This window comes from Nomascus leucogenys, chromosome 8 (assembly GCF_006542625.1).
Source record: "Nomascus leucogenys isolate Asia chromosome 8, Asia_NLE_v1, whole genome shotgun sequence".
Taxonomy (NCBI): domain Eukaryota; kingdom Metazoa; phylum Chordata; class Mammalia; order Primates; family Hylobatidae; genus Nomascus; species Nomascus leucogenys.
This window is the reverse complement of record NC_044388.1, coordinates 70,295,539-70,872,254: the sequence shown is the minus strand read 5'-3', so window position 1 is coordinate 70,872,254 and position 576,716 is coordinate 70,295,539. Positions and strand designations below refer to the sequence as shown.

Genomic DNA, 576,716 nt, shown 5'->3' with positions numbered 1-576,716 from the left:
GACTACAAAAGATTTCTCTTGTTTCCTCCTGAAGACATTAGTAATTACTGTGTATTTAAACTATTTTAGTGTTTTTTCCAATTTTCCGTATGGGCCTATCAAGAAAATGTCAGAAAGCGGATGCTCAAGCATTAGCACTTCCATCAGAGCTCTGCATGGGCTCACGGGCTCTGCAGCTCAGCCTGAGGATAAAGCGCTGTATCATCTCTTGGCATAGTGCATGCAGGGAGGCATTGACAGGGAGGCAGACAGAGAGGACTCTGTAGGCACACAGAGCTCAGATTCAGCCCACTATCTCTCATGGTTAGGCATTTCCACACTGCGATAATGAAAAGTGTACTTAAGGGACCTCAGGTCTTGGATTTTTCCTGTAAGACTCAACTGGAGAATGACAAGCCACAGGGCATGACCTTAGCCATCACACATTGAACTTCATAGAGAACCAGTACATCTTTATCACTATTTCATATCAGGAAAGCAAAGGCTTTCTTAGACATCCCCTGGTATTTTCATCCAGGACCAGACTGTGTTACATGACCTCAAAGCCCCAGCTGCAAGGAAGGCTTGATATTTAGTATTGTGCTTTAGTTCTAGCCATGGGGAAAACAAGTAAGAGAGATGGAGTCAGAAATGAATGGACTTTTGCGAGCTAACCCACACAGTCTGCACAGGTGGGTACAATTATCACTTCCATGATGTAGCTAAGGAAACTGTGGCCTGGAAAGGTTAAAAAACTTACTCAGGATCTCACAACTAACCAGCGGGGAGGCTACAATTTGAACTCACGCACCTTCTCTCAGGGTCTTTGCACTTAGCACTATACTCTTCTGCTTTTCCAAATTAGTTCTTCTAGTTATTCTCTCTGAGAGCACCGAGCAACCCTCCCTGATGGCCATAATCGTCATTTACAATTATATATTTATGTTATATGATCATTGCTTTAATGCCTGCCTGCCCAATTACACAGTAATCTCTGTGAGAGCTGAAACATCTTTGTTTCATTTACCACCATACATACAGCAATGTACATGTTTTCTCACACATAGTCAATTAATACCAAAGGAATGAATGAATGAATTCAAGATAACTGGTGATTTGATGCTAACCTTGTGCTAAACTAGGTCTTGAGTCGCTGACAGCAGGAAAGTATCCACGAACTGAATAGCAGGCAGGGAAGACTCTGAGAAAAGATATGCTTACCTGAAGAGATGGCTTTGGCTTTGAGCAGCTGGAAGTGAGAGGAGGAAGTCCAAAGTAAGAAGAGACAAGTGTCTTTGTAAAATAGAAAACTGACCAGCTTGATGAAAATAGAAGATACATGTTCAGAAATACATCCCAACTAGGGTATTAGACAATTTAGGAAAAGCCATGAAAGAAGGGCAGAGAAAATTAGGTTTCAATATCAGTAAAGAGATGGAGAGTTTTGTGAATAAGCAAAAAGCTAAAAGGGATTACTCTGGTAGTTATACATAGATTTCACCGGCCGCCTTAAGGAGGCTATTTCAGTAGCTTAAGCATCAGGAAACAGTGGAGAAGACCAGACTAGACCACAGCAATGGGAATGGAGAGTGAAGACAAAAAAGAGATCATGCCAAGGCAGCCATCACTAGAACTTGAGGCTGTGAGGAATGGCAGAGAGGGCTAGAGAGAGATAGATTTAAAGCAACTCCAAGTTTTTGAGTTGGTTGACTAGGAGCATTGGCTAACAAATTAGAAATTCAGGAAAAGAGATGCTTGAGAAAGAAACATTGTGAGGCCAAATATGGAGTTCAAGGAAACCAAAGGATATACAAGTAAAAATATTCATGGATGACTACAGATCATGAAAAAGGCAAAAACTGGATATATAGACTAGGAAGTGAGCATATAAAATGTACCAGGAAAGAAATAGACTCATAGTCCTGGAACATGTGATTATTTCTGAGTTGGGGCAGTAAAAAGATTATGTGATTCTCCAATTTCTTTTCCCCTGACTCAGTGGTAGCAGTGTTACTCTGGGTCTCTGAATGATCATGAAACAGAACTTTCCTTCATCCCTCAAGTTGACCCATATTGGGCACGTGGTATGAGCAAGAATAAAACCTTGTGATAAGCCACTGACATTTCAGATTTTTTTTTTTTTTTTTTGAGATGCAGTCTCACTCTGTCACCTAGGCTGGAGTGCAGTGGCACGATCTCGGCTCACTGCAACCTCCACCTCCTGGGTTCAAGCGATTCTCCTGCCTCAGGCTCCCAAGTAGCTGGGATTACAGGTGCGTGCCACCACACCCAGCTAATTTTTGTATTTTTAGCAGAGACAGGGTTTCACCATGTTGGCCAGGCTGGTTTCTAACTCCCCACCTCGTGATCCGCCCTCCTCGGCCTCCCAAAGTGCTGAGATCACAGATGTGAGTCACCACACCCAGCCTAGATTTAATTGTTAACTGAAGCACATCCTAGCCTATCTTAACATAAGCAGAAATCCAGTACCTGGAGTAAGGCATTGGATCTCAAGGAAAAGTTGAAATTTGAGGCATGAGGAACATAAGGGAGTGAAAAGAAATGTGCAAATTTTGTGAATGGGGAGAATGGAGCTGTTGTTACGTTAAAGTTAGAATAATATTCCTCTTCGAGGATAAGGAGCTCAAAACTTTGATTCACATTTGGCACATCAGCAAACATGATAAGGCATCTTTTAAAGGAAGGAATAACAAAGAAAACTCAATTATCGATTACTCATGCTAAATATCTGTAAACAAAAATATGAGATAATCCACATGGAAGTAAAATGAAAATATGCACAAATTGTTTAAAAAGTAACATCGATAAGTAAAATGAATGTTTCCTTTGGTAGCTGCATCTTCATGATTTTGCCCCCTGCAATTAGTCTTTCTCTGTTCTATTCTCAGCACATCTTGTTTGCTTTGTGTCTTATCAGTGATCAGTAAGTATTTGTTGAGTGAATGAATGAGTAAATGCATATATAGAAGAATGAAGAATAGATGAAAATGACTGAAATCATCTAATCAGTTAAAACCAATTCAAAGGATTATATATTTCATATATCCAGAGAGTGAAAAATCTAGAATATCTGTTTTCTGGTTTAAGTTTGGCAAGAAAAGTATGTAATGGACAAAGAAAACAACTAAGGTTATTTTCTTGAATTAGGATATAAGGTGATTTTTGCTACTTATGCCAATCCCCTAACAGCTCAAATGACCCATCTAACTGTGATGTTAAGAAAAAAATTCTATTTAACTTGCATCAATACTACAAGGAAAAAGAGTAAGAGAAAGGAAGGTTAATGAGTATATGGATATTTATATTCTCAACATATCAAATTATTTTTAATATTTAGTACATATTTTATAAGAGTAAAATAAAAATATTTTAGGAGAATTATGTATATTGTCACAAAGCATCAAAATAAAGTAGGAGGAGAAAAATCAATCATCTAAATATCAGGAAGAATTTGCTGGCACTGGGAGATGTCACATTGCAAAAGGGCATAATCTGCTGACTTGTAATATTACACTGGACAGAGAATTAGAGCATCCATCACTGAAAAGCATCCTTCACCTGCAGGGATGTAGATTAGCCAACATAATGGATAACAGTGATATGCATGGTACTAGCTGAAATCAGTAGTGGAAAGAACACATACTTCCAATAAAATACTTCCAATAACATCACCTATGTGATACTATGAACTAGGATTGACATAAATAGCAACATTACCATAAACCTGAAAAACAAAACACGTATTCTTGAGCTTGGGTCTACTCTTTTTTTCTTACCCACATCTCTTGCTAGCATATAAAAATCATATTTCCAACGAGGAAACAAAGCACTAAATATTTCCACCTATTAGGATGAAATGTGTTGTAAAAATTACAGAATACAACATACAGTGGGATCTTCTGGTAAATTTTGTGGAAGTTGGCACTACAAAATTAGCCATCCGTTCTGATGTGCTGTCCCTCCACTTGTTTCTCTACTTCATCAATTCTACAAATATTTATTAAGTATTTATTGTATGCCAGGCATTCAGCTAGAAACCAGATGGTCACTGCTCTCTTGGAGCTTGTAGATGATTATAATTTAGTAGTTAATGGGGTGGGCATAAAATAATTGATTGTTAAATTATAATCATCTATTCACTTGTCCATCCTCTGCATTGAACTGAGACATTTTTAGGTGATAATGCCTTCCTTACCTTGACATTCCCAGACACTAACAGAGTGCATGACACATAGTAGACATATGGACACGCAAAATCTGTGGGACACGTAAGTGAATAAAAACAAGAATGAAGGAAGAAAGCCTGGTGGGAAGGGAAGAATACCGATGATGAAAGTAAGTGGTTTTGGTTAAAAGACCTTGTTTTCAAGTTAAAAGAATGATACCATTCCATCAGTTAAAATTAGCTCTTCAGAAATCAAAGCTTTAAAAAAAGATGCTTCCATCAAAAGTTAAACAGAAAAATGACCACTTTTCATCAAAGAACAACTATGTACTCATATTTTAAGCTTCGTTTCAGGAAACCAATATTTCATTCCCAGCTTTACTCTAAAATTATCTCACATGGAGAAATCACTTAATATTTGTATGCCTCATTTCTTCCACTTAGAAACAGTAATACTCCCTCCTAGTAGTCATGGATATACAGAGTTAATTGAAACATGCAAAGTACTTTAGGCGAAAAATACCAATTTCTATATAAGCCTAATTGGTATGTTCATCTTTTACTAAGAGCATAATGCAGATATTATTAATAATATTGAGTGGACTCAGGAAAGAGTTCAACAGTGACTGCTGTAAAGAAACAATCTAACTTTCTTCCCAATACTATGGGAATGTTGGTCTTCTGTGAACCTGGGGCTCCATGACTTCGGGAAGGCAGAGAGAATCTTCAATCATTTCCCAGACTCAATCTCCTACCTCAGAAAAAGTGCAACCTTGGCCAAGCCACCCAAACCAGTCACAAAGAGGTTGTTTATTTCAAATCCACTGAAATATAATTATAAACTCAACCATAAAATTTCCTAAACTCTACCCTAGAACGTTGATTGGGTATTTCTAAAATTACCCTGTGATCTGTATTTACTACATTTCTAATGACATCTTATTATGTATTGAAAGTGTAGTGCTAATTTGAGAACCACATCCTCATCCTGTACAGGAATCCAAATCTATTGCTGCCACAGAGAAATAAATAGCCTTTTACAAAATCAATGAAGGAAGCCACAAAGGGTCATTTGGTCTAGCCCAGTGACCTCAGCAGGAATCTAATTGATATCAACTGTATGTATTGATACAAATAATGGCCAACATTCCTTAAGTGTCTACTATGAAGCAAGGCCCATACTAAGCCCTTTTCCCATTATCTCATTTAATCCTCAAAGCCATCTTATAAAATAGCTACAATTTTTATTCTCCATTTTATAGATGAAGAAAATGTAGTACTGAGACATCAAATGCATCAATACTACAAGGATAAAGAGTAAGAGAAAGGAAGGTTAATGAGTATATGGATATTTATATTCTCAATATATCGAATTATTTTTAATATTTAGTACATATTTTGTAAGAGTAAAATAAAAACATTTTAGGAGAATTATGTATATCGTCACAAAGCATCAAAATAAAGTAGGAGGAGAGTCATTGAGTCAGAAATTGTGGGTCATTGAGTCAGAAATTGTGGTAAGAATTTTTGGCAAGGGTTAAAAAAATCAGGGTTGAAAAAGAATACAGGAGAGTCCAACCCAGCCCGGAGGCTGCTGCAGAAAAGAGGTTGAGTCCAGCTTCTAAAGGCCTGCCACCTGCTTCTCAACTTCAACACAGCACCAGAAAAAGTCTCTAACACTGCACCTTGTATCATTTCTTCTAACTTCAGAGTCCTGGACAGGAGCTGTGTCTATGTCAAGAGCCAAGAAAAGGATATATCTATTCCGCCCACTTGCACACATTTTTGGCTTCTTTGTAGTGGGAAATATAGTCTTCCCTCCTAGAAATAAAGTTCGTAGTTTCCCAAAAATAGAAAGCCAATTTTGGGCAGCTTATGCTACTCCCAAAAGTTTACAAGAAGAAATATCATTGCACTGTGATTTGGGGGATTATAAAGACATTCTCACCTACTACTTGTACTGTAGATTTCTATTATACTAATTTTAATCCACACAGCAATATGTCACCCCAAAAGACTCTGGAAGTGTAGTTAATAACAGAAATGAAGCTTCAGCCTGCAAAGAAAACATTTGTTTGTAATCTACATATTTCTTTTGAATAAATTAGTTGAGATTAATAACTTTTCTATTATTATCTCTGGATCGTTCCTATTCCTCAGCCAAATGGTAATTTCTCAAGAATAAACTACAAAATTGCTTCTACCTGCTCATTTCCATATTGGTTAATTACTTCTAACCTTAATGAATGATGCTCTAGCAAATCAATTATTCATTTTTTAAATATTTTATGTTCCCCACACTATAGATTTATTATTAACTGTTGGAACTTATAAATGTTAACATGGGATGATGCCATCATCCAGCTTCATCAATAATGGATTGTTTTACTTTTTAATGATTTTTTTGTGCTATTGATTGTAAATGGGTTTGACCCAAAGGGCCTTAAGCTTTTTCCATTAAAAATGAAAGTAAGCAAAAGCTCAATGTGGACTAACACTTTTAAAATATATTAATGCTTGAGTGAACCCTGATGATCTTAATAAAATGAGGTTGATGTTACCAGCCTCATATACAGTAGAAGGTGGTCCAAAGGATGAATCTGGAGATAGTGTATGAAAAATCCTTTCAAATAATTTGTAGTCAGTAATTAGCAATAACGATGGGGTATGAAAAAATACTAAGTCCTACAATCATCTTCATCACTAATACACAATGTGACTCCCAAAATAAATCCATATTGCAAGTCAGGTCTAAAAAAGAAACAGTATCATATAAGAAAAAGGCCAGGAAACCACACAATAAGTCATTGTACATTTAATGCTTTGAAATAAAGAAACATCATAAAAGTAAAACATTTTGACCAGGGGAAAGAATAAAATGTTTCATAGCTATGAATAGAAAAATCAGTCTCACTTATTATTAGATATATCATTGTGCCAAAAGCTAATTTCAATCAGCCAAAGAAGCTACTTATTCACATATGATGTAGGTCTTTGCTCTGTTTTACCTTTACTACAACACATCTGCTTTTTTAAGGGGAAGAGCAAGCAGTAAATTAAAATTCAGCAAGTAGAGGTCCCTTTCATTTAGCCATTAAGGCAGTAGACACTTAGTGGGCAAACATCTATGTGAAAGCACTAGGCTAAACCAGGAGGGAGGTGTCAATATGATCATCTCTACTTTGAGAGTTCTGATAGTTAAGAAGATATAATGCATGAATAATAATATAAGTCCTAAAGATATAACAGCAATATTAAGATACAAGTAAGTTCTAAGAAAATTTAGAAGAGGACAGACCTTAATTCTGAGCAGGGTTTTCATTTCAATTTTTAAATTAAAATCGAATTCTATACTGTCTTGCAAATTGATGTTGCTCTCTCATGGAAACTGTCTGGATTTGGGTTGTGCATTAACTTGCAACTATAAAGTGTCAGAAATGATCAATCTGGGGAGATGCAATAATCACATAAATTCTGAGAGTCTGAAAAACAATTATCAAGGGTGAAATCCTATCCTACAAACCCTATATTATGATTTCACACCACCACTCTATGGCATGTAAATCTTAGGAGCTATAAAAGAAGGTTATAAATTGCTTGATCTCATAAGATAGGCAGGTGTCCTTGGGCAGACCTTTCTCTGTCTCAGTTTCTCAGCTGTAACATATGGAGGTTAAGCTCAGAATCTCTATGATCATTTCAAGGTCTAATATCCTGAGATTCTAAGACTTGTTGCATGGGCCATTTTTCATATGACCAATTTTCCTTCTAAGAATAAATGTTGTCAGGTTACCTGTCCCGCATAAAGGGTCCATACAGAAGTAATTGGATCCCCATGGAAAAGCAATGCCCTATGTGTGTCTCACACCTCATAAATAGTATACTATAAGCATTGGTGGATGCTATGCAAAATAATGAAAGAATAAAATCTCCCTATTTACCCAAAACATATTTTTTTTCTTATTAGAGATCCAGAGGTTACACTCATCTTCAGGCTGTTGACAGAGTATAGAGAGCATAATCTTAAAAGCATACCGCTTCTTGATGAAAATGGTACTTGTATACAAAGGCTAGATGAGTATCAAGATAGTGGGATGGCCAAATAAATTTTAAGAACTGGAATTCTAACATGAAATTTAAGGTTCTGTTTGCTTACGTGATGTGATCCATTCTTCATCTCCAACAAACCTTCAAACCATATGCAAAATATCCAAACTGGGAGTATTTTTGTTATTTTGTTATTGTTGTTCATTGCATATCTGATGTGGAATTCATAGAAAGGGCTAAACTTCATATTGAGTTGATGATATGGAACAAGAGAGCACAAGAATACATGGAGGGCCAGGTTACTATAAGTAAGTTTTCCCAATAGCACTCACAGTCTTCTACTTTCTATTTTATGTTATGTAGAGTCTTTGCTCACTTACATTGTAAATTGCTAGAGCGAGGAATTCATGCCTGATTTACCTTATTTCTGTCACTCTGTCTCCAGCATTGCTACATCTCAGACAGTAGGTGCCCAGTAAATATTTCCTGAATGATTCATTGGACACAGATATATCTAAGCAAACGAGAAACAATGAATTCCCCTGGGGCTAACCCAGTCTAACTATGCAATTCTTATGAATCTGACCCTAGAAGTCTTAATCCTTTTGATTGTCTTTGAGCTATTTTAACACTTTTGAAATTAATATTCTGTTTATGATTTTGTTGTATGTTTATCAGCATTGTCTACCAGATACTGCAGGCTCCAAGCCTTGAGATGCTTCTTCTATTTAACTCAAAGTAGGAGACTGGCATTAAACAGAAGGACCGTGGATGCTGATACAATGCCAGTGACCTCCATACTAACAATGTCCTTGTCCAAACAAGTAATATAACGAAGAGCATTCCCTATTTCCTGTGTACTCTTTTATTTATTTATTTTTTTTTTTTGAGACGGAGTCTCACTCTGTCTCCCAGGCTGGAGTGCAGTGGCGCCATCTCGGCTCACTGCAAGCTCCACCTCCCAGGTTCACACTATTCTTCTGCCTCAACCTCCCGAGTAGCTGGGACTACAGGTGCCCGCCACCACGGCTGGCTAATTTTTTATTTTTATTTTTAGTAGAGATGGGGTTTCACCATGTTGGCCAGGATGGTCTCAATCTTCTGACCTCGTGATCCACCCGCCTCGGCCTCCCAAAGCGCTAGGATTATAGACGTGAGCCACCGCGCCCGGCCTTCCTGTGTACTCTTGATGATGATACAGAAAGCATTTCTTTCCCTTGTAGGAAATAGGTATAAAAACAATTTTACCTTTAACTTAGAGCGTAATGAAAAATTGTTTAAAAACTTTTATTTTAGGTTCAACGGTACATGTGCAGGTTTGTTACACAGATAAATTTGTGTCGCTAAGGTTCGTTGTACAGATTATTTCATCACCCAAGTAGTAAGCCCAGTACTCAATAGTTATTTTTTCTGCTCCTCTCTCTCCTCCAATCCTCCACCCTCAAGTAGGCCCCTTCTTTGTTGTTTCCTTCTTTGTGTCCATGAGTTCTCACTATTTATCCTAATGAAAAATTTAAAAACTGTATTAAACATAAGACAAACATATCACTTGATTTGGCATGATGGAAAATACATTTTGAATCACGTTTTGAACTCTTCGTGCCTCATGTTGATAGTGATTTAGGGAGAAAGGGCACCACAGCACGTGGTTCTCACAATGTGGGCTGTATACCAGCAAGAACATGTCCGAAGATCTCATCATCATTTCTCAGCGGCAGCAAATAAACAGGATAAATTTACTCTATGCGTCCTCTACATCATAATGAAGTTACCCTTCTTCTGAATTAGTGGGTTTATCTAGTATTTGAAGGATTTTCAACCAATAGTTTCATGGAGAAGAGCTGCTTTCTTATTTCTCTCAAGTCTTGAGATGATCAAATTACTGATCAAGAACATTATTGACAGTGAAGTTAGAAAAAGTGAGGCTTATAATCCACTGATTAAATGAATCTGACTTGATTTATCTGTGTTATGAGAAAAGAAAGGGGAAAGAAATAACCCTGGGAATACTTGAACAATGTAAGAATAGTAAGATCATGTTTTTTTCTCTTTTTACCAAGTGTGGGACAATAGACATATGTGAGAGATGGAGACCTGCCTGAGAATTCAATTTGGAAAAGGTTAAGAAGAGTCATACTTGTAAAGCCTCTGACAATTCCATTTCGGTTAAGGGTAGAGATCTTGGTAGGTGGCTTTTTTTTTTTTTTTTTTTTAGGAAAATATCTAGAGCATGGTGTTTCCATGAGACCGGAAGAAAGGGAGTTAAATTGTTTTGCAAAATAAATAGATATATTCCCATTTTAAGATGGCAGTTTACTCTCACTATAACCTTGATACCTTGAAATATATGATAAAATACTTTGGGTATCAGTCAAATAGAGACAGAGATGAAAATGAAACAAAGTGAAGGTGCCCAGAACTTTAATCCCAGAAAGAGTGTTGGGGCACAGATTTCTTTAGCTGTGTGGCATACATGAAAGGGCCAAAACAATGTTCTCTTAATCAGAACAAAAGACTACATTAACAGGAGTGGCTAAGGTAAAATCTAAAAACTCATTTGACCACCTCAAGATGGCAGAAATGCAAGGACAAACTATCCTTCCATATTCAAAAATAAGTCATAATCAGAAAACAAGTGCAGCATATATATTTTTAAAAGTCCCTTCAAAAAGCTAGAAACAGAGAAAACAAATGGTGAAGAACACCTCTCAAAACATGTTTCTACAGGGCAGATTAAAGTTCATGACTTAAGCCATTTCCAAGAACTCAAACAAAATTAAAGGAAATACCAAATCCATGGAATAAGAGATGAATGCAGAGATATAAGGCTTGAAGAAATAGGGAGACATTATATTAAAGGATGAAAAATGACTTGAGTTGGCAGAACTTAAGACAAGATGTAAATAATAAAACTGTCACAAAATAAAGTCCCCATTGGAAGAGCAAAATGAAGACTAAGAGGGACACAGAAGAAGAACTTGACAGAAGTGAGCAAGCCATCAAAGCATTTCTAAAGAAAATGGCCTGTATGCAATATAGACAAAGGTGATTCAACTCAGGCATAATTGGTACCTGGAAAAGGTAAGAGAAGGAAAAAATAAAACAGAGAAGACTTTCATTTTTAATTCGAAAAACCTTCAGAGATTAAAAATGATTGAATCTGCAGTTTCAAGATGCATTTCATATTTCAGGGGAAAAAAAATGATAGTATACAATTAATGACCAGGACTAATAGCAAAACCATTAAACTAGTGTACTTTATACATAAAGAAACAATCTTGAAAATCAAAGCAGAGAAACCAAGGCACTTTAAAAGGGAAAATAATCAGTTGTCAGAAAGTCCTCCAGCAGTTGAGCTACACTTATAAAGCACCAAGGAAGGAAACTGTGGTCCTAAAGTTATATACCCAGCCAAAATATCACTCAAGCACAAAATAGATGAGCATGTTCAGCTTGTCCAAATTCAGAGCCATAGTTTCCATAAACTCTTCTTAAAGAAACAATTGCATTTCTGCCCATAATGAGATGGTGAACTACCCTGGCATCATTAGGTGCCTCCTCCACCCTAATGCAATGCTGGAGAAGTCACAGAAGTCAGGGGACTGATGGGTATGAGAAACTATCATAGGAATCTTGATAACCTATTTTTCTGAGGAAAATAGAAGGAACCAGGTTGTGGCACATATTCCAAGGGCAGGAATGGAACGCAAGTGAGAGAAGGCTAGGAGCCACAGGTGTGGATAGACCATGTGAGAGTTTGCTAGTTATTCTTTCACTGTTCCCTTGGCATTACTTTAGTTACACTGTTGCCCACTCCATTGCCTCTGTAGGATATAAAAATAAAATAAAATAAAATACATAATAAAAATAAAATAATAAAATAAAATAAGATCCACTGTCGTATCAGCCTAACACCAGCCTGAAACTACAGTATAACTTGAGAGCAATAATGTGGCCCAGGTCAGCGAACAGGTAGATAGAAACACATGTAGGCCCATTGTAGCCCCTGAGCATGTCCTCCTCTGACTTAAATACCTCGAGGACTAGAGGATTACAACCCACAGACTCAGTATTTGGCAAAGGGCACTGACTGAGTAGGAAATTTAGTAAAATTTCCTAGAGCAAGATTGTATTGCCAGGAGAGGAAAATAAGAGTGAATTGCAATACAAAAAAGTCTCCTCCCTGAAGCATGTTCCCCTTCTGAAAATTTTCAGGAGAGATACAATCTAGTATTTTGCCAGTATTTTCCCCAAGAACACTTTACTATCCCCTGGGGAAAATAATCTCATTAAGGAAACTGCTGGATCATTTATACTCAACTATTTTAAAAATAGAATATTTTTCAAAAGCATAATGAAAAAGATTTACTATGCTAGACAGAAGAAAATTTAAAATAAGCATAATAAATGTGCTCAAGTAAATAAGGGAAGATATTGCATTCCAGACACAGAAATGGGTCATCGGCTGGAAGAAGCAATTGAAGATACTGAGGATGAAAAATGAAATCATTGAAATAAAGAACTCAATAGTGGTTTCAATAACAGAATGATCAAAGGCAGAGAAAACTGTTAGAAAGCTAAAACATCAAGTAAAGTAACTCTTCAAAAGGCACTCAGAAAAAATAGAAGGACAGGATTTCTAAAATCAAAATGAATATATACAGAATATAGAAGGAGAAGTGTATTTATGTGATAGGAATGTCAGAATTTAAAAAAAAATGGAAAGAAGGACGTATTTACTAAACTAGGGAATAAGATTTTCTCAAATTTGTGATAAATATTATTATCCAATTAAAAGTGCTCATAGACTGCCACTAAATGAATGAATAAATTAATAGGAAACTACGTTTATTTCATAGAATGTTAAAAAAACAAGGGTGAACAGAAAATTCTGAAACCTTCCAGAGACTGAGACCAGATCACCTACAAAAGACGAAATTAGATTGAAATCAGTTTTTAAAAGCAACTTGAGAGATAACGAGAGACATTAAATTAATATATTTATATTCAAAGTGCTGAGGGATAAAATCGTCAAGCCTAGAATTATATAAAGTTAAATTATCTAAGTGATAAGGTAAAATAAGGTATTCAAGACCTCAGAGGATTCAGCACATTTCTGAAAACAAAAGGAAAACTATGCCTCACATGAAAAATAGGTTAAGTAAATAACTTAGCCATTTGTATGCTTACTTTGAAAAAAAATGTCTATTGATGTCCTTTGTCCATATTTTAATCAGGTCATTTGTTTTTGTTTTTTGGCTATTGAGTTGTATGAGTTCTTCATATATTTTGGATATTAGCCCCTTATCAGATACATCATTTTTACTTATTTTCTCCTGTGCCTGTTTATTTTATTGATTGTTTCCTTTGTTGTGCAGAAACTTTTTAGTTTGATGTCGTTTTACTTTATAATTTTTGCTTTTGTTGCCTGCGCTTTTCCAAAGAAGACCTACAAATGTGCAATAGCTATATGAGAAGGTGCTTAATATCACTAATCATCAGAGAAATGCAAATTAAAACCACAGGAAGATATCATCTCACACTTGTTAGGATAGCTACTATCAAAAAGTCAAAAGATAACAAACATTGGTGAGGATGTAGAGAAAACACTGCCCTTATACATTGTTGGTGGGAATGTAAATTAGTACAGGCATTTTGGGAAAAAATATGGAGGTTCTTTAAAAAATTAAAAAGAGAACTTATTGTTAATTTTTAACTTCATTAAAAAATTAAAAAGAGAATTATTTCCTTTGGCTAATAAAATCGCTCACTCAGAGACATGCCTGCACTCCCATGTTCACTGCAGCACTATTCACAATAGCCAAGAAATGGAGTCTACCTAAGTGTCCATCAAAGAATAAATGGGTAAAGAAAATGTGATGAATGTATACAATGGGATATTATTGAATCTTAAAAAAGAAGGAAATCCTATCATTTACAACAATATAGATAAGCCTAGAGAACATTATACTAAGCAAAATAACACATACACAGAAAGACAAATCCTGTATGATCTCACCTACATGTGAAATCGAAAAAAGTCAAACTTACAGAAGCAGAGCGGAGAACTGTGGTTGTCAGGGGTTGCGGAGTGGGGAAAATGGGAGAAACGGAAAAAGCACCAAAGGATGCAAACCTTCCACTTTGAGATGAATAGTTTCCAGTGATCTAGTTTATAGCATGGTGTCTATAAGTACTGTACTCCAGCCATGTTCTTGGAGAGTTACTATAGGGGAAATAAAATTAAATAGGATTTAAGACAAATCCTAATTGAGACAGAAAGAAATATAAAACCACTGCAGAGAAATACAATTATTTAATGGTTAAATAAGTTAATAACTTATAATCATTTAGATGGGGGTTAGCAAACTGTAGACCCATGAGTCAAATCCGATATGCAGCCTGTGTTTGTAAATAAACTTTTATAGGAACATAGCAACACTTCTTCATCTATATATGGTCTACAGCTTCTACATTAGCAGAGTTGAGTAGATGTGATAGAAATGTTATGGCCTGCAAGCCATGGTCCTTTGTAGAAAGAATTTGCTGACCTCTGATTTACATGATGGGGAGGGAAGTGGGAAGGTAGTGCTACCTTAAAAAAATTCTTATGATATAAAATTACACTAATAATTATATGAATATACATTGTTATACATTACAATACATAGAAAGAAAGACTGGCAGGAAATACAAGCTACTAATAGCCATTGTATTTGGATGGTAATAATATGACTGCTCTTTCTTTCTCTTACATATTTTTTAATTTGGGAGAAATGTTGCAATACACTTGTATTACTTTTATTTTTATCTTATGATAGTAAATTTCTGAATTGTGAAAACATGGCAACCACAAAATCATGAAAAGGCAATAAGAAAATCTCAAAAATATGAAAATTTAATTTCAACACATAAAAGAATCTATCTAAAGCATGCAAAGCTTGCCTGCACAAAACTGGTCACATAAATTCCATGAAAAGAACAGAAAATTACCATAATCCGCGAGAGACGTTTATAGTCACTAACCTACAGAATAATAATACTACCTTACATTTGCATAAAGCGGCACAGTCTATAGACGTCTCATTTTATTGTAGACTAAAAAGATAAGTTTTTATATCCTTTGAACAACTGGAGAAATAAGATTGAGAAATGAAGCAACTTTGCCAGAGTCAAAGAGATTTCAAATGTCTGAAGTAGGAATAGAAAGCAGAATTTTGTTAACATCCTTATTGTGCCAGCCAACCACACTTTTTCTCTTTAGAAAAAAACAAAGGCTTTTTGGCTTTTCTTAAATTGACTGGAACTATAAACACTTGATTTTCTTAAAATTGAAATGTTTTTCCCTCGTTGGTTTGTTGAAACAATACTGAGTTAAATGATTTTATGTTCCACTTTGTGTTGTCAGTATTTTCAATTAAGCTAAGTAATATTGAACTCAATTTTTTCCGAATGTGACATTTGTTACTGAATTCCTGTGAAGTAATCGTTTTTAAATAAAAAATTATCAATCACTCCCTTAAAAATTAAATAAAGTCCATGTGAGCCATGAATAAGAGAAACTCAAGGGAAAATAATCATTATTGTCACATCTCTCTCCTGGTTTCATGTTAAGATGGTGTTTTATTTAACCACTGGCGACTTTATAATGGTGTTGTAATATGATACAATATGTCATTTTTCAGTGTGACAAAACTGCCTAGATATTAGTCATCAACTTATACTGACTGGAAAATCTGTACGAGAGCATGTGGCTGCCTTCAGGACTGACTTAATTCTCAAGTCCTAAAGACTAATGTGAAACTCTACCGGACTTTCTCACATGACAAAGGATCCTTTTATTCTACTCTCTAAGCCTGATAAGTATTATAATACACAGGAAGTATGACAACGGATGAGGCTTTCAATATCAATAAGAAAGTGTACACACCAACATGGCACATGTATACATATGTAACAAACCTGCACGTTGTGCACATGTACCCTAAAAGTTAAAGTATAATAATAATAATAATAAAAATAAATAAAAAAGTGTAATTATTTTGCTGGAAATACTTCTTATTGTTGCAAGAGAAAAGCTAAACTCCAGTTCATTGTGACTAATAGCTCCATTCATTTTCTTATTTGTTTTTGAAAGCCAGACTACAGTAACACATCACTGTCCACAAAAGCTTCACAAACTCCTGTGCTGACCAAGCCCTGCTGGCCAAGGAGAGCCAAAGCAAAGGCTTGAGGCTCTGGACATGAAGTTTTGACTTTCCCTTTTATTAGAGAAATGTTATTGCAGTCTCCTGTTTAATCTCTAAACTTCATGGTAAATTTATTTTCTGGCTCTTACTCTATATTTATGTCAAATAATACATTTTACAAATTACTTAAGATTGAGCTTAATTGCTGTTTAAAGAAGATAATGTTCTGGTATCCAGCAACCTCAGGAATCCAATGATGAGTTTGCATTTAACCCCAAGGCTAAATAAACTCAGTATTGGGAAGCAAATATGATTGAATCTCAGCTTTTTAGCAAGAAATGCAAAATATTCATAGAGTGACTTTTGGGGCATGCTCCATCTCAACTTCCCCAGTTGCAACAAAGCTACAAGCCCCCTAAACATTTCCAGCAACTCAGTACCAGGCTCTCCACTCTCTATGCCTTCACCTGTGGCTCCTATACCTAAAATTGAAACTGGTTTAATTTCCCCATAGAACTGATATTTACGGTCTTTTTGAGTAAACATAAAAGTTAATCCTTCCTGTTCTTAAGGCTTGAAACTTACATTTGTCCTGAGTTCTTTTCTCAGGAAACTAACCATCAGGCCTCCCAAACAGTATCAAAAAACTGAAACTCACCAGATCACCACATCCAGACAGTGGGACGCCAGATCCCTCCCTAATTCCTGCTTGCCTAAACGACCAACTGCTTCCTGTTGACCAACTTCTCTTCCTTACTTCTCCCTAATTCCTGTTTTCCCTGCACTTAGGTTCATTCCTTCCCTGCTATATAAATCCCAAATTTTTTTTTTTTTTTTTGAGACGGAGTCTCGCTCTTTCACCTAGGCTGGAGTGCAGTGGCGCGATCTCGGCTCACTGCAGGCTCCGCCCCCCGGGGTTCACGCCATTCTCCTGCCTCAGCCTCCTGCATAGCTGGGACTACAGGCGCCCGCCACCTCGCCTGGCTAATTTTTTGTATTTTTTAGTAGAGACGGGGTTTCACTGTGTTAGCCAGGATGGTCTCGATCTCCTGACCTCGTGATCCACCTGCCTCGGCCTCCCAAAGTGCTGGGATTGCAGGCGTGAGCCACCGCGCCTGGCCATAAATCCCCAATTTTAGTTGGCTGGGGAGACAGATTTGAGACTTAGTTCCCATCTCCTCTGCCAACATCACTCAAATAAAGCCTTTATCCTTGGCAATGTGTGTTGTCTCAGTGATTGGCCTTCTGTGTAGTGAGCATCAAGGATGTAGACCAAGGTGTCCAACCTTTTGGCTTCCCTGGGCCACACTGGAAGAAGAAGAATTGTCTTGGGCCACACATAAAATATACTAATAACTGATGAGAAAAAAAAAATTGCAAATAAATCTCATAATGTTTTAAGAAAATTTATGAATTTGTGTTGGGCTGCATTCAAAGCCATCCTGGGCCACCTGAGGCCTGTGGGCCACAGATTGGACAAGCTTGATGACTAAACCCCTGGTGTTTCAGTACCAAAATGCTCTCTCTACTCTCCTGCTCCTTGTCCGTGGAACTGAACTTCAGCATATCCCCCCATTTTCCTGGGAGGCTTAACTATTAATATCTTCTCTATAAAATATTTTCTTACAAAATGAAATTTTCTTGCAGGAAATATAGTAGGTATTAGATATTTCTAATGGATATTCTATTTTCCATTCTCCTACTGAACCGTCCTTTATCATACAATTAAACTTAATTGCAATTATTTGTTTGAATGTGTGTTTCTCTCTGTATACCATACAACCCTTGTGGGCAGTCCAGCTCACTTTTTGTTTTATCTCCTAACACAGAGGCTGGTGTAAAGTTGGATCTCTATAGGTATAGAGAATGAATGAAGTAAACAGATTAATGTCAGCATTGCTTTTTTGGAACTTTACATACATTAGGTCAAACAGTGAAAAAGTCCTTTATCTCTGGAATTCATTAACCACATCAGGAAGAATTGAAATGGAGAGAATGAGCATAAACGCACGGTTGGCAGGTGCTGAATACTCTCAGCCTTTCCTGGAATAAGAACTACTCATCCATTCTCCTAGGGGAACAAAAAAGATAAGAGTTCACATAATATCTCACTTGTCTTCCATTTTGAATGAAGTTGCCCTTCGGACACAACTGACAAGAAACTAAATGGACTCCTAGCATGATTTTGGCAGCCTGTGGTATTAAATCATGTCTGGACTCCATGTGACTTTCAGTACTGTGTATCACAATTCAACCCACAGAAAAGAACTGAGTAGAGCTCCAGTAATCCACATGATCATATGTAACTTTCCCAAGATGTCTGACTCCAAAATAAAAATGATGACATTGCTACCTTGCCCAGAATTTCACAAGAAGTTAACATTCTGTAAACTAGTTTTTCCTTGATTTAGTTGTTGTATGATTAAAAACAAGATTCAGTTGTCCATTTCTCCTGAATCATATCTCCTTTGACTACTGAAACATATGATTTTAGAGATACTTATTTCCAATTCAGATGCTGCTTCTGCTATTTACTTGTTTTTGTAGAGATAAACTGGATGATACAGAAAGATTATATTTTAGACCTATTTAATAACATGGAAAGCCCTCATTTTATACATGAAAAAACTGAGGCCTGGTGAGGTGATGATTAAGTCCAGGTTGCCCCAGGTACTTATTTCTAATCAGTACTAGGCTTACCACTCATGTTTTCTACCGCACTTAACTTTTTCCTCTTTGTTTTTTTAAAGATAATATGCAATCTTAACCTTTTACTTAGATTTAATCTGCCTATTAAAATTTTGATCTTAAGTAAATAAATTAAACTCATGTATAATATTCGTGATTTTCATACTAAAATTAATACATTCATGAAAGAATAAGTCAATTTCCTTCTCATATATATTGAAGAAGTGAAATTTCTCTAGCAGATGTTCTGGAAATTTTTACATTGAAGACATCTAAAAAACTCCCAGCAACCTTCCTTAGGTTGACATGACTTTCAGTGGGGTGATAAAGGGAACCTGTGGAGAGGGAAATTGCTTTGGTCTTCATTAGGACAACAAGATATGAAAATTACTGGCACCCAGAAACAAATTATAGTTAATTCTCATTCAAAAGGACTGACAATGGTGTGTTCTGATTCACCAAATATTTGCCAGTTTGTACAACACTTTTTCACAGTAGATTATCTTATGAATTAGGTCAACATAACCCTCCGAGAGCAAAGTTTCTCATCTGTAGAGGCAATGTGTCTCCTAGGGGTCATCAGGAAATGTGTGAAAAGGAGTGGGTTTCTGATTGTCGGAATGCCTGGAAAGAGATAATTGCAAGTAGTGGATTAAACATCCTATGATAACTAGACATTTCATCAAAAACATTTTACTTGGGTGCAAGTCCTATTTGCACCCAAATGCCAACAGGACTTTCCCTGAGAACCACTGAGTCAGAGAGTAAGCACATCTGATCCTCTCCACAACCCAACAAAGTATTAGCATGTAAAGGTGTCATCGTTTCAAGATACCAAATTAAGCAGCCAGTTAATACTGAGGAAATTTAATAATTTCCTACAAATCTGTGATTATCAATTAATTTTCCTAAACTTATTACTAATTAGTTTTCCTTATTGCATAGAGCATGTCCCTAAAACTTTTACTGTGGTTTTCTTGTCTTCAATGATAATGAGATAAAAACTTAAGATGGCTAATCATTGAAAGTACTGCTCTTAAAAAAAAAAAATTAATCTTTCTTTTGCAAACTGTTAACAGATTAAAAAAAAATTCTTCCTTAAAATTATGCCGAACTTTGCTTTACCAAGAATCATACAGAAACGCTTGAGCTGACATGATTTAAGCATCAGATACTGATGTCATAGCACATAGCAGTGAAAAGCCTGCTATTGAAGGCAAATGTACACAAAAGTAATAAGAGTCTCAGAAGAGGGTTACTGCGAAGAGGGTTACTGCGAAGAGGGTTACTGAAATGTGCCTATTGTTTTTTGCATGATACTTCAGTAAAAGTGAAGTCAGGTCTCAGGCAAGCTTCTGAGGTGAGGCACCAGTGGCAGTAAGCCAAAATCATAGACAGGTTATTATCATCACACCCATCACTAGCCAAAGTCACCCCAAAAAAGGATCCTCACATCACAGGGGCGCTGTCCTTGGGACAAGGGGCAGGGAGGATAATCGATTTGATACCACTTTCCTCTTTGTCCACTGCACTCCACTACGTTGGCCTCTCCATTGATCTCTCTCCATCAATATCACAGGTGTTAAGAAGGCTTAAGCTGACAGACTTGTGCAGCTGAGTTAGGAAGGTTTGGGATAATCTGGGTTTTTTTTTTTTTCTTGTTGTTTTCTTCTTATTATGCCTCATCATTTAGTAATTTTCCTGAGTTTAGTACTAGAAAATAATACATCCTCAGGAAACCAAATGCCTTATATCTTGAAAGTAACTAAAAACAGATGGCCACACATCCCCAAGATGCGAACATTTATATGCGAGACACAGAATGTGAAATGACTAAATCAGATAGAATGTAAAATCCTTTTCCAGATTACATGACTGTGTCCACAGTCTTCCTTAAATGATCTTTCATTATAAATTCATTATCATAGCCTCCAAGTTACCATTTCTGTAACTCAAGAGCTACAAAAAAAACTTGTATTTTTAAATAAAAGCTGTGAATTCATTAAAATAAATCTAATTTCAAGTAATGCCAAGTTTGAGTGTCAATAATATTCTAATATTATTCTAATAATATTCTAAGGTGTGTTTATTTCCATGTTTGCTCCTCTCTGAAATAAAAACTGATTTTCCTACCGGTAGGTGGTAACTATATGAAAAAGGAAATACACCTGAACTTTGGGTCATTTAGATACCTAAACACCTAGTATTAATAGTGTTGTGATTGTCCACCCATGTACAAAATTTTTTATTGATTTATTTTTATGTGAAATGTGCTGGAGCATAAAGTTTCTATAAATCCATTAAAATCCCCACCTACACTGTTCTTTCATCTTCATTCACCTTATGCCTCCATTAGAAGATAAAGGAATAAGATATTCATGTTTTTGAAATGTATATGTTTTGCTTTTTTTAAAAAAAAGTTGACTTTATTTTTTAGAATTCTTAGAGAAAGGTACAGAGATTTCCCATATATCAGCTACCCCCACAACGTATACAGCTCTTCTGCTATCAACATCCCCACCAGAGAGGTACATTTGTTACAATTGTTGAACCACCGTTGACACATTATTATCGCCTGGGGTCCATAGTTTACATTAGGGTTCACTCTTGGTGTTACAGATTCCATAAATTTTGGCAAATGTATGACACATACCCACCATTATGGTATCATACAGAGCATTTTCACTGCTCTGAAAACCTTTTGTACTTGTCACTTTTGAGGCGGAGTTTTGTGAAGAATATACCTGTTGCTATTAAAGATATTATTAGACACTCACCTTTAGTGAGATATATGTTAACCCAATATAGACTGAAGGATCATATTAGATGTATTTTGTTTTGCTTATCTATGGCCATTTTACACATGCTAATACATTTATCATTCTAATTGCCTTTATATTCAAATTTATATTGAGATACTAAACCAACAGGGACAAACATGCTATGTTTGTTATGTATAATAGTTATTGCTAAGAAGTATTTCCCCATTTGGGGATAGTAGTGTCATCTGAGGGTGCATTCTTAATGCCAAAAATAAAGTCGTTTTCATTATTTTCACTCTAATCATATAGGTCCAATATCATAAACTGTTTCTCAAAGAGTGTTTCACAGGACACGATCTCCATGGTATGTTTCCTTTAAAAAGGATTTTGTGGTCAAATACATTTGAGAAATGATGCATACTATAGTTCCTTTTGGAGATTTACAAAGTACGTCAGCCATTTAAAAATTTCGTGAAGTCTTACACCAAATACTTGATCTAATTTCACTTAATCCAGCACTTTCCAAGCTTATTTACTCATTTAACAGTTTAGGGATTTTAAATAAACATAATACAGACTGGCTGGATCCAAATTTTCCAGAGAATTTTTTTGGAAATTCAGGTTCTAGTAAAACAGAACAGATCGAGACCATCCTAGCTAACACAGTGAAACCCCGTCTCCACTAAAAAATACAAAAAAATAAGCCAGGCATGGTGGTGGGTACCTGCAGTTCCTGCTACTCGGGAGGCTGAGGCAGGAGAATGGCATGAACCTGGGAGGCAGAGCTTGCAGTGAGCCGAGATCACACCACTGCACTCCAGCCTGCGCAACAGAGCAAGACTCTGTCTCCAAAAAAATAAAAAATAAAAAATAACTCATTAGTTATAATATTAATGGTAATTACTAATAGTAATAGTAGTACTACTAATAGTCATTAATATTTAAAACAAACATGATATGTGGGTAATTTATTGTTTCATAGTTTATTTTCACTTGTATTTTATTTTAGTATTATATTTGATGTTTTAAAATAGTCTGAACCAGCATGTTCCACACTTAATGGAGATCTTCAGAAGTCCCACCAATTTTGTTACTCATAATTGGAATAAACTTGCTATAGTATACATCGTAAAATTATGATGAAACAACTCAAAACCAATAACCACAAAATCTACTTACACTAGAATATATTAACACAAATACAGAAAATGTATAGTCACCTAAAATGTGTTTTCTACATGAAAGAATCTTTTGAACTAAGTAAGTGTATGAAATAATTGTAGGACTTAGAAGATTTCACATTCCAATAATATATTTTTAAAATATAACATAAAGGTGATGATACAAGTTACTTCACTTATAAGCAAACTTGAATTTAGGTACACTGTAACTGCTTGGAGGAACATTGTAAAATAATGGAAAAATATTCAATTGGGAAAAATTTTGGTCTGGATTTGAGCCTATCTTTTGCATATAGTAACTGGGAAAATTACCTCGACTCACTGCAACCTCTGCCTCCCAGGTTCAAGTGATTCTCCTGCCTCAGCCTCCTGGAGTAGCTGGGATTACAGGCGCTGCCACCACACCCAGCTAATTTTTGTACTTTTAGTAGAGACCAGGTTTTGCCATGTTGGGCAGGCTGGTCTCGAACTCCTGATCTCAGGTGATCCACCCGCCTCAGCCTCCCAAAGTGCTGGGATTACAGGCGTGAGCCACCACGCCCAACCTAAACCATTCGTTTCTTATTTTCATCATCTGTAATGGGAATGATGCTACATGCTACATTCCTTGAATAATTGATTAGAGAATTAAGTTATATGGTATGAAAAGCACCTAGCCCCAAATCTAGCATTTAATTTTATATCAAAATTGATACATTTATAACAATTTCCTATTAAACCATTTATCACAAACCTGTTTTTTTGTGTTCTGTTAATCATATGTACATAAATATATGTAATCTAAAATACAGGCAACACATGCAGTGAAAGAGTGATCAACGTATTTCCAAATTTTAAATAATGCCTTCTATTCCAAAATGTAACTATTCACTTTTAACCCCAAAAGCGATTTTCTGTGGGTTAACATATTTAGAGTCTGTATCCTAATTATCTGGTATGATATTAACAACACTAATTCTAACAAGCAAGTGACAAAATAAATAATGTATGATCATCTACAATGTTTATAACAAAGCACTCATCTGTACTTATCCAAAGAATTTTAAAGTACACAATTTATGATTTTGTTGCGTTCTTCCCTCACACACTTCCTCCTTCCCAATTCATGGATATATTTCAACTGCTAATAATGGATTTAGAGTCTAGCAAAGACCATCAAGCCTCCATCATAGGATGGCAGCTACATAAACATGACCCATTTCTCAACAACATTTCACTGCTGGGAAATGAGTAATATAACTGTAAAGGTTGAACGCTTCAGAAGAGTATCAAATAAAGAGAATAACTTTTTAAATGTGTTGGTTGACTTTTTTAGATATAGTTTTATTGGTTTTTAAAATGATCAATTTATTAAAGAAATGTTGGAATTACAGGGTAAATAAAAATCATCTATATGTAGCAGCACCAATCAATTAGCTAGTACAGGGACCATTGAGCAATACTGGTTTGAACTACACAGTCCACTTATATGTGGATTTTTCTTCTGCCTCTGCCACTCCTGAGACAGCAAGACCAAGCCCACCTTTTTCTCCTCCTCCTTAGCCTATTGACATGAAGATGATAAGGATGAAGACCTTTATGATGATCCACTTCTACTTAATGAATAACTATTTCTTTTTTGTTGTCTCTAGCCTACTTTATTGTAAGAATACAGTATATGATATATATAACATACCAAATATGTGTTCATCAACTGTTGATGTTATTGGTAGGGCATCCAGTCAACAGTAAGCTATTAGTAGTAGAGTTTTTGGGGTGTCAGAAGTGACACATAGATTTTTGACTGCACAGGGGATCAGTGCCCCAATCCCCACGTTGTTCAAGAGTCAACTGCAAAATTTTTATCAATTGTATGTGCGTGTATACACACACAAGGTGAAAATGTGTCAATTTATAATTTATATTAACACATATTTTATCCATGTTTTCAACTGTCCTCTAGAAATATTGTTCCATTTCCCCTTATTGATCTAAACCAACAGTTCTGTCTTGTAAAAAATTATTCCCAAACCCAGATATTTTCAAAATCTTTTCCTTATTTGAAAAACAAAACATAAAAACAGTACCTCATGGCTGGCTTAGTTGGCTTTGACTACTGGTAATGCTGAAAACATTTTGATATGATTATTAGCATTTTTCATTTTGTGACACACCATTAAAATCACCTGAGATTCTGCAAACTTTCTGCTCAGTATCCTTTGGCCTCAGAGACTCTGGCTTGATTGGTTTGAGATGGGGTCTGGATACTATACTTTAAAAACATCTTATCTGTGATTCTAAGAAGTAGCCAAGGCCCAATCCACTGCTCTAGAAGGAAGATAAACGAACTCTGGAAATGGATTGGCTTCTGCCATTTCTGAAGTTTGCTTGTTCAAAATTGACTGTGTTTGTGTAATATTTATGATTCCTCTGATTGTAACAAAAAAATAGACAATTTAAGGTAGATGTTTTTCTTTAAATGACTTACTGGAAAGATACTGGAGTATGTTATGGAATCCAAGAAAGCATTGAACAAGCAAGCTTCAGGTGATTTTAATGTGCAATCACATTTAAACTGCTCTAAAGGGCTTCATTTAACATGATTACGGGGCAAACAACTCCTGTACCAATGGGTTTCTCTCAGTTCAAAACACAGAAGAATCCCAAGGACAGAGAAATGGAATGTTTCAGAGTGACTAAGATGTGTATCACCGGCTGGATGATCAGGGCCTTAAGGAGGCACGTGAACTGGAACATGGATGCGAGGACACATTCTGGTTCACTGGAACAGAAGAGTTTCCTAGGATACGACACTTTGGGTGATAAAACTGGGACAGTCCCACGCAAACAAGAACGATTGGTCACCTTTGCAGGGAGACACCCCTTTAAGTCAGGATAAGACACAGTTCTCAGGGATAGTCAAGCAGCCCCATAGCACATTCTCGTGTTATGCAATCTTCATGTTTGCAGAACTCACAACATTTGAAGTATTTTGTGATTGGTTTTTGTAGGGAAGAGCATGTAGAAATGGATATGGGTGTGGTGATTTATTCCACAGTACTACATACAGTAAAAGTTTAATGCAACCTCATCGCATTTAATACGGTATATTTCAAAGAACAGAAAAAAAAAACTGAGATAAACTTGGTAACTTAGATTATAGAAATTATTTTATGAGTTAGTACACCAAGCAGCAAGTCTTAAATACATACAGTGAAGAAATAACTTTTACTTTATAAATCCTATACTCATGCTGTAAGATACTTTAAATCAAGTTCATAACCAAAACTAAAAATCACAAAGGTAGAAATGCAAAATGTGTCAAACATGTTATCTCTGACAGCCAAATGTCAGAGATATTTTCCACATTTTAAAATGAAAATATTACCAACAGTAGGGCATTTTAATTTAAAAATGGCATGTTATTTCCAGTGTCTGCTTGCCAGTCAGGCTTGGCCAAATGACTTCTTATTGAATCTTAATTATTTTTAACTCAGTAAACTAAGGCACTGTTTAGTGATGAGACAATGGTAAGAGGAGAGGTACAAACACTTATACAGGAGTTGCTTTTTTTTTTTTTTTTTTTTTTTTTTTGCAGATCAAGTCTTGCTCTTATCCCCCAGGCTGGAGTGCAGTGGCACAGTCTTGGCTCACTGCAACCTCCGCCTCCTGGGTTCAAGCAATTCTCCTGCCTCAGCTTCCCGAGTAGCTGGGACTGCAGGTGCATGCCACCACACTTGGCTAATTTTTTTGTATTTTAGTAGAGATGGGGTTTTACCGTGTTGCCCAGGCTGGTCTTGAACTCCTGAGCTCAGGTAATTTGCCCACCTCGGCCTCCCAAAGTGCTGGGATTACAGGCATGAGCCACCGTGCCCGGCCCTAGGAGTTCTTTTTTCTGACTGTAATAGCGTATCAGGAAAAAGGAGATCACAACAACCTCTTAAATTATATACTCCATGGAAAATGTAAATCATTCAATACATTGGGCATTCTAGAAATATACAGCACAGCTTCTAGGAGAAGCAGGAAGATCAAGAGGTCTCCAGGACTTCCAGACCAAAATAAACAATCCTGGTGGTATAAGGCATTTGGGAACACAAAATGTAATTTGTTATATACAAGAATGCTGGGTAAGTTGAAATTTTCCCTTCAGCAATATAAAGGAGAGGCCCTACAGTAGATTTAACACTGGAAGTTTAACACTGACTCAAGATACATTCTGCTAAAGAAAACCAGTGTCCTTGGAGGGGGGAAGGAAAAACTAATCAATATAATACTGAACCAACCTAACAAGGAATGCCACCCCACTGACAGGAACCACAGCTACAAAACTCCCAATCGAAGTGTGTACAAATAACTGCCTGTGATGCACATTTTGACAAATGCATACTAAGAAATACCTTGCTGCGTGAGTGTGGAAGCAGCCAGTTCTCACAATTTCAGAGATTATAATCATGTGGGCAATAAACGTTAAAATCTCAAAGAAACACAAAGATATAAAGGGCAGCGTTCATCCCAAGGGCATAGTTTTCTCGCTTGCCTACATTCTAAATCTGTAATTCCTTAAATAAGCCATGGAAAATGGTATATATTCCTTAAAATACTGAAATGATTAATATGGTAGGCCAAATAACAAAAACAGAAACTATGATAAAACTTTGCTTGTTCTTTAGACGGAAACTAATTCAGTCAATGTTGAAAACAAAGAAAATAATTCAGATTAAGTATAAATTTTAATTACCTAAAAATAGCTTTTCTGGTTGACTTTTACCGGAAATGCAGTATTTGTTACCTCAGCATTTACCCTAAATGGACTTCTCTCTCAGCAGCACAAGCCCTCTGCTAGAACAGTGCTCTCATAGAAAACCAGAGAGACATGTTATTGGGGAAATTATGAGGCATTTTTCCATATACTTCTTTGTCTCCATTTGCCTGAGCTGTTTTTGTTTTGAGAGTGCTCCGATGTTCAGCAAATCCTTTCAATGTTTTGCTATTTTCCCACTTCGAGACATGAGGCATCTTGCAGAGGAGCAGCACCTGAATTCCTAGGTTGGGGAGATCCTCTCCTTCCTCCTCCCTTCCCTTTCATTTCTAACCATATTCTAAGCCTCATTCCTAGGAAAGCTTACCATAGGAAGTCTGCTCTGTACCACACCCAAAACAACCACAGCGGGACGACATTCAGGTTACCTCGTCTAAAAACATCTGTTCTCTAACTGAGGAGCAAGGGTTTATGATCACCTGAGGGTCATATCAAATGGAAGAAAGGATTCGACAGTCTTCATAGAGGGCTTTGCAGAGACCACATTGCTGAATACAAGTTTTTATTTCTCTGGTTCTTTGGTACACAGACACACAATGACAAGCGTTCGGCACAAGCACCAGTCGCCAGGGTGACCATCTTTGCAAGCTCAGTCCCTCCAGTCCTCTGTTTCATAGCTCTGGTAGCTCAGATTCATGTCCCTGTATCAGTCCATTTTCACACTGCTATAAAGACATACCCGAGAGTGGGTAATTTGTGAAGAAAAGTCGTTTAATTGACTCAGTTCTGCATGGCTGGGGAGGCCTCAGAAAGCTTACAAACATGATGGAAGGGGAAGGAGAAGCAAGTAACTTCTATCACAAAGCAGCAGGAAAAAGAGAGACAGCGAAAGGGGAAGCGCCCCTTGTAAAACCATCAGATCTCATGAGAACTCACTGACTGCCAGAGAACAACGTGGGGGAAACCACCCCCATGATCCAATCACCTCTCACCAGGTCCCTCTGGGGACCACATCTGGGGATTACAATTCGAGATGAGATTTGGGTGGGAACACAAAGCCAAGCCATTATCAGTCCCCCTTAGGTTCTAAGCCCATTGTCTATATCCTAAAAGACAGGAGCCTGTAGATCCATAGGTGATACTTCTAGAATTGAAAAAGCAAACAAATTTCCTTTTTCTCTTTCACATTTATCATTAGGTCAAAAAGAAAATAATTGTTTGAAATCTTAGCAGTCTAGCTCAGAAAAGCCTTAACTATCTAGCATGGACAACCCAAAGGCCCCATGGCTCTTGTACTTTTACAACCCCATTCCAAAACCCCACAGGCTAAAACCTGAAGACTAGTAAGGAGGAACATGAGTAAACAAATGACCTCATTCTCCATTTGTTTACAAACTCCACTGATGTCTGTGGTTTCCAACTGATCCTTATTTTAAAAATGGGTGAAAGAGTGTGAGATCTCAGAGCACTTTTCTTTTCTTTCTTTTCTTTTTCTTTTTTTTTTTTTTCTTTTTTTGAGACAGAGTCTTACTCTGTCTCCCAGGCTGGAGTGCAGTGGTGATATCACAGCTCACTGCAACCTCTCCCTCCTGGGTTCAAGCAATTCTCTTGCCTCAGCCTTCCGAGTAGCTGGGATTACCGGCACATATCACCATGCCTGGCTAATTTTTTTGTCTTTTTAGTGGAGACGGGGTTTCACCAAGGTGGCAAGGCTGGTCTCACACTCCTGAACTCAGGTGATCTGCCCGCCTCGGCCTTCCAAAGTGCTGGGATTACAGGCGTGAGCCTCAGAGCACTTTTCTAAAGCCAAAAAGTGAACTCCGGAGTTGCAAGCCACCATAGAGCTTCAAGGTGTGTCTCTGAGCACACACACTTGCCTAAGCTATCCCCATGGTACTGCCAGGGGCCAAGATGCGCCCAGCCTCCACTGAATGATGCTGCTCACAGCAGGACTGCTGACTCCTGGGTGATCCTCAGCAGGAACTCAAATCAAAGGCTCCCATCCCAGGATCTTAAGGTGAAACCCTTAAAGGCCTCCATTGCACGCCCAAACAGAACCTTAAGACAAACACAAAGAGAAGGCAGCTTTGAGAAATGAAAGAAGGAAAAAGTACCTGAGGCTGTGAACTTGCTGTCATTCATCAGGAATAAATTAGAGGTAGACACTACGGCCTGGGAGAGAGAGAGGACTCAGCTTCATCGCAGAGACTGTCTTCAGAGGACCAGTTCCTTTAAATTAAGGAGTTAATTTACCAAGTTAAATGTTTTAAAACCTACTTACATCCTAGAGAAAGGAAATTGAAGCTGAATAATTGAATCCACCTGGTCATTAAAACACATCACACTTTTCTTAATTGACTACATTTTCATGGTCTAGCTAAATATTTAGGAGTGCTATAAACCCACAGCCTCACAACATGATAGTAAAGCAGCCTTTTCATAAGGCTCCATGAAATATCCTATTTAGGGGCTGAAATTCTGCTGGCAAAATACCTGAAAACAGTTTCAAAGAGTGATGTACCATCCCTAAACCACAGAGACATGGCCTGTGATAGTTAGGCTTACCCTATAAGGGGTTCGGGAAAACAGCTGCTTCGAGAATCATGAAAGGAACTGGGGCAAATTAGAGAAGAAGAAAAAAAATGCATGAGGAATGGATTAGAAAGGAAATTATTATTATTATTATTATTATTATTATTTTTTTTTTTTTACACATAAAGTAAATCTTATTTATGTAATTTTAAATTGATAAGACCATTTGTTCCAGAGAAATTCTGGGAGGAAAATATAACTAGTATTCATGGGAGGATTAAAATGCATTTTATATCATTATCTTTTTGTTCCATTGTTCTTTTTTTTTTTTTTTTCTTTTTTTTTTTTTTTTATTATACTTCAGGGTTTTAGGGTACATGTGCACAATGTGCAGGTTTGTTACATATGTATCCATGTGCCATGTTGATTTCCTGCACCCATTAACTCGTCATTTAGCATTAGGTGTATCTCCTAATGCTGTCCCTCCCCCCTCCCCCCACCCCACAACAGTCCCCGGAGTGTGATGTTCCCCTTCCTGTGTCCATGAGTTCTCATTGTTCAATTCCCACCTATGAGTGAGAACATGCGGTGTTTGGTTTTTTGTCCTTGCGATAGTTTACTGAGAATGATGTTTTCCAGTTTCATCCATGTCCCTACAAAGGATACGAACTCATCATTTTTTATGGCTGCATAGTATTCCATGGTGTATATGTGCCACATTTTCTTAATCCAGTCTATCGTTGTTGGACATTTGGGTTGGTTCCAACTCTTTGCTATTGTGAATAGTGCCGCAATAAACATACGTGTGCATGTGTCTTTATAGCAGCATGATTTATAGTCCTTTGGGTATATACCCAGTAATGGTACTGTAAACTAGTTCAACCATTGTGGAAGTCAGTGTGGCGATTCCTCAGGGATCTCGAACTAGAAATACCATTTGACCCAGCCATCCCATTACTGGGTATATACCCAAAGGAAATTATTATTTTTAAAAAGTCCAGTGTCCATCTCCTAGGATCCCAGGTTAGTATGACCCAAAGTGAGCCTCTTTTGCTGACCCTGTCCTTTTTCTCAATGCATGGGGACCAGACCTTTAGAGCCAGCAGGACCTCAGGAGGTGGCTGTGTCTATTCAGCCAAGCGGTGACTCACTGAGTAAGCGGAGGAAGGGTTTAATTGCCATGGATCTCTGACCTAAGCCAGATGACTCCGGGCGGAACTGGGCAGATGGACTAGTCCCAACTGCCCTCATCTTACTCCATGCAGATGAATTGCCCTTTGGGTGCCCAAGTGAGAAAATGTAAACCTCCAGACCAATGGGGTTACCTGCATTTTTCATAAATGATATTGGACAAGGTCCACCATATATTATAATACACCTCACAGTCTTCCTGGAGAAACCTAAAACTACACAATCAGGGTCACTTTTAATAAGGTTCTCCAATATAGATTCTCACTAGAGTACTAATTGACTTACAATTCCACCTTTTTTTTTTTTTTTTTTTTTTTTTTTTTTTTTGAGACAGAGTCTTGCTCTTTCGCCCAGGCTGGAGTGCAGTGGCGCAATCTCGGCTCACTGCAAGCTCCGCCTCCCGGGTTCAAGCCATTCTCCTGCCTCAGCCTCTCCGAGTAGCTGGGACTACAGGCGCCCGCCACCACGCCCGGCTAATTTTTTGTATTTTTTAGTAGACATGGGGTTTCACCGTGGTCTTGATCTCCTGACCTTGTGATCCGCCCGCCTCGGCCTCCCAAAGTGCTGGGATTACAAGCGTGAGCCACCGCGCCCGGCCACAATTCCACCTTTTCTTGCAGGAGAACAACAGCCCTTAGATGCCAATCTGAAACCCAATTTCAATTGTCTAGTAGGTGTTTTTTTTTTAATCTGCAATTATTAAAGAATTTGAATAGGATTAAATCCACTCCAAATACTGATTTTACCTGTCTGTCTATAATTTGTGTAGTCATGTGACAGTGACTATAAATTAGATTGAAAGCTTTCATTCCATTCTCAACCTGAAAAGCACCACCTTCTTGTGTGCCCTCAAAGTTATATTTGTTTGTTTTATTGTTTTTACAGAAGTTCTCGCTTCATGCATTTAATTATCAATGCCAGGGGATGCCAATGTCATCTGGAATAAGGGTCATTCTCTGGCTCTCAGAATACTTTCAGAGTGACAGATTCTACAAATCTGTAACACCACTAGTGTATACCTAATGAAAACTTACCAGCTTCAGCACACCAAAGCTGTGATTTCCTGTACAAAACATATTGAAACAGAGCCCTCTGTCGTCGCCTGCTATTGCTGGGACAGATCTTGAACCCGTGTATCTCCATGGGGACTCTCATTGCGCTGAGCTCTATAAGAAAATTCAAAAAATTCACCACCTCATTTTCAAGGTGTGAATATGTCCCATCATTATCCATTAGGTATTGTGCACTAGCAGGGCACCTTGTGCCAACTGTGACAGCATTTTCATCACAATTCTGGACATAACTAGAGCTACCACCACCCCACCCCCTCAAGGGAAAGAAAAGACTACAGGTGTCAACATGTGCTGAAAATGTTATTAGAATTCTGCCTTCCATCTATCACTTACCTACAGGTAGGAAACAACCTCTGTAGTGCTACAAATGAGCTTTGTAGAAAAGAAAATTTTACTTTTATACACAAAAAAGACCAAAGCTTAAGCAACTTCCTTCTACAAGCTTGTATGCCCATGAGATTAACAGAACCATATCTATTAGAATAAAATGAGTAACTCATCTATCCAAAAAAAAAAAAAAAGTTAAAAATTAGTCTGGCCACACCTGTAATCTCAGCACTTTGGGAGTCCGAGACAGGAGGATCACGAGGTTAGCACATCGAGACCATCCTGGCTAACACAGTGAAATCCCTCTCTACTAAAAATACAAAAAAAAAAAAAAAAAATAGCCTGGCGTGGTGGCTGGCGCCTGTAGTCCCAGCTACTCAGGAGGCTGAGGCAGGAGAATGGCGTGAACAGGAGAGGCAGAGCTTGCAGTGAGTTGAGATTGCGCCACTGCACTCCAGCCTGGACAACAAAGCGAGACTCCATCTCAAAAAAAAAAAAAAAAAAATTAGCCAGGCATTGGCATTGTGCATGTCTATGTGGGAGGCTGAGGTGGGAGGATTGCTTGAGCCAGTGTGGTTGAGGCTGCAGTGAGCCATGATGGTGCCACTGCACTCCAGCCTGAGTGACTAAGTGACAAGACCCTGTCTCATAAAGAAAGAAGTAAAATGTGACTAATATTAACCAATATAATTAAGACACTTAATATTACAATTATTTCTCCTACTTTTCAGCTTAGCCAACATAATTTTGACTAATAACAATCAAATAAAAAATGTAGAGAGGATTCAGCAAGGACAAATGACCATCTGACACTCACATGCATTGAACGCAGCTGACTTTCTTTCTATCTCATTCTGCAATATTTTCTGATCTCAGTTCTCAATCAGCTAGTTAAAAGAATTTTATCAGTCTGTAAGCATTTTACCATTTGAAAACATTTAACCTAATAAAATTCATGGTGATATATACACACACACACACACACACACATACATATACATATAAACTGATAGGTGTTCAAAATGTAATCAACATTGACACATCGATGTCAAAAATTAAACAGTCAATAGTCATCATATACTATTATTAGCTTGGTGCAAAAGTAATTTTGGTTTTTGCCATTAATGGTAAAGCCGCAATTACTTTTGTACCAACCTATACTAAAATAGAATTGTATTATTTTTACCTTATACTTCCATATAAATAAGGGGTAAATCCGCTAGAACGCTACTGTTCTCATTCATCAAGGGCACTACAAGATAAACTGGAAGAGAAAATGACAGATATTATTTGTATTTATATATGTATGCTAGTGTGTTCCTTTCTCATCTTCTGAAGAAATTAAATTGTTATTCTCATTTTAAAAATTATCTTCTTTAAAGTATTTGTTGCCATTTTCTCCATGGCTCACTTACAAGCTAACTGAAGCGGGGGAAGTGAAAAATCAGTCATACACAAAATAAGAAAGAAGGAGAAATATCCATCAATATGGAAGACATTTAAAGCACATAAAACTAGTTTACGCAACCCTACACAAACAAAAACATTTGAAAACATGGATGAAATGTATAATTTTCCAAAAATTAAAATTTACTCTAGAAGTGATAAAATATCGGAGTTCCAATACACGTAAAAGAAATAGAGGAATTGCTCAAAGAGCTAGCCCTCCCCCCTTAGAAAAAGCACCAGATCCATATGGTTTCTTGGTGGGGGGAGTATTTTCTTGTTTTATTTGTTTGGCTGCTATAACAGAATACCACAGACTGAGTGGCTTATAAACAGCACAAATTTATTTCCCACAGTTCTGGGGGCTGGGAAGCCCACAATCAAGGCAACGACAGATTTGGTGTCTGGTGAGGGCCCACTTCCGGGTTCCTAGACAACCATCTTTTCCCTGTGTCTTTACAGATAGTTTTGGGAGGAAAAGCACACTCTCTGGAGTCTCCAAGGGCATGAATTCCATTCATAAGGGCTTTGCTCTCATAACCTAATTACTTACCAAATGCCCCACCTCCTAATACCATCACATTAGGAGTTAGTAATTCAACATAATAATTTTGCAAGGGCATACACATTCAGTCCACAGCATTTACCCAATTTTTAATGCAGCTGATTCTAATGCTACTTAATCTGTTTCATAGTATGGAAGGGAAGAAAGGCTTGTATAACACAGTTATTAAAACCCAATAAAGATGACACAACAATGGAATTTTTAGACCAGTCTTACGGTGAACATTATGTCTTCAGTGAGCGAAGGTAGTTATTTTAGAGACAGCAGACTTTAGAAGAATTTGATCCAGTTGGAAGGCAGGCCCTGAAAGAATGCCACCCCAAAATTACAAAACTTCAGGTCCATTAATTACTCATGGATTGAATCTCATGAGTGGGAGCACAATAGCAGGAATCCCAAGAGCTGTTTTACAAAATACGGATTGCAGATGACTGGCTTAGAAATCACCTGAAATGCATGTTACAAATGCAGATTCAGGAAACACACCTGGACTTGCTGAATCAGAATCACTCAGTGTTGAGGCCAAGAAATTTGACGTTTAATAGGTATCTCAACTGCTTCTTCTGACCAGTGAAATTTAAAAACAATTATAGTGCCTAATAGTGGTTCTTTCCATGATTGCTACCACGTACAATAACAACATTACTTGCAAATGTTAACTTTCTCAAGTGAGGTGTTTGAATTATCAATTAACCAAGATAATGTTATTTTTATTTGGCCAGAATGTGTTAGTCTGTGTATCATTATGATTCTATCCTAGTATATTTTATGATGTTTATTGTTTAATGAAAGGTTATAAGAACTTAAAATACTATTTAATATACTTACTTCCTTTAGAAACCACCTTCAGTAGCCTCTTTCAGGTTATGTCATTTTCATTATAATATAATACGAACTGACCATTCATTCAATCAATAACAACAAATGTTTACATAGTGCCTATTATGTAATTTACCCTATACTAGTTACTATTTAAAATAATGTATTGTTTCTTCATTCATCAGTCTATTTTTCTTTATACGATTGTAAGAATTTTAATAACAATCCCACCCTCTTAAATTATAACAAAATAATCCTTTAGTTGGCTTTAATATCTTGCCTCACATCAGTTTTAGCTACACTAGTTATAGCTAATTTGCTAGACAGATGCAGGCAACAACCTCAAGGTCATTTTGTTTAAATAAAGATTTTCTGGATTTGCTGTTGGGTAGATTACACTCAATCGAGTTGTAATTGTATAAAAAAGGCATTTTACAGGCCAGTTTTTATAGGCAAAAATCATACTTGCTATGGAAGTAATTCCTTCTTTTTGCTCATGCCATTTATTTCTCTCACCATTTTTCATAAGAAAGTATAGTTCTTATTGTGGAGACTTTCATTCATTCACTCAGTCATTCAAAGTTACCAAATACTAGTTACTTTTGAGTGCTAGGAAAGAGTAGTGAATAAAATTAAGTTTCTGCCTTTACCTCAAGTAACTTACACTGTTTTTAATTGTTTCATTCATATATTAGTAATTTTGGTTATTGATATAATGAGTAAAAGTAGTAAATCTGTTAATATTGTTTAGAATATTAATATTTATTGCTAAGGCAGTTGGTGATGACTATCTAACCTTTATCATGGTAACAGTAAATTGAGAATAGTAAAGAGAAGGCTTTTTCTCATTCCTTTCACTTTGGGTAAGAAATATAATTTCTGGATTTGATCTTACTGTGAATTATGGGTGCTCTTTAGAGGGTGTCTTTCATTATTTTATCACTCACCAACTTCTGAAATGCCCACCCCACCATTCCATGCAGGATCAATATATCACAGCTGTCACCGAATCCAGCTGTTGGTTTCTTTAGAACACTATGCAAATTTTAATGACATCTTTAAGAGTGTTTTAAAAAACAAACGCCTGCTCCAAATTTCCCTGTAGCTCTTAAAAAATTACCATTTTCAAATTCAAAGCTTTGTACAGTAAAACCTAATTTTAAAAAAACAATAACGTGTTTACCAAAGTTAGAGAAAAATAACACAGGTACAAACTAGACTGTCTTCCAATTATATTATGCTGATTCTGATCATGGAATAACTGATCAGAACCTTGTCAATTTTAATTCTACTCTTTCTTCAGGCTCCTGATTAAGCCTCCTTCCTCAGTAACTCCAGCTGACATCCCCCCTGCATAGTAGAACTTTACCCTTTGGCTATATTTAACATATTATTTAATTAATGTTTTATATTGCTTTCCCAGATTTATCAAAAGTGTATTACCAAAAAGCACTATATACAGTACTATATAGAGAGTAATACAAAGTACTGTATATAATCTATTAGATATATGAAATCTTTTCATATAGCTACACATACTAATAATCATGATGATATCCATCAAAATATCAATAGTGGTCACATCTGAATTGTGTGGTTCAAGGTATGTGTGTGTCTTCTAATGCTTTATAAAATGAATATATTTCTGTTTTTGAAAGTAGTATGAAGTATTTTTATTGGTGACTAACACAACATTATATCCCACTTGTGGACGGGATGCATAATATATGCATTTATAGCTTTGCAACATTTTGCAGTGATAGAAACACAGAGGACATAGATGCTGTCAGTAAGAAGTCTGAGTTGTCTAGAATGGAATGGAGCAGAAACACATCATTTTATTATTATCTATGTCCAAACTGGCCAAACAGTAACCTCATCAGCACCTCACTATGAAATCTACCATTTTAAGACATTAAACTGGTGGTTTTCGCCTGGGAGAAGCACTGCCCGCTCCTCCAGGGGTAGTTTTGAAATATTTTAGATCATGTTTTTGTATCGTCTTATAACAAGGTAAGGCAAAATGGTATTTAGTGAGTGCTGGCCAGGAATGCTAAATGTCCTACCACTTTTAGCACCTATCTACAGAAATAATTGTCTCCCTCAAAATCCCAGTAGTCTACTTTTGAGAAAGCTGGTTGGATTAGCCATTTATTTATTCCCTACTCATAAAAAAAAAATCACATAAATAAAAAATCAAGACTTTAGGATTTCATATCACACCATGTGCCCCAAAGAGTGTGTGGCAAATTAAAGATGGCCTCAAGTTTTTCACACTCTTCTCATCAAGGGGAGTATTCCCTCTGGCAGCTTTGACCAGACATGGCCCATTCCTGGGCCTAATCTTTAAGGGAATGGGTACTTCTGTCCTGATCTCTCAAAGTCCAGCCAGCAGGGAAAAGGAAGACTACTTTGAGAACACCTTGCCATGAGAAGCCCAAATCACAATGAGAGGCCTTGGAAAATGAGACACCATGTGGACAAAGATGACCAAGGAATACGGAGGTGCCAAATATGTGAGTGAAGAAGCCATCACAGAAGTGGAGCCTCCAATTGATCTGCAACTAACTCCAGATGAAGCCACACAGAATAGAGATCACAGTGACTCCTTCCTAAATTCCTGACCTATCCAACATTGTGGGCAAAATAAAATGGCTGTTTTAAGCCCCTAAACTGTGTCTTTTCATCTTGAGTCCAGCTCCTTTGCTTCCCAGAAATTCAAAATGGAGAACCTGTTAGATTTTAATGTGTTTCTAGGGAACATGTGAAACAGTATTTTCCTTGCAACAAACAAACCTTAAATCTCCAAGAGGATACTAGCAACTATGTCAAGTATTGTCTTCGTGTTAAAAGTGATCCTATTTTTGATGCAGTAAACATCTATAATTACCTACCAAACTCTAGCTAAACTAAAATGGACATTAATATGTTTTGGATGTTTGTCCCCTTCCAGTCTCACGTTGAAATGTGACTTCCAGTGATGGAGAGGGAGCCTGGTGGGAGGTGACTGAGTCACGGGAGAAGATCCTTCATGAATGGCTTGGTGCCATCCCCTTGGCGATGAGTGAGTTTCGCTTAGTTAGTTCACATGAAATCTAGTTGTTTAAAAGTGTCTGAGGGGCTGGGTGCGGTGGCTGAGGCAGGAGAATTGCTTGAACCTGGGAGGTGGAGGTTGCAGTGAGCAGAGGTCACGCCACTGCACTCCAGCCTGGGAGACAGAGCAAGACTCCAACTCAAAAAAAAAAAAAATCAAAAATTGAATTAAATTAAAAATTAAACAAATAAAACTGTCTGGGACCTCCCCCTTCTTTCTCTCATGCTCCCGCTCTCATTATGTGACACACCTGCTCCCCCATCACCTTCTACCATGATTGTAAGCTTCCTGAGCCCCTCACCAGAAGCAGATGCTGGCACCATGCTTCCCGTACTGTCAGCTGAACCATGAGCCAAAATATAACTTTTTTCTTTATAAATTACTCAGTATCGGGTATTTATAGAAAAAAAAACAGAGTAATACAGACGTCAAATAACCATCACACTGATTGTGTCTCCATTATGATATTAATTAATTTAATTTAATTATATGACATAAAATTATAGTATACATGTCTCTGCGACTGAACTGAAAACTCCTTAAGGACAAGAATGGTGTCTGCTGCATTTTTTATGTTCTGCTATAAAACACAGTGCTATGCATATGGTATGTGTTCCACAAACATTTGTGAATGTTTACAGTGTAGTCTATCATTCAAAATTAGTTCTTTCAGTTAAACTCAGCATCACTTCCTTCCAGCCTTATGTTTTAAAGCCCTCATACTGGCAGGGCACGGTGGCTCATGTCTGTAATCCCAGCACTTTGGGAGGCCGAGGCAGGTGGATCACTTGAGGTCGGGAGTTCAAGACCAGCCTGACCAACATGGAGAAACCCTGTATCTACTAAAAATACAAAATTATCCAGGCATAGTGGCGCATGCCTGTAATCCTAGCTACTCAGAAGGCTGAGGCAGGAGAATCATTTGAACCCGGGAGGCGGAGGTTGCGGTGAGCCATTATCACGCCATTGCACTCCAGCCTGCACAACAAAAGCGAAACGCTATCTCAAAAAAAAAACACAAAAATTAAATAAATAAAATAAAGCCCTCATGCTCTTGACATAATTTCATGTTTTCCATAGAATCTTAATCCATGAAAGACTGATAGTATGTCATCTACCCAAATGTCATTATTTTACAGATAAAGAAAGACATAAGTGACTTGCTCAAATTAATGAAGTTATTTAGTGCATAGTAAAGCCATTGGCAACTTTAAATTATTTCCTTTAACTGATAACTAGCAGGTGGGCCTAGTCAGCCAAACAGTGTTGGAACTCCTGTGCATGGAAGGCCTAACATGTAAGAAGCAGGCAAAAATATATATATATATCGCTGCAGAGATTGAAGAGAAACTTCACTTACATCCTAATCTGTCTTGAGCAGGAGCTAATGTGAACCACTATCACTCACAAAATTTGAAGAAAAAAGATGCCAGAAGCCATCAATGTGAAGGGGCTAGATGACTATAAGAGGTAATAAAGATTTCTTTTTCTAATTAGTTTTACAGAGTAAATCATAAAATCAGATATCTCTGCTCTGAGACTCTTCATTAACAGCTGTTTATTGTACTGTGAATTATTACAAGATAATGTATGCAAGATGCTAGCTTGATAGTTGTGCTTCCACTTCTTAAATAAACTCAACTGTCAAAAATCGGGAGCAAATCAGGGCAGGAAAGGCTGTCACTAGATGTAGGAGAACAAACCTATCTTACATTTCTGTTTTATATATATATATGTATATTTTCAGTAAAAACAGATTAGGAGTGTTTAAAATACTACCAGTGAAAGTGCAGGGATAGATGGTGTATATGCTTTCTTGAAAATCACAGGAAAACTCAAACTAGGTTTTTAACCACAAATTATACTCAGAAATATCTGTGACGTTGTTATTACAGGACAAGGTAAGAGCATACTTCTCTCCATGCAGAAGCCAAAATGGACTTGTAGAGTTGTTCCTAAAAACACTGAATGATAGGGCTTTAGCACAATAAAGGATAGTCTCATTTTATTAATCTGCACCACTACACATAAGAAAAAAGCAAAAGGAATTGTTTGGCTCTGTGTGGATCCTTGGGTAAGGGAGCCTCTTCATAACTATTTTATTATTTTATTTTATTATTTTATTTTATGGGACACATGTGTAGGATATGCAGGTTTCTTACATAGGTAAATGTGTGCCATGGTGGTTCGGTGCACTTATCAACCCATCACCTAGGTATTAAACCTAGCATCTTCATGACTTTAACTAAAGTATAGGACCCAGCCTTTGGAGATGCTGCTATGGAGAATAAATCCCAATGTCTCTGCTCATAGATTCCTGGTAGGAATCATCATTTATTGAGCATCTACTGTGTTCCAGGCACTGCAGAACACGTGCATTCTCCTTAATCCTTATCACAATCCCACAAGCAGGTATTGCTTCTACTTTTAAACATAAAGAGGGAAGCGAGGACAAGATGACCAACTAGAAACAGTGGCGATCAGAGACTTCCATTGAAAAGAACCATAATTAGTGTGGGAATCCTTCACTGTCACTGGCAACGAAGGTATGCAGGTTATCTCGTCAGAAGTGACTAGGTGGCTGACGTGATCCACAGAGAGGAAGGAAGAGCAGTGTGGTGCGGTGGCCCACTTCAGAGCCACACAAGGCAGGGGAGTCCCTACCCCACAGCCAAGGGAGGCAGTGAGTGAGCATGCTACCTAGCCAGGGAAACCATGCTTTCTCCATGGAACCATGCAACCCATGGATCGGAAGATCCCACTCGCAAACCCACGCCACCAGGGCCTAGGGTCTCAACCCTGGAGCTGCGCAGATTCTCAACAGCCTCTCAGCTGGAATATGCCTAAGCCTGCCAAGCTCCCGGGGGAGGCGCAACCGTCACCACAGCTATGGCTGCCTGAGCTCCTTGGCGGATGGACAACAGCCAGCGCTGGGACTCATAACTGCCTAACACGCTAAGCTCCCTGGGCAGGGGAAGGGCGGCATCCATCTCCATAGCTCCACGCCGCAATTTTTCCCTGCTGGAGCCAGGGAGGCTGGATGGCTTGGTCCCCAAGAGGTGTCCCCCATAGCCCAACACACTGACTGTGGCAGACTATGGCCACAGTATCTGTTCAGGCCTGACTCTGACACATCCTTCCTCACTGGGCGGGGCTTCCCTGCGGGAACTCCAATAACTCCAGCTAGAGGCTCAGGGACAGAACCCGGATCTCCCTGGGCCTGAGCCCCTAGTGGGAGGAGTGGCCACAGTCTCTGTGGACCAGCAGACTTAGCCTTTCCTCCTGGTAGTTCTGAGGAATCCGGGCAGCCCAGAAGAGTGGATTTCCCCCCAGTGAAGCACACCCCTTCCACCAAGGGACAAAGTGCTTCATTAAAATGGGTCCTGTTCCCCATGCCACCCAACTGGGTGAGACACTCTTAACAGGGGTTGTCAGACACCCTATACACAAGCAATCCTTCTGGCATCAGGTTCGTGCCCCTCGAGGTCAGAGATGCCAGAAGAAGGAGCAGGCACCCATGTTTGCTGCTCTCCAGCCTCCTTGAGTGATATCTCCAGGCATGGGAGCGAACTGGATGAATAGGACCCTGAAGTAAACTCCCAGCAAACCGCAGCAGTCCTACAGACGGGGGACCTGATCATTGAAAGACAAACACACAAAGAGAAAACAACAGCATCAACAAAAATAAGTCCCCACAAAAACCCCTTCCAAGGGTCAGCAGCCTCAAAGATTGAAACTAGACAAACTCACAAAGATGAGAAAGAATCAACAACAACAGAAAAACACTGAAAACCCCAAAGGCCCGAGTGCCTCTTCTCCTCCAAATGATCGCAACGCCTCTCCAGCAAGGGCACAGAACAGGATGAGGATGAAATGGATAACTTGACAGAAGTAGGTTTCAAAAGATTGGTAGTAAAAAATTCTGCTGAGCTAAAGGAACATGTTCTAACCCAATGCAAAGAAGCTAAGAACCTTGATAAAAGGTTAGAGGAGGTGCTAACTAGAATAACCAGTTTAGAGAGGAACATAAATGACCTGATGGAGCTGAAAAACACAGCACAAGAACTTCATGAAGCGTACACAAGTATCAATAGTTGAATCAACCAAGCAGAAGAAAATATATCAGACTTTGAAGGCCACCTTGCTCAAATAAAGCACGGAGACAAGATTAGAGAAAAAAGAATGAAAAGGAACAAATAAAGCCTCCAAGAAATATGGGACTTTATAAAAAGACCAAACCTAGGATTGATTGGAGTACCTGAAGGAGATGAGGGGAATGGGACCAAGTTGGAAAACACACTTCAGGATATTATCCAGCAGAATTTCCCCAAGCTAACAAGACAGGCCAACATGCAAATTCAGGAAATACAGAGAACACCACAAAGATACTCCTCGAGAAGAGCAACCCCAAGACACTTGATCATCAGGTTCTCCAAGGTCAAAATGAAGGAAAAAATGTTAAGGGCAGCCAGAGAGAAAGGCCAGGTGACCTACAAAGGGAAACCCATTAGACTAACAGCAGGCATCTCAGCAGAAATTTTACAAGCCAGAAGAGATTGGGGGCCAATACGGAACATTCTTAAAGAAAAGAATTTTCAACCCAGAATTTCATATCCAGCCAAACTAAGCTTCGTAAGTGAAGGAGAAATAAAATCCTTTCCAGACAAGCAAATACTGAGGGATTTTGTTACCACCAGGCCTGCCTTGCTCTTGAAAGAAGCACTAAATATGGAAAGGAAAAACTGGTACCAGCCACTGCAAAAACACAGCAAAATTTCAAGACCAATAACACTATGAAGAAACTGCAACAAAAAGTGTGCAAAATAACCAGCTAGCATCATGATGACAGGATCAAATTCACACATAACAATATTAACCTTAAATGTAAATGGGCTAAATGCCCCCAATTAAAAGACACAGACTGGCAAATTGGATAGTCAAGATCCATCGGTGTACTGTATTCAGGAGACCCATCTCACAGGCAAAGACACACATAGGCTCAAAATAAAGGGATGGAGGAAAATTTACCAAGAAAATGGAAAGCAAAAATAAAGCAGGAGTTGCAATTCTAGTCTCTGACAAAACAGACTTTAAACCAACAAAGATCCAAAAAGACAAAGGGGCATTACATAATGGTAAAGGGAACAATTCAACAAGAAGAGCTAATTACTCTAACTATATATGACCCAAAACAGGAGCACCCAGATTCATAAAGCAAGTTCTTAGAGACCTACAAAGAGACTTAGACTCCCACACAATAATAGCAGCAGACTTTAACACCCCACTGTCAATACTGATAGATCAACAAGACAGAAAATTAACAAGGATATTTAGGACTTGAACTCAGCTCTGAATAAAGTGAACCTAATAGACATCTACAGAATTCTCCACCCCAAACCAACAGAATATACATTCTTCTCAGTGACACATGGCACAAATTCTAAAATCGACCACATAATTGGAAGTAAAACACTTCTCAGCAAATGCAAAAGAACTGAAATCATAACAGTCTCTCAGACCACAGTGCAATCAAATTAGAACTCAGGATTAAGAAACTCATTCAAAACCACACAATTACATGGATATTGAACAACCTGCTCCTGAATGACTCCTGGGTAAATAATAAAATTCAGGCAGAAATAACAAAGTTCTTTGAAACCAATGAGAACAGGGAGACAATGCACCAGAATCTCTGGGACACAGCTAACACGGTGTTTAGAGGCAAATTTATAGCACTAAATGCTGACATCAGAAAGCTAGAAAGATCTCAAATTGACACCCTAACATCGCAATTAAATGAGCTGGAGAGGCAAGAGCAAACTAATCCAAAAGCTAAAGGAAGACAAGAAAATAACTAAGATCAGAGCATAATTGAAGGAGACAGACACACAAAAACCCCTCCAAAAAATCAATGAATCCAAGAGCTGGTTTTTTGAAAAAAATTAACAAAAAGATAGACCACTAGCCAGACTAATAAAAAAGAAAAGAGAAGAATCAGATAGGCACAATAAAAAATGATAAAGGGGATATCATCACTGACCCCACAGAAATACAAAGTACCATCACAGAATTCTATAAACACCTCTATGCAAATAAACTAGAAAATCTAGAAGAAATGGATAAATTCCTGGACACATACACCCTCCCAAGCCTAAACCAGGAAGAAGTCAAATTCCTGAATAGACTAATAACAAGTTCTGAAAATGAGACAGTAATCAATAGCCTACCAACCAAAAAAAGCCCAGGACCAGATGGATTCACAGCCAAATTCTACCAGAGGTACAAAGGGGAGTTGGTACCGTTCCTTCTGAAACTATTCCAAACAATTGAAAAGGAAGGACTCCTCCCTAACTCATATCGTGAAGCCAGCACCATCCTGATACCAAAACCGAGCAGAGACACAACAAGAAAATAAAACGTCAGGTCAATATCCCTGATGAACATTGATGTGAAAATCCTCAGTAAAATACTGGCAAAATGAATCTAGCAGCACATCAAAAAACTTATCCACCACAGTCAAGTCAGCTTCATTCATGGGATGCGAGGCTGATTCAACATACACAAATCAATAAACATAATCCATCACATAAACAGAACCAAAGACAAAAACCACATGATTGTCTCAATAGATGCAAAAAAGGCCTTTGATAATATTCAACATTCCTTCATGTTAAAAACTCTCAATAAACTAAGTATTGATGGAACATATCTCAAAATATTAAGAGCTATTTATGGCAAAACCACAGCCCAATATCATATTGAATGGCCAAAAGTTGGAAGCATTTCCTTTGAAAACCGGTACAAGACAAGGATGCCCTCTCTCACCACTTCTATTAACATAGTATTGGAAGTTCTGGCCATGGCAATCAGGCAAGTGAAAGAAATAAAGGGTATTCACATAGAAGAGAGAAAGTCAAGTTGTCTCTGTTTGCAGGTGACATGATTATATATTTAGAAAACCCCATCATCTCAGTCAAAAACTCCTTAAGCTGATAAGCAACTTCTGCAAAGTCTCAGGATACAAAATCAACGTACAAAAATCACAAGCATTCCTTTACACCAACAATAGACAAGCAGAGAGCCAAATCATGAATGAACTCCTATTCACAATCATTACAAAGAGAATAAAATACCTAGGAATACAGCTTACAAGGGATGTGACGGACCTCTTCAAGGAGAACTAAAAACCACTGCTCAAGAAAATAAGAGAGGACACAAACAAATGGAAAAACATTCCATCCTCATAGATAGGAAGAATCAATATCATGAAAATGGCCATACTGCCCAAAGTAATTTATAGATTCAATGCTATTCCCATCAAACTACTACTGGCATTCTTCACAGAATTAGAAAAAACTACTTTAAATTTCACATGGAATCAAAGAAGACCCTGTATAGCCAAGACAAAAGCAAAAGAAATGAAGCTGGAGGCATCAAGCTACCTGATATCAAACTATACTACAATGCTACAGAAACCAAAACAGCATGGTACTGGTACCAAAACAGGCATATAGACCAATGGAACAGAACAGGGACCTCAGAAATAACACCACACATCTACAATCATCTGATCTTCAACAAATCTGACAAAAACAAGCAATGGTGAAAGGATCTCCTATTCAATAGATGGTGCCATGAAAACTGGCTAGCCATATGCAGAAAACTGAAACTGGACTCCTTCCTTATACCTTATACAAAAATTAACTCATGATGGATTAAAGACTTCAAAACCATAAAAACCCTAGAAGAAAACCTAGGCAATACCATTCAGGACATAGGAATGGGCAAAGACTTCATGACAAAAATGCCAAAAGCAATTGCAACAGCCAGAATTGACAAATGGGATCTAATTAAACTAAAGAGCTTCTGCACAGCATCATCAGAGTGAACAGGCCACCTAAAGAATGGGAGAAAATTTTTGCAATCAATCCATCTGACAAAGGTCTAATATCCAGAATTTACAAGGAACTTAAACAAATTCACAAGAAAAATCAAACAACCCCATCAAAAAGTGGGCAAAGAATATGAACAGACACTTCTCAAAAGAAGATATTTATGTGGCAACAAATACATGAAAAAAAGCTCAACATCACTGATCATTAGAGAAACACAAATCAAAACCACAATGAGATGCCATCTTATGCCAGTCAGGATGGCAATTATTAAAAAGTCAAGAAACAATAGATGCTGGCAAGGCTGTGGAGAAATAAGAATACTTTTACATTGTTGGTAGGAATGTAAATTAGTTCAACCATTGTGGAAGACAGTATGGTGATTCCTCAAAGAACAACAATCAGAAATACCATGTGACCCAGCAATCCCATTACTGGGTATATACCCAAAGGACTATAAATCATTCTGCTATAAAGACACATGCACATGTATGTTTACTGCAGCACTATTTACAATAGCAAAGTCATGGAACCAACCCAAATGCCCATCAATGATAGACTGGATAAAGAAAATGTGGTACATATACACCATAGAATACTACACAGCCATAGAAAGGAATGAGATAATGTCCTTTGCAGGGACATGGATGAAGCTGGAAGCCATCATCCTCAGCAAAGGAACACAGGAACAGAAAACCAAACACCACGTGCTCTCACCCATAAGTAGAGGTTGAACACTGAGAACACATGGACACAGAGAGGGGAACAACACACACCAGGGCCTGTTGTGGGATGGGGCGTGAGGGGAGGGAACTTAGAGGATGGGTCAATAGGTGCAGCAGACCACCACGGCACACGTATACCTATGTAACAAACCTGCACGTTCTGCACATGGATCCCGGAACTTAAAGTAAAATTTAAAAAATTAATAAACAAACAGACATAAAGAAACTCATGCTTACAAAGATCACATGTTTCTCTCAAGGTCACGTAACTTATCAGTGGTGAAACCAAATCTAATGGTTTTATTGCAAATCAAGCATATGCAAATATGTTCTCCTGTCAATTCTATAAAGTAGATGTTATTATTCTTTTTTTAATTATGAGGTAAACAAGACTCAGAATGAAATAACAAGGCTCAAGTGAAGAGAATTAGTAAGAGGCAAATTGGGAATCATATCCAGAGCTGTCTACTACAACACACTTATTTTTTCCCACCATGGCATCTCGTCCTCAATTTATATCTTAGTCACATTATTTTACCTTTTCACTAGCACATTCATAATAATTGAGGAGCCTCCCACCCAAAAAATCGAGGGTTCTCAACTCAGGACTGTTGTTTTTCAGTCCTTGTTATCCCCAGTGATGAAACAGAAGGAGCTCACAGGGAAAAAAAAAACAAGTACTGTGTATGTCATTATCAGACTATCTAGTATAGTATGCGCTCATGCTATGTGAACAACCACCCCATCACTTTAGTATTTTACAAAACAGATGCAAATTCTGATAGTGCGACCAGGCCATTCTCCATGCAGGTGTCCTTGCAGTGATCCAACAGCTTTGATCTGGAAGCTTTTCCATCTCGAAGTGAGGCCCTGACATCCTACGCAGCAGGGAAAGAAACTGACTGAAGGATTCTTCAGGAGCTTTTCGTGGTCGCATCCTGGAAATGCCACGTGTTCCTTCCTCTCACATCTCATTAGCCAGAACCCATCACATGCCCCACCTAATTCAGTGGCACCGAGAAGTTGACTCACTATGCATACAAGGGGGAGGAAAATAAATTAAAATTTGGCAAACACATGGCATGATCTCTGCCACATCATCCTTAAGAAATAGATCCAGGATGTACAAGAAAATAGCAAAAACTTAAGAATTAGCAAGTGAGGTCACGGATTACAAATGAAATAAAACTTTCTGGATGGAGAGACATAAAGAGATATATATGTATTGATTCAACTAAGAAAAGAGGAAAGAATCAGAAACTATATCAGAAAAAAAAAATTTAGTATGGTCATTAAGAAGGACTTATGCATAAACAAGCAAAGTGACCTAAAAGGTTTTCTTCAAATGTCAAAAGTGACAGAAAAATGTAGGCCTATCTTGCTTTAGGACAAGGGTTTATGTGTCATTTCAGTCACTGACTTTATAATTTCAATTTCTCAAATTCTATTTAGTGTCTTCTTTCTTCATAGCACTGAGCAAGGTTCTATGGCAAGCCCGAAGAAATGCAACCAGAGACAGTCCCCACCCTCTAAAATATTATACTCCGATGAATGAGAAAAGCAGTCATGCCTGAAATAAAAGGACAACATCTTTTGCAATTGAATCTCAAAGTAATCCATGAAAACACTAGGCTTAGAAAGAACCACTGGGGTCTCCCCAAAGGAATATACTATTTTGCCAGTATGTTGTGCAGCACTGAGCACTTGGTATATTTCTCCTGGCTGCTTGCTCCCTTTAATTTCTGACTAGTGGTGCAGTCACTCAGTCTTTTACTGGTTTAGAAGCTCTCCATGAACTGCTACACAGCAGAATAATCCAGAATGAAAAAAGCAGATAACACAGAGGCTTGTCAGCCCCATTCATCATGTATGTCAGCTACAACAACATACAAAACCTTTAAGATGTGCTGCTTTCAGCTCACCTGCCCTTGCAACCAAGTGATGCCTGCCAAGACCACCAGAGCCCCGTGTCTGGGAAACCATCTCTTCCTCACTTTGTCCTAACGAATGCTCTTGGATGTGAAACACAAAGGCAGCGTAAGACAGGAATGTACTGATTAATTTCAAAACACCTTTTAGAAGTCACAGTCTATCCTGAGCAAAGTGATTTTCAACTGACTTTATCTTATTAGTGAGGACTCTGGGGAAATTGTATGGGGTAAATCCTTTTTCTATATTACCATGCTGAGGAAATAGTTTCCAGCTTTAAAGCCCTGCAAGAATATACTGGGTTTTTTTGTTTTGTTTTGTTTTGTTTTGTTTTCCCAGACACTAAACCTGGCCTCAGAGAAAGTTCTCCTTGGAGAGATCTCATTAATTCCAGTGCTTTGATTTGTCCACAATTTTGTGGTTCATTTATTTCTGCCAGTTTCCTCCCTACTGTGAGAAAGAAAAAAAAGAAAGACAGAAAAAAAGGAGGCGGGGGGGACACTATTTGCCACCGCCCACCCAATCAATATTTTCAGGACAAAAATGAATTCTATTCTCTTGTGATTAGTTATGACCATTAATAAACCATACCATATTATTTTCTTTATCAGGAAAAGGAAGATAGGAGGGCATAGAAAGCCTTCTCCCTAAAGGACCTATGTCACAAGTTTGATAAATTAATTGCATCATTTTGGATGGTTTTTTGGTTATTAAAATGTCCTATCATCTAATAGAAAAATAATTTGGAAGTGGATTTTTTGGAAATTTTGTATCCCTTTTTTTACAGGAGTGGAAGGCAGGCAGGGGAAAAGAAGTGAAATAGGCATTCCCTAAGCATCCAATTTTGTAGTTTTTCCTCCTTTATAGTAATGGTCCAAATTCATCGAACTTCTTGCCTTCATGGCTAAAGAAAGATTGTAACTCGAAAGTCTAACAGAAAATAGCCTCAGGTACTTTCTTATATTCCTTATTAAATTCAAAAAAGCAACTTCCTCTGACAGTCTATAATTTTCCCTCTACTGCCTCTTTTCCTTCATAATATCCTAATCATCATTGCATATTAAAGAGCTTTTAACAATGCCTTATTTTTATTTTTTAAATTATTTCTTTTTAATTGACAAGACTGTATATATTATGATGCACAACATGATGCTTTGATATATGTATACATTGTATAATGACTAAATAAAGCCAATTAATATATTTGGCTGTATTTATTATATTTATTTGGCTTTATTTATTATATTAATAATATATAGTAATTATATTTAAATAATTACCTCAAATACTTATAATTATTTTTTGTGGTGAGGATATTTAAAATCTACTCTCTTGGCAATTTTCTAGTATACAATACATTGGTTTTTACTATAATCACCATGTGCTACAATAGATCACTTGAACTTATTGATCCTATCTAACCATTTTGTCTGCTTTGACCAACATCTCTCCAATGTCCTCCACTCCCACGCCCACCCCAGTCCCTCGTAACCACCATTCTACTCTCTACTTCTATGAGTTCAAATTCTTTAGATTCCACATGTAAGTGAGATCATGCAATATTTGTTTTTCTGTGTCTGGCTTATTAATTTTAACACAATGTTCTTCAAGTTCATCCATGTTGTTGCAAATGACAGGATTTCCTACTTTTAAGAAGGAAATCTTTTTTCTTTTTCCTTTAAAAAAAAAGAGATTCAAGGAAATAATAAATGAGAAGCTCCCAGTACAGGGCCCAACAATACAAATAATGCCAGCCAAGATTATGGTGTCCTCTCCAGCATTATTTTCTGGCCAGGCACTATACCAAGTGATTTACATACATGCTTTCACTCAGTCTTCACAGCAGCCCTGTGGCATTTACCCCAATTCACCAATGAGGAAGCAGACACCCAGAGAGGGTGACTTTTCCCTGGTCACACAGCTAAACAAGGGATCGGAGAGGCAAGCCCAGGTCTGTGTGACTCCAGATGGGTCCCTCTCAGCCAATGGATCCCCGCCTCTCACATAGCAGGTGCTCAATAAGTGGTGAGGTCGTTCTGACCCTATCCGATCATCAGCAGCCCTCCCTCCAATCTCCAGCCCCCTGCCAGGCTCTGGGCATCACCCTCACTGTGGCCTAGGGCAAAGCCAAAGCCATCCTTGAGGGCAGGTAAGGAACAGCTCTGCAGCTGTGCCCTTGACCACTTTGATGAGGACGGGGTTAGGAGGATACAGAGAAGGAGGAAGGGAAGAGGAGAGCAAGAAAGGGACAATAACAGGGAGAGAAAGAGATGGGGAAGGGAACAGAGAGAGACGGGGAATGTATATATACCATGGTGCATATATACTATGGTGTGTGCAAATGTATACACACATTTTCTTTAGCCATTTATCTATTAATGGACACTTAGGTTGATTCTATATCTTTGCTATTGATAACAATGCCTAATTATATGATGGGCACGTTATAAAATATAATGCCAATGCCCAAATAATAGCTCTGTTAATATTATCTTCTCTCCTGGTGTCATTGCCACCAGGCCCTGTTTCAGACATTCTAAATTAATGCACTGATATGATTACTTACCCTTTGTACCTTTGCCCATTTGTAATTCTCTATCTACCTAGACTTCAGAAAGGAAAGAAACAAATTAAGTCATGTATTGCTTGATTTTGTGGCTATCACTTGGGTGTTTTAATTTTGACATGCAAATAGAGGATATTATAATCACTGATCACAGTATCATTCTGGACTCTTCTTATTTTAAGCACATAAAGAAAAATCTCAAGGTTCTGGCCGGGCGCGGTGGCTCACGCTTGTAATCCCAGCACTTTGGGAGGCCGAGGCGGGCGGATCACGAGATCAGGAGATCGAGACCACGGTGAAACCCCGTCTCTACTAAAAATACAAAAAAATTAGCCGGGCGTGTTGGCGGGCGCCTGTAGTCCCAGCTACTCGGAGAGGCTGAGGCAGGAGAATGGCTTGAACCCGGGAGGCGGAGCTTGCAGTGAGCCGAGATCGCGCCACTGCACTCCAGCCTGGGTGACAGAGCGAGACACCGTCTCTAAAAAAAAAAAAAAAAAAAAAAAAGGTTCTAACATTGCTGTCTGGAGTTGTTCCAGCATCCCTTCTGTGGCCTTAAGACAAAATTTTAACCTCAGTGCTGTCCACAAATGGCAGGCCCCAATCAGACTCAGCCACTTTTTGTCTAGGTAACTTGGACCTGCAATTACCTTCTCCTGTGTGATACAAAACCAGAGTCAGGGGAATTTCTACTCCAAATTCCATGCACTGGTGCTTCAAACCGCTGTTGTTGTTGTTGTTTTAAGGAGCAGAGAGTTTAAAAGCCAAGAAGGAAGGGAGAAGAGAAAACGAAGAAGCCCCCCTGTACAGAGACAGAGGGAGTGGGGATCCAAAGCCGAAAGAGGAGGTCCCCACCTGCCATGGGTACCAGCCAGGTATATATGCAGAGGCTGGAGGACGTGGTGTTTGATTTGCATAGGGCTCAGGGGATTTGTTTGACTAGGTATGTCATTTACTTAGCCTGCAAAATAGCTGGCCCTCCCACCCTAGCCTTTTAATATGCAAATGAAGGGCACCGTGATGTTCTACACACATGGGGATATGTGGGAGCGGCCACGTTGCCAGGAACATGTGGGGAAAAGGGCAAGAAGGCAGCAGGAATCTCCATGTTTGGGTGGACCCAGTTTCTAATGGCCTGCATTTGCATATCAAAGGTTGCTGGCCTTGCTCTAAGAGCCTGGGCTTTACAACAAACTTTTCTGGAGATGCTTTAAAAAATGAAAACCTCCCAAGGACCCCTTTTCCTACAACACTCCCCCCTGTGGAGATGCCACACTAACTGCTGTTAGGGGGTTTTGGGTGACGACTCCTTCTGGCTACTTCCTGCTGAAAAGGGGCATTGAATGGGGAACAGCTGCTAGGGCTCCTTTTGGGGTCAATCTAAGGGTCCTCAGAAGAATGGCATGTCCATGTGTGATTCAGTTTACACCATCATTTGAAGTTTGATTGCTTCTAGGCAAGAAGAAACAATTTGAGTTATAGTATTGAGTATACAGGGTCCAAATATCAATACAAGATGTATAAGCAAGAAAGTGCTTAATAATGGGGGTTAACCAATTCCATAAAGAAGATTTGAGTTCAACCTATGCAAATCAATAAACGTAATCCATCACATAAACAGAACCCATTACAAAAATCACATGATTATCTCAATAGATGCAGAAAAGGCCTTTGACAAAATTCAACATCCCTTCATGTTAAAAACTCTCAATCAATTAGGTATCGATGGAACGTATCTCAAAATAATAAGAGTTATTTATGACAAACCCACAGCCAATATCATACTGAATGGGCAAAAGCTGGAAACATTCCCTTTGAAAACCAGCACAAGAAAAGGATGCCCTCTCTCACCACTCCTATTCAACATAGTATTGGAAGTTCTGGTCAGGGCAATCAGGCAAGAGAAAGAAATAAAGTGTATTCAAATAGGAAAAGAGGAAGTCAAATTGTCTCTGTTTGCAGATGATACGATTGTATATTTAGAAAACCCCACCGTCTCAGCCCAAAATCTCCTTAAGCTGATAAGCAACTTCTGCAAAGTCTCATTATATAAAATCAATGTGCAAAAATCACAAGCATTCCTATACACCAACAACAGACAAACAGAGAGCCAAATCATGAGTGAACTCCCATTCACAACTGCTAGAAAGAGAATAAAATACCTAGGAATACAACATACAAGGCATGTGAAGGACCTCTTCAAGGAGAACTACAAGCCACTGCTCAAGGAAATGAGAGGACACAAACAAATGGAAAAACATTCCATGCTCATGGATAGGAAGAATCAATATCATGAAAATGCCCATACTGCCCACAGTAATTTATAGATTCAATGCTATCCCCATCAAGCTACCATTGACTTTCTTCACAGAATTGGAAAAAACCACTTTAAACTTCATATGGAACCAAAAAAGAGCCCTCATAGCCAAGACAATCCTAAGCAAAAAGAACAAAGCTGGAGGCATCATGCTACCTGACTTCAAACTCTACTACAAGGCTACAGTAACTAAAACAGCATGGTACTGGTACCAAAACAGATATATACACCAATGGAATAGAACAGAGGCATCAGAAATAACACCACACATCTACAACCATCTGATCTTTGACAAACGTGACACAAACAAGCAATGGGAAAAGGATCCCCTATTTAATAAATGGTGTTGGGAAAACTGGCTAGCCATAAGCAGAAAACTGAAACTGGACCCCTTCCTTATACCTTGTACAAAAATTAACTTAAGATGGATTGAAGACTTAAAAGTAAGACCTAAAACCATAAAAATCCTAGAAGAAAACCCAGGAAATACCATTCAGGACATAGGCATGGGCAAACAATTCATGTCCAAAACATCAAAAGCAATGGCAACAAAAGCCAAAATTGACAAATGGGATCTAATTAAACTAAAGAGCTTCTGCACAGCAAAAGAAACTATCACCAGAGGGAACAGACAACCTACAGAATGGGAGAAGGTTTTTGCAATCTATCCACCTGACAAAGAGCTAATATCAAGAATCTACAAAGAACTTAAACAAATTTACAAGAAAAAAACAAACAACCCCATCATCAAAAAGTCAGCAAAAGATATGAACAGACACTTCTCAAAAGACATGTATGCAGCCAACAAACATATGAACAAATGCTCATCATCACTGGTCATTAGAGAAATGCAAATCAAAACCACAATGAGATACCATCTCATGCCAGTTAGAATGGCGATCATTAAAAAGTCAGGAAACAGCAGATGCTGGAGAGGATGTGGAGAAATAGGAACACTTTTACACTGTTGGTGAAAGTGTAAATTAGTTCAACCATTGTGGAAGACAGTGTGGTGATTCCTCAAGGATCTAGAACTAGAAATACCATTTGACCCAGCAATCCCATTACTAGGTATATATCCAAAGGATTATAAATCATTCTACTATAAAAACACATGCACACATATGTTTATTGTGGCACTATTCACAATAGCAAAGACTTGAACCAACACAAATGTCCATCAATGATAGGTTGCATAAAGAAAATGTGGCACATATACACCATGAAATATTATGCAGCCATAAAAAAAGATGAGTTCATGTCCTTTGCAGGAACATGGATGACACTGGAAACCATCATTCTCAGCAAACTAACACAAGAACAGAAAACCAAACATCGCATGTTGTCACTCATAAGTGGGAGTTGAACAATAAGAAAACATGGACACAGGGCGAGCAACATCACACACTGGGGCCTGTTGGGGGGTGGGGGACTAGGGGAGGGATAGCATTAGGAGAAATACCTAATGTAGGTGACAGGTTGATGGGTGCAGCAAATCACCATGGCACATGTATACCTATGTAGCAAAACTGCATGTTCTGCACATGTATCCCACAACGTAAAGTATAAAAAAAGAAAAAAAGACTTGAATTTATTAAAGAGGGACTGTAGCCACACGGGGCTGAAGCCTGCATTTTCCCTAAGCCTATCAATAACTTTGGTTTGATTTTTAAGTACCTGTAGATTTTCCTCTACTTTACTAGAGGTGTTAATCCAAAAGCAGCATGTTTCATCTGAAACTGCATTACTAAACCCAATAAAAGTCCTAGCTGACTCAGTGATAGTAAAATTTTCATGCTTCCTTTTTGTCAACTATTCTCCCTGCTATAAGGATAATAATTAAGCAAAATACTACAGCAATGGAAACTCTCTGTCCAATATTTCAGTTAGAATGTGCTACCATGTATAACCCTATTGCAAATAGTAGAGTGAGGACAGCAATTCCCACAAGTATGGTGTGGTAGGTAATTTCCATCTAAAATTTTACTTGCCAAGATATAGAACTCCCCTTTGGGGGTCTATGAAGTTCCTTGGTTTTATTTTCCCAAAGAAACCTCCAGGTTATGGGCACCTTACTCACTTTCATTACCTGGCAGAATTTGCAAGATAATTGCCTAGAACTAGCATATTGATTCACATTTTTATGCTACCCATCCATTTTTTTTTTTCCAACCTGCAGAAGATCACCACTTGATTCACAGAAATAAGCAGAGTTAGTCTAAAATGTAGGCAAAGGCTTAAAAACAATTAATGAGACTAGGATTTAATGACAAATGTATCATAAGCTTTGGAACAAAATTCTTCTCTCCAGTCCTCATTTTTGCTAAAAACTAATTATCAGTAAACTTAAGTCTTATACTTGGCCTGATTATTTGCATAAAGTGCAGCAAGAATGTTACTTTTACACAGGCCTTTTGGATTGACTTTGATGAAACTCTGTTCCACAAAAAATGTCACGTAAGACTTTAAAAACCGAGCCCAGCCATGGGTTTGTATCCTCTAATACCTGTGAGTTGTGTGATCCTCTCCTCTTGAGGCCCCAGGATAAACTCAGAGCTTCCAGACCTGTTAGAAAGTAACACTCTTTACTGACCACAGGTTAGGAACCCTGTGTGGGGACTGTGTAGACAAGGTATGAGGCCAATTCTCCCCAGTGGGCTTTTATTGGCTCTGCATGTCAAGCTCTATTCCTTAAAGGGAAACACATCCTTTCAGTAAAAGCATTGGTAAAATAACGAGTTTTTCCAATTATGTGCTGTTGACAAAGAAAAATGGATTCTTATTGCACTGATGCAAACAACTATATTGCCGTAAGTTGAGAGTACTTACAGATAGTCTCCAAATTCTAGAAGAACCAGGCAGAGAAAAATAAACATGCTCCAAATTTTGTTCACAGGAGTATACCTTACTCAATTATTAAAGGCCATAAATAGTTTAAAATAACTTTCCTTGACTCTGAAAATCAAAACAAGGATCAGCAGTATTCCAAGCAAAAGTTAAAAAGTTTCCTTTAACTTTCTAAGTGTAGTCCACCCAGTTAACTTTTGTTTTGCTTTATATTTGTCAACATGTCAGTTCTTTATGAGTCTCATACATTCTTTATTTCAATGTTACAATCTTTAAAGCTATTAAAAACCTGCATTTGTGAACACCTGTTAAAGTCCTTAATATAGCTTGATTATAAACCATCTTTTGAGAAGGAACAAAGCAAGACAACAATTTTCTGCAAATGACAAATTTCCAGGATAGTTACAGTTAAAAATATGACTGACAAGTTTATTTATCTTTGTGGTTTACAATAACTTTACCCTTAATTATAATTGATAGTATATACTTAGACATTAGAATTTTAGAAATCCCATATAATTTTGGAACATATATTAGTATTATTCACCAAAATATAACTTAATGAATTTTGGGCATCATTTTGGCAACCTCATGTGACTAAACATGTCAAATGATCCTGTCTACCTCTTTTCTGAATGTTTCAGGAGCCCTTTGAACCATCCAAAAAGCCAGGCATCAGTAAGGACAATTTCCAGGTTGCCATAAATTATTTTGCCAAAATGATAACTCAAAAGGCAAAAACCTTTATTGGCCTTTACTATGACATGAAAATTTTGTTCAAAGCAAAATTTTACCCCTGTATTAGTTTATTAATGTTAACCCCAATTCTTTTACATGAAACCTTATAGATTATTCCATGTAATCCTAACCAATTTGACCATGAGGTGAAATCTTTACAAACCTTTTATAACCCTTTTACTAAAGGGCAGATGAGTGTCTTAAGACCTCCTTGCTATGCTTTTATTTTAATGCTTAATTTATGAAAAGACCATATAGATGCTATGGGGGAAGATGGTGTAGTTCTTCTACCATGCATTTTATTACAAAGCAACCCAAAGCCAATTGGCTTATTTTGTAATTAGCCCATCCCTGATGGGAGTCTCATCTCCCAGTGGGGAGTGGGGATGCTTCCTTATCTTCCAGGTGGCCAAGAGCATGCTTCTCTGATTTATAACTACTACTAGCCATCCCTTACAGTGTATTTTTTACCTAGTTATTACAGACCAAAGTTCTCCCATAATGCAAAGTATTTCTGATAAACCCAAACTCAAAACTGACAGATAACACAATGCAAAACAGAACAGAGCTTTGATTTTGAAAGGCATCTATCTCCTTTTAATTCCCGGAGTTTCATGAGGACAACAGAGGGTTTTTTTCCCAAAATGGGGTTTGTGGCACCTCCTCTGTTTTTCCCCAGGAGTCCCACACTACCAGAAGTTATTTTAGCGCCTTTTATGCATGCATTAAGAGTGGTAAGACAAAAAATGGAGAAAAATAATTCAGTTAACTGAGAAGAAAAGAGCCTTTTTCTAGAAAAACAAGATTCAAGAAAAGAAAAACATAAAGGCCTTTAAAATATACCTAAAACTTGAATATCTACTTTTAATTAAGCTGTGCATTCTTTAAAAAAAATCCTTCTAAATCTCGTTACTTGACTTTAGCCACATCAAGCAGTTCAGATTTTCGCCTTTTGAACGTTACAAAAAGTACCCTTCCAGGTGAAACCAGTGAGCCTTAATTAGGTTATGACTTAACCACAAGTATACGAGGTATTTTTTAAGGCATGATAGGAAGCTTTTGAAACTGTCAATGCAAAACTGTCACTGAGAGAGTGAAAGAGATTTGACCCAAACAACTCCATTTTGTTTCCAGCCCCCAAGCTGTTCTTGCCCATTCCTGGGCATAGACTGAACCAACTTTGGGAAAAGCCGGGTTTACAGTCTATAGTCTAAAACAAAGACCGTAACAGCAGCTTCCCAAGATATATTTCCCTCTTGCCTGGAGACCAGATCAAGAAACCAGCCACAGGATTATAAACCATGGCCCAAGAGCCATGCAGCTGGAGGCTACGAGATTTTGACCCTCCCTAAACTGCTCTCAAGATCAGTGCTTAAGATATTTTGTAAACCCTGCCCTTGATGGATCAGCTGGCACCACCCAGATTGACAAACTGGCATATCTGATTTAGCACAAGAAGACAGCTACCATTGTAAAATGGAGGAGACTAAAACAAAGTATTGCCACGCGGTTACAGATTATGTTTCCAAAGACATGAAACAAGATGGAGACCTGTAGCCAAGTTTTCCAACGACCACTTTCCTGGGCTGGCTTGAACAGCAGGCTTAACGGCTCCTGGGCCTGCATCCTAACCTAAGATACCCTTTCTCCGACAGAACCATACAGAAAGACATGCAAAGTACACAAGATTGTCTACAGCTTAAGACCAACCTTACGAATCCTTTTTCATTAATTATGCATTTACAGGGAACATCAACAGTGATCCTTATTGTCCCTTTTGCCAGTTTGCACAGGGAGAGAGAAGCCAAAAGCCCACCTGGTAGGAAATGTTTACCCTTTTGCCGGCCAGGCTTCTGGGTCCCCTATTCCCTAGCTCAACTCTACAGCAAGCATTTTAAGATTTGGAAAATTAACTTTTCCCAGGCAGGTTGGAAGAACATTATACAAGAGATAGAAGCCATTTTAAACCACAAAAGAAGGAAAAAACACCATAGAAAGAAGTTTCAATTAGGGTTGTTAAGAGGTAATACCTCACTTCCTATTGGGAATGGTGATTCCCCTATTTCTTTGCCTTCCCTATTTTCTCTTTTCCCTTCTGGCCTACTGTAGGAGACATATTGCTCATCTCCAAAATTTTCTTCTGCTTGCTGAGCTGCCTGTTTTTAGCTGCAGTGGGGGTTTGACTTAGCAGCAACGTAACATCCCTCCATGTGAGGTCAAATACCTGAGTTAAATTTTGGAAAGCTTCTATATACCTATCAGGGTCATCAGAAGAGTCAGCCTCAGTTTCCCTTTACTTGCCTAAGGTCCTGCAATGAGAAGAGAACTTGAAGGGGCCCCCAAATAAGGAGGACCCTCAGATGATTTCCTTGAAAGTTACTTTTTTTAATTTGGGGGAACTATTTTGCCTGGGCCTGTCCGATATGATTGCTAAAAGAGCTGGGTTGATCTTGCAACACTTGCAAAGGTCTAGTAAAAAGGCCATACCCTTGTGCACAAGAAAATAAGCCACTGTTCTTCAAAGTTTCAAGGTCGAAGGAGTCCCAATGCTTCAACATACACTCCAGGGGAGTGCATGTTGAAGATGATCTGTTACCCATCTAGAAAGAGAAGTGAGAATAAAAGCATCCTTTTAGTCTCCTTCCTTTCAGTATGTGATCCAGGACGGAGATGAAAACAGTAGAGGGTGTCCTCCCACCTATTTTCTCTCCATCGCTCCTGAATTCCTGGCACCAGATTAAATGTGCCACCCATGACTGCAGGCATGACGCTCCAAGCCATGGCACCAGAGGAACTGAGTTTTGGGCGTTAGTCACGCTGTCCCCAAGCAATCAGTTCTCTGCCTTTTATTTCCCTTTAATCTCCTAGACTTGCGTGGCCTATGTGCCTTCCAAAAAATGGATTTCAAAAAAAACCATGTAATTGGGCAAGGCCCCTTTAAGGGAGGGGGTCGTGCTAGGTTGAACTCTATATTCTGCTATTATGGCCCATGCTAAAGCATGTACCCATAGAAGAATGGTTCCGGTTAACCTCCAGACTCAAAATCCCCTTACTAATTAAGTACTATCTTAATAGGAGACAAAATCAATGCCTTAACGGAACGTAGGAACCGAATGACCATTTTCCTGCCTGTGGGACAATATCAAGACTAAAACTTGGCTACGGAAGACATGTTACTCCAAACCGTTAAAAGCAGAAACTTTCCGGCCGGGCGCGGTGGCTCAAGCCTGTAATCCCAGCACTTTGGGAGGCCGAGGCGGGCGGATCACGAGGTCAGGAGATCGAGACCATCCTGGCTAACACAGTGAAACCCCGTCTCTACTAAAAAAAATACAAAAAATTAGCCGGGTGTGTTGGCGGGCGCCTGTAGTCCCAGCTACTCGGGAGGCTGAGGCAGGAGAATGGCGTGAACCCGGGAGGCGGAGCTTGCAGTGAGCCGAGATCGCGCTACTGCACTCCAGCCTGGGGCACAGAGCAAGACTCCGTCTCAAAAAAAAAAAAAAAAAGCAGAAACTTTCCATTCCCAGAAGAGGCCTAGGGCCTGATTTCTACTAGGTAGCTTAGAAATACCATGTGCTCATTAGAGAAAACGTAGAGAGGGAGACATTTATTGAGTTACTGCCTGCCATGATTCACGATCTTTTCTAACAGACCTGTTTCCCTGAACTGTAAAGATTCCTGCACATTAGACACACAGAGAGAAAGCAAGAGACCACAGATAGAAAGAGAAAGAAAGTTTGGCGACAGGGTAGCTAGAAGAGAGCCTTGAGATTAAAGGACAGATTTAAAGTTGAAATCCGCCCTATATTCACCAGTCTGATGATTGAATTTCCTTTCCCGCCCCTTACACCAAAGTGATACGGCTCTGATGAGTGGAGGAACGCCAGGGTTCTTGGTCCTCATGCCGGTTTAGATAATATGACACGGACACACGTGGAGTGGTTTTAAGGAGCGGAGAGTTCAACAGGCAAGAAGAAAGGGAGAAAACAGAAGGAAGAAGCTCCCCCGTACAGAGACAGTGTGGGGGGGAGCTTCAAAGCTAAAAGAGGAGGTCCCCCCAAACCATTTTTATCCTCTTTCCTCTCCTGCCAGGTCCTTTCCCTTTGGAACCTTGTGACTTTCAGCGCACAAAGCAAACCCTGATACAGCTTGATCATAGTTGGTTCCCTCCGGCTCCAGACAAATAGAAGGCTTGGGAAAGGCCCAGTGGAGCCTAAAAGGCCTTCTTAGGTCTGCATGAATGTGGATGATGTTCTGTGGTTTCTCAGTTACACTGAGGTATGCATCCTGTTCATTTCAGTCGGATGATCATTTCTTGTCTGCTGTATTCCAAGTGCCAAACTAGGATGCAAAGAAACAGAGACAAAGTCTTGCCTTCAAGCTGTATATAATCTAGTAAGAGCTAAACACACTTAGCAACTAACCTTAGCACTGATGAAGTGTTCTCTTGTTTTGTTTTGTTTTAGGCAAAGTTTCACTCTTGTTGCCCAGGCTGGAGTGCAATGGCGTGATCTCAGCTCACTGCAATCTCCGCCTCCCAGGTTCAAGCGATTCTCCTGCCTCAGCCTCCCATGTAGCTGGAATTACAGGCATGCGCCACCACATCTGGCTAGTTTTGTATGTTTAGTAGAGACAGGGTTTCACCATGTTGGTCAGGCTGGTCTTGAACTCCTAACCTCTGAGAACAAACACCTACTGAGTAGGCTGGTACTTGGGAAGCCTTTCTGCGTGTGATAACTAAGTCGAATTAGGAAGGATGAGTTGGGGGTCACCATATAAAAACGAGGAAAGCATGCGCCAGGCAGTGGAAACAACATGGCCTGACAGACACACAACAGATGAGAGATGTTAGTATATTTAATGCGATTCTCTATGGTTATTCTTTAGGATAAGCAAAGTCAAAACAGGAAGAGTTTTGCAGTCTGGTAACTATTTTATATTTACTCTCTATCCAAAGGAAACCAATTGAAGAATTTTGAGTGGGAGAATAAAATAATCAAGAAGAATTGACTGGGCTTGGTGATGGATAGATTAATTCCACAACCAATTTTTTTAAAAGCCTACTCAGTGTCAGCCACTCTACAGAGAGCTCATCACATAAATATAAGCCAGATGTATTCTTGTCTTTCAGTTGCTTCCAGCCCAGTAGCTATATGGCAAAAAAGAAAAAAAGGGGGACTACAAAGGAAGATGAAGAAAAGAAGGTGTGGAAGATGAAGGAAAGAAGGTGTGGAAAACGAACACAAAGCTTCTGACTTGGACAATGGATCAGTAGTGGTGTTATTTACAGAAATGGGGCACAGAAGGAAGAAGGTAATAATGAGTTCAGTTTGGAATGTCTTTCTTTAAAGAGCCTGCCAAGTAGCTAAGAGGAAATGTACAACAGATAGCTGGAGCTCAGGCCAAATCCAGACCGATGCCTATTTTCATATGGCTCCTGTGTGCTGCTTCAGTGGACACAGAGACCAATCTGGGGTGTCCCCCTCCACCTCCATTCCCCTTTGCTACTGTGCCTGTAACCACCCATCCTTCCCCATCCCCACACAGTTCTGCCAGCCCACTGGGCCCCAATCCCTCAAATGTCTGGAGAAAGTTTCCCTCCAGCTGACAGTGACTGTGTATGAAGTGTACTCACGGTCCAGAAGGGCCCATCAGACAAACAGGATGGTGAAGGGGCAAGAGTTACCTTTCTTGTCATAGAAGTCCCTACACAATATCCTCAATTTTGCTTTTGATCTGCAAAGCCTAAGCCTAAGTCATTTAGTATCTTGCTCTTTCCAAAAAAAAAAAAAAAAAAAGTTTGCCCACCCCAGGTTTGAACTAAACTGTGATAAGAAAAAGTCTTTGTACATTATACCACCAAAATTCAATTCAGATGAACAAACATACAATCTATTCAGAGGGTTTAAGCTGGAAATATTTATTGAAAGCTGAAAACTTACATTAGGTTAGGCAGTTCTTTACTCCACTCTCCCCTCTTTTTATCTGAAGAAAAAAAATCCCTAATTAATCAGGGTAACCAAATCCTGCCTTGAAGATACTATAATTTGTTCTGAACTTTTCATACTTTGGGTCGTATCTTCTCTCAGAGTTTCATCAGAACATGTTGTTTGCCATTCAAGTGGGCTTTTACATCTCACCAGGTATTAATTTATTTACAGAAGAAGGAAATTGAGGCGTTTGTCTAGGGCAACCAAACGACAAGTTAAAAATTTAAAAACCAACTGATTACATCTCTGGTTATTTGGTTTCTACAATTCCAGACACCCGGCATAGCCAATTTGCTTACCTAAAAGGACTGGTTGCATTGGTCTGGTGGAGACACAGCCAAAGGCAGCAGTTCTACCAGCTCACACACCAGGGATTTTTTTTTTTTTTAACTTTTCCCAACCTCATACTAGCCAAGTCATGCAGATGAAGAAGTGATGTGGGAAGTAATTAAGTGCTATTAGAAGTAAATGGCATCTAATTTGACCAAATGGCCAAGTGCGGTGTGGTCTTTTGATAGTATTTCCAAATACAGGAACCAAATTTGATCCTTTAAGTACTCCTTCTCTTTAGGATGCATGTTTATTCAAAGAACAGATGGGGAGAAAAATCAGAAAAAGACTTTGTTCGACCCACACAAAACAGCATATTTGAGTGTGGGCATGAAGGGAGATGAGTTTTGGAAGGATTTTCATTTGTTTGATGTGTGGAGATAGAATTGGGAAGTGGGAAAGAGCGGACTTCATTTAATCTCTCCCAGGGAGGAGCTTCAGAAGGTTCTAAGAGAAAGAAAGCTCCCTTAGTAAGCACATATTTCTATGCTCTCATATCTTTGGTATTTTCCATTATAATAAAAGAGAGATTTCCAGGACTAAAGTTACTGTGTACTACAGACAGGAAGAAATTTTAGAAATGGTTATAAACTACCACCCACAAATTAAGCTTTTTTAGGGTTTGGAAATTTTAAATAAATTGTCTTTGGATGAGGTCATGCCTGTGTGTTATTATATGTACTCCTAGTCAGTAAAGACCAAAATGGAAATCCAGAGAGCACTGTGCTAAAAACAAGCTTAATGCTGACAGCATTTATGACCTACCTGCCTAATCCCGTAGGTCTCCAGGCTCACAAGAAAACTGTTTCTCTTGAGATGCCCAAGTTGTCATTGCATGTCAGGGAAACTCAGGTATAAACAGGTACTTAAAAATAAGGGTAAGCTTTGCTGGCTACTTAAAGCAAATTGAGCTTTTGAAACTGATGAGGTGTGCCCCTTCGAAATGTTGGCATCAATCTGGAGCCCAACGCAACCAAGAAACAACAGGGGGAAAGACGATGGAGGAGGAATCATAATGGAAAGGAATCGCCTGCTGGTTGCTAACATTTCCATATGGATACAAGCAGCAAAATTACAAAAGATCAAAGAGCAATCCAAAGAAGAAGGGAGTGTTCAGTCTCATAATTGTGCATGTGTGTGAACATACAGCCTTCTGTAAGGATAATAGCAGAAACATGTTTTTGCAAGTGAGGTCCAATGTATGCCAGCTAATGGGGGTGCCTGGCTGAACCTCAGTATGCGAAAATCTACTCTACATGTGTTAAAGATGCTACTGATTAATGGTATCTCAAATCTGTAATAACAGTTAACAGATGCACAAGGGGGAAATGTCCTCAATAAAAATGCTGTAGGCTTCCAAACCTCATTGTAATTACTCCATTTGTGGTCAAGTGCTAGCAACCCATTTTACAGCTAAAGCCTAAGGCAAAATAATTTTGCCCACCATGACATTGAGGGAGAAGTTGAGGTGCAAAGAGGCAGCTCATTCTCCAACTCTTTACGTGTCGCACTACATAGGAAGTTTCTCTTGTGTCTGTTTTAAACTAGACACAAGAAACAATTTCACAAGAAATTGTGAAATTGTGTCTTTCACGAGACACAATTTCGATCTTTGCACCCAGAGAATAGCTTCTCTATGTAATTCTAATCTGATGAAATCACTGATTTTCCTGTGTTAAGAGGTTAGTGAGTTCTATCACAACAGACAGGCTTGTTCTACATTTGGTAAACTCTGCCCCAACTGAAAAATTTTAAACAAATTTAATACTTGGTAAACATATTATTAACTACTATTAATACATAAGAAAATAATAACATAATGAAAAAATGTTTAATAGTAACATAATGAACATAAAAATAATATTAGGAAATGCAGAAAAAAGTTGGTATATCTCAAAATACATAACTGTTCAAGAGCACAGTGGTCCAAATCACCAGTTTTTTCTTTTCATTCATTAATTTCTGTTATGGTTTGAATGTGTTTTCCAAAGTTAATGTGTTGGAAAGTTAATCCCCAGTGCAACAGTGTTGAGAGGTAGGACCTTTAAGAGGTGATTATGTCATGAGGACTCTGGATGAATGAATTATTATCGGAAGCTTGCCATAAAAGCTGAATTTGGCCTACTCTTGCTCTCTCTCACCATGTGATGCTTTCTGCCATTTTATGACACAGCAAGAAGGCCCTTACCAGATGCAACCCCTCATTCTTGGACTTACCAACCTCTAGAGCCAATCGATCGCTTTACTTTATAAATTATCCAGTCTTAGGTGTTCTGTTACAGCAACAGAAAATGGACTGAGACAATTTCCTTGGGAAAGTAAACAGAATGGGCTTTGAAGGAGTCTCTCCCTGAATTTAGAAAACAAAATGACCAAGACACAACCTTCAGCACTTCATTATATTATTAGGTTTAATGGTTGCAATTACACATGGCTTTATAGACTCAAAAGTGCTTTGCAACCTTTAATTAGTCCATCTTCCGAAGTCCACCTCCATTTTTGGATGATAACACTGAGATATATTGGTTATAATTTGCCTTCCAGTAGCCAAGTAAGTCAGAAGCCCAGTTCGGAGTAAAACCAAGTCTCCAAAACAGAACCAATGCATGGGCACTGGGATTCAGGCTCACCTTTCATTCTACAGCATAGCTGGAATTTTGTTTAAAATGTGAAGGCATGCAAACAACGTTTAATCACCAGATATAGGGGGGTTTTGTTGTTATTAATCAACTTTTTATTGTATTTTCCCTTTGGATATAACTGCAAGTCAAATATAAGTAAATACTTTTTCCTCTTGCTGTATCTTCTAACTTCCAATTCTCTTACCCACTTGCGCTCATTTGGAACACAATTTTCACTTTTAGAAAGATGTTTCCTTAGAGTTTGGAAAATTAATTTGATTAAGACTGAGAGTCTGTAATCCCAGCACTTTGGGAGGCCAAGGCAGGTGGATCACGATGTCAGGAGTTCAAAAACAGCCTGGCCAAAATGGTGAAACCCCATCTCTACTATAAATACAAAAAATTATTACCTGGTGGCAGGCACCTGTAATCCTAGCTACTCGGGAGGCTGAGGCAGAGAATTGCTTGAACCTGGGAGGTGGAGGTTGCAGTGAGCCGGGATCATGCCACTGCACTCCAGCCTGGGTGACAAAGCGAGACTCTGTCTCAAAAAGAAAAAAAAGTGAGATTGTGAACGTGTGTGTGTGTGTGTGTGTGTGTGTGTGTGTGTGTGTTAGGGCCAGTGCAGTTAAAAATACTATCACATTCAAGAATTCAAATGTAAGCAGTCTTGCAAACCTTAAAAACGTCATTTAAATCACATATTTAATAGGAAGTTTTAAGAAAGAGACAGACACTCATTGTGAGCTTTTTTCATGTGCCTGTCTCTACCTCACTTTCCAGCTGCTTTGTGGAGGGATCAAGGTGGGTGAGCAACTCGCTCCAAGCCCTGAGGTGCTGTATCCCAGCTGCCAATATCTTCATAGGGTCACTGAGCAGGCATATAACTCATTCCATTTGTAACCATGAGAAATAGAGTCCCCCAGGGAAAATACGCACTCCCCGTATGTTCTGCCCTGTGCACTGGTCTAGGTGAATCACTATCCAGGAGGCAGAGGGGAAGGGATGTGTCTTGACACATTATTTCCTCAGAGATATCAGAGCATCATTTCAAGGATAGTATACTGCCTTAAACAGACCACCTATCTGATCCAGCCATGGAGATGGGATGCTTTTAGGAGCTTTCCAGTAAATGCCTCTAAATTCTATTGCTAAGGCTTCCACAAAACTATCAAAAAAGAAATGCTTTGATGTGTGTCCCCTCTAAGCACTGTGCCACAATTCATAACCTCTACACCCAGCCCCTTCCATCCTTTTCTCAGTCCCTTTTCTGTCCTCCCCTCTGCCCACCACCGTGGAGCTTGGCCATGCTGTATGCCTTCCTGCTCATATGAACTGCAGTTGCTAGAAAAATGAAGCCAAAAGAAACAGCCAATAAAAACAGAAACAGCTGTAACAATTTTGCACAGCATGGTCTTGATTTCTTTGAGTTTTTTACTTTTACCTCTTTTTTTTTCCTCCTCTTTTTCTTCTCCCTTCAGCTCCCTTTTCCATACGACACCTTCTGTGTTGGGGCCTGGAATGGAGCAAGAAATACTTCCCTCTTCTGCAAACGCTTTGTGATTCAGAAACAATGTTGGAGTCCATTTTGAATCACTAGTTCCAAAACAAACAGAACCCCAGAGAGGCATGGAGTGCAGGGAGGAGGGGGAACAGAAACAAGGGAAATGAGTTGAGAATCTTGCCACCAAAGACAGGTGCAAAGATTTACAAAAATAAAAAATAAGAATAATAGACCCAGCTCTCAAATTTACTCCCTCTCAGGCTGCTGTTGCCAGTGGCTGTGCCTGTTGTGAATTGAGCTCACAGAAGCGGTTCTTTTTATTTCATGGAATGTTTGCACTCGCCTCCCTAAATGGACCCTGTTCTGAAGCCTTTATTTGAACTGTTGTTTACAGAAGCCTCACTTTACATCCATCTCCCCTTCCCCAAAAACCCAGGCATGACAAGGTAGCTTGTAAATGCAAAAGGCTACTGGAGGAGCAATGTTAGTGGTTTCAGAGAAGAAAAGGAGAAAGAATGACTCAAAGCACTGAACAAATATAAAAGGAAAGACTAACAGCAGATTGCAATCAGTACCCTCTTTCCTGTCTGAACAGGCTCATGAACCTGGGGACGTTTACCTTCTTCAGAATGCATAAAGACTCCAGGATCCACTCACCAGGCCCCATCTTTAGCAGTCGCTGAGTCCCAAGCCCAGTTCTATCTAAAATGCTCGCAGTCAGGGGAAATGATCTCCAATGGTGATTAAAACCTCCTTTGAATTTTTATTTTTTAACGTATTGGGTGTTGTGCGTTGTTTTGTTTCTCTCCAGCTGTTTCCTCTCTTTACCCACTTTCTGGGACATGGTTCCCCAGTCTGAAGCTGAGCTGGATCTGGGCTACGCATCATGAAAATCTGGTAGAAATAAAAGCTCTTTCATGGTGGCAAAACCCTGTTTTTCAGATGGTGTGAAACAGATCTGTATTTTATTATTAATAATAGCACATGCGTGACACCACATCTTCAAAGGGCTGTGAAAACATTAATTCTTTTGTGATGAGAAAAAAGCAGCAGCAGCAGCGTCTTTTTAAAGTGAATGTCCCAGTCTTCTGGAGAGAGGCTAGAAAACATAGTCTTAGCTAGAGATGAATGAATCAAACCCCGGAGGTCTGGGATCTGGGTCTGATTGAGGAGCGCTTTGAAAAAAAAAAAAAAAATCAGGAGTTTTATCTGAGCTAGAGCATGTTCCAAATTCTACACCCTTTCAAACTCACATGGAAGTCTTTCGAAGACAAGCTGTGGTATCTTTGTTCCAGGAATAAAACAAACAGAATAAAAGACAGGAAAGTAGAGCAGAATAAACGTGGCTTTTCTACATTGTTGAAATTTGATCTGAGGTCTCTAGAAGAGAGAGAGAATCATTCTCCCCAGTTGGCAAACCTGCCCTTCAACTTCTTTTAATAAGTGATTTCTTTGTCAAAGTCACAATCTTCTATTAAAAGGAGACAATTAATATCCTATTTTGCAGAACCTGGAAATGGAATCCAAAGGCCCAGTTTGCCACTGGACTTCCCAAATTAGCCCTTCAGTTTTTCTTTGTTTTCCTTACATTTGAAAGGTTTTTGCTTTGTTTTGGAATTTTTTTGCCCAATTTAAAAATATATAGGATTTTGTGCTTACACAAAAATATATGTAATGTGTATGTAAATTATACAGTATAATTTGTAAAGTGAAACCTCTAACTTCTGCCTCGCTTAAGAACTAAAATATTACCAACAACCTGCCAGTAACTGTGTGTTCTTCTCTATTTCACCCCCTGCCTCCCTAATAGGGGTTGTCATGATCCTGTATTCCTATAATGGATTGATAGCATTAATAGCCCTAATTATTGGCCTCCCAAATGTCCTTTGCTCTATACCATTATGGGGACCCCTCCCCCTGATTCCAGGCTTGATAGGGTGACTTGATTTTGCCAGTGGGCTGTAAGCAAATCAGATGCAAGTAGAGCCTTGGAAAGCAGATGCATGTTCCTGCGTGCCCCCTGGCAGAATCAGCCTTACTTGTTCTTTCCCCCGGGCCTTGACCTGAGAACTTGGCCAGATTAGACAGCTGGATAGTGACAGGTATGTGAAGCAGAGTTGTATCACCCTAAATCATGGCCACCCTTGATCAGCCAACAGCCAAGCCATAAGCATGTGTCAGCCAAAATTAGCAGAACCACCCAGCCAGCCTGTAGCTTCATGGAAGCTGCAGAGAGCCCAGCCAAGATCAGCCAAGCACTGGCAAGATCAGACAAACACAGCTGACTTGGAAGCCAGATTGATAATATAATACACATTACTTTCTGTAAGCTCCTGAGTTTGGGGTGGTGGTTTGCAGTATTATTTTAATAATAGATTATTTGTACAATTCCTTTCCTCTTTAAAAAAAAATCACAATGTTTGCAGCCCTGAAAAAATGTGTTGCTTTGTTTTGCCTTTCCATCTCTCTCTTTTTTTTTAGTTTAAAAAAATTGTATCACAAGATATACTTTCTTTTGTGACTTGTTTTCTTCACTTACCATTATGTTTCTTTCATCTACCATTATTTTTCTTTCATCAATGTAGTTGCATGTAGTTATAGTAACTGGCTTTTATTATTACATAATCTTTTTGTGAATATAAATTATTTTCCCCAGTCTTCTGTTAATAGACATTTGGCTTTCCTATTGATAGGCATTTGTACTGTTTTCAGTTTGGGGTTATTATAATCAATAAACTCACTTACAGATGTCTTCTAATGCACATTTGCAAGGTTCATTGAAATAAATATACCTAGCAGTAGAATAGTAGGACTCTAGAGTATGATAATGTTTTAATTTTGAAGCTGGTACCAAATTATTTTCCAAATTGGTAGTAACAATTTGAATATACATCAGTATATATCTTCTAAGGCCCCCATATGTATCTGCATCAAACCATCAGAAGCAGAGGAAGCACATAGGAGCCCTTGTGGGAGGGTTTGGTGGTTGAGTCTGGAAGACACATATCACCTCTGGTCACTTGTCACTGGCTCAAACTCAACTACATGGCCACCTCACTGCAAGTGCAATAGGGAAACATAGTCCAATGAGCAGGCTACCTCATCAGTCTCTGACATAGCTTCTAATCCTTCAATATGAAAATACGAATGTCTATTTGATAAGCACACCACAGTCTATAAAGCACATCCATGTAAAGTTTCCTATTTCACACTCTCACCAACTGTCTTGGGAAATTAGGTCAATTACCATTACACTCATTTTATAAATGAGGACACTAGGGCTCAGAGTGGTTAAATGACTTGCCCAAGGTCACAAAGTTGGTAATTTGCTAGAGCCAGAGTATACTCTCAACACTTTTCCCCCAAAGTCTTGTCCTATTTCTGGTATAATTAACCTTTCTTTTTCCAAGTATTCATTCATCCACCAATTGAAATTAATTTTTGTATGAGTACTACATGACTACAGTACTATACTTCCTTCTCAAAACACAAAAATCAACAGAGCAAGGATCCCGCCCTTCGAGTCCCACAATTTTGAGTTTTCTATTTGCCAACTCCCACTCTCTACCTGCCACTTCCATTTGCTCACTTCATGTTTACAGCTCAATCTACTCATGATAAGTTCACCAATAACTTCCAGTTCAATGGATACAGTGGATATAGTTCAGTCCACATCTGATTTCCGCACTGTCAAATCATTCCAGATTGTGACCCTTCTCTCTTTGTAATGCTTTTTTCTCTTAATTCTCATCATCCCACACATTCCTGATTTCCCGCTCACCTCTCTGGTTAATTCCGTTAAATCATCTTTACTGTCTTATTCTCTTCTAACCAGTCTTTTTACATTGAGATCACCCTAATTCTGCCCGATAAAATTAGATCTTTCTGTAAAGACAATTGAAACGTCATCTTGACAAATAAAATAAAATTAAAATATGTTCTATGCTTTACAAAGCCTTATTCTTATCTCTCTCATAACACTGACCACATCCACCTTCTATAAGTTATCTGGCTCTCACAAATCTTACCAACTTAACTAAATGCCTTTAAGGCTCAAACCTGGCACGTCTTCTCTTCTCACTCTATCTTCTTATTTTTGGCTATGGAGTATGACAATGTTTTAATTTTGAAACTAGTGCCGATAATTTTCCAAATTGGTAGTAATAATTTGTACATCCATCAACACATATCTTCCAAGGCCCCCACATACATCTGCATCAAACCATCAGAAGCAGAAGGAATACGTATGAGACCCTGTGGGACAGTTCAGTGGCCTTTAAATATGCTATTTCCTCTCCCTGAGAGACCCTCTTACTGCTTTTTACCTGGCTAATTCCTACTCACCTTTCAGATCTCAGTAAAAACCACTTCCCAAGGAAGCCTTCCCTGATTCTGACAAGAGTTCACGTCCCCATCTCATGTGCATGGATGACACCCTGCACTTTTCCCTCTCAACACTTGTCACAATTGTTGTGCAACATTTAACTGTGAAATTTGTTTCACTTCTCTTCATTCTACTGAAATTTTAGTTTCAAGATTATAAAATCCATGTGTATGCATACTCTGTACTGCTATATGTTCTTTGCATACAGAAGGACCTAATTGGATACTCATTCAGTGAGATCGTTTTATTAATGAAGAGAAAAAATCTCCGTGAAATTTTGGATGCCATGTCATGCATGGACTTACAATTGACTAAAACCACCGGGTTTCTTTGTAACCTAAACTCTCGTGCCTAATTATGTGGACCTAAGTACAGAACTATAAATGTATTTATTGCTTTTAAACACCATCTTATTAGATTGAGCCCACTCATTGGATTTAAATTATCTCCCACTTTCATATCATCTGATAAGGTGATAATGAAGTCATTGACAAAAGGGCTTATTAGGACAAAACTAGAGACAGGGCTCCAAAACCTGCCACCTGAAACTACTTTTAATTGTAGGATTACAATCCTTTACCATGGAAGTTTAACTTCTTAGTTATATTGTCCTGATCATGGCTGCTGTTTTAAGAAGTCTAAAAACCAAATACCCTTACAATGCATATTAAAACCTAATTTCTCTTGTAAAGTCCAAAAAATGTCACTTTATTAATGAATTTTCACCTAATTTCTTTAGACAAAAATACTATCTGCCTTCTTCTCTATGCTTCTCAATTTTGTTCTTTCCATTTTTGTTATGAAATAAAAACTGATTGTATTCTATCTTACATTATAGTTTATTGTTTGGGATTTCTTATTAGATTCCCATTACTTGAATTCAATTATTTCAGGGCCACAAGGGCTACACTTTTTGTATTGAAGTTACTATTTTTTTTAGTATCTCCACCATGCCAGGAGCTGTGCCAGGCATTTTATATCCACCATCTCATTTAATTCTTATTTGAGGTATATACCATAATCATTAGCATTTCAGTGAAATAATTGTGTTACTTTACAAGAAGTAAAGAAATTGAATCTCAAAGAAGTTGTTTTCATTTATACATCTCACCTGGCTTTGGTCCTTGCTCATAGCATATATTAAATGAGTGATTGTCAAATTGAAACAAAGAATTGACACCGATGGCCATTTATATGGAATTTTACTCTCCCAAGGATCATGCTCCCAAAATGATACTAATATCTTGGATTAGATGACTAGACTGAATCTGAACTGCTATTCTAGAAATGAAAGTTCCCTAATGCACTATTAATGTTCTGTGTCAAAGAGAGTATGCATTCTATATTGCTGCAGGCAAATAGGGACATAACAGATGTGTTATTTGGAAAAACACTGTTGCAGGAAACAAAAGTATGCAAATTATGCCTCTTCTGTACACTTCAAGACACATTTTTAAAGAGGTAAACTTTTTCAAGGTGATGTGCTGACATTCTGAGATAATTTCTTCCCCTAGAGTATGCTGACCACAACACAGGCTTTTAAATAGAAGACCAAAGAAGCTAAAATAGTGTTTCATAGCAGTAGTTATTATTCCTACCCAAGATTATTTTTTTCTAAAACTGATCTAGACAAATACACTGTGAGAAAGAGCAGATAATGAGAAATATAAGTGACTCAAATGGGGAAACTGCACAACAAATACATTTCTGCTTGAGAAAGCCATCAGATGCTCTGCTGGGGACTATGTTTTAAATAGAGACCTACACAAGTAAAGCATTTCTAATCCAGTTTCCTTTCATAGGTGAGGAAGTTTAGGCCCAGAGAAGTGGAAATATCTGTTCCAAGTCAAAGAGCAGTTAAATTAGAACACAGCCTGGAACTCAGCCTCTGGCCTCAGAGCTGCTCCAGCTGCCCCTCTAGCTGCTCCATCTCTGAGTCTCTGTCTCTTGTCTACTTCTTACAAGTTGATATCCACAATTCATGACTTACATATATAACTCCCTAGACATGGCAACCCAGACTTCTGATGGCAACGTATGCCCTGTTGGCCTGTGCTGTTTATCTCTTGCATGACAATCTCATTTTCCTTGCCAAGATAAAGCCTCCTTCAGGTAGTGGTCCCATTTTACCATCTGTGCTTCCTATACCAGGTTGAGCCAATAACTCTTCTCTCCAGGAAGCCCTGACTAGAAAGAATCTTTTAACAGATGCAACAAAACATAAGGAACTTTGGAATCAGAGATCCTGACTGTCAATCCTGCTTCTGTTTGTACTGTCTTCATGCCTGTCACAATTTCTTAAGATTCCTGAGCCTCACTTTCTCCATCTTTAAAACAGGAGACATAATGACTACTGGGCATTGTTGTGATAGGGATTCAATGAGATAATATATCAGTAGTGTTTACCCCATGGAAGATGATCAGCAATTCAGAGGTTTGCCATTGTTGTCCTTAGGTTTAGGCTAGAAGTTTCCACTAGATTTTCTGAGTTGTCATTGTTCTGTGGATACTATTAGCAGAGTATGTCCTTCCCAGAAGACTGGGAAACAATCTATTGGGAATATACTGGTGAGAGGTGACAGCGTGCTGCCAGCCCTCGCAGCCCTCACTCGCTCTCGGCACCTCCTCAGCCTCGGCGCCCACTCTGGCCGCGCTTGAGGAGACCTTCAGCCCACCGCTGCACTGTGGGAGCCCCTTTCTGGGCTGGCCGAGGCCAACGACTCACTCACCTTGCGGGGAGGTGTGGAGGGAGAGGCGTGGGCAGGAACCGGGGCTGTGTGCGGCACTTGCTGGCGAGTTCCAGGTGGGCATGGGCTCAGCCGGCCGGCACTCGGAGCAGCCAGCTGGCCGGCCCCGCCAGCCCGGGGCAGTGAGGGGCTTAGCAACCAGGCCAGCAGCTGTGGAGGGTGCACCGGGTCCCCCAGCAATGCCAACCTGCCGGCACTGCGCTCGAATTCTCACAGGGCCTCAGATGCCTCCCGGCAGGGCAGAGCTCAGGACTTGCAGCCCGCCATCCCTGAGCACACCATCCCCCACCCCCCCACACTCCCGCTCCTCCATGCCCAAGCCTCCCCCACCAGCGCGGGCCCCTGCTCCACAGCGCCCGGTCCCATGGACCACCCAAGGGCTGAGGAGTGTGGGCACAGTGCGTGCAACTAGGAGGCAGCTCCACCTGCGGCCCTGATGCAGGATCCACTGGGTGAAGCCAGCTGGGCTCCTGAGTCTAGTGGGGACTTGGAGAACTTTTATGTCTAGCTAAGGTATTGTAAATACACCAATCAGCACTCTGTGTCTAGCTCAAGGTTTGTAAACACACCAATCAGCACCCTGTGTCTAGCTCAGGGTTTGTGGATGCACCAATTGGCACTCTGTATCTAGCTAATCTGGTGGGGACTTGGAGGATATGTCTAGCTAAGGGATTGTGAATACACCAATCAGCACTCTGTGTCTGGCTCAAGGTTTGTAAATGCCCCAATCAGCGCTCTGTGTCTAGCTGATCTGGTAGGGACTTGGAGAACCTTTATGTCTAGCTAAGGGATTGTATACACCAATCAGCACTCTGTATCTAGCTCAAGGTTTGTAAATGCACCAATCAGCACTCTGTGTCTAGCTCAGGGTTCGTAAATACACCAATCAGCACTCTGTATCTAGCTAATCTAGTGGGGACTTGGAGAACTTTTGTGTCTGGCTCAGGGATTGTAAACGCACCAATCAGCACCCTGTCAAAACAGACCAATCAGCTCTCTGTAAAACAGACCAATCAGCTCTCTGTAAAATGGACCAATAAGCAGGACGTGGATGGGGTCAGATAAGGGAATAAAAACAGGCTGCCGGAACCAGCAGTGGCAATCCGCTCGGGTCCCCCTCCACACTGTGGAAGCTTTGTGCTTTTGCTCTTTGCAATAAATGTTGCTGGTGCTCACTCTTTGGGTCCACACTGCCTTTATGAGCTGTAACACTCACCGCGAAGGTCTGCAGCTTCACTCCTGAGCCAGCAAGACCACGAACCCACCAGAAGGAAGAAACTCCGAACACATCCGAACATCAGAAGGAACAAACTCCAGACACGCCACCTTTAAGAACTGTAACACTCACCGCAAGGGTCCACGGCTTCATTCTGGAAGTCAGTGAGACCAAGAACCCACCAATTCTGGACACACTGGGACCAATATATTCGTGGCAAATTATCTTTGCACAAGCAAAATGATACACATAGAAGACTTTCAGAAAAATGGAAAAGCATTCTATACATTGTCCCCACAAAGGCATTGTTTTTATTGTTTCCTTTATTCCAGTAAGCTAGGTCAAGCTCATATTCAATGATGAGCTTGAGATAATGCCCAAGTGCCTCAAGCCCTGTTTTGGAGTTCTCCAGAGAAACAGGACCAATAGAGTGTACAGAGAGGGACAGAGCAGGGAGAGAGATTTATTTTAAGAAATTGGCTCACGTGATTATAGGGTCTGGCAAGTATGAAATTTGTAGACCAGGCCATCTGACTGGAAATTCAGGAAAAAGTTGATGTTTTAGTCTTTAGTCAAAATCTGAAAGCTAGAAATTCAGGCAGGTTTATACGTCACACTCTTGAGGCCGAGTTGCATTTATTTTGAGAAACCTCAGTCTTTGCTCTTAAGGCCTTCAATTAACTGAATGAGATCCACCCACATTACTTAAAGTCTTCTGATTTATTAATTTTTTTTCTTTTATTTTGAGACAGGGTCTCACTTTGTGGCCCAGACTAGAATGCAGTAGTGCAATCATGGCGCACTGCAGCCTTGACCTCCTGGGCTCAGGTTATTTTCCCACCTCAGCCTCCTGGGTAGTTGGGACTACACGTGCATGCCACCACAACAGGTGAATATTTTGCTTTTTTTTTTTTTTTTTTTTTTTTTGCAGAGACGGGGTTTTGCCATGTTGCCCAGGCTGGTACCAAACTCCTGGGTTCAAGTAATTCACCTTCCTTGGCTTCACAAAGTGCTGAAATAATAGGCATGAGCCACCACGCCCAGCCTAAAGTCTACTGATTTAAAAGTAAAGCAAATCTTAATACTTTCACTACAACATCTAGACTGGTGTTTGACAACTGCACACCATTGCCTAGCCAAGTGGATGCGTAAGTTAACCATCACAACTCCCAACTTACGGTGCCTAGTAAATGCAAGCAGGTAGAGTAAAGTGAGTGTCTAAAGACATAAAAAGCATGTCCGAGATTTTAGAAAGGAACTTTGAAGCTAAGTAGAATACATTACCATCCACACATCACGCAATTTGGAATGGGATATCTACGCTTCCTGCACCACCTTCACTAGTATGGAAGGTATAGAGAAAGTGACAAACTTTTTCCCACTTAATCATGCCAGTGTGGACACTGACTTGTCAAGGGTAACTCAGTTCCTCATCCTTGTTGAGTGCCCTGTGGGGATGATTGGAAGCCAAGGTACTCTTCCAGCTGCATGAGGAACATTTACCACTGAGCATTTCCAGGTTCTTCCTTGATTGTCAGTCAGGAGAAGCAATTCTCCTCCACGTGTGCTATTACTCGGAAAGACAGAGTTAATTGTTGAGTTCCTGGACAAATTATCACAAAACCCAAGTTGGCCAACAGAAAAGCATCAACCCCTATGGATGCAAGGAAAAAGATGTTTTGTTGATGCAAGGTTTAGAAAGAACAGTCCACAAAACTGTACTGACTTCTGACAATCAAATGCAAATTCAGGGGCCTCCACAATGACTCTTGGATTTTATAATTAGCTAGAAGGATTCATGGAACTCACTGAAGGCTGTTATGCTCATGGTTGCAGTTTATTACAGCTAAAGAATACACATTAAAATCAGCCAAAGTCAAAGGCATATAGGACATAGTCCTGGAAACCACAAAACATGGAGCTTCTAGCTGTCTTCTCCCCATGGAATTATGAATAGTGTTACTTTCCCAGCATCAATGTGTGACAATATGCACAGAACATTTCCAAACAAGAGAGTTCATCCAAGCCTTGGTGTCTAGAGATTTTATTGAGACTCTGTTACGCAGGCATGACTGACTGCCCACATGGCTGATTTCAGTCTCCAGCCCTTCCAGAGGTCCAGCAGATATTGCATAACCAAAACCCCTATTCTAAATCACATTGTTATTATCCAGTTGGCCCAAAGCCTGCATGTGACAGAGTTACATTTATCAGATAGGATATCCCAAGGATTTAGAGATTACCTCCCAGGAGACAAGGGCAAAAGCCAGACTTTCTTTGGGCAAGATTAAATATTCTTTACAACTCAGCTGGACAGTTGGTTTTGCCTGAGGATGTTCTCCTGTTGTAACTTTATGATAAGGAAATCTATAGCATGGTTATATATGAGATGAGCATTTGTTAAGCATTTGTTTTGTTCTGGTTCTTCTCTGAAATGCGTTTCCAGCATTGTCTCTATTAATCCTCATTGTAGCCCTATGAGATAGGCATTATTTTTAATGGCCTTTTATGGATGAGGAACTGGGGCTTGCCTATGGTTACAGAGCTAGTGAGTAATGAAGACGGATTATAAACAAGGGCTATATGAGTCCAGAGTCCATGTTCATAGGCACACTGCCTCTTCCATTTGAAATAGATGTCCACAGACATGTGCATAGCCAAAGAAGGCAAGATTGTTGAGTGAAAATTGTCTAGTCCTGCTGTTCTGTTCCATGGTACACGTTGACCTCAGAAAGTTGCAACATACAACTCTTCTCACTTAAAAATAAACATAAGGCAGAACAACATAAAGACTTACCATGAGCTCATGGTATCTTGATCAAAGAAGGCTTAGTGACAACAATATTTCAAATGATCTTTTTGTCTGGCATCCTCAAAGTCTGTACACCGTGGAGCACCAAACAATAATACGGTTCTGATTTAGTGAAAGACATGCCTTTCTTTATAAACAGGATAAGGGCAATTCTGAAAGGGGAGGTAAGAAAGAAGACCTGCTTGGGTCTTCAAACACACATGCCTTCTCAGAAAGAAAAAGTTAGAACAGAAAACATATAGAATGTTCAGAGTCTGAAAACTGTTCCCTTAAAGCTCTCCATGGGAGCATGTTCCCTGGGAATCTTCATGTACCCCAGGCTACTTAGTTTGGTAACAACTAGTCTGAATGATCCAATTTCTTAAACCAACTTCTTAAATTTTAGAAAAGCTGCCATGAACCAATGGACCTATAATAATTAATAAATAAACTGGGATAGGAGTCCTGAAAATAGAATGGAAGATATGGAGAATTTAATCTAAAGTCCAAGTGAAGGAGAGAGAGAGAGAGTGGAATTTTAATTTTCATAATGAATGATGACTGGGAAGATGTGGACCTGGTGGTGCTGTGAGAAACAGGGCCCCCACCAACCTTGGGCAGGGAAAGTGATGTGTTCTAACCTCAGGTAGCACCATGGAGGAGTGGCTCATCTCACAACCCTTCTGAGAATGGCAGGGCAAGATCCCCATTGCGGCTAGGGGTATCCAAAACATGATGTTGGTAATAGTAAGAGAAAATGACAAGGCTACAAAATAGACTCCAGTCAGTGAGCAGCATCAGCCAGTCCTAATCACTAAAAGATGTATTTTGTTGTTTGTTTGTTTTATTGAGATGGAGTCTCACACTGTCACCCAGGCTGGAGTGCAGTGGCACGATCTCAGCTCACCGCAACCTCCGCCTCCCGATTCAAGCAATTCTTCTGCCTCAGCCTCCCTAGTAGCTGGAATCACAGGCACACCGCCACCTTGCCCGGCTAGTTTTTGTATTTTCAGTAGAGATGGGGTTTCGCCATTTTGGCCAGGCTGGTCTTGAACCCCTGACCTCAAGTGATCCACCCACCTCAGCCTCCCAAAGTGCTGGGATTACAGGCTTGAGCCACCGTGTCCAGTCCCAAAAGGTGTTCTTAATGGGATAATGTTTGTGCATTCCCTTTCTTCTGCCTACGTCTGAGAAAGAAATTCTCGAAAGAAGTAATGAGATCTCAAGCTTTCAGAAAGCCAGTTGGTGAGCATGAGCCATGGAATTACCATTTGGATCTAGAGTCGCTTTTATGACCATATTGTCCTCCCCCTCCTCAGATGGGTGACCAAGGAAACATCAGTTACAATTGTGATTTTATGGAAATATTAAAAATGGGTGTTTTCCCATTTTACTACCTTTAAATTTTGTAAATGGGTAATTTGAAATTTAACATGTAAAACTACCTGACACAGATAATTTCACCATAATTTGAAAATAAAAAATATTTTTAAAAACTTAACCAAAACACAGTCAGTGCCTCATCGTCCCTACAACTCTAAAATTACCCCAATATTTTATTCTGAGTGGAGCTAAGAAAGGCACCAAAGTCACATCATTGTAACGAGTTGACAAGTGAAAACTTTAACCAGTTACATCCTCCCTATAAAAACAAACAAAAATATTATGAGTTGGACGTGCATTTCCTTTTTTTGGTGTTTGTTTATCCTACTGGATAGAAGTCACTTGACTATTTGGTTTTGCATAGCTGTTGTCTGTGCCACTTAATATAGTGTAGTGCCTCAAATTTGGGGGCTTGTATGGTCCAGAAGAAGCAGGTACACTCTCTCCTGGCACTGTTGTATGAGATATTAAAAACGTTTTAAACTTTTAGTTTGGAAGAGAAAATGTTCTCCCCATTTCCAGAATGGGAAGCTCTCACATCACAGGGAACAGCAGTACCAGCAGGTACAGCTCAGATAAGGTGGAAAATAAAACCAAAAAGAGAGTGGATTCCCAGCACTTTCTTCAAAGGAGGGGTGTGTGTTCAGCTTCCTTTTTATTGGCACTTACAATTACCCCTGGACCAAAGCATGTCTATATATTAACAGACGGCGTGGTAAGTCTAGGTAGGGTGAGAGCCTAGGCTTTGAGGTAATGGATAAAGGCATTTGGAGAAGAGGAGGATGACAGACTGTTTCAGCTTTTAGATGAAATGAAAAAAATCTGCCTTTGTTTCCAACTCTCTGGCCTCCTTTTGCCATGACCTGGCATAAATAGAAGATTGAACTTGAAAAACAAATAAATAAATATAAGAAGGCAAGATGGTTTTGTTTCTGCAAATGCCTTGAACAAAGCACGTGTTTCTGTTTAATACTGAATAAGCTCCAACTGATGTCTAGATCCTTGTCAAAATGTTTACTTTACTGTGAGATATATTTTTTTTAAGTGGGGTATTATGAAGCCATGCTACAGCTCTGGACTTTAAAGTGACTGCCAGCCTCCTTTGAAAAGCCATTGTTTTACCCTCTTCCCTAGCCCCCTGCAAATTAAATCTTAATTTTAAAAACATTATTTTGTTCCTGAAAGTGATCAATCACAGTACAAAACCAGTAGAAAACTTAATGAAGAATTGAAGGAAATTCACCTAGGCAACTACTAAGATGACAAACACTGAGAAATGATTTCTTTTTCCCTTTAGGATACTTAGCACAATATCCTGATATCATGTAAACAGCAAAAACAAAAAATAACCTGTTGTATTTTAAAACAATTCTGAACTACTGATTCGAGATCACAAAACCACTATAGAAGGAAGCTTAAAAATAAAAAATGTATTTTTTTCTTGGTTATTTTATTAAATATTTCTTTGGTTATTTTATTAAACTCTATAGACCTGAATAAGGTAAAATACATATGCCATGAATTATAAATATGTCAACATCATAAATGAACCTGAACTGTTGTATCTTACATCTTTACTAGAAAATTTAACCACATAAAAGCCACATACTCTGATGCAAGAGACTACAGGACAAATATAGAAGCAGAAAAATGTGTCTGGAGATAACGGCTATTTTAACTAAAAGATAAAAGAATTTTGTAAAAATAAACTAAAATTAAAGCCTTTGATACTCACTGTAAAAAGGATTTGATTTCTCCCTTTTCCATTTTTATAATCCTTTAGATTATTTTTGTCCACCTTCTGGGTAAAATACTCACTTACCCATTTTCCAGTGGAGCTCTGGGTCCTGTTTCTTCCGCTAGCATCTTCTGACTTTAGATTCGTCAGCTCGTTTGCTGCTCAACAAGTCACCTGAAATGTAGTGACTTAGAACAGCAATCGTGATTCTGCGGTGGTATGGCGGGTTCTAGCCACCTCAGAATGTGGATCTCATCCACATTCTGAGGCCTCGGCTAGGCTTCCACAAGGCCGGCCCAGGCTCGTTCGCTTGTGGTGGAATGAGTCCCAGCAGAAAGAAATGGCATGCGCAGTGCGCAAGCACTTGTCAAGCCTCTGTTTGCACCTCATTTGCTATTATCCCATTGGCCAGAAACAATCATATGACTAAGCTCAACAGTGGTAGGGGTGCGGGGAAAGACTGACTACTTAAAGGGAATAGACATAGAGAGTGGGAAGTGAAAACAGTGTGGGGTATTATCCTAATGATCCACCGCTGGAGGCTAGTCAATCAACCCAAGACTCAATTTCTTTTTTTTTTTTTTTTTTGAGGTGGAGTTTCGTTCTTTTTTTTTTTTTTTCTGGAGACAGTCTCGCTCTGTCACCCAGGCTGGAGTGCAGTGGCGCGATCTCGGCTCACTGCAAGCTCCGCCTCCCGGGGTCACGCCATTCTCCTGCCTCAGCTTCTCTGAGTAGCTGGGACTACAGGCGCCCGCCACCACGCCCGGCTAATTTTTTGTATTTTTAGTAGGTACGGGGTTTCACCGTGGTCTCCTGACCTCGTGATCCGCCCGCCTCGGCCTCCGAAAGTGCTGGGATTACAAGCGTGAGCCACCGCGCCCGGCCGGAGTTTCGTTCTTGTTGCCCAGGCTGGAATGCAATGGCGTGATCTCGGCTTACTGCAATCTCTGCCCCACTGGTTCAAGAGATTCTCCTGCGTCAACCTCCGGGGTTGCTGGGATTACAGGCACCCGCCACCATACCCGGCTAATTTTTGTACTTTTAGTAGAGATGGGGTTTCACCATTTTGGCCAGGCTGGTTTCGAACTCCAGACCTCAGGTGATCCACCCACCTTGGCCTCCCAAAGTGCTGGGATTACAGGCGTGAGCCACCGTGCCCAGCCAAGACTCAATTTCTTAATCTCTAAATTTTAAACAATAATTTATTTGTATTGCTAAAAAAAATTGTTTGGAGAATTAAATAAGAAAATATAAAAGTTTTGAAAAATGTAGAGAACTCTATAATTGTACAAAGTTATTATTAGGACAGAAAAATCTAACCACGTTATTCTATATGGCATTTTTTTTCCTCTAGGCATGGTTTTAAGTTTTTACATAGTATCTACCAACCAATTGGAAACAAATGGACCTCAACAATTTAACATTTTTTATGTATTTTAAAGGCCAAATCATACTTTTTTTACCTGAATATTTAGTGTTTCAGCCAGTCATTTGAGTCATATTCATCAACTTAGCAGAAAAACCTGATATTGTCTAATTTAATCTTTATAGAACCAAGACTTTATCTACACAATGTTACAATATCTGGGCAATTTAACAAAGCTGTTTTTTTCTGAGGCAGCTGGATGTTTCATGTAACACTGAAGATTTTGAATCTCTACTGACCAACTGAAAGGTGTTTTATTTTATTTTTATGAGATGGTGCAACTGCCTGCCTTATAATAGCCTTGCTAATTCTAGAATATGCACTGAGATTAAGATGTCTTTTGCTGAGAAAAGTGACTTTTTCCTGCCACACCCAATGTATCTCCTCTATATTAAATTTTCTGTAGCAAAATAAATGAGTTCTACTCACAAGAAACCAAGGAGAATAAAGATTTAAAACATTTTGAGTTACAGTTGCCATGGGAACATTTTTTCTTTCTTTCTATTTTAATCTTTGGGGCATGTGAAATGAGAGCTTACTGGTGTAGTATAGTGGTATTCTATTATCATAGTTACCTGAAATTAACAAGAGAGGAGCCTGAAAAATCAATGTTTGATTAGTTGCAACAAGAGTTTGGAACTCACAATCATGTTCATGATTTGGTTCCAAAGTTCAACAGAGCAATAAGGATTTTGGCTTGGTTTTCATATTTTGGGTTAAAAAACACTTTTAAAAATTGTACTTATCAAAATGCAACCAAATTTTAATATTTTATTATCCACAATCCTCAGAAAATAGAAGTTCTATAGCAAAATTTGTACCCTGGTCTTTAATATTCTGCACGTCTGTAAAACATACATGTATATTAGAGGTATACATCTCTAGTGACTATTCATTAAGGGGCAAATAGTTACCACCAACAATTTATCCAGGGCATAGAACTCATTTATCCCTCAATTTTCTAATCCTTCTTACTCTCATTTCTTCTTTTTCTCCATTTCCTTCTTTATATACTTCTTTTTTATCTTTTCTTTCCATTTGATTTCCCAATTTAACACTGGCAGTCACAGGATTTCTTAGCAAATTTGATAGAATTATTGCAAATTTGAGTTATGTTATATGATGAATACTTTCAGATAGAAATTAGAATTACTAGAAGAAACATTGAAAATGGTGGGAAAAAAATAAAAGAAAAAATCGTGCATTTATCTTAAGGTAATATAGCTCTTTAACTGCAACTTTCTACCTTGGCTGAAAGTTTTAGCTATGTATTTGCTAGGCCTCACTCATGGATATGATGCTTAATATTTAAGAAATATAAGCACCCTTATGTTAGATATTTGTAAAATAACTTTAGTACATATGAATTATAATAAAGGGTAGTTACAGCACAAGTAAAAGGATTAACATCATCACAATTCTTTAATCTGTTGATGTTAACAGCATCTAATAGACTGTGTTTAAATTGTTTGAATCACTATAAAATTTAAAGTTCTGGCAACAATCAAATTTGAAGGGGAAGAAAAGATTTACTTATGTCCAACATAACTTTTGGCTTAAGTATAGTTCTTGGCATTCTAATTCTTTGAAAATGAACAATATTATCATTAATCAATAATTCATTCACAGCTATGTCATAAACTGAGGAGTATAATTTTTCTGGTTTAACTTTTTGATCCCACACAGTAAAATTAGATTACACCAATTATGTAGTCAAAGGCAATGGTCATTATATTTTTAAAAAAATCTAATCATAGTCTGCCCCTAATCCAAATGCTCAGCTCCATCTTCCATATCCAGCCACTTCTAAGCAACCCATTTATGAGCCACAAGGAACTTGGGCTCCATTGTCAGACCTGCCATGGTGTCCCTGCTCTGGGCATGACTGTAGAAAAACCTACTCTGGCCATCTTCCCTGGGACCAAGGAGACATTCCCCCACAAAGCCCAGGCCTTCACCTTTCTAGACCCAGAACTCTGAAACCCCGAAGCCCTGGAATTCTCTTCCTCAAGTATCCTAAGCCCTCTTCAAGGACAGAGTGCTTATCCCTGGAGCAGATGGACGGTGAGGTGTTCATCCCCAGGCTTGTTGTGCCCACTCTTCTGCCCAGAGGCCACTCTAGAGAGAGACAAAGCTGTAAGGAGAAAGAGGAAGGTGCTGGACATAGTCAGGGCCTCCATGCGTGCTTTTGCTCAGCCTCCACATAGATAATGGAATGAACGTGTGTATCATTTTCCCAAACCCACAGTGCTCTTCTGAGTTTAAATGTCTTTGCACCTGCTTTTCTCCAAGCCTGAAATTCCATTCCCCCTCACTCCTGGTGATGTCCTCCAGATCCAATTCCACTTCCTTTTCAAAAATCCCCATGACTCCTCTAGACAGATTAGCTGTTCTCTCCTTTGGTTTACTAGCATGTTTTACTATCATTTACTATAGAACTTAACATTCCTGACTATAATTATTTATTTACACATTTGCCTCCTCATGAGAAATTTGAGGCCAGCAAGACTTAACTTCAACTAGTGACCCTTCATTAATATTTAATAAATGTATATTGAATTAAATGCACTAAATGCATAATTTATTTATAAATTTGTTATCAAGCTCATTTGTCACACTAAAATTCTTTAGGCTAGGTCTTAGGTTAATATCACATTTTTATTAATGTAAAGGAATAGAATCATAAATTTAAAATTAGATTAAAATATTTTCCAAATGTGACTAATTCCAAAAATTCCATCTATAAAGACAGATATTTGACATATAACATAATCTTTGATAAAAACTGATGGTTATATGTTGTATGGCTTTAAATGAAGAGGGATGTCCACAACTAAAAACATGACCAAGAAAATATGTCATATTTATATATTAGGTGTATCCATTAAGTCAGATGTTACTAAGTACATAGAGCCAAAACTCTAGCCAGTCCTATCCCAGAGTAATTCAAATCAATGTATTTATTGTAGCTTGCTCCTTTGCAATGCAGAGAAATGGGAAAGAAAATCAGAGGAATTTCATGATCCTTGTTATTTAAAACACCTAAGTATATACCTAAATTATGCAGCATAACAGAAAAAAATGTAAAAAAGGAATGCAATGTAAATGTAAAAAAAAAAAGCCTCCCTTTGTTGCTCAAAATTCTAACAAATACGCAATAGCTTGAATTTTGTAATTTTTAATAGGTGCTAAGCACTCTTCCAGGCAGTTTACATGTGGTAAATTGTTTAATCCCCACAGAATATTGTAGGTGGAAACCGAGAATCAGAATAGTTAAGAACCTTGACCAAGGTCACACAGTTAGCCTGGGAGTAGAACTATGACAGTCTGGGAGGTAGAAAAATCAAAAGCTGAAAGTCACTGAAATATATATATGATAACTGGGGTTATTGGGGGAAATTATGGGTGGAGAGCACCTGGTCAGTTAGAAGAGAAAAGAATGAATCCCATGGAGACCAGCATTGAAGGGATTGGACAAACAGAGGTGCCCATGCAGGAAATGGAGCAGGTTAACACCAAAAAAGTTGAAGAAGAAACAAGAGAAGAACTGATGTTCCGGAAACCAAAAGAGGGAAGGATTTCATTAGAGGAGCTCAATAGCGTCTGTCAGACCTTATAAACACACCATACAAGTTGGCACAGAGAGGTTCCTATTTGTATTTAGAAAGTTTTTATCAGACAGTTTAGATGCAAACTGAAGCCAGATTTGGTGAGCTGGTGAATGAATGGAAGGTGATGATGTAGGAGTCAGAGAAAGATGAGTCTTTCAGAGGGTGTCAAAAAGAAAAGACACAAGGGGGATGCTTGGGAGATAGGGAAGGTTCCAAAGTTGTTCCAACTTCTTAAAAAAGGAAAATGGTCAGATAAAACAATTTTAAATAAGCCAGTTTTGTCAAGCCATTGGCTTCCTACATTTTCATACAGCAGACCTAAGGTGCTGGAGATCCTTGATACTCAATGTTTGGTCAGCAGCATCAGCATCTCCTGCGAGCCAGTAAAAGATACAGAAGCTCAAACCCCACTCCACCCAGAATCTGTGTTTTAACAGAAACTCTTGGTGACTCAGATGCATTTTAAAGTTTAAAAAGTACTGATCTAAATTCCACTAGAGATAACCCAAAGGAAAAACTTATCTACTAAAATGTAGTTTAAAGTTGTTCTAATTTGCTTTGTAGACACACCAAAGACACATCTAGTTTATTTGTAAATATCAGCATTGTTCTTTCCCAAAGCCAATAATTAACTAGTTTCAAATTATACTTTCTATTTCAAGTAATGAACATTTTACTCTTGAATTAGAATGCTATCACATCAACAGATTCTATAGGTTCACCTGGGTATGGCACCCCCTACAGACTGCAGTGTTCTATAGCCTTCTATCATTTAATGCAATATTCAATTTCCAAAGGTAAGTGTTTTATGAACTTCACTCAATGCTGGTGCTTACTTTCCTGAAACCTGCCCCTGTATATGTCATAGACACATTGCAGGAGAGTAAATAAAAGGATTTGGGGGCTTCATATTATACGGTATATAGCAGTAGCAATGATAGCAGAGAATGGGAAATAATCTAGGGGCCAGAGAAAGATTTCAACAAGAGAAGACACACACACACACACACACACAAAGAGAGAGAGGGGCAGTCTTTGTTTGCGTGATTCCAATATATACGAATTGAACTTACCATGATTTATTTAAGCAACACCAGTCTCCAACAGTATGATTCAAATTTCAATGACTACAATGTGTTAACTGGGAGTAATACTTGAAGGTCAAATGTCACAGCTAGCTCTTCAGTCAACAAACCACTACGTTAATAATTTATGGGCATCTTTCAAAGTCTGTTGGTGATTGGTTGTTGTCCTTGTTATTCACTGCATGCACAGACAGAAAAGCATGTAATTATGTCTCCCCATTGTCTTCCATTGATAATCCCACGTGACATTTTACATAATAGATAACCAAAAGAGAGAATTGGCCAACAAAGATGAAATTACAGCACATAAAGGAAAGTGTTGACACTGGACATGAAATTAGAACATTTCATAAATAGCTGACCATAGGAATGTGGATCTTTCCACCATTCCAGAGACTCTAGACATGTATCCATAAACACTTAGTGAAAGAGAACTTACCAACATAAATGAGGAAAGTGACTGTGATGAAAAGAAAGTTGTCCCAGAGGAAGAGATGTGAGAAAAAAATTCACATTAAAAAAACTCTTGGGGATTATTTGTGACATTGCATGCACAAAGGATAAAATGTTGGAAGCTGATCTAAACTTAAAAAGGAGTATGACAATTCACGAAGGCATAGAAAAGATATTAGCTCCATATCATAAGTTATATAAAAAGAAGGCAACCATGGTTCCAACTACCCTTGATAAGCTTTTACAAATAAATAAAACACTTTAATTCTCAATATTTCTGTTTTAAATAATAATATACTAAATAAGTACCTTTATAGATTTTTAATTTTCCTACACATTTAAGACTGAAATAATTTTTTTAATGTTTTGACAAAAATTTTAAAGGTCATGAAAGAATACTAATTTTTCCCATGATAATTAACATTGCTTTGTGAAATTCCAGTTTGAAAGGTCATTGTTAAAATCCCACACTTCTGCAAAGCAATGATTGCTGGTAGATAAATGCATAGATAATAGGTAGGTAGGTGGGTAGGTAGGTAGATAGATAGATGGAGAGATAGATGATTGATAGATAGATAGATAGATAGATAGGGCATATACCCAAAAAAATATAAATTATTCTATTATAAAGACACATGCACATGTATGTTCATGGCAGCACTATTCACAATAGCAAAGAGATGAAATCAACCTAAATGTCCATCAGTGATAGACTGGATAGAAGAAAATGTGATACATAAATGCCATGGAATACTATGCAGCCATAAAAAAGAACAAGATCATGTCCTTTGCAAGGACATTGATGGAGCTGGAGGCCACTACCCTTAGCAAACTAACACAGGAACAGAAAACCAAATACCACGTTATTACTCATAAGTGGAGGCTAAATGATGAGAATACATGGACACACAGAGGAGAACAACATACAATGGGGCCTATCAGAGGGTGGCAAGTGGGAAGAAGGAGAGGATCAGGAAAAATAACAAATGAGTACTGGGCGTAATACCTGGGAGACGAAATAATCTGTACAACAAACTCTTATGACACAAGTCTACCTATGTAACAAATCTGCACATATACCCCTGAATTTAAAATAAAACTTAAAAATAAAAGATAGGAGAGAGGGATGGAGGGAAGAAAATGGTTAAAACTGAATCTAGATACAGTGGTAACTTTGCACCACTCTCTTTTTGTGTGTGTGCTCCCAAGTGCCAAAGTCAATAAGGGACCTCATAATTCACTGAGGATGTATATATTTACACTGGATATCCAATTACCATATTTACAATCATAAAACATGCACACTTTGGGTATGGGTCCTCTGGAAATTTATCTTTAACTTGATTGTTGATTTACAAGAGACAATTTCATGAAAGTTCTGCCAACAACTCCATATATATAACAATAAGGGATGCTCCTTTGCAAGTGTACTTTACTCCATATAATACATGAAATCGTAATTTTATATAAACTCTATTCTTCTCTATTATATAATATTTAAATGTTCAAAGGAAAATTCTAGAAACAAAGAGTATCACTATTGCTTCTATAAAATATAAAACCCTACATAAATATATATGTAGGTTTTTATATATGATTATACATATAAATATATATAATCAATTTCATTTAAATTTCCCATGAATCTATAACTTTTTATAAGAATGAGTAAAAATGAGGTTGTCTTACTGAGTTGTTCTTAGTTTGTAAAAGAGTTTCCATGACTAAGAATATGAAAATAATATTCATTGGTTCTTAGAGATTATCAAATTACAATGTGAAAGCCAGTTCATTTAAAAAGGTAGAAAACCGTTAGATATATACTAAAGATGAAAGAATGTAATTAGTTTAATAATTTACAAAATGATCCCTTGACCATTAGTTACTCTTCCATAGAAATTTCACACTTATTTTGCACGGTTTCTCAACTACTGAGAAGCTGTCTGTGGTGGTTTCTCAATGGCTTCTATCATAAGATAGAGTTGCTACCAGAAAGCCTCACATCTGGATGGGCTGTAAAACTTGTTCTCACCAATAGATTACAAGGAAATGATTTTATCACTTTCAGGCCAAGATGGTTAAGAAGCCAGTGCCCTTTCTTTTCCCTTCCAGCAGCTGGTAGCAGAACTCCAGGGAGTTAGGACATAGCAGAATCACAGGATGGAAGGAGCCTGGAACTTCATCACAAGGAGAAAAGCTACCTGAGAACAGGAAACATCTACATTAGAAGGTTAATGAATGAGCAATGCTCATCAGAACTGAAATGTTGGCTTTTGCTTATCACTGTGCCTCGTAGTACCCTATGTAAGAATGCTGTTTTCTAGGCAACATGATCACATTATTTCGAATCCAATCCTGCCCAATAGAACTTTCTGGAGTGATGGAAACATTTCTGACAATCCAACATGGCAGCCATGAAGCACACAGGACTATGGAAGGAATTAAATTTTTATTTATTTAATTTTAATTAATTTATACTTAAATTTAAATATCTGCATATGACTACCATAATGGGAAGCTCAGTTCTCAACTTTGGTAATAACTTTCCAACTTTCAACAATACAGAGAAAATCCAAGGCATTTTTCAGCATAACTTCCTACTTTCCTATACACTGTGGTGCTGTCTTGAAAAGTTTGACAGAAGTAGGGGTGAATTTTGGTGAATTAAATTTGTTTTTCCAAAATTAAAGAAGATGGCTAACAACGATCTACATCTATCATCTCTAAAACATATATTACGTTTTCTTCAGAAGCATATTTAAAGGTAACTTTTATGTTTGATTACCAGTGGGCATAGGGCAGGGGGTTCATCAGGAGAGTCTAGAGCAGGGGTGTCCAATCTTTTGGCTTCCCTGGGCCACACTGGAAGAAGAATTGTCTTGGGCCACACATAAAATACACTAGCACTAACAATAACTAATTAGCTAAAAAATAATACTCACAAATAAATCTTATATAATGTTTTAACAAAGTTGATGAATTTGTGTTGAGCCACATTCAAAGCCGTCCTTGGCCGCATGCAGCCTGTGGGCAGGTTGAATAAGCTAGGAGACTCTAGAGAACTGTATCTTTTGCTACCCAGGGCCAACTGCTGCCCATTAGGTAAATATTACAATCTATATACTCTCTTCCTCTTCCCTCATCTTGTCAGTAAAATTTCTCAAGCCATCAAATTGTCCAGAGCTACATGGGCATAGATTCTTATATCAATAAATATAAGTAGAATGTGAATATGAATCGCCACAGTGACCCATATGGCCAAAGTCTCTCTCTGATTTCTATGGTATTTCTATAACCAGTACCCTAGGAATACCTATATAAGCCTGAAGTATAAACGTGAGGTTCCTTCACTTCTCACAAACTCCTCACAGTGAACACATTGCAGGGAGTGGTGTCGTTCATGCAATTCGCTCTTCATTCTTCCTCACTGTTGGCTTGACCACTGTCTTGCCTCACTCCCTTCTTTGCCCCAAGGTCCAGTGCAATTGAGAGTGTCGTTGTGTCCTAACCTGAGTCCTAGGACATGAAACAGTTTCAGTATTTTGGCAAAGCCTGGTACCATAGAGAGAGTAAAACAAATCAAATTTCTCTAGAGACGTGATCATAAAGTAACAGAATCTGAATCAACAGAGTAACATAATAGGCAAATCCTGTTGTTGTTGTTGTTGTTGTTGTTGTTGTTGTTGTTGTTGTTGTTGTTTTTGAGATGGAGTCTCACTCAGTTGCCTAGGCTGGAGTGCAGTGGCGCCATCTCTGCTCACTGCAAGCTCCGCCTCCTGGGTTCACGCCATTCTCCTGCCTCAGCCTCCCAAGTAGCTGGGACTACATGCACCCGCCACTACGCCCAGCTAATTTTTTGTATTTTTAGTAGAGATGGGGTTTCACCACATTAGCCAGGATGGTCTCGATCTCCTGACCTCGTGATCCACCCGCCTGGGCCTCCCAAAGTGCTGGGATTACAGGCATGAGCCACCGCGCCCGGCCCTGTTGTTTTCAATGTTTCAAATTTCTTACTGTTTTTCTCCTTGGTAATTTCATTGGATGTGGAAAAACAATTTAAGAAATTAGTATTTATCACTGTTTATAAAAATAAGAACAAACAAATCTAAAATAACTGCAGCCTCCCCGCCCCTCATGCAACGCTGGACCCCAGGATTCCCCCGGCTCGCCTGCCCGCCATGGCCGACAAGGAAGCAGCCTTCAAGGATGCAGTGGAAGAACGAGTGATCAACGAGGAATACAAAATATGGAAAAAGAACACCCCTTTTCTTTATGATTTAGTGATGACCCATGCTCTGGAGTGGCCCAGCCTAACTGACCAGTGGCTTCCAGATGTAACCAGACCAGAAGGGAAAGATTTCAGCATTCATCGACTTGTCCTGGGGACACACACGTCGGATGAAAAAAACCATCTTGTTATAGCCAGTGTGCAACTCCCTAATGATGATGCTCAGTTTGATGCGTCACACTACGACAGTGAGAAAGGAGAATTTGGAGGCTTTGGTTCAGTTAGTGGAAAAATTGAAATAGAAATCAAGATAAACCATGAAGGAGAAGTAAACAGGGCCCGTTATATGCCCCAGAACACTTGTATCATCACAAGAAAGACTCCTTCCAGTGATGTTCTTGTCTTTGACTATACAAAACATCCTTCTAAACCAGATCCTTCTGAAGAGTGCAACCCAGACTTGCGTCTCTGTGGACATCAGAAGGAAGGCTATGGGCTTTCTTGGAACCCAAATCTCAGTGGGCACTTACTCAGTGTTTCAGATGACCACACCATCTGCCTGTGGGACATCAGTGCCGTTCCAAAGGAGGGAAAAGTGGTAGATGAGAAGACCATCTTTACAGGGCATACGGCAGTAGTAGAAGATGTTTCCTGGCATCTACTCCATGAGTCTCTGTTTGGGTCAGTTGCTGATGATCAGAAACTTATGATTTGGGATACTCTTTCAAACAATACTTCCAAACCAAGCCACTCAGTTGACGCTCACACTGCTGAAGTGAACTGCCTTTCTTTCAATCCTTATAGTGAGTTCATTCTTGCCACAGGATCAGCTGACAAGACTGTTGCCTTGTGGGATCTGAGAAATCTGAAACTTACGTTGCATTCCTTTGAGTCACATAAGGATGAAATATTCCAGGTTCAGTGGTCACCTCACAATGAGACTATTTTAGCTTCCAGTGGTACTGATCGCAGACTGAATGTCTGGGACTTAAGTAAAATTGGAGAGGGACAATCCCCAGAAGATGAGAAGAGAAGACGGGCCACCAGAGTTGTTGTTTATTCATGGTGGTCATACTGCCAAGATATCTGATTTCTCCTGGAATCCCAATGAACCTTGGGTGATTTGTTCTGTATCAGAAGACAATATCATGCAAGTGTGGCAAATGGCAGAGAACATTTATAATGATGAAGACCCTGAAGGAAGCGTGGATCCAGAAGGACAAGGGTCCTAGATATGTCTTTACTTCTTGTGATTTTAGACTCCCCTTTTTTCTCCTCAACCCTGAGAGTGATTTAACACTGGTTTTGAGCCAGACTTTATTCAGCTATCCCTCTATATAATTGGTACCACCGATAATGCTATTAGCCCAAACAGTGGGTGTTTTCTAAATATTAATAGGGAAGCTTGATTCAACAAAGCCACAGACTTACGTTGAAATTTTCTTCAGGAATTTTCTAGTAACCCAGGTCTAAAGTAGCTACAGAAATGGGAATATTATGTGTGATTATTTTTCTTCTTATGCTATATCCCCAAGTTTTTCAGACTCATTTAAGTAAAGGCTAGAGTGAGTAAGGAATAGAGCCAAATGAGGTAGGTGTCTGAGCCATGAAGTTTAAATACTGAAAGATGTCACTTTTATTCAGGAAATAGGGGAGATTCAAGTCATATAGATTCCTACTTGAAAATCTTGACACCTGACTTTCCAGGATGCACATTTTCATATATAGACCAGTTTCCTCTTGGTTTCTTCAGTTAAGTCAAAACAACACGTTCCTCTTTCCCCATATATTCATATATTTTTGCTCGTTAGTGTATTTCTTGAGCTGTTTTCATGTTGTTTATTTTCCTGTCTGTGAAACGGTGTTCTTTTTTGTTGGTGGTGTTTTTTTTTTTTAACTTGTATGTATGTTTTTACCTGACAGTTATACCACAGGTAGACTGTCAAGTTGAGAAGAGTGAATCAATAACTTGTATTTGTTTTAAAAATTAAATTAATCCTTGATAAGAGTTGCTTTTTTTTTAGGAGTTAGTCCTTGACCACTAGTTTGATGCCATCTCCATTTTGGGTGACCTGTTTCACCAGCAGGCCTGTTACTCTCCATGACTAACTGTGTAAGTGCTTACAATGGAATAAATTGCTTTTCTACATAAAAAAAAAATCTAAAATAATACTGTCCAAAAAGGGAAAAAACAGATGAGACCCTTGTCAATTTTTAATTGGCAATGCAAAGAGTGTCACACTAATAAAACTGAATTAAATCATTAAATATTTAAAATGATTTTATAACTCTAGTTTATTGAATGAATTCCCTTTTATATATTTGAAACTCTATTATGAAGTCTACACGTAAAGCAAAATCAAATGTGAAACCAAACAATTTGACGTATTCATTTCAATCAAAAATCCCAGTTCATTTGTCCCATAGAAATCTAAATCACCTTGGAACACCATGTCACAATGTATATTTCCCTCACATCAGGAAACATATAATAAAATACCATTACAAATACATCACCCACAAAGTAGTCCTACCTTATAAAATATAACTCATTCATTTTACATGTTTCATTTCATTTCAGTAATAATGTAAAATAGCATTGCCCAATTTACAATGAATGTCAAATTTCTGGTAGAAGACGTAACAGATATTTACTAAGTTCATTTTTTGTATCACTCACAACCAACTATATACATAAATATATGTCTTCAACCTCCTTCAAACAAATATTTCTTATGGCAAGGAATAGCTATTTTCCTGTATAGTAAAGGCAGAATTAGGCACACAATTACTTCCTTTACTAAAAGATACAATATATCAGTCTGTTGTTATACAGATTTGAATTTTTCTTTTGGGTAATACGTCTCCTCTTAAATAACACTACATATATTAACTTAATAGTATTGAGCTACCAAAGCAATAGTACCAATAAATAAAGAAATACAAAAAACACAAGTATTCTGCTGGGTTGTTTTACCCTGCCCAAATCAAAGGGGAAGCTCATCTGTTTGCAGCTATGCTAAAAATCACATTAGGCAGCTTTAATAGGAAGCAGGAATCATAGCTCTTGATGAACCTGTGATTTTGATAAGTATGGAGATCTTTCTGTCTTGAAAATGCTTCAAACTCTTTAGTCTAGAAACAGACACCTGAGAACTTGCAAGGCACTCTACCTCGCCTGTCTCTGACCTGTCTAGTGTTCCTGTCTCACCATATAGTTTGTTGCCCAAATCACAAACTCTACTAATTTTTTTTCTTCCTTTCCCTTGCAATCATCCAAATCTGGCAATTCTACCAACACATCTTTTGTATCTATCCACATCATGAGCCACCATGCCTGGACTTCTCAAGAGCCCCCTGTCTTCTCTCCCTTGGTTTGCCTTTCTTTAGGTTGCATTACACTTTCAGACTATGTCAGAGCTTGTTTTAAACCTACCTTTTCTCAATCTTCTCAATACCCAATACTCTTTTGAGCTCTCATAAAGGAAAAGCAGTGAAGATCTCTGAAAGAAGGAAGATTATCCAAGCAGGCAAAATCCTGCTTTAGTGAAACACTCTTATAAATGTACACTTAAAGCAGCTGCTTCACCTTTAAAATGAATAACTGACATGCAAGAAAAACTATACATCACCTTTAAAATGAATAATTGACATGCAAGAGGAACTATACACAGCTTTCTTCTTTTTTATGTTAGCAGGAACAGAAGTTACACCTAAGGCAATGATAGTTGAGATGTCCGGTTTCTAACAGAAAAAACTCATAGTCTGTAACTATGTTAGTCTGTGCATTTCTAGGGGAAAAAACCTTGCTTTCATATTCCTCCTAAAAATTTTCCTCACTTCCAACCTCCTTAAAAGTTTATCATTCTTTAAGAAAATAACTCAAAGTCATCAACGGTGTCACATCAGTCCCTTCTCAATCTAACCCTAAATTATTTTATACACCCCAACCACATACCCCATGCTCCAGGCAAAATGGGCTAAAAGGAACTTTCAGCTTTCAGCTGCTTTCTGGACGAAGCTTACTCACACATGTCTCCATGTTTTTGACATGCCATTCCTATACTTCTAAAACTGCTCAGCTATGCAGGCATTTCTTGAACATGAGTTCCAGAAAATAAGGAGATATGTTTAAAACCCTAGAATTATATTGTACAACCAAACAGACCTGCCAAATAAAGAAGCAGTTTCAGATAGAGAAATGGGTTAAAAGGGAAGGTCATAAAATAATGAGAAATTCAAGTGCGTTATTTCCAAATTGTAAGGGGATTTTTAATCCTCCAATTTTATAACTGAAAATATTGATTTTAAATGTACATTATTGTCTCTTGCCTTTTAGACATCTACACTGAATTTTAGAAAGAAACAACAGGCCGAGCACAGTGGTTCACACCTGTTATCCCAGCGCTTTGGGAGGCAGAAGTGGGAGGATCACTTGAGGCCAGGAGCTCTCACTCAGCATGGAAAACATAGTGAGAACTCCATCTCTACAAAAAAAATTAAAAATTAGCTGAGTATCAGGTGCATGTCTGTAGTCCAAGCTACTCTGGAGGCTAAAATGGGAGGATCATTTGAGGCCAAGAATCTGAGGTTACAGTGAGCTATGATCACACTACTGCACTCCAGCTTGGGCAACAGAGTGAGACACTGTCTCTAAAAAAGAGAAAAAAGGAAATAACGACATTAGTATTTCCTATAAATAACATCTTATGTGGTGCTGTGCATGTGTTTTCTTTTTTAACTCATCCTTTTTCTGTCTCTAGGAAGAAACTTTTCCTGCAATAAGGAAAAAGGAATAGATGATATTCTGTCATTGTATAAGTTTATTGTCCAAGAATAACCCCTCAACAAGTAACCATTATAAGTGTATTGTTCAAGAATATTATTTTCATAAAATATATTTTCTAAATACATATAAATAGCAGATTGTTCCAAAAAACTATCTGTATTCTCTTCTCTGATCTTTTAATCCAATAAATTGGAGCAAACTACTAAAAGACTTTCCAGAAATATGTTTTATGTTTTTCAATGAAAAGCTTTTTTTGAAATTTCTTTTTTTCTTTTTTTTTTTTTGAGACAGCCTCACCCCAACACCCAGGCTGGAGTGCAGTGGTACCACCTCAGTCAGCTCACTGCAACCTCCACCTCCTGGGTTCAAGCGATTCTCCTGCCTCAGCCTCCCAAGTAGGATTACAGGCATGCGCCACCATGACCGGCTAATTTTTGTATTTTTAGTAGAGATGGGGTTTCACCATGTTGGCCAGGCTGGTCTTGAACACCTGATGTCAAGTGGTCTGCCTGCCTCAGCCTCCCAAAGTGCTAGAATTATAGGTGTGAGCCACCATGCCAGGCCAAAATTTCTTGGTATTATAACATGGAAGATGAGGCTTTAGTTGTTCTAGTCATAGGTGGCATTCTGTATGTTTTAGTGACTGGCTGGCTATCAATACAGACTATTTTTCCAGGGAAAACACTTTTATATCAATATTGGGGGCGGGGAGAATGTTTGAATGGCTTATTGAAGAATAATGCTTAAAAAATTAAGTACCTAAAAGGAAGCATACTAAAAACGATACACATTGCTTCTTATATGCATTATTCCACGTTCCAGAAAACAAAATTAGGAATGTCAATCAGTGATAAAATTATTTTTATAATTCAATTCTCTTAAAAATAATTAATTTTGGTGAAAACTGTGAAACTTTGCTTTGAGACTCTATGTGTATATATTATATCATGTTGAACTAAAGAGAATATCCAACTAGGAGTCAGATGTATCAGGCTTCTAGTTCATGCTACCCTGCTCAACTTTAACTAAGATATTTAAACCTCTCTGTGTCCTAGTATCTTCAAATATAAAGTTAAGATTTTTAGTCTATCTTATCATATTTGTCTCTGTCTCAGCATATTATATTTAATTATGCATGTATATTTTCTCACATTAAATAATAAACTCCTGAGAGTTAAGGCTATGTCTGAATTATCTTTGTCTTCCCCATAGGACATAGGATAGTTTTTAACACTGCTAATATATCACAAATAGTAGAGAATTGAACGTTTTACTTTAGAATTATAATTCCCCAAAATGTGAACCAGAAAAGAGTTGTAAGATCCAAGAAATTTTGTGAAACACTGAGTTAAATAAACATAATTGAATTTCTTTACTGCAGAAGTTATCAGAAGCTTAATATGCGGATATACCCTGTGACTATCTCACAGGAAACTACAGCCAATGGTAGAATCTCCCTTAACCAAGTGATCAGCACCAGTGGTGTCTTTCTTTATTAAAAAAGTTTATCAAAGGCAATAATCATAACTAATGAATGTTTAAAAAAAAAGCTTCACTTTCACTTTCTAGGTGACCATGGTCTCTACTTAGAGTATGTTCTGTGAGCGGAGTTTCCAGCATAGCCCTCCCTTTTGTGTGAGTGTATAAAACTCACACATACTATACATCATCTATGATTTCTAGATTTGGGTTCTTTAATTAAAATAATATAAAAACAATGGAAACTAAATCTGAGTACAGACTCTTATGATTTGATTTTTAAAAATTGTTTATAGTTGATAGGTCATTCCTAATTTGATAGTAATGTTTTTTGACTCAAGGGTCTTGCTAAAGTTCAATTTTAGTTTTTATTTATATAGTTCTCTTCGCACACTCATATGTCACTGATTTACACAGTATTTCACTACAGTATATAATTACAGTAACAAGCACCATGGGCATAATCCAGGATGAAGACAAACAAAACTGCCTTCTTAGCATCGACTCACCTGAAGGGAGCTATAACAGATGAGCTACAGAATGGCCCCCATTGGTGACTGCTCACTGAGCAGTGGGCAGCAGTACATACTCAAAAGAGGGGAACAAAGAGCCTCTCTACAGCTGGAGAGTTAACTGGGGAATCACTTGCAAGAATGTTCACTGTGTGCTACTGTTCTGCAAAATACATTGTGAAGGAGCTTGATCTGAGAGGTCAGAAAGCCTCTTTCAAATCTAAAATCATCTGTGATCATTAAGAAGATCGACTATGAAGCTTTTTCTCATTGTATGTCCTATTTTCCCAAGAAGACTACAGAGCCTGTTAGGGTAGAAAATATGGTTTCTTATTTCTGTCTTATGAGGTGAATAACATAATGCTGTATCAAGAAAAAGTATTCACAATATCTATGTTAACATTTAAGTTTGAATAAATTTATTCATACATTACAGTATGAGTGATGCTAAAAGTATCTACAATACAAGATGATCCTGGTCATAGCCTGTTATTTTTTCACTGTCTAGTTGAGTCATTCAAAGGCTGGCCTCAGTTATCCCAAATTCATGTTGCCTTTTACCAATTAAGATAGTAGTATAGTATGAGAAAGTTCAAGGCACTGTTTATTTACAAAAGCATTTAGATAGGAATGAATGACCTACTGATAAAGCATCCATTTTGGGTTCAAAATACATTTGCAATTCATGAGGCATTTACAGAGCTATGGCAGAAAGTATGCTATCTAATTAGGGTCTAACTAATGATCAAGAATCTAGTGGTGACTTTTCTTGCCACTCCATCCAAGATTTTTGGATCTTCCATTTGTAATGGTGATAGTAAGCAAAAAGGAGTTGTCCAAGACACAGCAGCTTGCAAACCCCTCATTTCTAAATCCACAGGAGAGTACAGCGAGATAAACAGTCTATGGCAGCTGTTATAAAAGATGAGAAACAAATGAGTTTATCGCTTCAATTACTCTTCTACCCTGTCAGTTTGCACATACACCTTGTGTACACACCTTGTTCTTCTCTCTCCTGATGGTCGAATTTGCACAAGTAGAAGATCTAGTTCAAAAACAAAGCTGTCTACTGCAGACAGCATTTATCTGATTATTATTATAAGTAAATTCATTTTTCTACCAAGCAAACCAAGAATGTCAAGAATCTTCCTGCAACAAATACCCACTTAGCATTTGTTCCAGACAATTTAGATGCATAAACGTAGGACTTTCACTTTGCTTCACCAAAAAAAAAATAGTTTCATATTTTGAGAAACTAGTTGTGAAATGAACCAAGAGTCTCTGTAAAGAGTATCACATGAAGCATTTCTCTTTATTTGAAAACAAATAGTAAATCTTGAGTTCTTAGCGAAAATGTCACCTCCAGGGGTTTTTTCCCCCCTTAAAGAATATTCATTTTAGTTCTAAAATTGCAAAAGACATAAATCAGTAAAATAAATAAATGTTTCAAAGATATTTTGCTTTATAGCACCTCAAGATAAAAGTCGTGTATTCCCTTGCTAATACTCAAAGCCAAGTTCATCTTTCAGGTGAACTGCAACAGAGAATTTTCTTCTGCATTCATGAGTCATTTGAACCATTGTCGTAGTTTCCCAAATGCCACCTAAGTAATGTTAATCACAGGAGTCAGGGAGAGGCTGAAGACAGCTCTAAGCTCAAATATGTTAACCAACTTAATTCAACCATAACTAGTCGGTTGTATAAGCAAACAACAGGGAGTGGCATGGTTGAGTTCACATTCTTAACTCTCAAACGACAAACCAACAAACCTTCCGAAATTGTCGCTGTTACTATTACACCATAAACACCACAAATGCTACATCACGGCTGCCTAAATTAATTTGGGAATCACAGGAATGTCCATGAAAATTTACAAATTATATGCAGGCAACAAGATAACTAGAGAAAAAGATAACTTCCACAAGTATTCAAGTTGTGTTGGAAAGAAAAACTCTTCCTAGCAAGTCAAACCTTCACCAATCAGAAAGCCAGGTACCTTGCCTTGCAGACTCTCTGTTCCATAAATTCCTGCAATTCAGAGTTGAGCTGGCACCATTTGGAATCAGGTAACTTCCAGAAAGCACATGGCAAACATCAGTTACTCCTGAGTTCAAAACTAAAACCAACTTAAATGCTCACCCTCCTGCCACGAACCAGCCACAGATATCTGTTTTCATGTCTTCAGTTATTCTGATCTCATTAGAAATGCCAGAAAAAGAAATAAGATATGAAGAGAGAAATACATAAGGGGTGTTTCTACATTGGTCATTATCTTGGGTTTCAGACAACCTGTAATCTTTGGAAATTGCTAAATACTAAAGAGGTACTTATAAACACCCATAAAAATACTAAACAAAGCCAGGGCCAACCTTTGCATTTCTATTACTCACCATAGTTTGGAATAGGAATTCATAAACTTCACAAATTAACTAACTGCTGAGAAGCATGAGCCAGATTCACCTTCCACATCCCAAAGGTTTGCCAACAAATTCATTCCTCCTCTTTTCTTTATTAATATACATAAACATAGTTATACAGCAGCAACTTATCTTTCTCTTCTTGGTAACACAAATGCAAAAGTACATAGCCAAGAAATAGTGTGATTTAAAAGTAATCTTTCAGGAAAATTTTACTTAAGAAAGATTAGATGATAAAAAAAAAACTTACTGAAAATCAACATAAAATTCCAAATAAAAACTAAAAACAGGCCAGACGCAGTGGCTCACACCTGTAATCCCAGCACTTTGGGAGGCCGAGGCAGGCAGATCACTTGAGGTCAGGAGGTGGAGATCAGCCTGGCCAACATGGTGAAACCCTGTCTCTACTAAAAATATAAAAATCAGCTGGGTATGACGGTGCGTGCCTGTAATCCCAGCTACTTGGGAGGCTGAGGCAGGAGAATCACTTGAACCTGGAAAGTGGAGACTGGAGTGAGTCAAGATCATGCCATTGCACTCCAGCCTGGGCAACAGAAAATTAAAAAAACAAAAAACAAAAAACTGAAAGTAGAGTCTATAATGCTTTTCAGAGGAGGGTTTTAGATTACACGATTTTTTAAGAAGATGCAGATTTCTCACTAACCAGTCAACTATATTTTTCAAAAAACTGTTTTAAAATACGTTTTTATCAGCTTGGGTAACATGGTGAAACCCCATCTCTACAAAAGTGCAAAAAATTAGCCAGGAACACACATGTAGTCCCAGCTACTCTCAAGGCTGAGGTGGGAGGATCACCTGAAGCTGGGAAGTCAAAGCTGCAGTGAGCCATGATTGCACCACTGCACTCCAGCCTGGGTGACAGGATGAGACCCTGTCTCTAAGTAAAAAAAAAAAAAATAAATAAATAAATAAAAATGTTATCATAAAGAACTTAGAGTACAACCAATACCTATGTGTCTCTTTTTATTGTGATGTCAGCAAAATCTAGGTTAACTCAGGCTGAGGTTTGACTTACACTATATAAAACTGAACCCCAAATACTTTCCCTAAAAGAAAAATATGAAAACAACATAAATCAACTTTCCCAGTACACATAAGGCCCTTCCACTGGGCAGCAGTGAAATGGAGATAAAGCTGGAGATACATGCGTGGTCAAACACACTTGAGTTCTAATCTGGGTACTGCCACCTGTACCATGTGTCTTCGGGCGGGTGATTTCACCTCTCAGTGTATTTGTTTACTTAAAAAATCCTGCCGGGTGCAGTGGCTCACGCCTGTAATCCCAGCAGTTTGGGACGCTGAGGCGGGAGGTCAGGAGTTCGAGACCAGCCTGACCAACATGGTGAAATCCCGTCTCTACTAAAAGTACAAAAATTGGGCCGGGCACGGTAGCTCACGCCTGTAATCCCAGCACTTTGGGAGGCCGAGGCGGGTGGATCACGAGGTCAGGAGATGGAGACCATCCTGTCTAACACGGTGAAACCCCGTCTCTACTAAAAAATACAAAAATTAGCTGGGCGTGGTGGCGGGCGCCTGTAGTTCCAGCTACTTGGGAGGCTGAGGCAAGAGAATGGCATGAACCCGGGAGGTGGAGCTTGCAGTGAGCCAAGATCTCACCGCTGCACTCCAGCCTGGGCGACACGGCGAGATTCCGTGTCAAAAAAAAAAAAAAAGTACAAAAATTAGCTGGGTGTGCACAGCGTGTGATCCCAGCTACTCAGGAAGCTAAGGCAGGAGATTTGCTTGAACCTGGGAGGAGGAGGTTGCAGTGAGCCAAGATCGCACCACTGCTCTCCAGCCTGGGTGACAGAGTGAGACTCCGTCTCAAAAAAAAAAAAAAATCCTTACTTATTCAACATATGTTTACTGAATGCTTACACTGTGCCAGGTTCTGCATTACAAGATGAAAATACCTTGATCACAAAACAAGGGCACTGATTTCATGAAGATTATATTCTAGAGGAAATGAGAGCTATTTTAAAAAGCAATTGCGGTCATGAAGAGTATCTTAAAGGGGAAGGATGAGCTGTGTGGGACCAAAAACAAGGGAACTCACTTTAAAGGATTAGGGGTAACTGTCTAAGGAACTGCTATGTAAGCTAAAACCTAAGGGATACATGGGAGAAAGCTGAGGGAATTGTAGGAAAAAGCATTCAGACAAAGAGGAAATAAAAGAGGGCAAGACAGTGCAGGATGATGGGGGTGCTCAAGGAAATTATGAAGTCCTGTGTGGATGGATGGACTGGAGAGCGAAGGCAGAAGACAGCAGCAAGAGTGAGGCTAAAGTCGCGGCCATGGGCCAGAGCTAGGAGAGATCATGAACCATGTTACAGAAACTTGGACTTTATTCTAGGGACAAGGGGTAACCATCCCAGAATTTAACGAGTAAAGACATAATTTGGTGCGTATCTTTGAAGTTTAGTCTAGCTGCAGAGCAGAGCATACAATGGAGCAAAGTGGATACAGAGATATTAGTTAGGGAACTATGGATTATCCAGGCAGAGGGAGAGATCCGTTTGAGGTAGAGGATCAGGAAAGAAGTGGAGAAATCTGTGAGAGATTTAGGGAGAAGAATGATCAAAATTTATAACATTATATTTGGGACACAGGGGCAGACAAGAATCGCAAGAGAAAAAGAGATTCTCCAACTGCAAAATAAGGATATTGGCCAGGTGCGGTGGCTCACACCTATAATCCCAGCACTTTGGAAGGCCAAGGCAAGTGGATCATTTGAGGTCAGGAGTTTGAGACCAGCCTGGCCAACATGGTGAAACCCCATCTCTACTAAAAATACAAAAATTAGCCAGGCAGTAGTGCCTGTAATCTCATCTACTCGGGAGGCTGAGGCAGGAGAACCACTTGAACCCGGGAGGCAAAGGTTGCAGTGAGCCAAGATCGCGCCATTGCACTCCAGCCTGAGTGACAGAATGAGGCCCTGTCTCAAATAATAATAATAATAATAATAATAATAATGATATTAACCCTAACCTATGTTGTTGTGTGAATAGAAATGTAAATGTGACAACATGTATTCAATATCTCCTGCGGTAACAGATAATCCAAAAAAATGAAAATAGCTATTTTTAGTTTGAAACCAAACTTCATGCATCTCACAAGTAATGCAAGCTGGATTATTTTTTTCTGGGTCATATCCAATAGCTTTGAACTCTTCCATTGTGTTTAAGGACAGAGTGCACAAATGCAAATGACAGTGATGGGAAATTGCCCCAATGCAAATGGGAATAAGTGTGGCCAGTGTCACATTGTTTATCACAATGTAGAAATTGCCTATAGTGAGTCCTCCAGATTAGTTATTGTTTTCCTTTACATGTTGCAGATATTCCTTGAGCAACCAATAAAAAATATTTGCGAATATATCTCCACCAGTTTGGTAAGATTTCTAATTAAGTTTGTGAAGACAATGAAGACCATATGTTTGCATTCTTTTCCAATGAAGTCTATTTTTACTGCAGTAGGCTAAGCCCCTCATGGGGAAAGCCTTTGGGAATGAATAAAATCTTGAGACAGTGCATACTTTGCAACCCACAGTGGCCAAAACAGAGTCTTGGGGGTCTGCAGAACTGCATTTAGGAACATGCATTAGATGTATGTATACTGAGTGGGCACTTCTGCCATTGGCCATATGTGGACCCCCCCTAGATCAGAGTACAGAAGAAAGACAGCAATGCAGGACAGGAGGAGCCTGATCTGCTCATTTTACTAGAGACACAGGCCATCGCTCCCAACAAGGAGGAGGTGGACTTTCTATGCTACGTGTTAACACACATATATTTATACTTCACATTTATAAGGACACAGTTCTGATAAAAGAACAGGAATTGAGTGAGCATTTTCTAAATTAATAAGACCTGTATAACATTATGCAAAAGTATTATTTTCTCCCTCAGCATTCTATGTGCCATGCAGTGGAGACACATCCTACTCAACAATTAAGTCAGTAGGGAAAAAGTTGCATAGAGTCAAAGTCACTCTTGAACATTCCTTAAGTTGCCCATGAAGAACAATATCCCTGGTTTTGCACATACTTCACTGTCTCTAAATAAACCTCACACAGTTAGCTTTTCTTCCAGCACTGAAACAAATTACTGTTTCTTCAATAGAGAAACCAGATGAAATACCAGGCCTGCATTTAACAGCTATATTGGAAACAAGGAAAAAAAAAAGTGTCTGTTTTTTGTACTTTTATTAAGCCCATGTAGTTGAGCAATTTAAAGCCATATAACCCCACTGTAGGTGAAATGAAATTAGTTTTTTCTCCACTTTAAACACTGATGCTCAGATAAAAATCCCATTCTAATTACTGAAAGAAATTTTCAAGAACAACTTGAACAATGGTATTATCTAATTTCTCTAGCAAATATGTTCACCCTTTTTGTCCATGTCATTAGAAGTAATAAAATGACATTAATCAAACTATTTGTGTTTTTTTGTTTTGTTATGTTTTGTTTTGTTTTGTTTTGAATCAGACTCTCGCTCTGATGCCCAGGCTGGAGTGCAGTGGTGCCATCTCGGCTCACTGCAACCTCTGCCTCCCTGGTTCAAGTGATTCTTCTGCCTCAGCCTCCCAAGTAGCTGGGACTACAGGTACACACCACCATGCCCAGCTAATTTTTGTATTTTTAGTAGAGATCAGGCTTCACCATATTGGCCAGGCTGGTCTCGAACTCCTGACCTCATGATCCGCCCACTTGAACCTCCCAAAGTGCTGGGATTACAGGCTTGAGACACCACGCCCAGCTTATTTGTGTTCCTAATGAATTGAAATGTTAAATGTGAAAAAAAGACAGCAAAACAAATTTTAATATTTTCTCACTTACATATATACATGAATCCAAATTAATTTCAAACTCACTTCATTCCAATTCCTTCGTTGATTCCTATTTAATTTTGGAAATAACAGCCAAGTTCAAGGTTATCTGCTATGTCCCTCCAGGTCCACTCTCCCTGCCTCCCGTTTTTTGTCATTGTTGTTTTATTTTCCTCCACAGGGTGAGCTCCATGGACCACATCAACAGACCCTCTTGCTTCTGCCTTCCTGCTATGTTTAGCAAGTGGGAAACCCTTGCAGGAGGTGGATGAAAGGAAGGAGACAGAAGACAGTGAATTTATTCCCCTGGTTCCATCCTGTTAAGTTTGTCCAGGACACAACTCACTATTCCTTCAAGGTGTTGTCCTCTGTGAGACTATCTGATACGTCTCCTCCTCTCATCCCTTTGGAGCTGGGGTGTTAGCAGCTCATCCAATACTACCCAGTTCCCACACCTTTATAAATAAACACTGCTTGCACTATTCTAATTTCAGTGTGCCATCTGCTTTCTGTTTGAGATCTAAATTATACAATTTAATTTTACAGATGGAGAAACAATCTGATAAAATTTAGGTGGCATGCCCAAGGGAACACAGCTACTTAGCCAGTCAATGACCGACAGAGAGGGACTAAAACAGAACACTCCGCTGCCAGTAACAGAAACTTTTCTGGAACTAATTAAACAGACAAAAAGATGGAGATGTTTATTGGATCACAGAGCCAGGAAATTCAAGAGAACTGACTTTGAGCACTGGTAGATGCAGGAGCTTGACTTTTGACAACAGAAAAGTGTCTCCTTTCTTCATCCCTCTCTTCTCCACGTTGGCTTCATTCTCAGGCAGGCTGTCCCCACACAATCAAAAATATAAGTGCCAGAAACTATAAGATTACTTCTCTTGGAAGTCCTAGATGATTATCACTGAGCTAGCAGCAGTCCTGTGCCCACCCATGAACTAATCACAGAGAATTCTAATTGGTCAGGTTAAGATTACTGTCCATCCCTGGAATTGGATAATAGAATGAGCCACACTCAAAAAACTGAGATGGAGAATCAATAACTCTTGAAATAAAAACAACAACTTTCCTCAGCAGTAGGGATAAAAGGAATGGTGCATAGGCAAAAACAACAGATATCTCTGGTATTTAGAAACAAGAAAGGAGTCAGTTCTTATTCTAAACCCCATTCAATTTGTGTTTTACTATCGACATATACATAAATCGAATAACACTGACCTAACCTGAACCTTGTTTCATGGAAGCAAAAGAAAATTATCAAACTATAAATCTGACATCTGTATGGAAGTTACAAGCCACAGAATACGTTCACATATGTTATCTCATTTAATTTGGGTTTTCTGAACTAGGGATTCAACATTCCTTACTTATAGCATTTTCGAGGTCAGATAAATGTTTGTGAACTTCAAGAATCTCAAGATTATTTCTAATGCCTCAATTGTGTTCACATATTGTTGAGAAACTACAGTATAAACATTTGAGAAAAACTCATGGTTGTCAGTTTTATTGTGCTAAGAATGTCTGTGGAAATTCAGCCAGAGAACCATCAAGACATATTTCTGAGCCAAAGGCCAAAGTTCCTCAACTGGTCATGTCTTTTTTTTCTGCAACCGCACTTTACCCAGGACCCAGGGGTCACTGTAATACTAAAAATACAGCTTCCTCCCTCCCTTTTGAAAACAACTTGACTGGGATTTTTACCATAGTATTGCAGAAAAGCATGGTTACATGTGAGTATAAAAATCCCAAACCAGTGATCAAGAGGTCAAGGATGGAAAACTCTTGTTATGGGTTTGAAGCAAGCTGTGGTTTGCACTGGTGAAATTTAGTGGTCAAAAAACAAATGAAGAAGACCCCAGGATGAAGCATTTAATGAGTCAGGGAATAGTAACAAACTTTGTCTGGAGTTTACAAATGTGAACCCTGAAGGAGCCAACCCTTCAAGATAGATCTTGAGTGGCTAATTGGACCTAAATTCAAAACAGTGCCAAGCAGCCATTTGCTGACCAGAGGTCACACATGCACTCTGCATTTCTGGATAACCCCCACACTCACTAAACTTTAGGACTTTCATTGCTTTCTATTCTTGTCCATACCACCTGAATCAGCCATTAGAGTGCAACCTGCATCAACCAATCAGAATTCAACAAGTGCCAACCAGTCACCACTAAGAAAGTGGACCAGAGTGGGAACTTGGGCAGGAACCCAACGCAAACCCTCTTTGTTCTCTTGGAACACACCTTTGTTTTGTACCTAAGGCTACATCTCCCCAATTTGCAAACCTCACTGGAATAAAATTTATTTCCTTTTTTTTTTTAAAGAAAATCCGTTTCAGATTTATTGGCACTAATTAGAACTTGATTCATGAATTTGGGAGAAAGGACAAATGTGCTAACTTGAAAGACTGGGCAGAATTTGTTTTTGCTCTTTCTTGTTGAAAAATAAAAGGTTTTTTAAAACACCAATAGCCATACATATGATTATATATATACATATTTTTTTTTTGAGAGAGAGAGAGAGATATCTCAAAGGTGTATATATCACAATTTCAGAGATAAATCACTGAGTCAGGATTCTGAGGGTTCATCTAACTCTCTACATCATGTAATTTTTTTTTTTAATGTGCCTTTCTAAAAAACTATGGCAAACATTGACCAAACTAATCAGCAGACTGAAGGGTAGTAATCCCCAAGACAGAGTTTATTTGGTGCTACTAGTTAGAAAAACAGAAGTTGATACTTCTGTCAAAACTCAGAAATATTTTTTTAACACTTGACGCGAGAGTGTCTGAGAGAACTGGTGACATCTGGGATACAGGGATAACAAAGGGAGCGGCCAGTGAAAGGTGGACCCAAAGTCCTGAGCTTTTGTGTCTTCATTTAATAATGCTTACCTTTTCTTTCCTACCAATTCCAACATGGTCCAAAGGAAAGCAGTCCAAGTCAGTCTGCCTCTTTACAACCCCAGTTACTGAGCAGCGTAAGAAGGAACCATTTCAGGGGATGAAATTTTCTTTTGTACAGAGTCAAGAGGCATGCTTTAGTCTATAAGCTATATCTGGGGGAATTATCTAAAAGTAAACTCAAAGAAAGTTATCAAAATCTTTGATGCATTTTTGAAGTTTAAGTTGAAATGAAAGGCAGTTCTGGTAACCAAACTTCAGTCACAGATAAGTCAGGTCCAGGATCAATTTAGACAAGTATCTGAGTATATCATATCTGGTCAACTTGGAGTCTCCCCATTTTCTAAACAAATGACTGTGTAGTATCATTTAAAACCCACAATTTAAACAGTTTCATTTCAGTCTATCATACAAACTTTGACATGTTTACACTATGTTGGAAAAAGGTTGTAAGCAAGTAAATATATCAGATATTGAGAAGCAAAATAAGAGACATTGCTGTGGAGAGAACCATATTGCATTGCCTGACTTTTGACATGATGTCCAACAGGTAACAGCAAAGTTAAGAAACAGATTGGATATCAAGATTCAGCCCCTGGGCATCTCCTTTTGGGTTTTAAATCCTGAACCTGAACACCACAATATTATAGTTTACCATCACCATTGCAGGAAAGATGCACAGAGGAAGAAAAGAAGAGTAGGCCAGTTAATTAATTTTTATACAATCCTTCCAGTAAAATATGGCTAATATTTACTTCCCAGCAAGTAAGAGAATATATGCATGCATGACACAAGTGTCAAGTATTGATATTATATACTAAATAATTAAATGCATAAAATTACACATGCATGCATGACACAGGTGTCAAGTATTGCTATTATATACTAAATAATTAAATGCATAAAATTACACATGTAATTTTGTGTTCTAATATTACCGTAAAGCATGTTCAGTGTGTTAAAAAATTCATTCCTACCCTCAAAACATTGTAGAATTTAAATATATAATCATACTGTACCTTGGAAAATGGCAGATAGCCATATAATGGGACCTCAACAAATATTGTAACTAACAATGGAAAAAAAAAACTATCAATACAAAACGATTTTCTTTTCAATAAAAGAATCTGCAAGGTTAATCTATATTATCTTTGTGTTTCTCATTTTATATTCTCCCCTAAAATGCTACTTTTCCAATAAAACGTAAATAATTTGCATTCCAAAGCATGAGGTGGAAGAAAGTTTGCCACTCTTGGAACCTAAGTGTTCAAGATTATCACAGGTGCAGGCAATTAATAAGCAGATTTCCCTATGCGCAGAGTCCTTAGGGACCCGTCAAAAAGCAGTAAAGAGACATTCGAGATCTCAGCTCAGTTACAAATAGAATTAAGCAGAGAAAACTTATGCACCCTGTTCTCATTTTCTCCATTTTCTTTTGAAATTGAGAACACACATAGGATTCACTTTGAAGTTAGGGCTGCCTGAATGTGATATTATTGATTTCCATAACATGTTTTTGCTCTGCAATGCGGATGTGCATTTTTCAAACATATTAAGAAAGGCTTTGATCTGATTTGTTCCACCAGAACATTGTAGAGAGGCTGAAAACACTTCTATATAAGGGTTTGCTGTGCTGAGGGGAAGATTGCTCTAGCTTGAAAGAGGTTGGAAATAGCCCATCTGAAAGCTCTTTTCAGTCTTCCTCAGCCTAAACATTTTACTCAGAGGGGTCAAAGGTCACCAACTGTCAAAACAAAACCAAAATTACACAGCGCTCCTGCAAGGAAGCTAAGCAGAGTGGAGACTCGGAGTTCACAAACTGGACTCCTTAATGCACCATGTAGCAAACAATAAAACTGCCCTTTCAAAGTCACAGGTATACTATCCTAAATCCTACTGATTTTTACAAGTTATCCAGTAAGTTTAGAAGAGTAGCCTTTTTGGTATCAATGTAGAGACTGAATTCTAGAAGAGGGGATGGGGGCCGGTCCAAACTTAGGGCTGTCAAAGCAACCAGCCTGCAAACTCCAAGGCACCAGATGGTGCTTTCGGGTTCCATAAACCCAAAGTTGCATAAATCTTCCTTCAAAGTTTCCAGTTTCAAAAAGGGGTTGTTTTCTTTGTGGGACTGGGGACTGGGGGAAATTTTTGCCATTGGGTATCTAACAGAAAAACTCTAATAGCCTGTTAGACTTTCTTGTTTCTCCAGCTGGAGACAAGCAGACACTCCCCGGCAAGCTCAAAGCACAACCCATCATCTGCCAGTCAACTCACTGTGGAAACAAGACCTGAACTTCTGTTTTGCAACCTGGTCTCATCATGACATAAAGAAGTTGTAGGGTTTTAAACATTCAGGGACTGAGTTTATCTGTTCATTCTTTAGTGAGAACCTTTGGAAGTAATTCTTATTTTTAATACAACATAAAGCATTCCGCTTTTAAATCATATTCAGCATTGCTCAGAAAAGAATAATGGAGACATGATTTATCTGAGGTTTACCTAAATGGAGGTGACTTCAACATTTTGTGAGCCAACTTTATTTCAGAGATCTTAATATAATGATGTGTCTGAACTCCGCTATCTCCCTACCCACCTAGTGAAAGAGGAACTGGACTGAAAATGGGAGGGAAACAAATTGGAGGGGAGAATGAAGAGCACCTAAGTAGCTACAATGTGGGTAACCAACTCATTTCATTTATAAAGATGGGCGTGTGTACACGCATCATGCTGTACACTTGTGCACCAACTCAATTACAATGGAATTTAGTGTCCACCCAACTAGGAGAGTCTGCCAAAATGAGGGGCTTTGATTTTGATATGAAAATTAGTGGATCCAAAAAGGGAAACTACCCTAGGCAGATACATCTCTCCTATATTGCTTGGCAAAAGAAATACAGAATTGTAGCACTATTTCATGCTCTCATATCTATCTCCTTCTCTGTAAGAGTCTTCATTTCACATCAGAATAACTTTACCCTCCTTCCAGATTCTTTCCTTTCTGGCCTAACCAAATGAACATATCATCTTCCTGCGTATCACAAGGTTTTTGGAAGGATCAAATGAAAGAGAACATGAATAGGAAAGTGCCTTGCAAACTATGAAGCTTTGTAATAATTTCTATTATGATTATTAATCATATACTGAAATAGACACAAGATAAAGTGGAAAGTAAAACATACAAAAAATGTCGAAATGCTTAAGATTGCTTACCTTAAAAAATTGTTATTAAAAAATTTAATCATAGCAATAAAATTTGAAAACAACCTTTAAGTATGTAAAGAATTGTTAGAGTAAGTAGGTTCTCAAACTGTGGAAAACAAGGGAAAAAAGATATGGGGTAAGTTCAAGCTTCAAGGTATATATAATAAGAAATTCCAACAGTCTGGTTTGCTGAGCACAAGAGTGGATGAATCATTAAAGGAGACTGTGGTCTGATCTTCCCAGGAATTCTAGAAGGGGCAGAATGGTCACCGTCTGATGTGGTTCATACTGTGTGACCAAGCAAAAGGAATGAGAGTGATTAGTTCACCCCAATTGTATTTGCCAGCTCCAAAAGGTCAAAGGGTTATAAAAAAAAATTTTTTAAATTAAAAAACTATGTGAAGTCCTTATCACTTTAATATGTACACACACATCAAAAAATAATACATCTCCTATTACCGGAAAATCATTTTAAAATTCCATCTATTATGCTGATACACAATGGAACTGTTTTAAAAATAAATATGCACTACATGATAAATAGGAACCTTAACAGCAGCCATTTCAGATGAAACTTCTGTTTACAAGAATCTCCAAAGAGCTCATAACTGGATTACAGAGATGATCATAATAATGCAGCAGCAAGGTTATCTGTTTTTATCTGTAGCTCCACAAAGCCTTCAGAACCTGATGTGTCCAGAAAAAAAACAGTTCAGGCAAATCAAAAGCTTTTATCCTTTCAGTGACTGGTCATCATAAACACTGTCACAGTCCTGGCAGACAAAAGTTAAGGGCGTCCCTGTTAAGAGATCTCTCAGCTACACTTTACATATATGTGTATGTATGTACATATGTGTATTTTTATTTATGTATGTATTTTTTCTGAGAATGGAAGGAAAGTTAAAATTATCTCCTGATTTCCATGGTCTGTGGTGTGTTATCTTCATTTCTCTCTTTTCAGATTTTACCCTGAAAAGAAGAAAATTAGGATGACAACAAAAATCCACAGAAGTGAGTGTAAATTTTAGGTCTCTTTGTGGAGTGGAGAGTGGGATTCTCACTTTCAGTCCCAAGCCAATAGCTTTATTATGGGAGGTGAGTGTGAGTGTGTAAGTGGTACACAACTACATACTTACAGCCTCCACTGCTGCCCAAACAGCTTCAGAAGTCTCTTACACCATCTACCTCGTCCTGACAGAAGGAGGCCCTCAGCTTGGAAAACGAAACCCCTCCCTCGGAACAATCTGCCCAAAAACACAAGTGAGAGAGTGGGTGGTTTTTATTCCATGCAAGCTGTTTCAAATAATAAGGAAATTTGGCATTTCTGGGGATCAGCCACCCAGTAATACCAAAGACCATTTTTAGGAAGGCTGGCATGTTTATTTGCCCTGAAAGAGATGGCTTCTACAAATACATTGCAAAGGCAAACAAACAAAAAACAGGGTCCTATGAAAAGCAGATTGCCAGTCATCCACCTTCATCCACCAGGAACTACTGAAATAACCCTTTTGCTTAAATCATTCAATAACTTCTGGATTCTGTCTCTCAAGAAGATGCTTCCAAGAAAAAGAGGGTTTTGTTTGTTTGTTTGTTTTAGAGGCAGGGTCATGCTCTTTCACCCAGGCTGGAGTGCAGTGGTGCAATCATAGCTTATTACAGATTCAAATCCAGATCCCACTTCAGCCTCCCAAGCAGCTGGGACTACAGGCATGGGCAACCATGCCCAACTTTTATTATTTATTTATTTATTTATTTCTGTAAAGATGGGGTCTAACTATGTTGCACAGGCTGGACTCAAACTCCTGATCTCAAGCAATCCTCCTGACTAGGCCTCCCAAAGCACTGGTATTACAGGAGTTAGCCACCAGACCCAGCCTTTACAAATTCTTTTTTTCCTACTTAGACACCAACACCAATATAACTACAGTCACAAATTGTGCATAGGAAGAAGAGTAAGAATTTTGATAAGTCTGAAGATTAAACTCCAGATGAGAGGCATGATGAGGTCTTCCTTCCCAAGCACCAAAGGATGTTGGTGTCTGCCTGGCAGCTCACAGTGTACCTCCTTCACTCAGTAGAAATCACCCTACAGTGAACTATAACAGGGGCCCCAGGGCATCCCCAAATTGGGTAATAACCAATATTCACATAATTATTAATGAGACATATAAAAAGCAAGATGATTTCAACAGTTTAACAATCCACTGTTCTCTAAATTCTATTCTAAACTGAGTCGAACTGAGAGGTGACAACTTGCTAGCAGCCCTCGCTTGCTCTCGGTGCCTCCTCAGCCTCGGCGTCCACTCTGGCCATCCTTGAGCCCTTCAGCCTGCTGCTGCACTGTGGGAGCCCCTCTCTGGGCTGGCCGAGGCCGGAGCTGGCTCCCTCTACTTGCGCGGAAGTGTGGAGATAGAGGCACAGGCGGTAATTGAGGCTGCGCAGTGCTCGGTGCTCGCAGGCCAGTGCGAGTTCTGGGTGGGCATGCCTCGGTGGGCCCCACACTCAGAGCGGCTGCCAGCCCTGGGCAATGAGGGGCTTAGCACCCAGGCCAGCAGCTGTGGAGGGTGCGCCAGTCCCCCAGCACTGCCGGCCAGCCGTGCCCCACTCAAATTCTCACCCAGCCTCAGCTGCCATCCCGCAGGGCAGGGCTCGGGACCTGCAGCCTGCCATGCCCGAGCCCCCCACCCCCGGTGGGATCCCCTGCGGCCTCCCCAACAGGCGCTGCCCCCTGCTGCGTGGCGCCAGGTACTATCCACTGCCCAAGGGCTGAGGCGTGTGGGCGCATGGCGAGGGACTGGCAGGCAGCTCCCCTGGGGCCGGCGTGGGATCTACCAGGCAAAGCCAGCTGGGCTCCTGAGTTGGGTGGGATCTTGGAGAACTTTAATGTCTAGCTGGAGGATTGTATATGCACCAATCAGCACTCTGTATCTAGCTAATCTGGTGGAGACTTGGAGAACTTTTATGTCTAGCTAGAGGATTGCAAATGCACCAATCAGCACTCTGTGTCTAGCTAAAGGTTTGTAAACACACCAATCAGCACTCTGTGTCTAGCTCAGGGATTGTAAACACACCAATCAGCACCCCTGTCAAAACAGACCAATCAGCTCTCTGTAAAACGGACCAATCAGCTCTCTGTAAAATGGACCAATCAGCAGGATGTGGGTGGGGCTGGATAAGAGAATAAAAGCAGGCTACCCAAGCCAGCAGCGGCAACCCAGGTCTCTTTCCATGCTGTTGAAGGAAGAAGCTTTGTTCTTTTGCTCTTAGCAATAAATCATGCTGCTGGTCACCCTTTGGGTATGTGCACTGCCTTAATGAGCTGTAACACTCACTGTGAAGGTCTGCAGCTTCACTCTTGAAGTCAGAGAGACCATGAACTCACCAGAAGAAAGGAACTCTGGACACATCTGAACATCTGAAGCAACAAACTACAGACACACTATCTTTAAGAACTGTAACACTCATGGTGAGGGTCTGCGGTTTCATTCTTGAAGTCAGTGAGACCAAGAACCCATGAATTCCAGACAATATAATCAGGGATAATAAGAGACCATCAATAATATAGATGGGTACTTAATCATGAAAAAATGGTAGCACATGGATTATATCATTCCAGAGGACATGTATTGGTAGCACATGGATTATATCATTCCAAAGGATATGTATTATGACTGCTGTTTTTTATTACTTTTAATAATTATCTCGCTCATCAGGTTAATACCAAATACCAAAAACTAATACTGAAATAGAGACACATGATATTGAAGTTATGGTGATAAAGAAAGAGAAAGACAGAAAATGGAATTCAGCAGCAGGATCAGAATGAGGGATGGCACAGCTTAAAGACAAAGCAAAGTTCTCAAAGTTGCTTGAGAAGCCGAGAACAAGCCAGGTGTGAGGAACAAGCTTAGTGTGTATACCAGAAACTGCCCAGAAGGAAAACTAAGTCCATAAAAATACGATGAAGGTGAAAGCCAAAATTTAGATGAATAACAGAAGCTGAGCAGGGTTTATGTAGATACTGAAATTCAGGAGCAGAGGCAGATCTGAGACCAACTACACTAATGAATATCAGGAAAATCAAAGTACAAAAGGGTCTGAAAAGTAAACCATCAACAGGCTCTTGGTCTCATCAAAAGAATAAGAGCAGACAAAGGGGAAAGCTAAAATACAAAGGCTGGTGCAGAACCAGAGGATGCTAAGGAGTGAAAGTTGGGGACTGGATGGACCAGAAAACAGAAGAGGCTCCAGTACCCAGAGTAAAAACTGAGAAGCAATACTCATGTCTGCACACTTCTGGGATCCACCACAATTTTAACACTTGGATACTATGGCACCTGCAAATGAAAGCAGGCAGGGATCAAATCTCACTGTGACACTGAATCAAAGACAATAGTATTTGTCCGTTTATTTTTCTTATTAAACTATAAAAATCATGCATATTTATCCAGTGATTATTGAAGTCTTCAGATTACAGTCTGGATCAGCCATTGAGACCATCTTTGGTGATATATTAGCTAATCATATATGTAATTTGTTCATAAAGTAACATTTTCGGCCAGGCACAGTGGCTCACGCTTGTAATCCCAGCACTTTGGGAGGCTGAGGCAGGAAGATCACTTGAGGTCAGGAGTTCGTGACCAGCCTGGCCAAGATGGTGAAACCCTGTTTTTACTAAAAATACAAAAATTAACCAGACATGGTGGCGCATGCCTGTAATCCCAACTGCTCGAGAGGCTGAGGCAGGAGAATCGTTTGAACCCTGGAGGCAGAGGTTGCAGTGAGCTGAGATTATGCCACTGCACTCCAGCCTGGGCCACAGAGTGAGACCTGTCTCAAAAATAAATAAATAAATAAATAAATAATAACATTTTCATGGGACAAAGTTATACATTTGCTCATTTACCAATAAAATGATTTATTACATCAGGATCTAGGATATTCTGATATATTTATTGCCACATACAAAATCTACTTTAGATGAGACTCAAAGTGTTATATAAGAATATAATGCATATTTATGCACAGCACATATATATCTACACAGAAATATATGGGGACCAACCTATCTATGCTACGTGAACTATCATTCCACTTTGCTTGCCACAATAAGCTCTTAGTATGTCAAGGGCTGTAATCACAACTCATTCTTTCTTTTGAGGGCCATTAATTTTGTTTTTATCACCTCATTATAAATAACAATGTTCTTAGATACTATGGCCATTCCCAATTGACTAAGAGTAGAGAAACCCTGGTAGGTGCTAATATTTTATCATTATTTAATTACTACTCTTCTAATAAATTGGAAGAACCATGATCAGATCTCATTAAGGACGATAAAATTTCTTTTAGCCATCAAGCATTGCCCAGGCTAAATTCTTGCTCACTTAAGTCTTAAATTGTACTTATTTACAAAGATCATTAGCTACGTTATTTTTCTACCCTAAAATCAGCTCCTTAATATTGTTTTTCTAATTTTAGGGGCAAAAAAGTATACCAAGGTTTATTAAAAGTTGATGGCAGCTTGAAAACGAGTGCTGACCTGACAGTGGTAGCCTTGGCAGACATATTTTCAAAATTTTTTTCTCAGAGATATTTTTAATTAGGCTTTAAAAATAAGGGTATTTAAAACAAATAAGAATATTAAATACTTTAGATAGCAAAAAAATTTGTTTGTCCTCTGGTATCTTTTCTATAAAAAGGAAAATGAGTAAATGGTTGTTGATATAGTTTGGGCATTTGTCCCTGCCCAAATCTTGTGTTGAAATGTAACCCCAGTGTTGGAGGTGGGGTCTGATGGGAGGTGTTTGGGCCATAAGGCCAGATCCTTCGTGGCTTGGTGCTGTCCTCATGATGGTGAGTTTTTGTGAGATCTGGTTGTTTGAGTGCGTGCCAGACACTTGAACAATTCCCCCACTCTCTTGTGGCACACAATAAACCACCACCACCCCTACTTTCGCTCACTTGCTCCTGCTGCCGCCATATGATACACTTGCTCCCTGCTTGCCTTCTGCCATGATGGGAAGCTTCCTGAGGCTTCCCCAGAAGCAGATGCTGGCACTATGTTTCCTGTACAGTTTGCAGAACTGTAAGTCAATTAAACCTCTTCTCTTATAAATTGTCCAGTCTCAGGTATTCCTTTATAACAATGCAAGAACGGCCTAACAGAAAATTGGCATTGAGGAGTGGGGCATTGCTATAAAGAAACCTGAAAATATGGGAGGAGCTTTGGAACTGGTTAATGGGTAGAGGTTGGAAGAGTGTGGAAGGCTCAGAAGACAGGAAAATGAGGGAAAGTTTGGAAATTCTTAGAGACTGGTAAAATGGTTGTGACCAAAATGCTGATAGTGATATGGACAGTGAAGTCCAGGCTGATGAGATCTCAGATAGAAATGAGGAACTTAGGCCGGGTGTGGTGGCTCACACCTGTAATCCCAGCACTTTGGGAGGGCGAGGTGGGTGGATCATGAGGTCAGGAGATTGAGACCATCCTGGCTAATACAGTGAAACCCCATCTCTACTAAAAGTACGAATAATTAGCCAGGTGCAGTGGTGGGCGCCTGTAGTCCCAGCTACTCGGGAGGCTGAGACAGGAGAATGGCGTGAACCAGGGAAGTGGAGCTTGCAGTGAGCCAAGATGATGCCACTGCAGTCTGGCCTGGGTGAAAGAGCGAGACTGTGTCTCAAAAAATAATAATAATAAAAATAATTTTAAAAAAAAGAAATGAGGAACTTACTGGAAACTGGAGCAAAGGTCACGCATATTATGCCTTAGCAAAGAGCTCAGCTACATTCTGTTTATGCCCTACAATCTGTGGAAGTTTGAGCTTAAGAGTGATGATTTACGGTATTTGGCAGAAGAAATTTATAAGCAGCAAAGTATTCAAGATGTGACCTGACTGCTTTTAACAATCTACACTCAAATGTGGGAGCAAACAAGTGACTTAAACTTGGAATTTATATTTAAACAGAAAGCGGAGCATAAAAGTTTGAAAATTTTCAGACTGGCCAAGTGGCAGAGAAAGAAAAAGCTTTTTCAGGAGAAGAATTCAAGCAGGCTGTGAAGTAACCACTTGTTAAAGAGATTTGCATAACTGAAAAAGAGCCAGATGCTGATAGCCAAGACAATGGGAAAAAGGACTCAAAGGCATTTCAGAGACCTTCACAGTAGCCCCTCCCATCACAGGCCCAGAGGCCTAGGAAAGAACGATGCTTTTGGGGGGCAGGGGCAGGCTCAGGATCCTGCTACCCTGCAAAGACTCAGGACACTGCTCCCCACATCTTGGCCACTCCAACTCCAGCCGTGGCTCAAAGGGGTCCAGGTATAGCTCAGGCTGCCACGTTGGAGAATGCAAGCTATAAGCCTTGGCAGATTCCCTGTGGTGTTAAGCCTTCAGGCATGCAGAGTACAAGAGTGAAGGAGGCTTGATGGCCTCCACCTAGATTTTCAGAGAATATATAAAAAAGCCTGGGTGCCCAGGCAGAAGCCTGCTGCAGGGGGACAGCCCTAATAGAGAACGTCTACTAGGGCAGTGCCAAGGGGAAATGTGGGATTGGAGCCCCCCACATGGAGTCCCCACTGGGGCACTGCCTAGTGGACCTGTGGAAAGAAGAGCACCATATTCCAGACCCCAGAATTGTATATCTACTGGCAGCTTACACCCTGTGCCTGGAAAAGCCACAGACACTCAACAACAACCTGTGAGAGCAGTGGAGAAGTCTGAATTCTGTAAAGCCAAAGGGGTGGAGCTGCCCAAGGCCTTGGGAGCCCACCTCTCCCACCAGTGTGCCCTGGATGTGGTATAAGGAGTCAAAGGATAATATTTTGGAGCTTTAAGATGTAATGACTACCCTGCTGGGTTTCAAACTAGCATGGGATCTGTAGGCCCCCCCATCTTTTTTTTTTTTTTTTTTTTTTTGCCAATTTCTCCCGTTTGGAACAAGAAGGTTTACCCAGTTCCTGTTACCTCCTTTGTACCTTGGAAGTAAATAACTTGTTTTTATTTTACAGGCTCATAGGTGGAAGGGAAGTGCCTTGTCTCAGATTACATTTTGGACTTTGGACTTTTGGTTAACACTGCAATTAGTTAAGACTTTGAGAGACTATTGGGAAGGCATGATTGTGTTTGCAATGTGAGAAGGATGTGAGATTGGGGTGCGGGGGGTGGAATGATATAGTCTGGATATTTGTCCCTGCCCAAATCTCATGTTGAAATGCAATTCCCAATGTTGGAGGTGGGTGCTGGTGCAGGTATTTAGGCCATGAGTGTAAATCCCTAATGTCTTGGGGCTGTCCTCATAATACTGAGTGAGTTCTTTTGAGATCTGGTTGTTTAAGTGTGTTGCCACCCCCAACCACCACCACCCTTGCTCTATTGCTCCTGCTCCCACCATATGAAATGCCTGTTCCCCTTTCACCTTCCACCATGACTGTGAGCTTCTAAGACTGCCCAGAGGCAAATGCTGGTTCTATGCTTTCTGTATAGCCTGTAGAACTGTGAGCCAGTTAAAGCTCCTTTCTTATAAATTACCTAGTCTCAGGTATTCCCTTATAGTGATGCAAGAACAGCCTATTACAGTTTTTAAAATGCTATTGGAAATTATTTCTTATCCAACTAAAACACTATTTTATATAAAATAGATCATGATGATATGGTTTGGCTGTGTCCCCACCCAAATCTCATCTTGAATTGTAGCTCGCATAACTCCCAAGTTATGGGGACCCAGTGAAAGATAACTGAAACATGGGGGTGGTTTCTCCCATACTATTCTCATGGTAGTCAATAAGTCTCACAAGATCTGATGGTTTTATAAGGGGTTTCTGCTTTCACTTGGCTCTCATTCTCTCTATCCACGTCCATGTAAGAAGTCCCTTTGCTCTTCCTTTGTCTTCTGGCATGATTATAAGGCCTCCCCAGCCACGTGGAACTGTGAGTCCATTAAACCTTTTTCTTTATAAATTACCCAGTCTTGGGTATGTCTTTATCAGCAGCATGAAAATGGACTAATACAAGTGGTTTATCTTATAACTATGAGAACATATCTATTATTCAGTGTAGGATATTAAAATATTTGTTTTTGTTGGATTTCAAAGAAGCATTGGTTATCATCCTAAAATTTGCATGGACTTGAATCTCCTAGCATACCCTATCCTTCTGCTGATAACAATGATGAATTCTGGTGAAATAAAAGAAAGGAAGAAAGAAACAGAGAAGAGAGGGAATGCAAGAAAGAAGGAAGGAAGGAAGGAGAAAAGGAATGAAACAAACGAAACAGAGAAAGAAAGGAGAGAGAACTAAAGGAACGAAGCAAGCAAGAAGTGAGGGAGTAAAGAGCAGAGAAGAGGAGAAAAGGGAGAGGAAAGAAAGAAGGAATGGAGAGAGGAGAAAGGGGAAAGGAAGGAAAAGAAAAACAAGCAGAAATCTACTTAAATATACTGGAGAGTGACACCAAAAAAAAAAAAAAAAAAGGCAGAGGAGAGTCGACATTCAGAAAAAGGAATGGCAAGGATGATTTTCCAATATTGCATGGCTTTTAGCCTGAGGAGAGTTTATAATAACAGCATTCACAGTGGCTAAAACTCTGCTAGGAACCCCAGAATTATTCTGGACAATTGTAGCCACTGAAAAGTGAAAGAATTCAAGATGGGAAGAAAACAGAAAGGAGGAGGGGCCCAAAATTCTATGTATAAACTCTATGCGAATTTCTGGCTAAAGAGAGAGAGAGAGAGAGTGTGTGTGTGTGTGTGTGTGTGTGTGTGTGTGTCAGACTCCAAACAGCACAGCTGAACTGAGACTTTGAATTCTCACTCATGAAATGGAGTTTGAAGTTTGAATCTTGTTAAATCAATTACCAATTAAAACAAGCAAACAACAGTGATGCTGTTCAGGAGACCATAACAAAATCTAAAGACAACCTATATTTACAATGACAAGAATGCAATCCAAAATTACTTGACATATGAGCAAATAAGAAGTTGTCACTCATTATCAGAATAAAAGATAACAGAGTTCAATCTATAGATGACTGAGGTGTTAGAACTACAAGAAAAGAATTTTAAAACAATCATCAATTACGATAAATGACGTGAAGAAAAAAATGCTCATAATGAATGAAAAAGTAGGAATCGCAGCAGAAAAATGGAATGGAAAAGAACCTAATGAAAATTTCAGAAAAGCTTAGTACCTATATTTTTTTAAAAAATCATAGAAAGGGCTTAGCAGGAAAATGGGGGTGACAAAGTAAACTTGAAGATAGGATCATGGAAATTATCTAACCTGAAGAAGAAAGAAAAAAATTGAAGAATGACCACAGCCTTAAGGACTGTGGGAGAAAAACAAAAGTCCAATTTACTGAAAAAGCAAAGAAAATGGGGCAAAAATATTCAAATAAATAATAAAAAGCTACCCAATTGGTGAAAATAGTAGATGTACAGATATGACAATCTCAGTGAAACTCAAGCAGTATAAATTCGAAAACAAGCATGTCTAAGAACATAATAGTCATACTATTTGAAACCCAAAAAGAAAATATATCTGAAAGTAGCAGAAGAAAACAATACATTACACATAGGAGATCATGGTTAGTTAACAAATGACTTCTCATCCTAAATTATGGATGCCAGAAGACATTGGCATAACATACTCAAAGTGCTTGAAGAGAAAAAAATGAACTAATAATTTTCACCTAGCAAAGCTATCTCTTAACAATAAAGACAAGGGCTGGGCACGGCGGCTCACGCCTGTAATCCCAGCACTTTTGGGAGGCCGAGGCAGGCGGATCACGAGGTCAGGAGATAGAGACTATCCTGGCTAACACAGTGAAACCCTGTCTCTACTAAAAATACAAAAAAAAATTAGCCAGGCGTGGTGGTGGGCGCCTGTAATTCCAGCTACTCAGGAGGCTGAGGCAGGAGAATGGCGTGAACCCGGGAGGCAGAGCTTGCAGTGAGCCAAGATCGCACCACTGCACTCCAGCCTGGGCAACAGAGCGAGACTCTGTCTCAAAAAAATAAATAAATAAATAAACAACAATACAGACAAAATCCTTTTTTAGATTTTAAAAACTGACAGCATTTGTCATAAGTACACTTGTAATATAAGAAATGCTAATGCATGTTTTTCGGCCTACGGAAAATAATAGCAGAAGTAAATTTGGGCCTTTAGGAAGGAATGAAAAACACCAGAAATGGTAAATATATAAAACTGTTTTCACAGTCTGTGAAGCAAAACTGTAGTTTTTATGAGTTGCACAACATATATATATATATTATATATAATATATATATATTATATATATACATTATGTATAATATATATTACATATATAATATATATAATATATATTATACATAATATATAATAGATAAATATATATTATATATATCTATAATATATATTATAGATAATATATATTATAGATAATATATATATTTATATATAGTTGTCATATGGATTTTATATATATATAAAATATATATATATACTATATATACTATAGTTGTCACATGGATTTTATATATATATATAATATATATATAATATATATAATATATATATAATATTTATATATATTTATATATATATAATATATATATAATTTTATATATATATAATATATATAATATATATATAATATATATAATATATATATAATATATATATTATATATATATATAAAATCCATGTGACAACTATAGTAGAAAGGATGAGGAAAGGTAAATAGACCTATACAATTGCAAAGTTGCTATATTTTATGTGGCATGGAATATTATTAATGTTAAGTAGCCTGGGAAAAACTATGGGTATATATTGTAATCTCTAGAGCAACTACTAAAATGTTGGCAAGAACTCAAATGCATTAATATTCATTTTTAAGACAGTGACTGTCACCCCAATCAAATCTAAACAAGTGAATCAATTTAGTTCCAATAGAATAATCATTGGAATTGCGCTCTTAATGAAATCCTTTTGCATTGTTTCTTTTCAGTATATTCTGTGTGTGTTATCACTGAATTCTACAACAGAAATTGTAATAGTCCAAGGGGATCTGTAAAGCACTGACTTAGTCACAATTGTCACTAGACCTCCAATTTCAATTTCTTTATAAGAGAATGTTCTATCACTCTTTCACATAAAGGCACATACAGAAATGTGTATCACAGTATTGTGTATAGTAGGACAGGCAGTAGATGCACTCTGGAAGAGTGGATAGGTAAAACGTGGATGCAGTCATTGAAGTATTATAAAGGAGTTAGAAATGACAAACTAGATGTAATACAGCACCGTGAAAACATCATCAACATACAACTGAGTGAAGGAAAACCAAGACAAAGATCAGAGGTCTCTAAGACAATACCTAAGTAAATTAAAAATATATTCACACTCAACAAAAAATGCATATTTTGCAGCAACACATACAAATTCATTCATTCAAACATATTAGAATGGTGTTGATGGGGAAAGGAAAGGGAGTTCAGAAGGAGATAACACCAGGTAGATGATGACTGATAGAAAGAAAAAAATGGGAGTAGCTATGCACGGAACAATAATGACAATAAAATATAATGAATGACTACCTTGCCTCTGTTCTTCACTAAGGTCCAACAGGAAGAGAAAAGAAATCAAATTTTTTGGATACTTTTTTACCTTGCTCTGGATATCTAAATATTTGCTTTCACACTTGTTTTATAACTTAAACTGATTGACAGATTTTGCGAAAGACCCATCAAATTATGCTGCAGATTCTTTGCAATTAAAACTGAAAGCTTTGAGCAGAAATTTGCAATGCCCAGCATAGGTGTAGAGTCAGATTTTTTCAACATCTACACACATTCATAAAACCAAATGAAAAGTCTTTCATGGGCTTTACAAATTTTGATTTGCACTACTGCCTAACATTCTAGGCCAGAAGTTGACAAACTATACCTTGCCAGCCAAAGGCAGTCCACTAGCTGTTTGAATTCTTAGCTCATGCACAGCCCACGAGGTAAGAATTGTAATTACACTTTTTAATGGTTACATTTTTCAATACTTATATAAGTACTTACATACTACCCTTGATTTTGTCTCTTGCCTAGCAAAGCCTAAAATATTTACTATCTGTTTTATTTTTTTAAGAAAAAGTTTGCTAATGTCTGATCTAGATTCTGGAAACAAAATAATTATTTGGTATTTTTTCCTTTGCAAGACTTGTGTTCCAGGTTAGAAGAAATGGTTTTAGAAACAGCAATCCCAGAACTTTGGGAGGCCGAGGGGGGAGGATCATGAGGTCAGGAAATCGAGACCATCCTGGCTAACACGTGAAACCCCACCTCTACTAAAAATACAAAAAATTAGCCGGGGGTGGTGGTGGGCACCTGTAGTCCCAGCTACTCGGGAGGCTGAGGCAGGAGAATGGCATGAACCCCGGAGGCAGAGTTTGCAGTGAGCCAAGATCACGCCACTGCACTCCAGCCTGGGCGACAGAATGAGACTCCGTCTCAAAAAAAAAAAAAAAAAAAAAAAAAAAAAAAAAAAAAAAAACAGTTATTTCAGCCAAAGGAGGAATCTGCCACTATCTGGCAACCCTGAAGTAGAATATGAGGAACTGTGCTGCTGTTGAGTAAAAAATATTAATTAGATAGTAGACATCAGCTGGGCCTGGTGTCTCACGCCTGTAATCAGAGCACTTTGGGAGGCTGAGGCGGGCTAATCATGAGGTCAGGAGTTCAAAACCAGCCTGGCCAACATAGTGAAACCCCATCTCTACTAAAAATATAAAAATTAGCTGGGCATGATGGCATGTGCCTGTAGCGCCAGCTACCCGGGAGGTTGAGGCAGGAGAATCGCTTCAACCCAGGAGGCAGAGGTTGTGGTGAGCTGAGGTCGTGCCACTGCCCTCCAGCCTGGGCAACAGGGAGACTCTGTCTCAAAAAAAAAAAAAGATAGTAGACATCAAAGGTCATTGCAGAATAATTAAAGAAGTAGATAATGATATTAGCCCTGGAGTACAAGATTATCACAGATTATGTTCTTCAAGATGGATAGGACAAAATCTTCCATTCCATACGATTTTCTTACAATGTGATGTTGACACCTCTCTCAATGAGAGTTCGGGTCTATTTTATCCGTTGAATCCAGGCCTGCCAGTAACCAGAAAGGAAATGATACTCTGTAACTTCCAAGGCTGTTGATAAAAGGAGGTAGAGTTTCTGCATAGTCTTTTTGGGTTAATTGCTCTAGAGACTTTCCCCCATGCTGTGAGGAAGCACCGAGCATATGGAGAGGCCCTGAGTAGGAATTCTGATGGACAATCCCAGCTGATAGCCAGTATCAACTAGCAAACATGTGAGTGAAGAAGCCTTCAAGGTATGTTTAGCTCTAGCCACCATTTGGCTGCAATCCACATGAAAGATCCCAAGCAAGTGCCATGAGAGATAATAACAAATTGATTGTTGTTGTTTTAAGCCACAAAATTTGAGGGCAGTTTTTTTGTTTTGTTTTGTTTTTGTTTTTTGCAGCCATAGATAATCAAAACAATTATTTATAGTCTCTCTTACTGAGGATATTCTAAACATTATTCAAAGCATCACCAAATCAGCCCTATGCAGAGAGGCCACTGTTGCAAATGAGTACTTGGCCTGTCTGATTTCATAATACCTTGGCAGGATTAGGTATCACTGGAAGTTGCTAGCTATAGCTAGTTTATGAAGCTTCATGACCAAAAGGAAATGTGGAGGCATTAGGAATTTTCACAAAGCATGATAAATCATATCCATCAAATTTGGTAATAAAGTAACTATTTTGTCATGTAGGTACTGATGGAGTAACCCAGAATTGGAGCAAATAATTTAATTCAAAACTTCTTTCCCCTTATTCAATAATGTATACATGAGTCTATATAACTCGTTGACAAACAATAATGTAAAATTTGTTCTTAAAAATAAGCATATTGCTTCATTTAACATCTTGGAGTTTGCTTTCATACAACCCTTTCTACAAAGACAAGGCTTAAGACATAAATTTGTAATTTGAGGTTGTAATGAAAGTAAAACAGTTGTAATGTCATCTTTATGAACTGCCCTAAAATATGTCTGTCCAAAGGCAAAATATACATAATAAAATCTTTCATAACAGTACAAAACAATATTTTTGATTTCATGTCTGAGATGATATAAAGTTTCTTATGCTTGAAATGACATTGAAGTAAACTGCCAGAAAAGACTTTTGAGGTTTTATTTTTATTTTTATTTTTTGACAAGGACAAACCCATGACATTTTTACAAAGCCTTTGGTCTTAACCTTGGAAATCTGACTGCTTAGGATAAAGGCAGAGAAAATGAGCAAGAAAGCTCTAAAGGTAAGATGCTATTATTAAATGCAAATATATTCATTAAGGAATTGGCCAAACAGGAAGGAATATTCCACTTTTAATGAACTCTTTAAACACACAAATATTCTGCAGGTGTGCATTTTAATTTAACCTTTGAAGCAGTGGTTATCAGTGGAAATGGACCTGGGTGATGAGATGCTATCTAGAATTCATTTTTTTACTCTTTATTTTATATACATGTAATATGAAACTTTTTAGTCCATTAAAAGCTATCTTATTTTCACTTTCATATTCTAGACCTTCCTGCAGAGTTACTAAAAGCTCCAATGGAACCATTTTTACGGGATTTGAAATTTTGAGTTGTATTGCTTCATATAATGAAAATACTATATGTAATTTTTAAAAATATATCTTCCAAAAATTGTAAAACACTGATGAGGAATTAAAGTATATTTTGCATGTAATAAAGTTTTGTGATCCACAGTGAGATTGGGACGATTATCTGAGTAATTCAGAACAAACACATATACATGTCTAGTGGCTGCCAACACATACACAGTGAGTAAAATTTGTACACGTTTTGAAGTTAAACTACTCACGTAACATGGATGAAATCTACACAACAATGGCATGTTATAGGATGTTAATCAGAGCACTAGAAAAAGGGATTTCATTATTTTCATCATTGTCTGGGTCATCAAGGAGTTTGAAAGGTAAAAATCATTCATAATTTCACCAACAATTGCTTAGGCCTAAAATTTGATTGACTGTTTTTAACCATCTAATTTGTCAACCTATAAACAAAAATTTAAAAGGTTTTGAACAAAAAGAAGATACAGACCTACACAAGCAAATGCAATGAATACTTTTTGAAACTACCTGGAAATGGAAAAAAACAAAAACAAAAACAAAAAAACTTCTTTCTTGACATTTGGCATTAAAGTTCTCTTTAGATTAAAACACATAAATAATTATTTCTCTGTTAACTTCATTCATGTAGCTACGAGTTTGGAAGATAGTTATTTCACATAGTTATCTTCAAAAAATATTCTTAAATGATAAAGTATGTACTCCTATATAATTGACATAACCTCAATGAAAAAGCTTTTTATAAACCAAACATGGAGACATTCTCATAATTTCATATCTGTCTCCTACATATGTACCTATGATTTCCACTTATTCCAATGGACACTTTCTCTGTTTTCAGGTGTAGCTGAAATTAAAGACTATCTGTTATTCTGCAGTTATTAACAGAAACTTGTAACTTATATTCATTCTCTTTGTTTCTTTATGAAATCAATTCTCCCTTCTGGATGAAGCACACTATTTCTCATTTATTAAGTTAATTTTATAAGATATCAGTACAAAATGGCCTGTAGAAAAGAGAACATTCAAATGCCACATCACCTCTAATGGTAATAATAGCATAGCTTCTCTCAAGTGGTCGACAGATAACCTTTTATCTCTTTTTTTAATTTACAAGAATTCTTTGACTTTCATTCTACTAATGATGTAGAAGTGACAAGTGAAAAAGTTAAATGAAAATTTTATGACACATGCAAGACTCATATTAGTAAAAGAATTCTTAGAGACCAAAATGGCAGATAAATCAAAGACCAATTTGAAGATGAAAAAAATTAATAGCTTCTCATCCCTTATCTGCATAACTCATTAAGAAATAGTCTAACAAACGTATTGTTTTTATAACATGATTTAGAATCACACGCAAATTATCTTTGACAGTGGCCATGTTTTCTTAAAGATGCTGAATTCTTCAGAACATTCCATTTATCTCTCCTCTCTCTTTGGAAACCCAATTACCTTGGCATTTTTCCTTGAAGTAATAATGTGTTTCACAATGTGTCTTCAAGGTCACATCTTTATCTCCTCACCAAGACTTATCATCAGCTGCATAAGAAGCTCAGTGGGCACATAAAAAGGCATATAGAAGTGGGCAGACAGAAGGCAAGAAGAAATATTACCAGTATGGCAGGAGAAAGAATTGGAGTTCCAGTGCCAGTTCTTTCAGTAATTAAATATGTTTACATCATTTTCTTTATTTCTGTAATGTGATATTTGGTTAGAATTAGTCCATGTTTCCTCTACCTCTAAAATACTATGATTTAGACAAATTAGAAATTGTCCAGAAGTTGAGCCTCAGGATGGTTAATCTTCTTAATGGATGAACAGATTGAAATTGAACTGAACATAGGCAGGAGAAAATGGAAGAGAAGCTATTGTAATATGCAGGTCGAGATAACCTGGAGAGAGGAGGAAAGAGAATTTTATGGAGTTAAAGAGACAGAATAATTGCCACCTGCCAACTGGTTGAGTGTGATGCAAGGGAAACAAAAGAAAAGGAAATAAATACAACTCTGAGATGTTAAGTGTTGACTGAGAAGCTGTTTGAGAGAAAAGATGAATCGTTAAGGATTTTCTTTAATAATTCAGCATATCTTACTTGTAGACATATAGACCGAAATGTCTAGCAGGTAATTAGTAGCTCAGAAGTCAACTTAGGGAGAGATAAACAGAGCTGGGATCATCTTCATGGGTGTGACAAGAAAAGTCATGACATTGAATAAGACAGCCAAAGGGGGCAGTACAAGGTTGAATGCCAACAAAAATTAACATAGATAAGAACTCAAGGAATTATTTAGATTCAGCCATTAAACAATCATGGTAACCAGTAAGAGAAAACAAAACAAACTAAACTATTTATATATTATTTTTGCCATATGTTCTATTGTAGATGTTCTAGGTGCTTGAAATACACACACCCATATCCTACTCTTGTGTCTTGGTTAATTTCCCCTCACATTTGCTTAATACATGCTTAATATTTTTGATTCTATTATTGATTGCAAAAAGACTATAGACAGCCTCATCTCCATTATTGATTGCATATCAATACAATATCACAAAGTACTGTACTTTGCTTTAACATTTTTGCCTAGTAATAAATATATTACTCCAGCAATTTAATTTGCTTGGTGTGATTTTTTGTACTTTAACTTTTATAGACACTCCATTTTAATCTAGGTTTTTCAACAGCAGCACTACTGACATTTGGATGGCATAATATTTTGTTCTGAGGGCTGCTCTGTGTGTTGTAAGATGTTTAGCAACATATCTGGTCTCTGCTCACCAGATGCCAGCAGCACCCCCACTTCCAGTTATGACAGTCATAAACATCTTCACACATTGCCAAATGTCTCCTGGGAGGCAGAATCACCTCCTAACTGCTTGCCCTTTGAAAACCACTCATTTAGATTGATGGGGTTCAGAACACACTACCACAAAATATGGCATCTTGGCATTTCAGAAAACAGCAAAAACAGGAAGTTCACTCTGTAAGCTTCTCCCACCCTTCTCCCCTGAAGCAGGCCATAAAAGAATCCTCTGACGTTTCTATCAAGTAGGTTGTAAGAACCTTCATTCCAGAAGTACCCTCAAAGGCAGAGACACCAAGAAGAATCGGAACATACAGGCTTTGGTGAGTTCCCTACAGTTTATTAATGTTCAATCATGTTAGATCATACTCCTTTTTGTACAATTATATTTCTACATGACTGTCCACTTTTTAATCAACCTTAAGCATAAAAATACACATTTCTCTTGTTTCTTTGGTTCTTCATTTCTGAAGGCTGTTTTTCATGTAAATTTATATTGAAGAAATCTGTATGTTTTTCTTTTGTTACCTGTCTTTCATTATAGGACTGTCAGGCATGAACCTATCTATGGGCAAGAAATGGAATCTCTTCTCCCCCACAAGATATGTCACTTGTATATAAGCATTTAATTGGGATTTGCCATTTTTAGAGAGCTGAGTCATTTTTTTGTTTCAATAAGTAGATTTATCTCAATATACTTGATTGTATTCTGCTCCCTAATTGCATATTTTTGTTGCCTACATACCCTTTTTTTTCTATTTTCGGTTAAATAGAATGTCTTGTGTTTTGGGTGTGTGTGTGTGCGTATGTGTATTTTCTTTTTCTGACAACTTAAAAGGTTTACGATCTGTTTTCCATTTTTCTAAGGGTTATAGTCAGAACTTTGCATCATTTGTTGAAATCGTAACTGACAAAAAATCAGCTTGACTATATCTATTGATTCTCAGATATAAACCATTTTTTTAAATGAACATGTTCATACTTCCTTCCACTTTTGATAACAAGTGTATTTTTTAGTTTCTTTTTAATCTTATTTTCCATTTATTTTATTAGCATTAGTGAGATCCATGATTCTGTAATCTGCCTTTCCCGTAAGACTTTTTCATCACCTTGAACTTTCACATTCCCATATATCATTTAAAAGCCTAGTACTCTACATGTTTTAATTACTGTTGGACAATAGAGCATTCCATCAAAGAATTAATTCTTACTTATATGTCCATTTTCTTCTAGGTCAACCCCAATGGTAAAAAGCTTTCCTAAAAAAATCATCCCTTTGGTTATACCGAAAAGACACGAATGAATAAATAAGAAAAAAAAAAAAAAAACTAAGCAGATATGTCACAGCTAAGATATTTTAGACAAATTCTAACAGAAAAATGTATTGGAGGATAAAGGGTATGTAGCCTGGATTTGAAGGGTAGCATTTTCTCTGAAGAGCCTGCTCTACTTTTCAATCTGAATCTTTTCAATACAGGCAAAAAAATTGGCATTGGAGGAAGTTAGGGGTGATAGTGTGTCAGCACATGCATGGTCCTAAGAGTTGTTACAATATCAAAATACTTCTCAGTACAGACCCACTTCCCTGACTTCCCAAGTGCCCTGATTCCTCTAGACTCCCCCAGCCCCTCGCATAGGTCAACCCCTACAGTCTCACCACTATGAAACAATAAAAAAATCAATGCCTATCACTTCAGGGGGCCTCAGGCACCCTGATCTATTGCTATAGCTTTCTGTTCTATTTGATGGTGCCTGTGCTAATTAGAATTTTAAATTATAAAATTTAAAATGATCCCTGGAAGTAAGTATGGCTGAGAGTCCCATTTCCTATTAGATAATAAGAGATGATTAACAGATAGGTAATAGATAAAGAGATAGACCAATTGATCCCTAGCTGGAAGTAGGCATGCTTCAGCTCTACTTTCCATCAGATAAGAAATGTGTGTGCCTGTGCACATACACATAATGTTGAAGTGTGAGGAACCTTTCACAAGGAAAGTTATCATCCACCTCACTTCTGATTAGCATACAGCTAAATATTTAATTCTTTTGCCTAAAGAAAACATAACTCTCAAAGAGTGAGATTTACATTTGTGAAGTCTCTGGACACATCATCCTTAAATCTGGCATTATTTTTTATCAGGCATTAAAATGTGTCCAAAGGCACACATGATTCAGAACAAGCATGTGACATATAATTCATAGAGACCTCATAGAACTAGACCAGAAGATATGAATAGTATAGCAGCAATTAAAAGAAAAAAATAAGAATTACAGGGAAAATTTCCAAATGCTTCCACTATGGTTTTCTTATTTAAGGAGTAAATGCCCTCAAGCCACTGACAACAGATTAAGAACTTGCATTCTGGGGACACTAAGGGAAACTGATGATCTCCAAAGCCCTAGCAAAAACAAACACTGAACATGAACACTTCCAAAAAAACAAAAGCATGTCTTATTATTGTTAAAAGAAAAAACTTCAGATACATTAATTTGAGCAGAGTTTAAACGAGCAAAAAGACAATTAATGAATGAGGCAGCACCCTAAATGAGTAATGGTTTAGAGAGCTCCACTCTGCGAAGTGGGCAGGCAGTATTTACAGACAGAAAAATAAAATGACAAACAGAAATAGTGTCATTGATTACAGCTCCTCCTTTGCCTTATTTGGACATGTCTGAGCAGTCTGTAGCCTGTAATTGGCTGAAAGCTCAGCTGCTAAGATTGGCCAAGACTCAGCTACTTGTTACAAGAATATATTCTTAATTTAGGTTGCAGTTTGTTTACATACTAAGTTAGATTGCAGTTTACTGAAAATGGGGCAGCATTAGGCCAAATTCAATTCAACAATATGTATGAAGTTAATCTAAATAGTAGGATGTAATTAAGTCATTGCATTTTGCTTATTCTAAAAATAGCGCCATTCAAAAAAAAAAACACTATTGATCTTTTCTCCACTGTGTCCTTTACATTGTCTAATATTTTATATTGAAAATAGCATACATCCTATTTAATTTTTTAGTCCAAGCATTAGAAGATGACTATTTAGAATTTTTCAATTCATAGACAATACACCTTTAATCATTTCATATTTCAAGACAATTCACTGCTAACATAAATTGAAATATCTTTGTGATACATTTATTCTGAGAATTTTTTTAACTCTTAATTTCTTTCACTCTTTAATATCCCTTAGCATATCTTGCAGTAGACACCTCTTAAGTTATGTGAAGAAATTTTTTGTTGTTTTTTTGAGACGGAGTCTCCCTCTGTCGCCTAGGCTGGAGTGCAGTGGTGCGATCTTGGCTCACTGCAACCTCCGCCTCCTGGGTTCAAGCAATTCTCCTGCCTCAGCCTCCTGAGTAGCTGAGATTACATGTGCCTGCCACCACGCCTGGCTAATTTTTGTATTTTTAGTAGAGACAGGGTTTCACCGTGTTGGCCAGGCTGGTCTCAAAACCCTGACCTCAAGTGATCCACCCGCCTCGGCCTCTCAAAGAGCTGGGATTACAGGCGTGAGCCATCGCGCCTGGCCTGTAAAGGATTTTAAATATACTTTGCTTCATACGTGACAGAAGAAAAAACAAAATTATTCCAAACTTAAAAACAGATAAACAAAAGAAAATACAAACTTTGTTCCAAATTAGGAATGAAAACCAACTGATGTTACTTAATGTTAAAAATTAGAGTTCTTTAGAAAAGATGGCAAACTTGTTTATTAGTTTCAGGTACTAAACATAGCATGGGAACTTTAGCATCATTTAAGCTATTTATTCAGCTACTTGACATAAATCAACCACCACCCCTCAGTTTCATCACAAGCCCTCAGACCAAAAATGGCAAACAAATGAAGTTTTATAAAGTTTTAAAATATACAACCCTATTCTTACTGAACTTCTTTATTGTTCTAAATTAAGGGCACAGTTTGATAAAGAGAAAGGCTGGCAAGAAAGCACATATAAAAATTAAGGTGAAAGGGGGTCACATGCATAGCAGTTAGAAGAATAGGAAAACTATGATTTTTGCATAATATATGGCTTTGCATTATTTATATATTGCAATATTCCATTCACAGGAAATGTGAGGCCGTAGAGCAGCAAGGAAACACACAATAAATTTTACAGAGAAACATGTACCTCTTTGCAGTCAAATAAATCGACTGACCACCACTGAATAAACACAGCTTAAGTTTTCTTAGATTGCCCTTATCCTGGCTATCTACAAACATTGCAACACCTTTAAATTTTAAGATTAAGTTGTCATTGTCAGTTCTTATAACAGATTTTCTTACTCTTATGTTTATGGGAGAGGAGAATATAGGATAATGTTAATTTCTCTGCCACACAGCTCTGCTTTCTTAATAATTCAGACTCTTGCCATCCAGGGAAAAAATGAATACCTAATGTGAGTATATGGAATCCGGACCCAGCTTTCAGATTGAGAGAGTCTATGAATCATCACATTTGATGTTTATGATTCAAAATGTAGGACTGCCTTAAACTAAGGCAATTAGGAAAATAGTTTTTCAGAGACGTTAGTCTTTGTTAAGATTTCTAGGTCCCCATAAGAGCACTTAGTCAGATAATTGCTAAAGCACATATGTGGCTCTAGGAACTATAGAAAAAGTAAATGCCATAGGAAGATTATTTTTTAAATTACCTCATTCATCAGTCTATTGTAAGAGATAGCAAATTTGAAACTAAAGGTCACAGGCTGCTTTAGATGCATGGACTTAAAAATTAGAGGAAGTCATCAATAAAACTTAGTTCTTATTCATTATAATCATTTCATTTAGGAAATTTCCAAAAGGTGAATGGAATTTTTAAGCCCATGAAAGATGAATTTTTGTCACCTTAGCCCCAGAGTGGCTCAGGTTCTGAGAAGGTAGAGAGATCATAAGTTAATAACAGTTTACACACTCCTATCCTTGAAAAGAGTGGAAATTACTGGCTAGAATTTCAGTTTATTACATGGTATACCAGAATGATGGGTGTAAGTGTGTCTGTGTGTGTGTGTGTGCACGCACGTGTATGTTTGCCCTGGAAAACTACTGTATCACTTCCCCAAAATAAACTCTTAAATCAGGGGTTATAGCTTGTTTGTCTTAGAAGTGGGTCCACAGGATGTTTACAACAGAGTTCATTTCCCAGCCTTCCTCACATGACTCCTGATTTTCTGTGAAGTAATAATTGTTCCTTCATTTAACTCAACTATAGAATTATTAGGTTGGTGCGAAAGTGATTGCAGTTTTTACCATTTAAAAGTAAAGCCCAAAACCACAATTACTTTTGCACTGAACTACTTCTTTCATATTCTTTACCTTTAGCCTCTCCAAGCTTCTGTTTCTTCATCTGTAAACTGGAGAGAATAATATCACTTAACACATATGTTAAAATCAAAAGAAATAAACAGATGAAGATGTACATTCAAAGTACCACACAGATATGCTATTTTTAAAAACACAAAATGTGTATTTTAAAAAGACAAAACAAAATGTAAAAAGAAACAAAATGAGGGAAATTTAATGACAGCGTAACAGGGGACTGAAAATCCTGATTTCTCAATCCTTATTCTATATCTCTTGGTATTTAGTGTAAAAATCTTAAAATCTTTACCTAGCAATCTTGAGGAAAAAACTTGATAACTGATAATACATGAGACTGTTACCTAAGTGAAATATAATCCTATATATTCAACAAACTGTAGAGAAATAAGATAAATTTTAAAGTAAATGACTTCTGTAGTTTTATAGATCCTCCAAACCAAACTAGTCTCAGATCTCACCTTCATCATTTCTCTCATTTCCTTTTGGCCTAATTAATCAAAATCCTTCCTAGAATGTTCATTTCTGGCCAGTATGTCTTCCTGAATATGAATAAGAAATAAAATACCATTTGATGTTTGAAATTATGGGGGTAATCTCAATGACGGAAATAGATGACCAGGAAAAGGGAAACGAATGCCTGATTCATTATATTCATGAAGATGTCAAAGGTTTATAAAGCCAATATCTGGGAAAGAGAAAACCGTGAGACTTCCAGATCTTCTCTGGTGAAGTGTGTTTCCCGCAACGATCACCAACATGAACATCAAAGGATCGCCATGGAAAGGTATGTGTGACAACTCACTGGGTTGTTGGTTGTATGGACACTCCTGTGGGGGGATTAATGTGAAATTTTAACTAATAACAAGAGCTTGCAGGTTTACAAGGTTTAGAAGCACAATCTAATGATTCCTCTAGGAAGCAATTTTACAAGGGCACCATAGAAAGGAACAATGGTTCTCAAACAGGGGAATCCTCTCTTCTCCCAGAGGCATTTGACAATGTCGGGAGATGTTTAGGGTTGTCTTAACTGAGGTGGGGAAGTGAGGGAAAAGTGCTATTGGTATCTAATGGATAGGGATCAGAGATGCTACTAAACATCCTTCAATGCACGGGACAGCCCCCAGAACAAGGAGTTATTCAACTCAAAATGCTAGTAATATCAAGATTGAGAAACTCTGGACTAGAATAAGACTCAAAGAGTCTATGGGTCCAATTTGCCACAACTCTCAAAGGGACGAAGTAACATTTTCTGGTTATCAGGCCTCTAATGTGGATTGGCCAACTTGAATCAACTTGATGAAACTTTCAATTGTGAAGCCATAAAATAGACACTAACGATAGAATTGTCTTTTCTATTCTTTGTCAATTTGGTTCAAGCCAAATGACATTTCAAAAGGAAAAACAGGCTGCCTAGTAATAGCTAATCACCTTTACTTTCTTGGTTGACATTTGCAAGGAAAATAAATTAGTAACAATCATAAAATGTGTTTCTAATGAAATGAACAACAAAAACATGTGTCTATTTTATCTCATCTTGGGCTTTAAAAATCTGTTCCATGCTAAATGTGCAGATAAATGTACTCGGAGTTACAGAACATCTATCCAGTTGTGAATTTCCTAGACCTCCTATTCCAATTTCTCTATCTACAAAGCACATTTTATTTACACATACAGATAAAATATACGTGTGGTTTCATCATATGATTATAGTATGCATAAAATAAACTTTTTGGAAGCGTCATGTTTCTGAAAAATTAAAAGTCTATAACAGGAATCATCTCAAACAAAAATTTTATTTTACAACTAAAAGGTTTAGTCACTTCCTACACTAAGCAATTTTTTAGGCATTTTTAAGTGTTTAGGTTCAGGTACTTTTTCACAAACTAAACTTTAGCATTTGCCTAGTTTTATCTTGGGCATTTCCGATTGCATTTATTAAAGGTTTTGAAGGACTTAAGTTTTGTGATAAACACAGTTTTATATTGGGCATTCTTTTGGAGTAATGCCACTGAAGTTAACAAGTGATTTTAATTTGGTAGCTATATATCATTTATTTCCTTTTGAAAGTATAAATTATTGATATGTTATAGGACTGTAACTGTCCATTTGCTGAGATAGCAAATTGATGACAAAGCTTTGAAAACCTTCAACAATGATCAGAGTGTTTTGTAATTAGAGCAGGAAAAGTGGATAAAATCAAGCTTTCTGGGGCCTCTGTTGTGATGCAGTCAATCAAAGGCAAATAAGTTGTTGTTCTTTATAAGTGATGGCAACAACCTATGTAAACACTGAGCCGTCACGGCTACTCATGCGGCCCCCATTACACAGATGCAGACTGAGAGCCCACAGGTGTACGCGATGTGACAAGACGATGTGCAAAGACCACAGTATTGGCATCCTGCCTCTCTCACCCACTAATAATACGACTTGGGGAAATCACTTAACCTCCGTAAGCCATCTGTTTCATCAATATAATTTGATGATAATTACAAAGGCCCAGTGTATCTCACAAGGTTATTATGAAGCTCAAATATAGAAAAAAAATGTAATGCTTTTGGCAAAGTGTCAAACACATGCATGGGATTATTATCATGAGTTAGCAGATCTAAGCTACAGAATTATTTTTATGTTAGAATTCTCTTCATACTCAGTATTAGCAATCAAACAATCATGTGTTTATTCTTATCAGGCAGGATGATAAATCGAAAGGATCAACTGTGCTGTTTTTGTTATATCAGTGTCTAAAATGTAAATTATCAGACACACCTAGTTAAAAAAAAAAATTACGAAGCGCTGGACAGCCTGACTGCTGAAAATCTGCAGAAACTCCCAAGACATTAAACTATCTTAAGAGAATCATCCAAACACCCTAGCTCAGAATTAATTTAAGCTCCAAATGTTTGCAAAGTACAGAAGCACTTCTGGGAGCCGTACAAAAATGCAGGAAGTAACCCACTTCTCAAACTATATATCTGTGCAAACATAATTATATAGCTACATTTACACAGTGGAAGGCATTTGTTCTTCCCCCATCCCAGCCATTACAGTAGCAAATCAGGCAGCTGAGGGCAGTGGGGAGCAATAAGGCTTTCCTCGGCAGGATTACTTTTGAAAACTTCCGTGGAATAGATCATCTCACAGTGGCTCGCGTTCTTATTTAAGCAGGGTCCCTCCTGCTGCTGCTGGTGTCACACCTGCTCCTGTGCCACAGCGTGGCCCCCTTGCCCATCTGTCCCGGTGGGGCTGCCAGATGCCAGGTGACTCTTCGAGACCTGTTTGACCGCGCCGTCGTCCTGTCCCACTACATCCATAACCTCTCCTCAGAAATGTTCAGTGAATTCGTAAGTATCACGCTTCTGGCTTCCTCTCTGAAGGAACGTTCACATGAACCATTGGGCTCTGCTACACATTAACCTAGAAAACCTCCCAAGCCAAATTTCAAATGATACACTTTAACACGTGAAAGAAGACACCAGCTCATAAGATGTGGAACAAGAAGAAAGGGACAGTGCCATGAAATCTCAAAGATTCTCAAAGAATGTAATGACTTTCAAATTTTTTCTTTAATTCACTTTATTTTTTAAAAATAAAAAAAGTTAAACACCTGACCTAAAGCATGCTTAAGTGGGGCTGAGGAGAAGGAAGGGTGTTGATTTTTTGTTCTTGAATGTAGAGGTCAGACTCCACAGGCATTCTTCACTTAGCATGGAATAGATATCCAATAATGAAGAACTGCACTGCAACGAATTGGGTGGATTGAATAGAATTAAACTGAGCTGAATCCATGGTGGGGAAAATAAACAAATAATAACTTTTCAAAAACCCCAAGATGCTAGAAATAATTTTACTGAGATTTTCAGTATATGGGTTTATAATAACAATAAAGGGCTAGTTTAGAATTGGAAACCGGTGCTTTTTTCTTTTCCTCCCTTCCTTCCTTCCTTCCTTCCATTCGCTTCCTTCCTCCCTTCCCTTCCCTTCCTTCCTTGCTTGCTTCCTTCCTTCCTTTCCTCCCTCCCTCCCTTGTTCCCTCCCTCCTTCCTTCTTTCCTTCCTCCCTTCCTTCCTTCCTTGCTTCCCTTCCCTCTCTTGTTCCTTCCTTCCTTCCCTCCTTCCTTCCTTCCTTGCTTCCCCTCCCTCTTGTTCCTTCCTTCCTTCCCCCCTTCCTTCCTTCCTTCCCTCCTTCCTTCCTTCCCTCCTTCCTTCCTTCCCTCCTTCCTTCCCTCCTTCCTTCCTTCCCTCCTTCCTTCCTTCCCTCCTTCCTTCCTTCCTCCCCTCCTTCCTTCCTTCCCTCCTTCCTTCCCTCCTTCCTTCCTTCCCTCCTTCCTTCCCTCCTTCCTTCCTTCCCTCCTTCCTTCCTTCCCTCCTTCCTTCCTTCCTCCCTTTCCTTTCTTTTACAGAAATATGTACTCTATTTCTGAATAACCTATTTTGGAAATCATAGGTTAACTCTTCTAGGTCAATCAAGGAGCAGACAACAGATTAGTGCTTTAATAAATCAAGGGCCTCCATAGAGAATAAACATACATTTATAAAATTATTTTTACTCTCTGATTTCGCTTTCATCCTCCATTTTTGAATGGCCATCTTTTGTCTTCCAAATCTTCCTAGTAATTCCTTTAGACTTTTATAAGTTTTGCTAAAGACTAGTCTTTCCTGTCAATGTGTCAGCTCATTTTTTATTCTATTCTTATCCTCAGTCCATTGTTTATATTTCCTAAAATTGTGTGCCCTGTGTTTCTGACTTATTTTGTCATAATTTAAAAAAAAAGTTGTATTCCGTGTCTATCATGAACTTGGTAAGGTATAGGTGTGTGGACTCAGAGAAACTTTTTAGAGAAAAGTTATAATTTTATAATGCCTATTAAGAGAAGTCTATCAGTTCGGGCCCACAGTAAATAAGAGATTAAATGAATACATATGAATACATTTGCACTATGGCATTTGGCTCAAATGCTGAAGAAAGATGATTCTCAATACAACATTTAATGTTGCATATTTTTGCTATTTTTAGCGTTTGCTTTCCAAATAGCAACTTGTGTGACTTGTGTGAATGGTAAAAGTAAACATCAAGGGAATTGCAAAGAAGGGAAAAGATTAAGATTTATGAAAACTAGATGAAAAAATGAGTTTACAGAGATAATGGGGGGGAAGTAGGCAAAAGGGTTACTTTCTTAATTCTTTAGTTTTCATTTTTATGTAGCTCTAATGTTTAAAAATTACACATCTGCTGAATGTATTAGTATTCTGGTAATGGATTCATTTATTCAATGCTCAAACAACCCCAACCAATTGAATTTGTCTCATCATTTCCAGGATAAACGGTATACCCATGGCCGGGGGTTCATTACCAAGGCCATCAACAGCTGCCACACTTCTTCCCTTGCCACCCCCGAAGATAAGGAGCAAGCCCAACAGATCAATGTGAGTCCTTCATCCAGATTTTGCACCAAAACAACCAAGGCAGTATACGGGTATTATCATGGTGATAGGTTATTAGAGGTGCTGTAATAGCTAGTGGTAATTGTACATGCAGAGAAAAATATAGGAAGAATAAGCAGTCAAAAAATTACATTATGTAGTTGATGAAATATAAGTCAAATCAAATGCTAAGTAAAGATGGTAGCAGCAATCTAAATAGCAGATCCATACATTGTCCTTGCAGACAACATTATTTTAACCAATGCCTTGTTGCTAGGATTGTATATATATATTATATGAAAGTTTGAACTGAATTGGACTTCTGTGGGTAAATATACATTTATGCATATGTAAGAAAAACAAATGAAGTTTTATTTATTACATGTTACTCATGACTCGTACATCCACAGCATGTTACATTACTGACCCCTGCACTATTGGAGCCATCTCTTCTGGACCTCAAGACTCTACTCTGGTTCTATTTCTGCTTCTCTGACACCTACCTTTTCATTCTTCACTGACTCTTCTGCCCTCTCTTACTTCTTAGTTAAAAGTCACCACTTCCCTCACAAAAAAAAAAAAAAACAGATCCTGTAAAACATAATATTTTGCTTTTCACAGCTACAACAATTGCCACTGTTCTTGATGACTACCAAGTCTGTATGTCAAGCCCCAATCATGTATCTCAGCTTCAATCTTCTATTGCTATAATCTCTCCCTTTTTGTTGTTTCCCATAATCACAGCCTTAACATGATTTAAAACAAACATCTTATATACATGCCACCTACAAATTCCATGTATTCTCCATTTACAATTTTAGGAATGGCACCAACATTTCTGTCTGCTATGTTCATTAATAATTATTATGATAATAAGAGAAGGAGGAGAAAGAGACAGGGGAGAAGGAGGAGGAAGAGGAAATATTTATTGAGATCTACAGGTTATCACTAATCAGAAATCCCAAATACTCCAGAATCCTAAGTTTTTTGAGCACCTACATGATGCTAAAAAAAATGCTCATTGGAGTATTTCAGATTTCAGATTTTTTAATTAGGAATGCTCAACTTGTACTACATGGCCAGATACTTTATGGTCATTACTATATTTAATCCTCATAAATATCCTATAACACAAGGTACTGTTATTACACTCACTGAGATAAGGACACTGAGGCTCAGAAAGGTTATGGAATTTGTACCAGTCACATGGCAAGTAAACAGTGAGCCTGGGCTTCATTCTATTCAAAACCCTTACTCTTAATCATTGTGTTGCAATGCTCCCAGAAAAACTACACTGACACTCACTTTATGGCCTATACCTCTTTATAGCTCTTTTCTTTCATATCCTCGTACATTCCATTGCAATGTCCATTTATTTCTTCTTTATTCATTTTGTTACCACTAGACTAGTTCACGGACATCTACAAAGTAAGCATTTTAAATCACAGATAATCAGCTACTTGGAGTCTCCTACACGATCGTGATAGTAAGCAAAAACTAGGCAGCCAGAGCTCCATTGTGAGTTCCATGATTATTCAAGATAACATTGATTCCATTTTATTCACCTGCATAAGCCAAGAGAACAGACTGCTCTGCCAGCAGCATGGGGCAGGGGGTTGTATAGATCAAGGAAAGCATGTTGATGAATTCCATGTCATCTTCATTGTCTCTTCGTTCTAGGATCCCAAAATAAAACTACAAATCAAAAATGAATAGTTTGATGAACAATTTGATTCATTAGTATGAATGAATGCTTGGATGAGAGTGATTTGGGCCCCTTGGCATGGACCCCAGTGGAATCTATTTCTCATGAGTCAGATACTCTGGGCACCTACTGAGTTCCAGCAAAACTTTTAGTTTCTCCCCAGGGACAAGCAAATCAATGAAATACAAAAGATCTTACTAAGTGGACAGATGGTAGAATTTCAGAGGAAAAAAAAAATTATTCATTTTATCAATTAGAACTCTCATTAGAAAAAGTGGTTACTGAAATAAGCCAGATTTTTTTTTTAATTTTAGCAAAGTTTAGGCCAATAGTTTAAATTTTACATTTCTACAACTCCTATCACCTAAAGAAAAATGTACCTACACATAGGAATAAAAAAAGATAGTCCAGCCTCTCTAAGCAAAAATCACATGTAACTAACCCCATTGTATTTTACCTATTTTGATGCAATTGTTCTATATGGTTTCGTAGCAAAAAGACTTTCTGAGCCTGATAGTCAGCATATTGCGATCCTGGAATGAGCCTCTGTATCATCTAGTCACGGAAGTACGTGGTATGCAAGAAGCCCCGGAGGCTATCCTATCCAAAGCCGTAGAGATTGAGGAGCAAACCAAACGGCTTCTAGAGGGCATGGAGCTGATAGTCAGCCAGGTGAGCAGCCTCCCGGTGCTTCTTTGTTTTTCTCATTAATATAAGCAGTGACCTCTGTGATGAGAAATATTTCCCTTTCAAAGAAGGAAATTTAGGCATTCCATATTTTAGACTGCTATTAAATAAAGCAAGAGCCTAGTCATTCATAGTCATAAATTCTAATGTAAATGAATCTTAGAATGCTATTTGACAGATGTCATTTTCCCTACACTATATGCAAAACTACAAAAGACTTGCCCCTTCCTGAGGACAAGAAGTTAAGTGTTTTCAAGGGAGAGAAAACTAGAGAATAGAATCTGCAAGATACATGTTTTCTGCAGAGTATCCCAGGACACCCACTATTGAAAATTCTTTCTCTTTTCTCCCCTCGCCAGAGGATGAGAGTGGGAAGGGAGAAAGAAGAAAACCAAAATTAGATTGGATGGGCCCTCAGCCACTCACCCCGATCTGCTGCACAGACTTGTCAGGGAGGAGCAGATATTAACATGACAAGACGATGACATCAGTGCACACAGGTTGCATTGATTTCAGGAGGTCCCACAAGCACTAGATCGCAGTGAGTCACAAAAGAAGGAGATATACCTTTTCTGGAATGTCTTCATTTTGTAATTTATAGAAAGTTGCCTCATTCTAAATTTTGTTTTTTCTTGGGACTCCAAAATCAAAACTCATGTCATTGTACTTAATCTCCCCCAAATAATCTGTCATATTTAGATTGTGTTAGTATTTGCAATAGATATCTCCATTCAGATGGGATAATTTCAACATTAGTGAGATAATATCTAAAAAGCTTCTGAGGTTTTCAGGGATAATGTACCATCTAAAGAAAAATATATGATTATAGGAATAATAACAGGAACAATTTTGTATTTCTGTACAAAATTTTGTGTACTAAGTACATGTTATCATGTATCATTTTTGTTATTTTCATGCGAGAAAAATATGTCCAAAACAAACACAAAGCACATTTTAACTTTGGAATGTATGAAATAAATACCTTGATTTTCCAGTTATTTTCTTCATTACTGTAAACCTAATTTCTGAGGTCACTAATTTGTTCTATAGTACTTCATTTTCTGTTCTTTTTTCTCTACCACTTATTTATTTATTCTTGTTCATATCATTATCCCTTACACAGTAAATTTTGTCTTAGGGCTCAAGTACCAAAAATTAAAAACAAAAACATAAAGCCAGTCAATGAATACACACACACACACACGCATGCACACACATGCACACATGCACACATACACGCACAGACACACACACTTTAAATTCCAACAGGGAATCCCAGATTTGAAAAATATTCTCACTCTGTAGGAAAAGGTTTAGCAGATCGGTGTCTACATCCAGATATATACCTAATAGCTCTCCAAACTAGCTGACATCCCTAAAGTTGCTAAAATGGTTATTTGGTCTCTAAGACCTCTGGGCTTTCCTGGTTTGCAAAAGCTTACAGAGTGTGAAGAAACATAACATGCCCTCTGTTGTGCTGCTCAGCCTCCTTTTGTTATCACAGCCATGCCCCCAACCCTACCACATAGCCCTCACCACTGAAGGGTTGCTGCCAGCAACCCTCCGACCTTTTTTTTTTTTTTTAGACAAGGTCTCACTGTGTCACCCATGCTGGAGTGCAGTGGCATGATCTCGGCTCACTGCAATCTCTGCCTCCCGGGTTCAAGCGATCCTCATGCCTCAGCCTCCCAAGTAGCTGGGACAACAGGTGTGCACCAATAGGCACAGCTAATTTTTGTATGTTTTTGTAGAGATGAGATTTCACCATGTTGGCCAGGCTGGTCTTGAACTCCTGACCTCAAGTGATCCACCTGCCTCTGCCTCTCAAAGTGCGTGAACCAGTGTAAGCCACCACACCCGGCCTGTACCGTTTTCTTGTAGGTGCTTTTCCCAGCACCTCCCCGTCCAGGGACCTCAAAAGAAAGCAATTGTTTCCCCTAGAAATTTGAGGAAATGAAAATCTCCTGAGTATGTAAGCAGCTTTTCTTAGTCATGGTCATCACTAAATTACCTGTACCCCAAAGCATCAAGTACGAGTACAATCTTCATCTTTTTTAAAGTTTTTGGAACATGCACTATATAGGGAATAGATTGAGTTCAGAGCAGAAAGAAAATAAATGATGTCAGAAAGAATAAAGCACAAAGCATACATCAGGGACGGGGAAATGAAATAGTTCTCTAGTGAGAGCACCGAAGCTAGCTACTCCATTGTCTCTTGGTCAAATCTATGCCAATATTTACATAGTACCTTTCCGGTTCTTCATCTGTCTACTCCTGCAAAAACATACTTCATCTGTGATCACATAGATGTCAGAAAACCTAAACAGGTATTCTGCTTCTAGTTTTTAGATTAATAGGTTTCTGATACACTGGCCCATATATACAAAAATCATTGCCTTTGTCTAAAATTTTACATTCATATCTCATTCTCAATTCTTAATTCAACAGTTAGAAAGCACAAGGACATACAAATACTAATAATATGAAGAATAAGTCACTCTTTTTTTTGTGATTAGGTTCATCCTGAAACCAAAGAAAATGAGATCTACCCTGTCTGGTCAGGACTTCCATCCCTGCAGATGGCTGATGAAGAGTCTCGCCTTTCTGCTTATTATAACCTGCTCCACTGCCTACGCAGGGATTCACATAAAATCGACAATTATCTCAAGCTCCTGAAGTGCCGAATCATCCACAACAACAACTGCTAAGCCCACATCCATTTCATCTATTTCTGAGAAGGTCCTTAATGATCCATTCCACTGCAAGCTTCTTTTAGTTTTATCTCTTTCGAATGCATGCTTGGGTGTAACAGGTCTCCTCTTAAAAAATAAAAACTGACTCCTTAGAGACATCAAAATCTAAAATGCCGATTTGTCAAAGTTTCTTCTCTTCATGTAATAGAAAATCAAAAGAAAATCTATCACTCCCATTAAGAAGTTCTTATCAGAATGTGTCACAAACAACAGAAGCTAGCCTTGCACATAAGACAATTAACAGCTTACTTTAAAATCACAGTAGATTATTGTGGGTCAGGTTATTAGAATCAAAGAGTTAGATTATTAATCGTGCTAGTCATTCTACAAAGAAGATTGAATTCTCTGGATTCTTTATGAAAGCAGGCATGTTCTGTCAGTTAACTTTCAGTGTTATGACAGACAATATAAGTACTGTGCAACTGCAAAGCCTCCAAATAGCATGGAGTTTACTGAGCAGTCTAAAAATTGTTAGGATATAAACATGACATGGATTTCTCTTTTTCTAATAGCTGTGTTCAATCATTCTCTACTAAATTCCCATCTTTTTTGCATTATCTTACACACATTGCATGTTCTAGTAATTCTGAGTCTAACAAGTCTGGTCCAGTCAGGTTTCAACTCCATATTTAAATTATTTAATGCTTTTCTCTCCCCCTGTGTTGGCTCAAAGGACCTAACAGAGAAAGCAGATGTGGTCAGTTCCTGCAACTTTTCTTCCCCCTCTCTCTTCTGGATCTCCATTCCTCTGGCTGTGTTGGAATGGGATAGAGGACTAGGAGAGATGAAAAAGTTCAAACATCACTGACTTAGGTAGTACTATTGTACCCTTTCCCTTGTTGACAGGGACCGACCTTGGATTTTCTCTGAGTAGTGGGTGTCTTTCTAGTGGAGTTGATTTGTAATTTCCAAGATACCAACCAGTGAGGACACCACACAGTTGAGTTTCTTTCCCAGGGGAAATACTCTGGCTTGATTCTCCTATTCGCCCCATAGCTCTGCCATCCGTAGCATTCTCCACGGCCTCTGCTATTGTTCCCCTCATCCTGCGGGAACTCTGTTGAAGAAAACTGGCATGAGGTCAGCTATGTGTCAACTGCCCCACAGGAAACTCATGCATCATAACTTCTCCAAGCAATGAAGCAGCAATAGGACTAGGTCATTCCCAGGGTCTCTACCAATTCCCTTCTCCCATTGACATAGACACAGAGTAGATCAGAAGTTGGATTCATTAGCAGACATTCACCTCAGGAATGAGATGCTAGTCTTTCCTTCTTTTAAACCTAGGGAGTAATTCTATCTGCAAATATCTTGGAGAGTCAACCTCACAAACATTCTCTACTAGGTCACTGAATTATAACACCCTCCTCAAATACCTAATCTTCTATTTATTGAGTGTGGCGAGAGATGACTGGATGAGGGCCCCTAAATTTGTTCAGTGGCCTCTAAAGAACCTAAAATGAGGGCTAACCTCATTGCAAGCTCCCCTTAGAAGGTGGTGGTATTGTCGGGCTAGTTTTGCAGCAGCTTCTGGGCTTTAGCAGGGATTTCTAGAAAACAGACAATGGAAAACATCACTTTCAACTTTCTGATAGACATTAAACAAAAAGGTGAGGGGGTAGAACAAAGAAGAAGGGAGAGAGAAGGGAGGAAAGATAAAATGAACAAAAGGCTTGGGTCTATAAGATGTTATTAGAATACTGCTCTTGGTGAAGACCTAAATCTCCCTTAATTTTTATACCCTAAAAGCAAATATTATCTCATATACTCCTTTCACTTCCCTTTTCTTTCTTCCTTTCCTGAAACTCTTATTTGTATTAGGAGCATTCTTTGCCCTTACCAATTGAGTGGCTATAGCTCTAGAGACAAGCAGAACTTGGCATGTCTTCAGATCAGAATTCAAGGCAGTTTCCCACCTCTCTTCAGAGAAAACTTTCCCATGCTCATAGGAACATTACCCCAACCTCCCCCCACCCCCCAAAAAAAATCTTTCCTCATAGCCATGGTTGTTTTTATCAGAATCCTTCCTGCCTGTTTCTAGCTGTGATGAACCAAACCTTTCAGAATATAGCAGAATACTCTGCCCCAAACCAATCCTATCAACCCCTCCCTTTCCTCCTAAATGCACGCAAAATGTCAGCTTGCTCATATTTCAGCCTTCTTCTTGCAAAAAGCAAAAGAGCACAAGAAAACCTGTATATACTTTATTTCTAAGTCATTTGTTGAAAACATCTAATCCTATTATGTTACTCACTTAGGTTCCTTCTCTTCAATTTCTAGCTATTTCCAACAGTGAGGATGGGTTTTATCAGGGGTAAAATTTGGCAATAAATGGACATACAATTATAAGAAATATAAGGTAACCACTAACCATACACAACTTCATGTACTCCTCCTTACTTAAGTGTTTATTCCAAGCACAAATTTAGAGCTCTGGTAAACCACTGACGGGGTGATAGTAAAAGGCCTCGCCCTGTTTGGCTATGACATATAAACTAAATACTGTAGTTTTCAGATAAGATTGAGCAGAGCAATGGGTGTTCTGTACAGTCAGCAAAGGGTAGCAGGAAGAGGATATTTGGGAAGAATATAACAATCACGTCTCTTCCAATCAGAGAGAGTTTGTTTTTCTTCTTCTTCTGTGGATTTCCATGCAAGATTACATTTGATGAAATGGCCCCGCTATGACAAGAACAGCAGTGGTTAAAAAGAAAAAGAAAAAGAAAACACCAAACACCCTTGAAAGGTACTGATCTCACAGATTAATAAATCACTTGTTATGGGTACTACAAGGTCTAAAAGAGAAGTAAGAAAAAGCTATCTTCTAGGAGTTTGCTCTCAAGTTGTGGAGAAAGAGGGTTATCTAAATGTGAAAATTACCATGCTACATGGTAGAGGAAATGGTATGATAGGTGATGCTAAACAAAGTGCTACAGTGACTCAAAGAACAGCTGGGAGACATGGATGTGACAACAAGGAAGTTTTTTTGTTTTCTTTGTTTGTTTGTTTTTGTTTTTGTTTTTGAGACGGAGTCTTGCTCTATCTCCCAGGCTGGAGTACAGTGGCGCGATCTTGGCTCACTGCAAGCCCCGCCTCCCAGGTTCAAGCGATTCTCCTGCCTCAGCCCCCCAGGTAGCTGGGATTACAGGCACCTGCCACCACACCCGGCTAAATTTTGTATCTTTAGTAGAGACAGGGTTTCACCATGTTGGCCAGGATGGTCTCAACTCCTGACCTCAAGTGATCTGCCCACCTCGGCCTCCCAAAGTGCTGGGATTACAGGTGTGAGCCGCCGTGCCTGGCCACAAGGAAGTGTTTCTAAAGTGGCATGGCTGTGATGGCTTTGCGATGAAGTTTTGAAGGCTTGATGGGATACTAAAAGTCAAAAATAGGAAGACAGCCTATCTGCCAATTAACTTACAGCATTTTATGATGTAGGTTTCCCTATGGCCCGAACAAAGGAACTGAGATGTTAGTACATATAGCATTATAAAGTATCACTAATAATAATTAAGTTTGGCCAAAACGTAAGAAATGTTCATTTTTAAACAAACATTTTTTTAACAGCTCTCATTATTATATGCTAGACACACTGCTGTAGGGTAATAATGGGGGAAAACCTGGTAGGATTGTTTATGCTTTGAGGAGAATCATTCATGCCAATTTGGAGAGTTTGTACTTTTTCTACCAGACAACAAGAAAATAGCAAATTTTAGTACAAGAGAGCAATATGTGCAGAATTGGAAAATAGAAATATTAATCTAGTTTGGGAGGTTGTGGGAGTGTGAGACAGGTAGAGAAAAAATAAGAGGTCCAGAAACAAGTCAAAATAATATCATGATACTCTAAGAGAAAATCAAAAAGGGCTCTGCCAAGAGGAAAGAAATAAAGCCAGGCACGGTGGCTCATGCTTGTAATCCCAACACTTTGGGAGGCTAAGGCAGGCGGATCACCTGAGGGCGGGAGTTCAAGACCAGCCTGACCAACACGGAGAAACCCCATCTCTACTAAAAATACAAAATTAGCCAGGTGTGGTGGCGTGTGCCTGCAGTCCCAGCTACTCGGGAGGCTGAGGCAGGAGAATCGCTTCAACCTGGGAGGCGGAGGTTGCAGTGAGCCGAGATCTCACCATTGCACTCCAGCCTGGGCAATAAGAGCAAAACTCCAACTAAAAAAAAAAAAAAAAAAAACAAAGAAAAAAAAGTAAAGGACATGAGCCGTATAGAAACATCAATAGGCCTGGACTATATGGAGGAAATGATACAGATAGAAGAGTCAAACAGACACCCAAGAGCCAGAAATGATGGGAAAGTCAGAGAGAAGAGAGGATGAGGTAAATGTTCTTTCCAAATGCATATAAACTTTGTTTTCCTGTATTTCATGGAATTTGGACCAGAAAAAAATCATCAAAAATTATTTAAGCAAACCAGAGAAATGATTATATTCAAGAACCACTGCAAGATTATATAAGATAGAAGAACAAAAGGATTTACACTTCCTAGTAATCATAATCACTGTCTCCTTTAACACTTAAATAAGACATACTTTGTAAAGCAGGGTGGATGAATAAAAATAAAATAAAAGCAATTTATTTACAGAGCCAACCCTAAACAAAATATGAATAATGCTCCCCTTACATTTGTCTACTTTCTCCGAGAATTTCTCATTTCTTTCTTCTGAATCCGTCCATTCTTGCTTATTTCTTTTCTTCTGAATCCATCCTTGCTTATTGTTCCTTCATTGTCTTGCTCTCAGCAGATGGTCACTTAGTCACTAACTAAATACATATTTTAAAAGTCCACTTCTAAAGTAAATTCATACTTAGGGGCCATTGAAACTGAAAAGCTTTCTAATCACTTGAACACAAATCCCTAATAGTGAAATGACTTCTCTTCAACATCTTTCCAAAATGCTCAGGAGCAGCCAGGTACAACTTTTCTACTTCTACATCTTCTGCAATGATTATCATCTTCTTGGATAGTAAAGACAGGAAACACAAATGAAGCCACGAAAGACATTTAGAAAGCAATGCATGATCCATATTTTAAAGACACACACACGGCTGCATGACATACAACCGTGATGGGAACCAGGTGAGCCTAATCAGGAGTGGCTTCTTTGAGGAAGGAACTATATGAATTGGCACTGAGAAGTCTTATTCAACTCAACTGTGAAAAATAACTCTCTGAGTGTAAGACTTATTTAATTGCACTAAGTCAAAAAATGAATGTATTTTGTATAAAAAAAATCAAGAATACTGTGTTCTTAAAGGCACATTCTAGTTAGCATATCGCATCTAAAAAAATCTCCAAATGTAGTTTATGTTTATGCTGACAAAGAGAACAGAATATCTTAACCTTGGGACATTAACCGCAGAGCAGTTTAGCTGTAATGCTAATAAAAACCACTAAGGCCTAAAACTTATAAGCCAGCCCAGGACCCTGCTATTGGTCATTTAACAATACATAGTTAATCATCACTTTATTCAGGCACTGTTGCAGGTGCTTGGTTTGCATCAATGAGTCGATGAAGACACATGCCCTCATGGAATTTACATTCTAGCTGGCAGAACACAGGCAACCCACAATAAACATTAATACTAGTTGATTGTATAGTATGTTAGCAGGTGAATCACGCTATAGAAAAAAGAAAGTAGGATAAGGAGCTTTAGGCGCACAGGTGGAGGAAGGGAAGAGATTTTAAAAGATAGATTAGAACCTACTGAAAGCAGTAGCAGCCGGCTCTCCTCCATTAAATCATGCAAACCTGTGCTCCCTTGCATCCCAGATCCAAGTTCTGTCCTGAGCTGCCAGATTTCTTTCTCTTCCACACGCTTTCAAAAACATTTCTTCCTCTGAGGTTCTGAGATTGAAATGTGTTATTCAAACATATCCATACATGAATCTTGTGAACATTCTGCCTCTCCTCAGTTTAAGATTTTGTAAATTATTCTGGGAAGAATGCCCCCAAATTAAGTACTCTTTTATGCAGTGAATTTTGCAAATCTTCTGTTGCCTGAAGCATTAATCTCCAAACTATTTTGATTTTACAGCACCCTATCAGTGCCCAAATTTATATAATTTTAAAATTGTATATATGTATTGCTGTTATAGTATGTTATAGCATTTAAAATACACACAAAATAAAAGTGAAAGGACACGGAGATAAAAAATAACTAGAAATAGAAATGCTAATATTTTCTTTCCAAAGGATTGAGAACACTCACTTTTAAGGCCTCTGGACTAATGGATTAGGTATCCACACACATACTTGCAGCATGTTTGTTTAGCAACCATAATAAAACAATTTATTTTATGTATAATTTAAATTGAAGCTCTCATAATAGCACAAGGGGCTAGAAATAAAATTATATGTGAATATATCTCTTCATATGCATATATAAAATTTTGTAGGCTCAATTAAGTTATCATCATTAACCCTTTTATTAGTTCATCATCAATTCATCTACTGCTAGATAATAATACAAATTTCACAATAGATTCCTTTTCTTCAGGGGTTTAAACCTCAAGGCACACTGAAAGCAAAGCAATGGCCTACAAACAAAAACAAAAATTACTGTGGCTATCATTACACGTATCCATTTATATAGAGAATGAATGAAGAAATACAAAAGGCTGAAATTTGGGGAGGGGGGAAGAAAGCATACTAACTCAGAGATAGATATGCATGGTGTCTAGAGTAGTTTCTCAGCTTTCCTTTGCCTCCAGTGAAAGAGGGCTTCACAGCTCCCATCCCCTTCTGCCTGCTGTGCAGTCTTTCTCATTTTCCTCCACATCTTCCTTCATTGAAACGTCTTCCCTTGGTTTAAAACAGACCCTAGGCTTCCAATCCAGGCAAGATGGTGTACACCTATTTGTACCCACTCCTCACCCTGAAAATAGCAAGAAGCAAATAAAGGAGAACTCTGGCTATTGGTAAGAAGAAGGTGAGCTGGTTTGGGACCCAAAGACTAGAGGAGCAACACCCTGTAGAACAAAGTGACCCAGTAGAACAAAGTGACCCAGGGCCAGCATTTTCCTTCAACCCAGCACCAGAAAGCAGCCTTCGTAAGGCAACACCTCCCCCGATGGAACTGGAGCCCCTGAGAAAGCACAAGCCAAGCCAGGAAGAATCATCAAGGGGGATAGATGGGGAGAAGCACTCTCCTTCCAGTGGGGAGACACCAAGGTTGCCCCATAGCACCTGCAAGAAACTCCACACATGCAGCCTCATCCTGGAGCCTCTTTGCCTCTGAGGGCCTATGACATCCTCCAGAGGGTGCCTTCAAGGGGGTCATACCAAGTGGCCCAGCCTGGGAAATACTCTGGCCCTCAAAGAAGAGAAGATCACGTCAGAATAAGTATTTTCTAGGGAAGCTGCCGCAAGCCTGGAATTCCCATCCATACTGAGATACCAGGATGAGTGGGTGAAACCAGGAGGAGGGACCCAGACACAGCAGGCAGCAGGACCTGCAAAGTCTCTTCGTCTCCTAGGCCTAATACTCCCCTCCTCTGACCAGAGATCCTGGGGCAACTAGGGGCACAGTAGAGAGATCATTCCGTAAGATCTGGTCAGGGAACCTCTTTCTACCTGTAGGCCTGGGACTGCCTTCTCTCACCTAGGGACACCCAGTGACCCAGTCTGGAGAAACCCCTTCTGCAGGAACTAGTGTGAGCCCAAGAAACATCAGGTAAGTCAAACAGACCAAAATAACACACCAAAGGCTTTAAAAATGAAACTGTCATTGGAACCACAACCCACATAGTAGCCTAAGATCTGCATGTTAAATATAGACAGGATGAGTTCCTGCTAAAAGAAAAGATGTAGTAAGATCCCAGAGACTTTTAACATCAGACAAAATATTCAGGCAACAAGTAAAATGACTTGTTATATTGGAACCAAAAATCTAAAACTTGAATGAGAAAAGACAACCAACCGATGCTGACACCAAAATTAATCAGATGTTGTAATTATCTGACAAGAATTTTAAAGCAGCTATCATAAAAAAAAAAAAAAACCTCAACATGAATTACAAATTCTCTGGAAGCAATTGAAAAAATGTCGTTGAAGAAATAGATGTTTAAATAACAAAGATATGGGATCAACACAACGCCCATCAATGATAGACTGGATAAAGAAAATGTGGTACATATGCATCATGGAATACTATGCAGCCATAAAAAGGAATGAGATCATGTCCTTTGCAGGGATGTGGATGGAGCTGGAGGCCATTATCCTCAGCAAACTAACACAGGAATAGAAAACCAAGCATGTTCTCACTTGTAAGTGGGTGCTGAACAATGAGAACATATGGGTACAGGGAGGGGAACAACATACAATGGGGTTTGCTGAGGCGACAGGGAGGGAAAGTATCAGGATAAATAGCTAATGCATGAGGGGCTTAATATCTGGGTGATAGATTGATAAGTGTGTCACCATGGCACATATTTACCTATATAACAAACCTGCACATCCTGCACATGTATCCCAGGACTTAAAATTAAATTAAATTTTAAAAAAGAAATAGATGTTTAAAAGAGAACTGGATGGAATTTATAGAAATAAAAAAATGCAACAAAAAGCACTTGTTGGATGGGCATAATTGTAGAGTGGACATCATGGAGCACAGAATAAGTGAACTTTAGGACAAATCAACAGAATTCATTCAATCTGAACAACAGGGAGAATATAGACTTAGAAAAATGAACAGAGCTGCAGGGACCTATGGGACAGCAATAAAAAATTCAACAATTACATCATCACATTCCAAAATGAAAAGAGGAGAAAGAATGGGGCTGAAAGACTACTCCAAGAAATAATGGCTGAAAACCTTCTAAATTTGGAAAAAGACACAAACCTGCAGCTTCAACAAGCTCAACATTTCAAGTAGGATAAACCCAAACACACACATTAAATTTCAGGAAATGAAAGGCACAGAAAAAAGTCTTGAAAGCAGCCACAGAGAAATGATGATTTACCTACAGGAGAATGCAAATTCAAATGTCAGTGGATTTTCCTTCTGAAACCACAGAGGTGCTAAGAAAGTGACAAATGCTCAAAGAGTAGAACTATCACAAATTCTATAGGTAAGCTCTCCTTCAAGAATGAAGGAAAAATAAAAGCATTCTCGGATGAAGGAAAAAGTAAAAGACTTTGTTGCTAGCAGATCTAGTCTTAAAATTGGCCAAATAAATTCTTCAAACAGAAAGGAGACGATAAAACAAAGAACCTTGGAACATCAGGAGAAAAAAAAAATAATAGAAAATGCCAAAATATGAGTATATATAATAGACTATGAAGTTTCTTCATGAGTTTTATAAATCATGTTTAATGATTGAAATCAAAATTAGAATACCATATGATACTCACAAGAACTATATTTAAATCTGGGGAAGGGAAAGAGCTCGAAATGGAAATGAAGATTGCACACTCCACTAAAGGTGGCAAATTGTTGATACCAGTAGGCTGTGAAAAGTCATATGTGTATATTGTAATGCCCAAAGGTAGAGACTCAAAGGCACTATAAATAAATCAAGATGGAATCCTAACCAAAAAAATTCAAGTAACCCAGGAAGTAAAGAAAAGAGAAACATGGAAACAAGAACCAGAAGAACAAACAGAAAACAAATAATAAAAATGGAAGACTTAAGCATTAACATATATCATAAGTTATGTGAAATAGAAATGGTCTAATTAAAACACAAACCAATTAAGTCAACCAATTAAACACACAGAGGTTAGCAGAGTGAATTTAAAAATACAAGACAATTATATATTGTTTCACAGAAACTTACCTCAAATGTAATAACATAGGTAGATTGACAATAAAAGGATTTTTAAAAAGGTATACCATGCAAACATTTGTTTAAAAGCAGGAGTAGCTATATTAATATCTAATAAAGTAGACATCAAGGCAAAGAAAATTGCCAGAGATAAAGAGAGACATAGGACATTACATAAGGATAAAAAGGCCAATTAATCAGGAAGACATAATAATCCTAAATAGGTGCACACCAAACAACAGAGCCTCAAAATACATGAAGCAAAAACTCAGAGCTGAAAAGAGAAATAAACAAACCCACAATTATAGTTACGGTCTTCAACATCCCTCTCTCAGAAACTGATAGAACCACTTGGCAGAAAATCAGCAAAAATACAGAGGGTCTGAATAACAATCAAACAACAGGGCCCAAATGACACATACAGAACACAATGGCAAAATACATTTTTTTCAAGTGCCCATGGAACATCCACAAAGATACAGCATATCCCAATACATAGAACAAAGTTCAACAAACGTAAAAGTATTGAAATTATACACAGTGTGTTCTCTGACTATAACAGAAGGAAACCAGAAATCAATAATATAAAAACAAGAAAATCTTTAAATATATGTAAATTAAACAATACACTTCAAAATCGTGGCTCAGGCCTATAATCCCAGCACTTTGGGAGGCCGAGGTGGGTGGATCACTTGAGGTCAGGAGTTCGAGGCCAGCCTGGCCAACATGATGAAACCCCGTCTCTACTAAAAATACAAAAATTAGCAGGGTGTGGTGTGGATGCCAGCCTGGGCAATAGAGCGAGACTCAGTCAAAAAAAAAAAAAAAAAATCCATGAGTCAAAAAGGAGGTCTCGAAGGAAATAAAAAATACATAAAACTAAATAAAAGTTAAAACACAGCATATCAAAATTTGTGGAATACAGCTAAAGCAGTGCTGAAAAGGAAATGCATAGCAATAACTGGAAACAAGGAAAGATCTGAAATCAATAATCAAAATTCCTTTCTCAAGAAACTAGAAAAAAAAAAAAGAGAAACTAGAAAGAGAAGAGAAAAAGAATAGCCAAAGCAATTCTAAGCAAAAAGAACAAAGCCAGAGACATCACATTACCTAACTTCAAACTATACTTAAGGCAGCAGGTCCCCAACTTTTTGGCACCAGTGACTGGTTGTGTGTAAGATAAGTGGGTGGGGATGGCTTCGGGATGATACTGTTCCACCTCAGATCATCAGGCATTAGTTGGATTCTCATAAGGAGTGCGCAACCTAGATTCCTCACATGCGCAATTCACAATAGGGTTTGCACTCCTATGAGAATCTAATGCCCCTGCTGATTTGACAGGAGGTGGAGCTCAGGTGATAATGCTTGCCTGCTGCTCACCTCCTGCCGTGCAGCCCGATTCCTAACAGGCCATGGATGGATACGTGTCCGCAGGTTGGGGACCCCTGCAGTAAGGCTATAGTAGCCAAAACAGCACAGTACTACTACAAAAATAGACACATAGACAAATGGAACAGTATAGAGAACCCAGAAATAAAGGCACACACCTACAGCCATCTAATCTTTGACAAAGTTGATTTTAAGAAAGCAATGGGGAAAGGAGTATTCAATAAATGGTGCTGAGATAGCTGGCTAACCATAAGCAAAAGAATGAAACTGGACTCCTACTTTTTACCACACACAGTTTTTTTTTTTTTTTGGATTGCAAAAATTTATTAAAATTGGAGACATTGTTTTAATCTTCTTGTGCCATGAGACTCCATCAGGCGGTCTACAAAGACCATTGGGAGGCTGAGGATCACTTGGGCCCAGAAGTTTGAGGCTGTAGTAAGCTTCAAAGGCCACTGCACTCCAGCTTGGGTGAGGCAAGACCCCTTCAAGCAGTAAGCTGCATGCTTGCTTGTTGTGGTCATTAAAAACCCTTTAAAAGGTATGACAGGAACTGTCTTCATGTCCTTACCCAAGCAAGCCATCCATGGATAAAAACGTTACCAGGAGCAGAACCATTAAGCTAGTCCAGACAAGTTGGACTCCACCTGTGTGCCAATGGCTTGAGTTAGGCTTGCTCTTTAGGACTTCAGTAGTTATTCTCATCCGTCCTTTGGGACACAACTGTCCATAAGGCGCTATCCAGAGCCACACTGCATCTGCACCCAGCACCATACCTCACAGGAGTCGACTCCTACCTCAAAAAGACCACACACAAGTTTTACATATACATATACCATATGCAAAAATTAACTCAAGATGGATTAAAGATTTAAATGTCAGACCTCAAACTATAAGAATCCTACAAAAATTATGAACATGGGCCTTGGGAAAGAATTTACAAGTAATCAAAAGCAATTATAACAAAAACAAAAAATTCACAAGTGGGACCCAATTAAACTAAATAGCCTCTGCACAGCAAAAAAAAGAAAAAAGAAACTATCAACAGAGTGAACAGATGACCTACCGAATGGGAGAAAATATATGCAAATTATGCATCTGACAAAGATCTAATATCCAGAATCTATAAGAAGTTTAAATTAACAAGCGAAAAACAAACAACCCCATTTTAAAAATGGGCAGTAGACATGAACAGACACTTCTTAAAAGAAGACACACAAGTAGCCAACAAACAGATGAAAACATGCTCATCATCATCACTAACCATCAGAGAAATGCAAATCAAAACCACAGTGAGATACCATCTCACACCAGATGGCTACTATTGAAAAGCCAATAAACAACAGATGATGGCAAGGCTGCAGAGATAAGGGAACACTTAGACAGTGTTGGTGTTGGTGGGAATGTAAACTAGTTCAGTCACTGTGGAAAGTAGTTTGGAGATTTCTCAAAAAACTCAAAACAGAACCTAGCATTTGACCCAGAAATCCCATTGCAAGGTATATATCCGAAAGAAAACAAATTGTTCTACCAAAAATACACATGCACTCATGTGTTCACTGTAGCACTATTTACAATAGCAGAGGCAGGGAATCAACCTAAGTGCCCATCAACAGTGGACTGGATAAAAAAAAAAGTGATGCACATACACCATGGAATACTATAGACCCATAAAAAAGATCAAAATCATGTTCTTTGAAGCAACATGGATGCAGCTAGAGGCCACTGTATTAAGCAAATTATCACAGGAATAGAAACCTAAATACTATGTGTTCTCATGTGTAAGTGGGAGTTAAATATTGGGTACTCATGGATATAAAGATGGCAACAATAGACACTGGGGACTACTAGACGGGAGAAAAACAGAGGAGGGCGAGGGTTGAAAAACTAACTGTTGGGTGCTATTCTCAGTACTTGGATGATGGGATCATTTGTACCCCAAACCTCAGAATCATGCAATATACCCAGGTAACCAACTTGCATATCTACCCTCTCAGTCTACAATAAAAGTTGAAAAGGACAAAAAAATAAAATAAAAACAAGAGTAGAGATCAATAAATTTGAAAATAGGAAAATACAGAAAATCATTAAAAAACTGGTTCTTTGAAAAAATCAATAAAATTCACAAATCTTTAGCAAGACTGACAAAAAAGGGAGAAGACACAAGTTGCCCATCTTAGGAATGAAATAGAGGATATCACTACAGATCTCACTGCCATTTAAACAGTTATCAAGAAAATATGACAAACAATTTTATACTCGGAAGTCAGACAAATTAGAAAAAAAAGAAGCATTTCCTCAAAATTTGCAAATTACCACAACTCAACCAAGAAGAAATAGATAATCTGAATAGTCCTTTAACCATTAACGAAATTGAAGTTATGATATAAAAGCTCCTGGAAAAAAATATTCAGTTCCAGATGCTTTTACTGGAGAATTCTACCAAACATTTAAGGAAGTACTACTGTCTTTTTTTTTTTTTTTCCTGAGGCAGAGTCTCATTATTTTGCCCAGGCTGGAGTGCAGTGGCATGATCTCGGCTCACTGCAACCTCCGCCTCCCAGGCTCAAGGTATTCTCCTGCCTCAGCCTCCCGAGTAACTGGGATTACAGGCATGTGCCACCATGCCCAGCTAATTTTTTGGATTTTTTTAGTAGAGACGGGTTTCGCCACGTTGACCAGGCTATTCTTAAACTCCTAACCTCAAGTAATCCACCCACCTCAGCCTCCCAAAGTGCTGGGATTATAAGCAAGAGCCACTGCACCCAGCCTAATGTCAATTTTATACCACTTCTTTCAGAAAATAGAAGTAAAAGGAACAGTTCCTAACTAATGTGATGAGGCTAGTATTGTTCTGATACTAAAAACAAACAAAAGTAGTGAAAAAAAAAGAAAACTACACACCACTATCTCTCATAAATTTAGATACAAATGTTTTCAGTCTCACACACAGTAAACGGAATCCAACAATGCATACACATAGACCCTGAACATAGACTTCTGGTCACACTATGTATCTATTCAAAAGGTTTAAATAAGTCAGTGATACAGTCAGTAGGGGGCCTAGTAAAAATATTATCATTGCAGCAATATGATAACAGATACCAAAGTCTAGATCAAAGCAATTTTTTGAGTTTACTTTTTCCATTAAAGTTAATCATTCCAAGAGTCATTCTAAATGTCTATCGAAAATTCATGACTATTTTTTATAGGATGGAAAAACATTTCTATGGCATAAAATTATGAATGTACTTGATGCTTTCTATTTGCCCCTCCAGAACCATCCAATTCTTTTCCATCAAGATCTGGGCTTTTACAGGCTGAACTTACCAGACTAGATCCACCTGGTTCCCCTGGCGTCTGGCTTCCACGAGTTTAGCCAATGGTCGGCACTAGCAAAAGATCAGAGAATCAGGAGAGAATGAGATTCATATATTTATTCTTTCTTCTGACTCCTTTCCTACTGGAAAGTGGCCAAGTTTCTCCACCAAAGCCCAGAGCTCTGGTTGGAGACCCTCTCCTATAGCTACAAGCAAGCTAGTGATGTCTTTACAGATTCCAATATCTACTTCTCTCTTTGCTCCTGAAGGCCCAGAGGTGCTAAGATCTCCCTGCTCTTACTGGTCTCAGAGGAATTTTTGCCATTCCTTATGGGTTACCCTGAACTCTGACTACAGTTTCTAACTAGCCCCTTGAGCTCTAACTAGCTCATTAGGCTCTCTTTATTTTCTTCACTGGAGTGTGCCATCTTGTTTTTGATGATGTAGATGCCCACAGAACTACTAAACGATGATGGCCCCTCAGGAAACTGTCACTAATGTGCCTTCAGTAGAAGGGTGGCATCTTTCTTCCTGACCCTGAGAGGTGACAGTCCTCACAGCCCTCGCTCGCTCTCGGCACCTCCTCTGCCCGGGCTCCCACTTTGGTGGCACTTGAGGAGCCCTTCAGCCCGCCACTGCACTGTGGGAACCCCTTTCTGAGCTGGCCAAGGCCGAAGCCGGCTCCCTCAGCTTGCAGGGAGGTGTGGACGGAGAGGCGCGAGCGGGAACCGGGGCTGCGCGCTGCGCTTGCGGGCCAGCTGGAGTTCCCGGTGGGCGTGGGCTTGGCGGGCCCCTCACTCAGAGCAGCTGGCCGGCCCTGCCGGCCCTGGACAATGAGGGGCTTAGCACCCAGGCCAGCGGCTGCGGAGGGTGTACTGGGTCCCCCAGCAGTGCCCACCCACCGGCACTGCGCTCGATTTCTCACCGGGCCTTAGCTGCCTTTCCGCGGGGCAGGGCTCAGGACCTGCAGCCCGCCATGCCTGAGCCTCCCTCCCCCTCCATGGGCTCCTGTGCGGCTGAGCCTCCCCGACGAGCGCCACCCCCTGCTCCACAGCGCCCAGTCCCATCAACCACCCAAGGGCTGAGGAGTGAGAGCACACAGCACAGGACTGGCGGGCAGCCCCACCTGCAGCCCCGGTGCAGGATCCACTGAGTGAAGCCAGCTGGGCTCCTGAGTCTGGTGGAGATGTGAAGAACCTTTATGTCTAGCTCAGGGATTGTAAACACACCAATCAGCACCGTGTCTAGCTCCAGGTTTGTGGATGCACCAATCGACACTCTGTATCTAGCTGCTCTGGTGGGGCCTTGGAGAACCTTTGTGTCCATACTCTGTATCTAACTGATCTGATGGGGACATGGAAAACTTTTATGTCTAGCTCAGGGATGGTAAACGCACCAAGCAGCACCCTGTCAAAACAGACCACTGGGCTCTACCAATCAGCAGGACGTGGGTGGGGCCAGATAAGAGAATAAAAGCAGGCTGCCTGAGCCAGCAGTGGCAACCCGCTAGGGTCCTTTCCACATTGTGGAAGCTTTGTTTTTTTGCTTTTTGCAATAACTCTTACTAGTGCTCGCTCTTGGGGTCCACACTGCTTTTATGAGCTGTAACACTCACTGCGAAGGTCTGCAGCTTCACTCCTGAGCCAGCGAGACCACGAACCCACCAGAAGGAAGAAATTCCGAACACATCTGAGCATCAGAAGAAACAAACTTTTAGAACTGTAACACTCACCGCCAAGGTCCGCGGCTTCATTCTTTAAGTCAGTGAGACCAAGAATCCACCAATTCTGGACACAACCCCAAAATCATGAACACAAAAACATCCACAGGTATCACAAGGTCAGCTAAAAATAAGTACAAAAAATGATTCCAATATTTTTCTTTACTTTTTATATTTTGTACAAATTTTAGCCGATTCCCTTGGCAGTAAAAAGAGTTCCTTAGAGATAGTTGTTCAGTGGAATTTATTGGATATTTAAAAAAGAACCCTAGGAATCAACTAGATAACCTTCCCGTTTTAGAGATCTACACAAACAAATCCGAAAATGAATGTCATTTATCTAAACTCATAAAGCCAGATGGCAAAAGTAGAAATGAAAACTAAGTTTCCAAATTACAATCTAGTGTGCATTCTAACAAACCATGCTATCTCCTCACAACTCTGTTTTTTCAAGTAAATGCTGCTTTGAGCATGTACTGCTGCAAATTCTGCTGTCTGCATTAAGCATATGCGCCTTATAATTTTTTTTTTGAGACAGAGTCTTGCTCTGTCGCCCAGGCTGGAGTGCAGTGGCGCGATTTCGGCTCACTGCAAGCTCCGCCTCCCGGGTTCACGCCATTGTCCTGCCTCAGTCTCCCGAGTAGCTGGGACTATAGGCGCCCACCACCACGTCCGGCTAATTTTTTTTGTATTTTTAGTAGAGACGGGGTTTCACCGTGTTAGCCAGGATGATCTCAATCTCCTGACCTTGTGATCCACCCGCCTCAGCCTCCCAAAGTGCTGGGATTACAGGCGTGAGCTACCACGCCTTATAATATTAATATTATATATAAGACTTTATAATATTAAATATAAGACTATAATATTATAGTCTTATAATATTAATTATAATATTATAGTCTTATAATATTAATTATAATATTATAGTCTTATAATATTAATTATAATATTATAGTCTTATAATATTAATTATAATATTATAGTCTTATAATATTAATTATAATATTATAGTCTTATAATATTATTTTTTTTTTTTTTTTTTTTTTTTTTTTTTTTTTTTTTTTTTTTTTTTTTTTTTTTTTTTTTTTTTTTTTTTTTTTTTTTTTTTTTTTTTTTTTATTTTAGTCTTATAATATTATAGGTGGATAGCCAGGTGGGTCTAATCTGATAAGTTCAGCCCGTAAAAGCCCAGATCTTGATAGAAAAGAATTGGATGGTTCTGGAGGGGCAAATAGAAAGCATATTATAATATTATATTATAATATTACAGGCATGCCTTATAATATTAAACATACTTAAGCATATGTGACATATGCTTTGATGATAAAATCACAATGAACAAACAAATGCCACACCCTAAGCAGCCAGCCTGGAGATGAGATTTCAACTGTAGGTAATGACCAAAGAAAGATCCTGTTTTTGCCATGGCACCCTGGAGCCCAGCAAATAACACCTTTTGGAAATTGCAAAAGCTGAAACTGAATAGTTCAGCTATTTCTAAATGATCACATTAATTTTATTCATATTTTACAGTAGTTTTATTTCAATGTTTTAATTACCAGATAAATTCTTCTACATGATCATTAAGGTTCCACAGCTTCCTAAACTTCTGTGTTTCATGACTGATTGTCAGTCCCTTCCTGGGCTATACAATTACCAGCAAAGCTCCTTGAGGCAGGCTCATTTCTCATCCACAAACTCAGCCAAATATTACGTACCATATGTCAATATTTCTGCTTATACGTCCTCAATGTATTTTCAAACTATATTTATTTGGAAACTAAAATGACTATCAGACAACATTTCGGAAATATCTCCTTTCCTCTGGGCTTTATGCCCACGTTTATAGATGTCCCTCCATAATCGAACATAGACGGGAAAATGTACTTTTTATGGTAGTAATTTTTTTCCTTCCCCCCTCCATTTATTCAGCTGGGAAGAGGAAATGAAAAAATATGAGCAATGGAGTTGAACATACTATAAACCACATCTATTTCTGGCAGGCTGCAGACCTATGCACTGTCTTGACAGTGGTGTGGGACAAATTCACTGCTTCCGTTTGCTTTTCGCTTATGCTAGGATTTCATACAGCGTATTTCTCTAAAGTGACAACAAAGTGTACAAGGACAATACACAGAATAAAGCAAATGCCAACAGCAGAGTGAACCCAAACTAATCAATTAACACTGCTATACTTTTTCAGCCTTTTTTTTTCTTTTAACAGGACTAAGTTTGCCTTGAGTTTAAATCACATAGATTTTAACTCCCACGTACCATCTCAAAGTTAGAAGCAAGAACATTCTATGAACATCTGGGCGCCAGTCAGTGACAGCTCTAACCAAGCAGAGGGTATTGTTAAGAAGCAAAAGAAGGTAACTCTGAGGAAGTTATCGGCCCCTAAAAACAGATATTTGAACAAAAGATGAAGGAAATCATTTTGACACTGTGATACATCTATTTGGCATTTAGAAAAATCAAATATCCATATTGTTTACTCAATTATCAACTTTGGTATTCTTCCAATAAGATGGAAAAAAGTGAATAGAGGACACATAGCTCTTACTAGAGAAAAAAAAAAAAATCTGTCCTGACGCATAAAGAGAACAGTGCACGGGCAGTCAGGGGTGTGAAAGGGAAGACCAGAGGGGGCCGTGAGGAAATCTCATCTGGTTCCTAGGATGGACTGGATCCAGGCCTGTGCTCAGGGAAAGAGAAAAATGCACCTCCTTTGTTTACTCCTTGCAACCAAATTGGGCCAGAACTCAAGGGAGCACCATTAAGTGCAACTTTTCAGCTTCAAGAACAGTGAAATAAACTTCTGTAAACCAACATTTGAACCTAACAATTATGCTAGGCACCGCTTCTATGGTAAACGAGTTCAGAACGGCATACAAATTAACTTTGGGAACAAAACCTTTTGTAGGTAAGAGACTTTCCATAGAGAAGCAAATGAAAAATAAATAAATAAAGATTATCCCAGGAACCAATTTTCCTATGTCTGGGAAAATCTGTAAGGTTGTAGAAAGAGACAAGTTAAAATTTAAAACTAACCTGAGACACCACATCATACCTCCTAGGTAAAGTAATTTTAGCATTATTTTTGCCACATATTAATTTAACCCCACTGTTTAATAACACTATGTGCATAATTACATTTTAATTTATGTAACCTATTAACTCATTTATTGGTGGGTAGTAAGGCTAGAGAACTGAGGCTTGGAAAAATAAGTTGTTTAAATGAGCTAATCACTTAAAGCATGATTAACACTTCTGATTTTAGTTATACCATTATTATCTATTAGACTGACAAATCACTGAGTGCCTGATTTCCCAATTTTGAAGTATTTGGAGACTACTCTAAAATTACCCTTTTGGTTATTTATTAATTCGCTCATGTGTTTATTGTCTGCTTGCCCTGACTAGAGTATAAGTTCCATGAGAGGACACACTTCTATATTGTTTACAATGGTACCTCTAGTTTCTAGATTGAGGAAATGAATGAAAAAAGTAATAAAATAATTTTCCTATATTCATCTTTTTCAAAAGGTGCCAAAGTTAAAGCTACTAATGGGATATTTGAATCTGTGTTTAATTCATTAGATAAAATAGAATAATCTTAAATAATAGCCTATATTATTATTTTACTATGGGCAAAAGCCATTATAAACCGCATGGCAAAATCCTAATTATTTCCAAATTTCTTTCAGTTATCAGTAAATCATTAGCTTGTAAATTCACTACCAGTGTGGTAACTATCTCAGTCTCTACCAAAAAATACAGCTTCAATAATACTATTGTCAATATAATTATATGAGGCAAATACTAAGGAAAATAATTCTAAGCCATAAGGTTGATAGCTAAAGGCCAACACTATTTAATAGTAGAAAGCTCTTGGCCTGAGAATCAAGAAACCAAGATTCTAGTCCAAACATTTACTTACCAGTTTTGGGAACTTGTGTCAACCATTTGACCTCGCTGAGCTAAAGTGTCGTCTGTAAAATGTCAAGATTTAGTATGATTTCCAAGACCTAGTCTAGCTTTAAAAATCTATCAGAGCAATAAATTGTCAGCTAGGGGGAAAGTACATAAATACATAATAATAATAGATAATACATATAGTTCTTACTAAGTGGCAGAAATTCTTCCGAGCACCTAACATCGATTAACATACTAAATCTTCACAAGCAAGCCCAGGAGATAGTTCTATCCCCTTTATTTTAAAGAAGGGGAAACTGAGGCTTAGACAGGTTAGATGACTTGCTCAAGGGGCCTAAAGAAAAGACATGTACAGCCAAAGACCTCGAGTGGCCTGCCTTCTGTCCCTCACCCTGCTGGCTCACCTCTTTTGACATTCCTGGCTCAGGTTGTACTGGACTTCCCTCTGGACCCTGAGAACACAAACTTATTCCCGTCCAAGAACATTTGCATGATTTGTTCCCTCTGTCTTAAGGGTTTCTTTCCTAGATCTCTGCATGTCTGGGTCCCTCTCATTATTCTAGTTTCATATCAAAGATCAGACGCCTGCCTTGACCCCTCTAATCAAAGTCGGTATTATACATGGCCACCTTTCTTTTTATGCAGTGCATCCACAACTATCTGAAACTATCTCATTTAGTTGTTTATTAGTTCATTCATTCGTTCTCTTCCTCCCTTGACTAGAGCATAAGTTCCACAGGGGCATGGATTTTGTCCTACTTACCTCAGTATTCCCAGTACCTCGAATCATACAGGGCACAGAGGAGTTATTGGCTGCAGGATAAATGGATGAGTGAGTGAATGATAACCTAATAGAAATGATTTTCCTATATTCTTCTTAGTTATTCTAAAAGTGTGAGTGCTAAAGGAACTCACAGCATACATTGAGTTTCAGATGTGTCATTTGAGTAAGAAATACTTTCAGACAAAGGAGAAATGAGTTTACTGACAATAGTTAATACCAGCATTTCCAGAATTTCTGGTTTACTGTCAACTCTTATCAAAATAATTATGTAAACATTTCTTTTTTTATTAAATGAGTGTGTTCATTTCGGAGAAGAGTTCAGATCTTTCACTAAATGACCAAAGAAACTGAGTAACAATATGAGTCATCAAAAACATTAAGCTCAAAGAATCTAATACCTCCAAGAAGGCTTAAATTTTATATTAAAATTTGTATGCTTCAAGTACGTAGCACAAGTGATGTGCAGAAACAGAAGCAGCAGCAACCATGTTTCACCTCCTCCCTGGGGCAGGTGGTAAAATACTATTTTGTCTGCACAGAAAATGCCTGTAGCGAGAACAGTGAGCAAATTTTGAGTGAGGTCTAACTGTATATGGCGGCAGCTTACCGAACACAGGGGCCCCTAGACTCAGAGGACATGTAACATTGAAAGGTCAAAGCCTTGACTGCTCTCAAGATTCTCATGCTCACATTGATAAATTACTGAAAATAGCTTTTAAAAATCCGTGCAATATACTAAGAAAAGATAGAATAAAAACTAAAAATATGATAAATGGAATCAAGAAAAAATGACAGTGGAAGAAAATTGTTGAAGTCAAGATTGAAGTGAATACACAGGATGCCCAGGGATCTGGAAGCCTGCTAGAAGAAGTGCATATATTGATGCTACATTTTCTGGGATCCGGGGCAAGGGAGGGCCTTGAGGGACAGAGCCAGGAAGTCCAGGATTCAGAATGGCCCAATCAGTTACATTATTTGTAGCATGGATGAGAGGGCAAAATGTGGCCCAGGACAGGCATTACTATCTCTGAAATCTAAGAGAATTTTCTCCCATGGGTCCTCATAAAAATGATAATAAGTGATGTGACAAACTTCACAACACTCTTATACTCAATGTAGCAATGTGTTTCCTAGACTGTTTCTTATAAAGTCACTCACTGTAGGCTGGGGCACTGCAGCAAAGAAGCAATTCAATAAAGGCAATAGTCTGAGGGCCAACAGCAATTTTCAGTCAATTAATGCATCTTCTTGTTGGACTACATGTCCATCCAGTGATTGTGTGTGTGTGTGTGTGTGTGTGTGTGTGTTTATAAATATAGTTTTGTTCAACTGACTTTTTCATAAAATTGGAGCAGCAGGGACCTAAGTACTCTTTAACAGCTACCTGGAGTGCAGCTATTCTATGTTCTGCTTTAAGTTGGAACTATCTCTATGCCTTGCAGCCATCTAAGCAGAGATAGACTAACATTCCCTTAGGAAAGGCGAGGTGTCTGCCTAACAGAATATATAAGGAATACCAAGTCTCTCAGTCCTTTAGGGAAGAGGCAAGAAGTTCCTCAGAATGTAATTTTGGATATACTGATAAAAGGACTAACCCTAAAGTTTTCCAGCAGAGGGTACATGGCTTAAAAAAATTATCCTTAAAAATTATATATGCAGACAAAGTAATCATGCCCTTTGGCCATTTTTTTAAGTCTCAGGAAAGCATATTTGGAGTGGTTCATCTTGAAAAGCAGGCCATTCTTCTGCAGAGAAGAATTGACTGCAAAATATATACCTAGAGAACCAAATGAGCTAACCTACTGCATAATATTATAAATGACCAACCAGTTGTATGTTATGGATAGTTTTCCAAAAATGATAACTTTCCAGCACTTTGAGGGGCCAAGGCAGGCGAATCATGAGGGCAGGAGATCGAGACCATCCTGGCTAACACAGTGAAACCTCGTCTCTACTAAAAATACAAAAAATTAGCCGGGCATGGTGGGGGGCCCCTGTAGTCCTAGCTAGTAGTCCGAGTAGTCCCTACTCGGGAGGCTGAGGCAGGAAAATGGCGTGAACCCGGGAGGCAGAGCCTGCAGTCAGCCGAAATTGCGCCACCGCACTCCAGCCTAGGCAACAAAGCGAGATTCTGTCTCAAAAAAATAATAATAATAAATAACTTTCTTTTAGAACAGTGCCCCTGAGCTTCTCTCCTTAGCAACAAAGGGCATGGCCAGGTGTCTACTTAAAGTCATTGTTTTTTTGAGATGGAGTCTTGTTGTGTCACCCAGGCTGGAGTGCAGTCGCATGATTTTGGCTCATTGCAACCTCTACCTCCCAGGTTCAAGTGATTCTTCTGCCTCAGGCTCCCCAGTAGCTGGATTACAGGTGCCTGCCACCACACCTGACTAATTTTTGTGTTTTTAGTAGAGACATGGTTTACACCGTGTTAGCCAGGCCTTGTTTCAAAACCCTGACTTCTGGTGATTCACAATTCTGGGTCTCCTAAAATACTGGGATTACAGGCGTGAGCCACTGTACCCGGCCAAGTCATTGTTGAGTCATGGTACCTATACCATGTGCTTCCATAGAAAATACGTCTACCTTTCTATTGTCTAATTTGTTATAATGCTCTAAGAAAATATAATATACATTTTGATATATTTACATATTTCATATACATATATTTAATTATATTCATGTATTAATTTACATATAGTACATTGATATAAACATAATTATAATTTTAAAATCGTAAGTATTTAATATAAACTTTTTAAAAACATACCCTTCAAACTATTCAGCTATATAAATATCATTGTGGACATTGTTCTTTACAGTATTCTCTTACTGAGGAACCGTGTAAGAATTTCTTTCTGGGACTAGTACACAGAATAATTACCTCTTGAACAGCCTTTTTTAAACACATAAACTCTGTAAACTATAAAATTGTCCACATTACAATTTTTCAGTTGATAGAAAGCTTCGTGCTAGCTTTTGATTTATTAGCAAGTATATAGGTTTTTGTGGTATGCATTTAATATCCTTAGTGTTGTTTTTTCTTTTATTTCTTAGGTTAAATTACTTTTAATTTAATTTCCTTTGAGTGACATTATATTTCCTTGGTGTGCTTTGGGTCTGCTCTACATCTATAATAGTGGAGTAGATCTGCCCAAGATTTGTTTTCCTTTCATGTACAATATGGGGTTGAGTAACCTGCTTTATTTTAAACAAAAAGAAAAGGAAAACTGGTATGCATCTTTAATCAAGTAACTGTTAATAACAACATAATCAGTCTAAGATTTGGAGGAGGAGAAAATAATTATGGTGCTGCTTTAAGCTTTTATTACTTTTGAACAGAATTGAGGATGAGAGAATAAATCCCAAATATTAAAGCTTTAAAAATAAAATTAAATTGACTTCTCTCAGGATGTTGGGGTTTTTTTGCTTGTTATTTTTATTTTACCTAGGATATCAGAGAGACATCTTATAGTGAAATAAAACTAAATTCAAAATTTTTAGTACAAATATAAACTAAATAAGCATAATATGGAACATCTTACATCATTCTTTAGAGAATTTAGATCTTTTGTGAAAGAATTTACTCTTAATACCTGAATTTTTTGCCCTACATCATGCAGAAATTATTTTCTTCAATGTTGTAACCCAAAACGCTTCCCAATAGATTTGTCATAATATTTACTATATGTTGTGGCAGCCGCTGGATCATAGAAGAATGAATTTAATAAGGATATGAGTATAGTGATATTTTTGTAAGTCTTACAACATTTGGTAACTTACAGTGCTGCAATTTACTCATAGTTTGACTAGGAATAGAAATAGTTTGAACAGGACTGTTCAAATAAGTTTAATAGTAATAGTTTGAATAAAATTATTCAAGTAAGTTACTTTAATATCCATTTCTATATTTCCAATGTAGCAGTGCTTTAAAAGTGTTTATAGTAACATTAATTTTCTATTCCAACATGTTTTTATAGCAAATATTTGATCATGTGTAATGGTCCATGTGCTCTTCCTATTATGCTAAGTATGCTCTTACTATTATGTTAAGATTATATTTGCTTACTTCTACCAAATATTTGGTATAAAATTTTCTTTACTATCAAATATAGTTTCCACATATGTTGAATGCCATATGTGGATATGTAAATATTTTCAATTCAGAAAATGAGTTACAAAGAAGAAAATGGTTTTTTAGAGCCGCCTTTCAAACTAAAAAAGCAAAATGAGCAGCAAGCAGTCCACAGCCAAAGACACTGAGCAGAGGACAGGTGGAATTAGCAATATTTCTTATTGAATTCCATCTTGTTTTAATGTATTGAATTATCCAGGGTAGGGACAAATGTATTGCTAGTCATTACCTGTCTTAGAAAAGATGGAAACTGATAGAGAAGAAAAAGGGAAAGAATATGAACAAGACGAAATTGGGGGAGAAAACCACTTAAGAATATGCTTTAACTACTCAGAAGCAACTGTGGGGCTTTTTTATGTAAGGTCTTCTAACGACTTAAGAGGAGGCACGGAAATGTTTTATCATTAGTAAAACCAATCTTTAGACAGTAAACTAAAGTATTCTTTGCTCTTTTTGTGGTGACAATAATAGTTGTGATATGATGGTATGATTTTAAGATAACGAGACTAATTCTACAATCATATAAGGAAATTTGTGTCATTCTTTTATAGTTATATTTTATTCAGTACACAAGACCCTAGTTTAGGTCTTTCACAGAGAGGTCTTTGGCTTTTGTTTGTTTGTTTGTCCCAAATCCTATCCTTAAACAAAAATAATATGGTAGGAAAAAATTTCAAGACCTTATTGAGTAATCCTATGATATTTTGAACACATGCAGTGTGAATTTAGACTTTTTGACCCCAGTAATCAACAAGCATGAATGTTATGCAAATGTGTTCATCAGGCCTCAGAAAGTGTAGTTATCAACTGACATACCCTGAGTATCACTTGAAATCCAGACACTCTGAATATATAGGTGAAAAGCACTTTATAAATAAAATATATTATTATATTTCATTATAATCACTGCCAGCAAAATCAGCAAGTGGCTTTAAAATAACAGTCTTGCTCCAGTGTCACTAACAGGACTTTGAGTATATAGAGTAATTTAATTTTTCCATATCCTAAAAAAACTATGTACCTTTGCTTAAAGGAATTTATTGTAATAAAATTATTCTAATTGAGTGAAAATAGATATATAGTCTATATTTTACTGGCCTTTAATTAAAATATATGCAACAACATAAGAACCACCTCTAAAATTAAAGAAACAAAGAATTAAACATAAAAACTGAAAAGAAAAAATGCATCATCTTTCAAACAAGAGCAAAATTTTTGAAAAATCAAACAAACAGGAACCTTCCTGATAGAATCTCCATCATTCCAGTTATTTCCATGTTTTTAACTCTGTGACTCTATAGTTTTATGATCTCAAAAAAAATCCTTAATATCGTTATTTTTCTTTGATTCCTCGACTCTAGGAGATTCAACAAGACAAGTCTGGAGATGAAAAAATGTTATTTATCATAGTTCATTATTTTATCCACACAGAAATGACAATTGAAGCTTAGAAAATAGTATTTCCTAAAGAAGAAGGAAAAGAGTGCATGTTCTAAAACTGGGCATTAAGGAACATGCACATTTAGAAAAATGGAAAAATCCATAGTAACGAGAGAAGGAGTAATCCAGATAGAAGACAACTCAAAATGCATACCACAAAAGCCACTTCTTTCGAGTAGAAGGGTGTGGTCAACACTTTTAAATTTGCAGAGATGCCATGGAGAATGAACATTGAGCAAACAGTCATTGTGTATTGTAGAAATAATTTGTTAATGACATCCTAGCACAACGTCTCAGTGAGGACATGCAGAACAAATTCAGGTCATAAGGATGTAAGGCAGACAGGCAGACATCAGATGTTGACCGTTTTAAAATTGTAGTAGTAAAAGAAACAAAAATGTTCAGACAGTAGCTATATTCAAACAAAAGCATATTATTGTAAGATGTTAGTCCCATCTCTCCTCAGTTTTGGGAACATTTATCTTTGGCCTGAATTTACTAGCTATTTATGTCACTGATTTGTTTTCATTTAATTACTATTCTAAATATAACTTTCTAATGTTACTTAAAAATATGCAATGAAACTTATTAATCTAAATATAGTATGAAGCCAGGCATGATGGCTCATGCCTGTAATCCCAACTCTTTGGGAGGCCAAGGCAGGCGGATCACCTGAGGTCAGGAGTTCAAGGCCAGCCTGGTCAACATGGCAAAACCCCATCTCTACTAAAAATATAAAAATTAGCCAGACATGGTGGTGTACACCTGTAGTCCCAGCTACTTGGGAAGCTGAGGCAGGAGAATCACTTGAACCCAGGAGGCAGAGGTTGCAGTGAGCCAAGATCACACTACTGCACTCCAGCCTAAGCAACAGAGTGAGACTCTGCTCCAAATAAATAAATAAATATAGTATGAAATCCAAAACAGTGAGACATTTTTTAAAAAGAGCACTTGAGTGACTTTCATTCGAAAGCAATTCAGTGCGTATGGTTATTATTTGGTTAGTATCTAGCAAAGGTGCATGCTAGTTAAAAATTCTTCACAATTATATAATGCTTTATGAAATATTGTGATTTTTATTCTATTTTAAAAATTCAGCTTAAGAGTTCTTACTAAAGCAACTTACTAAAAATAGAATACAAACTATTGTATTTCTATTAAAAATAAACTCTGTATTAAAAATAGAATAGAAACTATAACTGTTCTATAATAGAATACAAATATATACTTCCACTGAATTACTATAATAAATTTAAAATGGAATTAAGAAATTACACTACAAATAAAATCCAAAGGATATTAATATTGCATTTCAACGGCATTATGCAACACAATTAATAACATCCCTTTATACTATATTTAGAAATAAGATTAATGAGAAATGGTCCTAAAATATCTCTAAGGACTCCACCAGCATTCCTATTATATAACCTCATGATTTCTAATTTTTTTATAGGAACTTTAATTTTAAAGGAGCCTGAAATTTGGGTGAGTAGCCATTTAATGGCTTTTTAAAAATGAATAGTCACGTTATTACTATAAGTATACACTGACAGACACATACTATAAGACAAATATATTTTATCCTATATTTGATTGTTATGGAGGGATGGGGAAAGCCCCATGGTGGATAGATAAAAGAAGGCATTGAAAAGGTAAACTATCAGTTGTTACAGGAAAACGTAAATTATAGTTGCCCATGACATTTGTGGCTAATTATAACAATCATCTTCCTAGACAACAGGAGGATAATGATACTCAATCAGGAGCAAGTACTCACAATTTCCTCCCCAGGCACCACAGCCCCATCTGATTCAGCTCCTGTGTCCTCCTCCAAGTGTGAATCAGATGGTTCTTTCTTGAATTAGTTCTAAACCATTCTTTCACCCTTTCCTCTAGTCCATTGTCAAAGAGCATCTTGTCTTGGGATTGAGTGAATCTGTGAAAAAAAAAATGACAAATGAAGAGAGGAAAGAAGAAAAGAAATCTATTTAAACTAAAAAGATGCTCATGAAACATAAAAGCAAAATATAAATGTCAGAATATAATACATTTGCCTTATAAGTAAATAAAATATAATAGAAGCATATTTATGATCTGACTTAGGCTGTATTGAATAATTCTTAACGCACAATACATAAGAGAATTTCTAACCTTTGTCTTTAACATAAAATATGTCTAAAGCCACCAATTTTAATGCTAAATTTTAAATGAAAAAAAAAAAACACCTAAAAACAATTATGGAATATCAGACAAATAACACTCTAATAACATTGTCCTCAATTTTCCGGTATAATTTTCACAAATATATTTGTAGGTACATGAAATACATACTCAGAATATGTACTCAATTTTTACATATTTTTTATAATAAAGGTAATTCGTGAAGTATGTAAGTAAATACAAATTAATTGGACACTTTCATAAGAGTTTAAATATCATATTCTATAAAACCATAAATGTATAAACTAGGAAAAAGCTATGTTTTAACTTGTAAAATATAGCCATCAGAGACATTGACCATATAAAATATATAGTAAACGCTGACCAGAGGTTCTCATTGTGCAGTGAGAGGACGTAGGTTTAAATAGCAATAGGTACAATTTTGAGAGGATATAAAGAAGAAATCTTTGGTAACATAGTAGATATCCACAAAGGGAGTTAATGAGTTTAGCTTATAGGAACATCACCATCCATCATTACCACAAACATTGTAAATTCAAGGAAAGTAAAAACTTCTATTAATAACCTGTCAGACCCACCTCTACAATACCTTTTTCTCACATTTTTGGCTTTGGCCCCTTTGATCATTTCTCTACAAACAATAATTTTGCAATATTTTATATAAAGAGAGGGCTGAGCATGGTGACTCATACCTGAAATCCCAGCATTTTGTGAAGCTGAGGTGAGAGAATCACTTGAGCCCAGGAGTTCGAGAATAGCCTGAGCAACATGGTGAAACCCCATCTCTACACAAAATAATTTTTACAAAATAGCCAGGCAAGGTGGCACATGCCTGTAGTCCAGCTACTCGGGAGGCTGAGGTGGAAGGATCACTTGAGCCCAGAAGGTCAAAGCTGCAGTGAGCCATGATCATGCCACTGCACCCCAGGCTGGGTGATAGAGCAAGACCCTGTCTCCAGAAAAAAGAGAGACTAAATAGGAAATTTAGACTCTCCTTGAGCATGGTTAATAAATATTTATTTCTTTATATTATTGATCATTTAACAATAATTTTTAGCTTCTTATTAAATAATGTATTATTAGTAACTTTATTAAAAGTTTTGTTGATAACTTAGGAAAACCTCTTTCAAATCTTTGTTCATGTGAGTGCAGGATTTAGAACAATTTTCCACAAACAAGTTCCAACTCTATTTTCTTATATATTCTGAACCTCCTTTTTCTTCCATTACCCACATAGGTCCATGCTCAGTACTATAGGATATATTCACATGGCCCAGGCACTTCCTATCAAGATGCTTGCAAGAGCAGTAGGTAACAAAATTAAGTGCAGAAACCATTCCTAAACCAGGATGACTGGCAGTCTTAACCATCCATGAAAGTGACTGTGAACTATATAAACCTATCCTAAGGAACCCACACTAAACATATCCCTAGCTCAATTTCTCTTTACATGGTCCCCTAAATACCATTTAACACAAGGAAACATTTGAGGGATGATGAAATGTTGATTATCTTGATTGTATTTTATGGGTATAAACATATGTCAAAACATCAGATTGTATACTTTAAATATGTGCAGTTTTTTGTTTGTTAATTACACTTCAATAATTTTTTTCAGAAGTAATGTGTCAGTTGGAGTCTAATTAAGAGGCAGAAAATACACAGTAATTTGAAAAGAGGTTTGATATAAAGAATAATTAACCATAATTTGGGGTCATGATAAAGACGTATAAAAAACTCTAATGAAAAATTTAAGTTTTAGGAAAAGCACTCAAAAAGGAGCAAACTTGGAAAGGGGTGCCCTCCTCAAGGCTGAATTACGACTTCATTGGAAAGCCGTGCTCGCAGCCCACTGCATAGCAAAGAAGTTCACTGGATTGCCTGAACCAGAGTTGGCCCACAGGTGTTGGGCAAACAGGAAAAACAGACAAACAGAAGAACAAAATATCCTTCCCAAGTTAAAGGTGACAAAGCTGGTGAATGAGAGCACAGAATGAGTCAAGGTGCCTGGAGCTCACTCATTGGGAGGATCATGTGCAACCAGGGGTATACAGTGTCTGTGCAAAGAAGACTGTGAAAAACAACCCTGTGTGGGGTGCAGATGGGCAAAGGTTGGTATGAGATTGCGCATAGGAGGTTGGGATGTTGGGAGCAGGCTGACAAACAGGGCAGAGCAACATCTGAAGCATATGGTATCCATGTCACAAGCACAAAAGACGTCTGCTTTTGCTACATCTATTCATCATTAGTGGGGGTTCAAGCTAGTATAATAAGACAAGAAAAAATATGTAAAAGGCATCCACATTTAAAAAGAAGTTAAACTATCATTATTCACAAACGACATGATCATCTGTGTAAAAACTTCTATGAAATGTACCCAAAAATTTACTACAATTAAATGTTGAGTTTAACAAGACCATGAGATCCAAGATCAATACTAAAAAAAAAAATCAATTGTATTTTTATAGACTAGCAATCAATAATCAGAAATTGAAATTAAAAGAAGCAATACCATTTATATAAGCATCAAAAATACAAACTATTTCAGTATAAATCTGACAGAAGATATGCAAGACTGGTGCACTGAAAAATATAAAATGAGATAAACCTACAATGACCTAAATAAATGAGGAGAATCATTTACAGAATGATTTATTACAGAATCATTTGCTGTTCATGAATCAGCAAACTCAGTATCATTAATATGTCAATTATCCCCAGATTAATAGAGATTCAACGTGATCTCAGTAAAAATCTCAGCGGGCTTTCTCATGAAATTGACAATTTGATTCTAAAATTCATATGAAAATTCAGAAGAGCTGAAATAGCCACTCTAGGTGGAAGGGAAAGGAATAATTTTGTAGGACCATCTAATTCTAAGACTTGTTGTAGATCTACAGCAATTAAGGCAATGTGGTATTGATGTGAAGAGAGATAACTGTATCAACAAAACAAAATAGTGATTTCAGAAATAATCCATACGTATGTGTGTAATTGATTTTGACAGTATTTCAAAGGGAAGAAAGAATAGTTTTTCAACAAATGGTGCTAGAATAACTGGATATCCATAACGCAAAAAAACAAGAATTTGATCCATGCTTTGTACCACATACAAGTATGCAAAGGAAAACGAGGACACTTTTAGGGTGCTGTTATGGTTATTAACTTGGTTCTGTGAGAGTTTATGTGTACATATATATATTAAAACTTAGCAAATTGCATACTTAAAATATGTGTAACTTGTTCCATGTCAATTATACTTCAATAAAGCTGTTTAAAAACTAGTACATTTATCCATGCTTAGCTTAAGTGTCTTTTAATAAATGCACTCATATATACAAGTGCATATTAGATATATTTAACAGATACTTGTAGTCACAAAAGAGAACAGCTATTATCATCACTTGCTGGTTCTTATCACAAATTTATACTAGCACTTTATAAAAGATGAAATACTTCCGCATATGAAAATAGTGTTCCAAATAAAAAAGACTGCTTGGTGGAAGTCAAGAAGAGATTTTGTGTGTTTGGGCCTACTTTTCATATTGCTTGGCTTCATTTAGCTGGAGAGAATAACAGAGCTGACTGGCCACTAAAGAATTCTTACCATTGCCACAGATGTCCACACAGTTGCTCTTATTGAGGATTGGCCAGGACCTTGACCCAAGTTTCAGAAATGTGAACTCCCAGAATTTGATCTGTGCTATGAAAACACGTAAAATGGTAGAATAGATCAGACTTTATAAACTGGAAGGGATTTTAAATAGCATTTAATCCAAATCTTTTATGTTATATGAGAAGAACCCAAGTCCAAGAGGGAATAAATGCCTTGTCCAAGTCTTGGTACTGGCAGGGTCAGATCTAGAATCCAAGGTTTCTTGTGATCAAAATCCTGTGGCTTTTTTCCTTTCCTAGTACCAACCTTTGAGTATTTCTTCCCCTAAATACTGCACTCATTAATCATTTTCTCATATAAAAGCATCTTCTTACATTTTGCATTTTTAAGTACATTTTTGTTTAACTATAATGAAAAAAATCCCTGCAATCTTTTCTGTTGCCAGACCCATCTACAGACTCCAGATTTGACCCTTTTAAAAATTAGCTATTTAATTTAAACACACTCGGGACAATGTCCTCTGATTTTGTGCCTCTCTCCATGTCACTCATTTTTCATTATCCAGGGTGAAGACAATAGTCTCTGTCCTTCATCTAGAGTAATTGTTTTGAACTCTCTTTGAAAACAAAAGTACCAGGGTGAGAGGAGTAGTTTAAAAACAACAGAGTTTATAAATACAAGAAAAATATGGAAAATCTCAGGGACCTCTTAATCATATTACTACAATCCTGGAAGAATTCAATTAGTTCAGTTTTATATTTAAATATTTATTTTTTCTTTCTGATTTCAAAAGCTTTTATGCTCACTAAAAAAGAGTAGAAAACAGAGGAAAGCTTTTAAAAGAATGAAATCACCCATAAACTCTCCAACCAGATATAGCCACTATTAACACCTGGCATTTTTGGAATTTTATAAATAGATATACATATAACTAAAGATATTTAATTAACAAGCGATATACACAGCTATGAAGATAGAAGTCACATTATATATCAGTTTTGTATCTTTTTTAAATTAACATATTATAATTCTTACCCTGTCACTAAAATTCTTTGCAATATCATTCTTAAGAGAGGCATGCTATTCAACCATAATGCCATACCATTATTTAATCCTCCCCCTATTGTTGAACATTTTTATGATTTTTAAGTATTTATTATAAATAATGTGAGGCCAATTATATGCATGTCAATCTTTGTTAGTATTTCTGATTTTTTTCATAGGATATGTTCCTAGAAATGCAACACTATTAAAATTTACCAGTAATAGATGATCGTATAAGCTAATAAAAGCTTAAGTAAAGTTCTTCTTTCAAAAGACTGTGTGCCAAGTGCACTTGAAAAGCAAGAATGGAATGCATATAAAATGTCTTTTTCCATGCATAAGCAGCTAACAGGAATAGCAGCCATTTAAACATTTTGCTTTATTTCCCTTTATAGTAATAGTGGAATGATATTTGCACACAAATTCTCAGCATCTGGACATTATGGTGGATTCAAAACTGAAAAAATTGTCATTGCCTAAAAGACTACTTCCTAGATCTATTTAAGATAAATTTTTAATAAAGGCATAAGCACACAGTGTCACCATGGTGACAAAAGGAAGCTGGGAATACTGTCTGGTAGAATATACATTGAATAAAAAAATAGGTTGATGATACAGTAGAAGAGGTTCAGGCAAAGAAAGGATCAGAAGCAAAAGCAGAGGGTTTCTCTGATGAAAGAAATAAAGAATCACAGATGTATTCGTTTTGGATTAAATCATGTGAATGTCACATTTGGCTTTCTTGCACAGTTTGTGTCTACTCATCAGGCCCTTGGGCTAGCTAATCAAAGTTCATAGTACATACTTTTAGCAATCAGTGGGCAAATCTCAGAAACAAGAAAGACAAAACCATCCTTGCCAAGAATGCTTCTTAACAATGTACAGCATGGCTTTGTTGTTGCTGAACGCTAATTCCGTGGGGGCAAAGGGATAGAAATGGGTGAACAGGATTCTTCACCTCAAGCTGTTGGCTACACTCACACATTCTCAAGGTATAATGAGACCACTGCCTAAGAAGATAGAACAAAAGAGGGCTTTAAAGAAAAATAATGATTCCTTTCCCCTGCTCATTCCTGGGGTTGAGGATCTGTGCGGATGTTGTTTAGACATAATTAGTTTGGAGAAAATGTTCTTTATCATTTTTTTTCTCTCCTTAGAGTTAAGGCAGAATAGTTAGATAGAATGAACATGGGCTAAGTGCTGGTATCTCACTTTGTAGAAATGTGTGATTAGGGCAAAGGTATTTAATTTCTCTGAGTCAGCTTTTTGTCTGTCAAATTAGGTTAATACCTCACACAGTTGTTGTGAAGATTAAACAATCTGATAGACCACTCAGTACATAATAAACACCCTGATAGATTGTAGTATTATTGTTAGTATTATTTATGGATTTGCTTGGGAGATACAGAGATATTTCCTAAGTACTATTAATTTATATTTATATAATGTGAAAGGGCCAAAATCTAAAACACTATGGTAATTATTGGGGGGAGGTTAGTTAAATTAGTCAATGCCTTTTAATTTTCCTTAAATTCTTCAATTAACTTTGCTTCAAATATATTTTATCAGTGTATACATGGGCTTGCAGACTGAGAAGTCTGCTACAATTACATTTTTTTTTTGGAGACAGAGTTTTTCTCTTGTTGCCCAGGCTGGAGTGCAGTGGCACAACCTCGGCTCACTGCAACCTCCGCCTCCTGGGTTCAAGTGATTCTCCCGCCTCAGCCTCCGAAGTAGCTGGGATTACAGATGCTCACCACCACAACCAGCTAACTTTTTGTATTTTTAGTAGAGATGGGGGTTCCATCACGTTGGCCAGGCTGGTCTCGAACTCCTGACCTCAGGTGATCCACCCACCTCAGCCTCCCAAAGTGCTGCGATTACAGGCTTGAACCACCGAGCCTGGCCTATAGTTACATTTTGAACCTTGGAATTGTGCTGTTTTAGCCTAAGAAATACGTATGTCCAGACTTCGGATCAAGATAATGGACTAAATCACTACTTCCCATACATTCATGTTTATACAAAGTCATCCAGGGATTTTGTTAACACACAGATTCCTATTCAGTGAGGCTGGGGCAGGTCCTGAGACGTTTGCATCTCTAACAAGCTCTCAGTGATGCTAATATGGCTGACCTGCACCACACAAGAGAATAAACCAGCAGTTCTCAACTAGGAATGACTTTGTCCCCCCCATGGGACATTTGGCACTTTCTGGAGACATTTTTGGTTGTCACAACTTCGGGGAGGTACAGCTAGTGGGTAGAGGCCAGGGATGCTGCTAAACATCCTATAATGCATAGGACAGCCCCCTACAACAAAAAACTACTCAGCCCAAAATGTCAATACTATCCAAAATAGCAGTAGTGCCGAGGTTAAAAAATCCTGAAGTCAACAAATCTAAGAATCTTCCTCCACTTACTATAATTACTAACAATGAAGAATAAAGCATATGGTCTTTTATTCACTCCTGGATTCAGATGTCAAAAAAGAAATGAAAAGAAATTTGGGGAGCCAGAAACAACACTAAAAATATGTGTTCACACCTAACATAATGAACCACAACAGAAAGCTTACAGCCCACAATCGGTCACCCTAACCAGATGCACCTCTCAGGGTTGGGGCTGTAGTTCTGGCATGTGGATTGATGGTTTGGAGGTACAGTGGGAGGGCAGGAGTATTTTAACAGGAAGACTTGAACAGGAGGTCCACAAAGCCATCTGCCCCAGGTAGACATAGGTAGCTGCCTGGAGATAACAGGAACATGGTGCCTTCTGACCATAGGTGTGGGGTCTATGTTCCCACTTCCTGGAAAGATAAAGTCCAAACCCACACTCCATGAAGATGGTTCTACACACCTCTCCAGGGCGCAAGCACATTGTTTCAAATCGCCCTTTTCTAAACAATATTCTCCTTTACTGACATTTAACAAATTATTATCTGGCAAACTAAATTTTGATTGATAGGATGAAATCGATCAACATGTTTACTGATAGATTTTTGTTCTGAATTTCCAGGTTCATTAAAGAGCTAATTTTTACAGGTCGCCTTGAAGATTTCACGAAGATATTTTTATTAGCAAAACTGTAATCAACACCAGCTGTATTCAGAATTTAATTGACCCACTTGGGCAATCATTTATGTAACAAAATAATGGATCTTGGGGCAAGGGAAAGATAAAAGACAGAGGTTGGAATTTAAATAGAAAGCAAATCAAAATTAGAGAGTTTATCATTTTGAAGTGGTGTGGCCAAAATTTCTTGGAAAGAAAAATTAGCTACTCTTCTAAATACAACACTAATATTAGTGGACACCTGAGCACTATTTCACTGTGGGGGAAATTTATATGATATCGTGGGACTTTCAGGGCATCCCAATATGGCAATCTAAAACTGAATAACAAGCTTCCTGTCTGAGTTTTCTCATCAGAAATACAAGATATATTTCCCTGTATTTGATATTTGGTGGGATCGGAAGAATAAATGTGAACTATTCCATGTGTATGATGGCGGACACTCTCAACTATCAACCTATTGGAGGACACTATCCTTTTTGTTTTTTACTTAAGATCAAACAATTTTTTATACAACCTGTAACAAAAAGGAGAATGTAGTGAAATTTAAAAATCAGGAGACTCATGAGTCTCATTTGTGTGTGTGATTTTAAACTGAATTTTGAAGATTATATCTATATAGATGAACTTCAATAAGGTTCAGAGCCTATAAAAATGTTACCTCCTTCAGATGGCTTTGACCTTTCTCCAATTTCCAAGTCAGTTAATCAGCACATATTCAGTACATATTATGTTGCATAATAGGACCAGGTCTGTAACAAAATGTTATGATAGAAAAAGGCCTAAATTCCTTTTAAATGACAGAATGAAGTTTCGAGGAGTGACTCATTCATTATTATTTTTTTAATCTGCTGAGAGAAAGGGATTGAGTGAAAAAAAACCTCAGGGTAGCTGTGTCTTCTTCATTTTGCCTTGTATTGTGTGATGGGAAGTTAGAAGTAGACTTACTTTAAAATATTTTATGAGCTTACCCTCATTGGTTAATAACAGCTGTGGGCAGCCTCTGAAATTTATCCAAACCTCACAACCCAGGAAACAAAGCAGAAATCTCCATGCTATTAAAAATAAATGCACCGTTTTTTGCCACTGTTTTATTCTGTAACAATTGGCCAATTTGAAGTCCAACCTCAGAGTTTTTGGATTGTCAATGTAGGCACAAATACTTCTTCGTGGAAAGAAATTTTCTCAATCCCTCATTACATCTCTCTCTATCCCTCTCTACCAATCCACACCTAGCTTTCTCATAATTAAATGAGAGACTGAAATCAGGCTATCTACTAATTCTTAATGAATTCCTTAAGTAGTCTTTGCAGGAGAATATAGGTCTTTTAAAAGAAACAATTATGGGGAGGGAGCCTGCCTCACCCAATTTACAAGCTGGGAGCAAAAGCAGGTTTAGAGCTGTGTGTCAACACCAACCATTGTTCCTACTGGGGGACAATTTTCATGATATTTTTCAAGAATGTAAAATAAGGTTAGTTGGAACATGCAATTCTAATCCCTTCCAGCACTTATCACTCTTCAAACATTCAATAGCCACCCTTAATACCATTACCTCTGGGACAACATTTGAGTAGGCCCCTGCAATCTAACAACAAGAGACCCCAGAGAAAGACTGTGGTTTAAAAGCCTGGTTAAAGATTAGCACAAACAGTAATAAGAAGGTTCTTAGGAAAGAATCAGGACAGCTGCAGCTGAATCCTTGCTACCTGCTGAGGGTTGCTAAGCAACTTGGGCCTACCACTGCCCCAAGGGTGTTTTACTTTACAATTAGGATTTTTGAAGGGGATGGGGGGAAGAGGGAGGGGTGATTCCTAGTGAAACCGATGTAGATCCATATATACAGATACGTGTTGTGGGTTTTTTTAATAGGGAAACTGTGTCACTCTGTCCTTTCAAACGTAGAACACTCCCTATAAAGCAGATATTTTTTTTTGATGTAACTGACAAAAATCTAACAATAACATGGAGTTTTAAAAGTGACATTTTGACTCTAAGGGAGGAATTATTTGCAATTTGTTTTGAACAGAAGCTTAGTTCGTGTCAGTGGTGAACCTCCAGACAATCATTAGTTTAAACTGCCTGCTATGTGTTTAAAAATTTCAGTCAATTTAGAGCTGATCTGAATTGCAAATGTGATGGTAATAAGCCATTAGGGAACTGCATATCTCTTTTTTTCACTTACAACCCTCTGCTTTAAGGAGCTCCAACTACACTGAAATATGAAAATATCATTTTAATCATGCGCATTGTCGACAAACATAGAAATGCTGGAGACTCAGAAGTGGGAAAGTGGCATTCGGAGGCTAAACACGGGAAGCTGTGACAAGAATGAAGAAACACATATAACATTTACTTTAAGTTATATACAGTAGTAAGATTTTCCAAAAACAAATATTCAATTTTGTTTGTAATGCAACTCGAATCTCCAAGCCCAACATCTGGATAAAATTTATTTTCTTTGGATTTTGGAATTAGACTTAGCCCAAACCCTTTATGAGGCCACTTGGGAAATCAAGAGAACTGCTTCTATGGTCAGATTTCAGCTTTCAGTACAAATAATGAGTTTTTAAGGGTGCTTATCAATAAAAACTCTTATTTAAATAGCCTATTTCGGTTCTCTAGAACACTGGGTATTTTTGTAGTCTCAGAACCATCAATGTCAAGAAGTATTTTATTTTCTCAAAGGAGTTTCAGTTCAGAAGCTTAGACATTAGCACAGAAATTCATCATGATGATGCAAAAATCTCACCCCATCATTAGATTTCTCCATCGTCAGCTACATACTTAATTGAATAAAAGAGAAGGAAATTGAGAACAAAAAGAGGTGAGCTTTCCGTTGATTTTCAGTGGATAAGGTACATTTTCTTGATTCTCAGATACTATTTTTGTAAGCCATTTGATTTCAAAGCTAAGCAGAACCATTGCAAGAAAGGGCTGACAACCGACCAGCTGGTCAACTAGCCATATCAAATCATTTAGTATTTGTCTTTTTGTTTCTGTACCTCACACATCTCTTCCCTTTTGACTTCACTGAAGTTTGGTACTTGGCTTTGTTTCAGCTGTATGAATAGAACCCCAGAAAATTCCCTTTCTCCCACTTGCCAGAATGCTTGGGAAATATGGAAACTTATGAGTAATGCATTCATGACATGTTTTCTCTCAACAAATTAAATATTTGCTAAGATAAAGATAAAGTGTAACATCATTGGTAAATATAGCACAAAATGATAGAATCTGAGTCCCAGAGGAAAATCTTAGTTAGAATTTAACTCCAGGGGGCCTTAGTCATCCATAAGGTCAGGGCTCTGGCCAATCCCAATGTTTGTTTATTTCCTTGAGAATGAAAGATAAGGGCACGAACTCTGTGATGTCAGTTATACTGGTGAAAAGAGAATCTCCCAAGTGTCAGCTTTTAGGCTGTGTCTGGACTCCAAGAAATAGAAAAATAAAATTTTAAAAAGAAAGAAATTCTCAAAAATAGCAGCCCATCTTTTCCACGCTGCATTGCTTCACTTGATTTTAAATTATTTCCTTCCGAACTATGATTATAATAGGGAGAGTCTCTAGCTATGTCTAAAGCCAGAAATACGAAGTAGAAATGGAGCCAATCATACATATGAATGAGGAAGGCAAGCCTGTATAAGGAAAAGGGGCTTTTCCTCCACCTCATGCATCTTCCCTTTCTTTATTCATCCACTCATTCACTCAACAAACAATTACTGAGCCTTCTCTGTGTGCACAGAATTGTGGTAGGCACTACAGAGACACAAGGATGAATTAGAATATTGATCCTGCACACCAGGAATTGACTAAGAGAAACAAAGCCTTTCCATAACTAAATATATATAAGATAGAGAAGTGGGAAGTGTCAAAAGAGGCACAGAAAGGTGCCAGGAAGTAGATGTCGTTGGGCCAATGTATTGGCGATTTTAAGAGCTGTAGTTATGGAATCAGAAAGAACAAGACCCAGTTTTTCTCTGATCTTGAGCAACTTGCACAACCATCCTCTGTCTCAGACTGCCCATCTAAAAAATAAGAATTACTCAACAGATTTTATATATTTCCCTAGTCAGCACCCTGTCTTCTCCATAAAGCTGTTTTAAATCTTCTCAACTCTCTTGAAACCTCTAACTTACTATGCTTCCCCACCCTCACAGTAGATGACCTCAATTCCCATCCTCCAGAGGAAATGGAATCCGTCAGCTAAAAACCCACTCAACTTCCTGCCACCAGCCTACACACCTAACAGAATCCCAAACCATCCCTCACTCTCAGAGACTCACTTTATTAATTACTTCTCTGCTCCTGTCCTGCAAAGTCAAAGGCTCCTCTTTGCTGCCTGGGGCTCAACAGCATTTAGAATTGTACCAGTCTTTACTATCTTAAAAACAACAAAAACAAAAACTACCCTCAATACTCCTGAATAATCTCTCTCACCTTCTATACATCCTGTGCTCTTTGCTCTGTCCCCTGTGGTTACCACTAGTCACATGTAGCCATTTACATTTAAATTAATTAAAATTAAAAAAATTTAAAACTCAATTCCTCAGCGGCAATAGCCACATCTCAAATGACTAATGGCAATCATAGAGGATGGCACAGGGCCAGACTGCAAACCTAGGAAATACGGAACCAGAGCCTGCAATTTCTATCCCCTCTACTATGTTGCATATCTGCTGTGCACTGGGCACTGACGTGTGTGTGTGTGTGTGTGTGTGTGTATTGAGACCTGAAAGATAGCAAGTATTTAACACATATACATTGAATACGCACTGTCCATTTGATCTTCATAGTCCTTTGCAGTGAGCATCATTATGCCACAGTGTAGATCAGGATCAGAGGCTATATCTTGCCCAGAGCCCCACAGTGTCTGTGCTGGAGTCCAAGTCTTCCCCAGTATGTACAAACAAATCATATTATTCTCTGAATATCTCAATCCACTTCTCAACATTTGTAATATATCTATGTTTATACTCGCTTTTAATAAAATCAAATGGATATTAAATTTGAGGAGCAAAAGTTTAAGAAAATAAGGTACACACCTCTCCATTCCACAAAATAAAACTAAATTAAACAGCAACTAAAGTCCCAGACAATTACTAACTTAGATGCAAATCAATCAAATGTGACTGAAGGATTTCTGTTTCCAGCTTGCACCAGCTCATAAAGCCTGGCCAATAGTTTTTGAGCCTGGTACCTGGAGGCTCCCTGCTGTTTGTGTGGCCATGCGGAGTGCTCACAGCAAATCCAAGTCCATTCTGCAATGTTCAGTGCTGCAGCATTCCCAAGACCTCAGCTTCTACATGGATCTACATACACAAAGGGTAGTAACAGATATTTTGCACATGAAGCATACAGCTTCTGGTCCACTCTAAGAACATTAAAAGTAATGCTCAGTCTGTGAGGTCTCTGAGCCCATATTTGTCCAGGGTAGCAAGAAGTCCGATCTTCCTTTGTCTAGTGTTTCCCTCCATAATTTGAGGATTTCTAGGGTCACTAACAATGACCCTTTTGGAGTTTATTGGTTATAATAAATAAACTTTTGGAGTTTATTTGTTATATTTGTTGCCCCTGCCCAGAGTGTAGGTAGAGGCTTAGGGTGTCTCTCAAGCCCCATCTCAGAAACTGTGGAGTTCAAGTGAGCAAGCTCACTGCCTTGGTTGTCTCCGGATGGATTTCACAGCAATCTACAAAGCAGTTTTTTTGCCATTACCAGCATCTCAACTCCCCACAGTGGGGCCAAACTTAGATGTGTATCTCTAAAGCCAAAAGCTCTACAACCTACAACAACCAAAAAAACTTTTAATTAAATTAATATGTAAAGATATATCCAGCTTGAGTTATTGTAGCCAGAAGTTTGCTTTTTTTCTCCTGTGACCAAATTTCTGCCCCATCTGTCCCATAGTTTACATTTTTTACCCTTCTCCACTCTACAGACACACACACCTATTGAAGAAGCCACTCCTCCCAGTCCTAGAATCTGACTTATATATTATCCCAGGATGAATCACCTCCATGATTGTGGGCAATGGGACTCATAGTCCACAGAGACAATCATGCACATAATAAAATAATACAAATTTGGCATTTAAAAATATATTTATCTACCTCATAACCATTAGGATGGCTACTATCAAAAAAAGAAAAATAGAAAATAATAAGTGTTGATGTAGATGTGGAAATATTGGAATGCTTGTTCATTATTAGTATGAAAGTAAAATAGTACAACCACTATGGAAAACATATGGCAGTTCCTCAAAAAATTAGAAGTAGAACTACCACATGACCCAGGTATTCCACTTCTGGGTGTACACACAAAAGAATTAAAAGCAGGGGGAGGCCGAGGCCGGCGGATCACGAGGTCAGGAGATCGATACCATCCTGGCTAACACAGTGAAACCCTGTCTCTACTAAAAATACAAAAACTTAGCCGCATGGTGGCGGGCGCCTGTAGTTCCAGCTACTCGGGAGGCTGAGGCAGGAGAATGGTGTGAACCCAGAAGGTGGAGCTTGCAGTGAGCCGAGATCGTGCCACTGCACTCCAGTCTGAGTGACAGAGCAAGACTCCACCCCACCCCACCCCCCCAAAAAAAGAATTAAAAGCAGGGTCTCAGAAAACTGTTTGTACATTCATGTTCATAGCAGCTTTATTCCCAATAGGCAAGAGGTGGAAGCAACCTAAGTGTCCATCCACGGATAAATGAAACATGGTATCTATGTACAATGGAAAATTATTTAGCCTTAAAAAGGAGGGTGATACTGACACACACTGCAACATGGATAGACCTTGCAGTTATGATGCTAAGTGAAATAAAACCAGTCCCCAAAGGACAAATATTGTATAACTCCACTGATACAAGGCAGCTAGAGCCATCAAATTCAGACAGAAAGTGGAATGATGGTTTCCAGGGGCTGAGGAGGAGGGGCATGGAGAGGTATTTTAAATCAGCACAGAGTTTCAGTTACAAGATGAAAAGAGTTCTGAAGATATATGGTGGTGATACAATATGAATGTACTTAATGTGTACTTAATGCCACGGAACTGTACACCTAAAAATAGTGAAGATCATAAATTATGTGAACTTCATCACAATTTATATACCTGAATATATCCATAAATTATTACATACACTTATAAATGTACATACCTAGAAAGTACACATACGTACACGCATATACACGTATACAGAAAGAGAGAGTTCTTAGTATATGCCCAGCAGTGGACTAAGCATTTCGCTTCACATAATCCCCACAACAACCTCAAGTAACACTACTACTATCACCACTACTATCACTAGTTACAGAAGTGGAAACTGAAGCTATGAGGGACTAAATGATTTGTTCCAGGCTACACAAATAGTAGGTGGCATCCCCTGGATGCAAGCCAAGTTCCCCTTGCACTAAAGCTCACAATATTTACCATTCTGTTCTATCACTCCGTGCCCTGAACTGTTTATTATTACCCAGTGTCATCTTGTTACACTGACTGAGCAAACCAAGACTTTTAGTCATTCACATTCTCTGTGGTTGGTCTATAATTCTGGACTTGTAGTAGGGAATTTAGAATGATCATTTTCTGCCTCTTAAAGAGCCTATATTTTGTGGCTCATGGCATTCACTTTCTTTTTTTTTTTTCCTTTTTTAAAATTTTTGTTTTTCATTTCAATAGGTTTTTGGGGAATAGGTGGTGTCTAGTTACATGAATAAGTTTTTTAGAGGTGATTTCTGAGATTTTTGGTGCACCCATCACCAGAGCACTGTATACTGCACCCAATGTATAGTCTTTTATCTCTCACTGTCCCCCACCCTTTCTCCTGAGTCCCTGAAGTCCAATGTATCATTTTTATGCCTTTGCATCCTCGTGGCTTAGCACCAACGTACAAGTGAGAACACATGATGTTTGGTTTTTTTCCATTCCTGAATTACTTCACTTAGAATAATAGTCTCCAATTGCATCCAGTTTGCTGCAAATGCCATCATTTTGTTCCTTTTCATGGCTGAGTAGTATTCCATGGTATGTGTGTGTATATATATACACATATATATGTATATATATAACATACAGACTATATATATATATAAAACATTGCTTTATCTACTCATTGATTAATGGGCATTTAGGGTAGTTCCATATTTTTGCAATTGCAAATTGTGCTGCTGTAAACATGTGTGTGCAAATATCTTTTTCGTATAATAACTTCTTTTCCTCTGGGTGGATACCTAGTAATGGGATTGCTGGATCAAACGGTAGATCTACTTTTAGTTCTTTAAGGAATCTCCATGCTGTTTTCCATAGTGGTTGTACTAGTTTACATTCCCACCAACAGCGTAAAAGTGTTTCCTTTTCACCATATCCATACTAACATCTACTATTTTTGATTTTTTGATTACGGCCATTCTTGAAGGAGTGAGGTGGTATTGCATTGTGGTTTTGATTTGCATTTCCCTGATCATTAGTAATGTTGATCATTTCTCCATCTGCTTGTTGGTCATTTGTATATCTTCTTTGAATAATTGTCTATTCATGTCCTTAGACCACTTTTTGAATGCATCTTGAGTTGATTTTTTGTATGAGGTGAGAGATGAGGATCCAGTTTCATTCTTCTACATGTGGCTTGCCAATTATCTCAGCACCATTTTTTGAATAGGGTGTCCTTTCCCCACTTTATGTTTTTGTTTGCTTTGCCAAAGATCAGTTGGCTGTAAGAATTTGACTTTATTTCTGGGTTCTCTATTCTGTTCCATTGGTCTATGTGCCTATTTTTATACCAGTACCATGCTGTTTTGGTGACTATGGCCTTATAATATAGTTTGAATTAGTTGGGTAATGTGATATCTTTTTATATCTTTTTATATTTGGGTATATAAATATAAATTTATATACCCAAAAATTTATATACCCAAAAGATATAAATTTATATACCCAAAAGATAAATTTATATCTTATAAAAAGATATAAATTTATATCTTTTTATATTTGGGTATATAAAATATATACCCAACTATATATTTTATAGTTGGGTAATGTGATATCTCCAGATTTGTTCTTTTTGCTTAGTCTCGCTTTCACTATGTGGACTCTTTTGTGGTTTCATATGAATTTTAGGGTTTTTTTTTCTAGTTCTGTGAAGAATGATGGTGGTATTTTGATGGGAATTGCATTGAATGTGTAGATTGCTTTTGGCAATGTGGTCATTTTCACAATATTGATTCTACCCATCCATGAGTATGAGATGTGTTTCTATTTGCTGGTTTCATTTATGATTTCTTTCAGCAATGTTTTGTGGTTTTCCTTGTAGAGGTCTTTCATGTTCTTTGTTAGGTATATTTCTAAGTTTTTTGTTGTTTTTGTTTTGTTTTGGTTTGTTTGCAGCTATTGTGAAAGGGGCTGAATTCTTGATTTGATTATCTGCTTGGTTGCTGTTGCTGTATAGGAGAGCTAATGTGTACATTAATTTTGTATACTGAAACTTTGCTGAATTCATTTACCAGTTCTAGGAGATTTTTGGAGGAGTCTTCAGGGTTTTCTAGGTATACAATCATATTATCAGCAAACAGCAAGTTTGACTTCCTCTTTACCTATTTGGATGCACTTGTCTGATCGCTCTGGCTTGGACTTTCAATACTATGCTGGATAGAAGTGGTGAAAGCAGGCATTCTTGTCTTGTTCCTGTTCTCAGGGGAAATGCTTTCAACTTTTCCCCATTCAGTATAATATTGGCTGTGGGTTTGTCATAAGCAGCTTTTATTACCTTAAGCTATGTCCCTTCTATGCCGATTTTGCTGAGGGTTTTAATCATAAAGGGATGCTGGATTTTGTCAAATGCTTTTTCTGCATCAATTAACATGATCATGTGATTTGTTTTTAATTCTGTTTATGTGGTATATCACATTTATTGACTTACATATGTTAAACTATCCCTGCATCCCTGGTATGAAACCCACTTGATCATGGTGGATTATGTATTTGATATGTTGTTGGATTCAGTTCACTAGTATTTTGCTGAGGATTTTTGCAACTATGTTCATCAGGGATATTGATCTGTAGTTTTCTTTTTTTGTTATGTCCTTCCTTGGTTTTGGTATTAAGGTGACACTGGCTTCATAGAATGATTTAGGGAATTTTTCCTCTCTCTATCTTTTGGAGTAATGTCAATAGGATTGGTATCAATTTTTCTTTGAATGTCTGATCGAATTTAGCTGTGAATCCATCTGGTTCTGGACATTTTTTATTGGCAATTTTTCTATAACAATTTCAGTCTTGCTGCTTGTTACAGGTCTGTTCTGAGATTCTATGTCTTCCTGGTTTAATCTAGGAGGCTTGTACATTTCCAGGAATTTATCCATCTCCTCTAGATTTACTAGCTTATGTGCGTAAAGTTTTCATAGCAGCCCTGAATAATCTTTTGTATTTTGTGGTATCAGTTGTAATATCTCCCATTTTGTTTCTAATCCAGCTTATTTGGATCTTCTCGCTTCTTTTCTTGGTTAATCTCGCAAATGGTCAATCAATTTTATTTAACTTTTCAAAGAACCAGCTTTTTGTTTCATTTATCTTTTGTATTTTGTTTGTTTGTTTCAATTTCATTTAGTTCTACTCTGATCTTCGTTATTTATTGGGTTTGGGTTTGGATTGTTCTTGTTTCTCCACTTCCGTGAGGTGTGACCTTAGATTGTCTATTTGTGCTCTTTCAGACTTTTTGATGTAAGTATTTAACGCTATGAAACTTTCCTCTTAGCACTGCTTTTGCTGTATCCCAGATGTTTTAATAGTTTGTATCCCTATTGTCATTCATTTCAAAGAATTTTTTAATTTCCATCTTGATTTCACTGTTGACCCAATGATCATTCAGGAGCAGGTTATTTAATTTCCATGTATTTGCATGGTTTTGAGGGTTCCTTTTGGAGTTGATTTCAAATTTTATTCCACTGTGGTCTAAGAGAGTACTTGATATAATTTTGATGTTCTTAAATTTACTGAGGCTTGTTTTGTGGCCTATCATATGGTCTGTCTTGGAGAATGTTCCATGTGCTGATGAATATAATGTATATTCCGCAGTTGTTGGGTAGAACGTTTGGTAAATGCCTGTAAAGTCCATTTGTCGTAGGGTATAGTTTATGTCCATTGTTTCTTTGTTGATTTTCTGTCTCAATGACCTGTCCAGTGCTCTCGGTGGAGTATTTAAGTCCCCCACTATTATTGTGTTGCTGTCTATCTCATTTCTTAGGTCTAGTAGTGATTGTTTTATAAATTTGAGAGCTCCAGTATTAGGTGCATATATATTTAAAATTGTGATATTTTCCTGTTGGACTAGTTATTTTATCATCGTATACTGTCCCTCTCTCTCTTTTTTAACTGCTGTTGCTTTAAAGTTTTTGTGTCTGATTAAGGATAGCTACTCCTGCTCACTTTTGGTGTCCATTTGCATGGAATATCTTTTCCACCCCTTTACATTAAGTTTATGTGAGTCCTTATGTGTTAGGTGAATCTCCTGAAGACAGAATAAATTTGGTTGGTTAATTCTTATCTATTCTGTATTTTTTAAGTGAAGCATTTAGGCCATTTACTTTCAATGTGAGTATTGAAATGTGAGGTACTATTCTATTCATTGTACTATTTGTTGCCGGAATACCTTGGCTTTTTTTCATTCTGTTATTGTTATATAGGTCCTGTGAGATTTATGCTTTAAGGAGGTTCTATTTTGGTGTACTTTGAGGATTTCCTTTTGGTTATGATGTGTTCATAATTATCACTTACTGAAGATATACTGTATGTTAGGTTTGCTTTAGTTTCTTTGCATGTTTTCTGCAATATCTACTACATTACTACATGGTAGCATCCTTATTATCATTTATAAAATCAAGGTCCTGAGGCTTTTAAAGTTAAGTAACTGGATTACACAACTAGTAAAACTGAGAGTTGAACCTCAATTTGTTGAAATCCAAAATGTGCTTCATTAAGTCATACTCTCCTCTGTTGCTCAACAATCAATGGATACATGAGCAACTTAGTTTCTCAATCTTTAATTTGGCCTTGGCTTAAATATACTTTCATAGGATTGTCACCAATATTAACAGTCTGATTATCTTTAAGACAATATATATGCTTTTAAAATATTCTTTCAAAGTAAATATTTTCATCAGTTCTCTTACCAGTAGGGTTAGGAGGTTGGACTAATGAACTCTCAGTTCTGACATTTTCTAAATTGTAATTCTATTATACAACTGCATTAAGACATTAAGACCAGAAGATGCATGAGAAAGATTGAGAAGCATAATTCAGAGAGGTAATAAGTTTCCCTACAACTTTAATGTCTCACTACAGCCTAATAGGTCTTGCCTTAGAAGTTCAGCCTCTTAATATTACTTTTCACATAATATACTCTTGACAGCATTTATTATTAATGATCATCTATGAGTTATGAAGGACAAAATCATGTGAATGGAATCCAAAAGTCAAACAACGGTCTCTCAGAAGCAATTGAACCTTATCCAACTGCAGCATAATTTTGGGAACGAGCTAAAGAGTAGCACTAAAGAAAATGCTTTGCTTGAGGTAGTGATTTAATCTCTAAGGAGTGCCACCAGAAATATAAATGGAGCAGGAGAGAGGAAACAGTGGTCACGGTATTAAGAAACATCCATGGTCAATCCCACAATAGGTCAGTTGTATGTGCAACCCTGAACTTTAAATCACATGGATTCTGAAGGCTTGGACGCAGACATATTTCTTCATTCAACACTCCCTGGCTCCTCGGTATTGGCAAATTCAGGTCTGTAAAGGGTCAAATGTGTTGAACTCCTGTCAAACTTTCCAGGGTGGGTTAAAATCAGTAATTTTCATCTTAATCCTGAGGCCACAGTGTGTTCAAGTTAGAAATCTACTCCATATGTTCATGATATTATTTCACAGAAGCTCCTGAAAGATTTCTTCATAAGAACTCTGTGAGGTTTCCAAAGCTCCTTGGCCTCTTAAGATTGGTTTAACTTCAACATTAGAAATAAAAATATCATTAGTTAAAATCAGTATCTCTTATTGAGACTCTAGTATATGCAAAGCACTTTTTCATGCATTATCTCATTGAATTCTCACAACCAGCCAGCGAATTGGATGGAAGCGTCTCCTTTTTCAGATACGAAGGCACAGATGGATAAACAGCCCCTCAAATGTGTCCAGCTGGCTTATGGCCTCTGCTGAGGGCTGAACCTAAGTCTCTCTGGCTCCAAAGCTCATATCCTTTTACTACATCACACTGTTTCTAAAGCTGGTTTCTTTTTAGATTAGAAAATGATAGGTATTCTCTTGAAATATGGGATATGCCCTTGTTTAGAAGAAAACGAAGCCCAGTAACATGTTCTCTGTTACCTAGCCCCTTCCCTAGCTGACCTGCCGGCCACAGTGATATTGTAATGTTATTATCCTCTATAGAAAGGGTTCTTTGTTTGGGTCTTTTAAAACTGCAAACTAGTCATTCTGGAAAAAAAGGCAAGCAGCTTGAATTTGTACTCCTAAGTTTGTTTGCATGCCCATTATTCGTGTCCCTTTTCTTTAAATTGAACTTGTCAAACTGTTTTTGCAAGTATTCAAAATGTTGCCACCCATTTAGTCCTCTCTAGAATATAAATTCTAAACGGTTTTGTAAAGAACTGGAAAGTGCTAGTTTTGCTAACATTTGGAGAATTTGAAATTAAAATGGAAAGATGTTAAATGATCAAAAAGGCAAGAGAAATATCACCAGAGCCAAAACTTGCCCTGACTCACCAGCTCCATGGTTGCATTCTCACTGAAGTGTCTGGTATCTTGTATCTTAAGAAAACGCAAATTTGACTGATTCTTGCAAAATGCTAACAAAGTTATCTTTAAAGCTAATAAAATAAAACATCTCCAGCGAATTCTGAAGTAGAAGAGTTAAAAATTGGAAAACAAAAAGTCTAAAAGAAGCAAAAAATTATTTTTATGCCATCTACTCTGTGCCAGAATTCTGCCAAGTATTTTAACCTAGTACCTTTTTCTCATTGTGACCCAACAAAGTAGGTTTTATTCTCATTTCATAAATGAGGCATCTGAGTTCTTCATATCTGAGGTCATATATCTTGCCCAAGATCACACAAGAAGTAAATAGAAAACCTAGAATCAGAACTAAGCTCTAACTCCAAAACCCATTACTTTTTCATTTTATTAAACTGTTGCCTTGAATTTTAAAATACATGAAATAGTCACTAAACTACATTTTCATTGACTAATAACTATTATGGGAGAATTCTTGTAGAGTAATTCATAAAGAAATAGAACTTGCCAAGTAAACACATTTTTAATGATGATGACCAAAGCATACTTATACAGTCATTTATACAGGTGAGGTGATCATTATATTGCTCCCCTGTTTAACCAAGGTTTTCATCCATTTAAGAAATATAACATGGCATGATGCATGTTTGGAAGAGATAAGACATGCCTCCGAGCCACCATCTGAGGGGGTGAAGGCAGAGACCCATGATGTGAGAGGAAAGACAGTGATGCAAAATGTATTTTATCTCAAAGAAGCATATGCCTTAAGGTCTTTTCATTGAAAGCATTAAAGTCCAAGGGAAGAAAATAAAACTACAGAGCCTTTTTCTTATTTCCCTCATCAACATGAAATGATTTATCTTACTTGCCTTATGTTTTATGTCATAAATAGAAAATGTTGATAAAATAACTGTGCGAACAATTCCAAATAACTATTTCAAATAAGTTAGGAAAATATTATCTATTGAATCACTCTGATGCCATTAATATTGAAATGAGTAGCATCACACAGCCCATCTGAATCAGTTATCATTTAAGTAAAATACACTGACACAGGATTTTGCATTTTTCCTCTGTAAGAAAGAAGCATCAGTGGAAAGCAATAGAGGAACATAAACAAAACAAACTGTGTTAAGAAAATAGGTGGCCCCAGAATCTGTGTGAGAAATCTCAGACTCACACTCTTGGCACCATTCCCCCTTGTGCCTCTTTGGAAGCTTTAGCTCCTCCAGATCTTGGCTGTTCCTTTTTCCAAAAGACGTCACTCATCTGACTTGATGTGAAAGCCCACCCTCGGGTCATTATCACCAGGTAATGGCAAATGCAGAGAAAAATCCTATGTTTCTAAATCCTGGATTCTCTCATTCCCTTGGAATGCACCACTTTCCAGGAAGAGTTCAGGTCCCTTATGTCAGTAAGCTCCTCACCAGGACTCTCAGCCCTACCCCATGCAAGTTTGCTGCACCTCTCTGAATCTGAAAGCAGGTTAGCACAGCCTGATCTTTCCCAAGTATGGAGAATCAAACCACAGGCTCTATTTCAGTGAGTCATCACTCCTCTTCTTGTCTATTCCATGTCTAGGAAGATTTGTTTGCTCTTGTTACTCACCAGTCTTGTACCACCAGACAGCTTGGCTGGCTCTTAGTTATTTCATCTGTTCAACTAGCGTTTGGTCATTCCCCTCATCATGATGTGCAGCAGATGGCTTGGGTTGTCCTCCTTCCTGCCCAGCAGAGTTGTGTTACAATAAGCATGACTTCAGTGCCTGTCGGCTAGCAGTGCTCCAAGCCACCACTTGCAAACTCCCTTCATGCAATTTAATGAGGATGTTTCTTAAGTGGTTATCTCAGTCCATTTTCTGTTGCTTATAACAGAATACTTGAAACTAGGTAATTTATAAAGAAAGGGAGTTTATTTCTTAAATTATGGAGGCTGAGAAGTCCAAGGTTAAGGGACTACATTTGATGAGGGCCTTCTTGCTGGTGGGGACTCTCTGCAGATTCCCAAGCTGATTCAGGGCATCGCATGGTGAGAGGGCTAAGTGTGCTAGCTCAGATTTCTCTTCTTCTCTTACAAAGCCACCTGTCCCATTCCCATGATAACCCACTAATCCATTAGCTTATTAATCTATGAATGGATTAATCCTGCCCTCATGACCCAATCACCTCTTAAAGATTCCACTTCTCAATACTGCCATATTGGGGATTAAATTTCAACATGAGTTTTGGAGGGGACATTTAAATCACAGCAGTTGTGCTGCAACAACTGACTGGGAAACTCAGGAGTGTAGTCTGGCATATAACAGTCTGAGACAGTTACACTGCCATCTTCCCCTTGACATAACTCTGGTCTGAGATTCAACTTGGCATGCCCCATATGCTGATATCCCATAAAACATGCTACATTCTTTTATGTGGTTTTCTACTCTATGCCAACCAAATGCCATGCTATTCATACAAATTTAATTTAAAACAATGCATATTAGTCCATTTTCATGCTGCTGATAAAGACATATCTGAGACTGGGCAATTTACAAAAGAAAGAGGTTTATTGGACTTACAGTTCCATGTGGCTTGGGAGACCTCACGATCATGGTGGAAGTTGAAAGGCACATCTCACATGGTGGCAGACAAGAGAAGAGAATGAGAGCCAAGCAAAACGGGTTTCACCATATCAAACCATCAGATCTCATGAGACTTATTCACTATGAGGAGAACAGTATGGGGGAACTGCCCCCATGATTCAATTATCTCCCACCAGATCCCTCTCACAACACATGGGAATTATGGGAGTACAATTCAAGATGAGATTTGGGTGGGGACACAGAGCCAAACAATATCACTGTGCAAAATCATTTATCCTTTCAAATATGCTTTTAATATCACACGTCAACTTAGAACAAGAAAACCAACCATACAGCTAGAATAATTATTGGGAAAAAATATTGAAAGACATTGTTTTATTCTACCAATCTAAACTTGTGTTTCTCACCACTGGGAGAATATTAGAATCCCCTATGGGACTTAAAAAAATTATAGATGCCTTAACTTCAGATTCCTCATGTCCCCTCCCAAAAGATCAAGCTGCCATTCAAGCTTTTTCCATGTAGCAATATTGTAGCAATCTTGTGAGGTTAATTCTGAGGCTTTTATAGAAATGTGGCTAACTAATGAATACCTTGAGCATCTCCATTGTACAGTAAAAAATATTACTGTAGCCATGAAATGTGTTCATATTCCAATCAGAGTTTGCCCTTTCCACTGGGGCTGAGTCTAAGAATTCCAGCTGGTAAATTGATAAGTAGAATAAACATCCATGTAAATAATAAGGAGGTTGCAATCAGGATCTGCTTTTAACTTAAACCTTTCTGTGATCATCTGATTAAACCATTCATCTTTTTTAAAAAAATAAGAGTGTTGTTCTCTTACAAGTTATTGCCTGAGTTATCCTGGATGCTCAGGTCGCAAGAATAGATACATTCAGGTTATCTCAAATGTTAAATAAATATTGTAAGGCCTATGAGAAAGGAAAGAAACTCCAAAACTAACTCTGCAATACATACCAAAGATTGAAAGCAGAATGTTCTTTATCATTTTTTAGGGTGAATAGATGGTCCCTAGAGAGCAACTCTAGAATTCATCTCCTTAGCAAAGTATGGCATTGTGGTCAACACAAGAAAACTCTAGATGCTTCAAGTAGAAGGAATTTAATACAGGAATTGTTTTCACAAGTGATGAAAATGTGAGAAGATCAACAGGCAATGGTGGGTCCCATTAAAATCAGCAATAATCTGCTGTCACCCTGAGAGCTGTAAAGACAAAGAGAGAAGGTGGTGTTACAAGAAATGACAAAGCATGGCCACCTGGGGGAAAGAGAACCGTGGTGGGCCTGCCTGGTGGGAGGCTGCACTATCAAATGAGGTGCTTTCAGGCAGGAGCTGGAATCATAAAGGTTATATAGCCTCTGCCAAAGACACCAACTGAGACAGGAAGAGAGGGGAAAATATACTGGCTTTTCCCTTCTTCCTGCAGCCATATCTCCTACTGGTGCCTTCCATCAACTTAACATAGCCAGGAGTTAGTGATAGACATCAGTGCTGGAGAAATATAGAGAATGGATCTTAGGGCAAAAAGGTGAATTTCAGAACAGAGGGCATCTGTGGCTCCCAGCTGTATCACTTCACCATCCTGATGATTCAGCATCTCGGTCTCTGCTTTACCTTGGATTGCTTACTTCTATCTCTTTGTACGTTATGAATTCAAACTCACAAAAAGAAAAGGTATACTTGGGTTGATTAGCCCTGCTTAATCTAAAGGAGTGTTATTAGGTAGAGTTCTGCAGCAATACAGTTTCTATAAAACTCCTTTTGATTGAGCCACTTATGCAACCAGCTATAGAGTTCTTGACAAGTCATTTGGTGTAAAGCAAGAAAACTACCACACAAAGGAAACATCCACAGTTAATGTTCTCGGGAAAGGGACATGTTACATCTAGGAAGTACTTGGAGGATTTTTGAGAAATCCTCAGTGTTATGAGCTGAATTTGTGCCTTTCTCCCAAATTCATATGTTGAAGCCCTACCCCCCAGCTGCTTAGAATGTAGCTGTATTTGGAGATAGGGTCTTTAATAGGGTTATTAAATTAACATGAGGTCATATGGGTGGGCCTTAATCCCATATAACCAGTGTCGTATAGGAGAGACTAGGACACGGACACAGAAGGAAGACCATGTGAAGGCAAAGGAAGCAGACAGACACATGCAAGCCAAGGAGAGAGGCCTCAGGAGAAACCAACCCTGTTGACACCTTGATCTGGGATTCCTAGCTTCCAGAATTGTAAGAAAATTAATTTTTTTGCCTGGGCACAGTGACTCACCCCTGTAATCCCAGCACTTTGGGTGGCCAAGGTGGGTGGATCATGAAGTCAGGAGATCGAGCCCATCCTGGCCAACATGGTGAAACCCCTTCTCTGCTAAAAATACAAAAATTAGCTGGGTGTGGTGGTGTGCCACTGTAGTCCCAGCTACTCAGGAGGCTGAGGCAGGAGAATCACTTGAACCTAGAAGGCAGAGTTTGCAGTGAGCCGAGATCACGTCAGTGTATTCCAGCCTGGTGACAGAGCAAGACTCCGTCTCAAAAAAAAAAAAAAAAGAAAAAAAAGAAAATTAGTTTTTATTGTTTGAGCCACTCAGTTGGTGGTACTCTGTTATGGCAGCCCTAGTAACCTAATATAGTTGGTAGATTAGACTGAACTGTTTGTACAGATCAGCAGTACTTTGAAGGTCAATGGTGTGTGCAATATATTTAGTGATGATTACCTCAGTCACCAGGTCTCTTTAGCATTGGTCTTTGTGTTAGTCAGCAAGGGCTGCCATAACAAAATACCACAGACCAAGTGACTTAAACAATAGAAATTTATTTCTTCACAGTTCTGGAGGCTGGAAGTCCAGATTAAGTTGTCAGTTCAGTTTCTCCTGAGCTCTCTCTCAGTTTGCAGACGACTGCTTTCTTACTGTGTCTTCATGGAGCCTTTGCTCTGGGCAAGCTCATCCCTAATGTCTCTTCCTCTTTTTGTAACGATACCAGTCATATTGGATTAGGGCCCACTCATCTGACCTCATCTAAACTTAATTATCTTTTTAAAGGCCCTATCTCCAAATACAGTCACATTGAGGGTTAGGACTTCAACACATGAATTTTGAGGGAATATTATTCAATCCTTAACAGTCTTCAAACATTTAATCTTTTCTACTTTTAGTTGTAGCTACTGAAAGTGTTCCCATCTGGGCAGCAAAGACCTGGTCTGGAGACCCAGCTAGCACACCTCTTCTGAGTGTCATCAGGTTGATCACAAATTCTAATAATTAGTCTTTAGTTCTCTAAAATGGGAATCCAAACCCTTATCTCACCAGGTTGTTGTGGAAATTTAATTAGACTGTTGATGAGAGTATTTTGTGAACTATGAATAATAAAGTGTCATCACTGATATCCTCATGAGAATCAGTATACCTCCCAATGTTTACTTCTATCTGGAAGGTTATCCTCCACATAATCACCAGGTCCAGCCTATTCTTTCTTCCATTGACACATTGGCTAGGTTATATTTCCCACTGGGCCTGGGTTTGGCTGGATCTTGCTTCCTACATCATTTCTAAGATCACGACTATTTACAGTTTCCTCACCTATAAATGTGATAATATTATCTGTTTCATAGGTGTTTTGAGGATTAAATGATTCAATAGCTGTGAAACACTTAAAAGAGTGTTAACATACATTAGGCACTGTATAATTGCTGTTAACATCACCATCATTATTACTAGAATTGCAGATAACTTTTTTATGTAAGTGATGATGTTATTATCCTATTCGATTCCCCTTTACCAGGCTCATGCACCCACTGCCCAGCTGCTGCAGGTGTGGGTTGTCACAGGTTCATACCTGCAATCTTTTCTAAAAGATTGCCCTTGACTGACGGGAATAGACTCCACTAAGATATCCGGGGATGCTTTGCCTCAACCCCTGGAGGCAATCCATAGCCAATGACTGACTTATACAGTCTCCTCTGTGCAGGACAAACTCCGTTGTGGAATTCACTCTCTAGGATTCTACGATGGGAAAAATCTGAGGCTAGATGTTTTCTGAAACCACGTCTTTGCCCAGCTTCTTTCCCTGTCCCACCTTGTTTCCCTTACCTCTTGCAGGATTCTCCTGAAACCACCCCCTCAGTGAATCACTTGCACAAGAATTTGCTTGTCAGGCTCACAATCTAGGGAACCCAACCTGAGAAACTCACCTTAGAATTACACCATGTTTTATATATTTTCTTGTCTCTACCATGATATCTAACTTAATACCAGTCTTTCATTAGGCATTTAAACAAATGTTTTCTGGTTAATCAGTTGAAATAGCTTCAAAATATCTCCAGGAATAAAGGCTGGTAATTTCAGTTTCAAAGACCTAGAGACCAAGAATGTAGCTGCAAAATACAGAAAGTGTGCGATGGAAAAATGTGTTCACCTACCTTAACAGCTGATGTAAATCACAGTTAGTTGTGAGCGTTGATTGGTATTAAACGTGAGTACTGCCAAAATGATAGGATCAAGTGTGTCATTTGGAAACTGCATATACACCCAGAGAAAATGCGGAGAATATTGTCATTGAACACTGTCATATGCTTTGTGGATGGATTGTGTCATCTTAGTGACAGCACATGCTTCAGAAACGGTCTCTGAGGAAGTCAGAGGACAGGTCTTTAACTCTTCAGTTCTCCTGAGATTACAGGAGCAAGTTTCAATTAAAGGCAATGAAAGAATGAGAGCATCTTACACTACTACGAATAACCAGAAGTTTCTACCTTATTTCACCTTATCATATTTCACACTGACATAAAAGAAAAGTAAAATATTATTCAAATATATAGAAAGCCATAAGCCTCTACAGTCGAATCAGCCTTCCCCTTCCTCTCATGGCTTTCTCATTACAATCACATAAAGTAACATAGGAAAGAACTTTTTAAACAGCGATGCACTATGTAATTATGTGGTACTAAATGATTATTATTAATAATGTTTAAAAATACATTCCCCACAGGTATACATTAGGTGCTTCAGGTATACTAGTCAGAATTTGTTTAGTGGCAAGTGGTAGAATCCTAACTTAAATTAGCTCTAGCTTACAAAGTACTCAATCATTGGGTACAGGGATTTCTGACAACATCTAGCACAAGGCAGAATTGCAATTGTTAAAACTCACAGCAGAGCTGATTGGGAACAGCATACCAGTAGAAGGGAAGGCACCAGCTGGCATGATCTATCAGGCATTTGAGAGGCACTAGGACTTCGTAACTAGGAAAATGCTATCCAATGACTATTGCTAAATGATATTGATATTCTAAATCCGTGGTTCTCAAACTCTGGCATGCATCAAAATTGCCTGGATATTTGGCAAAACACACAGATTTCTGGGCTCCAGTGTAATGTTTCTGATCAAGAAGGTCTGAGGTAGAGCCAAAGAATTTACATTGTTAACAACTTCAAGGTGATGCTGATGCTGCTGGCTCTGGGACCTTCCTTTGAAAACCACTCTTCCAGAAAAAATTAATGAAAAGGTGCAGGTGATTGACAGCCAATGAAAACCAAGTGTGAAAGCCAGAGGGCTTCTGTGGTCTCTCACAGGGACTCTACTTTCTACAACAGGAGGGAAGAAAAAGCTGGGCCAGGGCCTGGTTTAAGGGTGGCCAAACTCCTGATAAGGGAAAATACTCAAACGAAGGTAGGCTGTTAGGTAAACATCAGCACCTAGTTGGGAAAAATGACATCTTTCCATTTGAAACTGTAGAACCTGGACAAAGGCACCTCAAAATTTTGAACTCCAGAATGTTCTGCAACTTTGGAGCCTGCAGTAGTAGCCCACACCTCTCTATTAAGAGCTGGAATTCCTCCCTTGATTGACAGTAAGGGAGAGGCTTCTCTCCTGCAAGTTTCCCTGGACCCCAACCTCCCGCATAGGATTCATGGGCACTGATCCCTAAAAAAACCCAATATGCCCAAATCCATCTCAGTGTCTGCTTCTGAAAAACACAACCCATGACAGCAGCCTCTAGCTGGTGATGACTGGACCCACAAACTCTATAGTTTTGAAACCCTTGCTGTCAAAATTTTTACCCATTTGCCTTTCGGCTTAATTTTCTCCCATTGATGGTGCACTTTCTTAACCCTGTGCGTGGACAGCACAGCCATGGATGTATCAGACTTATTATACAACAGCAATTCTGTGGCACAAGAGTCTAAGAGGCATCTCTTCTGATTCAGTTTGAAAAAATCCAGGGAAAAGCCCTTACTGGTCTTGTTACAGGTAGTTAGGCATGAGCGGGGCAGGAGAGGGCTCTCCCCCAGCACCCACTAGAAATGTCAGGTGATGGTTTGGCAATTATTGCATTGCCTCTCTAAAAATGATAATTCGGCAGCCAGGGACAGTCTCCTGATGGTCCACACCTGTTAATATTAAGAGTGTTAATTGAATGCAGGCCCCAGAGAGAAGCAGTTTCTTGGGCATGCGTGTTAAGAGACAAAATGGCATAGTATGATGTTTTGGGGGACACATGTGACCAGAAAAAAGGAAAAAAGCCTCAGATGGGCATGTGTATAACTCCAGATACACACTGCACACACTCAGTTCCAACAGGTAAGGAAAGCACCGTGCATGCAGGAAGCCCACCCTAAGGGAAGAGTCATTGGAAAGAGGTGAGCCTATGAAGTCCTAGAGTCAAAGTTAAGAGCCTTTTTTTTTTCCTTTTGTCTTCTCTTTTCTCTTTTTGACCCTTAGGCACCCACTTGGATCTCATCCAAGGGTTCTTTCCTTTCTTTCCTGTCCTAAAGCCTTTTAAATAAACTTCCATCCCTGTTCTGGAACTTGCCTCGGCCTCTTTTTCTGCTTTATACCCCTCTGTTGAATTCTTTCTTCTGAAGAGGCAAGGACTGAAGTTGCTACGGACCCATAGGGATATGCCGTCAGTAACTCAGATCTCTTCCACCTTTAACAGTCTGGCTTGGTTATGTGCTCACAAACCTTGGGCGAATCACTCGGTGTACCCAGAACCATGAAGAACATGATACGTGATAAGAGCATCCTGGGCCAAGCCCTCACTCCTGTGGCCAGGAGCAAAGGATTATCATGAAAAGGAGGAGAAGGTATGAAATGGATAGGAATGACAGCAAGTAGTTCTGAGTATGACTGATGCTAATTCATACCAAAATCCTTCTATATGTCCTCCATTATTTTCATAGCTTAAAAAAGAGTAAAAAGGGGGGAAAAATGCCTACCTCTTTTATCACAAATTTTCATATCTGAGGGGGTATGAAAATAAGTCATTAATGAATCTTGGTTGCAACAGACAGAAACCTAAACTCAAACTACCTTAAGCAAAAATTGGAATTTATCAGAAGGTTCACGTAACTACAGGAAGTAGAGTGGTTCAGCGGGCCACAGACTCTCAGATACCACCAAGCCCATCTCTCCCCTCACCTCTTGCTTCAGCCTCTCACTCTGTGGCATCATGTCCTCCAACCAGCTTTCTCCACATAGCAGGGAACAAAAGAAGATGAAGCCACCTGTTTCCTGTTTCCTAGCTTCATAGTAAATGAGGAAATGCCATTTTTTCCCTTTCTCCAGGTTGAACAATGATAGGAAAAATTTTGATGGCCTGGCTTGGTTCTATGCCTAACTCTGGGAACAATCATACATAATCAGAAGAAAAGTCTCCTAGGGTTGGATCAGATTTATGTCATACTCATGATGAAAGGGGAGATGAATTATTTAAGAACATGGAAGAACTGGGAGAATTACATGGCTGGGAAGCCACAAGGAGAATTTCCCAAAAAAGGGGGATTGCATAACCTAGTAAAGCTGGAATAATACCAGACACAGAAAACATTGACTCCATTTCAGAGAATACAACAACAGGGTTTTCTTTCTACAAGAAACAGGAGAAGTCACATGCACAAGTCTGCAAAGTGTATTACATAATGCACTCAAAAAAAGAAAGCATAAGTTTTCATTCAATCTCATCTGCTTTTGTAAAGATACACACACACATACACACAGGTTATAGGATGTAAGTACCTAAAATGACACTTAAAAACCACTAGCTTCAATCTCATTACTTTTTAGATGAGGCAGCTAATGTCTACAGAAAAGTGACTCATTTAAAGCCACTACTTGGTGGCAGGTACCGTGACCCCTATTTTGCCTAATATAGAAGCCTGATCCAAACTTGGTTAGTAAAATACTTCCAACATTCTGGAAAATTATTTACCATATTCCCTGAAGTTCAGGGGTGTTGCAGTTTTGAATCATTTTCTCTGTGCACATAAGTTTTTCAATGGGAAGCTAATAAAGGTTAAAATACCATTGGAGAATAGGGGCCAAAAATTTTTTAAAATTTATATTCAGGAGTTCAGGTTATAATCCTAATGTACTACACTCTGCCTTAATTGCATAAGTGGCAATTTAATTATTTAAATTGTAATCTGTCTCAAAACTACTGACTTTTGTATCTTATACTCTGTATTTCTGCATAGCAGTGGAAAAGCCTGGCAGAAAGGGCAAGAAGAGGGTAGACCATATCTATGTTCAGACAGAGAAAGGAAAAGACATGTATTAGTCAGTTTTCACACTACTATTAAATAAATACTCAAGACTGGGTAATTTATGAAGGAAAGAGGTTTAATTGACTCCATTCCACATAGCTGGGGAGGCCTCAGGAACTTACAATCATGGTGGAAGGGGGAAGCAAGCACATCCTTCTTCACAAGGTGGCAGGAGAGAGAAGTGCAGAGCAAAGGGGGAAGAGCCCCTTATAAAACCATCAGATCTCGTGAGAACTCACTATCATGAGAACAGCATGAGGGAACCACCCCCATGATCCAATCACCTCCCACGAGATCCCTCCTCCAACACGTGGGGATTACAATTTGGATTACAATTCAAGGTGAGATTTAGTGTGTGGGGGGGTGATACACAGAGCCAGACCATTATCAAGACATTTAGCATAGAAAACAACACCAGAAAAAGTTAACTTGATGCTAATTAGTCTCTGAAGGAAAAAGTAAATCTCACCTAAGTTCAGTCTTAGTGCTTTTAGAATTATTAATTATAATTGAGCTCTTCTCATCTCTCAGAGTATTCAAATACCTTAAAATCTCAAATATAACTTCTAAAACATTGTAGGGATGCACTTTACAGCTTGTATGGCAAAAGTTGTCTTTTTGCAGTGTCAATTTACAGAATGAAAAGCAAAGACAAACAAACAAAATGTCCAGAAATACTTTGTGCTCTTTACAGCCAAGTTTACTCTGGAGTTTGAATATCAAGTCTGGGGTGGCAGCATATTTGGAAGTAGTCAGCACATAGATATTTAAAGCCAGTGAATCAAAAGAGATAGGCCAGGGAATCAGGGCAGATAAAAGTCATGAAAATCCAGGCCTGTGTCATACCAACATGATAAGAGGTCTAGGAGATGAGAAACATAAGAAACTGAGAAGAAAATGACTGTGAGGCAGAAGAAACCAGGGAGAATAATAGCTTAAAATCCAAGTGAAGAAAGAATTTCGATTTGTTTGAAGTGGTCAACTATGTCAAAAGATGGAGTAAGATGAAAAGAGAGAATTGATTTTTGGATTTGGCTTTGTGGGAGTTGGAGATCTTGACAAGCACTAATTCATGGGAGTGATATAAATACAACTTTAATTGGAGGGGTTCAGGAGAAGCTGGGAGGAGAGGACATGCAGCCTGTCAATTATATCAGCTTAACTATAAAGGGGAGAAGAGAAATGGGGAGGTAGCTATAAGGAGATGTATGGTGTATGAAGTTGTTCTGCCTTTCTAAGACAGAAGATATGAGAGCATGTTTTGATGCTAATGAGATGATCCAGTAAAGAAGGGGAAATTTATAATGCAAGAGAAAGGGAAGCCAATTGCAGGATGAATAACTTTGAGTAGGCATAGAGAACAAGATCCAGTGCACACATCACTGAATAGTTCTTAGATAGGAGTAAGAACAGTTCATCTGAAGTAGCAGGTGGGACAGTAGAATAGATGGGCCAGGATACCGGTAGGTTGGTAGATTTAGTAGGGAAAGTGTGTGGGAGTGCTTTTCAGATTGCTGATATTTTCTCAACAAAATAAAAAGTAAAGTCATCAGCTGAGAATGCAATCGGGGAGACAGTGACGGGAAATTGAGAAGAGAAAAGGTATGAAATACTCATCCAAGACAGTGAAAGAGTGAAAGGCTTGGGAGGGATATAATGGTAATAACTAGATAAGTAGGATCCATTCAGGGGTTTATGTTTTTCTCCAGCAATATCTACTTGCCTGTTCACAAATATGAGTGTGTTTCAAGAACATCAGATTTTACATAGGTTAGAACTCTGCCAAGAAGAGAGAGAGGGCAAAGTACTTGAGGTTGTGTGCACAAAAATGGTTACAGTGATAAACTATGGAAGCTAAGCTGTGTACAGAGAAAAATAAGGATGTGTGTTTTGAGGAAAAGCAAAAACTAGGGTTTGCAGAACTGTTGAAGTTGAGATACTACCAGAAATAAATTGGAAATATAGGGGATGGTATTTGGAAAGAGGGCTACTCAAGATTTAGTTTACACAAGGGGTACAGTTATCAGTAGCAATCAATACATAACCAAGGGAATGGATGGCTAAAGTAAGTTGAGAGGCAAAATCACTGAAGGAGAAGTCAAGGAACTAACAGTTCATGGTAGTGACAGGATCAACTACATGTGTGTACACATTAAGAGAGGTGACGCTATATTGCAGTTAACAACCTCAGTGTTTCAGTGGCCACAAACCCCCACATTTCTAATGCATGCAAAGTTGAAGTTCAGCAACTCTCCAAGGCTGGTCTCTCCACTGAGTGACTTAAGGAGTCAGTTTTGGGCTCCGCATCCCAACATGTGGCATCTATAGTCACTGTTGAATGGGAAGCAAGAGAATAGAGATGGCACATGGACTCTTAAATACTTTGCCTCAGCAATGATACTCATTATTTCCACTCACCATATCATTGCCTGGAACCAGTCATACAGCCCCCACTACCCGTACCATGTCCAGTAACATGGGGAGTATGTCTGGCTGCCACAATTTCTCCTTAAGAGTTATCAAGGAGTAACACGTGAGGGAAAGATGGTGAACCGGGTGCTAAATTCTTCAAAGAACGAAGGGAATTCACCCCGAAGGTTAGATGTGACTGCAACAAAACAATTAGCAGGTAGTGGAGACTGCTGGCATAAGAAGCCAAGGCACTGTGGGCTCATCTGCTAGAAATTACCTTCTCTTTATACTAAACTGCCTGAAATGTGTGTACATGACATCAAATATCTGGATATGAATGAAATATTCAATCATCTAGATCTTTCCTAAGGCATTAAATCTTAAGCTACTCAGAAATGGGCTGTTGATGAATCTGATTAATACAGAGTTAGCCATATTTCCTTAGTGGATTACCAGGCTTTAAAGAATGAAAATACAGGAATAATAAAACCTTACTGAACATAATTTATTCTTTCCTTGGTGATTTAGAAGGCACCTTTAGCTCCTATGGTGACTTAGGGATATTCCTATGAACATGAATTACAATTGAATTGCGGATATGCAAGGCAATAACTCATGTGAACTCTCTGCACACTTGGAGCTCAAGCAGAGCCGCAGGAAGAGTAATGACAGTGGGGAATGGAAGGGTCAAGAGCTGGGGAAACTAACCAGGTGGCAGGGCTTACTCTCAAGAGTAAAACCAGCAGTTGAAATAATAAAATTCAAGGAGATGAGGGACCTTGGGTTTCAATCAGGGCTGATATGTACATCCAGAAGGTACCCTCCAGGTGCTGGTAACACAAGACCAGAAATCTCCACTTATCATGCAGGCAGATCATATGTCTCCAATCTAAGAGGTTAATTGGTTGGAAGCAGATGTGGAGTATCCAACTATTGGGATTTCTTTCTAAGTCGTGGTTTATTAACCTGGCGCTGGGCCTTTCAAAGGCCAAACAAGCTGCTAATCATTGTGAGGTTCAGGACAGGGGTCTGATTCCAGCAGGAAATTGAAAGGCAAATCAGGAAACCAGGGAGTTAAGCACAGGAGGAGAGGTGGGAAGAAAGGCCTCCACTTAATGAGCATCCCAGATCTCAGGCTTCAGTGAGCATGTTGATTTCAGAGTACGGTCACCTGGAGATTAGATGGGGCCTCTACTATGGTTTGAAGGAGAAGAAGACAGAGGAAAATAAGAAGGAGAAAATGTCTTGGTTGGCTTTGGGTAGGGCTTAGCATAGAGCTCATTTTCTTGAGAGGAAGGGAGGGACAGGTTGGAGAATGAAGAAACTGACATGCAGAAATAAAAGGCAAGGAAAATTCTGATTTACTCTATTGGAATGCCAGATGGAAGTGCTCTCTTTAGAGGCTGCAGGATTACATACCCCACCCAATCTGTTTCCCAAGGGCTGTACTTCTGCTCCTCTATTTGGAGGCTAGGCCAATATTCAGGTTAGGATAACGGAAGGAGATTGTTTTTGTAACACAACTTAATTCACAAAAAAGAGTCAAAGAATGTTTTTAGTTCAATAAAGGATTTACTTATATTCTTGTTTGTCTTATAGATGTTTCGTCTTTCTTAATCCCATTCTTAAAACCTCGTGAATCTAAATCTCCTGCTGTCTCCACCATGGAAAACCAGATGGAACTGAAACTGGACCAAAGAACTAAGGACAAAAGGAAGTAGGTGCCTGCAAGGGGCATGGTGGGAGGCAGGAGACAGGTGTAAGAGATTTAAAAGACTGAAGAGTTTGGGCAGAAAACTGTAAGGATAGGGGAATGGGGCTGGGGAAAGGAGGAGGGAGGAAGGGAAGAGGAGGAGCAAGACACTAGCTGGGGGAGGAGTTCAGATTTACCAGTAGAAAGAGACTGTGCAGAAGCCCCAGGAATCCATTAGGAAGCCCACCCACTAAGGAGTCAGCTAGATGCCCTGAATGAGGTAGAAAAGTATTCCCAGATGTGTGTTCCCCCCTCCAACTGCTCCCCACTCCCCCAGCAGAACAATCGAGAGGAGGCTGGGCAACGCAGAGGAAATAAGACATTTTCAAAGACACACGTCAGAGTTGCGGAATTGCTGGTGCTCTCAAGGTAAATTTTATTCAAGGACTTCTTTTTACGTAAAAAGGGCCAGTTAGAGTTATTTGTGTTTCAAATTTATTTTTCTTTATTAAAGTATAAAAAGATACATAATTTGCCTTAAGTCTAGGTTCAATTTGCAAATCTCATCTATTTCTAAAGCGAGTAAATGTTATATAAAACAGAACAGGTTTTGCAGGGAACTTGGATTAGTGTTTGATCAACTCAAGTTACACAAAGTAAATTCCCCTTAAAACAACCAATCTCATTTTAAAAACTTAGTTAATTAAATTCTCTTAATTTTAAACTTCATTTATAAATCAAAGTACCCTATCTCATATGCCTGAGTGGGTAAATTTATGAGCTTAACAAGCAAAATCTTTCCAAGTTCTGAACAAATCTTTAAATACATTAAAATGACAAATATAGCAAGTCTTAAATTCTTTTAAGCATGCCAATACTGATTACAAACTTACTGGTATACATTTTGACAAGAATGAAAAATGACAAGAATCAATTGTATGTTTAAAATTGGAATCAAGACGCTGATTTCTCAGATTTCATTTCAAGCCTTCTTATTCTAAGTGTGGTCAGAGGGGCAGCAGCGTGGGAACACCTGGAGCTCATTAGGACTGTGGACTCTCAGGTCCCACCAGGAACTACTGACTCAGAGTCTATAGCATTAGTCAAAGAGAAGGCAGGAAAGGAGAGGTATTTCCTTCAGTTTTTGAGCTGATATAGGTGCCAGGGTGATATGGTCCATCGATTCATCCATTTTTCCTTCTCTTTCTTCGGTTCTAGTAGCATACAACAATCCAGAAAGCAAATCATATCTTCAATCTCATATTAAAGTTTTCTAACTAGAAGAAGCAGAAATACTGTGGTTTAAAAGAACCAAGTGGTGCTGGTGAAAGATAAGTCTGGTTGATTTTAAGAACCATACTGGGCATAAAAGGAAGAAGTAATTTTTTTTAAAGGGACCCCCTCGCTGAATGGAAGTTACTGCCTGAATCAGCTGCACACAATATAAACTCCTGGCAGGAGTTTCTCTATGAGTCAGATATCGAAGTCTTCTACAAAGTGGGATGGGCACTGTGGCAGGTTGGTATAGCCATGTTTCTTGAACTGAAAAGGATAAAAAGATAAGTAGAAAGGCATACTGTGAATGTCACGTAATTAAATACCTGGCCAAAGTGAGCAACAGCTACCTTACCCTGAGCCTAGCTGGGTCAGTGTGTGGTGCTCACCTGGAAAGAGGAATAAGACCAAGTAGGTGTAAAACTCTCACATACGGGGTCTTACCGTGTAGGGTTCAGGGCTAGCCTGCTGACATAATGGTGACATTGGAAAGCAAAGTCCTGCCATGGTCCCTCGATCAATAATGGAAACATGTAGACAAGGTCTCCAAAAGCAGGGTACGCTGGAGAGACAAGGCCCCTACTGGGGCTTGAGAAGGAAGAGAAAGGTGACAGAATCAGAACAGACCATGTTGGAGGCTTCACAATAGCTGGGAGAAGTACAGAATTTGGGCCTGGGCACAGTGTCTCGTGCTTGTAATTTTCATGCGCGTCCGTGTGAAGAGACCACCAAACAGGCTTTGAGCGAGAAAGCTGTTTATTTCACCTGGGTGCAGGTGGGCTGGGTCCGAAAAGAGAGCGAAGGGAGGTAGAGGTGGGGCCGTTTTATAAGATTTGGGTAGGTAAAGGAAAATGACAGTCAGAGGGCGTTCTCTGGCGGGCAGGAGTGGGGTTCACAAGGTACTCGGTGGGGGAGCTTTTGAGCCAGGATGAGCCAGGAGAAGGAATTTCACAAGACAATGTCATCAGTTAAGGCAGGAACAGGCCATTTTCCCTTCTTCTGTGGTGGAATGTCATCAGTTAAGGCAGGAACTGGCCATCCGGATGTGTACGTGCAGGTCATAGGGGATATGATGGCTTAGCTTGGGCTCAGAGGCCTCACAGTAATCCTAGCACTCTGGGAGCCAAGATGGAAGGATCACTTGAGCCCAGGAGCTTGAGATCAGCCTAGGCAACATAGACCCCATCTTTACCAAAAAAAAAAAAAAAAAAAGCCGGGTTTGGTGGTGCATATCTGTAGTTCCAGCTACTTGGGTGATTGAGGCGGGAGGATTGCTTGAGCCCAGGAGGTTGAGGCTGTAGCGAGTCTTGATTGCAGTGACACCCTGTCTCGAAAAAAAAAAAAATTTAGGAGATGGAGTATGAATAAACAAAGCAACATTGCCTGGTGCCACGCAAGGCTGCCTCCGCAGAGGCATTCCTGTGCTTAGCTTGGTTCTAAGGCAGCTACGCAGTGAAGGAAGCTGATATTAGGAAGCAAGGATGCTCCGTCTGGGCACTGGAAAGCCTGAAGTTTCCTAGGCCACCTAGGGTAGAGTAAGATGAATCCAATGGTCAGAGGGGACTGCATTCTTGTAGAAAGGTGTCCAAGAACTTCCACTGGGAAGTCAACTGTAGATGCCAATCTACTTTTTGCAAAAGCTGTTGCAGTTTAGGACAAGAGTTACAAACGCAAAAAAACAAAACAAAAAAAACAAAAAAAAAAACATTTAGTTTTATTGGACAAAGTCCAAAAAACTAAATACTGACACCAAAGCAAACCAAAATTCTATTCATTTTCTGTTCATATTGTGCTGCTAAAATGCATGCCACACCCAACTACTTTAAGTTTGGGCCCAAAGAGAATTCCTTATAAATAAAATCCATATTATCCTGGCATCCTTTAAGTCCTGGAGGCAGAACTGCATGTTCACCCTGGTATCATTTCAGCACCTCTCTTTTTGTAAACGACTACAATTACCAGAAGTCTAGTGGCTCAAATTTCCCCTGGAGGTTTTTGTTATGTAATTGCTAGATTAAAATAATTTTGTGTAGGAATAAATTTAAATGAAACATGTTTTCATTCAAGGTCCAGAGTAAAATTATAGCTTCAGTGTCCCTACAATGTTCAGTAGCCAAGCCATATTCTTTCCAATGTCTTTTTTTTTTCCATTTGTGCTGGACTGGCCAGATTTATCAGAATCTGTTTGAAACCAAGGTCATGTCTGTAATAGACAAATTAGTTTTAATTTCAACAATCGATATGCTGTTGAAAATCACTGCAAGGACAAACTAATAATTTTGAGAATACAGAAGTGTTCCTTTTGATAACAAAATATCTAGAATAACAGTGAAGATTTCAGCCAATTAATCAATTTTCTACAAAATGCTAAATATGTAAATAGCTTAAAGCAAACATATCAGTTGACTTAAATTTTAAATATTATTGTTCCTGAATACAAAATAGTTTTCAGGTACAAAAAATAGGAAACTGCTGGCTAAAAAGGGATCATCCCTATTAATTTGTTTGAATTGGAATATCATTATAGTCTGTTGCCAATAAACAATGTCATCAGGTTTTTCTCATGAGGGTTAATTAATGGTAACAACTAGTGGCTGAGATTAGAAAGGAGAAGGGGAGAACAAAGTTCTTTCTTGAGCTGGAAGATGTTTCCTCTATATATTTGCAGGCTACAAGATTGAAAAATAGTTTACCATTAGAATTACACTACAGTGGGCTATGACATAAAATGTATTTTTCTTTGACTTAAAAATTTTCCACCACCAAAGATGGATTTATCCTCAGGCCACTTGTGTGCTATACCAGTGGACCTGCAACTTCAGTGGTTGCTCTGCTCAGGGGAGAATTATTGCTTCCTATTAATTTATGGCCTAGAGAATGTTTTGGCGATAAAGCTGAAAAATTAATTTCAGATTGGTCCCAGAGGGGTTGCTTTTAATAGTTCTGTTAATTCATTTTGGGGGGGATCCCTATTAAAGTTTATGAAAATGGCAAAGACTCACTAGCCCATCTCTAATCTAGATTTTATTTGAAACAGACCTCATCCTTCTAATTAGAGTTGTTAGAACCTACTTTAATTTTATCAATAATAATTAACATTTCTATCATACTTCAGTTTACAAAGCACTTTCTCATAATCTATTAAATTTTGGAATCATTACAGTAATCTAATGAAGTAGTGTATTCATTTCTTATTACTGTGACAACAAATTACAAGAAACTTAGTGGCTTAAAACAACACAAATTGATCGTATTACATTGTCAGAAGTCAGAAGTCCAAAATAGGTCTCACTGTACTAAAATCAAGGTGTTGGCAGGTGTGCCTTCCTTCCAGAGGCTCTAGGGGAGAATCTATGTCCTTGCCTCTTCCAGCTTCTAGAGGCCACCTCCATTCCTTAGCTCGTGGTCCCTTCCACGTTTGAAGCCAGGCAGCAATATGCAGTCATGTGTTTCTTAGGCTGCATCACTCTGACTCTGCTTCTATTCTCATATCCCCTGCCTCCCTCCCTCTTTCACTTTTAAGAACCCAAGTGATTACAATGCCCATTCTCCCAGGCAATCCGGGATAATCTCTCCATGTCAAGATTTTTAATTTAATCACATCTGAAAAGTCCCTTGTACCATGTGAGCTAACATAGTTACAGGTTCCAGAGACTAAGTCAAAGACATCTTTGAGGCCATGATTCTGCCTAGCACAAGTAGCAATATTTTAAATGTTTTTATCATTAGTGATGGTGATAGTAAGAGTAGATTATTTAACAGATAAGGCAAACAAGTTCAAAGGAGGCCTAGTTACTTAATGACAATCACTCTATTAAAATCATACAACACTGTAATTTAAAATTGGTGTTCAGATGTTAATCTACTGTTTGTTCAACTCCATCATGACATGTTAGTCCAAAAGAAAAGTTCCTATAAGGCATTTTCATTGCACTTTTTTTAAAGTTTTTATTATTATTATTATACTTTAAGTTTTAGGGTACATGTGCACAATGTGCAGGTTTGTTACATATGTATCCATGTGCCATGTTGGTGTGCTGCACCCATTAACTCGTCATTTAGCATTAGGTATATCTCCTAATGCTCTCCCTCCCCCCTCCCCCCACCCCACAACAGTCCCGGAGTGTGATGTTCCCCTCCTTGTGTCCATGTGTTCTCATTGTTCAATTCCCACCTATGAGTGAGAACGTGCGGTGTTTGGTTTTTTGTCCTTGTGATAGTTTACTGAGAATGATGGTTTCCAGTTTCATCCATGTCCCTACAAAGGACATGAACTCATCATTTTTTATGGCTGCATAGTATTCCATGGTGTGTATGTGCCACATTTTCTTAATCCAGTCTATCGTTCTTGGACATTTGGGTTGGTTCCAAGTCTTTGCTATTGTGAATAGTGCTGCAATAAACATACGTGTGCATGTGTCTTTATAGCAGCATGATTTATAGTCCTTTGGGTATATACCCAGTAATGGGATGGCTGGGTCAAATGGTATTTCTAGTTCTAGATCCCTGAGGAATCGCCACACTGACTTCCACAATGGTTGAACTAGTTTACAGTCCCACCAACAGTGTAAAAGTGTTCCTATTTCTCCACATCCTCTCCAGCACCTGTTGTTTCCTGACTTTTTAATGATGGCCATTCTAACTGGTGTGAGATGGTATCTCATTGTGGTTTTGATTTGCATTTCTCTGATGGCCAGTGATGATGAGCATTTTTTCATGTGTGTTTTGGCTGCATAAATGTCTTCTTTTGAGAAGTGTCTGTTCATGTCCTTTGCCCACTTTTTGATGGGGTTGTTTGTTTTTTTCTTGTAAATTTGTTTGAGTTCATTGTAGATTCTGGATATTAGCCCTTTGTCAGATGAGTAGGTTGCAAAAATTTTCTCCCATTCTGTAGGTTGCTTGTTCACTCTGATGGTAGTTTCTTTTGCTGTGCAGAAGCTCTTTAGTTTAATTAGATCCCATTTGTCAATTTAGGCTTTTGTTGCCATTGCTTTTGATGTTTTAGACATGAAGTCCTTGCCCATGCCTATGTCCTGAATGGTATTGCCTAGGTTTTCTTCTAGGGTTTTTATGGTTTTAGGTCTAACATGTAAGTCTTTAATTCATCTTGAATTAATTTTTGTATAAGGTGTCAGGAAGGGATCCAGTTTCAGCTTTCTACATATGGCTAGCCAGTTTTCCCAGCACCATTTATTAAATAGGGAATCCTTTTCCCATTGCTTGTTTTTGTCAGGTTTGTCAAAGATCAGATGTAGATATGTGGCATTATTTCTGAGGGCTCTGTTCTGATCCATTGATCTATGTCTCTGTTGTGGTACCAGTACCATGCTGTTTTGGTTACTGTAGCCTTGTAGTATAGTTTGAAGTCAGGTAGCGTGATGCCTCCAGCTTTGTTCTTTTGGCTTAGGATTGACTTGGTGATGTGGGCTCTTTTTTGGTTCCATATGAATTTTAAAGTAGTTTTTTCCAATTCTGTGAAGAAAGTCATTGGTAGCTTGATGGGGATGGCATTGAATCTATAAATTACCTTGGGCAGTATGGCCATTTTCACGATATTGATTCTTCCAACCCATGAGCATGGAATGTTCTTCCATTTGCTTGTATCCTCTTTTATTTCATTGAACAGTGGTTTGTAGTTCTCCTTGAAGAGGTCCTTCACATCCCTTGTAAGTTGGATTCCTAGGTATTTTATTCTCTTTGAAGTAATTGTGAATGGGAGTTCACTCATGATTTGGCCCTCTGTTTGCCTGTGATTGGTGTACAAGAATGCTTGTGATTTTTGTATGTTGATTTTGTATCCTGAGACTTTGCTGAAGTTGCTAATCAGCTTAAGGAGATTTTGGGCTGAGACAACGGTGTTTCCTAGATACACAATCATATCATCTGCAAACAGGGACAATTTGACTTCCTCTTTTCCTAATTGAATACCCTTTATTTCCTTCTCCTGCCTGATTGCCCTGGCTAGAACTTCCAGCACTATGTTGAATAGGAGTGGTGAGAGAGGGCATCCCTGTCTTGTGCCAGCTTTCAAAGGGAATGCTTCCAGTTTTTGCCCTTTCAGTATGATATTGTCTGTGGGTTTGTCATAGATAGCTCTTATTATTTTGAGATACGTCCAATCAATACCTAATTTATTGAGAGTTTTTAGCATGAAGGGTTGTTGAATTTTGTCAAAGGCCTTTTCTGCATCTATTGAGATAATCATGTGGTTTTTGTCTTTGGTTCTGTTTATATGCTGGATTACATTTATTGATTTGTGTATGTTGAATCAGCCTTGCATCCCAGGGATGAAGCCCACTTGATCATGGTGGATAAGCTTTTTGATGTGCTGCTGGATTCGGTTTGCCAGTATTTTACTGAGGACTTTTGCATCAATGTTCATCAAGGATATTGGTCTGAAATTCTCTTTTTTGGTTGTGTCTCTGCCAGGCTTCGGTATCAGGACGATGCTGGCCTCATAAAATGAGTTAGGGAGGATTCCCTCTTTTTCTATGGATTGGAATAGTTTCAGAAGGAATGGTACCAGTTCCTCTTTGTACCTCTGATAGAATTTGGCTGTGAATCCATCAGGTCCTGGACTCTTTTTGGTTGATAAGCTATTGATTATTGCCACAATTTCAGAGCCTGTTATTGTTCTATTCAGAGATTCAACTTCTTCCTGGTTTAGTCTTGGGAGGGTGTATTTGTCAAGGAATTTATCCATTTCTTCTAGATTTTCTAGTTTATTTGTGTAGAGATGTTTGTAGTATTCTTTGACGGTAGATTGTATTTCTGTGGGATCGGTGGTGATATCCCCTTTTTCATTTTTTATTGCATCTATTTGATTCTTCTCTCTTTTCTTTATTAGTCTTGCTAGCGGTCTATCAATTTTGTTGATCTTTTCAAAAAACCAGCTCCTGGATTCATTCATTTTTTGAAGGGTTTTTTGTGTCTCTATTTCCTTCAGTTCTGCTCTGATTTTAGTTATTTCTTGCCTTCTGCTAGCTTTTGAATGTGTTTGCTCTTGCTTTTCTAGTTCTTTTAATTGTGATGTTAGGGTGTCAATTTTGGATCTCTCCTGCTTTCTCTTGTGGGCATTTAGTGCTATAAATTTCCCTCTACACACTGCTTTGAATGTGTCCCAGAGATTCTGGTATGTTGTGTCTTTGTTTTCATTGGTTTCAAAGAACATCTTTATTTCTGCCTTCATTTCGTTATGTACCCAGTAGTCATTCAGGAGCAAGTTGTTCAGTTTCCATGTAGTTGAGTGGTTTTGAGTGAGTTTCTTAATCCTGAGTTCTAGTTTGATTGCACTGTGGTCTGAGAGACAGTTTGTTATAATTTCTGTTCTTTTACATTTGCTGAGGAGAGCTTTACTTCCAACTATGTGGTCAATTTTGGAATAGGTGTGGTGTGGTGCTGAAAAAAATGTATATTCTGTTGATTTGGGGTGGAGAGTTCTGTAGATGTCTATTAGGTCCGCTTGGTGCAGAGCTGAGTTCAATTCCTGGATATCCTTGTTAACTTTCTGTCTCGTTGATCTGTCTAATGGTGATAGTAGGGTGTTAAAATCTCCCATTATTATTGTGTGGGAGTTTAAGTCCCTTTGTAGGTCACTGAGGACTTGCTTTATGAATCTGGGTGCTCCTGTGTTGGGTGCATATATATTTAGGATAGTTAGCTCTTCTTGTTGAATTGATCCCTTTACCATTATATAATGGCCTTCTTTGTCTCTTTTGATCTTTGTTGGTTTAAAGTGTGTTTTATCAGAGACTAGGATTGCAACCCCTGCCTTATTTGGTTTCCATTTGCTTGGTATATCTTCCTCCATACCTTTATTTTGAGTCTATGTGTGTCTCTGCACATGAGATGGGTTTCCTGAATACAGCACACTGATGGGTCTTGACTCCTTATCCAATTTGCCAGTCTGTGTCTTTCAATTGGAGCATTTAGCCCATTTACATTTAAAGTTAATATTGTTATGTGTGAATTTGATCCTGTCATTATCATGTTAGTTGGTTATTTTGCTCATTAGTTGATGCAGTTTCTTCCTAGCCTCGATGGTCTTTACAATTTGGCATGTTTTTGCAGTGGCTGGTACCTGTTGTTCCTTTCCATGTTTAATGCTTCCTTCAGGAGCTCTTTTAGGGCAGGCCTGGTGGTGACAAAATCACTCAGCATTTGCTTGTCTGTAAAGTATTTTATTTCTCCTCCACTTATGAAGCTTAGTTTGGCTGGATATGAAATTCTGGGTTGAAAATTCTTTTCTTTAAGAATGTTGAATATCGGTCCCACTCTCTTCTGGCTTGTAGAGTTTCTGCCAAGAGATCAGCTGTTAGTCTGATGGGCTTCCCTTTGTGGGTAATCTGACCTTTTCTCTTGGGCCACCCTTAACATTTTTTCCTTCATTTCAACTTTGATGAATCTGACAATTATGTGTCTTGGAGTTGCTCTTCTCGAGGAGTATCTCTGTGGCGTTCTCTGTATTTCCTGAATCTGAATGTTGGCCTGCCTTGCTAGATTGGGGAAGTTCTCCTGGATAATATCTTGCAGAGTGTTTTCCAACTTGGTTCCATTCTCCCCGTCACTTTCAGGTACACCAATCAGACGTAGGTTTGGTCTTTTCACATAGTCCTATATTTCTTGGAGGCTTTGTTCGTTTCTTTTTATTCTTTTTTCTCTAAACTTCCCTTCTCGCTTCATTTCATTCATTTCATCTTCCATCACTGATACCCTTTCTTCCAGTTGATCGCATCGGCTACCGAGGCTTCCGCAATGTTCACGTAGTTCTTGAAACTTGGCTTTCAGCTCCATCAGCTCCTTTAAGCCCTTCTCTGCATTGGTCATTTTAGTTATACATTCGTCTATTTTTTTTTCAATGTTTTTAACTTCTTTGCCATTGGTTTGAATTTCCTCCTGTAGCTCGGAGTAGTTTGATCGTCTGAAGCCTTCTTCTCTCAACTCGTCAAAGTCATTCTCCATCCAGCTTTGTTCCGTTGCTGGTGAGGAACTGCGTTCCTTTGGAGGAGGAGAGGTGCTCTGCTTTTTAGAGTTTCCAGTTTTTCTGCTCTGTTTTCTCCCCATCTTTGTAGGTTTTTCTACTTTTGGTCTTTGATGATGGTGATGTACAGATGGGTTTTTGGTGTGGGTGTCCTTTCTGTTTGTTAGTTTTCCATCTAACAGACAGGACCCTCAGCTGCAGGTCTGTTGGAGTTTGCTAGAGGTCCACTCCAGGCCCTGTTTGGCTGGGTGTCAGCAGCAGTGGCTGCAGACCAGCAGATTTTCGGGAGACCGCAAATTCAGCTCTCTGATCATTCCTCTGGAAGTTTTGTCTCAGAGGAGTACCTGGCCAAGTGAGGTGTCAGTCTGTCCCTACTGGGGGGTGCCTCCCAGCTAGGCTGCTCGGGGGTCAGGGACCCACTTTAGGAGGCAGTCTGCCTGTTCTCAGATCTCCAGCCATGTGCTGGGAGAACCACTACTCTCTTCAAAGCTGTCAGACAGGGACATTTAAGTCTGCAGAGGTTCCTGCTGTCTTTTTGTTTGTCTGTGCCCTGCCCCCAGAGGTGGAGCCTACAGAGGCAGGCAGGCCTCCTTGAGCTGTGGTGGGCTCCACTGAGTTCGAGCTTCCTGGCTGCTTTGTTTACCTAAGCAAGCCTGGGCAATGGTGGGCACCCCTCCCCCAGCCTCGCTGCCGCCTTGCAGTTTGATCTCAGACTGCTGTGCTAGCAATCAGCGAGACTCCCTGGGCGTAGGACCCTCCAAGCCAGGTGTGGGACACAATCTCCTGATGTGCCGTTTTCTAAGCCCATTGGAAAAGCGCAGTATTAGAGTGGGAGTGACCCAATTTTCCAGATGCTGTCTGTTACCCGCTTCTCTGACTAGGAAAGGGAACTCCCTGACCCCTTGCACTTCCCAAGTGAGGCAGTGCCTCGCCCTGCTTCAGCTCACGCACAGTGCGCTGCACCGACTATCCTGCACCCACTGTTTGGCACTCCCTAGTGAGATGAACCCGTTATCTCAGATGGAAATGCAGAAATCACCCGTCTTCTGCATCGCTCACGCTGGGAGCTGTAGACTGGAGCTGTTCCTATTCGGCCATCTTGGCTCCCAATCTTTATTGCACTTTGAATGACATGTCCAGCAATTCTTTTAGGTCATTTCCAAAAATGTTGCTTCAGGGCTTATTGTTAATAATGTCCACCATATTTTTGATTAACTAATTAACAGTAAAGATAATTCTAGTTGTGGGAGCTCTGAAATGTACATATTTACAGATTCTCTTAAAAAATAAAGTTTTACGTTCCCATAGCATAATGGAAACTTTAAATTTTGTATTTTCACATATTATAACCAGGTGAACAGCAAGGAGATCAAATAAAATAATCCATAGCCCACACCTAAAACAGGAAAAGACCTACTGAAGGGTAAGAGAGGAATTTGGCATTCATTCCCAAGTTTAGCGTTTTTAAATAAAATCTTTTATTAGCACCATGAGAAAAGGAAAAGCAGGGTTGACATTTTGAAGTACAGCTGATGTCAGTATATTTGCTGTGTGTGTTATTTGGAGGAGATGCCAAGAATATGGTTTGTTTAGGGTTCAGATCGGCTTTGGGATTTGACAAATACTAGTGTCAAACATAAACCTGCAGGTATTTGTCTTGAATTAAACCTAAACAATTAATGAGTTATGTGAGCACATAAATTTACCAAAGCAGGCCAGAGAAACCCATGCCTCGCCTTTAATCTTTTTTAAATCTTTGGGATGATAGAGGAGACTTCAGGTCAGGATTTCACAGAAAGAAGTATTAGAGATAGATACTGATTCCTCAGTGAAGATGCCAGAATTTGTTCTTCAGCAGAATATGGCAAATTGATCAATATAACAATTCAGATCAGAGAAGGAGACAGGAACCAAATTTCCCGAAACAGCAAGTACTCTAGTGTTCTGAGATATATCAGTTGAATAGAAGCTGTCGATGCTTAAAAATTTAGCATGAACATTCATTATGTTTTATTGCAGACAGTTCTTGTTCCACAGTTAAATGTTTGGCAGTCCAAGAGAAAAGTAACCACGATGATAAAAGTCCGCAATCCATGTTATTCATGGAATTGTTGAAACAACAATGTATTTTTAGATTGGGAAAGATAAAATCTAGAAGATTATTTCTACTACTAGAAGGAAGGTTCTTTGGATAATTTCCCTACATTTAGCTCCATAAGATAAAACTAGAACCAACTGGAAAAAATTTTAGGGGTAGAAGATTTAAGGCCCATTAAATATTTGTTCTAGTAATTTGAGCTACCCTAAATTAGAATAAACAACTTCATAAGGTCGTAAGTTGCCATTCCTGCGATATCCACACAGAGGAGGCATCATGATGATCATGGGCTTTCTGTATCACACAAAAAAGAAAAATAGAGAAAGAAAATATAGCAGGTAAGAGCAGGGACCTGTGACTTTGGGCAAGTTGCTTAGTTATTCTGTCCTTTAATATTCTCATGTGTAAATGGAAAGAGACCTAGTTCCAACTTGAGACTGTTGTTGGGTTTAAATAAAGTCAGAAAAAGGTTTACTGCTGTGCTTGGCACATAATAAGCACTTAATAAATAGAAGGCATACATACAACTAACAGCATGCTAATAAAAAAAAATCCAGTAACGAACATCACAACTCAACAGCTCTACAATAAAGGAAGCTTTGTGACATGGCTTTTCTCATTTTAATTGGGATTCTAGTTTTCCATTTAGACTGTTTGGCAGGGAATATGGGCATATGGGCATCTCAGTGCATTAGTTAGTCATTCAACCCAACTGATCTTGCTTTTTGGATATAATTGGCCTTAGTATCTTTGGTGGACTGTATTATTGTCCTCTATTATTTACTCCCTCTTCACTATAAAAGAACAAGATGACCCCACCGATGCCATGTGACTTAGAGTGCCTTCCCGAAAATGAGGTATGCTTCCCCATCCCACTGTAAGCCTTGGCTATGTGATTCACTTTGTCCAATAGCATACGCTCGGATATAACATGAGCCACATACAAGCAGAAGTCTGAAGATACATTAGTTTTTTTTTTTTTTTTTCTGGAAGTCCTGTTGCTCTTTCCCTCTACCAGGAGAAATGTAGAAAAATATATATATTATGGAGGTGAAAGGTAGACAGAAAATACACTCACTGGTTGCTTAACCATGGGGATATGTTCTGAGAAATGCTTCATGCAGCAATTCTGTTGTGCGAACATCATAGAGTATACTTACTTAAACCCAGATGGTACAACCTACCACACCTAGTCTCTATGGCATAGGCTATCACTCCTAGGCTACAAACCTGTACAGCCTGTTACTGTTGTGAATACCATAGGCAATTGTAGCACAATGGTAAACACCTATGTATCTAAACATGTAAATGTAGATAAGTTTAAAGTACAATAAAAATATGATATAAAAGGTTGAAATGGTACACCTGTATAGGGCACTTACCATGAATGGAGCTTGCAGGACAGGAATTTGCTCTGGGTGAGTCAGTGAGTGAGTGGTGAGTGAACGTGAAGGCCTAGGACATGACTGCACACTACTGTAGACTTTAGAAACACTGGACACTTAGGCTACACTAAATTTATTTTTAAAATGTTTTTCTTCAACCATAAATTAAGCTTACTGTACTTTACTGAAATCTTTTTACTTTATAAACTTGTTTATTTTTAAAGTTTGACCTTTTTGTAATAACACAGCTGAAAACACAAACACATGTAGAGCTGTACAAAAATAGTTTCTTTATATCCTTATTCCATAAGCTATTTCCTATTTTTATTTTTATTTTACTTTTTAAACTTTTTGGTAAAAACTAAGACACAGCACACATATGCATTAGCCTAGGCTTACACAGGGTCAGGATCGTCAATATCACTGTCTTCTACCTCCACATCTTGTCCCCGTAGGTCTTCAGGGGCGATAACACGTATAGAGCTGTCATCTGTGATTACATTGCCTTCCTCTGGAATACCTCCTGAAGGACCTGCCTGAGGTTGTGTTACAGTTGACACATATATGCAGAAGGAGTACACTCTAAAATAATGATTAAAAGTATAGTATAGTAAATACATAAACCAGAAATATAGTTGTGTATTTTGATCAAGTACTATGTATTATATAATTGTTTGTGCTCTACTCATATGACTGGCGGTGTGGCAAGTTTGTTTACACTGGCATCACCACAGACATGTAATACCTTGGGCCTTGACATTACTATGGCTATGATATGACTAGGTGATAGAAATTTTTCAGCTTTATTATAATCTCATAGGACAGACCCATTGTCATAGATGCAGTCCCATGTTGAGGAAATGTAGTTAGGTAGTGCATGACCATATATTATACCAGCTGTTTCTTCTAGCTGCATCTCAGAATGTGAAGCCTTGTGGCCCTCACTTGCTATGGGTCCAGACCCAGATTTTCACCAGGAGCCAGAGGAACAGGAGCTGCAGGAAGTGGAGAGGTACCAGCCCCTCCCCAGGCCCCCAACCTGAAGCAGGGCCTCGCAGCCCCATGACACTAGGCTTCTGGGGCTGCATCCACAGTGGTGCTTGTTTCTTATACATTGTCAGGGTGCAGGGGCAGGTGTTCAGCTCCGTTGGGACAAGTCCCTTCGCTAGTGACAGATTTCATCACCAGTTGAGAGAGTTTGATGTGCTTAAGTGCATTTATTGTTCTAGGTATTAGATTTTAGGGCTGTGGACAGAGCAGCTCTATGCTGGCAGCTATGACCCAGTTGCCCTTACAAAGAGAAGAGAGCTGAGCACTCGTGATTTAGCGTGAGGCTCTCCAGACTCCCATCTTGCTTGCACATGTGACCTCTGCCATTGGTTGTCTTCCTTGGTACCCTGAAATGACAGAAAAATGCAATCTGATATCAACAAATTTGGAGGTAAATGGAGGCGCCAGGTGCCCTGTCCATAAAGCAGATGTGGTATTTACATAAGGAATTTGTAGAGTCCTGGTGAGTTCCCAGGTTGGCTGAAGGCTTTGATACAGCACCAATGTGATCTAAAGGGTTTTAAAAAGCAGGGTTGTACCAACATTGGAGCAGAAACTGAAGCTGGATCAAAAAGTCCTTATGAGGTTGCACACAGTGGCTCCTGCCTATAATCCCAGCACGTTGGGAACTGGAGGGGGAGGATTGCTTCAGACCAGGAGTTCCAGACCAGCAATGTAGTGGGACCATGAGCACTATAGCAGGACCTTGACGATTTTAAAAATTAGCTGGATTTGGTTGTGCACTCCTTTAGTGCTAGCTACTCAGGAGGCTGAGGCAGGAAGATTGCATGAGCCCAGCAGGTTGATGCTGCAGTGAACTATGATCATGCCCCTACACTCCCATCTGGGCCAGGTAGTAAGATCCTGATTTGGAAAAAAAAAAAAAAAAAAAAAAGTCCTTAAGACAGCTGGGTTGCCCTCTCACTCAGGTAGCTCCAGGGCTCTGGAGACACCTTGAAACTATTCTCTGCAGGGCACTCTGTATGAAGTTCTTTGCCGAAGCGAGAGGATGATGCCTCATCGAAAGGCCAGAGTCACAGCATGGCTTTAAACTGAGAGTGTCAAAAACTCACAGTACATATACAGCGAGGAAACAGAAGGAAAGGAAAAATGGAATCCAGGGCCTGGAGGAGAGCTTTATGCCTGTCGCTGCAGCCTTAGGCATAAAGGGCAGAAGTACTCCAGCAGTGATTGGGAAGCTCAGAAGAACTGACAGCAACGGATTGCCAAATGATGAGGACCTGGAGGAGTTGAAGTTAGGGGAACCAGGTGACCAAACTTCAACAACAAAGTAGAGCAGATTGGCCTGTGATTTCTGGGACAGCATCGGGAGCTTCCTGTACAGAATTTGAGATGGGGCTTAGCTTGTGGAAGTGTCTAATTCAATGCAGCTGGACAAGAATATGTGGAGCTGTCTGAATATCTGTGTATGGATTAGCCACATTGAAATAGGAGGAAGTGATGAGCCTGGAATGTGGGAGGAAAGATCTGCTTGGATAGTTCAAACCTCTTGGAGCAATGTTCCCAGGCTGATCCCTGTAGATCTTCACCCCTTTTAGCTTGGGCCCTCTGTATGCTGCAAATCAGCCCATGTTGCATGTGTAGTTATCACTTTCTGTGATACCTGCAATATATGTCGGGGAGGGAATTGGAAAACTAAATTGAGATGACCTAGGGAGCAGAGCTGCAGCTACCAATCTGCTAGCTTCCCAAATGTAATGAGAACAAAAAATCTATTTTGTTATTGTAAATTAATGGGATTTTATGATTGCTGCTACTGAAGCAAATCTAAAAAAATATAGAAATCTTAACCAGCACACAGAAATTGGTACTAGAAGTAGGGTGATGACTTCACAAAGACATAAAACATGAGCTACTGACCTCAGAGCCAGGTGGTAGGTAATGAGGAAAATATTATTGGAGGATGAGAAGACTGATGATCTATATTATGCAGTAATGTCATATTTGGGTTAAATGTCGTCTGTGATATCATGGAAGTGAGCAAATGTGCCTATTGAACTTGTGGCTTTAGACAAAGAGATTGCAATGTAAGAATTTTGCTAGGGTGCCTGGGCTGTTATTTTTAGCTGTCTTTGATTAGGTATTACAAGGGTAAGAGAAGCTCAGTGGAATTTCGATGAAAGTATGGAGAGGATCCTGGGATGAAAGTATATAGAAGGAATCTAGAAACTAGCAGGATTGCTATCTAGAATTCTAGCAGGATTGGAAGATGCAGTTAATTTTTCATCTATAGAGAAAAAATTAAATGCCTGGGCAACAAAACTTAGACTATATCTCAAGAAAATGACCAATTCTTTTGTATGATCATCACCTCCTTAGTTAAACACTGTGAATGGTTCAAAATTGCCCATAGAAAATATTTTATTGGGGGAAAAATGCTTAGGATAAAGAGAATATTCTTAGTAAAGATAAGACTTCACCATGTTGGCCAGGCTGGTCTGGAACTCCTTAGCTCAAGTGATCTGCTCGCCTCGGCTTCCCAAAGTGCTGGGATTACAGTTGTGAGCCACCACGCCTGGCCTTGGTCGTATTATACAGTATGCCTCAATTAAAAAAGTTTTGGTAATAGACCTATGAATAAAAAATTTTGAGGCTCTGGATAATGACCCCTTCATCTGAAAAGAGAAAATTTTTCTCTGGCAGACAGAGAGAGTATAGGCACATCACCCTGATCCTGTGATAGGTTTGTTCTATGTTTACAGGTAGGTTTTTCCCTTACCCTTTGGTATAGACCGTTCTCCTAAGATGTGGCATTTCCCAATTCTCAGACAAAATTCTGAGGTAGTTACCAGGGTCCATCCACCTTAGCCAACTCGAAACTCCAATATTTATCCCCCTAACAGTCACAACTACTCAAATCTTTGCTGATTTTAGCATGTTTTATTTTATTTTGTACATGTGCAACATAGATATAGCAACATTTGACCTCATTTTATTACAGTTTTTTCCTCTCTAGATATTGGCCTTCATGTCCTAGCAGCTTTGGCAACCCCAAGTTACAACCTCTGTCTTGTTAAGTCAATGATACTATTGTCTTCTGCTCAGATACTATTCCCCCAATGCCATGATCTGAAAAATGCCCTTGAGGAAAACATCTTAATGTGCTACCCTTCCATCGGTGATTGTGGCACCTTACATCCTTCCTGCATTAGTTATACTCCAATGGCTTTGACCTTCTTTTTTAAAAATTTGTCTAGCTTTTTGTTGTGCTTGGCAAAAGTGTTAATGTGATACAAGGTACTCATTTTTTGGCTGAAACGAGAAATCCTCTCTGAATACTTTTAAGATGTTCTCTTTGTCCTTTGTTTTGAGTATTGTATTATTGTATGCCTTATTTTGGTTTTCTGTTTTTTCTACATTGGGTTGGTAAGACTTTTTGAATTTGTAGTTAGATGTGTTTCATCAGTTTTTGTTAATTCTTAAACATCTTTTCTAACATTGTTTTTGTACCATTTCCTTTCTCCGCTTCTAAGATTTTACTTATATATATATATTAGACCAATTCACTGTTTTTCATATATTTCCTCTTTTACAAATTTGTATCATTTTCCAGTCTTAGTATTTTTTTTTTTTTTTACTTTCAGAGAAAAGGAGTAGAAACAGACCTAGAATCCCAGTCCTCTGTTAAGGTATGTCTAATTGGCTATTAAACTCATATATTCTGATCTTGATTTCAGTTTTTTAATATTTTTCAGTTGTTTGCTATTATCCTTCATTTTAGCACATAATTTCTTAAACATGTTAATCAGTCCACATCTGATAAATGCAATATCTGGATGACTTGTGGGATTACTTTTATTATTTTTTGTTATTTCTCCTCATTTTTGTTCAATTTATTTAGTTCTCTGGTATACCTAATTATTTATTACATGCAATGCATTGTAATAATAAAAAAAATAACTGGAGAGATAATTTGAGGCTCCAGATGATATTTTCTGAGATTTGGGTTTAATTTTGCTTCAGATATTCAATTAAGTGTTTGATTGGGTATTTTGCTGTTTGAATCTGGGTTGGAGTTGTTATAGATGTTCTTCTATTTTCTTTTCACTTCTCTTTCTATTGTGCAACTTTTTTGAGGCTTCAGACAAAAACCTGGGGTCTTTCCAGGTCCCTTTATATTGGAGGTCCCAGAAATTTAATTTTAATCTCCTCAGCCCTGTAAGTCTGCTAGAGTTCTGCATAGCTTGTCAGCCTCTCAGCTGCTATTTGCAAATGATCATGACCATGTCGAAACAAAAGGGGAGTTATGATGTGTTACTGATCGTGTTATAGATTCCTAAAGTAGGCAAGAGTATAAAATTTTAGCTGCGAATCAGATAACATTTGTTACTATTTACCTAAATAATTTCAGTTTACATCTGTGTTTCTGGAGTAATAATTAACAATTGCTTACTTTTACTCTCAAAAGTATCCCAGTTTAAAATATAAATTCACCCTGGCCATAAATACTATTTAAGCTGTACAGAAAAATGGATGAGGACATACAGGAATGAAGACATGTTAGAAAGAAAAAAGACCTATCAAAGACACATAGGAATGAAGCCATATGCTGTGCTCATATCCTGCAAGAAGTACAGCAGTAATGGAGATTAATATAAGAGCAATGAGTAGAATTAGGTCTGAAGACATAGCAAGGGATTGGAATGTGATATGATTTGGCTGTGTCCCCACCCCAATCTCATCTTGAATTGTAATCTGAATTGTAATCCCCACATGTCAGGGGAGGGACCTGGTGGGAGGTGATTGGATCATGGGGGCTGTTTCCCCCATGCTTTTCTTGTTATAGTGAGTGAGTTCTCATGAGATCTGATGGTTTTATAAGTGATAGTTCCCCCACACACCCCCTCTCTCTCACCTGCTGCCATGTAAGCCATGCCTGCTGCCCCTTCCACCAAGATTGTAAGTTTCCTGAGGCCTCCCCAGCCAAGCAAAACTGTGAGTCAATTAAATCTCTTTTCTTTATAAATTACTCAATCTCAGGCAGTTCTTCATAGCAGTGTGAAAACAGACTAATACAGAGCATGAGAGACATTGAAGTAGGTTGTATTTCTGGAGGTAACCGAAAGTCATTGACAGGCAAAGGTATCACCACAGTATATTTTGGAGGTAATTATAATAACTCATATGAGAGATGATGTTGAAATGAACAAAAGCATGGGGAATAAAAGATGAGAGAACAGATAAAGGATCATATAGGAAGTAAAATCAAATCACATCTAGTGACTGACTGAGGTATAGAGAAAGGATAACTTGGATGACATATACAGAGACAAGGATGACTCTACCCAGTCTGGCTTGAGAGATTATATGAATGAGAAGAGCCTAAGGGAAATCAGTTGGGGAGCCATTACAAAACAAAAACAATCCTGTCCTTATTTCTGCAACAGGAGCAAACTGGCATGAATGTTTCAGAGCATCTATTATGGAGAAGTGAATACCCTCAACTTAGGGACATAGTTCTTTTTCTGGAAGGACACTGTATTCACTTGGGCTGCCATCATAAAATACCACAGACTGGGTGTCTTACACAACAATTTATATTTCAAAGTTCTGGAAGTAGGCAAGTCCAAGATCAATGTATAGCTGTCTGCTAGGTTCCTGGTTAGGGCTCTCTGCCTTCTTGCTGTGTCCTCCCATAGTGGTGGTGGGAGGGGGATGATCTCTTTTCTTCTCCTTATAAGGTCACAGTCCTATTGGATTAGGGCCTCACCCTTAAGAACTCATTTGAGTTTAATTATCGCCTGAAGGCCCTATCTCCAGATACAATCACATTGGGGGTTAAGGCTTCAATGTATGAATTTGGGGGTTGAGGGAGGATACAGTTCAGTCCACAGCAGACACACTGCAATCTTTTATTTTATGATCCTTTCCAAGTTGTTTCACGTTTGTGTTTGGTTAAGCCAGTGAGGAGCGCTGATAATCCAGAAGATCCAGAAGAGAGAAATCCAACAAACTCTTTTTATTGCCTTCTGAAAAGGCAGCTGAAAAACACAGATGTTCATGCTTTAGTGGCTAAGAAGGTGAAAACAAAAAAAAAAACACAGCAAGAAAGAAAATTAAAAACCTAAGTCAATATAATCACACTAACAGCGGGGAATGGCATCATCTTCCGACGCCTGCTGTTACTGATGGAACACTTGCCTGTCAGAGGCGATATCTGAGCAATTGTCCTAGGCATTGGCCTATGAGTGGGCATTAGAACTGGCTGTGGCAACGTACCTGCCTAACGACAGACCCACTGTGCAGAAAGGCCCCTGGATGCCTCACTGTTTCTCTTATTCATTTCATTCTACCCTATGAGATATTCATTTTTAAAATGCTTTTATCAAAGTATACTTTAAATATAAAATCTGCATGTTTTAATTATAGAATTCAATACATTTAATTTATTTACAGAACTGTACAATCGTCATCAATCAAATTATAGAACATTTCAATCACACTAAGTAGAAACCTTGTGCCATGTACAGCCATTCCTCACTCCCTCTCCTCACTCCCTCTCCCAGCCCAAGTTAACCACTCATCTACTTTATGTGTCTAAAGATACTCACTTTTTTTTTTTTTTTTTTTGAGATGGAGTCTCACTCTGTCGCCCAGGCTGGAGCGCAGTGGTGCAATCTCGGCTCACTGCAAGCTCCGCCTCCCGGGTTCACGCCATTCTCCTGCCTCAGCCTCCTGAGTAGCTGGGACTACAGGCACCCGCCACTGCGCCCGGCTAATTTTTTTTTTTTTTGTATTTTTAGTAGAGACGGGGTTTCACCGTGTTCGCCAGGATGGTCTCCATCTCCTGACCTCATGATCCGCCCGCCTCAGCCTCCCAAAGTGCTGGGATTACAGGCTTGAGCCACCGCGCCCGGCCTAAAGATACTCACTTTCAAGATGACATTGAAAATGCAGAGCTTTCTCACATTTCATTTTTCTTCCCTAGGTATTTAGCCTTAAAATACCGAAATAAATGAATGATGGATTTGATTCCAGCCCCAGGGCCTTGAACACTGGAGTCTGGTTTTTTACCAGTAGAGATCCTTCATGTGGATGGTGGCAAAGAAACCAATGGGCTGAGCCATTGCTTTCCATTTTTATTCTAAGACTCAGATGTAACGCTGCTGCCCAGACTGAGGAGGTGGACACCCTACAGGGCCCCGAATTGCAAAGCCAATCTGGCAGTTCTGTTTATAAAGACAAATGAGATACCAGTTTGTTAGACCCCTGTTTCAGTTCACCAAAATAAAAATCAGTGCACAGGAGGGGAGGGAGGGAAGCCTGCCTAGGGGCTCTGCCTCTGCACATGCATGCTCTTCCCTCCATTGTGTAAAATATGCCACATCTTCTAGTTTCACAACCATGAAACCATGTGTGTCTGTAAGTTCTTGACATTTCAGCTCATCTGGTTGACCATATTTCAGTACCTGGTTAACAGAGATTTTGGAAGGCGTTGGATCTTCTAAGCATTATCTAGTTTTTGATATTGTTATCACCAAATAAATACTTATTGAACACTACACATTAGATATCAGGGGATGAGAGAAGTAGCAGGCACAGGTCTCCACCATCCAAAGTCTAACAAACTAAGAAAAGATGATTTCATCAGCAAAGTTCGATAAGGGCATTTGAAAAGGGAGTAGAGTGAGAAAGTATACCAGTCTTGAGAGAGGAGCATGCATATTTCAAAAAAGAATAGTCAATGTTAAAATTGCCATGATTGGTTTTTAATAATAATATTTAGTACATTTTGAAATTCTAAGAAATATTGAAAATGATGAGATTTTCATATTTATCAAACACGGACACAAGTTTTTCAAATTTATCGCTAAATTTGTACTCATTAAATAAAGAACAGCACAAAATTAGTCTTTTGAAAGAGTTACAAGCAGTAATGCTATGAGAGCCCAGAAGAGAGATTACTTCAGATAAACCAAGAGGGCTTCATGGAGGATGTGATGTCTGAGATAGACAATTGAAGTTTGTTTGAGTCAGATAGGCAGATAGAGAGCAGATGTGGAAGCATAGGGCCTGTTTAAGTAGCAGAAGGTGTACAGAATAGCTTAAATAAGATCATTCATATGGATAAAGCTGCTCACCCCTTTATCAGGCAGAATGACAAATGGCTGGGTAAGGTGATAGAGGACTCAGGTAAAGTTCATAGCAACTCTGAAACAGCACCAACAATGAAAAATGGTCAAGGCTTGGTGATTCTGCTGAAAGGAAATGGAATATGGAAGATCAAGGGGGAAAGAAGAGACAGGTTTTAATACCACCAAGGTTTCCAGAGTCCATGAATAAGAGAAGTGCATACCATTAGCAGAAATAAGGACATAGGATGAAGAGCCGGTTTGGAAGATAATGTGATTGAAGACATTGTAGTGCCAAAGTTGGCACAAGAGGCACACTGACCGCAAACCACAGGGCCCTTGATTCCTTCTGCAGTGTTATTAAGAGAGGCTGTCCCGATACTGTGACAGGCCAGCCTCTCCCACACTCCACAAGCCTGGGTGTGAATCCAATTTTTCCACAAGCCTGCGCATTAAGGTTTGTCAGGATCACTCCCAGCCTCCATTCTCTTTCCCCAGAACAGGAGCTGCTGATGTGAAAGTCGATTGAAACTAGTTCAGATTCACAAACCTCAAGTCCACTTAAATGCTTCTTCTATTATATATATTCCTTAATGGATTATACATCCTTGTCACAAAATTATAATTAAGACAAAAAGCAGTTCTCTAGTGGAAAGAACACAAGATTTAGTTTAACCAGAATGGGCTTGGAATACCAGTCTCTCCACTAACTAGCTTTCATCTCTTTGACCTTAACTCTTCTCACCTGAAAAATAGATCTAGTAACTTTTATGTTGTGAGGATTAAACTTTTTAAAAACATACTTCAAATATCTGGACTGGTTCCAAAGTATAGCATTTATCCCCCCACCCCCTCTTTCTAGATTAAAGCTTGAGTCTGATACTGAAAGATGAAAACATCAGTCTAATAGTGGGTGAAGAAATTTAGTGGCAAAAGCCACTGGGATGGAATGTGGAAACATGGGATAGAAGGTTCCTAAATGTTTATGGAGTCAACTGTATTTGTTACTGATTTGGGCACTTGGTTATATGCTATTTTATTTTCCATGTGTAAGTTTCATCATGCCCAAAAAGATTGAAAACTCTTCAAGGGCAGATACCACGAATCATTTGGGTTGTTTGGCTCTCAACACACTGCGTGTGTAACATCATAGTCTAAAACATGTTGTATTCATTTGCCAGGGCTGCCATAACAAAGTACCACAGGCTGGGTGGCTTAAACCAGTGGCCCCTAACCGTTTTGGCACCAGGGACCAGTTTCGTGGAAGACAATTTTTCCACAGACCACGGGGGTGGTGGAGGGGATGGTTTGGGGATAAAACTGTTCAATCTCAGATTATCAGGCATTAGTTAGATTCTCGTAAGGAGTGTGCAACCTAGATCCCTCGCATGCTCAGTTCACAATAGGGTTTGTGCTTCTAGGAGAATCTAGTGCCACTGCTGATCTGACGGGAGGTGGAGCTCAGACAGTAATGCTCGTTCGCCCACCACTCACCTCCTGCTGTGCAGCCCAGTCCTTAACATGCCACCGACTGGTACAGGTCCACAGCCTGGGGGTTGAGGACTGACTACTGGCTTAAACAACAGAAATTTATTTTCCCGCATTTCTGATGGCTAGAAGTCCAAATTCAAGGTGTGGCAGGTGTGTTTCTTCTGAGGCCTCTCTCCTTAGCTTGTAGATGGCCATCTTCTCCCTGTCTTCTGTGTATTTCTGTATCCAAATTTCATCTTCTTATAAGGATATCAGTCAGTTGGATTAGGATCCACCCAAATGACCTCGTTCTAACTTAGTTATCTCTTGAAGACCCCAGATCCAAATATGGTCACATTCTGAGGCCCCGGGGGTGAGGACTTCAACATATGAATTTTGGGAGACACAATTCAGCCCATTGCATGTGTTTACCATAGAATAGCTTTTTCTGGTTTGCAAAAAGCTGATATATACACCATCATTTATCATTCAAAACAACCCGGAAATGCAATTGGGATAATCATCATTTCCATTTAACAGATGAGAAAACTGAAGCTCATGGACTAGACAGTTAAACGAGGACTCAAACTCAGGACTTTTGACTCTAAATATAGTACTCATGTCACCTCATCACATCACCTGTCTGAAATGAGAGGCTGACAGTAATTAGAAGCCTAAAAGAACACACCTATGACTTGTTAACGATGTATTCTGTACTACAGAGTGAATGGAAGTCAGGCTACCTTTACCTCTCATAAAGCAAATGGCAACACAGCAGACATATCATCAAATGGCTTTGCTTTTGACTAGAATTTGTGCATTCAGTATGAAACCTAATTATTTTATGCTGATCAGAAGCCTTGATTGGCAGAATTATACTCTTTGATATGAAAATAACATCCTATTAGTGAATTTGGTTTACTAAACCAAAAATTTTAATAAAATGCATGGGAGAAGGAAAATAATGAAAAAGGGTCCTTGATGATAAAACTCCAGCAGGCAGGAAACCAGTGGCTCCAAGATCCTTTTCATCTCTAAGCCTCAGTGGCTCTTACATCTTTCCACCACTTCGGCACATAGCTCAATGCCACATACATAGGAGCTGTTCAGTATGTTTTGGATTTAATTGAAGCTGATTAAGCTTCACCACTCAGACACTACACATTATGGAGCACTCCTTAAAATACCATCAAAACTACCTATCTCCAGCCTCTTAACTCTAGAGGTCTCATAGCACTTTGCTCACAAATCCTTAAAACAGGAATGTGAAGTAGGAAGATGAAATGTAATATACTGTCCTCTTGATGGGTACTCATTACCAAATAAGGATATATTTTCACCCTCACTTGTTCTCACTTTCTCTTTGTCTGTCAAAACTTTAAACCTAAAGAACAATTCAATTTTATGGAGAGAGGTCAAGTGTTCTTATTCTCCCCAGTCCCGCATTTTAAAGCTATCACTTCAAATGCCTGAGTAATTTCTATTAAACCGATGTCTTTAAATAAAAAGCACCATATAATAAAATGCGACTCCTCTGGGACTACAGATTCAGTTAAGGATTTTCTGTAAATTGATGTGGGTACTTTCTAACATGTCCCTAAAGCAACAAAACCATAGTGGTTGCTGGGTAGAGTTTTGTATCCGAAATATAGACTGAATTAAACAGTTCTGGCTGACTCTTTCAGGAGCAAGATGAAATCGAAGTGGTGGAAAGATTCCTAAAATCAAGAGTGAGTTCCTTGAAGGCTGGATCAGGTCACAGTTGTATATGAGCTTAGAATATGTAATGAATAAACACACAAGCCTGGCTGAGGTCAAAAAAACAAAAAAAAACAGCGGGCATGTTCAGGTTTAAGAAAAATGCTAAGTCAGGAATGTTTATTTGCCAAAGAGCACCCAACTCTTCCCTGCATTTGGGTTCTAGTGACCTTAAGTTATCCCCCCAGTAACCCAAATTCCCTAGTGAATTTAAGTTATCCCCCAGTAACCCAAATTCCCTAGTGACTTTAAGTTATCCCCCAGTAACCTGAATTCTCTAGATTTTCAGCATTCAGATCTTTATCTTTTCTTAGACCCCAAACTTGCCGAATGTATGCATCTGATTCAAACTAACACTGAACTACGTCTTGAAAATCAACCCACTTCTTTGTTATGAATTTTTTAAGTGAGATATAAAGAAGGCAATTGGCCGGGCATGGTGGCTCAGGCCTGTAATCCCAGCACTTTGGGAGGCTGAGGCGGGCAGATCACAAGGTCAGGAGATAAAGACCATCCTGGCCAACATGGTGAAACCCCGTCTCTACTAAAAATACAAAAATTAGCCGGGCAGTGGCGGCAGGCACCTGTAGTCCCAGCTGTTCGGGAGGCTGAGGCAGGTGAACTGCTTGAACCTGGGAGGCGGAGGTTGCAGTGAGCCAATACTGCGCCACTGTACTCCAGCCTGGCGACAGAGCAAGACTCTGTCCCAAAAAAAAAAAAAAAAAAGCGATTACTAAATACGGAAATATAAAGACTTCATTAGTGACAGGGTCAGAACTTCAAGGGGACTTCTACTTCTTAGTTAACGGATATCCATTTCCCTCTGCCATTCCACTGTGGCCCACCAATCAGCTCATACTAAACTCATACAACAAAGGCCACATATTTACAATTTATTATGGACCTTAAAAATGACTAAGTACTTTCGCCAAAGAATTGGGTCTAATTTCAACAGATAACTGTAATAGTCTAGGTAGACAACAAATGAGATTTTCAATCCCTCTCCAGTCACGATGTTGGCTCATAATTCTACCTATGTGTTGCTTCCCTGCTGCCATCAGGAAAGCCAAGGGGCTGGTAGCGTGAATAAGGTGGTGTTTCAGTGACCTGTAACTCTTAACTCCACCATTGTCATTTAAACCATACTTTTATTTATGGCAGGATAATATTGTGAAATATTAGCTTGTACTCCTTGATCCTTGATTCAGCTAAAGCATTTTTTATTCATTGCTTTAAAGAAGGCATACCCCAGCAGAAGGCTAAAAGAAAAAGATAAATGGAGTCAATTCTTGTTTTAAAAAGCGTAGTTCTCAAGAAGGAATGGAAAAAAGTAATAGGCAATAGTCTTGAGAGTATACTCAATAAGGAAAGCCAGGCCATTTTACTCCCAAACCAGACAGTTTCACTACACAGAGAAGCAGAGGGTGGAGGGGAAACAGACTTCTGAGAATTGGCTGGGTAGATTTGGGCATTTGGGATACCTAAAATGAAAGAGGAATGTATTTTTCTACATTTAAACCTAATCCTGCTTTTAAGCCTCTGATCCCTGGATCATAACTTCTATTTAGGGATTGTTCCCTTTTCCCTTTTGCATCTGTAGAGGAAAATAAATTATCTTCCCCTCACTCATCACTAGGTTCATGTCTGAGGCCCATAAAACAAAGGACAGAATCAACAAGAGAAAAGCAGAGAAACTTATTCAAGTTTTACATGGCACAGGAGACTTTATAAGGAAATGAAGACCCAAAGAAACCGTGAAACCTGTATTTTTTATGCTAGGCTTGATGAAGAAATTGATAGTTGTGGGGAAACAGCATTGAACAAAGGGGCATGATCTAATGAAAACAAACTGGGGGGAACTTAGCAAGACCTGTTTGTTCAGATTCTTCTCTGTGTCCCTGTGTCTTCAGATATAAGGATGTGCCTTTTCTCTTGGTCTAGAAATGGCACCTCCCCAGTGAGGGTCTTACGACCTGCTTCAGGGAAAGGTCAGAAAATCCTTCCTAGGCTTTATGACCTGTGTCACATGAGAAGGGTGAGGGGAAAGGTAGAATGACCTTTCTGGAACCTCCCTTGCAAAGATTATGACAGAGAAATCTAACATGACTAACTCCATCTTGCTTCTAACATCACAGGCTGGCTGTCTTTGCTCATTTCTGGGTGTAGGCCAAGCTAATTATGGGAGGAATTTAGTTTATAGCTTAACTTTGAAGCAAGGATGATAATAGCACCTCCCTAAAACTGATCCCCTCCTTGCTTGAGGGCGGTTACCAAACCGCCTTTACAAGACTAATGAAAGGCCACAAGATTAGGATTATGGAAGAGGCCTGAGTTCTGATAAAATGCAGGTTTAGTTTCTAGAAGTCATGGGGCCAAGAGGTCATATAATTTATAACTTTCCCAATTGCTCCTACAGATAATATCACCTATTTTAGAACCTAAGATTGGTCTTTTGAGATGTTTTTCAGACTGACCCAACCCAGACTCGTGACTCATGACTCAACGGGTCCCGTGGCCTCCCACCCAGAGGTGACTCAGCACACAAGGACCATTTTCCATACCCCTATGATTGTATCCCCAACCAATCAGCAGAACTTACCCCCTAATCCACTGTTCACCAAACTATCCATGAAAAACCCTGACCTCTGAGCCTTCAGGGAGACTAATTTGTAATAACTGTAATTCTTCCATGTGGCCAGCCTCCTGTTAAACTCTTTCTTAACTGCAATACCATGGTCTTAGTGAACTGGTTTTGTCTGTGCAGAGGGCAGGAAGAACCCATTGGGCAATTACATTCCTGCTTCTGTTTTCTCAAATTCCTTCAGCTTAAAAAATGATGGGGTAGCATATCCTGAATGTCCTAACACCTAAGTTTTAGGGGATGATATAGAGCTAAGGTATCAAGGATGTGGGGCCATGCAGGAGTTTGGTCTTCAGTGCACCAATGTAGCCACACTAGCATCTTTCTACGCTGGCATGCATCCACACTAGCTGAGACTGGGATGCCTTCTTTTACATTCAGTCCTCTGTGCATTCTTTTCTACTATATGGCCTTTTAAGTTATGACTCATTCTCAAGTATTTTCAGGCCACTTTTGATCATGGGGAGAACCATCCATTTATTCTTCATTTTGTGGATCCATGGAATACTCTGGGGGACTCTCTGAGACTCCATTTACCTACTGTATCACATCTGTGACACTGTAATAGAAGAAGACATATATATTTGGTCTTTGTTCCCAGTTCCTGGCACAAGAGCTTCTAAAACCCTTGCAACTGTCTGAGTAATAGGAGTAAGAGAAATATCTTTTGATATTCATAATAAGCCCTTTTCAATCAATCACATCTGAGTTTGCTAATGGGGTGACTCTCGGTGGGCCCTGTATTGTTTCAAGATAAAGGCTGGTTGCAGAGGAACCAACCCTGTGATCGGAGGGTTGGAACTTAGCCTCACCTTCCCACCCCTTCTCCTCCAGAGAGGGAAGAGAGGCTGGAGATTGAGTCAACCACCAATGGCCAGTGATTTAATCAGTCATACCTATTTAATGGGGCCTCCATAAAACCCCCAAATGATGGGGTTCCAAGAGCTTCTGGGTTGTTGAACACATCCAGGTGTGGAGAGGATGGCATGTCCTAAGAAGGCATGGAAACTCTGAGCCTTCAGAGGCACAAAAGCAACATTAGGTTTAAACATGGAAAAAGAAGTTACATGTCTGGCTCACCTGAGTTGATGTATTGAAGAGTCATACTTTTTAGATATTTCATACTTGTTAAAAAAAATTACTTCTGTTTTTCACATTTGCCTTGTGTAAAACTATTATAGTCATCATGTTATACTTGAAGTTAAAACCCTCAGGCTATATAATTATAAAGTTAACAAGTATTAAATGGAAACAAGTAAAACCAATTCATACTGTTTTATTCACTAAAACAGTCTTGTGATAACAAAATATAGGGTTTTGGAGGTTTTTTGCGGGGGGAGTCAAACTGTTTTTTACATTCGTAACATTCCTTTGGTATAAATATATCTGAGGCCCCATTTTTTCTCGGTCTATAGAGACCATTCCTTGTCTGTCTTTATTAAGTTACAGCTTGTCATGGCATGCTTTTTTCTTGTTAAAATATATATTTTTGTTCTAAAGTTGTTGAGGATATTAGGATATTTATGCTTTAAAATACTAGGGTGTACTTGAAATGACATAAAATACCTGGATTCAAGCTCCAAGCTTCAACAATTAGGTAATTTTATTAGTATTAGGCAAAAATGAACAACTCTTATGTCTACCTTGGGTCAGCTCTATGTTAAAACAAAAATGCTACCATATTAGCTTGGATATATAGCCCTCCCCAAAAGGATGGCAATTAGGATAATGTACTAAGTATATTAAAGCAACCCACCTGCCATGAACAAACACAAAAGGTCCAGCATATGAACCCTGTCAAAGTGTTATAGGGTTACACAATTAGAAAATGCCACTATCCTTTTTCTACATTCAACAAGGCCATAAACATATAGATGATTCTATTGCTATTGCTACAAATGGCAAATGTCATCAATAAACAAGCAATAAAAAGCAAAGGACTGCCTAACTAGATGGAGAAATTAGAGCCAACACCCATGTAAGAGTAATGAAGGAAGAGGAAGCTGATTCTTGGGTTTTGTGTTTAATATGTTTTAACTTTATTTTTACACTTTAATCAGCTGAGGTTTTAAAAACCTGTTACTTGAGACTTTAAAAGCCCAATATGAAAGTATTGCCAAAACAGTTGAAAAAGAAGGTAAAAGCTGACCAGGAGTCATTTTTCTCTTTTTTTTTTTTTTTTTTTTTTTTTGAGACGGAGTCTCGCTCTGTTGCCCAGGCTGGAGTGCAGTGGCGCGATCTCGGCTCACTGCAAGCTCCGCCTCCCGGGTTCACGCCATTCTCCTGCCTCAGCCTCTCTGAGTAGCTGGGACTACAGGCCCCTGCCACCACGCCTGGCTAATTTTTTGTATTTTTAGTAGAGACGGGGTTTCACCGTGGTCTTGATCTCCTGACCTCGTGATCCGCCCACCTCGGCCTCCCAAAGTGCTGGGATTACAAGCGTGAGCCACCGCATCCAGCCCGTTTTTCTCATTTCTAAAAGAAATAATTAGATGATTGAATCTTGGAGATCTTTTTCTAGATTTTTTTTTTTTTTTTTTTGAGACGGAGTCTTGCTCTGTCACCCAGACTGGAATGCAGTGGTGGCACGATCTCAGCTCACTGCAACCTCCACCTCCTTGGTTCAAGCTATTCTCCTGCCTCAGCCTCCTGAGTAGCTAGGATTACAGGTGTGCACCACCACACCCAGCTAATTTTTGTATTTTTTTAGTAGAGATGAGGTTTCACTGCATTGGCCAAGCTGGTCTTGAACTCCTGACCTCAGGTGATCCTCCCGCTTCAGCCTCCCAAAATGCTGGGATCACAGGCATGAGTCACCAGTCACAAAATATCTCAAATTTTGTGATTATTACATCCCTTGCCTACTGTTACCATCCCATATCTTTCTTCCATCACGCTCCATGGTAAAGAAGAGTTTCTGACCCAAATATGGATAAAATACACTGTGGAAGACTCTTCTTTTTCTACCTAAGAAGCTGAGTGGATGCTGAAATACACACAGTACATAAAAGAGATGCTCTTTTCAATCATGGTGTGTGGCATAACGAGTAACTTCAAAGCCAGTTCTTCTTAATTTAGGAAAATAACTCTGAAGACTTCTAAGGTAGAACAGGATTTTAACTATCTGAGGAGGCATGAGTTTAGCAGAAGACAGAAGGAAATTCCAGGGCATTAAATTGTGCATTCAGCAGCATAAGAAACAGAATCAGAGGGCCCCGACAGACAGAATACACAGTGGCATTCAAAAACAGGTCACGAGGATCAACTAGTCTGCAACTATCATCGTAAAGATGAGAAAACAAAACAAATCCAAGAAGTTTATTGCTGACACCAGAAACACACATTCCTCTAAGAGCAGCAAACTTTCTGTAAGGGGTAAGTCGGTAAATATCTTTTTTTTTTTTCTTTTTCTGGAGAACGGGGTCTCACTATGTTGCCCAGGCAGGTCTCGAACTTCTGGGCTCAAGCTATCCTCCCACCTCTTGCCTCCCTGAGAGCTGGGATTACAGGCGTGAGCCACCACGCCTGGCTGTAAGTCAGTAAATATCTCAGATATGGTGAGCCTAGTGATCTCTGTCACAACTATTCAACTCTACCATTGTAACCCCAAAGCAACCATAAACAACAGGTAATGAATGGGTGTTGCTGTGTTTCTATAAGATTATTTGCAAAATCAGTCTGAGGACGGGATTCCGCCCACTGGCCATACTACACCAACCCCTGAACTACAGAATATTATTCTATATCCCTGTTCAGTGTTTCACTCATCACAAATTAGGGAAAGCAAACTATTCTCCCAGTATAAGTAAAGTGGCTTTTAGTGCTTCTCCAGAATGGCTTGAGATAGCCCTTTAAAAAAGTAGGTATATATTTTCAGACAGTCATCTTTGCCACTTACATGCAGAGACTGCCTGGGAACAAAGATAATGTAAATAAAACATGAACCAGTCCCAAGATTTGCCCATTTCTGACTGCTGAGCCATACCACAGACTTCTCAGTTATGTGCTTCATGTACTTTTAGTCAGGTCTCTGTCACTTATAACCAAGAATCCTAAACAATCAGCTAATCGAATTTCCACTTACCTGAGAACTACCACTTAGATTATTTTACCAGTTAAATTATTTACCATAATTTCTATGTTTTATTTTGACTATCTTTAATGCCAATCCTTCACAAATTTGTTACATACTTCTCTGTGGGCTTAAGCAGAGATTAACATTTTAAAGTCATTTAAACAATAATCAGCATTGTAAATATGTAATAGAATGATACTTTACATTTGTATAGAACCTTGAAGTGTAAAATATTCTTTTTTTTTTCTTTTTGAGACAGAGTCTCACTCTGTTTCCCAGGCTGGAGTGCAGTAGTGTGATCATGGCTCACTGTAGCCTCGACCTCCCAGGCTCAGGTGATCCTCCTGTCTCAGCTTCCTGAGTAGCTGGGACCACAGGCATGGCATATGCCACCACGCCTAGCTAATTTTTTTTTTCTTTTGTAGTGACAAGGTCTGTGTTGCCCAGCCTGGTCTTGAATTCCTGGGCTCAAGCAATCCGCCCACCCTGGCCTCCCAAAGTGTTGAGATTACATGCATAAGCCACTGCCCAAAAATGTAATCAGCCCTAAAATAGTCTTTAATTATAAAATTATTTCTTACTACTACAGCGTTGTGAGATAGCCAGGGAGTTAGCCAGGGAGATACCCAGGAAGTTATTACTGTTCCTATTTTATAAAGAGAGATCACTTATTTCTAGAACTCCCTCAAGGCCTCCCATAGCTAATAAATAAGACTAGAATTTGAGTCTTACGAATCTTAGTCTACTGCTGTCTTACCTATACTTCCCTCTTCTGTGTGGACAACAAAGTATTCTTCTGTGTCTTTTTTTTTTTTTTTTGTCATTTCCTTTTTATCGTCAGGCAGCCAGCTCTGACTTACTCTCTGCTTCTGTCACCTCTCCCCCACATACCAACTTCTTCCCAATGATGATTACATCAATAATACAGTTTCTTATATGAGGGGCTCTGGAAAATTAGACAATGAAGCATGTTGCAGATTACATGTTAAAAAGGTCTAATTCACACTGAATGACAACTCGAGACAATATGAGATAGTTTTCAGACAACAGCTTTGTGGCAGGTAGGGGACTCCTTTCTCCGCATACTCTTCTTTGCTGAGGTTGTGTTGCACTGGCTGAGGTTGCTGAAACAGTGGCCCATGGATGGAGATGTAGAATCTGCAGGAATATTACTGCACCATGAGTAAGTGAGGATACCCATAAGACTTCCTTAAATACAAAGGATGATATACCTTGAGCTCTGAATTTTAGAAAACCTAAGCAAAGATCTACACAGGAATGCAATTATGATACTGGGATTAATTTTTCCCTTGGAAAATGAGGGATCAGTCTTCCAAACTAGCATTATAGAAAGATCTTGGCACACTTACCATTATCTCTTCCAGTTCTACAATTCAATGAATTGCTCCCAACTCTTCAGTGTTGGGACAATTCAGCCTCTCTCTTCATATTCATTCCTCTTCTTTGGTTGTTGGAAGAAGACTGAATTTTTTACTTTCATGAAAACAATTTAATTTTAGAATTCCTAGGTCTGAAGAGTTTAGTTATCTGGGTCGCAAGTGTTTAACTATTTGGCAAAGTGCTTTTTATTTCTCTGTTGGATAAAAAAATATATATAATTTAAATTTACCTCTCAATTTAATTTGATTAGACCTGGGGAACCAGTTTTTTTGCAAATGAACCCAGAATACTCCTGTTCCAGAACTCCAGGATATTGAGTAGACAGATGCTAGGTGTATTTTTTATTTTTATTTTTTTAATATATATATATTTTTATTATACTTTAAGTTCTAGGGTACATGTGCACAACATGCAGGTTTGTTACGTATGTATACATGTGCCATGTTGGTGTGCTGCACCTATTAACTTGTCATTTACATTAGGTATATCTCCTAATGCTATCCCTCCCACCTCCCACCGCCCCTGCTAGGTGTATTTTTTCATGCGGTCCTTCAGTGATCATTGTCAGTGTCATCATTGTCATCATCATAGTTAAACTGAGTGCTTACTCTGCTCCGGGTATTTATTAAGCAATTGATATGTTGAGATATTACTACTCTCTAATTTTTAGACCTCATTTGATTGTCAAAATAAGTGTCCAGTTCAGAAACACACATTGCAGTTAGTTATCATGTCTCTCTAGATGCCTTCATTAGTTCATTAGTCTTTCCCTGGCTCTCAAAACTCTAAGACTTTTGAAAATTACCATCCAGTTATTCGGTAGAACATGCCTCAATTTGGCTTTATTGTGCTTTCTCATGATGAGATTCAGATGATGCATCTGACAGGAATATCACAGATGTTTCTCATTGCATTCTATCAGGTGGGTGACAAGTAATTTTGATTTATACTATCACTGACGATGTTCACTTTGATCACTCAGTTCAGGTAGCATCTGGCATGTTTCTCCATTCAAAATGTATTCATTTTCCCCCTTGTGATTAGTAAATATTTTGTGGGGGATAGATTTGAAAGTATGTAAATATCTCATTCATTCCAAATTTTCAATTTACTCACTTACTTTGATAATGATGGACTTACGGTTTTGTATTTTAATGAGCTGTAATACATTACTATCATTTATTTTGGTGGTCAAATTATTCCCAATTTGGCTTATGGGAGCTTTCTCAAGATGATTTTTGCGCCCTTTTGACATGACTCCATTATTTTTTTAAAGGACTTCCTTATTTTCTGGCATGAAATGCTCGATATTGTACTCCCTCTATAAAATGTACTCCCTCTATGAAATCTGGTCATTTTCCCAAGCAAAACTCTCTTTTTGGTGAAGGTTGGTATTTAGAAGCCAAGATATGGATGCTAAATGTGCTAGTTGCTATCGCAGTGGATATGTTGCCAGCCTATTTCAGTGAACAGAGCTAGGTATTATAATACACACATACACCCACATACATTTACATCTCCATGTATTAATATATCTTATTTATTACAAATTATAAGTCCACATCAGTACCTTCAACTCTATAATTTTCTCCTTTTTTGTATTTGTAATTTGCTTCTATGACAGAAACTTGGCTCCTCTCACCCTCAATATACTTACTTACCTATTTGATCAGTCTACCATATGTAACCAATCTCTCATCTCGCCTCCTCACCCCACTTGGGGTCTGACATTTATGCTGGGTGACCTCTAGCATAGATACTCTCCTATCCTGCATAAGCTTTCATGCCCCACAAGAAACCACCCTTTCACAGGGATGCCATTCTCACTCCTCTTGATCTCTGAAACCACACGATGAGTGACCTCCTTTCATTTGGTAGTGTGTTGAATAGTGGCACATCAAAACACACGTCCACCCAAAATCTCAAAATGTGACTTTATTTGGAATAAGGGTCTTTGCAGGCATAACCAAGATAAAGATCTCAAGATGAGACCATCCTGGATTAGGGAGGGCTCTACATCCAATAACAAGTGTTCTTATGAGAGTCAGAAAAGGAGGCGACACAGACACACACAGGGAAGAGCCCCACGTGAAAGCAGAAGCAGAGATTGAAGCGATGTGCCTTCAAGCCAAGGAACTCCAAGGATTGCCAATACCCACCAGAAGCAAGGAGACACAGTCCTCCCTTGGAGTCTTCTAAAGAAATCAAGCCTGCCCATACCTTTGATTTTGGCCTTCTGGCTTCCAGAACTGTGAAAGAATAAATTTCTGTTTTATCATCAGATAAATATTAAGTTTATCAAGTTTAACATAATTAGTTATCATCAGATAAATGTTAAGTCATCAAGTTTAACATAATTAGTTATAGCAGCTCTGAGAAATTAATACAGAGTTTGGTACCGGAGTTAACATTTGGACAAATATTTTGGGGGTCCATATTCCAATCCACTCTACCTCTAGACACCTGCTTCACTCAGCTTGTCCTCCAAAACCCCACACCAGCCTGTCCCCATGTGTGAACATCCTCGTCACCCTGCCAAGGCTCTGACAGCACTTGACAGGCTGTGCCCTATCAGTACTGCCCCTCTCGGGTCTGACATGGTCTGAGCCACCACAACTCCCCCACTCCTCCCTGCTGCAGACTCCTACCTTGCCCTGCCCATTTCATGGCTTTAGAATGGAATTTCAGAGTTAGAAAAAGAAGAGAGGAGAATCCCATTAACATTTAACCTCAATGCAAATTAAGCTTCGTAATAAACAGTATCATTCACACTTTTTTTTTTTTTTCTCACAGACAAGGTCTCGCTCTACCACCCAGGCTGGAATGCAGTGGTGCATTCATAGCTCACTGCAGCCTCAAACTCTTGGGCTTAAGTGATCCTCCAGCCTTGGCCTCCCAAAGTGCTGGGATTACAGGCATGAGCCACTGTGCCCTACCATGCTTACCTTTTTTATTTTCCTTACAAAACAAAAGTACAAGTTCTTTCTAAAATAAAGTGAAAAGTGTCAAAATTATCCCCATTTCCTAACGTAAGGAAAAAACATACAGTGTTCTTGGCAGAGAAAGACAGAAATTCTTTTATAAAATAGTTATCTATCTTATTTTCAGTATAGTTGCTCTTCATTTGATCTAAGCAAATATGACATTTTAGTACAATAAATGTACTCATAAGACCCATGTACTGAATTGAATTCTTCAGAGATAAAACACTTTGTCAAGAAAAAAAAAGTCAAAGTGGCTTCAGAGGTTGTCTCTCCTTCTTTAAGCTTCTGGGATTTTTTGGCATCATCAAAAGAAATGCCAAGATACAATAAATATACCAACAGGATAAAACACAAGTTTGCTGTAAAACCATAAACAAAGCATGATTATCGCAGGGGGATCTTAGGTTTATGTTATTATACTCTAACAAAGAAGTCCTTAATTAAAACATTCTACAAGTTCAGGGTTATTAAGGACATCTGAAAGCCCTGAAACAAGGGCACAAAATGGAAAATAGAGCTTATTCCAGTCTCACTATTTCCAACAGAACATTTTAGGAAAGCTTTGAGCATTAGCTGAAACACAGGGAAAAATAAAGACTTGAAAACTATTTCCTGAAGTTTATTTTTTAAAAGTTCTGTTTTTCTTTACATCTGTTGTGGCTGCTGTTCCCACAGATAAGTCACCATCCAATGCCAGAATGGAACAAAGTTTATGCGTCTCTTTTGTTATGTAGCACTGAACTACAGAGAAAATTTTATTGCACATTTGCTGCTTTCAATTTCCCCAGATTGTTTAACAATTCTGTGCTTCTGTGACATAAAAGACAGGCCAGAAACCTGAGGCCACACTTCTCAGCTCCAGATCGAACATGACATTACAAACAGACAGTGTTTGACAATTTGGCTTGTTCTTTGAAAGCTATCAGACTGTACCACGACCAAGATGCAGAAAAAAATAACAGTCTTTGTTAGGCAACATTTGTAAAAACGTAGTTCCCATTATTCATTGGCAAGTGTTACCTAGAATTAGTAATTATTAATATTAATGAAATCGGTATGTAAAGGATGCAAGAGGGACTTTAATTCATTGGGGGATAACTCAGTACCCTGTGTTCTGTTGTGCTGCAGAGAGAGTATCTGTGATATGAAATCACACATCAGCTGTCTATTTAGACTTACTGACTTGCCACTTCTTGCCAGTTTTGTAGTGCTAAAGAAAATTTAAAGTACAATAGTCGATATAATCATTTCTCAAGTGGACCTATTCATCTCTCATCAAAAAGAAAAGACATAATGAGAGAACAGCATTTTTCTGTGTTTGAATTATATTTAATATCATGGGAGATATAAAGATACTGCAGCCTTAAAATCTATAATGTTGCCTGCAGTGTTTTGACAATACTAACTTTAACCTGTAGAACAAATTACAGTAAAAGCCTACGTATTTGGTAGTCCATCAATCAGAAGTTCCTCTCTACTAGCAATTTTGAGCTGTGCCAATATGGTAAAAATTGATATTTATGATGATGGCTGGTTGCAAGATCCTACTGTGCATTCTCAAAGTTTAAATTTTGTCAGGCAATTTTAATATATATTACCTGTACTCTAGTGCTTTGAAAAACTGATAATCCACATATATAGTAATCCTGGCCTTTCAACTTTATTGCCATCTCATAATTTCATGGCCTGATAAGTAACTCTTCTTTGATGTCCCAATATTTCTTCAGGTGTAATTATACTATATTTTGCATGTATATATATAAATATGTGGATATAATAAACATTATGAATAATTACACATAATACAGACATATCACCTATTTATATTGCAGCTACATCCTGGGTGTTAGTGTATTCTACGAATGTCAAATATATATTGACTCATTTAATTGTAGCAATTAACTGATATTTAAATGGCATGATTGTAAAAATAAGGCAGAAGGCTTTGTGACTTGCCAAAGATCACATGTCTAATAAAGTCATAGAGGCAAGACTGAAACTGGATTCCACCAGCATTCAAAGCTCTATTCTTTCCAATATATAACATATCTCACTATACCTACCACCCTTCTAATTTCTACACCAGATACTTTCAGAATAAGCATCAATTTTTCCTTCTTTATTTACATATTCAATTTGTAACCAAGTTATCATATTTTTTTTTCCTGGGCTTAATTATCCCTAGTCCCCAGGCCCACTTTTGCCCTCATTGCTTCATGGGGTTAGATTACTATAGAAGTCTTCTAATCTGGGCTGCTTGCCTCTAAACCCCATTCTGCTTACTGGTGACATCTTAAAGCAATGTCCACTGTGTCATTCCTCAGCAATCTGATTATTTAGGGATGTATGTCTAAAAAACCAAAAAAAAAAAAACTTTCTTTTGAGAAATACATTTTACATTACAACCTCGTAGACCTAGTAAACGTATTTGTGTGTCTGTACACACATAGTGGATGCTCATTATTTACAAATTCTATATTTGCAAATTCACCTATTTGCTAAATTTATTTGTAGCTCCCAAATCCATACTCAAAGCATGTTTGTGGTCAGTCACAGACATGTGTAGAGTGATGAAAATGTGAGCACCTGACATACGTGTTCCCAGCTGAGGTTGAAAAAAGTGATGCTCTGTCTTCTTATTTCAGCTCAAACTGTAAACAAGTGTTCTTCTCAGGGCCTGTTTAATGTCACATTTTTTGCATTTTTGTGCTTTTTTTTATTGGTGATTTCATGTTTAAAATGGCCCCCAAGCATAGTGCTAAAGTGGTAACTGGCGTTCGTCAGCACAACAAGGCTGTGATGGACCTTAGGGAGAAAAATACATGTGTTTGAGAAGCTTCATTCAGGTATGAGTGATAGTGCTTTTAGCCTAGAGTTTAATGTTAATGAATCAACAATATATATTAAATGAGGTGTCCTTATACAGAAACACTCATAAAATAAGGTTATGTATTAATCTGTTGATGAAAATTTTGTGACCAGACGAACAAAGGAAACTAATCCTGTATTTACACAGGGAGCAATGGTTTCGTATTTACTAATTCCGTGTTGGTGGTGACTTTATAGAATAGAACTACTACAGATAACAAGAATTGACTGTATATAACTAAAACAAATGTTTCACAAAAACCCTTATTAACTGCAAGACACGATTCTATTTTCCATTTTACTCTATCCCAGTTCATTAAAACAGGTATGTTGGTTGTGACCCAATACACGAATTTTACAACCTACTAAGGAGTCAAGATCCAAAGCATAAAGGCCGCTAAGCTAGGATGCTAAGCTAGGACCTACTATTAGAAGATAAAACTATTTTAAATTGGTTTTCAAGGCTCTCCGCGATACTGTTTTATTCTATATCTCTAATCTTTCCCATGCCCCATCCCTTGCTGGTCCTGTCAGTCTGGCCAGACTTGGGAGATGGGTGAGGGGCTCAGAAGACCCTTCAGAAACTGCTGTTAAGTCCTGGTTGAGCCTTCCTGAGCCCTAGGGTCCGGGGTCCCATGTCAGGGAGGATCTGCAGTATAGGAGGGGTCCAGGATGGGGACAGAGAGTGGCCTCCCAGGTTCACCATGTAACTAGAATTCTGTGATGGAGGCCAGGATTGGTCACATGGCAAGATGCATGCTGAATCTTATTTCTAATGCTCTATGCTAATGCTGATTTCAACTGTGTTGGGGGTTGGGCTATGAAAAGCCTTCCTACTTGCTCCTTCTTGTTGAACTAAGACCAAAGCTATAAAATGGCAACTCAAGAACTACTTATTCATTAATTTTAAAAACAAAACCTTAGTGGTAGAAGACCAAGGCCATGTTGGTTTTCTACCACTTCTCTGAAATCTCTTGAGAGTAATTATTTCAAGTTGTAAACTTCCCCTCTGGATTAGATGGGGAGATTTGGGTTGGCTGATGTTTATTTTCTTAACAATCTGGTTAAAAAATCAGTCAAATAGCTTGGGTTCAAATCACTCCTCCACCACAAATAGTAATGTGACTGTGGATGAGTTAAACACTGCAAACTCAGTATATCCTCATCTGTAAACGAGAGATAATAATACTAATTACCTCATTGGGTTCTGGGAGAAGTAAATGAGATAATGCTTCAAAGAATGACAGGTAAAAATAATTGCTTAATACATTTTCTTATTATTATGATAATCATTATTAGTATTTCCATGGGGCCAAATACAAAATAGGCACTTAATAATTTTGTTTGTAACTACATTGCAAATCACTTGATTTTAAATCAACTCTGCTGTTAGTCAGTACAGGACAATTCTTCAGGTATCTTTGGACTGACACAGTTACCCCTCTTTTTTACTCATAGTTCTCAAGAATAACTATAAAATATGCTGAGAATGCAACATCTTAAGATAGGGAGAAACTAGCCTGAATGGCCTAGGCTCTGTTCTAATCCCTCATAGAAACAGTATGTCCTTCAACACATTAGCACAGTGAATCATGTTATGCTGGGGTATAAAACCCAGGGTGGACTGCTTTCTTGGGACCCTCCACTGCAGTGCAAATGGGGCACATGTAGATGAAACCCCATCTGCCAAACCAGCTTTCTTGAGGCTTTTACGAATCATAGGCTTCTGTTGTCCTATCTGTAAGTAATACACTGGCTTCATGTAACCTGCGTGGGGGAGTGTTCTATCTCACTGGATTAAGACAGGTTGGTAATCAGTACACAGTGAAACTGCTCTGTAGCCAAGTCATTCTATTTTTGTTTGCGTGGTCTTTTCTAAGGTAGTCCGCTTTCAGCACAAGAGAAAGAATTGGGGAATGCTGTTGAAGGATTCACTTTACCAAACCTTACTGTGTGACAAGCATTGCATGAGATTTTATAAACATATTTCTCATTTATATTCACAATTTCTGAGATGTAAATGGCATTAAATTTATTTTATAAGAAGCTGTGGCTCCAGACAAATAAATGGCTCAAGGTCACACATCTTGTTGTTATAATAAGCCATATATTCAAAGGGGATCAAAGAAGAATGGAGAGGAAAGTAATGTATTTTTATTTTTATTTTATTATTTTTTTTTATTATACTTTAGGTTTTAGGATACATGTGCACAATGTGCAGGTTTGTTACATATGTATCCACGTGCCATGTTGGTGTGCTGCACCCATTAACTCGTCATTTAGCATTAGGTATATCTCCTAATGCTGTCCCTCCCCCCACCCCCCACCCCACAACAGTCCCTGGAGTGTGATGTTCCCCTTCCTGTGTCCATGAGTTCTCATTGTTCAATTCCCACCTGTGAGTGAGAATATGCATTGTTTGGTTTTTTGTCCTTGCGATAGTTTACTGAGAATGATGTTTTCCAGTTTCATCCATGTCCCTACAAAGGACATGAACTCATCATTTTTATGGCTGCATAGTATTCCATGGTGTATATGTGCCACATTTTCTTAATCCAGTCTATCATTGTTGGACATTTGGGTTGGTTCCAACTCTTTGCTATTGTGAATAGTGCCGCAATAAACATACATGTGCATGTGTCTTTATAGCAGCATGATTTATAGTCCTTTGGGTATATACCCAGTAATGGGATGGCTGGGTCAAATGGTATTTCTAGTTCTAGATCCGTGAGGAATCACCACACTGACTTCCACAATGGTTGAACTAGTTTATAGTCCCACCAACAGTGTAAAAGTGTTCCTATTTCTCCACATCCTCTCCAGCACCTGTTGTTTCCTGACTTTTTAATGATGGCCATTCTAACTGGTGTGAGATGGTATGTCATTGTGGTTTTGATTTGCATTTCTCTGATGGCCAGTGATGATGAGCATTTTTTCATGTGTGTTTTGGCTGCATAAATGTCTTCTTTTGAGAAGTGTCTGTTCATGTCCTTTGCCCACTTTTTGATGGGGTTGTTTGTTTTTTTCTTGTAAATTTGTTTGAGTTCATTGTAGATTCTGGATATTAGCCCTTTGTCAGATGAGTAGGTTGCAAAAATGTTCTCCCATTCTGTAGGTTGCCTGTTCACTCTGATGGTAGTTTCTTTTGCTGTGCAGAAGCTCTTTAGTTTAATTAGATCCCATTTGTCAATTTTGGCTTTTGTTGCCATTGCTTTTGATGTTTTAGACATGAAGTCCTTGCCCATGCCTATGTCCTGAATGGTATTGCCTAGGTTTTCTTCTAGGGTTTTTATGGTTTTAGGTCTAACATGTAAGTCTTTAATCCATCTTGAATTAATTTTTGTATAAGGTGTAAGGAAGGGATCCAGTTTCAGCTTTCTACATATGGCTAGCCAGTTTTCCCAGCACCATTTATTAAATAGGGAATCCTTTTCCCATTGCTTGTTTTTGTCAGGTTTGTCAAAGATCAGATAGTTGTAGATATGCGGCATCATTTCTGAGGGCTCTGTTCTGTTCCATTGATCTATGTCTCTGTTGTGGTACTAGTACCATGCTGTTTTGGTTACTGTAGCCTTGTAGTACAGTTTGAAGTCAGGTAGCGTGATGCCTCCAGCTTTGTTCTTTTGGCTTAGGATTGACTTGGTGATGCGGGCTCTTTTTTGGTTCCATATGAACTTTAAAGTAGTTTTTTCCAATTCTGTGAAGAAAGTCATTGGTAGCTTGATGGAGATGGCATTGAATCTGTAAATTACCTTGGGCAGTATGGCCATTTTCACAATATTCATTCTTCCAACCCATGAGCATGGAATGTTCTTCCATTTGTTTGTATCCTCTTTTATTTCACTGAGCAGTGGTTTGTAGTTCTCCTTGAAGAGGTCCTTCACATCCCTGGTAAGTTGGATTCCTAGGTATTTTATTCTCTTTGAAGCAATTGTGAATGGGAGTTCACTCATGATTTGGCTCTCTGTTTGTCTGTGATTGGTGTACAAGAATGCTTGTGATTTTTGTACATTGATTTTGTATCCTGAGACTTTGCTGAAGTTGCTGATAAGCTTAAGGAGATTTTGGGCTGAGACAATGGGGTTTTCTAGATATACAATCATGTCATCTGCAAACAGGGACAATTTGACATCCTCTTTTCCTAATTGAATACCCTTTATTTCCTTCTCCTGCCTGATTGCCCTGGCTAGAACTTCCAGCACTATGTTGAATAGGAGTGGTGAGAGAGGGCATCCCTGTCTTGTGCCAGTTTTCAAAGGGAATGCTTCCAGTTTTTGCCCTTTCAGTATGATATTGTCTGTGGGTTTGTCATAGATAGCTGTTATTATTTTGAGATAGATATGTCCCATCAATACCTAATTTATTGAGAGTTTTTAGCATGAAGGGTTGTTGAATTTTGTCAAAGGCCTTTTCTGCATCTATTGAGATAATCATGTGGTTTTTGTCTTTGGTTCTGTTTATATGCTGGATTACATTTATTGATTTGCATATGTTGAACCAGTCTTGCATCCCAGGGATGAAGCCCACTTGATCATGGTGGATAAGCTTTTTGATGTGCTGCTGGATTCGGTTTGCCAGTATTTTATTGAGGACTTTTGCATCAATGTTCATCAAGGATATTGGTCTGAAATTCTCTTTTTTGGTTGTGTCTCTGCCAGGCTTTGGTATCAGGATAATGCTGGCCACATAAAATGTGTTAGGGAGGATTCCCTCTTTTTCTATTGATTGGAATAGTTTCAGAAGGAATGGCACCAGTTCCTCCTTGTACCTCTGGTAGAATTTGGCTGTGAATCCATCAGGTCCTGGACTCTTTTTGGTTGGTAAGCTATTGATTATTGCCACGATTTCAGAGCCTGTTATTGGTCTATTCAGAGATTCAACTTCTTCCTGGTTTAGTCTTGGGAGGGTGTATTTGTCGAGGAATTTATCCATTTCTTCTAGATTTTCTAGTTTATTTGCATAGAGATGTTTGTAGTATTCTCTGATGGTAGATTGTATGTCTGTGGGATCGGTGGTGATATCCTCTTTTTCATTTTTTATTGCATCTATTTGCTTCTTCTCTCTTTTCTTCATTAGTCTTGCTAGCGGTCTATCAATTTTGTTGATCTTTTCAAAAAACCAGCTCCTGGATTCATTCATTTTTTGAAGGGTTTTTTGTGTCTCTAGTTCCTTCAGTTCTGCTCTGATTTTAGTTATTTCTAGCCTTCTGCTAGCTTTTGAATGTGTTTGCTCTTGCTTTTCTAGTTCTTTTAATTGTGATGTTAGGGTGTCAATTTTGGATCTTTCCTGCTTGCTCTTGTGGGCATTTAGTGCTATAAATTTCCCTCTACACACTGCTTTGAATGTGTCCCAGAGATTCTGGTATGTTGTGTCTTTGTTCTCATTGGTTTCAAAGAACATCTTTATTTCTGCCTTCATTTCGTTATGTACCCAGTAGTCATTCAGGAGCAGGTTGTTCAGTTTCCATGTAGTGGAGCAGTTTTGAGTGAGTTTCTTAATCCTGAGTTCTAGTTTGATTGCACTGTGGTCTGAGAGACAGTTTGTTATAATTTCTGTTCTTTTACATTTGCTGAGGAGAGCTTTACTTCCAACTATGTGGTCAATTTTGGAATAGGTGTGGTGTGGTGCTGAAAAAAATGTATATTCTGTTGATTTGGGGTGGAGAGTTCTGTAGATGTCTATTAGGTTTGCTTGGTGCAGAGCTGAGTTCAATTCCTGGATATCTTTGTTAACTTTCTGTCTCGTTGATCTGTCTAATGGTGACAGTGGGGTGTTAAAATATCCCATTATTATTGTGTGGGAGTTTAAGTCCCTTTGTAGGTCACTCAGGACTTGCTTTATGAATCTGGGTGCTCCTGTGTTGGGTGCATATATATTTGGGATAGTTAGCTCTTCTTGTTGAATTGATCCCTTTACCATTATGTAATGGCCTTCTTTGTCTCTTTTGATCTTTGTTGGTTTAAAGTCTATTTTATCAGAGACTAGGATTGCAACCCCTGCCTTTTTTTGTTTTCCATTTGCTTGATCGATCTTCCTCCATCCCTTTATTTTGAGTCTATGTGTGTCTCTGCACGTGAGATGGGTTTCCTGAATACAGCACACTGATGGGTCTTGACTCCTTATCCAGTTTGCCAGTCTGTGTCTTTTAATTGCAGCATTTAGCCCATTTACATTTAAAGTTAATATTGTTATGTGTGAATTTGATCCTGTCATTATGTTAGTTGGTTATTTTGCTCGTTAGTTCATGCAGTTTCTTCCTAGCCTCAATGGTCTTTACAATTTGGCATGTTTTTGCAGTGGCTGGTACCGGTTGTTCCTTTCCATGTTTAGTGCTTCCTTCAGGAGCTCTTTTAGGGCAGGCCTGGTGGTGACAAAATCACTCAGCATTTGCTTGTCTGTAAAGTATTTTATTTCTCCTTCACTTATGAAGCTTAGTTTGGCGGGATATGAAATTCTGGGTTGAAAATTCTTTTCTTTAAGAATGTTGAATATCGGTCCCCACTCTCTTCTGGCTTGTAGAGTTTCTGCCAAGAGATCAGCTGTTAGTCTGATGGGCTTCCCTTTGTGGGTAACCTGACCTTTCTCTCTGGCTGCCCTTAATATTTTTTCCTTCATTTCAACTTTGGTGAATCTGACAATTATGTGTCTTGGAGTTGCTTTTCTCGAGGAGTATCTTTGTGGCATTCTCTGTATTTCCTGAATCTGAATGTTGCCCTGCCTTGCTAGATTGGGGAAGTTCTCCTGGATAATATCTTGCAGAGTGTTTTCCAACTTGGTTCCATTCTCCCCGTCACTTTCAGGTACACCAATCAGATGTAGGTTTGGCCTTTTCACATAGTCCCATATTTCTTGGAGGCTTTGTTTCTTTCTTTTTATTCTTTTTTCTCTAAACTTCCTTTCTCTCTTCATTTCATTCATTTCATCTTCCATCACTGATACCCTTTCTTCCAGTTGATCACTTCGGCTACTGAGGCTTCTGCAATCTTCGCATAGTTCTCGAAACTTGGCTTTCAACTCCATCAGCTCCTTTAAGCCCTTCTCTCCGTTGGTTATTCTAGTTATCCATTCTTCTAATTTTTTTTCAAAGTTTTTAACTTCTTTGCCATTGGTTTGAATTTCCTCCTGTAGCTCGGAGTAGTTTGATCGTCTGAAGCCTTCTTCTCTCAACTTGTCAAAGTCATTCTCCTTCCAGCTTTGTTCTGTTGCTGGTGAGGAACTGCGTTCCTTTGGAGGAGGAGAGGTGCTCTGCTTTTTAGAGTTTCCAGTTTTTCTGCTCTGTTTTTTCCCCATCTTTGTGGTTTATCTAGTTTTGGTCTTTGATGATGGTGATGTACAGATGGGTTTTTGGTGTGGATGTCCTTTCTGTTTGTTAGTTTTCCTTCTACCAGACAGAACCCTCAGCTGCAGGTCTGTTGGAGTTTGCTAGAGGTCCACTCCAGACCCTGTTTGGCTGGTTGTCAGCAGCGGTGGCTGCAGAACAGCGGATTTTCGTGAGACCGCAAATTCAGCTCTCTGATCGTTCCTCTGGAAGTTTTGTCTCAGAGGAGTACCTGGCCGAGTGAGGTGTCAGTCTGTCCCTACTGGGGAGTGCCTCCCAGTTAGGCTGCTCGGGGGTCAGGGACCCACTTTACGAGGCAGTCTGCCCATTCTCAGATTTCCAGCTGTGTGCTGGGAGAACCACTACTCTCTTCAAAGCTGTCAGACAGGGACATTTAAGTCTGCAGAGGTTCCTGCTGTCTTTTTGTCTGTGCCCTTCCCCCAGAGGTGGAGACTACAGAGGCAGGCAGGCCTCCTTGAGCTGTGGTGTGCTCCACCCAGTTCGAGCTTCCTGGCTGCTTTGTTTACCTAAGCAAGCCTGGGCAATGTCGGGCACCCCTCCTCCAGCCTGGCTGCCGCCTTGCAGCTTGACCTCAGACTGCTGTGCTAGCAATCAGTGAGACTCCGTGGGCATAGGACCCTCTGCGCCAGGTGCGGGACACAATCTACTAGTATGCCGTTTTCCAGGCCTGTTGGAAAAGCGCAGTATTAGGATGGGACTGACCCGATTTTCCAGGTGCTGTCTGTTACCCCTTTCTTTGACTAGGAAAGGGAACTCCCTGACCCCTTGCGCTTCCCAGGGGAGGCAATGCCTTGCCCTGCTTCGGCTCGTGCACAGTGTGCTGCACCGACTGTCCTGCACCCACTGTTTGGCACTCCCTAGTGAGATGAACCCGGTACCTCAAATGGAAATGCAGAAATCACCTGTCTTCTGTGTCGCTCACGCTGGGAGCCGTAGACCGGAGCTGTTCCTATTTGGCCATCTTGGCTCCACCCCCAAGTAATGTATTTTTCTTTCCTTCCAGGTTTCAGCATTACTTTGGTGTTACTAGCCTATCTAACTTTCTTTTGCCCCCTAGATGTTTTAGCACTGCTGTACTGTAGTTAGAAATAGTAGAAATGTGCAATCATTTATAACCAAGTCAAAGATTTAAAACAACAAAGAGTTTGTATACGGCTTTATGTAACTAAGAGGTAATGAAATTCACATCTTTCAAGATTTAATGTGAGGAGCAGAGCCTGAGCTGACTCAAGCCACTGATTTACCAGTCCCCTCACTTCTCCAAAGCATGGACCAGCCCAGCACCCAACCCCCTGAGGAGCAGAGCCCAAGTAGGTGGAATAGCCGTACAAATCTCTACAGCCTAAGCCACTGAGGCACACACAGGCATTGCTGATGTTGACTACAGCTGAAGAAACTGTACAAAGACTACACTATTGCACCCACCCAAAGAAAAGCCAATGCACCCTACCCAACTGACACCCTAGGATATATCTGCAGAAGAAAGTTTTTTCTGATGAAAGCCACACTACGAAACTGGAAGAGGTGGGTGTTCCATTAAATGCACAGATATCAAGCAAGGGAGACAAGAACATGAAAAAGCAGTGAAATATAACACCACAAAGCACAGTAATTCTCCAGTAATTGACCTCAACAAAATGAAAATTTTAAATTGCCTGAAAAGAAATTCAAAATAATAACTTTAAGAAAACTCAGAGACAAAGGAATATAAAAAGACAATTCAATTAAAATGAAAAAACCACCATTTGAATGAGAAATTCAACAAAAAGATAGGTATCAAAAATGAAAAAAACAGAAATATTGGAGCTGAAGAATTTAATAAAAATATATAATTGAAAGCTTCAACCACACATTACATCAAGCAGAAGAATCTCTGAACATGAAGAGATACCTTTTGAAATAATCCAGTCAAACAAGAAAAAAGAATAGAAAATAATGAAGAAAGTCTGTCAAATTTATTAGACACTATTAAGCAAACAAATGACTGCATTATGGCAGTGCCAGAAGTGGAAAAGATGGGAAAAGTCATAGAAAATTTATTTAATGAAATCATAGCTAAAAAGCTTTCAAGTCTTGTGAGAGATATGCAAACCCAGATACACAATGCTGTAAAGCTCCCCAGTTTCAACCCAAAAAGTTCTTCTCCAAGGCATATTATAGTCAAACTGTCAAAAGTAAATGATAGAGAATTCTAAAAACAAGAAAAGAGTGTCAAGTCATATATAGGGGAGTCTCTATTAGACTAACAGCAGATTTCTCAGCAGACCAGGAGAGAAAACCATAAAAACCAGGACAGAATGGGATGATATATTCAAAGTACTGAAAGAAAACAAGCTGTCAGAGAAGAATACTATGTCCAGCAAAGTTACCTCTGAGAGACAAAGGAGAAATAGTCCTTCCCAGACAACCAAAACCTCAGGAAATTCATCACCAGTAGACTAGCCTTACAAGAAATGCTTAAGGAAGTACTTCAACTGGAAGTGAAATAACAACTACCATCATGTAAACACATGAAAATATAAAACTCACTGGTAGAACAGATATGCAAATGAGAATGAGAAAGGAATCAAATCCTATCACTACAAAAAAAAATCAGAAAACTGGAAAGATCAACAATAAAAGAAACAAAGGATATATCAAAAAAAAGCCACCCAAAAAACAACTAACAAAATGACAACAGTAAGTCCTTACCTATCAGTAATAACCTTGAATGAAAATGGATTAAATTCCCCATTTAAAAAATGTAGACTGGCTGAATTAATGAACAAATAGGATGCAAATATATGCTGCCAACAAGAAACTCATCTCACCTGTGAAGACACTACAGACTGAGGGTGAAGAAATGGAAAAAGATTATTCAAACAAATGGAAACCAAAACAAGCAAGAGTAGCTATACTTATATCAGATAAATTAGACTTTAAGTAAAAAACTGTAAAGAGAGAAAAGGAAGGTCCCATATAATGATAAAGGGATATAATTCTAAGTATACATGCACCCAAAACCAGAGCACTCAGTTAAAGTCAAATGTTATTAGCTCTAAAGAGAGAGAGAAACCTCAATACAATAATAGCTGGGGTCTTCAACACCTCACTCTCAGCAAACATATCATCTAGATAGATAATCAGCGAAGAAATTTCAGATTTACACTGCAATATAGCCCAACTGGACCTAACAGACATTTACAGAACATTTCATCCAACGAAGCCAGAATACACCTTCTTCTTATCAGAACATAGAACATTCTCCAGGATAGACCATATGCTAGGTCACAAAACAAGCCTTAACAACATTTTGAAAACTGAATTCATATCAAGCATTTTTTTCTGACTACAATGGAATAAAACTAGAATTCGACAAGACGAACTTTGGAAACTATAAAAATACATGGAAATTAAACAACATCTTCCTCAATGATCAATGGGTTGAAGAAGAAATTAAGAAGGAAATGTAAAAATTTCTTGAAACAAATGAAAATAGAAATAATATACCATAACCTATGGTATACATCAAAAGCAGTACTAAGAGATAACTTTATAGCAGTAAGTGTCCACATCAAAAAGTAGAAAAATTTCAAATAACCTAACAGTACACCTGAGGGAACTAGAAAAGCAAGAACAAACCAAGCCCAAAATTAGTAGAAGGGAAAAAAAAAAAAAGATCAAAGTGGAAATAAATGAAACGGAGACAAAAAATACAAAAGAGCAACAAAATAAACAGCAGGTTTTTTGAAATGCCTGGAAGACAATCTAGGCAATATCATCTTGGTCATAGAAACAAGCAAACATTTTATGACAAAGACACCAAAAGCAATCACAACAAAAGCAAACATTTACAAATGGGATCTAATTAAACTTAAGAGCTTTTTCACAGCAAAAGAAACTATCAACAGAATAAACAGACAACCTACAGAATGGGAGAAAATATTTGCAAACTATGCATCTGACAAAAATCTAATATCCAGCATCTATAAAGAACTTAAATTTCCAAAAGAAAAAAAACTCCATTAAAAAGTGGGCAAAGGACATGGACAGACACTTTTCAAAAGAAGACATACATGTGGCCAAAAAGAATATGAAAAAAAGCTCAGTATCACTGATCATTAGAGAAATGCAAATCAAAACCACAATGAGATATGATCTCATACCAGTCAGAATGGCTAGTATTAAAAAGTCAATAGATGGTGGAGAGGTTGCAGAGAAAAGGGAACACAATATACTGTTGGTGGGAACGTACATTAGTTCAACCATTGTGGGAAGCAGTATGATGATTCCTCAAAAAGCTAAAAGCAGAACGACCGTTCAACCCAGCAATCCCATTACTGGGTATATGCCCAGAGGAATATAAATCATTCTGCCATAAGAACACATGCATGTGAATGTTCACTACAGCAATGTTCACGAAAGCAAAGACAGAATCTACCTAAATGCTCATCAGTGACAGATTGGATAAAGAAAACGTGGTACATATACACCATGGAAAATTAGGCAGCCATAAAAAATAATGAGATCATGTATTTTGCAAGAACACGGATGAGCTGGAGGCTATCATCCTTGGCAAACTAATGCAGGAACAGAAAACCAAATACCATATGTTCTCACTTATAAGTGGGAGCTAAATGATGAGAACTTATGAACACAAAGAAGGAAACAACAGACACTGGGGTCTACTTGAGGGTAGAGGGTGGAAGGAGGGAGAGGAGCAGCAAAGATAACTATTCAGTACTGGGCTTAATACATGGGTGATGAAATAATCTATACAACAAACCCCTGTGACACAAGTTTACCTAAGTAACAAACCTTTACATGTAGCCCCGAACCTAAAATAAAAGTTAAAAAAAATTAAAAATAAATAGGCCAGGCGAGGTGGCTTACACCTATAATCCCAGAACTTTGGGAGGCTGAGGCAGGTGGATCACCTGAGATTGGGAGTTCGAGACCAGCCTTGCCAACACGGTGAAACCCTGTTTCTACTAAAAATATTGAAACAAAAATTGGCTGGGTGTGGTGGCACACACCTGTAATCCCAGCTACTTGGGAGGCTGAGGCATGAGAATTGCTTGAACCCATGAGGCAGAGATTTCAATGAGCCAAGATTGCACCACTGCACTCCAGCCTGGGCGACAGAGGGAGACATTGTCTCTAAATTAATTAAAATAAAATAAACCAAACACATCATGATATAGTTTGGATATTTATCTTCACCCATGTCTCATGTTGAAATGCAATGCCTAATGTTGGAGGTGGGGCCTGGTGGGAAGTTTTTGGGTCATGGGGGAATATCCCTCATAGCATGTTACTGTTCTCACCATAGTGAATGAGTTCTCCTGAAAACTTGTTTAAAAGTGTGTGGCATCTCCTCATCTCTCTCTTGCTCCCACTTCAAATTCCACCATGATTGTAAGCTTCCTGAGGCCACCCTAGAAGCTGATCAGATGCCAGCACCATGCTTTCTGTAAATCCTGCAGAACCATATGCCAATTAAAGCTCTTTTCTTTATAAATTACCCAGCCTCAGGTGTTTCATTATAGCAGTGCAAGAATTGACTAGCATATACCATTAGCTAGATTAACTAAGAAAAAAAAGACAAAAATAAAACCAAAAAAGACATTATAACTGATACCACAGAAATTCAAAGGGCTATGAGGGACTATTAGGAACAATTATACACCAAACAAATTGAAAAATCCAGAGGAAATGGATAAAGTCCTGGACACATACGACCTACCAAGATTGAATCGGAAAGTAACAGAAATCCTGAATAGACCAATAATGAGAAATGAGATTGAGTCAGTAATTAAAAAAAAAAAATCTCTCAACAAAGAAAAGCCTAGGGACAGATGACTTCACTGCTGAATTCTACCAAACTTTCAAAGAACTAATATAAACTTTTATCAAACTAAACTACTCCAGAAAAATCTAAGGGGAGGGAATTGTTCCAAATTCATTCTATAAGGCCAGCATTACTCTAATATCAAAACCAGATAAGGATACAACAATAAACTACAGGCCAATATCCCTGATAAACATAGATGTAAAAATTCTCAACAAAATGTTAGCAAACTGAATTCAACAACACATCAAAAAGATCATACACCATGATAAAGTGAGATTTAGCTCACAAATGCAAGGACAGTTCAACATACACACACTGTATTGGTCCGTTCTCACACTGTGCTATAAAGATACTAGCTGAGACTTGGTAATCTATGAAAGAAAATATTTAATTGACTCACAGGTCTGCATGGCAGGGGAATCCTCAGGAAACTAACAATCATGGTGGAAGGCAAAGTGGAAACAAGGCATGTCTTACATGGCAGCAGGAGAGAGGGAAAGGCAGGGAGACAGAGAAAGAGAGAAGTGGGGAACTGCCAAACACGTTTAAAGCAACAGATCTTCTGAGAATGCCCTCACTATTATGAGAATAGAATGGCAGAAACCACCCACATGATCGAATCACCTCTCACCAGGTCTCTCCCTCAAAGTCTAGAGATTACAACTCCAGATGAGATTTGAGTGGGGAACTGAGCCAAACCATATCATTCTGCAACTGGCCCCTCCAAAATCTCATGTCCTTCTCACATTGCAAAATCAATCACACCTTCACAACAGTCCCCCAAAATCTTAGCTTATACTAACCTTAACCCAAAAGTCCAAGTCAAAAGTCTTATCCAAGACAAGGAAAATTCCTTCTGCCTGTGAGCCTGTAAAATCAAAAGCAAGTTAGTTACTTCTAAGATACAATGAGGGTATAGGTATTGGGTAAACGACTCCATTCCAAATAAGAGAAATTGGCCAAAACAAAGGCTCTTCAGGCTGCATGCAAGTCTGGAAGCCAACATGGCAGTTATTAAATCTTAAAGCTCCAATATAATCTCCTTTGAGGCCATCTCTCATATTCAGGGCACGTTGACAAAAGGGATGGGCTCCAAAGGCCTTGGGCAGCTCCGCCCCTGCGGCTCTGCAGGGTACAGCCCACAAGGCTGCTTTCACAGGTTAGCATTGAGTGCCTGTGGCTTTTCCAGGAGCACTGTGCAAGCTGCTGGTGGGTCTACCATTCTGGTGGAGGACAGTGGCCCTCTTCTCACAGGTCCACTAGGCAATGCCCCAGTGGGGACTCTGTGTGGGGGCTCTGACTCCAAATTTCCCTTCCACACTGCCCTAGCAGAGATTCTCCATGAGGGCTCCACCCCTACAGCAAATTTCTGCCTGGACATCCAGATATTTCCATATATGATCTGAAATCTAGGCGGAGGTTCCCAAACTTCAATTCTTGACTTCTGTGCACCCACAGGCCCAATACTACTTGGAAGCCACCAAGGCTTGGGCCTTGCACCCTCTGAAGCAAAGACCTGAGTTGTATGTTGGTCCCTTTTAGCCATGGCTGGGATGCAGGGCACAAAGTTCCAAGACTGCACAAAGCAGCAAGGCCCTGAGTCCGGCCCATGGAACCAAGTTTTCTTCTTATGCCTCTGGGCCTGTGATGAGAGGGGCTGCTGTGAAGACCTCTGACATGCCCTGGAGACATATTCCCCATTGTCTTGATGATGAACATTTGGCTCCTTGTTATGTAGGCAAATTTCTGTAGCCAGCTTGAATTTCTTCCCAGGAAATTGGTTTTTCTTTTCCGCCACATGGTTAGGCTACAAATTTTCCAAACTTTTATGCTCTCCTTCTCTTTCAAACGTAAGTTCTGATTTCAGACCATCTCTCTCAAGTTAAAAATTCCACAAATCTCTAGGGCAGGGGCAAAATGCTGCCAGTCTCTTTGCTAATGCATAGCAGTAGTTGCCTTTACTCCAGTTCCCAACAAGTTTTTCATCTTCATCTGAGACTACCTCATCCTGGACTTCATTGTCCATATCACTGTCAGCATTTTGGTCAAAACCATTCAACAAGTCTCTAGGAAGTTCCAGACTTTCCCACATCTTCCTGTCTTCTGAGCCTTCCAAACTGTTCCAACCTCTGCCTGTTACACAGTTCCAAAGTCGCCACCACATTTTCAGGTTATCTTTATAGCAGTACCCCACTATCCCAGTACCAATTCTCTGTATTAGTCTGTTCTCACACTGCTATAAAGGTATTACCTGAGACTGGGTAATTTATGAAGAAAAAAGTTTACTTGACTCAGTTCCACATGGCTGGGGAGGCCTCAGGAAACTTACAATCACAGCAGAAGGTGAAAGGAAAGCAAAGCACGTCTTACATGACAGCAGGAGAGAGAGAAGAGAGAGAGAGAGAAAGAAAAAGGGAGAGAACTGCCAAACACTTTTAAAGCATGAGATCTCCTGAGAACTCCCTCACTATTATGAGAACAGCATGGGCAAAACTGCCTTCATGATCAAATCACCTACTACCAGGCCCCTCCATTGACACCTAGGTATTACAATTCCAAATGAAATTTAGGTGGGGACACAGAGCCAAATTATATCACAAACCAAATAAACACAAAACATCACATCAACAGAGTGAAGAACAAAAACCATATGATCATTTCAATAGATGCAGAAAAAGCATGGATACATTTCAACATTCCTTCATGATAAAAGCCATCAACAAATTAGGTAAAGAAGGAACAAACCTAAACACAAGAGCAATATATAATAAAGTCACAGCCAACCTCATACTATTCAAGAAAATGCTGAAAGCTTTCTGAGAACTGAAACAAAACAAGAATGCCCACTTTTGCCACTTTTATTCAATGTAGTACTGGAAATTCTAGCCAAAGCAGTTAGGCAAGAGAAAAAAATAAAAGGCATCCAAATTGGAAAAGAGGAGGTCAAATTGTCCCTGTTTACAGATGACCTAATTTTATATAGAGAAAAATCTAAAGACTCCACTGAAATTTTTAGAAGTGATAAGTGAATTCAGTGAAGTTGCAGGATACGAAATCAACATAAAAAAATCAGTAGTGTTCCCATACATCAACAACTAACTAGCTGAAATAAATCAATAGAGCAATTCCAGTTACAATAGATATAAAAAATTTTAAAATAAAATAGGAATAAATATAACCAACAATATGAGAGACCTCTACAATGAAAACCATAAAATGCTGATGAAAGAAACTTATCACAAATAAATGGAAAGATATCCCAGATTCATGGATTGGAAGAATATTAAATTGAATATACTACCTAAAGTGATCTATAGATTCAATGCAATCCCTATTAAAATACCAATGACATTCTTCACAGAAATAGAAAAAAAATCCTAAAATTCATATGGAACCACAAAAGACCCTAAATAGCCAAAGCAATCTTGAGCAAAAAGAACAAAACTGGAGGCCTCATACGACCTGACTTCAAAATATACTACAAATCTTTAGTAACCAAAACAGCATGTACTTACATAAAAACAGACACATAGAACAGTGGAACAGAATAAGGGGGCCAGAAATCCATGTACATTTACAGACAACTGATTTTCAATAAAGGGACCAAGAATGTAAATTGAGGAAAGAACACCCTCTTCAATAAATGGTTCTAGGAAAACTGGATATCCACAAACAGAATAAAACTAGACCCCTATCTCTCCCTATATACAAAAATCAACACAAAATCAAAGACTTCAATATAAGACCTAAAACTATGAAACTGTTAGAAGAAAACAGGTGAAATGCTTCAGGACATTGGTCTGAGCAAATATTTTATAGTTAAGTCCTCAAAAGTAATGACAATAAAAGCAAAAAATAGGCAAGTGGGATTACACCAAAGTAAAAAGCGTCTTCACAGCAAAGGAAACAAATAACAGAGTGAAGAGACAACCTACAGAATGGGAGAAAATATTTGCGAACTATACATCTGACAATAGGTTAATATCCAGAATCTACAAGGTACTGAAACAACACAAGAGCTAAAAAAAACCCAAATAATCCAATTTTAAAATGGGCAGAGGATCTGTACAGACATTTCTCCAGAGAAGACTTCCAAATGGCCACAAGTATATTAAAAAAATAACATCAGGAAAATGCAAATCAAAACCACAAGGAGATATCATCTCACCTCAGTTAAAAGGGTTATTATTAAAAAGACAAAAAATAACAAAGGCTGGCAAGGATGTGGGAGAAAGGAAACTCTTATGCTGTGTTGGAAAGAATATAAATTACTACAGCCATTAAGGAAAACATTATGGGGATTTTCCTCAAAAAGCTAAAAATAGAATTACCATATGATTCAGGAATCTTGCTACTGTGTATATATCCAAAGGAAAAGAAATCAGTATGTTGAAGAGATATCAGCACTCTCATGTTTATTGCAGCACTATTCACAATAGCCAAGATATGAGATCAAACTAAGTGTCCATCAACGGAAGAATGGATAAAGAATATGTGGAATTTATACACAATGGAATACTATTTAGCTATAAAAGAAAAGTGAAATCCTGTCATTCATGGCAACGTGGATGAGCCTGGGACATTGTGGTAAGTGAAATAAGTCAAAGAAAGAGAAATACTGCATGTTCTTCTTCATATGTTGAAGTTAAAAAAGTTGATCTCACAGATGTAGACAGTAGAACAGTGTTTACTAGAGGCTGGGAAGAGTTAGAGAGGAGAAGGAAGAGATCGGTTAATGTCTATAAAATTGCAGCTAGATAGAAAGAATAAGTCGTAGTGTTCTACAGAGCTTTAGGTAACTATAGTAAACAATAATTTATTGTATTTTTTTCAAATAGCTAAAAGATTTGGAAAGTTACTAACAAACAATAAAGGTTTAAGGTGATAGATATGCTAATTACTGTGATTTGATCATTACACATTATATACATGTATTGAAATGTCACACAGTACCCCACAAATATATAAAATTATGTGTCAATTAAAAATGCTTTTTAATCTATACATCTGACAAAGTCCTAATATCCAGAATCTACAATGAACTCAAACAATTAGCAAGAAAAAAACAATTCCAACAAAATATGGGCTAAGGACATGAATAGACAATTATCAAAAGAAGAAATACAAATGGCCAACATGCATGTGAAAAAATTCTCAACATCACTAACAATCAGGGAAATGCAAATCAAAACCACAATGCGATACCACCCTACTCCTTCAAGAATGGCCATAATCAAAAAATCAAAAAACAATAGATATGGCTGTGGAGGCAGTGAATAGGGAACACTTCTACACTGCTGGTGAGAATGTAAACTAGTACAACCACTATGGAAAACAGTGTGGAGATTCCTTAAAGAACTAAAAGTAGAACTACCATTTGATCCAGCAATCCCACTACTGGGTGTCTACCCAGAGGAAAATAAGTCATACAAAAAAGATACTTGCAAGTTTATAGCAGCAGAATTCACAACTGCAAAAATGTGGAACCAACCCAAATGCGCATTAATCAATGAGTGGATAAAGAAACTGCGGCATCTATATATACACATATGTGTGTGTATACATATGACTATATATATGATGTGTATATACATATGACTATATAAAACTATATATAACCATATATAACTATATATATAACTATAACTATATATATATATATATATATATATATATATATATATATGATGGAATACTAAGCCATAAAAAGGAATAAATTAATGGTATTTGTAGCAACCTGGATGAGGCTGGAGACTTATTTTAAGTGAAGTAACTCAGGAATGAAAAACCAAAGTCGTTATGTTCTCACTCATAAGTGGGAGCTAAGCTATGAGGATGCAAAGGCATAAGAATGACACAATGGACTTTGGGGACTCAGGGGGAAAGGGTGGGAAGGGGGTGCGGGATAAAAGACTACAAATTGGGTGCAGCATGTACTGCTAGGGTGATGGGTGCACCAAAATCTCACAAATCACCACTAAAGAACTTACTCATGTAATCAAATACCACCTGTTCCCCAATAACCTATGGGAATAAAAAAAAATGTAAAGCTCCCAAATAAGTAGGAGCACACAGATGTGCACGTATACAGATGTGCATGGAAAAGAGTCTGGAAAGATACACACCAAACTGTTCATGGTGATCACCTCTGGAGTAGGGAGCAGAGATAGGGCAAAGGAGGCCTTCCCCTTTCTACTCGAGAGGCATCACATTGCTTAAATGTATTTCCTTGTACGTGTTACAGTAAACATATGTATTTAAATATAAAAATATATAAAGATTTAATGATATTCTTTTGAACTATTTATATTAGCTGTTCAATCAAAATATTTCTTAAATATTCTTATTCAAAAGCTATCTTAATTTTATAACACTGTCTTTAGTCAACACTAATTTACCTAGTTTACCATTCCGGTAATGAGAATAGCTGAATAACGATTATGGATAAATCATATGAAACTTACCATGTTAAATATTAGTTGTTAATTGTGGCAGTCTTAATGGCAATACCTTTATGTTCTTTGGCTACTGAGAATCATTTAATTGTTATCTTAGTGTTTCAAGTTTATGTATTCTAGAGTTCTAATATGGTAGCCACTAGCCACATGTGGCTATTTAAATTGGATTATGTTAAATAAAAATTTAGTTTCTCAAAACCACTAGCCACATTTCAAGTGTTCAATAGCTGGTGTGTGGCTGGTGGCTACTCTACTAGATAGCCACAGACACAGATATTTCCATTATTGTCGAATTGTATTGCACAGTGATAGTCTAGAAAATACTTATTCTTAAGGATATTGTTGCTGGATATAGACACTTTGGTTGACAGGGTTTTTTTCAGCACTATAAAAGTGTTCCATTCTTTTCTGTCTCCAGTGTCTCTGAGTAAAAGCCAGGTGCTAATCACATTATTATTCTTTCAATGATTATAAGATTTTTGCTTTATCTTTGACTTTCACTGCTTTGACTATGCTGTGTTTTTGTGTGGCCTTTCTGTTTATTCTGCTTGGTAACCAGTGTCAACTTGAACCTGTATATTTATGTTTTTTATCAAATTTTGGAAAATATTGGCTATTATTTCTTTAAATACTTTTTTCTGTTTTATCGTTTCACTCTTCTATTACTGAGACTCCAAGTACATGTAATAAATTAAACCACTTAATATTCTCTAACACAGCAGTCCCCAACTTTTTGGCACAAGGAACTGGTTTCATGGAAAACAATTTTTCCACAGAACAGGAGGGTTGTGGGGGATGGTTTCAGGATGAAATTTTTCCACCTCAGATCATCAGGCATTAGATTCTCATAAGGAATGTGCAAACTAGATCCTTCGCATGTACAGTTCACAATACAGTTCATGCTCCTATGAGAATCTAATGCCACTGCTGATCTGACAGGTGGAGCTCAGGCGTAATGCTCGCTCATCTGCTGCTCACCTCCTGCTGTGTGACCCAGTTCCTAATAGCCACAGACTGGTACTGAACCATTGCCCAGGGGTTGGGGACCCCTGCTGTAACAGATCTCTGAAGCACAGTTCATTTTTATTTCAATCTGTTCTCTCTCTTTTCTCTATATTGAATAATCACTATTGATTAAAGTTCATTTATTCTTGCTTTTGTAAACTCTATTGGCTGTTAGTCCATCAAGTTAAATCTTTTTCATATATTGCATTTTTTAGGTCTAGAATTGTCATTATTATTTTGACAGAGTCTCACTCTATTGCCAGGCTGGAATGCAGTGGTGCAATCTTGGCTCACTGCACTCTCCACCTCCCAGGTCTGAATGATTCCCCTGCCTCAGCCTCCCAAAGTAGCTGGGACTACAGGCAAGCACCATCATGCCCAACTAAGTTTTGCTATTTTAGTAGAGGCAGGGTTTCACCATATTGGCCAGGATGGTCTTGATCTCCTGACTGCATGATCCACCCGCCTTGGCCTCCCAAAGTGCTGGGATTACAGGGGTGAGCCACAGTGCCTAGCCCATTGGTTCTTTATCTTTTCTATTTTTTGGCAGAGATTTCTATCTCTTCATTCACTATAAGCACGGTGTATTTACTGCATAGAGTATGGTCGTGATAGCTGTCTTAAATCTTGTCTGTTACTTCCAACACCTGAGCCATCTTGGTGTTGACATCAGTTAATGTTCTTTCCTCATGAGGATATACACCATTGTCCTAATGATTTGTGTGTCATGTAATTGTGGATTGGATCCTAGACGTTAATAATATTGAGATGTAGAGACTCTGGATTGTGTTAGTTTTCTCCTATGAGTGTTATTCCCTTTAATTTACTACAAAATTATCTTGTTTCACCTCAGAACTGCAAATTCTGATTTCTGGATGACAACTCTGGTCCCAATTCAGATATTTTATCTTTAACTGGAGGCTTTGAATCTGTTTCATGTATATGTGCATCATGGGTAAGCCACCTATGCTGGAGACAGAATATGGGAATCTCACGTGTAACTCTTTTCCTCTCTGGTGGCTGAGGTTTCCACAGATTCAGTTTTCTGGTCCCCTTTCTTGAAGGACTGTAGATTTCTTCAGCAGCACTCTGTTATCCTGCATGCCATGTCTAAAGAGGAAAAGTCCTGACAAAAAGCAATAACTCTATCTGATTCCCCTCCTCCAAGAAGATACTCCTCTAATAGACTCTGCCTACTTGTTTCTGCTATAGTGTTGTCAAGTGGCTGCTTTTTGTATTATATCCAGATTTCATAGTTGTTTTCTTGCAGAGGTGTCAGTCCCTAGGAGCCTACTTAGTCATTACGTAAAGCAAATCCTTCTTTCCTTTTCCTTTGATACTTGTTTTAGTTTCAGGAGGTCCTGACCTCAAGAGTCACTATTAGTTGTTCAACAGAAGTGTTCCTTTCTTCTAGCCAGCAAACAAGATGTTCCGTTAGTGTTTAAAGAGTATTTGTTTCTCAATACTCTGTTTTTAAAATTTATTTATTTTCCTACTTAATTTGTTTATAAATAAGTAGCTTTCATAGAGGGTTGGGGGATCTGAATAGGTCTTGCTGAATTTTATTCTGTAATTTAAGAAACGAGTCATCAAGAAAATTTATAAAGCTGGAAGACTTGTGCTTTAGTGATGTGATCTTGTAGTCTTGGGATTTGGTGCTTTTTAAAGTTAACATTTAAAAAATAGCAGTAGATTTATGGAAGTGTATTTCCACAGTAACATGGAAACAGTATTTGACTTGAAATCAACAGATGTGGGCCCCAGGTATGGCATCACTGAATCACTTCCTATGTTTGAATCTCTGTTTTTCCATCGCTAAAAATGTCTGTTTCAACTCTAAGACTGCAGCAAGCTTTCAGCCATATAGAGAAAACCTCTAAGATATATAAGTCTAAATATGACTATGTTCAATAAACAGTTACACTTTCTTAGTTTAAGGCAATATTGACACACACTAAACAACATAATCAGTTCAGTGCTCTATTCATTCTTTCAAGACTTAAATTCAATGCTGTTTTCAAAGAGACCTATAGCTTGTTATGATGATGGTGGTTATCCCACAAGTTTACAATCGTTATTGCTCAAATGTTTTGTGTTACTGGCAAAGTTATAATAACTCCTTTATGAACCTTTAGGGTGTCTACTCCATCTATTCTACCCCAAATTCTGTAATTTTCCTATCATCATGAATCCTGTGGGTAATTGTGTCTTTTGGCATTGTAAGAACTACAGACTAAATCTACTTTAAGCCAGTGAACTGCATTAGAAAAGGAAAAATCCTTTAAAAGGCAAGACATTTGGCACTGTAGAGATTAGAGGGACCTTGGAAATTGATTTCAATCTGTTAATTGATTGTGAATTGGTAGCTGACTGTACCCATCTCTGGGTTACTTGTAAGCATTCCAAGTAAGCTCATTAACATTAAAATATAAATGTGGGAGCATAGCTAGCAGCTTCCAGAAGGAAACCCCTACCTCAACCATGAGAATCCTACTCCTCTCAATGATTTCATAGTCACCTGTCATTCCCATATTCTCCAGCACATCCTCAGTGTTCTCAACACACCATGGTATTCACAAGGCTTCTAAGACACAAAGAGTTATTCTCCAAATTAAAAAGGAGTCAAGCTGTAGTATAGATGTAAGCTGTCCAACAGAAATATCATGTGAGCTACATATTTAATTTTAAATTGTCTAGGAGCTACTTTGTTAAAAAGTAAAATGAAAAATTAATTCTAACAACATATTTTAACCCAACACATCCAAAATATTATCATTTTAACCCAACACATCCACAATATTATCATTTACCTTGTCATAAGCATTAAAATCAATGAAATACATATTTTACCATTCTCTTTTCATTTTAAATTTTCAAAATCCAGACCATATTTTCTTACAGCACATCTTAATTTGTACTAGCCACATTTCAAGTACTCCATAGCCATACGAGGCTAGTGGCTAGTATACTGGACAGCATACCATCTAGTACTTCTTTTTTCCTTTTTCCTTGAATATGGGAAACAATAGCAGGGCAACAGTTTCTTATGATATAATTTCAACTGTCATGTCTTTAGCCCACCTGGAAACAGACTTCTGTTCATTCACACTAGTTCACAGACCATGATTGAATACAGAGATATTTTGGGCATAGCTTCAAAAATATAGGCTGACTTTTTCTGGGCAATGATAGACTGTTGAAGGAACAGAACTAGAGGCAACCTCAAGCAACTATCAAAGTGCTATTCTCTCACTGTCTAGAGAGATAAATGACCCAGCTAAGCTCAAACAGCTAGTTAGCAGCAGAGCCAGGTTGGTAATCCACAATTCTAGTTTGCAGTCCATGAACTTTCTGATGCAGTATGTTGAATTTTACCATACTAAAATATGGTACTGGAGGCTACTGTATATATATTTCTATGGCATGGCATTAGTATTTCCGCGTATTTTCCCTATGCGAGCTCTCAGTGATACATTTCTTAGGTGATGAACAAGCTCAAATAACTTCTATAATATAAGAAATGTAGACCACTTCTGAACTACAGAAATGAGGCCTAAGATATAGTAGGGCAGAACACTGGAATCAAGAAAAATGTGAGCTGTAGTTCTAGCTCTGATGAAAACTAGCTGTGTGACCTTGGGCAAATCTCTTAACCGCTCCATGACCCAATCTCCTTATCTGCAAAATGACTGGCAGTGGGAGGATTAGATTATTTCTAAGGTCCCTTCCATTGTAAGATACTTATTCTAATTCCTGCTAGACAAATGATTATATCATAATAACCTTTCTAAGTTAGTCTTCTACTCAGAGGGAAAAAAATGGTGCCACCTGTTCTCTTTATGGATACTTCTAAAAATTAATCAAATAATACTGAATGATTTTATAAAGAAGAAAAATGTTAAATCTCAAGTAATCACTACCATAATAGTGTTTCTCTATAAGCAACCATCCCACAACAGTAAGCATTATAAAAAGCAATAGCATGGTTAAAATTACACTTCTCTTCAGAAAATTTTATTTCATTCAAATAAAAGTGAGAAATTCATGAAACTATATTGTATGGATAGACATTTTTATTTTTTACATTTTGAACAGAAAGCTACTGGTTTATATGGAAAATTTTGGTTTAAAATATCTTAACACTACTCCCACTTACTTCCAATTCATTCAATAGATGTGTATATGGCATTTTTGCTAGGCCAGGCATCGTATAATGATGAGCTAAATTGACAAACTTGTCCCCATGGATCTTATAGTTTGATGGATAGATCTAAAGAAAATTAAACTAAATGCTCCTTTAAGGACTGAGTATATGATATGTCATGTCATCCTTCTAATTATTAAAAACTGATTCCCCAAAAAGCAGCTGTACAAACATATAGACCATAATCCATGTTTACCTTGCTACCTGTACATGTGACTAAGATGGCAAAAACTGGCACATTGGTTCTAAAGAGAATCCTGGAAATACAAATTCCTGACAATACAGTACCATCCTTTATGCTAAAGTGATTCCTCAAAACTCTACACAGGACTCCAGAATGAAGACAAGCCCTCCACTCCTGATTTCTAACAATTAGCAACATGGAGAATTGATCGAAAAGAGGGATGCAATGTTCAAATTCTGTTTGCTGGCCATCATTTGAATTGGCTCTAAGTGATTAATATTTTGCTAGAAGACTCTCTCTTTTTATATTTATATGTGTTGCCAAAAAATTCCCAGGCCTTCCATAATTCTCTAATTAAGAGTTCTCAAATCCTAGTGAAGATTAATGATCACCAAATACCGCTCCTGCTACTATTGTGTTTTCTGTTAAAAGTATGAAATGCATAATTCTATAGAAGATGTTTTCCAATAAAGGAGTATAAAGAAATTTCCTTAAAATTATAAAAATTACAAATTCTGTTATGCCTTTTATTCTGAAAATACCATAAAATTAAAAGTATCAGTGGTCATTCTTGGGAAACAATATTGGCATTCCTCATTCTTACAACTAAAAACCTAAATCCAAGAGCCTTTGTGGTATAGACTTTACTACAGTCCTGGAACAAAAAAAGATGAAGCAAAGGCTTCCCTATAACAGAACAAGGGAAAACACAGACCTATGGTAGCTAGAGAAGGAAAAAAACATTGTAAACCCAGTGTCATCCTCCCCATATCTATCGAGTGTCCTTTGTAAGACTGATGTCTACCTCTGATAACAAGAGGGGTAGGCAGAGTCTAAAGTCAGAATATCAAACACATTTGAAAAGAAAACAGGCGGAAAAAGAATCACTTCTATCAGACACCAGCCAAATGTCCATTTTTATGTACTGGCTTCTTTCAAAATATCCAATCACACCTAATAATTGGCAGAGAACACAAAAACGCTCTCACTCCCATGCTGTTGCATTCACTTCCCCTGGGGTACATGGCCATTTGTAGCCACTAGCAGCCGCAAGGAAAAATCCACAGGAAGACTAGATACGTTCAATTACACCCCCACCCCTCCTGCCTTACACCTCTCTGTTATTAATATACTTTAGCCTTGTGGGTTAGGAAAGGGTCCTTAAAAGCATCAAAGTAACACTTTTCTAACGTTTCTGTTAGAGAACTAAAGGCTTTTTTATTAAGAAAAATATAAAGGCAAGCTAAAATATCAAATATCACATTCTATTGATGATTCCTGAACACTTTTCATTTAATAAGCTTCTCAATGGTTTGTTAGAACTGAGAACATGTCTCACTCACAGAATAAGATACATGTTTTATGAAGTCCCTACAAAAGAAGAATGATTATTCTTGCTTTGGAATAATTCTTATTCTTCCTGCTTTAAAAAAAATTGGTTTCTCTTCTTCATCTCTATGCTGCATGCTGTCTAAACAAAAATGTATAATTAGTTGGGTCCAATCTCAGAAGGAGTCACAAATAGTATATGTATTTTCTCATTTACTAATTCCAAAACTGTGTGGATAGAACCCTTTATTTTTAAGTGCTATTCTACAATTACTGGGATAGATTAACTCATGAATTTCACCATCAATTTAGTAGTAGTAGTTACTACTACTAAATAGTTCAGCAATATTCCAAGTGACTTACTTAATATAAACTATTAGAATATGCAGAATGAACAAGCCTCTGATAGTCATTTTCTATACAAATACCTATTGGGCACTTAGAATGTGCCTATGGCTCTTCTACTTGCTGGGAATATCATATTAAGGTAAGCCCTTTGGTGTCTGCAGTCTAACGGAGGTGCTCCATAAGAGTCCTGGAAGTGACAGAAAAGTTAGTCAGGTGATGATGAACAAATGTGCTTTAAAAAATCATTGTACACAAAGTCAGCTGAAGACTGACGAATGTTTGTGAGCATGTGTTGCTCCCAAGCCACTTAATCAGGACAAATTTTCTGGAGAAGATCAGCCTTGAGCACAGTTCTAAAATAAGGAAATCATAGCCTTAGGGTAGAGGGGCAGTCCTTTTTGCTCTATCCGTCTTTGGTCTTACTCTAAAAACAGACAAGAAACAAACTGTGTCTCTAGGACAATCCTAAAAGAGAATATGCTAAAACACACCAAGCCAACAACAACAACAACAAAATTAGAGGTGAACACACCAAGAACACAATTCCTTGAAATATACTGGATACCTCCAGACTTATTCTAAGTTCCTGTATCTGCTCTGCTCTTGGCTTCAGGACTTCTGATATCCGACTCCCCAAAATAAATGCTCTTGATGATGTCTCTCATTAAGGAGAATTACCCTTAAGGATGCCATCAAGATCTCAAAGCCTAACGCACGCTTCCTTGATAGCAGGACAACTCCCAATTATAAAAACAAGAGCGGTAGTAGGAGTCACAGCACCAGCAGTGAAATTATGCTGCACATTTAGAAAGTTCTAGGAGGGCTTTATGTTCATAATCTCATCTCACCCTCACAAAGCCTCTGCACGGTATTATCATCACCCTTAGTTTATGAATGAGGAAGTTCAAGCTTAGGGAAGTTCACTGAAGTATCTCCAGTACCACAGCTGGTGGATACAGGAGACGTACACACAAGGTTGCCTAATTCCCAGGCCTGTGGTTTCTAGAGCATGATCCGTCCTGGTTTACTGCCTCCAACACCATCCACCAACATATAAGGCCAACACCAGCTGCCCTACAACAAAGGAGAAGAAAGGCAAGGAAAGGGCTCAAGTAGAGCCGGAGAAAGGAGGAAAAGGGTTCGTCCAGAACCTCTACAGTTGCAGATTAATTACTAACAGAGAAGGGACTGGAGAGATAGGAATGAAGGAAAGATCTGACCTAGTTTGTTGAAATAGCACAGTGTTTACATTGATTAAAAGAATATGCAAAAGATAACATGACGCACAGTGGCCGTGCTTCCAGAGTTACCATTTCACATGTTTTAAATTTTTTTCCAGCTCTTCAAAGAGGCTGGACTTCCTCTTTGCCCCTGGGCAACCAACACTAAAAAAAAAATTTTGAAGGTAAAAATTTTCCATTCTTCCTTTTTACATATTGAGCAATAAAATACCATTATATTTTAAGAAAGAGTAACAATCCTTGCTTTCATCTTTGAGTTTTAAAATAAATTGTTCCATCTGTGTCATCAGTGAGAAAAGAAAATTTGGTTGATTAGCACTGAGTTCTCATCACAAATAATATTTATCCAACACTTTTTCTTAATTTTTATTGAATTGTTTGAAATCTTCCTCCTTTTTTAATACACTGATCTTCAGTAAACCTATAGGTGTAAATCACATCCTCAAAATATCAAGGGTAATGATTATAACTTGGGGTCTATAACCCACAGACACATCCAGCCCCTTGCCTCTTTTTGCAAACAAAGTTTGATTGGAACACAGCCATACTCACTCATTTACTATTGTCTATGGCTGCTTTTTAGCTACACCAGCCAAGTTCAGTAGTTGCTATAGAAACCATACAGTCCACAAAGCCTAAAGTATTTACTATCTGGCCCTTTATAGAAAAACTTTGTTGATCCCTGCCCTATGCCATTGATACATCCACAGATAGAAGACTTCATTATTCCTAACATCTGTCTTCTGGATACTCATCAATTCACTCATTCATTCATTTGTTAATCACCTAATGTCTGTGAAACATCTTCTGTGCCCCGGCACATAGATGAAGAACGGGTTAGAGACTCGTGGGGAAACAGACTAAAGAATACCATCAGGTGATGACTGGTCTAATAAGACAGGAGCCTGGTAAAAAGGAAGCCCAGGAGGCGTCAGGCTGAGGGAATCAGATAAGGTCTCTGGCAGTATACAGTTTGGGCGCTTCAGGTATTATGATTGAGATACTATTACCCATTTTAACAGTGATGTCAAAAATCACTGGGTTACCTTATGCTTTTATGACTTCACAAAAGGCACATTCTGACTTATTGATAGATCTTTAATATTATAAAAGTGTTGAGACAGTTTGGAAGAGATGTAGCTTCTCTGTGACATCAGGAGAGCTGATCATCTCCAAGCATCTGATAGTAAGGGCACCAGTTCTTCCCCAAAGTTGTAAGGACTAAGTAACATTAGGTGTCAGACAGAACACAGTCAGGGAAACTATCCAACACAAGATTCACCTGCGCTTCGTGGCCCACCATAATCAACTGCTTATATTCCCTTTTTTGTTTACCCACCAATCCCACCAAAACCTCACTGGTCTATGTTGAACCTTATAACTGGAGAAGTTAGCCTCATGTGTGAGCAGAAAATAAATACCTAATAAATAAATGATTGATGCAATGAGTGAGGATGATTGCTCCTTTGGTGTTTTAATGAATGGCAAAGGATGAAATGAATACTGTGACATATATTGTCTAAGTGAATATCTAGGACTCGAGCTTAAGTATAAGCTTAAGCTTAGCTAAGTCAGCATAAATGACATTTTAAAATATGCTTGCTTTGTTTTTGTTTTTGACTTATTGAATACTTACCTCCCTGGTAATGGATAAAAACAACGGGAAATTCTTAGCAACCTAAACAACCAAATAAGACTTATATTGAACTATTATAATGTGATCAATTTATTTTTAATCAAACAATAAACATTTGATTTGACTGGGTACCTGGAAACAGGCTGTGCTTTAACATACAAATTAGCCATACGTTTATTAAAGAATGTTAATAAAAGTATGTTGACATTTTTCCTTTCTTAAGTGATTTTAAAGTGACATTTTATTTCTATACATTTGCATTTAAATATTTAAATAATTGTCCATTGACCTAAGCAAAATAAATACTGCAAAAGAAAACCAAAAAGTGTTCACTTATTAAAACAGCAAAGAAATTGCTTCATTTTGGAAGGAGCAGTAAACCAGATAATCTTTTATTCAACAAATATAAATTGACATTTTATTCAATTACGAAAGATTGCTAGTGTAGTTGGAAACCTTTACAATAAATGTTTGTATGGGGACTCTCAAAGCTAGTGAGGGTATGATCTATCAATTACAACATCAGAAAATATACTCTATTTTAGCTTGATAAGATTTATATGCTGAAATGTAAACACTCCTGGATTTAAAAAATATACATATGATTGATAGATTTCTTGGCTCTGATACCATTAGAGGATTTGTTTTATTTTGTTTTGACTGTATTCTCTGGTATAAGTAGGAATCACTGTTTAAAAGCATTATGTATCTAAATAGTTCCAAATATTTTTAAAAATCTAAATGAAAAGAAAACTCTACACCTAAATTTTTTCTTGCCTTTTTCATGTGGCCAAAAAAAAAAAATCTAATGTGACAAGTTTACAAGAATCTCTATTATTCTTTTCCTTTATGTAGCCCAGCTTCTTTTTTACTTGTGATATCCCAGGGTGTTCTCACAAAAATTCATTTCAAATCTAAAAGGCAAGGATAATCACTACTTTCAGCAGTAAAAGGTAACAGAAAGAAACTGCAGTTTAAGCCAGATAGCATATAATTAAGAACAAGAAAAATTAAAGTATTCTTAAATATGTGTTGCTTTAATTTTTCTCCTGATGGCTTTTCAGATTACCTTAAAAAGATCTATCCAGACTCCTCCTCTAGAAAAGATCTATTAAAAGCTACAGACACTTGGAGATCCACGAGAAGGAAAAAAATGGGTCATCTTATAAAATTGATTATGTGAGTTGTCTACATGCAGTGCATATGTCAGCAACAAGGAAAACAACCCCCAGATACATTCTGCAGGCAGATTTTCTTCTGGAGAAAATCCTGTGTTTTCCTATACATTGTGAAGCCAGCAGGGTAGGGTAGGAGCAGTTCGGTTTCATCCATAAGCATCCACATCAGGCTGGTTTTTGAAAAGAGAGCCAAACCCACAATACCCCAGAAAATAATATTTTGTAATAACAAAAATGGTATATATATATTTTTCCTATCTAAATCTGGAATCCTGACCACCTTATTTTAAACAAGACAGAGATTGCAAGCTTCAATCTGTTTGGATAGAAAAGAATTTATATAAATGTTTTGTTCAAGCCCAAAAGGGAAAGAGAGTTTAAATACACAGTGCATGAAAGATGCATGCCCAACTTCAAAACAGCTTAGTGCACAGAAGAGGAAAAATAATCTAACCTTCTGTTAGTCATTCCCAACAGTTTTTAAGCTTAAATATCTCGCAATTTGCAACATCGTTTCAATGACCCCAACAGTGAGAGATTAACCAAAATTTCATAACTGTCCTGCCCTCCTCCCTCATGCATCTTGAGGGGAGGGGGAGAGAACAAGAAGGTCAAAGAACAAATGGAAACAAAATCTGTGTTTTGCACTCTTTCTCTGCACTTGAGAAAGAAAAGGAGCCACATAAATCTGTATAATACTAAACGAAATCTCTTTAATTCCAGTCAGCTTTTATCATTCAGCCACTGAGTCTGTGTGTGGAAAAATTCATGCTAATTCCCCCTAGCAACAGCCTCAGCCTATCAGGAGACTTTATGTACCATGCAGCTGCCAGCCAGAGAGAATAACTCTAAGTAGGTCAGGCCTGTATTTCTAAAAATGCTACGGTCTAGTAACCCCACTGTCCCGTCTGTCTGCCCTGCCCCATAATAACCTCAATTGCTTGGTGACACAATGACATACTATCCTGTTAGAGTGCAATCACATCATGCTACATTATTCTGCTGCGAGCATGACTGCTGGGTGAAGGACCCTCGGAGGGGCAGCATTAATCAGGCAGGCATTCATGTCCAGCAGCACTTCGCTCTAGAAATGGGGACTGCATTAATGACCAGCTGTTTGAACTAACACAAACAAAATAATGTCTTCCACCCTGTTGGGTGCACAGAATACACTATTCTGATCTGGCAGGTTCCGCTTCTTGACTAAATCGAAGATGTAAATTAAACGGGCTCAGACAATGTCAGTTTTGGCAACCTCAAAGTGAGTATATTTAAATTATATTACATGTGATTCAAAAAGCTATTGATTTAATATATGCAGTTTTCCATGCTACAATTTTCCCTGATCCACATTTAAAAAAAAGAAAAATGCATACATGGGTAATGCAATACATATGCACATATTACCCAGCAAGCTAAACACACAGAGCTGAACTAAAATTGACTTCTCTTTGGGCAGAGAAACAAAGCAGGTCAGGAGTAATTGTGCGGCATGAACACAAATACAAACAGAAAATGAATGCCATGGAGGAGCACTGAAAACAAATAAGAGTAAACATTCTAAGCCTACAGACCAATCAGCTCCTCCCACTGTCTCTTTGTGGAGGCTGTAGTAGCACCCAAATCTCCAAGCACAGGAGACAAGGGAAGGAAGTGAACGTGGCCTCCAAACCTCCAAGCACAAGAGACAAGGGAGGGAAGTGAACGTGGCCTTCAAATCTCAACAACTGTGGTACCCTGACTTCCCGTAACGATTACTGACTAGCTGCTGTTTGGCTTCAAGACAACAAAAGCTCCTTCAAGGTTTAAACTCAGGAGATCACCAAAAATCAAAGCTCCTTAGTTGTTTTTTAAATTCTAAAGTGGGAATTTTGGAATTTAATTTACCCTATTTACTCGAATGTAACTTTTGACTTCTCTCTACTGAAATGCACAAAAACAAACAAAATTTATGTGTGGATACAGAGACAGGAGACTGGCAGTGCCATTTTTGGCTATTTAGTAAAACATCTTGTATTGATAGAGCTTGCATTGATATTTTCTCACATGATTAATTTGGATGTTTAAGCGTTCACAGTTTCATTTAATAAACATATCCCCCCTGACAAATTGATAATTCAGCCTTCAATTATGCAGAATTCAGTAAGTCTTATCTGTGTAATCCATCAGTATTTGATTTACAAACAGAAAATTTCTTAATCCATTTGCCCTTGTTTGAACTGGGTTTGATAACTTAGTTATGACTATCTTCTTCACTTTGTGGCACACATCACATAGTTATTCTTGGATAGATACAGTCACTGACGCAACCATGAACCGCTAATTACAAGCTGGTGACATTCTGCTTGTCTATGCAGCTTTGAAGTTCTAAGGCTGTTTTTCTCTTGTGCGCTTGCTCAGTTTCATTCTCTTCTCCTCATGCCACCCACCCCCAATCACTTACTCCCTCTTTCCTCTTTTCACTTTAAAGCCTTTCTGGATTCACTCTAGGACTATCTGGAGAAAGAGGCAAGAATGATCAGATTCTGTAACTTACTGCTTTTCCTTTCCTTCTGTACTATCCCTGCACACAGATCTCCAGTTTGAAAGTACAGTAATAAGATCCTCACCCAGCCCCACCCGCAGGAATGCATCAACAGCTGGCCAAACATAATCCAACACACAGAGCTGCCTTTGTAGAATTAGTAACAAACAGTGGAAGGGCCAGACAGGCGTCCCAGAAGAGCTCCCCATGACAACTGGGAAAGCTCCTCACCCCCAGAGTTGAGCTGATTCCACTGAGCTGGGGTTGGAGAACCCCAGCTCTCACATCTGAATCTACAACAAGCCTCAAGTGCCTGCCCTCAACCTCACTAGAAGCTATTCGGAGGGCATTCGGCTCTCCATAACAGCAAGTTAGAAGCAAGCATTCTCCATACCGACAACAGCCATACTCTGCCTCATGGCACATGCCTTTTGAAATGCAACACTGCAAATCTCCAAATCACATGAACAGCATTTACACCTGTACCTAACCATCTTAGCTGTGAGCTGGTAGGACCACCTCTTGTCCTTAGAAAATAATTTCTTTTTGCAAATTATAGGCTGATCCCGGCATTCTGAAACATGTAAATATAACACCGTATTCATCGCCACTGAGCATTTAGCATCTGAAGCCTGTGGTAGCCAGCTGGTCTCAAAGTCATCTGGGATACATTTATTTTGATTAAATTGATCAGATTTCTATTTACAGGATAGAATTTTTTGCCATTACTGAATACAGCTGTGTTTATAGGGATTTGTAGAAGAAGAAAACAAAACCCCACAATCGGTCCTAGCAAAGCACAGAGCATTCAGAACTGGAAGGAGTTAAAACAGAGGGGGCTTGCTTTCACAGTAGAAAGAAAATTCTGCATGCAGCTGCTTTGGCCATGCTGTCTCACTAGTCAGGAAATGGGTGTTGAACCGGAGCTGAAAACACAAGCTGCAATCAAGCCCGATCCAGCAAAGTGACAGACTTCCTGTGTAAAATGGTCAGAAACCTTTTTTCATGTCTCTACATGCATGCACATGCATTTAAATCCATGCTGCGAGGCTGCGATTTTCTCTGGGGACACTGGTACAGTCACCTAGCCCATCAGTTCCTTCGTTGACAGCGCCGGGGACATCCAGACTACAATTTACAGTTCCTCTATCCATGTGCTGGGTTAGAAATTATGCCATCCTCCCTAGAATGAGAATGCACAGCAAGCGGCAGACAATCACCCGGCATTCGGCATCTCTCTCTTTCCACGCGCTCCCTCACTCCGCCTTTCTCCAGCTCTGCCTTCACAAGCAGATACATCAGATACCTTGTTTATCCATCTTCAGCTCCACTCTGAGGTAAAATGCCACCACATCTCGCCATGGGTTGTCCCCCCAGACTAAATCCCCGAGAACAGCCTGAGCTGGGTGCACGCAGCCGAGGCGACGGCTGCCCTTGCCCTGCGGAGCACGGGTGGGCATTGGATGTAAGGTATTCCTAACTTCCCCTTCCCCAGTCCTTGGCGTCCTCTCTAGCCATCCCACCCCAGGTCTTCTGCAGCTTCACCCTGTCCTCCAAGTCCCCTCGCCCAGCTGTGAGGCAGGAGACCCTGGCTGGAGCTCCGCCAGCAGGTCCTTCTTTCGCAGGGCGCAGACGCACGATTCCGGGATCGGGTGCACCACGGCGAAGCCCAGGCGGGAGACGGCAGGAGCGGCTCAGGTAACCAGGGGAAGCTTGGCGTGCCCACGGAGATGCAGCCCTGGAGCTGTGAGGAAAGACGGTCTGGCTTCAGAATTAAAAAAAAAAAAAAAAAATAGAGGAAAAAAAAAAGAAACAAAACAGCGCAGCTCGGCGCCAGTGGGGGTGGAAAAAACAGATACAAACCATAAAAAAAAAGCAAGAGTTAAAATCAAATTTCAAAAAAAAAAAAGGGGGGGGAGTACAGAGATCAGAGTACTTCATGCGACTTTTATTTCTGACGTTTCTTGGTTTATTGGCCTCCCCACCCCCTCCAAAATCTGTTCTGTCCCTGAACACTACTGTCTGTCCATGAGTGCCAGTCACAAAGACTCTTGCTCCCAAGTGCTGCAGACCCAGCATCACATGAGAAACCACATGACAAACTGCAGTCGGCTGCTGATGTGGTCAACTATTTCACCCAGGCAGGGGGAGCAGGAGGGAGACAAACCTCAAGTGAGACATGCCCCTCTCAGGCGGCCAGGAAGACATTCCCTTAAAAGAACAATGAGAAGCATGCCTCTGAAGCTTGCTTGGGAATATATATACACTTTTACATATGCGCACTTACAGAGACTAAAGAGGCCGTGGATACTTGAAGACATTCTGAGGATGCTGTACCACAGACACTAGCTGGATGGCAGCAATATTATTTCTAGTATGTATTAGTCAAAGCTGATTCCACTTAAGTGGATTCCTGAAAAGCACACACCACGTCTTCATAGCATGATCGGGCTTGGAAAACCAATTCTATTATCTCTCCCTGCAATCTGTATCTGAACCTGCATCCCTGAATAATTTATTTTTAGACTAATAAGATGCTTGCCAAGACTGCTCCCTTTCTTCGGTAAGCAGCACAGGCAATATTCACCCGAGTAAGAAAGCATCATCCCTTTGTAGGGAGAAGAGAGGAGATGGTTTCTTAAAAATGCTATTTCTTATTTAAAGGCAGACAAACACATAGCAATAAAGTTCTCGCAAGTAATCTTAAAAACAAGTGAAATGTTTCTGCTTCATTGAATCGACATGTCTCTTATTTGCAGTTTGGCATCTCATGCTGGCAAATGGTGGTGATATTTTTCTAACACTGTTCATGGCTGCAGCTACAGCCCTTAAGCCACACGGATATTGCTACTTCTCAGCAGGGTGAGAGCAAACAATTGCTTTCTGGAGCACCTTTCTGTGGAGGTGCTGCACTGCCAGGTATGTTTGACTAGTTACATTAAGGCAAGTACAAGTGAGATGGCCTCAGGGTCTGTAGATTCTATCACGCATCCTGGAATTAAGTAAGTTGCCTATTTGGGCCATCCTTCCCAAGATGTGAGAGGTATACCTTTTTTAGCAAAATTGATTATGCCAGCTAACTAGAACCGGAGAATCATTAAACAGGTGGGAGATAATTGTCTACAACGTGTCTTATTGGACTGTGTAGATATCAAGGTAAGTGGCCATTAATTCATTTGAGATGCCCTTTCAGCCTCTCACTGTATAAGTGTGTCAAGGATGGCCCCAGACACTTGGGTTCCAATGATGAGCAAGAGATGCATGGTCTCTGCCATCTTGGAGCTCAAGGTCCAGTAACTGTACACATCTTTTGTCCTTCAAGACAACCTTTCCCCAATTTGAATTCTCCAAAGTTAACCAAGGAAGAGATCCAGCAGTCACTTTTTACCCTTGCCTCTTCAACATCCTCTATGTTCTCCCAAATCCTATATATTGTTTCTTTACCATCTGCCCTTGGATTTAAGATTTCTTCTCCATTCATTCCTAGAGTCCAAGCTCAGGTACTCATACCCTCCCACCCAATGATCTCCTCTCTGGTCACCCTCTTTTTCTTTCATTCCATCTGGCAGCCTGCCACCAAACTAATCCTACCAAACCCCCACATTCATGATGTCCAGAACTACTGTCCAGATGGGCTAGACAACCCTTTGTTCAAAACCAAGGTGGCTCCTTATTTCTTCATGTTCATACACTACCAGTCAAGACAATATATTATCTGATTATCCATTGTCTATTTAAACAGATTGGTCTATTAATGATCGTCTGATCACATCCTCCATTGAATCAGAAAAAAAATTGGGGGCTTAATTTTGTTAATAACAATGCATAAAGCATTGCATAAGAAACAAAGACACACGAAGCATTGTCCCTGCCCTCAGAGAACATATACTCTGTAGAGCCTGTGCTACTTTTTTCTATCATTACTAACCATTTATTGTCTTCTATTGCTAGTCATTTCTTCAGGTTTTATTTCCCACGAAAATAATTAGTAAGTCTCAATCCACTTGCTAAATGTAGGTCAGGTAAGTGGTGCCACAGAAGGGCTGAAAAGGGAACAAAGACTTCTACCTAAATGTCTGGGGAGGTTCCCTGAGTTCCCTGGGATTTGCAGTGAGCTGTAAAATATTTGGCCAGACAGTAGGGCGGGATTTAGGTATTAACAACAATAGCAATGGCAGTCGCTAAAAATTAGCACTTACTATGTGCCAGCATCTATTCTAAGCATTTTAGATACATTAACCTACTTACTTTTATGGGAAAATATTTTTTAATAAGTTATTTTCAGTGATATACAGACAGAAGCACAAAAGAGAGGTTAAATAAGTTGCCCAAACTACACAGCAAGTAAGTAGTAAAGCATATCTGGCCCCCGAGTGCATGGTCTTAACCACCATGCTGTCCTGCTTTGGAAACGAAAACAATTGTGGGAGGGGGACCAGGTAGGCGAAAATACATGCATATGTCTGAAGGTGGATGAAGGAATCAAGTAGGGTGTTAGTTCTGTAGAAGTGGGACTAGGTTGAGGAGAGCCACAATATAAAGCTAAGACATTACCCTCTTCATAAACAATGGGACCAACAACCAAATTGTAGGATAGTAAGTCCAGTAGCCAAATCTAAGATTGATGGGGGAGGAAGGGATTGGGTATAAGGAGACTAATCAAGAGGCTTCTGCAATTGCCTGGCTAAAAGGGAATTGTGCCCAAACCTTGGTAGTGGTGAAAGGAAAATTGAGATGGATTCTGGAGGTGTTATGAAGAAATGACGTTATTGCAGTATTCTTGGAAAACAGAGAGGAGGTGATGGTAAAGCTGACTCTACATTTTTTATAGCTCAGTGGAAGAAAGGACGCAGGTTCCTGAGCTTAGGAGTTGTGTCATTCATCTTTTTCTTCCCCAGTAGCTAGCAAATGCTTGCTATGCCTTTTTAAAGTAATGAATAAATGAAGGTGATGGAGGTAGAAATGAGAACATCAGAAGTGATGATGCCACATATAACAAAAATCTCTACAGTGAATTTAATAATTCACAGGATATCTGAGTGGCTTAGGTGGGTTGGCTTCCATCATGCCATTAGTTATATAGAAACAGAATTTATTTTCTCTTTCCACCTTTGGCTTGGTTTTCAGATGCTACCTGATTTCCCCCACCACACGCCTCAGATGCTCTTCCTCAGGCTGATCTCGGTCAGGCTGCGTTTCCTCCACCCTGCCCCAGAGACCCCCATCCTTGCCCACCAGCTGTAGACTCATCCTGTCCTGATCTGACCCCTAATCAGAATGTTGAACTTATCAAGATGATAAGATAAATGGGCTAACATACTTTAACATTCTTTTATTTTTTTAATAGCACAGGGAGAAACCACAGACGTTTATCAGCCTTCTCACACAATTTTAGCTAACCAGAATACTAAATTAACGAACGTACCTCATTTCTTGGGCAGTTAATGAAGGTTAATGTGACATACTGCCTCTGGCTCTGGGAGTAAAAAGGGGTGTTACTGCCTCATATTATAGCTGGGAAAAAAAAAGTGTTAATAATCTTTCTCATCAGCAGTAAAGAATTGAGCTTTTAATACCCAGATATATTTTAGTAAAAGGCTAGTATATCATCTGTAAGTGGAGTTCAAGAGCAGTGTTAGATAACTAGGGCATTTCAAGAGCCTGCTTACACCAGAGACCAAAAAAAAAAAAAAAGAACAAGAGAAAAAAAAAAATACAGCCAAAGCTGAATTTATTCCAAGAAAAAAGAAAAATGTGAATTTTTGTTGGCAATATTTTCATTTAAATCACTTTAGATCAACTCTAATAATCTTTAAATAGTAATAAGAAAACTTGTATCTCACAAATAAGTGATTTTGAGTAAATGGGGTAAATGTGTGAGCAAGGTCGTTTGATTCAATGACGTTCACACAAATGCATTATGTGGACCTGCTAATCTAAGACAGTGTGGTAGGCATCGTCTAGGGCCCTTAAAGAGCTTACAATACACTTACCCAGGAAGACACTTCCCTTCCTTTTACAGAGGGAAGCTATTGCATTTGATGATAGTAAAAAAGAGCAGGAGAGGCAGGGTAGGTGCAGTGGCTCACTCCCGTAATCCCAGCACTGTGGAAGGCCAAGGTAGGTGGATTGCTTGAGCCCAGGAGTTCGAGACCAGCCTGGGCAACATGGCAAAACCCCATCTCTACCAAAGAAAGTACAAAAATTAGCTGGGTGTTTTGGTGTGCACCTGTAGTCCTAGCTACTCAGGAGGCTGAGGTGGGCGAACCACTTGAGCCTAGGAGGTAGAGGTTGCAGTGAGCCATGATCGTGCCACTGCCATACAGCCTGGGGAACAGAGCAAGACGCTGTCTCAAAAAAAAGAAGGGTATACTCTCTTGACAGGGAGCCAACCCACCTTAGAGATCTTACCATAGCAGAAATAGCTTGCATGATGGGAATATTCAATGAATGTGACTCTTCAATCCTTTAAGTGAATAAGAATGCTATGCTTTATCTGTGCAATCCTGGGAAATATTAATGATGTGCTGATAGTGTCAAGAAAGGCAGGGTCTATAGGTTTATCTAGCAGAGTTGCTAGAGGACTTAAAACTGCATGTCATGGTTTCTAACCTCTTCAAAATGGATGCTGAATTAAGATGAGCCCTTCCCAAAGCAGACTGACAAAGTGACTAATTGCTGGCTGCTGGCAGAGGACTGATTTCCCCTCTCTCTGCTATCCAGCATTATTACCCTCGTCCATTTTACAGGGACCAAATGGCAAGTTTAAGGTGGAAGAACTGTGTTTGTTCACCTGTGAGTGGTTTGACCTTAGACTTTGCAGAGCACTGTCAGGAAGTCGGTTTTTCCATGCTCTTTACAGTAAACAAAGACAGTGTGGCTGGGCTCCAAATGTTACAGAAGGTCAGGGACCAAACTGCCTCAAAGACAAAGACTGCTTCCAGAAATTGAAACACAAAATAGATGTGAGCGCCATCAACATTCCACACTGTGCTCCTGTTCATTCTCAGTGTTTGCTTCAAACAATGTGACACATACCCAGCGTAGATGCATAATAGAAATAGAATCATAAAACCCCAGGTGCTGGAAAGCACCTTAAAGGTCATCTGGTCCAACTGCAAATCTAAATTGTGAATGCTGCCCTTTAAAACCTCCTCCATGTAATCATCCAGACTCAAGGGGAACACCTCTGGTGACTATAAACACAGTGCCCTGGGAGAGAGACAAGCCATTCCGTCTTTTGAATCCAACAGCCTCAGTATTTAAAACCCTGAGCCAAGGCCGGGCGCAGTGGCTCACGCCTGAAATCCCAGCACTTTGGGAGGCCAAGATGAGCAGATCACCTGAGGTCAGGAGTTTGAGACCAGCCTGGCCAACATAGTGAAACCCTGTCTCTACTAAAAATACAAAAATTAGCCAGGCATGCTGGCATGTGCCTGTAATTCCAGCTACTCAGGAGGCTGAGGCATGAGAATCGCTTGAACCCAGGAGGTGGAGGTTGCAGTGAGCCAAGATTATGCTACTGCACTCCAGCCTGGGTGACAGAGTGGCACTCTGTCTCAAAAAAAAAAGAAAAAAAAAAAAAGCCGAGCCAAAAGGTCCTATTCTATGACAGGAGGAGCCTCACTGGAGCTTCTGTTTATTAGCCCTTGATTTGGGAGCTCAAATCTAGTGACTTCCACATGATGGTCCCTCAGTTACTGGAGGGCATCTATCATCCCCCATCCAGATTTTCCTTCTCAACACAAAATATCTGCAACTTCTTTAGACATTACTCTGTGACTTCAAGTCTCTTCAACATTCAATTTCCGAGCCTAGGAATACATTCCAGTTGATCAATAGTGCTTTGAATGATGTGTCACACAAAATATAACACAAGGTCCCGTGATGTGGCTACACAAAGCAAAATAGTCCTATTACTTCCATCATTCAAACTGATCATATTTCATTTAGTGCAGACTAACCTGCACTTGCTTTCCTAGTGGGTACCTCATGTTGGTGACTCTTACTGGGCTCACCTGTGCCTTTATTCATACAGTTTCACCTAAATCACATTTCTACCATCTTCAGACACTGTCTTTGTGCATTAATTTGACTGGTTTTGTTTTGTTATTGGTTTTGGTTACCATATATGATCAGATTTTAGTTATATTTTAAAACATTTTTAAGCCAGTTAATAGTGGCTCATGCCTGTAAGCCCAGCACTTTGGGAGGCTGAGGGGCAAATAACTTGAGCTCAGGAGTTTGACACCAGCCTTGGCAACATGGTGAAACCCCGTCTCTACAAAAACACAAAAAGTAGCCAGGCATGGTGGTGTGTGCCTGTGGTCCCAGCTATTCAGGAGGCTGAGGTGGGAGGATCACTTGAGCGTGGGAGGCAGAGGTTGCAGTGAGCCATGATTGCACCACTGCACTCCAGTCTAGGTGACAGAGTGAGACCCTGTCTCAAAAAAAAAAAAAAAAAATTTGTTTTAAAGGAAAGTAGTAGTAAGTTATTCTTGAAGGAGTCATAGATAAACTTGTAAATACACAAATCTATCCATGGTAAGATACAAGACTTATGAGAGCAGAAGTTCTTAGAAGGCATTGAGTACACCTTCTGTTTTTCGTCTATCACAACAGCACTGCATAGAATAACTCTGATTACATAAAATACCCTGACCTAGTAGGAAAAATACTGGACTAGAAGTCAAAAGCTGTGGGATCTGGTATCTATGTTGCTATGGACTATATGTTTATCTGTTATATAATTATAGAAAGGTCATTTTATCCTTTTTGAAGCTATAGTTTCCTTCGTTGTAAAGTGAGAATCTCAATACACACCCTGCGCTGTAGTGCATTCTAATAGTTTATATTTCTGTGGAATTCTAATTAAATTTGTAAATCTATTCTTTAATACAATGGAATAAATTGTATATTAGCCAGTGGTTAAGCCCTGGCTAAAATTTTCTCTAGACTTTCATTAACATAAGTTTTACATTACATTGTGTCTTAAGTGAGTGAATGGCATATTCACAAATCAGAAAGTTCTTCTGTCCAGAGTTTTTTTTTTTTTAATATGCCAATTAGGGAAATTAGATAAGTCTGACTGGGGGTCCTGGAATCTTTACCCTCTGATAAAATAACAGTTTTGAATAGGTGAACCAATTACTGAGATTCTTGGGGTAAGGAATAAATGTCATAACGTGATATCATCACTTTTCTATAATCCAAATGTCTTCTTAAAATGTCTTTAATTAACTATACAGAGAGAACCTTTAGGTTGAAAAGATCTAGTTTCTTTCACATTTTTTAACTAGAGCCATGACAACAGAGTGCCTTGATGTCAATCAGCAGTTCCCACAATGGGAATACTATTCACATTCTGAGCGAGGGGGGAGGGAATGATGGCGTATGGGCATAACAAGAGAACACCAGCTCATCTTAAAATCTTGCATTACAGTAAAATTAACTCCATGATCAGATTCTAAGACACATCCAACCCTCATAACATTAACTTCACAGAGCACAATAGTTGGTCTTTTTACTAAGTATATTACCAGACTATGCAGTTTTTCTCTTAGATCAAAAGAAATAAAATAAAAATTGGAATGGTGGGCTTCATTTTCTCAAAATCTGGGCCACTTTTGGCCCAGCCTTTCTCTGTGCATGTTCCTTCACCATCCTGACCTCAGCACCATCTTCCGTAAAACAGAGGTCTCTGAGTGTCTAGGCTCTCTGCCCGTATGTCAGAAAGGAGGCATGTTTTTTGGCTTTTGAAGATCCTCTGCTTTCAACATGCAAGCTATCGAAGCAGCTTATGATCCTGGAGATCCACAAGTCATATTGTATCTTAGTTTCTCTCATTCTTAAAAGCTTCATGGCAAAGACCCTAGTGCAACAATATTGTCTCAGTCTCAAATCCCTTTCTGGGCATCAGGCAGAGGGCTCTCAAGCCAAGACCCTGGGCTTCAGTAGCAGTGGGCATGCCGCACTTCAATGAGCCTGAAACAAAAGCCACAACTATGTGATGCCCACATAGTCCAGACATAGAGAGTGATGTGGAGATGGACTGGTGCCTTTTAATGTTTGCAAAATATACCTAGGTAGCAAATTGTTACATAATTAAGTGCCCAATGGCATTTGATATGAACAAAAGTTGTAAACATTAGCTTATTGTAACCAATAAAATAGAGATTCTAAAATGCAATTAGCACAAATGACCACATCTCCATTCAAGTAGCAAGGCAGACTTTTAGAGGAAACCTTAAAAGAATTAAAGTGGCCGTGTTCAGGATGCCAAATGCATACAAATATACCACTGGCTGCTAAAGCAGTAAAGCTTTCTCAGGCAATAGAGGAGGCAGGCTTATGCCCAAGGTTAGACTGAGTGTCTTATTGAAGTACAGCACACCCCCGCCCCCACTGCATTTGATGGTCTTTTCTGCAGGTTCCCCCAAGATCAGTGCTATAGTATTATGGTGTCTATAGGATGTAGGTATATGGAAGGGAGGAAAAGGATGGCAGAACTGGAAAGAAAAGATGTTCCTTTTTTACTCCATTTGACTCAATGCATGCTTTATGTAGAATTCATCCCATAAGGCCAAAAATCTAATTAGGCTTTATTTTAAAAGCTCTGAAACATGCAATAAATCACATGTGATTTTTTTCATATGAGCTGTGACTCGATTGAATTTATATTCATGAAAATAGTTCAGCTTACATTAAACACTGGTTCCTGATACTGCCTTTCCCAAAACACACAAACACACACACTCACTCACAGTTTATATATAAATAGATATGTGTATGTTTTATTGAGATTATAAAGTTATAAAGTATATATAACTGTACAAGTATGCAAAATTATACATATAGAAAACAGTATCAGCATAATTTATCTTAATTTAATAGAGTTGGCTTAATTTTTGATACTCTATATTCAAAGACAGATTTGTTATTACTGAGGATACTGAAAAGAATATCTTTTTTCAGAATCTAAGGAAAATTTAAAAATTATTCAAATATGTTGATATAGTGACATAAATATAGCACCTCTTCATATGACTTCTTTGAAAGCAGGAACTTTCATTTATATGAGTATACTAAAAAGGCCAAAATGATCTTAATACTTTTAGGTTACTGAGGCTGCAAAAAGACATATTGATCAGTAAGCAGATTATCAGGTGTAGTTAAATGTAAAGTGTAAAACCCTGGGAAAAGAGTAAATCTAATAATACTGGACAATTAGTATTACATGTTAGGTACTGCTCTGAGCACTTTGCATTTACTGAGTTAGGCACTATTTCAATCTCCATTTTATAGATGAGAAAAGTGCAGCAACAGAGAAGTTCAATAACCACCAAGGCCACACAGCTAACACATGGGGGAGCCAGGCTGCATATTCAGGTAGTGAGGCGCCACAGTTCCTGCCCCAGTGTCCATTACTCTGCCTTGTATCTCTTCCCCCACCTGACCCGTAACACCCAAAACCATATCAAAGGCAGATCCCTCTCTTGAATCTGCTCAGGCCTCATAGTTAGTGTCCATGATACAGAACCAGGCTTTCTAAAGGAGTTTTAGAAACATGGTATCTAATTGTTATAACAACTCTGCCAGTGTGCTATTATTCTCCTTTGACAGATGAGGAAACTGAAACCCCCCAGAGATGAAGCAACATCCTCAAGATCAAAAAGGTAACAAACGATTGAGGCAGGATTCAGATATTGTTCTACATGACGGGAAAGGCTGTGCTCTTGGAATTACAGTCATAGTACAACAGATCAAGTTCAAAGCATCATCTAAGTCAAGAAAAAACACTAAAGAGGTTTGGAGAGACAAACAGGGTCAACTCCAGGCATCTGGGTCAGCAGAAAAGGCACCATTGAGCAGCACTGAGACTGTAGGATCACGGCTCAGAGGCTGCTTCCTCTTTGGTTCTGGGCATCAGCCTCAGGTCCACTCAAAGTGAATGGCCCCTCTGACTGGAATCTGAGGTGCCTGGGTCATCTCATCTCACAGAGCCAAACAAATACAATTAGCTGTTGCAAAGCCTTTTGGGAATTATTCCCAGTGTAAATAAACACATAACCATATAGCAAGAGCCTTGATAAAGTCCAAAAACAAGCGAACTTGGAGTATCTAAGAGAAAAGACCAGAATGTAAATGAGAAACCAAATAAACTGGGGCAAACTATGGGATAGGGCCCTGTCTGTGATGGCCTGCATATGATGAGCCATAGAAAAAGGATGGTGAATTCTGGATAATAAGAAATGTCAATGAGATGGAAGAACCACCTGTTTTATGTAAAGCTCCAAATAACCAGATCACACTGGACAGCCACTCAAATAATGCCTTCATAATACAGAGTATTATTGAGAATAACTCAATTCACAGAGAGCTTAAGGCAGCCAATATTTGATAGCCTGTCAGAAAAAAACAGAACAGTAATTACAGAAAAGAATCATATCCTCAGAAAAACAAAAATTAATCAAACTGAGTTTGTAAAGTCTATCTTACAGACACATTGTCTGGACTGGTCCTCTCAAAAATACTGGTTTTTTTATGCCAATTTGTTTAGTTAATGATTTTTGTCTTATTACTTCAAAACTGGAAATATCCTATGACTCATAACCTCTTACAACCTTTCTACTTTCTTAAAGAATCTCAAGTTTATAATCACAGGGGATCGGATTTTTTTTTCAAAACTTAAACGATGATGTAACTATTTCTGTGTCTATTGTAGAAAAATCAACCTTATTACAACTGCAACAATGGCATTAAGAAATATGAGTAATTCCAATCAACTTGAGATAATGTCTAATCAAACACAAATACAACTGATAAATTTCATTAAATAGCATGGAGATTAAATTAAAACACTATTATGTAATAAAAACCTTTAGTGGTACTAAAATTTTAGAATAGTTCAGATATACAGAAAAATTTCAAAGATATACAGAGTTCCCATTTTTTTCCTATTATTAACCTCTCATATTTGTCACAGCTAATGAATATTCAATACAGTATTATTAACTAAAGCCCATACATTTATTCAGATTTCCTTAGTTTTTAGCTAACATTCTTTTTCTTTGTTCCAGGATCCCATCCGGGCCACCACATTGAATTTATTTGTCAGTCATTTTAGGTACCGCTTGGCTGTGAGTTTCTCAGACTTTCCTTGTTTTTGGTGACCCTGACAGTTTGAGGGAGTACTAGTCAGTTATTTCTGTAGAATGCCCTAAATTTGAGTTTGGCTGGTGTTTTTCTTAGGGTTTGACTGGGGTTATGGGTTTTGGGGAGGAAGACCACAGAGGTGAAGTACCATTCTCCCCAAATTAAATTAAAGGCACATACCATCAGCATGCCTTATACTACTGATGTGAACTCTGATTGCCTGGCTGTGGTAGTGTTTGTCATGTTTCTCCACTGTAAAGTTACTCTTCTCATCACCCATTTTTCTGTACTGTACTCTTTGGAAGAAAGTCACTATATGCATCCCACATTTAAGGAGTGGGAAGTTATGCTCCACCCATTTGTAAGCAGAAAATCTACATAAATTGTTTGGCATTCTTCTGCATGGGAAAATTATCTCATTCTCCCATTTATTTATTTGATTTTTTTTATATCAGTATGGACTCATGGGTATTTCTTTTATACTTTGGGTTACAATCCAATACTAACATAATAAAGAAATTTTTAATGGAGATACATTCAAATTCATTGCTAAAATGGGCCTGACACCTCTTGACCTTGGCTAAACAGAGATTCTGGATGGAGCAAAGCACTGTGACGTCATGTGGACTTTGAAGGTTAAGAAAGAAACTACGGATCATCAGGACATATTTGCTCTTCCATCTCACAGAGAAAATGGGGATATACCTCCTCATTCCAGGAAACTTTCTTCCTATATTTCTGATATATCCAGGATAAAATTCAATATATATAGTCAGTAGCTTCAAAATTAAGCATAAATTGTTTACCAGAATTCTTAAGGCAGACGTTGGATCAATATCTCATTCTCTTAGAAATAACTTTGGTGCTTATAAGTAGGCATCGCATAATCTGATATACTGATATTATATATATAATTGTGAAAAACATATATCAGATTATGTGATATCATATAATCTGATGTATAATTTTCACAATTATACATATATTTCAAGTATAATTGTGAAAAACATTTGCCAGTTTAAAGTTTAATATGTAGACAGAATAATGCCTGGAGGTATAGGGATATAATTGGGAATTAGAGTAATAAATATTTTAAGTACTTACCACATATTACTCATTAGCACAAAAGTAACTTTAGGTATAAAATGCATGACAAGACTCCATTATAAAGAAGTGCCTGAAAGCTATAGGGCAGAAAGGTATAGAACACAGTATAGACTAGAAGGAGATAAAGAAAATCAATCAGAAGTTTTTATTCATTCATTTATTCATCAAAAATGTACAGAGTACCTCCAATTATCAGCAGCTGTGCTAAAGACTAGGTATATTACCTACATAGTTACAAATTTTGCTCTCATGTAGTCTGCAGGAAGAGAGACATCATTAATCAAAGAATGGCACTATTGACACTTGTGCAGGAAAGAGTTAAGTCAACAGGCCTGGGCTGCTCAAACCTTGCGTATTCCCAGAATCTCAAGACTGGTCTTGGCCTGGCTCCTGGGAAGATTACTTCTGAGCCCTTGGCTGAGACAGGAGTTTATGCCAACAGTGTGATTTATGGCAAACACCTGTTTTTGTATGCCTGAGGCTTTGGATCACGCTGTATCAATTTGATCTGAGGCCTGAAGACTAGTAGCTAAGGTGCTGCATGCCTACATGACTGACCTCCAATAAAAACCCTGGACACATGCCTCAAGTGAGTTTCGTTGGTTGGCAACACTTTACATATGTTGTCACACATTGTTGCTGAGAAAATTAAGTGTACTCCATGCAATGCCACTGGGAGAGGACAACTGGAAGCTGGTGCTTAATTTCTCCACCTATCCACCTTTTCACTTTGCTGAGTTTTTTCTGTATCCTTTCAATGTAATCAACTTTAACCATGAGTGTAACAGCTTTTTTTGAGTCCTGTGAGTCTTTCCAGCAAACCATTGAGCCTGAGAATTATCTTTGGGATCCCCAACACAATACTACAATTAAAAAATGAGGTACATACTCTAAAGAAGAATAATATAGTTTGTGGGAGTTTATAACATAGTAACCTGAAGTAGACTAGGAGGTCAAGGAAGTCTTCCCTGAAAAAGAGAGGTTTGAGCTGTGATAATGGATGCATAAGACATTGCTTATAAAGGTGGAGAGAGCTTTCCAGCATGGTGAATTGCATGTACAAATCCTCTGGTCAGGGAGAGTAAAGTGTGTGTGAGCAGCTGAAAGTGACACGCACAGCTGGAGTGGAGGGAACAGCGGGAGGTGGGATTCGAGATGGGTGGGACAGTCCTCAGAGGCTGGGCCTGGAAAACCATGTGAAGGATTTTTATTCATTATCCTGAGAGTCACGGGAAGCCATGGAAAGGCCAGAAGCAAAGGGGGACTCAGGGTGGTCTTCTGAAATAAGCATTCCGACAATGGGGGTTGGGGGGAGAACTTATAGGAGGTGATGAGTCGACAGAATGAAAACAAGGCAATCTCTTTTTATAGAACTCAGAAGCGAGATGATAGTATCTCTGGCTGCTGTGCTGGCAGAGGGAATGTTGAGAAATGGAAGCTTTTCATAGAAATTTAGTGGGCCAAATTACTTTGCTGGCTTGTGCAAATGACAGAATGGTTGGACCACTCATTGAAGCAAGACACACTAGGAGAGACCAGGTTTATTTTTCTCGGGATGAAGCATAAGAATGACATACATTTGGTCTTGGATACACTGAGTTTGATGTGCCTTTAGAGTTGAATATGGAGATAGTTATAGGCCACTGAATATATAGGTATGGACAGATGTCATTCAGGTTTCATCCACAAATTATAACTACAGCTATCGACTCAAGGGGCAACTATCATTTGCCTGGCATTACTTTAAGTACTTTCTATATATGAACTCATTTTATCCTCACAATTATTAAATGAGCAGATCCTATAATTAGCCTATATCATTCTCATAGCAAGCCAAGGAAGGGGGTTGAAACCAACTTTGGAGACAGTAGGGAGTAAAAAAGAAGAGGGATTTTGAGGTTGCCACTATCAGTAACTGATTCTTGGGAGTCTATCACCAGACCTGAAGGAGGAGGAGGCTGGTCTATCCTGGAAGCCAAGGGAAGTTGGTGCCCCAGAAGAAGACAGAGTTTTTATTTAATGCTGTTAAGTTTACTAAGAAGAGGACTATGGGATGGAAAACAGTCAGTCATTGCAAGTAAAAGTCGTTTTGATGAAGCTGGAAGCTAAATTAGAGAAGGGTGCATGGAAGGCAAGAAAGTGAAGACAGGGAAGTGCTTTCAGTGCATCTCGCTATAAAGGGTAGGACAGAAAGCAGTACCTGCAGGGAGCTAAAGGAGTCAGGGAGGAGCTGTTTGTTTGCAGGTGAGATGGGAGAGCTGTATTCAAGTTTTAAAGTCAATGGAAAGGATTCATTTGAGAGGGAATAGTTGAGTACACATGACAGAAGTACACTGATTCCAGTGAGCTGAGATCGCACCATTGCATTCCAGCCTGGGCGACAAGAACAAAACTCCATCTCAAAAAAAAAAAAAAAAAGAGTACGTTGATAGTGTAAGCTTCTTCAGCAGTCTAGAGTGAGAGAGATGGGATGTAAATATGGTCAAACATATTTGGGCAGAACCAGTCAGTGAAATGATACTCTTCATAACACATGTCACAGAAACCAGTAATAGATCCAAGCCCTGCCTGTGCTCCACTCTGCTCTCATACCCATTAGTTTCCTTATTTCCCTTTGGCTATCTCTGCCTTCCTTCATGACTCCATATGCCACGTTCCTCTCACTTCGGACACATCGCACTTGCTGTTTTTTTCAGCTAAGAATGTTTTTCACTCCATCCAATGCCCCACCTCTTCATCCAGTTTCTAGCCTGATGAAGATGTTAAATAAACAGTCATTGGTTGAACAACTTGTGTTCAAAACACTTACTGAAACAAACCTGTATTAGTCCGTTTTTACACTGCTATAAAGAGCTACCCAAGACTAATTTATAAAAGAAAGAGGTTTAATTGACTCACAGTTCAGCATGGCTGGGGAGGCCTCAGGAAATTTACAATCATGACGGAAGGCAAAGGGGAAGCAGGTATCTTCTTCACAAGGTGGCAGGAAGGAGAAATGCCAAGCGAAGGTGGAAGAGCCCCTTATAAAACCATCAGATATCGTGAGAACTCACTATCAGTATGCTTCAATTACTTCCACTTGGTCTCTCCCTTGATACGTGGGGATTATGGGGATTACAATTCAAGATGAGATTTGGATGGGGACACAAAGCCTAACCATATCAAAACCCAATCTGAAACTCAGTATGATTTTGGATATTTGTTTCACAATGTGCTTCTGATTTTGGTCAGCAATAAATATTTTTATCAATATAAATTTGAATCTCATACTTAAAGAAGGCATTGTAGTCTAATATCTAGTTATACTTTTATATCCACGATCATATTCATCCCTCCTACAAATATAAAAACATATGCATATGCCATTTTATTATTTTATACAAAAGAGTATTTTTAAGCAGACACACACCTGTCCATTAATTCTCTCCTACTAAGCAAACAACACGGAAAGAAATTCTAATCAGAATGTCAAACTATTAATTTACAATGAGAGGTACAACTGTCAATTCAATCAGATATTTTTGTTAATCTGAGCAATGCATATTTTTACCCTGGCCAAGCCAGCCACTGATTGGTAAACCTTACATTAAAAAATGTAGATAGGCGCGTATCTCTCACCATATACAAAAATAAACTCAGGATGAATTAAAAACTTAAATGTAATACTTGAAACTGTAAAAATACCAGAAGAAAACCTAGGGAGAACTCTTCTGGACATTGGTCAAAGAAAATAATTCATGACTAAGACCTCAAAAACACAAGCCACAAAAAACAAAAATAAAAAACTGAGACGTAATGAAATAAAAAGGTTTCTGCACAGCAAAGGAAATAATCAACAGAGCAAACAGACAACCTGCAGAATGAGAAAAAATATTCACAAACTATGCATCTGACAGAAAACTAATATCCAGAATTTACAAGGAATGCAAACAACTCAACAACAACAAAAACAACCCCATTAACAAGTGGGCAAAGGTCATGAATAGATATTTTTTAGAAGAAGACATACAAATGGTAAACCCACAAATGAAAAAAAATGCCCCAAATCACCAATCATCAGAGAAATGCAAATTAAAACCACAATGATATTATCTTACATTAGTCAGAATGGCTATTATTAAAAAGTCAAAAAACAACAGATGTTGGCGAAGATAAGAAGAAAAGGGAACTCATACACTATAGAAAAACCTCTATGGAAAACAGTATGGAGATTTCTCAAAGAACTAAAGATAGCACTACCACTCAGTTCAGCAATCCCACTACCATGTGTCTGCCCAAAGGAAAAGAAATTGTGTCAAAAAGATACCTGCACTTTTATATTTATCACAGCACTATTCCCAATAGCAACGATATGGGATCAACCTATGTGTTCATTCAGCCATAAAACAAGAATAAAATCATGTCTTGGAGCAACATGGATGGAACGAGAGGCCATTATCATAAGTGAAACAACTCCAAAACAGAAAGTCAGATACTGCATGTTCCCACTTATAAGGGGAAGATGAAAAAAAAAAAAAAGACATTAGAGACTAGGAAGAGGGGCACAGAGGGAGAGTGGGTGATGAAAAATAACTTAGTGGGTAGAATGTAAATTATTCAGATGATGGCTACACTAAAAGCCAAGACTTCACCACGCAATAAATGCACACAACAAAATTCCACTTGTACCCCTTAAGTTTACATGAGTAAATATAATTTTAAAATAAAAATACATTTTAAAAATGTAAGTGGGAACAGAAGACAGAGCAATGGCTTCCAGGTACTTAGAGTAGGAATATAGGGATTGTTTTCAAAGTGGCAGGAGGGATTTGATTATCTTGATGGCTATATGACTCTATGTGTTAAGTGGGTACTTCAAGGAGTATAAGAAGTTTACTTATAGCAAATAGTCTTGGTACAAGAAAATTATATAGCACAGTTAGTGACACTGTAGTCTTTGGAACCCTAAAATCTAGGTTCAAATCCCAGCTTTATAACTGAATTACTTGGTAATAAGAAATTTATTAGAACTAATCCCTGACAGTTCAAAATACAACAGTAGATTCTAAAAAATTGAGGAGGAGGGAATCCTCCTCCCTAACACGTTCAATGAGGCCAGTGTCATTCTGATACTAAAACCTGGTAGAAACACAACAAAAAAAGAAAGCTTCAGGTCAATATCCCTGATTAACATGGATGCAAAAATTCTCAACAAAATGCTCGCAAACTAAATCCAGCACCACATCAAAATGCTAATCCACCACAATCAAGTAGGTATTCCTGGGATGCATGGTTGCTTCAACATATGCAAACCAATCAATGTGATTTATCACATAAATAGAATTTAAAACCACATGATCATCTCAACAGATGCAGGAAAGTCTTTTGGTAAAATATAATATCTCTTCATGTTAAAAACCCTCAGCAAACTAGGCATTGAAGGAACATACCTCAAAATAATAAAAGCCATATATGACAAACCACAGCCAACATCATACTGAATGGGCAAAGGCTGGAAGTATTCCTCTTAAGAATCAGAACAAGACAAGGATGCCCACTCTCACCACTCCTCTTCAACATGGTACTGGAAGTCATAGCCAGAGCAATCAGGCAAGAGAAAGAAACAAAACGCATCCAAACAGGAAGAGGGGCAATCAAACTATCTCTCTTCACAGATGATATGATTTTATACCTAGGAAACCCCATAGTCCCTGCCAAAAAGCTCCTTGATTCCTTGATCTAATAAATCAGCAAAGTTTCAGGGTACAAAATCAATGTACAAAATCAGAAGCATTTCAATACATCAACATCAAAAATGTCCAAGTCAAATCGAGAATGCAATCTCATTCACAATATCGACCAAGAAAAAAAGAAAAAAAAAAACAACCTAGGAATACAGCTAACCAAGGAGGTGAAAAATCTCTACAGCAAGAATTTTAAAATGCTGCTGAAAGAAATCAGAGATGATAGAAGCAAATGGAAAACATTCCGTGATCAAGAATAGGAAGAATCAATATTATTAAAATGGCCATATTGCCCAAAGCAATTTACAGATTCTATGCTATTCCTATCAAACTACCAACAACATTTTTCAAAGAAATAGAAAAAAAAACTATTCTAAAAGTTATACAGAACCAAAAAAGAGGCTGAATAGCCAAAGCAATCCTAAGCAAAAAGAACAAAGCCAGAGGCATTATACTATCCAACTTCAAACTATACTATACAGCTACAATAACCAAAACAGCATGGTATTTGTAAAACAAACAAACAAACAAAAAAAACAGACACATAGACCAATGAAACAGGTCAGAGAACCCAAAAATAAAGCTGCACACTTACGACCATCTAATCTTTAACAAAGCTGACAAAAACAAGCAATGGGGAAAGGACTCTATTCAATAAATGGTGCTGGGATAATTGGCTAGCCATATGCAGAAAATTGAAACTAGACCCCTTCCTTACACTATGTACAAAAATCAACTCGAGATGGATTAAAAACTTAAATGTAAAACCTAAAACTATAAAAACCCTAGAAAAAGATAAAGGAAATACATTCAGGACATAGGCCATGACAAAGATTTCATTTTAAAGACTCCAAAAGCAATTGTGACAAAAACAAAAATTGATAAACAGGACCTAATTCTACACAACAAAATAAATTATCAAGGGAGTAAACAGACTACCTACAGAATGAGAGAAAATATTTGCAAACCATGCACTCAAGAAAGATCTAATATCCTGGATCTATAAGGAATGTAAACAAATTAACAAGCAAAAAACAATACCATTAAAAACTGGGCAAAGACATGAACAGGCACTTATCAAAAGAAGACATACACGCAACCAACAAACATATGGAAAAATGCTCAACATTACTAAACATTATAGAAAGGTAAATCAAAACCACAAGATATTGTCTCACACCAATCAGAATGGCTATTTTTAAAAAGGCAAAAAATAACAGATGCTGGTGAGGTTGCAGAGGAAAAAGAGCACGTATACACTGCTGGTGGGAATGTAAATTAGTTCAGCCATTGTGGAAAGCAGTTTGAAGATTTCTCGAAGAACTTAAAACAGAACTACCATTTGACCCTGCAATCCCATTACTGGGTATATACCCAAAGGAACATAACATGTTCTACCATGAAGACACATGCACACATATGTTCACTGCAGGACTATTCACAAAAGCAAAGACATGGAATCAACCTAAATGCCCATCAACAGTGGACTGGATAAAGAAAATGTAGTACATATACACCATGGCATACTATGCAACCATAAAAACAATGAAATCATGTCCTTTGCATCAACATGGATACAGCTGGGGGCCATTACCCTAAGCAAATTAATGCAGGAAAAGAAAACTAAATACCACATGTTCTCACTTAGATGTGGGAGCTAAATAGTGAGTACACATGGACACAAAGAGGGGAACAATAGACACCAGGGCCTATTTGAGGGTGGAGTGTGAGGATCAAAAAACCACCTTTGGGTACCATGGTTATTACCTGAGTGACAAAATAATCTGTACACCGAACTCCAGTGACCGTAATTCACCCATGTAACAAACCTGCACATGGATCCCTGAACCTAAAAGTTGGAAAGAAAAAAATGCAACAGTAGGTCAAAAGTCCTTTTGAGAAGTTATGAGAACAGTGCAGATAAAGTTTTTAGCATATGCCTGGCACAATAGATGCTAAATTTATCAGTAGTTTTGCTGGTAAGGTTCAAGTCTTTTATTCAAGACTTCCTCCCCACCAGACTTTGCTTACATGAACATCAACAGTATTTGCCTTTGTGACTTTCCTTTTCTACATTTTCTTAGTTGCTAACCTGGTTATATTTGTATAGCCCTTTTCAAAACAGGATACAATACTCCGATAATGTTTCTGATTAGCAAATGATAACCACTTTCCAGTCCTGCCTCTCAGATTTTTCCCAGAGTCCATCTTGATTAGCATCTATGGGTTCTGTAATCTCTTGAGTCTCTATTTATAGAAAATTTTGAGTTAACAATTACTCATGATAAATCACATCCATTTTGTGCAGATTTATGCAAGTTAACTCTTAACAGGCCAATCTAATGTCTATGGTATTAAGGTATACTTTCTCATCATGCCCACAGACTAACAACATTGTTTAAATGCCTTCAGAGAACTAATACCGGTGGTAGCACCTTTAGACTCATCTACAGAAATCAAGACCCAAAAGAAAATATTCTGCAAAGATATTGCTTAAAGTAGCAAGCTTCAATCTGCTAAGATTGCTATTGCTAAATCAGGATTGAACAGGGGGAGAAAAGTGGATAATTAATGTATATAGGGCCCATTCTGGGAGGCACCAAGCAGATGTGATGTTCTATCTACAATGTAATTGGTAGCATCACAAAGGCAGAAAAAATAAGATACAGAAAGTTCACATGAGATCTTGAATAAAAACCTAGGAGGTACTAAAAGTCATAAACAAAAATCAGAGTGAAACAGGAGTAACGGTAATTTGGACCCAGAGGACATGTACAATTTTCAGGACAGTAGCAGGGGCCCTAATCAATCTGCCTTATAATGAAGCAATCTCAAAAGGAGTGTGCCCATCAGTTCATGTTCCCCAACCTCTTAAATGTGCCACTTAGCCTTTGCAATGGAGAGGATTAATGAATGATCATAAAACATACTTCCAGTTGTGGTGTGTGATATTCAATAATCAAGGATATGCAGAAGTTCATGGACAAAGTCAGATATCTTGAGACATTCCTATACTCTAACATACTCCAGGAGACAACAGTTCAAGCTTTCAAAATTCCTTCCAGAAAAAAGAAAAAAAAATCTAGTGCATTTTATCACATTGATAAAACTAAGCTCCATTCTTGTACAAAAGAAAATACATCTGAGGTGGCCACAACTAACATGAATCAAATCAGTCTGAGACTAATGCCAAGACATGACAAGGTAAGGAGGCAGAATTTGGATTCAGACGTTTTGTAACACGACTCTTTGTAGGCTGAAAGGAAGTTTGAAGTAAAAGTTCCAGGTAAGGCCAGTGCGGTGGCTCATGCCTGTAATCTCAGCACTTTGGGAGCCTGAGGCTGAAGCAGGTGAATCACTTGAGTCCAGGATTTCAAGACCAGCCTGGGCAACACAGTGAAACCCTGTCTCAACAACAACAACAAAAAATTAACCAGGCATGGTGGCACATGCCTATAGTCCCAGCTACCCAGGAGGCTGAGGTGGGAGGATCACCTGAGCCAAGGAGGTGAAGGCTGCAGTAAGACGTGACTGCACCATTGCACTCCAGCCTGGGTGACAAAGCAGGACCCTGTCTCAAAAACAAAAACAAAAGTCCCAGGTAAAAGAGAATGGCTTTGATTCAAATTCTGTCTATTCAAACCCAAATATTAAAGCATTTAAAAGGGAAAAGAAGTCTTTTTGTTTGTTTGTGTTTTGATACAGAATCTCGCTCTGTCGCCCAGGCTGGAGTGCAGTGGTGCGATCTCGGCTCACTGCAACCTCTGTCTCCTTGGTTCAAGCAATTCTCCTACCTCAGCATCCCGAGTAGCTGGTATTACAGGCAGCCGCCAAAACACCCAGCTAATTTTTGCATTTTTAGTAGAGACGGGGTTTCACCACGCTGGCCAGGCTGGTCTTGAACTCCTGACCTCAGGTGATCTGCCCACCTCGGCCTCCCAAAGTGCTGGGATTACAGGCGTGAGCCACCACGCCTGGCCAAAGAAGTGTTTAAGTATTCAGAAAAGATACCAACAGCAACAACAAAAACCAGAATGTCCATCACCTAATTAATCTACCTAACAGCCAAATAATTAATTCCTTTCATGTGTTAAGAAGTGTCAGAAAGAAAATTAACTCTTTCTACACCTACTCCTTTTATAGAAATTTGTTTCCTTTTTAAATTTTTCATAAAAATATGAATAAGAATCTCTGTGTTATTTTTCTCTACATAAGATAAAGAGAGCAGCTGGGTGCGGTGGCTCATGCCTGTAATCCCAGCACTTTGGGAGGCCAAGGCAGGTGGATCACTTGAGGCCAGGAGTTCAAGACCAGCCTCGCCAACATGGTGAAACCCCATCTCTACTAAAAATACAAAAAAAAAAAAAATTAGCCGGGCACAGTGGTGGATGCCTGTAGTCCCAGCTACTTGGGAGGCTGAGGCAGGAGAAGCGCTTGAACCCAGGAGGCAGAGGTTGCAGTGAGCTGAGATCACACCACTGCACTCCAGCCTGGGCGACAGAGCAAGACTCCACCTCAGGAAGAAAAAAAGAAATGATACAGAGAGCAGAAGGAAAGATGGAAGAGGGCTCAATGGATCAGAAGGTATTGTACTCTAGCTTTGTACTCTATCTAGAAACTATTTACCAGGTTGACTTAAGGATAAAGTACTAATACAGATGACTAAGCACTACATTTTTTTCTAGAAGAAATTTGCTGTAACTTTTAATGATATCACACTTAATGGTTCTCTGACAAAAACTCCATGGAAAGTAATTTAACTTCTGTGTGACCCAGTTTCCTCATTAGCAAAAAATGTTACTAAGATAGTGATAGGTGAAAAAATGTATTTCCCTAGGATACATCTTGTTAATAAATTACCTTAACAAATCTAACAAACTCTCAGAAAAGAGAAAAATATCCATCACTTTTATTAATATGTGACACTGTGAAATGTAAGGCACAGAAATATCAATTGCTTTGGTCTGATGTTGCCTTAATCATGGGCAAGAAGGAGAATAAGAACCATGGAAGTGGGGAGTGGGAGAGATCTCTCCTTGCACAAAGTTGCTCAAAAGTTGCAAAATACCAAATTATCACTGAAGTCACACATCAACTATCCCAGAGCTGTTGTCAATATACTCAAGATTTACCTTCTCTTTAAAAAGTATGTCACACAAAATATATCATATGCTTATATATGCTGTTCATCTTGTTTCGTAAAATAGATCCAGGACTTTCTGCTAGATCACGCCACTGCACTCCAGCCTGGGAGTGTTTCTCATATATATACACGTATATATATATATACACATACATATATATATACGTACGTGTATATATATATATACACGTACGTGTATATATATATACGTATATATATATAAACTTATATTACATGTATAACAATATATATTACATACGACGCACATTTATGCAGACTACACCATGCGGAGAATTTCAGGGATGGCAACTGCAGTTTTAACCACAGCTGTTGGAGTCTCACTCAGAAAGCCTATCTGAAAAAGTTGATGTGTTTGTTTGATCCAAAAAATGATCTAAAATGCCTTTTATATCTAAATATATATCCACTTGAAGTTCAGAGTGTGTGATCTGTCAACATGCACTTCTTGAAGTACTAAGGAGACTCAGATAACAAAAATTTGCTGCAAATTCCCTGGCCTCTCATATTGTTCGAGAGAGAGATAGGAACAAAGTGAGGATATTGAATAGTTGTCAATGCATATGGACAAGAGGGAAGCCATGCTGAATGTTGGCTGGGACCAGGGTAATGGGTCTGCTGGATCGTGCAAGATAAATAAGAAACATCTATGTAGATCCAAGAGGGGTTCCTTTCAGGGAGAGAAAACCACAGCATAACACATCTGGAGAAATGTGAAGGAAACCAAAATATTTCACCCCAAAATATACTTCTTTGACATATTTCAAGATGGCTATTCAGAAGGGCTAGAAATACAAGAACAGCCAAAAAGCTGTCTTTTGTAGGGGAGATTTACATCTGTAGAGAAAATTGGCACGGATGCATCCATGCTTTCTCTAAGCCTCACCCTTGTGCAGTTAGGAAACATGACCTGACAGTCTGACACCTTATAGGTCTAAAGAAACATTTACCATCTATGCTCTCTGAGGGCTGCTACCTGTGAGCTTTCATCTACATAAGAAGACCACCCTTGCTAGCCAGGCCTGCTCGTCTTGCCCTCTCATAACCTGTTTTTCCATAATCAAAGTTTTCATTCTTTCTGTAACCTCAAGATGGTATGAAAGTGTCAGTGGGTTACACCTGTAATCCCAGCACTTTGGGAGGCCAAGGCAGGCGCATCATGAGGTTAGGAGTTCCAGACCAGCCTGGCCAACATACTGAAACCCTGTCTCTACTAAAAATACAAAAAATTAGCCAGACGTGGTGATGGGTGCCTGTAATCCCAGCTACTCAGGAGGCTGAGGCAGGAGAATCGCTTGAACCTGGGAGGTGGAGGCTGCAGTGAGCTGAGATCGTGCCATTGCACTCCAGCCCAGGCAACAGTGTGAGACTCCATCTCAAAAAAAAAAAAAAAGAAAAAAAAAGAAAGTGTCAACCAGTACAGGCACAGTGGTTCATGCCTGTAATCCCAGCACATTGGGAGACCAAGGCAGGAAGACTGCTTGAGCCCAGGAGTTTGAGACCAGCCTGGGCTACCCAGTGAGGCCCTGTCTCTACAAATTATTTATATATATATATTTTTAGTCAGAGTCTCACTCTGTTGCCCAGGCTGGAGTTCAGTGGCGCAATCTCAGCTCACTGCAACCTCCACCTTCTGGGTTCAAGTGATCCTCCCACCTCAGCCTGCCAAATACCTGGGGACTACAGGCACATGCCACCACGCCCAGCTACCTTTTTTGTATTTTTAGTAGTAATGGGGTTTCACTACGTTGGCCGGGCTGGTCTCAAACTACCAACCTCAAGTGATCCGCCCACCTCAGCCTCCCAAAGTGCTGGGATTATAGCTCTAAGCTGCTGTGCCTGGCCCAAATAATAATTTTTTTAAAAACTATTTGGGTGTAGTCATGTGAGCCTGTGGTGCCAGCTACTCAGGAGGCTGAGGTAGGAGGTTCACCTGAGTCCAGAAGGTTGAGACCACAGGGAGCCAAGATAGCACCACTGCACTCCAGCCGAGGTAACAGAGGGAGACCCTATCTAAAAAAAAAAAAAAAAGAAAAAGAAAAGAAAAAGGGTCAACCATCTGGCCATTTCTTTGAGTTGTTATATTTTGTTAAGACTCCAGTGCATGTTAATAAATGTGTATGACTCTTCTCTTATTAATCTGTCTTTTGTCAGTTGATTTTTAAGCAAATCTTTAAAGGGTGAAGGGGGAGTTGCAAAGGGTTCAAAGTGTTCATAAGTTGAGGAAGAGTGATATAAGTAAGGAGAATTATATTGAAGGCTTTTATAATTCAAGTGATTTCTCACCTGGAACCTGACCTGTAGAGGAGGAGGGAAAGAATGTACTGAAGAATAGTAAGTGAGGGAAAAATCCTAGGAGCAGGCTTTTTAATTTTAGGATACATGGAAAGATATTTCTGGAGATATTGTGCAGATTGGACCAGGATGGTGAGAAATAGGTGAAAGGGAATCTAACTAAGACAAAACCATGACAGACTAATTATATTTCTGAATCATAATAGAAAGAATTTGGCATAAAACTGAGTGTGGAAAGAGAAGACATGGAAGATTCTTTAAGAACTTAGGTCAACAGCAACGTGTCAGCCTGAGATAGAATACAGTAAAACGCAGGTGAGGGTTTGGAGCAGGATACCATGGAAGAGGATGCCACCATTCAAAGAATGAGGTTTCTGCTGTAGCTTGGTCTTTGGCACCTGTTAGAATCACATGAAAGCTACAAACCCTTTTCTCAGAAAAATGTAGGTACCTATACCATATATGTTAGCATATGATTTTATGGCATTCACAGTTCACCTTTGAAGCCTCTTCTTTTAAGAACCTGCTCACACAGAGTAAGTAAAGAAGAATACTAAAGTTGAAACCCTGAGGGACATTGTCACCAAAAGGGTTAGCAAAAAAGGACAACTCGGCCTAAGAAACTGAGGATGAAGAAATGACACCATAGATTCAAGACAGCTGCCGATTTTCAGAAGTAGGAAAGATGCGGCAATAACAAATGTTAGTACGAGGCTAAGTGAAGTGAGAAGTAAACTTTGGCCACTGGTGTGTTTTGGTCTAGAGATTTGCTGGTCCAGAAGTCAGATTGTTGTAATAAGACAGAGACATGAAGAAGAAAAATCAGAATTTGTGTAGGCACACTTTGAAGAAACTAGCAACTAGGAAGTTTGAATGAGTAACAGAGGTAAGATAACAGATTTTTTACTTATTGTTTCTGGATAGGGTTGAGCTAAAATGTGAGCCTGCTTGTTGGCCAAAGGGAAATAGCAAAAGAGTAAGAAAGATTGAGATAAAGTAAGAAAAAAATTATGCAGGAAAGAAAAGAAAAGAAAAATTATTGCAAAAAGAGAAATTATTGGAAAAATTAATGCATAGAAAGAAACATTAAAGAAAATTTATCTTAATCACGGCAATTTAATGGAGGAGAGGTGACACTTTCTGTGAGACAGAACAGAAAGAAAACACCTTTCAGCTGTGGATAATGGCAGATATGGAAGAAAGGAGAAGATAGGGGAGATTGTACAACAGGATATTTATCTTCTCTGTAAATTACAAGGCAAGGTCACAAGTGCTGGGAAGGGATGTTACGTGCTTAATGGTGGAGGTGGGAAAGGCAGGTATATGCTATAGATATTAGGACAGTATCCTTTTTCACCGTGATGTGTCCAATACCTAGCACAATGCATGGCACACGATGGAAAATCTCTAGATATACATTGAATGAACAACTGCAATTTGAGGAATTTAGGTGCACGGAAAAATGTAGAACAAGCTGATAGATCAAATGGAATAAAAGCCAACCAGGGAGAAGTAAAAGGTGTTCCAGATATTTTTCAGAGGTTTAAGAAAAGGAAGCCCAGAAATACTGTAATTTATGACCTAATGGAGAGCTCCAGATGACCTGCAGTGACCTAGGAAGAAAATCTACAGCCTCCTCAGGAGCTATTCAACCTTGCAGTCCTCATACATCCTTAGAAAACAGGTATCCATTGAATGAATAAGTAATTACTGACAGTTGGCAGATAAGACATGTAAGTTTCTTATCCAACACCAAATACTCTTAGCAGAGATGGATAGTGTAGAAAAATTAGTTAATTACACTGTCAGATGGTCACCTGGACTCTGTGGATCCCACAAAAGTAAAAGAAATGACAGGTAGGACTGACCCACAGCTCTGCAGCGCGTCAGTCTAGATAAACGAGGGGCCTCACTCATCTGCGCTTTGTGTCCTTTCTCATGTCGAAAACCATTCAAACTGAAAAACAAAAATCCCTCTCAAAATCCAAAATAACAGTCACTGAACAATGGAAAATGGAAGGCATATTATTAAATCTCTCCCAGCGAAGGGCTGTTGAACTAGAGTCCCAGTGACTTGGGCTACATGATGTGTTACAGATGCTGTATTCAGGTGTCTTTTGAATTCACATTATATCTAATAAATCACAGTATGTTCGCTTGTCCTATTAAAACTGTATTCTACCTTACCAGGTCTGAATAATTTGTAGAAAATTGATTGCTACAGTTCTCACTAGAAGCTCTAATTGCATTCTTGGTATAACTTCAAATGATAACCTTATCTTAATTAGTAGCATGATGCAGAAATGCTTTTGAAAGCCTCTGAGAACTAACCTGCATTTTTAAACATAAACCCTGGGGCTTAAAAAAAAAAAAAAAGATTCCTGTTGAATATTGCTGAATACAGGAGCCAATGTTAATTTATCAAAACTACAAAAGAAAATTATCACACAGCAAGAGAGACTAAACAATGCAGCTCACACCTCCTCTGATCGAGCAGTTTGCATCTCTCATTGTAGAATCACACAAGATGTCATTCTAATGCTTAGTTAGACCTCTGCTGATTGTTGACACCCACAGAAGACTCTTTCTCTGGTTTTTCTAATGACACTATCGATAATCAGTAGAGCACGACAACAGTGGAATGAGTAGACAAACAGATTGGAGGGTAGGTATTGTCTTCACATGGGATTAATTACCATACAGATCCCCACTAATAATCCCATAGGCTCCCATACCAGTCTTCTTCCCCAGTCAATCCTAGTTCATTTCATCCCAGCCCTCCTCATCCATCGCAAGCTTTCTAACACCCCTTTCTGGTCTGCCCATGTTTAGAATGTCTGAGTGACGCTCTAAAAGATAAAGGTTCCCTGTGGGAGAGGTTACATTCTGTGTACGTGTTTTCCGTATTATCACTCTGGTGAAAAGATGTCCAGTGGCTCGCCGATGATAACCATTACCTAAAAGAGCACCTCAGAACATCTGAACATTAACATTTCAAACAACCACCTTAAACTATATTATGGCAAAATAAAAGACTTTGCAAGTAAGTCATTATTGTAAATACCCAAAGTAGATGTCACAAGTTTCTCAATATAATGCTTGTAAATTGAGGCATTTTCTAATAACCACTATGCAGCTGGGCATATCTCCTCAAATTTCCACCAAAAAAATAAATATTGGGTAGACTTCTGCTTATCATCCAGAATTATTAACTATAGCTACCCCCAGAAGTGTTGAATAGATGCTATTTAATACCCTTTCAAGCTTGGCTTCTGAGGTCTGTGGTTTCTTCCTACAAGCCGGTACCACTTGAGAAATTACTACCTTCCTATAAAGCAATTTAGCATTCCCTTCTTTGAAAACGTAAATGGTTCAAAAATTTTAAAAGTATCTTCTCCTTACTAGAAGTTAACAATTTTGTCTAGATGTCAGTGGTTAGCACTAACAGAGGATATTATAGTATGATATTATCGTTAGAACTGAATAACTAGTGGAAAGCAATATGATATAAACACCTAACATTTTATTTTAGTTTCATCTAGCTTAGTTTATAAGCATAGAATATAGTAAAATTAAATAGGAGAAAACAGGTACATAATAATATTAATATGTGACAATATTAATGTGCTTTTAAAAAACAATTTTTTTAATTATCAAGGTCTTTTCAATAAGAGCATTAAAGCACTATTTTAAAATACCCGCTACATGCAAGAAGCTATGCTTTGTAATTGATGTGAAAGTAAACTGCTCTTACAAGATAGCAAAGCATCGATTTAATTTATGTTAAGCTTGTCTGCAGTAAGATATGTCATTTCAGAGAAGTATTAGTATGTGTAGTGTATATGGGCATGTATTTACATAAGCAAATTATCCATACCTTGAAAGTACCATAAATGTGTATATTACTAGGCACATTTCTTCTTATTTAAAACTGTATCTCTGGACTTGAGTAAGGAGATTAAAGACTAAACATATATTAGCACTGTGAAAATTTAGCCTGAAAAACTTCAGGATAAGAGATATTTTCATCAACAGATATTTCAAATTGAGTGACCCCAAATCTGTTTAAGACTATTCTAAAGAAGGAAAGCCCTCATATAATTTAACTTGCTTTTCATTTCACTGGTCTGACAGCCACATACTGATAGCATCTTCAGGTTGCAAATCCTGCCTTTTTACCATTGCAGTTACAGTCTCATTTACAACATTAATGTGCTAAATAGGGACTGCATAAAAATCTTCAATTATTTTCAGACAGTCTATGCAACATTGCTGCGAATTCTAACGCTCAGGAAGAACAGTCATCGTAACCTCTGCTATGATCCCAACAAGGATTCCTCAAGCTCCTTATAAATGCATTAATCGCCCCTATGAAAGTCACTGCTTGCTTTTAACGAAGATAATGTGTGTTACTGGGATTATACCACTGCATGCAAAATCATTAAAGAAAGGGAGACCAGAATTTATGATTAAGCCTTTGGACAGCAGGGCACTATTTTAACCATAAATATCACAATCTGCAGAGACAGTGGCCGAAGCAGAGGAACCATTAAAGACATAATTAGCATCAATCAAGGTGACACTATTGTTGGCATCTTTATTACTTTAAATACACTAATCAAATACTTCTGCATTGAGATGGAAACATAGATAGGGAGCTAGACATAGAAAACATCGCTATGGAGAACAACTTTAAATTATCTGTTCAAAAGGTTAAAAAAAAAAAAGTATTGGTATTAGTCAAGTAGGATCCCAACACACAACTCCAAAAGAGGAGTACTCAGAATGGACCTATAAGGTTGTCAGGATCCTCAAGTGGATGCTTTAACACTAAGCATTTCTCCAAATAAACACATATTTGCATGTCCCCTCTGGGAACCCACTGGACTTGCTTAATTTCGAAGAAAAATACAATAACTCAGGGGAACACAAGCTTCAGGCTACTCTGTCCTATAAATAAATAGCCAAGCACTCCTGCCCAACATTTATATATTTTCTAGCCTTCTCCTTACATGTGCACATGGAAATGAAAGATAAAAGGAGAGCTGAACTTACTACTATTTACATAATTACAATAGGGGCTGTCAATATTATCTAATTGCATCGCTGCTCAATTTCATACCACACAGACTCTGAAATATGCTGTTATTATTACCGCTCATATAAATATTTCAGTCTTAATGAACAAGAAGCCGTGCAGCATCTCTGCCACCCCTTGAGCCCATATGCCATTATACCTTAATGACTGTAATTTTTAAAAGGCGCTCTTCTCCAAACACTTTCTGTGAACACTGTTTCAGTGTTCACAAACTGAATTCTTGAGGTTAAGGGCACGCACCACAAAGAAAGGATATGAAGTAGTTTTCCGATAACAAGGTCTGGCTGGAATCAATTCAGAATTATGGATAAAGATTTGGCAAGGCATCTCCCAAGGGTACAACTTCATCTTTGCCAAACGAAATTACAATTGCAAAGACTTTCATTATGAAGATGATGAGTCCCAACAATCGTTTTGGCTCCAAAGTTCAACTTTTACTTACAAGTTCCTTAATTGGCACACCCACCACTAGGTTTAAAAAATATATTACATTTCCTTTGAATTAACACCTGCCTCTTTAAAAAAAAAAAAAAAAAAAAAAAAAAAGGTTTGTTTATGTCCATAAAAACTGGGCAGAGTCAAAGGAAATTCTTCATTGCTTCCCCTCAGCAGCAAATAAAGGACTGAGGAAAGGGAATGAATGATAAAGATGAAACAATTGGAAGAAGCAAATTACTTAAAAGGAAATACACACAATTTACTGAAGGAGTACTAGCTAACTCAAATCCAGTTTCATTTTAAATTTTGTGGTCAAAGAAAGAAGATTTTCCGACATAGCATGATATCCCTACAGAGCCAAAGACTAAGGAAAATGCAACAATTTGACTACTGAAAATCCCATTAGTTGGCTTGGCACGGTGGCTCATGCCTGTAATCCTAACACCGAGAGAAGCCAAGGCAGGAGGATCACCTGAACCCAGGAGTTTGAGACCAGCCTGAGCAACATGGTGAGACTCCAGCTCTACAAAAACTACAAAAATTAGCCAGGTACAGTGGCAAACACCTGTGGTCCCAGCTACTCAAAAGGCAGGAGGATCACTTGAGCCCAGGAGGTTGAGACTGCACTGACCCTTATCACACCAACACCACTGCATTCCAGCCTACGTGACAGAGCGAGAACTTGTCTCAAAAAAAGAAAAAGAAAAAAGGAAAATCCTATTAGTTTAAGCCAATATTTAACAAATCACTCCAAGACATTATGCTGCAATTTTTAAAAGGTTCCAGTATTCTCAACTTCTCTCAAATGATGATAGCAAACACTTCTGCTTCTTAAAAGGATAGCAGTCCCTTACATATGAATAGAGTTTTACATTTTACCATGTAATTTTATACATATTCACTTTTGCATCAACCTTGTGAAGCAGATAAGATTATTTCCATTTTACAGATGAAGTTATAGACTAAGAGAAGGTAACAGGCCTCTCAATGAGCACCCAGATGGTACACGTATCTATTGACTCAACGCCTTCTCCACTATACCATGCTGAGCCTGAGTTGCTTTGAAATATTCCATAGCCTTGTTAACTAAGGAGAGAAATCATGAATCACAGATCCTGATTACCTGTAGTAAAGACAAATACTAAAGAGTACTCTTACCAAGAGAACGCTCTTCATAAAGAACCAGTAAATGCATGTTAAGCATGAGAGAATCCTAGTCAGTTTGCTTTGTTTAGAGATGGGTCATCTTGCTATTCCAGTCCAAGAGTTTGCTTTTCACTGTTGAATCATTTGATTCTCACTGACGCAAAAGGAATGGGAAAGGCTGTGCAATACTGTATGAGGCTGACCTTACCACTTACGGAAAAGCTGCCAGCCAGACACAAAGTGTTGGCTAATAATGAGTCAGAGATAGACTCAGTAATATCAAAGACTTTTATGTTGAATCCTTAACAAAGGAGCTTGATGTAAAAACAAGGGTTTAAGACTAGGAAATGGCAAAAGAAAGGAACAGTCACTTCCCCATCAGAGGACACCCTTTTGCCAAAATTTGCTGAAATGTGTACACAATACTTTTAATACTTTTAAATAGATGTGTTAGAGAATTCATATCAGTAAGTGCTGCATGCTAGATCCAAATGAGGAAATAATTTGAAACCTGGCAAATTCGCTTTTAACATATTAAATAGCTCAAATCTTATTGGTTTATATTTTCCAGTTAATGTCATTTTCGTATCAAAGAGAGGAGGAAAAAGATAATAGGAAAACCAAAGGACAAAAATAATTGCATATAATTATATAACACTTAAAAAAGAAAAAGAAAACCTTCATCTAACAGCAATGGCAGGAGTACGCTCATTACAAGGACAACATTACCACCCTGGTCCACTGCATTCTCTTTTGCAGTGTTTCAATGCCTCTCTTATCTTGTTGCTCCAGCAATAATAACTCAAGTTATATAACTACCGTCCTGAGTTGACTACAAAATACCATGTGTGTGAATTAAATTGAGGTTTCTCAATTTTTAATACAGGTAGGGATATTTTTCATTATATTTATATGTTGCACAATGGAGTCATTATCATAGGAAAAATGAGCTGTGGATATTAAGGACATGGAGTTAATTAACAAATAATATGGAAAACTTTGATAAATCAAAGGAGCTTCTTATCAGTAGAAATGTGCTCCCAATCTAGCAATAAATATTCCAACAAGTCATTTTAAATTATATACATGCTGTGTTGTCATTTTTCTAAGGTGATGGATAAGGAGATTTAATTTCTTTAACTTGGGCATGTTTTCATTTGTTGGAATTCTATCAGATAATGACCAATATAAAGTGTGTAACAAAAGGGCTAGCCATTACAGGCACACAAAAGCATGGGTTTGCCCATCTCACGCCCTGTCCTTAATGGTGATCAGTGGAGAGGGGATGGAAAATTTCTGCTTGCATGTGAAGACTCTAAAAATATGAATATAAAAAGAATTCCAAACAAATATAAGGTGTAAATTTACAGCACTCTGATGGTTTGTTTGGTCTGATTTTGAAAATAAAAGTTATGTAAAAGGGCCGACATGCTATTTTAACATCCTAAAAAAACGTCATTTAAATAGTAAGAATAAGTTATGAGATAATGGAGGTACTAAATGGCCCACTGAACCCTGAAGGAAAATTAAAATTCCTAAGTAAAGAGGAAAAAACTGCTTTGCTGCATACCTCTCAGAGAAACACAAAAACTGGGTTTATCCATAAACCTGGCTGGTCACAAAACACATTAGCAATGAAAAATGCCATTCAAGAAAACCCTATAGATCTATTTCTATACTCATGACCAATAGCTCCACAGATTCCGAATGAAGATCATGAATAAAAAGATCATGAATAAAAAGCTTACAATAATGGTAGCATGCAGTAGGCAAACATATACAAAGGAGGTAATCCCTGAGCACCAAATTATAGCCTCTCTCCACAAATTATAACAGCACCCCTCTACTATCTAAGATCTGGGTTATGGACATGTAATGCACACTCACTCCTCTAAAATGTAGCCATGGAAGCACGGCAAAGACACACACCTCTTAGGGCTCAAGGTCAAGAGCACAGGCCATATATTCACTAATGCTAAAAATGAATGAAAAGCCGAAGAGAAGAGATGGTCTGTATTACTTTGTATTGAAGCCCGTAAGTGGTTTGCAATTGTCGTACGAAATATGTTTGCCCTCTATCCTTTGTATTCTGGTGTGGGGGTTTTATTTATTTATTTATTTATTTATTGGCCATTATATGGCCAGATCTACTATACATCAAATAAAAATGGATCATTTCTAATGTAATAGTGACACAAATCCTTTGGAACTTATACACTATCGACATTGCATACAATATCGACCCTGAATTTATAAAGTATTGACTCATTTTTGTTTCTCTGCACTTTTCTCTAGGATGTGAAATGATCAGAATGAGTTTGCCATAGGCTATTGTTTTTGTTTTATTTTGGTCGGTTTTGATGCTCTCAACTAAACTATCACCTGGGCAGACTTCTGGTAAGATTCTGACTAAGCAAACCAAATTGAATGAATCAGTTGCATGCTAGATAACAAGAGACTATTTTCATTTTAAATACATCCTGATAAAGCTTTATGGCACTACTTCTTTAGATTTTAAAATAAATGTGTAAGAACTAACAAATAACCATACCCATACGGTTGCAAATAAAGTACACATGTGGTTTCCAGGTGGAAACAAAATGAGGCTGAAGGCAGTAGCATTTGTAGTAGTTCCTAAGCATGGAGAGAGGACCTGAGCTGTAAGCCGTTCTCTCTTCTTTCTCTCTCTCTTCAGCTATCTGCTCCTGGACAAATCTTCAACTTCCTGAAACACAAGCATAATAATATTGACATTACCTCATTGTGTTATGGTAAGGAACAGATGAGAGGGCTTATGGGAAAGGATTCTGTACACCATAAAATGCTCCAAACACATACATTACAAATGAGAACACTACATCCGTAAGTTAAAAAGAGAGACACACTAGTGTGGCTGATTGGAAATGTATTCATTATAATACAGATGTGCAAAAAATAATTTTTTAAAAAATGGTGTTTCCCGTCACATAACTAACTTCATGTTGCTCACAAGTCTCCATTCTTCCTTGGTGATAAAAATGCAAAACAAAGCAAACATTTTAAGCTGGTTCATTTGGTATCACTCGTGTTCTCTGGAAAATAGTCAATTTGGGGCAGATTTTCAGTCTTTCGGGTTGTTTTCTCTCTTCCCCCTCCTTGTGGCATGCTAGCACCTCCTCAGAGGAAGCATGTGTAACGCTGTGGTGGCAAAAGAACATCTGCTCTCATTACTGCCCTTCTTGGGTGGGCTGCTAAAGCCTGAGTAAGGCACAGCTAATCTTGCCTGGTCGCTGGTGGGTGTTGTCTTCTAACTTCACTGTAACTGTTTCTGAAGTGTCTGGGATGGTCCTCTTGTCATAGGCACCAAACAATGCCTGCTTGTGACCATCTCCCCCGACTGACTAGACTCCTCATCTCAGCTCTGTCTGACGCTCAGACTCAGTCAGCTGTGACCCCAGCTTGGAGAGGGGCACCCTGGAATCTCTGCCACCGATTTCCTTGCTTTGAGCTACCGGGACCCTGCAAGGTGTGCTGATGCCTACTTATAAGGTCACTTCATCAGCTGTCTCTCCAGAACATCTGGCTCAATTTTAAGACATGAGGTACCTGGAAAAGACGTGAGTAGAATGGCTTTTTCTTCAACAGGCCACTTTTCAACTCTACTACCTGTGCCAGGATGGTTTGGAGATCCTCAAAAGGCACTCCCCCAGGGTTCCAGAGGATCAGGGAGATACGGCCTCCTCTGCCTCTCCTTCCTCAACCTTCTGAAGTGTTCTGTGTTGTTTTTAATCACCTTGTTCTTGATCCCCATCCTCAATCTCTCCCCAAGAATCACTTTGACCCACTGGAAGGATCTTCCTTTCCTATGTGGTTGCATCTCACTTTACATAAGATCCTGTCTCAGATCCTCAGGGTTTCTTCTTAATATTTAAATATAAGCTTTAGAATTTTCAACAAATCCGGGTTTTTATAAGAACTTCTCTGATGGCTGCCAAGGCACATTTGTTCTAGAATCTAGGCTGTCCCAGCTACTCCTAAAGCAATAGAGGCTCTCAATCCCCCATCCATGAGCATGGCACCTGCAGAGCAATTTACAGGGATTTTTTTTTTAAGCATCATGAAATGTTTCAAAATTGTATCCTTACTATATTAGCTAGGCGGTTTAGGATTATGGGAGATTTTTAAGAGTTTCCTGAATAAAGAAAGAAAGAAAGATAACTGTGAAATAACAACTTATATGGGGTAGATATTATTAGCCCATTTTACAGATGAAGAAATGAAGGCTCAAGGAGGTGACACCAAAATTTAAACTCAGGTATTGGTATTATTATTCCAGCGTTCTTTTCATTACTAATATCATAGTTCCTTGACAGTATCAGTAAATACAAGAAAAGAGAAATATAAATATAAATTTCTGCCACTTACCTAAGCAAAAAAAAAAAATGATTTTGGTAAAGATAACAAAATAGAGAGATCCTGATGTTTCATTAAACTTCATTCATTTTCTTCATTCAACTATCCTTTATTGAATACCTCTGCCATAACAAACTGTGAAATTTAAAATCTGGAAATTTAAAATTTGTCCCTGCTCTTAATGAAATCACAGTATGGGGGTGGGGGGAGATAGACAAATGTAATTATAATACACCTAGGCAAGTTCAGTGCTGTATGATTTTTATTATCATAGGGTTTTCAGAGTTTCCAAATCAATTTTTTCCATGCTTCCAATGGTTACTAAGATTACACAGTAACTCTACAAGTAGGAATTTCATTACACGTTAGAATGTGAAGAATTACTTAGTTGAAAATATTTGTCTCAATAAATCTGCAGATTACCAAGGGAAAGATAGAAATATAGGGTATATAGTGACATGGAAGTGATGAGGGCCACCCACTCCAGCTACCTACACATGTTTCACTGGTCATTTTCTTTTTCAATAATCTCAGTGCCCTAAAAACTGTACCTCTCTGGAGCAGCCACAGTTAGCCCCATTTGTTCCCGAAGCAGTGTTAGAGAAATCATCTGCACTTCACATCTGTACCCAGCAGTAATGACTCACTGACCTGAGCTAACCAGAAATAAAATGCAGGCTGGGCGCAGTGGCTCATGCCTATAATCTCAGCACTTTGGGAGGCCACGGCGGGCAGATCACTTGAGGTCAGGAGTTAGAGACCAGCCTGGCGAACATGGTGAAACCTCGTCTCTACTAAAAATACAAAAATTATCCAGGCATGGTGGCAGGCACCTGTAGTCTGCTGAGGCAGGAAAATCACTTGAACCCAGGAGGCGGAGGTTGCAGTGAGCTGAGATTGCACCACTGCACTCCAGACTGGGCAACTGAGAGGGAGAATCCATCTCAAAAAAAAAAGAAATGCAAAGGCACGCGCGCGCGCGTGTGTGTGTGTGTGTATACGTGCACACACCTGTATCAGAGGCCTTTGGATATAATATGTATACATACATATATATAAATATACATACATATATATATATATATACACATATATATAAAGATGTATAACTTTACTCATAATCCTCATACATCTGTATTAGGTGAAAGATAAGATGTCCAAATAAGTGATACTTCAACTGGTTTATTCTCTGCATGTTTTAATCATTGAAATACATTCTCTACAGTGTGCATCTCTCTTTCACTCAACACATATATACACACACACAGCATTAAAAATAAATTTGGTAAACTTCATTAAAATATTTTCCTCAAACATTTCCCAGATATTTCCCAGTGATCTGAGAAGTGTTACAGAGAGACTACCTCCAGAAGTAAGTTATGACTTTGAGATAGTATTTAGGTGTCTGGTTGTATGAAGGTTTTATGAAAATAATGGAAAAAAAATTTGATAGTTAAAGAGTGACTATAGTCTTCAAATACTAAGTGTGGTGAAAGGGAAAATAATACAAATGTGTTCAATTCTATTCCTCCAAATTCTGAAACTCAAACACCTGTCCTTAAATATTAATGTCTTTGACTTAAAAACGGGACTTAATAAGCCGCCACATGACCCAAACTAATAATTAAAAAGAAAGAAAATACAATTACGGTCTAAATAACAAATAGTCTAGAAGTATAGTATTAAACAAAATAAAAACCCACAGCCATTTGACCTATTTGGGGAGTGGGGAGCATTTACATATCCCACTATGGAATTATACGTATGCTAACTACATGCTAATGTAAACATGAAAAAATATTATATGGAAATTGCAAGTTGAAGAACCACCAAAAACATACAAAGGCAAAAAAATAGGTCTGCTTGAAACCAGTTTCTGCCATCTTGCTTATTCATGTGTAAACGTTCAATATGCTCAAGGCTTTGACATCTCTATTCGTTTTGGGATTTGAATCAGCTATAAATATATAACCTCTAATTATATGATTTGTCAAAAATTCTGAAATTCTTTTGCATATCAGGCTAACTTTATAAAAAAATATATATATATATATTCATGGTTCCCATTTTAAGTGATAACCTTCCGGGAAGTTGAGAGCACCCTTAATAAAGAGTACATGTTTGCTAATTGGCTCATTTGCCTGACCATTCGCACCTATAACTGTATTCTTCCCCATACAGACAACATTTTTAATCCGCTTTTTTTTTTTTTTGCAACTGTGTTCCCAAAAATGCTTGACAGGTGCATTCTATAAATCTCTAGTTTATGGAAGGCAAAGAGAAGCCCCATTCTTCCATTCGTACTCTATTGTACAATCGGATCTCTGTAGGCAAAATCTCAGCAAAAATAAGAACCCCCAATGGGTTAAACAGCACAAGTGCCAAGCCTTTCCTCCAGATTTTTGTGCCCTCCAGCAATAAACTGGCTGTTGCATCTGGCAAACATATGCAGAAAACTAGGCCAAATATGGTTGACAAATTTGGCCAGGTTCTTTCCTGTGACCCACTGTGATAGTTAACCTAAAGTTCCCAATGTCAATTCAATTTCCAAATGTAAACTTTTAATTTTTTCCTTAATATGTGTTAATATTTGAGATATTGGTGTAAACAAAACCATCTCATGTTTGGAGTAAAAACTAATGCATTTCAAAAAAAAAAACAAATGTACTACACACATGTATCAATGGAGAGAGTGAATATTGAGAATAAGATGGATACTATGGAACTGGACCTGATGATATCATCTCAAGGTTTAGAAGCATAAGGAAAGGACGTGACCAGTGCTTCTGCCAGGTGCAACGCCTTTTAGGTTGCCCATAGTAATTAGCCATCAAACTAAATCTCTAAAGTCAGCTGAAACTTCATGGAGGTCGTTGAAATTCCAGGGCTTCTGGAGGTTCTACTATGTGTCAAACACAGGATTAATCATTTAAAATAGCCATATGCTTTAAAATATTGATAATAAACCTAAATAAATGTATCCTCTTTTCCCATACCTTTGACATTTTGAGGCATCCACCATTCTAGGCAATGGTGATAAAGACATGAAAGTTTTCACAGTCCTTGCCTCCAAAGGTATCAGCTCCGAAAGTATTGACTACAACAGTAGAAAGCCTAAAACCTGTACTAACTAGAGTTTCAACCTTGTTCTTTAGGCTGTGTCTTTCAAGCCATTTTTTTACTATGTCAAGTAACATGGAATGATTGAGTTATTGTATCTATTACATGTTACCACATTAGAGTGACAGTTTATTGTAGCATTACCAAAAAGCTGTATTCTGACAGAATGCATATCAACACACAGCAGCAAAGATGAAACAACTTCTTCCTGGCTAGCTCACTCAAAAACAATTTACACAAGAGGTATGTGAAATTCACATATGTCTTTAAGTATAGATAAAAACTTAGCTCACATAAGGAATATACTGAAATTGAGCAAATTATATATCTCTTAAAATAATACTATAAGAAGCTAAAAAAAGTAAGGGTGTTTGTACACTCAAAAAACTGCCACAAAACATATCCCAGATAAATCAGCAAACTTCCTTATGCCTATTTTATAAACTATTACCAACTACATTGTTCTTTATTTACTCTTCTTTCTTGTGAGGACAAACTTTCTCATTCTACTGGTTTTGTCACCCTGTCTTGTAAGCAAGCCCAAATCACTGCTATCTTTTTTTTTTTTTTTTGAGATGGGGTCTTGCTCTGCTGCCCAAGCTGGAGTGCAGTGGTGTGATCTTGACTCACTGCAACCTCTGCCTCCCAGGTTCAAGCGATTCTTCTACCTCAGTCTCCCCAGTAGCTGGGACTACAGGCACATCACCACACCTGGCTAATTTTTGCATTTTTAGTAGAGATGGGGTTTCATCATGTTGGCCAGGCTAGTCTTGAACTCCTGACCTCAGGTGATCCACTCACCTCGGCCTCCCAAAGTGCTGGGATTACAGGAGTGAGCCACCGCACCAGGCCCACTTTTATCTTTAAAAACCACTCCTCTTTGCATGTCACTCTATACCTATGCTCCAACTCCTCATCCTCTCCAAACTTGTGGTGAAAGTGGGCTATTTTTACTAACTCATCTTCATCACTCTATATTCATTTCTGAATCCAGTGAATTCTGGTTTGAATCTTCACAATTATAGTAAAACGGCTTGCTCTTAAAAGTTAAACAAAATCTTCTACATTGCTAAATCCAATCGACACTTTTCATTTCTCACCTGTTTCAACAGCTCTGTTAAATTTGGTCTTGTCAATTGCATCCTCTTTCCTAAGTGGCCACATGTCTGTTGGCCACTTCTGTCCGTTCCAGGAGAGTTACTCTTCTGATTTACCTCATTCCCTCCAAGTCCCCACTCTCTCGCCACTGCAATACTGCATGGTGGTTATGGGGACTTTGGCACCAGACTATCTGGGTTCAAATCTGTTTTTCCATTTACTGGCTGCGGGACTTTGGGCAACCCATTTAATTCCCTGTTCTTAGTTTTCCATTTGCAACCCGGGGATCATCCTGGTATAGCCACTTGTCACTTGTTGGCCAGGTGATGGGGATAGGAGATGTTCTCTGTTGCAGTGATTAACTGGGCAGACAGTGAGTCCTGGATCTTGAAGGTAGGGCTTTCCTTTGGTTCCTGCTCCTCCCCCAACTATAGGTCTGGGCCTAAGATGTATTCCTGACTCATCCCAGGGGAAGAGAGATTTTTTTGTACCTCCCTTCAGCTGCAATAAGTTTTCCCCAGATCCCTAAGGACAACAGGGTTTGTTGCTCTTCCCCATGAAGTTTAAGGCTTTTATTCCGTAGGAGAGAGAGGGGAAAGCAATACAGGTGGATCTTCATGCCCTCCCCTGAACACCCTCTCAGGCCTGCACGAGGGAAATTTTTCTTTTTTTTTGGACTCTTGCCCTATCCTTTTTATGCATATCCTGCACATCAGTGAAGAAGAACCTGCCAAGGAGTGCAAATCTCCCTGTGTCTGCAGTCCCCAGGGGTTTTCGTTGCTCTAACTAGCTCAATCTTGGCCTTTATCAATTTGTTGAACATTTTAGTGGAATTCTTCTTACCAGTGTCCTAGGCATCTGCTCCAGGTAAGCAAGGGCTAGCCCCTCATCTCTCCTGAGAGACACTTGTCCCTCCTTGGATTTTAAGTTTTAGCTGGTTTCTCTGAGACCTCAGTTCTCTCATAGGTTCAAGAACAGCATGTATTTGCAAATTTTCTGCTATTTTGTTGTTCTTGTAAGGGTGGAAATATTCTTTTTTCAGCTTTCTACATCCTAATTGGATGCCCCAAATCTTGATTTTTCAACCAAGGCCCCAAGGTACTTCAATAGATAAAGGAAAATCTCTTTTCAACCGGTTATACTGAAACAACTGGCTATTCATTTGGGGAAATTCCCCATATCTCAGATCATATACAAAACTACATCCTAGATTACAGATCTTAACATAAACGTAAGACTATAAGCCTTCTGAAGGAAAATATAGAAGATTATCTTTATGATCTTGGGAAAAACAAACATTTTAGCATAAGAAAACATTTAAAATAACAGAAAAAATATATAAATGGATTTCATCAAAATTAAAACGTTTGATCTTTGAAAGACACCATAAGAAAGCCAGGCACAGTGGCTCATGCCTGTAATCCCAGCACTTTGGGAGGCCAAGACAGGCGAATCACTTGAGGTCAGGAGTTCAAGAGCAGTCTGGCCAACGTGGTGAAACCCCATCTCTACTAAAAATACAAAAATAAAAATTAGCCAGGCATGGTGGCACACGCCTGTAATCCCAGCTACTCGGGAGGCTGAGGTGGGAGAACTGCTTCAGCCCGGGAGGCAGAGGTTGCAGTGAGCCAAGATCACGCCATTGCACTCCAGCCTGGGTGACAGGGCGAGACTCTGTCTCAAAAAGAAAAAAGAAAAGATAAAACACCATAAGGAAAATAAGTGGTTAATGCTACCAACTAGGAGAAAATATTCACAATATATATATATCTGACAAAGGACTTCTAACTCCTATGACTCAATAATAAAAAGACAATGCAATTTATAATATGGGCAAAAGACCTGAATAGGCACTTCACAAAGAAATATACATGAATAACCAAAAAGCACATGAAATAGTGTTCACCATCATTAGTCATTATGGAAATGCAAATCAAAACCACATGAGAAACCACCCTACACCCACTCACATGGCTAAAACTTAACAGACTGATGATGCCAAATGCCAAAGAGGATATGAAAAAAACAGAAGTCTCCTACATTGCTGGTGGGAGAGTAAAATGGTACAACCTCTTTAGTAACCAGTATGGAACTTTCTTTTAAAGTTAACCATCTACCCTTTGGTATTTGCCCCAAAGAAATGTAAGTACATATGCATAAAAAATGTGGTATAAAAAGGTTCCTAACAACTTTATTTACAATGGACAAACACCAGAAAAAATCCAAATGTTCTTCAGCAGGTGAATGGATAAACAAATTGTGGTATATCCAGACAACAGAACACAATAAAAAGAAATGATCACAACAGAGCAATAACATAGGTTCACACCAAAAATCTTAAGAGGAGCAAAAGAATCCATCCACAACAGAGTGTGATTCCAGAACAGGCAAAAGTCATCTATGAAGAAAGAATCAGAACAGTGTTCCCCTTGGGGGCAATGGGGGAGAAAAGTGCAGGAGCAAGCTTTATATTTTATAATCTTTATATTTTATAGAAATGTTCTATATAGGCTGGGCACAGTGGTGCACGCCTGTAATCCCAACACTGTGGGAGGCTAAGGCAGGAGGATAGATTGAGCCCAGTTCAAGACCAGCCTAGACAACATGGGGAGACCCTGTCTCTACAAAAAATACAAAAATTAGCCAGCTGTGGTGGCACTCAGGAGGCTGAGGTGAGAGGTCCAGGCTACAGTGAGCCATGATTATGTAACTGCATACCAGCCTGGGTGACAGACTGAGACCCTGTCTCGAAAAAAAAAAAAAAAAGAAAAAATGTTCTGTATATTGACGGAAGTACAGGTTATATCAATGTGAGTGTGTGTGTGTGCATGCTTAAGATTTGTGCGATTCACAACCTGTCAATCTGTAAATACACACACACACACACATTAGAGATGGGCTCTCTCTGACCACCCTACATAAAACTTCACCTCCCTGTCCCTCATTTTCTGACACGTTAGCCTTAGTCTTTGTCACAGCACTTATTTAGATCTGATGTTCTAGTATTTGCTTTTCTATTTACTGCCGGCCTTATCAGAATGTCAGCTTCTTGAAGGTGAAGACTTTTTTTCTTGTTTGCCATTCTATATCCAATAGCAATGACTATGAATAAAAGGCAATAATTAATATAACTAGATGCTGAACTTTGATTTGTTTTCTTGGTTATGTAGGTTTCTTCTTTGCTTGCCTAATGGGGGTTTAAAAAATCATAAGAGACAAAGCAGGAGCAAAACACTTTGTAATCCATAAGTACTATATAATCTAAAGGATGATTAAACACAAGAAATTAGCTATTTATAGGAGACATTCAGTGTGAGATAGCTTAAACATTTCTGTAGAACAGCTCATGGTGGTTGTAATCTAAGAACTGCCATCCCAAAGCAAGAACAAGACTAGGGGGAAGCAGATAGCGTACTGGCAAAGCAAAGCTTCTATCTAACTGGCTAAGTCACAGACATTGCTTAATTTCCTCAAGTTCATGACTTTCCCTTAACTCCATGGCTAATGGAAATTCATTTAAGACAGCTTTCTGGGATTAGAGTATTACAGCAGTATCAGTCAGATGGAGAATTTCAAGCTAGCCTCTGTTCAAGCATTTACAGATTTATAACTAATTAGATCCTGTCCACACCTCACCTGAAATCATGTTAGCAAGATCCCAGTTAAAGTACATTAATAGCTAGCCAGGGTATAACACAGTCCTTTAGGCCATCCTGAGTAGCACTGTAATAACATTTTTTTTTCTATTTCAAGATTCCTTTAAAAGGAAAGAATAAATGACTTGGTCTCAAGGAAGCCACAGATACAATGCCAAGATTCCAAAATACAAGTACCTTGGTCACCTGTCAGATATATAAATTGAACAATAATTACAAAGATAAGCAGACAAATGCATACACACACTATCTTACCCGAGGATATAAGCACAGTTTTACAATTTTTAAATATATTCAATTATGAAAGAAGAAAATTGAAGAGATAAAAGAATATCTGACGGAATATGGAATAAAATGTATATTTATTTTATAATACGGGGGTTACTCAAGGTTTAAGTAAATGATTGTCTAGCCATCTGTTATAATGTAGATTTTAAAGTGCCTTGTGGTGGTCAACACTGCAGATATCTAAATCAAATTGAGAGAATATCTGGAGTGAATGAAAACATAATTTATTTGAGTATAACAATCCAATGTTGTTCATATAATTTGGAGCAGCATAATTCATTACAAATATGAAGGAGCAACCTCTGCCTCCCAGAATACAAGAAAATATTCAAATGTGGACAATTCATATTAATAAACTGTCTAATAATGTCATCATGTACCTATTCTATGAACAGAAATACTATTAACCATCAGGACATAATATTTCGATTTAGTTCAGAGGACAGGAAAGAAATGGAGTATTCTAAAGATCTCTACAACTGGGTGAGAAGTTACTGATGGCCCTGGTAGACAGAGTGGGACAGTTTTCTATACTTATTGTGGACATTTATTTAGAGATCTGTGGGCACATATTCATTATATAAACTCTCTTGTGTTATTCATCAAAGTTGGGATTCAGCTCAGCTAAGGAATGGCACAATATGATCTCCGTGGAGCTGTAAGTCTAAAGAAACTAAATAAATAAGACAAAAGCACAGAACTCAGCGTCCACTCTGACTCATTATTGCCTTTTATTCATGGTCACTGCCAAGGCTTACCCTCCATTAGGAGACTTCACCCAGCCTGGTCTGTGTACTTCAAGCTGGTTTCTATTGAAATGAAAAGAGTCACTTGTAAAGCAGCAAATTCATGCACACATAAAAAAAAAAAAAGTGTGCTGATAGTTCAGAATACATTTTTTTAAAGACTTTCTTCTTTCCTTTTGAAAAGACCAGCAATCTCAGGAACTGTCTTTTAATGTGATGGCAGAAGCAGTCATAGTTACTGCATTCAACATGTTATCAATAGTCAAAGTTTGAATCATGCAGTACCCTTAGGAATTCCAGATGACAACTGTCCAACAATTAGACAAAAACACAAGCCACTGTCTATCTACGTCTACTTTTCACTCATGTCCTCATGTGATTTTGTATAGAAAGGAAAACTTTGGGGAAACTGTGTTTTTAAAGTGGGTAAATACCTATAAGACACCTACATGTTTCTAATTCTGTAACTTCTATCCTGAGAATGAGCTAACTCTCGGGTCCTGGGGATCCAGCTCACAGTAGAAAGCACAATTCTACCAGGTTATCTTACACACTTACTAAGTGCTCCCACCCTTAATGTTGGTCATTAACATTAACTAGTCACAATGACAAATAGCTGGTCCAGCTTGGCATCAATTCAGACCCATGGCTGAGGTGCCAAACACAGCACTGGAGCCCACAAGCTGAGATGACAAACTGACAGTCTCTGACAGTTCGTGCCTGGGCCAAGATCTGAACCACGAGGCAGGGCAAAACTCCCATCTGCTGTCCATCTGCCACCCTGCCCCTATCAAAAAAGGTTATACCATGAGCCACAGACAGATGGGCACTGCAATGATCAATTAGAAGAAAAAAAAAGGGAGTCTGAGAATGATGACCTTTGATCCAACATGGAAATCCCAGTAGTAATAAAAATCATGCATAATTTCAAGGTCTTTTAATTGTGTAAAACAGATATTGTATCTTTTGCCAACAATAAAAATAAGCAAAGTGATGTTTATATTCTATGCACCAAGTATATAGTGTGCTAAGTACAATATACTCTCAAAGAAAAAAAGTTAAAGATGTGTGTGTGTGCGTTGTCCTCACTTGAAGTTGTTTTTTCTCAATGACACATCAGTAAATTTTAACAATGTTATTAAACTAATAAAACAGAAACCCTTTGTAAGTTTCTAGTAGTGTATATTTTCATCAGAAGCATACTTTACATAAACAGGAAACTAGGATAAGTCAGCTCATGTATTAAACAAAAGCCTTAAGACATAAAGGGAATAGTAAATTCTTGAGCTAAAGCTAAGTGTATGTTGTGTTTCCATAGTAAAAGCAACTTTTGCAAAGCAAATATATACCCTAGACAAAAGGCAGTTGTTCAGTTCATTCAACATAGAATGTGTACTTACCATGTACCAGGCAAAGCGCTAGAAGCTAGGGATAAAAAGAAAAGACACAGATGGTCTTTGTCTCCAGGGAGCTTACAGTCTCATGGGGAGATGGGTGAATACACTGCTTATCATAATATGGTAAAAGAGCATGGTGGAGAAAGGATAGGGAGCCATGTGGCTGGCCCTTGAAGGGAGAAATGGTCACATCAGTTGTTTGGAAAAAGTGAGAATGTCATGTGTGTAGTGTTTTAATTTTCATATGCTTTTTACAGATTTATAAAGTTTAATTTTTCCCTGCAGTTTACACAAGAGAATCAAATATGGATAATCCATGTTTTAAATAAGGGAGAATAATCTTTCAAATAATGTTAGAATTTTTTAGTGTAACTTTTACCTTTTGGGACCATTTTTTATAGCAAATTATATTCTAAAAGTTGACATGAAACAGAAATCCAAATAGGCAAATATACGTATGAATTTATAATAAATTTATTATCTAATGTAAAAAATAAGAACTGTCTCCACAAAAAGACATACAGAATATCCTAAGTGGCTTTATTCATGATAGCTCAAAAATGGAGGTGAGTCAGAAGTCTAGCAAGAAGGCCGGGGGCAGTGGCTCATGCCTGTAATCCCAGCACTTTGGGAGGCCGAGGCGGGTGGATCATGAGGTCAAGAGATCAAGACCATTCTGGGCAACATAGTGAAACCCTGTCCCTTCTAAAAATACAAAAAATTAGCCAGGCATTGTGGCAGGCGCCTGTAATCCCACCTACTTGGGAGGCTGAGGCAGGAGAATTGCTTGAACCCGGGAGATGGAGGTTGCAGTGAGCTGAGATTGCGCCCATTGCACTCCAGCCTGGGCAAAAAAAAGATCGAAACTCCATCTCAAAAAAGAAACAAACAAAAAAAGAAGTCCAGCAAGAGAAATATGAACAATGAAACTGGGGAATATTGATACAATTCCCCAACAATATAAATGAAATAACACACAACACATGGATGAAAACACAACACATGCATGAATCTTGAAAACATTATGCAAAAGAGTGCACACTGTATGCTGCCATATATATATATATATATATATATATATATATATATATATATATATGCACCTGAAGAACAGGTAACTAATCTATGCTGACAAAGGTGTGACTGACTCTAGTTGGAGGGTGGGAGCTATTGAAACGAAAAAGGTACAATAAAAATTTCAGGAATGACAGAAATGTTTTATATCTTGATCTGGGTAATATATGTAAAAAGTGTATAGACTTTATGTGAAAATTCATTGAATTTTACATTTAAGATCTGTGCATTTTACTGAGTGCCAATTATATCTCAATTTTGAAAACTGTAAAATACTGAGGTCACGTGATATAATAAATTAGAGATTAATCAGATAAGTATTTTTTAAATTCTCATAGTCATATAATAAAATGTCTAAATAGTTCATCATTTCACAAATAACATAAATTCAGAGACTTGCTATTTCTATGCCCACAATTTCAAGAGGCAAACAAGAATAATAAATGTTTAGAAAGTGTCCATTAGGATACTCTTTAGTCTGAACTGCAGTGTGCTTCTTATCTGAGCCATATTTAAATAATTTGATCCAATTCAGGGTCAGAAGTGTACCATAAGCATATGGAAAATGTTATGGTTTATCATATGCCCATACATCCTTTATTTTTTTAAAGAACAATTTAACTTCAGTGTTACATAAAAAGGCCTTGCTGCCCTCATTCTTTCATTTCCTTAAAAGTCACTAATCACCATCAAAAAAGTAGAAATACATAACACAGGATTCACATTAGCCCTTGATTATTCTGAGGGAAAAAAGAAAATGGTACTACATCCAAAATGTGCATCAAACACAGTAATTTATCCTTTGATTTTCATATTGTATCACTATGTAAACTCGACTTCATAAGGAAGTTGTCATTGACCTACTATTTGAACTTGACAACAAGAAACATTGTCACCAACGTTAATTTTAAACTTGATTTTTAACTAAGCCTTATACGTAAATCATCTCAAAGAATCAGTCATAAGGAGGTTTAACAATATCTAAGAATTAGTTATGCAACAGAAAAATAATACCACTTTAATTTACATACATCTTGATTCTGATGGCACCAAGCACTTCAAATATACAATTGGTTTTATCTTTAATAACCCAGTGGAGGAGGAAAACACAGTGTTGTCTTTTACTCACTGACAATAATACTAAGTACACAGAAGAGGTGGAATGTGAAATCTATAGTATCACAGGCAGCTATTTTATTAAATTGTGTGTGTGTGCATGTGTGTGTAATAGTCACAATTTAACAATCACTTTTGCTCTTCTCTAACTGACTCATGAAGACAGAACTTCATCTCTCACAATGGTTTGGTTAATTTTTTTTTTTGAGACAGGGTCTTGTTCTGTCACCCAGGTTAGAGTACAGTGGCATGATCATGGTTCACTGAAGCCTTGACCTCCAGTGATCCTCCCTTCTCAGTACTACCATACTACCATACTCAACTACTACCCTCTGCAGTAGCTGGAACTACAGGTGCAAGCCACCACATCTAGCTAAGTTTTAAATTAAAAAAATTTTTTTTGTGGAGACAGGGTCTCACTATATTGCTCAGGCTGGTCTCAAACTCCGGGATCAAGCAATCCTCCCACCTGGGCCTCTCAAAAGGCATGAGCCGCTGTGCCTGCCTTGGTTTGGTTAATTTTAAAAGACAGGTTCTATACCTTGACACCTAATCAGTATTTTTTCTGGCAAAAAAAAATTAATAAACATTCTAGTTCAGTCATGGTAGCCCATTCCTCATTCTAATCACAACTAAAAACTGAATAAAATGCATTTAAGAAAACAACCACCTCTCAAAAGCAAGCAAACCATAGAAGAGAGTCAAAAGTTGGAAAAGTGACCTGCACAGTGATGAGTTTTCCATGTTGCTTCTTTCTTGTGCAATATGATCTCAAGGGTAGACCTCAGTTGCAATATGGTGAGGAAATGGCAGCTGCAGAAGCAGATAAACTCTGAGATAAATCCTGTTTCTCTGGCAAAAGAAACCAAAAAGAAAGACTCCTGCAAGCCTGAGAGTTTAAGGAGAATCCCACAGATAAAAGAGAAAGCGAAGGGAATCCTTTAATTTGTGAATGAACCTCACAAAACTATCAGCATAATTCCTGAAATAAGCATACATGAGACAGTCCCAAATAAAGATCACAAATACTTTGGAAGCCAAACAGAGATTTGAGCTGTCTGCACAAGCCTTATTCTAACCCCTGAATTGCATATGCATAGAAGGGACACAAACCAATAAAGCCGAGAATTTAAAAACTCAACTGAGATTTGAACTACCTCTCATAGAAGATGAGACACAACTTACAGTCTGAATTTAAGTGGCCTGATTGCTTGCTAAAATAAGTATATTAGGAATGTTCTAACAGACTGTATTCAACAGAGATTCACAATATCCATACCATCCAAAATTACTCAGTAGACCAAAAAAAGACCAATTCTCATGACAAAAAAACCAAAAACCTATCAAGTTACCTGATGATCTAGCTACTTTAGGACAGTTTAAGCAGCACTTAATGACTATGCTTTATAAGTAAGTAAAAACACTCTTCAAATGAATGAAAACAAAAATTCTCAATAGAGAATAAACAATAAAAAAATTAAATTGCTGGGAAGTGAAATATACAGTATAGTCACGTGTCACTTGATGGGGATACATTCTGAAAAATGTGTCATAAGACAATTTCATCATTGTGGGAACATCATAGAGTGTACTTACACAAACCTAGATGGCATAGTCTACTATACACCTAGAGTATATGGTAGATCCTATTGCTCCTATGTTACAAACCTATACAGTATGTTACTATGCTGAATACTGCAGGCAATTATAACACAATGCTATGTATTTGTGGATCTAAACATAGAAAAGGTAATGTATTGTGCTATGACATTACGATGGCTACGACAACACTAGGTGATAGAAATTTTTCAGCTCCATTATAATCTTGAGACCACTGTCATATATACATTCTGTTGTTGACTGAAACATTGTAATGCAGCACATTACTGCATTTAAAATGAAAACCTCACTAGGTGATATGGTTTGGCTGTGTCCCCACCCAAATCTCATCTTGAATTGTAGCTCCCATGATTCCCACGTGTTGTGGGAGGGACCCAGTGGGAGATAATTGAATCATGGGGGCGGTTTCCCCCATACCGTTCTCATGGTAGTAAATAAGTCTCACAAGATCTGATGGTGTTATAAAGAGAAACCCCTTTTGCTTGGCTCTCATTCTCTCTCTTCCCTGCCATCACGTAAGACATGCTTTTTGCCTTCCACCATGACTGTGTGGCCTCCTCACTCACGCGAAACTTTGAGTCCATTAAACCTCTTTTTCTTTACAAATTACCCAGTCACGAGTATGTCTTTATCAGCAGTATGAAAACGGACTAAAACGCTAGGTGAACTTGAAAGCAGCAAATCTGTGTTAAAAGAAAAACTTTAGCCGAATTAAGTTTAACAGAGCTTAACTGAGCAAAGAACGATTTGCAAATTGGGCAGCCTCCTAAGCCAAAGAAGGCTCAGAGATTCCAGCATAGCCATGCAGTGGAAGAAGACTTATGTATAGGAAAAAGGAAAGTGACGTACAGAAAACAGAAGTGAGGTTCAGAAGCAGCTGGACTGTTTATAGCTCAGCATTTGCCTTATTTGAACATGGTTTGGACAGTTGGCCACCTTGGACTGGCCAACATTCAGTGATTGGCACAAGAGTAGACTCCAGTCTGTATACAACTGCATTTAGTTCACGACATACAGAGAAACCTTTAGACTGCACTTAAAATTTGTAAGAAGGCTGCTTTAGGCTAAACTCGATTTAATACTTGGAAATAGCTCGATAGAAATAATCTAATCTGAAGAACGGAGAATGAAAGTGGAGAATAAAGAATAAGTGAACAGAGCCTCAGGGAGCTGTAGGAAAATTTCCAAAGATCAAAAATAATGTGGTTGGAGTACCAGAAGGACAGGAGAGATTGAGAAGGAAAATTGTTTGAAGATACAATGCCAGAAAGCTTTCCACATTTAATCAAATCCATAAATGTATAGATTCAAGAAGCTCAACAATACACAAGCCCAAAGAAAATCACACCTAAACACATCACAGTTAAACTGGTGAAAACCAAATATAAAGAAAAAATAATTGAAAACAGCTAGAAATATATGCCTCATTATACAGAGAGGAATGGGTGGAAATAATGAAGATTTCTCATCAGAAACCATGGAGGCCTGATGGCAGACAACTTCTTTACAGGCTGAAAGAAAAGAATTGTCAACCCCAAACTCTATACCTAGTGAAAACGTTCTTCAGAAATGCAAGCAAAATAAATGCATTTTTAGATAAAGGAAAAGTAAGATAATTCATCACTAGGAGAGCTGAATATAAGATTGCTAATGAAAGTTCTCCACGCTGAATGAAAATAATACTAGAGAGGACCATGGATCTTTAGGAATGAAGAAATAGCAACAGAAATGGTAAATTTCTGGGTAAATAAAAAAGATTATTTTTCCTTTTGAAGTTCTATAAAATACATATAACTAGTTGAAACAAACAGTATTTTATTATCTGGTGGGAATTTTTTATGTATATATGTACCATACACACAAAAATTATAACATAAGGGTCAGTGGAGGATCATTTATATTATTGCAATTTGTCTGTTTTTAAATTATTCTTTTTTACTTTTGTAGGCAAGGTTTTGTGTGTTGCCCAAGCTGGTCTCAAACTTCTGGGCTCAAATGATCCTCCTGTCTTGGCCTCCCAAAGTGCTGTGATTACAGGTGTGAGCCACTACACCCAGCCCCCAAATTTTTCTACCTTTTATGTGAAATGGCATAATACTAACTCTAAATAAACTGTGAAAGGATTGGTATGTATAATAAAATTTCTACAGAAAACACACACAAAAAAAGAGATTTAGCCAAAATACATTAGATAAATAAAAATGGAATGTGAAAAGATATACAAATAAACTAAAACATGGCAGGAATAGGAGAAATGAAGATAAAAAAAATAGAGGGGACAAACAGAAAATATGTAATTTAATCTTGGACCTAAATTCAACCATGGTCTAAAGACTCAATGTAGAAGGAATAAAATAGCAAAAAAACAAAAATTGATGAAAGATAAAACAGATAGACAAAAATCTAATGGCTAGTTTCTTGAAAAAAGAATCAATAAAATTTAAAAAGTCCTAGCTGGAATGTATAAGAAAAAGAGAGAAAGGACACAAATCACTAATGTCAGGAATGACACAGAACCAATAGACTTTAAAGGGGGTAACAATACAATATTACAGTAAAATATGCAACAATTACATAAAATTGACAATTTTCTTAAAAAATACACTTACCAAAATTGACACAAGAAAAACAAAGTTACAATATGTGTATTTAATAACAAATATATGTTTAATTCAGCAACCCACAAGCCCAAATATATATAATAAATACTATATACTACATATAATTATATGAAGACAATTAATAATTAATAATGTATAATTATATATAATTAAATTATCCAATATCTTTTCTAAAAGAAAATTCCAGGGTAAAATGTCTTCAGTCATAAATTCTGGCAAAGTTTCAAGGAAGAAATAACACTTATCTAACATAAATATTTTCAGAAGATAAAGAAGTTGGTATCACTGCCCAACTTGGTTTTGTAAGGCCAGCATAAGACTAATATCATAATCAAACAAAAGTATTATTTTAAAGTCTCCCATTATTATTGTGTGGGAGTCTAAGTCTCTTTGTAGGTCACTCAGGACTTGCTTTATGAATCTGGGTGCTCCTGTATTGGGTGCATATATATTTAGGATAGTTAGCTCTTCTTGCTGAATTGATCCCTTTACCATTATGTAATGGCCTTCTTTGTCTCTTTTGATCTTTGTTGGTTTAAAGTCTGTTTTATCAGAGACTAGGATTGCAACCCCTGCCTTTTTTTGTTTTCCATTTGCTTGGTAGATCTTCCTCCATCCTTTTATTTTGAGCCTATGTGTGTCTCTGCATGTGAGATGGGTTTCCTGAATACAGCACACTGATGGGTCTTGACTCTTTATCCAATTTGCCAGTCTGTGTCTTTTAATTGGAGCATTTAGTCCATTTACATTTAAAGTCAATATTGTTATGTGTGAATTTGATCTAGTCATTATGATGTTAGCTGGTTGTTTTGCTCGTTAGTTGATGCAGTTTCTTCCTAGCCTCGATGGTCTTTACAATTTGGCATGATTTTGCAGTGGCTGGTACTGTTTGTTCCTTTCCATGTTTAGTGCTTCCTTCAGGAGCAGTTTTAGGGCAGGCCTGGTGGTGACAAACTCTCTCAGCATTTGCTTGTCTGTAAAGTATTTTATTTCTCCTTCACTTATGAAGCTTAGTTTGGCAGGATATGAAATTCTGGGTTGAAAATTCTTTCCTTTAAGAATGTTGAATACATAAAAACCCTAGAAGAAAACCTAGGTATTACCATTCAGGACATAGGCATGGGCAAGGACTTCATGTCTAAAACACCAAAAGCAATGGCAACAAAAGCCAAAATTGACGAATGGGATCTAATTAAACTAAAGAGCTTCTGCACAGCAAAAGAAACCACCATCAGAGTGAACAGGCAACCAACAAAATAGGAGAAAATTTTCGCAACCTACTCATCTGACAAAGGGCTAATATCCAGAATCTACAATGAACTCAAACAAATTTACAAGAAAAAAACAAACAACCCCATCAAAAAGTGGGTGAAGGACATGAACAGACACTTCTCAAAAGAGGACATTTATGCAACCAAAAAACACATGCAAAAATGCTCATCATCACTGGCCATCAGAGAAATGCAAATCAAAACCACAATGAGATACCATCTCACACCAGTTGGAATGGCCATCATTAAAAAGTCAGGAAACAATAGGTGCTGGAGAGGATGTGGAGAAATAGGAACACTTTTACACTGTTGGTGGGACTGTAGACTAGTTCAACCATTGTGGAAGTCAGTGTGGCGATTCCTCAGGGATCTAGAACTAGAAATACCATTTGACCCAGCCATCCCATTACTGGGTATATACCCAAAGGACTATAAATCATGCTGCTATAAAGACACATGCACACGTATGTTTATTGTGGCACTATTCACAATAGCAAAGACTTGGAACCAACCCAAATGTCCAACAATGATAGACTGGACTAAGAAAATGTGGCACATATACACCATGGAATACTATGCAGCCATAAAAAATGATGAGTTCATGTCCTTTGCAGGGACATGTATGAAACTGGAAATCATCATTCTCAGTAAACTATCGCAAGGACAAAAAACCAAACACCGCATGTTCTCACTCATAGGTGGGAATTGAACAATGAGAACACATGGACACAGGAAGGGGAACATCACACTCCAGGGACTGTTGTGGGGTGGGCGGGGGGGGAGGGACAGCATTAGGAGATACACCTAATGCTAAATGACGAGTTAATGGGTGCAGCACACAAACATGGCACATGGATACATATGTAACAAACCTGCACATTGTGCACATGTCCCCTCAAACTTAAAGTACAATAATAAAAAAATAAATAAATAAAAATAAAAATAAATAAAAAATATTATTTAAAAAAATTCCAATGTACTTCATATAGATGTAAAGATACAAAATGTTATCAAATATAATTCACTATATACAGTCATGTGCTGCATAATGATTTTTCCATCAAGAATAAACTACACATATGACAGTCCCATAAAACTGTAACAGAGCTGAAAAATTCCTGTTGCCTAGTGACATGGTAGCCTGTCAGTGACAAGACATCGTAGCTGTCAGAATGTCCTAGCTCAACACATTACTTTTGTATGTTTAGACATGTTTAAATACACAAATACAATTGTGTTACAATTCCCTCACAGTATTCAGTACAGTACCATGCTGTACAGGTTTGTAGCCTGGGAGCAATAGGCCCTGCCATGTAGCCTGGTAAGCTCTACTATCCAGGTTTGTGAAAGTACACTCTATGATGTTTGCACGACGACAAAATTGACTCATGACACACTGCTCAGAATGTAACCCTGTCATTAAATGACACGGCTGTATATAAAAAAATACATCATAACAAAAGTAGGCTTTTCCTAGAAATGCAAAGTTGGTTAAACATGCAGAAATCAATGTCATTTAAAACAGTAACCTAGTAAAGGGAGAAAACCATATAATCATGTGCAGGTTTGTTACATTGGTATATTGCATGATGCTGAGGTTTGGGGTATGATTGATCCCATCAAGAGAAGAAACAAATGAATAATAACCAAAAAGGAAGAAACGGATCTGTCAATATTGGCATATTATATATTGTTTGTACAGAGAATACCAAGGAACTCCCGAAAACTTACATAAACCATGAAAGAATTAAGCCATATGCAGGATAAATGTTAATATAAAAAGTATCCTGTAATTATGTATTCACAGCAAAAAAAATGAAACTGATTTTCTTTCAAATTCCTGTTACAGTAGTTGGGCAGAGAGAAGAGAAGAATACCTAGTAATAAATCTAAGAAAATATACCCAATACCTCTCACCTAAAAACTACAAAAAATTGCTATAATAAATTAGAGAATATATAAATAAATGGCATGTTCGGGAAGGGCAATTCTCCAAAGCTGACCTATAGATTCAATGTAATTCCAAACAAAATATACTGAGATTTTCTTCTTTTTTTCTTTTTTTTTAGAAATTGACAACTTGCTTCTAAAACTGACACGGAAATGCAAAGGATCTAGACAGTGAAAAGGTAGAGAATTCACTTAACCTTCAAGATATAGAATAAAGCTATAGTAATCAAGAATGTAGATTATTGGCAAAAAAAAAAAAAAGAGACATAGATCTATGGAACAAAATAGAATGTTTAGAAAGAGACCCATGCATATATGATGACTTGAATTTTGACAACGGTGTCAAGAAAATTGAACAGAGAAAAGAAAGTCGTTTCAATAAATGATGCTGGGTCAACTGGAAATCAAAATTGAAAAAACAAGTACAATGATCCTTACCTCACACTCGACACAAAATTTGAGTAAAAATAGTCATAGACCTAAATGTACAACCTAAAACTATAAAACTTCTAAAAGAAAACATTAAACAGCTGTAATCTTACGGTAGGCAAAGTTTTATTAGATAAAACACACACACAAAATGCAAAACTTTCAAGCTAAAATTGATAAATCAGACTTCATGAAAATCTAAAACTTTTGTTCTTAAAAAATCACTAAAAAGCCTGTAGTCGCAGCTACTTGGGAGGCTGAGGCCGGGGAATGGCGTGAACCCGGGAGGCAGGGCTTGCAGTGAGCCGAGATCGCGCCACTGCGCTCCAGCCTGGGCGACAGAGCAAGACTCCGTCAAAAAAAAAAAAAAAAAAATCACTAAAAAATGAAAAGGCAAGCTATATTGTTGAAGAAAATTTTCTCCAAACAAATATCAGAGGAAGGACTTGTATTCAAAATATTATAAAGAACTTTTGCAGTTAAATAATAAGACACAACTCAAGTGTTTAGAAAAATGGACAAAATATTTGAATGGACACTTCACAAAAGATAAGCAAATGGACAAAAGTGCATAAAACATGCAGGCATCATTCGTGCCCATTGGGAAGCAAATAAAATATATAAGTGATACTGCATATCCATTAGATTGGTTAAAATTAAAAAGACTGACCATACCAAACACTAACAATGACTGTGAGCAACAAGAACTCTTATTCACTGCTGGTGGGAATGTAAATTGGTATAATCATTTTGGAAAACACGTTGGCAGCATCGTAAATAATTAAGCATACCATATAATCCAATTACTCCAGGACTAGATATTTACCCAAAAGAAAGGAAAAGATATTTCCACACAAGGACTTGTATACAAATGATCATGGCAGCTTTATTTGTAATAGCCATTAAGTGGAAACAATGCAAATGTCCAACAAATGGGTGAATGGATAAGCAAAGGATGGCATCGTTATCCACATAATGCCTACTGTGCAAAGGGAAAGAAAACAGACCAAAATTTTGATACACACAATGACATGGATGAATTGCAAAAATAGACTCAGTGAAGAAGCCAGGCCAAAAAACTGTGTATGCTTATGATTCTATTTATATAAAACTCTAGCGATGCAAACTAATTTATAGTGAGAAAAGACAAGTCAGTGGTTTCCTGGGGACGGGGTTGGAAGGAGAGAAGATGGCAAAGGGGCTCTGAGGAATGTTTTGAGGATAACAGAAATGTTCTTTATCTTGATTGTGGTGATGGTTTCACCAGTGTGTAAACATGTCAAAACTGATAAAATTGTATTTAAATATGTACAGAATATTGTACTTCAATTATACCTCAATAAAGTTGTTTAAAAATATATATGTAATATAAAGTTGACAAAACACAAACACAACCCAAAATTTAAAAAGCTGCCAATGCACATTTGGTTTAAAGAAATCTCATTTAGCCTGTTTTGCCTCAAAATGGCTTTTGGCTTTTTAAAGATAGAAAGAAAATACTATATTTGACAAGATGTCATTATATTTAGTTACAGTGTTGCAAAAGTTTTATTATTTCAAAATGCAATGCTGTGTAATGTGTTTTATATACTTTTCCTCAACCGGGTCCCAGTGAAACATCTACAACTGAAATACTGACTCCTGTAATTTATTATATACATTGAATATTACACTAAAGAATAATCTGTAAAAAGGTCAAGCATATTGTCAAGTGGTCAGAGTATTAAAAAAAGTGATGAATTTTACAAAAACGACCATGTCCCTACACATAGATTGTTATATATACGTGATTATACAGTTACAGATTCAATATAAAATCTTAATATGCATAATTCAAAAGACATACTTTCTAAGTAAAAATGTGCATACAATATTTACACAATCTAATAAAGAAATATCAACACTTTGCATTCCTATAGTACCTACATCCTTGAAGTATTTCCATAGCTATTGACTACAGATCATTTTGATGAAGCAATTAAACTAACCTCTAAATCAGGTAAACACTTTTTGCTTCTATGGGGGTTCAGTTTCCTTGAGCGAGGCTCGCTTTCTCACTGATAAAATGAGGAGGTTGGGCTTGATTATCTTTTAGCTCTCTTTCAACTTTGAAATTTGCTTTATTTTTATCCTCACACTAATAAGGAAAGCAGGATCGAAGAAAGATGCTGACAGAGGTTAAAGGAGTTGTACAAAGTCACAGGACCTGCAATTAGAGGCCCAGTCTCACACACCCAGCCCCAAATTCTTTCCACTGCCATACACTGCTCTAAGCCTGCCCCGTAGTGATCTTAGGAACAGAATACTCACTCATCATCTGCAAGACTTTGATGAATTTCTGCTTTGAAAGGTGAAGAGAAAATACACATAGGCATGAGCATATCATTCTAAGACACTTGGCCTTTTATTTTTGCACCTAGAATTCTCAGCACCTGAGCTTAGGAAGAAAAATAATTCTTTCAGAAATTGACTTATAATTTATTTCATCTCAGTATTTATCTCCTTTTCTGGATATTTAGTAAACGTGTGCTCAACAACCTGACTACTAGCATTTCTTCCCTCAAGAATAATTTTTGTTTAAGGAAAGGTCAGTTGATTAAGAAACTGGAGAGTCGTCACTGGGGCTCAAAGCAAAGCTGAGGTTTCATGTTCACTTCCTATTTTAACCAAAGGTCTCTGGGTGTTTAGATTTGGAAATTTGTGCAGCAACACAGGAAGGATATAGATTGTAGGATTAAAGCCACCTGAATTTTAATACCAGCTCTGTTATTTGACAACTTTGGATTTTGAGGGATTGAATTTCAATGCCTTCTTCACCTGTAAGCAAGATCATTTCTACCCTTAAAGGTTAGAACATAAAAATAATTGCTTATCACAATATTTTATTATAAAAATTTTCACACACACAGAAAAGTTGAAATAATTATGCAATGTAAGCCCATTTTTCCCTCCACCTAAATTCTGTCATTGATGTTTGGTTATATATACTTATGCATCTTCCCATCCCTCTCTTAATCAATCTATTTTACTTTTTGATCCATTTCAAAGTCAGTTGCAAACATCAGTACACTTTACCCCTAAATGCTGCAATGCTTTACAGTATTTTATATGCAAAATTTACATACTGTGAAATACAGAAAATGTATACCACTCAATAAGCTCTAGCAAATACATACACCTGTATAACGAGTACTTCCATCAAGATACTGAACATTACTATCACCTCCAAAATTTCATGCCCCTTCCTGGTAAATCCCTGCTGCAATCCCTTCTGTTCTGATATATTTTCATCATAAATTAGTTTTACCTGTTCAAGAACTTCATAGAAATGGAAACATACAGTAGGTATTCGTTTGTATAAGGGTTTTTATGCAGCATACAAGTTTGGAGGATTCATCTATGTTGTTGCATGAGTGTGTAGTTTGTTCTTTGGCATGGTTGGCAAGTATTCCACTTAGGAATCCCATAGTTCATCCACTCTCACTTTTGGCTATTCTAAATAAAGCTGTTGTAAATATTCCTACAAGACTTTTGTAGATATATTTTTTATTTCTCTTTGGAAAATATCTAGAAGTAAAACTGTAGGTTCCAGAGTAGGTTTATATTTAGCTTTATAAGAAATTTCCAGGCTTTTATCCATAGTGGCTGCACAATTGTACACACTCACTAAAAATTTAAAAGTTCCAGTTGCTCCACAACCTGACCAATATTTGCTGTTGGTCTTTTTAAATTTAGCCATTCTAGTGGATGTCTCTCATCGTGGTTTAATTTGCACTCCCTTGATAATTAACAATATCGAGCATTTTTTGTTTATCTTCCTTTGCAAAGTACCTGACAGTTTTTGGCCTTTTTTTATTGAATTGTCTTTTTGTTATTGAGTTTTAGAGTGCTATATATTCTGGATACTAACGCTTTGTCATATATATATTCTGTAAATTTCTTAACAATGCCTTCTGATTAGCTCAAGTTCAACTTTAAGTCTAGTTTATCAGGTTTTTTTTTTTTTTTTTTTTTTTTTTTTTTTTTTTTTCACAGGTATCATTCTATCACCCAGGCTAGAGTGCAGTGATATGATCACGGCTCGCTGCAGCCTCAATCTCATGGGCTCAAGTGATCCTCCCACCTCAGCCTCCTGAGTAGCTGGGAATACAGGTGTGCACCACCACGCCCAGCTAATTTTTTGTATTTTTGGTAGAGATGTGGGTTTCAGTCATGTTGCTTAGGCTGGTCTTGAACTCCAGGGCTAAAGCGATCCACCTGCCTAGGCCTCCCAAAGTGCTGGGATTACAGGCATGAGCCATTGTGCCTGGCCTAGTTTATCAATTTTTATCACTTTCTGTGACCTAAGACACCTTCACCTACCCACTACATTGCAAAGATATTCTCCTATGTTTTCTTTCAGATGCATTATAATTTTGGCTTTTTAGGTTTGTGAACCACGTCAAAATAGTTTTTGTGAATGGTGTGAGGTAGGGGTTGATGCTTCAGTTATTCCAGCACCATTATTCTACAAATATTTTCCTCTCTCTATTGGGCTGCTTTGGCACATACATTGGAAATCAGTCCATTGTGTAAGTGTGGGTCTATTGCCAGGCCCTCAATCCTGTTCCATTGATCTGCCTGTCTCTTTCTGAAGGTGTCACAAAGTTTTGATTGCTGTAGTTTTGTAGTAAGTTATGAAGCCAGATAGTGTAATTCCTCCAACACTGTGCTTCTTTTTCAAGGTTGCTGAAGATATCCTAGCTCTAGCTCATTTAAAATAAATTTTTAGAATTAGGATGTCTTCCTGCAGAATAAAACAGCCTGGTGGGCTTTATAAGGGATTACACTGACTTTGTAGATCAATCTGGAAATAACAGACATCTCAACATTATTGAGAAATTTCTAATCAATAAGCATGGCAGCTCTTTCTAGATATTCAGGTTGTCTTTCATTAGTTTCAGCAATGTGTTATAGTCCTTGGCGTAGAGGTTTTGCATGCATTTTGAGAGCTTGTTTGGAGATTCTAGCAGGGGAGCGCAGCTACTCATATACTCTTCACCAAAGACAGGTCCTCCTCTATGTCGGGGGTGATCATCCTCTTCGACCAAGCATGCAGCTTCAGGAAGGATACACACAGAGCAGTAAGGGAGGTAAGGGACACCCGCCTGGCCATCCAGATCAGCCAAATCAACCTTGGTGATCAATGGGGTGACAGATGTCACAGCCAGGTCACCCTCACATCCTTGCATGCATTTTGTTAAAAGTATTCCTAAGTATTTTGTGTTTCATCATGACATTGTAAGTGGAATTTTAAAAATTATTTTCCACTTCTTTGTACTAGCATCTAAAAATACATTTGAATTTGCACATCAACAATATATCCTGCAATCTTGCCAAATTCATTTACTATTCCTCATAGTTGTTTCATAGAGTCATTAGGACATACTGTGCAATCAACCATATCATCTTCAAGCAGACAGTTTTATTGCTTCTTTTTCAATCTGTATTTCTTTTATTTCATTTTCTCCTCCTATTGCGCTAGCTATGATCTCCAACACAATGATAATTAAAAGACCTGAGAGTGGGCATCCTTGCCTAGTTATAAATCTTAGGGAGAAAACATCTAATATTTCCCTATTAAGTGTAATGTTAGTTGTAGATTTTTCATATATTCACTTAACAGATTGAAATTCCTTACCATTGCACCTTTGCTTCAAGTTTTTATTATAAATAGATGTTCCCTTTTGTCAAATAATTTTTCTATATTATTTAAACTATCATATATTTTGTCTCCTCTATTGTGTGGCTCTGGTGAATTACACAGGTTAATCTTTAAGCATTTAACTTTGCATTCCAGGGATAAACCCCAATTTTATGCACTGCTTCATTCCATTTCATATTTTCTTAAGATATCTATTTTTAAAACTTATTTTTTAATCAAGTTTATAATGGCCACATAATATGACATGTTCTTACTTCCTCTATTTTCTGAAAGACTTTGCATAATAGTGTTGTTTCTTCCTTAAATGTTTGCTAGAATTTACTAGTGAAACCAATTAGGCCACAAGTACCTTTTAACAATCATTGCAAACCAGGAACTGTGGAAGATATTTTATTATCATTATTATTTATAATAACACTTCAAATTACATAAAACCTACTTTAAACAGTCAAAATTTAGGGTTGAGAGAAATTAAATAACTTACCCAAGGACATGCAGCTATATGTCATGTATAAACATCAGGTATGTTTAGCTCTAAAGTTTTTACTCTACCACAGAATGCCATGGTAGATTTGAAGTTGTACAGATAAAGAGCACTTCAAAACTCCCTTAATACATGGCACTCATAAACTGAGCAAGCATCTCTCCTGTTCACCAGTTGCTTTTTCAAGACAAGAAAGTTATTTTTTTAATGTATTAGAACCAAAATCCAATTTTAGACATGCCACTAATCTCATTCTTAAAAAGAAGAAGGCACATTAGATAGTGAAGTTAGTTACATTTAATATCAACCATAGATCAGGACTCATTCACTCCAGCCCTTTTTTATTTCAACATTTATGTAACTGTGTTTACTAAGAACCTACAAGTATGTTAACTAAGTTATAGGCTGTGCTTATTTCTTCACTAGTAGTTCTTCATCATATACAAGGCATGAGAAGTTTCTTCAAATAAATTAGACAGTGGAGTGCCAATTAACAAATAAAAGAACCCTATAAAGAAAGTTGCACTGATGCAGCATGAATTACCCAAAAAAGATGTAACATTTTTATTTTATCTGATGCTGAAAACAAGTAGGCAACATAGATCTTTAGTTTCTTTATGGTTCCCTGGTAAGCCAAAAGAGGCAGATCACATGTATTTCTCAAGATGAAATATTTCGTTGTGTAATGGGTTTAGATCACGAGTCAAAAATAAAATAAAACAAACACCAATCACATCAGGCATACGGACAATCTGTGCATTGACTTTGTTATGTACGAATACAGTGTGAGAAAGAGGATAAAGGCACATAATCCCAACATATGTTTTCTAATACTATTTCCTTCATTTGAACTTACCAATAGAGAAAAAAGGAGTGAGGTAGGTAGGTAGTCATTCAGTTTTTCTTTTAGCAAATAAACTCTATCCATCCATTTTTCTCAATCGTCTTAATAGCGTGAGTAAAGATTGTTTCCAGGCTCTTAGAATACAGAGCTAGGGAAAAAATTCAGTTGACAGGGTTCAGTTTTGACAGTGTATCCAGCTGTTTATAGCTTTTCATTTTTTCCATAAACCTAACTGGTATCAGTATATGTAAAGTTTCTAACACTTCCAGCTAGGGAATACTTCACAGAAGAAAAATGCTTTCCTTGGAGTTTACAAATGCCATTTGGTCTAATTTTTCAGCAAGGGTTTGTCTAGTTAGATTATGAGATTTTTCCTGGAGAGCAACAGCAAGAGAATGTCCCTCATGCTGTCAGAGAAAGAGAGTTATATTTTTGTTCCTTGGAAGAAACATATAATGTAATGGGCAAAAAGTCAAGTGGGTGGGGAGCCATTAGCCCATATAAACCTCCAGAGAAATCTCTAAGAAAAAGGCATTCTAAATAACACACTCCACTAGCACATTTGCTTTTAAAAAAATATGTCCAAGAAAGCAGATGCAGGCTGGGTCTTATGGGACAGGACTCATGCTGTCCTACCCAGACAGCAAGAGTTACTTAGGGAAAACCAAGTGTGAAACACTGGTAAGACTAACTGTAAAAATTGAGCCCAGGTCAAAGGTAGGATTAATGGTGGGACTACAAAGATGTAAGTTAGGAGCTGGTTCAGAGAAAGAGAACAGGAACAAAGAAAGAGCATCTCATAAGATTTCTGCAAGTCTTTCTACACCTGAATTTCTCATCTATCAGATGGGCATGTCTATGGTAGTGTCAGAATGGCTTAAAAAGCTAAAAGCAAGACATAGGCCAAAATTTAATTCTGAACTATCAACTCTGAGTTAGAAACCAAATATCCTGCCATATTATTGTATCAGTACACACTTATTGAACAGTTCAACAGAAGACCTTTGTGTTTTTTTCTTTCTATAAATGATCTCCGTTTTAGGTGAATCTGATTTTTCAAAATCTGTATTTTTAAAACTGCTGAATTTTAAGCTAATAATGTCCCACTGATGTCACAAGGACTCACTAGGGGATGGCATTATGTTTTAAACCCATTAGGTGCTTAATACGACTTGATCTGTAAAATGCTTTTCAGGTATCCATTCATCATGCACATGGATATTTACTTAGTGTGGTGATTAAAGGGAGGAACTCCAGAGTCAGGCTGTTTGGGTGCAAATCCCAGCTTTACCAGTTACTAGCTGTATAACCTTGGGCAACTTAGGAAACCTTTTTGGAATCAGTTTCTTTCACTGCACAACGAGGAAAAGAGCAATACCTATCTCATATGATTGTGAGAATTAAATAAGTTCTACATAAACCATTTTTAAAAGTGCCCTAGTCCGAGGAGGTCACGTCTAGTCAGAGGAATTATTTCTTGTTGCTGTTATACTATGTGACTATAAATAATACTGACTTTTTTTTTCCTTTTCACTGGATTCAGAAATGTTCTCTTTCAAGAAATTCCACAAAATCAGGTTTTCCCTTCTATTTTAACATCTGCCAAACTCTCTTCTTAAAGAAATTGAAATTACTTGGCTTATGGTCAAATTTAATGAAGACTGAATCTATAAATCTACAAAGACTTAGGGAGGGATTTATAAAATAGTAACTTATAACTCAATTACTATTTTAATGGCCTGGTTGTGCCTGAAAGTAATTAACTGAGCAAGATTTGAGTATGTGTGTACCTCAAAGATACCCATGACTGATCCCGTGGTAGAATCAGATGTAGTTAGAGAAACTGTGATAACTCAAATTTTCCCAGCTCTGATCATCGCCTCCTTCATTAGATCCTATGGCCAGTTTTCTGTCAGGGTCCCTGTGAACACCACTGGACACTCCTACAATGGCCTGGGAGCCCCTCAGGGTGGTAAAGCCAAAACGGCAGTGTCTGGTAAAGTGAGGAAAGGTGCTGCTTTTACTGCTGTTACAGGCCTTTGGAGTAGCCCTGCTGCAGTGCTACAAGTTTCTCAAAAATTTTAGTCAAATGGCTCTGTAGCAATTTATTTTATTTATGGCCCTGCTGTTTGCCAACTCTCAAACTCTATGTTGTGTTATACTTTAATTTCTTTTTCTTTTTCTTTTGGAGACAGGGTGTCACTCTGTCACCCAGGCTGGAGTACAGTGGTATGATCATGGCTCACTGCAGCCTCGACCTCCAAGGCTCAAGCTATCCTCCCACCTCAGCCTCCCACGTAGCTAGGATTACAGGCACATGCCACCACGCCTGGCTAATTTTTTAAAAAAGTTTTTTGTAGGGACTGGGCATGGTGGCTCATGCCTCTAGTTCCAGCATTTTGGGAGGCTGAGGTGGGAGGATCACTTGGGCCCAGGAGTTCCAGACCAGCTTAGGTAACATTGTGAGACCCTGTCTCCACAAAAAAATTTAATTTTTAAAGAAATTATTGGCTGGGCATGGTGGCTCATGCCTGTAATCCCAGCACTTTGGGAGGCCAAGGCAGGTGGATCACGAGATCAGGAGATCAAGACCATCCTGGCTAACACGGTGAAAACCCGTCTCTACTAAAAATACAAAAAAATTAACCGGGTGTGTTGGCGGGCGCCTGTAGTCCCAGCTACTTGGGAGGCTGAGGCAGGAGAATGGCGTGAACCTGGGAGGCGGAGCTTGCAGTGAGCCAAGATCACGCCACTGCACTCCAGCCTGGGCAACAGAGCTAGACTCCGTCTCAAAAAAAAACAAAAAAAAAAATTATTTGGGCATGGTGCCATGTGCCTGTAGTTCCGGCTACTTGTGAGCCTTGACGGGAGGATTGCCTGAGCCCAGGCAGTCTAGGTGGCAGTGAGCCATGATTGTGCCACTGCACTCCAACCTGGGTGACAGGGCAAGACCCTTTCTCAAAGAATAGAAAAAAGAATTTAATTTATTAGAATTTCAATTCTATTAAAAATCATTTAAAATATAGGTGTTTTGCAGTTTATATAAACAGTTTCTTATGCAAATTCCAGATAATTCTGTCTTGGGGGGATCAGTTATAGATTAGTAAATGTACATATATGTATTTAAATTGTGCAAAGTGAATATTACTAAGCTGTATTTGCAGGTTGGGCCTTCAGTGGCCACCACCTCTGAGTCCTGTTTCACATTGAAAACAACCGATAGAGCACATAGAAGATTCCCCCTGAAGGGGGAGAAGGTGCGATCCGTGTAGTTCTAAAGTCTTGCCAAATGACTCTAGAGCCAGTTATTGAGCTGGGGGTGAGGATGAGAGAATCACTAGTGAACTGATTTTGCAATTTTTATATTTGTAACCAGTTACCTAGTAAGCACATGAGAAATTTAGGCCGGGCACGGTGGCTCACGCCTATAATCCCAGCACTTTGGGAGGCCGAGGCAGGTGGATCACCTGAGGTCACAAGTTTGAGATCAGCTTAGCCAACATGGTGAAACCCCGTCTCTACTAAAAATACAAAAAAATTAGCCAGGCATGGTGGGCACCTGCAATCCCAGCTCCTTGGGAGGCTGAGGCAGGAAAATTGCTTGAACGCAGGAGGCGGAGGTTGCAGTGAGCCAAGATCGTACCACTGCACTCCAGCCTGGGTGGCAGAGCAAAACTCCATCTCAAAAAAAAAGAAACTTAAACGAAGACAAGAAAAGAAAACTCTGTTGACCATAAGAAGTCCTCTTTATATCATACTTTGCTGTTCATCATTGCTGAGTAACTGGAGAACAGCAATAATAATAATCTCAGCGCTTGTAAAGTGGTCCATACCTGTAATCTCTTTCAAAGAAAAAGTAAATTAGTTTCACAAATTAGCTTAAAGATTATTGCTGGGTTATTAGTGTTGCTACTGTTTTTACAAGAGGCCATTCATCAGGGAAGGCCAAATTCTGAGCCTTCTCCAATCCTGTAGATCTCTGCCAAGAGCCACATGTGGCTACGGAGTGAGGGTTTGACATGTGACTAGTCTAATTGCAAAATACACACCAGAATTCAGACTTCGTACAAGATAAGGAATGTAAAATATCTCAGTAATTTTATATTGATGACGTACTGAAATATTTTGGTTTAAACAAAACATTATTAAAATTAATTTCCCTTGTTTCTTTTTGCATTTTTTATGTGGCTCCTAGAAGTTTTGAACTTCTTGATATGGTTTGCACTTGAGACCCATGTTACATTTCTCTTGGACTGCACTGGGCTAGCCCAGTCAGAGAAAAAAGTAGAGAAGAGTAAGCAGAACTCACAACAATCATCACAGGGAACACAGTCCTTGTCCTGGATATTCCATTCCTCAAAGTGATGTAGAAACTTTGATATGAAGAACCTATGAATGGCTTTCCTTCTAATAGACAAGTCTTTTAAAAGCATCAATTTTTATTAAATTACATCTATGGCTTTGAGGTGATTAACAGATGAGTTATATAAATAGGGCATTACACATAAAAATTATCAATAGATGGTAGCCTGTTTTGGGTGTGTTTTGGCTGACAAGTGATACAGACAAAATAATTACCCACTCATAGCCACAATTCAAAACCACTTGGCAAATAGTCTAGTTTAGTGGTTGGCAAACTGTGGCATGGGAACCAAATCCAGCCTGACACCTGTTTTATAAAAAATAAAGTTTTATTGGAACACAGCCATAGCCTTTCACTTCCATATTGTCTATGGCTGCTGCTGTACTAAAATAGCAGAGTTGAGTAGTTGTGAAAGAGATCATACGGCCTGTAAAGCCTAAAATATATTCACTATTTACTATCTGGACCTTTACATAAAAGGTTTCTGATGCCTGGTCTATGGTTAACACTAAAGTAAGAGTGGTTCTTTTAAGTCAGATCATGTCTTTGCTCTGCTCAAACTTCATGACTGGCTTCCCAGCTTAGAGTGAACAAGGAAAAACAGTCAGACCTCATAGCAATCAGCTTCTGGCTCTTCCTGCCCTGCCCCGGGTGGTCTCCTTGCTGGTCCTAGAATATGCCAAACAAGCACCTACTTCAAAGTCCTTGTCCTTATGGCTCCCAGGTCCCCTCCCTCACCTCCTTCAGGTCCTTGTGCAAGTATCAGTGATTGCTGCATACAAAATAGCTGCCTCCTCCCTTTTGCTGCTTTGTATTTCTCTGTAGCACCGATCAGTAACTGGCCTACCGTAAAATTCACTTCTCTGTTTATTCTTTTTCCTCCAACTAAACTCCACGAGAACAGGCATTTTTGTCTGTTTTGCTTGCTGCTGTATCCTTAGCACCTAGAAGGATATCTGGCCCCCTAAATACATGAAAGAGTGAGTAGGCAGTTCACTGTTTCTCTAACCGCATATGAGCCAGAAAAAATGTGGGCAAGATATGGTTCCTATCCTAAGTGATAAGAAGTATAATCAAATAATTAAAAAAATATATGTCTGGACATAGAGGATCAGACACACGGAGATAAACGCACGCCCTCTCTCCCTTCCTTCCTGCCCATCCCTATGCATCCATTCATCAATCCAATCATCCACCTGCCCAGCAAGAGAAACATTTATTGTATGAGGAGAAGTATGATGGTCTGAGGAAAGCAGTCAGCTCCAGCCATAATTAATGTTGAAAGGCTTTTTGGAACAGTGTTGTACACGACGGAGGCAAAACCACTGTCCAAGCTGGGATACTGGAGAAAGGAAGACATTTCCGCAGTTATGATGGCTTAGACCATTGGTCTTCAAACTTTATTCAAAAGGTATTTTTTCTATAAGAAATCTTATAGAACTCCAATATATAAATAGAAGTCTTTGATAAAGTCTTCTTTTCCTGAGGAACTCAGAGAGATGTTACCTTCCCCTTCTCTGACCCCTGTTCTCCATGGCATCAGAGGCAACTGTGTCCTTAAGACTCCTTAGAACACAGTTTGAAAATGAACAACTTCTAGAAATGAGACTTCAGAGTTTTCATCATTTTCATAATTCCAAAAACTTATTAAATGCTAGAAAAAATTAGGAAACCAAAAAATAGGAATCTGGCTTGGTAAAATTAAGACTATGCCCCATCATAGATGTCACAGGAGATGTGATAGACATAACGAGACATGCGTTCTCAGCTACACTCCTAGCTCTGCCTTAATCATTTGTCATCTTATTATTATTATTATTAAATGGCAGCCAAGGTAAATGAAAATGTAGACATCAGCAGCAGTAACCTGATAAAGATCAAGACTCTAATGCTGCTGACAGAGCAGACACACAGCCGGGCATGGAAACGAGCTCTTATTGCATTTCTGACTGTAAGGACTGCTCTCAGAACAACCCTTTTACAATTTTCCTTCCCCTTCTTCATATCCTATTGCTAATATCTGGACAAATGCTTCTGGAAAAACAGAAAGGTCTGCTTTTCTGTTAAATACTTTAGTTGCTTATCAGCCTACGCAACTGTTTGAGCTCACCTGAAAAGTTAAGTGATAAATCACTGTCATTTATTACCACCAATCAGAAAAAAAAAATCATGCAATTTATCAACATCATACTATAAATACTGAGATAGGAACTTTCAGGTAGTACAGGAACATGTTTACACAAAGTTTTGGAGTCTTACGTTGTATTGATTGCTTTAAACAAAGAAATATTTCGTGTGTGTGTGTTTGTGTGAATATATATATATATATACACACATATATATATTCTACATTTATACTGTACCTGAACAAATACTTGTTTCTCTTTTTCTAAAAAGTAAAACTAAAATTAAATCTGTCTCCATGCCTCTTACTGCCTGCAACAAACGACTCTTAACCACCAGAGGCAATACCATAATACTCAAGAAAATACCTTCACCTTGGGCTTTGACATCAGCAAAGTGTTTAAAGATTAATTACCTGAAAGCTTAGGGTAATTTTACTGGATCAAATAGATAAAGTTATTTTTATCTCTTAAGTGTACATTTTAAGGTTAGGCGCAGTGGCTCACACCTGTAATCCTAGCACTTTGGGAGACTGAGGCAGGAGGCTCACATCAGCCCAGCAGCCTGGGCAGCATGGCAAAACCCCATCTTCACAAAAAAAAAACCCAACAATTATCTGGGAGTAGTGGTACATGCCTGTAGTCCCATCTACTTGGGAAGCTGAGGTAGGAGGATAGCTTGGGCCCGGGAGATGGAGGTTGCAGTGAGCTGAGATCACGCCGCTGCACTCAGGCCTAGGCAATACAGCGAGACTCTGCCTCAAAAAAAACCCAAAAGTGTACATTTTATATATGATAAAAATATAAATATTATAGCATAACAGGCCAGCTATCAATACTCAGCCACAATGGAGTCTTTGTCCTGCTACTCTATCTGCAGCCTCATTTCTTTTTTTTCTCTTTTTTTTTTTTTTTTTTTTTTTGAGACGGAGTCTCGCTCTGTTGCCCAGGCTGGAGTGCAGTGGCACGATCTCGGCTCACTCTGCAGCCTCCTTTCTAACGCTGGCAACTCTATTCAGATAGCTTTATTCTAAATATCAAGTAATACACATTTACATTTTTCAGGACTAGTTCACACAAGAAATAAAATTTTTCATTGATGAGAAACTGATCCATATAATGCCAAATGCTAAGTGGTACAGTATTTCTTCGTGAGTTTTCTTGAGCCAAAATATACTGACAGCCACATTTCAAAATTGAAAAAGAATTTTAGGATGAAAACAGATACAGTAAGTAGGGCCAATTATTGTTCCCTTTGAATGAAGTTGTTAAACTTTGTATATTTTTGTAGAGAGCTTTCAAAACAGAAGTAGTGCTGTGACCAGTCAATTCAATTAAGGCCTGCTCTGATGCCAGGTTAAGAATCCAAAGTCCACATACATGGTTCTCTTGTTCCACATCAAGATAGCCTTTAAACAAGTCATAGAAATTAGCACTCAGGAAAAAAGGTTTAATAGTATAAACAACCGCCCTCTGCTCTCCAATTCAAGTCCTACCCCAACAAAAGCCACATTTACATTTCTTACCATCTAAGAACAGGTGGCCTTAATTAATTTATTAATTAAATAATAAAACCAATACCACCTTGCCTCTAGACAGTAGTATATATAATATACATCAAACCATACTCCAGGAAACAATCCCATGTAGTCCTAGAACTGAGCAGAAAATGTACAGAAAATATTCAGACACAAGTTGGACTTGCTATATTTATATACCTGTAGTATTGGACAATCAGACTGAAGATGTTGGAGAAGGAGAAGAGGGAGAAGAGGGAGAGGAGGGAGAGGAGGGAGAGGAAGAAGAGCAGAAGGAGAAAACAAACAATATCTTTTGCACATAAGTATATTATGATTTTTATATCAATGGCAATGAATGATAAAAAGCAACATAATCGTAATTAAATAATCCAAACTAGAATGATGAAATTCTACTTTTCACAAATAAGCTACTCAGTGGTTTTATTTTTTCTTATTGTGAGTTAAATTTTGGTAAATTTGGTCTTGTGCTTGATGGTGAATGGCAGTCTAAAAGGAATATAGACATATATCCCCACAGCAAATAGTCTTTATCCAACAATTTGACTCTCTATATCTCTTCATAAATAAAAAATCCAAAACATGGAAAAAAGATACTGTAAAAAAAGTCTATCTTAAAAAGAAAAAGTCTGTCTTAACTAACAACAACAACAACATATATTCTTTGGCTTAAGACTCCATACTGCATAATTTGACATGTTTTATTCTTATTTTCTGATGTTGTCTTTTTTTACAACTAGACCATAAACTCCTTGAGGGCCACAACTGCATGCTTTTCATCTCTCTGTGTCTTGCTGCTATTCAGTACTCATTATTTGTAATGTACAAGTCAAATCAGATAGCCAATCAGCAACTGAGACAGTTTTCCTAAGTGGTCAAATTATGACACTGCAGGGTAATTCTAGCTGTCTCTTCAAATACCCATAGGAATTTTGAATTTACAATGTAGATCTTTATAACAGATCAATTCCTGGCAACGTGCTAGTGTTTTATACCAGTGTTTTAATGTACTTCAGCACACGTGTCAAAAAAATAAGGGAATCAAGAATGAGCTCTTAGAAATAAAAATTATTTTAAGTTCTGGGATACACGAGCAGGATGTGCAGGTTTATTACACAGGTAAACATGTGCCATGGTGGTTTACTGCACCTATCAACCCATCACCTAGGTATTAAGCCCAGCATGCATTAGCTATTTTTCCTGATGTTCTCCCTCCTCCCATCCCCACCCTGACAGACCCCAGTGTGTGTTGTTTGCCTCCCTGTGTCCATGTGTTTTCATTGTTCAGCTCTCACTTACAATTGAGAACATACGGTGTTTCATTTTCTGTTCTTGCATTAGTTTGCTGAGGATAATGGCTTCCAGCTCTATCCATGTCCCTGCAAAGGACATGATCTCATTCCTTTTTATGGCTGCATAGTATTCAATGGTATATATGTCCACATTTTCTTTATCCAGTCTATCATTGATGAGCATTTGGGTTGATTCCATGTCTTTGCTATTGTGAACAGTGGTGCAATGAACATACACATGTATGTATTTTCATAATAGAATGATTTCTATTCCTTTGTGTATATACACTACTGAGTTTCTCGGCTCAAATGGTAAGAAATCAAAATTTTGATTGCTGAAAAACATCAGTGAAAGGATTAGAAGATAGAGTCAAAGTGTTCCAGATTATAAGGACAAAGACAGAAAGATGAAAAATATGAAGGACAGAGAAGAGACGCAGAGGCTCAAATCAGGGGACGCAACATCTGACTGATAGGAGTTCCATTAATAAAGACCAGAGAACACCTTGGGAAAACACATCAAAACAATGCAAGAAAATGTCTCAGGGCCTCAGGGAGGCCTAGTTTCCAGATTACTCTAAGTACCATTCAGGATTAATAAGACCCAAACATCATTATGAAATCTGAGAACACTGAGATTAAAAGCAAAACTAAAAGTTTAATGACAGAAAACAACATTGACTCTAGACAGAGAATTCCTTTTTTTAAGGCTTGTATTTCTTCTCCCAGCAAGAAAAAACAAAGATCAAAAACTTGAGAGTTAACCAATTGTACAAGAAGGTCAAGCCTGAAGCAAACTAAATGTTGTATGGTTTCAATCAGCGATAAAATTAAATGAAAAATCTTCATTTGGCCTCTTGCATTTGACCCCTTTCATAGAGAGACACAGGGGTCAAGAAATTGGAAAAGAAAAGTATGTAATCAGAGCATCCCAATTGGCCCTTTGTTGAAAAGTATTTGCATATATAGCATAAACACTGCTTACTGGCTTTCAATTTTTAGTATCAAGCTGAACAGGAACCATGAGAGATTTCATAATGGTTACAGAATAGCATTGCTAACAATCTTAGAAATAGGGAGTAAATATATAGTTTATATATGTTGGAAAGTAGAATGGTGCAGAGAGCTAGAGAAAAGGATACAGCGCCTGTATCTTCAGCTCATGAAGTAGATTTTTAAATATGCTAACTAAAATTACCCAAGAAAACCAGAAAGAGAGCTTTTTAAAAAGTAGTATCATTAAAAATTTCTATTGAGGAAAATTATAAGACATAGATACATTTCTCTTGATTGCTTTATATTTGATGCAAAGTCAGTATATTAGTAATGAACAATTAAAGATCAAGAAAAAGCACATGTACCTATTAGTCTAGTTTACAGAAGGCATTTCTAGAAACTCACATGAAGCACCACTTTAGGCCACATTGTGCAAGAAACAGAAAATGTGTCATTTAATTTACAGGCCAGATAAGATCATGTTCATTCTGACATTGTATCCCACAAGTGACTTTGGAGGCTTATGAAGGCATATTTTGGCATGAGCTCATCTTCAGAGTGCCTCTATGCTTAACATGTACTTTCTCATTTCAAATAGAGAGGAAACTGGCTGATGTAATGACCCTGCCAGAGAGGCCTCCTCAAAATGCTGGCTTTGTTGGGACGGGAACAAGTCCCAAACACTTAGTACTTGTCTGGTCAACTGAAAGAGCTGGTAACACCATTTCTTTTGAAATTCCTTTGTTCTTCAATATAAAATGTTCTTCCTCTGCTTCCACCAGCCTACACTTTTGCAGGACTTTCCTTCCAAATATTCAGGCCACGTTATTCATATTATTTTGATTGTCCTTGCATGAAGAAATGATTTTGCAACTACATGAAAAGCGGAAAGGCCAGCACCATTTATCTCATTTTTTAAATGGACAAAAAGGTACAAAAGTTAGTGACATTATCACCGTAAAATAGCACCAGAATTCCTGTTTTCTGACTTCCTAAAGAGCTTCTTTTTGAGCAACAGCAAAGTTATCTCAGGGCACTTTAAAGATGTTGCTGTAGAAGTTCAAAAACTCAAGCCAGAATAGTGTCATACAACCCACACCAAATGGTCATGGCGGGTTTCCAGTCCTTAGCTAGTTTAATTCAACCTGTTTAAAAAATAAAATGAAAAACTTGAGCTCCAAATGCAAATATTTATATATACACATACATATACGGATATATATATATATGTATGTATATATGGAGATATTGATCTCCAAACACATATGCTTTCCCTAAGTTTACCTCAAAAGAAAACTAGTTATTTTTAAAATTAACATTAAAAATGAAGGGCCTTTGCACTGACTCTGAACACAGAAAGTTAGGAGAGAGAAGGGGAGAAAAAGAAGGGGTAGGGAGAGGGAATGTCTTTTCACTTACTTCAGCAGGATTCGGGTAAGCATCACATAACACAACTGTGTTTCTGAAACATGTTTCATATACTTCCTAAGTATTTCACGAACTCATATGAACGCAGGGGGGAAAGTAAACTTACACAGGGCAGGAAAAAGAGAAAAGATTTTCGGTGGAATTTGAATTAATGAAAGTACAAATAATCAAAAATAACTCTGCAGTCAGATTTCAGGATTTACTGGATGTTTTCCCTTCTAAAGAGTCTGAGGGTTATAAAAACTTCTTTCCAGGGAAAACAACGAAACTCAAATGAATCCTGGGTTTTTCCTTTGAGGGAAAGTTTATTGTAAACAGAATTGTAAGGGAGGGAGAAAAGTGCCTATAGCGAGCTCTGGCATTAATGAAAGCTTGCAGCCACCTTCAGAGCTGGTCCTGTCTGCCGGAGAGTCAAGGGTGCCCTGGAGGAGAAGTGCTTCCCACCACATGAGCCACGTTTGCCAAATAGAAAGCAAAGCCTGGGAACTCGTCCCCCAGAGCAGTCGACTTTGGTTCCATTTCCTACCAGAGCAAGCAGACGGGAAGCATTTCAGCCTGACAAAGAGGCATGTAGAAGCCAAGGCTAAAAGTAGACTGCATTTCGGAGGCTCTAACACTGAAAGAACGGAAACCATATGGGAATTACTTTATTATTCAGCTGAAGCCTTCAGGTGGCTTTAAATTAAAAGGAATATTGTCAACCACATCCCTGGGCTTTCTTTTTCTTTTTTTGGTCCCCTTCTCCAACCCTCCCCCTCTTTTCTTTTTAAACTTTACAAGCACTGATTTAGCAGTGGAAATTCCCCAAATATAAATTAAGCATTACATCCACCCAAGAAATTCTTCCTGGCACTCAACCAGTAGAACAACATTAATATCTCTCATATAATTCTTGGGAGAATAAATTAGAGGGTGTGTGTGTGCATGTGTGCATGTGTGTGTGTGTGCGTGTGCGTGTGTGTACATACTTTGAGTTTTTTCCTTCTTTAGAATTATGCTTCATTATATAAAGATATTCACTGACAATTAGACATACAGTGTCAGAAGGGATGTAATCTCCCTACAGATATTTAACAACGATACTGAAATGTAGGTCACACCTCTAAAAAATGATGCCCAATTTTTGTGCATCAGTAACTACCACATGTACAGATTTTCCACCACTGCTGCCACCGTCACAACTGTGAACATCCCCTCCACAGCCCAACATTGAGGCCTTAATTCCTATAACTCTAAAGAGATAAGAATGCTGACTGCATTGCTCAGGACAGGCTGGATAATGCTGCAGGAACACACCACCTCTACCTAAATCCCCATGACTTGTAGTAACTGAAGCTTACTTCTTGCTTACATGACATGTTCAACCTTGGTTGGGAGGTCTTTCCATCACAGCCTCTCATCACAGGACCAGACTGCGTAGGCTCTCTCTTGGCCTGTGCTTCAACCAATGTAGGGGGAAGGGGATGAAGTAAATCACATGGCGACTCGTAAAGCTTCATCTGGGCAGTGTCACATGTGACCTCTGCCACATTTCATGGCAAGCCACTTTCACAGTCATGTCTAGACTTAAAGGAGGCAAGAAAGTACAACTGTGCTGAGTGTGCCCAAGGAAGGCCATCAGGATATCTGTGAGCCTCCCTAATGGCCATACGAGTCTCACAAAGGCTTGAAAGAAACACACACAAACACACACACACACACACACACACCCCCATACCAGAGCACATAAAGACTATCATTTGATTCCTAAGGCACACAGATCCCATCTTCTTACTTACATTCCTAGCACCTGGTGCAGGGAACTCAGTGTCTCCTTGACGAAAGAAATAACAGAGCAGTGGGGCCAAGTGTCTCTGATAGGTCTCATTTCTTAGCACCCCAGGGTTAATATGGCAGGTTAAGCTGGAAATTTCTTTCTGCTTTTATAAACAACGATAACAACAGGCTGGGTGTGGTGGCTCAGGCCTATAATCCCAGCACTCTGGGAGGCCGAGGCCGAGGCCGGCGGATCACTTGAGGCCAGGAGTTTGAGACCAGCCGGGCAAAACCTTGTCTCTACTAAAAATACAAAAATTAGCTGGGCATGGTGTCGCACACCTGTAGTCCCAGCTACTTGGGAGGTGGAGGCAGGAGAATTGCTTGAACCCAGCAGACAGAGGTTGTGGTGAGCTGAGATCGTGCCACTGCACTCCAGCCTGGGTGACAGAGCAAGACTCTGTCTCAAAACAAAAACAAAAAGAAAAAAGAAAAAAAAAAAACGGAAAAAATGAATGCGCGACATCATCTATGTTCTTTAAGTACATCTCTGGTTCTCTATAGGACAGTGAAGGAGTGTTTAGTCTCTAGTAAGCTTATGGAGACAAAAATTCATAAAGATACATGGAAGAGTTTCCTTGCTAGACATTTAAAAGAAACCAAGAGAATATTTTACCACTCACCTACCCCTTAACACAAATGCAAATTTTTTTTCCCATTAAGCGCTCAGGGACAGAGTATTCCATTTTAACACGAATAAGTCTCTCTTCACTTAGTACATAAGAAACAGCAAAAGAGTATCTGTATAAATCTTGCTTTCCCAAGAAATAGTCCAAAAAAAATGTGTTATCTTAGAGAGAAGCTAGAAGGTCAAATGGGAAAAGAGACACAGAAGAAGAACCTTATTTTCTCCAGCTCAGAAATACTTCCCTACCATTCCTTCTCTGGTACATTAACCTTGCCCTACTCCCTGAACTTTTAATGGGGAAGAGTGAAAGAAATTTATTGGTGGGAGACTTAGGAGGCTTTTAGTAATGTTAGAATACTGCTTACTGTTTACTAGATACATGGAGAGACTTAAATAAAAAATTCATGCCAACAGTATCTGTACAAGCGACCAGCTGTTCTTATTTATTCCAACAGACATGGTTACACAGGACTCCAAGCTCTATTATCCAGGCTCAGACGGCCACTCTGGCAACAACTGCACAGGGTTTGAAGCATTTCAGGTCCCAGAACAAGCCCTTCATTTCACAGAGAAGTGCTGAAGATAGTTTATTCCAGTAAGAACTCAAAATTCTACCCAAAAGCTATCACCAGAGAAAAAAAAAACAAAACAAAAAACTTCACCAATTTTTCAGGCTCAGCTCCTAAATTAAACTTGCTTTCTCCCTCTCATGCCCAAGACCAACCAGAACCCACCAGCTCTGTCATCAATGACTGACTCCATCATATGAAACACAACCAGAGGCTGATAATCCCAGTTTAGCAGAGTCTCTCCATGGTAAACTTTGAGAGAATTCATATCCTTCCATCCTAGAGTGACTCTGTCTACAGGCATCTCGTTTGAAAGGTGTGTGAGCACTCTTTTTTGTTATTTTTACTTTCTGATTAATATCAGTAAATGGCTGAGAACTGTATAATTATGAGAAAGCAGCTCTAAAGAATACTAGCTTTCATGTATTGAAACGGACTAGTGCAAAGGCAGCAACTACAGTAGCAACTAACATTCATGAGTGTTTTCTAAAGCACTGGGTTTTATGCCACAAGCTTCATCATCTCACTTTAACCTTAAAATCACCCTATGACGCGTGCTTAGTAATTTCATTCCAAAGAGTGCAGTATGGGAAGAAGTCGGGGGAAGGCAAGTTTGCAGTGAAGAGACTTGGCACCATGACCTCAGCCAGGTTATCAAGATCAACATCTATAGTGATATGTCATGGTGATCATAGGTACTCTTGATATGCTGGTGGAGAATGGTGCTTCACCTCTGTGGTCTTCCTCTCAAAAACCCATAACCAAGTCCAATCATGAGATAAATCTCAACTGAAGGACGTTCTACAAAATATCTGACCAGCACTCCTCAAAACTGTTAAGCTCATTAAAACAAGGAAAGGCTGAAAAACCCTCATAGTTCAGAGGAACCTAAAGAGACATGACTACTAAATGCAATGTGGTATCCAGTATAACCCTGGAACAGAAAAAGGACATTAGAGAAGAACTAGTGAAATATAAAGATTAAAAAAAAAATAAAAAAATAAAAAAAAAACTCAAACTGTGGAGTTATTTAATAGGAAAGTCCCAATGTTTAATTTTTAGTTTTGACAAGCATACATAATAAGGTAACAATAAAAGAAACCAGGCAAGGGATGTAAGACTACACTCTTCCTATTTTTGCTACATTTCTGTAAATCTAAAACTACTTAAAAATTAGAAGTTTTTTTTAAAAAAAAAAAAACTCTGAGGATGATTCTCTTATCTCCATTCTAGAGATGAAAAGCTAAGGTTCAATAACTAACTTCTCGACATTATAATACAGAGCAAAAGAACCCTTCAGATATGCCTACTTCACATTTAAGCAACCAATGGAATAGGGCTGTGGGATAGGCCCTTGCCTAAGATTTATATAAACTACTTAATGCCAGATACATGCTGAGAAAATTAAACTGAAAGAATTTATTTCACTTACATTCCTCGTAAAGATATACTTTTATTTTAGCATACACTCTTAAGCAAAGGGGCCATAACATACTTTCTAAATATTTCATCCTTATTTCCCATCACAAATTTCAATTACTCAGTCAATGCTATGTGATGATCACATTTAAACAAAATTAGCTTAGGATTTTGCCAAAATGTTGACACTTAACATTCCCTGAGAGAAGGCAGCATCAGCCAATGGGCCTTTCACCCTATCATGTCCTATCTTTTAGCTACTATTATTTGTGACACCCACATTTTCTCTTCTGATTCACTAACTGGATATTTTGGTGCTGGTGAACTCAGCCTGCTGCCATAACACAGGATCAGTGAGTTACAAGTTAGGGTGCCCTTCAAAAGAGAATGACTACATTAGTATAAAGAAAGGCTAGCTTATACTTTGAGTTTCTTCAGATCCTGAGACAGAGAAGATCAGCTGTGGCTGCTCTAAAAATCTGAAGACAACTAAATGCCCTCTGAAATATAAATTCTAACAGTGTTATCTACCAAACCAGTGTTTCCCACAGTGTGAAGCCAGCCTCTCTGGGAAAACTCCAATATCCTCCCAGGAAGGCTCAAGCAGTCCAAGACATATTCTTTTTTTCCTTGGGACTTGCCAAAATCAGACAGTAGGATTCAACAAATATTTCTAAATACTGTACTTAATATATTGTTCCCTGTGAGAATATAAAGTGGAAGTGATCCAGCAAGTAAGAAAACAGGCTGCCTTCTGTGTGTGATTAGATTAGCCTGCCTAAAGACATGTTTTTCTCAATCTTGTTCTATTTACAAGTCTTTTTTTTTTTTTTAAAGGGCAAGTGATTTCTCGAATTATTGATTTTACTACTCACAGCTTGTCTCAGGAAGAGCTAAATCTCTTTTTCCTCCCTTTATACTTCAAACTATCCCAAGGCAATTCGTTAAAGGCATCATGTCTGTTTTAACAAGAGGAAAGGATGGAGAGAAGAAGGGGGAAGTGAAAATGACAATTATCCCACAAAATCATAGCAAAAGAGCAATAGAATAACCAGTGGGCTAACTCTTCCGATTCAATGGACAACGGAAACAGAGCCAAATCCAAAGTTTAACTTCTTCCCTTCACCAATCAATAGGAAAGAAAGAACCAAGTTCAAGAATCCATCATCATCCCCACAGACAGGCAGACAGAAGACAAAGACAAACACACAAACACACACAAGGAAAGCAACTTTGGCACATTGGCACCGACCCAAAACAAACCTTTCCTCCCAAGAACCTTTGCTATTTTTATAACTCATGAAAAACTTTTTCAGAGTTTTAAAACTCAAAAAAACTCTCCATTTTGGAGCCCTTGATGGTTCAGGCTGGGATTTTTTTTCTAATCTCACACCAGTATGAGAAGTCATGTTAAGAGGTCATTTGAAGAATTAAACTTCTAATATCATTTTCATGAGAAAGAGACTGGACATCAGGAGAAGACTGTCCTTTGGGTAGATTCTTAGGGGCTCAGAGAGGCATTTAAACTCCTCAGTGAGCATCTCCACATCAGCCTGAATCCTGACCCTCTTCCAGTCAGACATCCCAAACCTAAACCTCCTATTTATAGCCTCAGAGTCTCAACATTCCAGGCGAGTGGACACTAAAGTCATCACACTCAATCTCCCCACCCCTGCAAATCCTGTTCTAACTCCCCAAAGGACACCTGCAGAACATTAAACCAAGATTATCAAAGCCAAAACCTCACAAAATATGGAAAAGTCAGATTTTTCAAAGCACTTGCAAATAAGCTTTTTAATGTCCTTTAAAGTTTTCATTAACGATAACAAGTCTTCTCAGTTTTTGCTTTTGACTTTCCAGACAATTCATGGTGTCAACTATCTACAGTATAGAAAAAGTTTCACACATTTAATATGTGAAACAGCATAAAGCAGATAAAATACGTATGTAAAAATATGAAGCAAAATGTCAGCCCGACATCATAATTTTTTTTTTTTTTGAGATGGAGTTTCACTCTTGTCACCCAGTCTAGAGTATAATGGCACAATATCGGCTCACTGAAACCTCTGCCTCCCGGGTTCAAGCAATTCTCCTGCCTCAGCCTCCCAAGTAGCTGGGATTACAGGCGCCCAGCCCACCACCACACCCACCTAATTTTTGTATTTTAGTAGAGACAGTGTTTCACCATGTTGGTCAGGCTGGTCTCGAACTCCTGACCTCAGGTGATCCACCCGCCTCGGCCTCCCAAAGTGCTGAGATTACAGGCAGGAGCCACCATGCTGGGCCGTGACGTCATAATTTTTACATGCCCATATTACTTTCAATATTCATATTATTGACTCTCTATTGGTAAAGCTACATTGATGCAGAATATCAAACAGAACGGATTCAGCAATTTTTCATGTGAAAAGTACATAGCAACGTGACCGGAGTCTTCTCTAGTACCTGGCACATAGAGGCACACAAATATTTGTTGAACTGATTAATCAATCACTAGTCTTTAACACTTTCTGCTAAGCCATTGTCTAGGAAAAAAAAGAAGAAAAGAAAAGAAAGAAACCTCTTTCCCTTCCTCGTCTTCACAAATATCTCTAGGTAACTTATGAGTATACTCCCAAAATGCTATTTCCACGTTTGCCATTTTCTGTATTTAATGTGCAGGTAATACACTTGAATATTAGAAAATTATAACAACAGCTAGGCAAAATAAAGCCATTTAATTATTCTCTAATCACACAGCTATAACAACTTTTAAGTTTATATAAATCTCACAAACTGTTTATAATATATCTGCACATACTGAATGCAAGAAATACCGATTTGTTAGTTTTTTAAAAAAACCAGGGTCTTAGAGAAATCTACACCACTGCTTAATGCCTCACTTGGTATTTTATTGCATATTTCTACTATAATTTATTTGACCACTGTAATATTGTTTAGACATTTCTAGCAAAATATATCAAAAATAAATAAGTTTGCGACCAAGCATTCTTGCAGCTAAATTTTTTACACATTTGATCAGTCTAAGAAAAAATATGCCTAGAAGCTGAACTGCTGAAACTGTAAGAATATTTTGTGGCTTTTGATTTTACATATCGTGAAATCACCTTTAGAGAGTATATAAAAAATTTCATCCAAAATAGCATGTTTTTTTTTTCTTACCCATAGTAATACTGATTTTTATCATTATTCTCCAACTGAGTCAGTTTAGTAGTTTAAAAGTATGTCTTGTTTTACTTTACATTGTTTAAAGAGTGATTGTTTCACATATTTAAATGTAAATAATATGTATAATATTTTGAAGTATCAACTCAAAGTAGATACTCACAACCAATAGCAGGTACTAGCAGCCTTGAGAGACTGGCACAATATATATTGAAGTCTTAGTATTAACTGCCTCTGTATTTTTAAAATTAAAAATGCTCAAAATTTTTGTGAAAATTTTCTAAAGCTCAGTACATATCAAGATGGTTCAACTTAAGATGAGATATGCATTTTTTTACTAGCCCCTTCACCTTATCAGCAGATATTTTAAAATGTCTAGATATCCACATTCTCTCTTTATCTCATGGCCCACTTGAGTTTTGCTTTAAATTGGGTCTGTGTTGATGTATGCATATACATATTTACATATACATATATGTGTGTACACATACATCTACTCTACAAATGCATACATCTACTCTACATATGCAAACTCCACCTCCTGGGTTAAAGCGATTCTCCTGCCTTAGCCTCCCGAGTAGCCAGGATTACAGGTGCGTGCCACCACACCCAGCTAATTTTTGTATTTTTAGTAGGGACAGGGTTTCCCCACATTGGCCAAGCTGGTCTCAAACTCCTGACCTCAGGTGATCTGCCTGCCTCAGCCTCCTAAAGTGCTGGGATTACAGGCGTGAGCCACCACGCCCAGCCTTGTGTGGTTTTTTAAAACCACTCCATACATATATATTTGATATATATTGATAGATATGTATACACACATATGCATACATACGGAGATTCAAGGCCTTACATTTTCCCCCTTAGGCTTAGCAAATCAATGAATACTAATGTTTTCTTGTTTACTATTTTATTTCATTTATTTATTTATTTTTGAGACAGGGTCTCGCTCTGTTGCCCAGGCTGGAGTGCAGTGGCACAACCATGGCTCACTGCAGTTTCAACCTCCCAGCTTAAGGGATCCTTCCACCTCTGCCTCCAAGTAGCTGGGAGAACAAGGGGACACCACCACACATGGCAAATCAAAAAAAAAAAAAAAAATCTTTTAGAGATGGTGTCTCCCTATGTTGCCCAGGCTGATCTCAAACTCCTGGGCTCAAACAATCTTCCTGCTTCGGCCTCTCAAAGAGCTGGTATTATAGACCTGAGCCACCACACCCAGCCTCTTATTTACTATTTTAAAGGAGTAATCCCAGGGGTGTTCTCATTGCAAAAAACCACAGAAAGAAAATAAAACACTATTTCTCCCAGATTCTTCTCCTCGCCATTAAACAAGTGAGTAAACAGCAAAGAAGCCTACTTCAGAACTATCTGACCTGCTCACCCCACAGAGCTGCCAAGAGCTGTACCCGCTGTGTCCCACAAGCATGACAGGCTCAGCTCTGCAGGGAATGGGCAGAGCCCCACACAGTCATCGTAACCGACATCTGTGGGCAAGACGCCGAGGTACACCTCAATCACGTGTGCCTGTCACAGAATGCTCGCTCACGCACCTGCTTCAACCGTGTGAGCTCAGCCTGTGGGTTTTCCTTGATTGATGTTGGTGTAACTGCTTCACGCTCTCCGTGGGTGAAGGGAAGTGGGCTCTGCTCAGAGCAGTTTGTGGTGCTTCACACTTCCACTTGACATTACACAAGGAATAGCAAGTTACAGAGGGAGGCACACGCCTGCAGGCTCTCCACACCCTCACTGACGGATGGAGAAGGCATCGAACCTTAAAATAAAACAACAATGAAATAGGGGCTTTGAAAACCAGGAAACAAGCAGGCGAAGGAAGCATCTGTCTCTTTCACTCTGAGCCAACCCCGGATGAGTCACACGAGTGTGCGCGCACACACACACATGCACACACACCATGCCCACCAGAGGATCACTGATTTCACCACTTCTAGGCCTTCGTAGAAGCTTTTAATGTTTCTTGACTAAGCAAATTTGTTCTTTGCCCAAACTACCACAATATTCATGAAATCATTCTGACCTAGAAAAAAAGAGAAAAAATGACTATTTGAGCAAATTTCACAACTTTCAACAAGGTTCAATCTACCCTAACTAAGAGCAGGTTTCAATAAATCGTGCCCATGTGTATAACTTTTCAACTTTTTAACATTCATTTCTTATTTTCAAAGTAAATATTCAAGTCAGCTAAGTTAAAACACGTGATTTTGGATCTTTGGAACCCCACAACTGCCATGCAAGTTCCCAGGTGAATGATCTGGAAAGACTCCATGGTCTTCAATTGCTCCCACACTTGGCTCTCCTTTTCGTTGCCTCTACTCCTCTACTATGAGATTCGAGGCAATAACTACAATTTTAGAAAAAGTAAGAAAGCCTGATTATAAGAAAAATCAAAGAAGAAAATATCTGCATATGTTAGAAAAGCATATGCAAAAGGAAAAAAATCCACCAATTGGATGCCCAAACTTGTGTGGTTTTTAAAATTTTTATTTATTTATTTATTTTTGAGACAGAGTCTCACTCTGTAGCCCAGGCTAGAGTGCAGTGGCACGATTTCAGCTCACTGCAACCTCCACCTCCTGGGTTCAAGCGATTCTCCTGCCTTAGCCTCCCGAGTAGCTGGGATTACAGGCGTGTGCCACCACACCCAGCTAATTTTTGTATTTTAGTAGGGACAAGGTTTCCCCACATTGGCCAGGCTGGTCTCAAACTCCTGACCTCAGGTGATCTGCCTGCCTCAGCCTCCTAAAGTGCTGGGATTACAGTCGTGAGCCACTGTGCCCAGCCTTGTGTGGTTTTTTAAAACCACTCCATACATCCCGTTGGTGGACCCGGAGAAATTCTAGCAAAAACGTCATTGTTGCTTTCATTTGAACTATGTGAAACTGTCTTTTTTTTAACCCTTGAAATACTGACAATTTCAAGGGATTCACCTAAATATTTTCTCAGACTTACACATGCCACAATACTTTTGGTGATTAGGACAAAAGGTTTACAAAGGACAGAGAATCTTCATTCTCTGCATCCTCTCCTTTTCATCCACATTCTTTCCTCTTTTACTATACACCTCCTTCACTCAAGTGGGCAGGAGCAGATGGAGGAAGGAATGGGAAGGACCCTGAGCAATCACCTAGAACTGGACCTGGATTTCAGCCCAATTTTAGGTGCCAGAGGTAGTCCTATTCCTCCACTCATAAAAATGTCAAAAAACAAACAAACAAACAAAAACCTAGGGCTCTGAAAACAGTATTTTATCTTCTCACATCTTCCCTTCCAGGGTCTTCTACTCTCATGTTGAGGTTCACTCACTCAGGGTGGGCTTAAGATCACATTTGAAACATAACTGGTTACCTACAAACCTGGCTGGATTTTTGGACTCCACAACTGACTAATCACAAGTCACTTTTTATTCAGCCACAGCTGATATTGACCATGGGAGACCAGTGAAGTCAGATTCTGGCTTCTTTGGAAAAATTGACCAAATGTTTATATAAACATTTTTTAAATATCGGCAGCAAGTCATTTAAACACACATGCACCCATGCATGTGCATACATACACACAACACTTCATATGGGCAAACACAACATTTTTGAAAGAGTGATTAAGCTCTCTGGTCCCCCAGTTTATATCTGTCCTACCTCGCCTATTTTTCGTTTATTATATCCACCAGGAAGCCATACTATAGTCCAAAAGTTCCAATGGAGTCATTATTAAATTTATATTAGGGTTACATGCACATTGCAAATCAAAATTCTCTTCAAACCTACACAAAGTTTCAGTTGCCTGAAAAGAGCCACAAGCTTTCACAACAAAAGCATCCATCTTATCCCATGTTCAGTACCTGCAAATAAACAATAAAACACCACCACGGCCACTAAGCAGGTCTAGTCTGTGGCAATGACAGCAGCTCTTGGGTTCAATTAGCCCATGCTTTGCCAGATCTACAAACTAGCAAACATTTCGAAAAAGGTAGATCACAAAAGCAAAAAGCACCTGCAGGAACCACTATCCCTATAACCTTTCTCGTCCCTCTTTCCCCTTCAAGTTTGATGATTTGGCAGTTCTGGAACTCTTCCGAGAGAAGTCAAGACTCACTCTGCCAGCCCCAGCTGTTCAAAGCTCAGCCCAATCTGTTCCATATAGTTGGCTGTATTCTAACAATAATGTGGCTACAGTTCACCTTCATTTGCTGCAAAGATCATTAACTATCCCTCAGAGAGATATAGTATTAAAGAAAGAGAGTGCTCGAGGCATAATAAATGGAAGTTCCTGGGTAACATAGTTCAAAAGAGGTAGGATGATGCCAGCAAGGCCACCTGACAGTTTCTACAGCCAGAGAAAAGAGAAGAAAACAGGGGCAGGAAGGAGGCAAAATCAGAAAGAGAAATAAGAAAAGCCAGAATGTGCCTGGCAAGTGTGTATGTTCATGTGAGCAGAAAATAGAGGAAAAACAGAACATTTGAAATAAAGACACCAGGACATTTAATGTTAAGTCACAGCAGTGACATGATCCTACTTGTCTGGCAGCTCAAACATTCTATGACAGAGGTAGAAGTAAATTTGGAAGGAGAGTGAAAGCAGAGAGAATGAATTACAATCCTATACAGGAAGAATGCAGGATTCCAGACCTTTTTTAGTACCGTAAAAGATACTGCATTCAATGAAACCTGTATTTAAATCATGTATCTGACCTCCCATTCATAAAACTGCTGAATTACAGTGTAGAGTAGGCGTGTTTCTTCATTCAACTCATACATTCAGTTATTAAAGTCTTGCATCAGCCTTATTTGAGTCTTTTTCTCCAACCACTCCCTCTTTTTCCCCCAATAAAACAGCCCTGTGAAAACACCCAGTGATCAGAATGGCCACTTCATAGGAAGTTCTGCATGTTTAATATAAACACCTGGGAGTTCCTCAGTTGATAATGACAGCATCAAAGTCAATACTTGTTGTGAGTTGCAATTGTTATATTAATCCAAACTAAATTCCAGTCAACAACGGAGAGAGAACTGGTGGCTAAATGGGAGTTCTAGTGGCAGACCTCATTGTCTTAGGATTTACTTTCTTTGGAAATTCACAGGGTAATATGACAAAATAAGCAACAAAAACAAAGGTCCATACGTGACATCTCTACTATTTTCTTTACCTTCTTTTCCTTTCTTGAATCAATCCCTAAAACAATGGTTTTCAACTGGGGGCAAATTGGTCCCCCACAGAACATTTCTGGTTGCCACAGGTGGGGAGAGGAATTATGCTACTGGCATCTACTGGGTAGAGGCCAGGGGTGCTACTATATATTCTGCAATGCACTGGACACCTTCCCACAACACTGAGTGATACAGCCCCAAATACCATGGAACACAGGTTGAAAAGCCCTGCCAAGAGTCATTTCAGGTATCAAACTTCCTTTTTTGATACACGATATGGATTTTAGGAGTGGTAGAATGGGAGCTGTTTTGTTTTGTTTTGAGCACGGCTCACTGCAGTCTCAACCTCCCTGGGCTCAAGCAATTCTCTCACCTCAGCCTCCTGAGTAGCTGAGACTACAGGTACATGCCACCATGCCTGGCTAATTTCTGTATTTTTTGTAGAGACAGGGTTTTACCATGGTAGTCAGCCTGGTCTCAAACTCCTGGGCTCAAGCCATCCTCCTGCCTCAGTGCTGGGATTACAGGCATGAGCCACCATGCCTGGCTGGAAGCATTTTTAAGTAAAATTCTGTTATTAAAATACCTTCTCTCCACGTGGTAATAACACTTAATATAAATGGAAAGGAAGGCAGGGGGCAGAAATTTAAAATGAACTTAGAATCACAGTGGAACCCTGGTAAATCCTAATATAGCACCAAACTTTGCATAAGCCTTCAACCAGTGATTTAATTATTAAAATCCTTCCCCCTGCCAAAAAAACAAAAAAAAAATTCACCATAGTCCGATTCAATTTACCTAGGAGGATGCTTCAGAATATATACACCCAAGACTGTAATGTGAAATTTGTATTTATAAAGAAGAAACACAGCCTTGGCCTCCTCTTATGAAGACACCCACACAGGCACACCTACTCATACCAAAACCAGAGGACTCTATGTTCAATTAAATTGGCTCTATGTGGCCCGGCACGGTGGCTCATGCCTGTAATCCCAGCACTTTGGGAGGCCAAGCCGGGCGGATCACGAGGTCAGGAGATCGAAACCACGGTGAAACCCCATCTCTACTAAAAATACAAAAAAATTAGCCAGGCGCAGTGGCGGGCGCCTATAGTCCCAGTTACTCGGGAGGCTGAGGCAGGAGAATGGCATGAACCTAGAAGGCGGAGCTTGCAGTGAGCCGAGATCACGCCACTGCACTCCAGCCTGGGTGACTGAGCGAGGCTCCGTCTCAAAATAATAATAATAATATAAATAAATAAATAAATAAATAAATAGGCTCTATGTAGAAAGTCTCTACGTAACACTTAAATTGGCATGAAACAAAATAATTCACCTGAGGTAGGGAAAGGGGAAGAGTTAGAAATTAACCCTTTCCTGAAAGCAGACAGACAATTCCCCCAGCCACACCTGGAAACTCAAGAGCAGCCTTTGATGTAGTCATCTGTCTTCAGCCCAAAAGCTCTAGGTAGTCGACCTAACATTTACATGGCTTGGTAAAAAATAATTTGCTCTGAGGTAATTTAGTGTAAGCTCAGGTCATGGCCCGAACTTGCCAAATAAACAGAACCGCCCGGGATTCTTTCCAGTGGCGCTAGCCTCCAGACTGATGAGCTTGCTCACCTGGCTGGCTCCCTTCTTCCCATTGATCCTCACTCATTTCCTCTGGGTTTTCCACGCGTGTGGCGGGCTTCGGGCAGGGCTACATGCTCGGGCTTTTTGGCTTTGCTGGATTCCTCTTGGCAGTCACACTTGGACTCCACAGCTCCTGGGAAGGAAGAGAGAAAAAAGGAGGTGCAGTCTTAACGGGGATAGAGCTGTGACCTCCCAGCCTATAAAGAACATGTTTTGCCTTGCCGGGATGGGGAAACAGCTTTTGAAGTCTAGCCCAGATCTCCCTGGTGCAGATCATCTACCAGCTATTGTTCCAGCACAGATTTCCACTCTACATAATGGAGACACAATGACAAAGGGATTCATTCGCTGACTCTTTATTGAATGCTCACTATACTCAAGGTACTGGGAGCGGCAGAGAACATACTGGGGAAAGGCAGGCATGTGTCCTCAGAGTAGAAGAAAATATCCAAAAAGAAATTTTAATGTGAACAGACTTTGTTTGGGCTAAATGTTTCCTGATATGTGAACAGAATATAAAATATGAATTTGGTAACTTAATTGATGAAACTGTCCATATGTAATTTAAAAGAAAAACAGGGATCTAGTTTTGGTAAACTCATAGCCACTCTCCAGATCCAACCCCATAGCTGTTTTTGTAAACCACTGTTGGCAGAATTTCTCACCTTGGTGATAGAGTTAACACCAGCTTATTAATCTGTGGTTTCAAAGAAGAGAAAAATTAGTGGCAGGAGTACTGGATCATTTTTTATTAAAACCAGGTCAATTAAGGGAACCTTCACTAGCCAATATACTTATACCCGCTGGAATGTGTTAAAAAGCCAAAATCCTGTCCAGTTCAATCCCAGAAGAAAAACATGCAGAGAACAGCAATATTTAGCAATGAGTACTGAAAGTATTTTCAAGTCTGGGCAGCATTCTAGAAATTACTAAATTAACCAATGATGTGGTGTTGAACAGAACTCTCATCCTGAATATAATTATATTAAAACTTCTGACGATTTCTTCCCTCAACGTGCTATCCTCGGGTTGTAGGAGGTTAGGGTAAGAAGGACATATGGATGGGACAAGGAGGAAGGGAAGAAAATACTCACGAAAACCATATTCATAATTCAGCAGTTTTGTACAATGACAGATCATTCATGTACTATTTTTTACTCATGAAACTAAATTCATTCATTACCTAACATTTATTAGGTTTACTGAATAAATTATAGAAATGTAAATCACAAAATGAATTATATAACAAAATGTAGGTTTTTATTACATGCCAAGATTAATGTATTTTCTCCTTATGTAAATTTTCCTGGAATTAATACAAAGTTGAATATAATACTTTCAAATCATCTTCCAGTTTCCCTGAATTAGAAAACACTATGAACAATGTATTCAGTTGTGTGTTTGTATGTGTGTGTGTGTGTGTGTGTATATTTGGCATCATGCTCATATAATGTTTTGGCACCATGTTCTTTTATCTTACAAAATCATGTTTCACCTATCATTTACTAAACAAAGTTAACAATTGGAATCAAGTTGCTTAACTATAGTAACCAGTGTTAAGGAAGTTTTATTTACTTAAAAACATATTTTTCTGAATAAATATGGTGAGCACTACATTTCTGTGGGTTGCCTTGGAGAATGTAAATAAACGCTACCAGTTGATACCTGTCAATTACAGTCCTTATGTAGTTTGTGGCACTTGTAATTTATAATAGGAAAATCATTCATTTTCCTAATGATCATGGACAAGTCCACTGAATTTTTTATAATGTAATTGAAGAGACAGTAAGTCAAAACATCTTCATTCTTCTCTTAGCCATCTGCAAGGTTTCATATAGGCACAAAACATCATGTCAGGCCATTTTTATGAGTTTCCCAGAACTTATAAATTATTTAGACATGAGTGTTTTACTGTCCTAATATAAAACTCTAAATGAGCAAATTTAAACAAACAGAGGAAGTCACCACATGGACGTACCATGCTCATGGATGATGGCCCACAAAAAAAGTTGGAAGAAGCAGTGATTTGGGCACATAGGTAGTGATCAAAGAGAGACAGTCTAGTAGAATGGCAGAAAAATCGAATTTCCTGAAAAAAGTAATATGAAAATGACATAGGAGCAAAATGGTAGAAAACTTTCCATTCCACTGGGTCCTGGTAGGCAGCTCAGTTTTTTTTCTCACTCTCTCAGTATGGTTAAAGCCTGGATACGGATGGGGCACGTTAGACTACCTATTGGCTACTATGCTCACTACCTGGGTGATGGGATCTGTACTTCAAACCTCAGCATCACACAATATTCCCATGCAACAAATCTGCACATGTACCCCCATATTTCAAATAAAAGTTTTTGAGGCTAGGCACAGTGGCTCACGCCTGTAATCCCAGAACTTTGGGAGGAGGCCGAGGCAGGTGGATCATCTGAGGTCTGGAGTTGGAGACCAGCCTAGCCAACATGGTGAAACCCCATCTCTACTAAAAATATAAAAATTAGCCGCGTGTGGTAGTGCATGCCTGTAATCCCAGCTACTTGGGAGGCTGAGGCAGGAGAATCACTTGAACCCAGGAGGCAGAGGTTGCAGTGAGCCAAGATCACACCAATGCACTCCAGCCTGGGCAACAGGGCAAGACTCTGTCTCAAAAAAGAAAAAAAAAGAAAAGAAAAAATCAAATAAAAGTTGAAAAAATAAAGAACTAAAGCCTGATGTGGAAAATGCCTATATCTAACCCAAATCTATCAAGCTAATCAGGAAAAGGAAGAAGACAAAGAAGCAGTAGCAGCAGCCACCACCACCACCACCACCACCACTGCTGTCATCCTCTAATTTTACACAATAGTAAATGAAGACTGGCGGGGGGAAACCCTCAGAGGTGGTGGCATTTCCTTCTCAGGTAAGCCAAGCTAGTTACAGGGATCAGTGTTCCTAGCTGTGAGATAATGATAGTTACTCTGTCCTTTTCATATTCTAGGCATTTGAGCACCTTGTCTCTTGGGCCCTCCCTGCCCACTTGGCCTACCCAGCCTTATTATTCATCCTTTAAAAGACTTAGCTCAAATTTCTGTTCATAACCACAGGAGGAATTACTCCCTCCCTCCTCTGTGGCCTTACAGAACTTTTCATTCTGCTAGTGTAGCACTTCTCAAACTGCAGTGGCTAACTGGGTACACAACCGTTTCTACCACCAGAATCCAAATGCTTGGAGGACAGATTCAGCATCTTATCTACATTTTATCCTCAGGGTCTAGCAGAGGGTCTGGTATATAGTAGGCGTTCAATAAATATCTGTTGAATAAGCATGTGAGTGAATGAAGAAGCATTTAAATTACCCCAAATACTAGAAGAAAAAGACCAGAATGAAAATATTCTAGTTTGTATATCTCAGCCCTCCAATCATTGCACTTAAAAGAACTCTAAAGACAAGATATTTTTAAATATAAAAAATACATCTTCCCAAATAGAAAAAGATAAACTATGCCATGTAATTTTCACAAGGATAGTGGACATTACAAATTACAGCCATAAAACTCTAGTCCTTTGTAACTTATGTGGTATTTCCTTTAGTTCTACTCTTTCATCTTTCCCAAGATTTGTTTTTCCATCCTGAGTGCTTCAAGCTAAAGAAAAAGATGACACAGGGACATCTATGTATATAGACACAAAATCTCTCGCTTTCTCCAAACATTTAGGGTCACTGTGCTCAGCTAAAATATTAAATTCCTGGAAAGGTACACAGACAGCTGGTCCTGACCATTCCAAATGACGAAAATCTACTTTCTCGCTATGCCTTGAGATATATTTTACAACTACAGTCCTGAAAATTGTGGACTACTTATAATTAATAAGAAAATATGAGAGGCTTGGAAGTAAATACACACACATAAAAATATTTTCTAAGTCAACTAAAGCCAAAGTCAAGGCTCTTAGGGAGCCACCAGTTACTAACGTATCAGGCTCCGAAGCAGCACTGGAGAGTGGCTGTGGAGGCAGAGGACCTGGACTGGAACCCACACTAGCTTTAGGACCTTGGCAAGTTAGGAATCTTCTTGTGCCTCAACCTCTTCATCTTTAAATGAAAAAAAAAAAAAAAATGGTGCCTTCCTCACAAGGGTATTATGCAGAGTGAAAAATTAATGCAGGTAAGCAAATAGAAGCATATGTGGCATGCATTAAGAATTTAATAATGGTTAGAGTTAATATTATAGAATCACCTTCATATGTCCTTGTCTTTTAAGTTATTTCATTAGTAGGACATTCCATAAGATGAAAAAATACTTCTCCTGAGCCAATCTCTGCCATAAGGTCACTGCCATTTGGGGCACATGTCATAGAAGGAAGTATAACAAACCTGATCCTGGAGTATTATGTTCCAATCAGACAAGAAATCATAGAAGGCATGAGAAATAATAATTCCATTAACTACACTTAAATTGGTTTTGCTGACATCCATATGAATGCACACAAAAAAAACCTTTTAGAGCCACATATAACAGAGTAATCAAGGAACAGGCTACACTGCTTATTAGCAAGATGTTTGGGCCCAGGTGACTTGCCACTCTGAGCCAGCTTCCTTATCTGTCCAATGGCAATAGTCATTATCACAATCATTGTAATTAGACCATTCTCACACTGCTAATAAAGACATACCCAAGACTGGGTAATTTATAAAGGAAAGAAGTTTAATGGACTCACAGTTCCACATGGCTGGGGAGGCCTCACAATCATGGCAGAAGATGAAGGAAGAGCAAAGGATGTCTTACATGGCTGCAGGCAAAGAGAGAATGAGAGCCAAGGGGAAACCCCTTATAAAACCATCAGATCTCATGAGACTTATTCACTACCACGAGAACAATATGGGGGAAACTGCCTCAATGATTCAATTATTCCCCACTGGGTCCTTCCCACAACACATGGGAATTACAGGAGCTACAATTCAAGATGAGATTTGGGTAGGGACACAGCCAACCCATATCAATCATCTTCACCATACCTAATGCTATTGGTAAACCTTAAACGAGATAGTATGTACGAAAGCACCTAATAGACAGTTCATCCACGTTACCTTTACATTTTTATTCCTCCTGATTCCTATGTAACTCTGTGGGTTTGCTGTGACTCTCTTCAGTTTTCCAAGAGACTCTCGTTACTTTCTCTCCCACCTAGATTAGATTGGGTCTAAGGGAAAAAATTTAAAAAAAAAAAAAAACTAAAAAAAGCAAAACAACTTCTTCTTTCTGAAAAAGCCAATCAAACATTTCTAATGGATAAGTTCCCTACTTGGTAAATCAAGAAAATCTATCATAATAAGTATGTGAAGAGGCCAAGTAAGAGTAGATCATTACCACAAAACTATAAAAAGATGACAGATTATGGAATATGCAATGTTAGGATCAAGTTTGCTGTAAAGAGAACAAATAGTGACCTCTTTGCCTGAGTTTGGACTTAGCACACAAAGGGAAATGAAGGTACAATATGAATGCTGATTTTTCACTTTGGAAACAGATGGTGAGCAATGTCTATGAACACTGGATTATATATCCTCCTAGATATTTCTACAGGATTAGATAAGACCAAAAAACATTATATTGAGCATAAAAGTAATCAAATAAAAATCCAATTTTATGTTCTCTGTCCTCTTCATAATTGAACAACCTATTAAAATTAAAGAATGGACACCAACCTCAAAAATTTGTGTGTAGCCCTTTTATTTGTTAAATTTAAAATAGCTTATTTGTATCCCAAATATTTAAAAGTATCCTTGTGGGCCAGGCACAGTGGCTCACGCCTGTAATTCCAGCACTTTGGGAGGCCAAGGCAGGCAGATCACAAGGTCAGGAGATGGAGAACATCCTGACAACATGGTGAAACCCCAACTCTACTAAAAATACAAAAATTAACCAGGCGTGGTGGCGGGCGCCTGTAGTCCCAGCTACTTGGGAGGCTGAGGCAGGAAAATCACTTGAACTCGGGAGGTGGAGCTTGCAATGAGCCAAGATCATGCCACTGCACTCCAGCCTGGGCAACAGAACGAGCCGTCCCAAAAAAAAAAAAAAAAAAAGTATCCTTGTGGTCAAAGAGCTTCGATAATAAACAACAGGAAAAGAAGAATTCACCATCTAAATAGATGTGAATAGAATAGGTGTCATCTGTCACGACATCTGAATAGAATAGGTGTCATCTAAATAGATGACAAGGAAAGGGAGAAATGCTTGAATTCCAAATAGCCTGTTTATGCGCTACAAATTCAAATTAGCCACCATAATTCGTTCAAGAAATGGAACTACATTTCTGACCCTAAAAGATATCACATGCTATCACAGATGAAAACAAAAGTCAATATATTTATACACATTTTACCCTTTAAGAGCCTAGGGTTCAGAGGCATGATGTGATTTGACAAAGTTCACATTGCTAATAAATGAAGCACTGGGATTTGAACCCAGAGTTTTCTAAATCTAGTGTCTCCCCTCCCCATCATAGAATGCCTCCTCTCAGAGTACACATCTGACAAAGGACTGGGTGTGGAGGCTGTTATTGAAAAGACAGATTGGAGTCAACTAGTAGAGATGAGATCACTGGGATTTACTTCTGCTTTTTAGCCTGTAGGCGCATGGAACCATTAAAACTGTTTATGAGGAAAATAACATGTCAAACAGGAACAGAAATATTATCTGTATAGACAGATAAAATTTAGGAAAAGAGCTGAAAGCTTTTTCCCTCTTACAGGGATTTCTGGTCAGATAGTGATCTGTTTGATTAATAGATTTAGATACATTGTTCAGTGTAAGAGTTGTCAAGTCACTCTTTCCAACTTTCCAAAATTTCCAGGATACATCATATTTATAATGACAATCTCCTGTATGCAGACATCATCTCCTACAAAAAAACCCCACTCTCCTATATTGTGAAAATCCAAGATCAGTTTTAATGAAACCCACTAAATGCACCAAAAAAGTAAAATATAATCATACTGATAGTTACAATTTTACTCTTAGAAAAAAATGCATGGTGGTACTCATCTTCTTCAATACAATCCACAAAAACAGATTCATGGACAACTAAACTCCATAATATCCTCTAAGGAAATGAACTATTTCAGGTGGGAGGCAATACTGATAAGTAAAAAACACTTCCTGGTTCCTCGATCCAAGCATTCACTTAAAAGGTATACTTGCTTATACACAGGTGGAAAGTTGAAGCAGTTTTAAAAAAAAAAAAAAAACAGCGAGCCCTAGTTAGGATACAGTAATAATATGTGCTGTCCTTTGACAAGTATAAAATATAATATTCTGGCTTATGCCAATTTAGCATGTAAAAGGATAACCTAGAACATCACCATCAAAACATACAAATGCCTAGCTAGCAATCCAGGTCAGAAAAAATGCAAAAGAAAAAGCTGTCACATGATATTAGGTATAAAGCAGAACCAAAGTGATTAACTCCAGAAATGGTGTTTATGTTGGAAAGGTATACAAGGTTATAAACAAGTTTTATTCAGTTGGTTCCATACCAATGCAAAGCTTCATGCCTTAAACAGCTTCATGTATTGCTCATCAGGAGCCAATTACAGGTCTACAAATATGTTTATTTTAAAACAAGAACAAGGACAGTCTGGCTCATTGTTTGTTCATCTTTCTAGAAAACAGGTTTCTATATAAATCTTTCTAAGGGAACACATCTACCTTCCAACTATAGTTTTGTTGGCTTTCATAAGCCCCTAGATATTTTTTCCTACATTTCTTCTGAAAAGAATACACAAACTACCAACAGAGGCTTATGTTAACGAGAAGCAACTAAACACTTGCTAAGTTTGAGAGATGGGTATTAGAAGGACAAATACAATTCTGTCTTCAGAGAATACCTACATACATTCTGATCTCATGATCCCATTTTTAAAGCTTCCAAAAGAAGTGAGTCCAAAAGCAACATCTATTACTGAACTCAGCTTAGAAGATTTTTTTGTTTGTTTGTTATACAGTCTCCTTTCCAAAGATTGGATAAAAGACATGATAAAAAGACATGTCTTGACCAGGCGTGGTGGCTCACACCTGTAATATCAGCACTTTGGGAGGCTGAGGTGGGCAGATCACCTGAGGTCACGAGTTCGAGACCAGCCTGGCCAATATGATGAAACCAGTTTCTACTAAAAGTACAAAAATGAGTCAGGCGTGGTGGCGGGCGCCTGTAATCCCAGCTACTTGGGAGGCTGAGGCAGGAGAATTGCTTAAAAGTGGGAGACAGAGGCTTCAGTGAGCCAAGATCATACCACTGTACTCCAGCCTGGGCAACAGAGCAAGACTCCCGCTCAAAAAGACATGTTTACTTCAGTTTCTTCAGTTGCTTTCATGAGGAAACTGGCCCTTACCATTCTCCTTCACAAGACAGGAGAATAGTCATAGTCTTGAAAAACTATGTGCTTTGAGTATTCAGCACATCAATGAAAATGAGCAGTCCTGAATAACATAAGATATTCTTTAGGTTACATAAGACGCAAATATTATAATCCCTAATCAGGCAACTTAACTATGGATAGTTGTATGGGACTTAAAGACACAGAATTACAATGCTGTTGTGTTAATTCAGTCATGTTAATTCAGTCCAATTTTATAAATAAGAATCTGAAGTACACAGACATCAAGTTAATTTACCACATTTACTCAGTTGCAAAGCCAAAAAGAGATCTCCAATCTTGACTCCTTATGAAATTTTTCATTATGTCACTGGAATGAATTTTTAAACTATGCCTACAATTTTTACCCTGACCACTAATTCACATCTTTCTCATGGCTGGAAGTTAATAAATTGCTTTCAGAATTGATCAAGGGTTCGGATATGGCAGAGTATGTGCTCAGGGCTGGGCCAGGAGCAAGGCCTAGGAGAGATGAGGACACTGGTTGTTGTAATAGAGTGTGGCCCCTGCAAGGAGAGGTGCCATGTGTAATGCACCATGGGCGCACACACTAAGGAAAGGTGACTATTCCATACTGGTTTCAACAAAAAACACTGGAGAGAGCAATGAGAAAAAATGTAAAAGAAAACTCTCACCCTTTAATAAAGTGAAGGCCAAAAAAAAAAAAAAAAAAGAGCAGCCAGGTGCAGTGGCTCACGCCTGTAATCCTAGCACTTTGGGAGGCCAAGGGGGGTGAATCACCAGGTCAGGAATTACTGGTGATCAACCATGGTTTGCCAACATGGTGAAACCCCATATCTACTAAAAATACAAACATTAGCTGGGTGTGGTGGCGTGTACCTGTAATCCCAGCTATTCGGGAGGCTGAGGCAGAAGACATGCTTGAACGTGGGAGGTGGAGGTTGCAGTGAGCTGAGATCGCGCCACTGCACTCCAACCTGGGCAACAGAGCAACACTCCATCTCAGAAAAAAAAAAAAAAAAAAAGCAACATTATTAGGAAGGACTTACTCCTGCTACATTAGAACAAGGCAAGGATGATGGAAGATACAGAAAGCTTTCCCTTATCTAAGTTCCAGGCAGAACTAGATAGAACAGAAACTTGGAGCAGAGCTGTTGCCAAAGCCCTGAGCTCAGGTTAAAGGAAACTGTCACTGTTCCATTTCTCCTTCGAGTTTCAAATTTGGTTTCCCAGTGTGCCACTGTAAAAGGGTCCATCCAGTACTGGGGAGAAAACAAATTCCCAGCTCCCACAACTTACAACAACTGAAACTGGTTATTTAGGATTCCCAGAAAGGATTAAAAAAAAAAAAAAAAAACTCATTTGTTTATCCTTGCAGGTCAGTTAGGTTAACAACCTCAATTGACCACCATGAATGAAAAAAGTTAAGGAAGAAGAATACAAATATGGATTTTGCATTTATTGTTTGTTGTCTTACTAATTGCAATTTGGGGGCCTTGACGCAATTGTAGTTGATGGAGGCTAAACAAGGAAGATTGTTGGTTTACAGCCTATTCTTGGCAATTTGGAAGTAAACAATAACCAATATTTACTCAGGCTACTAGTTGTATATGCTTCCTCCTCCTCTCTATCAGATGACACAAAGTGTGAGCACCACATAGAGAGTGCCCCAAAATTTACAAATTGTCACATGTATCGTATCTCATCTAATACAACAACCACAAGACTAAAGTGTTCTTCCATCATTTGACAAATGATAAAGGGAGAACTCAGGGAGGTACAAAAATTTCCCAGTGCTCACTAGGTAACTGGAAGAGGCTGGATTATAACACAGAGTTGCTGACACCAAGTGCCCTGAGCCACGTGTACTCATATAATATCTTATCTCTCATTCTCCTTTCCTTTGCTCACATATAAAGAGCTGAGCAGAAGAGGTTTTGAATGTTGGGTTTTAGGAGAATTTGTGGATTTCAACTCTCCGTGTTCTTCCTATGCCCAGATTATTATCAATAACACAGAGTTGGCATTATATGATCTTTCGGGTCTCTGAAGAGAAAAACCAATAAATAAATAAGTAACCAATTTATTTGCAACAAATTGGTTGGAAATAAAATATAGGCTTAGCATACATTTGGCAGGGTTGGGGAGGGGGTGGTGGGCAAGGAAAGTCTAATAGTCTTCTCTTTCTTGGTTCTGGAGCTAAGAGTATCAAATCTCCAGTGGAAAAGTCAAACCTACTTTCCAATCAAATAATGAAGCCTTCCATGTTAATCCCTACACAACAGATACAAAGAGAATGTATACAGGGATGATTTTATGGATGTTCTGGAAAGACAACACCTGTTCTTTGGACCCTAGTGCCTTTGGTTACACCCAGGTTTTAAGGGGATGAATATAAATCTTTTTGGAAGATTAAAAGAAATCCAAAAATTATAATATTCTTTTGCTTCCCAAGAAAAACAATCTTCAGATAATTGGGATTTGATGAGAGCGGTAGAGCTATGCAAATCTTATGCCATTATGAGCATGCAATAATTAGCATTCAGACTGTTAAAGTTATGAAGCAATCCCTTTGCTGTGTGATTCAGAAGCCTTGGCTCCCTACTTTCAGATTAAAATGAAGACTGAAAGACTAAACTTCAACTATGTTTGAATGTCTGTGGGCTGTTTTCCCCACAACTAACAACCTTATTTAAACTCCCAACTTTTAAACTGCTAAAACCATGGAAACATTAATAATGGCCCTCCTTCATTAAACCTCAACTTCCCCTCCCACTTGTACTTTTGACCAATTTATTCACTTCAAAGCAAGCAACAGCATCCTGTTCAGTTACTCAGTAGGACCTCTGTATCTTCACCCAACACCTTAAACCAAAAGAACACCAAAACCCACAAAAAAAAGTCATGATCTCTACACTCCTCCTAGTCTATTGAAGGCAATTATGTAACCTCAAAGTTTTTGCTTTTATTTTTTATTTTTTCAGTTGCCATGGGAAAGACTGTTTGGGCAGCTCCAACTGCACAGGGTAATTACTGGCCTCCCTAAATGCACTCACTCACAGACACACACACACACACACAGACACACACACACACACAAAACCCTGCAATGATATAAAGAAAAAGTAAACATAATTTTAAACATTTTCAAAGAGGCCAAGAAGGCATTAAACAATCAATGTATTGCTTTGCTACTGGCAGAAATAAACAAAACAGCCATTTACTGTCAAGAAAACAGCATTTTCGGAGCTGAAGTAGTAATAATAGCAATTAATATTTCCTCAGAATTTAATATTTGCCAGGTACTGTGGCCTAAGTATTTTACACAGATCATCTTATATGATCTCCATAAATATAAATCTACAATTCCCATTTTTACAGAAAATAAATGAGGTTAAGAGAGGCTGAGTCACTTGCACAGGGCTGATTAGTAGTGGAGGCAGGATTCAAACCCAGAGCCCACAGTCTTGGTGCTCTCACTGTGTCTCATGGTACCTGCCTGCCTGCCCACAGCCTATGTTATCATCACAGCTCGCTTCTAGTCTAGGCTAATGACCTGTTGAAGGAACTCAAATGATCACTCATCTCATCTACTGAAACTAAGAATAATTCGAAATATTTTGAGGTGTCAAAATGCATATGACCAGCCTGGGCTGCGAACGTGTCTCTACAAAAAAAATAGATTTCAAAAATTAGCCAGGCACAGTATTGCATGCCTGTAGTCCCAGCTACTCAAGAAACTGAGGTGGGAGGATCACTTGAGCAGCTGGGAGATCAAGGCTGCAGTAAGCCACGATTGCACTGCTGTACTTCAGCATTCCAATGTGGGCGACAGAAAGAGACCCTGTCTCGAAAAAAAAATGCATTTGACCACAGGCTGCACCAGTAACAATGATCTTATTTCAGTATCTACAGTACAATATAAGTATGCATATGTAACATTCAAATACTGTGGCCTTTTCCATTTTCTTAATCAGTTTCAATTTCTCAGTGTTAACTCCTTAATTTAACACTTATCAATAAAAATGCTATCTGCTAATGTGCATTGTAACATTAATTTTGAGTTTTAGGAGGTTTGTGAGTGTGGGGTAAGGAGAAGAGCTATTCAACCCTCATCTATTTTATTTTATGTTATTATTTTATTTTATTATTCCCAAGAGAAGAAATATTTTTACTTTGGCTTCTTCATGAATTTAGGTAATTACTGAGATTCTTGCCATCTTTATATGCTGGATTTGATTCCCTGTGGTGGAAAGTGTATACAATTCCCAAAGAAATCTATGTTAATAGTATACAGTTCAAATATTAAAAGAGATTAGGTGGTATCAGAAGCAGAGTCTTGGACCAGGCTCAATGGGTAGATCATTTAACAAGCCAACACATGCTACTAGAATCTTCTAAAGGGCTGGACACCTCTCACAAGGTCCCCCTACCCACCTTGACTCTGTTTATCAAGGGAGGAATCCCGACAGCATGGAGCCCCCAGGCCTCCCCTCCTCCATCAGCACAGCATGCCCACAGTCACAAGCTGCCTGCAAGTTTGGTAAGACTCTGGCTCCAATCCCTTGGCCTCATCTGACCCGTCTTTCTGCCGTATCACTCATCTCCTGGAAAGGAACATGTTTCCAAGCTTCTTCCACATCAGCAGTAGGAAAGGAATTTGCAGTCTTTGAGTATTAAGTGACCTGGGTAGAAAAAAGTCTTAGAAGGGAGGTGAGGCGGAGGGGTGGGGAAGTACAATGAGATACTTTCACTTTGCCAAATTCCCATCCCTTTTTGGCTGTAGGCAATGCCAGAAGAGAAAGCCAAAAGGAGGTAGGAGGATAAGTGGAAACAGCTCCTCCTCTTCCCTTGCACTTCCTGGCTGGATATCTGTAAACATCTCTCTACCACCCTTCCCCACGCAGGGAGCCTGGGGACATACACACACTTGCCTAACTGCTGGAGCCACACCATCCACATTAACTACCTCTCTAAGTCCCTGAGAAGCAGATCAGGCACAGTGGCCAGGGTGGGGATAGGGTGGATCCACAGAAGGCCACCTGATGACCTTTCCATTAACAACCAGAGCTCTTGGTGCTGCCTCCCAGAGATGAGTAGAGGAGGTGTCTAGACAAAGAAGAAAATAAAAATGTTTTCTTCCTTCCCTTCCCTCAGTCACACTTTAAACCTTCCTCTGGGCACTGCAGTAAAAAGAAGCAAGGAGGTGCACCTAGCTGGAAAGCAATCTCCAGGAAGCTAGATGAGCCATCCTGTGTGTGGGAATGAAAGGCAGACCAGAACAGAAAGCAGTGAGGTTGTGATTCCAAAATCCCAGCTCCCAAACCTGTGGCCAGAGCAGAGCCTGTAATTAAACGTGAACTTGCCAGTGGCTCTCTTAATACATGAGGCAAAAAGTTAATGTCTGATGGACTGGGGCCCATGCCAAACTCCAGCTCAGTTGCCTCCCCACAGGGGACTAGTTCAAAGAAATGAGATCTAGTGGTAGTGAACAAGCCAAGTAAGTTGCAGGGAGGCCCCAGCTCACAGCTCTGCCTTTGGAGCCCCTCCTCTGGGCTTCCCTAATACTCTATGCACAGCTCCTCCCCAGGTACTCACAGCCATCATTCATCTTTTATTGATCTGTCCTGTCTATGAAGCAAAGCGGAGGGCTGCCCTTTTCTGGACTTTATGTGCTTGGTACCGAATACACTAGGTCTGCACTGTCTAATACAGTGGTCACTAGACACATGTGGCTCTTGAGCCCTTGAAATGTGATCAGTCCAAACTGAGATGTATCTCGAGTTTAAAAAGCACAGTGGATTTCACAGACTTACTCTGAAAAATACAGTTAAAGATCTCATTAATTTTTATATTAATTAAATATTGAAATAATATTTTGGATATATTAGGTTAAATAAAGTGTGTTATTAAAATCAATTTCACCTAATTCTCTTCATTTTTTTTTTTAGCATGGCTACACATGTGGCTTATATTCTATGTCTATTAGATAGTATTGTTCTGGGTATTCCATGAGGGAGGGAGGGAGGGAGGAAGGAAGGAAAGAAGGAAGGAGGGAAGGAGGAAGTAAGGAAGGAGGAGAGGGAGGGAGGAAGGAAGGGAGGGGGTCGGGCAGGCAGGCAGGCGGGCAGGCAAGAGAGAGAAAGAGAGTGGGGAGAGGGATGGAGGAAGGAACACCAAGAGAAAGATAAAGTTGACTGGAGATCAGTATAAATGCTTTTAAATCAACATATAATAGAAATGGTTTTAAAGAAGTGAGGTTATTTTCAGAAATAATTTTTGTATCTGGAACTACATTTCATTCTGAATCATTTGCTGTGAGAAAACGCTTACTAATCACCCAGGACTCCTAAAGGATGAGAGAGCAACAGACTGTCGGCCAGGCCACATCACAGAGGCCAAACTCAATCTTCAGTCCTGTGGTAAAGACTTGGGAGAGCAGAAGGGAATTGTCACTTGGAGATAAAACAATGAATCTAGAAACCCCACAGTTTTCCAAACTTCTCTTTATCCTAAATGTAACAATTCCCTCAGTTCAGCTGATTAAATATGTTCTTTAAAACTGTTTTTAAAAATGCACAACCTTCCACCAAACATTTAAAGAAGTAAGCCAGGCGCAGTGGCTCACGCCTGTAATCCCAGCACTTTAGGAGACTGAGGCAGGTGGATCACCTGAGGTCAGGTGTTTAAGACCAGCCTGGCCAACATGATGAAACCCTGTCTCTACTAAAAAATACAAAAAATTGCTGGGCATGGTGGCGCATGCCTGTAATCCCAGCTACTTGGGAGGCTGAGGCAGGAGAATCGCTTGAACCTGGGAGGCAGAGGTTGCAATGAGCTGAGATTGCACCATTGCACTCCAGCCTGGACAACAAGAGTGAAACTCTGTCTCAAAAAATAAAAATAAAAATAAATAATTAACACTGATCTTTCTCAAATTCTTTCAAAATACTGAAGATAAAACACATTTTTTGTTTGTTTGTTTGTCTTTTGAGACTGAGTCTTACTCTGTTGCCCAGGCTGGAGTGCAGCGGCGCAATCTCGGCTCATGGCAGCTTCTGCTTCCTGGGTTCGAGTGATTCTCCTGCCTCAGTAGCTGGGACTACCAATGCACACCACCATGCCCGGCTAATTTTTGTATTTTTAGTAGAGATGGGGTTTCACCATGTTGGCCAGGCTGGTCTTGAACTCCTGACCTCAGGTGATCCACCCACCTCGGCCTCCCAAAGTCCTGGGATTACAGGTGTGAGCCACTGCACCCAGCTGATAAAACACTTTTTAATTCATTCTATGAGGCCAGTATTACCGTGATACCAAAGCCAGAAAAAGAAAGAAAACTATAGACCAATATCCCTTATAAACACTGTTGTAAAAACTCTCAACAAAATACTAGCCATCTGAGTTCAGCAGAATATTAAAAGAATTATACACCACAACCAAATGAGATTCAGTCCTGAAATGCAAGGATGGTTTAACATAGAAAAATTGATGTAATATATAATGTTAACAGAATGAAAGACTAAAACCACATGATCATCTCAATGTGGTTGATTCAGAAAAAGGACTTGACAAAATTCAATACCCTTTCATGTTGAAAATACTCAACATACTAGAAAGATATCTACTACCTCAATATAATAAAATCCATATATGAAAAAACCCATAGCTAACATCATAATGGTAAAAGACTAAAAGCATTTACTCTAAGATCAGAAATAAGGCAAGGATGCCTGCTTTCACCACGTCTATTCAACATGGTACAAGAAGCTCTAGCCAGAGCAATTAGGCAAGAAAACAAAATAAAGGCCATCCAAATTGGAAAGGAAAAGTAAAACTATTTCTGTTTGCAAATGATCTGATCTTATCTCCAAAAGAACCCCTGAGCCTGCACTCAAAAAATTGTTAGAGCTAATAAATTCAATAAAGTAGCAGGATACAAAGCCAACACACAAAAATAAGTTGCATTTATATATACTAACAATGAACAATCTGAAAAGGAAATTACAAAAATGGTTCCATTTATAATAGCATCAAAAACAATGAAATAATGAAATACTTAGGAATTAATCAAGGAGTTAAGAGATTTATACAATAAAAACTTTCTGAAAGAAATTTAAAAAGACATAAATACATAAAAACATATACCATGTTCATGAATTAGAAAACTTCATACTGTTAAGATAAACCACCCAAAGCAATCTGTAGATTCAATGCAATCTCTACCAAAATCCCAATGACAATTTTTGCAGAAAGAGAAAAATCCATTCTAAAATCCATAGGGACTCTCAAAGGACCCTAACTAGGCAATCTTGAAAAAGAACAAAGCTGAAGGATTCATGCTTCCTGACTTCAAAACTTACTACAAAGCTACAGTGATCAAAACATAGTGATACTAGCATAAAGACAGAGAGATGCACCAGCAGAATAGAAAACCCAGAAATAAACCCTCACATATATGGTCAAATGATTTTTGACAAGGATGCCGAGACCACCCAATGGGAAGGGGCAACATTTTCAACAAATGGTGCCGGGAAAATGAAATGTCCACATGTGAAAGAATGAAGTTGGACTTTACATAACACCATATACAAAAATTAACTCAAAATGGAACACAGACCTAAGCATAAGACCTAAATCTATAAATCTCTTAGAAGAAAATGGGACAAAAGCTTCATGCCATTGGATATGGCAGTTATTTCTTGGCTATGCGGCCAAAGGCAAAAGCAACAAAAGGAAAAGAATAGATAAATTAGACTTCATTTAAAAATTTTAAATTTTGTGCATCAAAAGCCAACAGAGTAAAAAGGCCACCCACAGAATGGGAGAAAATATTTGCAAATCATATTTCTGATAAGGGATTCATATTCAGAATACACAAATAACACCTAAAAATTCAACAACAACAAAACAAACAACCTAAGAGACAGGCAAGGGAACTGAATAGATATTTCTCCAAAGAAGATATACAAATGGCCAATAAGCACATGAAAAGATGCTCAACATAACTAATCACTAAGGAAATGCAATCAAAACTTCGACATACCATCTCATGCCCATTTGAATGACTACTATCGAAAAATCAGAAAATAAATGTTGGTGAAAAGGTGGAAGAACTGCAGCCCTTGTGCACTGTTGGTTGGAATGTAAAATGGTACAGCCATTGTGGAAAACGGTATGGGAGTTCCTCAAAAAATTAGAAATACAATTACCATATAATCCAGTAGTTCCACTCCTGAGTATGTACCCAAAAGAATTGAAGCAGGCTCTTGAAGGGATATGAGTACACCCATGTTCATAGCAGCACTATTCACAAATACTAAATGTGGAAGCCACACAAGTGTCTGTCGATGGATAAATGGATAAGCAAAAATGTGGTATATATTAATACATACAATTCAATGTGATTCAGCCTTAAAAAGGAACGAAATTCTGATACATGCTACAACAGGGATGATCCTTGAAGGCTAATTATGCTAAGTGAAATGAGTCAGTCACAAAAGAACACATACTATATGACTCTACTTATATGAGATACCAAAAGTAGTCAAATTCCTAGAGACAGAAAGTAGAATGGTGGTTTCCAGCGGCTGTGGTGGGAGGAGGGCATGGGGAGTCGGAGTTTAATGGGTACAGAGTTTCAGTCTGGAAAGATCAAAAGTTCAAGAGATGGAGTATGGTGATGGTTGCAAAAAATGTGGAAGTTCGTAATGTTGCAGAACCATAAACGTACAAACAGTTAAGATGGTAAGTTCTGTGGCAGGTATATTTTACCACAGTTTTAAAAAAAGAAGAAAAAGACAAGGAGGAGGGGGAGAGGGAGGAGGAAATGGAAGACGGGGAGAAAAGGAGGAGAAGGAGAGGAGAGGAGGAAAAACGAGGAGAAAATGTGAGAACAGTGAGAGGAAAGGGAAGGAGGTGAGGATCCAGGGGATTAGAATGAGGGGATTAGAATGGCCTTCAGGTCATGAGAACGGGAATTCACACATGTACCTCTATGACTGCCTGGAAATGTTGACAGAGCAGGGCCACTGCTCGCTAAATGTCTCTATGACAATATTTTATCTTCCAATACTTGTACAACCTTTTCATTTTGCCACTTGAACTTGCAGGAAGATTCAAAAAACAGACTGAGGGTGAGTACACAAATGAAAAAAAGACAAGGAGAATGTGTGTGTACATGCTCTATTTTTTGTAAAAATTACAATTTCTTTCCATCCACCATCCATATACTTAGCCCCAACCTGTCCTTACCTTGGCTAAAGTCAAGAACAACACCAAACTTAGTAATACTGAGAGCAAGCATATGCTTTCAGGTGCTATAAATGTTATTTCTAAACTGATCTAACAGGATAATAGTAACAATAGATATTATGTGGTAGGTATCTTGCAATCTACTTTAAAAATTACATTATTTTTTACAGCAGTTTTGTATTATTAACGCTATTTCACAGACGAGACAACAGAGGCTAATAATTTCATCCAAGGACATAAGGTAGATGAGATTTGAAACCCAGGTCTGGTTGATTGCTGGTAGTAAGGGAATATTTTGTAAATCAAGGCCATCTAAACAGGAGGAATACTGACAAATGAGAAGAAACAGAAGCGTCAGTGGAGGTAAGGGCAAACAGAAACTCACTAGCTAATCCGACTGCCAAGACATGATAACTGCACTGCACATAATGTCTGAAACCTAATGTGGGTTTTTTGTTTGTTTGTTTGTTTTTGCACAGAGTCTCACTCTGTAGCCCAGGCTGGAGTGCAGTGGCACGATCTCAGCTCACTGCAACCTCCACCTCCTGGGTTCAAGCGATTCTCCTGCCTTAGCCTCCCAAGTAACTGGGATTACAGGCACGCCACCATGCCCAGCTAATTTTTGTATTTTTAGTAGAGACGGGGTTTCACCATGTTGGCCAGGCTGGTCTTGAACTCCTGACCTCGTGATCTGCCCGCCTCAGCCTCCCAAAGTGCTGGGATTACAGGCATGAGCCACCGCACCTGGCCAACTTAATGTTTTAGGAGGGCTGAATGCCGTGTCCCATGTCCCTTTGAAAGTCTTTTTTTTTTTTAATCTCTAAATCTCAGCTTTATAAACAAGAATCAAAAGAAAACGACTCAACCTAAGAAAGAGAAATTCTGGTTGGGCAAGAACATTAATAATCTGCCTTCCTACAGGGTCCTTTTCTCTAAGTTATATATTAAAGAAGTTACATGGGAAGAAGAAAAAATCAGAGGGTAAACAGAAAACTACTCCAGCAAATGTACTGACCTCTAATGAAGGATAATTTCCTCAAAAGTATTTATGCTTTCTAAAGTATTACACTTTATATAAAAGTAAAGCTGAAGTATAGAAAGCAACATCAGAGAATTTGATTCTTCATATACAGCTGTCAGGGATGGTTTACCTGAACCTGCATTGCAATCCTGGAGTGTAAGAACAACTTGGTGAAATGGGACAGAAAACGCCCTGTGAAGCTGCAGACTCTGGAATCTGTTATACCCATTTCCAATCTCACCTAGAAATCCAGAAAAAAAGTCACTTTCAGACACATTACAGGATTAAAACTTTGCCTTCTTACAAGAAGGTTAGAACTATATGAACACTTTGCCATTTGCTCTGCTCTTCCATTTACAAGGTTTTTTGTTTGTTTTGCTTTTTTCCTCACAAACATCTACAGTTGACAACAAAGCATTCTTACACACAACACTGCCCACCCTCTCGTCTTTCTGTATCCATTTTTAAGTGCCTGGAAAACACAAGAAGGGGAAACAAAGGGCAAATGCCAGTCTGTGACCTCTGTCTGGACTTAGCCAAGCGTGATGTGTGAATCAGGTGTGTGGAATGGAAGTTTCCATGGCAACGAGACTGCCAGGCAGGCAAGGACTTCACACAGGCTTTCTACCAAGGTGATAGAAACAATGAGGCCACCTGAGGGACCTCAGCAAAGAGGGAGGCGGCAAAGAACAGAGATCTCCAGCGACGGCAAGGACCTGGATCTGCACTGACTTATTCCACACCCACACCCTCTTGCTTCTGATTCTGTCCTGCCAGCTCCTTGAGATAATTTCTCATCTCTCTTTTTGGAGGGGAAGGAAGGGATAAACTGGAGAAGTAGTCTCTAAAGAGGATTGCTTATGAGAAAAATGTAGAGGGGTCTGCAAGAGAAGAGTTTTCTTTACGTAGAAAAAAAGCAGCTCTGTGAGTCCAAACGTTCAGCCACATTGACAAAACTCTGCCTGTCTGAAAGAAGCACTTAACATTTTCTCTAAGCTTCTTTGCTTTACCTTGCAATGTGCTCTTTGAGAACCCAGACCATAATGAAAAGATCCTGAGCTATATTTTGGTTTTATGGATGTTTAAAATTATATTTGCTATAGACAGATACTTGAAAATGATTCTAAACTTGTAGAAACGTATATATTTTTTAAAGAGTTGGCTTTTTTAGTCCCATGACTTGGAGATAAAGTACACGATTTTAATGAAATCAAAGTTTATCTTGGTTAACTAACTGAAAGAAGGTAATCTGAACGCTAGGACTATGCTGATATTATGGCTTTTCAAGCCATCTTCCTGACTTGAGACACGCAGATGTTAAAAAGAACCAGAACAAGGCTTGTGCATTTGGAACCAAATCATGCAAGACAGCAAATTCCGCTTCTCCCTTCTCCACCATTTTTAGCTTTGCTCTGGAAGAGGCCTTTGGATTCCTCCAGAATGCTGCCGCAGAGACTGAAGAAGAGAGAAGCACCTTACGCGAGTGCACTTTACACTATCAACTAATGTCTCTATTTTAACAGATTGCAACAACTGTTGCAACAGTGAGCCAATCCTTCCCACTGCACCAGAGGAATTCTTCTAGGCTGCAAATTTGATCAAGTCACTCTCAGGCTCCCAACCTTTCAAACAGTTCCTCACTGTGCTCTGAGCAGTGAAGATCTCTTAACCATCATTTCCACAACTACACACGATCTGGCCTCGGTAGATTTAAGCTAAGGTGTCCTTAGCTTCATCTTCCACCGTTCCCCAACTTGCCCTTCACATTCCAGGCAAATTCAACTACTTTTAATTCCCCAAATATACCATTCCTCTCTCTCGCCTCTCGCCTTTTATGTTACTGATTTCCGTAAAGAACATTTAAATCTTTCCTGGTATCTCAGCTCTGCCATCACTTCCTCTAGGAAGCCTTAGCCCCGGTACAATTTCACCCTTAAAGTCCTTCCTAGGGGCAGCCATAGCACCCTGGGCATCTCCCTACAGCCCTTACCACGTGAGACTGCAACTGCCGGCTTTGCCTTTCTGATCCCCATCCAACTGGAATGGGGAGCAAGAAAAGGGCCATGTTTACCTTTGTCTTGACTTGGGACCCAGCGCTTAGTAGATGGTCAGACAAGATTTACCAAAAATGAATGAATAAGTGAATGAATGAATGAATGAACAGAAAAGCAGGCAAATGGCCTCTGGTGTGGCGTGGCTGACCACAAACTGCGCCGACCACATCGGGGCCAGAGCCTCACAGTCCAGTTCTGCTGCTTACCAGTTTTGTGGCTTCAGGAAAGTTCCTTAGCCTCAAAGAACCTCAGATTCCTACTTGTAAATTGGTGTAACAGCATTGCCCAAGATTATCACATGCATCCAATGAGATAATGTTTGAAAAATTCTTTGAGAAAATAAATTTTCTTTTTTTTTTTTTTTGAGACAGAGTCTCACTCTGTCACCCAGGCTACAGTGCAGTACAGATCTTGGCTCACGGCAACCTCGGCCTCCTGGGTTCAAGTGGTTCTCCTGCCTCAGCCTCCCAAGTAGCTGGAACTACAGGTGTGCACCACCATGTCTGGCTAATTTTTGTATTTTTAGTAGAGACAGGGGTTTCATCATGTTGGCCAGACTGGTCTCGAACTTCTGACCTCAAGTGATCTGCCCACCTCAGGATTACAGGCGTGAGCCACTGCATCCTGCCACTCTTTGAGAAAATTTTAATCAGTCTCTACAAAGCAGCTCTTCCCAGTGGGAGGTGAAACAGGAGGGAGAAGAAGGAAGCTGGCATGGCTGCCACAGGGACAGCAGCAGTCCTAAGGAAAATCACACAGCAGGATCCAGCAAGCAGCTGTAGAAATTCATGGTCGGTGGCCATGCATAGCACCCATTGACTTCCTTCTGAGAAATAACTATGTCCTCCTCTTGCCCACCTAGACATCCTTGTTATATACCATTTCCCACGTATATACCCCATTCATTTCTACCAAGCATTATTACTAATAATAAAGGTTTGGGGGCTTTTGTTTACTCTCATTCCAATTGTTAAGTGCCCTCTCTTTCCTCATGCCCCATCTAGATCCTACCCATCCTCCTATATCCATAATAAATCTCCTCTGTACCTATAAAGCTGTCCTTGAGTCAATCAGCTCATACCCATCTGTCTCCTTCTGATCTCCTAGTGCATTAGGGCCCGTATTTCACTATTCCACACTTTATTCTTTAAATATTTCACACATATATTTAATACCAGCTCCTCTTTCCTGAATGTGGGAGGATCTCACCCAATCAGAGGAGCCAAGTCTAGAGAACTCGACCATGGATAAGTCTGGGTTATAAAGCATGGAGATTTGGCAGAGAAGGTGAGAGGCAAGAAGTGTGTAAGTCAGCAAATAACATTGATGAAGCCACCAAGAAAACAAAAATATACAATGAGGAAATTAGCTGCCTAACAGTTTCTGATGATATCAAGATTCTCGGTAGAAATGCAAATCTATGAGATACCAACTTACACCAGTCAGAATGGCTATTATTAAAAAGACAAAAAAAAATGCTAGTGAGGCTGCAGAGAAAAAGGAACACTAATACGCTGTTGGTGAGAATGTAAATTGGTTCAGCCACTATGGACAGCAATTTGGTGATTTCACAAAGAATTTAAAAGAGAATTACCATTTGACCCAGCAGTCCCATTACTGGGTATATACCCAAAGGAATAAGGAATATAAATCATTTCACCAAAAAGACACATGCACTTGTATGGTCATCTCAGTGCTATTTACAATAGTAAAGACATGGAATCAACCTAGGAGCCTGTCGATAGTGGACTGGATAAAGAAAATGTGCTACATATATACCATGGAATACTATGCAGCCATAAAAAAGGAATGAAACCATATCCTTTGCAGCAGTATGGATGCAGCTGGAGGCCATTATCATCAAATTAACATAGTAACAGAAAACCAAATACTGCATGTTCTCATTTATAAGTGATAAACACTGAGTACACATGGACATAAAGATGAGAACAATAGACACCACAGACTTTCTAGAGTGGGTGGTAGTGGGGGGAGGGGAGTGGGAGGAGTGGGGAGACACAGACTAAAAAACTACCTATTAGGTACTGTGTTCGCTATCTGGGTGGCAGGATCGCCCATACCCCAAATCTCAGCAGCACACAATATACCCATATAGCAAACCTGCACATGTACCTCCTGAATCTAAAATAAAAGTTGAAATTATTAAAAAAAAAAGATTCTCTGGTAGTTGAACATGGCATATTGTAAAGAAGGCATAGGATAATGTTTCAAAGGGAAGGGAGCAAGCAGGAAACATGGCTTCCAGTGTGAGTGTACCAAGTGATTCTTTATCCTGAATAAGAAAACCAACAATAGGCCAGACACAGTGGCTCACGCTGTAATCCCAGCACTTTGGGAGGCCGAGGCAGGAGGATCACATGAGCTCAGGAGTTCGAGACGAGCCTGAGCAAGATAACAAAGCCTCATCTCTACCAAAAATGAAAACAAATTAGCTGGGCATGGTCATGCATGCCTTGTAGTCTCAGCTACTAAGGAGGCTGAGGCAGGAGGATCACTTGAGCCCAGGAGATGGAGGCTGTAGTAAGCTATGACCATGCCATTGTACTCTAGCCTGAGTGACAGAACAAGAACTTGCCTCAAAAAAAAAAAAAAAAAAAAAAAAAGGCCAGGTGCAGTGGCTCATGCCTGTAATCCCAGCACTTTGGGAGGCTAAGGTGGGTGGATCACCTGAGGTCAAGAGTTCCAGACCAGCCTAGATAACATGGTGAAACTCTGTCTCTACTAAAAATACAAAATTAGCCAGGCGTGGTGGTGCATGCATAATCCCAGCTATTCATGAGGCTGAGGCAGGAGAATCATTTGAATCCAGAAATCAGAGGTCGCAGTGAGCCAAGATCATGCCATTGCACTCCAGCCTGGGCAAAAAGAGTTAAATTCTGTCAAAAAAAAAAAAAAAAAAAAAAAAAAGGAAGGTGGGGAGGGGAGGGGCAGAAGGCGAAAAGAAATAAGATGGAAAAAGTAAAGTATCACGAGAGTGATCAGTCAACAACATATTGCTAAGTGTCTAGCTGTCCCATGCATGCAGCACTGTGCTAAGTATTTTTGGGCGATGCCCAAGGTGGGGATAAGGCTTACAGAGAAATGAAAGCGACAGCATCTGTGCTTACAAGGACCTGGCAGCCTACACGGGGTGACAAAACATACACACATGAAGGTATAACTAAAGATATAAATTAGTGTGCAAAAAGTGCAAAATGAGCACTGAAAACAGAGCAAGGACAGATCACCACATGCTGAAGTGAAGGAAGGTTGTATGAAAGAGGTGACATACCTGCTCTGTCTTAAAAGAGAAAGAAGAATCTGCAATAACATGTCAAGGGAAACACACACACAGAGCTGCAAGTGGAATTTGCCAGGTATAGTGGTCCTCCCTTATCCACGGGGGGATATGGTCCAAGACTCCCAGTACCTGAAGCAGAAACATAGTACCAACCCCTATGCCATATGCTTTTTCCATTTCATGGCTAGATGGCTACCAAATGACTAATGGACAGGGAGTGTATACAGTGGCTACACTGGCAGAGGGATAATTCACATCCAGAGCAGGAACGGCATGGGAAGGCGTGAGATTGCATCACAGTATTCAGGATGGCACACAATTTAACCCATACAAATTGTCTATTTCTGAAATTTTCCATTTAATATTTTCAGACCACGGTTGACCACAGGTTAACAGAAATCACCGAAAGCGAAACTGTGCTTGAGGGGAAAAGTGGAGAAATGCAGACGAAGCAAGACTTGGTTGGGATCATGGCAGGAAGTGAGTCTGGAAAAGTAGTCTGGGGAAAAGACCGTGGAGAAGTGGAGAGATAAGACTGAGAAGCAAAGAAATTTCAAGGGCATTTCAGAGGGAGAAAAATTAAGAGAAGATTAAAAAAAAAAAAATACGGGAAAGGAAAGAAAAATGATGTTACAAAACATTTATCACTAGATAAAAATTAGGTTTTATGTCTGTATGTATAAAAAAGGAAGTAAGTCAAACAAGAGTTAACAACCTGAATAAATAAGAAGTCACACTAATCTATACAGTCATCATTAAAATCCCAGTAGAAATACAGAAAAGGCGCTTGTAGAGAATTTACAGCAGCCAATAAGTAAATGACCAATAAAACATAACAATAAAAGTTCCAATAAAACAAATAATTCACAAAGAATGAAAGTTAAAGTAACGAATAAAGTATTATTTTTCATGTTAGATGAAGGAAGTCTTAAAAGCAGGTCAGCACTATCTCAGGTAAGAAGGATAAGCAATCTGAAATGTTAGAGTTCAAAGCATACAACTTTTCTGGGAAGTGATTTAGCAATGTGCAAAGGAGCCCTTAAAAAGACACAGTAATTCTTATATAGAAACGTAACTTGATAAAATAACCAGGAATTCAGAAAAACTATTCACACTCCAAGATCCTCTTTACCGCATTTCTTAACCTAACCCATAAATCACTAGCAACGTAATTAGTGAAGAAGAAAACCCATAGGGAAATGGTAAAATGAATTGTGATAGAGTCCTACCAAGAATTACAATGTAACCATTAAATAACATGTTTATTGTTATGGAGAAATGAAGAATCTAAAATGTATGTGCAGTGTGATTCCACTTATATGAAAAAATACATATAGACATAAGCACATAGAAACACATTCTATATGGAAATACATTCAAATTACCTCTAGATTATATGATTGCAGGTTATTTTTATTTTTGTCTGGAGGTCTTTCTGTATTTTCCAAATTTTCTATACTAAATATGACTTACTATATAGTTAAAAATTATATTTGGATATTGAAAAATGAAATAACTATTTTAATTGCAAATATTGTTTGGAGATAACTGTGCAGGCAAAGTGAAAATATCTACACTCAGCTGCTCAGCAATAGAGCCCTAATTCCCCAGATAAAAGCACATTTCCCCTCTAAATCCTGCGACAATGTATGACAGTAAAGATGAGGTACAGGGTTTTTCCCTCCACATTTTACTGTCCACAAAAAATTACTTCTGGAAGTTCTTTCAGCATTGTTTCCTTAGTAGGAAGGTGTATTTATAAAAAGAGTAAATTTCAACTCGATTTTGGGTCTTGATTTTTCCAAAAGGCCTACGCTTCACAGAATATACAACTCCACCCTCCTCTCTCCTTCTCAGTCTCCATTTCTGTCTGTCTCTCTCTGCCTCGATCTGTGTGTGTGTTTCTCTGTTTCCATGTGTGTCTGTCTCTCTCTTGTAAGGTACAGGCTTTTCCTAAAGATGCTCTCAGATCCGAAGGTAGCGTTTTCTTTGACTTCTTCTGTACTTTATGTAATGTTGAGGATAGCACCCTCCGTTCAAAAACAATTTAAAAGTTTCAAAAAGACAATTCAGTTTTAGTTGTACATTTAGGATATTTACAAGCACCACAGGAGACAACTGCATATGTGATATCATACAAAAAAGGCTAAACCAGTATGTCAGAAGTCCACATTGATGCTCATTTCAGATGACGTGTGAGGAACTGCTTTCTCAGAGCAAATACTCAGTCCATGCTGGGACTAGGGCAGTAAGTAGAAGCTGGCAACAGCCCAACACTGCAAAGAGGGAAAAAAACGTGGTGGTAACTCCAAATGAAAGAGAGAAGCTTGACATTTTTCTATTACCAAACCAGGCAATTAAAACATTAAATGTGAAATCTGAAGCACTGTAAATTTCCTAATATGGTAGAAGTGCTGAGTTTCCCAAATGATGTTTTCTCATCTTTCAGCATATCAAAGAGCATGCATGCCAAAACCCCGAAGAAACACTTCCATTTTGAAAACAAAAATAAACCACACACATCCACATTCTATTAATAGTGTTGTCTTGCCTTAGAGACCCTGTGTCCTTAGTCAAAAACCCCACTGCAGTTTACGTACATTTTAACATTAATGAAAACTCCTGTCCAAAGTAAACTGGACATGTGTAGGTGAATTAGGTGGGACTGGGGCAAAAGTAATCAAATCCCTTTTTTATTTTCCTTACTGGAGACCAAATGTTATGTTCTTCATCGTCACAGCTAAGGACTTTGTAAATACGTTCTACCTCTTTAGCAGCATTTCTTAAGAGAGGAAAGTTGGCATAAGATACGCAGGTTCAAGCCAACTCCAGACATTTAGAGGGATTGCAGGATAGAGGGACATGGGCTTACAACTGGAAATCCCAGCAGAAATTGCCAGATGAAGCAAAGCACATGTCAAAGATCTCCAAATCCAGACTCTATACTCTTGATCCTGCCGCCATGAGAAAGAAAAAAGCTGTCCCATGGCATTTTATGTGCAAAAACAGGGAAAAGCCATTTAATATGATGCCTTCTTCCTCCATTCAAATGCCCATGAGCTGCTACCAATGTGCTCAGCAGAGAGTCAACTGCTTGGGTGAGTACAATAGGAAGTAGATGACATCGAGGCTACTCATTAGATGCTTCTATTTTTGAGGAAAGAAAAGAAGCAACACATCAAATAACTATAAGAAAGAACAAAAGATCATTTATTCCAGCCCAAAAAATTGACCATGCAACTAAAATGGTTAGTTCAACCCCAAAGTGGTTTGGGGGAAAGAAGCTATTATCACCTGCCTGCACAGAAGACGTTAAATGTTTAAGCTCTGAGTCCTGGCCCTACAATGTCTCTACAAGAGCAAGGAAAAGGGAAAACTAGACTGATACAGCAACCACCCCGATCAGGTAAGGTGGGGAGGAATGGAGAGAATTGACTCAAGGTACCACCTCAAGTGTAGCTAGGAAGAAAAGAAAGTATGGTGCTATGGTAAGGTAAAAATATCATATCTGTCTCTATTTTTATTTTTTGAGACAGGTTCTCACTCTGTTACCCCAGGCTAGAGTGCAGTGGCACAATCACAGCTCACTGCAAGCTCCACCTCCCAGCCTCAAACCATCCTCCCAGCCTCAAACCATCCTCCCACCTCAGCCTCCCAAGTTGCTGGAGCTACAGGTGGGCACCACTATGCCTGGATAATTTTTGTATTTTTTGTAGAGACGAGGTTTCACCATGTTCCCCAGGCAAAAATCATCTCTTTTAAGCCAACAGACCCAGATTCAAATCCTGCCCCAGCTACTTGCTAGTTGAACTGGGCAAGTGGATTAACTTCTGTTTTCCATTTCTTTCATGTAACACTTATCTATCACTGCACGCCAGGCACTCTTCTAAGTACTTTACAATTTAATCCCAACAACAAACAATTCATGTTAGTTCTGATATTATCCCCCACTTTACAAATGGGGAAACTGAGGCACCAAGTAGTCCTATACCTCGAAAGTGGCCAAGTTATCATTTGAATCCTGGCAAATGATTTTGCCAGGATTGATTTCAGCAGTCTGGCTCCAAAATCCCATCTCTGAAGCTCTACATTGCCATATTTATAAAAGACTTACTTTTCAGTGAAATGTATGTACAGTACCCAGCACAGTGCCTGGCATTTTGCAGAAGTTGAATAATTTATCTCCCTTCTCTCACTTCTCCCTATTCTCTCTCCCCACACTGTGGGAGGCTGGAGGCAAGATTCTGCACACACAGAAAGGCAACTACGCCAATCCACAAAGGTTCAGGGGCTCTAGGGCAAGCTAGAAAACAACCCTCTGTCTTAATCCCCTGAGGCCTGGAACAAGAGCTCTAACTCAAACAGAGATGTCCGGCATTTCCAGACAGTGACTGCCTCTATTTATTACAATCTGCATTCAGGGCACAAGGGCTGCAGACAAGCCTTAGGGAAACTGAAAGGTTTGTGATTTTTGCACTAGCAGCTGTATACATGTATGTCTAACACAAACACAACAGCCCCCCCCCAACCCACATCTAAAACTTATATTGTTCCTACCAGAGGGAAAAATGATCTACTTTCCAGAACCTTCCATTTCCTAAAAGTTGGCAGAGTTTCTGTATCAGGCTGCAGCTTTCTTTAGGACAGCCTGTATATTTCTGGGGAGCTAAAGGACAGAGTCTCTTCTGAAAATTATTAAGAACAAATTAGGCCCAGTGGCCCAGGGGACTGTGTTGTAAAACATGAGAAAATTTTGTTTTCCAGCTCTTTGGCAGTATTTTCCTAAACTGATGACAATGAAAGGACAGAGACTATTTTTGTACATTGATATTATTCTAAAAGATCATGGAGAAAGGTGTGAATGTTATCAGTTAAATGATTTATTTAGTTGGGCAAATAGTGACTGCACAAAATAGAGGATTTATATCACTGGATTTTTCTAGGTGCACAATGAGGACATGTTGCTAATTATAAGTTCACACATGCTACCACATAAGAATGCTTTCTACACACTCTTTCTCCTTAATTAATAAAAAGACCTATTTTATGCTATGGGAACATAAGAAAATTATTATGAGAAAACAAATCACTATAATCAAGCATTGAAACTATCACTGTCACACTGACCCTGAGAATTTGCTAACGTAGTTTAAAAGTAATTAAGAAGGAAAACTAGCCTTCTACATTTTCACTCTCGGTCACTGTGGCTACTGGGTTCATTGATGCCTGCCAAATCTTGCAAAACTACAGTCCTCTTATCCATGTGGTTTTTAAAACTATAAGCTTCTATTGTGAATAAGCTTGATTTTCTGCTTTAGAAATCCATCAACTGCCAGTCTGTTCTCACGGCATATTGCTAAGAGAGACTCCACAAAGAGCCCAGGTGCACACACCATGAATCAAGTTCTTCATACATTTTAATTACAGTTTATCACAAGTGGGAGAGGTAAGTGAAGAAGGCTTCTTCATAAAATGTTCATTAGAAATGGCAATTTTCCATAGGGGAAACAAAGATGGCATCCTTCAAATCGTTAATCTGAGAAAGTCCCCAGATGTGAATTGTGTCTCTGTAAAATCATATGCAAACCACATTTAGGCCTGTGGCTCAGCCCAAAACTTTTGAAGAGGGGAGTAAGGGACAAGGAAGGAAACGGAGTGAGCAGTGAAAGAGGAAGATGAAGTTTCTCAGACTTTGTGGACATGTACAAAACAGTTCTTTCTACTTACTATTTAAGCTATTACCCCCTTGCAGGGGGGAGGTTTGTTATCTCCTTAGCCATTTCAAAAGCCTTGGGAGCCAGCAAGCCAGTAAGGGAGTTTTTCTGTGTGTGTCTGTGAGTCAGCAGAAGCCGGAAGCCTTACAAAACAACTTCAAACAACAAGCTGGAGAGCAGGACAATAGCTTCCACCTCCAGACAGTGAGAAATTGCATTATCCTGAGGGATCACGGCCACCCATGCTCAATGGAGATAAGTAAGAACATTCTCTGCTCTGGCCAATAGGAGATCTGCAGCTACAGCTGCTCACAGAAGCTCTGGGTGGCCTCCATTCCAGCGGCTCCAAAAGGTTTCAAGGCACAAAAACACTGCTGCTGGGTGGTGCTCCCAAGTGCAGGGGGTGGAGGGGAGAGGCTGATGAAGACGAGGGTGGCAAGCTGCATCCCCCCACCAGGTGCTCCAAATCCCGTCTCCCAGCTTAGGGAAATCACAAAGAGGTCTCCAGGCGGATTCCAGGCAGGCAGCCGGTGCAGAGCCTGTGCCTCACCACCACCCACAGCAATGAATGGAAACTGCCCTAGAGACACCAGCAAGTGGGAAGAAATTCCCTGCTAGGCAGTTCAGTGCTCCAGGAGCAATAGTGTAATTAATGGCACTTAGTGAAAGAGCGGGGCATTCCAAATTCAGCCACAAGGAAGAAAGACGTCTTACCACGCACCCTACACAGCAGGCACAAAGCCCCTCGTCGTGTTCCCTTTAAAGACTCAGGCAAATCTGATCAGGAACTGACATTTGCAGTACAGTTTTACATTTACAAAAAGGCGTTAACTGTCCTCTGAGAGAAGAAAAAAATCTTCACATTTGACGGAAAGTTATGTGAAAGTTACAGTATGAGCTCACTTTGAGGATACCATAAGTGGCATAGAGGAATTACCTGAGTAAAAACATTTATTTCACTTATTAATAGTATCTGATATCCAGTTTTATAGTATTTCTTATGTTTCCCATTGTCATAGGTTATATATATATATTTTTAATTTATTTTGAGACAGGGTCTTGTTCTGTTGCCCAGGCTGGAGTGCAGTGGTGAGATCACAGCTCACTGCAGCCTCCAACTCCTAGGCTTAAGCAATCCTCCCACATCAGCCTCCCAAGTAGCTGAGACCACAGGCATGTGCCACCACACCCTGCTAATTTTCTTCATTTTTTTGTACAGACAGAGTCTCACTATATTGCCCATGTTGGTTATATTTTTAAATGTTTCCTTGCCTACAGCTAATATCTACATAATATGTTCGATTGACAAGAAAAAAAAAACTAGTTGGAAAGTATCAGATAGGCTGCTAATACAGAAATCTCATATTTGCACATAGTCCCCAGACCAAGCAACCCCTCTGCAGAACCTAATGTTGTATAGAAACTCTTTTTAAAGAAAGAGTATATATTTTTATTTTCTTTATTTACATATATACATACACACATAAAAAGACAGACACACTTATGAGTGTGTGTGAGTGTGACAAGCAAGAAGGGATTCTAGAAGGATGCAGAAGATGGGAAAGGTAGTACTAGAAGTGGAGCCCTGCTACCACCTGAATGCTGACAATAACATTTCACGCAAAACCAAAATGGATGGAGGCTTTAAAAATTAAAATTAACTTGTCTGGCAACTAGTGCATTGAAATGGAGGTTGAAAGACTGGGGAGACCTTTTCCACTCAGCCCTTGATTTGCTGTGGGGCCTACATCAAGTTGTGCTATGCCTCTGTTATAACATCTGCAAAATGGAGATAACACTTCCTGCTACCTACCTCAGAGAGCTGTTAGGAGATTAGATACCAAAAAAGAAAACCCTCAAAGCCCTTTGAGTTTCTCATAAATATAAGACATGCAATGTAATAAAACACCCATACTCTCTACAAAAGCCCTGAGAGACTCACGGCTATAGAAATAGGAAACAGACGCCAGCTGTACAGCATGGATGCATTCACAATCAGGGAGGCTGGCTGCAGATTCCAGTGACAAGGCGGGGAAAATAACTCTGACATTCACATGTACTCAGACAAAACACCCAGGAAAAGGGAGGAAAATAGTATTGTTTCAGTAGAGCACCAGTAAGTGAAAAGAAGCAATCTTCACAGATAACATTCCTAATTCTTGCTTAAAAGTCTGGATCTACGAGTAGACAATCAAGTGACAACATTACACTGGTAGCCTGTAAGGTTTAGAAAAATCTCATATTAAAGTAAATTGGGCCAAGTAGAGTGGCTCACGCCTGTAATCCCAGCACTTTGGGAAGCTGAGGTGGGAGGACCGCTTGAGCCCAGTTTGAGACCAGCCTGGGCAACACAAGGATACCCTTGTCTCTACATACAATAACAATTTTAAAAATTAGCTAGGCATCGTGGCACACACCTGTGCTGCCAGCTACTCGGGAGGCCAAGGTGGGAGGATTGCTTGAGTCCAGGAGGTCAAGTCTGCAGTGAGCTGTGATCAAGCCACTGCACTCCAGCCTGGATGACAGAGCAAGCCTGTCTCAAGAATAAAATAAATAAGTAAATTGGCTCTCTAGAGGGGTAAGGGTAATAACCCCCACACTGAACAAAATTTAAAGAAGAGAATGCATAAATTACAGTATTTTTAATTAATTTATACTGGAAACAAAAGCCATGCTTGACTGTACATAGCCATCTAAGGAAAATAATTACTCTTGGGTCCGTAAGGAAATTGGGAGAAAAGTATTAAATGTTCATCTATTCTAAGATATTCTGAATTATGAAAAGTTTAAAATTCCAATTAATCAATTAATTAAACACATATTATTATTATATCAAGGATGTATTGTGAGTTACATGTCAGGTTAAAATTAAAAAGACGAATAATATCCTTTTCCTGGTTCTCATGAACCTCAAAGTCCAGCAAGGAGAGACAGAGACAAAATAAAGTATAACACAATGTGGGAAGGGTTTGAGTCAAGTACAAACAGAGTGCTAAGGAAGAACAGAGGGAAGTTGTAATTGATTCTGTATGGAAAAGAGGAGGGGGAGGGGCTTAGGAAAGTCTCAGAGAATTTGACACTTAAACAAGACCTTGCAAAATGTACAATATTTCACCCAATATAGAGCAAGGGTAAGGGGCATTTTAGATAAATAAATGGCAGCCCACATCTCAAGGCAAGTCTAGGTATGTCCACGTTAAGTGTCACACAATGCAGACAGCCTGGAAGGGCCTAGATTGCAAGGTCTTTGTGAGGAAGGGGGCATCATAGGATGAGATTTTTGAAAAGAGACTTGGTATTTTCTACAACTCAATAAAAGAGAAGGAGGCAAGTGTACAGGAAGAGAAGCAGCAGGAACAGGAGGTAGCCCTGGCCCCTGGGCCTGAGACAGACCTTGGGGAAACTGACAGCATTGCTAAGGCCAGTTCTGTAGGTAGAGGTGAGGAAGACAAAGAGGCAGAGAAGCAGGAAGGCATAGTGCACTGAACCATGGCTCAGAAATGGTCAAGAGTGGGACTTCCAGGAGAAGTAGCAGGCCCAACCTAGGTGGACAGTGTAGTACACAGAATAATGGCCACCAATATATCAGGTCCTAATCTCTGGGACCTGTAAATGTTATCTTCTATGCAAAGACTTTGCAGATGGGATGAAATTAAAGATCTTGAGATGGGGGGATTATTTGAATTATCTAGTTGGGCCTTAAATGTCATTACATGTATGCTTCTAAGAGGAAGGCAGAGGCAGATTTGACTACAGATGGAAGACAGGAAGGCAATGTGGCCACGGAGGGGGCAGATATTGGAGTGATGAGGCCACAAGCCAAGGGATGTCAGCAGTTTCCAGGAGCTGGAAGAGACAAGGCACAGATTCTTCCCCAGAGCCTCTGGCAGGAGCTCAGTCCTGTCAAAACCTAAATGTCTGTTGTTTTAAGGCACCAAGTTTGTGGTAATTTGCTACAGTGGCCAGAGGAAATTAATACACATAGTGAACAAAGAGTCACCCCCAGCTGTTCTTGGATGCCACCATCACCAGTCTTGATAAGAATCATTCAGGCCAGGGGCAGTGACTCACACCTATAATCCCAGCACTTTGGGAGGCCAAGGTGGGACGGTAGCATGAGGCCAGGAGTTTGAGACCACCCTGGGCAACAAAGCGAGACCTCATCTCAACAAAAAATAAAAATTAGCCAGGTATGGTGGTGCACACCTGTAGTCCCAGCTACTTAGGAGGCTGAGGGAGGACTGCTGGAGCCCAGGAGTTCCAGACTGCAGTGAGCTATGATTGTACCACTCTGCTCCAGCCTGGGCAACACAGCAAGACCCCATCTTAAAAAAAAAAAAAAGAAGAATTCAGATGGAAGGCACTCCAACTGTCAAGAAGAAATTGAAGTCTAAGCTGCCACCTTAGAGGAAGACAAGATCATTAACCTGAGTAACTAGTCAAAATTTAGGGTTAGGGTATAATCCTAGACAAGGTTAATACAAGGTGGCTGGAAGAACTATAAATAGAAGCCACCAAATGACGACATGTCAGGGAAGGAAAGTGGGTCTGAATAGTAGTGGGAACAACAGGAAAGACACAGCAACCCAGAGGTCATTACTGGGCCACCAAATTTCTGGTAGGATAGTCATTTTAATTTTAAGTGCCCATTGGGTAAGGGAAGAGATGAGGGGAGAATGGAAAACGTTTACATGTACCCTGTCTCAATCAGCACTGATTCAGGAACTTGACCAGAACTAGACCACCAAATCAAAGACATCAGGAAATACAGGTGTGGGAAGATTATGGCAAAGAGATAGATGGGGCATGAAATGCTGAAAATCTTGAAATATGCTCTTTGGTCAACAACAAAAATCACGTAAGGAGATCCACTTGAGAAGGGTGGGAGCAGTAAGGACTGTCCATGATAGACTAGATAGCCCAGTAAGGTGACTGAACCACCCAGGGCTGGAGATGGTCAGGGCCAAATAGGAGAATGGAGAAATGGGGGTGAATTAGAGAAATATTTGGAAGGCATGGCAAACTGCTTGAATAGGGAATGAGTGACTGGGGAGCAGGGGACAGCAGAGAAATGAGAACAACGATCTTTGAAGCACAAAACTCAAAGGAAAAAGTGTTAAAACAGACAGAATGAGTTTGTCTCTGGCTCTGTTGAGTTTCATGTGTGGGTGGGTCATGCCAGGAGTGACAGGTAGAGAGCACTGGGATCTGAAACCAGAAGAATGTCGTAAATGTTTGAACGTTTGAAAAAGTTATCTGCACTGTACTCTTTCATCTTTTTTCTGATTCATCACTATGAAAGGACCCAATGAAGGTTCCTAAAATTTTGATATCCTAAAAACAAAATGTTTGAACTACACTCATATTACCTACTTACAAGAAAAACCTCATATCTCCAGCACTTTAAAGTAAATGCATTAAAAATTTTCTAAGAGGGAGAAAAAACTCTTACCATTAGCCACTTCCTTCTTCTGTTTGTTTTGAGGACATCTAGTGAAATAGACAATGGAGAACAGCCATCCATGGGTCGGGGGGAATTGAGAAGGATGTTCAGTAGTAACCCAGGGATGACTTGGTAATGGAAAAGAAGGCACACATTTTAAATCTGCAGAGGACATCAAATTAGATGTGGTTGAGCAATAAACTCAGATCCTATAAAGAGGAAAAAAAGACCAATATGTTCACTGATATGAACTATCTGAGTAAAAAGGATAAGGAACAAAAAATTAATGAAGATACAGGTTTATCTGGGGAAAAAAATGTATGTTAATCAGATGTGAAAATGACTCATTTTCGCTTACAGCTATAGATTCTATATCCCCCTTTACCAAAGAGCTTAGGTGTAGAGTGGTGCCCTATTGGAGAATGCAGGCATCTCCCCGCTCTCACCTGCAATTTTTCATGGCTGATACTAGCTGAAACAAGGAAATGGCTCAGAGGGAGCAGCTTGTGACATTCTGGATTAGATAGTTGGTATGCATGACAATGTGGGAAGGCAGCACAGTGTAATTCAAAGATGCAAAGGATGATGATACAATCCCCATCCTTAAGCAATTGTGTGTGTTAAGATAAATAAGGTTCTTGGCCCAATAACAAAGACCATGGCAATGCAGAGATGACCAAAAAACAGCACCTCTATCTTAGTCAGCTGTTACATTTAAAAACAAATATATTCACAATAGGAAATAAAAGACCTAGAAAAATATGTAAATAAACAAGTAAACATAGTGCAAATAAAAGTCTTATTTTTTACGACCTATTATTGGAAACACATTTTGGTTGTCTCCAATTAAACTTTGAAGCTCATGAGAAGTCCTGACCACATACCGCTATTCTGGAATAGAGGACAGCATCATCAAAAGCCCCAAATGTGCCCAGCAATTAATGACACTGCCTTACGTTTGCACAGTCCTTCTATGAATGCTGCCTCATATGCCATCTCATTGGATCCCAAGTAGGGCAGCGTATGTGTTGACTTCCCCAAGTTTTGGGAGAGGATTACTCCACATTCTCTTATTTAGTACCTACTATGGTATACAAATCATACTGAGGGACATAGAAAGTTAATATTAATAATACCTGCCCTTAGGGAGCTATCAAAATGGACAGGTAACACATGTTCGCACAAGGCAAGAAATGAGAGATAAAGAAAGCGCAGGTTCTGAGTCTCCTAGTGAAGAGATATAGATGAAGGAGAACAGGAAGACTTGAGCTGAAGCTTGAAGGATGGCAGAGAGATACCTGAGTGGAAATAGAGTGAAGGAGATTCTAAAGCATTCAAATAAAGGAAGAATAGGCCTGGTGTGATGGTGGCTTTGACACTAAACACAAAAAGGAAATTCCTGCTGCAGAGTAGAAGATGCTGAGAACAAATTAGGAGCAGGGCCAAATGAAGACAAACTGATGGAGGAATCTGGGCTTTACTCAGAACCACTGTTAAGTTTTGAATCAGGGGTGAAAGATAAAATACAGGCTTTAGAAGGTTAGTCAGAAAGCTACCAAGGGAAGATGGGACTAAATAACCATATCACAGAGACTGGTTAGGAGGCTGTTATGCTAACATAGGCATGAAGCCAGGAGTTCTTGACCAGGGAGATGGTTGGGAGAAAGAGTGCTAAAGAACAATTTAAAAGGTTTCAGTGACTGTGGGGACAAGGAGGATAAAGGAGAGGATAAAGTGAAGAATAGCTAGGGATTACACCTCAGCAAGCAGAAGAATAAGAATATCACCAATGAGCCATTGGGGAGGAAGGAGGAAGAACCAGTTTGGGGATTCTCTTTTGAAGACACCTCAATTTGAGGTGAGGATGATTATAACCCAGATGAGATACCTTCTGGAGGGGTCAGAGTAAATGTGAGCAGTCCAGACTGAAGATGGATTAGAAGTCATTATGGATGGGAGTTGAAGTCATATAGGTTTAGAGAAACTATTTAGAGAAAGAATTCAGGGGCTAAGGGCTGAGAAGATTGTGGAATTTCTCAAACACACATCACAGCTTTTGATTTTAGTGGCAAACCATCAGGAAAAATTCTAAACCGAAGAACTTGGAAATACTTCAGAGACGAGATTGGACTTATACGGGGGCCGTAGTTCTCAAAACATCCCAAAGACAAACATCTAACAAGCAAAAGTCATCCTAAAATATCAAACTGCCAATTTCATGGTCAGTAATGACATTAAATAGAGTTCTGTGGAATTTGACTCTATAAATAAATTATAGTTCACCAATAACCTGATTTTAATCACTTAACACTATGACAAAAAAAAAATCCAGTGTCACCAACATGTATGTAGGGTCTGGTATTTTTAGCCCTCCACTGACAACCATAAAAAAAAACACTGACATACACGTGTATGGTTTCCTAGAACCCTAAACACTATAAGCTTCTATGTCAAAGAGCCACTCAAGGTTTTGAGTAAACCAGATATTCTCTTGAGTTGTTTTCAAGCTTCTGGTAGAGAACATGAAGCTAGAAGGTTTCCAAGGCTGCATGAACAGACAGAGTGTTCAGGAGCTTGGCATTGACTCGGGGGAGGGGAGGAATAACATGGCTTCTGCATACATATGAAAACATGTAACAGTCAAATCCTATCTTCCAGTTAAAGATGTTCCAGTGAACATATTAGAAACAAAGATTTATACCTCCCTTCTGCCTCATTTTCTCTCCCTCCTCCAAAAACCCAACAAAAGTGAGAAGCCACTTTTTCAAACAATACAATCTAAAAACAATAGCTAACATTTATTTGTTACTAATTTATTTAGCAACGATAGCTAACATTTATTTAATATTTATTATGTACCTGGCACTGTTCTAAGCTCTTCACAAAGAACTTATGCAGCAGGTACTATTATTATTCACTGCATTTTACTTAAGGAGAAACCACGGCACAGAGAGACAAAGTCACCCAAGGTTGCAGCCTTAGTGTACAGTGGAGCCAGGACCAGAATCCAAGCAGCCTGATTCCAGTGTCTCACACTCAATTCCCCTTCTAGCTATACTATTTCTCAGGCCCATGCTCCAACATGTCACCTGTTAAAAAAAAAAAAACTATTGTTTAAAGACAGTAAACACTGTCAATGACATAAGTGTTTTTGATTATTTCAAAAATCTCCAAGAGGACCAGACACAAACAAGTCCAAAGAGAGTAGCAACACGCATATACACAGAAAACTTTCTGAGGATAGTTTAAATAAAAGAGATTCCACTTGGCTATGAAGAAACCTTTCAACATTTTAGGGTGACCAAAAGAAAACCGAAATGAGCTGTATTAAAAAAAAAGGTGGAAGCATCTGCTCCTGAACACACTTTTCTTTTTAAGCGATTCTCCTGCAAGACTCATGTTTATCTATCTTAGAATTTGAACCAAATACAGATTTGCTTTTATTATGATCACTTCAGGATTTTGTACTTACTATCCTAATTTTTCTCTCATTTTCTGTAATTTTAGTCTAAATCTGGGTTAAAAAGAATTACACAGGGATTTGGCACTTAATCCTTGGTAAGCATGACAACTTTCATTAAAAACTTATGTTTCAGCTGAGTGCGGTGGCTCACACCTGTAATCTGAGAACTTTGGGAGGCCGAGGCAGAAGGATAGCTTAAGCCCAGGAGTTTGAGACCACGCTGGGTAACAAGGGGAGACTCCATCTCCACAATAAATAAATTAACCAGGCATGGTGGTGTGTGCCTGTAGCTCCAACTACCCAAGAGGCTGGGGTAGGAGGATTGCTTGAGCCCAGGAGACCAAGGCTACAGTGAGCCAGGATTCCATCAATGTACTCCAGGCTGAGTGACAGAACGAGAGCCTGCCTGTCTGTCTCTCTCTCTCACACACACATACACACAAACACACAATCCTGACGTTCAACCTGCCTTTGCGAAGAACAGATTTTAATTGAAGACCTTCGTAACTAAGAATCCAGTTAATTGTATTATTGATTCTCCTAATATTTCTCTAGATCCAGTGTTCTTATTTGTCTAATTTTATCTATAAGGTGGCATACTTATTTGCCACCTTATTTCAAAACGTAGAGTTAAAGAAAATGCTCCTAAACATAGATATTGAAAGGCAGAGAAAAAAGCAACCAAGGATTTTTTGAAGAAATGATGCTTTCCATGGGATTCTCATTCAAATATGAGTAGAGGAAGATACAATTTTTGGAGTCAATCTCCCATGATCCTGTGATGATCCAGAGGCTGACAACACAGAACACAAATACCAGGTCCGTCCAAAGGGTTCTACCAGGCCAAATTGTCAGACTGGGGTTTTAGGAGCAGGGTGCTAGAAACAGCAATAAAACCTTTATCAACAGCTGCTGGAGGGGCTGAACCTCACCTCAACCCAACCATGTGTGTATTGCTACAATAGGTCCTAGTGAATCCCTCCTTCAATGCCACGATGGTGCGGAGAGCATTGCATGAAATGGGTGGCCACACTGCTGTCTCCCCAGCCAAACACCTCTAACAGTGCTAATGCCCAAAAGCAATTACCATCCAGGTGGGGCAGCATCTTAACATAGTCAGATACCTAAGATGAACATGCAAAAAAAAAAATTTTTTTTTTTCTAAGGGAGAGTCATGTTCTGCCACCAGGCTAGAGTGCAATGGTGCAATCTTGGCTCATTGCAATCCCCGACTCCTGGGTTCAAGTGATTCTCCTGCCTCAGCCTTGTGAATAGCTGGGATTACAGGCACGCACCACCACGCCCAGCTAATTTTTGTATTTTTAGTAGAGACAGGGTTTCACCATGTTGGCCAGGATAGTCTCAATCTTCTGACCTCGTGATCCGGCCACGTCAGCCTCCCGAAGTGCTGGGATTATAAGCGTGAGCCACCGCGCCTGGCCACTGCAAAGAGACTTTCAAACTCAGCGTCAATGAGCACAACAGGAGCCAGAAGCTCAGCATTCAAAACAATAACAAAACAAACTTTGAAATTAGTTCCCATCAGTAGCTTTAGGAAGACATGAAATTTTAGGACTTCTCTGTACTTTTAAAATCTTAGCTACTTAGATCAGCAGACCCAAACTTTTTGGCACCAGGGACCTCATGAAAGACAATTTTTCCACGGATGGCGGTGGGGGTCAGGGGGTGCTTTTGGAATGAAACTGTTCCACATCAGATCATCAGGCGTTAGTTAGATTATCATAAGGAGCGCGAAACCTAGATCCCTGGCATGTGCAGTTCACAATAGGGTTGGTGCTCTATGAGAAAATAATGCCGCCTTTGATCAGACAGGAGGCGGAGTTCAGGGAGTAATGCTCGCCCACCCCTCATCCCCTGCTGTGCGTCCCGGTTCCTAACAGGCCACAGACTGGTACCCGTCCACGGCCCAGGGGTTGGGGACCCCTGGCCTAGATCTATGCCTGCAGGAATAAAAAAAGTTGCAGGCAGATTTAAGCAACATAAAACTTTCCTTAAATCATACTTTCAGCCAGGCGCAGCGGCTCATGCCTGTAATTCCAGCACTTTGGGAGGCCGAGATGGGCGGATCATTTGAGGTCAGAAGTTCAAAACCAGCCTGGCCACCATGGTGAGACCCTGTCTCTACTTAAAATACAAAAATTAGCGGGACGTGGCGGTGGGCGCCTGTAATCCCAGCTGCTTGGGAGGCTGAGGCAGGGGAATCGCTTGAGCTCGGGAGGCGGAGGCTGTGGTGAGCTGAGATCGCACCACTGCACTCCAGCCTGGGAGACTTCGTCTCAAAAAATAATAACAATAATAATCACACTTTCTTCTTATCATTCTCTTCTTCCAAAATGTTTCTTAATGCTTCATCCTACATGGAGCAATGGAAGCCAGTGCTTTTCAAACAGCATTACACAGAAAACTAGCATGCAGGGTAGCTGTTCGTGAGTATTCTGGGAAGCAGTCTGTGTTCAAAGTGTGAGAGACATGGCATGTTATGATTCTGCCTCCTTGGGAATGCATAGTATGTATTAGCAAATTCAAGACTGCGAGAAGTCCATGTACACTTTGTGAACTATGATGTTGCCTACACTTATGTGATCACAGAATGCATTTTCACAAATCACTTCGTGGGTTAACTGGGCTGCAGAGAATACAGTTTAGGAAATGTTGCTCTACACCCCTGTGCTTACCATTCGAGACTTAACAATCTGACCCTGGCCGGGTGCAGTGGCTCACGCCTGTAATCCCAGCACTTTGGGAGGCCGAGGGGGGTGGATCAGGAGGTCAGGAGATCAAGACCATCCTGGCTAACATGGTGAAACCCTGTCTCTACTAAAAATACAAAAAAAAAATTAGCTGGGCTTGGTGGCGGGCACCTGTAGTCCCAGCTACTCAGGAGGCTGGGGCAGGAGAATGGTGTGAACCCGGGAGGGAGAGCTTGCAGTGAGCCAAGATCGCACCACTGTACTCCAGCCTGGGCGACAGAGCAAGACTCCGTCTCAAAAACAAACAAACAAACAAACAAACAAAAAAACTGACCCCAGTTATCCTTAACCATATTCAACAAGAAACATTCACGATTCTGATGTGTACTGCAGGTCTTATATACCATTTTTCCCTAGAGAAAACCTCTGCTGTGGTCAAGTTCATCTCCTTCCCATGTCCTAAACAGATATTGATTCCAATGTTCTGTGCACACACTCCCCATGCTAGAATTTCTACCTTCATTTTGTTCAACTTAATCCTTCAACACTTGAGATAAAATCCCACCTCCTGTGAGACTCTTCCACTTAATGCCATCTTTCTTTCCCTGGAATAAGCCACCCCAAACACAATGGTATTTGCTTGGGATTCACCTGCCCCTCTAGTATTATAAGTCCATATTTGCCATACGTATGTCTGGTCCCTCAGCTACCCAAGGACTGGCTTGAGAGCAGGCTCTAAGCTCTTAGTTTCTTCCTACAATATCTAATACATGGTATTTTCCTCCAGTACAGCAGATACTCCATACATAAGTGCTGGTGGATTAGGAAACGCATGGTATTTCATATATCGCTTTCAACGTTAAATAACTGACAGACACTAGAATAACTCAAAACACTTAAGAAGTAGGCAGTTTTTGTTTGTTTGTTTGTTTGTTTCTGAGATGGAGTTTCGCTCTTGTTGCCCAGGCTGGAGTGCAATGGCGCGATCTCGGCTCACCACAACCTCCACATCCCGGGTTCAAGCGATTCTCCTGCCTCAGTCTCCCGAGTAGCTGGGATTACAGGTGCCCGCCACCACGCCCAGCTAATTTTTTTGTATTTTTAGATGAGATGAGATTTCACCATGTTGGCCAGGCTGGTCTCGAATTCCAGCCTCAGGGGATCTGCCCACCTCAGCCTCCCAAAGTGCTGGGATTACAGGTGTGAGCCACCACACTCAGCCGGAACATTTTTATTCTCTGGAAAATAGTGTGGTCTGGTGTAAAAAGCATCTAAAGAATACAATTAACTTAGATCTCTAAATTGAAATCTCAAAAATACCTTGAGAATGACTTAATATACATGGATATAGTAGGCAATATGCTCAGACCTTTAAAAAAGCATTGGAAGTTCCACACCTTCTGCAAGCACAGGGTTCATTCCTTACTGACTACTCTGTATGTCAGACATCACAACTTCAGATATATTTATGCATTAAATATTACGTAATAGTTTACACACTAGGCTTATTTTATTCCCTCTCCAGGATATCCACATGGACCTCTGCCTTTTAGAAAGCCTCAGATGACACTTGCCTACAAGATAGCAACTACATGGCATATCCATCTTTATGGAGGAAATAAGTTCATACCTAGAAGTATCTGATATTGGCAAAATCAAACCAAAAACGACTACAGATGTCTAAAGATGCAGAGTATTCAACACACAATTCCAGATTTCAAAGTAAGTGGATGATATACCTGGATAGAATACAAAACATATTTGCTAGTATGACACATGAAAAACTGTTCAGCTAGGATAGCTAGCACAATCGTCAAGTTTTAGGTTTTTCAGATGAACAGCCAATATACCATTAATATATAATGGCTGAAATACTATAAAAGCGGAACATTATGTCCATAATCAGAATGACTGTTCTGTGGCATAGATTCAGGAGCATTTTCACACATGTCCTTGTGAAGCAGGAAAGAGGACTGATGAAAAGTCCTGGAGCGGCCGGGTGCGGTGGCTCACGCCTGTAATCCCAGCACTTTGGGAGGCAAAGGCGGGCGGATCACGAGGTCAGGAGATCGAGACCATCCTGGCTAACATGGTGAAACCCCATCTCTACTAAAAATACAAAAAATTAGCCGGGCGTGGTGGCGGGCGCCTGTAGTTCCAGCTACGTGGGAGGCTGAGACAGGAGAATGGCGTGAACCCCAGGGGGCACAGCCTGCAGTGAGCCGAGATCGCGCCACTGCACTCCAGCCTGGGTGAAAGAGCAAGACTCCTTCTCAAAAAAAAAGAAAAGAAAAGAAAAGAAAATTCCTGGAGCAAGTTGTCCAGGTTCAAATCCTGGTTCCATTTCTTACGAGGCATATGACTTGGGGCACATTTCTTCTCTGAGCTTCACTCAGTTTCCTCGTCTAACAAATGGGGGCAAAGTGGTATTGACTCCATTGTGTTGCTGTGAAGTTTCAATGAGAGGATGCTCATCTAGCAATTTGAACATCGCTTAGCACATAGAAAGCACTGGATACACGTTAACTTTATTACATTCCTGTGACTTAAGTACAACACAGATCCTAACACTGGCTGCAAATAGTAACTAGCACACAAACCTCCATCAGGCTCTCTTTAACGTTACTCTGTGCTGTTGTGTAGATTTCTCATTGCGAGAACAGAAAAGCTTGCTGTGAGAGGTCATTACCAACAAATACCAGCAGGCCCTACATCCTGCTTATTTCCTGTAGAGGAGGTAAAATGACAACTTTAGGCAAGGGATCATCCTCTCTGGGAAATCCAGTAGGCAATCTAAATGACGATTCTGCTACCAGCATATCTGTGGAAGTTGTGAGTGGGTGTTATGTGGTCATTCGTGGGCATGTATTTACATTTTACCTGCATGTGATTTTAGCACTGTACACAATATGAAAAAAATCATTCAATGCAGAATGACTTGTTCATGTTCAGGACTTTGAAAATGAAAAACATCAATGTTTTCTGCTCTTTTCTGGATCAAAGGAAAAAGTCGCACACGGAAAATCTAGGTTTTAATCATTCTTTCATTTCCTTTAACACGTTAATGAATGCTTTACGGAAAAAGGGGGGAGCATGCATTTCTATCCTATTATAATTTAAAAAACTCTTCAAATAACAAGACATTTGGAAGTTCTTTTCATTATCAAATAACTGTAAATTAGTTTATCAAAGTCTTAAAAGGTGTCGCTTAGGGAAAGATCTGAAACTCCAACCTACTTGCTAACATTTCTGATTATTATTTGTTCTTTCTTTCCAGTCTCTGTTTCTTAGTTTTTTCTTATACCTCACATGCACAACTCTTTCTGTTTTTACTTTTGGATCTCATACTTCTTTCATGTCTTCTAAGATACCTTTTCTTTTTACCTTTTTATTAAGCTGACTAAATTTCATGGTGGCTAATTTAGCACATGAATTTTTAGCATCATTACTAAACTTACTAAAAGTCAAGTCTCTCCAGCCTGGCCAACATGGTGAAACTCCGTCTCTACTAAAAATACAAAAATTAGCCAGGCATGGTGGCGTGCACCTGTAATCCCAGCTACTCGGGAGGCTGAGGCAGGAGAATCGCTTGAACCCGGAAGGCAGAGGTTGCAGTGAGCTGAGATCGCTCCACTGCACTAGAGCCTGGGTGACTGAGCGAGATTCTGTCTCAAAAAAAGAAAAAAAAGTCAAGTCTCATTTTCCCTCTTACTTCCCCCCACTCTGCTCCTCTTGTCCTTTGAGAAGGATTGGTTTTTGGTGTCTGATAACTATATAAAGTGGAAGTGACAGAGTGTAAACTGCAAACTACCTCCAGCTTCAAAGCAGCTTGCCATCCATGAGAAGCAGCAGTCAATGCCATCCATGAGAACCTGGTCTCCTTCTCTGAAGATGGAAAGACCAGATTCCCACACATTGCAGTATTCCCTGCCACAGGGTATAGAAACTAAATGGATTAAATGGTAAATAGATAAAATGAAAATAGTTTTGTATTATAGCATATATTGAAAAGTCATGATACATATATATAAAATATATAGCAAATATTTGTCATCTATGTAAAGATACATGTAATAAAATATATTTGTACACATATATATAGAAACAAGTAATTTTACATCTTCTCTAATGAAATCTAGTGATGATTCTATTATTTATTTAAGAAAATGAGATTCTGAGATTTTATTGTGGTCTGATGAACACATGATAAAAATGCCTGAATTTTGCAGGATAAACATTTGCCCGGTGGAGCAGGTCCTGGAATAACATCATCATGTTCAACATTGTTTTGTTATAATGATGACAAGAAAAAAAAAATCAGTTCCTAGATGGGGGCCACTGTCTGGGTGGAGTCTGCATGTTCTCCTCACGCCTATGGTAGGTTTTCTCCAAATAGTCAGGCTTCCTCCCACATCCCAGAGCTGTGCACATCAGATGAATTGGCGTGTCTGCATTGTTCCTATGTTGTGGGTGGGTGTGGGTGTGTGTGAGCGCAATCTGTGATTGGATGGCGGCCTGTCCAGAGATGGTGCCCGCCCTGAGCTGCCTGCCGGATGAGGTTCCTGGCCACCTGTGACCCTGAACTGAATTATCTTGTTTTTCATAATCTTTAAGTCTATGTATAGCTCACATTTATTTCAAAGTTTAACATCAGAAGTGTTTTGGGTCTTAGTTTATATATTTGGTGATGTTTCTGTGACCAAAATATGCCATATCCATTAGCCTATGGTAAAACTGGTTTTGTTACATATAGTTTCACTTAAAGTCTGAGTTTACAAGCAACTATTACCAATGTTCGGTGAAGACTGACAACTGTCTACTAACGTGTCCAAGGGCCCACAAATCATAACACCCCATGCTTTAGTTCATGCTGTCATTATTTCCATGTAGTAATGTTTCATTGAGATAATCACCAATATGTTAACTTTCCAACCTATGTTCACTTTCAAAAGATTTTAGCATTTTTATTCAGATTTAGGGAGGGTTATACTTCCATTAACCTAAAATCTCTTAACAACAGATTTTAAGATCATTTAGCTCAAGTTCCTTTCCTGCTCTGTCAACCGCAGAAGAAACTAGGGGATACAACTCCCTTTCCCTGAATTTCATATAAAACTGGTTCCTCTTTGAATCCATCTAAAATCAGGATTTGTGAATGAAGAACTATAAAGGATACAAAAAATAGTTTTATCTCAGTACCATTTAAGCACATAAACTCAGCATTAGCATGAGGCGCCACCAAAATATACGAGGCAGGAGGGTCGGCTCTTTGACTACCTGCCTGGCCCCCCCACCTCCCCGTCTGTTGTTCACTCCATTTGCTTTTTGTGCAAGCGACAGACCAACCAATGGCTAAATAAAAAGGGTCTGACACCATTTTACCTTGATTTGTAGAGGTCACTGACCCCAATTTTCATAATGAATCGCTTTAGAAATGCATATTTTTTTAAGTAATCCAGAAGAGAGATGTCAGGTTTACCTTCAATTATTTAATAACCTACCAAGATAGCCAGCTACAGGCCAAATTGTGAAGTCAGTTAAATTTTGGGAGGGCTTTCTGAAATCCTTTTCTAGCTCCCCTTTATTCATTCCAGCCACCTATAAAATAACCATCCTTTTCATTCTCAAGCATCCATTGCTCTCATCCTGACCTCCTCCGCCTTTCCCATCCCTTCCCGGGATCCCTCCTTGCAGCACTCACCCAGGCCTGGCAGGCTCTGGTACACACCCAACCATCATTCTTAAACCTAAGTGGTCTATAAAAGTTTACTCCCACTATTGACTTAAATTATTGTATTATGTTTTCAAAATTTGTACAAACGCAACTAGGAGTTAACTCCTTAGGCTTGTAACTCCTAGGCAACTACAAAACCGAAATAAATATATAAGAAAAATTCAAGAAAAGTTATAAAACCAACACAATTTAACAATATTCATGGAATGTGGCAGAAGAGGTTTTGCTACAACTAATTGGTCACTTGCAGTGTGATAATGGCACTGAGACTACAGCCAAGGTTCTTATGAGCTGGGAGTGTTTTCCTTACTCTAGGCAGCAGGACAGCTCAATTCTCTTGCCACTCTTTCTATTAGACATAGCAAAAAATGATGTCATCCAGCCTAATCTTGGTGGAAATACATCATTTACGAGTCAGCCATTAGCCAGACACAAAGATTTAGGGGCAGACACAAATATAAACACAGGTGCTGAAGTTTCATGGGATGACCTTGTTATGAAATTATCATTCAGATGATTCAGAATGTGTTGATATCAGTTTATTATTGTTATCAAAATAAAAACACAAAGTTAAGATGCTCTAGCAGATAAGTGAAATCCCTAGGAGTAGATGCCCTACAATGAGGACTACAGAGCCCCAATAACGGATACCTCTCCAAAAACACTCCTCCCTCCTCTACTCAGTCTAAGCTACCATATGCCAAAGCAATCGAATGCATCAACCCTTCACAGGCAGATGCCATGTCTTACCTTCCAAGAATATTCATCATTTAAAAGGAAATTCTTGGAAAAGGCCACAGTGTCTTTAATCCAAAGAGCAAATTTCTAAATGCAGAATTCCAGGCACTATAGTGGACTGGAGAGAGAGGGAGGAGAAGAGATAAAGAGGGAGAGTGGGAGAGCTAAACTGGGGAAGGAAGGGAAGAAGCAGCAGAAACAGAATGAGATAGATTTAGGGACAGAGAATTTTAAGAGAAATTGCTTAATTCTCATTGCTCAATAATAACAGGGCGCTCAGGTACACTTTTCATCCCTCATTCAATAGCAATGTGCTATTAATGACATTCTCGCAGCAAATAATTTATGTACGCCTGAAGTTAGTATACCCGTACATATATGTATACACACACACACACACACACAAACCTGCACAGCCTGTGTGCCATTTAGGTCCATAAAGTTAGGTCTCCATAGCTCAAAACCACCAAACCCTCCCTTCTCTTTCTTTTCTACCTTCTCCTGGAAAAAGCACAGATGTGATCCTAAAGGCAAAAGTAGCTCTGCAATGACAAATTCGTCTCTCACTATCTGTTGCTGCTGCTGCCCAATCCCAAAAGGCAGAGAACCGTGCTGGAGCTGGAGGCAGAACAGAGATGTGTCTGTCCCTAAGAGGGTGCTCACAATCTCACTCTAAACTGTTTGAACCTCAGGCCAGTGGAAACAGCTATATTCTCTACAAATTTAACTCGCCACCTTTTTCCCAAGGTCTACTACATGAGATTCATTTTAGAGCCTATTCCTCTTAAGAAAATGAAACTGCAATGAAATAAGCATAAGAAACACAGTACTAGTAATAATCACAGCTAACACGTATTATGCCAGGCACACATTATAGGGACTTTACAGAGGTTTTTCTCATTTAACCTCCCAACTAGGAGGTATAAAATCACTGCAAGTGATAGTATTGTCTGTCGCATTTTAAATATTTACACATAGCTACTCCCATAGTTTAAACATTAAAACCGGAGTCCTGAAAAATGTCATTAACATGCTCTGACACAAAAGGGCAACTTTCAGGCTCAGTATGACATTATCCATTTATTATTCATTTGCAATTGACTTACAGTGAATAGATACAAAAATGTTTATGACGTGTAAAGATAAAGAACTTTTTAAAATATGAATACTGTATTAGTCTACTAAGGCTGCCATAACAAAAGACCATGGACTGCAGGACTTAAACAACAGAAATTGTCCCACAGCTCTGGAGGCTGGAAGTCCAAGATCACAGTGCCAGCAGGGTGAGTTTCTCCTGAAGTCTTTCTCCTTGTCCTGTAGACGGCCACCCTTTTACTGCCTCTTCACGTGGTGGTCCTCCTGGGCACAAGCATCCCTGATGTCTTTTCTTCATCTTACGAAGATGAGCAGATTAGATGAGGGCTTACCCCAATGGCCTCATTTTAATGTAATCACCTCTTTATAGGCCATATGTCTAATAATAGTCACATTCTGAGGTTCTGAGGGTTGAGACTTCAACATATAAATTAGAGAGGGATATAATTTGGCCTGTAATGGACACCAATATAATGCGTCAGCTAAAGAAATTGAACATTTGCAGCCCATCTGTGGGTTTCTCCCAAATCACATCACTTCCTTCCTCAGGGGCAACCACTCTTCTGATTTTTGTCTGGCATTTCTTGATAGTTTTACCAACTATGTTTGTATACATTCAAAATCTTACTTTTTAATTTCCTAACAGAACCATTTAAAGCAAATAAAATTCCCTCTAAGCAGTGTTTGGGCTGCATCTCTTCCAGATTTTGATATATTTGGGTATATATCATCATCATTGCAAAACCTATTGTGGCCGGGCGCAGTGGCTCACGCTTGTAATCCCAGCACTTTGGGAGGCCGAGGCGGGCGGATCACGAGGTCAGGAGATCAAGACCACGGTGAAACCCCGTCTCTACTAAAAATACAAAAAAAAACAAAAAAAAAAATTAGCCGGGCGTGGTGGCGGGCGCCTGTAGTCCCAGCTACTCGGAGAGGCTGAGGCAGGAGAATGGCGTGAACCCGGGAGGTGGAGCTTGCAGCGAGCCAAGATCACGCCACTGCACTCCAGCCTGGGTGAGAGAGCAAGACTCCCTCTCAAAAAAAAAAAAAAAAAACCTATTGTAAGCATACTTCTGATTTCTTCTTTGACCTATGAGTTATTTAGAAGTGTGCTGTTTAATTTTCAAAGGTGGGAAATTTTCTTGATGGCTTTGTTATTAACTTCTAATTTAATTTCACTATGGCCAGAGCGAATATTTCGTGTGATCTCAATCCCTTTTAAATTATAGAAACCTGTTTAACAGCTCGGCATATTATCTTGCATTTTGAATTAAAATAATAAAGTAATAATAGCCTAATTTAGCATGGCTACATTCACCACTGAGTTTATTCAAAATATCAAAGCTGGGCACTGTGGTGCAAACCTGTACTCCCAGATACTCAAGAAGCTGAGACAGAAGGATTGCTTGAGCCCAGGAGTCCAGCAGTTCAAGGCTGTAGTGCGCTATGATCACACCTGTGAATAGCCACTAAACTCCAGGCTAGAGAACATACTGACAATCTGTCTCTTATTTTAAAATTAAAAAAAGGCCGGGCGTGGTGGCTCACGCCTGTAATCCCAGCACTTTGGGAGGCCGAGGCGGGCAGATCACGAGGTCAGGAGATCCAGACCTTCCTGGCTAACACGGTGAAACCCTGTCTCTACTAAAAAGTAGAAAAAATTAGCCAGGCGTGGTGGCGGGCGCCTGTAGTCCCAGCTACTCGGGAGGCTGAGGCAGGAGACCGGCGTGAACCCAGGAGGCAGAGCTTGCAGTGAGCCGAGATTGCGCCACTGCACTCCAGCCTGGGTGACAGAGCAAGACTCCGTCTCAAAAAAATAAATAAATAAATAAATAATAAAAAAAAAAAATAGAAATCAGGGCTGTGTGCAGTGGCTCATGCCTGTAATTCCAACACTTTGGGAGGCCAAGGTGGGCAGACTGCTTGAGCCCGGGAGTTCAAGACCAACCTGAGCAACATGGCAAAACCCTGACCCTACAAAAATTATAAAAATTGGCCGGGCGCGGTGGCTCACGCTTGTAATCCCAGCACTTTGGGAGGCTGAGGCGGGTGGATCATGAGGTCAGGAGATCGAGACCACAGTGAAACCCCGTCTCTACTAAAAACACAAAAAATTAGCTGGGCTGGTGGCGGGCGCCTGTAGTCCCAGCTACTCCGAGAGGCTGAGGCAGGAGAATGGCGTGAACCTGGGAGGCGGAGCTTGCAGTGAGCCGAGACTGCGCCACTGCACTCCAGCCTGGGCGACAGAGCAAGACTCCATCTCAAAAAAAAAAAAAAAAAAAAAAATTATAAAAATTAGCCAGGCACTGTGATGTATGCCTGTGGTCCCAGCTACTTGGCAGGCTGAGATGAGAGGATTGTTTGAGCCCAGGAGGTCAAGGCTGCAGTGAGCCATAACCACAACACTGCACTCCAGCCTGGGTGAGGGAGTGAGAACCTATCTCAAAAAGAGTAAAAATTAATTAAAAATAAAAAAATCAGTCACTTATAGAATTGCTAGAAGAATTTCTTTGGCCGGGCACAGTGGCTCACGCCTGTAATCCCAGCACTTTGGGAGGCTGAGGCAAGTGAATCACCTGAGGTCAGAAGTTCGAGACCAGCCTGGCCAACATGGTAAAACCCTGTCTCTACTAAAAATATCAAATCAGCCTGGCCTGGTGGCACATGGCTGTAATCCCAGCTACTTGGGAGGCTGAGGCAGAAGAATCGCTTGAACCCAGGAGGCAGAGGTTGCATGAGCTGAGATTGTGCCACTGCACTCCAACCTGGGCAACAGGGTGAGACTCCGCCTCAAAAAAAAAAAAAAAATTTATTTAATCAGGTAGAAGTTTGATTACTACTCATGGGGAAATAGACAAAGTATTTATTTTTAGGAACACAAGTATTGTTCTTTACCCAAAGTGTTGACTCAAAGAGGCTGAGAATTGTGTAATCATATAATCATACCTTAGAGTTTTACCATTTTTTAAACGTCCCATATCATTTCAAAACCAAATAGTAATCACTTGCTTTACTGTAGGAATCGAGTATTGGGAGATATCAAGAGACCAAGAAAGAAGTTTAAAACTTATGGCAAATTAAACTGGACTAGTATTTGATACTTCTTTAAGAAATATCAGCTGGGCACAGTGGCTCACGCCTGTAATCCCAGTACTTTGGGAGGCCGAGGTGGGCAGATCACGAGGTCAGGAGATAGAGACCATCCTGGCTAACACAGTGAAACCCCGTCCCTACTGAAAATACAAAAAAATTAGCCAGGTGTGGTGGTGGGCACCTGTAGTCCCAGCTACTTGGGAGGCTGAGGCAGAAGAATGGCGTGAACCCGGGAGGCGGACCTTGCAGTGAGCCAGGATCGCGCCACTGCACTCCAGCCTGGGCGACAGAGAGAGACTCCGTATCAAAAAAAAAAAAAAAGGAAATATCCAGGGTGGGGGGCGAGGGGAAGAAACAGAAACTTGGAGGACAGGTCAATAAGTGTGGCAAACCACCATGGTACACATACACCTATGTAACAAACCTGCACAGTCTGCACGTGTGTCCCAGAACTTAAAGTAAAATTAAAAAAAAAAAGAAATATCCAGAAAGATTATCCAGCCTCAAGGTTTATATTATAATGGCTATAAAAAACAAAACATAAACCTATTTTCCAAAAGTTTCCAAATGTACTACAGAAGAAACAAACACACAAAACGACTTTGATATTTCCAAAAAGGATAACTTAAAATTTAAAAAAAAGTTAATGAAAAAAACAAACACGCAATGCTTACTGCCTTAAGAAAAATCATTTAGTTAAGCACATTTTCCCCCAAGGCTATTTAAACACCAAGATTCAGAAGTAAACCTTATTTAGATGAGTTTCTAGTCAACGAATTGACCTACATAATCTAAGTTACATAAATCAAAAAGCCAGGCAATATCCTCGAAGGAAGGGGCTAAAAATGGTTTAAAGTTTTTCAGCCTAGGGATAAACATGAACTACAAGAGATATAAATTTTCCTGAACACTTTGTATCACACAGCTAAGCAGAGAGGATATTAATGTTTAATTTTTAAAGTTTTTAAAAATGAATTTCTGTAAGTATTATAAAAACAACAAGCTCTAATTTTGGCCATAACCATGGTAAGTGTTCACGTGTTAGCAATCAGCTTTCAAAATAAGACTTTATAGATGCAGATCTTGGGTTTATTACCCTCTGACAATGCACTGTTAGTAATACTCTGTGTGTAGAGCTGTTGGGCTCCTACTGGTTCAAACACGGCTTTGAACAGCCTGTGTTAATGAAAATTCTCCTTTCCAAAGATTCTTCTGGGTCACTATTACAAAAATCCTGTATTAGAGCCAGCAAACAGCCTCATGCACCAGATCTGAAACTGTACATTTTTCAGGCATTACATGAGATTTTCTTATACAGTTCCCTATTAAAATGGTTTAAATTCCAAACCAAGCCTTGGGAAACAGAGCTTACACTATCTTGAGCCTTTCTATAGCATCGGGCAATGGGATGCAAATGTCGCAATGAAAAGACAAAAGTAGTGTTAAACTGTCACATTGAAACGGCAAATTTATCTTTACTATGGAATAGAGACAAAGCCCTTTGTTATCATGAACTGTGAAATATTCTTTTTTTTTTTTTTTTTTTTTTTTGAGACAGAGTCTTGCTCTGTTTTCCAGGCTGGAGTGCAATGGCGTGATCTCAGATCTGCAACCTCCACCTCTCAGGCTCAAGCAATTCTCCTGCCTCAGCTTTCTGAGTGGCTGGGATTACAGGTGCACACCACCACACCTGGCTAATTTTGTATTTTTCATAGAGACAGGGTTTCGCCATGTTGGCCAGGCTCGTCTCGAACTCCTGACCTCAACGGATCCACCTGCCTCGGCCTCTCAAAGTGCTGGGATTACAGGCGTGAGCCACCGTGCCTGGCCAACTGGGAAATATTCTTATGACAATTTTGATTTTACAAAATTAGCTTTTAGTCGTGGCCTGCAGGTATTTTCCTGTTGCTTTCTGGATTAACCCATCTTTTTAGTTAATTCCTGTCAAAATGACAAAGGAGAATTGACTTCTTTCAGTGAGGTATCCTTATCAATGGGAGAGTCTGTGTTGATGGATGGGGTGTTAAAGAAAAGGACCATTAATGGATTTGTAAAAAAACAGATAAATAAAGCAAAATCTCTACTTAGGACCACCAATTGATAAAAGCAGCTCTTTTTTCATTGGTAATTTTTTTTAATTTAGAAATTTTTAAAGCAGTCCAACTCAATCATCACTCTACTTATTAATAAAACACAGCTTTATTTAAGCAATTCCCACTGACATGGCCCAAGTTAAAGGTCACTCAGCATGGTTATCACAATACTAAATAAGTTAAAAATTTTAAAGTCAAATGGAAAACATCATTTAAAGCTACACTGTGCTATAAGGGAAAAATCTGAGGCTCTGCAGTCAGGTGATCTAAATTCAAATTCCAGTTTGGCACTTATTAAGCACTGTACTAAAGCTGTCTGAGCCTCAGTTTTCTCATCTCCAAAATGTGCAGACCCTTAGCCTTGCAGAGTAATTGTACTACATAAGGTAATAAATGTAAAATGTCTGATGTACGCCATAGAATACAATAGCTCTTCACTAAATAGCAATTTTTATTAGTATTATTGTTTAGAACAAAACCTTAAGAATATATTATTTTAAATAATATTATTTTTTCATGCCCATATTAACTAGGCAAACTAAAAATTGTATTTAATGGGCTTTCTTGGGCTCTTTGGTACAAAAAAAAAAATCTAGCTTTTTAAATTGTTGGTTTTGTTTTCATAAGGGAACTAAAAACAATACTGGATTTTAAAATGTATTCACATTAGGTAGGAATATATTTCTAAGGTCTTCCCATTACATGGATTTTAACTATTATGAATTTAGAGCAGTAAACACATCCCACTGCTGCAAAGTATCTACCACAACCTTAGCAAGAATAAGATGAGCCACCTAATGTCAGTGTGACTGCAACCTGGACTCAAGCAAAAGTTAATTGCTCTTCAATTCCCCTTCCTGGAAATACTGATGGAGAAACAGAACTGGTGCCAGAAGACTGGAGATGGGGGAAATGAGTTCCCACTTTGAAGAAGACAAGAAAGAAAAACAAAAAGGAAGAGAGAATCCCAATACTGCACACCACCAGTGCGTTTACTGTTGATCCTGGATAAGATTCTTGGCAGAGTGTTAAAAGAATGGTTTGTGACTACTCAGAAAAGAAAGCACCAGTCCTGGCGGACAGTGTGGGTTCAATAGGGACAAGACAAACCTCATTTCCTTCTCTGACAAGGCTGGTAGCCTGGCAGATCAGGGAAACACTGTGGACATAATATATTTGAACTTGAGTAAGGAATCTGACAAGGGCTCCCAGGACAACTTAAAGGACAAGATGTGAAAATATGGGCAGAAGGCTAGGGCAGTTTATTAGACTAATAAACACATGAACCAAAGGCTGTCAACATCCCGTCACTGCCACTCTCTGGAAGGTCCCTAGAGGCAGGGTTTTGTCCTTGGTCCCTTTGCATCATCATTTTTTTTTTTTTTTTAAACAAATGACCTGGATGAAGCCAAAGAAAGAGTATTTATCATATTTTCAGGTTGCTTAATAAAAACGAATATTTGTGTGGTGCTTTATTTTTTCAAACATCTCTATATGCACTATTATTCTTTACCTTCACAACTATTCAACAGGGGAGGTAGAACCTTCTATTTTTCATTTTACAAATAAGAAAACTGAAACTTACTGCAGTTAAATTACTCATTTGATGTAACAAAGCCAGAACACAGTAGAGCCAGGATTTAACCTCATGTATCGAGTCTTTTAGACTTCACATTGGGACCAAAACCTGGGACAGGCAATAGCTATAGATGCCAGATTCAAAAAGATCTTGACAAGCAGAAGTGAGGAGCAATATCTAATAATTTCAAATAGATTCCCAGTGTGACCATATAGGTAACATTTTGTCCCCAAGGATGTCCTGAAACATTCAGCTCAACATGATGTGTGAGATGGTACATTCACTAATACAACCAAGCTGTGCTACATATCTAGAATAAAAACGATCATAGTCTCCCCCTACTCTTGTCACAACACACCTGGGTAAAGAGGTTCACCCATTAGATGTGATCTTTAAGAGCCTTTCCCGCTCTGGGGTAGCATTATTCTAGCACAAGGCATAGGATGGTTTAAATGAAGCTGTTTTGAGAGTAAATGCTCACAGCTTGGTCATGTAACCATCACAGAACTATACAAGAAAACAGATCACAGAACCTGAAATCCAGAATTCCAAGTTTTAGAGCTTATTCAGTAGTCAGTTGTAAATTTTAAAAAACAACAACATTCACAGTAGCGATAAAGAAACACAATTTTCTCCCTCCCACTGTTATATTAGTCCAGATTCCCCAAACACAGGAGAAGCATCTGTGAAAGGTGTCCCGCTGCTTGGAATACATTATGGAAAACCCAAGAACATTTCTGATATAAGGAGGTAGAAATGGTGACATCGCCCCAGGCTTTCAACTGGCTAGAGCTTAGACCTCTCCTTCCTCTTTAACTTCTCTCCAGTGAAGCTCTATCAAGCTGTATCTTGCCTGCTTCTCCCACCAGCTACCCCACCACCTCTCTCCATCCCCAGCTAGACACATGCAAAAAGAGTCTGGTACAACAACAGGAGGGAGGATCATGGAGGCAACTTCTAGAACTTGTAAAACATCCTAAGAGGCTCATTCCTTGTTCTCATCCTGACCAAGTGCCAATCAAGCTTGGATTTCCAAGATCCAAGGCAAGAGATATTCCATCCAAGACAACCAAATGGAGGGTTATGGCAGCCTACCAAAACAATAAAAAAAATAAAAAATTTTCCAAACAGCAAAGGAAATCCATATTTAAGCATATGCTCAATTTCCCATGCCAATATCTTCTAAACTTATAAAACTGTACGTGCCCTTTGGTATCTAAATATCCTATTCTTGGTTCCACTTTTATATCAAGGTTTCTTCTTTCCAACTATATTCACAGCTACTGAAGTTTCTGCCTCACAATATCTTATCTTTAAAACTTTTAAAACCCACTTTACATGTCAGATGCCATCTTTTGCTTTTCTCATTTTAAAGTGTATCCTCATCTTCTATTTCTGACTCTTCGCGCTAGTTTTCTTTTTCGCAGCTTCCTGTGATCAACACCAAAGGCAAAATGTATTAGGTAAACAGCCTGCCCCAGAGGGGAATGGAAGGGAAGAACTACTTAAATCAACACTACCAAACTCTGGTAGTCAAGGGTGTGTGGTATTTTTCCACGAGATGTAGTCTAACAGCTTACACTGCAGCAGTTCAAATACCTCCTGCTAGTGGCATTGCAGCAGCTCATGCCATATGTACCGGAGTCACCAGCCAATGCATCTGATGCCAGGGAGAATCTGCAGTTTAATGAAATTCCCTACCAGTGCTGCAGACATACCCACAGCGTTATTTCATTTAACATTACGTTAATGCATTTCAGGTCCTGAGTTTATGGCCTGTGCTGATTTTTTTGATGGCTGAGTTACGCCCACCAAGACAACATAACATCCAGACAGCAACCCCAAGGGCAATGTGAGGAGGATTTTCTGATTATGTCATCAAACAGGAAACCTCACGGAGACTCTGGGATTAATGCATTTTCCACTGGAGCTGAAAGCAGGCAGGATGTAGTCACTGGAAAGGAGAGAGGGAGGGAAAAACGTTGGTAGAGGTGGAGGTGGTGTTTTTCATATAACATTTAAAGAAATCACTCATATTTATTCACATCCTTAAGCCTCCAAGCAAATAAAGATTTTAAAACTTCAGTTGAATGTGGTAATAAGCAAGCTATATAAGCACTGGATATGAATGTACCCCACAAAGAGTTTCTCTAAACCATGGCACCATTCTTGCTCCAGATGGCATGGAAAATAATTTATAAATGACAAAAGTTCAATGGGTGTACAGCAGCTGTTCAGTTTCAGCTCTTTGGCCACCCACTTCAGGAGAACTGAGAGCTTTCAATCAACTCTTGTCTCTCACAGGGCATTCAAACAGCATCAGAACATGTGTACAATATGTTCTCAAAAAGTAGCTGGCCAAATATGAAAGATTAGAAAATCAAGTGAAATACAAAATAGAAATACATTCCATTTTCCTCAAAATCCCAAGCAAGGACTAAGAACAAAGAAAACCCAAACTTTGCATAACCTTTCTTTTTTTTTTTTTGCATGTATACTCACAGCTTCCTTTGCCACAGAATTTGAAGTATCTAGAACTTCATCAGTGTTATTGTAATAGCATATAGTCAATATTTTCCTTGCCCGCCTTCATTCACTCCTATGAACCCTTATGTTAAGAAAGCAAAGCACTTCAGCTTAACCATGGGACAACTGCTACTTAGAAACCTAGCATCTCCCATTTTATATTTCTCTTCTGTTCTGAGCTGCCAAGCAAAAAAACAAATTTTAAAAGACCACCATACTGCAAAATAAACATTATCCTCCCGTTTTTTCAAGAAGAGTTGCTCAGATGCTGTTCAAATCTTGATAAATCATTTGCAAAAAGAGGTGAATAGAGATGATTATACTAACCAAACTCTTCGGCTTGTTTAAAACCAAACCTATGAAACTAATGCAACCTAAATAATTTGCCACTCTCAGAAGAGCCAGTTTCAAGGATGGCAACTGCAGTAGGTAAGGTTATCATTTAAGGAGAGAAAACTTTCAAGATAGTCCATGTTGTGAAGCCCATCTGCTATGGAGGCTCTCGGGCATGCACTCTTGATTGACTACAAAAGCTTTCTAAATTTTAGCCCAACCAGGTTTAGATTGGATAGAAATGTGGAAGGATGATAAACAGCTGTCATCCTTTGTAAGCTCCCAAACACAGGAAGGCAAGATTATATCACAGGAGACATGAACCCACCCACACGCTCCTGCTTTGGCGTGTCTCTATAAATAGATCTCTTAAAGGAAGGGGCTCACTGGTGCCTGTGCGGTGACTGTTTGTTCATGCTTATAATATGTGTGGAGTCTGGTTAGAAAAAGGGGGACAGAATCAGAACAACATCTTAATGAAGAAAACACTTCCTATTAAAACTTACAGCAAACAATTTTAAATGAAGATATGTATAGTCATAAAAGATTTTAAAGAACAACCAGGGCTGGCTGAACACAAAATTGTTTTTCAAGTTCACATTCAACTTCATGTAAACCCTTGGTGGTGAGCCTTATCCAGTCATTTTTTACTACCATTGAGCTAACTGTGCAATCTGTAAATGATCTTTCAAACACTGTTCTATTTGTCCATCAATGAAAGAGAAACGTAAGAATTGGGAGAGAAAACTGGTAAATTATTATATGCTTGAAGGGAGCAAGATCAAGAGAAACATTAAAACCAATCATCTTCCTCATTTTTTTTTAAACATGTATATTTTCTGTACTTCTGGCTGTTACCAGGAGTAACAAATCAGCAATGCAGAGTAGAGTTCTTTTCAACAAGTAAAGGCATTTGGACATTTACCCAGAGCTGGGTAGTATAGAGAGATCTGGCAAGTGTTAAAATTATTCTGAAGATACTATGAGGATTAAATTTCATACCAAGAAAATTTTACTCACCGTGCAAAATATCTCTAGTTAAGCAAATTATTCAGAACTTGGGACTGAATACATTCAATAAAGCTGTCAAAAAACAAGGATCCATTGTCTCTTTTTTTTGCCTCAAGGAACTTAGACAGACAGCCACCAGACAGGCTTGCTGAACTCCCTGCGGCCTTCAAGGGTGAATTTCTGTAGGACAATCTCCAGACTACAAAACGAACTTAAACAAGTAGTTCTGTAACTTAAGACTCTCTGCCTTAGGATTTCTTTCTAAATTAGTTGGAATTTGTGGCTGCTCTTTACCTGGTCCACTCACCAGAGAAACAACAATCAAAACCAGTGAGTGGCACAGTCAGTGTATGTAATAAAATGATAGCTATTTAGAATACAGATTGTGAAACCAGGTAAAGTTGCAGTGGCCAACACTGTTATATACACTAGAGCAAACACATAATACGTAGCTCTCCCAGAGTTTCTAAAGCACACTACGCATGCCAGAACCTCTTCCAGCTATCAGATCTGGTTACCTTTTATGGCAATAACCCAATTCATACTGTTTTAACCCAAATGAACAGATGATCAAAAGCAGATCATTACAATGACCCTAGATCTTCGCTGTCCAATAGAACTTTCTGCAGTGATGGAAATACTCTATTTCTAGGCTTTCCAGCCTGGCTGTCCCAAGCAACATGGAGCTACTAAACATTTGAACAGGGCTATTGTGACAGAGCAACTAAATTTTTAGTTTTATCTATTGTCAATCTATTTTACTTTAAATTTAAATAGCCATAGATCTTCAGTGACCACCATACTGGACAGAATGGCTCCAGGAGGCTAAATTAGCAGAGAACAAAAAAAAAAAAAAAAAAAATCACCACTTGAATCCTGCTTCAAAACCATTTTAAAATCTGGAATGGAAGAATAATTTTGAAACTAGAATTACAACTAAATTATAACAGACCAAACATGCAATGGGCTGTCAGCATCACTGAGACAGTAGCAGGGGGCAGTAATCTAAAGATGTCTGTGTTTTAAAGCAATGTGTCATTTGATTTTCCACACTGGAATATTTTGCATATAATATTAGGCTCTTTTTAAAAAGGCAACCCATTATTGAAAAACAAAAAACAAAAAACATGGGAGTCAGGCTGTTCCATGAGTATTTTAGGAAGGAAAAGTACAATTGAAAAAAGATTCATTTCACTCTATTGGTACTGTTTGCTCCTAATTTTAAGAATGAGAAGATGATAGAAAAGGACTTTGTCTAGCACTTTACAATTTGCATTCTTGTACCTTGATAGACATAACAGTGAGTTGATTTTGTCAGGTGTAAACAGTGTTTTCACACTTCTTATAGAAGTGTGCCTTCATTATTATTCAACATTTAATTAAGTCATAACACCAGAAAAGATCTGGTAGTGAGTTTCAGCACCCATACTATCCATAGCTAATGACAAAAACAGAGTGCTAGATCTTGAACCTGTAAATAATATTTCAGGCAGAAAATATGGTATTGATATAAAAGGACACAACATAAAGAACCTAGGATTCATGATCAAATGGGCAATTGAATTGTGGTCCTACAACTCTCTCTCTGTGTACAACTGTGAGGAAGTCAATCTCGCTAAACCTCAGTTTTCTCATCTGAAAAATGGGGATATACTGTAATACTGACTTAATGTTAAGTAAATCCTGGATAGAATGCCCTGCATAAAGCAAGCATATAATAAATGTGTGCTTTACTAGTCACATTATAATAATAATATCATTTTTGGTTATTGTGAGTTATAAAAACTCTGGGGCAATCACCATTCCCCCTCTTTTTGTTGTTGTTGTTGTTGCCCAGGCTGGAGTGCAATGGCGCGATCTTGGCTCACTGCAACCTCCGACTCCTGGGTTCAAGAGATTCTCCTGCCTCAGCCTCCCATACCATCCCATTTTAAAACCATTCTTGATCATAAATGGACAGATAAAATCCTATTACTCAGGAGTTTTTTTAACTTCTTTACCACAGGACTAGTGAGAGCCTTTGATGCATTCATTCCCTGATATTCAAGACACTGCTGTCATTAACACAGTAAGAAGGAAATAACCACTTCATTCAACAGTCTTTCCAGTTCTTACAAACATGCTATCTTTATTTCCTCAGATGTTGTCAGACGTAAGGTTTCTTTTGCAGGAGAGATTAATGAGGCAAGAAGCAGACATAAAGGCATAGACTCTAAAGAATTTTAATCTGAAGGAAATTTACTTAAAGACCGTCTAGCCTAATCCTCTAATTTTGTTTTTTTGGAACCTAGGTCCTGGGAAGGTAAAATTGCTTGCCCTAAATTTCTGAAAATTCTATTCCAGTGCTTTTCCTGTCTTAAAATCTTGCATCAAAAGTTGACATCAAGATATACTTTGGGTTCAGTGGTTCTGTGATCCCAATGTCTGTTTCCTCGGGCTTTTAAACTGATGATGGCAATAATTAAATTATAGAAAACTATAATGTATGTGCACAAAATCATGCATGACAAGCATCACCTGTTCTTATTAAGTTTATAAGTGAATGACCCAGATCAATAATTTGGATGAACACATAGAGGAATATAAACTTTTGTAAAAAGCATACACACAAAGAATATAGAAGGATATATGTATACACACACACACACACACACACACACACACATATATATACACGAGAAACCTGTTAGATGTTAAAGACAAATTCAAAACTTGTGATTTTATTGCTTCAGTTTCCAAGCAATTTTTTTAGAAATTACACTTATATCCCTTTCTTCTTGTGTTCAATATAAATCTAAAACCACATTTGACGTGCTTTAAAACCAATAGGTTCTTTCCACTAAACAAGCTGATTCCTAAGAAAGTATAGAATAAAGAAGTCAAAAATAGTTTTCTTACTTGTAAAGCTTTCTAAGGAAAAAGGTTTAAAGAGAATCTTGAAAACCCTGGCTAAAGTATATTTCAGATATTATCAGTGACATTTTCTTATCTATTTGTCAGTGTTTTCCATTTGCTGATTTGATTGAATTCCTGCCCATTCATCTTCTCATGGGAAAACAAAAATTAAAACCAGCTTAACACAAAGAATTGTGTGTGTTTGTGTGTGTGTGTGTGTATGTGTGTGTGTATGTTGGTTTTGCTGACTGGCTTTGAGCCTTTCCCCATCTTTATTACCCTTTCTCTGGTAACAGGTTTCAGAGTAGCATTCAGATCACATTAGAAACCTCATTCTCCTTTCCCGCTATCTATTCCCAAATTTTAAATGCATACTACTTTGGGCCATCATCAGTGAATGGTGGAAAGAGTACAAGCTTTAAAATCCAACAGACCTTTGAAACCAGCCTTCCCCAACTATTAGCAGAATAAAATAAATTTTCATTTTCTCTTGTAAAAGACATGTATAATGTCATAGGATAATTGGACAATTAATGAGATAATACATATAAAACATCTAGTGCAATGCATAAAATACCCCGAAAAATGGCAAATATCATGATCATCTTCAGCAATAACTGACAACAGTTGCAATATTTACAACAATGAAAGTTTAAAGAGGAAGAAAACAAAATTCCATCTTTAAGGGACTTTCAAGCCAAATGAAGAGGCCCAATGTACTCATGTGGAGATGAGTGGCAGCGGAAGAACAAAGAGCCACCCTCCAAGTAAAGGGGATAGGAGAAAAGAGAAGAGTTCGAGAGGGAGGGGTGGTCACAGTTGGAGAAACTCCCTGGAGCAACCAGAACTTGAACTGTGAACTAAATTGCAAGTCAGGCTTGAATATACACGGGGGAGCAGGAGGGTCATTCCAGGCAGAGATGTAGCTATGGCATTAGCTAGAAGATGCATCTCGTGGGTCTGGGTGAAGCAGGGCAAGTCTTCATGTAGGAACCATGATGGGCAACTAAGTACAACTCAGATTGGGCAAGCCTTGAATGTCAAGCTAAGAAGTTCAAGCTTATCCTTCAGCGGCTGGGGAAGCATTGAACATTTCTCAGCAGACAGCAATATATATACAGTGGTCGCCGAGGAAGATTCATCGGCAGGAAAATTTGAAGGTAGGGTGAGAGGAGAGGTGCTGAATGCGTGGAGACCACAGTTTTAACCTACACGGTGGGCTGGATCCATGTGCTATTTCACTCTGGTTAAATATGCTAGACTGGAAATGAAAGGGTGTACATAATATACAAAGCAAATGCTTACTCTTTGCCCACTGAATCAGAGACAAAAGTGGCAAAGTGACGGTGCAGGCCTTCTTAGGGTTACACAGACAGAGAGAAAGGCACAGCCCAGAGAAGTAGGCTAGGGAGAGGTAGGGGCCAGGAGGAGGCCAAGCCTTTAGCAAGGTTTCAATCTGTGGTCAGGATTAAAAGGCTGGTAAGCAGGATTATAAACAGGGATTAAGGTCCTGGTAATGGACAAGGCAGGTTGAGGCCTCAGCAGGGATCAGAGCCCAGCTAAAGAAAAGCCTAGGCCAAGAATGGGAAGGCCATAAGAACATATCATAAGAAAGTCTATCTCTATCTGATCCAGCAAAAAGAAAAATTAGATTGTATATTAAGTTATTCAGGTCTTTCCTTATAATGATGATGATTCTTAAAACGCAAGGGCCAATCGAGGTAGGTAGGTGGGTTCTCATCTCCTACACAGCTACACAGCTATATCTTCAGTTTTAGAAGATTCATCTCTTCCACTTCCTGCTACAGTCACTGTGTACCCCGAATGGCTTAAGGGCTTGGCGCCTCTGTGTATGAAGCCTGAGTTCTGACTCATAAGTCTTAAAAAGATATCTAAGGCTGACTCCTTCATCTTGGGCTACAGCTGCAAAGAAGACAGACACATCCCTTGCTTTTGCAGAGCTTACCTTCTAGTGCACAAGTGGGGAAAAGGACAGATTACTTTAAAAGTCAGGCAAACAAATGAAAGATAATGTCAGAGATAAAGAGATTTAAAAAGGCAAGACTATAAACGTGATGCTGGAGAGTATGGGGACAGAGCTGGGCAAGGCTATTTTGGATTGTGTCATCAAGAAGGTGAAATCTGAGCGGAGAGGAAAAGGAGCTCTGGGGACAAACAGCAAGAAGGAGCTTATATTTCTGGAAAAGAAAGAAATCAGTGTTCAAAGAAATTACTATGGAGGGTGATAGAACATGAGCACCAACTACATGCCAGGCACTGTGTGTGGCACATGGCATTCATTATGTCCTTCATCCTCCAAACAAGCCGTCAAGTTGTTACTGTTTATACTTGATAGAAGAACACAAATAGGTTCATAAAAGCTAAATAAGCTGCCCAAGGTGAACAGTTAACAAATGGCCACACCAGAGTCCAGGTAAGTTTTGGGCCAGAAGCTTGGAAGATGGCTGGATAAAAACACAGAGAGCAGGAGCCCAGGCCTGCTGGGTAGATGATGAGCCCTGCATTAAGTGACAGGAGCAAGGGCAGAAGAAAGGTATAAGCCTGTGTGATGATACAGGGCACTCGCAAACAGGACTTGGTGGACTAGACATGGTGAGGGATTAGCCTATAAACCTGAGTGTGTTGCTAACACTTAGAGGAATGGAGAGCTCTAAAGGGGGTCTGGGTTTTTGCGAAAGACACTGAACTTCGGTTTTAATGTGTTGACCTGATGGGATCTAGGTAGACAGGGAACAGCTGGGTAAAGAAGTCCCGACAGGTGGGTAGAAATATGAAACTGAAATTCAGAAGAAAGGCTGACCCTTAAGATGTGGATCAGGAGTACCTCGGCCACATGGTGGATCAGCAGCCATTTCTGTGTTTTCCTGTAAGGGATAGTGGTATCCATGTTGGCTTCAAAAGCATACTGATCTTTCTCCAACCTTCAGGAAACATGCAAGAATTCTCTCTGCCACCATTAACATGACTAGCTCCAGAAATAGACAGACAGGCAGGTGCACACACACACACACACACACACACACACAGTGAATTTAGTTTTAAGTTAATGGCCCTACTACACAGACATACAGCAAAATGACATGTTATTTAGATTCAAATGCTCAGAGTTAAAATGCTATGAAATCATATGGGCTTTGACTTTTTAATGTTATTCAATTGATGTCATTAAAACAGAGGAATTAGTCTTGTAATTATTCCCTTATGAGCTCTGCTGTCTGTCTGAAAAAAAGAAAAAGCACTCATTTCTGTCCCCAAACCAACTTATTTGGAGGAAAATTAGATGGGTTAAAGACAGCAAAAACCAAGTTTCAACATGCATGTGGGGAGAGGAAGAAAATGCATGTCAATAATGCAGAATGCCCTGCCAGTCAACCTGAGCCGTGCCTTCCATTTGGATTGTGTAGTCTGGCTGATGCGGCAGTGAGGATGGATCTTTTCTCTCCTGTTTTAGTGTGCTAGCCATTCTTAGCACCCTAACACTTCATTAACATGCTAATGTGTGACAATTATTTTGTGCAAGTACCACTATATCTATTTTTTTAAAGTCACTATCAACCACAGCCAGAATGCAGGACATAATTGCTGAAAAATGAACCAAAATACTAATGGTGATCACACCATTACTAATAAGAAAACAAAAAGCTGCTCAAGAGGTTTTTTCCCCCTTTCCATCTTATGGCTTTGGCAGGTCAATCATTCTTTGTGTGATCATCACTGAAAAAAGAATCTGATTTGTCTGGAAGCATAAGCAAACCTTAACATTAACTCTACCAAGAGAAAGAAAGGCAGAGTTAGACAGTTCTCTCACTGTCTAACTCTGTAATCTTGAGCGAGTCATTCCTTATAATAATAATAAAAAAAACTAGTCCCTCACTGATGACTAGTTTTCTTATTTATACAGGTTGAGTATCCCTTATCTGAAATGCTTGGGAACAGAAGTGTTCCAGATTTGGGATATTTTTAGATTTCGGAATATTTGCATTACTGGTTAAGCATCCCTAATGCAAAAATCCAAAATCCGAAATGCTCCAATGATCATTTCCTTTGAACTTTAGGTCAGCATTTAAAGAGTTTCAGGTTTTGGAGCATTTCAGATTTCAGGTTTTAGAATTAGGGATACTCAATATGTTGGAGTCTCTGACATTGTCTTTAAGATCTCTTCTAACATAAATATCTGCAATCAAAGGATACTACTACTTTAACAACGGCTAAACCCTCAATTTTTATTTTAAAATCATTTTATGGATTGTGTATATTATTTGTCTTCATCTTCGATTGGCTTCAAGTATCAAAAAGAACACCTGTACCTCTATGGAGAATCATTGAACTCTAATAAGGTACATGAAAGATGCTGAGATAAATGGAGAGACAGTAAAAGCTCCTAGATGGAATAACTTACCAAAAATATGTTAGTTCTTCAATTTTCATTTATAAATTCAGTAACATTCAAATCAAAATTCAATTGTAGTTGAGGAACTGATTCCATTGTATTTATTTCAAAATTCATATATGGCCAGACACGGTAGCTCATGCCTGTAATCCCAGCACTTTGAGAGGCCAAGACAGGCAGATTACTTGAGGTCAGGACTTCAAGAACAGCCTGGCCAATACAATGAAACCCCGTCTCTACTTAAAATACAAAAATTAGCCAGGCATAGTGGTGCGCACCTGTAGTCCCAGCTACTCGGGAAGCTGAGGCAGGAGAATTACTTGAACCAGGGAGGCGAAGGTTGCAGTGAGCTGAGATTGTACCACTGTACTCCAGCCTGGGTGAAAGAGTGAGACTCAGTCTCAAAAAAAAAAAAAAAAAAAAAAATCATATAGAAAAGAAAAGTTCACAGATACCTAAATCCACTATGAAAAAGAAGAGCAATAAGCAGGACTTACTCTACCAGATAGTAAAATACACTACCAAGCCATAGCAACAAAACAGCATAAACTTTAGTTAAAGAACAGAAAAACCAATGGAGCATATCAGAGAGCTGAAGGGCAACACCAGCTTAAATAAACAGAGTCACCATATGAAAAATCAATGGATTGCTACCCGCTACCACATACACACATGGACTTCAGAGAGATTAAAGACCTAAATGTGAAAGATAAAACTATAAAACTGATATGAATAGATAATTTTTGTATCAGAAGAAGAGGGAATATTCTGCAAAGCCCCCAGAGTAAAATACTGATAAACTAAATTACATCAAAATTAAAGACTTCTGTTCAACAAAAAGTGTAAGAGACAAAAGTTAACAGAAACATGACAGGCTAGGAGAATACATGTAATGTCTAAAGCCAGCCAGGGACTATATGGACTATACAAAGAATGCCTATAAATCAATAGGAAAAGTAAAAAATTTCCAGTAGATACACGTGCAATGAATTTGAAGGGGAATTTACAGATGAGAAAAATCCAAAAAAATCAAGCACATGAAGACATAATCAAATCCAACAATAATCAGATAAAAACAAAGCAAAACAAAAAATATATCATTTTACACTCACTAGACAGAAATAGGGAAAATTAGAAAGCTTAATAATGCTAAGTACTGGCGGGAATATGGGAATAAGCATTCACACAGCTGGTGGGTGCTTTGACTGGTGAATCATTCCGGAGGTAATCAGTGTACTTTTTGAAATTATACTGTGTACAGTATCTGAGCTGGGTACCTATGCCCTCTGGCTCAGCAAGTCTACTATTAGGCTAGAACCCAAATAAATTCCCCTTGGTACTTTCCAGTAAGGGATGTATCTGAGGCTTTTCACAGTAGTTGTGTTCATGGTGAGGTGAGATGGAGACAATATAGGGGTCCATCCCTGGGAGAGAACAGAAGTAAAATGTATTCTAGACGCACTTCAACAACTACGGGCATTTGGATGCAACGGATTAGATGTACACATAGCAATATCCATGGACCTTAAAATAGAATACTGAGTGGAGAAAATACAAAGAAACAAAATAAGATACATAACTCATATTCACATAAATTAAAATGCAGTTACAATAAATTCCAAATATGAAACTACGTGAATTTTATAAGAACACATCCGCTGGCAAGTGCATGCATTTTGAATGACTGAGTTCTCAAATGACTAGGAATGAGGATGAAGGAGAATGTACGCCTGCCAGCATGTACTCATACACAAGTAAGTAGAGACCTATGAGATTATGTGTGTCTATGTGTATGGATCTATGTATCAAACAAGAGTTTTACAAAATACACATATTCTTATTCCATATAATGCACTCTGTTTACATTTCCTGTTTCCTTTTTTATTTTTTAATGCTGATCTCTGTCCACAAAATTGATTGCATAACCTAGCAATGCGTTACAACTTTACTTTTTAAAGCACTGATGTAGACAATAATAAAGGCATTACAGTGAGTTCCTTGCAGAATAATAATAATAGTGCCATAAAACTAAGAATTGTAAGCAAGAGCCCGAGCACAGGCAGCCGACTTGAGAAAAAGCTCTCTCTTGTGCTCCTTCTCCCAAAGATTCACATTCTCAGGGAATTACCAGGAGTCTGGGTCTGCTCCCTCATCACGTGATTCTGACCTCAACAGCACTTCCGGACGGTGAACTTTTCACCCCTACTTCAGCCCTGGCCTGTCAGACTGAGGCCAGAACTAAAGCAGGAAATGATACGCTACTTGCTTAAGCAGAGGGATATTTTACAACATAAAGGAATATTTCTAAGCATTCCTTAAACACATTCAAACGGGATGTAAATATATAAAAATATGATCCTTCTCTTTTGAAATGGAAAGTTGGAAGATACACAAAAGGCAGAAACGCTAAGGACCAAAATAATAAAATAGAAAAAACTTGAAAACAGGAGTAGGTCGCCCAGATTTCAAGGGAGCAGGAAGCTAAATGTGTGTAGGAGGAGATGCTGTATAAGATAGAAAAGTCAATGGGCTGTTTCCAATTTTCAGTTCAGTAAATAAAAATTAAAAGCAAACAAAACTTTATATTTCAAATGAACCGGATATCATCTTGCAAGGGCAGCTTTAGGTCCTCTTCCTACCAGAAGCTCTTACCAGAAAACATTTCTTGGCCAATACAGAACATAGCAAATTTTAAGTATTTAAACAGGACTATAGGCTTCTGAGCTAAATAGGGGTAGATGCTTCTGGGCTAACTGAGGTACAGCAAAAGGTGGGGTGCAGAACTCTGTTTCTACCTTTGCAGCTGTGCCCAAGTGGAGAGATGAGAAGGAGTGACCAGTTTTTGATGCAGAGAGCACCAGGTCTGCAAGCGGAGGGAGGCAGCGGCCCTGGACATGATGTTCCCTGAAGGGCAGCTTTTGTACAGGGATACTCAAGAGCCAGCTGTATCAGCCTGGGTTTGAAGCAGGCATCTACCTGGGGCTATCATCAACTGCTTATGAAACAGAATTAAGTTGGAAGAGGTTATATAAAAGAAAACAAAAAAACTAAAAAGAACTACATTTCCTAGAATCCATATAACAAAGGCAGAAAAAATATAATCTATACACAGAGAGGAGTGGCTTTTGGTCTATAGGCTAGAAAAAAAGGTGCAGATAAAGTGGGTGACCACGGAGCAAAACAAGCAGGGGGCTACAGGAACCATGAAGTTGTTTTAGCATATTTACCAGTTAGTGGTCCTGAAATGATAGGTGTCCACAAAGTACACATGCTATGTTAAAGATAATGGCCAGCTCTTTTCAATTTTTGATGAAAACATAGCAAGAGAACAGTTATTCCAAAAGCCATCATTTATTGAAAAGGCTCTTGACAATATCCAATTGCTAATCCTTATGGCAACTCTGCAAGGTAAGTGATAGCACCTTTTACAAATGAAGAAACAGACCATCATCGATGCTAAGAAAGCTCCTCAGAGTTGTATAGGAATAAGAGGCAGAGCCAAGATTTGAGCCTAAGGGTTTCTGATTTCAAAATATCTTTCTGTTCAGCATACTGACACTCAAAAAGTATATGTAGATGAAAATTGATTAAGCAAGACATCAAAAAGAATTTCCTCCACTTAAAAATGCTAAAATGGGTTAAGCATTGAAGGTGTAAATTACCAATGTCAATTTCCTGGTTTTAATAATAGTACTGTGGATATTAAAGATAGTATCATGGGGAAGCTGGGTGAAGGGTACATGAAAACTCTGTAAGTTTTGCACCTCCTTGCGGCCTAAGATTCCTTTAAACTTAAAAGTGTCTGTTTTAAATAAGGGAACAGACTTTTTGGAAAGTTATACAGCATCTTTCTCCTTTGGATACATTTTTTTTTTTTTTTTTAAAAGCTAATTCTCGGCCAGGCGCGGTGGCTCACGCCTGTAATCCCAGCACTTTGGGAGGCCAAGGCAGGCGGATCACGAGGTCAGGAGATTGAGACCATCCTGGCTAACACAGTGAGACCCCGTCTCTACTAAAAATACAAAAAATTAGCCGGGCGTGGTGGCGGGCACCTGTAGTCCCAGCTACTGGGGAGGCTGAGGCAGGAGAATGGCGTGAACCTGGGAGGCAGAGCTTGCAGTGAGCTGAGATCACGCTGCTGCACTCCAGCCTGGGCGACAGAGCGAGATTCAGCCTCAAAAAAAAAAAAAAAAAAAAGCTAATTCTCAGTTGTCTGCAGTAACCTAAATACTGCAAGAAATAAAATGATATTGAATACCTTCAACTCTCATTCAATTTTAATAAACTTTCATTAAGTGCATATTAATGAAGTACATGGTACTGTACAATTTCATCTATATAAATTAGTGTGCTCCCACAGTCAAGGTTTTCTCATTTTTGTCTTTGTCTACCACGTTGACATACAGGAATCAAGGAAATACAGCTATCAGTAATATCTACAGTGAACATCATGAAACTGAAATGCCTACCTGACATTAAAAGAACATTTGATAAGAAAATTTACTTTTTTATCCCAAGAATTACTACTTTTTTTAGTAAATATGACAATTTTGAAACAGCAATCATTTATTGAATGTTTTCTATCTGTCACTAAATTCACTTACTATCAGCACTACAGAGTAAAAATGGATCTTCTCGTTTTATAAATAAGGAAAGATAGACTCTTAAAATTCACTTTGCCAAAGTCATGCCACTATTAAGTGGCAAAATGAGGATTCAAATTCAGATCTCTAAACACGACACACCTTCCACTATCTCTGCCCCTGCACACTTTCATTCCTACACTTAAAAGGCATCTATTATATCCTTTACCAACCAAACCTTCATGGCAAAATATCCTTTCTAAGTACATTTACACATTTTTTTTAAATTCTCAATATTCATTCCTGGCTCCTATTTAAAGTTAAAGTTTGTTACTGAGGCTGAAGAAAAAATCTTACAAGAATGAAAGAAATGCAAGTGGTATTCCAAGTAACAATATGTGCATGCTCCAGTGGGAAACATGAGAAGAGCATCTGCCAAATTCATTTTGGCCCCATTTGATACTATCTCACTGATCTGGGTCCAACTTACATTTGTTTCTCTCTTTCTTTCCCTCCCCCATTTCCTCGTTGTTCCAGAAGCATATAAAAATCATAGCAAAGAAGCTGGATAGAATTTCCAAGAATACACTGAAAACACTGTCAAATAGGAGAATGGCTATCTAGTCCAAGCATAACTTCATTTCAATTAAGAAAAATCTAAAATGCTAAAACAAATCTTTCTGGAATCAGAAAAAAAAAAACAAAAAACATTATCTAAATATTGATTATAAAAACCAATAGGTTTGTGGGGAGAAATTCTCAAAAGAACTAATTAAATATGCCTTTTAATCTGTACTTACGCATAGGGCACCATAATTTAGTATGAGTCAGCCTTCAAGCCGGATGTACTTTTTAATTCAAACTTATATTTAAAGCCTTTAATTATGTTTAATTCTACTTCCAGCTTTTGTTCCCCAGCACTGATCCCTATCTGTTCAACCCTGATGTAAATGAATCTCAGATTTCTGATACTTACAGTGAAACACATCATTTTTGAAGATCCATAAACTTCACGATACTGTTCTTGACTTCTATCTGCATCTGAAATCTTTAAAGTCTAATCTATGTAACTGGTACTTTCTTTTTTAAAAGAAACAGTCAGTTCTCAATCAGTCAAGCTTTTAAAAAATCAAAGTAAAAATGGCTAACTGATTTATACTTTTAAAATCACCTAGGCATTTTCCCCCTATGGTGATATTTTATAGCATCCCTATTTCTTTCCTTCCAACTTCCTGGTGAATTAAGGGACAGTACCATATTAGTACAACAGTAAAGAAAAAATAACTTTATAAAAAGTCAAACACGGCCGGGTGCAGTGGCTCATGCCTGTAATCTCAGCACTTTGGGAGGCCAAAGCGGGAGGATCACCTGAGGTCAGGAGTTTGAGACCAGCCTGATCAACATGGAGAAACCCCGTCTCTACCAAAAATACAAAATTGGCCAGGTATGGTGGCACATGCCTGTAATCCCAGCTACTTGGGAGGCTGAGGCAGGAGAATCGCTTGAACCTGGGAGGCAGAGGTTGCGGTGAGCTGAGATGGCACCATTGCACTCCAGCCTGAGCAACAAAAGTAAAAACTCCGTCTCAAAATAAAAGAAAATAAAATAAAAATAAAAAGTCAAACACATAGGCTAAAAACTCCTGTCTTCTTCTAACTAGATATCAACTAACAAACAATACTAATGAATATTTTCAGCCTTGTATTTAGGGGCTTAGGTAATAATGCTATGAAGTCTAGTCTATAAGTCTCCCACCATACCACTCCCGACAAAAAGATGAGACTAAATAACTGTGTCAGGCATTGCATTAACCTGGGAAATACCACAGGAATATTTTGGTACTCCATCTAACAGGTTCACACTCTAATGGAGGAGATGAAGTTAATAGACAATGATAATTCAGTGTGATGAAGGATGCTACAAGGACAGGGTGCCTGAGAAATATACAGGAGGGATTAATATGGTTTGGCTGTGTTCCCACCCAAAGCTCATCTTAAATTGCAGCTCCCACAATTCCCATGTGTTATGAGAGAGAGCCGGTGGGAGATCATTGAACCATGGGGACAGTTTCCCCCATACTGTTCTCATGATAGTGAATAAGTCTCAGAAGATCTGATGGTTTTTTATACAGGGAAACCCCTTTTGTTTGGCTCTCTCATTCTTGACGCCGCCATGTAAGAAGTGCCTTTCGCCTTCCACCATGATTGTGAGGCCTCCCCAGCCATATGGAACTGTGAGTCCATTAAACCTCTTTTTTCTTTATAAATTACCCAGTCTCAGGTATGTCTTTATCAACAATGTTAAAACGGACTAATACAGAGACATTTAATACAACATGAAGAGAAAGGATTTCAGGGTGCTCAGAAGAATTCCCCAAAGGAAGTGATGTCCAAGAGAGACTAGGAAATAAGTAACCACTTCACATCCACTAGGACGGCTATATTTAAAAAGACTGACAATAATCAGTAATGGGAAGGATATAGAGGAATTGGAAACCTCATACATTGCTGGTGAGAAGGTAAAAGGTTACAGCCACTTTGGAAGACAGTTTGGCAGTTCCTCAAAATGTTAGGCATAGAATTACCCTATGACACAGAAATGTCACTCCGAAATATATAACCAAGAGGACTGAAAACATACATCCACACAAAAACTTGGACATGAATGTTCATAGCAGCATTACTCTAAACAGTCAAAAAGTAGAAACAATTCAAATGTCTCTCAACTGATGAATCAATAAACAAAATATGCTGCATTCCAAAATGGAATATTATTCAGTCATAAAGAACGAAATAGCAATTCATGCCTCCACATGTATGAACATGGACAAATCTTGAAAATGTATGCTAAGTGAAAAAAGTCAGATACAAAAGGTTACAAAATGTACGATTCCATTTACATAAAATGCCCAAAATAGGCAAATCCTTAGATCCAGAAAGTAGATTAGTGGTTTCCAGGGACTAAGAAGAAGAGGAAAATGGGGAGCACCTACTAATGGGGTATGGGGTTTCTCACTGAGGTGATGACAAAATTCTGAAATTAGATCATGGAATTTTAGATCATGAAGAGTCATGCAATTTTGTGAATATACTAAAAACCACTGAATTCTACATGTGAAAACGATACATTTTGTGGCATATGAGTAATCTCTTAATTAAACAAGAGAAAAAATAATAGTGAATATGTGAAAATATTGAACAAAGGAATCAAAAGGAACAAAAAGAAGGGGAAAGTGACAAAAATGATAGCTGATAAGGAGAAAGGAGAAACTGAGGTGGGCTCCAGCATAAGAAAGAAGACACAGGTTCCAGAACAGGACGAGGAGGTAGGTCTCAGAGCAGGAAGGAGGAGGCAGTTTCCAGAACAGAAAGGAGAAGGCAGATCCCAGAGTGGTAAAAAGGAGGCAGGTTCCAGAGCAGGGAGGAGGAGGCAGATCCCAGAGCAGGAAGGACGCGGCGGGTCCCAGAGCAGAAAGGAGGAGGTGGGATCCAGAGCAGGAAGGAAGAGGTGGGATCCAGAGCAGGAAGGAGGAGGTGGGATCCAGAGCAGGAAGGAGGAGGTGGGACCCAGAGCAGGAAGGAGGAGGTGGGATCCAGAGCAGGAAGGAGGAGGTGGGATCCAGAGCAGGAAGGAGGAGGCGGATGCCAGAGCAGGAAGGAGGAGGAAGATCCCAGAATGATAAAGAGGAGGCAGGTTCCAGAGCAGTGAGGAAGAGGTAGGTTCCAGAACAGGAAGGAGGCTGTCTATGGCCATACCACCCTGAATGCACTAGATCTCATCTGATCTCAGAAGCTAAGCAGGGTCGGGCCTGGTTAGTACTTGGATGGGAGGAAGGAAGAGGCAGGCTTCAGAGCAAGAAGAGGGAGTTGGTTCCAGAGCAGGAAGGAGAAGGCAGATCCCAGAGTAGTAAAGAGGAGGCAGGTTCCAGAACAAGAAAGAGGAGGCGGGTTCCAGAGCAAGAAGGAGGAGGTAGTTTCCAAAGCAGGAAGGAGCAGGCAGATCCCAGTGCAGGAAGGAGGAGGAGACAGATCCTACAGCAGGAAGGAGAAGACAGGTTCCAGAGCAGAAAAGAGGAGGGAGGTTCCAGAGCAAGAAGAGGGAGTTGTTTCCAGAGCAGAAACGTGAAGGTGGGTTTTGGCAGTTTCAGAGCAGGAGGAAGAAGGCAGTTCCCAGCTCAGGAAAGAGGAGGCAGGTTCCAGGGCAGGAAGAAGGAGGAGGCAGTTTTCAGAGCAGGAAGGAGGAGTCAGATCCCAATGCCAGAAGGAGGAGGCAGGTTCCAGGTCAGGAAGAAGTAGGTGGCTCTAGAACAGGAATACAGAGGTGAGTTTCAGCACTTTCAGAGCAGGAAGAAGGAGTAGCAGGTTCCAGAGCAGGAAGGAGGAGACAGATTCCAGGGCAAGATGAAGGAGGAGGCAGACCCCAGTGCAGGAAAGAGGAGAAGGCAGGTTCCAGAGCAGGAAGGAGGAGGCAGATCCCAGTGCAAGATGAAGGAGAAGGCAGGTTCCAGAATAGGAAAGAGCAGGCAGACCCCAGTGCAGGAAGAAGGAGAGGGCAGATTCCAGAGCAGGGAGGAGGAGGCTGGTTCCAGAGCAGGAAGGAGGAGGCGGGTTCCAGAGCAGGAAGGAGGAGGCAGATCCCAGTGCAAGATGAAGGAGAAGGCAGGTTCCAGAGCAAGAAAAGGGAGGTGGTTCCAGAGCAGGAACATGGAAGTAGGTTTTGGCAGTTTCAGGGCAGTTAGGAGGAGAAGGCAGGTTCCAGAGCAGGAAGGAGGAGGCCGGCTGCAGAACAGGAAGAAGGAGGTGGGTTTCAGCAGTTTCAGAGCAGGAAGAAGGAGGTGGTTCAGAAGCAGGGAGGAGGAGGTACTTCGGGAGCAGGAGAATAAGGAACGAAGCGGGACTGGGATGTGGTTTGCCCTTCACTAGTGACAAAGCACTGAATGTGAGTACAGGTTAATTGTGCAGGCCTGGAGGCAAAATTTGAGGGAGTTGACATCTAAAGCTTCTTTTCTGACTGGCAGTAACTGGCAACCTGGAGGGGTAGGAAATTCAAGGTGAATGGAGGACGTTAAGAACCACCTCTGAAGAATAGGAGACACAGACTGATGAGAAAATAAGCCAGTTATTGGAAGGTTCCCACCATTTAAAAACAACAACAACATCCATGTTTAACACTACAAAATAATTTACTTAGCCATCAAACGAATAGGAGCATCTGAGAAGAGATTTTCTCCACTGTCCAGTCTCCTGGCTCCAGGCAGCAGGCTTACTGCCTCCTGGTTTTTACAGAAACATTTGCATCTTTTTGAATACTCTCCTATTCCGTTCACCAACTGCTCCAGTCCTGAAGCTGGCTGTTTCTTAGTTTATTTGTTTTCCTCAGATGTTAAGATTATTTCAACAACTGGGTACTGTAGATATAAAATATGGATATGAGACCAGGTGTGGTGGTTCACACCTGTAATCCCAGCAATTTGGGAGGTTGAGGCAGGAGTTTTAGATCAGCCTGGGCAACATGCTGAGAACCCTGTCTCTATTTTTAAAAAATGAAAAAACTTAGCTCGACGTGGTGGCATGTTCCTGCAATCCCAGCTACTTGAGAGGCTGAGGCAAGAGGGTCACTTGAGCCCAGGAGTTTAAGGCCGTGGTAAGCTAGGATCATGCCACTGCACTGCAGCCTGAGTATCAGAGTGAGACCCTGTCTCCTAAAATAAAATAAAATAAAAATGGATTTGAAGATGCTTATTATAAAGCTTTCCATAACCATAAGAGAAAACAAGCTTTTCTCCTTATTCATTGTATATTATTTTTCTGTTTTTGTTTGTTTTTTGTTTTTTTTTTTGAAAGAAGTCTCACTCTTGTTACCCCAGGCTTGAGTGCAATGGCTCGATCTCGGCTCACTGCAACCTCCGCCTCCCGGGTTCAAACGATTCTTCTTCCTCTGCCTCCCAAGTAGCTGGGATTAAGGCGCCTGCCACCACGCCCGGCTAATTTTTGTATTTTTTAGTAGAGACAGGGTTTCACCATGTTGGCCAGGCTGGTCTCGAACTCCTGACCTCAGGTGATCCGCCCACCCTGGGCCTCCCAAAGTGCTGGGATTACAGGCGTGAGCCACTGCGCCTGGCCATTTTTCTCTGTTTCTATTAGTATTTCATAATTTTTTCAACACCAGGAAACCAGGATTCTATTTGATATGTTCTAGTTAATAAGACATGTTAATGATCATTATTTTCTATGCTTCAGTAATGAGCAATTCACACTTACATGAATAAAATTAGCTTTTACCTTCAGTTGGTAAAGCTGACCTTCAAGTCTAAGCTGAAGATTTTCTCAGAAACTTTCCAATCAAGATCTAGATCTCCACAGATAGGAATAATGGAGTGACTCCACCAGTAGATTTTACCTACAGAAAAAGCAATAATTTATCAGAACTTTGTGTGAAGGAAAGGTGCTGCATAGTTATTACTGAATCATGTAAACATACCAAGTCTCCAAATAGTACTAAAGTTTTTTATTTCTACTTATTAGGCAAACACATACCAGTTAACATTTTTTGAAAGCTTCCTATGTTGCTGGATGTAACTACATTTGTTTCTTTTTTTTTTTTGAGACGAAGTCTCGCTCTGTGGCCCAGGCTGGAGTACAGTGGTGTGATCTCAGCTCACTGCAACCTCCTTCTCCCAGGTTCAAGCGATTCTCCTGTCTCAGACTCCTGAGTAGCTGGGACTACAGGTACGCACCACCATGCCCAGTTAATTTTTATATTTTTAGTAGAGATAGGGTTTTGCCATGTTGGTCAGACTGGTCTTGAACCCCTGACCTCAAGTGATCTGCCCGCCTTGGCCTGCCAAAGTGCAGGGATTACAAGCATGAGACAACGTGCCTGGCCCATATTTGTTTCTCATCATTGATGTCATTTTGCAGATGAAGAAAATGGAACACAGCTAGTAAATGACAGTCACAATTTGTACCCAAGGATTCTGGATCTAGGTTCTGAGTTCTTAATCACAGAACAACCTTAACACACTGTCTTGACATAGGTCCATATACTCTAGGAAAAAGTTTTAAAACTTAGATGGTATGAGGAATCCTATATGGTTTATTCCCATTTGATTGCTAGTGCTTCTCAAAATACATAAATGTCATCTAAAATTCAAAATACTATAGTCAGGGTGAGATAGTCACAAGAGACTGAACCAAGGGGAGACAACCTGGGTATTTCAGACAGAGGACCAAGCAATGGGCTATGTGTTCACGATGTATCTGAAACTCTCCTGGGCCTAAAAACTTAGACTTTTGGGCTAGATGACCAGAAATGTGCTTATAGTTCTAAAAAAGAAACACACACTGTGAAACCCTTGACCTCCTCCATCGCCGATCTGTTTCCTTCTTTCTGAGTAGTCATTCATTACTTATTCTTCTAGGCTTTAGTCGAAATCTCTCTCTTTTCTCTCTCTGCCAATTGGTCTCTTGTTTCACTTTACACTTTGTTAATGCAGGTCTATTCTGGACAATTTAGCATTTCTTAGGGTAACAGACAATTCAATTTGTTCATTTGAACGCTTTTAGAAACAAAGCAAAGCATAAAGAAATAAAAATGCATAATGCTCAATATTCTCTAAGTATTATATATAATAATATATCATGAGCTTGACTGGGAGCCCTTTCAGGAAAAGGAACAGGCTGGTGAGCCCGGAGCAAGTGGTAGGATGCTGGGTGCACTGTGGACAACACTGATGAGCAGTACATCTCCCTCCTTCAGGGATATCCCATGTTTGCTAACTCAGTGTGCTGCATACATTTACTTACACTTGCAAATAAGTAAACATGTTGAGATTCAATATGTGAACTTGAAACAAGGCCTGCAGTCACTATATTTTCTAGGTATTTCTGCCAAAGTAAACATTTTTCCTTGGATCTTGATTCTCTGATTCTCCAATCTTGTTTTCTTTGTATTTTGCTTTGATCCTGTCTTGTTTCTGCTGTTCTTCTTGAACATTTAAAATGTGTGCCTTTCCCTGTATAAAGGGTAAAGAAACTCTAAGGTGTGCTTGGGTGTGGAAGCTGGCTTTGCAAATAAGAAAGCATCTTAAAGATCAGTACACGGTGTTAGTATCCGAAATCAATGGCATTACAGCCTTTCTATCATCAGAGTGTGAGGAGGAATCAAACTTCCAACAAATTGCCATAGGGAATTTCTCTTAGCCAGTTTCTCTAGCCTTTGCTACACAATTCTTTTTTTTTTTGCTTTGGAAATGTCCTTTAATATTTATTTTTTCTTTTTTTTTAATTTTACTTTAAGTTCTGGGATACATGTGCTGAACATGCAGGTTTGTTACATAGGTATACATGTGCCATGGTGGTTTGCTGCACCTATCAACCCGTCATCTAGGGTTTTTTTGTTTTTTGTTTTGAGACAGAGTCTCACACTGTCACCCAGGCTGGAGTGCAGTGGTGCGGTCTCGGCTTACTACAACCTCTGCCTCCTAGGTTCAAGCGATTCTCTTGCCTCAGCCTCCTGAGTAGCTGGGATTACAGGCGCCCACCACCACGCCCAGTTAATTTTTTGTAATTTTAGTAGAGGTGGCATTTCACTATGTTGGCCAAGCTGGTCTCCAACGCCTGACCCCGTGATCCACCCACCTCCCAAAGTGATGGAATTACAGGCATGAGCCACCGCACCTGGCCTGTCATCTAGGTTTTAAGCCCTGCACGCATTAGATATTTGTTCTAATGCTCTCCCTCCCCTTTCCCCTCACTCCCTGACAGGCCCCAGTGTGTGATGTTCCCCTCCCTGTGCTACACAAATTATACCTATATTGTAACAGTAACAGCAGCAGCAGCAATAATATGTAATGATGATAATAATAACAACAACATAGCATTTACTCTAAGCCAGTACTCTTCTCAGCACTCTACCGGTATTAATCAGATGGTCTGCACAATAGCCGCATGAGATAGGTGCTATTGTTTACCTACATTTTATAGATGACGTAAGAAACAGAGAGGTTAGTTCACTTGCTCAAAGTCACACACTGGTAAGTGGTGGAGGCAGGATTTGAGCTCAGGAAGCATGACTCCAGAACACCAACTCATAATCCCATTAATCTAAAATGCCTCATAAATATCTTAACAATGGCCTTAAGACACTCCAAGGTTCCAACTGTTTTCCCAGTCAAATCTGAATGAATTTCCATAATTACACAAATGATATCACACATCCAGAAAAGTCCCTATCTCATAAAACTATATTCTTCTCTGCACAACCACCACAGAAATCCAGAACTAAAAGTCTAATTTAATAATTATACCCTGTAGGATTCTTACAAAAATCCAAAATAAAAAATAATGCAGAAACTATTCCTTTTAACTTTGCAAAATAAAAACTAAAAGCTAAGCTTTCCTGTACAAATTATGTCTTACTTTTTGCGTCGAAAGAATTTCAAGCTTACAGAAATGTTGTACGAGCTGTTCGAATAACTCTCATCTATCCTTCACCAGGAGATCCCAATTCGAGTTAGGCCAACTTTGCCAGTAATGCTCTTTCTAGTCAAAGGATCTATTTCAGGATCACACTTTCTATTTAGTTGTCATCGCTCTTCTGTCTCTTTTGATCTGGAATAGTATCCTTGACCTTCACAACCTTTATATTATGGAAGAAAGCAGGTAAATTATTTTGTAAAATGCCCCTGAACTGGGATTAGAGATATTTTCTCATGAAAAGATCTGAAGATTGTATTGTTTGGAAGAGATGCTGTGTTCTTCTCATTGCATCCCATCAAGTGACATAGAACATTGTGGGTCCCATCACTGCTGATGAGAACTTTGATCACTTGAGTAAGGTTGTGTCTTCCAAGTTTCTCCAGTAAAGCTCCTGTGTTTCCCCTTAAAATGCATAAGGATTTGTGGACAGATACTTTGTGGTTATATAAAGATTCTGATCCTCATCCAACTTGTATCCACTATTGTTAGCATCCGTTGACGTTTCTTACCTGGATTAATTATTACTATGATGACTGCCAAATGGTAATCTCTCCAATTCCAGAATTCCTTCTGTATATCAGACAGCGTTCTATTTTAAGGAAGAACTTTCTCTTCTCCCCACATTTTTATGCATTTATTTATTTATGCAAGTGTGGATTCATGTATTTCTTGTTTAGTGGGATATAATCTGTAACTATCATTGTCATTTTGGTGCTCAAATTGTTCCAGCTTTCACATGGGTTTAGTGAGAATCCCTTGAAGCTGACTGTTGTGTCCTTGTGGCATCTCCCATTACTCTTTCAGAGTTTCCATATCTTCTGTGACAAGACATTCAGGGCTCATCTTGTACCTTTTCTTTCCCAGCTCTAGAACCAGACATTTATTTCAAAGACCCCTAGTTGCTTTAAGCAAAAACTGGAATTTAGAAACTATAATCTGGGTAGCAGACGTGCTCATATTTACCGGGCTGCACTGCATCCTGGCCCTTTCAGTGAACAGAGTTAGGAAACGGGTGTGTGTGGGGTGTGTGTGTGTGCTGGGGGTGGGGGGGATATGTGCATTTATTCATAGACATGCATACACTTTAACATTTATATTATTTCTACACTGAAATTTCTATATCTATAAAATTTCTACATATCAAAATCCACACATTCACAATGAAACCTTAAATTCCTATTCACAATACAGGGTTCATTCTGGCTCTCCCCTTTTTTATATCTGTAACTATTCTCCAACAGTAAGAAGTCTGGCTCCCATTACCTTCAATATATTTACTTACTTGCCCTGATAGGTCTCCTTGCTGAGACCTGCCTAATGGCTTGACAAATGGAAGGAAGAAAGGAAGAAGGAAGGAAGGAGGGCTGGCAATACCGACTTTTTAAGAATTGGTAATCTGTTTATGATCAAAATATAATCAGGCTAAATTATCAACACAGCAGCTCACTCTCTGGCCATAGCAGATACCAGAGTTTAAAGTAGTCTTCCAATGGCTTGTCATCTTTCAATGTGTATAGGACACATAATTGTTCACATCTTTACTACAAAAATTTTTTGATGTATGTATTATTGGGTAATAAAAGGTTTAAGAACCACGTGTGGCTTTTTCAAAACAGATCAAAGACATTCTAGTGTATTCTTACTGAACACCTGTCCCCATTATAGTGAAGATGTGGAAAGTGGGTCCCAGAAAGGTCACAGGTCTTGCTCAAGGTCCCGGAATTAATCAGTAGCAAAGCACAGTCTAACCCTGGAGTTTCTGACTTTCCAGCTCATTATGCAATGTTACCTTTGAAAATGTTTTCCAAAAGTAAAACATAAGTTTTTTTTCCAGACAGGGTCTCACTCTATCACCCAGGCTAGAATGCAGTGGCGCAATCATAGCTCACTGCAGCTTGGAGCTGCTGGGATCAAACAGTCCTCCCTCCTCAGCCTCCCAAGTAGCTGGGACCACAGGCACACGCCACCATGCTCGGCTAATTTAAAAAAAAAAAAAAAAAAAAAAAAATTTTTTTTTTTTTTTGGAGAGATACGGGTCTCACTATGTTGCCGACACTGGTCTCAAACTCCTGGCCTCAGACAATCTTCCTACCTCAGCCTCCCAAAGTGCTGGGATGACAAACATGAGCCACCGTGCCTGGTCATAACATATCATTTTAAAATATGGCCACTGAGAAGTATGTAATGTCACAAGCACCCATGAGAAAAATGTCTAAGCATGAATGTAGCAAGCTTACTTCAAATCACTAGAAGAAACGGTATCTTCCATGAGAACATTAAGAAAAACACTCAAATGCTTAACTATAAAAATAGTTCACATAACCAGAACTGTTCCTTACTTTAGTATTCTGTAATTTCTCCAAGTCATCATAATTAGCATCCATCAAGCGAGTACTATAGATATGAAGAAACACAAAATGGACACAAGACCTACCTATGTCATAAGCATACTGGGAAGATCAAGACAGTACTTGTGAAAATACTGTCCCTGAGGTGTGCTATACAATTACAAGCGGCTCCTTTCTCCTTGACGTAAATAGAGAGCCTCTGTTCAGAAGCTGGTTGAACCAACACGGTAAGATGGTTTCCCCTCTGGCTCCAAGTTCATTCACATTAAGCATATCACTGAGCATCACTCAACCTTTTGGTGTCTTAGTTTTCCCTGAAAGAGGAATTAAATCCCTACGCTGCCTATCGCTGAGGAAGACAAGCACCTCTGGAGTGGGGGAGATGAGGCTGGGCTTTGTCATCAGTATAAATTCTAATCCTGCTCCACCGTTACTGAGCTGGATGGCTTTGGGTAGGAGGTCACTGAACTTCTTCTCTAAGCCTCTATCTCTCATCTGTAAAATGGAGACAATGACACCTAAGTTCTCAGAGCTGGTGTGCAAATTAAATGAGAAAAAAGTATGCGAGGTGATTCACACAAAGTCCAGTGCCGCATTTGATAAAGGAAGACTCCCCTATTACCACCGCCTTCATCATGCTACCACCATCAGTACCTCCATTACCGGAGTCATCCCTATCACCTTCAGTCCTTTGAGTCGTTCGTAATGCACAATACCGGTGGAAAGTGAGAGCTATTTCAAATGCGCTATGGTCATTAGTATGGACGGAATGCTCTGGCCCCCAAAATTCATATGTTGAAATCCTATCCCCGGGTGTGATGGTATTAGGAGGTGGGGCCTTTGGGAAGTGATCAGGGCAGGAGGGTGAAGTCCTCATGAATTGAATTAGTGTCCTTATAAAAGAGACCCAGAAAGCTCTCTCTCTCTTTCTGCCATGTGAAGATACAGGAAGTTGACAAACTGCAGCCACGAAGAGGGCACTCATCAGAACCCAACCATGCTGGCACCCTAATCTCAGACTTTCAGCTTCCAAAACAATCAGAAATAAATTTCTCTTGTTTATAAGCAACACACCCTAGGGTACTTTGCTATAGCTGTCCGAACTCACTCAGGCAGTCATAAATAAAATAAAGCTCATTTTATATTTGCAAGAGAACATTTAGGCAACTCCTAAAGTACTTTCTTGTCTTTCTGTATTGGGCCTCATACAATGCTTAAGGATGGTCCCAGTTTCTAGCTGTTCTCCCCCAGGATATTGGATATAGTCGGTTGCCCACACATCTTGGGTATAAGAGATGAAATTCATCATATGAAATGTGATAGTTTGATATTTTATCACACAGGAGATGATTAAAGATGCAATTTCAGACGAATAAAAAAATAAAGCAATGAGTTACTTTTATGAGAAGGGGGAAAGTGATAAAACTCTTAAAAGATTTAAAACAGATTTAAGGGCATAAACAGTCTTCAGGCAGGCCAAAAACAGTGGATATCTTTTCTTAAAGCATAACCCCTGGCAAACTGAAACATTTTATTATTTAGGTTTTTAAACTGTTTTTTTCCTTCCCAGAAATATTATACACACACACACAGACACACACAGACACACACACACACACACACACACACACACACCCCTGATGTTCAATGAAATACCAGGTGCACTGTGGCTTTCACTCCGTTTTAAAAGAAAAAAAAAAATCTATTGTCACTCATGGGCTTCAGCCTAGCCTGTCAAGCAGGAATTAAAATCTCTTTAAAAAGAAGCTTTGCATGGTTCATGTGTCATGCTGACATGAGCTGGATCAGCTTACAGAAGGGGCCAGAGATAAGGCATCCAAAGGAGGTTAGAAGTAAGCAGCCCCTAGAAAAATTTCTGATTTCTTTACTCATCTATCCTCCTCACCCCTCCCTCTCCCCCCTTTATAAAAACTGGTTCAATGTGCAATACAGAAGAAAGAGCTATTTCTTTCCCTTTATTAACAACAGCACTAGATTCTGAAATTAACAAATATCTACCTCCTTCCAATTTCTAAGGATCTCTTAATTTTTCTTTGAAAATCATAAAACAAAAAACGTATCAGTTTACTCCACTATCAGGCCTTTGATTTTATTAAGTCCAAAGCTACAAGGCCTGTAGAGCAGAGGACTGTTTGGCTTATTTTAAAAGAATGCATCAAATATTAGCTGTAAATTGATCATAAATGGGGCCACTTAAGCCTCTATAGAAAGGAATTGCAAGGACTTGGGATTAAAATTGCAGGAAGCCAAAAAGAAAATTGAGGACAAGGAAATGACTGATGGGTTTGGTGCTATTATCTCTGAGAATACTAAGGACACTGAGGCTTAAAAAAAAAAAAATTACATGGGTGACCTTGAGAACAAGTCCAGACTGAGAAGTCAGCTTGGTGTAGCTTCCTGCAGGGGTGGAAGCAGAGCAGGCTGAATTCTTCATTTCCAAATGGATGATGAAGATGTTTCAGATAAGCAGTTTTGATTTCCTTTTAGCATGCGGAGCTGCAAGCTGCACTTCCAAGAAGAATAAATGTCATGCAGCCCTTGTAAAATGCTCCATCTTCAGAAGCTGTGGTTTGAAACTCAGAAATTATCCTAGAGGATTTCATGACTTTGGGGCATATAAGATTGGAAATTAAAAATGGACTCTATGGACTACAGCCTTTTTGTCTTTATCCTCTGTCATTGCACACAGAACAGGAAGCCCTGAGCCATTAAGGAGACCCGACTTATACTTCCCGAAACTCTGCTTCAAAATGAGAACTGGGAGCAGATTCTAGACCCCAGGGAATGTAACTAGTGCAAATTTCTCTACGCTTCAACTTCCTGGAAGATGGATTTACTAACACATTGCTTTAGACCGGTGGTTCTTAAATTGGTTAATCTCAGGATACCTTTATGAATCTTAAAAAATTCTGAGGCAGGGCACAGTGGCGCATGCCTGTAGTCCCAGCTACAGGAGGCTGAGACGAGAGGATCGCTTGAGCCTAGTAGTCTGAGATCAGCCAGGGCAACATAGCAAGACCCCATCTCAAAAAAAAAAGGAAGTTATTGAGGACTTCAAAGTGCTTTAGTTCGTGTAGATTATATCTCATGATATAATTTATAACATTTATCATGATACAAATTAAAACTGAGAAATGTTTAATATTTATTACTCCTTAAAAAAGAATGTATGGGCCAGGCACAGTGGCTCATGCCTGTAATCCCAGCACTTTGGGAGGCTGAAGCGGGTGGATCACTTGAGGTCAGCAGGTGAAGACCAGCCTGGCCAACACAGAGAAACCCCTTCTCTACTAAAAATACAAAAATTAGCCAGGAGTAGTGGTGCATGCCTGTAATCCCAGCTACTCAGGAGGCTGAGGTGGGAGAATTGCTTGAACCTGGAAGGCAGAGGTTGCAGTGAGCCAAGACTGCACCACTGCACTCCAGCCTGGGAGTCAGAGAGAGACTCCGTCTCCAAAAAAAAAAAAAAAAAAGAATTTATAACCCATTACTGTTAATATAAATAATATACTTTTATAAGGGATAATTAGATTTTCCTAAAACATTTAGTGAGAAGAGTGGTATTGTTTTACTTTGCAATTTTTTTAATGCCCAGCATAACTGAAGATAGGTGCATCCAATCTGTTGTGGCATCATGTTTGGTTGACGTGTGTAGAAAACCCATTCCCACACAAATGCCTAGTTGGAAAATGCAGGATTAATGAAATAGCCTTTCAGATAACTGTGGATATTCTTTCTTTGATACTACGCCCAAACTCAACAACTGGAAGTTTGTATAGGAATCTGAACACCTATCAGTGAACTTTTCATACTCTGATATATTAAAACCCATTAATTTATCTAGCATTTTGAATGGATCTTTTACCAACATATCATTTTATAACATCGATCATCAGTTGTTTAGAAAATAGCGATTTGCTGAGTTATACAGGGGTTCTGAATATACAGTGGAAAACTTCACTGTATACTTGTGAAAGAAAAAGAATGGAAAAGACAAATAACATCTTAGTATTGTTACGAAAATAGATCAACACTGCAGATCCACTGAAAAGGGACCCCAGGGGTTTATGAACCAAACTTTGAGAACTGCTATTTAGGCCATCATGGTATCAGAAAACAGTGACTCAAACTGAGAAGGGGGTAGTGGTTGGCCCAGTCATTGGGCCAACCTTTAGGGGTCCTTTTAGGGGACAGATGACATGAAAATAAAACACCCCCAAATTGAATTTACTCTAAAACACGTGAGCTCTATATGGCTTCCAAGCTTTCTTTCAGACACCAGAAAGGTTATGACTCATTGGATTTGACATTGATCTCTAGTGCAAAAGTGTCCAAGTTTAAGCAAGATTTAGGCCAAAATCTAGATCTGAAAATAATATTTTATAACTAACAAGCCAGAATCATTTACTACCAATGTTTTTGGCTTTACTGAATTCTGAGGTTTAGTGGTTCCTCCATAATCATTATTTGTTAGAGACCCAGCTACTACTAAGATAATTTTATATCTTTAATCATTAGACCCTAACTGTTAACCTACATCTTCAAATGTCAGCTCCTAAAGTAGGGACTTAATTGTCTGGCTTAATACTGTAGCCCCAGTTCCAGCACCTAAAAATCAGTGCCTGTTACCTGTTCAAAGCTCAAACTATATTTCTAAAATGAATGAATGACCTAGCTTGCATATAAATACCATTGAATAATCTAATGGCAAATATGGTGATACTGTGTTCACCCTATTGAAAAAATGAATATAAAATCCAGCACCAGACTGTACAGTATAATGGTATTTTAATGGATGAGGAAAAATAGATGAAGTGTTTATCTGTAAGTCTACTTTAATCAAAAGCCTTTAATTCACAATCATATTTTCAGTTAAGACCTCACACCTTTTACGAATTCAGATTTCAAAATCACATCCTCACTCTTTTTAATTCAATGAGATGCAGGAAGTAGCTGAAGAAGAATGAATTCCTGCTGTGGTTAGGCTGCTGCTGCAATGCCATTTGATACTTTATGTAAGGAAAACAAATAAATAAGTATTCTCTTAATCCTCTAAAGATCCAAATTCTGACAAAAGCCGGGCAAGAAATGATACTTGGACTAAAATATGCTCTTCTAAAAGGGTGTGTGTGTGTGTAGTTGCATGTGTGCATGGGTACATGGCAGTACAGGTCTCTCTGATCTTTGTTACAGCTGCATAAGTAAGTCCACTGTTCTTTCACTAGAAAAGAAAGAGAGGGGCAAGGTATGGAGAGGTGGAAGAGAAGGCTAGCTTTACAAGTGCCCCAGTATTTCACAAGTTTTGATCCTTTGGATTATATAGGTTATTTTTTTTTTTATAGCCCTGCTTGAAGAGAGAAAAAGTGGGCCTCCTTGGTGAACAGAAGTGACTGTTTGTGCAATAGAATTGATTATCTGTTCAAGATGGCTTATGCTGCAGGACTATAAAAAATTGCAGGTGGCTTTGGTTACAAGGGAGCTATCAGTCATCCTCAACTATTGACACATTTTTATGTACTCTAGTCTCAAATCACTCACTAAGGTTACTTATTCATCCATGAAATCTAAAATTCGGAGTCCTGCTAAAGGGAAAAGGAGAGATTTAAACTGAAAAGTCTACCCTCCCTAGTCCCCTAACGACATCACATTTTAAAGCTTGCAGGAAGGGAAACGCTAAACTCCCTTAAGCTCACCATCCCAGGGTATCACTGGTGTCCAGCTATCACCTTTGTTCAAATGATAACTGAGAGAGCTATGAATCCCAGGGATTGGGAAAAGCTACTTAAACTCTTTTCACAGCTTTGATTTATGATGGGTCACGAACTAATAAAAATTATAGTGAATATTTATTTTTCTTCAGCATTGTGCTTGTCACTAGACAAACTGCAGATGAAATCAATTCCAGTCTGGTCCCAGGAGCTTAAAAATTACTAAGCACATGCTAACACTCCAGCATTAGAAGAGACAGTCACATAACTACACACAAAGCCGAGAGTGCGAATCTCCTTCCAGAAAAGGATAAAACTGCTGCCAGCATGGCTGTGTGATTTCCCTACCACAAGACAGACCTCCGGGGAAGGCCCGCCTGCCGGCTAATGATCAGAGGCAGTAATTTCTAAGCACATAATGCTGGATTTGAGATGAGACGGCAAATTGTTTTTATTGGCATTTTTTTCCTAATATAAAAATTCTCAATCTAGATCTAAATGAATGAATGTCGTTACACCTTCATTCCACAGTTTCTCTCTTAAATTCCAAGCTCTATGCAATCCCACTTTTTGTCCACTTTCCAAAAACAGCAGGCTTTCCCTAGGACTCTATGATATTCAACTCTATGAAGCAAATGATCCATTCTGCAAAGTGTTTTCCCTCTTTCCCTCCCTTCTACTGTCCAATAGTTGGGCATTTTGTAGCTTATCAAAATCTTTATGCATCAGAACCTTTATCAAGCAAAAATTTGGACAAGAAGGGGTAAAATCAGCTGTAAGAAGAACCCATCAAAAATATTATGGTATAGCATGTTCTGTTGATTTTGTTCTTCTTGGTTATTATTGTCTCAAAATATATTATTTGTGGAGTTAACTGTTATTTTATGGAGTAGTCAGAGATGAAATATACTGAAATCCATGTGGATTTTTGTAAGAGAAAAAGGAAGAACACCACTTGACAATAAAATCAATGACAGTCAGTTTCTACTTCTACATTGCTATGAACTTCATGTCTTTATACATATTTCTGGCACACTCCCCAGGATTTCCCATTTATTCATTCATATATTCAGCATGTAATACATGTTAGACATGGATCACAGAAATAGAAGTCTACAGAAACCATGGTCCCTGCACCCAAAAAGCTCAATGTAGTACTGAGTTTATATGTTCAAAACATTTGAAATTAAAAAAATATTAATGAAAAAGAGGAAGGTTGGGAGTGGAAGAAAGAAAAAGGGAAAAAGGAGGAAATCACAATACTAAATTGGAAATACACACTTAACAGAAAGTAAAAACAGGAGGGAATCACTGAGAACATCCTAGGGCAGGAGGATGTTTGAGGGGAGCTGCAGGCCAGACTGGGCTGAGAGTCACAACTGAAAGGAGTGGTGGGACAGAGACGCTCACCTACTCACCTGTTGAGTTAGGAGGGTAGGAATGCAAGAAGGACAGAGGCAGGAAACAACAGTTTGGAGAACTTCTGTCCCAGGCTTGAAACCCTCTTTATGACATTCCTCTCCGTCACCATTCACATCTTCACAGTCACCAAGTCCTGACTTTTCTGGCTTTGAAATCTCACATCGGCCCCATCTTTTCTCTTCCTGCTGGTTCCGCTCCAGCAGCGGTCTTCCTTATGTACTGTGTACTGCTGAGGTGGCCCCCAACCGTGCCCCGTGCTCTACGTTCTCCACCTCCCAACCAGTATCCCACCTATCGGGCACTCTACTGTCTACACCATCTTCTGAAAATTGCACTTTGCGTGGCCAGTTGTCTTCAGGTGAAAATCCCAATGCACTCACTCGGACTCAGTTCAGGGACCCTTATAATTGACAACGATCTTATTATCAAAGTTATGCTTCAGCACTTGGCTCCATTTTAAGGCAGTGGTTTCATTGCCTGACAAATGGACAAGGCTATAAAATAGGGACCACTGGCTGGGCGTGGTGGCTCACACCTGTAATCCCAGCACTCTGGGAGGCTAAGGCGGGTGGATCACCTGCGGTCAGGAATTCAAGACCAGCCTGGCCAACACTGTGAAACCCTGTCTCTACTAAAAATACAAAAATTAGCCGGGCGTGATGGCACACGTCTGTAATCCCAGATACTCAAGAGGCTGAGGGAGGAAAGTCACTTGAGCCTGGGCGGTGGAGGCTGCAGTGAGCCGAGATCGTGCCACTGCACTCCAGCATGGGCAACAGAGTGAGACTCTGTCTCACAAAAATAAATAAATAATAAATAAAATAGGGACCATTAGATTAACTATCTTATAGGGTTGAAAATTAAATAAGGATGTATGCACAAACATAGCACAGTGCCTGGCACTTTGTAAGCCCTTAATGAAAGGGGTGGTGGGGGGAGAGGAGGAGAGGAAGGAGGAGGAGAAGGAGGAGGAGAAGGAGGAGGGGAGGAAGGAGGAGGGGAGAAAGGAGGAGGGGAGAAAGGAGGAGGGAGAGTGGTTTCTAATTTTAGATTCTCCCGTAAGATTGCCCTGCCTCCGTCTCATTTCCTCTCCTCCTCAAAACGTCCAATAATAATCTCAACTCCACCACAAAGCTCTTTTTAGCCCATAGTAATTCTCCCTTCTGGGAGCACAATTCAGTACTAATTTTATCCATTCATTATTAACCCTGCCAAAATTTAATTCTTCTCTTAATAGAATTTCCTTTTACTTAAAGGAAGAATAACCATCCTCTCCATTTACCCAAGCAAAATGATCACCACTCTGCATTCTACAAACGGGTTAATCTCAATACTAACCTGTTAAATTGCTCTCAAATACCCGCTTCTTTTCATTCCCATTTTCCAGAATATTCACTTAACTAGAGGTAAATTAATACAGATTTACTTTATTCACTAAAATTACAGATAAGTCTCCATGGAGAACTTAATCATGATATTTGACGTCACATGACTGTTGTAAAGATTAAATGCAATAATATGAGTAAAATTTGTAAACTATCTTTAAATGCAAACATATAACATAACATTGAGGTGTTTTCATTATGGCTATAAAAAATTTTCAGTAGCTTGATCAAAAACTTCTGATAAACAGGAGTTCAAGATGGCACAGGTTAACAGCAAGTTGGCATTTGAAATTACTGAACATAGTATCAAGGTATCAAAACATGTAGGATTAGAGTGCCTTAAAGAAGTACTTCAACTTCTACTTCAATATAATGGACTAGATTAGATCAGACCAACCTTCCCAACAGAGAACTAAAATAACCAGGAAAAAAATCGTTAAAATAGCCTCTGCTTGAAGGCATTACAGGACTATCAAGGCACAATGATTTGAAAGGTCATGACTGTGGAGAGAAGGGAGCCTGACATTTGACTTCTCTTTAACCCATTTGCTGACTCTCTTGCAGACAGTGGAAAACTAAGTTGAACGGGTTTATTTCAGCTTCTGAGAGCAGGACAGGCAAAAATTAAAGAGTTCACAGCCTGCTAAGGGAAAAAGGCCCTACAACCCCCACTTTCAGCTGTGATTCCAAAGTGCTAACCCAAAGGAGTAAGGGTAAACTAGAAGCAGCCCTCACAAAGACTAAAGCCCACCTTCAGAACAGTTTAATCCCTGCACAGAGCAACCTGATCCGTCCTCACCCTGAACGCCCCCCAGAAGAAAAGGAAATCCACATCACGCACAGGTAAAATCGTCTCTATACTTTTAATACACAATGCCCAGCGTTCATGCTTATAAAAATAAGATGCTTATTTTACAAAATAAGAATTTGGCTTACAAAAATAAGAATTAACCAAAAAGCAAGAGAAAAGTAAGAAACAACAGAAACAGACCCATAGGGAAGTAAGATATTGTAGTTAACAGAAGGACATTTAAGTATAAACTGTGATTTATATGTTTAATAAATCAGACAGCAAAACTAAAGGATTCCACGTAAAATGAATCAAAAAGGGCACTCTATAATTTGAAATATAACCACTGGTAGGAAAATATTCAAAAGACGGGTCCAGCAGCATATCGTATACAGCTAAAGAGATAAAAGAAAGATGGATAATATGTAAGAAAATATCCAGATTAAAGCACGGAGAGAAAAACAGAAAGTAATGTGAAACATAGTTTCATACACATTTAATTAGAATCCCAGAAAAGAGAATTAGGTAAAAGCAATACTAAAGGGATAATAGCAGAGAATTTTCCAAAATAAATTTCTCCAAGCCACAAGTAAAAGAAGTGCTACAAATACTGAGTAAGGTAAATAGAAGGAAATCTATACCCAGAACATTATAGCTCAAAGATAAATGAAATTTCAAAACTGCTGGAAAAGAGAACATTTTTTAAAGCTGTCAGGGATGGCGGTGCTTATGGGAAGAGAGTTTTCAAATGGCAAATATGAGACTCTCAATGGAAACATGGTAGCCAGAAGGTTTGATATCAGAAATGATATCTTTAATGCACTGAAAGAAAATAATTTCCAAGAATACTATGCCCAGTGAAAATATTTCTTAAAAATAAAGGCAAGTGGCCAGGTGCGGTGGCTCACGCCTGTAATCCCAGCACTTTGGGAGGCCGAGGCAGGCAGATCACCTGAGGTCAGGAGATCAAGACCAGCCTGGCCAACATGGTGAAACCCCGTCTCTACTAAAAATACAAAAAAATTAGCTGGGCATGGTGGCGGGCGCCTGTAATCCCAGCTACTTGGGAGGCTGAGGCAGGAGAATCACTTGAACCTGGGAGGCAGAGGTTGCAGTGAGCCGAGATTGCGCCATTGCACTCCAGCCTGGGCGACAGAGCAAGACTCAGTCTCAAAAATAAATAAATAAATAAAATAAAATAAAGGCAAGATAGAGTCCTTTAAATAAAGTCAGAGGGATTGTATCACCAGAATACCTGAACTGAAGAAATTCAAAAAGGAGCTTTTAGGCAGAAGAAAAATAATCCCAGATGAAAGCTTGTTGTACCATTCTTCCCGCAATGAGTGTTTTTAAGTAGATGTGAAAAAGTCAAATTATAGATCTGAAGACTAAAGAATCCCTTTAAGTTTCTACTTACTCTGTCCTATTCAATATTTGCTTAAATAACTTGAATGGGCTGGGCGCAGTGGCTCACGCCTGTAATCCCAGCACTTTGGGAGGCTGAGGCGGGTGGATCACAAGGTCAGGAGATTGAGACCATCCTGGCTAACATGGTGAAACCTCGTCTCTACTAAAAATACAAAATGCTATCTTTAATGCACTGTACAAAATAAGTGAAAAATAGCTGGGCGTGGTGGCTCACGCCTGTAATCCCAGCACTTTGGGAGACTGAGGTGGGCAGATCACGAGGTCAAGAGATCGAGACCATCCTGGCCAACATGTTGAAACCCCGTCTCTACTAAAAATACAAAAATTAGGTGGGCGTGGTGGCATGTGCCTGTAGTCCCAGCTACTCGGAAGGCTGAAGCAGGAGACTCACTTGAACCCCAGAGGCGGAGGTTGCAGTGAGCTGAGATCATGCCACTGCATTCCAGCCTGGTGACAGAGTGAGACTCCATCTCAAAAAAAAAACCTGAAAAATAAATGTTAAGGGAACTTGAAATGGGTCCTTTTATTTTTTATTTTCTTTTTAAGACGGCTAATTTGCTGGGCATGGTGGCGGGTGCCTGTAGTCCCAGCTACTCGGGAGGCTGAGGCAGGAGAATGGCATGAACCCAGGAGGCGGAGCTTGCAGTGAGCTGAGATCAGGCCACTGCACTCCAGTCTGGGTGACAGAGCGAGACTCCGTCTCAAAAAAAAAAAAAACAAATAAAATAAAAATAACTTGAATGGCATTTAATAGAAAATAAACAAGCAGATGTGGAAATGTTAATATGTTAACTAATATTTAAAATTCAAAAATATGCTCCAGTATACCATAAAAACTAAATAATTCACTTTTATTGAAAAATTCTTTAGGATTTGAAGCTCTATATTTACCTACATGTTTCCTCAGAATACTCTGCATTCCAAACCATGAAATCTCTGTCCTTCCCTCAAGACCCATTTTAGGCCAGTTGTGGTGGCTCATGCCTGTAATCCCAGAACTTTGGGAGGCCAAGGTAGGCGGATCACAAGGTCAGGAGATTGAGACCATCCTGGCCAACATGGTGAAACCCTGTCTCTACTAAAAATATAAAAACTAGCTGGGCATGATGGTGGGCGCATGTAATCCCAGCTACTCGAGAAGCTGAGGCAGAAGAATCACTTGAACCTGGGAGGCGGAGGTTGTAGTGAGCCAAGATTGCGCCATTGTACTCCAGCCTGGGCGACAGAGCGAGACTCCAACTCAAAAAAAAAAAAAAGGACCCATTTTAAGTTCCTTTAACATATATTTTTCACTTATTTTGTATCTATTTTTGTCTATGATAAACCAGGCACTGTGTTAATTTTTAGGGCAGGAAGACAGCTCACACCCATCATCTTCCCAGTACAAAAGCTACCTGGCTATCTTTCTTGATTACACACAACTGAATGTATTCTAGTCCTCTCTGACTCCTAGAACGCCCATTATGGTCATTTATTTTGGTTGTTGGTTTTTTAATCTCATCTCTACACCACAACCTCCCTGAGACTCATGCATTGATGATCTATCTACACCACTTAGCACCATACTGTGCACATCAGAACCACTGAATCAAATCTTGACAGAAGGGAACAATAAGCCCCAACTCGCATGATGGGGTTTAATAGAGACAAATGGAAAATTTCTCCTTCAAATGTTTGAGAATGAGCCACACGGCTGGGGCACAGTGGCTCACACCTATAATCCTAGCACTTTGGGAGGCCAACGTGGGAGGACTGCTGGAGCCCAGGAGTTCAAGGCCAGCCTAAGTAACATAGCAAGACTCCATCTCTACAAAAAATTAAAAAGTTAGCTGGGCATGTTGCCACATGCTGTAGTCCCAGCTACTCAAGAGGCTGAGCAGGGAGAATTGCTTAAGCCCAGGAGTTTTAGGTGGCAGTATGATATGATCACATCAGTACACTTCAGCCTGGACAACAGAGTGAGACCCAGTCTCAAAAAAAAAAAACGAATGACATAAGCATCGGATGGGAAAGCTCTGGCTTGTGATAAGGAAAAAAAAAATACCTCAACATTTCAGCTAAAAAGCTCAATGTATTTCAAATACATATATATATATATATATATATATATATATATATATATATATTTTTTTTTTTTTTTTTTTTTTTTTTGAGACAGAGTTTTGCTCTTGTCGCCCAGGCTGGAGTGCAGTGGCACGATCTCGGCGCACTGCAACCTCCACCTCCCAGGTTCAAGCAATTCTCCTGCCTCAGCCTCCCAAGTAGCTGGGATTACAGGCGCCTGCCACCACATCCGGCTAATTTTTTGCATTTTTAGTAGAGCGGGGTTTCATCATGTTGGACAGGCTGGTCTCGAACTTCTGACCTCAGGTGATCCACCCATCTTGGCCTCTCAAAGTGCAGGGATTACAGGCGTGACCCACTGCACCTGGCCCTCAAATGTATTCTTTAGGTTCTTTAGGTTGAATCTCACTTTTAATGGCTTAGAACAGAATTCGCTCACATGAAACCATCTTTTTATTCAAACACCCATAGAAACTAACTTTACCTATGCAGTTTGGAGATGGTCTCAAAAGACTTCTCGAAAGAGCACTGAAGGCAAAGCTACACCCGATGAGAAATGGCACTCGATAGAAAATCTCTTAGTCATTCGGCATCTGAGGTCTAGATCATCCTATGCCCATTCTTCTTTCCTTCCATTCTGATTTTTGAAATAATGCTATTTTTGCCCAGGTTCCTGCCACTTCCCAACCAGTTCTAAATTTTCTTTGTTAAAATTAAACTTTGTGCTCTACTTTCTTGGTTATCTACTTAAACTTCTGGAGATAAAACTGTTTGAATAGCAAGTCCAGGTTTTACTACATGCTGTTTTTAGCAAGAAAAGAGATTCATTGCAATGGTCTGGACATTGGAGGTCTCACCTCCTTAGTCTCATTTTACTATGTTGAGTTTGTAATTCAAGCTTTAAAAAAAAACATCAGACAAAAAACCACGCCATCTGACTTGGCTTTCTGGGACATGACTACTATAATATCACTTCTTTCTCTTGCCCTTTTATTCTTCCCCAAATGCTGTTCTCAGCGCTTCTCCCTTCAGATTTATGTTGTTGTTGCTTTTTGAGACGGAGTCCCGCTCTGTCGCCCAGGCTGGAGTGAAGTGGTGCGATCTTGGCTCACTGCAAGCTCCGCCTCCCGGGTTCACGCCATTCTCCTGCCTCAGCCTCCTGAGTAGCTGGGACTACAGGCGCCCGCCACCACGCCCGGCTAATTTTTTCATATTTTTAGTAGAGACAGGGTTTCAGCGTGTTAGCCAGGATGGTCTCGATCTCTTGACCTCGAGATCCGCCCGCCTCACCCTCCCAAAGTGCTGGGATTATAGGCCTGAGCCACCGTGCCCAGCCTGTTCTTGTATTTTTAATGTAGGTGCATTCCTCCTCACAAAAGAAAGAGAGTCACTGTAGTAGAATAGACAGAATCTGGAGTTTAAAGTTACACAGCCTTAGGTCTAATCCACATTACCACTGTTAGATGTCTATATGGTGTTAAGCACGCTGCCAAGATACTTAGCTTTCCTTGTCTCAGTTTCCTTATCTCTGAAGTGGGGCTAATAATATTAAATTCTCAGGATTGTTTTCAGAATAGACCTAAATAATAAATTGAAATCTCTGTACATGGTATCTGATATGGTAGAAAGATAGGTACTTACATACATTTGTACATACATGTGTGTACCCTTCTATAGGTTCTTTCATTACCAAGAAGGAGTACCTCGGTATCAGTGCTTTCTAAGCAATTAAATTTACCTCTCTATATTAATTTCAAATTCCCTTTCTAAAAGCCAAGCCCTGCATTTGGCTTAAATATCTGAGTTACAGGCCGGGTGAGGTGGCTCATGCCTGTAATCCCAGCACTTTGGGAGGCCGAGGTGGGTGGATCACCTGAGGTCAGGAGTTGGAGACCAGCCTGACCAACATGGTGAAACCCCGTCTCTACTAAAAATACAAAATTAGCTGGGTGTGGTGGCACATGCCTGTAATCCCAGCTACTTGGGAGGCTGAGGCAGGAGAAATGCTTGAACCCGGGAGGCAGAGGTTGCAGTGACCTCATCTCTTCCCCCTTGACATTTCTTCTAGCAGTTTTGGGCATGTCCTACGGTGGCTGTCCAGAGATCATTCTTGTTACCTTCCCACTCTTGAAGTTTCCTCACAGCCTCCCTTCCCCACTAAATATACACAAATGTGGGCTTATAACCTTGAGGATTAAAGTGACATTCCCTTCCAACATGCATGCTTCCTGTTTTTTCCTGAGATGCATCCCATCCATATCCATGACTCTGTCACTTTTATATACAAAGCCCTGGTCTGTAAAATCATATCCTGTTCTTGGCATCATTTACAAAGGCAGTTGTTCCTTTTATACATCCTTTGTCCTCTATCAAAGTTACAGTATTGACTCTCCTATCTTGTTTAAAAAGTGAGCTTGGGCAAGTGTAGTGGCTCACACCTATAACCCCAGTGCTTTGGGAAGCTAAGGCAGGAAGATCACTTGAGCCTAGGAGCTCAAGACCAGCCTGGGCAAAATGAGGCAGGCTCTATTTCTTAAAAAAAAAAAAAAGATTAATTAGCTGGGTATAGTGGCACACACTTGTAGTCCCAGCTACTTGGGAGGCTGAGGCAGGAAGATTGCTTGGTCCCAGGAGTTCAAGGCTGCAGTGAGCTGATCACACCACTGCATTCCAGCCTAGGGGACAGGGGAAAAAAAAAAAAAAAAAAAAAAGCAACATTGCCAAGGATCAAGTACAGACAGCACAGGTACTGAGATGTTCTGTGCATCACCTATCACAGAGTGGGGACTTAGAACTGTGAACCATCAACCCTTCATACGTACATACATACCCCCGGTCTTGGCCATCACCATTGGAAGAGGCTTAATGGTGCCTAGAGTCCGAAAATCATAGAAGCTTTGAAATTATAGGACAAATATGGTCAAGTTGTAATCACGTATAAAATATTTATGGAGTTTAACAGCTAGCAAAACAACGCTACAAACAACCAATTCAAAGAGTAGCAAGTCAAGATCTATTTTTAAATAATTCCCTCAAATTTCAGTGCTACAATTAAAACTACACAATAAGGGTTTTTGTTGTTTTTTTTTTTTTTGCCTGTTTGTTTGTTTACAGAGACAGGGTTTTGTAGCCCAGGCTGAATGCCGTAGTACAATCAGCTTACTGTGGCCTCAAACTCTTGGGCTCAAGCAGTCCTCCTGCTTTAGCCTCCTAAGTAGCCAGGGCGACAGACATGTGTCACCAGGACTGGCTAATTTTTTAATTTTTTGTAGAGATGAGGCTCTCACTATTTTGTCCATGTGGTCTGGAACTCCTGGCCTCAAGCGATCCTCCTGTGTTCACCTCCCGAAGCACTGAGATTACAGCAAGAGCCACTGTAATCTGGACCTGATAAGTATTTTAAAATAGTATATTGAGGGAAATCTGGTGGTTTTTTTCTACCTATCCTGCTCACATTCTACGAGAAAATGGAGAAACTGGATTTTAAATAAGGAAAAACATTATGGTTTGTTCTATTAATAGCATGAAATCCCAAACTTGTAAATACTATATGGCAGATACATTAAGGCAGAGTCATTTACAAGCAAAGTCCCACAATCCATTTCGGTAGGAAATTATTTTATTATACCAAAAAAAACTCTCTCTCTCAAAAGTCCTCATTACTCTGGTAGCCCATTAGGGACGACCACATTCCTATAAGGCAAAAACAAGGTTTTTTCAACTAGAGAGCTTTACTTTTTTACCGAGTGCTTACTCTATGCTAGGTCATGTTGTAAGTACTTTACATCCATGAATGCATTAAATCCTAACAACCACATGAGGTACATTATTATCCCCATGTAATGAATAAGGAAAGTGAGACACAGAGAAATTAACTAAGAGTGACTAAAGGGCACCCAGCTAATAGGTGACAGAGCAGGCGTTCAGTCCCAAGTCTTATATTCGTATACTCAGCACCATTGTCTTATATGCAACCCCAAAGTTGCTCTAGAAGCTGCTTAAGTCATCAATATCCCCTGCACAATACTGGGATGACAAGATCTCAGTCCCCAGGCTCCACACCAATGAGGCAGTGTTCCTGGTGAGGATAGAGAAAGGATTCAACGTTCCCCTGAAAAAATTCCCCCTTGTGTCTCTCTGCAACACAGCACACCCTCCACCCTTCAGGCTCCAGCCCTGCCTGGGGATGGATGAGGGGCTAGTGAGGTTTGCATTTCTCTCACACCACTTTCTCAAGCTCATGAGTGAGTCTGGAAGCAACTGGGGCCTTCCTTATATGAGAATCCCTCTCCTCTATTCCTCAGAAAGCTTAAACTTTGTTTCTTTTTTTCTTTGGTTGTTGTTGTTGTTGTTTTGAGATGGAGTTTCACTCTTGTTCCCCAGGCCGGAGTGCAATGGCACGATCTCAGCTCACCGCAAGCTCCACCTCCTGGGTTCAAGCGATTCTCCTGCCTCAGCCTCCCAAGTAGCTGGGATTACAGGCATGCACCACCACGCCTGGCTAATTTTGCATTTTCAGTAGTGATGGAGTTTCTCCATGTTGGTCAGGCTGGTCTCAAACTCCAGACCTCAGTTGACCCGCCCACCTCGGCCCCCCAAGGTGATGGAATTACAGGCATGAGCCACCGCACCCAGCCAAAGCTTAAACTTTCTTAGAGGCTGGCAGAGAATCTTCTAGCTCATCCGCTTCCATTTTTGATGCAGTACACATGCTGAATTTTACAATTCAAGCTCTAGGAAGTATCCCAATTCCCTGACTTGCATGAGAGTTACACATGTTTGCTTTGTGATAATCCATCCAGCCGTACAATTATGTGCTGTGTGTTTTTCTATATGTATGTTATACTTGAATCACATTTTAAAAGTACATATATTTGAGCCCCAAAACCATATGCCAAAAAAAACTTTAAAAAATATTTGTAACACTTCATCTTTGACTTAAACCATCTGATACTCATAATATAATAATCAAGAGGCAGATCTTTGAAATGCCTCTTAATACTTAAAAATATTAGCTGAGCTAGTATATAAACAGAAGTTTAGATCTTCAAAGTTCCTTAAATGGCTTAATCTTTGGCCTCCCCTAATTCACAGAGACCGAGATCCAACATAATACTTGCTGTTCTCTGAACATACCCTGTGTTTTCACACCTGGAACGTCCTTCGTCTAATTCATTCAGCGAACGTTTATTTAGTCAAGAAACAAAGTCGAACAAAAAGAGGCAGGCTCTGCCTAGTGGGAAAAACAGATATCATTCAAATAGTCATGCAAATAATGTAAAAGTGCAGCTGGGATAACTGCTCTAAAGATGGGATACTTGATGAGTGAACATTTATAATAGAGTTGACTTAGAGAAGTCAGACCTCCCTGAAAGAGTTAACATGGGATCTAGCTTCTAAAGGATTGAACCAGGTAAGAGAGATGGAAGAAGTTTTCCAGGCAGAGGGCCCTAGGAAAGAAGGAGCTGGTGAAAAAGAGGAACCAAAGGTGAATACGAATGTGCAAAGGCCCTGGGGTATGAAGATGCTGGTCAATGAGGAGCCACAAAGAGGCAACATCCTTCTCTCCTTTCAAAATCCTTCCTATTCCTTCACATACTGCTCAAATGTAACTTCCTCTGTGAGGCTGTTCTCTCTTCTCCATTCACACTGTAAATTGATATCCCTCCCACCATTATGGCATTTCTTCTATCCTTCTGTTAGCACTTAGCTCACTGTATTGCAATTATCTGTTTATACATCTGTCTCCCTCACTAGACTGAGAACCCATGGAGGACAAGAGCAATAAAGTATCATTGTTGTGTCTCTCTGCATCCAGAGATAAGTATATTTTAAATGTTCACTAAGTGTTATGAGTGAAACAGGACAACTTAACCATGCCACGCACACCCAGACATAAACATTTTACCTTGAAAATGTATTGCCTACTTGGTGAGTTGTCTAAATTTCTTGCAAAGACTCAGCTGTAAAGTAGCAACTTTTTAAAAAGCCTTTTTTCCCAACCTTAATGAATCATAAGGTGTTATTTACTTCAGCATCAGAACCATCTGCCCAGACTTTGTTAGCACAACGTAATTCACTTTATAAATATCACACAATTATCTAATTTCTAAAAGTCTCTGCATGCTTTGAAAGGTGTTATTTTGGAAACAAGTCCTGTCTCATCCGAGGGAAATTCCCAAACCAGCATTGTAATTGCTAAGTATATCTACAGAAGCATTGAAAGGCCGGAGAGGAAGCATAAATCCCGTGCGCTGTCCTGGCTGTTTGGGGCGCTGACAGCTGGCATGGGCGGGGTCTCCACACACCCCCCATCACAGCTGCAGTCACCTGGCTGCTTGCACTTACAGGTAATAATTCCAGAGCACAACAAAGCCAGCACTCAGCTCCCCTTCATCAGGACAGCAGCCCCTCCATCCCAGCTGCTGCTGCCTGCCTGCCTGCCTTGGAAGGATTCGCCAGCAGAAGCAAGAAGGATTATGGAACAGTGGCAGGCTTGTCTGCTGGCCTTTTTGCTGATCCCTCCAAATGGGAATAGCAGCCTCCAAGGTTTTCCTTACATGGTGTCGGCAACCCCATTGCAGATTCTCCTCCCACCTCCAAATCCAATCCCACCCTTTTAGGGAGAGGAAAAACAATGAAATCAAGATTAGGGTATTCCTGTTGCAACCCAATCCTCAGGCTCTCTGGCTATTTGATACAGGGTTGTCAGATAGGGCTCTGCCCTTCCAAGGTCTATCTGTACCTGACATCTTTATAGGATTACAGAGGAGGTTTAGCAGTGGTAGGGTGGTAATTTAAAACCGCACCTCCTGGAGCTGTTTATGAATACAAGCAGATGTGAGCTTATCATTCCCATGCTCACAGGCACACTCCTGGAGCCCTTGAACTAAGACCATATCCCTGAGAACTGCACTCACTCACTGCACTGCACACTTCCTCCTTTGACTTGTCTCATCTACGAAGGGGCAGGATGTGGACTGCCTGGGAAAGGAGCCCTTTGCCAGCCCAGTCATATGGCTGCCCTTTGATCTCTTCCCACCAGACTGAGTTACTTTGTGGGCTGCTGTGTGTGTATGTGCGTGTGTGTGTGTTTAATCTGGCCTGTGTGGAAGTTTGTACTCTATTACAGATTTCCTGCCTTTCTTCATCTCTATTAATTATAAAATCTCTTGGGAAAAAGGAAAGGATTCTATGAAAGAAAGGAACAGAACCCATCATGGAAAGCTGGGCCAGGTTCTGAGGAGGCAGGGGTTGTGGGCTGCACCCCAGCCTCGGTGGTCTGTCTGGTTCACTGCCGACGGGGCAGCATTCGCTTTTCACAATTCCACAGAACTTACACTGTCTTGCTCTTAGAATGGAAGCTGCTTGTCTTACACAGTCGGGATCTCTTGTCTTTCAGAAAAGACTGAGCTTAGGGATAGACTGTAAGCAGGTAAAAGTCAGACTACGGTGGGCGAAGGCTTCCCCAGCAACCCTTGTCTGAGCTTATCCCAAGGTCCATCCTCGGAGGCCTGTACACAGGCTTCCCACATACCTCCCCTTCTAAGGAAAAGGACATCCCTAGTGTCTTAGCCTGTTCCTGCTGCTATCACAAAATAACTAGACTGAATAATTTATAAATAATAGAAATTGGCCCGGCATGGTGGGTCAGTCACACCTGTAATCCCAGCACTTTGGAGGCCAAGGCAGAGCATTGTTTGGGCCCAGGAATTCAAGACCAACCCGCACAACATAGTGAGACCTGATCTCTACAAAAAAATTAAAAAGTTAGCCAGGTGTGGTGGCATGTGCCTGTGGCCCCAACTACTCAGGAGATCGAGGTGGGAGGATCACTTTATCCAGGAGGTCGAGGCCACAGTGAGCCACGATCACTGCACTCCAGCCTGGGTGACAGAATAAGACCCTGTCTCTAAATACAATAAAGTGAATAAAATTAATTACATTAATAAGAAATTGATTTATCGCACTTCCTGAGGCTCGGAAGTCCAAGATCAAGGAGCCAACAGATTCAGCGTCAGGTCAGGGCTGGCTCTCCACTTCACAGATGGGCCTCTTTACTGCGTTCTCACATGGCAGCATCTCACAAGATGCAAGGCAGCTCCCTTCCACCTCTTTTGTAAGAGCATGAGGCCAAAACTCTTGTGACCTTATCATTTCCCCCAAAGGCCCCACCTCTTAATACCGTACTACCACATTGGGTATTAGGTTCCAATACATGACTTTTAGAGGGACACATTCAGGCAACAGCACCAAAGGAGAGAGCAGGATAAGACGGTCTCCTCCTCCAGGAGCCCTTTCTGAAGGCCCTGTCCCTACTCTCCTCCTCCAGATAAGTGTCCCTCCACACCATGTGCTCGTGTTCTGTGCACATGCTTTATTCGGAGCATTTATCACCTTTTTAGGAAAGTATCAGTCATTCCCAACAGCATGTAAGTCCCCAAAGGGCAGGAAATGAGCCCTGTTAACCTCCATTCCCCCAACCTTGGCACAGTATCTAGCATATGGTCGATACATGTGGATAAACAGAATTTCCAGTCATTTGGCTGCAAACATGAAGCCTCATGTCAAAAATGCCAATTTTTCATTAGTTCGTTTCAAATAACAAAGAGCTTATGTATTAAATCAACCAATGTTTATTTAGAAATTATTATGTGCTAGGACTGGTCATCATTAAGTCCCTTTGAACCCATAAAAGTAGCCCTGCTTGGTCCTAAAACCTATTTATCTCCCCCTTAATGTATTTGGTTGTTGTAAACATTTACTGAGTAGCTCTATTCTCCTCACCTTTAAACCCTTTAAAGTGAAATTGACCCATCTGTGCAAACCAATTCTGAGCCCCTGACAAAATGCTGAAGGGCAAATGCCCCACGTTCCCTCCATGTTATCCACTTGCCACCCTGACACTCGCTTGTTCTCGGCTTTTGTAGTTCTATGACATTGCACATAAGCTCACGTAAGCCTTGGCTGTGGCTCCCCGTGTGAACGGCCCCATCTCCACTCTCCTCCTCCACACCATGTTCTCATATTCCACGTGTATGTCTTATTGAGGGCATTTATCACTCTTTCAGGAAAAGAATCAGTCACTCCCAATAGCATGTAAGCCCCTAGAGGGCAGGAACCCGGCCTCATTAACCTTCACTTCCTCTGATCTTAGACTTTCTTCGACTGACCCCAGCTTTCTCTAAGTTCTCAGCACTCCTGCAGGCACAACCTACCAGCCCTAAAGCTCTGTGCACTACAAACACAGAACAAAGGTGGAAGAAGGTTATAAATATGTCTCCAAGAGCTTACATGTCTCTGAAATGTTGTCACATCTCTCCTCTCAGCTCAAGTGTAAAGCAAGCTAGGACCTCAGGCTCCATGGGATCACATTTAACAGAATAAAAAATGCCTTAGCAATAACTTAGAGTTCTCATCACATCAGTCCACTTATGAATCCAGCCCATGGAAACAGAAACTCCTTCAAAAGAGTAAAATCTGTGAGGTATATCATTAGTATCCAATGCTGCTATCTCAATAGCATGGCATCAAAAAAGTTACACGTTAAAAGGCTAATTTCTCAGGAGCATTTTGCAAAAAAAGGCAAATAAGCTGTTTCCTGAAAATATATATACGTGTGTGTGTGTGTGTGCGTGTTATGGTTCCACACACCTTAAATTCTATGGTTGGGGGCTTTGCTTATCCTATAATCGAGGTGTCAGCAAATGTTTCTGTTAAGGGCACGATGGCAAATATTTTCAGTTTTGTGGGCCATACAGTCTCTGCTTCAGCTGCTTAGTCACACGCTTACAGCTCAAAAGCAGCCATAGACGGTACAGAAAAGGCTGGACCTGGCTGTGTTCCAACAAAATTTTATTTACAAAAACAGATGATATAAGCAGGAGTTGGATTCATCAACATTACCAATATTATTAAATCGTGGAAGGTCCAGGTTTCAATAATCCTGTCTTAAGCAGCATAGTTTTGTCTGCTAGCACTGAAGCTGAGCTAAAAACAACTCAATTGCCATGGGCTAGTGTCTCAGCAAAGGAGCACATGTAACAATGATCTTTTGTGTCTGAAGACCATGCCTCAGAACTGCTTGAAAAGTTTCCAGCATCAATAGAAGGAAATGCAATGCTTTCTCTTTAAAGTGAGCTTGAGTCTTAGGAAACTGCATATGTATGTGAGCCAGTCAAACAGGTTGGAGATACCCAGGTGGTATAAACTCAAGTAAGGTAACTAGTTCAGTTAGAAATCAAAGCAATGATTCTAACCTGCATATAAACATCTAAGCTGATCTACCCAGCCCCACCATATTCAGTCACTCACTACAACACCAAGCGAGGTATGGAGATAAAAATATTTAACAACTGGACAGGTGTGGTGGCTCAGGCCTTTAATCCCAGCACTTTGGGAAGCCGAGGCGGGCACATCACAAGGTCAGGAGATTGAGACCATCCTGGCCAACATGGTGAAACCGTCTCTACTAAAAATACAGAACTTAGCCGGGCATGGTGGTGGGCACCTGTAGTCCCAGCTACTCGGGAGGCTGAGGCAGGAGAATCGCTTAAACCTGGGAGGCAGAGGTTGCAGTGAGCCAAGATCACGCCACTGCACTCCAGCCTGGGCAACAGAGCAAGACTCCGTCTCAAAAAAAAAAAAAAAAAAAAATTTAACACTAAAGTATATATCCGAAAAAGACTAGCACTGAACAAGATCTTAAGGGCCACCTGGGGGTAAAAACCCTCTAATTTATCCAAAGAAATTGAGGTACAGAGGAATTGTCACTTGCCCGAGATCACAAAGCTAGGGCATAGGGGAGGCATGACCATATGACAGTAAACTATTAGTTCTAAGAAGTAGCAACCATGCCTGCTAATGCAATGCTTTTCACATTGCATTCTCTGACTCCACCACGGCTCCTGGAATATATCAAGGAATTAAGAAATATTGACTGAATAAACAAAGAATTAATGAAAAAAGCAAAAATGAGCCAGATCTCTTTCCCATCAAATATGGTGTGGACGAATACATTCACTGTTCAAAAAGAATATGCTATTTGTAATTTTCTTCTTGAGGTTGAATTGTGCATTTGGTTCTTCAGATGCCACAATAAACTGCTGAACTAATGTGAGTGGCCTAAAGGAGGGGAAGTGCCACTCAAGGCAACTACGGTAATTCCGTCCTAAGGAATTATTTATGCATGATGAGAATCTGTCTGGAACATCAATGATGTCTTTATCTTCAACTACTACACACAGAGGACTCAGTCTGAGTGTGCTAATACTGTCTGCCCAGGTTTTCCCAGGACTTGCAAAATGTAAGCCTGATTGCTTAGAGAGGTTATGGCTTATTGCACATTATCTACACCCACTCATCCATCACCGTGAGACTTCGTGGTATACAAAGCAAGCTCCTCAAAGCAAGGGTTAGGATCTACTCTCTGACTATTCCTAGCTGTGGCCATATGTTGGCTTCCTGAGAACAGACAGTACAGGTGCTATCCCGGGAGACACTGCTGCAGAGAGAGGTTCCTACTTGACCACCATAACATCTGAAGTACCTAGCCCAGCTCCACAGTTGAAGGTCAAGTGGGAACAACCTGCATTCCTTCCACAGGTGTTGGCCTTTTAAAAGGAATGCAGACTTTGAGCTCCATTTGTGTTTTCAAAATATTGCTTTTTCTTTGAACTAACATGGAATGTGTAACTTCATCCACAGACTGTGCAATTTTACAGCCACCCAATTTCTATGATATGACTCTTCAATATCTCGACTATTTTAAAAAATCCTTAGAGAATCCTACTATCAAGATCTAGAAAATAAAGTTTCTTCCTTTTTTCTTTGGAAAAGCTACATATAAATATGGGTGTGTGTGTGTGTATGTATGTGTGTGCCTTTATGCATATATGTATGTATTTTGTTGGTGTTTTTTGTTATTTGGGTCTTTTTTCTTAGGATGACCCTTAATTAAAAGGGTCAGATAACTGAACAGCCACTTCTGACCCTCCTTTCTATGTCTGCAACACTGACTATTTAGCAAAGGCCATTAAAGAACCAGAAATCATTCAGGGTAGGAAAAGGTCCTACTCCTTAATCACTTAGTCTTTAAAACAACACCATATATGTTTGGATAATTTACAAAAATTCTACAAATTTTGCCAATAGCTGAAAAGCAGTAAAAAAAATTGTTAATCAATTACATCAATTAAAACATTTAAAATATATGACCTCCAGAAATAAAGATTTTAGAGAACACCTCAGTTCTCTGGCTATAGTGATATAACAGTCTTCTGGAACTATTAATCATACCTAACGCCCCCAAAATCTTGTAATACTGAAGAAAAACACAAACATAAGAAACTTTTCATTTTATTTCACATATATATAATTTTCCAAGGTGGAATACACACACACATATACCTTTATAGAACTGAAACGCCAAATTCAAAACATCTACAAGATAAATTCAGACATCTGAAGGGGGTTTCCCACAATTACATTTGCAGTGCTATCAACAAAATCGGTTTATTTTAAGATTGCCTGCCCAATATATAAATTTCCCTTTGTGTTTGAAATACTTTTATCAGATAAGATAGCTTTTGTTTAAACTGCTATTTTCAGAATTTGCTTTGGGGGTTTTGAATGCACAGAGTGGAGTAACTTGAGATTTCCTATCCTGCTTTAAAATGTGTTTCTTCTGTCTGTTTGTATTTAGTAATTTCCTGTCAAATAACCTCACATAATTAACTTTCCTTGCCCCAACCTACTTCTTTTTTCCTATTCCTACTTCCTGAGGACAGTAATAAAATGCTGATTACATTCGGCTGTTATCTGCCTTTCCCTCCTTCTCCATCCCCCTTTCTCTCCCTTTGTGGAAGCCCCCACTCAGGTTTCAGCAGTTCATGGACAAAGACAGACCTGGAACAGGAAGGGAAGCAAACCAGACTGCGGGAATTCCTGATCATCCATATTTACTGGGTAATGTTATTGCTGAACCGGGCCCAGTAAGTAGTGGGAGATGTGCTCCGTTTTTTGGTTTTTTTTTCCTAAAATTCCATGAAATCCACAGACCAGCTCCCCACTAAACTGTTCTGGTGCGTGTAGGAATGCCTCCCTTCTCATTCCTGATCAAAGCTTGAGATGGCTGGGAAGAGAAGTTGTGCTAGGACAAGAAGAATGTCCACTAGCGTTTACAGAATTCCACTGACAGATAGAAATAGAAATTAAACCCAGCTATTTTTCATATAGCCTGTGTTACATCTTGATAATTCATCTTTCCTTTCACACTAATTATATACTTTGATCGAAATTAGGCAAGTAATTCACTAGCTGTATTACCTGGGCATTCCAAACACACACTTCCAAAGACATGGCATGGGGGAAAAAGCAAAAAATGTTGTGACTCTATTAAATATTAATTTATTTTAAGACAGGGTCTCACTCTGTTGCCCAGGCTGGAGTGCAGTGGCATGGTCACAGCTCACTGCAGCCTTGACTTCCAGGGCTCAAGCGATCCTCCCACCTTAGCCTCCCGAGTAGCTGAGACTACATGCACATGTCACCATGCCCAGCTAATTTCTTTTATCTTTTGTAGAAACAGTTTTATCATGTTGCCCAGGCTGGTCTCAAACTCCTGGGCTTAAGTAATCCTCCTGCCTTGGCCTCCTAAAGTGCTGGAATGACAGGCATGCGCCACCACGGCTGGCCCAAATTTTAGTGTTAGAATCATACGTTCAGAACACAATGACTGATCATCTTCACATACATCAGGGTGCCCTAGCGCTATTGAAATGTTGGACCCAATAATTCTTTTTTGTGCAATGCTGTCCTATACATTGTAGGGTTTTGGTTGTGGTTTTACCCTAATCCTATGAATATACAGGACTCAATAATTCTTTGTTGTGGGGGGCTGTCCTGTTCATTGTTCTGTAGAATGTTTCTATAGCCTCTACCCACTAGATGATAGATTTACCTTCACCGACCCCATTCACAACAACCAAAAATGTCTCTAGACATTGACAAATGTCCCCTGGGTAAAAAAAAAAAAAAAATCACCCTCACTGAAAAGTGCTGATATACATTACACTCAGGGAAAAGAACCTGCTTCCTTACACACAAACCAAGTTGTAAAAAATCTAGCTACATCACCGTATGAAGAATTCAACCTTCTAATTCCAGAAACGGCCTCCATTCTGACCACTAAATATTTGAAGAAGCAAATGATGGTGACTTCATATCATGAATATGCCTTGAGTTCACAAGTGGCAGACCCTATTGTTCCAAACCTATTGCAAAGGGTAAAAGGGAAATCCCAAGGGACAAAAATTATAAACCTCATCGTGGACCAGAAACAGACTACAAATGCCAACTGGCAAGAGGAGCTAAGCCACAAGCTGCTGGAATCCAGAGCTATGAGCCAATGGTGCCTGGAGTTTGATACCTGATGGGCCCGTGGGTATAATTTACACCAAGCAGTTTCACTCCAGGGTGCATGCCTTAGAGAAACTCGTGAAGCACGTCAGTTGGCATACACAAACAACAGTGTTCATAATGGCACTGCTACTGATAGGAAAAACCTAAACGACCAAAAGTCTACTTATGGGAGAATGAGCAAATATATTGTAGTATATGCAAATGATGTAATATTATCCACAGCTGTAGCAGAAAAACTGCTGCTACAGGTAACACTAAGTCTTAGAAACATGATTTTGAATAAAGGGCAAGTCACAAGGTGACAGTAGTTTTTATGAAGTTAAACATACACAAATCTTAAACCTATTACAGTTATTTTAAAAACCTATTGAAGCCGGGTGCGGTGGCTCACGCCTGTAATCCCAGCACTTTGGGAGGCTGAGGGGGGTGGATGACGAGGTTAGGAGTTTGAGACCAGCCTGACCAACATGGTGAAACCCCGTCTCTACTAAAAAAAAAAAAAAAAAAATACAAAAATTAGCCAGGCATAGTGGCACGTGCCTGTAATCCCAGCTACTCAGGAGGCTGAGGCAGGAGAATTGCTTGAATTTGGGAGGCAGAGGTTGCAGTGAGCTGAGATTGTGCCACAGCACTCCAGCCTGAGTGACAGAGCAAGACTCTGTCTCAAAAAAAAACAAAAAAAAACGTATTTTTGAAAACCTAGTATGTATGTTTCTGAAGGCAAAAGAATGAGAAACACTATATTCAGACTAGTGGTTACCTCTGGGAAGGAAGTAGGAGGTTTTTATACATGTAGAGTGAACGCTATTGGAAATGTCTATGGTGAATTCACTTACTATTATGGTTCATAACATACCTACAGTTTGTAGGTGTATGTTCGTGTGTGTGTTTGTGCACCTTCATACATATCAAATATTATATAACAATTTTATAATTTTTCTTCCAGGAAAAAGAAAAAAAGACCTAAGAAAAATGATGGTAAACTGAAAACAAAAGCAAATATTAAAGAATGTATTTCCATAAACTAAAAGGTGAAGCCAAACAACAGTTATGGGATATAAGAAACCAGAAGCAAATAAATCAGTAAAATACCAGATGTCATTTGATTGATTTACAAATTAATAACCAACTTTTTATGTTAAAAAGAGGAAAGTTGGCTGGGTACAGTGTCTTATGCCTGTAATCCCAGTACTTAGAGGCTGAGGTGGGCAGATTGCTTGAGCCCAGCATTTCGAGACCAGCCTGGCCAACATGGCAAAACCCTGTCTTTACATAAAATACAAAAAAAATTAGCTGGGTGTGGAGGCACACACCTGTAGTCCCAGCTACTTGAGAGGCTGAGGTGGGAGGATCACCTGAGCCCAGGAGGTCAAGGCTGAGTGAACCATGATTGTGCCAGTGCATTCTAGCCTAGGTGACAGAGCAAGACCCTGTCTCAAAAAAAAAAGGAGGTGGGTGGGCCGTTAAAATTCCAGGCAACAAAAACAAGATGAGGAGGCTGTTTAATGGAGAGTTAAGGCATGCTAAAGTCCTTTTTATAATCAGGAAGATGCCGGGCACGGTGGCTCACGCCTATAATCCCAGCACTTTGGGAGGCTGAGACAGGTGGATCACAAGGTCAGGAGTTCAAGACCAGCCTGGCCAAGATAGTGAAACCCGTCTCTACTAAAAATGCAAAAATTAGCTGGGCATGGTGGCGGGTGCCTGTAATCACAGCTCCTCAGGAGGCTGAGGCATGAGAATTGCTTGAACCTGGGAAGTGGAGGTTGCAGTGAGTGGAGATCACACCATTGCATTCCAGCCTGGGTGACTAAGTGAGACTCTGTCTCCAAAAAAAAAAAAATTGGCCAGGTACATTGGCTCATACCTGTAATGCCAGCACTTTGGGAGGCCGAGGCGGGTGAATCATAAGGTCAGGAGGTCAAGACCAGCCTGGCCAACATGGTGAAACCCCATCTCTACTAAAAATACAAAAATTAGCTGGGCCTGGTGGCAGGCACTACAGGCAAGAGAACTGCTTGAAGCTGGGAGGCGGAGGTTGCAGTGAGCCAAGATTGAGGCACTGCGCTGCAGCCTGGGCGACAGAGTGAGACTCTGTCTCAACAACAACAAAAAATACTGCACTGGTAAAGTGGAAACAAAGGGCCAGGGGAATAGAACTGGATTTCAATTCAAATTAACTCAAGGAACCTTTCAATCCCTACCACTGTTACTCACTGAGCAGAAACACAGCAATTGAGGACCCATGACTGAAGCATAAGCTACCTCAATCCACAGACATCCTCATGAGCTCTATTATTGTGTGGCACTGTTGAAAAGCAGCAAGAGTCCCATACCTGAAGCCAAAAACATGGGTGGAAGGGCCAGGCACGGTGGCTCATGCCTGTAATCCCAGCACTTTGGGAGGCCGAGGCAGGCGGATCACCTGAGGTCAGGAGTTTGAGACCAGCCTGACCAACATGGAGAAACTTCATCTCTACTAAAAATACAAAATTAGCCAGGCGTGGTGGCGCATGCCTGTAATCCCAGCTACTCGGGAGGCTGAGGCAGGAGAATCGCTTGAACCTGAAAGGCGGAGGTTGTGGCGAGCCGAGATCATGCCATTGCACTCCAGCCTGGGCAACAAGAGTGAAACTCTGTCGCCAAAAAAAAAAACATGGGTGGAAGCCCTGGTCAGCACTGCATGGTGGCAGAGCCCAGGCACTGTGTGCACCCCGGCCCTGCACTTACTAGAATCTTAAATACATTACTTGACTTCTTTGTGTGTCAGTATCCCCATGAGTAATACAGACATAACAACAGTATCTTCCTCACAGGACTAATGTGAAGATTTAAAAATTTAATATGTGTAAAGTACTTAGAAAAGTTCTCAGAAACACTAAGACTCAATAAACTGTCGCTGTTATTATTACCAGCTTTCTAGTTGAATGCCTTTGGGCCCAAGTCCTTGAAATCCCTGAGCCTCTGCTTTCTTCTTTTTAAAACATAATATGCCTGTCTTCATAACATTTGCTGCATGGTTTGGAAGAAAATAAAAGGTAAAATGGCTTTGTAAATTGCTAGTGTTATACCAATAGTAGTTATAGAACTAAGTTCCACTGCATTTTAAAGAATCAAGAGCTCTTTTTTCTTGTATAGATTGATATTTGTTAACTCCCTGGGTTGTCAAGAACTTTGTATAGCAATTTTCTTTCACAATATTAGCCACTCTCGGTTCATCATAAGTAATTAAAGCCATTCTCTCCAGAAATCTAGCACATTAATCAGCTGGGTACAGCAGACGGATGTCCACCCATTAGAAATGACTAAACAATTTAGTTAACCTTTAGCAAAAATATGCATGCACACATGCTGACTAGCGCAGAGTTAAAAGATGTTAATGCTTCCTGTTGAAGCATTATGTGCAATGTTTATCCTTCTTTCTTTTTATTGTTCCTAATTATTTTTTAAATGCAGTAGACTCAAGACGGTTTTTTGATGAAGCTTTGTTTTCTGCAAGTTCATCTCAGGATATGAGAAGAAAGGAAACACTAATGCTTGCTGGTGAGAGAGGCCATCTGAAGGATTCCAAAAGCAAAATTAGATGATACAAATATAGCAAGGGAAAATGGATATTTTAAAGTCAATTTCCTAAAATAAACCCCCCTTAGCACTCAAAATCCACTCTCAAATCTGGCTCCAAATGATTTAAGAAGAGGTCAGTTACTTTGTGGATTAGTCAAATCTTCTGCTCCTTTTACTCACCAGCTCTTTCACTTTTGATGATTTTATTGATTGTGAACTCCCTGTGCCAAACAAACAGTAAAAAGAAGTAATGGGAAGACAGAATCTACTAAATTAATCCATCTTTCTATTTTTGCACAGCTCCGATGAAAGTTTAGGAGGAGGAAAAAAGAACTAACAGCTAAAAAGAAGGCTTAAAATTATTTGTGAGTCAATATAAACACAGTGAATAATGAAAAGAAAATCCCAGCATGCAAGCTTTCTGAAAATGCTGAGGAAGTCCATCATGTTAGTCTCTTTCGACATATGGAGACATAACTCACATGCCTAATTCATAAAAAATCAGGTAGAAATGGTAACACTGCACATTTTTGGTCTGAGAGGTACCTACCGGTGTTCCAACTAAAATCATGCAATAAATAAAAGGCTGTAAAGCCAAGCAGGGTGTGGAGCCCAGTCAGAGGGGAGCAGAGGTGGTGGAGACACCCCGCCTATGGAGAAGCCACTCAGAAATAGGGATCTGTGCGCTACCCTAAGATGTTAAAAAGGGGCCCGCATACATGGGAACTTGACTTAAGATGAAGGCAGCCCTGCAGGGCATTTGGGAAAAGATGGTATTTTCAACAAATGGCTGATTTAATTTCCATAGTAATTTGGAAATAAAAGCAAAGTGGCCCTTTACCTCAGAGCATAAATAAAAGTTAATTCTGGGTGGAATCTAGATCTACATGTGAAAGACAAAACAATAAAACTTCCAGAAAATAATGTAGGAGAATGTCTCCATAATTTGGCGATTAAAAAAAAAAAAGTCTTGATCAGAACACAAATGACATAAATCATAAATGAAAAGATGAATTTGACTCAATGAATATTAGTATCTTCTATTCATAAAAGCCACCATTATGAGAACAAAAAGACAAAGCAGAGAGTGGGCAAAGATCTTTGTAACTCACATAACCCTCAAAGGGCTCATTTCCAAAGTATACAACAAAGAACTCTTAGATGCCGGCCGGGTGCGGTGGCTCACGCCTGTAATCCCAGCACTTTGGGAGGCTGAGGCAGGCAGATCATGAGGTCAGGAGATCGAGACCATCCTGACTAACACGGTGAAACCCCGTCTCTACTAAAAATACAAAAAAATTAGCCGGGCAGGGCGGCAGGCACCGTAGTCCCAGCTGCCAGGGAGGCTGAGGCAGGAGAATGGCATGAACCTGGGAGGCAGAGCTTGCAGTGAGCCAAGATCGCGCCACTGCACTCCAGCCTGGGTGACAGCGAGACTCCGACTCAAAAAAAAAAAAAAAAAAAGAACTCTTAGATGCCAAGAAGAAAAACATAATCCGTTTAAAAATGGGTAAGAAACTTGAATAAGTCCTTCAAAAGGATATCCACCCTGTATTTGATTATATGAATGTTTCAAATTATCATATTTACCTTGAAAATATGTACATCTATTATCTGCCCATAAAAAATAAATAAATGTAAAAAAAGAGGATATCCAAATGTCTACTAAGCGTAAGAAAAGGTTGTCAACTTCATTAGTCATTAGAAAGAAATGCAAATTAAAATTATGATGAGGCCAGACACAGTGACTCATGACTATAACCCCAGCACTCTGAGAGGCCGAGTGACTAGTAATGGTTGAGGCCAAGAGTTCAAGATCAGCCTAGGCAACATAGCAACACCCCATCTTTCTACAAAAAATTTAAAAATTAGCCAGGTGTGGTGGTGTGTGCCAGTAGTCCTAGCTACTCTGAAGCCTGAGGAGAGAGGATTGCTTGTGGTTGAGGCTGCAGTGAAATATGATTGTGCCCCTGCACTTCAGCCTGGGTCACAGAGCGAGACCCAATTTCATACAATTTTAGTAGTAGTATAAAAACATACAACTAGTTTCACGATCTGTTTGGCGATTCCCATTAAAACCGAATGCATGGGCAGGGTGTGGTGGCTCATGCCTGTAATCCCAGCAATTTGGGAGGCCAAAGCAGGTGGATCACCTGAGGTCAGGAGTTCGAGACCAGACTGGCCAACATGGTGAAACCCCATCTCTACTAAAAATACAGTAATTAGCCAGGCGTGGTGGCAGGTGCCTGTAATCTCAGCTACTCAGGAGGCTGAGGCAGGAGAATCACTTGAAACCAGGAGGCAGAGGTTGCAGTGAGCCGAGATTGTGCCATTGCACTCCAGCCTGGGCTACACGAGCAAAACTCAGTCTCAAAACAAACAAACAAACAAAAAATGGTAGGGTGGATAAAGTATATACATATAACAAAATAGTGATAGTAACATCTTTGAACCTTTCAAACATGATGTTGAGTGGAAAATAAACCGCCCAACTCAAAAACATATATACAGTAATACTTCATTTATATAAAGTTATAAATTTGGCAAAACTAATCCAAGAGAAGGCATGACAATAGTTTCCGAGGTGCTGGCAATTAATCAAATGCTGCCTATGTGAAAGAATTTATAAATATTCATTGAGCTGAGCTGTATACGTATGATTTGTGTACTTTCCACATGTGTGTTATACTTTAATTTTAAAAAATTATTTGAAATATAAAGAAAAATAAATCCTTAATTTACTTAACCCCAAAAGCTCTGGTCCTAAAGCTTTAGCTTAAGGAAATGATCAAAAGCATGAAAAATTTTAGGCACAATATGTCACGCAGCATTATTTGTAATGGCAAATGAGGAGTGTTCAACAATAAGGAAATATAAACTATGGTGGACCTAATTAGTAAAATATTAGAAAATATTACCCAGCAATAAAAAGTATACTCATGGCCAGGCACAGTGGATCACATCTGTAATCCTAGAACTTTGGGAGGCTGAGGCAGGTGGATCACCTGAGGTCATCAGCAGTTCGAGACCAGCCAGGCCAACATGGTGAAACTCCATCTCTACTAAAAATAGAAAAATTAGCCTGGCATGGTGGCAGGTGCCTGTAATCACAGTTACTCAGGAGGCTGAGGCAGGAAATTGCTACAACCTGGGAGGCGGAGGTTGCAGTGAGCTAAAATCACGCCATTGCACTGCAGACTGGGGAACAGTGCAAAAACTCCGTCTCAAAAAAAAAAAAAAAAAGAAAAGAAAAAGAAAAAGCATATTCATGACCCAATGATATATGCAAAAACACTCATAAAAGACAAAGAACAGGTGGGGGCATGGTGGCCCACGCCTGTAATCCCAGCACTTTGGTAGGCTGAGGCAGCGGATAACCTGAGGTCAGGAGTTCCAGACCAGCCTGGCCAATATAGTAAAACCTCATCTCTAGTAAAAATACAAAAACTAGCCAGGCGTAGTGGTGGGCGCCAGTAATCCTGGCTACTTGGGAGGCTGAGGCAGGAGGATAATTTGAACCTGGGAGGCCGAGTTTTGCAGTGAGCCGAGATCGCACCATTGCACTCCAGCCTGGGCAACACAGCAAAACTCCGTCTCGGGGGGGAAAAAAAAAAAAAAAGACAAAGAATGACTGAGAAGTGAGCAAGTTGGAAATATGCCAAAATCATTCAGTACAGTTGGGTTTTATCTACCTTTTTTTTTTTTTTTTTTTTTGCTTCTCTTAAAAAATTTTTTCATGGCTGGGCATGGTGGCTCACACCTATAATCCCAGCACTTTGGGTGGCCAAGGCGGGCAATCACCTGAGGTCGGGAGTTCGAGACCAACCTGACCAACATGGAGAAACCCCATCTCTACTAAAAATACAAAATTAGCCAGGCATGATGGTGCACGCCTGTAATCCCAGCTACTCAGGAGGCTGAGACAGGAGAATCCCTTGAACCCAGGAGGCGGAGGTTCCAGTGAGCTGAGCTTGCACCACTGAACTCCAGCCTGGGCAACAAGAGCGAAACTCCATCTCAAAAAAAAACACAAAACAAAACAAAAAATTCATCATTTGTTAGACTAGAAAAAATAAGAAGTTATTATTATTACTTAATATTACAGAAGGTTTTGATCTTTTTTTTTTTTTTTCACTACATCTGGGAGGGTGAGTCAGAAATTTCTCCTCTGTTTCACCAAGCAGAGAATGTACCACAAAACAGTTCTCTAAACAGTAGGTGTGAAATCACTTGGGCAACTATTTTTTTTCTTTTTTTTTTTTTTTTTTTGAGACGGAGTCTCACTCTGTTGCCCAGGCTGGAGTGCAGTGGCATGATCTCAGCTCACTGCAACCTCCGCCTCCCAGATTCAAGCGATTCTTCTGCCTCAGCCTCCAGAGTAGTTGGGACTACAGGCATGTGCCACCACACCCAGCTAATTTTTGCATTTTTAGTAGAGATGGGGTGTCATCATATTGGCCAGGCTGGTCTCAAACTCCTGACCTTGTGATCCGCCTGCCTCAGCCTCCCAAAGTGCTGGGATTGCAGGCATGAGCCACCGTCCCTGGCCTCACTTGGGCAACTATTAATTGACCTATCTGCATATATTTATGCCTCCAAAGTCCTCATCTTGTAAGAAATCTAATACTATTCTTTAAAAAGCAGAAAAATGTGATATACTGATGACCTAGCTCAGGAATCCTACGGAATACAGTCTTAAGTTTCCTTGACTTTTGCTTCAGAGGACTAATGAGAAGAAGGCCTCAGATTCTTTAACTGATGGCTCTGGAACTGACCAGCGACAAAGAATATTAATCTTTCATTTGAAGGCATGCTTAGTGTTTGGGTTACAGTTATATGAAATAATTATATAGAAGAAAACACAAGCATAAGGCACTGTGCTATGCTTTGTAGGATTATAAAAGCATATGAGACTTATTCCTACCTTCAAGCAGCTTAGAGTCTTATCTATCAGACAGCACACAATATTATGTAAACCAAATACAAAGATGTCAATGAACATTTATGTTAATTAGAGCCATCCTTATTTTTCTCTAAGATCTAACACTATCACAGGGGTTTTAAGTCTGGAAACTATATTTCTCAGATTGCTTGGCCAGCAAGGTTCTAGGTTTAGGTTCTTTCAAAGGCACTTATATGAAACTGGAAGATGGCAGAATCCATTTGTCTTTGACTCTGGCAGCAATAGCAGCAGCAAATTTGTACAGAGTCTTGTAACACAAGCTCTAGGCGCTGATCTCCTGTAGTGACTGAGTGGGCCGTGGTGGGGCGATGAAGACATACTCTGGCATTAGAAGTAATAGTTTCCTGCAGTTACTGGTCTAGGAAACACCACCACCTCCACCATTCATTTGCTGCTCTATTCCTTTTAACAGTTACAGCCTAATTCCCTGTATTGACTCCTGCCCTGCTTGAAATATGAATAGATAAATAGGTTCAGTTTCTTCGAGTGACCCATGACTCAGTCAGGAAACGGCAGAATCTCTTCTTCTGGTCTCTTTTGGAAAAAGGCTAAATCCTACTGTACAAAACATAGTCTTCTAACTCTACCACCAATTTTTTAAAGCTATTTTTTGACCATCATTATGAGCTTTCTCTCTTAATTGCCAAAAATATGGAGAATGATGATATAGGAAAATCAATGTTTTTATATCAAACATTTGACAAAGATTAATATTCTCTTGAATTAGATGTGTTTATCCTTTAGAATAGCAATGACATATTAAATAGATGGATGCTCCTTGAGGACAACAATATAATCACTGGAGGCTTAGTCTGTTATTAATTAAGCTTACCAAAACTATGATTATGTGTGTGTATGCACATCTATACATATATATTGTATGCCTTCTTTCTCTTTTCCTTTTTTTTAAGACAAGGTCTCCCTCTTTCACCAAGGCTGTAATACAGTGGTGTAATCATGACCCACTGCATCTTCCCATCTTGGCCTCCAGAGTAGCTGGGACTGGGACTACAGGTGTGCACCACCACGCCAGGCTAAGTTTTGTATTTTTTTGTAGAGACTGTATCTCACTACGTTGCCCAGGCTGGTCTCAAACTCCTGGACTCAAGCAACCCTCCTGCTTTGGTCTCCCAAAGTGATGGGATTACAGGAATGAGCCAGCTTACCTGGCCTCATATGCCGTCTTAATTTTTTGTCTCCTTACCTAGATTCCCATAATAATTCCATATATATATAACCTAATTATATTACATGATAATTCAGACTACCTAAAGCCACGCAGGACTCACGTACAATGTAGAAGTGACTACAGTCCCCACAATTTACATGCACGACTGCTTTAACGTGGAAAGGAAAAGCGGCCACCTCCTATGTACAAAATCAATATGGATTAGGTCAGACTTCTGGTTCTGGGTGAAATGGCATAAAAACACTTCACTCATTTCTCCCATTGAACAGAAGCATACAACCTGAACAGATATAAAGCAGCTACTGGAAAAAATTCTAGAAAGTGAATAGCATCAGGGAAATCATGGAAGACCACTGGAATCAAAGTTGCAATCAAACTACTCGTGGGTTTACCATTTATTTTCTCTCCTAGTAGCCTCAGGCCTGAACTTAAGCTGGAAACCTAGAAATGAGCACTGTTGCAGTGAAGGAGAATGCTCCAGAAGCCCTCTAGTTATGGCTCATGGACAAACAAGAGGGCTCCTAACACTCATGGACGGTGTGAAATCCTTGACTTTGTTCTTTGTTGTTTCTGCCCTTTTGTGTATGTCATTCATAAGGTTGCTCCCAGGCAATTCCAGGACAGTGAGGGCAATGACCAGTAAAGGGGTCAGCAAGAAGGAAAACTGAGGGAGGGGAACCTTTCTCTCCATTTAGTGGAGGTGTGATGAGGCCAACTTCTGTTGCTTTTTTAACTTTCACCATCCTTCTGTTGCTTGGGCCCAGAGAAAGTCCCAAATAAAGAAGTGGACAGTAGCTCCTAAAAGACTGAAAGGGGGAGCCCTAAGGAGCTAAAAAGTTCCAAGGAGAGTACAGAGCAGGAGTAGCTCAGGAAAGTGACACCATAGAGTTGCTCATTAATTCTAGGGATCATCACCAACCCTTAAATGTTTGCATGGATTGTAATTAGCATACCAAAGACTCAGAGAACGGAACTAACAGATAGACCCACTGCACAGGTCACAGACTGACCACTAGGTGGCACACTCACAGACTAGAACCGAAGAGTACTTCAAGGACTTTGAAAAGTAAACTGATACTCAAGGAACCCCCTGAAGTTAGTTTGGAACTTGGAGCCTGAACCTAACCAGATCAATTGCCTGCTTAGAAAAAAAAAAAAATTTCCATGGGATTAAACACAACCCAGAGACTCATAACATAATCATCAAAATATCTAGGAGAGATTCCAAAATTACTCAACATACCAAGAACCATGAGAATTTCAACTCATACCAACAACCATGAGAATTTCAACTCACACAGAAAAAGATACACATATCAATGCGACATAATACAGATGATGAAATTATGTGAAAAAGACTTTAAGGCAGCTACTACATGATACAGCACTTTTTTTATGTTTGAATGAGCAATCATAAACACTCTTGAAACAAATGTTAAAATAAAGTCTTAGCAATGAAATAGAAAATACAAAAAAGAAATGAATGGAAATCTTAGAACTGGAAATGAAAATCAAAATTTTAAATTCACTGGATGAACTCAAAAGCAGAGTGGAGATGACAGGGGAAAAGGTTATTGGACTTGAAGATAAATCAATAGACGTTACCTACTCTGAATAACAGAAAGAAACAGGTTAAGAATTATATGAGCAGAACTTCAGAAATACATGACTGAATAACAGAAGGTCTAACATTCAGGTCCTTGAAGTCCCTGAAGGAGATGGGCAATAATGTGTGCTAGAACTATGTTTAAAGAAGTAAGAGGCCGGGCGTAGTGGCTCACACCTACAATCCCAGCACTCTGAGAGGCTGAGGCAAGTGAAGCACCTGAGGTCAGGAGTTCGAGACCAGTCTGGCCAATAAGGTGAAACCCCATCTCTACTAAAAACACAAACATTAGCTGGGCATAGTGGCGCATGCCTGTAATCCCAGCTATTTCGGAGGCTGAGGCAGTAGAATCGCTTGAACCTGGGAGGTGAAGGTTGCAGTGAGCCGAGATCGTGCCACTGCACTCTAGCCTGGGTGACAGAGCAAGACTCCGTCTCAAAAGAAAAAAAAAGAAAAACCCACAAATTTTAGCTGGGCGTGGTGGCACATGCCTGTAATCCCAGCTACTCGGGAGGCTGAGGCAGGAAAATCGCTTGAACCCGGGAGGAGGAGGCTGAAGTGGGTCGAGATTGCGCCACTGCACTCCAGCCTGGGTGACAGGGTGAAACTCTGTCTTAAAAAAAAAAAAAAAAAAAAACAAGAGTGGGAAATTTGCCAGGTTTTGGGAAAGATAAACCCACAGTTTCAAGAATCTATGCAAATCCTAAATAGCCTAAATTCAAACAAATTCATGCTACGATAAGCTGCTAAAAACTAAGGACATTCTGTTTTGGGTGATGAAAATATTCTAAAACCAGAGAATGCTGATAGTTACACAACACTGTGAATGTAATTAACGCCACTGAATTGCACATTGTAAAATGGTTAAAATGGTAAAATTTTAAAAAACTCAAGACAGAAAATGATCTTCAAAGCAGAGTAGAATGATACATCACATAAAGTAACACTGATTAGAAAACAATGATTAGAATGATTATGGATCTTTTACACAAACTATCAAGACCAGAAGGAAGTAGCCAAAAATTTTTAAAGAACTGTCATCTTTTAAAGTAAATACTTGTCAATCTAAAATAATGAACTGTTGGCCAGGCGCAGTGGCTCACGCCTGTAATCCCAGCACTCTGGGAGGCCGCAGTGGGCAGATCACAAGGTCAGGAGATCGAGACCATCCTGGCTAACAAGGTGAAACTCCATCTCTACTAAAAATATTAAAAAATTAGCCGGGCGTGGTGGCAGGCGCCTGTAGTCCCAGCCACTCTGGAGGCTGAGGCAGGAGAATGGCGTGAACCCGGGAGGCGGAGCTTGCAGTGAGCCGAGATCGCACCACTGCACTCCAGCCTGGGGGAGAGAGCAAGATTCCATCTCAAAATAATAGTAATAATAATAATAATAAAGTAATGAACTGTCATCCCAGATTTTTTATCCAGTGAAAGCATCTATCAGGAATAAAGATAAAATAAAGGCATTTGTGGATTAAGAGAAACTTTCACTCTGTATAGTCAGCAAACTTACTCTAAAAAAATTACTAAAGGAAGTTCTTCAGACAGAAGGAAAATGAAAATAGAAGGAAACATGAGTAACAGGAACAAAGGAAGAGTGACAGAAATGATGAGTATCTGAATAAAATATATTACTCTTCTCTTTAACTCTTTACATTGTGTTTGATGGTCAAAAGCAAAAAGTACCTAATGAGATTTTCAACGTATGCAGATGTTACATATAGACAATAAAGATGTAAAAGAGGGAGTGGAAAGGAACTTATAAGATGGTAAGGGTATTACATCCCTAAGAAAGTAATAAAATACTAACTATAAGTAGATGTTAAAAAGTTAAATATGTATTTTGTAATCCATGGAGCAACCACTAAAAAAGCTATACAAACAGATATCATCAAAATCATAATAAATTAACAGGCCATACTAAAAATGCTCAAATATAAAACAAAGTCAGAAGTAAAAAAAGAAAACAACAATAAAAAAGAGAAACAAGCCAGATGTGGTGGCTCACGGCTATAATCCCAATACTTTGAGAGGCCACTTGAGCCCGGGAGTTTGAGACCAGCCAGGGCAAATAGGGAGACTTCATTTCTACAAAAGATTAAAAGTTAGCCAAGTACGGTGGTACACACCTGTAGTTCCAGCTACTCGGGAGGTTGAGGTAGAAGGATTGCTTGAGCCCAGGAGGTCAAGGCTGCAGTAAGTCCTGATCATGCTACCGCACTGTCAGCCTGGGTGACAAGGCGACATGCTATCTCAAAAAAAAAAGAGAAACAAACAAGAAATAATGAAATGGTGGATCTAAATCCAAATGTATCAATAATTACAATAAATGCACATGGTCTAAAACACAATTAAAAGTCAGAGATTGTCATATTGGACTAAAAACTATGACTCAATATAGTCTATTTAAAGAAATTGACTTCGAATATATTTATATAGGTAGGTTAAAAGTAAAATACAAAAAAGTATAAGGCAAACAAAAATTAGAAATCTAGAAAAGCAAACAATATTAGAAAAAAGGCAAAAGACATTTCACCAAAGAGGATATGCAGTTGGCAAATAAGTACACGCAAAAAAAATTTTTTTTTTTGAGATGGAGTCAAGCACTGTTGCCCGGGCTGGAGTGCAGTGGTGTGATCTCGGCTCACTGCAACCTCTGCCTCCCGGGTTCAAGCAATTCTCCTGCCTCAGCCTCCCAAGTAGCTGGGATTACAGGTGCCTACAACTACGCCCAGCTCATTTTTTGTATTTTTAGTAGACACAGGGTTTCACTATGTTGGCCAGGCTGGTCTCAGACTCTTGACCTCGTGATCTGCCTGCCTCCGCCTCCCAAAGTGCTGGGATTACAGGTGTGAGCCACCCGGCCAGCAAAAATTTTCAACATCATTAGCCATCAAAGAAATGCAAATTACACCACAATGAGATGTTACAACATACCTATCAGGATGGCTAACACATAAGAGTGACAAAACCTAATTCTGGTAAAAGTGCAGAGAAACCGTATTGCTTGTACACTGCTGGTGGAATACAAAATAATGATATAGCCACTCTGGAAAACATTTAGGAAGTTCCCTTTAAAGCTAAACATTGGGATACTACTCAGCAATAAAACTGATATACACAACTAAGTTGGATCAATCACTATGGAATTATACTGAGTGAAAAAAGGCCAATCCCAACAAGTTACATGCTGTGTGACTCCATTTATATAACATTCTTGAAATGGCAAAATTACACAATTGAAGAACAGATTAGTGGTTGCTAGAGGGCAGGGACTGGAGGCAGGGGAATGACTGTGGTTATAAAAGGGCAACATGAGAGATGCCTGTGGAAACAGAATTGTGCTGTATTTTGACCTTGGTTTTAGATGTGTGATAAAATCACATTTAAATACATACACAGACACACAGTGTATGTAAAACTGAGGAAATCTGAATAATATCCATGAGTTATATCAATGTTAATTTCCTGGTTGTGATATTATACTCTATTGTGTAAGATGTTACCATCAGGGGAAATTAGGTAAAAAGTTCACAGAATCTCAGCCAGGCACGATGGTTCACGCCTGTAATCCCTGCACTTTGGGAGGCCAGGGCAGGTGGGTCACCTGAGGTCAGGAGTTCGAGACCAGCCTGGCCAAAGTGATGAAACTCCGTCTCTACTAAAAATACAAAAAAAAAAATAAAATAAAATTAGCTGGCCATGGTGGCGTGTGCCTGTAACCCCAGCTACTCAGGAGGCTGAGGCAGGAGAATAGCTTGAACCCGGGAGGCGGAGGTTACAGTGAGCCAAGCTCATGCCACAGCACTCCAGCCTGGGCAACAAGAGCAAAACTCCATCTCAAAAACAAAAATAAACACACAGAATCTCTTTGTAACACTCCTACAATTGCATGTGAATCTACAATTATCCCAAAATAAAAAAATAATTTTTAAAGAGTGAAAAAGAAAACTGAGGTGAGTGGCTATATTATTATCAGACAAAGTAGACTTCAGAACAAAGAAAGTTACCAGGGTTAAAAAGAGATACAATAGGCCAGGTACAGCGGCTCATGTCTGTAATCCCAGCACTTTGAGAGGCCAAGGCAGGCGGATCACCTGAGGTCAGGAGTTCGAGACCAGCCTGGCCAACATGGTGAAACTCCATCTCTACTAAAAATACAAAAAGATTAGCCAGGCACGGTGGTGGGCGCCTGTAATTCCAGCTACTCAGGAGGCTGAGGCAAGAAAATAGCTTGAACCAAGGAGGTGGAGGTTGCAGTGAGCTGAGATTCAAGCCACTGCACCCCAGCCTGGGCAACAGAGCAGGACTCTGTCTCAAAATAAACAAAAAACAAAGAGATACAACATGATAATAAAATACCTGATTCACCAAGAAGATACAACAACTATATACGTATATGCACCTAACAACAGAGCTTAAAATACATCAAATAAAACTGATTTAAAAAAAATTTTTTAAGAATAGATAAATCTGACTGGGAGAGATGGTTCACGTCTATAATCCCAGCACTTTGGGAGGCCAAAGCAGGTGGATCACCTGAGGTCAGGAGTTTGAGACAAACCTGGCCAACATGGTGAATCCCCATCTCTACTGAAATACAAAAAAATCAGCCGAGCGTGGTGGCACATGTCTGTAATCCCAGCTACTTGAGAGTCTGAGGCACGAGAATCACCTGAACCTGGGAGGCAGTAGTCGCAGTGAGCGGAGATCATACCACTGCACTCCAGCCAGGGTGACAGACTGAGACTCCGTCTCAAAAAAAAAAAAAGAATAGATAAATCTGCAGTTATAATTGTAGGCTTCAACACTCTATTCTCAGTAAGAGATAGAACTAGTTGACAGAAGACCAACAAGGATAGCCAAGCACTGAATGTCATGTTAACCAATTGAATCTAGTTGAACATTCCACCCAACACCACCAGCAAAATACATACTCTTTTCCAGAGTAAATGGAACATACACCAAGAGAAATCATAGGTTGAGTCATTTGAAAAAAAAAAAAATAAACACCTCAACTAATTTTAAAAGATTGTGATCATACAATGCATGTTCTCAGGTTATAATTCAATTAAATTAGAAGTCAATAATAGGAAAGTCTCCAAATATTTAGAAACTGAAAATCAATAGGTAAACTTCTAAAGTAGTTTCATTTATAAGTATTATATTTGAAACTGTGAAAATTATAAGTAATTAAGTCCACTGTGTATTAAAAATCAGGAGAGAGTTAAGTCTGTGGAATTACTGAAGTCATTTGGAAATCAGAAGCTAGGCTGAGTTTGTGCCCACTGTGGTGCTGCCAATAGTGGTGTGGAGCATTAAGGAACCCTTTGAGCCATATTCTACAACTGTTATCTCATACTATTCCTTAACTAGTTGCTCATAAGTCACTTAAAAACTACAATTTTTAATAGGGTCCCTTTCCCCTGTTTTTCTGTTAATCATCTTGCAATTTGTTAATAACAGTGATATGGTTTGGCTCTGTGTCCCCACCTAAATCTCATCTCAAACTGTAATCCCACCCACCCTGTGTTGAGGGAGGGGCGGGAGGGGGGGGGGAAGGTGATTGGATCACGGGGGGAGGGGGACGGTTTCCCCCATGCTGTTCTCGTGATAGTGAGTTCTCACAAAAGCTGATGGCTTTAAAATGTGGCACTTCCTCATACACTCACAGGCTCTCTCTCACTCTATGTATGTATATATATACATATATATATATACGTATACGTGTGTATATATGTGTTATAGATATATATCTCTCTCTTGCCACCATGTAACTTGTCTCTTACTTCCCCTTCTCCTCCCCCCACGACTGCATTTCCTGAGGCCTCCCCAGCCATGCAGAACTGTGAGTCAATTAAATGTCTTCTCTTTATAAATTACCCAGTCTCAGGTAGTATCTTTACAGCAGTGTAAAAACGAACTAATACAAACAGCAATATTCATTTAAGAATTCAGTGCTATAAAACCTAATTAATTCAATGCTGAGATTCGACATGCCTTGATCTAATCCAGTTTGTCTAGCTTCCTCCTACCCTTAGATAAGTTTAGACATTCTATGATTAAAAGGCTCTCCATTTCTGAGATATGAACAACTTTTAGACACTTGAGACATACAGGTGACTTTCTAATCTCAAGAAATGTAAAAGTTGACTTAATAAGGGCATAGGTCAGGGTGGAGATATCCTGTTAAATGTATCCAATGAAAGAGGGGTTGGTTATGGTTTATTTTAATGTTTTAAGTGTGTATTATATCAGTGTTTCTGAATTTTCTAATTTAAAATTCCACTCTCTTCTCCAACAGGTAGCAATGTAGTTATTTTAAAGGTAAAAGGAAAATATGCTAAAAACTAAATTGTGGGAGCGTTATTAATATACATAAAGTATTCATTGGCACCACGATCTGCATTAAAAAAAAAAGTGTGTAACACCCATAGCTTCTATCCTCAACTGACATTCATTCAACAAATATTGACTGTCTATCAGGTGCCAGACATTACACGGTCATTGCTCTTGAGAAATACCCAGTTCAGTGGGGAAGACAGACATACAAACAACAATTACAATCTAATATGATACTTGCTATAACAAAGGGGCCACAGACAGAAGTATATTGACAAATGCTTCACAAAGAAGACTTTGAGCTAGGCTTCTGAGTGAGCAGGAGAGTGTCCGGGAGGGAGTGTGACAAGGGAGGAGCCAAGAGAAGGATGAATCCATTCATACGGAATCAAACAGCATGATTTCTTAACACTAGAACTAGGGCAGCTTAAACAGAATGAGGAAAGGTAAAATGGGAGAAGGACTTAGAAAAGACAGTTTAGGAAGGGTCTTAAGATATCCTGGAAGATTTGAGGCAGGGGAAAGATGTTATCAGAAATTTCCTCAAAAATCCTGCCTAGGCTGGTCACAGTGGCTCATGCCTGTAATCTCAGCACCTTGGGAGGTCGAGGCAAGTGGATCACTTCAGGTCAGGGGTTAAAGACCAGCCTGGCCAACATGGTGAAACACCATCTTTACTAAAAATACAAAAATTAGCCAGGCATGATGGCATGTGCCTGTAATCCCAGATACTCGGGAGGCTGAGGCACGAGAATCGCTTGAATCTGGGAGGCAGATGTTGCAGTGAGCCGAAATTGCACCATTGCACTCCAGTCTGGGTGATAGAGCAAGATTCTGTCTCAAAAAAAAAAAACCAAAAAAAACAACAAAAAAAACTTGCCTATTGGCAGCATCCGTTGCAGTTCTCTAGCAAGTAATAAAAAGGGACTGAACTTTAAAACAATAGCCACAGATATAGGAAGGACAAATTCTAGGGAAATTTAGATACAATAAAAAAGACAATGTGATCCAATTAGCTGTGAGGAAGAGTCAAAAGTGGATCCCATCCTCCCACTTAGACAGCAGTTTAAAGGTAGAGAAGACAAGATTAAAAAGTTGGGTAAAAATAACAGATTCTCTTTGAACACGTTCATGTTTAACGTGATATACCTCCTAGGTAGCTAGATGGAGACTTAAAGCAGTACTAAATTTTGGAAACAGCAACGTGGATTTTAGGAGACCAAAGAGACTGAAGGTAAAGCTATAGGAATCAGTGATTTGTAAGAGTTGTTGAAGTTCCTGGGGATAAAAGAAATCAAACATAGAAAGCATATTCTTACCATTCTCGTCATCTTATAAGAAATGCTTCAACGGCAAGGAGCACTGATTGGAAATTGACTTAAAGTTTAACTATAGTTTCCCTTATTTCAGAAAGTTTGTCCACAACTGTTCTAAAGCGATCATCATGAAAGCCATGCAATGGCTCTCATGCAATGCTCTGCCATCAACGTTTAACTTCACTTCTGGAAGGGAGGATGAGAAACAGGCCTGCCTCTTGCCTACTCCAGCCTGAAAAGGATTCCAACAACTGATGAAACAGAGCCCAAAGACAGCAGGCTCCTCTCAAGTGAAGTTCTCATCAAAACCACCAGCAATTCTCTCCTGTTTCCTACTCACATCCTCTTCCTTCCCCTATGTTTTCCTGTGAATATATCTGCATGCCACATACAGGCTACCAAGTCTTCTTAGAGTAGGTGATGCAAAGGTAAAATACAGTACATTAAAAAGTAAATATGGCAAGGACAAATTCTATTGCTTTTTGACATCTGTGAGAAGGCAATGGAAGAGTTAGAACTAACAAAGACGGCAGGAATTACAAGATCCAAGCAAATAGTTTCCTTGCTTTGGATTAGAGTTGGACATCCAAAGTGTGTAAGTTTTAGATGTGTAAAACTCCTGGCAAGAGGATTGAGGTGAACAGCAGGAAAGTATAGGAGGATTCCACCAAATTTTAGCTGCTCAGCAGACAAAATAAGGTATGACAGGCACCTAGCCAGGGCTCTAGAAAAGTATTTGACCACTGCCGGAATCCAGAAAAACCAATGCTACCAAGCATCTAAAATGAAAAGTACCAGGCCGGGCGCGGCGACTCACGCTTGTAATCCCAGCACTTTGGGAGGCCGAGGCGGGTGTATCATCTGAGGTCAGGAGTTCGAGACCAGCCTGGCCAACATGGTGAAACCCTGTCTCTGCTAAAAATACAAAAATTAGCTGGGCATGGTGGCGAGTGCTTCTAATTCCAGCTACTCAGGAGGCCGAGGCAGGGAGAATTGCTTGAACTCAGGAGGTGGAGGTTGCAGTGACCTGAGATCGTACCACTGCACTCCAGCCTGGGCAACAGAGGCAGACAGACCACTTGAGGTCAGGAGTTCAAGACCAGCCTGGCCCACATGGTGAAATCCTGTCTCTACTAAAAGTACAACAATTACCCAGGCGTGGTGGCACGCACCTGTAATCCCAGCTACTTGGGAGGCTGAGGCAGGAGAATCACTTGAACCCAGGAGGCAGAGGTTGCAGTGAGCTAAGATCACACCACCCACTCTAGCCTGGGCAACAGAGCAAGACTCTTATCTCGATCAATCCATCAATCAATCAATCAATAAAATGAAAAGTAGTAGCCTTCTTAGCAGAAATCTCTCATAGCAGAGTCTTGTAAAAGATACTGAGAAGCCAGGAAAGCAGAGTCTGAGAGCCCCAAATAGCTGAGGCTGACCTGAGCGTTTTGACTTCATTTCTGCATTAAGCAAAGAGCTCCCGCACTATACCACTGGCATGTCAGGACTGATGTGCACGGATGGAAAATGACACCTGGAGAGTTGCTCACTTCACCTAACATACAATTCTAAACAAAATGTTTCACTCATCTGTGAGGTCTTTGATTATCACTAGCGAAATCTCTACAAATATAGAAATATGAACTGCTGCCGTCTGGTTAGGCCTGTCTTTCAGGGGCTGAAAAGTTGCTCTGGAAGGGGGGGCTTTCCTGACTTGCCCTAAAGGTTTCTCAGACTGCTCTATAATAAAGATGATTGAAAAGCATATTATGTCAACAGATACTTCTTTGGAAGGAGGAAAACAGGAGGACAATACCTCACTCATCAGGAAGAGCCAGACATACCTATAGGGTATGCAAAGCAAGCCAAACCTCCTTCGTGTGGTTTTTGGAGAGCAGATTTTTTGAGACAGGGTCTTGCTCTGTGGCCCAGGCTGGACTGCAGTGGCATAATCACAGCTCACAGCAGGCTCAAGAGATCCTTCCACCTCAGCCTCCTAGTAGCTGAGACTATAGGTATGTGCCACCACATCTGGCTTTTTTTTATTATTTTTTACTTTTGTAGAGGCAGGGTTTGACCATATTGCCCAGGCTGGTCTCAAACTCCTGGGCTCAAGCAATCTTCCAGAGTCGGTCTCCCAAAGTGCTAGGATTACAGGCATGAGCCACTGTGCACCCATCCTGTATTATGTTTTGAAAAGGAAGAATAATTTAGTGTACATCTACTGAGAAAAGAAAAAAAAAATGTGCCAGCAACACTCAAGATGATGTCATATCAGCAGCTAGTTTCAGGTCAAATACAGTACAACAGGAAGCTTGGGACTGAAGACAAGCAGGACCCAGCCCACTGGACCCGCCCCTAAACCAATCGCCAGACTTGCTGCCAACCTGCAGAAAGAACACTTTCCACTATGGATAGTGAGATAGTAATTTGTTTATCCAATTCTGCTATTTCAAAAGCTAGGCTGTGTATATACATGGAAATATCTGGTCTGTCAAGTATTCTATAGCTGAGAGGGTCCCATACCACTTTCAAAATAAAAAAAGTTAAATTCTTTTTAGCCACTCCATTTCTATCACTGCAGTCTCCAACCCTGCCAGGCTGTGAAAATTAAGGCCAGTAATGACTACTCTGCCAGAACATTGACTTGTAATCAAGGCAAGGATAATCAACTGCAAACAGAAGAAATCCATTAGAATCTAACATTGAAAAATTGGGGAATTGGGAGTGTTTGCTTTTAATGCTTACTCTTGGCCAAACCAATTAACACCTACATCTATCCACAAAGCTCTTGTGTAAGTTGTTGGGTGGAGGGAGGAAAATCACCATCACCATCATCACTATCACCACTCATCATCACCACCACCACCACGCCATCATCACCACTGCCATCACCTCCATCACCATCACCATCATCACCGCCACAACACCATGGCAATAAAAAGTATGCATTTCTGCCCTCCAAAAGGCCACAGTAGCTTCCTTTCTTAGGAAATTGTACTGATATATTTGCTGTTTTTCCTTTGCCCTCTTAAAGCTGTCACCACATAATAAGCATCCTTTCAATAAAAGAAGAATAGGAAGAGGTCAAGATTGTTCAAGGATTCCTAGGGCCCTGGTGATAGAAGACAGAGTGAATTTATGGCCCAAATCAAGTGTTCATATCTTTCCATGGGAGAAAGATACTTGTGACTAGTAGAACGAGATACTACAAAGAATGCAGCCTCTCTAACTCGTTATCATTTGTAAATTCCCTGCCTGATTTGATAACAAATATCACTTTTCCTTCAGTGCCACTGGAAAAAAAAACTCACAGTGATAACAAAGGTGCCATTATTTCTGGTTGCATTTTCCTGTTAATAATCACAGTTACAGTCAACTAACGCCCTGGGTTCTTACATCACTAAATAAATATTACCTGGTGGCAAACATTAGTATCCCCAATTTTGCATTCCAAAGATGTCAAGAAATGTATCGGAAAGGTCAAATCTCAGTAAACAAGGCCAAAGCCAAAAAAAAAACACAAAAATCCCCTATTTCCATTATTTCCTAGTTTCAACATAAATGTCTGTGTCTCTGGCTTTCAGTGGAATTTTCTACCAGACACATCAGTGGTCATAGTGGTCATTATAATCCTATCTTACTTGACGTAATAAATTTGATTAGTAGAAGTTCATAAAAACGGAATCCTGGAAGGGATTCCTGGATCAGAGACTCTGAACCCAAGATTTATTAATTATAGGAGGGCATGAACATCTTTTTTTTTTTTTTGAGACGGAGTCTCACTCTGTCACCCAGGCTGGAGTGCAGTGGCACGATCTCGGCTGACTGCAAGCTCTGCCTCCTGGGTTCACGCCATTCTCCTGCCTCAGCCTCTCCGAGCAGCTGGGACTACAGGCGCCCGCCACCACGCCCGGCTAATTTTTTGTATTTTTAGTAGAGACGGGGTTTCACCGTAGTCTCGATCTCCTGACCTCGTGATCCGCCCGCCTCGGCCTCCCAAAGTGCTGGGATTACAAGCATGAGCCACCACGCCCGGCCAAGGGCATGAACATCTTTAAGTTACAGTTTCAAAATTTGTGCACATACACAGTTTACTGTGGAAAAATCCCAGAGCTTTCCTAAATTCTCTGGGACTCATATGTTCTCTCCATTTAAGAATCACTGACAGCAAATTAGTCACTCTCAATTCTTACTGTACATCAGAAGAGTCTCTGAGGAACTTTGATTAAAAAACACACTTCCCAGCCGGGCACAGTGGCTCACACCTGTAATCCCAGGCCAAGGCAGGCGGATCACTAGGTCACAAGTTCGAGGCCAGCCTGGCCAATATGGTGAAAACCTGTCTACCAAAAATACAACAAGTAGCCAGGCGTGGTGGCGGGCACCTGTAGTCCCAGGTACTCGGGAGGCTGAGGCAGGAGAATCGCTTCAACCTGCGAGGTGGAGGTTGCAGTGAGCCCAGATCATGCCATTGCACTCCGGCCTGGATCACAGAGCAAGAGTCCGTCTCAAAAAAAAAAAAAAAAAAAAAAAACTCCCAAGGCCAAGCCCTAGACTGACTAAATCACAATATTAGTGGACAGAGCTCAAGCACATGAATTTTTTTAAATAACTTTTTTTAAAAGGCTTTCAATTATGGCTTTCAATGTATGATTATTACACATACACAGGGTTAAAAAACACTGTGTAGCTTCAGTTGATTAGTCTTTTTATTTTATATAATCACTGAACTTTATCATTGGAAGAAATCCTAGATATTGGAAAACTAGCACGCTTCTTTTACAAAAAGGAACCAAATGTGTTAATTAACTCGCCCAGGATCATACAGCTAGTTAGAAACAGAACCAAAATATTCTGCTTTAAACATATTTTTTAAAACTACATTCAAATTTTTATTTTTTAAAAAATCATAAAATAGGGTTTACCAGCCTCTCTACTAAGTCCCCTAAAACTACCTCCTGAATTTCTTCTTTAACAGAGAAAGTTCACCATCTTTTGTAGTTCATATGCAAAAAGTAACCTAGATTTGCATAAAATTATTGTAAATATCACAGATGAACCATATTTAGAGGGATAAACCATCATGGGTAATAAATTATGATAAACACACAGTGAAGATTGGTTGACCCCTTTATCAACTGAGTGAGAAGTTCCTGATAATCAAAATTATGGCTCACCACAATTTCTTATACTTTTCTTTCTAGCTGTTTTATTCTTTTTTTTTTTTTCTTTTTTTTTTTTTTTTGAGATGGAGTCTCGCTCTGTCACCCAGGCTGGAGTGCAGTGGCGCGATCTCGGCTCACTGCAAGCTCCACCTCCCGGGTTCACGCCATTCTCCTGCCTCAGCCTCTCCGAGTAGCTGGGACTACAGGCGCCCGCCACCACGCCCAGCTAATTTTTTTGTATTTTTAGTAGAGATGGGGTTTCACTGTGGTCTCGATCTCCTGACCTCGTGATCCGCCCGCCTCGGCCTCCCAAAGTGCTGGGATTACAAGCGTGAGCCACCGCGCCCGGCCTTCATTTTATTTTTCATTGTCAAAGCAAAGAAGGAGAACATGCTTGCCCCCAGAAAAGGGTGTAAATAACCAAAGCATCTCATGTGCTTCAGGAAGGTATTTACATGTCCCAAACCGAGAAGGATAGGCCCTTTAATGGTAATCAAATGACATCTATTTATCCTAACCGAAGACCTTTTAAAATGCAATTTGAGTTGAAGAGAAGGGAAAGAAGGAGGTGACTTTTCCTTTGTTAAATTTCACAATAAATTTACATCCGGACTCAGCAAGTGCTTTTCTGTGGCTTCACAGTAGCTGAGATAATTATACTCCTGACCTCTTGATGTATGAGTCCCCATTGAGAGAAGTCAGCTGAATCCCAACGACAGCATTCCAAGAAGATGAAAAGAATTTTTTCAGGACACACCCACTGTGTGACTTGGTGCAGGCAGGATCTCTTCCCTACCCCACTGAAGGAGACAGAGTAGGGGGGAAAGGAGAGGAGCAGGGTTCACTTCATTAACAGGAACCCAGGCAGATAAGTAGTAAAAACAGTTAACATTCAAATGCTTACAATATGCCAAGAACCACTCTAAAGGTTCTGTATTTACAATCAACGTTTCAGCCCACGGACTGCATAGGCCTGTGTTCCCTTAAGATTATGATGGAGCTGAAAATTCCTGTTGCCCAGTGATGTCTTGATGATCCTGACCTGTGTAAACCTAACGTAGCATATGTGTTTGTGTCTCAGTTTTTAACAACAAAAAAGTTTAGAAAGTTAAAAAAAAAAAATTCGAAATGGAAAAAAGCTTGCAGATATAAGGAAAGAAAATGTCGTATAGCTGTACAATGTGTTTGTGTTTTGTTTTGTTTTGTTTTGTTTTTGAGACGGAGTCTTGCTCTGTCACCCAGGCTAGAGTGCAGTGGCGTGTTGTCGGCTCACTGCAAGCTCCGCTTCCCGGGCTCACCCCATTCTCCTGCCTCAGCCTCCCGAGTAGCTGGGACTACAGGCACCCGCCACCATGCCCAGATAATTTTTTGTATTTTTGGTTGAAAAGGGGGTTTCACCGTGTTAGCCAGGCTGGTCTCGAACTCCTGACCTCGTGATCTGCCCGCTTCAGCCTCTCAAAGTGCCGGGATTACACGTGTGAGCCACTGTGCCTGGCTCTACTTTTTATCCTTTATGTCATATTTTTACTGTACCTTTTCTATGTTTAGATATGTTCAGATACGTACAGATCTAGCATTATGTCATAATTGCCAACAATATTTTGTACAGTAACATGCTATAAGGTTTGTAGCCCAAGAGCAATAGGCTGTACCATCTAGCTCAGGTGTGTAGTAGGCTACCCCATCTAGGTTTGTGTAAGTACACTCGATGATGTTTGCACAATGAAGAAATTATCCAGTGGTACATTTCTCAGAACATATCCCTGTCGTTAAGTGACTCATGACTGTACCACCTCCTGTGGATTATGAATTCTTGTTTGACCCCTCATAAAGCTTAAGACAATGCCTTAAATAGAGCAGAGACTGAATAAGCTCTTTTTTTTTTTTTTTTTTTTTTTTGAGATGGAGTCTCGCTCTGTTGCCCAAGCTGGAGTGCAGTGGCGTGATCTCAGCTCACTCCGACTCCCTGGTTCAAGCAATTCTCCTGTCTTAGCCTCCCGAGTAGCTGGGATTACAGGCACTTACCACCACGTCTGTAATACAAAAATATAATTTTTGTATTTTTAGTAGAGACAGGGTTTCACCATGTTGGCCAGGATGGTCTTGATCTCCTGACCTCATGATCTGCCCGTCTCGGCCTCCCAAAGTGCTGGGATTACAGACATGAGCCACCATGCCCAGCCTGAATAAGCATTTGATTGAAGTGGAAAAGAAAAAATTCTAGAACATTAGTTCCAAAGAGCATAAGGATTTCCTCCAGTTAACAGTACTTCACACAAACCCTGAGTAATGCCATACTCTAGTGTTGTGATCATTTCTCTTTCCATATCTTTACCTCTGAGTAAGGCAGAGTGCCTAGTCCTTGGCATGGATATATAATATATATTTGTGGAGCAAATGAGTGAACAGAGAGGACACCATCTGCAAGGAAACTACACATTTTTATATGTATCCTTTTTATTTCTGTTTCCTCCTACTAAAGTGTTAGTTCCACAAAGACAGGAAGTTGTATGTATTTGTTCACTGCTATTACCTACGATACTGCTTAGGAAAAAAGGAATAGTCAATAAATACTTACTGCATTTATCTTATTGAACGAATGAATAAAATGCTAAGTGAGAACACTGAAATCTTAGCACTTTGGAGGCCGAGGCGGGCGAATCACTTGAGGCCAGGAGTTCGAAACCAGCCTGGCCAACATAGCAAAACCCCATCTCTACTAAAAACACAAAAAATTAACCAGGCCTGGTCGCACATGCCTGTAATTTCAGCTACTTGGGAGGCTGAGGCATGAGAATTGATTGAACCTGGAAGGCAGAGGTTGCAGTTAGCTGAGATTGTGCCACTGCACTCCAGCCTGGGCGACAGAGTGAGATTCCGTCTCAAACAAACAAACAAAACAGCTAAGTGAAAACAGAGTTCTCTGCTAGGTCCTAGAGATGAAAGGAGAATAATGCATCATCCTATACAGTAGAAAATAACTCAATCCAAGCATTGCTAAATGTTGATGTGATTAAGGCTGATGTTAAGGATAAAGCCTTTCTGATAGAAAGAACTTATTTTCATATATATGATAGTAACACTACAACAGCACAATCAGGCCAGGCGCGGTGGCTCATGCCTGTAATGTAATGCACTTTGGGAGGCTGAGGCAGGTGGATCACGAGGTCAGGAGTTCGAGAACAGCCTGACCAACATGGTAAAACCCCATCTCTACCAAAAAATACAAAAATTAGCCAGGTGTGGTGGCGCGCACCTGTAATCCCAGCTACTTGGGAGGCTGAGGCAGGAGAATCACTTCAACCCAAGAGGCAGAGGTTGCAGTGAGCCGAGACTGTGCCACTGCACTCCAGCCTGGGTGACACAGCAAGATTCCGTCCCAGGAAAAAAAAAAAAAAAAAAGCACAATCATACGTTTTTTTTTTGTTTTTTTTTTTGAGACGGAGTTTCACTCTTGCTGTCCAGGCTGGAGTGCAATGGCGCGATCTTGGCTCACCGCAACCTCCACCTCCCAGGTTCAAGCGATTCTCCTGCCTCAGCCTCCCAAGTAGCTGGGATTACAGGCATGTGCCACCACGCCCGGCTAATTTTGTATTTTTAGTAGAGACGGGGTTTCTCCATGTTGGTCAAGCTGGTCTCGAACTCCCGACCTCAGGTGATCCACCCACCTCAGCCTCCCAAAGTGCTAGGATTACAGGCATGAGCCACTACGCCCGGCCAATCACATGTATTTTTCAATGAATGCTCTCTGAATCCTGTGTGTGATGCCATCATAAGTCCCTGACAAGAGGGACCCCTATGCTGTAATGCCCCTTCCCACACAGTGAGGACCAAAGTCACATGCCCATCGGAACCCAAAAATCCTGTTCTGGATCATGTGCCAGGTACTCGGGCCCCAGAGCTCCCTATCCCAACAGCCCACGCTCATTTATAAGGCCTGTGCAGATGTTCCCTCCACACACTCCCCCGAGGGAGACAATCCTCAATATAGAATCCCGAGGCCCACGGGGTGAAGGGTGGGTCCAGTAGACACACAGACCACGCTGTCCACAGGCATGACGACTAGATTCCCGCTCCCACCCACACTACCTGGTCAGGCATGGAAGCTGGCTAAGAATCTGAAAACTCAAAATTCAAACCTGCCCTTCAAGATGGTTATAAAGGTGTATTTGTCAGAACAGAAAAATTTCCAAACATGTTTTGACACTTTTTTGTTTGATTTGTAACTTTTAAATATTTACATACAGAGTATGTGGTCCTGCAATCACATTCTAGCCCCGGGCATCACAAATGTTAAGGGCAGGACTGCCCATGGGAGAATCTGAGGCTCAGGGCAGCTGACTTGCCTGAGGGCACAGGACTAAGAGCTGGAAGAGCCAGAACTCAAACCCAGTTCTTCAGAATCCAAGCGTCAGTACCTAGGGCGAACCCCTCCCTCACTTCAACCACTTCAGAGCACTTTTGTGCGTGGTTCCCCACCCTGATTACAGAAATCCTGGAGGATCCCAAGAGTTGAGGCCACGGGGCCAGGAACAGCCCATCCTCTCTCCTTGCAACCTGTGTTTTCTCCTCAATACCACAGCAGCCAAATGTGATCCTAGGTGATCCTAAGCCCGGATGGTCGCTGTGCAAGTGCACACCTGTACATCCCTGTAGTGTGGAGAGAATCTATGCTAGAAGTAAACAAGCAGCGGCACATGCCTCAGGAACCGCACAAGATGAAGCCTGAGGCTTCTGAACACACATCTTTGTACAACTCTAAACCCAGAAGTGCATTAGTGTTCTTGCAAAACAGGCTGTGCGGCAGTTTTAAAAGCCCAGCTATAATACCTTCCTAAGACCTGTACTTACAGGGACCCTTTCATCCAGGAAATTCAAAGTACTTTACAAGCTCAGAGCCATTCACCTAAACACTCCAGGGAAGTATGCAGGTGGCCTAGGTTAGACTCATTGATGAAGAAACTGAGGCAGCCTGACAGCCTTGAGTACCAGTCTTTAAAACGGTCTTTGCTTTTTGAAAACGAGTAGCTTTAAACATGTACAAAAAACATGCCACTGATAGAGGAGGAAAAAGGGATTTGCACTATTTTTGTAGATATTAAATTGAATGTAACAAAATTAAATACTATAGTCATAGAAATCTATGCCTTGGTGTAGTTTTTATCCAAGCGAGCCATAAAAATTTATGCTCAGTCCACTACAAATGGCTTGTTAAATTTGAGATACTATCGCCTTTCAAAATGCAAATTCCATAATCACAAATTTTAAGACAGAAATTTCAATTTTTTTCCCCCCAAATGGAATCAGGCTTTCACACCTTTAGCCAGAAAGCACTTAGCAAAGGTGATTAGCATATTCTCTCTGGACTAGATGGAATCAATATCAAGCCAGGGAGATTAGCTTTATTTGATTTTTAGTGGGAGGTAAATGGCCCCAGGGAAGTATGTCTGAGAGGAGTGGAGGAAGAGTCCTTTCATAAACCAGGGAGGTTAAGAGTTCAGGAAGAACAGAACATATAAAGTAGCCATTTTTGTTACCTTAATGTAATCCAAACAATGTTTGGACTGAATACATATATTTGAAAGTTATGTTCATAGAAATAACCAACATTCAGTGAGTTATCATTTTGTTCTAACCACTGTACTTCCTGTCTATAAATAACCCATGTTATAGGCCAAAAAAAAAACAGCCTCAGAAAAATTAATAGATCCAGTCTCAGAACAGTTTACCATGGAGTTAGAAAAATATTCACTCATTTATTCAATAAGGCAACTACATCGAATCTGAAATATGAAAATATATATCAATTTCTCCCAGGGAGTTCATAATCTAGTAGAGAAATACGCAGGTAAAACAATTTTCCAAAAGGCATGTTCAAGGCACCATGGCAATGCAGTGGCAGCTGAATTAACTGAGGGTCTAAGGCAGGTAATATGAAGGATTTTGCAGAGAGGATGTCCATTTCAACAGGCAGATCAAAGGAGAAAAGAATTCTAGACTGATTACAATGGCTGATGTGAATGCATGAAGACGTAAGAGAACCTAATCTAGGTCTCTGGGGTCGTCTGGCATGGCTAGAGAGAATGAAGACGCATAAGAACAGATACTAAAAGGTAGTCCTGGGCTGGATAAGTGTGCACAGGTAGGAAATTAGATATTAAGAATTAATTATTCGGCCAGCACAGTGGCTTACGCCTGTAATCCCAGCACTTTGGGAGGCCGAGGCAGGCGGATCACCTGAGGTTGGGAGTTCAAGACCCCCCTGACCAAAATGGAGAAAACCCGTCTCTACTAAAAATACAAAATTAGCCGGGTATAGTGGCACATGCCTGTAATCTCAGCTACTTGGGAGGCTGAGGCAGGAGAATCGCTTGAACTCAGGAGGCAGAGGTTGTGGTGAGCCAAGATCACACCACTGCACTCCAGCCTGGGCAACAAGAGCGAAATTCCATCGCAAAAAAAAAAAAAAAAAGAATTAATTACTTTTGCAATTGGGTATGTCTTATCTGCCCAACAAGCTATGTCTCCTCGATGGGAAAAAATCTCCCCTTGGATTCTAGCAGAACAGTTTATGCCTAAAATGGTTTAATCTAAACCACCGATTGCTATTACTTCTTTGTCACCATCATCAGAGCTAGCACTTAGACAATGGCTACAGGCATCACTATTAGCTCTTGATGTATAATAACCTATTTAAATCTTAAAAGAGCCCAGTGAGGTCAATTGTATTACCAGCACCAATTCTGCAGAGGAGCTGAGGCACAGGAATGTGCCTAGAACACTCATCTGCTAAATCACACTGTCTGGAATTTATGTCCCAAAACACATACAAAACTGAAGTGCAAAATTATGTTACTAGGAATTTTCTGCCTCCTTAACTGTCAGTTCTCTTCCCTCCCATCCCACACACTCCCATCATCATAAGCAAATGTCATGGACTTGCCAGCAGATGACTAATAAGCTCACCAACACTGCTCCTCAGCCATCACATAGTATCTGCCACTTTCCTCCTCTCCTGCTCGGTCCCATCCAGTGATATCTGCCAGGGAGAACCAGTGTCAAAAGTGCTAATGGCCAAGATATTAATTTAGCTGCTGAGCTCCCAGCGATGTCACTTCCCAAGGCTGCACAAGCCACTTTCTCTGCTACTGCCAACCCTATCCCTGATGTAGTTACTGATGCCACTTAACATACTCAATGTGGCACACAGATTTTGGTAAATCAGTCATCTTGAGATTTTGCTTTCACTTTTAACACAGCCCATTCCCCCTAGGTTTCCAACGTGATTCTGTTCGATTGGAAAGTAATCCAAGTGATTGGCAGCATGCTTCCCTTGGAATCCTCTTTCCGTCTATTAACACATTTTTCAACTTTGGTTTACATAAACATCCCTCCATTTGATTGTGAGCTACTTTGGGCAAGCCTTAAAGAGGTACATAAACTTTCATAAACTCAGATTGTTAGTAGGCATTCAGCTTGTTGAATGAATGAGTCGAGTATTAACTTTCTAACTCCACTGTAAGCTCTTTGAGACTGTACAAGCTTCTATTCACTTTTCTGTTTCTCAGTTTCTTGTTTGTAAAATGAATTCATAAGAGCACGAGCTTCAAAGGGTTGCTGTGAAGATCTGTAAAGCAGTTAAAATGGTACATAGCATACAATAAGCATCTAATAAATGTCACTATCTATATCTATATACTTAACAGCTACTTATTGTTTCGTATAAGATGTGAACAAAAGTTCTCTGAAAAGGAATTTGGAGGAAAGAGACTTTATTTCAGTGAACAGTCTCCAAACTGGAGAAATATGCTTTGGTGTAAAAGGAAGGTGCATTTCAGAAAACAAAAAGAGGGTTTGGGTTTTATACCAAATGTTCCCACCCAAGTTTCCAATCGGGTCTGTTAATTCAAAGATCTGAAACTTGTTTAGTTTCTACTGGTTGACACAAGTGAGTTCTGTTGATTGGTTGATATAGCTGAGCCCTGATTGGTCATTACAGCTGAGCTTTGATTGGCTGGTTCAGGTGAGCTCTCAACATCCCAAAGTTAAAAAGATGTGGGGTTTTCCAGGGTTTGGGGGAACACAGAGTATGTGTGGGGCCTCAAGTCAGCAAATGGCTGCTTGACTCTATGTTAAATCTAGGCCCACTTAGCCACTTGGGATCCATCTTGAAAAATTGGCTTTTTCAGGTCCTCATTTGTTGACAGACATAAGCAATGTCTATTTGTGCTTTGGATATTTCTTGTCCAATTCAACTGTCTTCCTATAGAATGAGGGCTTTCCCAGAGGTACTTCAGACAATCATGAAAACAAACTCCTGTAGACCAAAACACCAGACCTCCAGACAGATCTGAATTCAAGAGTATGAGTGAGCAAAGATAAGGCCAAAGGCATAAAACCAGGTACAACCAAAGGCACGTTTCCCACATGAACTTAAAACTACCAACTGAAAAAGAAAAGACATGCTATGGCCATGGATGGGCTATGGTTCTGCGTGGCAATACACAGCATACAACTGACGCAAGTGCCATTCCTACCTACCTGATAAATGGCTGTCAAGAATTATGGCAGTGTGCTGCTCTGTATTTTGGTTGACACACCAACATAAATCCGACTAATATCAGACTGTGTGACCTCACCCTGGGACGCGAGCCAGAGGTTTCACTTGAGATCTCGGAAGTTATCAGATCTGGAAAGTGTTTCAGTTGCTTTCTCTTTTAGCCCATTTTAAGCAAAACAAAAGGCAGCACGGACCCAAAGAGGCAAGAAGGTAAAACCAGAAATTGTCTATACTCCATTACCCCAAATTACCTGATGATGAATAAATATTCATTGTTCTGTGGTTTCAATAGAAAGTAAACACCTATTTAAAGACCTGATCTTCGTCATGCCTTTAATCTCTTCCTTTTCGCTTATATCAGAGAGAATATTCATGCTTCCTGACCGAAAGATATGCCTCTAATACAACCTCAAACAAACCCTGACCCAAACCCTGATTCAGTGTTTTTTTTTTTTTTTTTTTTTTTTAATTGAGACGGAGTCACTCTGTCGCCCAGGCTGGAGTGCAGTGGCTCGATCTCGGCTCACCACAATCTCCCAGGTTCAAGCGGATTCTCCTGCCTCAGCCTCCCACATAGCTGGGGTTACAGGCATGTGCCGCCACACTCAACTAATTTTTGTAATTTTAGTAGAGACGGGGTTTTGCCATGTTAGCCAGGCTGGTCTCAAACTCTTGACCTCAGGTGATCCGCCCACCTCAGCCTCCCAAAAATGCAAGGATTACAGGCATGAACCATCGCACCCGGCCACTATATTCTTTTTCTTTCACTCCTTGGTCAGTCCACTGCAATCCCTTAACCAAGACTCAGCCCGGTACATACCACTGCACTCCTCCCAGTATGCCTTAGTGGAAAAGCTGAAATTGCACTGACGTTAGAGGTGCTGTCCTGATATTTGTTGACTGAATGATCTCAGATGAATTTCTTCACCTCTCCAGGCCTCAGTTTCTACATCTATAAAAGGAAGCTGATCTCTGCAGCCTCCTTACCACCCAAATTCTCACAAGGTCATTAGCCCATAGGTTTCCAGGTGTGCAGTGAAACACAAAATGCTGAGAAGCCACACCCCACTCTTAGCATATGGATGAAGAAGCTCTGAGGAAGCACATGTGTTGGAGGGTAGGGGAGGCCGCCTGGTAAAAAATACCAAGACAACTGAATGTGGGAGAAAAACACTTCTCTCGTCCCCAACTGAAATTGAAAATTGTGAGTGTGTACAAGCACAAAGAATAGCTGTCAGGGAGCCCAGTGATGTGAAGAAAACCTGAAATCATCCCTCCCTACCAGTACGGAGTATCTTTGTATCCTTGTATCTGCTGCAACTGGAAATGGAGAATTAGTCACATGGAGTGTTTTTAAGGGATTGGACAATTTATTAGGTGCTATAAAACATAGGCAATCAATAAATAATATTTCAATTGATTTCAACATCATTCCACTGGTTCTCTTTAGGAAATTTCAAGCTGATGCCAAAATGTTCCACTCTGCTCTCTGCTGCGCATTTAGTGAATTCCCATGTGTCGATACACAAATTTAGAAGCTCAGAACAGCGGAGGCCACCAATATGACCGCATAGCATGGAAGAATTTAATCAGTTAATGTTTCAGGATCTACCCATCAAACCTTGACAGCTCACAATCAATGTAAGAAGTTACTTTGTAAAATGGACTTTTTTTCTCCCTTGAATTTGAGGCCTAGAAGTCTGTAATGCTTGACTTTCCCGGAAAATTTCCAGATTCACACTTCACTTTCAACTTAGTGGATTGAGCTTTGTCTCTTAAAGAAAGACAATAGTGAATGGTTTTGTACTGGCTACTAAGTCTGCTTTTAAGAATAGTCTAGGTATTCTTTGCAAAGAGGCTTCTGTTATTTCCATCGTGTTATTTTATTTTCAATTTTTCCTTTTTCCCTTCCATTTTAAATCCCCCCCTTGGTGGTGTGCCTAAGTGCTCAGGTAATATACATACAAATGCTTCGACAGACAGATGGGTAAGTACCATCTCATGGTGCCCATACTTCTTAGTGAAAAAAGTACCCCAAACAGAGTGCAGTAATTCCATCCCCTCAAGTGCTATAATAATCCCTGCAGATGGTAGTTCTGCAACTAAAAACTGCAGCACAATGGATATATAAATTAGGGCTACCAATAATGCTTGACAATACAATGAAGTAAGTATTCCAATATTCCCATTTCTAATACACACATTACATAAAACCAGAAAAATTACTTTTAAGACAAGTAGCGAAATAAAACTTGCTAAAACGTTTTGCAAAATCAGTGCTACATTCTCATCTTTTTCCATACGCGATTTTCATGTAACTGAGTGTATACTCCAAATAGAAAATTTTCTTAAGCTGTAGATCTCATCAGCTTTGTAGGTTAGTCTCTATGAGCACAGGATACCTGAAAGCTGGTCAATGAATACTATTTCAGAAATCTTTACTAACATGCTAATCACAATTGGATAGCTCTCATTTAATTATTTAAAAAAGAAAAGAAAACATAAGTATTATTATTATCCTCATCTTCTAGCTGAGGAAATTAAAGCTGAAAGAGGTTAAATAATTTACCTAAGGTCACATTGCTAGTGGTGACAGAACTGGGATTTAAACCTGGGAATTCGGCTCCCAAGCACTTAGCTAATAGACAATATTACCCTGTTAGCAGTACTAGAGTCCTTACTTTCATAGGGGTAGGGGAGGAGACTCACATATTTGCCCTGGAAAATATCTTATTATAATGCCAGACTAACAAAGATCCAGTCCAGTGAGATTTGCCTACAGAAATACCTAGAGGACCTAAACTTATAGATTCCTTTGCCTATGGGATCTACCTCCTGCACGAAGTCCAGAAGCAAGGCCAGGGCCCCTGTGAATTATGGGGATCAGCGGGAGCCCATGGCTGTCTACCTACTTGTTCACCTGCTTTTAGTTATCTGGAGATATTGTGCCTCCTGAACTGTACACATACGAAAAAATGTCAAGGTCATCAATATTTACCTCTCATGAACCCAAAGGTCCCATTAAAAAGGTACCAGTTATTTATGGGAATGTTTTAGTCACCTGGCATGATAGGAGAGGAGGAAGAGCTTGGAACTATTCACATTTGATTGTAATCTCTAATATGAGAAGTCTACTGCCACCACCAATGTCAAAGCTGAAATCAATATTTGAAACATAAAAATATCATGGGTGCTACTCAGTTTTCATGAATCTAATGTTACCAACAGTAACAAGTCAGAAGACCCCATCACATTAGGCGCAACAGGAAAGCTCTGAACAGCATGCAATTCCAAAGTGATGATGATACACTAAATGTCAGATATAGCATTCCGATTCTTGTTCTTTTTTTACTTTTTTCAAGAATGAAATTTTTGTTCTTTGTTACTTTTTTTAAGTATGAACACAGGCTAGTCGTTTTGTGTACACTCCACCCCAACCTAAAAATATTGCTGTATTTGTCATTAAATTTTTTTTTTTTTGAGAATGTTCACTTTGTCACCCAGACTGGAATGCAATCTTGGCTCACTGCAGCCTCAACCTCCCAAGCTCCTCCCACCTCCCACCTCACCCTACAGAGAAGCTGGAATCACAGGCATGCGTCACTACATCCAACTAATTTTTTTTTATTATTTGCAGAGATGAGGTCTCGCTATGCTGAGCAGGCTGGTCTCAAACTCCTGGGCTCAAGTGATCCACCTGCCTCAGCATCCCAGAGTGCTGGGATTACAGGTGTGAGCCACCACCGCACCCAACCAACACTCCTAATTCTTTTTTTTTTGAGACAGAGTCTTGCTCTGTCACCCAGGCTGGAGTGCAGTGGTGCGATCTCAGCTCACTGCAACCTCTGCCTCCTGGGTTCAAGTGATTCTCCTGCTTCAGCCTCCGAGTAGCTGGTACTACAGATGTGCGCCACTAATTTTTGCCTTTTTGGCAAAGACAGGGCTTCACCATGTTGGCCAAGATGGTCTCAATCTCTTGACCTCCTGATCCACCTGCCTCGGCCATCCAAAGTGCTGGGATTACAGGTGAGAGCCACTGCCCCCAGCCAACTCCCAATTCTTGATAATTTTTTAACCTTGTAAAAAGAAGCTGAGTTCTACAAATAGGCCACGAAGTTTCTCTGATGTCTTGATATAAGAATATCAAGAGCAGAAAGCATGGAGCAAAGATGTATAAAATTCAGCAGGGTGTCTGCATTATGTAACTAGGATTGACATACTAACGTTTTTAATGAAAATCACCGGGTGTGGTGGCTCACGTTTGCCAGACGTGGTGTCTCACGCCTGTAATCCCAGCACTTTGGGAAGCTGAGGCGGGTGGATCACCTCAACTCAGGAGTTCGAGACCAGCCAGGCCAACATGGTAAAACCCCATCTCTACTAAAAATACAAAAATTAGCCGGATGTTGTGGCGGGCGCCTATAATCCCAGCTACTCAGGAGTCTGAGGCAGGAGAATTGGTTGAACCCGGGGGGTGGGGCAGCGGAGGCTGCAGTGAGCCAAGATCATGCCACTGCACTCCAGCCCGGGTAATAAGAGCAAAACTCCGTCTCAAACAACAACAACAACAACAAAAAAAAAAAAAAAAAAAAAAAAAAAAAAAAAAAAAAACCAGGAAAACTCTGAAGACTCCTGCTTGCAATTAAGAGGTATATCCAGAAAGTATCAAAAGTTAAATTCTTCCAGTTGAAATCTTCTCAGTTTCATCTTCCCGTTTTGATTACTGGTCCCTTGAAAAGGGGCCTGTGGTATTACAAATTATCCCATTACTCACTCCTCTCAGGTAATTCTGCTGGAAAGGGAAGGAAGTAAATCTTGGAGTCCTGCACTTCCATCTGTTAATCATATACATGCATGCCCTCAAAAGCAGTAAATCACCGTCTTTCACTGTATTGCCATGATTCACACCTGAAACAGAGCAGAGCAGACAGGTACTCAGAAATGCCATGCCCAGAAAAAAGGTATCTTAATACACTAAAAACAATGATACTTAGGCACACCAGTATTGCTTCTTCTCAAATAGACATCACACCAGCAAGTACAGTTTATCATTCTAATTAAGGGTCATCAGCCGTGTTAAAGGCAAATTTTATAAACCAAAGCTTTCCAAACAGAACATTTTAGGACTCAGTACCCTTTCCAAGCTCTATTAAAACCAAACATCTATATCATGTTAACCCACTTGGGCAGCACGACTTTAATTAGTAAAATTAGCCCTGTTGTTTGGCCAACTTTCCTCTCATAAACTCTGCAAGGCAGAAACATAACCAATCATATGTTTTAATATGCTACCTAATTATATAAAAGCACTTATCAAACTTTACATAGAAGTATTTAAAAATCAAAACATACCATTAATCCTGAAGAAAAAAATATTTGAGGTTACCTTATTTTTTAAGATTATGTACTCATTTACTACATGAGGAAAAAGGGCTTTTGATAGTCAACCGCCTTCTTTTAATTTAATTACTAGAAAATGCAAACTGTTTTCAAGTTTACCTGAATGTTACCAGTTTGAGTGGATTTTCCTACTCAATACACAACTGCCCTGCTTCCACTGGTCTTGTTAGGAAGAGGCAGTAACAGAAGTGCACACTCGGTATTTTTAAGCACATTTAAAATTTCTCTAGCTGGGGAGATAAGAACACCTCCCTCTTGCCAAGCAAATGCCAACAGCCAACAGAACAAGGCCAAATGAGAGAAAACACCTCCTGCAGATTTTACCCAACTTTTTCGTTGAGCTTGCACCATCATTATCAGCTGCCCTTCACAACTGCCAGCCTGTTCCATTAAACTTGCTATCAACTCAGTATCAGCAGGCTAACAGTACAATGGTCTCCCAGCTCCTAGATTTGGGAGATTGATGACTGGATGCTAATGAGGGCTCTGCCTGCAAGATGTATTTTTTATATTTGATTCCCTGACCTTAATTTTTACATCATTCAAAAATCTGGAACTAAAGCTCACATTGGGTACAGAAATGACGCTTTTTCAGCAAGAATCAGACCTGGCTGACAGACTGTTTCTCTTTAACTGCCTTTCACCAAAATGGCCGCCTCAAGGATTAGGCTCTGAAATGGCTGAGAACAGGGATTTGTAAGACAAAGAATGACACATATTTCTGATAGCTGTGAATATATACATAGGATAGAAGTATCTTTTAAATAAAAACCAATGTGATACATTTAAATGGAATAATGTAATTGAAAATAGATTTTTTAAAAAAAAAAAAAAAGAATGAACTCAATGCTACCACACTTTTAAGGATGTTTTTATTTTTTTTTTATTGATTTTAAAGAGCTTTGTAATAAGATTATATGCCCTACATTGCAGGACCAAAAGCTCTTTGACTGCATATAAATGATTATGGTCTGCTCAACTTTCAACACAGAATTTTCTTACCCAGACTCCATCACCACTATATTTTTTAAAAGGCATCTCCTTTGAATTTTGGGTTGTGCTGTGGAAATCTGCAACTTATAATGCCTTAGCCTAAACATACATGCACACACAAAAATTATTCTTTTTCCCCCAATAAGCCTCTGCTAATATCTGCCATCCATATTAAAGTATATGGATATAATACGTTCCTAATAAAAGGAATACACCTTGATGCATACTCCACCACAGAACATGAGTCCCTGAGGTTACTTCAGCCTTACCAGTGCCATGAATTACTTTTTGGATGACAGATTTTTTTTTTTTAATCCCATGTGTTATATTTTAGCTCCAGCTTTAAAACTGTGCAAATGGAAGGAAAACTATCTTAATAAACATTCCCCTGACTATCATCAGGTTTAAGAGAATTTTATTTCTAGACCTAAGGAACAGCACAAAATAAACCACAGATGCTGGTGCCTGTCAGATATGAAGTGTCCAAAGATTAACCCACAGTGACCTATCTCTGCATTATGTTCCAGGGCCACTTAAATACGAATATGGGGATGACGCCTTTTAGCTAAAAACGTAGATGTCAAACAGCTGCATATCAGACTTTTAAAATGATCTTTGGGAAATCTCAAAGGCTTATGCTATCCTAAAACAGCAAAAACTGACATCTACTTTTTGTCTTTTTTTTTTTTTTTTTTAAATGTAATACCAGTAAACCACATTCAAGGTCAGAAAAAGTCTACTTGGCCACCTGAATAACTCTGCCATATTTGGTATTCAAAATTAAAAAGTGGAGACTTAAAAGTGGTAGTTACATGCTGGATTTCTTTGAAAACTTAAAATTGGAGCAGGAAAAAAACGAAAATAAGGACAACTCATTTAATGGCATTTGGTCAGCTCACTTGTTAAATACACACTGATTTATACACACAGTCAAAAAATAGCACTTAAGTTAACAGAATGACTAATGTCATAATGAGACACCTTTATTGAGTCATTATGTATATAAGAAACAGTCCCAAAATTGTGGGGCCTGCCTCAAGTAGGCTAAGAGGTAACTGAATATTGGTAAAATTGTAAAATATATGAAGAGACATGTATATAGAGAGAAATGCAGTCAGCAAAATGTCACTAAATTATACCCTTAAATCTGTCTTGCCTTTAAAATGCATCCCCATCAGACAGGCATTCACCCACTCCAGAGAACACAGCCAGAAAGGGAGCTTCAAGTCTGCAACCCAAATGACAGCCCAGGAGTTTGTGGGTTTTATAAATGGTGGTTTGAGATTTAGGTTTTGTTTCTCCGTATAAGTAAAGTACCCATGGAAATGTTGTCCTGACACTACAGAATCACAGAAAAAAAAGATTTATAGACTGAGTGGTTTACCAATTTCTTTTGATCAAAAGCAGTTAGAGGAGCAACTAGGTCAGATGTCCCTTCTACCTGCCACTTGATTATTTGCAGGGAGACATAAAGCTGGTTTTACTGATTTACCAGGAAATGTTTCTCATATCAAGTAGAGCACTGAATAGTGAACCATAGATATTCAATTGCAATTAGAAAGCAACAGTCCTCCAAAACATAAAACCATTATTTCCAATGCCACAATTTTAAGGGGGAAATTTGGGGGAGAAGAGTACGAAAAAAATCATACAGATTCAAAAAGGACTGATGTTACTAGGGAGCAGAAGAGGAACTGATTTTCATTACCCCAAGAGTATTGCTTATTAAGCTCAGACTACGAAACAAGCGTAGCTCTAGGAGTTTTGTGTTCCAGGTACTAATATGAGTTTACCAGTCAAAGGGAGCCTCTTCTGAAAATTATCATGGTTTACTGATGAGTACTTGTATCAACGTCTTAGGGAGATACAGATAGAGACGTGTGTGTGTGTGTGTGTGTGTGTGTGTGTGTGTGTGTGAGATTTATGTTATAATGTGTGTGTATGTGTAATTTATATGTTATGTGTGTGTGATTTATGTTATAATGTGTGTGTACGTGTAATTTATATGTTATAATGTGTGTATGTGTAATTTATGTTATAATGTGTGTGTGATTTATGTTATAATGTGTGTGTATGTGTAATTTATGTTATAGTGTGTGTGTGATTTATGTTATAATGTGTATGTGTAATTTATATGTTATAATGTGTGTATGTGTAATTTATGTTGTGTGTGTGATTTATGTTATAATGTGTGTGTATGTAATTTATATGTTATAATGTGTGTATGTGTAATTTATATGTTATGTGTGTATGTGTAATTTGTTATAATGTGTATGTGTAATTTATATGTTATAATGTGTGTGTGTATATATATATTTTTAAGCCCACCATTGATGTTGTAAATGATTCAAGAATTATATATGAAAAGCATAAATCTGTTTCTATCTCTCTGTCTAGCTGGCTAACAAGAAGCTTTTAGAGCTGAAAAGTTCTAAAAGGCAACTTGTTATTCCAGATCCCTAAATCTATAAATCTCACAGCTGACATTTCCCAACTTGGGGCAATAACAGATTAGAGGATGAGTAGGGGCACTTCTATTCTTAAGGACATAACTGGCAGCTGCTGGGCTCATTTGGAATCGTTGGCTCATGAAAACTTGTTTATGCATTTGGTGTATACATATAATTTGCCTATTTGCTAGGCTTAACACCAATAAGATGGCTGAACATTTGCTGTTGTCCATTTGTTGACTCACAACAACTCAAGGCTTAAATGCCACATAAAAAGAACCTGACCAGCTGGGAGGAGGCATCAAGGACTTGATGAAATAGAACAAAGTCTTGTCTTGATTTTTCTCTGGAAAAAGTCAAAAAGAAAATATTGTTTTCTAATAATTCTAAGAGCCCTTTCATTTATCTTCTCATTATAAAAACTACCATGTATTCCTAGCATGTGTCAATAGATGGTCACAACTGGTATTCAAAAATCAGGTGCTTTAGGTAAAAGGGCCAATATTGAATCTCAAGTTAAATTACTGTTGTTTTGTACACACTTTTGTGATGGGCTTGATATGCTTCTAGATGGTAAATACAATTTCTGAAAACAAAAAACACATAATCAAAATAAAAACCTTAAGTTACTGAAGGCCAGAAACACCATGAGAAACAGTTTTGGTATTGTCTTCAAGCATAATAATTAATTAAATAAGACTTCATGTATTTACTAGGGAAATGCCTCAATCTGGTACGCTTCATATAGGGACAGAAAAGTCTAAGTGATTCTAATCAAAATGTTCTCAAATCTCTCTTATTTAATGATCAATTGGAAAATAACAATTTCATATCTTCCACAGTTGTGATAAAAATATTAAATAAATGTCTTAATTACCCCTTTACCTCATTTATATTCTCAGAGATACACAAGTATTCGGCCAAAACAGAATAACAGACTTTAAAAATTAATCAATTAATTTGAAATTTTCCTTCTAAAAGACATTTTGCTTTTATCTTGCCATACAAAAGACTATCATTTCTTAAACCATTACTTTGTACCTACTTAATTCCTACTAATGTGGCTACTTGGGACACTAGATTTCTCCAAATATATTTGTTTTTATTAAACAAATGTCCAACAACTTTCAGAATTAACAAATGGACTAGCAGCCCCAAATGAATGCCAGCTAAATAAGCAATTAACCTGGGAACACAAACACATCCCCAATGTACTAAATTCGGAACATTCTCAGATTATAGCCAAATGCCAAACTCATTCATCTTAGCAACTCATTGTGCTTGTCTTGATCAAGACAAGCACAATCTCAGGAGCTTTCTTTGCCTTCTCTCACTTTAAGAGGTATCAACAAATTAGATATGTATCAATTCATGAAAAAACTTCCTCAGAGTGTGACCAGTATTGGTCCTTTCCAGCTCTAATATTTAATGAAAACCTCTAAAGTTGAGTCATAGAAAACTGCATTTTTAAAAAAATTCTTACTACTGAATGTATTTCAGTAAGTCCAGAGTCACAATTTTGCCTCATGAAGCATATATACCTACAAGACGTTCAGGAGCCCCAAGAAGCCCGACTGCCCCCAAAACAATCTCTTCCTGGGCTGCTTGTCTAAAGACTCAAATCCCCACCATAGCTTGGTCTCTTAGGCACCAAAGCCCCTTGATAAAATACCTAGCTATTAAACCTTTAGAATAAATTTACTTCATACAGTTATCTATTGGCCAAAGCTCAAAGGACATAATCAATTGAACAGGTAAACCGTGGTAGGAGAGGGAAGCAGAGGAAAAGTTCTATTTAGGGAGAAAAGTTTGTAATGAGTGTGAACTGGGCCACCAAAGACTGTGGGAAGATGGAGGAAACAAGAGATAAAAATCCGGGGAAAACCTACCAGACCAGACAGAACTTTAGACCATTTTGAAGTAGAAAATTTTGGGATTGCCAGGCGCAGTGGCTCACGCCTGTCATCCCACACTTTGGGAGGCCGAGGCAGGCGGATCATCGGAGGTCGGGAGTTCGAGACCAGCTTGACCAACATGGAGAAACACTGTCTCTACTAAAAATACAAAATTAGCCAGGCATGGTGGCGCAACCCTGTAATCTCAACTACTAGGGAGGCTGAGGCAGGAGAATCACTTGAACCCTGGAGGCAGGGGTCACGGTGAGCCGAGATTGCGCCACTGCACTCCAGCCTGGGCAACAAGAGGGAAACTCTGTCTCAAAAAAAAAAAAAAAAGAAAGAAAGACAGGAAGAAAAAAACAAGAAAAGGTTGGGATCTGGTTTCCAGTATCTCAAGGTTTGTTTTTTCATAATCTGCACTGCCAGTCAAGTAAAACCAACACACACTGGCTGGAGAAGCAAAGTCTTGCTTCCTGGTCTTGTCTGGAATTCTGTCTTCTCTCCCTCCATGCCCTGGGTACCTGCCAGCCCTCGACGCCCCCTTCCCCTGCCTATAATCACTGGGATCTTCTTCTTTCTAATTGCTCTGGATTTGTTGGTTTTTTTTCCTCTTCTTTTCTCCCATTCTTTCATAAAATTTCAGAAAGAAGAATTAAGAATCCTTTGCCCAGGCGAGCCACAAGCTTTTAAAAATCCCCATCTGCCGAAAATATTTACATTTAGGGAAAGTGTTGCTCTGTTTACCTCAGAGACTGCACAGATATTTGAACAAGGGGAAAAACAATCCTAGTCTATTGACTCTGAGTCTAGGCTTTATCCACCAGGACCAGTTGCTCCTCACAAGTTATTATTCTGAAAAAGTCACTTCTATTTAGGTTTTTAAACCAACATTTAAAAACCTACCAAGACAAAAAAATACTTCTGAGTGGGATGACATTCAGTCAGAACTGGAAGAATAGGGTGAGCCTAAGTTCAGACCTGGCCTCCATCTTGCTGCATGTCCAAAGAGCATTTGACATTTTAATATAAAATGGCAGCAGGGCGCGGTGGCTCATGTCTGCAATCCCAGCACTTTGGGAGGCCAAGGTGGGCAGATCACTTGAGGTCAGGAGTTCAAGACCACCCTGGCCAACATAGTGAAACCCTGTCTTACTGAAAATACAAAAATTAGCCAGACGTAGTAGCGGGCACCTGTAATCCCAGCTACTGGGGAGGCTGAGGCACAAGAATCACTGGAACCCAGGAGGCAGAGGTTGCAGTGAGCCAAGATCGCATCACTGAGCTCCAGCATGGGTGACTGAGCGAGACTCTGTCTCAAAAATAAAATACGCCAGGTGTGGTGGCTCAGGCCTGTAATCCCAACACTTTGGGAGGCCGAGGCAGGCAGATCACGAGGTCAAGAGTTCGAGACCAGCCTGGCCAACATGATGAAACCCTGTCTCTACTAAAAATATAAAAATTAGCTGGGCGCGGTGGCGAGTGCCTGTAGTACCAGCTACTCAGGAGGCTGCGGCAGAAGAATCACTTGAACCCGGGAGGTGGAGATTGCAGTGAGCCAAGATCACCCCACTATACTCCAGCCTGGGCAGCAGAGCAAGACTCCATCTCAAAAAAAAATAATAATAATAACAAAATAAAGTAAATAAATAAATAAAATGGTAAGAGCCCAGACAATAGATCAGCAGAATCCTGCCCCATTTTAACTGAGAAGCCTAAGTAATGGCCTGAAGTTTATGCTTCTGTATTCAGAGGCCAAGCAGACTCTCCCAAACAAGAGGCCCGCATTCTCACATGAAGCGATTTACCTTCAACATTGAGAGCCCCTTCTGGGACAAACCATGTGAAGAGGGGGAGCTTTAGAACTGCTGGTGACAGTGACACCCAACATCATTGACATAACTCAGCAGACTGTCACTGTTCGTGCATGTAAAGGAACCAGGAACTGGGTAAAACAAAAGTTCAAAGGAGTTGGGATGAGACATAGGGCCGAAGACAACCAGGGAAGGGGAGCTGAAAGAGTGGGAGGTGACCCTGAGACTCCAGGGTGGAAGCAGCAGAACATGGGAGGTGTTCCCAAAACATCTGAATGAGGGAGGGGGCCATAAGACTAGCATCTCATTCCGGGGGGTGGAAGTCATTATGATCATTAAGTAGGCCATAGAAAAAGGTGGCTGTAAAAATGTATTCTCCTTTCCCCTCCTTTCTTTCTTTTCATCTAGAAATGGCAATCCCAGTCTACTTTGCACACAGTTCTGCATTAGCTTATTCAACATCAAGCCACTTAGGAGAAATCAAAGCTAATTTGTTCATAAAACCTTAAGAGAAGCTGGGCATAATGGCTCATGCCTATAATCCCAGCACTTTGTGGAGCTGAAGCAGGAGGATCAGTTGAGGCCAGGAGTTCAAGACCAGCCTGGGCTACATAGCGAGACCTCATCTCTACTAAAAACAAAAATAAATTAGCTGGGCTCAGTGGCATGCAACTGTGGTCCCAGCTACTGAGGAAGCTGAGGCGGGAGGACCCCTTAGACCCAGGAATTTGGGGTTGCAGTGAGCCATGATTGTGCCACAGCACTCCAGCCTGGGCAACAGACAGACTGTCTTTAGAAACATAAAAATAAACCTTGAGGCTGGGCGCAGTGCTCATGCCTGTAATCCCAGCACTTTGGGAGGCCGAGGTGGGCGGATCACGAGGTCAAGAGATCGAGACCATCCTGGCCAACATGGTGAAACCCTGTCCCTACTAAAAATACAAAAATTAGCTGAGCGTGGTGGCACGTGCCTATAATTCCAGCTACTCAGGAGGCTGAGGCAGGAGAATCGCTTGAACCTGGGAGGCAGAGGTTGCAGAGAGCCGAGATCGCGCAACTGCACTCCAGCCTGGCAACAGGGCGAGACTTTGTCTCAAGAAAAAAAAAATAAACCTTCAGAGAGTTGAAGAGTATATTATGACATTACCATGCTCCGTTGCACGTAAGTTATGAACTCTGCTCCAGTCTTAAGAAACTTCTGGAACATCAACTCTACTGGGTAATCTGTTCTACCTTTTTTTTTTTTTTTTTTTTTTGGAGACAGAGTCTCACTCTATCACCAGGCTAGAGTGCAGTGGCACAATCTCGGCTCACTGCAACCTCTGCCTCCCTGGTTCAAGCGATTCTCCTGCCTCAGCTTCCCAAGTAGCTGGGATTACAGGCACCTGCCACCACGCCCAGCTGATTTTTCTATTTTTAGTAGAGATGGGCTTTCACCATGCTGGCCAGGCTGGTCTCGAACTCCCGACCTCAGGTGATCCATCCACCTCGGCCTCCCAAAGTGCTGGGATTACAGGTGTGACCCATGACACCCGGCCTGATGTCATTTCTTACTCAGAAAAGGAACAATAATTAAATAGGACAAATGCCGAAAACCACCAGGAATTAACCAGGCACAGCAGGGGATAGGGCCCACTCTCAGCTCCTAGATTCATCTAACCTTTGCAGTTAACTCACAGCAGGACTTCTGTAATGGGCTCTTCAGCTATCTAGAGGCTTCCTGCCCCTCATTATCACTGCTCTATACGACACAAGGAAAAATAAATTGCACAGTAAAGCGAAATGTTTTGGCATCCCAACACGATGAGAGACACACCTGAGGTCCTCTAGCAACTTAAGTTTAAAAACGAACTGAAGACAGGACTTTCCCTTCTCTGTTAGAAAATACCGCCAGGAGCACAGTACTCTTGTGAATGGTACTTCTATGTTCTAAAGGAAAAATGCTTTTCTGTCTCTAAGCTCTGTCTCCAACCTGTGGTCTTACAGATCTCTCCTGAGAGCTTCCACCTCCTCTGCATGATCCATTCTTGTGCTGGACTTAAACCAGCCATGACTCACACACATGCAGAAGAGTAAACATCACTAGCCTAAAAAAGAGAAATAGTTATTTATACACCCTTCTTCACAGAGCATTAGTCACAATAGCCAAAAGGTGGAAGCCGCCTAAATGTCCATCATTGGATGAATGGAAAAACACCATGTGACATATACATACAATGGAATATTATTCAGCCTTTAAAAAGAAAAGAAGTCTGCTGCAGGCTACACCATGGATGAACCTAGAAGACATCACGCTAAGTGAAATAAGCCAGTTACGCAAAAACAAATATGGTGTGATTCCATCACATGAAGTATCTGGAGTACTGAAACTCAGAGACAAAAAGGAGCATGGTGGTTGCCAGGAGCTGAGGGGAGTGGGAAACGGTGAGCTGTTGGTTAGTGGATATAGAATTTCAGTTTTGCAAGATGAAAGGTTGTGGAGATTGGCTGCATGACGATGTGAACATACTTAACACTACTGAATAGTGTACTTAGAAATAGTAAAGACAGTAAGTTTCATTGTTTTTTAATCATAATTAAAAATAAATAAAAAAGAGAAATACTTTCAAGCCCATAAACTGGAATTGCTCTTCACATTACAATTGCATTGTTACTGGACTTCTTTTAAGATATCAATCTAATAAGAATCTATTGCGTATAATGGTGTTGACTCATTTGCTTCTCTCAAATAAGAGCTACTAGTATCATCCATTGTTTTACAGACAAGGAAACTGAGGCACAGAGTAAGTAAATAAGTTTTGCAAAATCACACAATTACAAACTGAGGGAATTTGTCCCATATTTCACCCTCCTTTATCTCATATACGCCCCTTCTCTTTCTAAAGAGTCTTAGAAGAGTGGGCTTCACTCCTTAACTTTCTGCAAACAGGCTTCCCCCCATACCACTCCCACTAATCAGTTCTCCTAAAGGTCACCAATTACCTCCGTATCACTGCTACTCACTTTTGTAAGCTTATCTTCACTTGGCTTCTCTATGGCATGTGATACAGTTGACCCACCCTTTCCTTCTGGAAATTATCTCTTCCCTCTGTTTTCTGGATATGATTCTTCCCAGTAATCCTTCTACTTGTCTGACCACTCCTTCCTTATCGTGTTCTTAAGCAACACATTTTCTTCCCCAATTTCCACCCAAACAATGGCTATTCGATGACTAAAGGAGCAATTAAGTAATATTTACTTTAAACTTATTTCACACATTGCCGGGGGTTCTTTTAAAGTTTGCAGGTTCTAAAGCCTTCTGGATATAGGCTCTCTAGAGCTGTCACTTGAAAGTGAGGGTTCTATTTTATTTACTTTACACCTCTCAGTGCCTACCACAACGTAAACCTCACGCTTGTTACCTAGGCTGGAGTGCAATGGCCTCATCTTGGCTCACTGCAACCTCCGCCTCCTGGGTTCAAGTGATCCTCCTGCCTCAGCCTCCCAAGTAGCTAGGCTTACAGGTATACACCAACATGCCTGGCTAATTTTTGTATTTTTAGTAGAGACGGGGTTTTGCCATGTTGGTCAGGTTGGTCTCGAACTCCTGACCTCAAGGGATCCACCCACCCCTCCAGCTCCCAAAGTGCTGAGATTACAGGTGTGAGCCACTGCAACTGGCCCCAATTTAATCTTTTTTTTTTTTTTTTTTTTTTTTGGAGACAGAGTCTAGCTCTGTCCCCCAAGCTGGAGTGCAGTGGCGTGATCTCGGCTCACTGCAAGCTCCGCCTCCCAGGTTCAAGCCATTCTCCTGCCTCAGCCTCCCGAGTAGCTGGGACTACAGGTGCCTGCCACCACGCCTGGCTAATTTTTTTTTGTATTTTTAGTAGAGACGGGGTTTCATTGTGTTAGCCAGGATGGTCTCGATCTCCTGACCTCGTGATCCACCCGCCTCGGCCTCCCAAAGTGCTGGGAATACAGGCGTGAGCCACCGCGCCTGGCCTCCCAATTTAATCTTAATATAACTAAATCCTCGCATTCAAAACTGCTTTTCCAGGTATATTCTTCCAGTTTTTACTGCCTAAAGCTCCCAAATGATTCAAATGTCAAGTTCACTCCAAGGCCAGTTAAGGGTCTAACACGGGCTCTAGATAATAGCTAAAACAGTAGAAAAGGTGTTCCATTTCACTTATTGTGTAATTCTCAGAACCCTGCCAGGTCTCCCTGGCTTGGAACGGCCCTGATCTGTCTTACAGGAATGGCCACAGCCTCCTGCCCCTCCCAAGCAGTTGTGTCCCAACTGGCCTTTCTGCCTTCGGAGTGCCTCGTCCCTCCCAATATGAAGCATTAAATGAGATTCAAATATTCTGACAATGTTCCTGCATCTTCTAATTCAATTAGTGGAGCTAAATATGTAAAACCCTAATAAGAGAAAATTAGAGGAAGCTCAAAAGGTGTATGCATGTTGGAGTCAGCTAAATTTTGATGAAGAGTAAATTAAGTTAGCTATAGATTAAATTCACAATATCTCACTCACTAGGAAGTCACACAACACCATTGTTTCATCCTTTGTTATCTTCTCTTGAAGACTTTGCTTTACCCACAGGCCTCTCTGTAAATGTTCTCCATTGCATCCTTTTTTGAATAGTACATTCTGAAGTCTACTTCTGATCTCTGACCTCATAGATGTTCTCCTATTAGTTCTATGCTCAGCATAATGGAATGTTAATAGGCTGTTATAACTTACTCTACAAAAATCAATGGTCTCAATCCTGCCGGGTAAATAAGCTACTTTGGTGGGCACGGCTATCCACATAGCATTAGGTACCATTTGATAAGTCATAGCCTTCAAAGAACAAAAATTTATCCTTAGGAATTCAGAACTTTCATAAACTGATTTTTTGTTTGATTTCGATATTGAGACTAATTTTCCACCTCCTTCTACACACCTGAAAAATAGCAAAGTGGCAGATCCTGACTAGCCTATAATACGGACAACATCCAAAATATTGCACAACACTGAGAAGATAAAATTTCAACAGAGAATGGTGAGTACTGAGTTACGAATTTTGGGACACAGTTGGCTGGTACAAGAAAGGTTTTTGTTTTGTTTAAGTCTAGGAATAAAAGAACTATATAACAGTAATCCCCTGGCAGATCAATCTAGGACACTGAAAAGGCACATGGTGGAATTCAACATCAATTTTTCGTAAAAATTATCTTTCAACAAATGAAAGGTCATTCTTTGATAACAGAAGTGTGATAGTACATGAGGCTGACCCAAGAAGGTATCAATTTTAAGATGCAGCAGATTTTTAAAAAGATCATCTTGCTTTGAGAGAATGAGAAAAGAAAAGCTTTTCTAAACTTCTAAGAGTTACAGAAAACATATTTTCTTTTTTCCTGGGGTTATCTGGGATTGTATGTGTATTCACAGTTAAGGTTTTTTTCAGTGTTTTGTTTTGTTTAACACAACACATCTGTAAAATTATTACCAAGCCAGAAGGCTCTACTTTCTTTTTTTTTTTTTGAGATGGAGTTTTGCTCTTGTTGCCGAGGCTAGAGTGCAGTGGTGTGATCTCAGCTCACCGCAACCTCTACCTCCCTGGTTCAAGCAATTCTCCTGCCTCAGCCTCCAGAGTAGCTAGGATTACAGGCATGCGCCACCACGCCCAGCTAATTTTGTATTTTAGTAGAGACGGGGTTTCTCCATGTTGGTCAGGCTGGTCTTGAACTCCTGACCTCAGGTGATCCACCCACCCTCGGCCTCCCAAAGTGCTGGTATTACAGGTGTAAGCCACTGCGCTCGGCCTTTTTTTTTTTTGAGACAGAGTCTCACTCTGCTGCCTGGGCTGGAGTGCAGTGGCGCCATCTCAGCTCACTCCAGCCTCCGCCTCCTGGGTTCAAGCAATTCTCCTGCCTCAGCCTCCTGAGTAGCTGGGATTACAGCCACCCGCCACTACGCCTGGCTAATTTTTTTACTTTTTATTTATTTTTTTTTAAAGACAGGGTTTCACCATGTTGGCCAGGCTGGTCGCGAACTCCTGACCTCAAGTGATCTGCCTGCCTCAGCCTCCCAAAGTGCTGGGATTACAGGCACCCGCCACCACACCCGGCCTAATTTTTTGTGTTTTTAGTAGAGATAGAGTTTCACCATGTTGGCCAGGCTGGTCTCAAACTCCTGACCTTGTGATTCGCCCACCTCAGCCTCCCAAAGTGCTGAGATTACAAGCATGAGCCACTGCGCCTGGGAAGGCTCTACTTTCAAAGAGATGATTGTCTCTGGAATTCAAGTGTCTGAAAGGGACTGGAGAAAGAAGTGTGGTTTTTTTGTTTTGTTTTGTTTGAGACAAATTCTCGCTCTTGTCGCTGGAGTACAATGGTGCGATCTTGGCTCACTGCAACCTCTGCATCCCAGGTTCAAGTGATTCTCCTGCCTCAGCCTCCCGAGTAGCTGGGATGACAGGCGCCTGCCACCACACCCGGCTAATTTTTGTATTTTTCATAGAGATGGGGTTTCACCATGTTGGCCAGGCTGGTCTCGAATGTCTTACCTCAGGTGATCCGCCCACCTCAGCCTCCCAAAGTGCTGGAATTACAGGCGTGAGCCACCACGCCCAGCCAGGAGTGTTTTTATCACAGTCTTACTTCAGAATTGTCCCCTGCATAGGGATAATAAAAGCACAGACTGACTTTAATAGTCAATTTTATTATCGTTCTTTTTTTTTTTTTTTTTTTTTTTTGAGACTGAGTCTCACTCTGTCACCCATGCTGGAACGCAATCTCAGGCTCACTGCAAACTCCGCCTCCGGGGTTCAAGTGATTCTCCTGCCTCAGCCTCCTCAGTAGCTGGGACTACAGGCACGCACCATCATGCCCGGCTAATTTTTGCATTTTTAGCAGAGACAGGGTTTCACTATGTTGGTCAGCCTGGTCTCGAACTCCTGACTTCGTCATCCACCAACCTCGGCTTCCGAAAGTTCTGGGATTACAGGCATGAGCCACCATGCGGGGTCTGTTGTTCCTAAATTTCCTACAGACAATGAACTCTCTTATTGCCTGTAAAGAGAGCTAAGCACTCCCACCGCCCCCAAAGCCCTTCGAAGAACAGATTACATGGAACATAATTGTCACCACCGACTCCATGAAGTCTTCCTGACTGCAATCCTTCCCCACATCCAGGTCCCCATAACTCCTCACTTGTTAAACAGTTGTCATTTGCTGTTTATTTTTCTTTCTCCCTGCTCGATTTTGAGGTTCTTCAGGTCACACACCCTTAATCTACTTTCCCAATATTTCCAAATGCCTTGCAGAGTACCTAAAACACAACAGTCCCTCAACAGGGTCATTAATTTAAGAAAAATCCATTGAGCATCTGTTCGTGACCAGGCCCTGCTCTAGGCACTGGGGTTACAGCCGTGAACAAAACATATGGCAGCATAAACATAAGCTTACATTCAAGTGGTGTTTACATAAATGAATGAACATTAGAGTGCCAACATCTTCTTGATGGATTGGAAACTTTACTCAGTGAAACAAAAAGAAAACACGCACATGGCCAGCTTTTACATAATTCTTTCAAATTGCGAAAGTTAAGTATAAGCCTGATTTGCAAGTGAAATTTAGAATCCTAGAATTATCGCTTGACACATGGATTTCCCTTTATCAATGATAAATGTTAAAGGACATGAGCCAGAGCCCTTAAATTTCCATCATACTACTATTAAGCCCACAAACTATAACTTACCCTTGGATGCAGCCAAAATTCTCTTCAAAAACGGAAAACCACGTTTCATGGAAACACCTCTTTCATAGAAGAGGTATTTAATGAGAACCACTCTTTCACCACCACCCATTACTATTTCCACAGAGTATTTATAATTTTCTAAATCCTTTCATTTCACTTATTTATTTATTTATTTACATATTTATTTTGAGACAGAGTCTCGCTCTGTTGCCCAGGCTGAAGTGCAGTGGTGCGTTCTCGGCTCACTGCAACCTCCGCTTCCTGGGTTCAAGCAATTCTGATGCCTCAGCCTCCTGAGTACCTGGGATTACAGGCACCCACCACCACACCCAGCTAATCTTTGTATTTTTAATAGAGACGGGGGTTTCACTATGTTGCCCAGGCTGGTCTCGAACTCCTGGCCTGAAGTGATCTGCCCTGCCTTGGCCTCCAAAAGTGCTGGGATTACAGGCATGAGCCATTGCGCCTGGCCCTCATTTTATTTTATTTTACTTTTTGAGACAGAGTCTCACTCTGTCACCCAGGGTGGAGTGCAGCAGTGCAATCTCGGCTCACTGCAAGCTCTGCCTCCCGGGTCCACATCATTCTCCTGCCTCAGCCTCCTGAGTAGCTGGGAATACAGGTGCCCGCCACTATGCCCGGCTAATTTTGTTTTTGTATTTTCAGTAGAGACGGGGGTTTTACTATGTTAGCCAGGATGGTCTCGAACTCCTGACCTCGTGATCTGCCCACCTCGGCCTCCCAAAGTGCTAGGATTACAGGTGTAAGCCACCGCGCCCGGCCCCTCATTTTATTTTTATTGTCTCATTTGAGCCCTCACATAACAGGTGACATAGATAGGTTAGGGTTTCTTATTGTGTTTTCTTTATAGATGCATAAGTGGAGGCTCGTGGAGTTTATGTTATTTGCCTAATTGCATGCAGCTGGTAAGTTGCAAAGTCAAACTTAAAACTAGAACTATGAACTCCAAAGTCAGCAGTCATGCTCTTTCTAACTGCATTATACCATCTACAAGAAAAGATACAGGCTGAAAATAGAATTGGAAATATATAGAACTCCCAAATCCAACATGATTTACTAGAGACATTCTCTCTTCTCTCTCTCTCACTCTCTCTCATACACACACACCACAATTTAGAGATCCACAAGCAAATTCACCAGTAACTAGCAATGAAGACTACACTGTCTACAACAGTCGGATATTAGACCTTCCAGACAATTTACCTAGGAGTAAGGAACATAATTACTGTATTCACACTTATGGATTACTGAAGGTGATCATTTCATCTTACTAACCGTATGGTCAAAGATGGTAAACTCCATTCTGTAAACTCCCAGAGGACCAGGACTATGTCATATCCCTGTGCACCCCGAGCCCTCCGCACGCCTTCCAACTTGTAGCAGGGCACTCAGCAAATACTCAATGAATGACCACACTGCTGTGTTAGCAACTGTTGAAAATTGATTTAAGAGTTTTCATTAAGATTTTCTGCATTTTCTCCATAGTCTACCACTAATTTGACTTTGAGCCATTTAAAGGCAGAGACACTCTGTGTCTTCCTGTATAAATCATGTACAGAACCCCAGATGGTGTCATGCTCATGTGGAATGTGTGTTGCATCAATATTTGCTCATTGATTTGTTGCTCACATGACACTACTTGGTTGTGTTTATCTGGCAAATCATGCGATTTTAATAATTAGTGTCTGAGGTGGAAACGTGCCTTTAACAAAAAAAAAAAATTAGAGGTGAATGTGAAGTACTGAGAGTGACACTGGCTTACAAGATGTATATTATATGGAAACACATTACTTCCATTGCAAAATTAATAGAATAAAAAATACATGTAGATAAAAATCTCCAAAAGTAACACCACTGTTATTGCTTTTCACACACACAAACACACACACACACGCACACACACATGCAATAAAGGAAGCATGCCAAGTAACAAAAGTAACTTCAACACCACTGGGAGCCTAAAGAATCACACTATGTTGACTTGCAATGTAGAGAAGCATCCACTATTGGTCGAGGAAATCAAAAAGGCTCATTCTCTTGTCTACGATCATTATATTTTATGAAGATTCTTCTGACAAAAGCATATGCGCTAAACATATCTGAATGAGGTGTTTTGATAAATCAAATTACTGATTCACTAAAGGTTAACCAGAAACCCATTTATACTTTGAGCCTTCTGAGTGCGGTAAGAGGTGAGAGAATCAGAGAATCTCAGCATTAGCAGGGACAGTATAGGTGAGCCAATTAAATCTCCCACCCAATGAAAAGAAGCCTTTCTATAGTTATCGCTGACATCTTTAGGATATACATTAATTAGTCCATGTTTTCATGTAATGAACATAATTTAATCTTTCTTTGATGACAAGGGATTTTCAAATTGTGCAAGGTCATGTTTGGAACGAGAATCTTTAATGTTCTACAGATGAGGTTGTCATACAACACTGGGCCAAATGGATACAGACCCCAGGATATCTCCAAGAAAGGACACTTCAAAAATGTTGAATCCTTGATATGTTTTACAATTATATATCTCTTTCTTATAAGAGATATGCTCAAAGGAGCATATGCTGATTAAAGGGTTGAGATTTCTGAGTTCTGGTTATCTGGAGTTTAATTTTATCTTCATTGAGAAAAATAATTTGATACTACTATGAGTTCAAGCAGTCAGATCACAGCCAAAGGCAATGATGTTGTTAATGCTTAACTGAAAACTCTTCTGAATTATTAATAGCATAACTTCTGCCTTCAGATAAATACATATTTATTTCAATTGAAGTTTGTCCAATGATAAGAGTATATTGTAATGACAAACCAGCACACCCTTAAAAGGTGCAATTCATTTACATTATTTTCCACAATAGATGCAGTGCTGAAAACAGGGGTACATAGGTCTTTGTTGTAAATCTCGTTACATGCAAAATGCTCTGGGTGAAGTCACCAGTCTAAGAGTCCCACAATAAGCAGTACATAATATCAACTACTACCTTCGTTTATATTTCACTAGCAATCTTTTTTTTTTTTTTTTTTTTTTTTTTTAAGAGTTGCAGTTTCACTTTGTCGCCCAGGCTGGAGTGCAGTGGCACGATCTAGGCTCACCGCAACCTCCGCCTCTTGGGTTCACGCCATTTTCCTGCCTCAGCCTCCCGTGTAGCTGGGACTATAGGCGCCCGCCACCACGTCCAGCTAATTTTTTTTATTTTTAGTAAAGACGGGGTTTCGCCATCTCAGCCAGGATGGTCTTGATCTCCTGACCTCGTGATCCACCCGCCTCCGCCTCCCAAAGTGCTGGGATTACAGGTGTGAGCCACTATGCCCAGCCATTCACTAGCAATCTTAAATCTTTAGGCCAGGTGCAGTGGCTCATGCCTGTAATCCCAGCACTTTGGGAGGCCAATGCAGGCAGCTCACCTGAAGCCAGGAGTTCAAGATCAGCTTGGCCAACATGGCAAAACCACAACTCTACTAAAAATACAAAAATTAGCCAGGCATGGTGGCACATGCCTGTAATCCCAGCTACTGGAGAGGCTGAAGCATGAGAATCACTTGAACCCGGGAGGTGGAGGTTGCAGTGAGCTGAGATCACACCACTGCACTCTGGCCTGGGCAACAAACCGAGACTCTGTCTCAAAATAAAAATAAAATAAAATCTTTCTATGTTAACTTTTTCTAAAGCAAAGCACAACTTTACAGGATATCTTCTCCAAGAACAACTTTCAAAACCCCTGAAGATACACAAATAATACACTAATGGTCTGCAGTCCCTACCCTCCCAGAGTTCACATTCCCACCAGCAGCATAGGCGAAAACCCAAATAAATATGCAACGTCAGAGGGATGCGTTTCATGAAGAAAAGCAGGATAAAGGGATAGAGAGAGTTTGAAGGCAGGGTGTACTATATTAAATCACTCAGTGAGGCCTCTATTAAAGGTGGCATTTGGGCCGGGCGCGGTGGCTCACGCTTGTAATCCCAGCACTTTGGGAGGCCGAGGCGGGCGGATCGCGAAGTCAGGAGATCGAGACCACGGTGAAACCCCGTCTCTACTAAAAATACAAAAAATTAGCCGGGCGTGGCGGGCGCCTGTAGTCCCATCTACTTGGAGAGGCTGAGGCAGGAGAATGGCGTGAACCCGGGAGGTGGAGCTTATAATGAGCCGAGATCGTGCCACTGCACTCCAGCCTGGGTGACAGAGCGAGACTCCGTCTCAAAAAAAAAAAAAAAAAAAAAAAGGTGGCATTTGAACAGAAAGGAAGGAAATGGCCAGTCAATCAGATAGCAAGTACAGAAGCCTGAAACTAAAGCATGTTTGCTTGGACATGTTCAAACAACATTTGCAAAAAAAGACAACGTGGCTACAGCAAAGTAAGCAAAGGGGAAAACAGTAGGAATGAGATCCCAGAGGTGGTAGCATAAGGAGGCAGGCTATATAAGCTCTTGCAGGCCACGTGTAGAGGCAGCGGTTGTCCACCATCCAGATAACCACTCAGGACCAAGACCCTTATTCCTCTAGCTGCTGGAAATGTTGCCTGCTGATGGCTCACCATTGTGTACCTACCTCTCCAAGATGTTCTACTGCATGACAATGGAAACTGCAACTCTAATCATCTTATACATACTCTCAGGAATTCCTTTAGTCCTGAGTTTTCAAAATAGCTACTGCCTAGCCTGAACATATACTTAACTGTTTTTGTTTGTTTGTTTGAGACAGAGTCTTGCTCTGTCACCCAGGCTGGAGTGCAATGGTGTGATATTGGCTCACTGCAACCGCTGCCTCCCAAATTCATGCGATTCTCCTGCCTCAGCCTCCTGAGTAGCTGGAACTACAGGCGCACCCCACCATGCCAGCTAATTTTTTGTATTTTTAGTAGAGACAGGGTTTCTCCATGTTGTCCAGGCTGATCTCGAACTCCTGACCTCAAGTGATCCACCCACCTTGGCCTCCCAAAGTGCTGGGATTACAGGTGTGAGCACCACCACGCCCGGCCACCTTAACTTTTATGAGGAAGAAGTAAAACATGACCGTAGGTGCAGTTGAAAAGTTGAAGAAATGTTTAAGAAATGTGTTAATAGAACAAACTCCCATTTGGTATTCCTACCTCATCTATCCAATCATTTCAGCTAGAAAATTAAGAGCCCCATCCCTCACCTGCTACCACCCCCTACACACACCACACCATAACTACCACATCACAACCGTTACGAAGTCCTGTGAATTAATCTCCAAATATTTCTCATATCTGTCTCCTCCTGACTATCCCCGGTGCCTACATCTGCCTCCATTCAGACCCTCATCTTTTTTTTTTTTTTTTTTTAAGACAGAGTTTTCGCTCTTGTTGCCCAGGCTGGAGTGCAATGGCACAATCTTGGCTCACCACAACCTCTGCCTCTTGGGTTCAAGCGATTCCCCTGCCTCAGCTTCCCAAGTAGCTGGGATTACAGAGGACCGCCGCCATGCCCGGCTAATGTATTTTTAGTAGAAACAGGGTTTCTCCATGTTGGTCAGGCTGGTCTCGAACTCCCGACCTCAGGTGATCCACCCGCCTCGGCCTCCCAAAGTGCTGTGATTACAGGTGGCCGGCTTCTTTTTTTTTTTTGAAACGGAGTCTCACTCTGTCACCCAGGCTGGAGTGCAATGGCGCGACCTTGGCTCACTGCAACCTCCGCCTCCTGAGTTCAAGCAATTCTCCTGCCTTAGCCTCCCAAGTAGCTGGGATTACAGGCATGTGCCACCACGCCCAGCTAATTTAGCAGAGATGGGGTTTTGCCATGTTGGTCAGGCTGGTCTCGAACTCCTGACCTCAGGTGATCCACTCGCCTCGGCCTCCCAAAGTGCTGGGATCACAGGTGTGAGCCACCACACCCAGCAGGCCCTCATCTTTCATCCATTTGGCAATAACCACTCAACTGGATTCCCTACTGCACATCTCTTCCCATTACCCAATTCCATCCAGCCTCCACATAGCTGGAAAAGTAGTCTACTATCGAATACACATCGCCAGCTACATACACGACCCTTAGTCTAAGACCTGGTCTTGGCTTTGCTCTGCAGCCTTGTCTTCCAGCACTTGACCCCTACACCCCCTTATAACCCACCAATACCAAACTATTGTAGCTATCGCCCTACCCCATGATGGTCAAGTCCCAGATCACCCCTCTGGCTAGGAAACAAGCCCCACTTCCTAGATAAGATTAACTCCATCCTGGCTAACACGGTGAAACCCCGTCTCTACTAAAAATACAAAAAATTAGCTGGGCAGGCGGCGGGCAACTGTAGTTCCTGCTACTCGGGAGGCTGAGGCAGGAGAATGGCTGAACCCAGGAGGCGGAGCTTGCAGTGAGCCAAGATCACACCACTGCACTCCAGCCTGGGCGACAGAGTGAGACTCTACCTCAAAAAAAAAAAAAAAAAAAGATTAACTCCAGGTCATTCCTTAAGATCCAGCCAGAGCATTTTCTCAAAAGTGGCCACTGATTTCAGTCCCTGCCAAGAATGGCCTAGTTATACCCCCATAGCCCATATCATATTGTACTAAAAGCACCTATTTATGTCCACCCACCCCCACCAACCCCCTGCAACCACCACCACTGGACTCCAAGTTCCTTGAAGACAGAGACCATTTCTTACTTATCTTTGAGTTCCAGGAGGCAGTACAGTACTTAGTACATGATAGGCAGGGGAAAGAAAAGAAAGACTAAACCTAACTATTTATTACTGTCTGATATTTATACAAAGGAGACTGCAGATGAACATTTTTAAAAAGAAAAGAGAACACTGTTGGGAGCAAAAAGAGAAAACAAACTTAAGAATAGCAGAATGGAGTTTTAAAACCACAACAACAAAAACTTCAACAAATGCCAGAAGTGTTTCCAACTGCACATATTTAGGATACCCTGGTCTCAGTGTACTCTATGACACCTTCTGAAGAATAATACAAATAACAAGAGGCCCAAAATGCATTATTAACTGGTACCTACGGATTTCTTCTCCCATAAAGTGATACGAACAACACCCCCAATGTGGATAGAAACAAAAATGCCTCTTGGAGATGTACGCTGGTACTATAGATAGTGGAAGTACACATAGGAAAAAGCATGGAATTCTTTTTGGGATTGATTTCCCTACAGTTTTAAAGTATGTTTTTTTCCTATGTCATTATCAGAGTTAGAATACTTAAAATAGAATTGGTGGCAAATGTGGGTGTCAAGGCCGGGCGCAATGACCCACGCCTATAATCCCAACACTTTGGGAGGCCAAGTCGGGTGGATTACCTGAGGTCAGGAGTTCGAGACCAGCGTGACCAACATGGGAAATCCTGTCTCTAGTAAATACAAAAAATTAGCTGGGCGTGGTGGTGCATGCCTGTAATCCTAGCTACTTGGGAAGCTGAGGCAGAAGAATCACTTGAACCCAGGAGGCGGAAGTTGCAGTGAGCCAAGATTGCGCCATTGCACTCCAGCCTGAACAACAAGAGCAAAACTCCATCTCAAAAAATAAAAATAAAAATAAAAAAGTGAGTATCAAAAGGGAGTTCTATCCATAATGAAATTATTAACCCAAAGGAAGTCTCAGTGCTAACGGGCCCTCATCACTAGGTGTGCACCTTGCCATGATATTTCTGTAGATCTGAGTCAGTTACATATTATTTATGTCAAAAGTACTAATAGATTAAAAAGGGAGGGAGGTGGAGAGAAGGAAAAAGACAAGGCTTCGGTCAAGTCCACGTGTGCTGGTCTAGCCATGCAGTCATGTGGTTTCTCCTGGGCTCTTCCTGAAGGGCATGTCCTCACAAACCTTCTATGAGCTAAGTCAGGAGGGGAAGACGGGCAGGAGCCATGTGAAACAACAGGGCCAAGGGTATTACCCTGGAGTCAGCAAACACAGCCACGGAGCACAGACACGGCAAATATTCCACAGGGAAAAACCACCGAGGGCAAAAGTGGCCCAACTGCTGGGAGACCTGGTAGTTAGAGGAAAGCCTTTTTTAAACTCAGTGGAAAAGGCCCACATACAGCAGGCACCAGTATAATTACCAAAGCCACCAGGCCCGTCTGCCAAGCTGGGCTGATGTGGCCTCTTGACCAGGTTTTATTCTTGGCGGCTGCCGCACTCTTCTCCCTCTGCTCTTCCTGCTCCCGCTGCTAAATAAACTAGCAGATGCTGGCTTCATGTACTACAAACCCTGAGCTATCTATCTTCTCGTTTGTTTTGGCATCTACTTCAAATGGTAAAGCATCTGTGAAACGGACCAAAGCACTCCAAAAATCTACTTCAGGGTCATTTTCAAGAATTTATTTCTACACTTCCACAGACCGTTTTGAATTTCCCTATCAAAGACATAACAAGCGTGATCCACACACAATCACCGAGTCATTTCTGTTATTTGTCTTCTCTAGGCAAATACATGTCATTGTTCAAATACCAGCGCGGGAGAGAAATCACAGTGTGCTTTTAGTTCTATACCAAATTTCATCCACTCCCATTTCTCTTTGTTCTGTGTGCTACCTTATTCACTCCTGTGGCTTCATCACCAGCTGTGTGTCAGCAGCTCCCAAATTACTATCTCCATCCCAGACCTCTCTGATCAAACCCAGATCCAGATATCCAAAGACCTAATGGACATTTCAAAGACGAACTACTTAAAACTGAACTCCTCATCTTCCTCTTGCCAAAGTATTTCAGTACCCACTGCTTTCTCCTAACTCATACTTTGAGTCATCCTTGATTTCTCTCCTTTCTTCGGCCTCCCATCTTGTCAATAAAGCTATCATGCCTGAGCTATGCTCTATTAAACAAGAAAAGACACACTTCTGTCTGATTTAAGTGTGCTTTCTATCTCTTCCAGATTCCAGCAAGTATTGCTGTATGTGTCAGTCTGCACTCACTGTGTGAGGTTGGCAAATGCCCTGTTCATTCTCTCAGCTCTCCCTCCAGGGCATGCTCCCATACCCCAATTTCAAAAGCACTAGAGTGCATTGAACAGGATCGGTTTCTTTATATCTTTGGGTGGGGGGGTGGTCATTCAAGAACCTAAAAGAGAAGTTCTCATTTCACAGCAGCAGCATCTCCAAGGAAAATTCTTCCGGAATGAAACAACACCACATTTCATAAAATACCACAAAAGGAATCAAACAAGTCTGTTAAACAGTAACGAGCTACAAAGCCAGAACTAACCTGGATGGAAACTTAAAAGACAAAGTTGTGGCAGGAAGAATACCAAAAAAATTGGGAATGGGAAAAGTCCACTCACTGATCCAGTTACCCTCTGTAATTACAGACACCCAGACACCCTCACATCCTTCATTCAACATTAATATTTTTTCAGCCTGTCCTCAACCTGTTGAAATAAAGCTCAGAGGGAAGTATTTTAGAAAGATGCATTTCCTCAACTTTGACTTTTCAACGCAACTCCAAGTAGAATTTTCGAAGAATAAAATGTCTAATTAGGAAGAACAGGCTTACAGTTTCAGCTCAGTTCAACTTTGTTGAGAAAATATTTCAGTCAATGGCTCAATGGAATGAGGTCCTTTTCTTTCCTATCTTCGGAGAGCAGCGTCGCCATTTCTAGGACTGACCCCACACAAGGAGTGTTGACTGTAAACTTTCAGGGTATCACTCGACAGCCCAGAAACTGGTGGCAGCTGGAAGGACAGAGGTCATGTGTGCTGCTTTCTATAATAAAATTCTTTTTACCCCTGGGTTAAGTTGATTACTCAAACTCTCAAACTCCTCCTCCTCCCCTCTTCCAGCCTACTTGCATTTTCCCTAGGCTGACTGACTCTAGGAAAACAAGTATTGCATTATGCTTGACTCTTTGGAATGAGATCAGTTCTCATTTCGAATTCCCTTTCAGAACAACCCCAAGGCCACAGACCCTGTAAAAATCCCAGATGCCCAACAACTCAGGAAGGCCTAAGCTATGACAAGAAAACATTACTTAAGTAATAATCAGCAAATGCATCCTAAACCCGGACTGGCATCCTCTGAGGTCTCTTCCAAGGCATTTGGCAGGAACACGTCTGTAAACCACCCAGTCTCACTCTCGGCTCCTCCTCCGAGGCAGAATGGCCAAGGCAGAGGCTTTAGTGCACTGTTCGGCAGTGATTTTCTCCAACTGGCACCATCTGTGCACGCCCTGCCAGACTTGCTGACAGAGCAGGCTGCACAGACCATTACTAATCTCCCAGGGTCAGCTGGGTCAGGCCTGCAACAGGATGCCTATAGATTTCAAAGGCCGGTGTTCTCTCCGTGCCAGCTAATCGATCTATGTTGGAAAGCAAGCACATTTTTATTCCACCTTCTTTTAAATTTCAAAGAAAAATCTCAATTTTAAAGCTCTTCACGTGGGAACTGCTTGCATGTAATCAGTGTCCTGATACCAGTTATGTTATATGAGATCTTCGGAGGATGGGGCTTACCCATTGATCCTTTGCCAAGATTCGGTAGTAAGGCCAGGAAGACAACTTTGCTCAGACAACAAAAGGCCTTCTAAATAGCACCATCAGGGATGGCCTGCATGGATCAAGATTCAGACTCAACTGCAAAGTCCTCTTTGCTGAGTCTGCAAAAGAAGAATAAATGCTACCCTCCCAGGATCTTATCATGTGAGCCCAGGCAGTGTCACCGGGACCGGTAAATGAAATCTCAGCATCATTCACCATCTACTTCAGAATTCATCTGTGAATGCTTACACCCACTACCAACTGCCTATCAAGTGTTTACTAAATGTCAATTGTGTGCCAAGAGTTTGATAGTCCCTCAAACTTCTGTAGTTTCTTTTGCTGAGGAATGGGATAACTGAGTCTAGTACTCAGCCATATAGTAAGCTAGACAAATCCAAAAGCCCCTTGAAGGCGGGATCATATTGATTTTGTTTCAAGGTGTTACCACTTAGCACAGACTTTTTCAGGCTTGTTGCAGTAATTCTATTAAAAACCCTTTTAGATAATTATATAAATACAACTAGGAGGGGGCAGTATCAAGATCAATTACTGTAATCATTTCTTTGTAGATGATATGTTATTCCAGATCTTCAAGTCAAACAATGACTCAATCTGATAGAGTCAAAAAACTAACAGCCACAAAACTAAGACATTACTACCAGCTCCAAAGAGACCAGATCTTTTGTTTACAATAATTAAAGGTTTAAAGAAATTTCTAGATAAGTGACTTCATCTTCTTACTATTGCTTACATATCAGTTTCTACACTTAACCAAACCCTAACACGGTTTACATGGGGCTAAAGGGGTGATAGTAAAGAGGAATTTGTGAGCTGAAATATAATTAATAATTCTTCTAACCCAGATCATCTTCCTTATAAAACTATGAGTTTGTTAAGAAGCAAGCTGAGAGGTTCACAGATCTGACGTGGCCACTTAGGCATAATTGGAGAAGCAGGTCTGCATGAGTTCTCATTGAGTAATTTCTTCTTCCAATATTTTTCGAGCTTCAGGTAACCAGAGAAATCTCCAGGCTAACCTGGTTCCTAACACGTCTATTCTTCCCAACTCCTCCCTTTGCAAGGGAGTCCCTATATTGTCTAAAAATAAGTCACGCAATCACTCGGCTCCCCTCCAACTATTTAGTATCAAAGAATCACTGCCGTGTCTACAGCAGACATTTTCTCAGCCTTTAGATTTCCTATCTAGATAGCACAAAACAAACTGAACACATAAAACAAATGGGAACATTTATAATGAGATCACGTTTCACATATACCATGCCTCAACTCACCCTTCCCAAGACATCAGGTGCACTGAAGAAGATCTCATTTCATTTAACTTACAGAAGGCACACCTTCACAGTCCAGGACGAGTGTTTTGGTCTTTCAGAATTAACACTTGACTAGGCCTAACTTCACATCTTTGGCTTTTAATGTAAAGTTTTATGATGTCTTTCCTTCATATCCAGTCCCAATTCCTTCTGAGTGTCTCTGTGATTCTAGACAACAGAATCTACTTTTTTAAACAAAGACTTCCCAGCATTCAACTTCATTTCTTTCTGTTTGATTCTGCTAGAGAAAGAGAGATAAGAATCTAGACAGAGGCTTTCATAGTGTTCTACCTGTAACTTGTCTAAACCACCAACTGACAAATACAGGCTCTGCCATTAAGCACCCCAGGTACCTATGGTGTAGAAATAATTGCACAGACCTGTGCCTCTAGCATCACTTCCAGCATGGAAGCAACAAGGGGAATGATCAGAAGGCAGGATGCCTAGATGATAGAATGATAAATCCTCGCAAAGCCTAAAAATATCAAGTCCAAGTAAGAATCATGGCCAAAATATTTCTATGGAACTCATAGAAAAAGACCTAAACAACAAAGTTCTAAGTGGAGACAGTAAAAAAAATCCATGTTTCTTAAACAGCCCAACCATCCACAAAGAAAAAATCAGGGCTGGGTATGTGGCTCACACCTGTAATCCCAAAACTTTGGGAGGCTGAGGCGGGTGGATCACTTGAGGCCAAGAGTTCGACACCACCCAAGCCAACACAGTGAAACCCTGTCTCTACTAAAAATACAAAAAAAATTAGCCAGGCTTGGTGGCGCGTGATCCCAGCTACTAGGGAGGCTGAGGCAGGAGAATCACTTGAACCTTGGAGGCAGAGGCTGCAGTGAGCCAAGACGGTGCCACTGCACTACAGACTGGGAGACAGAGCGAGACTCTGTCTCAAAAAAAAAAAAAAAAAAAAAAGAAGAAAGAAGAAAAAAAAGAAAATCGGGATAGATACAGGCAGACAGAAGTCTCTACCACGATTATCCTGACACGGTACTCACAATATCTTGCATTTTGCCCATTTCTGTTTGATTTCTAAAGATTTAATGATACTTCACCACCTAGTACTGAAAGGTAGGGTTTATGTGTTTCTTATGTTTTTTTATTCTCTTAACAATTTACCATTGCTAAGTGTGAACAGTAAAACATACACTTTAGAGTTTAAAACAACTTAAACCTAAAAAATAAGTATAGATGGATATAGTACAGTAAGAGAGAAGGGACAAGGTTTATTGTATTCTCTGGCTTCTCTCACCAATTAGATTCTATCTGGTTTATAAAGATTCCAAAGGAAGATTCCTACAGGGGCCTCAGAAACGCAATCCAACTGAAAAACTACACTAAAAAGACGAGCACTGTGTAGGGTTCTGAGATACTGAAAGATATGATTCCTGAATTCCCTCAGCATCCTGGGATAAACAGGAAGAAATCCTAAGTCTTCACTGCTATAGTTTTTCTCAAAGGAAGAGTTTCTTACATGAGATATTGAGAAAACAGCCAATCTTCCACTGTAGGTTTTGGGGCTGGGCTATAGAGATGATTCCCAGAGTTAGAGTACTGAGAACTATGTTGGTTTCTGATTAAATGTTGGTATAATATTAAAAACCAGTTAAGAATGATCAAAGGAACCTACATAAAACACTGTGGGCACTCTTTCTTCATGTGCCATTAGCATCTGCCCAAAGGCTACCTCTGTGACAAATCCAAATGGCTTGCCCCAGGCTCTGCTTGCAGGAACCAGACTTAAATAACAGTCCAGGTCTGATTTTGAGAACACTTAAGTTCAAGTGCCAAGTTTCTTTAACATTTAATATATTTGTTCTCTGTATAACCACCCCCTCTACAAAGGTTTCATGAGATCACCACCTAATCTCTAATTCTTACAAGGAAACCAGTTAAGAACCCTCAATGGAAGTAACCTAGGACACCTAATCACCCCCAAAAAACTCTTTGCTGTGGGGAAATGGATCACAAGATACAACGGATTGGCCGGGCATAGTGGCTTACACCTGTAATCCCAGCACTTTGGGAGTTCGAGACCAGCAGATCACTTCAGGCCAGGAGTTCGAGACCAGCCTGGCCAACATGGTGAAACCCTGTCTCTACTAAAAATACGAAAATGGTCAGGCGTGGTGGCTCCACCTATTGTAATCCCAGCATTTTGGGAGGCCAAGGTGGGTGGATCATCTGAGGTCAAAAGTTCGAGAGCAGCCTGACCGACATGGAGAAACTCCATCTTTTCTAAAAATAGAAAATTAGCCAGGTGTGGTGGCACATACCTATTATCCCAGCTACTGGGGAGGCTGAGGCAGGAGAATCGCTTGAACCCAGGAAGTGCAGGTTGCGGTGAGCCAAGATCATGCCATTGCACTCCAGCCTGGGCAACAAGAGCAAAACTCCATCTCTTGAAGAAATTTTAAAAAATAATAATAATACAAAAAATTAGCTGGACATGGTGGTGGACACCTATAATCCCAGCTACTTGGGAGGCTGAGGCAGAAGAATTGCTTGAACCTAGGAGGCGGAGGTTGCAGCGAGCCGAGATTGCACCATTGCACTTCAGCCTGGACAACAGAGCAAGACTCCATTCGAAAAACAAACAAAAAGATAGAATGGATCATAGAGAAAGAGAACAAAGACGATCATGAAAAGACATAAAAGAGAAACAAAAATGAAAAGAAAAAGTACTCTCTTTCCCTCCTGGGGAGTTACATGCAAAATGTCAACTTACAGGAGTGAAATAATTACTCTATTTTTTTTCCGTAAGTTAATGGGGTACAGGTAGTATTTGGTTACGTGAGTAAGTTCTTTAGTGGTGATTTGTGAGATTTTGGTGCACATATCACCCGAGCAGTACACAGTGCACCATATTTTTAGTCTTTTATCTCTCACCCTCCTCCCACTCTTCCCCCCAACTCCCCAAAGTCCTTTGTATCATTTTTATGCCTTTACGTCCTCATAGTTTAACGCCCACTTATCAGTGAGAACAGACGATGTTTGGTTTTCCATTCCTGAGTTACTTCCCTTGGAATAATAGTCTCCAATCTCATCCAGGTCACTGCAAATGCTGCATAGCATTCCATTGTATGTATGTATGTATATATATATATATATATATATATATATATATATATATCATGGTTTCTTTATCCACTCATTGATTGATGGGCATTTAGGTTGGTTCCATGATTTTGCTATTATGAATTCTGCCATTAGAAACATGCGTGTGCAAGTATCTTTTTCGAATAATGACTTCTTTTCCTCTTGGTAGATACCCAGTAGTGGGATTGCTGGATCTAATGGTAGTTCTACTTTTAGTTATTTAAGGAATCTTCACACTGTTTTCCATAATGGCTGTATTAGTTTACATTCCCACCAGCAGTGTAGAAGTGTTGCCTGTTCACTGCATCCACACCAACATCTACTGTTTTTTTGATATTTTTGATTATGCCCATTCTTGCAGGAGTAAAATGGTATCATATTGTGATTTTGATTTGCATTTCCCTGATCATTAGTGACTTCTAGCATTTTTTCATATGTTTGTTGGCCATTTATACATCTTCTTTTGAGACTTGTCTATTCATGTCCTTAGCCCACTTTTTTATGGTATTGTTTGTTTTCTTCTTACTGATTTGAGTTCATTGTAGATTCTGGGTATTAGGTTTTTTGTCAGATGGACAGATTGTGAAGATTTTCTCCCACTTTGCGGGTTGTCTGTTTACTCTGCTGACTGTTCCTTTTGCCATGCAAAAGCTCTTCAGTTTAATTAGGTCCCAGCTATTTATCTTTGTTTTTATTGCATTTGCTTTTGGGTTCTTGGTCATTAAATCCTTGCCTAAGCCAACATCTAGAAGAGTTTTTCCAATGTTATCTTCTAGAATTTCTATAGTTTCAGGTCTTAGGTTTAAGTTCTTGAGACGGAGTCTCACTCTTTCAGCCAGGCTGAAAGTGAGGCGCAACCTCGGCTCACTGCAAGCTCCACCTCCCGGGTTCACGCCATTCTCCTGCCTCAGCCTCCCGAGTAGCTGGGACTACAGGCACCTGCCACCGCGCCAGGCTAACTTTTTGTATTTTTAGCAGAGACGGGGCTTCACCGTGTTAGCCAGGATGGTCTCGATCTCCTGACCTCGTGATCCGCCCATCTCGGCCTCCCAAAGTGCTGGGATTACAGGCATGAGCCACCACGCCCAGCAGGTTTAAATTCTTAATCCATCTTGAGCTGATTTTTGTATAGGGTGAGAGATGAGAATCCAGTTCCTTCTCCTGCATGTGGCTAGTCAATTATGCCAGCATCATTTGTTGAAAAGGGTGTCCTTTCACCACTTTATGTTTTTGTTTGCTTTGTCAAAGATCAGTTGGCTGTTAAGTATTTGTGTTTATTTCTGGGTTCTCTATTTTGTTCCATTGGTCTATGTGCCTATTTTTATACCAGTACCATGCTGTTGTTTTAGTGACTATGGCCTTATAGTATAGTTTGAAATCAGGTAGTGTGATGCTTCCAGATTTGTTGTTTTTTGTCATTTGTTTTTTTGTTTTTGAAATGGAGTTTCACTCTGCCACCCAGGCTGGAGTACAGTGGTGCGATCTCTGCAACCTCCACCTCCTGGGTTCAAGCAATTTCTCCTGCCTCAACTTCCCAAGTAGCTGGGATTACAGGCGCCCACCACCACGCCCAGCTAATTTTTGTATTTTAGTAGTGATGGGGGTTTCGTCATGGTGGCCAGGCTGGTCTTCAACTCCTCATCTCTAGTGTTCCACCTGCCTCAGCCTCCCAAAGTGCTAGGATTACAGGCGTGAGCGCCTCGCCCAGATTTGTTCTTTTTGCTTGGTGTTGCTTTGGCTTATTTGGTTCCATATGAATTTTAGAATTGTTTTTTCTAATTCTGTGAAGAATTCTGTGATGGTGGTATTTTGATGGGGACTGAGGTGATTTTGTAGATTGCTTTTGGCAATACGGTCATTTCACAATATTGATTCTACCCATCCATGAGCATGGGATGTGTTTCCATTTGTTTGTGTTGTGTATGATTTCATTCAGCAGTGTTTTGTAGTTTTCCTTGTAGAGGTCTTTCAAATCCTTGGTCAGGTATATTCCTAAGGTTTTGTTTTTTTGGTTTTTTTGCAGCTATTGTAAAAGGGGTTGAGTTCTCGATTTGATTCTCTGCTTGGTTGCTGTTGGTTGCTACTGATCTGTGTACATTAATCTTGTATCCGGAAACTGCTGAATTCTTTTTTTTTTTTTTTTTTTTTTTTAGACAGAGCCTTACTCTGTCACCAGGCTCAAGTGCAGTGGCGCAATTTAGGCTCATGCAAACTTCGCCTCCAGGGTTCAAGTGATTCTCCTGCCTCAGCCTCCTCAGTAGCTGAGACTACATGCCACCACACCCAGCTAATTTTTGCATTTTGGGTTCCACCATGTTGGCCAGGATGGTCTCAATCTCTTGACCTCGTGATCCACCCGCCTCGGCCTCCCAAAGTGCTGGGATTACAGGCGTGAACCATCGCACCAGGCCTTGCTGAATTCTTTTATCAGTTTTAGGAGCTTTCCAGAGGAGTCCTTAGGGTTTTCAAGGTAAATGATCATATCGTCAGCAAACAGTGACAGTTTGACTTCCTCTTCACCAATTTGGATACCCTTTATTTCTTTCTCTTGCCTGATTGCTCTGGATATGACTTCCTATGTTGAAGAGGAGGGTGAGAGTGGGCATTTTTGTCTTGTTCCAGTTCTCAGAGTGAATGCTTTCAACTCTTCCCCATTCGGTATTATGCTGGCTACTGGTTTGTCATGATGGCTTTTATTACATTAAGGTACGCCCTTGTATGGGCAATTTTGCTGAGAGTTTTTTGTTTGTTTGAGACAGAATCTCGCACTGTCGCCCAGGCTGGAGTGCAATGGCGCAATCTTGGCTCACTGCAACCTCTGCCTCCCGAGTTCACACGATTCCCCTGCTTCAGCCTCCTGAGTAGCTGGGATTACAGGCGCACTTCACCACACCTGGCTAATTTTTTGTCTTTTTAGTAGAGGTGGAGTTTCACTATGTTGGCCAGACTGGTCTCGAACTCCTGACCTGGTGATCTGCCTGCCTCAGCCTCCCAAAGTGCTGGAATTACAGGCATGAGCCACCGCGCTTGGCCTGAGTTTTAATCATAAAGGATGCCAGATTTTGTCAAATGCTTTTTCTGCATCTATTGAGATGATCATGTGATTGTTGTTTTTAATTGTTTATGTGGTGTATCTCATTTATTGACTTGGATATATAAACCTTCCCTGTACCCTTGGTATGAAACCCACTTGGATCATGGTGAATTATCTTTTTGATATGTTGCTGGATTCCGTTAGCTAGTATTTTGTTAAGAATTTTAACATCAATGTTCATCAAGGATATCGGTCTGCAGTTTTCTTTTATGATTATGACCTTTCCTGGTTTGGGTATTAGGGTGATGCTAGCTTCATAAAATGAATTAGGGAGTGTTCCTTCTATCTCTATCTTGTGGAATAGTGTCAAAAGGATTGGTACCAATTCTTCTTTGAATGTCTGATAGAATTCTGCTGTGAATCCGTCTGTTCCTGGACTTTTTGTTGGTAGTCTTTTAATTACCATTTCAATCTCGCTGCTTGTTACTGGTCTGTTCAGGTTATCTAATTCTTCCTGATTTAAGCTAGAAGGGTTGTATTTTTTCCAGGAGTTTGCCCATCTCTTCTAGGTTTTCTAGTTTATGTGTGTCAATGTGTTCATAGTAGCCTTGAATGATCTTTTGTATTTCAGTGGTGTCAGTTGTAGTATCTCCTGTTTCATTTCTTAGTGTAGTTATTTGGATTGTTCTCTATTCTTGGTTAGTCTTGCTGTTCTATCAATTTTATTTATCTTTTCAAAGAACCAGCTTTTTGTTTTATTTATCTTTTGCATTTTTTGTTTGTTTCAATTTCATTTAGTTCTGCTCTGATCTTGGTAATTTCCTTTCTTCTGCTGGGTTTGGGTTTGGTTTGTTCTTGTTTCTCTAGTTGCTTGAGGTGTGACCTTAGCATGTCAGTTTGTACTCTTTTTTTTTTTGAGATGGAGTCTTCCTCTGTCGCCCAGGCTGGAATGCAGTGGCACAACCTCGGCTCACTGCAAGCTCCGCCTCCCGGGTTCACGCCATTCTCCTGCCTCAGCCTCCCGAGTGGCTGGGACTACAGGCACCTGCCACCACGCCCGGCTAATTTTTTTATATTTTTTTAGTAGAGACGGGGTTTCACCGTGTTAGCCAGGATGGTCTCGATCTCCTGACCTCGTGATCCGCCTGCCTCGGCCTCCCAAAGTGCTGGGATTACAGGCTTGAGCCACCGCCCCCTGCCAGTTTGTACTCTTTCAGTCTTTTTGATGTGGTAGTTAGGGCTATAAACTTTCCTCTTAGCACCACCTTTGCTGTATCCCAGTGGTTTCGATAGGTTGTGTCATTATTGTCATTCAGTTTGAAGAATTTTTAAATTTCCATCTTGATTTCGTTTTTGACCCAATGCTCATTCAGGAGCAGGTTATTTAATTTCCATGTATTTGCATGGTTTTGAAGGTTCCTTTTAGAGTTGATTTCTAGTTTTATTCCACTGTGGTCTGAGAGAGTGCTTGATATAATTTCAATTTTCTTAAATTTATTTAGGCTTGTTTTGTGGCCTATCATATGATCTGTCTTGGAGAAAATCCCATGCGTTGTTGAATAAAATGTGTGTTCTGAGGTTGCCAGATGAAATGTTCTGTAAATATCTGTTAAGTTCATTTGTTCCAAGGTATAGTTTAAATCCATTGTTTCTTTGTTGACTTTCTGTCTTGACGACTTGTCTAGTGCTATCAGTGGAATACTGAAGCCCTCCACTATTACAGTGTTGCTGTCTATCTCATTTCTTAGGTCTATTAGTAATTGTTTCATAAATTTGGAAACTCCAGTATTAGGTGCATATATGTTTAGGATTGTGATATTTTCCTGTTGGACAAGGCCTTTTATCATTATATAATGTCCCTCTTTGCCTCTTTTAACTGCTGTTGCTTTAAAATTTGTTTTGTCTAATGTAAAAATAGCTACCCCTGCTCACTTTTGGTGTCCATTTGCATGACATGCCTTTTTCCACCCCTTTACTTTGTAAAGTTTGTATGAGTCCTTATGTGTTGGGTGAATCTCTTAAAGGCAGCAGAAAGTTGGTTGGTGAGTTCTTATCTATTCTGAGGTTCTGTATCTTTTAAGTGGAGCATTTAGGACATTTACATTCAATGTCAGTATTGAAATGTGGGGTACCCTTGCATTCATCGTGCTTTTTGTTGCCTGTGTACTTGGCTTTTTTGTTCTTTGTTTTTACTTTTTAACGTATTTTTGTTTTTTGGTCCTGTGTGATTTATGCTTTTTAAAGCGGTTCTGTTTCGATGTGTTTCCAGGATTTGTTTCAAGATTTAGAGCTCCTTTTAGCAGTTCTTTTAGTCGTGGATTAGTAATGGCGAATTCTCTTAGCATTTGTTTGTCCGAAAACAACTATATCTTTCCTTCATATATGATGCTAAGTTTCACTGGATACAAAATTCTTGGCTGGTAATTGTTTTGTTTGAGGAGGCTGAAGATGGGGCCCCAATCCCTTCTAGCTTGTAGGGTTTCTGCTGAGAAATCTGCTGTTAATCTGATAGGTTTTCCTTTACAGGTTACCTGGTGCTTCTGTCTCACAGCTCTTGACTCTTTCCTTTGTCCTAATTTTAAATAACCTGATGACAATGTGCCTAAGCAATGATCTTTTTGCAATGAATTTTCCAGGTGTTCTTTGTGCTTCTCGTAGTTGGATGTCTAGGTCTCTAGCAAGGCCAGGGAAGTTTTCCTCAATTATTCCCCTAAATATGTTTTCCAAGCTTTTGGAATTCTCTTCTTCCTTAGGAACATCAATTATTCTTAAGTTTAGTGATTTAACATAATCCCAGACTTCTTGGAGACTTTATTCGTATTTTCTTATTCTTTTTTGTCTTTGTTGGATTGGGTTAATTTGAAGACCTTGCCTTGGAGCTCTGAATTTCTTTCTTCTACTTATTCAATTCTATTGCTGAGACTTTCCACAGCATTTCACATTTCTAAAAGTGTGTCAAAGTTTCCTGAATTTTTGATTCTTTTTTTCTTTAAGCTATCTATTTCCTTGAGTATTTCTCCCTTCACTTGTATCATTTTTTGGATTTCCTTGCATTGAGATTCACCTTTCTCTAGCCCCTCCCTGATTAGCTTAATAACTAACCTCCTGAATTCTTTTTCAGGTAAATTAAGGATTTCTTCTTGGTTTGGATCCATTGCTGGTGAACTAGTGTGATTTTTTTGAGGGTGTTGAAGAGCCTTGTTTTATTATATTACCAAGGTTGGCTTTCTGGTTCCTTCTCATTTGAGCAGGCTCTGTCAGAGGGAAGGTCTAGGGCTGAAGGCTGTTGTTCAGATTCTTTTGTCCCATGGGGTGTTCCCTTGATGTAGTATTCTCCCCATTTTCCTATGGATGTGGTTCCATGTGAGCCAAACTGCAGTGATTGTTGTCTCTCTTACGAGTCTAGCCACCCAGCGAGTCTACCTGGCTCTGGGCTGGTACTGGGGGTTGTCTGCACAGAGTCTTGTGATGTGAACCGTCTATGGGTCTCTCCGCAGTGGATACCAGAGCCTGTTCCAGTGGAGGTGGTAGAGGATGCAAGGGACTCCATGGGGATCCTTAGCTGTGGTGGTTTAATGCTCTGTTTTTTTTGTTTGTTTTTTTTTTTTTTTTTTTTTTTTTTTTTTTTTTTTTGAGAAGGAGTCTCACTCTTTCACCCAGGCTGGAGTGCAGTGGCGCGATCTGGGCTCACTGCAGGCTCCGCCCCACAGGGTTCATGCCATTCTCCTGCCTCAGCCTCCCGCGTGGCTGGGACTACAGGCGCCCGCTACCTCGCCCGGCTAATTTTTTGTATTTTTAGTAGAGACGGGGTTTCACTGTGTTAGCCAGGATGGTCTCGATCTCCTGACCTCGTGATCCGCCCGCCTCAGCCCCCCAAAGTGCTGGGATTACAGGCGTGAGCCACCGCGCCCGGCCTTAATGCTCTGTTTTTTTGCTGGTTGGCCTCCTGCTCACGGGTGGCACTGTCCAGACAGTATCAGCTATAGTTGTATAGAGAGGGACCAGCCCTAGAACTCCCAAGCTTCTATGTCCTTTGTCTTCTGCTACCAAGGTGCGTAGGGAAGGATCATCAGGAGGGGGCTGGGCTAGGTGTGTCTAAGCTCAGACTCTCCTTGGGCAGGTCTTCCTGTGGCTGCTGTGAGGAATGGGGATGAGATTCCCAGGTCACTGGAGTTGTGTACCTAGGAGGCTCCCTCTGCTGAGTCATGCAGGTTGTCAGGAATGTGGGGAAAGCCGGCAGTCACAGGTCTTACCCAGCTCCCACACAAAATGAAGGGCCAGCCTCACTGCCATCATGCCCCCTGCCCTGATATCTGGAAACAGCCCCGAGTCTGTTTCCAGGTGCAGGGCATGATGGGCTTGAAAACTTGCCCTGGGCTACCTGCCTCCCAGCTGCAAAAGAAAAAGCTCGGTTCTTCCCCTGCCTATGGTGTCTACACACTAGATTTGCACCCTCCCCCAAGTTCTGACCAGGAGGCTTCTGGCCCTGTTCAGATTGTTACAAAGTTCAGCTCGAGAGTTCCTTCTTCCTGTGGAGTTTTACCTGATGCTCCTCTGCTCACCCTCCCAGTGGATCTCTTGTGATGCCAGGCAGGAATGGCCTGCTAAGGGATACAGCGAGCTCCCAGGGCCTTTCTGCTGCTTCCTCTACCCCTGTATTTCACTCAGCTCTCTAAATTGACTCAGCTCCAGGTAAAGTCAGAAACTTCTGCCACAAACAGACCTTCAGCTCCAGTGGGGGTGTGTTTGGGAGAGGAGGGTCTCCCTTTCCCACTTCCACAGTTAGGGCATTCAGAGTATTTAGGGTGTCTCCTGACTCCTGCAGGAGCAGTCCACTTCCTTCAGAGGGTCTGTGGGTCCTCTCGGGATTGCTGGTTTTTTCTTGCAGTCAATCTAGAGCTAAAATTCACAGTGCGAGTTTCCGCAAGCTGCTCTGTCTGGAGCTGCAATCTAGTCCTGCTTCCTGTCCGCCATGATGATCCAATGCCAAGAATTACTCTAGACGCTCTGACTCCTAACATGTAATCCAAAAACCACCAAAACACCATTGGGCCAAATCCAAAATGCTTCTAACAGGGCTGAGTCACAGAGCACTGCATTTAACAGCACCATCACTGAACACTGTATGACAACACATTTAAGGTCCTGAGGCATCGTCTCTGCCCATACATTTTTTTATATATATTTTTTCCAGATGCCCCATCTATCGTCCCAACCATACGTACAGTTCAATAAACAGGGCAACAAAGAAGGATTGACTTTGGAGACAAGGCTCAGGATTATACACTATTCCTAAACCTTTTGTGATCATTCCAGAACTTGCCATCTCCCCACTTCCATGGCTGAGTAAATAGTATACCTTCTGCTTCACGTGATTATTTTAAATATCAAATTTTAAATTCACAGAATTGCAGAGTTCTAGCATTTCCAAAGTGGGAGAGAGCCTGGGAATCATCTGGGAAATATTTTCTGTTACAACTGAAGAGACCAAAGCTCAGAGAGTTGAGTGACTTCACCAAAGCCACACAGCTAGAGACCAATCAACCAGCCAAACTGAAACATAGAGACTAAGCTTACTTTCCCTTTTCAGCTAATTTGTATGACAATAAATTATAAATAATTCCAACTTTCTTTTTAAAAATATCTGAATTCATACATTTAAAAATCTTTAAACATATATCCCAATCATTTAATGGGGTAGTTAAATGGAGTGTTTTTATAACCACCTTTCAAAGCTAAGCATATGTTGAAACTCACTGGACCACCCAAGTCCAAAATCTAGTTATGCCATTTAATGTTTATTTAGTTTGTTTCTAAATGTGTATTTAAGTGGCAGAGTCATAAAGAGAAGAATTAATGATAATCGATACCAGATCTGCAACCATGGGACTCTTCTTGAGTTTGCAGTATTTAGTGAAGTCAACCAAGGGGAAAAAAAAATGCATTCTAAAAGGAGAAAACTCTGCATAGCACTTTAAAGCAAGTTCCCAGCCACATGCTGTATTCCGAAAGCAGAATTATCCAAAGACCAAAACATGATCCTCTGAAAGACACCCATGGAAAGGAAAATGTAGAGATCTTAGAAGTACGGGAAGGTGGCAAATGAGATTTAATGCCAGGAAAGCATACACTTTGTGCCCTCTGATATCTTTAAACTACATGTCACAACTCTAGACTCCAAAATGAAGTGCAGACAAACTTAAAAAGACCCAAAAACGAAGGATATATTTACCTACCAAAACTTGCAGATGGTTCATATTCCTAAGGAGTGTTTGCAATTTATCTAGATCTCATAAGACAGCTTCACATAGAAACAATATCATAAACAGCAATTAGTTTTCCAGACCAGCCTATAGAAACATTTTTAGAGAGTCCCTATATGCCTAAAGTAAAAAATCCCGTAAGATATAGAACCTAAGCAAGAAAGAGGAATTAAGGGCCTGCAGCAGAAAAGAGGAGGAAAGAGGCTTTGTAGGGGCAGAAAGGAAGCCTATTTCCAGTTACCCTTCTCCTGTGTTTAAATTAATGGGCGATCAGCACCCATGCTCCCCTCTGCCTCCTCTCCCTCCTGTTCTCCCAGCCCTCATGGGAAGAAGGAAGAAACAAAGGCAGAGGTGTTGCAATGCCACCTGCCCATACCTCTCATAGGCAATAAAGCCAAATGAGTGACCAGTACCTGGGACCCAGGAAGCAGAGCAGGAAATGAAAAACTGCAGAGGTTGTGGCAGAAGGGCAAGCACAGAAAACCCTACAACACCAACACCTGAGGCTGCAACACCCCAGGCAGCCTCACTGAGTGAGCTGTTCCCAAGCAAAGGGCTTTGGGAAACCAGGCACATGTACAGAAGAGCAACGAAAGGAAACTTTGGTTGGCCCCTTGAGAAGTTAGAAAATGCTTCTAGAAAACAGAACATTTCTTCTCTAAAAATGAGTCAGGGGGCCGGGTGCGGTAACTCACACCTGTAATCCCAGCACTTTGGGAAGCCAAGGTGGGCAGATCACTTGAGGACAGTAGTTCAAGACCAGCCTGGCCAACATGGTGAAACCCTGTCTCTACTAAAAATACAAAAATTAGCCAGGCATGGTGGCTGTGATCCCAGCTACTCGGTAGGTTGAGGCAGGAGAATTGCTTGAGCCCAGGAGGCAGAGGTTGCAGTGAGCCAAGATCGTGCCACTGCACTCTAGCCTGAGTGACAGAGCGAGACTCCATCTCAAAAAAAATTAAAAAAAGAGTCAGGGTACAGCCCTAGGAAGAGGTGCTAATCAGGCTAGCATGACACAAGTGATAGAGCCTAATGCGTGTCACACTAAAAAGAAGTAATGTTCCATAATAGCACTGTGAACACCTAAATCCAGTTAATTATCTTGATACATTTTGCATTGTGTACTACAGTAAGAATATACAGAGGGTGACCCATCACAACTGAAAACTCGAAAATTTTGAGCACATAGATTGGGCAGGGCCTGGGATTTATTTAATTGGAGTCCCGGCCTAAAATAGTGAAAGTCCCCTTAAATAATCACATTATCTAATTGCAAGATTTAAATTCAGTTCCTTACTGATAAAATCCATTGCACAAAACCTGCCAACCAATAAGGTAAGAGAGGTCATGAGTTTGAAGCATGAAGTCAATTCAAAAGAGAAGTTCTAGCTCAGAGAAGACATAAGGGAATCCTCATCACCAGGTCCACAGTAATAAATATCCCTCCCTGCTCGGTCTCAGTGCACCTCAAACCAGCGTTCTTAAAACAGAACTATGTTTGCCTTAAAACCATGGCCTGGGCTGGGCACGGTGGTTCACGCTTGTAATCCCAACACTTTGGGAGGCTGAGGCAGGAACATCACCTGAGGTCAGGAGTTCAAGACCAGCCTGGTCAACATGGTGAAACCCCAACTCTACTAAAATATAAAAATTAGCTAGGTGTGGTGGCACGTGCCTGTAATCCCAGCTACTCGGGGGGCTGAGGCAAGAGAATCGCTCAAATCTCGGAAGCGGAAGTTGCAGTGAGCAGAGATCACGCCACTGCACTTCAGCCTGGGCGGCAGAGTGAGACTCTGTCTCAAAAAACAAACAAACAAACAAAAAACCTATGCCCTGAATTTTCAAAAATATAATGAGTCAAAATTAGTACTACTCAATGGGCTCAAATTAGGCTCGGCTTAGGGCTGCATGCCTTTGCACTTGCACAGCTGGGCTCCACCCCTTCAGTCCCTGCCTCAAAAAGGGAAAGACTTCAGACAAGTCAAGGCAGAGGAGATGTGTGCACCAGGCAGCAACAGAAAAAACCATCCCTGGTGATTATGATATCCTCCAGGCACCCAATTCTGAGACCACAAGGAGTGATGATTTACCACGTGTTGTGGGAACAGGCTCCGGACTGAGATTGACATGAGTTAATTCAGCTGTGGCACTCAAATCCACATATGCACAGCCATTATGTAGTCCTGTGGCTCCAGCAAATCTCAAGATAATGAGGGAAACAGTGCGACATACAGAGAAAGGCACTGGACTGAATCAGAAGACCTAGATTTTTCTTATTGACTCTGCTGGCTAATCTCAAGGGAAGAGGCAAATCACGCTCTCTCTGGGACTAAATTTCCTCATCTGTAAAATAAAGAGCAGATGCTCTTTTCTGGCACAGAATTCTCACTGACATAGAAACTGAAATTCAAAACCATTTATATGTCCCCCTACGTCTAGCACGGGGAACCCCCAGGACTTTTCAGCCAGCACATTCATGGGCTTCTAAGAAGACTTAATACAGTGGTATTAGCAACGGGCCTAGGTAGGAAGCACTATTCTTATGACTCTATCAAAATATCATCTAAAATTAAAAAGTTAAAAAAAGAAAATTTTGTTTTAACCACTTCACACTCAAGCACGTGCAGGGTGAGGGCCATTAGCTCTCTTCCTCGGTGCCAAGAATCAAGTCTCTCTCAACATGTAGCAAAGTGAACCCTTCCCAAAACCCTTACTATTGATGCAATGTGGTTGCATCAAATTTCAGATTTCTCATCAGACTGAACTCTCTGGCAGAGGAATCCCAGCAAGATAACTTCATTCCACCTGGCAAACCACTTAATAGAATGACAGGAGCACCATTCTTGTGTGGTGTTGGGACCTGTGTGTGTTACGTGTCTTCCTAACTAGGCTCCCAATAGCTTTGGGGCAAGGAATAAGCCCATCTCTATATTAGGGATGGCATTTAACAAGGTGACTCAATACCTGTTAAGCAATAAAAACATTAGTCTGCACAGAGCCTGAGGTGCAGCCTACTGAGGTGGTTCAGTTCTTCCATGGCATCCTGTAATCTATTGAGTGGGTGAAAACTGTCCCGGAATGACTTCCCTTAATAACTTTCCATCCCACTTCCACTCTTTCTCAATCTCTCCTTCCTTTATCTCATTCTGCCAATACCTAGATTTGAACCTCCCACTCAGGATGAAACACAGATGGGACAGTTGTTCTTTTCTCTCTCTCTACCCTCAAGCCTGATGTGTTTCCTTCTAGGTGTAATTTGAATTCTGAGTCATCCATCAAAGATGGGACCTCTCATAGTGGGAGGTAGAGAAAGAAAAAAAGTCGGCCAGGTGCAGTAGCTCACGCCTGTAATTCCAGCACTTTGGGAGGCCGAGGTGGGAGGATCACAAGGTCAAGAGATCGAGACCATCCTGGCCAACATGGTAAAACCCCATCTCTACTAAAAATACAAAAAAATTAGCCGGGAGTGGTGGCACGCACCTGTAGTCCCAGCTATTTAGAGGCTGAGGCAGGAGAATCGCTTGAACCCAGGAGGCGAAGGTTGCAGTGAGCTGAGATCGCGCCATTGCAATCCAGCCTGGGCGATGAGCGAGACTCCGTCTCAAAAAAAAAAAAAAAAAAGTCACTCCAGATACCTTTTTTTTCCCAAGTCCTAAATCTATACAATCCGACTTAAATTGAACTGTTCTTTCAGACCCAAAGGAAATGGGCAGTTGGCCAAGATGATAGCACAGCCCTAGCAATTGGGCACAAAGAGATAGTCACTCCGTAAGAGGGTACCTGGGCTTTATCACAACTCAGAAAATGCACTCGGGAAAATTGAGCTCGATCTGGAAAGCCACTTGGTCCTGCAAAGAACTATTACAGTGAGAGTCTTCACAAGACTATCACCTTCTCACTCCTTTATTTTTCAAACCTGAACCAACTTTCGCCTTCTTGTTCACCAACCTATTATCCTCTCTCAGCTTCAAAAGCTAACTGCCCAAAAGCTAGAGTTTCTCCATGAAGCCAATTCCGAATAGCATTCCCTAGGAGTGCTCTGCTTCCAAAACTTAAAAGGAGCCAAGAAATCTCAAGCCTCTGAGATTTAACAGCTTTGTGTGGTATGCCTGAATTGCCTACTCTCTTTAAGTCAAACCATAATCCCCCTTTAAAATCTTGACAGTGACAGAAAAAAGGATTATATAAATGATAAAGCCTATGGTGCTGATACATGAAATCCTGGATCCACTTCTCAATTCATTCACTGACTCTCTGGAAAACATTAGGAACAATATTTCTCCCTTTGTAAAGTAGCTTTTTATTAAGCTGTGTTGACATGGTATCATAATGCTTACAGTCTTCTATTTAGAGTATGGCTCCTTCAACTCAGTACTTATAAGCATCTCTCAGTGCTACTTTGTCTATTATATATCTTTTAGGTGTCTCAGGAGCTGTTCCACACACCGTTGACAATGCAAACCCAATTCTTAAAAATGAAGATATTTCCTTTTGTGTACAGAGGCCATGCAATTATCACAAGTAATTCACTTAAGCAAACACCTACCGCCTTGAGTCATCTTTTCATCTTTACATACACTTCACACCATACATAATGTCAAGGGCTCCAGGCCTAATAACAATGCTCCTAGAAGCTAAGTACTTAATACCAACTCTTCTGGGATGAATTTGGATAGAGGATGAATATTTGATATCATAATGATGTAAAAAGGAGAATCTGAAACTGGGTTCATTTGAGTGTTATCCTCTCAGTGGGCAATTAACATGAAATGGTCTCACTTTAATCACATCAAGGCTACCAAACTTTTTTCTTAAGACAAAGTCTCACTGTGCCATCCAGGCTGGAACGCTGTGGTGTGATCTTGGCTCACTGCAACCTCCACCCCTCAGGCTCAAGCAATTCTCCTGCCTCAGCCTTCCAAGTAACTGGGACTACAGGCATATACCACCATGTCCAGCTAAATTTTGTACTTTTTGTAGAGACAGGGTTTCTCTATATTGTGCAGGCTGATCTCGAAGTCCTAGACTCCAGCGATCTGCCCATCTCGGCCTCCCAAAGTGCTGGAATAACAGGTGTGAGCCAGCAAGCCCCGGCCCCAAATTACTACTTCTTTTTTTTTTAGTTTTGCTCTTGTTGCACAGGCTGGAGTGCAGTGGCACGATCTGCAACCTCCACCTCTCCAGTTCAGGCAATTCTCCTGCCTCAGCCCTTCAAGTAACTGAGATTACAGGCACCTGCCACCACACCCGGCTAATTTTTGTATTTTTAGTAGAGACAGGGTTTCACCATGTTGGCCAGGCTGGTCTCGAACTCCCAACTTCAGGTGATCCACCCGCCTCGGCCTCCCAAAGTGCTGGGATTGCAGGCATGAGCCACTGTGCCCAGCCCCAAATTGCTATTTATAAACCTCTTTCCCATCTTTAATGACACCTTGGGCAGATCTCATAATTTGGGGGTCATACTTTTGGTGATTATATTCTTGATCAATTTATTTTATTTTTTGAGATAGAGTTTCGCTCTTGTCACCCAGGCTGGAGTGCAATGGCACGATCTCAGCTCACCGCAACCTCCGCCTCCCAGGTTCAAGCGATTCTCCTGCCTCAGCCTCCTGAATAGCTGGGATTACAGGCATCCACCACCACGCCCGGCTAATTTTGTATTTTTAGTAGAGACAGGGTTTCTCCATGTTGGTCAGGCTGGTCTCAAATTCTCGAACTCAGGTGATCCACCCACCTTAGCCTCCCAAAGTGCTGGAATTACAGGCGTGAGCCACTGTGCCCAGCCTGATCAATTTACATTTCTATTCTCAAATTCAATTTTGGTTTTATGTAAGTTCCTGCCTTGGTCAGGCAAAGCTGTTACTTGGACTCTAAACAGGAAGGGCTGGGTTATAGACTTTTACACATTTCTTTCTCGTTCCCCGGCCTTCAGTGCATTCCTGCTCCCACGAGGAACTGGTAGAGAGAGAAAGGCAAATATCTCCCTGCGTAAGTGGCCACGATCGCTTCTCTGGATAATGCTGGCTGGGATGTGAGTTCCTCTGAGGGTCTTACGGGAGCTCCTCACTGCACAGCTTCCCTGATACAGGTCTGGCTCAACCTTCTCCACCCACCCCTTGGCTCCCATTATCAAAAGCCAGCCACTTAGGGACAGTTCTAGCAGGATGGCTCAGGACCAACCACCATTCCCAGTGTCCATTTCACCCTTGGAGACCATGCATATCCTTGACAAACTAAAAGGGAGATATGTGGGCTACTCCACTGGCAACCTTCTTCCTGCTGTTCTCCATTCTCTCCTCCCAACCCAGATAGGCACAGGGGCAGGTTGGCAAGTCGGCCTGAGCAGTCACTCAACCAGAAAATCCAATGCCAATGCTGCCTTCCTGCAGGCACCTCAATCCTCACGGCAAGTGTCTCTGGGAATTGTCTCTCTCATGTCCTCCCTAAAGCTGAAGAGACTTTCTCCTCCCCAACCCTTCCCCAAAGTTCTATGCAGACTACAAAAGGCTAGGGGTGGGGGTAGGGGTTGGTAACTGGTGGCAAAAGTTCAGTCTCATTAGACTTGAAGAAGTATTCAAAGCTTCTTGTTTTTATTTATTTATTTATTTTTTATTTTTTGAGACAGTCTTGCTCTGTTGCCCAGGCTGGAGTGCAGTGGCATGATCTTGGCTCACCGCAACCTCCGCCTCCCAGGTTCATGCGATTCTCTTGCCTCAGCCTCCCTAGTAGCGGGGATTACAGGTGCCTGACACCACACCTGGCTAAATGTTGTATTTTTAGCAGAGACAGGGTTTCACCATGTTGGCCAGGCTGGTCTCTAACTCCTGACCTCAAGTGATCTGCTCATCTTGGGCTCCCGAAGTGCTGGGATTACAGGCATGAGCCACCACAGCCGGCTGTTCAAAGCCTCTTGTTTTAGCTGGAGCCCTACATGCCTATTCTAAGAATAGAATAGTAGAAGAGTAGAACTCAACTATTACAAACTTAATGGTTAAGAATCACCAATTTATCCAGACATTTAAAAATAATGGAAAGATATGATGAACTCTTGGAAATATGTCTTGTGCATTTGAAAGGTTCCATTCTCAGTGGCATACAAAATACAATGTATCTCTTAATTCTACTTATTAATTACATTGATCAAATCCTTAGCATTCTTATTTGGTATCTGTTTGATTTGTGATACACTGACGTGTCTGAGTAATCCTTAAAACTGCATGGTTTTGGCCGGGCACAGTGGCTCACACCTGTAATCCCAGCACCTTGGGAGGCTAAGGCAGGCGGATCACAAGGTCAGGAATTCGAGACCAGCCTGGCCAATATGGTGAAACCATGTCTCTGCTAAAAATACAAAAATTCGCCATGTGTGGTGGCAGGTGCCTATAGTCCCAGCTACTCGGGAGGCTGAGGCAATAGAATCGCTTGAACCCAGGAGGCGGAGGTTGCAGCGAGCTGAGATCACGCCACTGCACTCCAACCTGGGTGATGGAACGAAACTTTGTCTCAAAAAAAAAAAAAATTGCATGTTTTTGTTGATTTCTCTGTTTCTGGTTGAAACATTATGAATTTTACTACTAGGTTATTCAGTATATAAAATTTGAATATTAAAACTTCTGTTTCTGTTATTTACAAACATTATTTCAACTATATTTTATATTAACATTATTTTGAACTGTGAAAGTCAAGGCTACTTTAATGAAACAAATCTTTAAATTGAAATAATTTTAAATAATGAAAGAACTTAATTCGTTTTAGTTTTTTAGTATTTTTAAGCCTGTCCTAAACAAAGCACTTTTGGACAAAAGCTTTATATTTGTTTCAAAATATATTAAAAAGATGGCAATAAAACATGTTAACTTTCAAGTTTTCAAAATCTATCCTTAATTTATCTCAATTTACCTTTACGGGCATCCCACCTAGTAAGATAAATTTTTTTTTTTTTTTTTTTTTGAGACAGAGTCTCGCTCTGTCGCCCAGGCTGGAGTGCAGTGGCGCAATCTCCACCCACTGCAAGCTCCGCCTCCTGGGCTCACGCCATTCTCCTGCCTCAGCCTCCGGAGTAGCCCGCCACCACGCCCGGAGAAATTTTATTTTTGTATTTTTAGTGGAGACGGGGTTTCACCGTGTTAGCCAGGATGATCTCGATCTCCTGACCTCGTGATCCACCCGCCTCGGCCTCCCAAAGTGCTGGGATTACAGGCGTGAGCCACCGCGCCCAGCCAGTAAGACAAATTTTTTTACTTCCCTTTTAAAAATGTAAACATTAAAATAACAAAGGGTTTAAAAGTTATAGCACAGGTAGCAAATTAGGTTAACTAAATATGAGAAAACTTTTCCTGTATCTCAAGATCCTAAAAAAAAAAAGATAAAATAATGCACTTAATCAATCAAGTGAACTTTATTTCATGTAGAAGATAAAGAAACTTGGCCAGTATCCTTACATTAATGTCTAGATTCCAAAAGAGGTTGCAACGTGGATCACAAGAAATACTCCTTCATTTCCCAGGATTCTAACAGTATGTTACTTTTAAATATATCCAAAAATTATTCTCTGTATCACTACATTAAATAATTTTGGAGAGTAACAATGAAACAGCCAACATTTGTACAACACATGGTAATTTTTGATATCTAGCAATAGCATTACATTTTGCCTCACGTTATTGTCCCTATTTTAGAAATGATGAAAATAAACTTCTAAGTGATTAAGTAATTTACCAAAGTCACACAGCTAGGAAATGCCATGTTTGGGATTCAAACTGGTCTTTCCACTTTTAATCTTGCACTGTTTTCTTTTATTATTATTATTTTTGGAAACGTTGTTTCTCTCTTATTGCCCATGCTAGAGTGAAATGGTGCTACCTCCACTCACTGCAACCTCCAACTCCTGAGTTCAAGCAATTCCCCCACCTCAGCCTCCCAAATAACTAAAATTATAGGCAGGATTACAGGCATGCACCACCACGCCCGGCTAATTTTGTATTTTTAGTAGAGACGGGGTTTCACCATGCTGGCCAGGCTGGTCTCAAACTCCTGACCTCAAGTGATCCCCAGCCTTGGCCACCCAAAGTGCTGGGATTACAGGCATGAGCCACTACGCCCGACCTCCTGCACTGTTTTCACTATTCTCCTACGGTGCTTAGCATATTGCCTGAAACAGGTTACTCGCTCTTTTTAGAACTTGCAAAGCTTTTTCTTGTTTTCATTTATCTGTAATTTTTTTTTTTTGAGACAGGGTCTTGCTAACACCCAGGCTGGAGTGCAGTGGTGCAATTACAGCTCACTGC

General features: G+C 39.4%; 1 protein-coding gene, 3 long non-coding RNA genes and 1 pseudogene across 6 annotated transcripts; 3 read left to right on the top strand and 2 right to left on the bottom strand.

Annotated features, from left to right (window-relative positions):
- Positions 1-29,893: 29,893 nt before the first annotated feature.
- LOC115836276 lies at positions 29,894-34,163 on the bottom strand. Its single transcript, XR_004031233.1, has 3 exons — positions 34,083-34,163; positions 32,531-32,662; positions 29,894-30,002 (listed from the first exon to the last, which is right to left on the bottom strand). It is a non-coding gene; the product is annotated as an uncharacterized LOC115836276 (long non-coding RNA).
- A 59,112-nt stretch (positions 34,164-93,275) lies between these two features.
- On the top strand, positions 93,276-94,605 carry LOC101176202 (annotated as a pseudogene). Its single transcript, XR_004031375.1, has one exon. The product of XR_004031375.1 is annotated as a histone-binding protein RBBP4 pseudogene (transcript).
- Positions 94,606-132,219: 37,614 nt separating this feature from the next.
- Positions 132,220-147,990, top strand: PRL (prolactin). Of its 2 annotated transcripts, XM_003263559.3 has the most exons (6): positions 132,220-132,313; positions 137,974-138,098; positions 140,480-140,655; positions 142,630-142,737; positions 144,932-145,111; positions 147,643-147,990. In XM_003263559.3, the coding sequence occupies exons 2-6, from the start codon at positions 138,071-138,073 to the stop codon at positions 147,832-147,834; spliced, it is 684 nt and encodes a 227-aa protein (XP_003263607.1). In that variant the 5' UTR covers positions 132,220-132,313; positions 137,974-138,070; the 3' UTR covers positions 147,835-147,990. The 2 variants fall into 2 exon arrangements, with proteins under 2 accessions (XP_003263607.1, XP_012364516.1); XM_012509062.2 differs by lacking the exon at positions 132,220-132,313 and having other exon boundaries at positions 137,552-138,098; positions 147,643-147,985.
- A 79,506-nt stretch (positions 147,991-227,496) lies between these two features.
- On the bottom strand, positions 227,497-552,843 carry LOC100595963. Its single transcript, XR_001116227.2, has 7 exons — positions 552,714-552,843; positions 527,731-527,864; positions 457,468-457,585; positions 414,931-415,130; positions 378,755-378,899; positions 323,376-323,549; positions 227,497-228,479 (listed from the first exon to the last, which is right to left on the bottom strand). It is a non-coding gene; the product is annotated as an uncharacterized LOC100595963 (long non-coding RNA).
- Positions 285,580-300,389, top strand: LOC101178478. Its single transcript, XR_001116226.2, has 3 exons — positions 285,580-288,038; positions 288,327-288,399; positions 298,324-300,389. It is a non-coding gene; the product is annotated as an uncharacterized LOC101178478 (long non-coding RNA).
- Positions 552,844-576,716: the final 23,873 nt, after the last annotated feature.

Coding starts and splice junctions, on each gene's coding strand:
- PRL (XM_003263559.3), top strand. CDS start 138,071: ATGAACATCAAAGGATCGCCATGGAAAG. Junction 140,656..142,629: donor CAGAAATGTTCAGTGAATTC/GTAAGTATCACG, acceptor CATCATTTCCAG/GATAAACGGTATACCCATGG. Junction 142,738..144,931: donor AGCAAGCCCAACAGATCAAT/GTGAGTCCTTCA, acceptor ATGGTTTCGTAG/CAAAAAGACTTTCTGAGCCT.